At 43.6% G+C, this 576,716-nt stretch overlaps 1 protein-coding gene and 1 pseudogene across 1 annotated transcript; one reads left to right on the top strand and one right to left on the bottom strand.

Annotated features, from left to right (window-relative positions):
- Positions 1-817: 817 nt before the first annotated feature.
- On the bottom strand, positions 818-373,861 carry TAFA4 (TAFA chemokine like family member 4). Its single transcript, XM_073592207.1, has 6 exons — positions 373,350-373,861; positions 229,419-229,555; positions 221,664-221,779; positions 68,277-68,432; positions 14,151-14,275; positions 818-1,817 (listed from the first exon to the last, which is right to left on the bottom strand). The coding sequence occupies exons 2-6, from the start codon at positions 229,496-229,498 to the stop codon at positions 1,806-1,808; spliced, it is 489 nt and encodes a 162-aa protein (XP_073448308.1). The 5' UTR covers positions 229,499-229,555; positions 373,350-373,861; the 3' UTR covers positions 818-1,805.
- Positions 62,327-63,183, top strand: LOC141103048 (small nuclear ribonucleoprotein-associated protein B' pseudogene; annotated as a pseudogene).
- Positions 373,862-576,716: the final 202,855 nt, after the last annotated feature.

Consider the following 576,716-nt stretch of genomic DNA (forward strand, 5'->3'; position numbering starts at 1 on the left):
GGGGGGGGGGGCGCTGGGGAAACTGCACTCAGAAGGTTTTTTCTTTAATGCAGAGAATGCATTAAGGTAAAAACACCTTCAGCTTTAAGAACCACTTTAAAGTGTTGCTAAAAAATAAGATAAAATAAACAAAGAAATAAGCGTAGAACTTAAGAAATCAACTCAGAATATGTCTATTCTGTGCCCTTCTACCACCACCCTCTAAAAACACATGCCAGATATTAGGTGTTTTGGGCTGTATAACCCTTGTCTAACAGCAATTATGAGGAAGTTCTGAACAACTTGCATAAGTAAAGCATAGGTGTTTTAACCAAGGAAGCTTCCCCTCTTTGTGTATTTATTCATGACTGTGGAATGGAGAATGCCGAGTTGTTGTGCACCTTGCTCTATTTAATGATTACATATAAACAGTGCATAAGCTGTCACCTGCTACACAGAAGGAGAACAACAGCCTACTAAAGGTTCATAAGTCTGCTGCTATTATGAAATAGACCTGTAAAACTGGGGAAATCAGATTATACAGACTGCTCAATGACTCAAAGAGAAGGGACATATCCCCTTCCCTCCCCTCAAGTGCAGTTGGGAAAGAGAGACTTGTCTGGCTTAGGTTACACTGGGTGTTTCCATGCATACAGACAATTCTGGGCTTTCTTCTTAGAAAGTCCATCATTCGCAAACTAGTGTCACTGATGTTTGTTTGAAAAACAAAGTTTAACTAGCATAAGTAAAAACACTATGAAATAACAGTTTATAATCTTGTAAGTGAAATAATATAAACCAAAAGCCATAATACATTCACTTTATAAAAAGGTCCCTATAGTATGCAAGTGATTGTATATCTATGGTTGTAATAATAGGCTGTAAACTACTCAAGGGGGGAGACTGATGGTGAATGAATGGCTCCATGTACTCTGTAAAACACTGCAGAAAGTGTCTACTCTATAAAAAGAATTCAACTAATTATAAAGTACAAATTGCTAGATTTTCTACCTAGGTGATACTACAGGCTCCTAGTGAACTGAATGCCAATTTTTTTAAATTTAATTTTAAAACGTATCTACCCCATAGGTTTACAGGTGAGATATTTAATTTAAAATACAAAACTAAATTACCTGTGGACTTCTGTATCTCTCGGGGGCTCAGTGTTGGTTTTTGACATTTGAGTTCCCAGCTCAACCCAACTGCCATAATTATTATAAGAGTCTCTGTTACTCTCATTGTGAATTGTAATATTTTTTTACAATAAATAGAATGCAGTAGGAGTGTGGCATCCCCTTGGCTTGCCAGTGCAGTCCCTGAAGGATATAAGATTTATTGATAGAACCCACCTGCATGTACCCAAAACTAAAATATCAATTTTGGATGCTTTTAGCATTTTAATTATTTTGGTTTAGGAAAATGACCAGTTTCATCTTGAATATATATTATAATCTTTGTTCAGTTCCAAGATATTAAATGAAGTAAAACCCAAAAGCTGTTCCACCAAGTTTGTCTTCAAGATATCGATAATCCAGAATCCAGTTTTCTTTATGGTAGAATTTTTTTATTTTTTTGTAATCCAAAGTTAACTTCCAAGACGATCAAAGGGACTTCAAGTCAGTATGTGCAGAAATTAATTTTATCAATAGTTTATTTAAAGCCTCTACAGAATCCCGGAACAATACAATAAAATAGGTTGAAAATGTTGTTTATCTTCAGCAGGGTTCCTAAAAAGTTAAGTCAGAAGTCTGCGAAGGAAATTGAGTGCACATATTTTCACCGATGTGCTACAATTACTTCTGCTTCATCATCACATTTGATGTTCGCTACCGTGTTACCTGCAATGAGATAAATAGAGTTTATTATAATGCTTAGAACAAAAAGGTAAGAATAAAAGGCCACCTAAATTTAATCAGTATACTGGTGTTACTGTCCAAGAACCAGGGAACACAATTATTTCTACAGTCTAGGATTCAAGGGCATTTATAAAATAAGCAATCTACTTAATGGGGCAACAAGTTGCAGAAAATGAATACCAAAAAATAAAGCCACTCTATACATAGTTTTTTTAGCTTAAGAGAGATTGTCTCATATGTTTTTGATTTTGTTTCAGAAGCTGGAAGGTCTATAATATTTTGTTGGTATTCCACATACAATGCCCCATTTTTATACTTGATGGAAGTCCATCATTCACCAATAATCAGAAAACAAATTGCTGTTCTATGGGATCTATCGCTTATGAAATGGAAATAACTGATGAATTAGACATGTTAAATTTGAACAAGTGAGATGTTTAGGTACGGTGTAATGGAGGATGACAGTGAAGGTTGATAGTTATCTTATAAAGGATACATTTTCCAAGCTAAAATTGATTGATTTCCACCATTTAGTTTATTCATCCATTAAATAAGCCCCATTGACATGCACGATGTTTCTGTAACATATTTTTAGAAGTGTCTGTGAAATGTTCTGGGGAATGAAGATGTTCAGATGTGCCTACAGCTATCAGAAAATGTTCTTCCTATCTAGCTGGTTATGTTCGGATTAAGGAAAGTTTGCATGTCTGTAGACCCTACCCAACAACAAAAGACATCCCCAACGCAAGCTTTTTTGAGAGTAGATATGCCAGGTTGGATTCTTCCACAGATATTTGGTATAGTTTTCCAGCTTCTCCCCCCATTTGATTATTCCCCTCCCTATTTGGAAAACCTCCTGTACCCTTATCTTTTTTTATTTTTTTATTTCTATACATACCTTTTTTCCAGATTGTGTTTGGATTGACATTTTCGTGGATCAGTCATACATGCTCCCCTTTTTTATGATGCACAATTAGAGATGTAATTCTTTACACAATATTATTATTATTATACAGGATTTATATAGCACCAACAGCTTTCACAGTGCTTTACAACATGAGGGCAGACAGTATAGAGTAATCAGAATACAATTCAATACAGGAGGAATCAGAGGGCCCTGCTCATTAGAGTTTACAATCTAAAAGGGATACAAAAGTTAATCCCTGTGGGAGATGCACTGATGGAGAAAACAAAAGTACAGTTGTTAAGTTGAGGCAGGATAGGCTTCTCTAAAGAGAAGGGTTTTCAGGGATTGCGTATAAGTGGACAGAGTTGGAGATAGTCAGACACATTGGGGTAGGGGGTTTCTACAGGGTGAGAGAGACTCAGGAGAAATCCTGGACTGGAGAACTGGAAAAGGTGACAAGGGAGCTAGAGAGCAGGAGGTCTTGGGAAGAAAAAAGAGACTGATTTAGTTGGTATTTTTAGACTGGGTTAGTGATGCAGCTGGAGGAGTTGTGGATGGCTTTGTAAGTTGTTGTTAGTATTTTAAATTGAATTTGTTGGGTGAGTGGAAGCCGGTGGAGGGATGGGCAGAGAGGGGTGGCAGACACTGAGCGGTTGATAAGGTGATTGAGTCTGGCAGCAGCATTCATGCTGGACTAAAGGTGGGATAGCGTATGTAAAAGTAATCCAATGAGAAGGGAGTTGCTGTAATCAAGGTGAGAGATAACCAGGGAGTGGGAAGAGCATATTTTTGAGATGTTGTGGAGGTTGAGGTGGCAACCTTTGAACAGTGATTGGATGTGGGGCCAAAAGGAGAGTTCAGAGTCCAGGATTACACCTAGCTACCTGGCATGTGGAGACGGGTTAATAGTTGTGCCATCAATCTTGACAGAGAAGGCAGGGGAAAGGGTATGCAGGGGAAAAAACATTGTGAGCTTGGTTTTGGATAGATTGAGTTTGAGGTAGTGGTGTGATATCCAGATTGATATGTCTGTTAGTACATTAGTGATGTGTGAGGAGATGTGATGTGTGAGGAGTGTGATAGAGTGATCTGAGGTGTAGAGAAATAAATTTGGGTGTCATCAAAGTAGAAATGGTATTGAAAGCCATTGGAGGTGACAGCTGACCCAGGGAGGAGGTGTAGATCGAGGATAGGAGTGGCGCAAGAACAGTACCCTGGGGGACCCCCGAAAAAAGACAGGAAGAGGAGAGGAGGAGGAGGTAGAACTGACACAGAAGATTCAGTGGGATAGGTAGGATGAGAACCAACAAAGAGTACAATCATGGAGACCAAAGGAGTGGAGTTTTTTTAGGAGAAGGCAGCAAAGGCAGCAGAGAGGTCCAGGAGTAGGAATACAGAATAGTGACCATTGGTTTTAGTCGTTAGTAAATTGTTTGTGAGTTTTAAGAGAGCAGTTTCTGTGGAGTGTTGAGGAGAAGTCCAGACTCAATGTAATAAAGAAGGGTATTTTCAGTGAGGTGGTAGCTGAGTTGGATGTAGACCAGGTGTTCAATAAGTTTGGAGGTAAAGGGGAGAGGGGTTGTAAGTTGTGGGTTGTTAAGATTGGTGGGATCCAACAATGGCTATGAGGGTTACTAGTATTTGTTTTAGAGAGGAGGAGAAGAGAGGGAGGGATTGAAGATGTGAGTTAGAGAGTGTAGGATAGAGCCAGAGGGTGACCGTAGTATTTACATAAGAACAGGGTCCAGGAGGCAGGTAGTTAGGTGGGCATTAGAAAAATGTTTAGCAACCCCATCTATAGTAGCAGGGATAAATGGGGGAAGTATTGAGTGTACCTGTGGACATGAAGTGTTAAGTGGGGGAGATATCTGTACAGTGTAGATCTCATCACAAATTGTATATTATGAATTGATTGGCAATCTCCTGGGCAGTGAGTAAATTAGTGAGTGGAGGAGGTGGAGGACAAAGTAGAGGGTAAATGTGGAGGCAGAATTTATATTGGTTGAAATCTTTTTGAAACCTAGTCTTAAGCCACAGACACTCAAGAGTGCAGCTACGTTTTTTGAGATTTCTAGTGTCATCTGTTTGCCAAAGTTGTAGGGGTCAGGGCCTGATTCAGTGTATAGTGAGGGGGGGTGGAAGTGTGTCCAGGGAAGATGACAGTGAACTGTTGTAGATTAGTTTGGGGCAGGAGAGGTGTGAGATTTTGTCAGAGGTCGTCAGTAGCAGAATAGAGAATAGAAGGGTTAATGCGGCAAAGGTTTCTAGGGTTAAGTGTTGGAGGGAGAGGAGAGTGAAAGTAATAAGGTAGTAATCAGAGAGAGGAAAAGGATTGTTGGAGAGGTTACACGGAGTGCATAGGTAGGAGAATACAAGGTCAAGTGTGTTGCCATCTGAGTGAGTAGAGTCATGTATCCATTGCTTAACCGCTTATCGCTGACGTACGCACATATGCAGCCTCGGCTTTAAGGGGATATACCGGGATGATGACTTTAGGGATATCAACCGATGCGGCTAAAAGCTGCTTGGTTGTTATCCCAAAGGGGCGGGAGGGGACGTCCCCCCCTCCCGCCGCTATTTCCGGGCCTCCCATCCCACCGGGAGACCCAAGCCACGATCCGGCACTTTCCCCAGGAAGAGTAATGCCCCGTACACACGGTCGGACTTTGTTCGGACATTCTGAAAATCCTAGGTTTTTTTCTGACGGATGTTGGCTCAAACTTGTTTTGCGTACACACGGTCGCACAAAGTTGTCGGAATTTCCGATCGCCAAGAACGCGGTGACATCAAGCACGTACGACGAGACTAGAAAAGGCCAGTTCAGAACCAAGCGCCAAACCCTTTGGGCTCCTTTTGCTAATCTCGTGTTAGTAAAAGTTTGGTGAAAGACTCGTGGTTTTCAGATCGTTTTCTGCCTTTCAGTTTGTGCTTGTGGGTTTGTATCTGCTCTTCAGTGCGTGCAAGCAAGTTCCGCGTGACTTAGTCATTGTATTCTTGTTCGTTCGTTACTGGTTTTCAGGTCGCTCTTCACAGGCCTTGCTGTTCTTCAGTGCGTTCTGTTACTTCGTTCTGAGCAGCCGACCGTTTTCTAGCCATGTTGCGTATGCTTACTCCTCGTAGAGTTCATGCTGTGCGGGGGCTTGGTGTTGGGGTCCTGACCTTGACACAAGTCCAGTCCATGAACAGAGTGGGGAGGAGTTCATGGACCAAGAATTGGTTGCTTCAGCGTGACCAGTTCTCTCATATGCCTTTGCTCCGTAAGATCCGTGAGAATAATCCTGATGATTTCAGGAACTTTCTCAGGATGACGGACCCCGTGTTTCACCATCTGTTAGCTTCGCTGACCCCTTATATTAGCAGGCAAGATACCTGCATGAGGCAAGCCATCACTCCGGAGCAGAGGTTGGTCGCTACCCTGCGGTATTTGGCGACAGGGAGAAGTCTGCAGGACTTGAAGTTCTCGATAGGCATCTCCCCCCAGGCTCTGGGGATCATCATCCCAGAGACCTGTTCTGCCATCATACAGGTCCTGCCGAAGGAGTATATGAAGGTAAGATTTTTATCCTTTAATATCACATTTTATTGTATTTAATGTTTGCTAATATATTGTATTTCTTTCCTCGTTCCCTAATTACCATGATTGGAATATGCTGTGAATGTCCCCTTTTGTCCTCATGCATGCTGGATTTTTATGTAATTATTTTTTTAGGTCCTTCATACCTGATTGTCCTTCACTAACCTCCCCAGCATGGTGTCTCCTGGCCCTATATTCACCTCATGTAGTCACTTAACAATGTATTTTATCATCTCCATAGTAGTGCTTTACCCCAAACACCCCCTAAAATGTTTAGAAATGTTATTTTAGCTTTAAATTCTGGCAGAGTGGCAGAGGCTTATTTTTTGTGGTGTCCCCAAATCATTTTTAGTAACCCTCCCTCCCCCAACTGCTAAGTCAGCTGATCCCAATTCTCTATCTATCCTCAATCATCTATCTGCTGACTTTGCCAAACCCATACACACTATACCTATCTCTTTTGTGCTCTGATTTATAGATGAATTCCCCAAAGCATGTAGTACAAGGGTCTGCCTGTATACTTTCCAATGGTACTGTTTGAATTTTTAAGATACTATTATTATCTTGAGTCAGGTAATAGCAGAATGTTCAAATGTGCTCAAATGTGTTCAATGTGTATTTATATCTTTGTATTCGGACACTTCTTACCTGTCCAGTGGGCTGCCAATAGTGTAACTGAGGGGCTGTTCCAAGTAATACCCTGTATTTAGGCATTCATCTCTCAATGAAGTGAAGAGGGTTACTTGTCCAAGATTTCCACACCCCCCGTAATGTTCGAAATGGCCCATGAAATGGGGGGGGAGGGGGAATACGATAGGTGTACCTTATACTTTGGTGTTGTTAAATTCCCCTTAAATACTATCTGGAGGTTGCCCCAGAATGTTTGTGCCTAATCTGCTTGCCATGTTTCTGTGCAAAAATATTAATTTATTTTTGTTTTCCTCAACAGTTTCCTTCCACGCCACAGGAATGGCAGACTGTGGCCTCCCACTTTGCCCAGTGGTGGGACTTTCCTAACTGCGGAGGGGCAATTGATGGAAAACATGTCCACATCATCCCACCACCCAACTCGGGGTCGTACTATTTCAACTATAAGGGGTTCAATAGTATTGTGATGTTGGCGGTGGTGTCGGCTAATTACGACTTCTTGTATGTGGACGTGGGGAAGAATGGCCGGATGTCCGATGGTGGAGTCATTGCCCAGACGGAGTTCTACAGGCATCTCCAGAATGGCAGCTTGGACTTGCCAGCTCCAGAGGACAATGTGGAAGGACTCCCATTCATGTTCGTTGCTGATGAAGCGTTTGCACTGGGGGACCACCTGATGCGGCCATTCCCGATGAGGAGCCTCACCCCGGAACAGAGGGTTTTTAATTACCGGCTGGCCAGAGCCCGAAGAGTGGTGGAGAACACATTTGGAATCCTGGCCAGCCAGTTCCGCCTATTTCTGACACCTATTCATATGGCGGAGTATAAACTGAACCATATTATACTGGCGTGCTGTATTCTCCATAACTTTTTAAGGAAACATTCGGCCAACTATGCTGGCTCAGTTGGGCCTGAGGCCGGAGTGATACCTGAAACACTAACGGCGCTTGAAAGCGGCCGTCCTGGCTTGCCCTCCCTGAGTGCCCATGATGTCCGGTTACGATACCTGGAGTTCTTTGCGGGTAGGGGGGCCATTAATATGCCTTCAAATTTGTGAAGCCTTTTTCCAATAAAAAAAAAAAAAAAAAGAAATTCTTTGTGGACATTTACTGCTTGTGTTTGTTTTAGCTGACCCTGACAGCAATGTGTGGAGTCCTGAAAATGGCGTGATTGTGTAACCTTATACAAAGCACTGTTGGCTGTTATTTACTAAAGGCGTATACACTTTTTATACTACAAGTGCTCTTGAAACTGCAATGAAAATGCTCTTGTAGTGCAAAGAGGATTTGCCCTTAGGAAATAACCACCATTTTTTACGAAAACAGCAATTACATCACCACAAAATGTTGTCGCGTTGAGACAATAATCCACACATTCTTGATTAACAAACTTTTTAATACCTGCACAATCACATGTGCATTTAGAAACGGTTTTTAGAACAAACCAACATGTTTGTTGTATAACAATTTTTGGGGTGGCATTATCAAAAATAGAAATGTCCATTTACGATAAAACAGGCCTGTGTAAAACCAACAAGAAAGACAAAAAACTTGAAGGCAATATCAGACATGAGTATTTAGGAACTGTGTTTGATATTGCGTTCAGATGGGGTCAAATCACCTCTTGAAAAGCCAAATTTGGAAGATGCACACCAATTTCCGAATGTCAACATGTGCTAGCTGCCATCACGGGGGATCAAAGGACGTGTTTTGAGGGAGCAAGCCCTTCCTCACCGCTACTTTATTATTGAGGAAGGGGTTGCACCCCCAAAACGTGTCCATTGATCTCCCGTGATGGCAGATAGCACATGTTGGCACACTGTGTGCATCCTCCAAATTTGGCTGTTCGAAACATTTCAAAAATATTTTAAACATTGTACCAAACCAAAGTGATTTTGTGGGGTATTAAATTCACCCCAAAACATCAATGTTGTTATTATTTTTTTTAATCACATCATTGATTTTTGACTTGAGGTTCTCCAATTCTAAATTACACCCCATGATCTCCCCGATCAGGATCTGGGCACTTTCTGATGTGAACGGATCTCGATCCCTAACAACACGATCACCTAAAAAGAGAGAAAACAAACAAAAACAGGTGTCAAAAATCTGCCAGCATCCATCTCTTACCTGAGTCTGTGGTTGCAGACACTCACCTGTTGTGGTGCCTATTTCAACCACATCTTCTTCCTCCTCCTGCTCCACTTGGGTTGGGGGTATTTCACCTTCTTCCACAGGTGGGGGGTCTGTGGTCTCCTCGGATGAGGGGTGTCCTCTGAGTCTTTTCTCCCCTATGTAAAACAAAAAGGGTATAATTAGCACACAGTGATTTGATGGCAGAACTATAAATAGGAAACATTGCTTGGAAGTGGGGTACAATTGTCAATTTTAGCAGAGTTCAAAGATGTCGCTTTTTTATTGTCCTTTGTCAACCTGCAATACTTTACCTGTTTAGTACAAGCTTCACAGATCGAGACCCCCCTATAGTATACACTGGAGCACCTGTGTGCCCCCCCTAATAAAAATGGTGTTCTTGTGTCCCACACTAGTGCTCCAGTGTCCAGATGTGAAAACAGCTGCTGAGTGTCCTCTGCTTACACAGAATCTAGTTTGCATTTAATTCTAGTAACAAACCCATCTACACAACCAAATATTTTGCATCCAAGTAGGCCCTAAAAAATGTAGGAAAACGCATATGGCCTAAACAATGGTGTTTTAGAGGGCGAAAAAAAAAATGTTTGATACGAACGAATAATGGGCGCATGAACATTAAAATTGACATTTGAAACTGTACAATTTGGAAAAGCATATGGAGCAGAACGAACGTAATAAAGACAAAAAGAATAGGAACACAGCACAACTACTTACTTTTTTGCAGCACTCTCCGGATCTTTCGGTACTGCTGGGGCTCTCTTAATTTTAGGTCCGACCACCGCTTCCTGAGCTGATCTTTCGATCGTCGTACCCCGAAATTCCTGTGCAGACTTTTGATCACTTTCGCCGTGATCTTAGCCTTTCTGATATTGGGGTTGGGGTAAGGCCCATACTTCCCGTCATAGTCGGCCTTCTTCATGATGTCCACCATCTCCCCAAAGGACATATTTGTGGCCTTAAATCATCTCCTTCTGGATGGGGACGTGTCCGGATCCGGGCTTTCCTCCTCCTCCGCCTCCGTGCTATAATTAGCACGCACCTGCTCTGACTCCGCCATGTGCTCTTCACCCACTGCGCCGAACAAAAAGGGGCTGGGAATAGACTAGAAAGAATGTCAGGGGCGGGCGGAGTTACACGCATGCGCAGTGTGTATAAAGCGTAACACGCGTGCGTAGTACATACGATCTGTGAGCGGACGAAGGAGCATTGGACGCGCCGATCGTAAGAACGAAGGTAAGAGACAAACTTGTGCCTATACTGCTTCTAGATTGAGGCCTATATTGTAACAAGATTAGGAGAGTTTTGTCTGACATTAGGCTTTGTCTTGTGTTGTGTCTTGCAGTGAACATGGATATCTTATTAAAAGATAATGACTTCATGTCACTATTCATTGATATGTTAAGGGAGCTGCCATGTCTGTGGGAGATCAACAACCTACATTACAAGAACCAAACAAAGAGGAAGGCAGCACTGAATAAATTGTAGGAAATTGTGAAGCAGGTGATCCCCACGGCAGACATCACATTTTTGAAGATCTTAATTGGTGGCCTGAGGAGTACATATGTAAGGGAGCGCCAGAAAGTCCAGGATTCGCAGAGATCCGGAGCAGCAGATGACATCTAGTCCTCCTCCAGGTCCTACTCCTCCTCCTGCCACATCTCCAACAGCACAGCCACAGCCAGGAATGAAGCGTGGAAGTAAGACCAGAAAGTGAGGACCCTGGATCCAGTCTGGTCGGCCAAAAGATGCAGCCTCTTGTGGTACCACAGCCTGGGGACACAGATGTCATCTGCTGCTTTCCGGATCTCTGCGACTTCTGGACCAGACTGCCCTCCCTTACATATGGACTCCTCAGGCCACCAATTTTGATGTTCAAGAATTGATGTCTGCCCTGGGGGTCCCATGCTTCACTAATTTCTCATGTTTATCCAGTGTTGCCTCCCTCTTTGTTTGGTTCTGAGCCCTTAATAAAGGAATTTTTGTTGGAATTATACTTGCCTATGTGTGTTTTACTTCAAAAAGGACAGTTTGTTGGTGAGGATTCAGGTACATTTCCAAAATACAATGTGAAATTAACAAGGGACACCAACAACAAACAATCTCCTTGAGATTAAATAATAAAAGATATCAATGGTGTTGTGGTAACTTGACACACAAAACACACACAAAAATATTCTGGAGTCAAACTAAAAACAACATTAAACAAAGATCAGCCTTGGAAAAAATACAAACATAAAATCTAAACCAAAAATGGCTTAAAAAAAAAAAAAATAAATAAAAAACATTCTGTCAGATGTGACAAATAACAATATATTCAGGGAATCCCAATAAAAAAAAAAAAAAAAAAAAATGTTTGTGAGAAGTGTGTGTGAATATGAGCAGCAAAACTACTTCATTCTTGTCACATTATAAAGAAGAAGAGAGTGCGCTGTATTAAAACATTTTTAACATTGCAGCGTGATGAAAGTGCTGTATCCATTGCGAACGCTAAGTTTACCAGACCGAGCTGTTCCGTGTCGGAATTTCTTCTGAGCATGCATGGCACTTTGTGCGTCGGAACAGGCCACACACAGTCGGAATTGACGCGTCGGAAAATCCGATGGAAAATGTCCAATGGAGCCCACACACGGTCGGAATTTCCGACAACACGCTCCGATCAGACATTTTCCATCGGAAAATCCGACCGTGTGTACGGGGCATAAGACTGAAACAAAGCCGGAAACAGCTTCGTTACAGTCTTCTGTAAACACACGCAAGAGACGTCACAGCCTCACTTCCGATTTACTCAGCTGCCAATGGTGCAGATTAAAAAAAAAAATTACAGTATTCCGAATCATCATTTTTGGCGATCTGAATACTTTGAAGTGCAAACATGTTTACATGTTTACATTCCTTGTGACAGCAATAAAAGTGATCAGAATTTTTTTTGCGACAAAGTGACAATGTAAAAATAAATAAAAATAAAATAAATAAGGGAAAAAAAATGTTTTCAAGCGTCCCCGCGTGCTCACGCAGCAAAAAAAACGCATATGTAAGTTGCACCCGCATATGTAAACGGTGTTCAAACCACACGTGTGAGGTATCGCCGCGATCATTAGAGTGAGAGCAATAATTCTAGCAAAAGAGCTCCTCTGTAACTATAACCTGTTACCATAGTTTGCCATTCCACGAGCGGGCGCAATTTCAAAGCATGACATGTTAGTTATCTATTTACTCGGCGTAACATCCTCTTTCACAATGTACAAAAGAATTGGGCTAACTTTACTGTTTAGTTTTTTAATTCATTAAAGGGTCCTATTTCCCCAAAAAACAAAAACAATCACCATTTTATTCTCTAGGGTCTCTGCTCAAAAATATATATATATAATGTTTGGGGGTTCTAAGTAATCTTGTAGCAAAAAATACAGATTTTACATTGTAAGCAACGGATTTCAGAAACAGGCTTAGGCATGAAAGGGTTAAGGTCAAAAGAGGAGGTTAGACTCATGTGGGGTTTATACACATTTAAAGGGATGCTTATACAATTCTGTCTAAAGGATTAGGGTAGCACTTGGTATATATATTTGTTGTTGTGGGCTTGTGTAGGTACGAATGATTGCAGCTACTACTAGTCTCGCTCCCCAGAATAGCAGGTAGACAAGTCTAGCTTCAGTGCTGTGCTGTAGCTCAACAGCTGCAACACATACAGAAACATTCTTTTATTAAACAGATGTGCACATCTGAACAGGACCAAGTGCTAGGTGCACTGGGTCCCCTGGGGGGATTCAACAAGGCTTTTCAACTGCTAGTGATAATTCTTCTTCAAGGAAGGAGAAGGGGACCACACTAAATAAATGGACCTTGCACCTTAGGTGTTTTTTTTTTTTTTAGGTAATTATTTAAAAAAAAAAACAAACAATTGATTTCATTGGTGTCTTCATTTATGCTTGATGTTTAGCTTTAAGAAAACTCCTTACTGCCAAAGGAGTTTGCAATAAGGCAAACTTTTGTTCCAAACATTTAAGAGTTGTCATAGACAGAGGAACTTATAAAAAGTTATTTTTCTGCATATATCATTTCTTGCTTATTATGCATTAATCTGGTTTACTGAGCTCATTTAGATTCAGTTGCGTCTATTCACATACATTTGAGAAGTGTGGTCGGATAGTAAGGGAATGACAGCGGAAATTTAGGCATATTTCTTGTCATTTCAAATATTATGCTTTGTCTTCATGCAAGGTGAATGGCGTATTAAAATAATGTGCATCTATAATGAAATGAATAATTTTCTACACAGGGAAAGTTGCATTGGTGCAAGAAAAATGGACAGCCCCTTTACTCCAAGGTGAAATAGGGCCTATTTACCTCCAGTTTCCTTATGAGCGAATTTTAACTATAGTGTAATATTGGAAAAGTGTTGCACATAAGAAATTTAATCTAAAGAACTATTACATGCGTCGTTATCAGCTATGAAACTATGGAATTGTTTATGTATGTAAACAACATACTCAACTAATTATGTCACAAAGCCTATATTGAATCACCCCCAGAGTTCATTGGAAAGGATTACCATGTCAGAAGTATGCACTTTTCTTCTTTTCTTTTCTGTGTGTTTTTTAATACATTTTCTGCATTTGTAAACTCAGAATTCAGTTTTTTTCTGACTTTTATTCTTAGAATTCTAACTTGAAACTCAGAATTCTGAATTTTATTCTTAGAATCCTGACTTGAAACTCAGAATGCTGAAGTTAAAACTCAGAATTTTGCACAACGTTTTAAATGTCAGAATTCTGACTTTGAAACTGAAAATTTTGTTTAATAAATTTCAAGGATGGAAAAAAAAATTAGCAAAAACTCCCCACTTTTTGTCTTTGCCATACTTTTACATGCCGAAGAACACCACTTTCATGTCAATGATCCTCAAGGTAGCGGCAAGTTATGAGGAAGAAGGTGCCTTGCCAACTAACCCATTAGACCAACATACCTGGCAAACGTTGTAATGATGTCATGATAAGAAACATCATACAAACAGGAAGAAGACAGCCATCACTCACCTTTGTAGTTTTGATTTTATTTCCACTGCTACAGGACCAGCCTGTGAGATCTGGCAAAACTTTACACTCTTCCCACTCCATACAGGGCTGCATGTGACACCACCACTTCTGGATAACAATTGATGCTGGAGAATGGAAAGAGAAATGTAGTTTGATGGGTCAGAAAACTTTTTTCTCAGTGTTCAGTGAAGTCATTTAACAAAAGTGCATCAGAAATGTTTGCAGCCATAGGGTTAAGTTAATTCATTTTTGAATGGGTACAAGGATTTAATAGAAGGTTAAAGTGATATTAAAACCAAAAATATAATATATATTGCAGATTACCAATCCTTAGATTGATAAGGATAAAGTTATATCCACAGACATGGCAGTTCGAGTGACGAGACAAACCATTTACCACTGCCAGGGGTATTTTACAATGATCAGCATTTATTTATTTATAAAAAAACCTTTATCCCAAAAGGAAAATAAAAACAAAAAAACTGTTGTTGTAACTGTTGTAACTGCTTATAAAGCGTGAGCTAGAGTATGGTTTAATTTGTTATGTGTCTAAATCTACTAGTCCATACCTCCCAACTTTTTTAAGATGAGAACAAGGGACACCTATTTAGGTATGTAGGGCAAAAGTCTGTAGGCATAGGACACACACCCTGCCACGCCCCCATAAAGAAGAATTATACAAAAAAATTATTAGTTAAACCCACAAATACTTTTTTTTATCATTACTATTCCTTCATACTGGCTTTTGAAATTTCCAAATGCAGCAATTTAGAAATTGGATGAAATGTTTAGTACTGGGAAACACTTTTTGAAGTGCATTTTATATAAAACTATATTTTTCAAAATGAGGAACAAATGAGGAGGAAAGAGGGACAGAGGCACAGTCTCTCGAAATCAGGGACAGTTGGGAGCTATGCTAGTCTAACACTCCCCCCCTCCCAGATTAACAATGCTGCTATCTAAATGTGCCCCCAGGCTCCTTCATCCACAGAGGGGGCATTCCAATACAGGAGGAGTGTTACTGGCCAGATCATCAGGTTAAAACAGTTGGAAAATAAAGCCTGAAAAAATTGAATGATTGTTAAGTTGCTGTCAGGGCTGGGCTTAGCCCTTCCTTCTCTAAGCTGGCCGCTCAGCTGTCGGCTAAGTGCCAGCTCCTATCTCCTATCTGAGTAACTATCCCACAGTTACTCAGCTGTTGATGATATCCTGCTCGTCAGTCCTGCCTACTTGGGCCGTCCAGCCCAGAGGATCTCTGCCGTCACCATAGTCAACATCACACAGACGCTCTCCTGCATTCCTGTTAAAAGACTTGCTTGGCTGACATCCCTACGCTCATCTCCGGCTCCCTGACGTTTGGCTTGTCTGACTATCCATCCGGTTCCTGAACTTTGGCTATGTTTTGACTATGTTTTGTTCTATTTACTTTTATTATTAAACAAGTGTGATTTAACTGTACTTCTGTCTCGGTCTGATTTCATCGTTTCTGACAGTTGCAATATGTGACATTTTTGGTTTGGGGTTTAATACTGCTTTAATTTTTTCATCTAGATGCATATGACTGTGCAAAGCAACCCTATAAACAGTAAAAAAACTTTACTCACTAGACATTCACAACGTTTTAGACAGTCTTAACATATCACTAACACTCTACAATAATGCTGCAAAAACCATTAACAAGGCACACAGCAAGGCTCCACCGCTGCTTGCACCTTCTGCAGTTAGCAGGTCTTGCTTACTGTTCAATCTGCTAGCTGTTAATCACAGTTTAAAAAGCAGAAATTGGATCGTATCAACTGACAAAAATAAACATATGCAGATTTCAGTAAAAATATCGCATAGATCCTGAGATATAGGCAGTACAATGTTAAGAACATGTCTACTTTTCTTTGAGGTTGGCTCCATCCCTTGCCACTTCCCAAGCTTCCTTATTGGTCCTTTCATGTGAATAGCAGACTTTTAGACCAATGGGGTTAGGCTTGGGGGGATAATTGGAAAGCTGTATTTGAGCAGAGAGATAAACCCTTGCTTCCTGTCCTGCTGACAACCTTTTATCAGACTGGGAGTATATGATTAGTTTACAACAGTAACACAAAAATAAAAATGATTTTTCTTATAAGAGTAGGGGAAGGCTAGAACCCTTGTCTAATTTATATTTCACGCACGATTTGCTCTCTCTGCGGAAGCGCTGCACATTTATCCTGATATACTACTCCTGAGAACATTTAACCGGCTCTCACCTAACCATCTGTAGTCTCCATGATTAGCCCTATTGGACAATGTCAGCGATTCCTGGCGGTGACATGTCTAGACGGGGTAAAGATTCCCAGGCAGCGGCGGACCACGCGGGGCAAGATGGCGGCCACCCGCAACGCTCGGGTAGGGAGGCAGCATTGAAGTTTTTCGCTAAGACTTATGTAAAAGACAATCCTACCAAGGCCGTTATTCAATCTGTTGAGCCTGTCTAATTTATATTTTTGTCTTGTCCATGTTGCAGATTTCCCTTGCTTCCTGCCTGGAGAAACAATTGTCACTGGGACAGAAGGTAAGTAAGAATCTCTCTAATGGAGCCACAGCTTGACATACACTTTCAAGTATATTCAAACCAAAAGGCAAAATGTTAATATATTGAAGCTTACAAGATCCTAGGCAGACCATACACGGTGCAAATTTTTTCCCCTGGTTGCATTCCCTCAGCAACACGGGCAGTGCTGACAAGGGAATCAGCAATTGTCTTCTCCAGGTAGAGAGGCAGGGGAGGGTGGGAGAAGACAATGATTATTGCTAACAGCTATAGCAGCCGCTATAGGGAGAATCCGGCAGGCTGGTTGTGCCCAAGTTGAACGTATTCAAAGGGGTGGAGATGCTCATGACATCACTGACCTAATAGGGTCACATGACCCTATTAGGTCAATGACATTGACCTAATAGTGCCACATGCCTATATTAGGTCAATGATGTCACAAGAATCATTGACCTTTTGTATACATCAGCTGTGTGGCAGCTCCCACCCAAGGCAAGGAATCTCCCACCCAGAGCTCCTTGGTCCAGCAATGACAGCTAACTTTGGGGTTTAGACAACCTTGGGTTCGGAACTGAACCCAAGCCTAAACCAAAGGTTATCACTAGTAACAATGTTGCTCCTCCATTAATTCAACACAGTGAGTGAGTGTTTTCACCCTGAAAGTGTATGTAGCCTGGTCTGCAGCGCTGGCAGCAGAGGAGCGGTTGCACAAACTCGGCTGTCAGCCTACACATTTTGTTAGCACTTGGGATGTTTTAATAAAGAATTTTGATCAACTACGGTGTGCAGCCATTTCTTCCATTTCAATTGCATGAGGAGCCGAGCCGGGGCAGGCACCCGTTTGATCATCAGGCTTCCTGTCTCACCAGGAGCACCGAGTTATCTTGTTTGGATAGTCAGCCTACACTGTCACAGCTGCTGTCGCACATTGCCTCTATTTATTCTCTTACCCACTCAAGCTGACATGGGACACCGAGGACTGCCAGGCATGTAGAGGAGTGGCAGTGAAGAGGAGAAAAGGGCCTGCCCACCACATAGGGAACCCAGAGGAGGAGGATGTGGACTGCTGTTAATATTGGGAGGAACTGAGACTTGTGTGGAATATAGTCCCCAGACAGACTGAGCTTATGTTTCAGATTGGGGGAGGACACAGACTGTGCGACAGGCTACTAACAAAACATTTTAACACAGCATCAGGGAAACAGAGATGCAGATCTCGCCTAGTACATGAGAATGCCACTGTCGCTAACTGGTGTCGCCCCTGATCATTTGGGAGAAAGGCACTGTCACTGACTTCTCTGAGCTTCCGATGGAGAATAGAGGGAGACCAGCTGTTATACACAAGTTTGTGAGAGGCCACCAACCAAACTCCACTATACCTTAATAAAGAAGAACAGTATTACCTACTTGGGACAAAGTGCAAGCACCTATAGCCGGGTTCAGACTGAGGAACTATACCTTCAGGGCTCCAACTCTGGATTTGGGCACCAACTTGCTGCCCAGCAGAGAAAGGGTTTAATATAGACTGCTGGACAATTATTGTAACATTACCCTTTAGGCAGGGCTAAAGGGTAATGTTGGAAAGTACAGGATTTAGGTGTCATTCTCTGGTCTTTTTGTTTACTACCAAATGTATGCCACTGTCTTTCACATTTGTACCTATTGCTGTTTTAATTTCTTTGGTTATTGGATTGTTGTATATATTGTTGTAATGAATAGCCACCCTTCCGCCCCAGTGTGACAAAGAATGTGGTGCTGCTTGCAGAGTCGGGGGCACTGGAAACAGGGGACCCAAGAACTAGAGTCTCCTCCAGGGGTAAACACTACATGTCTCATTGGCAGAATCACCAGGTGAATAAAAAACTAATACAGCCACTATTTCCAAGAGCTGGGTAAGCTGCAAAATAAACAATTTTGTGAACTAAGATATAGTTGAATAAATTCTTTCACTTGCACAACCCACCACTCTCAATTTGTGAACAAGAATGTTTTATTTATTTTAGATAAAATTGCAGTTATTGCTTTGCTGAATTCTTCTCTAATTTGGCTACATTATGTGAGGGACATTTTTTTTTTTTTTTTGCTTTAGCAAGAGGAGCCACTTAACCAGCTGTATTGTGTATGAGAATACATTCCCTGCCTATTTCTTCAAATAACTAATTTACTGTGTTCATGTTTTGAAAAAAAAAAATATATTGGGACTAAATTGCCTGCAGAAATAAAGAATGATAAAGGCACCCACTGTCAATGACAAGTTATTTAAATAACAGCAATAGTCCTACCTATGGTGAAAGCACTCAGGCATTGCTGACGCTCAGTGGAAAATTACACCAAACATCATGTTGTTACACAAAATAATTACTACTTTGGCTCTGATGTATGAAATTGATGGTCTTCCATCAACATTGGCCAGCATACTATCATTTTAATAATCTTACAAATAAAAAAAATCCTTTTTTACATAAGCAGAAAATCCCTACAAAGGAGGACTGCACGTGTGCTGTGTAATTTAATGGTAAATTGCATGGTGCTGCCATATGAGGGGGGAAATTATACCCCAAATTTGGGTCTTTGCCAAATCAGAAACTTGTGCGTGGTGGCGGGAGAGAAGTTTTTGTGCTATGCATAAATGTAGGCTATACAGTTAATTGTAATGCGTTGTGAGTGAAATGCAAGTGCTGCATTTTATTTGCATCACAACAGTTTATACAGGCAGAGCTCTCATAGTGATTTAAAAGATAGTATTGGCTCCTTCAGGCAGCTGGGCCACTTAACATACCGTCCATACCCACAAAGATATACAGTATGTGATAGACCATGGTTTCATAACTGGTAGTATCCATACTTCTTGGAGATTTGTGAACCAATTAAAAGGGATATAGGACCCCTCATGTCCTTTGTGTCTGATAAACCCTGGCATCTTTTTCCATCTACTGTGGGCCTGCCCTACCATCCAGGGGTACTGGGTGGTGAGATTTCTCCATGACACCATGGGCGCCCCGCTTACCCTTCATCCCAAACCATGTCTGCTAGGTCCTGTCGTAGATAAGTCTACTAAAATATTCCTACACGAGACACTATTCATAGCAAGAAAATTTAGTTGGATGTAGACCACACCTCCCACATTCATCTCCTGGCTCCGAGAAGTAAATATTACCTTGCCCTACAAAAAAATTCACTTACAGTATCTCACAAAAGTGAGTACACCCCTTACATTTGTAAATATTTTATATCTTTTCACGTGACAACACTGAAGAAATGACACTTTGCTACAATGTAAAGTAGTGAGTGTACATCTTGTATAACAGTGTAAATTTGCTGTCCCCTCAAAATAATTCAACACACAGCCATTAATGTCTAAACTGCTGGCAACAAAAGTGAGTACACCCCTAAGTGAAAATGTCCAAATTGGGCCCAATTAGCCATTTTCCCTCCCCGGTGTCATGTGACTCGTTAGTGTTAGAAGGTCTCAGGTGTGAATGGGGAGCAGGTGTGTTATTTGGTTAGATTTGGTGTTATCACTCTCACTCTCTCATACTGGTCACTGGAAGTTCATCATGGCAAAATAAAAGGGGAGTGGGAATAGGACCCAAGATGTCCTTACCTTCAGTGAAGGAAAAGGAACAAACTGCGGTTTAACCTGATATAACTTTATTAGAACAATTAGTAGAAAAACATTTTAATCATTGAAAGGAAAGCATAAACAATAGGAGATTGCACATGGTAAAAACTGACAACTTTGTCACTTAAAAACTCAGCCATATCCCAGTCATCCACACGTGTCAATCATCTCAAGTCATTAAGTGTGACTTAATATAATGCTTACATGTGTTTAGGCGAGGTGAGTTTCGGGAAACCTTGGTAGCACAAGTTGGTACCCATATTGCGCTTAACCATGGACCTCCAGACTCCCTATATGCCTATAGAGCTGCTGCATTAAGTCTTTACAATGTTGAAGAAAGCATTGGTTATCTCAGACAAATAAATGCAATTCTGGCTAGAAAGTATTCCTGATAGTTAGTGAACAGGACAGGTTTGATTTCTGGGTGTAGCACTGTCAATCACAGAGATAATATATAAAAAAAAAAAAAATGCAGCACGCTGTGATGCAAGCATGCGACTTGAGTCAAGGAGAAACAATAGATCCACAACAAGCCTGTTAGTCATTCAGCACCATGTTTCCATGAAACATTAAAGATATCACCGCATATAGTTTGGATAGGAAAATATAGTCAGCTGAGTCAAAACCCAGAGCCTCCAAAAAAAAAAAAAATAATAACATTCAGGCTGTGATTGCTTGCTGGGTATACCAGTTGAAAAGAGACTCACTGTTTAGATGGTATTAGATTGGTCTTCATGGCAAAGAACTCTCTGAGGATCGGAAAAAATAATTGTTGCTCTACATAAAGATGGCCTAGGCTATAAGAAGATTGCCAAGACCCTGAAACTGAGCTTCAGCATGGTGGCCAAGACCATACAGCAGTTTGACAGGACAGTTTCCACTCAGAACAGGCTTCGCCATGGTCAACCAAAGAAGTTGAGTGCACGTGCTCAGCGTCATATCCAGAGGTTGTCTTTGGGAAATAGATATATGAGTGCTGCCAGCATTGCTGCAGAGGTTGAAGGGGTGGGAGGTCAGCCTGTCAGTGCTCAGGCCATACGCTGCACACTGCATCAAATTGGTCTGCATGGCTGTTGCCCCAGAAGGAAGCTTCTTCTAAAGATGATGCACAAGTAAGCCTGCAAACAGTTTGCTGAAGACAAGCAGACTAAGGACATGGATTACTGGAACCATGTCCTGTGATCTGATGAGACCACGATAAACTTGTTTAGTTCGGATGGTGTCAAGCGTGTGGGGCGGCAACCAGGTCAGGAGTGCAAAGACAAGTGTGTCTTGCCTACAGTCAAGCATGGTGGTGGGAGTGTCATGGTCTGGGGCTGCATGAGTGCTGCCAGCACTGGGGAGCTACAGTTCATCGAGGGGACCATGAATGCCAACATGTACTGTGACTTAATGAAGCAGAGCATGATTCCCTGCCGCAGGGCAGTATCCCAACATGATAATGACCCCAAACACACCTTCAAGATGACCACTGCCTTGCTAAAGAAAGGTAAAGGTGATGATCTGGCCAAGCATGTCTCCAGATCTAAACCCTATTGAACATCTGTGGGGCATCCTCAAACGGAAGGTGGAGGAGCGCAAGGTCTCTAACATCCACCAGCTCCGTGATGTCATCATGGAAGAGTGAAAGAGGACTCCAGTGGCAACCTGCGAAGCTCTGGTGAACTCCATACCCAAGAGAGTTAAGGCAGTACTGAAAAATAATGGTGGCCACACAAACTATTGACACTGGGCCCAGTCTGGAATTTTTCACTTAGGGGTGTACTTACTTTTGTTGCCAGCAGTTTAGACATTAATGGCTGTGTGTTGAGTTATTTTGAGGGGACAACAAATTTACACTGTTATACAAGCTGTACACTCACTACTTTACATTGTAGCAAAGTGTAATTTCTTCAGTGTTGTCACATGAAAAGATATAATAAAATATTTACAAAAATGTGAGATACTGTATAAGGGTTGCCCATCTAAGTAAAACAAAATTTGGGACCACCAGCTGCAAACCCCTGCCACATGTGAGTGACACTAGTAGTCGCCACCTAGTGTCCTTTGGTCCAATGCAGGATGAATAGTATATAATACCCCACATACACCACTTTAGACCATAAAACCCACCTAAGGGTTGTGTTGTCTCTCACAATAACTCAATTACTAATTGTTCAATGCAGTGGTAATCTACTGGGCTTCATCACCCTATCAATATTCCTTTGTTAATTGTCTAAAGTTCTTTTCTGCAACAGTCACTGTAGGATTGAACCTCTGCATAAGTTACAGAATTTTGAGTACCAGATATCTGCTGTATTGTCGCAACTTTTTTCATTTGTGTGGTCCCTATGACCATTATGTAACTCTGCACTACTCTGCACTTATACTTCAAAAAAGTGCACACATTCAAATAAAGAAGGGGGGGTTGGGTATGGGACTTGATCTCTGACTATTTAAAAAAAAATCACTTTTACCAATATGGATTGAGACAGTTATAACACAAATCAGCCAGTGATCAGATCTCTCAACTAAGTTTAGTTGCCCCCTCCGTCAAACACTTTCAAATACCTTTTTGTTGCAAGTGAATAGGGTTAAAGTGAAGAAATCAACTCAGTGGGGTTGATTTACTAAAACTGAAAAATGCAGAATCTGGTGCAGCTCTGCACAGAAACCAATGAGCTTCCATGTTTTTGTGTTAAAGCTTAATTGAACAAGCTGAAGTTAGAAGCTGATTGGTTTCTATGCAGAGCTGCACCAGATTTTGCACTCTTCAGTTTTAGTAAATCAACCCCCCATGTGTCGGATGACATGCAAATAAAATTTTCAGTGACTTTACCTTATTTCCGTGTTTTGACTTTACATAAACAGCAGCAACAATCTCTAGTTGTAGCTAGCTTGTGCATTTCTGATTTGCTGCTTTCATAGAAATAAATATGATAACATTCTTAGGATTTTCTTTCCTAGCTATCCATATGTAAAAAAATAAAACTAAGCTAGTGAAATCTTTTGAAGCATTACTGAAATCTAACTGTTGATGATAAACATTTTGACAGTCTGCTGAGTGGGCGATAGAGACATTTTTGGAAATCCATTGGAGGTCTGTAATCGTAAAAAGGTTCAGAGCCCTTGTAATAGATGGACCTGAAATCACAGGTCCACGGCAAATATGTTGAGCAACAGACAAGGGATTCTTCCCCAGTGTTTAGGTCTCTCCTCATCTTCTAAGGTCTAACATACTGTATGAAAGAGGAATCTTCCAGAACATTATCACACGCTACAGCCCACAGGTTTGAATGTAGCCCATCAAACCCATGCTTGTCATATGCTCTTGAAAACTTTGAACCATACTTTTTTTTTAGTTGCCAAAACTGGCATTGAAAGTTTCCATCAAACATTAACCTTATGCTCCCGCCGGTAGGTGCCCAACTCTGTTTTACTAAACAACCAATAAAGCAGCTTTAGAAAAACCTTAATAAGTTAAAAAGATCATTGTTGTTCCACTTAAAGACAGATCTTTTCATCTACTGAAAAGAAATCCTGGAGCAAGAAAGTCAGGAAAGATCCAGGAGAATTACTAAAGTATGAAAGAAGAGCTAGATGAAAGAGGACAGTAGTGTGAAAGAGCATGTCTGAGTAGATGCTGTGCCAAAGAACAAGAGGATGATAAATTACCTTATCACAACAGAGAACCTTGGCCTAATGTATCCTCCACAGAAAAAAAGAGGAGATATATTTAATATATTTAGGAGAAAGTCTAGTGTTTTCTACAAAGAACATACTGGGCATTCCGTTTTTCAAAAAGATTTGATGACGTGCATTGTTCAAGGAGACCTTTAGAAAGTCCATGATATTCAAAATATCATTTAGTTATAATTAACTCATTCCCCTATAAAATCCCCATACTACTTCATGTATATTACATCTGTGTAAACAGCACATTTAAATGTCAGACCATATTGTTTTTACAAGCTCCTCACTGGCCTATTGACTATTATGATAAATGAGCAAAATTGAGTTTTAATTTCCATGAAATTTTTGGAAAAATTGGGAAACTGTTGACATTCCGTGATTTTGGCAAGACTCCCAAAGATGTAACAGGAAGTAAGAAAAAAAAATGTTCTCTCATTTTTGGTGTCTGATGTTTAGAATAAATAGAATCTCCCTAGTGGGAATATAGACAGCAATAAAAATATAATAGTGAGTTCTAAGGTGGTTGTCAAAGTAGTATTAAACCCCAAAACAAAAATAAAATAAATTGCAGCTTTCTATTTCTTAACTTGGATGTGGTATGGTGGCTGCATTAGTTTTCTTTCTTTTTGTTTTCACTTGGTCATCCAGCCTGTAAGTCTTGTTTTTCAACTACCTTTAACAGACCAAGTAGTCTAGCAAAAGTGGCAATGAGAGAATTAAGAAAAAAACATTAACCACTTTTAGGGGAGTTTACAATGATCAGCTTTTATTCATTTATGTAAACTCTTTATCCCAAAAGAAAAAAAAACTGTTGCTGGTAATGCTTTAAAAGTGTTAGCTGGCGTTCAGCTTCAGTTTTTTAGTCAACCCCATCTAAATCTTCTAGTCTAAAACTCCCCTTCCCATAGGCGTGCGCAGCCTATTGCATTAGGGTGTGCACCTCAAACCAAAGCTCAAACACACGTGCGTCTGTGTGTATGTATATGTATATATATATATATATATATATATATATATATATATATATATATATATATATATATATATATATATATATATATATATATATATAGGAAGGCCAGTATGGTGGCCTGAATTTATGGGAGGAGCCCGGGGGGTATTTAACCAGCCCACTCGCCTGTGGTACTTGTCGGTTTCCTGTGCGCGATATACGTCACTAGGCCGACTATTCGAAAACCAGCGTCCTTGAGTTCTTGTCTCGCAAGTTCCCGCATTCGCAAATTTCCGTGCTCGAGAGTTTCAAGGTCCTCGTTACCGATTCATATTTTTGTACTACGCGTCTGGCTCGGCTGTCGCAGGTAGGGTTCCGACTGACGTTTTGTTTTCACGCATTGTTAGATATCATGTCACTAAACCGTGATATCAAACTTACAAATCACTCGCAATTTCACAACGTAACCGCAACGCATACTACTCGCACTATCGTTATGTTAGCTATTTTCATTATTTGTAAACCACCACGACGTAGACGTCGCTTAATTTAGGCATGTCTAAACAATTGTTACCATGCTTCATTAGACAAACCGTTGTGATTCGCAAATTCGCAATTTTCTATCGACTCGTGTCAGTTCGATACTAAGTCATTTCTCATTTCAGAAACATTTCTAAACATTTCAAACATTTCAAACCATTTCAAATCATTTCGTTCATTTCAGTCACATACCGCGCTCCAATTCGAATCCAGTTGCATCTAAAGATGCGTCGATTCGCTTCGGTGTGCCCCAGTTGCTTACGGCCTCATTTCAGTACATGCTCCAGAGTCAGATTCGTTGTCAGTCGCTCGTCACGACTCACCGAATCGTATCTCTGTCATGGCCAGCATTTCACTGTCACGTATCACGCTCCGATACGAATCCAGTCGCATCAAAAAACGTACCGATTCGTCTCGGCGTGCCCCAGGTATTTGCTACATTTCGGTACATGCTCCAGAGTCCGATTCGTAGTCAGTCACAACAGCGGCATGATCGATTCGTGCCTCTGTCATGGCAAACAAACTACTCCACTCTCACTTACCGCGCTCCGGTTCGAATCCAGGCGCATCTTCGATGCACCGATTCGTTACGGTGTGCCCCAGGGCTCGGCCTCATTTCAGTACATGCTCCAGAGTCCAGATCGTGGTTAGTCGCAGATGTCGGGCGACCGATCCGAATCTCTGTCATGAGAATTAAATACCATTAATTTCACTCCCACATATCACACCACCGTTGCAAATCTAGTCGCATCCGACATGCACCGATTCGTTACGGCGTGCCCATGTTGTTTCGGCTTATCCTTTACCTGTACCAGTGCTCGGTTCACTGTCAGTCGCAGTGGCGCACAATCGATTCATGCCTCGGTCAGAGTAAAACATTTCAGTCATTTCATTGTTACGTACTGCGCTCCGATTCGAATCCAGTCGCATCTAAAGATGCACCGATTTGTTCCGGTGTGCACCAGTGTTTTCTGTTGCCTCATTTCAGTACATGCTCCAGAGTCCAGTTCGTTGTCAGTCGCAGTCACAGCATGACCGAGCCAGACCTCTGTCATGGCAAGATATTTCATTCATTTCATGATCAAGGCAAACATTTCATTCATTTCGTTGTTGCTACACCGCACTTAAGATTTGAATCTTAAGCATTCGTAAGGTATCTATTCAATCTGTTAGGCCACAACAGTCCGGGTCTCATTTCATGCCAGACCCCACAGTTCGACTCATAGCTTGTCGCAGTCACAGCATATCGATTCGTGCCACCATCATGGCATTTACATTTCACTTAGTTGTTTCATTCCATGCACCTGTCGTTTAAATCACCATACAAGTACTACTTTAAGATTAGTTAGCAAACCCTTCACGAGTTGTCACCTTTCATTTTCCTCCAGGTCAGTCAAAGTTCAGTAGGTCCACCCTGCACCAGGTTGGACGATATCCCCCCAGGTAAAAAAAAAAAAAAGGAGCATAAGCTGGGTAAGTATGGCTTTAGGGAAAGGAAGCAAACTTAAAATTTATGTCACCCCCAACAGGTTCCAGTCAACCAAAACACGATCTCAAGGACAGGATATCTTATCTAGATCAGCTATGTCCCAGGCCGACAGCGAAGACCTCACGGCCCCTCTGCAGTCTCAGACAGCGGCAGTGTGCAGTCCCTCAGGGGATGGACTATTCCCAAGCTGACGGCAGAGCTGAGACGCAGAGGCGTGCCCTTCCCCGCTACAGCCAGGAAAGGCGAGCTCTTCAAGCTCCTCTTCCCCCCACCAGCCGCAGCAGGACCCAGCATCCAGCAGGCGTCTCTCCAGTCAATATCCTCTGCCATCTCACAACTCCACACTATGGTAGCGTCCCTGTCTTCCTCGGTCACGGACGTACAAACCAGAGTGGCTCTCCTCGAGGCTCGGCCGGCCACGGCCATTCCTGACCCGACCGCAACCCAAGTTTTGACACCTCTTCCTGCAGGTACCACAGGGTGGAGCCCCATTGTCTACCCCTCCCATTTGGTTCCGGCCACTATCAGGAAGGACATTCTGGATGGCAGGGACGTCAACCTTGCCTCTCTCCTCATTTCTGTCCATGATCTGGCAGAAAATAAGGCCTATACCTGGGGTGACGTGTCGGTGGTCCTTAAGGCCAAAGACCCCAGACTCAATCGGAAATTATCTGTCCCAGAATTCGCATTGGCCTTTGGCATGCTGAGGGATGTCCTATGTTTAGGCGCCCCCAGCAGGAGGGAAGAGCTGGACTTATACCTCCATACCGTAGTAGATCTGGGGTACAAGTATGGAGGATTTTAATTTTATGACTATCATCGTTCTTTTTCCGCAAAGGCAGCAGCCAGACTCACACAGTTTCAAACAACCACAAATTGGAGCCTCATGGACACAGAGCTGTTCTGTCGCCACTTTGCCGGCTTGCGCTTACCACTGTGTGCAATTTGCCAGTCCTCCACTCACACCGCCACCTGGTGCGCCAATGCGACAATCAGACGCCCCTTCAAATTTCCCTCCACCTCCGGTGCACTTCAGGGTCAGTCGGCCCCTGCACAAACGCCTCAGGTGGACAAATTCGGACGCCCAGTCCGAACCGTGGGAGGGGCAGCCATCTGCAACAATTATAACTACGGGTCCTGCAACTTCAGTCAGTGCCGCCTGCTCCACATCTGCACCTTATGCCAAAGAGCGCATCCAAGAAACCTGTGCGAAGTCAAGCAACAGAAGAGGGCATGACTAAGCCGAGTCAACGTCTTGTGGCTAGGGCTCTACCTCACCTCACACCCCACCCCCTCCCTTGCCACCTACCTTATCCAAGGTTTCTCAGAAGGGTTTCACACCGGCCTCATTTCACTGCCCCATACTACCTATGAATGTAGGAATCTCCGCTCAGCGGTCACTGACGAGCAGGCCATAGACCAGCTCTTACAAACAGAAATAGATGGAGAGTTCATTATAGGCCCCTTCAATCAGCCCCCTTTCAGTATTTGGAGAGTCAGCCCTATTGGGCTTGTCAAGGGCAAGTTCTCAAATAAACTACGTTTGGTGTACGACCTGTCTGCGCCTCATTCTTCCCACATCCCCAGTCCAATTCCCTAATCCCCTCTGAAGAGTTCTCCCTAAAATATTCCTCCGTGGATATGGCAATCCAAGCAATCATCAAAGCAGGTACAGGCGCCTGGCTCTCCAAAGCCGACATCTCGGACGCATTCAAGCTCCTGCCTATCCACCCATCCCTTTGGTGCTGGCATGGCATCAAGTGGAAGGAGGCATACTATTTTGCCACGAAATTGACTTTCGGTTCAAAGAGTAGCCCTTGGCTCTTCGACACATTCGCTCAGTCCCTCACCTGGATACTCTTGCACAAAGCTCAGTGTCAAGAGGTCATCCATTACTTGGGGTCAACTTAGATACCGGCACCATGCAGGCTAGTCTCCCCCTCGACAAACTAACCTGCATTAGGGCGGTCCTCCAAGAGTTCACCCACACTAGGGGGTGTACTAAAAAGCAGCTGCAATCTCTCCTGGGAATGCTTAATTTCGCCATGCGAATTATTCCACAAGGTCGCACTTTGTGTCATGTCTGCTGGTATTTCTGTCACAAACTCAAGACCCCGATCAGATCCTAAATCTAGATACCGCAGCAATAGCGGACCTATCTATGTGGGAGGAATTCCTTTCCGCCTGGAATGGTATATCCCTATTTATACCTACGGTTTCAGCCCATTCACCCCAGGTTGTGACAGATGCTGCAGCTTCTACAGGCTTTGCGGCAATTTTTGGCCACCAATGGTTTTCAGGACCCTGGCCTCCGCAGATACCCGGCTTCACCCGAACATCCTCCCTCTTCGAGCTCTATCCCATAGTGGCAGCCGCACAGCTCTGGGGTCATCATTGGACAGGGCAAACTGTGGTCTTCACCACCGACAATCAGGCCACGGCAGACATTATCAACAAAGGCAGGTCCAAGTCCCTAGCAGTCATGTCCTTCCTGCGCAGATTGGTACAACTGTCTTTGCAACATCAATTTAATATCCACTGCTCATTTATTGCAGGCAAATACAACTTAGCTGCAGACGCACTGTCACGTTTTAATTACGCTTCTTTTTTCAAACAGGTTCCTGGAGCCGACCCAGTGTCGGCCCCTATCCCCGTTTGGTCTCAGCTGACCCTGGACTAGTTCAACATTTACAAGGAGCAACACAGCTCATCAATCACTCACTGTCCCATAACACACTCAAAGCCTACCAGACAGCTTGGAGGGCGTTCAATAAATTTCTGGCACCCTGCTTCGAGGGAACAACAGATGTCAAGCAAGTACTGGCCTTCATTTCATATTGCCACACTCAGCTGGCCTTATCCCATAATACTATTCGGCTATACCTAGCCGGCATACAACATTTCTTGACTCTTCAAGACCCTGCAAAGTCTTCACTGTTTTCGTCCCTCGCTATCCGAGCCATCTTACGTGGCACTCAGAAACACCAACCGGTGGTCAGTACCAAACGTTTACCCATTACGGGGCCCATCTTTAGGGAAAAGTCGACCATTCTGAATACTTCTCCATTCGGTCTTCTCTCCAGTACGGTCCTACAAGCAGCCATATACTTGGCCTACTACGGGTTCTTGTGACCTTGCGAGTTTACCTGTAACAACCCCGCAGGCCAAGTACTACGCAGATGGCACTTGGTTCGCTACCAAGACCACTTCGTCCTCCACCTCAAGGTTTCTAAAACTCAGCAGGCAGGCTCTAGAGTGGACATTCACCTTTACAAAACCAATAATGACTGGTGTCCAGTCACCGTACTTAATCATCTTCTGTCACTCCTGCCTGACTCCAGTCCCCTTCTACCGTTTCCAGTCAAACCCTTAAGTGCCTGTCAGTTTGTGAAACACATAAGGATACTTCTCCGCAACCTTCACCTTAACCCTAGTCAGTACTCCGGCCACTCCTTTCTCCTCAGCAGCATCCCGCCACGGGGTCCCAGACCACGTCATTAAAAGACTAGGCAGGTGGAAGTCAGCCTGCTTCGCCCGGTATATCCCTAATCCTCAAGTGGAGATGGCACAGGCATTTTCAAAATTGTATATATATATACACACACACACACACACACACACTTTTTTGCTGACAAGCCAGGGTTCATATAGTTTTAATTGTATATGTAATATATATATATATATTTATTTTTACGCAATATATATATATATATATATATATATATATATATATATATATATATATATTGTAAAAAAAAATAAATAAATATAAATATATATTACATATACAATTAAAATTCTATGAACCCTGGCTTGTCAGCAAAAAAGTATGTAATATATATGTATATATATATATATATATATATATATATATATATATATATATATATATATATATATATATATATATATATATACATATATATATATATATATATATATATATATATATATATATATGTATATATATATAGTGACAAGCCAGGGTAAGGTTCATCAATTGGTTGGCTATTTTTTTTTTTGGTACATCATTTGCCCACCCGCTGCCCTGCTCAGTGCTGTCTCTCTCACTCACTCACCTTGATCTAGCAGGCTGCCTGAAGCCACTTGCCTGCTGCTATCCAGGCTAGTCCGCTGCTTCTAAAGGAGAGAAGGGCCGGAGGTGGGGGGCAGTGCAGATATAGATCACGCGCCTGCGGGACCTGCAGCCGGAACTATAGAAGCTGCATCGGCAAATGCGGCTCCCGGCTGGGTTACTCCGCGGCTGTGGTCCTAGTTCCCTCCCTGCTCAATATTATTATTATTTACTAAAGGCAAATCCACTTTGCACTGCAAGTGCACTTGGAAATGCAGTCGCTGTAGATCCGAGGGGAATATGCAAGGAAAATAAAAGACAGCATTTTTGTTTGCACATGACTGCATGATAAAATCAGCAGAGCTTCCCCTCATTTCAGATCTTCCCCTCAGATTTACAGCGACTGCACTTCCACTTGTAGTGCAAAGTGGATTTGCCTTTAGTAAATCAACCCCATACTGTAGCTGATTTACTGACTTTTAATATTAGGACACTTACCTGTCATGGAATCCAGCGATGTCGGCAGCCCAGCCGATGTTTCTATTGGCACTCGAGTGCTGCGGCCACCATTGCCTGTAAGGGGAGCCGGCAGTGAAGCCTTGCTGCTTCACAGCCGGTTCCCTACTGCGCATGCATGAAGCGCGCTGCACTTTCTGAATAGCCCGGTGGCGGGGGAAGGAGGAGGGGGGCCGAAATTCCAAGTGATCTCACCGAGGCAAGATCTCTCGAAAGTGGAGATGGATACCTGTCAAAAACAGGTACCCACTCCCCCTCCCCCTCGAAAGGTGCCAAATGTGGCACCGGAGGGGGGGGAGGAGGCAGATAAGCGGAGCTTCCACTTTTGGGTGGAACTTCGCTTTAATGTCATAGAAATAAAAAGAAGTGAAATAAAAAGTAAAATGTCAATAATAGTACATAAATAACAAGCACTAAAGTCTAAGAGCCGGTTCACACGGGGGCGACTTGTCAGGCGACCTAGCCGCCTGACAAGTCGCCTCCCGTTCTGTACAATGGAACCATTCTAATCGGAGCGACGCAAGTCGCTCCGACTTAGAAGAAAGGTTCCTGTACTACTTTGGGAGCGACTTGCATAGACTTCTATACAGAAGTCGTCTTGCAAGTCACCGTGGCAGTCGTGTGCAGGTTAATTACAGGCCAAGCTTTTTTCTTTTCTTTCTTTTTTGGACAAAGTGATAAAGTGCTTTTTGCTTTGCACTATGGTCTACTGGGGAAATTCCCAGATATGCAACAGGAAGTAAAAACACATTTCTACAAAGCACCAGTTGTCATCAAAACAAGAGTCTCCATTGACAGATTTCCCCTCTATTTCTGTTCCATTAACAAAGCAAAATTTTGGAATTTCTCTCACTTTCAGTCCATGTGACTATAAAGCCTTCTTCACGGTCGGACTTTTTGACTGGACTAGTCCGACGGACTTTCCGGCGGACTTTCAACGGACTTTTGACGGACTTCCGACTGACTTTTTAACGAATTTACTTGCCTACACACGATCACACCAAAGTCCGACGGATTCGTAGGTGATGACGTACACCGGACTAAAATAAGGAAGTTGATAGCCAGTAGCCAATAGCTACCCTAGCGTCGGTTTTTGTCCGTCGGACTAGCATACAGACGAGCGGATTTCTGGGTCCGGCGGAGTTACAACGTAAAGATTTGAAGCATGTTCCAAATCTAAAGTCCATCAGATTTTAGACTGGAAAAGTCTAATATATGTCAGCCCCCCCAAACCCTTGTATATATGTCAGCCCCCCCACACACACCTGTATATATAAAAGCCCCCCCAACCACACGCCTGTATATATTTCAGCCCCACATATACATAAACCTGTAAACACACAAGGTTCTGGCCCCTCCCTGTACACAAAATGCCCCCCTCCATTTCCTTCACAGACCCTACTTGTAAAGAAGATCTTCCTACCTGGTCCCAGCTCGTTTTACAAAGCTGACATGTTGCTGGCACAGAGAAGCACGGTACACGAGGGGTGCACATGCACATAGTAGCCAGAAGTGGCAGTAAAGAGCTGAATGTCTGATAGGGATGAGCTTTATGTTCGGGTCGAACATGAGTTCGACTCGAACATTGGTTGTTCACCCCTTTGTCGAAAAACCGAGCATTATAGGGCGTTCTTACCAAATTCGAGCGCCGTGTAATGCCCCATAATGCACCGTGGGAGCGCAGTGCATTGCTGTATGATGATTGGCCAAAGCATGCACCATGACCACCAATCCCAGCGCCCTCAGCTAAGAGAGCCATAATTGGGCAGGGTGCCTTTGGCCAATCATGGCTCAGGGGGACTAAGTCCATGCCCCACACTATATAAGGCTGCCTGCACGTCGGCCCCGTGTAGTGTGTTGTTGGTGCGGACAAAGAGAGAGTGTCATTTAGATTGAGCAGGCAGGCAGGTTATTCTATTTAGCTGCAGTGTATTTTATATATATATATATATATATATATATATATATATATATATATATATATATACAAACATTCTGGTATATATATATCCACTGCATCCAGTTTAGCTATAGCTGACTGCAGGCCGTTCCTGGTGTACTTTTTCTAATATACTTCAGGCAGGCAGGTTATTCAGTTAGCTGCAGTGTATTTAATATACATATATATATATATATATATACAGCCAGTCTCGTGTATATATATATATATATATATATATATATATATATATATATACACTGCATCCAGTGTAGCCAAGCCTATATCTGACTGCAGGCCATTCCTGGTGTACTTTTTCTAATATACTTCAGGCGGTGTACACAGTACACTTTACTGTGCACCCATAGAGCAGTTGCTACTACTTTTCTGGTAGTGTACACAGTACACAATACATACAGTACAACCATAGTTACTATTAGACTTCTGGTGATGTACACAATACCGTGCACCCCTAGTGCAGTTGCTACTACTTTTCTGGTGGTGTACACAATACATACAGTGCACCCATAGTTGTTATTACACTTCTGTTGGTGTACACAGTACCGTGCACCCCTAGTGCAGTTGCTACTACTTTTCTGGTGGTGTACACAGTACACAATACATACAATGCACCCATAGTTGCTATTAGACTTCTGGTGGTGTACACAATACCGTTCACCCCTAGTGCAGTTGCTACTACTTTTCTGGTGGTGTACACAATACATACAGTGAAACCATAGTTGTTATTACACTTCTGTTGGTGTACACAGTACCGTGCACCCATAGTGCAGTTGCTACTACTTTTCCGGTGGTGTACACAGTACACAATAAATACAGTGCACCCATAGTTGTTATTACACTTCTGTTGGTGTACACAGTACCGTGCACCCATAGTGCAGTTGCTACTACTTTTCTGGTGGTGTACACAGCACACAATACTGTGTAGTGTGGTTTTGCTAAACAAAATTTACAGCATGTCCGGAAGGCCACCAAGGAGAGGCAGATGCTCACAGGCCACTAGAAGAGGGCAAGCAGGCTCTGTGTCTACAGTCAACAGTGCTGGTCGTGGACACGGTGCATCCTCAGCACGTGGCCGTAAGGCACATTTATCCTTTTTTTCTGCAGCTGGCTGTGTTATTGAGCCACAACATGCAGAAGAGTTGGTGGAATGGATAACAAAGCTGTCCTCATCCCCCTCATCCTATATCACCCAGGCTCACAGTAGTTTGCCTGCCAATGCACCTGCTAAAGCAGCCTGTTCCATGGGCTCTATGTCAACAGTCACTCCTTCCCTAGCCCCACCATCATGCACGGAGGAGTCCCCCAAACTATTCGTCAACAGTGTCGGGTACATGCTGCAGGAGGATGCGCAGCGATTTGAAATCTCCGATGATGGTACCCAGGTAAACTGGCAGTCATGTTCCCCCAGCTGCAGCATACTGCCAAGTTTGCTCCAGTGACGAGGAGGGAGGGGATGATGAGGTCACTGACTCTACTTGGGTGCCTGATAGAAGAGAGGAGGAGGAGGAGGCACATCCCCAACGAGGCAAGATGCCCTCCAGGGGGCAGCTTAAGTGCAGCCACCCTATTGCATCGCACTGCAGAGCTAAGCAGGTGCAGGACTACCCGCATATTTTGAAAAGTTCTTTGGTATGGGCCTTTTTTGACACGTGTGCAGCAGATCGCACCATTGCTGTTTGCAACATATGTCTGAAGCGTATCAAGCGTGGCCAAAACAGCAGCCGCTTGGGCACCACATGCTTGACCAGACATATGACGACCTCCCATGCAGTCCGTTGGCAACAGCACTTAAAAGACCCACATCAAAGAACAAGGCAGACCTCTCCTTGCTCCTCATCAGCTGGGATCTCCAACCCCACTATACCTCCAGTCCTCTCAGAAACCTGCACTGAGAGGAATGAAGGTATAGAAATAGGTGTCCCAAGTACTTGCGGCCAATCTGCTAGCGGTACACCAACATCGGATTTTAGGCAAATTTCCCTACCCCAGTTGCTAAACCGTCAAAAGAAATTCGGTCCCAGCCATCCACATGCTCAGCGTCTGAATGCTAGCTTGGCCAAATTGCTAGCACTGCAACTGCTGCCTTTTCAGCTGGTAGACTTTGCCCCTTTCATGAATTTGTGGAATGTGCCGTAGCTCAGTGGCAGGTTCCCAAACACCATTTCTTTTCACAGAAGGCCATTCCAGCTCTCTACCAGCATGTGGAAGACAATGTCTTTGCTTCGTTGGACAGGGCAGTCAGCAGTAAGGTGCATATTACCGCTGACTCATGGTCCAGCAGGCATGGACAGGGACGTTACCTTTCTTTCATGGTGCACTGGGTAACTCTGCTGGCAGCTGGGAAGGATGCAGGACAGGGTTCAGTATTGTTGGAGCTTGTTCTTCCACCACGCCTCCAAAATGCTAGTAGTGGTGATTCTGCCACAGCTCTCTTCCTCTATGGCCTCTTCCTCTGCAGATTTGTCTTCTGAACCTGCAGTGCTCCGTAGGCGTTCAAGGTGCTACGCAAGCACTCAGACAAAAAGATGCCATGCGGTGCTTGAGTTGGTCTGCTTAGGGGACAGGAGCCACACTGGGGCAGAGATTCTGGCAGCTCTGCAGGGGCAGGCTCAGAGGTGGTTGATGCCACGCCAGCTTAAGCCAGTAATGATTGTATGCGACAATGGCACCAACCTCCTCTCCGCCCTCCGACAGGGACACTTGACCCATGTTCCCTGTTTGGCTCATGTCCTGAATTTGGTGGTGCCGCGGTTCTTGAGCAGGTACTCAGGCTTACAGGATCTCCTGAGGCAGGCCAGGAAAGTCTGTGGTCATTTACACCGGTCATATAATGCCAGTGCTCGGCTGGCTGACATTCAAAGAGAATGTAACCTGCCCAAGAACCACCTCATTTGTGACATGCCCACCAAGTGGAACTCAACGTTGGCAATGCTGCAGCGGCTGCACACGTAGTAGAGGGCCATCAATAAGTACATGTGTGAGTATGGCACCAGGACAGGGTCAGGGGAGCTTGGCTTTTTTTTTGCCACGCCAGTGGCTACTGATCAAGTATGCATGCACTGTCCTGTCACCATTTGAGGAGGCCACGAGGATGGTGAGCAGTGATAGTGCATGCATCAGTAATACCTTGTCTTCCTGTTGGAGCACACGCTTTGTGGAATAATGGACAGGGCACTTGAGGCAGAACAGCGGGAGGAAGAGGAGGACTTCCTTACCTCTCAAGGCCCCCTTTACACAGATAGTATTCCTGCGGGCCCACCAATCACACCAGAAGAAGAAGAGGAGGAGGATTGTGTCAGCATGGAGGTGGAGGATAACACTCAGCATCAGCAGCAGTCTTCAAGGGATTGTTTGCAGTCCCCAGAAACCCATGGCGTTGTACGTGGCTGGGAGGAGGTGGTTGAGGATCATGTGATCCTTAGTGACCCAGAGGACTCAGACTCAGATCGAATGCCTATGAAAACTTACGCTGCATGGCCTCCCTGATCCTGCAAAGCCTGCGAAGGGACCCGAGGATTTGTGGTATCAAAGAGAGGGATCATTACTGGCTGGCAACCCTTCTTGATCCACGTTACAAGGGTAAGGTTGCAGAACTTATCCAGCCTTCGCAGTGGGAGCAGAGGATGAAACATCTTCGGGAGGCCTTGCAGAAAGGTTTGTGCAATGCGTTTCCAGAGCCTGGGAGGTTACAATTTCCTGGTGCTGGACAACATGTTGCTGAGGCTTCGTTTAGTCACAGAAAGAGCGGTGGGGAAGGTGGCCTGCTGACAGGGGCAGATCCAGGGGGGGGGGCAATGTGACAATTGCCCCCTCCAAGAAATTTGTGACAGCTGAGACCAGTCAGCGGATGAGTGAGCGGGCGGGAGGCCAAGTGTGCCGGTTAACGAGCAGGCGGGCCAGGTGAGAGAGAGCCTGAGGCTCTGAGCGGGCAGGTCGGCAGATGAGTGAGGGGGGGTCGCCAGCCGAGTGTGCGTGTTAATGAGCGGGCAGGTTGGCACCGGCGGACGAGTGAGGGGGGGGTCACCAGCTGAGTGTGCGGGCGTGCAGGACAGACAGTGAGTGAGGGGGCGGGCCAGTCCACAGGTGAGCGGAGAGACTGGCCAGTCAGTGAGCCGGCGGGCGGGGAGCAGAGAGATGACATTATCTCTCACCGCCCGCCCTGCATCACTGCAGTTCCGCCCTCACTGTACAGCCGTGGGCAGCAGACAGATTACATCATCTCTCTGCTGCCTGCCTTCACTCTGACAATCTGCACCTTAGAAGGCCAACCACAATGAGCAACATGTGGCAGGTGACGTGGCAAGTGTAATCCGCAATGTGTGGCAGGTGACGTGGCAAGTAACAATCAGCAACATGTGGCAGGTGACGTGGCAAGTAACAATCAGCAACATGTGGCAGGTGACGTGGCAAGTGTAATCCGCAATGTGTGGCAGGTGACGTGGCAAGTGACAATCAGCAGCATGTGGCAGGGGACCTGGCAAGTGACAATCAGCAGCATGTGGCAGGTGACGGGGCAAGTGACAATCAGTATCTGGTGGCAGGCAAGTGACAATCCGCAGCTTGTGGCAGGGACGTGGCAAGTGACAAGCTGCATGTGAAGGCAGGTCGACGTGGAAAGTGACACACTCGGGGCTCCCACAGATTCTGCATTATCGTGAGTTGAACCATTTCATTTTATATTACAATGTAATAATATAAATAATGCTCTTCAATCATCCTGACACCATAACAACCATGGTGCAGTGATGATGAAAGCGCTAACACCAGCCACTGCCTCGATAAATTGCCTGCAAAAAAACATATTTTCTGGCAGTGCCCCTCCCGAGACTAGACTCTGGATCCGCCCCTGCCTGCTGACCGATGCCTTCAGACAATTCTTCAGTCCTCAGCGCCAAGTTCTGTTTGGTTCCAGCAACCATCGCCAGCGTCTGAATTACATGGTGCAGTAATATCTAGGGGCAAGATCAGACTTGGAGACCTTTCCAACAGAACATCAACTGGGTTACTGGGTCTTGAGGGTGGACCACTGGCCAGAGCTTGCTCAATATGCAATTGAGCTACTGGCCTGTCCTGCATCCAGTGTTCTTTCTGAATGCACATTCAGTGCTGCTGGAGGCTTTGTAACTGATCACAGCGTGCGCCTGTCCACAGACTCTGTTGATCGGCTCACATTCATAAAAATGAATCAGTCCTGGATCACCAGCTACCAAGCACCTGATGCTGATGTAACCGATTGATCTTTCTATGCATGTGGGATTCCTTGAAGACTACATATGCTTAGTGACTATCCTATTATGCTGAGTGACTATCCTATTCCTCCTCAATCTTCATGATGATAGCTTCTAAGAATATTTTTGGTTCAGGGCACCACCACCACTGCCTAAGGCCCAATTTTTCTGCTCCTGTTTAACAGGGGCGTGTAATTACAATTTTTGATCAAATATTTAACAGCAGGGCTCGTTCCTGCGCTCAACAAGAGTATCTGTGAGGCTTTACAATGTTGAGCTCAATGCCACAGAGAGCAGAATGAGCCGAGATTGATTCTGTAATGCACAGCACGGCTCCCCTTTACCCGTGCTGCCTTCTTCTGGCCCGGGCAGGCCAATTGGGCTCCGGGGCCCCTTACAGTTGTAACGGCTGTACCCCCCCTGATGGCGGCCCTGATGCCAGGTGGTCCCTTCAGTCCACTCCAGTCCAAACAGCACTGACAGTCCCACTCCCAACTTGCCTTGCTCCCATCCCACAGACCTGCACACAAGGCTGGGCTCCCATGCACCACGACATCACACAGCACGCTCAAGCACCGCCTCCCCCAGACCTGCTGGCACTACCTGAACACACTGTAGCAGGCACTCAGATGGTCTTGGCCAGCCGAGCGCCACAGCCATATTTTTTACTGGAGGCCAGTAAACCTTTTCCTGTCATTGGCATTTACTGGCAGGAGAAAAGTGCCCGTTTTTTACTGGCCTCCAGTAAAAATACTGACGTTGGCAACAATGCAATCCTTTTCTAATGTATTAAAAAAAAGTTTTATATATATACATACACTTTGGGTGAGTTTTAAGGATGTAGTATGTTTTTAATAGTTTCTAACAGTTACATAAGTTCTTTTCATCTATCCTGGACCTGGTTTTGTGTCATAAAACAGACCCTAAATAGCCCCAATATTTAACTTTTTTCAGAAATAAAAATACAGTGAAAAAGTCAGATAAATAAAAAAAAAATAAAGCGACAGTAAAAAAACAAAACAAAAGCAAAACTAAACAAAAAAGTATTAAGTTACATAAACTACTTTGTATGTCTCTTACCGCTGGAGGCACCTTCCTGGAGCACAGAGTCGCGTTATTCTGGCACCCCCTAGACATAATGAGCATTTAGCAGTGTGGGTGTGTGTGTGTGTGTGTGTGTGTGTGTGTGGGGGGGGGGGGGGGTATTTTATTTTTAATTATGTCTGAAGATGGCCTTTAATGATAGCAGAGGATATCATTTTTGGTAATTTAAGCAAAAACGTGTGATTTTAAGTCATCATAGTTATCAAGAGGTTAAACATCCAACGTCGCTTCCCCGCGACAAAGCAACACACCCGCCTAAACTGATAATTCACTCAGAAGGACCAACACCTGTTCCCAGGAATCTTATTGAGATGATTTAACCAGCCGTTAACAAAAAGAACAGTAAAGAAAAAAAAGATAAATTGCCTTGTTTTATAAAGGAACAGATTGAGGAGCAACAGGAAACATCATTAATACAAACATAACATAGAGAGCATTGAAGCACACTCCAAATATCCTATTTACTGGGGCAGACTGTTAGAAACTCATGTCAGGGATAAGGAGTGTTATGTAGGGAATGATGTAAATACACAGATAAATCTGTCATAACCTTACGCAGTGCTGGGGTGGCAGGGCACAGGTTACTGTAACCACGGCTCATCTAGGTTTGGGCCATCAGCTCTTATGCCGCGTACACACGAGCGGACTTTCTATCCTACTTGGTCCGGCACACTTTCCGACGGACTTTGTCCGCCAGGTGCGCCGGACTTTAAAACGGACGGACTTGCCCACACACGCCGGGACTTTCCGGCGGGCTAAGTCCGCCCGTCTTTCCGACGGACTTTCGCCGGAGTTCCGGCGGACTTTCAGAATGAACGGACTTGCCCACACACGGACAAGTCCGTTCATTTTGAACGTGACTCAGGTGCGACGGGACTAGAAAAGGATGTCAATCTCGCCGCTTTTATCGGCGAGATTGACACCTTACTAGCCCCGTCGCGGGGCATACCAGGCCCTTAGGTCTGGTATGGATTATAAAGGGGAACCCCGCTACGCCGAAAAAACGGCGTGGGGTCCCCCTAAAATCCATACCAGACCCCGATCCGAGCACGCAGCCTGGCCGGTCAGGAAAGGGGGTGGGGACGAGCGAGCGCCCCCCCCCCCCTCCTGAACCGTACCAGGCCGCATGCCCTCAACATGGGGGTGGGTGCTTTGGGGGAGGGGGGCGCCCTGCGCCCCCCCCCCAAAGCACCTTGTCCCCATGTTGATGAGGACAAGGGCCTCTTCCCGACAACCCTGGCCGTTGGTTGTCGGGGTCTGCGGGCGGGGGCTTATCGGAATCTGGGAGCCCCCTTTAATAAGGGGGCCCCCAGATCCCGGCCCCCCACCCTATGTAAATGAGTATGGGGTACATGGTACCCCTACCCATTTACCTAGGAAAAAAGTGTAAGTAATAAAACACACTACACAGGTTTTTAAAATATTTTATTAAACAGCTCCGGGGGGGGGGGATCTTCCTCCGGCTTCGGGGGTCTTCTTCCGGCTTCGGGGGTCCCTCCGCTTCATCTTCTCCCGGCGTCCGGTTGGTTCTTCTCCGCTCTCTTCTCCCGGTGTTCCTGTTCTTCGGCCGGCTCCTCTGCTGTCTTCAAGTAGCTCTCTTGCCAGCAGAGGTCCGGACTTCTGGGCTTCTGGGCTTCTTCTCTTCTCTTCTCTTCTCCAGATGTTGACACGACGCTCTCTCCGGCTGGACTGCTCTCCGAGGGCTGCGTTGTGACTTATATAGGCGGAGACCCCGCCCCCTTTTGATGTCACAGTCCCTGGGCATGCTGGGACTGTGACGTTTTAGGGGGCGTGGTCAACATCACCCAGTGACCACGCCCCCTAAAACGTCACAGTCCCAGCATGCCCAGGGACTGTGACATCAAAAGGGGGCGGGGTCTCCACCTATATAAGTCACAACGCAGCCCTCGGAGAGCAGTCCAGCAGGAGAGAGCGTCGTGTCAACATCTGGGGAAGAGAAGCCCAGAAGCCCAGAAGCCCAGAAGCCCAGAAGTCCGGACCTCCGCTGGCAAGAGAGCTACTTGAAGACAGCAGAGGAGCCGGCCGAAGAACAGGAACACCGGGAGAAGAGAGCGGAGAAGAACCAACCGGACGCCGGGAGAAGATGAAGCGGAGGGACCCCCGAAGCCGGAAGAAGACCCCCGAAGCCGGAGGAAGATCCCCCCCCCCGGAGCTGTTTAATAAAATATTTTAAAAACCTGTGTAGTGTGTTTTATTACTTACACTTTTTTCCTAGGTAAATGGGTAGGGGTACCATGTACCCCATACTCATTTACATAGGGTGGGGGGCCGGGATCTGGGGGCCCCCTTATTAAAGGGGGCTCCCAGATTCCGATAAGCCCCCGCCCGCAGACCCCGACAACCAACGGCCAGGGTTGTCGGGAAGAGGCCCTTGTCCTCATCAACATGGGGACAAGGTGCTTTGGGGGGGGCGCAGGGCGCCCCCCTCCCCCAAAGCACCCACCCCCATGTTGAGGGCATGCGGCCTGGTACGGTTCAGGAGGGGGGGGGGGCGCTCGCTCGTCCCCACCCCCTTTCCTGACCGGCCAGGCTGCGTGCTCGGATCGGGGTCTGGTATGGACTTTAGGGGGGACCCCAAGCCGTTTTTTTCGGCGTAGGGGCTTCCCTTTATAATCCATACCAGACCTAAGGGCCTGGTATGCCCCGCGCTCGCCGCAATAGGAAAATGTGTTTTACCTATTGCAGCGAGCGTGAGATGCAATACCCTGCCCTCGTGTTGTATCTGGTCCGTCGGACCAGCCTACACACGAGTGTGCTTTCCGTCGGACCAGCACACACACGAGCGGACTTTCCGCCCGAAACTGAGTCCGGCGGAAAGATTTAGAACTTTCTTCAAATCTAGGTCCGGCGGGCTTTTGGGAAAAAGTCCGCCGGAAAAGTCCGCCGGTGCCTACACACGGGCGGATTGTCCGGCACACTCTGGTCCGCCGGACCAAGTATGCCGGAAAGTCCGACCGTGTGTACGCGGCATTAGACATACAATTAGATAGACTTCGTACTACAACCAGCATTTTCCTAGTCCTACTTGCACTTTCCCATGCAGGAAGTCTAAAACCAACTTTGCAGCCCAGGAGCCCGGGAGCATGTTACACCCTAAATAGGAGTGTAATATGTAACATGTTCCAAAAAACATGAACTTATCTATGCCTATTTTAGCCATTCCTACTACTTTAATGGCTTTGGTGAAAATAATGCTTTTTTTTTTTTTTTTTTACATAGCTCAATACCTAAAGCTGAGATTAGACATACAGCTGAAAGAGTTCAAAGGAGTGACATATCTTCTCTTTATTCCCAAAGTTTTCCTTTAGGTAGAAGGTGTCAAAAAACAGTCCTATCACATCAGTTTTACTAGTTTGGAGGGACATTTCCTTTCTTGGACCTATATTACTCTGTATTTCTTTCCTCCACAGCTGTTCTACTAGTAGTTATCAAGTAGGGATGAGCTTAAAGTATTACTAAACCCAGGACCCTGCATTTACTATATCCGGTCTCCCACAGCACACCAAACATGGACATGCAATAGGTTTAGTAAATATAAACTGTTAAATACTTTTTCTGATCAGCTGTTACAGCAGTCTTGTGACTTCTATCAGTGTCCAGAAGAGCACTGGTCAAAGCTTGTAGGAGGAGTTTTAATTCTCCTCTGATTGTCCTATGAGGCTGCAGGACCCCTGACCCTCTGTCTGGACAGGACTCATTGGCATTGTGCTAATCACATGCACTCTCAAAGGAAAAATAATAATAATAATAATAATAATAATAATAAATAACTCTCTAGCATTACACACCAAACTGAGCATGTGCGGCTTGCCCCCAAGGCTCTTTTCTATCAGGAGATGGGCCGGGGACACTGGAAGAAGGGGAGGATCAGAGAGGACAGGCTCAAATGGCCTTTTTACACAATGAGGAGGATTAACCCCTTAGGTTCCACAGTGAGTATAACAAACATGCTTTACTGCATATACACACTGGTTTTACTGTTCTGGGTTTAGTAACACTTTAAGGATTGGTTAAAACATAAATTCATCAAAGAAATCCTGGACAGCCGCACTCCAAAAATATTTGCCTTTATTCAATGTGACCTGTATTTTGGATGACACTTTATTGAATAAAGGCATATATTTTTGGAGTGCGGATGTCCAGGATTTCTTTGATGTATAACTGCTACAGCATTGCCAGCACCTGGACTTCTAGACTGAAGGAGATACCTTTTACTTTGATCTGACCCACCTGGAGCGGTGATACACTCTCTCTACTTAAAACATAAATTCAGACTGAACCTTGACTGTTTGGGCATTCAGACAAACACTTGAACATTTACCTGTTCGCCAGGAGCCAAATGTCATGTATAATGAGGATATTACTTACATGGCCAGGAATCCCCAGCTATTTAAGTATTTGAGCCAGGAAAGTAAAAAAAAATTAAAAAATAATAACACATAAAGGGTTCCTATATAATTCATATTAGGCCCTTCAGGTATGAAATAAAGTCTACCGGGGAATGCATGACAAAAAGAAAAACTTAACAATGTTATGTTCCTCCTTGGGTCTTCTATGGATTGTAAGAGGGTACCGTATGCAGGCCTGGAAAAGGGGAGGGGGGACAAGCACATGACCCCTCCCCTTTTGAACCATACCAGGCCACATTCTCGGCATTGGCGGGTACCTTAAGGGGGGTCTCCTCAAGTTCTGTACAAGGGCCTCTTCTCCACAATCCTGGCCTGGAGTTGTGGGGATCTGTGGGTGGGGGGGCTTATCGGAATCTGGAAGCCCCCTTAAGTAATGGGACCCCAAGATACCACCCCTCCCCATGTGAATGAGTAAGGGTTCTCTATTTCAATCCTGGTCATGGAGTTTGCATGTCCTCCCTGTACTTATATGGGTCTTCACTATGGTTGCCACCTCATCCCTTTAAACCCGAACACATATTAATTACACAGGTTCTGTGGCTGATTAAGGTGGTAATTAAACTCACTTGGTGCCTTATCTGCATTTAATTAGCCTCAGAACCTGTGTACTGAGTACTCTGGTTTTCTGCCACACCCAAAGACATGCTGGTGAGTTAATTGACTTGTGTCTAAATTGGCCCTAATATGTAAATGTATGCATGTGTGATAGGAATCTTACATTATAAGTTCCTTGGGGCAGGGACGGGTATGAATGTACAGTATGTAAATTGCTGCAAAACTTGTTGGCACTAAATAAATACTTGTAATTAATTAGAAGGCTACTGATTGGTGTTTTTTTGGAACAAGAAAGGGTACAGAATAGAAGACTGGATCTTCCATAACCCTCAGTAGACATGTAAGGGCTACTGCACCCTTAAAGAAAATCTAGATGTCTGGCTGTCATGTGGATGCTTTGGCTAAAGCCAAAGCATCCACGAGGTAACCAAGCAGGAGCCCAGTGCCCAGTGGATGTCCAGGGGGCCCAGTTACAATCCTTATTAGCCCGCAGTGAACTGGAGGGGGGGGGGGGCCACAATTGGCTGTCAAAGCTGTGTACCTGTCACTTCATAAGGGAGGATGTACAGTACTTGTGGGCAGTTGGTGTCCAATGAAAGGGGGGGAGGGATGTGCAGAAAATCCATGTCAATTGTTGGGATGGCAACACTAAACACTATGCAACACTAAACACTGGAACACTAAAGCTGCAACATTGCCTAAAGGGATGCATTCTTCCTCAATCAATCTCTGGATTTGCCTTCCATATATTGAGCTAATGACCACAACATGTATAGTGAATTCTGACTTTTTTTTTCCAGTTTTCACTTGCTGTATTCTTGTTTCAGGTCTGTAATATAACATACTGAAGCTAGACACCTAGACAACTGCCAACTTCAGAACACAACCAGCAATGACAGTTTCCATATTTCTCTTGTGACAGATGTACTTTAAAATGTGTGGCAGTAAGTGTGTCCCTCTCTCTCATTTCTGAAAGTGGGAAGATATGAGTGAATTATTATTCATACAATGCAATGTGTAGTGCACGTCACCACCACCTTTTGATGGCCATCCAGCAATGGCAATTTGCTATACAAGTTCTGTGCTGCGCTGTTTGTTTCAGAATAAGGCCTCATGCACATTGGATGTTTTTTCAGCCGCTCCTAGGGATGCCTGGCAATTTTTTTCCCCTGCCTCTAAACCCCCCTGCTAGTGAGCCTATTGCCTCCTACACACGATCGGACTTTCTGCCAACAAAACCGTGGAATTTAGTTTGAAGGGTGTTGGTTCAAACTTGTCTTGCATACACACGGTCACACAAATGTTGGCCAACAATTATGAACGTAGTGACTTACTAGATGTACTACGTAGATTTTCAGCTCTTTAGCGCCACCCTTTGGGCTCCTTCTGCTAATTTTGTGTTAGTAGAAGTTTGGTGAGCATTGATTCGCACTTTTCATTTCACACTTTTCATTTTGTGCTTTTCAGTTCGTTTCTGAACGGCCGTTCGTCAACCAGCCATGTTGCGGAATCGGAGGAGATAACGTGTTATTTATTATTGGCCTTGGAGTTATTGTTTTGATATTATTTTTTTGGTTGAATAATGATGTGATTTGGTAAATTTTCTATATTTTTGGATGCATAGAATGCACTTTTTGGTTACTTTCTATTGGCAGATAGCATGTCTATTTTTTTTTTTTTTTAATGCACATTAAAAAAAATGTGGAGAATAATACTTGGCTTTGTGTTTTACTTCAAATGACAGTTTGGGAGTAGGCAGTTACATTTTGAAAAATACAATGTAAAATTGACAAGGGACACCAACATAGTTGTATTTTTGTGGGATAATGGTGTTGTGGTAACTTGCACAAATAAAAAACAAAAAACCATAATAATATTATTCTTGATATCACTAGAAAAAAAAGCCTTTGAAAATTAGTTTGCAATAATTCCATCAGTATCACCAGCAAAGCAGCTTCATTATTATCCCATTAAAGAAGAAGAGAATTGTGCGCTGCATTTGCAGATTTCATAATTTGCCACGTCATCAATGTTAATTCTCCATTACGAACGCTAGTTTACAAGACCGACCACTTCTGCTTCCGACCATGTTTGTACTTTGGACTTGTGTACACACGATCGGAAAATCCGACAACAGACATTTGTCCGCGGAAAATTAGAAAACCTGCTAGCCAACATTTGTTGGCGGAAAGTTCGACAACAATTGTCCGATGGAGCATACACACGGTCGGATTGTCCGCCAACAGCCTGACATCCAACATTTCCCGTCGGAAAGTCCGATTGTGTGTACGGGCCTTAAGTGTCCATGCACACATAGGCTTTTAGAGGAATTTACAGGCAGGAGCATTTAGAGGGAAAAAAAAACACTGCCAGTGCATTCACGGGCAGCAGTGTTTTGGCAGAAAAAAACACTTGATGCATGTAAAAGCGTCTAAATGTGCATTAAAGCTAGGCACTTTTAGTGCTAGAGCATTCATTCATTTCAATATCCAGAATGAATTATTTTTCCGGCCAATTAAATGAATTAACGCCCAAACACTGGATATAACTTAATGCGCCTAAATGCGTTTACAAGCATCAAGCATTTCTTTCTGCCAAAATGTCGCTGCCAGTGTTAACGGCGCCTAGGAGAGATAGAGAAACGTCCAGTGTGCACGAGGCCTAAAGTTCCCAGAGGTCGAGAATGATTTCCATGTACTAAGACGCTTTCTTTAGAGCCTATTCAGTTCTTTGAGTTGGATTAACGCGACTTATGTGTGTTGCATTAAGTCAGCTCATTCAAACTGAATGGGCTGCAAATGTACAGTACTGTGCCTAAAACTGTGGTGCAATACAACAGTTGTGTTGCCTTCATGCGCTCAGGTTCCATTCAAAATGAATAATACTGCAACCATGTGTTGCGTTATTATGTGTGGTAAAGGATGGGTTTTCACAATTTAGGGTTGCCACTTTTTCTTCAAGTCAAACCCGAACACTTTAGCGGCGCAAAGCAATTTTTTTTATAGTATCAATCATACATATTTTTTGCAATTAAATAACATTTCTAATCATGAATTCCACAGGGTTCCCCTTTTATTATTATTATTATTATTATTATACAGGATTTATATAGCGCCAACAGTTTACACAGCGCTTTACAATATAAAAGGGCTTCCCTGAAGAGATGAGTTTTCAGGGATCACCTGAAGGTAGCAAGAGTAGGGAATAGCCGGACAGGTTGAGGTAGCAAGTTCCAGAGGATGGGAGAGGCTCTGGAGAAATCCTGAAGACGGGCATGGGAGAAGAAGACGAGGGAGCTTGAGAGTAGGAGGTCTTGAGAAGAGCGGAGGGGACGGTTTGGGTGATATTTGGAGACAAGTTTGGTGATGTAGCTCGGAGCAGACTTGTGAATAGCTTTGTATGTCATGGTTAGTATTTGAATTTAATTTACTGAGCGATTGGGAGCCAGTGTAGGGATTGGAGGAGAGGGTTGGCAGACACTGAGCAGTTGGTAAGGTGGATAAGTCTGACAGCAGCAGTTATGATAGACTGAAGAGGGGATAACCTATGGAGAGGCAGGCTAATGAGAAGGGAGTTGCAATAGTCAAGGCGAGAGATAACAAGGGAGTGAATGAGGAGCTTGGTGGTTTCATTTGTTAAAAAAGGGGCGAATTTTAGAGATGTTACGTAGGTGAATTCTACAAACTTTTGACAACGATTGGATTTGAGGCTGAAAGGACAACTCAGGGTCTAGGATTACACCTAGTACCCTGACGTGATGGTTGCATTGTTGATTTTGATGGAAAAGTCATGGAGGGCACAGGTGTGGGGGGGAAATTAATAGCGTGGTTTTAGAGAGATTTACTAAAGAAAGTGGTGTGATCTCCATGCTGATATTTCAGTTAGTAAGTTAGTAATGCGAGAGGAGACTGAAGGAGTGAGGTGAGCAGTAGACAGATAGATTTGGGTGTCATCGGCGTACAAGTGGGCGGTTTACATTTGACCAAGGGAGGAGGTGTAGATAGAGAAGAGAAGGGGTCCAAAAACAGAGCCTTGGGGGACCCCCACAGAAAGGGGCAATTGAGAGGAGGAGAGAGAGTTCTAGGTAACACTGAAGAAGCACTGTGATAGGTAGCCAGAGAACCAGGATGGAGCAGAATCTTTTAGGCCAAGGGATTGGAGTTTATTGAGAAGGAGCAGGTGGTTAACAGTATCAAAGGCCGCAGAGAGGTCAAGTAGTTGGAGTATAGAGTACTGGCTGTTGGTTTTAGCAGTTAGTAAATCGTTAGTGAGTTTTAGTAAGGCAGTTTCCGTGGAGTGCTGCGAGCGAAAGCCAGACTGTAAGAGGTCAAGAATAGGGATGAGCCGAACACCCCCCGGTTCGGTTCGCACCAGAACCCGCGAACGGACCGAAAGTTCGCACGAACGTTAGAACCCCATTGACGTCTATGGGACTCGAACGTTCGAAATCAAAAGTGCTAATTTTAAAGGCTAATTTGCATGGTATTGTCCTAAAAAGGGTTTGGGGACCCGGGTCCTACCCCAGGGGACATGTATCAATGCAAAAAAAACTTTTAAAAACGGCCGTTTTTTCGGGAGCAGTGATTTTAATGATGCTTAAAGTAAAAAAAAAAAGTGAAATATTCCTTTAAATATCGTACCTGGGGGGTGTCTATAGTATGCCTGTAAAGTGACGCGTGTTTCCCATGTTTAGAACAGTCCCTGCACCAAATGTCATTTTTAAAGGAAAAAATCTCATTTAAAACTGCTTGCGGGTTTAATGTCATGTCGGGTCATGGCAATATGGATGAAAATCAGTGAGACAAACGGCATGGGTACCCCCCAGTCCATTACCAGGCCCTTTGGGTCTTGTATGGATATTAAGGGGAACCCCGCACCCAAATTAAAATAAGGAAAGGTGTGGGGCCACCAGGCCCTATATACTCTGAACAGCAGTATACAGGCGGTGCAAACAAGACAGGGACTGTAGGTTTGTTGTTAAGTAGAATCTGTTTGTAATTTTGAACATTTTTAACGTGTTTAGCTCCAGCCAAAAAATCTTTTCTAAGCTTTTTGGAAAACATAGGGAAGGGTTATCACCCCTGTGACATTTGTTTTGCTGTCTTTCCTCCTCTTCAGAAGATTTCACCTCACTTTTTTGTCCCAATGAAAAATGTTTTTTTGAAAATTTGGGTTTTTTTGTGGAACAAGGATTGGAAAGCATCAGTGGAAAGGAGAAATTGTTTTCCCATATTAACTCTTACAGGAGAGAATTTCCCTTCCTAGGGGTAGATTTCATCTCACTTCCTGTTGTCTCCTTCCGTTTGCAAGTAGGAGTCGTTTGTAAGTTAGATGTTTGAAAGTAGGGTCCTGCCCTATATACTCAGCAGAAATTTGGGCCTTAGGTGTTGCTGTGGCCACAACACTGTAAGCCCTCACAGAGCCCTGCTGTGAAATATTAGATCAAGAATTGTAATTACATGCCCCTGTTGAACAGGAGCTGAAAAATTAGGCCTTAGGCACTGGTGCTGGTGCCACAACACTGCAACCCCTCACAGACACTCTAGTTGGAACGCAGGAACGAGCCCTGCTGCAAAGTATTGCTTCAAAAATTGTAATTACACGCCCCTGTTAGACAGGGGCAGAAAAATTGGGCCTTAGGCACTGGTGCTGGTGCCACAACACTGCAACCCCTCACAGACACTCTAGTTGGAACGCAGGAACGAGCCCTGCTGCAAAGTATTGCATCAAAAATTGTAATTACACGCCCCTGTTAGACAGGGGCAGAAAAATTGGGCCTTAGGCACTGGTGCTGGTGCCACAACACTGCAACCCCTCACAGACACTCTAGTTGGAACGCAGGAACGAGCCCTGCTGCAAAGTATTGCATCAAAAATTGTAATTACACGCCCCTGTTAGACAGGGGCAGAAAAATTGGGCCTTAGGCACTGGTGCTGGTGCCACAACACTGCAACCCCTCACAGACACTCTAGTTGGAATGCAGGAACGAGCCCTGCTGCAAAGTATTACATCAAAAATTGTAATTACACGCCCCTGTTAAACAGGGGCTGAAAAATTGTGCCTTAGGCACTGGTGGTGGCGCCCAGAACCAAAAATGTTCTTACAAGCTATCAGCGTGATGATTGAGGAGGAAGAGGATAATTACTCAGGGATAGTCACTCAGCATCAGCATAGGCAGTCTTTGAAGGGATCTGAGATTTCAAAAAAAATTATTCGGTTACATCAGCATCAGGTGCTTGGTAGCTGGTGGTGATCCAAGACTCATTCATTTTTATGAAGGTCAGCCGATCGACCGAGTCGGTGGACAGACGCACCCTGTGATCGGTTACCACGCCTCCAGCAGCACTGAATGTGCGTTCCGAAAGAACGCTGGATGCAGGACAGGCCAGTAGCTCAATTGCATAATGTGCAAGCTCTGGCCAGTGATCCATCCTCAAGACCCAGTAACCCAGAGGATTTTCGGTGGGAAAGGTGTCCAAGTCTGATCTTGCCCCTAGGTATTCCTGCACCATGTAAAACAGACGCTGGCGATGGTTGCTGGAACCGATCATACCTTGGGGCTGCGGACCAAAAAATTGTCTGAACGCATCGGTCAGACGGCCACCTTCTCCACCGCTCCTTCTTTGACTGACCGAAGCCTCAGCAACACGTTGTCCAGAAACAGGAGTTTGTAACCTCCCAGTCTCTGGGAACGCGTTGCACAGACCTTTCTGCAAGGCCTCCCAAAGATGTTTCATCCTCTGCTCCCTCTGCGATGGCAAGATAAGGTCCGCAACCTTACCCTTGTAACGTGGATCAAGGAGGGTTGCCAGCCAGTATTGGTCCTTCTCCTTGATACCACGAATACGAGGATCCTTACGCAGGCTTTGCAGGATCAGGGAGGCCATGCAGCGTAGGTTTGCTGAGGCATTCGGTCCGGAGTCCTCTGGGTCACTAAGAACGACATGGTCCGCAGCCACCTCCTCCCAGCCACGTACAAGTCCATGTGTTTCTTGGGACTGATCCCTTAAAGACTGCTGCTGATGCTGAGTGCCAGGCTCCACCTCCATACTGACACAATCTTCCTCCTCCTCCTCTTCCTCCTCGTCCTCTTCCTGTGTGATCGGCGGGCACGCAGGAACACTGTCTGGATAAAGGGGGCCTTGAGAGCTAAGGAAGTCCTCCTCTTCCTGCCTCTGTTCTGCCTCAAGTGCCCTGTCCATTATTCCACGCAGCGTGTGCTCCAACAGGTGGACAAGGGGGACAGTGTCACTGATGCATGCACTGTCACTGCTCACCATCCTCGTGGCCTCCTCGAATGGTGACAGGACAGTGCATGCATCCCTGATCATGGCCCACTGGCGTGGGGAAAAAAAACCAAGCTCCCCTGACCCTGTCCTGGTGCCATAGTCGCACAGGTACTCATTGATGGCCCTCTGCTGCGTGTGCAGCCGCTGCAGCATGGCCAACGTTGAGTTCCACCTGGTGGGCATGTCACAGATTAGGCGGTTCTTGGGCAGGTTAAACTCCTTTTGGAGGTCCGTCAGCCGAGCACTGGCATTATATGACCGGCGGAAATGCACACAGACTTTCCTGGCCTGCCTCAGGACATCCTGTAAGCCCGGGTACCTGCCCAAGAACCGCTGCACCACCAAGTTAAGGACGTGAGCCAAACAGGGCACATGGGTCATTTGTCCCTGTCGGAGGGCAGAGAGGAGGTTGGTGCCATTGTCGCAAACCACCATTCCTGCCTTAAGTTGGCGTGGCGTCAACCACCTCTGAACCTGCCCCTGCAGAGCTGACAGAACCTCTGCCCCAGTGTGGCTCCTGTCCCCCAAGCACACCAGCTCAAGCACCGCATGGCATCTTTTGGCCTGCGTACTTGCGTAGCCCCTTGAACGCCTACGGAGCACCGCTGGTTCCGAGGAAGAGGCCATGGAGGAAGAAGAAGAGGAGGGGGTGGAGGAGAGAGGTGTGTCACAATCAGCATTTTGGAGGCGTGGTGGCGGAACAACCTCCAACACTACTGCACCTTGTCCTGCATCCTTCCCAGCTGCCAGCAGAGTCACCCAATGCGCCGTGAAACTTAGGTAACGTCCCTGTCCATGCCTGCTGGACCATGAGTCAGCGGTAATATGCACCTTACCGCTGACCGCCCTGTCCAGCGAGGCATGGACATTGCCTTCCACATGCCGGTAGAGAGCCGGAATCGCCTTCCGTGAGAAAAAGTGGCGTTTGGGTACCTGCCACTGAGGAACCGCACATTCCACAAACACACGGAAGGGGGCAGAGTCTACCAATTGAAAAGGCAGCAGTTGAAGTGCTAGCAATTTTGCCAAGCTAGCATTCAACCGCTGGGCATGTGGATGGCTGGGAGCAAACTTCTTTCGGCGGTGCAGCAGCTGGGGCAGGGAAATTTGCCTGGTACAATCTGACGTCGGTGTACCAAAAGCAGATTGCCCACAAGTACTTGGCTGTGACACACCTAATTCTACACCTTCATTCCTCTCACTGCAGGTCTCAGAGAGGACTGAAGGTCTAGTGGGGTTGGAAATCTCAGCTGATGAGGAGCAAGGAGAGATCCTCTTTGTTCTTTGGTGTGGGTCTTTTAGATACGCTTGCCAACGAACTGCATGGCAGGTCAACATATGTCTGGTCAAGCATGTGGTACCCAAGCGGGAGATGTTTTGGCCACGCGAGATACGCTTGAGACATATGTTGCAAATAGCAGCGGTGCGATCTGATGCACTCGTCTCAAAAAAGGCCCACACCAAAGAACTTTTTGAATAACGCGCAGAGACTGCAGCGCCCTGCACATGTGGAGCTTTGGGGTGTGATGCAGTCAATGTGCTGCCCTTAGGCTGGCCCCTGGAGGGCATCCTGCCTCGTTGGTGATGTGCCGCCGCCTCCTCCTCCTCCTCCTCCTCCTCCTCCTCCTCCTCCTCTCTCCTATCAGGCACCCACGTTGAGTCAGTGACCTCATCATCCCCTCCCTCCTCATCACTGGAGCAAACCTGGCAGTATGCTGCAGCAGGGGGAGCATGACTGCCAGATTGCTGTCCTTCTTGGGCACCCCCTCTGTCCGTGCTCATGTTACTGCCTTCATCGAGCTCAGTATCGTCATCAGAGCCTTCCAAACGCTGGGCATCCTCCTGGAGCATGTACCCAACACTGTGGTCAACACAGTTCGAGGGAATCCTCATGAGGACATGGTGGAGCTAGGGAAGGAGTCACTGATGACATTGAGCTGAGGGAAGAGGCCGCTGCTTTGCCAGACAAAGCACCCTGGGCATGGGTGAGAGAGGATGAGGAGGATGAGGACGGCTTGGTCATCCACTCGACCAAGTCTTCCGCATGTTGCGGCTCAACACGGCCAGCTGCCGAAAAAAAGGCCAAGCGTGTCCCATGGCCATGTGCTGATGAGGATGCACCGTCTCCACGACCAGCACTAGACACAGAGCCTGCTTGCCCTCTCTTATTGGCTTGTGACTGTCTGCCTCTCCTTCTTGGCCTTCCAGACATACTAATGGCCTGTAGCTGCACTAAGCTGGGATAGAACACCTGTAATTTTCTTCAGGTAGCTTTATATACTGTAACCAGACAAGCCTGCCTGTCAGTAGGAAGATAACAGGAACGGATCTAGCTGAACACTGTGAGCAGGACGCACTGTACTAAATGTAAATAGTCTAGCTGCCTGACCGTGGTACTAATAGGATCAAATAGAACACCTGTAATTTTCTTCAGGTAGCTTTATATACTGTAACCAGACAAGCCTGCCTGTCAGTAGGAAGATAACAGGAACGGATCTAGCTGAACACTGTGAGCAGGACGCACTGTACTAAATGTAAATAGTCTAGCTGCCTGACCGTGGTACTAATAGGATCAAATAGAACACCTGTAATTTTCTTCAGGTAGCTTTATATACTGTAACCAGACAAGCCTGCCTGTCAGTAGGAAGATAACAGGAACGGATCTAGCTGAACACTGTGAGCAGGACGCACTGCACTAAATGTAAATAGTCTAGAAGATAACAGGAACGGATCTAGCTGAACACTGTGAGCAGGACGCACTGCACTAAATGTAAATAGCAGGAACGGATCTAGCTGAACACTGTGAGCAGGACGCACTGCACTAAATGTAAATAGTCTAGAAGATAACAGGAACGGCTCTAGCTGAACACTGTGAGCAGGACGCACTGCACTAAATGTAAATAGCAGGAACGGATCTAGCTGAACACTGTGAGCAGGACGCACTGCACTAAATGTAAATAACAGGAACGGATCTAGCTGAACACTGTGAGCAGGACGCACTGCACTAAATGTAAATAGTCTAGAAGATAACAGGAACGGATCTAGCTGAACACTGTGAGCAGGACGCACTGCACTAAATGTAAATAGCAGGAACGGATCTAGCTGAACACTGTGAGCAGGACGCACTGCACTAAATGTAAATAGCAGGAACGGATCTAGCTGAACACTGTGAGCAGGACGCACTGCACTAAATGTAAATAGCAGGAACGGATCTAGCTGAACACTGTGAGCAGGACGCACTGCACTAAATGTAAATAACAGGAACGGATCTAGCTGAACACTGTGAGCAGGACGCACTGCACTAAATGTAAATAGCAGGAACGGATCTAGCTGAACACTGTGAGCAGGACGCACTGCACTAAATGTAAATAGCAGGAACGGATCTAGCTGAACACTGTGAGCAGGACGCACTGCACTAAATGTAAATTGCAGGAACGGATCTAGCTGAACACTGTGAGCAGGACGCACTGCACTAAATGTAAATAGTCTAGAAGATAACAGGAACGGATCTAGCTGAACACTGTGAGCAGGACGCACTGCACTAAATGTAAATAGCAGGAACGGATCTAGCTGAACACTGTGAGCAGGACGCACTGCATTAAATGTAAATAGTCTAGATAGAAGATAACAGGAACGGATCTAGCTAAACTGAATACAGTGTATATATATATATGCAACACCTGGGATGCATATATATACACAATACACTGTAAGTGCAGCTAACTGACTGACTGTTCTGCCTAATCTATCTAACTCAAATCAAATGACACTGTCTCTCTCTCTCTCTCTATCTCTCAGCACACCGGAACACACACTACACAGGGCCGCCGTGCAGGCGGCCTTATATAGTGTGGGGTGTGTACTAAATCCCCTGAGCCATAATTGGCCAAAGCCACCCTGGCTTTGGCCAATTACAGCTCTCTCTACTGACGGCGCTGTGATTGGCCAAGCATGCGGGTCATAGTGCATGCTTGGCCAATCATCAGCCAGCAATGCACTGCGATGCCGCAGTGAATTATGGGCCGTGACGCGCCACACGAATTTAGCGCGAACGGCCCATATCGTTCGCAATTCGGCGAACGGGCGAACAGCCGATGTTCGAGTCGAACATGGGTTCGACTCGAACACGAAGCTCATCCCTAGTCAAGAAGGTTATTTTCACTGAGGTAGGAGCTAAGACTGTTGCAGACGTTCTAGAAGATTAGAGGTGAATGGGAGCAATGAGATGGGTCTTAAGTTGTTCAGGTTGGTAGGGTCCAGTGAGGGCTTTTTAGGTATGGGAGTGATCTGCGCATGTTTTAGAGGGGAGGGGAAGGTGCCACTAGAGAGGGAGAGATTGAAGATGTGAGTGAGGGAGCATAGGATAGAAGAAGAGAGTGACTGTAGTAGCTGTGAGGGAACAGGATCCAAGGGACAATTGGTTAGTTGGGCATCTGAGAAAAGTTTGGTAACCTCTTCAGTAGTAGCCAGTACAAAAGAGAAGAGTGTTGAATGTGCTGTTAGGCAAGGTGTGTTGGGTGGGGAAGATGTACGTACAGTGGAGGTGTCTTCACAAATTGCATCAATCTTGTCTTTGAAGTGATTGGCAATCTCTTGGGCGGTGAGTGAGTTAGTGGTTAGAGGGGGTGGGGGACAAAGCAGAGAGTTAAAGTTTGAGAAGAGCCGACAGGGACTGGATGACAAGGTATTAATAATTTTATATCTGATTCTGCAGAGTTCCCCTTTGACATCTGAATCTGCAGAGTTCCTCTTTCACATCTGAATCCGCTGATTTTCCCTTTTACCTCTGAACTCGCAGAGTTCCCTTACACTGTAAGGGGGGACTCTGCAGTTTCTGATGTAAGGGAGAACTCTGAGGACTCTAACATAAGGAATGCTCTGGGAACCCTGATTTAAGGGGGAACACTGAAAACTCTGATGTACGGAGAGGACTTTGATGTAAGGGGGAACACTGTGGCCTCTGATGTAAAGGGGAACTCTGATGTAAGGTATGCTCTGAGAACTTTGATTTAACTTAGTGTACTCACTCATTCTCAACTGCTAAATCTGCAGAACATCTTGGTCTGTAAAAGGATGCTGAAAACAATACAGATTTACTGGCTGGATTCCAATGTGAAAAAGGAAAAAAAATAAAAAATGAATGCAGTCACCAGATAAAAGAATCGATAAACAGCAAAATAATACATATAGTTACATAGTTACATAGTAGGTGAGGTTGAAAAAAGACACAAGTCCATCAAATCCAACCTATGTGTGTGATTATATGTCAGTATATCCCTGTATATCCCTGTAATACATTTTTGTCTTGTCTTTGGGTTTAATACTGCACCCCAATATTCTGGATATGAGATGCAGCGCAGCATGCAACAAGCATTGCAGTGCACTGTCAGAAATGCTAAATACACATTGTAAACCAATGCTTATTAGCACGTGACAGTGTATGTTAATGCGTGTCCATTCAAATTAATGCAAAGATCTAAGAGGGCCCTTATGCCCGGTACACACGATGAGATTATCGGACGAATGATCATCCGTTTTTTGGTTTTTTTTGCATGCTAATCTCAGATCGAGTTTACTAAAGTCACTACAACTCACGTACGACTGAATACAAATTTGGAAGTGATGTCATGTCTTGTAATGCATTTGTATTGCATTTTCGAACGACAGCTGTACTGATTAAACGAAAATCATACAATCTGGCACTGTACGAAAAAAAACATTTGTGCATGTTCGATCAAATAATATCGGATGAACTGTCCTGATCGGCTCTCGAAAGCTCTGTACTAACCATCAGATTATTGTACAATCGCTCCAAAATCTGTATTTTTCGTATGATTTTCTGATCGTGTGTACCGGACGTTAGTGTAGCAATAATATTCAAAACCTATTCATATTAAAGTGTGGTTTAATTTTTAGAAAGGCGAAGCTCCCTCTACTGGCTAATAATGGAATCACATGATAGAGAAAAAGCATTTTTGTACAGGTGGGCAAAGCGGTACTATACTACAAAAAGACATGAAAAACATTTGTGTTTGGGATGCGCTTGTTTTTCCTCTTGTTCTTTTTTCCAAGACCTCTTCACTCTTCACTGTCGCTGAACTGATTTTTATTATGCATCTTCAAAGACTGGTTCTTGATATATATTCTGGTGGCTTATATGTTGCAACTATGTACCATTTTTTGTGTGTTTTGAATGCATGCCAATCACTTCAATTGCAGGAATTTTTGTATATTACTCAGAGGTGGGAGGGAAGGTGTAGGTCTGCCAACCCAAAATGTATTTATTTTATAGACAATTACCCCAGAGACTCACAGATAGCTTTTTTTTTTTTTTTACAGGTCACACTATCCATATTATATTGGGGTCGAATATGACTCTATTTACACTTCCTGGGGAATAGATGTTTGTAGACATCTGATCATCACATCTACTTGACCAACAGTATGTGGACACCCCAACAAATGACTGAGTTCAGGTGTCTCCTCCTGTGAATAATGCTATAGCATGTAAAGACATTTTACATAATCACAGTTTTGGGAATATCCTTTACTGTACAAAGCCAGCTCGATACAGACATGGTTTGGCGTGGAGGAACTGGCCTGCACAGAGCCCTGACCTTGACCATATTGAATACATCTGGGGTCAATTGAGATATTGATTGCAAACTAGGTCTTCCTGTTCAATATCAGGATCTGACCTTACAAATGCGCTTATGACGCAAATTCCCACAAAAGCCTCTCCAGAAAAGTGCAGTTAAAGCCACAAAGGGAGGTGGTGTGGACAATTCTTTATTAAAGAGGTCTTAAAGCCTAAACATTTTCTACCTTAACCGCTTCAGCCCCGGAAGATTTTACCCCCTTCCTGACCAGAGCACTTTTTGCGATTCGGCACTGAGTCGCTTTAACGGACAATTGCGCGGTCGTGCAACATTGCACCCAAACAAAATTTATGTCCTTTTTTTTCCCACAAATAGAGCTTTCTTTTGGTGGTATTTGATCACCTCTGCGTTTTTTATTTTTTGCGCTATAAACAAAAAAAGAGCGACAATTTAAAAAAAAAGGCAATATTTTTTACTTTTTGCTATAATAAATATCCCCCAAGATATATAAAAAAACTATTTTTTCCCTCAGTTTAGGCCGATATGTATTCTTCTACATATTTTTGGTTAAAAAAAAAAAAAAATCGCAATAAGCGTATATTGATTGGTTTGTGCAAAAGTTATAGCGTCTACAAAATAGGGGATAGTTTTATGGCATTCTTATTTTAATGGTATTGCACAGAGCAGGTAAGTATAACATGCTTGTTATAACAAAAAAAAACAAAAAACTTTACAATAATTTTAATTCCCATGATTGGTTATTAGATTTGGATGTCTAACACGTTCATAGAGGTGTGGTAGCAACTTTTGGCCATTTTTGGTACATCAGTAGCATTTTAAAAACAAGATTTTTTTCAAATTTTATTTAACCACTTGCCAACCACGCTGTAGCCGTCATTTGGATATAGCGCAGTTGGCAAGTGGTTAAATAAGCGGCAGGATAGAGGTGAGTATGTATGTTTATTTTTTCAAAAGCCCATACTACCCCCCTTAACCACTATCCACCTGCCCACCTGCAATGCACTGCGGGAGAGTGGCGGGTGTAGGCAAAGTGACGTACCCGTATGTTGCTGCCTACTTCTGGGTTTAGGACGCACGCATGCACGCTCCCCACCCAGCGCCCACTGTGATTGTGCACAGCGGGAGATTGTCAGCAAGTCCCAGCCACTGATTCATGGCCAAGACCTGCTGATCGGCTGTGTCCAATCACAGCCCGGAGCTCTGTGTTGGTAAACAATACAGAGCTCTGTGTCAAGGGAGCGATTTGTATGTTCTCATCACTGTAAAGCAGGGATAAGAAACTGAGAGATCATCAATGAAAAGCAGCACACTTTACACTCTTTACACATTGTTAGGCACACACACATCCCTTGATCGTCCTAGATGTTAATCCCTTCCTAGCCACTGTCATTAGTACAGTGACAGTGTATAGTATTATCACTGATCACTGTATTAATGTCACTTGTGATGTCAGTGGCAGTTAGTCAGTGCTCCCCCCCAGCAATAGTTAGTGTCAGATTCACCACCGCAGTCACCGAAAGCCAGCATAAGTAGTATAAAAAAATAAAAAAATCAAAAATCCAGTATATACAGTATACACCATAGTTTGGAAGCACTATACCTTTCATGTAAATCAATCAATAGTCACGTTTTGGGATTTTTTTAAATCAAAAACATGTAGCGGATACCATTCTTCCAATATAAGCGTTATTTGACACAGTCTGTATGATAAACTCTTGCTTGTACAAATTATCCAGAAAACAATAAAAATTATGGGAAAAAAAATACGTAGCAGAATACATTTTGGCCAAAATTTATGAAAAAAATTTGATTTTATTTATTTTTTTATTGGATATGTGTTACGGCAGAAAGTAAAATATGATATTTTTTTCAAAATTCTCCACCTATTGTTGTTTATATTGAAAAAAACAAAAAAACCCACTGGTGATCAAATACCACCAAAAGAAAGTTGTATTTGTGTAAAAAAAAAAATTATTTAAAATTTTGTTTGGGTACAGAGTTGCATGACTGTGCAATTACCAGCTAAAGTAGCATAGTGCCAAATAGCACTGGCCTAGTCATGAAGGGGGTAAAATCTTCCAGTGCTCAAGTGGTTAAAGTAAAGGTTACAGGTTTAGTCCTTCCCCCAGTAATTGACTGGTAAATGTAGGTAAAATCTCCAGACTGATGAGTTCATCTCTCTCTGTCTGCTCTCTTCCTATCAGCAATTTCCTTGCTAGCACATAAGCACTGCAAAACACCAGACTGCAACACAACTCCCTGTGCTTGTTTTCCCTCTTCCAGTCTGAGCTCTGAGGTACAAGGACTGTTAAAAGGCCAGTGCTTGCATTAAAAAAATAATTCCATGTAATGACATATTAATGAAAGAAGAGCTACAATAATTTGTGCCTTCTATATTTGCCTGGAGTTCATCTTTAAGAGTTTACCCCCAAATAAACATTAAAATCGGTTTCACATATGAGCACAGATACTGGCAGACGCTCAAATGCAGTTAAAAAAATCACCATACTTTTTAACATATATTTCTTTTTTATAGACTTAAAGGAAATCTTAATTAGCCTCTATTTTTTATGGATAGTGTGAATTTTTGGACAGCTGGCTACTCTGTCTGGCAGCAGGATCTCCTCCCTGGAATTCATGTCTGGCCGGGTGTCAGGGATGTGAACAGGAGTTCCCAGCTGGCAAAGGAGTGAGACTTGTGATCTGGATACCAAGGGCATAATTATAGCCATAACAGGCTATGCAACCGCTTAAGGACCCCAGTGGAACAAAAGCCCAATTATATCTGGCTACCTAATAACTTATCCAGACAGAAAAAGCATTCGGTAAATAACTATTGATGAAACAGTGAAAGTAAGGATAATGCTGCAGTGATAGCTGTTGTTTTTGAATTGCTTTTGTCTTAAGCCTCGTACACGATCGGATTTTCCACAGACTAAACCTCAGACTTTTATCCGAACGTGTGTGCCTTAATTTTGTCTTGCATACAAATGGCAAGGAATTGTCGGCCAACAAACACGAACGTAGTGATGTACTACATGGTTTTTCAGCTCTTTAGCGCCACCCTTTGGGCCCTTTCTGCTAATTTTGTGTTAGTAGAAGTTTGGTGAGTGTTGATTCACGCTTTTCATTTTACGTTTTTTATTTTGCGCATTTCAGTTCATTTCTGAACCACTGTTCGTCAACCAGACATGTTGTGGAATCGGAGGAGATAACGTGTTAACCAAAAATTGGTTGATTTATTAATCGTGACCAATTATGTCATATGCCTTTGCTGCGGGAGCTCCAGGAGAATAATCCAGATGATTTTCGGAATTATCTCCAGATGACGGACCCTGCTTTCACCAACTCTTGGCATTGTTGACCCCCTATATTAAGAAGCAGGACACAGGCATGAGACTTTTATTTTATTTTTTGGTTGAATAATGATTTGATTTGGTATATTTTCTATATTTTTGGATGCATAGAATGCACTTTTTGGTTAAGTTCTATTGGCAGATAGCATGTCTAATTTTATTTGTTTTCTTTTTTTAATGCACAATAAAAAAAATTGTGGAGAATAATACTTGGCTATGTGTTTTACTTCAAATGACAGTTTGGGAGTAGGCAGTTACATTTAAAAAATACAATGTAAGCGCCTAAGGAGAGCGAGGCTCCTGGTGCAATTTTTTTCATTCCCCGAATCGGTCGCCAATCCGCGGCATCCGACCTGCAGCCATGACGGTGGGAAAAAGCAGCAAGATGCTGCAGCACATTGACTTCAGAATGCGTTGCATTCTGCAAGATGGTCGCATCTTCATTGGAACCTTCAAAGCATTTGACAAGCATATGAATCTTATACTTTGTGACTGTGATGAGTTTAGAAAGATCAAGCCCAAGAACTCCAAACAGCCAGAACGGGAAGAGAAAAGGGTACTGGGGTTAGTTTTACTACGTGGGGAGAATTTGGTATCCATGACAGTAGAAGGCCCACCTCCAAAAGATACTGGCATTGCTAGAGTACCATTGGCAGGAGCAGCTGGAGGACCAGGAGTCGGGAGAGCAGCTGGTAGAGGTGTGCCAGCCGGTGCTCCTATGCCACAAGCCCCTGCTGGATTAGCAGGGCCGGTCAGAGGTGTGGGAGGACCATCTCAGCAGGGGATGACACCTCAGAGCCGTGGCAATGTTGCCGCTGCTGCAGCAGCAGCGACAGCTAGTATTGCTGGGGCCCCAACACAATATGCTGCTGGAGGACGTGGAGGTCCACCGCCACCAATGGGTCGTGGAGCAACCCCACCAGGCATGATGGGCCCACCTCCAGGTATGAGGCCACCCATGGGTCCACCAATGGGCATGCCCCCAGGCAGAGGCGGACCAATGGGAATGCCGCCACCTAATATGAGACCGCACCACCTGGAATGAGAGGTCCTCCACCACCAGGCATGAGGCCAACCAGGCCATGATCCAAGCTGCCTGAAGACTTCACTTGTACATCTGGTGTTCCTCATTTGCTCTTGTCATGGGACTGTTGTAGTTAAATGTTTTGTAACCTTTTATTTGTAAATTTTTAATAAAGTAAAAAAACTAAAAAAAAATTAAAAAAAAAAAAAAAAAATACAATGTAAAATTAACAAGGGACACCAACATAGTTGTATCTTTGCTCTTAAAAACTACGAGATAATGGTGTTGTTGTAACATGCCCAAATAAAAATAAAAAAAAGCATAATAATGTTATTCTTGATATCACTAGAAAAAAAATCCTTTGAAAATTTGTTTGCAATAACTCCCTCAGTATCACCAGCAAAGCAGCTTCATTATTATTATTATCATTATTATCCCATTAAAGAAGAAGAGAATTGTGCACTGCATTTCTAGATTTCATAATCTGCCACGTCATGAATGTTAATTCTCCATTACGAACACTAGTTTACAAGACCGACCGCTTCCGGCTCGTCCTTGCTTCCAAGCATGGGTGTTTGCACTTTGGACTTTTGTCCGACGGACTTGTGTACACACGATTGGAAAATCCGACAACAGACATTTGTCTGCAGAAAATTTGAAAACTTGCTATCCAACATTTGTCCGCGGAAAATCCGACAACAATTGTCCGATGGAGCGTACACACGGTCAGATTTACCGACAACAGCCTGTCATCGAACATTTCCCATCGGAAAGTCCGATCGTGTACGAGGCTTTAGTATTGGGATGACTATTAGAAAAAACCATCACTAAGGCCCCTTTCACACGGACACCTCCATGAAGCGGAATCCTCTTGCTCAGTAGGGGAACGTCTGAAAGGTCTCCTCTATGGTGCAATCGGACGGAGACAGACAGCCTATCCATCCAATCCCATCCACCAGACAGATGGGGAATTGGACCACCAGCTGTCTGAGTTTGGCAGACAGGATGGGATCGGGTGGCGGTGGGTGTCAGTGGACATGTGTCCGTTGACATCCATTGCTCCATAGAAAAGACTGGAGGGTCCAATCAGGTCTTCCTGAAAAACTAGCAGGCGGACCTGATCGGACCGCCAATGTGAAAGTGGTCTAAAGGGTCAGTCCACCCGAAATTGACAGATGCCAGAGACTTAAACCAGAGTTTGCTTTTCTAGGTCTGCGCATCTACTATCGGGATTTCCCTTTCCCTGTGAGGTTTTTATTTAATTTACATTTTGGAGTAACAAGAGGAGATGGAACACACAAAGGTGGGCAAGGATACACAAAGCTCCCAGGTGGAAAAACACTTGAAGAGGAACTGCAGTCTGCTCACATAATTTGTAATAAAAACATCTTTATCATTCTGAAGCTTCCCTCCAACCACTTTCCATATTATTCTATATATACTGTGATTCTGTACTGGCCAAATATGCTGCAGAAATCTCCCTCCACTGAGTCTGGCTGCATCCATTTTAACTGTGGGCAGGTGAAGCTGCTGCCTGTTCACTTCCTTACACAGACACACAGAGGTACACCTCCAGCTCTGCAGCCCTGCAGCTCTCATTGGCCCTCCTATGACTCATCCCCCCTCCCTTCCTGGAAAACTCAAGCGTGAGAACAAGCATGATGTCATAATGACCAGACAAGTAAGAGGAAGTGGGCTGTATAAGGTATTTACTGCAAGAAAATAAATATTTTACTATCCAAAGTTAAAACAACAAGGGCAGAAGATTTAATAGATGGAAAGATGAAAAAATGACTGAAGTTCTGCCTTAAGCTGGCCATAAACAAGGAGAATTTTTTTTTGATAAAATTGATAAACATTATTGACCGTAGTGACGAAGAAAATCGATGGAGAGGATGGAAAACTTTTTTTGAATAACCAAAAATTCAAACTATGAATGTGTCATGAAAATTCATACTAATTGTAATGAGCATGTGCGACCCAAAATGGAATGTAGACTTTTAAATATTGGCATGGTAACTGAAAAAAAAAACGTTCAGGGGGTTCATACAAAATTTGTAGAGTCCATAACAAATGGTACTATCAAATTCTCCAACAAATGATTTCTCTGGATTTCTGATCGGACGAAATGGCTCGATTTTCTTTCCTTCCACCACACAGTCAGTATTGGTGGAGGAATGCCTCCCGCAACGCTATTGTGTTGGGAATGGGCGGGGTGTCAGAACACATTAGTTATTGCTTACGGCTATAGCTGCTGGCAGTAATTGCATGTCAAAAGTCCAACAGGCTGGTTGTTGTACCCAAGTGGATCAATTGGATCCACTTGGGTACAACCAGCCTACCCATACATGGATCGAAATTTGGCCGGTCCCTGCTGAACCAGACAAATTTCGATCTATGTATGGGCAGCTTTTGGAATTATGGGGGAGAGATCTCGCTGGTGAAAAATCAATCCAAGTAATATTTGAAGCCAAGAACCAACCAGGTCCAACATCCAAATAAAAGCTGTATTTATTATGGGATGGGGCCTTATAGCAAAATAACTGTCTCATTCTTCTAAAGCTGACCTTTACTTGAATTTTTACTTGAAAAATAAAGCCTATATCTGGCCTCCATCCCTGGAAACCTACACACACCTATTTTTAACAATTCTCTAAAGAGGAACGTTTTTTTAAAAGTTAGCAACTACAAACATTGTAAAAATCAGGTCCTTACTAGCGTCTGGGGTTCAGCACTTCCCACAGCTGGTAGCCGGTTCTTCTTACCGCTGAGAGTCCCCAGTACCACCATCTTGGATACGGGAACCAGCTGTGGCTTCCTGAGGAACCATTGGCCAGCTCCCCACTGTTCACACGTGAGCTTACGCAGCCCTTTGGGAATGATCTTGTAGACTCCTGGGACATGTGATCTGTATCAGGAGGCTGTGGGAGTAGTGCGGCAAGGGACACTATCCTTTCCTAGGCAAAGATTGCGGAAGTGGAAGCAGGTACCAATAAAAATCAATAATTCAGTTACAGTCTGGGAGAAGGGAGCGAGTCAGCGGGATATTTACTTTTTATGTGACATAATAGATCTTTCTCTTTTGATCACCTCCACCCTAGAAGGATGCAGGGCAACATACATATAGATAGATACACATTGGATCTATTGGCAGTGATTAGGTTCTTTATTTTTGGTTCATGTAAATCAGCCATTCTCAACCAGGGTTCCGTGGAACCCTGAGGTTCCTCCAGAAGTTGATAGGGCTTTCTTGAGCTGTGGCTGATGAACCACCTATTTGCTGATGCCTACAGGATTCAAGGTTCAGCACCACTTAGCAATGCCAGCAGCACGACACCAAATATCTTTTTAGCTATCTTTAAGGGTGGCATTCTGAGCACCACTTTATGGGGGGCCTTCTTTATATTAATCACCAATATAATGGGCATTGTCCCTTTGGAGCCCTGATGAATTGGTTTTAGTAAGGGTTCCTTAAGACTTGAAAATAATTTTTGGATAAAAGGTTGAGAAAGCCTGATGTAAATGTATTGCTGAGGTACAGCCATGCTATAAGCATTATGATATTGCCTTCAGCAAAGTTTATTTCCTTGCATTTAATGGCATGCATTTTTTTGGAGGAAACATTTGGACAGCTCCAACTCTGCTGTGTCTTCATACAAACTACACAAAACGAGTACAGCATACATACAAAATGAAATGTTTTTGGATCGTTTCTAATTTGTGACACTTGTCAGTTATGAGTGCTTAAAGTGGTTGTAAACCCTTACATATACCCAGTAAGGTGTCTATTCAGGTGATACACAGAGATGAAACAAATCCTCCTGCAAAAGTTGTACCTGTTAGTTCATTTTCGTTTTCATTTCATTCATTCTTTTGCTTTTTTCGGAAATTCGGATTTTCAAATTTCAGAAATTTTGAATTTCCGAATTTTCGAATTTCGAATTTCCAAATTTCCGAATTTTCGAATTTCCGAATTTTCAAATTTCCATTCAAAATAATATCTAACTAATAATAACTAACTATTAAATTATAGGTATTGGAATTTCCTTTCAAATTTGGTTGTTTGTGAACGTAACGGATACAAATTTATCTGAAGTTACGAATTATCCGAAATAACGAATGCTGCATCTAAACAAATGGAACGGAACAAGTTAATAATAAATAATAATAATAAAAAGGTTTTATTATTACTATTATTGTTATTTATTATTATTAGATTACGTTACGTTCCATTCGTTTAGATACGGCATTCGTTATTTCAGATAATACGTAACTTCGGATAAATTCGTATCTCGTTACGTTCACTAACAGCCAAATTTGAAAGTACATTCCAATACCTATAATTTCATATTTATTATTAGTTAGTTATTATTTCAGTTTTTCGGGTTTTAGAATTTTCATTCTTTTGAATGTTCAGATTTTCAGTCTTATTTTTAGATTTTCAAATTTCCAAATTTTTGAATTTTCAAATTTCCGAATTTTGAATTTTCGAATTTCCGAATTTTCAATTTCCGAACTTTTGAATTCCGAATTCCAAATTTTTCAATTTCCGAATTCCGAATTTTCCAATTTCCGAGTTTCGAATTTCTGAATTTCAAATTCAAAATCGGAAATTCGAAATTCGAAGATTCGGAAGTTTGGAAACTCGGAAATTGAAAAATTCAGAAATTTGGAAATTAACAAATTTGTCAAAATTTGTTAAAAAACGAATTCGGAACTAAACGAATTGCACATGTCTAGTACCTGTCTATCTTTAGCCCTCTCTCCTCTACAGCCTTCTAAAGCACACATTTCTCATCTCCAGCAGGCAGGATGTAAGCATCTGAGGTCACACACTGCACAGCACAGAACGGAGCTGAGTGTAAGCTGAGACCTGAGTGGAGGAAAAAGACACACCCCCCTCTACACAGCCTCATAGAGAAACATGCACAGCTGAGGCTGTCAATCACCTGTTGTGTGCTGGAGGGGGGCAGGGCCATCTCCCTGGATTCCGTGGTGTCACCATAACCTTTCTGACTCATGCAGATAGCAGAGGGAAGAGAGAGAAGACAAAAATCACACTAGGTGCTTTGGTTTGTTCACACTAGTACACACTATAGAAGGATATGCTCTGTTTATTTTTCATTTCGGAGGTTTGTATCCACTTTAACCCACACACTACATGACTTACCTTCTACACAAGATGGCTGCGCCCTGGTAGTGCCCGCTACTTGTCCAGGAAAACATGAACATTTCACAGTTTGCGATCTCTCCTCAATGCGATTTTTATTGCAGCATCGGTGAACTGCGACCACCTCACATGTTCCTTGTTTGACCTGATGATACCCTAAAACAGAAGAAGGCAACAGAAGGGTCTTTAGTGAGTGATAGGCAATGCGGGTTTTCTGTGTTACTTCATAATCAACATCTCTATGGGGGTTATTTACTAAAGGCAAATCCACTTTGCACTACAAGTGCACTTAGAAGTGCAGTTGCTGTAGATCCCAGGGGGATATGCAAGGAAAATAAAAATACAGCATTTTTGCTTGTACATGATTGGATGATAAAATCAGCAGAGCTTCCACTCATTTCAGAGCTTCCCCTCAGATCTACAGCAAGTGCACTTTCAAGTGTACTTGCAGCTCACTTGTAGTGCAAAGTGGATTTGCCTTTAGTAAATAAACCCCCTATGTATGACATATCAAATGCGAACTCAAACAATGTTTTGGCAGCAAAAGGGGGACCTATTCAAAATTGGGTGGGTTAGTCATAAAGTTAAGGCTGATCAGTGTGTGCACATATACAGTATCTCACAAAAGTGAGTACACCCCTCACATTTTTGTAATTCTTTTATTCTATCTTTTCATTTGACAACACTGAAGAAATGACACTTTGCTACAATGTAAAGTAGTGAGTGTACAGCTTGTATAACAGTGTAAATTTCCTGTCGCCTCAAAATAACTCAACACACAGCCATTAATGTCTAAACTGCTGGCAACAAAAGTGAGTACACCCCTAAGTGAAAATGTCCAAATTGGGCCCAAAGTGTCAATATTTTGTGTGGCCACCATTATTTTCCAGCACTGCCTTAAAGGAGTTGTAAACCTTTGTGGTTTTTCACTTCAATGCCTTCTATGCATTGAGGGGAAAAACCTCTTGCAGTGCAGCAGCCCCCCTTGCCCCTGTTTTACTTACCTGAACCCTCTTTTTCTCGTGCCGGGGACGAGCACACCAGCTCTAGCCGGTGTCTCGTGTCCTGATTGGCTAGATTGATAGCAGCGCAGCTATTGGCTCCCGCTGCTGTCAATCAAATCCAATGAAGTGGGCACCAGGGGGGGCGGGGCCGAGTCATAAGTTTGGCGGCTATGGACGCCGAATGCTGGACTCGGGAGCGTGCCTGCAAGGGTTAGCTGATGCGGGGCGGAGCCACGAGAGCCACCGGGGGGACACCAGAAGACCAGGTTCGGGGCCACTCTGTGCAAAATGAGCTGCACAGTGGAGGTAAGTATGATGTGTTTGTTATTTTAACCCTTTCATGACTAAGCCTATTTTTGAAATTTGGTGTTTACAAGTTAAAATCCATATTTTTTGCTAGAAAATTACTTAGAACCCCCAAACGTTATATATATTTTTTTAGCAGAGAATCTAGAGAATAAAATGGAGATTGTTGCAATATTTTATATCATACGGTATTTGTGCAGCGGTGTTTTAAACGCAAATTTTTGGGAAAAGGGACACTTTCATGAATTTAAAAAAATCCAAACAGTAAAGTTAGCCCAATTTTTTTGTATAATATGAAAGATGATGTTACGACAAGTAAATAGATACTAAACATGTCATGCTTTATAATTGCAGGCACTCGTGGAATGGCGACAAACTACGACAAAAATATTTCCATAGGCGACGCTTTCATTTTTTTTTACGTTTACCAGGTTAGAGTTACAGAGGAGGTCTAGTACTAGAATTATTGCTCTCGCTCTGACGATCGCGGCGATACCTCACATGTGTGATTTGAACACCGTTTACATGTGCGAGCGCGACTTTCATATGCATTTTCTTTGCTGCGCGAAAAAAAAAAATGTATTATTTATTTTTATTTTTATAAATTGTGTTTAAAAACATTTTTTGATGACTTTTATTGCTGTCACAAGGAATGTAAACATCCCTTGTGACAGTAATAGGTGGTGACAGGTACTCTTTATGGACCCCCGATCCCTCCTTTGCACTTCACAGTATTCAGATCGTCGAAAATGGTGATTCTGAATACTGTATATTTTTTTTAAACCGGTGCCATTGGCAGCCGAGTAAACAGGAAGTGACGTCATGACGTCGCTTCCGCGTTTAAAATTAGGAGGCTGGAATGAAGCCGCCCACGGCTTCGTTCCAGCCCGCCCCCAGCCGCGGGAGGCAGCCGATTGGTCACCGTGCTCCTGAAGGCCCGGTAAGAGCGGCGGGAGGCGGCAGGAGGGGGGGACGTCCTCCCGCTCATCCGGTATAACAGCTGATCGGCTTTTAGCCGCATCGGTTGTTATACTCGGATAGCCGATCGCCCGCTGTAAACAACAGTACTGGGATGATGCCTGCAGCTACGGGCATCATCCCGGTATAACCCCGGAAAGCCGAGTACGCACATCTGCGTACGCTCGGCGGGAAGGGGTTAAATTAAAAAAAATAAACCCTTAAAATCACTTTAACCCTCTTGGGCATGGAGCTCACCAGAGCTTCACTGGTTGCCACTGGAGTCCTCTTCCACTCCTCCATGACGACATTACGGAGCTGGTGCATGTTAGAGTGAGGACGCCCTACAGATGCTCAATAGTTTTTAGGTCTGGAGACATGCTTGACCAGTCCACCACCTTTAGGCTTCATTCTCAGGAGGCGGATCCGTTGCCACGGCGTCCGCCTCTGTCTGCCAGCTCAGCGGGAGATCATTCCATTGATCTCTGCTGAGCCGGCGGATGACAGGTCACTATTTGCTCACTGAGTGGGGAGGGGCTTGTTGAGCGCCGCTGGTTGCTATAGAGAGATCGGACAAAAATGGACAGCATGTCCGTTTTCATCAGATCTCACCCGATCCACCAGGGAGGGACGCAAACATAGAGCCATCCGTCTGATTTTAGCGGATCGGACCGGGTTGGATGTCAGCGGACATGTCACCGCTGACATCTGTCGCTCCATAGACTAGCATGGAGCGCCCATTCAGATCCGCCTTACTCTCAGCTTCTTTAGCAAGGCAGTGGTTGTCTTGGAGGTGTTATCATGTTGGAAAACTGCCCTGCAGCCCAGTCTTCGAAGGGAGGGGATAATGCTCTGCTTCAGTATGTCACAGTACATGTTGGCATTCATGGTTCCCTCAATGAACTGTAGCTCCCCAGTGACGGCAGCACTCATGCAGCTCCAGACCATGACACTCCCACCACCGTGCTTTACTGTAGGCAAGACACGCTTGTCTTTGTACTCCTGACCTGGTTGCTGCCACACACGCTTGACACCATCTGAATCAAATAAGTTTATCTTGGTCTCATCAGACCACAGGACATGGTTCCAGTAATCCATGTCCTTAGTCTGCTTGTCTTCAGCAAACTGTTTGCAGGCTTTTTTTGCATCATCTTTAGAAGAGGCTTCCTTCTGGGACGACAGCCATGCAGACCAATTTAATGCAGTGTGCGGTGTATGGTCTGAGCACTGATAGGCTGACTCCCCACCCCTTCAACCTCTGCAGCAATGCTGGCAGCACTCATACGTCTTATATAAATAAATGCATTGCGCTAGAAAAAATATGGTATCCAAAGTGAAAATCTGTATGTGTTAAAAATAAATACCAATATTTCTTGAACAATAATTCATAAATAGCAATCTGTGATGAAAAAATTAATTAATAAAGTGCAACGTGCATATATAATGCTGAGATCCATGTGCAAACTCAAGCTGAAAAGTGCACACTATTTCCAAAAAAATACTATATAATATAAAAAAGTTCATAAATGATGAATATAAAGTTTTAAAAGTAACACAGTGTCCATCAATAGTGACATCCAGCATGCTTATCCAGAGAGTGTAATAGAAAAAAACATGCTTCAGTGCTCTCCGGTGACTCCCCAAAAGCTTATGCGCTCACCTCAGAGTGTGTGACACAGTAACCAAACTATGTCAAATCACGCTTTGGAGCCACTCCTGGGCTCTGTAATGCTGTGCAGGGGCCGACCTCCAACTTGCTCAGTCAGTAACGTTCCACATCATAAATAAAAAAAGAAACTCCATCATCCACTAACATCATAAGGATTTATTCTAAAAAAACACACTCCCCGCAATGGGGTACTCACATTGCACAGGTGCGTAAGTGCACCATCCTATAAAGGCTTCCCAATGTAAAACAGACCGCTGGTATGGCGTGTAGTGTGGTATGCTTGTCTCGTCTTTTCCTCCGTGCTGCAAGCTCCGTCCTGGCCCCTCCCCAGCACTCATACGTCTATTTTCCAAACACAACCTCTGGATATGTTGCTGAGCACATGCACTCAACGTCTTTGGTTGACAATGGCGAAGTCTGTTCTGAGTGGAACCTGTCCAGTTAAACCACTGTATGTTCTTGGCCACTGTGCTGCAGCTCAGTTTCAGGGTCTTGGCAATCTTCTTATAGCCTAGGCCATCTTTATGTAGAGCAACAATTCTTCTTTTCAGATCCTGAGAGAGTTCTTTGCCATGAGGTGCCATGCTGAACTTCCAGTGACCAGTATGAGAGAGTGAGAGCGATAACAACTAATTTAACACACCTGCTCCCCATTCACGCCTGACGCCGGGGAGGGAAAATAGATAATTGGGCCCAATTTGGACATTTTTACTTAGGGGTGTACTCATTTTTGTTGCCAGCGATTTAGACATTAATGGCTATGTGTTGAGTTATTTTGAGGGGACAGCAAATTTACACTGTTATACAAGCTGTACACTCACTACTTTACATTGTAGCAAAAGTGTCATTTCTTCAATGTTGTCAGATGAAAAGATAGAATAAAATATTTACAAAAATGTGAGGGGTGTACTCACCTTTGTGAGATAATGTGTGTGTGTATATACATATATATATATATATATATATATATATATATATATATATATATATATATATATATATATATATATATATAGTTAGTTAGTTAGTTAGTTAGTTAGTTAGTTAGTTAGTTAGTTAGTTAGTTAGGTAAAGTGAGAATAGTTAAATTTAGATTTGGCAACCTGCACTGGAGGCAACAATTTTTGTGCAAATTGCAGGAATCTTTACTCTTTAAGAGTCGTTTATTTGCAGCGGCTGAGCAACCATGTATATTCTTCTGCATGTTGCTGGCCAGGCAAAATAATACGGGACAAGAGGACAATGAGAAGTAAAGCGCTGACTTATAAAAAAAAAAATTAAAAAATTGTAACAGGGAAGTGGAGGCAAGAGATACCGTATTTATCGGCGTATAACACGCACAGGCGTATAACACGCACATTCATTTTAAGAGGGAAGTTTCAGGAAAAAAACTTACATTTTAAATAAGGAACTTTGAAGTAAAATAAGGGTCAGTGCCCATCTGCAGCCTCACCATTGCCATCAATGCAGCCTGATCAATGCCCATCTGCAGCCTCACAAGTGCCATCAATGCAGCCTCATCAGTCCACATCAATGCAGGCTCACCATTGCCATCAGTGCAGCCTGATCGATGCCTATCTGCAGCCCAGAGGGGACAGGGAGGAGGGCGGGACGAGCGCCGACAGATTACATACAGTGAGAATCTCCTATGATAGACAGAACAGTGGTCCAGTGGCGGCCCAGGAGACAGGAGTTCCTATTACAGAGGCCGCCAAGTAAACAGGAGATTCTCACTGTATGTAATCTGACGGTGCTCGTCTCGCCCCCCCCTCCCTGTCCCCTCCGAGGCATCTAAAACTGAAGTATTGGCGTATAACACACACGCACTATTTGCACCCAATTTTCATGGTGAAAAAGTGAGTGTTATACGCCAATAAATACAGTATTTATAAAATATCATTGGAGTTGGGCTTTGTTTTGTTTTTTAAAACTTTTTTTTCATACTTTTTATTTATATTATATTTTATTTTTTTATAAACTGATCATGTTTAATTATGGATTATTTTGTATTATTATTATTATTTGTATAAAATTGTTATTTTAGAAACAAATGTTTATTACAGAGTGCCTTTGCCTCGTTCACATGGACTGCTGGATGGGCTTTAAATCCCTGTTTTTACTGCCCTTCAACAGCCCCACTGTGCAATGGCGGCAGGAGCGGCTAGTACATTGAGATGCGACTGCAATGTTTTGTCTAGTGGCATGCCAAAAATGATACAGCATGTCTCACTTGGCAGGCAGTCCAGCACCAAACATGACCCATTGAAATGCTTGTCTCATGGTTGTGCCTCGGTATTTCCCGCGATAAAAAGAAAGGGCATTAGGAGGGGGAATTTAAAAAAGGGCATTAGGAGGGGTATTAAAAAAGGGCATTAGGAGGGGGTAGTAGCGTCTCCTGAATGCGAGGCAGCTGCTTCTCTACCACCCTCTGAAAAGCAATTCACCATGGATCACGTTTCAGAGGGGGGGTAGAGAGTGCCACAGGTGTGAACAATGCCAGTGCTGCCTACATGCTTGTTAAGCACCTCTGCAGACTGAAAATTCGAATGGGTCCGCTTCTCCTAGAAACGGTGGAAGGGGGAAATCCCTTCTCCGATTCATTCAGCTGTATTGATAATTTGACCTCCTGCTAGTCTGTTCACAACATTGCAGTATATCAGCCCACAGAAAAGATGGTGGACAGCATTGAGCTCACCACCTGAAAGTAGTAAATATGAAATATTGATCATATAGATTTTTTTGGCATAATAAGAAAAAACATTCAAAAAAACCCTTTCAATTCCCTTTTGTTAGTGATAAAATACTAATCAAGGTGTTATCTCCAACACACAAATAATACAGCAGCGCAGATGGTCACGTACAACATACATGCACACAGCATGATGGGCAGATTCTATCACTACTTTCTATTTTGTACTTAATACAATTTATAATACAATTGTGGTTTAGGCTTTTTGTATTGTTTAAAGTCAACATGGTATCAACTGAAAGCCCAATTTTAAATGGAAACTCCCTACCATGCAGCTCCCTGTAGTAACAAGTCTAGTAATGTAAGGGTTTTATAAGGACATGCAGTAGCAATTATAGATATAACCTAGCCTACTGGTGAAATCAAGGTTTAAAAAAACAACCACTCAAATACAAATGTATTTTATTTATAACATTATCTGAAAGTTTAGACTTTAGTGGACATAGATTGAACAATTTCTTGCACGCAGTTGGGAGAAGGATAAACTCTCAATCTTCATAAGCGGCTATTCCTTTTATAGAAAGTAAACAAAGTAAATGCGTAAGACATTTCGGAGCTAAATAAAGTGAAGTACGATCGTAGTGCCATGTCACTTGGAATCACCCTGCAATTCTCAGGATTCTCTGTAAAAAACAATAAAATGCTAAAGAATGTCACTTCGTTTTTCTAACAATAATAATCAATTTTGCCTTGCTAAGCCTTATTTGTTGCCCAAATAATCATCTGCCAGTTAAAGACTGCTAGTTTCCCACTGCTTTCAAAGCTTATCAATGACACTTGCAAGGCTCTTGTTTATCCTGTTCCCTCGCCTTTCTTGTAATAGCTCAGTAAGAGAAAAAAGAGTCAACAATCGGAGACGTCTAGAATCACATAGGAAGAAAAAGAAGAAACGAGAATGAACTCCCTTATATCAGGTGCTTGTGTAGCCATGTCCCCGTAGGGGTTACTGAAGTAATGGTTCACCTGTCACCGTGCCCAGCCAGAAATCCATCTCTCAGTCACTCAGAGACATAGAACAGTCCATAAGCTTTGTTTTTGTTTGTTTTTTTATTGAAGGGATTGAACATGGATGGGAAATAGGGAATTATGGAATGCCGAGGAATATTCAGTGCAAACTTGCTTGGGACTTCTATATACACTCCAGTATATACACTCCAATCTTCTCTCCAGCACAAACTCTTGCTTAAGACCTCATATTCTTCGCTCCTCCAGCGCTTCACTTGCTGCAGATTGTTACTCCTCCAGACTAGCTAGCACCACATGGTTAGGCCTGGCACTAACTCAGCCATCTCAAACTGTAATCTTCCAGTTCTCTCAGGCGTGCCTCTCCCCAGTCCTCCCGACTGTGCTGCACTCACAGGCCCTCCTTGCTGTCACCAGTTGTCCTCTCTGGAGACTCTTAGCAGTGTTCTCTCCCGCTGTCCTCTCCTTGCTCTCTTATGTGCCTCTCTTTCCAGGATCTCTTTACTCCTCCTGGATGCACCCGAGCCCAGGGTCAACCCCCCCAGACTGGGGAGCTTACCGTGGGCCCCGACATCCTCCACACTCTCTTACTCCAGCTCTTCCACCAACAACGCCCACTCAGCTGGGCTGACCCCTGAGTATTTAAGGAGGCCTGCCCCCTGCCAATCTAGGTTGGGGATTGTTCAGGGCTCCTTCAAATACCCCGGGCAGCTCCACCTCTCTTCTCCTCCTCTCTTTCCAGGTCTTTCTATCAAGCTCTAGTGAAAGAAGAGGGAGTTCTCAGTGATGCTGCCTGTGAGTCACCAGCTGCTACCCTGAGCCACTCCCAGCACAGAATAAAAACAAACAGGCCTAGCAACCAGCTAGGCCTGCCTAAATTCTTCCAGAAAAATGCTCACTCTTTCACCTACCTAACTAGAGGGTGCTACACTTACTAAGCTGCACATTTTAACCTAGAACTTTGCTTCAAGTACTGAAAAGAGCTATCCCCAGTAGAACCCCCTGTAAAAATTAAGGCTGGTTATTAAAGTAAAGTGATCACATAAGGTAAATTCAGTTATTTACATGATTCTAACAAGTAGTAATTAAGCTGTACAACAAGCCCTCTATGACCTCTGTAGCTACAGGCACTGTGGACTAATTTGTTTCAAACGCTCACAGCTTTAAGTGGAGCTACACCTAAAAGGGAAATTCTGCTTCAAGGCCCCCCCCCCCCTCTTCTTTCGGAATTGGTACTTTTTTTTCCGGGGGGGGGGGTACGTGGTCTTAACAAGTACCCACTTGCACTCGGATTGCCTAGGGAAGACTGCAGGATCGTTCAGAATGTGCATAGCGACTCGTTCATGCACAGTGGGCACCCAGTTGTGAAGCCACAAGCCCATCCAAAAGGGGAAGTTCCGCTTTAGGGCTTTCTCCCCCCTCTTCTTTAGGAAACTGTACTTTTTTTTCAGGGGGGGACCTGGTCTTAACAGGTACTCACTCGCACTTCCACTCGGATCGCCTAGGGAAGACTGCAGGACCATTCAGAATGTGCAGCAGCAGCACCGGACACCCAGCTGTGAAGCCACAAGCTGTCACAGCCAGGTGGCCATAGCTGAGATGGTGGCGCTGGGGACAGAAGACAGATGGAACAAACATCTTGGGTGAGCACATCGCTGGATCCTTGGACAGGTGAATGTCAGTTTTACAGTTTTTGTAGCTGCTGACTTTTAATAAACACAAATATGACTAGAGTTCCTCTTTAAGCCCTTCTATCAGCTAAGCTTACCCTGCTCCCCCACCCCGCCAATAGTGACTCAGCAGCTCACCTTCTTTGGCTCCCTCTTTCTAGCAGTGACTCGGTAACTCAGCTTCCCCGCTTTTCCTTCCCAGTTGTGACACAGTAGCTCTATTTGTTCTCAACTCCCAGCAGTTACTCAGCAGCTCATCTCACCCTACTCCCATCTCCAAGCAATGACCCAGTAGGGCCTCTTTCACATGGGTGGCTGGGATTAGACCACCCACCTAAGACCCCTTTCACACTGAGGCAGTTTTCTGGCATTTAGCGCTAGAAATAGCCTCTGAAAAGTGCCTAAAAACTGCCTCCCATTCATTTGCATGTGCTTTCACACTCAGGCAGTGCGCTTGCAGGACGTTAGAAAAAGTCCTGCAAGCAGCTTCTCTGGGGCAGGTTTGGAGTGCTGTGAAAAGCCCTACAAAAATGCCCCTGCCCATTGAGATGAATGGGCAGCGCTTCCGAATCGCCTTAAAAAGGGCTTTAAAATCGCTGCAAAACGGGTGTTTTTGGGGGAGATTTTTTTTCTTTTCGGGTGTCAATGGGGCATTTTTTAAGGTCACGTGACAACATGGCACCCGCGCTGCTAAAGCACCGCAAAAACGTCAGTCGCTTTAGTGCTGTTTTAGCGGCTCTTCAGTAGATAGTGGGGGTTGTGCACATGTTGCAGCATGTATAGGCAGCACCTCCTGTCAATTTCATCCATGCAAGTCAATGGAACAGCATGGTAATTGCAAGCCAAATTCTTGGCTTGCATTGAGGAGCATTAGCCCCACTGAAAATTGTTGTTCGGTAAAAAAAAAAAAAATAGACAAAAAAACAGGTGTTCAGGAAGCAGCAGGATCACCTTCCAAATGCTTGACTGCGACTGCTTAGCCGCACTTCCAGTAGTCCCTCTCCCAGCAGTGCAGCCAGGGTGTGGAGGAGTATGTGATGGCAAATCACCGAGCACCAGCTGAAAAAAAGCAGCAGGGCAGTGAAGAAAATGTGAGCATATACTGCTCAATTAAAGTGAACCTGTTGTTTTATATGCATCAGCAAAGCACAGGTTCACTCAAAAAAAAAAAAGTAACAATAAAAGTAAAAAAACCTGTGTTTCTATCATGATAGGTTAACAATAAATATAGCAAAACCTTATGTGTAACCTCTTCCATTTTCCTTGTGTCTCATTGTTCCTGAATGACGCATTTCCTTCCACTGAGGTCAAGAAGTTTTTTAGTACAGAATTCATTAGGTTTTAAGGGTAAGAATGAAAATTTCTTAGAACACTCATTCGTTACTCAGAGCTCATCTGTATATTTCTATAGTGAATTCTCTATTACGGTGTGATGTAAACTTGAAAAGCTTGGCCCATTCATTCACACAAAAGGTGACCATGAGAATTCAAACACTCAGCCTCGATGACCTTGTGCACAAAACCATCCTTGGCTTCAGAGCGCAGGATTCCATCACCTACAGCACAAGCACAATCGGCCATCATTGTGTCTTTGTGTGCCTCCCCTGTTGTTGTCACCTGCGGAGTCAATGCAAGAGGGTCTCTTCAATGCATCTTGTAAACCATCTAAGGTGTGATTTATGTGACTTGCACCCCTTCCAGACAATGTGACTTTTGAAATCCGCTGAATGCACAGAGCGTGTATGCCTGCTTTCCTGGTCCATAGGGAGAGAGCTCATTCCATTTACAGAACTGCAATATCTTTTTAGATTGCCACATCACACAATTGCCGCTATTGTCAATTCTGTCTCATTCAAGCACAAGAGGTAAAAAGCTTATTATGGCTGAAGGTAAATTCCTCCTTGTTATCATGCTAGGGTAACAGATGGAATAGTAGAAGTTTTACAGACAAGCAAATTTCCTAAAAGTGACAATTTCACACACAAAACCTGGAAACTCAACTGCTATGTTTAAAGAATAACTGCACCAACTGTTAATCACACCGTAATATGCCCACATAAATTAGAGCCTTAAGAACCCATTCACACTTTAGCGTTGCGTTAACATGCACAATAACCCACTTATTTTTGTGTAATGAGGCATGGGGCCAGGAGTGTGCCTAGGTTAGGAGGCAGACATTTATGTGGCTTCCCCCCAGAAACTGCAGCCAGGAATGTGCCTAGAGTTAAACAGTGGACATTTTTATTACCTCCTCCCAGAAACAGGGACCAGGCTTGTGCTTAGCTTAGGAGGTGGACATTTTTGTGGCCTCTCCCTGAACTTGGGGCAAGGAATGTGCCTAGAGTTAGGTGGTAGACTTTTTTGTGGCATCTTCCCAGAAACTGGGGCCAGGAATGTGCTTAGGTTAGGAGACAAACATCTTTGTGGCCTCCCCTTAGAAACCGGGGAAAGAAGTGTGCCTAGGTTAGGAGATGGACATTTTGGTGGCCTCCCCCTAGACACTGGAGTCAGAAGTGTGCCTAGGTTAGGAGGTGAACATTTTTTTTTGGCATCCTTTCAGAAAAGCCAGTATGATCCCTGATATACTGTGACCCATAGACCCGTGGCCGCTCCATATTTGCAGCTTTCCACCTTTGGTTGCTAGGACGCTGACACAATAACTTTTCAGCTCTCAGAAATTAGGTAGATGGCAATGGAAACCTAGAGCTAGAAAGTCTTGAATTAGAATTGGTGCCACTATTATGTCAATATGATCCCAATGGAGCATCCGGTAGGTAGACCCTTCCACAAACCAAGAGGTCACCACCATAAGTCTGGTTTGTGTAGACAAAACTCTGATCCAGAGACTGAAGTGCCACATAATAAGGTTATATTTAGAAAAGAAGTTTATTGATTGTGAGCAGTATCCAGTGGGGGTTATTTACGAAATGCAAATCCACTTTGCACTACAAGTGTAAATTACAAGTGCAAAGTGCACTTGAAATTGCACTGAAAGTGAACTTGGAAGTGCAGTCGCTGTAGATCCGAGGGGGGCATGCAAGGAAATTAAAAAACAGCAATTTAGCTTGCACATGATTGGATGATAAAATCAGCAGAGCTTCCCCTCATTTCAGATCTACCCCTCAGATTTACAGCGTCTGCACTTCCAAGTGCACTTTCAGTGCAATTTCAAGTGCACTTTGCACTTGTAGTGCAAAGTGGATTTGCCTTTCGTAAATAACCCCCAATGTGTTTTAGGGGCCCAAAATTGCCCCTTCATCAGGACTTAAAAAGTAGGGTTGAAAAACCAGCGGCTGAATGGCACTGTGTTGCAGTGTGCACACACACCAGCTAAATCACCAGATACCCCTAGATTTCCAGGTTGGTAATCCTACAACCCTACCCTAGTGAAGGGCTGATTTCGGGCCTCCAAAACGCATTGGCTGCTACACACAATAAACTTCTTTATGGTGTGGCGCATTGATCTCTGGATATGAGTTTTGCCTATAGCAACAATGAGGCTGCCATCTTCCGAGCAATCAATGACAAACAAGAAATGGGAATAGAACAGGAAACAGAAAATGTTTACACAAGGATAAGGATTTTTATTTTTTAGTCATGTGGGCTCAATTTTCGAATTTCATTGAATTCAGCTGAAAACAACTGTTACTTTTTAAAAAGAAGTCTCATCACCCCCACCCCCCAAAAAAAGAATTTGTGGTTGGAGTTCCATTTTAAACCCTCAATTACAGTACCGATTGCCATTTCGGCTTCTGTCTTCTCATGCGTAAATAAAATATGCCATTTCCATTTTGTTATTTTTATTGTGTCTCTCCCTGTTATAAAAAATGTTTAATGAGAACTAAGATGAGCAGAAAATCACCTTTTACACCATCTCCAAGTCATTTCGCAAAAATGTATCCAATATCCAGCTCAATATACAGACAATCAGCTCTTGTTATGAGAATGCAGAATTATGTTACATTAGGCAGTGCAGCGGAAACTTTATCTACGAGCTCCCCATTGTAATAACAGCAGGAATTATTATCAGTGCAGACCTGGTCTTTGCCGACAGGAGAAAATGAATTATTTTGAGAGAAGAAAAAAAACACACACTATGGAGTTGAATAAAGAAACAAAGTGGGGCTAAGTAGTGAGAACAAAAACAAAACGCAATAATGTCTGAAGGAAAAGGAATGCAGATCTGGTGTTTAAAGGCATACGCCAGTCCAATTGAAATTAAACCTTAAAATACCAACACAGAACAAAGCAGAACTGCTCCGAATTAGTTTTTTTTTTTATACAGGTACTGCTGTAATGTACCAGCACCCTATACCCTTATGTAAGCAACATGGTGACCTGTATATTGGAGGATTTTTGGAAAATTAGAATTCCTGAGATTGGGGGCAGAGTAGGGGATTTTCCAAATTTTGGGTATGGAGGGGCTTAACCGGGACGGGAGAATTGAACCATGTATGGGCAGGCTGATTGTACCCAAGTCGATCCATCAATTGACTTGGGTGCAACCAGCATGTTGGATTTTTAGGGTGCAGTTATTTCCAGTGGCTATAGCCACTAGCAACAATCACCGTGTTTTCCCAGCCGGCATGACTCCCTCGCTGGGAGAACACAATAGCTCCACAGTATGGATTTCCCCATCAACACTGACTGTATTGTTGGGGGGAATCAAGCAAAAAAAGCCTGCCTTAAAGGATAGGTCTACAGTGTCTACACACCATTCCAGAGACACTGACAATGCACCAGCCTCTCGCCTACTACAGTGACTCTAGGGGCTCGTTCACACTAGTGGCAAAGACTACTGCTTCTCTGAAAAGCACACACAAGGTAGTGCCGCTCTAACTGTGAAAACCTCCAAATATCCGCGTTGGTTATCGGTACCTTCTCCCCAGGTGCTCAGGTTCAGATGACCTCCCACTCGTCACAAACTCAGAATATGGATACATTGAAAGAACCCACACTCTGGAATCCATCCAAATTCTTTGCTGTGAACAAGGCTCTTTGCTGAAACATGTTAGCAGTTACTCTGTACTTGGTGATTATCGAATAAAGAATTTGGATGGATTCCAGAGAGCGGGTTCTCTCCATATAGCCATATTCTCTGAAAAGCAGTCCATGCTCAGCTTGCTTTTCACAGGCATTCGAGGCATACATATAGCCTCCTTACTGCCTGTTTTAACCCCCTAAATGCTGCACCACCACACTGCAACCAGGTGCATAGCACGCGGTTGTGAGGTTGTTGCAGCGCAGCCCTATTCACTTGAAGGGGTCACATTTGGCGGGTGATAGCATCTGCTGTATGCGATGTGGGTATAGCTCCTTCCATGGCCACGAAGCAAAGCATCACGGCTGTGGCATGTGTACATTCTTTTCAGGTAAAGGGGTGGTTATAACGTGGCTCAGGTGCATAGTTTTATGCCCCCCCCCCCCCAAAACCCCAAGTGTAAACAAGCCCTAACAGTGTTACTTGTAGATGACAGCCAGGTGCACTGTCAGTGCCATTAGAATGGTGAATAGTTGGGAGCCAAGTGCATTGTGTTTATGCCATTGCAGTGACACTCACAGAACCCCATTTTTGTGGTCTGCCACCAAGTAAGTTACTCACGTCCCTGGGTCCCTTGCTTGCCAACCAAGACCTTCCATTTGCCCATTATTAAAAGTAGACAAAGGTTAGAACCTATCCCAGTTTTATTTCCTATCTATGCTCTGTTGGGGAGATTTTCCTTGACTTCCTGGGGCACAACAGAAAGTTAGAAAAAAATCTCACGAAAGTGATTAGAAATCCCCTCTTAGATATCTGTCTTTGGAACACGCGTTCCCTTTGGAAGTTTCCCCCCTACCCCTTGCTCCAATAACAGCTATAACATTTTGGATTTCCCATCACTTTCTGTCCCAATGACAACGGAGACCAGGAAGTGTATAAAACTCCCCAGCAGGGGCACAGACAGCAGTACAGAGGTTCTATCCACTCTACACGCATTTCAAAGTGAAAAATAAAAAGGTTAGCTAAAAGATGTTATGTAATTTTTTGCTGCAATCAAAGAAACATAGAAGCTGTACAGTAGGTGGCCCTGGAAAGGCAAGAACAGGCACCCCTGTTTCCCACAGTGTAGTGCTCAGTAGGGATGGGCTCCAACACCAGCTGTTCCTTTGTAGACATGTTAACGTCATGTGACGTCAGAGGGTGGTGGGGTCACTCGGTTACGTCAGCGGGTGACCTAAATAAGAGCCGTCAAAGCGAAAAGACAGCAATCTTTTCGCTTTGACAGAGGCTTCTGATGGAGATGGAGTTTTTTCTACTTTTCGAGTCCGTCGGGCAGCGTGATTGACGGTGGTTTTAAATCGTGGGACACTTTTTTTTTCTTTTTTAAAAAAGGAATTGTCAAAAACTGTCTCTTGTGGTTTTTACTTTTTGACACTTTATTTAGTGAATGGGTAGGGGTACAATGTACCCGATACCCATTTACATGGGGGGGTCAGGATCTGGGTGTCCCCTTGTAAAAGGGGGCTTCCAGATCCCGATAAGCCCCCTGCCCGCAGACCCCCTGCCCGCAGGTTGTTGGGAAGAAGCCCTTAACCCCATCAACATGGGGACAAGGTGCTTCGGGGTGTGGGGGGCACAGAGCCCCCTACCCCAAAGCACCCCCCCCCATGTTGAGGGCATGTGGCCTGGTATGGTTCAGGAGAGGGGGGGCGTTCGCTCGTCCTCCCCCCATCCTGACCTCCAAGCTGCATGCTCGGATAAGGGTCTGGTATGGATTTTGGAGGGGGACCCCCGCCAATTTGTTTTTTAATTTTGGTGTGGAGTTCCCCTTAAAATCCATACCAGACCCGAAGGGCCTGGTATGGACTGGAGGAGGGACCCCACACTATTTTTTTCATTGATTCTTCATCTATATTGCAGGGAGCCATCAATACATTACAGCCGCGAGCAAGTTTAAATGCCATTTTATCCTTTAGAAATGTCATTATTGTCGCAACACTGTTCTACACATCGCACAGATGCGCCACTTTACAGGCATTTTATTCTTTAGTCTGCCTGCGCCACTTTACAGGCAGACTAAGGGGACCCCCTAGGCACGATATTTAAAGGAATATTTCATTTTTATTGTTTCACTTTAAGCATTATTAAAATCACGCTCCTGAAAAAAACAATTTAAAAACTTTTTTTTTTGCATTGATACATGTCCCCTAGGGCTGTACCCAGGTCCCCATACACTTTTTATGGCAATAACTTGCATATAAGCCTTTAAAATTAGGACTTTTGATTTTTCATGTTCATGTCCCATAGACTTTAATAGGGTTTGCATGTTCGCTAGAACTTTTTTGCCTGTTCGAGGTGTTCTGGTGTGACCTGAACTGAGGGTTGCCCATCCCTAGTACTCTGTGCCTTGAGGAGTGGCCGACCACCCTGCCACAGTGGGAGGCCAGGAGGAAGACAATATAAAATAGTCTTATGGTAATTCAGGCTTTTAGAATGTAAAGGAATCAGGGTATGTGGCTATTATAGGTACACACAGTACACAGAAGAGTTCTTTCTTATTGCCTTTTTAAACAGACACACACAACAAATCAAATCTTCTGACATATTGCGTGCCTCCTCGTTTCTCTCCTCGCTGCTAGAGACAAAACTGCCTTTATTTGTAGCTGCACAAGAAATTCTGTTGCTGCGGAGATTCATAAGCGTGGCTGGGTATTCTGACATCACGCTTGACAGAACTAAGTAGAAGCCAGCCAAGCATGATGTGGGTGAGTTACAGGCGAGCTTGCTGGAATTATCACTATCTCTGTGCTCTAAACAGAGCAATGCTCCCAACAAAAGGCTAAGGAATCTGACTTAAAGGCAACTATGGAATTTTAAAAATGTTTTTTAGATATACTTGTAAAAGTGATCAGCTTAAACCCCAACACCAGGAAAAAAAAATCTACCCTTGCACTTGCAGTGTGGACGGAGTAGGGGCAATGTTTGTTATGTCTTGGAGGGTTCAGGAACAAGTGTTATTCCTAATCTTACTTCCCTGCTCCGGCCAGCTCAGGTGCCCTCCTTTTCTTCCCAAAGCTCTGGTCTATGGGCAGTATTTGGTGTCATCATGTACAATGCAGGGAAATTAGCCCTGTAGCATATGTTGAGAAGACAGGAGTGCAACCACAGCCATGAGTCACTTATAGAGGAGTCTGTAGGGGACCGGTCGCTAAGGGGACTTTGCTTTGCTGGAGCGTGGAATAAGGTATTTCTCTTTATGCTGAACAAAAGGAGTATTTAAACCTTGCAGTGCAGGAAAAATGGGGGTGGGGGGGGGGGGGCACTGCAAAGGTGTTCATTTTCCAAAAGCCTTGTTTTGATGTATGATTTGTAGTTATAAATATATACAATGCATTGGAGCAGCCATATTGGTGATTTTGCTTTTTTGTTGTGCTTTGCTGATTCTCAGCTCAAGTCAAGTCTACTGAGTGTAGCGCTGGTAGATTTTTTAATTTACTGCTGATAGGTAAATCTAGTGGGTTACTTGTTAGGTGAAGGTAGGTTTGCCTCTGTTCCAGCTTGGCTGAGTTGCGGGTAGTTTCACGCTGTGCCGGTGGGTGTCGTTGTCACCATGGGCCAGTGTTGGAAAGGCAACGTGTCGAAGCGTATGAGTTGCCCTCTGTCCCGGAGACAACTCGGTGGAGGTGGTCCTCTGAGTTGCATTCTGGGAGAGGGTATTTATGGGAAGACGCCATGTTTAGGGGTTCATTTTCATCCACATGCTGGCCCTCCAGGCCGACAGGTATGCATTAGAAATACCACCTCGTGGTCCTCCGCTCCGGAGGCCCACGTCGCTGCAGCGTGTGGGTGGGCCCAGAAGCCTGTCTGGGGCCTACCACAGCGGCAGAGGAATGGTCCTGAGCTGTATATCCTGAGTGAAGAAGCTGGACAACTGAGAAGATCCCAGGGGAGGACCCGTCATGGAAGGATCATGCAGAGTGCTGGTCTGGAGAGGGGCCTGGTGACTCAGTTGGAGGATGTATCCTGAAGTAATCTTACTGCATAGTACTGCCAGGTTGGCTTAAAGGTTCAAGTGCTGTGTCTGATGTTCATCACAAACCATTACATCCTGTGGCAGAGGATCGTACGGGTTTTATTCCAAACAAGTCTGTGGCAGAGACTTTTGTTCGTGCTACGTACTGGCTGCTAGGCAAGTGAGAGAGGCCTATCCAGGCGGGTAAAGATTGAATCCCACAAGGGGAGTACACTTAACTACAAGCGTTTGATTAAGGAATACCAAGAAAAGGTATTTGAGCTTCCCTGCAATTTTCCTTCTGCCTCTTTCCTGCTACTTCCTTTATTCCTTGTTCAATAAAGCATTGGAAAAGATACTCAAGTGTTTGGTGCATACATCGTCCGGAGGTAAACTCAACGGGACCCTAGACCGGGTGCCGGTGAAACAGAGGTGGCGGAGGTGAAGGTAACAGCCCGCTTTAAATCAGCAGCTCCACCGAGAGTAATTGCTACATGTGGGGGCGTCGTCCGGGATTTGTTGGCCATCGACTTCCCGCAACCTAGAGAAGTGTTTCACCGGGAGTTTACGGTGAAAGCTGGACTTTGTCGATTTCTCAGAAGAAGAAGGGGTTAAAGTTGCAGGACTTTATTTCTGACTGCGTAGGAGGCGGGCGCTAGTAAAATCCCAGGAGCTACGTGATCAGAGGAACAAGTGGGTGGAGCCTAGCCTACTTGATACCGCGTGGGACGCGTGCATGTGTGTTGGCGCCGGAGAAGAGGAGAGGCCTCGTGATCGTGCTGAGAGGATCAGAGTGTGGTCATGTCTTTTTCGGTGATGCAACCAACTGTGGGACCTAAGATGTTCCCTACGAGCACCTCTGCGGGTGCTATGCTGACCGGAACCTTGCTTACGGATACCGGCATTCGTCTGAAACCGCAAGGGAGGTTCTTTCTTTATGCAGTCGGAGATATTGAAGGGCTGGGCATGCTTTGCCACAAGTGTGAGGGACTAGCCGTACCTCTCCGCTCATTTGCTCGCTGCCCGCAATGTGGAGAATATTTGTTTGTGGTGGAGCAACCTACCATGTTGCCCCATGCTTATCGTATGGACTGGGCTACAGGTACTGCCACAGTGGAAACTGCTGCTAATGTTGAAAAAGAACGGCAGGCCGTGATTTTGCCTGTTGTCACCGAAAGTGTTCCTGAGAGAGATACTGCGGTAACTAACTCATCAGTGGACATTACTTTGATTTCCGCGTCCATTACGCCTATCCCCGTTATACCTGTCCAGAGGAAGGTGGGATACGTGAAGGCTTCCCGCGGCCGTGGTCGAGGCCTACCCCAGAGACTACCCGAACCGGAGAAGTCCACATCAGGAACGGGTGAGAGACCATAGGGGAGTGTATCTGGGACTTTGTGTAAATTCTTGCCGGCAGAAGAGTTGAGAGATTCGGAGATAGATTCCATGTCGGATCTCTCTGGTGATGATGATTTATTTGAGACTATGTCACAGGAACTGTTATGGGCTCAGGGCAATGCTGTATGCTGGCCTAGGCCAACAAGGCCCAGGCCTAGGGCAGCACTTTGCAGGGGGGCAGCACAGAAAGAGTCCCCGCCGGCTTGCGCTGCACTGTTAGTGTAGCACCAGTCTTATGGGGGGGACTGGGCTGAGAGGCAAATTAGTCTAGCCCCCCATAAAGCGGCCGCACTGCTTGCGGTATGCAGGTGGTTGGCATTCCACAACTGTGGGGGGGGGAGGGGCGCCACTTCTAATTTTGACTGTCCTCTCATCCTGGACCACAAACCTCCCTCACTTGGCTATATGTTTTCTGCTGCACCATTGGCATCTTAGTTCTCTCCATAAAATTATCAGAAATTTGTGCTTAAAGTAGAACTATAGGCAACACTTTTTTTTCCCGTTTTGGATAGAATAAGGGAGGGTTATAACCCCTGTCAGTTTATTTTTTTCCATCCCTGTCCAATTACAAGGATTTCCCTTCAATTCCTGCCCCATAGTCAAACAGGAAGTGAGAGGAAATCTATGCAAATTAAGGGAATCCATTGCCCCCCCCCAGGCCCTGAGAACTAGTATCCCCACTCGAAAATTTCAGGTCGGGTCTTAAACAGCAAGGGGTGTGGCCTTGACAGAAAGGGGTGGGTCATATTTAAATTAGGGGGTGCACGAGTTTCGTCAGGCCTAGGGCAGCACAAAACCTAAATACACTACTGGCTCAGGGTGAAGATGTTGCTTCTGCCTTGACTTTCTCAGAATGGACAGCCCTAGATTCTGGGAGAACATCGCCTTGTATGGAGCCACACAGTACTATCGAGGAGACATTGCCTAAAGTTACTACTTTGTTTCCAACACCCGTCAGGTCTATGGTGAGCAAGTCATTGGACTCTTGTGTGCCTCCTGGTTTGGGGAAAAATAGATTGTTGCCTAAACTTGCACGTTTTCAGAGAATGCTTAACAAGCGTGTGGCCACGGAATATGGTCTGGAGTTCCCTTATGTTACATGGGACATTATGCAAGAGATTGAAGCTAACCGGGAGCTCTGGTACCGTGAAGCTGTTTGGGACTATTTGTCAGTGCCTAAACCTTTCCGGAAAACTGGATATTCTGTCGCTATGGATGAACGCTTCAGTGGATGTTTCCTACACTGGAACTATGGTCGGGACATTCATGCTGACAAGGTGGTCATTTGCAGACCCGGAAAAGATGACGTTGTATATTCTATTACTACAGTGGATAAACTGGGAAAGACACTGACATTGCCAGATCCTCGGTTTTACTGGTGATTATGGATAAAGAACTGTGGGGTATGTAGATAGACAGTGTTATGCCCTGTACACACGGTCGAATTTTCCGACGGAAAATGTGTGCTAGAACCTTGTTGTCAGAAATTCCGACCATGTGTGGGCTCCATCACACATTTTCCATCGGATTTTCCGACACACAAAGTTTGAGAGCAGGTTATAAAATTTTCCGACAACAAAATCCGTTGTTGCAAATTCCGATCGTGTGTACACAAATCCGACGCACAAAGTGCCACGCATGCTCAGAATAAATAAAGAGATGAAAGCTATTGGCTACTGCCCTGTTTATAGTCCCGACGTAAGTGTTTTACATCACCGCGTTCAGAATGATCGGATTTTCCGACAACTTTGTGTGACCGTGTGTATGCAAGACAAGTTTGAGCCAACATCCGTCGGAAAAAATACTAGGATTTTTTTGTCGGAATGTCCGATCAATGTCTGACTGTGTGTAGGGAGCATTAGTGTTAAGAGACCTTCGTGATCAAGATTCAATGTTCATCTCAGAGTTTCTAAATTCAAGGCCCGGTTTTGCTAACTGGACTTCCTTCACTTAAAAGATATGACATACATAAATATATATAGGGATGGACTCCTAAAGTTATTTCAGTTGGTTCCTTAAAAGGAATATAAGAAAGATTATGGGAAGAGAGTTTCATTCCTCTTCTGGAATGAGACTTCGCTCCTAAATTGTACATATCTCGTGTGTGTGTTTAACTTTGTTTTTTTTTTCAGGAGCAAGTGAATCTCATATCAAGCTGTTAGGCTTTTCAGCTAGATAGCTAGTGGGGTTGCAACAGTCATAATGTGGTTTTGTTTACGGATGTGAACATATTGAAAAAGAAAATGTTGAAATTGTAATGTCTTTCTACTATCTTCCTTCCTTCTTTGCTTTAATCCAAGTTTTAAGCTCAAATACCTACTCTCAGGCTTGGGAGTTATTTTTGACAGACGTTGAGGACAACGTCTATTGTAGTGGGGGGAGTATGTAGCGCTGGTAGATTTTTGAATCTACTGCTGATAGGTAAATCTAGTGGGTTACTTGTTAGGTGAAGGTAGGTTTGCCTCTGTTCCAGCTTGGCTGAGTTGCGGGTAGTTTCACAATGTGCTGGTGGGTGTCGTTGTCACCATGGGCCAGTGTTGGAAAGGCAATGTGTCGAAGCGTATGAGTGCTCCTCTGTCCCGGAGACAACTCGGTGGAGGTGGTCCTCCGAGTTGCATTCTGGGAGAGGGTATTTATGGGAAGACGCCATGTTTAGGGGTTCGTTTTCATCCACCTGCTGGCCCTCCTGGCCGACAGGTATGCATTAGGAATACCACCTCATGGTCCTCAGCTCTGGAGGCCCACGTCGCTGCAGCGTGTGGGTGGGCCCCGAAGCCTGTCTGGGGCCTACCACAGCGGCAGAGGAATGGTCCTGAGCTGTCTATCCTGAGTAAAGAAGCTGGACAACTGAGAAGATCCCAGGGGAGGACCCGTCATGGAAGGATCATGCAGAGTGCTGGTCTGGAGAGGGGCCTAGTGACTCAGTTGGAGGACGTATCCTGAAGTAATCTTACTGCATAGTACTGCCGGGTTGGCTTAAAGGTTCAAGTGCTGTGTCTGATGTTCATCACACACCATTACATCCTGTGGCAGAGGATCGCACGGGTTTTATTCCAAACAAGTCTGTGGCAGAGTCTTTTGTTCGTGCTACGTACTGGCTGCTAGGCAAGTGAGAGAGGCCTATCCAGGCGGGCAAAGATTGAATCCCACAAGGGGAGTACACTTAACTACAACCGCTTGATTAAGGAATACCAAGAAAAGGTATTTGAGCTTCCCTGCAACTTTCCTTCTGCCTCTTTCCTGCTACTTCCTTTATTCCTTGTTCAATAAAGCATTGGAAAAGATACTCAAGTGTTTGGTGCATACATGGTCCGGAGGTAAACTCAACGGGACCCTAGACCCGGTGCTAGTGAAACCGGTGAGGTGGCGGAGGTGAAGGTAACAGCCCGCTTTAAATCAGCAGCTCCACCGAGAGTAATTGCTACATGAGTAAAACACCCACAATGCACCCTGTAGGAAAAACCTTGTATAGGTGTAACACACCCCAGCCCAGAATGGCTGTTTGATCCCAGGTTCCATTCCAAGAGAGGTGCATGGCAGCCAGGCACATGGTAGTTCACGGTCACTCAAGATAGAAAACAGGCCGTGCATGTCTTTTTGTAGTTTATTTGCTGGCTTAACTTGGGTGGGGTGTTGCCTTGCTCCAAAATGAGGTCCAAAATGAGCAGAAATGCAACAGAGGCCACTTGTGACTAATCTGCTTCTTCTTCAGAATTTCTTCAGTACCAGCCAGCCTCTGTACTGGATGCCTCCAGCCTAGATGCTCTGTGTGACTTCCTGCACTGCTTCAGGGTGCTCTGGACAAGGGTCTCTGAGCTCTATCTGGAGCTCGGACCCCAGGAGAATTTATTCTGCCCTGTAGCTGACAGCCTACGTGCCTCAGCCCTCAGACTGGGTCTTCTTTCCCCAAGAAAAAGGGACTGCTGTTCTAGGCCCCATACTATTTATACACCTCTCAGCCCACTGCTGGTCACTCTCCTGACCAGAGATTGGCTGAAGCTCTATGAATATTCAGGCCAGGAGCTGCCTCTCCCCCCCACTATATTCAAGAACTCAGTAGAACGCAGGGGGAAGTAGTTGAGCCTGCCCTAGAGTAGGCTGCTGTGTCTGGTGAGGGGAACATGCTGAATTGAAGTTGGTGGGGCATATTTTCAGGAAAAACAAATTCATGGCCTTGCTCAAAGAAATGCGCATGCACGCAGAACAGTCCACAAAACTGTGTAGTCAGTGCCAAGCACGCATCTACATATGCATGTGTGTATGCACATAGATATGAGCATTAGTGTTTTCATGATCATGCAAACTTAAATGCACTTTGGTGCCCAGTGGCCTATTTAAAGTACTGTAAGACTTAGAATCACTGCTTTGTGGTCACCAGCTCCCTCTGCCTGTGATGTTTATTTATGTGTTCTGACCCAGGCTATTTGACTCCGCTTGCTCCTGAAACTATGTTGCTGACTCCGGCTTGTTACCTGACCTTGACTACTGCCTAATGCCCAGGTACCTTCTCTGCTTGCCTGATATTGACCTTGGCTCTGACTCTGCTCCTGGTTCCTGATTCTGTACTTGTCCAACCAGTTGTTGCCTATTTTTTCCTACCTGACCATGCATCCAAGATCCTGCATCCGCCAGCTGCCAGTCTGCCTGTTTCACAGTCTTCATCTCTGAATCTACTACACGATCTCCCAGCCGTATCTCCAACAGGCACCTGTGCCTCTCTGTGCCCTGTTATAACCTGTCATCAACCCCAAGAGGACAAGAGGTGCAAGGGAAACCCTCTCTTCAAATCGCCCTCAACCAGGTATGTGACACATATGTAGCGGATGGCAGAGGTGAGAGGGGACCTTTAACATAAGACAAAGCCTGCCCTTACTCCCAAAATTGGTGGGCAATTATCAGGCCTGAGTATTATCACATGGGAAACAGAGATCTACATGAGCTCTGACCAAAGTGACCTGGAACTACCACATGACTTTTATGATTTGTTACGGCAGATGAACCAGAAGGGGGAGAGCAAACCCCTTGTCCACACACACACACACACACACACCACCCTGTTTTTGTACCTACCTCAAGATTTTCAATCTGGTTACCTGACATAAAAGCTTCTCTTCTTCTGTTTGTGGTCCTAAATGCTGCCTGGAATGGCACTCATGTCAGCATTCTTCTGTGTCATCATTGAGCACCATGAAGTGCCCTTAGGGGATGTCACCCAAACATACAGAGCTCCTTATGGGTCACACATCCCCAAAAGGTGACTAAAGCTGCATGTCTGACATTTCTACCTTTTTCAGGGAAGAGCTCTACCTGATTGGGCGACCGGTATCAATGTAGTCAGAGGTTTAGGAGGCACACCTCATTTAGTTGGCTCTGATGCGTAGGGTTTGCCCCCCCGAAACACATTCATTGATGAGTAACAGTGACACCAGAGTTGTGTTGATACTTCACCTTAGAATGGTTACTCTGCAACTCTGGTCAATAATGCAGTACTTGCCTATGGCTATTGTGAGTGTGCACTCTTTACTGTTCCTTTTCTAATAAAGTTATATCTGGTAGGCAATCTCGGCCTTCCAGCTGCTTTGAAACTACAAGTTCCATGAGACATTGCAAGACCCTGACAATCACAGGCATGACACCGGGAGGCAGAGGCATGATGGGATTTGTAGTTTCACCACAGCTGGAGGCCCAAGGTTGCCTACCCCTGCACTAGGCCTTTGTGCCCTTTTCTATTGTATCTCTGTTTTCAATGCACTCCATTCAAGCACCTGCTTGCCAACACTAAAGCTTGGGCTATGGCCACCTTGAGCATGCAATGAAATCCCATCAGGAAAAAAACTTGACAGCTTCTTGGCTGGCCACGTTGACACATGCTGTTCCCTTTGTTAAGAGACATTTTAATAGGATGCTGCTCTCAAATGTGTTACTGTAGAGACCATTGGGTCTGTTTTATTTAAAGAACTGCATTTCAACTGTACAGACCATGAAGCATGAGGTAGAAGAGATGGTTTCTTGTATCGTAAATGATAAAGAGCCTTCTGAATGTTCTCACCATTCCTGACACCCCTGTCCTGCTACAATTCTAATGCTGATTTTCGCCACAAATGTCCAGAGATGGATAAACGAGGTAAAATCTTACGACAAAGTTACCATAATGTGTACATCATAGGCTTGGTGCCACTACCTTTTTCCCTGATGCCCTAGGCACTGGCCCATGAGTGCCATAATAGTAAATACATCCCTACCTTTGGTTGCTTAGCAGCTAGTTGTGTTTCCATGGTAGTTTTAAAACCTGCAAAGAGATATGAGCCCTCAATCACTTGTCCTGGATTAGCCATACAGTGACTTAAATATATACCAAGGCTGCACTGTGAACCAGTCCTTTCTCATATTTTTATAATCCATTGAAATTGTAATATATAAATGGTTGGATGGAACCTTCTAATTAAAAAGTGAATAATCTACCTTTATTCGGGTTATAAGACTTTTTCCATAGGGGTGACAAAGAAGCCAGAGAACAATCCGCCGCACCTTTTTTAATGAGAATTTCAAAGAGCAAAATAAAACCGATCTGTGACCTTCACTGCTCGTTGGAACAAGAGAGCCAGCTCGGCAGAAGGGATTCATGTAATACACTGTATCCTTTGCTTAGAGTCATAGGTCGCATCCATATGGAAATCAGTCTCTCTTGGAATAAGTACTGGAGGTGACCCGGGATCAGAAGAGAGCGCAGAGACTTCATGGCGGAATAAAGCATTAAACATGAGTGGTCGATAAATCAAAACACAGTGACAGGAATGCGTTGCTGCAAACGAGAAGACGAAGAGAATACACTTAAGATTAAAAGAAGGTGAGGGGTATGGTGTGAACTGAAGCACAGGAGGAATTAGTCAATCAGCCTCAGCATAAAGGGAACAATAGCTTAGTCAGGGGGACCTTTGCTCTCCAGAGCTAAAAATGCCTCTTGAGGCTCTTGGTTGGTGAATAGAAGAAGCGACTGGATGAAAATCAAACTGGATTATGTCTGCATGACAAAAGTTACACCTAGAAGCTTTTCTTGATGTGTATTCATGGACTACATTCAGTGAAGGCAGCCATTTTGAAATCAAAGGAGATTCAGCCTTTGGCCATGCCCACCCTCATACTGTATATGCCCCATGCCTCTGTTTTTTTCATGCTGGTTATCCAACTTTACATTTTGGAACATAGGGCTCATATAAGGTAATAGATAAAACAAGATAGCAAAATAGCACCCTTTATTTTTTGCCTTTTTGGTCTTATTCAAGTCAATTGAATAAGATCCTTTAACAGGGAAGTGCTGTACATTTGAGTGCATACGGCAAAGTATGCAACTAGAGAACCTGCTGCTGTAAGTTTTATTGCCCTGGATCCCAAACTGTGGGCTGGGGGGCAAATGTGGCCCTTTGGTCCTTTTTGTTTAGCCTGTGGGGCTCCTGCAGACACGAATCTGTGTTTCACTATTGCCTTGTTACAGTAGTGATTTCTAGCAGCTTTATGTTATATGTCTCCAGTCTATTACTGTCTCCTAAGGCATATCCCCAGTCTACAACAATACCTATGGTATGTTCATAGTCCCTGACCATCTTGTATAATGTCTGCAATTTCCGATCATCTCTTGTATCATGCTCATAGTCTGACTATACCCTTTTGTGTGTCTGCTGTTTTTCCTATAATGAATATTCACTGAATTTTATGTGTAGCCCCTTGGGGATGTTGGAGACTGTTCTTGAGCACCCCCCCCATATCAAGAAAACTGACCACTACTGCTTTATGGTGTGAGCAAATACAGGGCTTTTTTCCCCAGAGAATAGGTGCAGAAGCTCCCCCTTTCTGAGTCGCCCCCTACTCACCTCTGAGCACTGTCCCCTGGTTCCACCCCTACCCACCTCTGAGCACCGTCCCCTGGTTCCACCCCTACCCACCTCTGAGCACCGTCCCCTGGTTCCACCCCTACCCACCTCTGAGCACCGTCCCTTGGTTCCACCCCTACCCACCTCTGAGCACCGTCCCTTGGTTCCACCCCTACCCACCTCCCAGTACCGCTCCTTTTAGAGACTACAGAACCAAAGTATTATTTTGTTGTGCTAAGTAATCTGTATGGAATTTGTTAATGATAACAAGAAAAGCTGTAAAATAGATCCTCTGCAGGCAGCAGCAATAGATCCCCCTAGCAATTATAGATACCCCCCAGCAACACTAGGCCCACCCCAGCAACAATATACCCACCCCAGCAACAATAGACCCCCCAGCACTAATATACCTCACCCCAGCAAAAATCGATCCCCCCAGCAATAATAGATACTCCCCCCAGCAACACTAGACCCACCGCAGCAATAACAGACTGCCCCCCCCCAGCAACAATGTACATCCCCCAGCAAAAATAGATACCCCCAGCAACAACATACCCCCACAGCAACAATAGATCCCCCTCAGCAACAATATACCCACCCCAGCAACAATAGATTCCCCAGCAACAATAGATCCCCCAGCAACAATAGACCTTACCCCAGCAGAAATAGACTTTACCCATGCAGCATTACATGCCCCCACCCCCCACCCCCTCCAGCAACAATGGACTGACTTTTACAAGATACCGCACCAGGGACAAAAGATCCAGCCCAGCAACAATCGATCCACCCCTGCAATAATAGACCCCCAGCAACATCAACAAATTGCCAGGCAGACAGCATCAATAGACACTCCAGCAGCCAGCAACAATAGACCTCTCCCTCAACATTTAACCCCCCACCCAGCAACAATAGACCTTCCCAGAAACAGTAGACCCCCACACAAAATAGATCCCTGCCAGTATCAATAGACCCTCCAGTATACCCCAGTACCCCATGGCATTAGATGCATTCAGTGCTGGAGGTGCCACAACTGAGTTCTCCACATTCCCCACACACTGAAAAAAAGCCCTGATCAAGCCAATAGTTTACGTGTAGGAATGGATGGAAGCTCCCCCATGATCCTTTTAGGCAGTCTATGATATTATAACCTTATCTTCCATGTCATTGCAGTTATTGAATAGCCAACAGCTTGTTGTCTTAGTGGAGCTAAGAAAACCAGATTCCTCCCTTGAGGGAAAAGAAAAGGCATTCTCAGGCATCCTGCACATTTAACACCTCCCAAGCCACCTTCTGGACGCCTCCTTCCAAAGATTGGCTGGGGTAAGATGAATATTCAACTGATTATTTGTATATCCCAGCCCTGTGCTCTAAAAACTTATTTAAGAAACAGGTGGGAGTAATCAAACTCTTAGCTCAGGAAACCCTAAACAGACCCAATCACCCAAACACAATCAATTACTGTTCCAATTACTACAATGGAACCAAAAATTGTATTTATTTTATTTACCTAGCTGCCTACCTAGAGGAGGGTGCTACAATACTATAACATGAAGTGCCTGAACAAAGGACTTCAATGAAGGATCACCAGGTATTATTTCCAGTGATTGCAAAGGCACAAACAAGTAAGCCGCCTGCTATGGGGGCACTCGTGTGAGCTCACTCCTGAGCCACCTTTGTGTGCCTATAAGACACACAGAGCGTGGCTTGGCACTACCACCCGCTCCCGTCCCACAGTCTGTGATTGACAGCAGCTGGAGCCAATGCCTCTGGCTATGTATCAGCTGATGAGGAGAGAGAGAAAGCTGAGAGATCCTCGTGTACATCGCTGGATTGAGATTGGGCTCAGGTAAGTATTTAGGGGGCTGGGAGCTGCTTACAGAAGGTTTTTTATCTTACTGCATAATGCAGTAAGGTAAAAAAACCTTCTGCCTTTAGAACCATTTTAACCACTTCCCGCCTGCCGGGTGTCAAATGACGGCTGAGCGGCGCGGCTCTCGTTCCGGGTGGACGTCATAAGGCGGCCCTCCAGAACGACCGGTTTTGTGCACCCGTGGGGGCACGCATCACGGCGATTGGTGGTGAGATGTGCCAGTCTGACACACCGCTACATCGATCTCGGTAAGAGCCTCTGACTGAGGCTCTTTACCACATGATCAGCCATGCCCAATCACGGCTGATCATGATGTAAACAGGAAGAGCCGTTGATCTGCTTTTCCTCACTCGCTCTGACAGACACGAGTAGAGGAGAGCCCATCGGCTGCTCTTCTGACGGGGGGTCTGTGCTGATTGTTTATCAGCGCAGCTCCCCCTCGGATGCCCACCCAGGACCACCAGGATGCCGCCAGGACCACCAGGGACTGCCATCACACTGGACCACCAGGTATGCCACCCTAGACCACCAGGGAAATTCCAATCAGTGCCCAGGCAGCTGCCAATCAGTGCCCATCCCTAATGCCTGCCAGTGCCATCAGTGATGCCTATACCATCTATCATCTCCGAATATCAGTGCCCATCAGTACCCAGCAGTACCGCCTATCAGTGCCACCCATAAGTACCCATCAGTTCAGCCTTTCAGTGCCCATCAGCGTCGTCTATCAGTGCCCATCAGTGCCCACCAGTGCCAACCATGAGTGCCCATTGGTGCCCCCTATCAATGCCCATCAGTGCTGCAAATCAGTGCCGCCTACCAGTGCCCATCAGTGCCGCCTATCAGTGCCCATCAGTGCCACCTATCGGTACCCATCGTCAGTGCCCGTCAATGCCCATTGGTGTCACCTCATCTGTGCCGTCTTATTAGTGTCCGCCAGTGCCGCCTTATCAGTGCCCATCAGTGAAGGAGAAAACTTACTTACTTACAAAATTTTATAACAGAAACAAAATAAAACCGTTTTTTTCAAAATTTTAGGTTTTTTTTTATTTGTTTAGCAAAAAAAAAAAACCGCAGAGGTAATCAAATACCACCAAAAGAAATCTCTATTTGTGGGAACAAAATCATATAAATTCTGTTTGAGTACAGTGTAGCATGACCACGCAATTGTCATTTAAGCAGCGACAACGCTGAAAGCTGAAAATTGGCTTGGGCAGGAAGGGGGTGTAAGTGCCTGGTATCGAAGTAGTTAATGAAAGCTACAGATTTTAAAAACTAAAAACGACTTTTGAAATTATTTGAAAGTATTTTCAGTTTGTGGTGTTCAAATACAGTTAAGTTCTGTTTCAATATGTTAAAGCTTATATGGGGGAATTTATATGAGATTTTAGAGATTAGGTTCACGTACATTAAAGTGTATCTAAACTCAAGCAATAACATTAGATGTGTAGGCTGCATTCATTTTCCTTTTTTGTTTTTTTTTTTCTTTTTACCTGGTGATTCTGCCAGTAACGCACTTCCCGTTTTAGCATGCCAATGTTCCATTGTACAGTATCTATAGATGGAGCCATGGTTGTGACCCAGGATGGACTACAAACATGTCCACCTTTGTTCATTTCCATTACATGTAGGATGGGGAGTAGTTTACAGGAGGAAGATAATTGTTTATGCTTCTAGTTTATCTCACAGGAAGTGACAAGGACACTACATTTCTGGCAAGATCAACAGATGTTTTCTATGCTTGCTGAAAATGAATGCAGTCACCACATCTAAGGACTGGTAAGCTGCAAGATTACATCATTTTTATTACTGGGTTTAGTTATCCTTTAATTGTGGGGGGAGAGTGTCTATTGAACTATCATCCTGATTAGGGATGAGCCGAAAAATTTGTTCGAACACGCGAACACTGTTAAAGTCTATGGGACACGAACATGAATAATCAAAAGTGCTAATTTTAAAGGCTTATATGCAAGTTATTGTCATAAAAAGTGTTTGGGGACCTGGGTCCTGCCCCAGGGGACATGGATCAATGCAAAAAAAAAGTTTTAAAAATGTCCGTTTTTTCAGGAGCAGTAATTTTAATAATGCTTAAAGTGAAACAATAAAAGTGTAATATTCCTTTAAATTTCGTACCTGGGGGGTGTCTATAGTATGCCTGTAAAGGGGCGCATGTTTCCTGTGTTTAGAACAGTCTCACAGCAAAATGACATTTCAAAGGGAAAAAAGTCATTTAAAACTACTCGCAGCTATTAATGAATTGCCGGTCCGACAATACACATAAAAGTTCATTGATAAAAACGGCATGGGAATTCCCCACAGGGGAACCCCGAACCAAAAAAAAAAAATGACGTGGGGGGTCCCCCTAAATTCCATACCAGGCCCTTCAGGTCTGGTATGGATATTAAGGGGAACCCCGGCCAAAATTTAAAAAAAAATGGCGTGGGGTCCCCCTCAAAATCTATACCAGACCCCTCAGGTCTGGTATGGATTTTAAGGGGAACCCCGCGCCAAAATTTAAAAAAAAAAATGGCGTGGGGTCCCCCCAAACATCCATACCAGACCCTTATCCGAGCAGATAGAAGAAAGAAGATAGAAGAAAGAAGATAGAAGATAGAAGAAAGAAGAAGCATTTAAATAAAGGAATTTAAAGGAAAACTGTCTCTTGTCATTTTTAAAATTTTTGACACTTTTTTTTGTGAAATGGTAGGGGTACTTTTGTACCCCCTTACCATTTCACACAGGGGGAGGGCCGGGATCTGGGGGTCCCCTTGTTAAAGAGAGCCTCCAGATTCCGATAAGCCCCCCCGCCCGCAGACCCCCACAACCACCGGGCAAGGGTTGTGGGGATGAGGCCCTTGTCCCCATCAACATGGGGACAAGGTGTTTTGGGGGGCTACCCCAAAGCACCCTCCCAATGTTGAGGGAATGTGGCCTGGTACGGTTCAGGAGGGGGGCCTCTCTCACCCCCCCCCCTCTTTTCCTGCGGCCTGCCAGGTTGCGTGCTCGGATAAGGGTCTGGTATGGATTTTTGGGGAGACCCCACGCCATTTTTTTTTTTTAGCGTGGGGATCCCCTTAAAATCCATACCAGACCTGAAAGTTCTGGTATAGATTTTGAGGGGGACCCTACGCCATTTAAAAAAAAAAATTTGTCCGGGGTTCCCCTTAATATCCATACCAGACCTGAAGGGCCTGGTATGGAATTTAGGGGGACGCCCCCACGTCATTTTTTTTTTAAATTTTGGTTTGGGGTTCCCCTGTGGGGAATTCCCATGCCGTTTTTATCAATAAACTTTTATTTGTATTGTCAGACCAGCAATTCATTAGTGAGTTGTTTTGAATGACTTTTTTTTCTTTGAAATGTCATTTTGCTGTCAGACTGTTCTAAACACGGGAAACATGCTCCCCTTTACAGGCATACTATAGACACCACCCAGGTACGAAATTTAAAGGGATATTACACTTTTATTGTTTCACTTTAAGCATTATTAAAATCACTGCTCCTGAAAAAATGGCCGTTTTTAAAACTTTTTTTTGCATTGATACATGTCCCCTGGGGTAGGACCCAGGTCCCCAAACACTTTTTATGACAATAACTTGCATATAAGCCTTTAAAATTAGCACTTTTGATTTCTCCCATAGACTTTTAAAGGGTGTTCCGCGGCTTTCGAATTTGCTGCGAACACCTCAAATTGTTCGCTGTTCAGCGAACTGGCGAACAGCCGATGTTCGAGTTGAACATGAGTTCGACTCGAGTTGAACATGAGTTCGACTTGAACTCGAAGCTCATCCCTAATCCTGATAGTGGGTGACAGTTAGGGTTGCCACCTGTCCAGGATTCACCCGGACAGCCCGGGTTTTGAATCGTGTGTCCGGGGTTTCATTCCACCTGAAACCCGGACACAATATTAAGACAGGAATGAGGCTAGGAATAGGGCCTGACAGGAGAATGAGGGGGCACTATGCACGCGCTTTACTATTCTCTGTGGAGCACTCAAAAGGTGTCCCAGGTCTGTTACAATCCCACAGTGCAGTGGCGGCTGGTGTTTTTTTCTTTTGAGGGAGGGGCAAAACGCCACTTTTTCTTCAAGCCAAAAGTCACTTTAGCGGCACACAACAATTTTTTTTCTTTTTTTTAGCATATGCTGTAGCAGGGGCGGCCCGTCCATTAAGGGCGCACGGGTGGCCGCGGCGGGCGTGGATAGATTAATGGTATTCATGAATCTATCCATCAACCATGTAGGGGGTGGCGTGGATAGAGGGAGCTGTGCCCGTGTGCCCTTCATAGACGGGCCGCCCCTGCTACAGCGTATGATAAAAAAAAAAATTAAAAAATACTGTGTGCCGCTAAAGTGATCGTGTTTGGCTTGAAGAGAAAGTGGCAACCCTAGTGACAGTAGCTCACTCTTGTGCCATTTCAATGAAAAAAGGTTCTGCTGGGTGATCTTTATAATTGCAAAATGTCCAAATGTTGCTATAAAGTCTACAATGAATTCTTAATATCTGTAATGAAGTCTTCCAATGGAAATAGCAGAGTTTGTTCTGTCTGCACTGGGAGGGGGGGGAGTGTAGAGCTGTATTTATTTTCCCCTGCCGTGGTTCAGCGTGGCACTTAGAAGAACCATTATGAGGACGCCATTCATCGCTGAGCACAAACTTGAAACATTGTGGAACATTATTTTATTGGTTTATGACACTCGGTGAACATCAGTTTCGCTCCTGGCGCTGCTCTCCACTGTCTCGTGGAATTACTGCTGTTCAGTCCTGCACACCATTTAAGTACTCATCAGCGTTGTGGCAATCTCATCCTGTTTTGGACAAATCTATTTGCAGGAGGGTTCGGGCTATTACACTGTTAACCCTACTGGTGCCATCCTCTGCAAGCAGGAAAACATGAAATAAAGACAAAGATTCAGGATTTGAATTGTGCAGACTGCAACTTTGGACCTCATAGCAGCCCTGTGGGAGGCCATGGTGGTTTTTATGTCATCCAAGAGGGGTTTTAACTCTTTCAAATTTTATCTAAATTCTAAATGGATAACATTTTTATTTTCACCTTTTTTCTATACTTTTTGCATCTTACTGCTGCTTATCTCCTGCTACCTCTTTTAGTCACTTCCTGTCTGCAGGCAGGCACTCCAGCATTGCCTGCACATCATTATTTTCTAACTGGATTTCTAACTGTGCCAATGGTTTATATATATGACCTTGGTGGTATGGACATGTCATTGCCATCATCCCATACAATTTTGTAGAACATTATATATAACCTCTAAAGGGATTTTTAAGGCAATGAAAATTTGTAAATTTACTTAAAATCAATTTTATTGAGGATCAAGATAAATTATTTATACAAAATCAAGATAAGTAGAAAAAATTAGTGTAGGGATGTCAGGGTGGACTTTTGGCCTAATTTTCTTTATCATCCCTGGAGCTCTTCTCACTGGACATCTGGCAACACTATCACTATTTGATGCTGAATACGCCAAATATTTGGATTTAATGCATATTTCCAGCCGTCTTGTAGGAGCTATAGGATACTTAATCTTTGGAGACTTGGTACTTTCCACCCTTGTTGGGAACCTCTGTTTGTCCACAAGATATCCGGGAAGGATAATGTGATGCATTTCCCTGAAGAAGACTTATCATAAAAACATACAGGTTGAAACGCGTTGGAAAATTCACCACTCAAAGCCACGGTTCTCATCTGTGGTGATTGTATTGAGTGGTGTACTGTATCACCTTTCTTTGATATTGTTTTTATATAGCTATGCACTATTAGCAATGGGAATTTTTTTACACTAAATTTTTTCTACTTATCTTTATTTTGTATAAATAATTTTTCTTGATCCTCAATAAAATTGATTTTAAGTAAATTTACAAACTGTGCCAATGGTAGACCATGCCTGTGCAGTGTGTGTCAATATATCAGCTTGAAGTCTCAATCAGGGTGACAAATGCCATACCTCCCAACATTTTGAGATGGGAATGAGGGACACCTACTAGCAAATGTATGTAGGCATAGGACACGCCCCCCTGACACACCCCCTTAAAGGAGAATTAACCCCTAAAAAAAAAGGTTAATTAAATCCACAAGTGCTTTTTTTTACCACTATTATTCCTTTCTATTGGCTTTTAAAATGTACAAATGCATCAATTTAGAAATTGGATGAAAGGTTTAGCACTTGGAAACACTTTTGAAAGATAAAAAGTGCATTTTATATACATCTATATAGATCAGACCAAAATGAGGGACAAATGAGGAGGAATGAGGGACAGAGGGACATTGCTCCAAATCAGGGACAGTCCCTCGAAATCAGGGACATTTGGGAGCTATGCAAATGCAAAAGCTCAGTAGAGAGACAGTTGTCATTCTATAGCTGGGACCTTCATGTCAGGATCACTAGGTTTTCTTTTAAAGGGTTAGCTCACCTATTCACAAAAAATGAACAGGTAAACTTATGCTGCGTACACACGACCGGTTTTTCCATCGGAATTAACTCTGACGTTTTTTTCGACGGAGTTCCGCTGAAACGGACTTGCCTACACACGATCACACCAAAGTACGATTGTTTAGAACGCGATGACGTACGACGGGACTAGAAAAAGGAAGTTCAATAGCCAGTAGCTGCCCTTGCGTCATTTTTGGTCCATTGGAATAGCATACAGACAAACGGTTTTCCCTTTACATGATCCTCATGATCCTCATCTTTCAATGCCCTCACTTGCCAGTATAATGGTCATGCACTTTACGGCCTGGTTCACACCTATGCATTTTTTAGTGCATTTTCAGTTTTGCAGAAACACACTACAGGCCATTTAACATGGTTTCCTATGAATGTAGTTCACATCTGTGCATTTTATGGAAAGGAAGGGAATAATTATTGCGCTACCCTAAAAAATGAGGATGGACAGTGAGTGAGTAAGCTGCTACAAACCATGTGACAAGAATGAATACCATATATTAAATAAATGTAGCGCTAAATCAACATATATAAGTGATTGATGTGCACGTGCATATAATGTCCCAAATAATGCCGTGTGGCTGTCAACACAAAAGTCCACAATCAGGGTAAATGATCCATGTGGCAATACATGCAACTTCTCAACGATGTATTCAGAAGTCTTCAAGGTAAGTAAAAAGATGGAATACGCTTACCAGCTGAGTTGGATTCTATTGCCATAAGCATAGAATCAGTAAGACTTTGTGCCACCAAGGGCAAAAACATGAGGTGATGGAGGCAAGGGTAGAGCCTCTATGGTGGAGGCAAGGGTAGAGCCTCTCTCGGCTATGGATGTCCCTTCTGGTCCACTAGAACTGGGTCAGAGATGGTGTCCACAGATCAATAGTTCAGTTTTGAAAGCCGGTTTTCCCTTTACATGATCCTCATGATCCTCATCTTTCAATGCCCTCACTTGCCAGTATAATGGTCATGCACTTTACGGCCTGGTTCACACCTATGCATTTTTTAGTGCATTTTCAGTTTTGCAGAAACACACTACAGGCCATTTAACATGGTTTCCTATGAATGTAGTTCACATCTGTGCATTTTATGGAAAGGGCCAGGGACTTTTTTTCTAGTTCTTGGTTCCATAGACTTCAATGGAAGAAAAACGTGTATTGAAAAATGCAATCTGCAACCTGCATAGGTGTGAATCAGGCCTAAGGCTCGATTCACACCTATGCATGTTGCTTTTGAGCGTTTTTGGAGGTTTTTTTTTCATGCTTGCCACGTTTTTGAGCAGCGTTTTTGCGGCGTTTTTGCTGCGTTTTTGCCGCGATTTGCGTTTTGCGTTTTTTTTTTTTTTTTTTTTACAGTTTTTTTTTTACAGTCTAAAAAAAAAATTTAAAAAAAATTAAAAAAAAAAAAAAAAAAAAAAAACGGCAAAAACGCATCAAAAACGCATCAAAAACGCTGCAAAAACGGTGCACTTGCGTTTTTGATGCTTGTCCATTGAAATCCATTACATGCAAAACGCTGCTTTTTGCATGAAAAAAAGTCCCCGACCCTTTCCAAAAATGCAGAGAAACAAAAAGGCATTGATGTGAACATGTTCCATAGGAACCCATGTTAAAAAATTCCCGTGCATTTCTGCAAAATGCAAAATGCATCAAAAAACGCGCTAGTGTGAATGGAGCTTAAAACATCACTATACGTGCATATGTCAAGCAATAGTGAGAGCTCATTGATCAGCAATTGCCAATTGACCACACTGACCAATGAGAATTCTTCTGAGACTCCTTTTTTTCTGGGACTGCATCCAGGAATACAGCACTAATTCTCATTAGTCATCCCATCATTTGGCCAGCACTGACCAAGTGGTGAGTGCTCACCATTGTAAGCAATATGCTGCTGTACAGCCTCCTGCGCTGTATTGTTATGAAACCCTTCAACCAGTTAAGGACCGGGCCTTTTTTTGACATTTGAAGTTTACAAGTTTAAATTAGTATTTTTTGCTAGAAAATTACTTAGAACCCCCAAACATTATACAGTCAGGTCCATAAATATTGGGACATAGACACAATTCTAATCTTTTTGGCTCTATACACCACCACCATGGATTTGAAATTAAACGAACAAGATGTGCTTTAATTGCACAGTTCAGCTTTAATTTGAGGGTATTTACACCCACATCAGGTGAACAGTGTAGAAATTACAAGTTTGTATATGTGCCTCCCACTTTTTAAGGGACCAAAAGTAATGGGACAGATTAACAATCATCCATCAAACTTTCACTGTTTAATACTTGGTTGCAAATCCTTTGCAGTCAATTACAGCCTGAAGTCTGGAACGCATAGACATCACCAGACACTGGGTTTCATTACTGGTGATGCTCTGCCAGGCCTCCAATGCAACTGTCTTCAGTTCCTGCTTGTTCTTGGGGCATTTTCCCTTCAGTTTTGTCTTCAGCGAGTGAAATGCATGCTCAATCGGATTCAGGTCAGGTGATTGACTTGGCCATTGCATAACATTCCACTTCTTTCCCTTAAAAACTCTTTGGTTGCTTTCGCAGTATGCTTCGGGTCATTGTCCACCTGCACTGGGAAGCGCCGTCCAATGAGTTCTGAAGCATTTTGCTGAATATTAACAGATAATATTGCCTGAAACACTTCTGAATTCATTCTGCTGCTTTTGTCAGAAGTCACATCATCAATAAATACAAGAGAACCAGTTCCATTGGCAGCCATACATGCCCACGCCATGATACTACCACCACCATGCTTCACTGATGAGGTGGTATGCTTTGGATCATGAGCAGTTCCTTTCCTTCTCCATACCCTTCTCTTCCCATCACTCTGGTACAAGTTGATCTTGGTCTCATCTGTCCATAGGATGTTGTTCCAGAACTGTGAAGGCCTTTTTAGATGTTGTTTGGCAAACTCTAATCTGGCCTTCCTGTTTTTGAGGCTCACCAATGGTTTACATCTTGTGGTGAACCCTCTGTATTCACTCTGGTGAAGTCTTCTCTTGATTCTTGACTTTGACACACATACACCTACCTCCTGGAGAGTGTTCTTGATCTGACCAACTGTTGTAAAGGGTGTTTTCTTCACCAGGGAAAGAATTCTTCGGTCATCCACCACAGTTGTTTTCCGTGGTCTTCCAGGTCTTTTGGTGTTGCTGAGCTCACCGGTGCGTTCCTTCTTTTTAAGGATGTTCCAAACAGTTGATTTGGCCACACCTAATGTTTTTGCTATCTCTCTGATGGGTTTGTTTTGTTTTTTCACCCTAATGATGGCTTACTTCACTGATAGTGACAGCTCTTTGGATCTCATATTTAGAGTTGACAGCAACAGATTCCAAATGCAAATAGCACACTTGAAATTAACTCTGGACCTTTTATCTGCTCCTTGTAAATAGGACACCTGGCCATGGAAAAGCTGAGCAGCCAATTGTCCCATTACTTTTGGTCCCTTAAAAAGTGGGAGGCACATATACAAACTGTTGTAATTCCTACACCGTTCACCTGATTTGGATGTAAATACCCTCATATTAAAGCTGAAAGTCTGCAGTTAAAGCACATCTTGGTCGTTTCATTTCAAATCCATTGTGGTGGTGTATAGAGCCAAAAAGATTAGAATTGTGTTGATGTCCCAATATTTATGGACCTGACTGTATATATATTTTTTAGCAGAGACCCTAGAGAATAAAATGGCGGTCATTGCAATATTTTATGTCACACTGTATTTGCGCAGTGGTGTTTCAAACGCAATTTTTTTTGGAAAAAATACACTTTCACAAATTAAAAATTAACAAAACAGTAAAGTTAGCCCAATTTTTTGGTATAATTTGAGAAATGATGTTACGCCGAGTAAATAGATACCGAACATGTCATGCTTCAAAATTGCACTCACTCGTGGAATGGCGACAAACTACGGTACTTAAAAATCTCCATAGGTGACGCTTTAAATTTTTTTACAGGTTACCTGTTTAGAGTTACAGAGGAGGTCTAGTGCTAGAATTATTTCTCTCGCTCATATGATTGTGACGATACCTCACACATGTGGTTTGAACACCATTTACATATGTGGGAGCGACTTACGTATGCATTCGTTTCTGCGCGTGAGCTCAGAGGGACAGGGCACTTTAAAAAATGTTTTTCTTTTTTCTTATTTATTTAACTTTTTTTTTTTACACTGTCCCTTTAACCACTTGCTTACTGGGCACTTAAACCCCCTTCCTGCCCAGACCAATATTTATCTTTCAGCGCTGTCACACTTTGAATGACAATTGCGCGGTCATGCTACACTGTACTCAAATGACATTTTTATCATTTTTTTCACACAAATTTTGGTGGTATTTAATCACCATTTGGGTTTTTATTTCTTGTTAAACAAACAAAAAAAGAAAGAAATTTTTGAAAAAAACAAAACATGTTTCATAGTTTGTTATAAAATTTTGCAAACAGGTCATTTTTATCCTTTATTGATATTTGCTGATGAGGCTGCACTGTTGGGCACTGATGGGCTTCATTGATGTTCAATGATGGGCTGCACTGATGGGCACTGATGGGCTGCACTGATAGGCACAGATAAGGCGACACTGATAGGCACTGATAGGACGGCATTGATGGGCACTGATGGGTGGCACTGATAGATGTCACTGATGGGCACTGGTAGGTGGTATTGATAGGCAGCACTGGTGATGAGGCACTGATTGGTGAAATTTATAGGTGGCACTGTGCGCACTGATAGGTGGTACTGTGGGCACTGGTAGGTGGTACTGTGGGCACTGATAGGTGGTACTGTGGGCACTGGTAGGTGGCGCTGGTGGGCACAGAAGCCTCTGCAGAGGTTCTCCACAATCAAGACTGATGTCCCTCTCACAGCCGCCGGTGATCAGCTTTTTTTTCTCCTCACGCTATGATTACCGGTTCTGTTTACATCACATGATCAGCTGTCATTGGCTGTGATCAGGTGAGTCTCATAGACTTGCTTATCACGCTTATCACAGAGCGCACCACGCGTGCCTTGCAGGGGGCACGCAGGCCGCCCAAGCACGGGAGGACGTCTATGGATGCCCTCCCGGTAAAGTGGGTCCGCTCTGTAGCCGTCTTTAGGCTATATCGTGGATGGGAACTGGTTAAAAAAAAAAAATTGAATCACTTTTATTCCTATTACAAGGAATAGAAATAAGCATGACATTTTTACATTTACTTATACAAAAAGATTGTCCCTTTAAGGTCTAATGGTATAGAGTCGAGGAGGGGCCATCTTGCCCTCATTCGACTTCCTGCCCATCGCTCCAGAGGATCAGATCCTTTCCCCCTTTACCGACGGCTCCGGTAAGGGGGGGAAAGGACTGGGAAGTGGCGGGGGGGGGGCACCTCTCCCCCCGCTGCCCATAAAAGTAATCCTGTGGCGAATCCTCCGCCGGGATCACTTTCATGTAAAACTTTTATGCAAATGTAATGTAAAAATTATGTATATACACAGTGTGCGGTCCAGAAGTGGTGCTGCAGATTTAAAAAGATTGAAAACTTTTGAAATGACATTAACATGTAGCTTCCTGCCATATAGTCTGGCTAAATGTAGCTCTTGGCTATGCTGTACTCAGGGGATCAGCAATCTATTTTCTAGGTCTGGCCAGGTTTCTTAATATTCCAAAAAAATTGTAACAAAAAATTACAACTTCAGAAAGCTCACCATGCCTCTTATTAAATACCTCAGACTGTCTACTTTCCAAAAAAAGTGGTCATTTGGGGGTTATTTGCACTGTCCTGGCATTTTAAGGGCCTCAAGAAGTGATATAGGCCGTCAGTACATCAGAATTGATCGATTTCCAATATATATCGTAGTTTGTAGATGCTATAACTTTCACACAAACCAGTTAATATTCACTTATTGGGATTTTATTTTTTACCAAAGACATGTAGCAGAATACATTATGCCCTAAATTTAAATAAAATATAAATAAAAAACCTAGTGGTAATCAAATACCACCAAAAGGAAAGCTCTATTTGTGGGGAAAACGTTATATACATTGCATTTTGTGCTGCTTGACCATGCAATTGCCAGCTAAAGTAGTACAGTGCTGAATAGTAAAAAAATGGCCTGATCATGAAAGGGGTAAAACCTTCAGGAGTTCAAATGGTTAAATTAGCATTTTTTTGTCATTGGGGTTTACACTGTACTGTATGGAACCTCAGATGTGTCCAGACTATGGATAAAAAGGAGGAATTTTGTGGGACTTTAAATGAGATAACGCCGTGTTGAGAGAAAGTGACAACATAAATATGAAAGTACAGTACATGATTTATTTATTACAATTTACAATACATATCACATATTTTGTACCAAATAGATAGGTAGTCACCAGACTTAAACAAAATATCTGTTATGTATTGTAAATTGCAATAAATAAATCATGTACTGTACTTTCATATTTATGTTGTCACTTTCTCTCAACATGGCGTAACCTCATTTAAAGTCCCACAAAATTCCTCCTTTTAATCCACTAAATCAGGGATGGAGGCCGCCATGTTTTTCGTACAGTGTCAGCGGTGTCATTGATGTCGTTTTAACGTCTTTTTTATTCCATCCTTAGCCATCCTTAGCCACGCACGAGAGGGGTGGAGACCCACTGCTGATGGCTTCTCCACATGCAGCTGGGAATTCCCTCCCCACCTCTCTTGGCCGGTCTGGCCAATCAGGCATGACGCTAACGGGGCCCCTCCCTGGAAGTGAGTATATCAGTAGCCTTGGAGCAGCTGGTGGTTCGTTTGCTTGTTTCAATCACAAGGAAGCACATCCTGATCTTAAACACAGGTTATCCTCTTTGCTGGGAGATCAGCCATCCCTTTTGGTATGTTTTTTGATTTTTGTTACGTTTTTCTCCCCTTACTTGGTTTTTTACACAGACACTCCCTCATGTAGTCCCCTCGTAGGAACACATAGACATTTTTTCTCCATTACTTTCACACCTTTACCTATTTAACCAATCCTCTTTTTCTGACACATTTCTCTAGGAACACCATGCACTTTCGGTGTACACCTAGCCCATTGGATCATACTGTGACCACTATGCTGGGCTCCGGGCGCTGTTCTCCTTCCTTGGAGGGTTTCCCCTTTTCAACCACGGGGGAGACATCATGCCTCGTGCCCCCGTCTTCCTTGGCTGATACCGGACTTGGCTTTGAGGTTGTCAGTAAGTACCCCAATCTATCCCCACCTTGTTGGGACTTGATTCCCCTGCCCCCCCTTATTCTAAGGGTACTATCATTAATCCCTGTTTTTTCCTTCCTAGTACAATATCTTATAACACTCCTGATGAATGGCTGTAACGCCAGGAAACGCGTAGAGTGCCACTAGATGCCAACAGCTACTTGTTTTTTTTAAATTTGTCTTTCAATTGATTTATTATACCATGTATAGGTGCCATGTCTACTTTATATTTCTATTGCATGCTATGAGCAGCATATTTAGTGTAAGTCTGGTGACTACCTATCTAATTGATACAAAATATCTGATATGTATTGTAAATTGCAATAAATAAATCATGTACTGTACTTTCATATTTATGTTGTCACTTTCTCTCAACATGGCGTAACCTCATTTATAGTCCCACAAAATTCCTCCTTTTTATCCACTAAATCAGGGATGGAGGCCGCCATGTTTTTCGTACAGTGTCAGGTCACGTCCATTTAATATGTCCAGACTATGTATGCACAAGTATTTTCATATTCTAAACAAGACATGTGCAATTGGTTTCTTTCCAAATGTGGTTTTTAACGAATTTCGACGACTACCCGCTTAACAAATTTTTCTGAATATTCGTAAATGAGAAAATTTGAAAATTCAGAAATTTGAAAATTCAGAAACTTGAAAATTCAGAAATTCAAAAATTCAGAAATTCGAAAATTCAAAAATTCAGAAATTCGAAAATCCGAAGGCTTGAGAATTTTAAAATCTGAAATAACTAACTAATAACAACTTAACTATTACTAACTATTAAATTATAGCTACTGTAATTTCCTTTCAAATTTGGCTGTTAGTGAACGTCACAAATTCGGATGTTTTCAAAGTTACGAATTATCCAAAATAACGAATGCCATATCTAAACGAATGGAACGTAACAAATTAATAATAATAAATAACAATAATAAAAACTTTTTATTTTTATTATTGTGTATAATCAATTTGTTCCGTTCCATTTGTTTAGATGCGGCATTCGTCATTTCGGATAATTTGTAACTTTGGGTAAATCTGATGTAACACAAATATGCGGCCCCACTGAACTGGGCGGGCTTTTTTTTCCATGGGGCTGCTGTATTTGCGTATCTCCCTTTGTACCAGCATAGAGACCCGAGTCTCACTGAGAGCCCCGGGCCCCATTCTAACGATCAGGAACCGGAACGTATGATTCCAGGTCACCTGATCATTGTGATAGCCTCTGATTACTCTGTGAATGGATGAGTGATATGTTGTATCTTTCTCTGTCCTTACAGAGAGAGAAAGAAAAAGTGCGTGTAGAAAAAATAATAATAATAATTACTAAAATAAAATAACAATTAGGAAAAAAATACCTAGATCAAGGTTTGATCTAGGTTAGTGTTGGGTCAGGGTCAGGGTCAAAGGTTGGGGGCCAATGACAGCTGATCACGTGATGTAAACAGAAGCTTGGTAATGTTTTTTTTTTTTTTCCTCACGTTGTCAGTGTGAGGGGGGGAAAAAAAAGCTGATCACCAGCTTCTGTCAGAGGGACAATGGTCCCTCACACAGAAAGCTGCGGCTGCATTTTCTGTGCCCATCAGTGTCAGCTGCCAGTGCCCACTGTGCCACCTATCAGTACCTACCAGTGCCACCCATCAATGCCCAGTGCTGTCAATCAATGCCCATCAGTGTCTCATAATCAGTGCCACCCATCAGTGCCACCCACCAGTGCCGCCTCATCAGTGCTTATCAGTGCCACCTATCAGTTCCGCCTTATCAGTGCCCATCAGCGCAGCCTATCAGTGCCCATCAGTGCAGCCTCATCAACGCACAACTGTGAAGGAGAAAATTTACCTATTTTCAAAATTTTATAACAAACTATGAAACAGTTTTGTTTTTTTTTTTTCAAAAATTTCGGTCCTTTTTTGTTTTGTTTAGTGAAAAATAAAAAACCCAGCAGCAATTAAATACCACCAAAAGAAAGCTCTATCTGTGAGAAAAAAATGATAAAAATTTAATTTGGGTAAACTGTAGCATAACCGCGCAATCGTCATTCAAGAGTGACAGCGCTGAAAGCTGAAAATTTGTCTGGGCAGGAAGGGGGTTTAAGTGCCCAGTAACCAAGTGGTTAATAAACAGTAAATAACATTAAATAAAATTTGAAAAACATTAAATTACAATATGGCTTGTGCAGCAATTGTGAGTTCTATATTATTACGATCATGATTTTTTTTTTTTGTCCCTACAAAACTGGAGTTACCTTTTTATTATGTCAGAGCGTCTGTGACTTCTGGAGCATAGGGGAGAAAAGGCTGCAGGGATCAGTCTTACAGCCTGGAGGGAGCCTGCGGGTGGAGGATCGAATGGATAAAACTTCTTTTTCCTGTACCCTAGACCTAAACGAGCGTTTAACCCTGGCAGTGCTGGGGCAGCCCCACTGCAAGGGACCATTTTTTTCCTTTCTTTGGAGTTCAGCTTTAAGACCTACATGGTTAATTATTCCATAAATACCGATGGTTTAAATAAAAACGCACATGCACATATCAGAAATCAACTATAACACTACAGAATGCATTTTTCTTCTGCTGACAACAGCGTCCCTTTAAATTTTTCATTCTGAAAAAGAAAATGGCAATAAAAAGTCAACATCCATTGTATCGTTGATAAGATGAGCTGCGTTGCTGTGAAACGAATGGCCCTCGACGAATTTTGGCGAGATGACAAGGTCTAAAAATGGGCCGCAATAAACGAGCATCTCTTTAAGATGATTTTTCTCTCCTGCGTTCTCAGATCCGTAAGAGATCAGCAGATGGCCCGAGGCGATCATAAATATGTAACACCTGGAAGTGGCTGTGGTTGAAACATATCCAGGAGATGCCTTCGTTGAACTTGAACTCGACATTGACTCGGTTGTCTGATTATTCTTCATTTTTATAAGCAGGCGGATACACCGCTTCCTCGGGCTCGCTACACTCGCTAAAGCTATTAGGGAGTTAAACACTTCACAAATCAGTGCGTTATGGGGGAGTCACACAGGGAAAGCGGAATTTACCACCGCAACACTCCATGCCGTCCTGCAAATCATTTACATATAAGTAGCTTTGGTGTTTTGATTCTAATTAGGCCAATCAGCATAATTATGTGTTACCCTAGAAACCTGGCATATGTGTGTCCATATAGACTGGATCTGTGGCAATGCTAAAAAAAAACATTTCAAACTAATCGTCTTGCTCAAGTCGATGTATAGACATTTTTTAAGCAGATGTAAAACCAGTGAGTAAAATCCCATGTAAGGTTTAGTATGTTTAAAAGGACCTTTTACCTGGCTATCAAATACTAAAGTGGTATTAAACCCAAGGCAAACCTTAAGGCCCCTTTAACACTGGGGTGGGGGAGGCGTCGGCGGTAAAACGCCGCTATTGTTACCGTCGGTATACGGCCGCTAGCAGGGCGTTTTAGCCCCCACTAGCGGCCGAGAAAGGGTTAAAAACCACCGCAAAGCGCCTCTGCCGTCCCATTGATTTCAATGGGCAGGAGCGGTGGAGGAGCGGTATACACACCGCTCCTTCACCGCTCCAAAGATGCTGCTAGCAGGCATTTTTCCCCTTCCTGCCAGCGCACCGCTCCAGTGTGAAAGCCCTCGGGGCTTTCACATTGGAGACAAAGTAGCGGCACTTTCAGGTCGGTTTGCAGGAGCTATTTTTAGCGCAATAGCGCCTGCAAACCGCCCCAGTGTGAAAGGGGCATTATTATACCGCAGCTTACCAATTCTTATGCCACGTACACACGAGCGGACTTTTCGACCAGACTGGTCCGACAGTCTATCCGACGGACTTTCAGCGGACTTCCGACGGACTTTACGAACAAACGGACTTGCCTACACACGATCACACCAAAGTCCGATGGATTCGTACGTGATGACATACGACCGGACTAAAATAAAGAAGTTGATAGCCAGTATCCAATAGCTGCCCTAGCGTCGGTTTTCATCCGTCGGACTAGCATACAGATGAGCGGACTTTTCGATAGGAACTGGGTCCGGCGGAGTTCCGACGTAAAGATTTGAAACATGTTCCAAATCTAAAGTCCGTCAGATTTTTGACCGAAAAAGTCCGCTGCAGGTCCGATGAAGCCCACACACGGTCGAATTATCCGCTGGACTTGGTCCATCGGACCAGTCCGGTCGGAAAGTCCGCTCTTGTGTACGCGGCATTAGAAGTGATGGCTGCATTAGTTTTCTTTTTTTAGGTTTGCTTTCCTAGATTTTCATCTGGTGATCTAATCAGTAAGTTTGTTGTTTTTTTTTTCAAAAGAACAAGCTCTGCTGCAAAAGTAGCAGTTACATGGATGAGACAAACCTTTTACCACTGACAGGGATGCTTACGATGATCAGCTTTTATTTATGTAAAACCTTTATCCCAAAAGAAAAAAAAAACTGTTTGCTGTTACTGCTTTTAAGGTATTAGCTGGAGTTTGGCTTCAGTGGGGGTCATTTATTATAGCGCTGCAGTGCTAATTAGCGCTAAAATGGTATTCACTATAGCGCTGGTGAGAAAATACTTGCATCGGAATGATTCTGTCGGACCTTTTCTGCCGGAAAGTCGGGTCATGTGTACGCAGCATTACTCTGCTAAAACCTGGAGAATTGCACATGGAAATATAGTTTAGAGCATGATATAATTGCTTAAATAGTACTGAAATATGCAGTATATTATTTAAAGATAATCTGTTTTAAACTGTGTAAAAAGTGATTTCTACACTGGAATATCTTTAAAAGTCTGAGAAGAGATAAATTCACTGTTTTTGTACAACTAGGTGCCAACACAACTGTGCATGCTCAGACCTGCAAATAGCTCTCATTTTAGCTCCAGTGTCTTTTTTACAGGGCGCTATAGTAAATACGTAAATGAGCGCTGAGTTAAAGAGCATTTTTTGGAAGTGAAAATCTGCGCTATTATAGTCCAAAGCAAGTTTTAGCCATTGAGTCTAATGGTACAATTGTATCTTTTACAAATAAATCCTTTTAATGTTGAGATGAAATGTATCTTTCTCTGAAATACATTTTCCTTTGCAACGTTGTTGTTTCTACTTCAAATATTTTGTTTTTAAGAATGCTAGAATGTGGAATTTTTTGATGTTTTGGTAAAATATATTTTTCTCTGTCACTTTCACTTTTTACTCTCCATCTCACAACAATCTTTACCCAAACTGTCACTGGTGTCTTTACAAAGCACAAACCAATACCATTGCTGATGCAAATTTAAAATGAGTCACAATTGTTTGTGCTTTTTATTATTTTCAAATAATCATAATTTGAGCCCAAAAAATGTGATATGTGTACCAACATCAGAAATCAAAATGTAATTCCCAAAAATGTGAGGGTAATATTACTATTCTACACTGACCCACAAAGAAACAACAAATATCACAGAATAAATCAAGAAGAATAACTCTTGAGTAATGTAATTCCATCATCTGTATGTCCAAAGAGATGCAGTATTTATGTGTAGGAGGTTCTCACATGTGGCAGCTATGTGGCTTAGAGGTTAGAACTTCTGCTTGGCAGTGTTAATTTTGGCAGCAAATTTTGATTTAGTTTTAGTCTTAGTCTTAGGATTAAAATGCCATTTTAGTTTTAGTCCCATTTTAGTCATTGTATTTTAGTCGACTAAAATCTCCAGTACATTTTAGTCTAATATAATCATTTTAGTCAACTAAATTGAATGTGCACAGTACACAGCCCCCCACCCTATGCACAATACAAAGCCCCCCACAGTACACAGCAGAGGCCCCACCCTCTGCACAATACAAAGCCCCCCACAGTACACAAAACACAGGCCCCACCTTCTGCACAATACAAAGCCCTCCACAGTACACAGCACAGCCCCCACCCTCTGCAAAATACAAAGCCCCCCACAGTACACAGCACAGCCCCCACCCTCTGCACAATGCACAGCCCCCCACCCTCTGCACAATACAAAGCCCCCCACGATATACAGCCCCCCTGCATTCCCAGGAGACCCCCAGTCTCTTGGGACAGCACTGCCAGCGTACTCTAAAGTTAAGAATAAATCACTGCCAGCCCTTTCTCATACACAGCTACTCCTGTGTCACTCTCATTGTAAATCAAAGTCTCAAAATTTAACTCATAGCTTCGTTCTTGCATGGACCCGGTCACATGGCTGCTCTCCTCTGAAGATTCATGGATGGCCATGTGACCGCTCTCCTCCTCCAATCTAAAGCAACACTCAGAGGAGGAGGAGCAGGAGGAGAGCGAACAACAAGAACGTAGCTATTGAGGTTAGAAGCTTCAGCTTACAATGAGTGACACAGGAGAAGAAGCAGTATAGGAGAAGGGGCTGGCAATGATTTTTTCCTAATGATAGACTTTGCTGGCAGTGCTGTCCAAGGGCCAGGAGAGGCGGGGCAACTGGCTTAACCACCCCCCCAATGTGTGGCACCCAGGGATGGACCGCCCGATTCCCGCCCCCATTGGTAAAAAACAAATACCGGCGTAACACACTGTTATACGCCAATAAATACAGTAAATTCATGAGGGTAAACGTCCCTCCTTGCCATTAATGTCCCTTTCTTTACTTAACCAAAAAGGATTCTATTTTCGTCATAGTTTTTGTCAGTTGACAGAAGTGTGCTGTACTTTTAGTTTCGTTTTCGTCACTGTAAAAAAGCCTCTGACGAAAATTATGACGAAAACGTTTTCGTTGACGAAATTAACACTGCTGCTTAGCATCCCTGAGCATCTGGGTTCGGTTCCCAAACATGCTGCTTCATGTAGAGAAGTTGTCTCATCTCCCAGGTCCTAAAACTATGTCTAAATGTAGTATTTATGTGTAGGAGGGTTCCACCACCATTGTAAATCTTGCCAGATACACAATTTAGTCAAAAATATTGTGACACCTGCCTTTACACACACATGAACTTTAATGGCAGCCCAGTCTTAGTCTGTAGGGTTAAAATTTGATTTGGCCCACCCTTTGCAGCTAGAACAGCTTCTGGGAAGGCTAGGAAGGCTGTCCACAAGGTTTAGTGCATCTATGGGAATGTTTGACCATTGTTTCAGAAGTGCATTTGTGAGGCCAGGCACTGATGTTGGATGAGAAGGCCTGGCTCGCAGTCTGCTCGAATTCAGCCCAAAGGTGTTCTATCGGGTTGAGGTCAGGACTCTGTGCAGCCAGTCAAGTTCCTCCACCCCAAACTCACTCATCCATGTCTTTATAGAACTTGACTGGCCTGGACAGAGTCCTGACCTCAACACAACAGTACACCTTGGGGATGAATTAGAGCGGAGACTGTAAGCCAGGCCTTCTCGTCCAACATCAGTGCCTGACCTCACAAATGCACTTGAAAGCTTGGTCAAACACTCCCATAGACACACTCCTAAACCTTGTGGACAGCCTTCCCAAAAGAGTTGAAGCTGTTATAGATGCAAAGGGTGGGCCAAATGAATTTTGAACCCTACGGTCTAAGACTGGGATGCCATTACAGTTCATGTACGTTTAAAGGCAGGTGTCCCAATACTTAGTCCAATATATTGTATATTGCTTGTGACACTGAGCATGGCTATGGACTTAGGGCTGGTTAACACCACAGAGATGCAGACAACATGTGTGAGGCTGCCTGCTGGCTAAGTGGGTAGCAATTCTGTCCAGCAACACTGGAGTTGCTGGTTCAATTCCCCAACATGCTAATGCTTGTGTCAAAGTTTATATGTTCTCCCTGTGTGGGTTACTCACTACAATCCAAAGGCAGGCAGGGCTGTGTTTTGGCCTAGGCCCATACACTGACATCTCCCTGAGGTAACTCAGGTGTGGGCTGTGTGGGTCATCCCGGACGGTTGGGTGGTTGTTGCATCTGTGCACCCCCCTTTGATGGTGGATGTCTTTTGGACGCCCATGCGTCACCGCCCGTACATGACGCTGGGGGTGTAGCCTTCGGGGTCTTGTGGGTATATCTGGACGTTCAGCACGGTTGGGATTCTGATTCATTACTTGGCGATTGGATAGAGCGGTCACATCTCTAAGAACAAACTGACAACCATTGGATGTTTTTCATTCCTATTGAGGTACAACTTTTTTACTTTCCTGACACCCATTGGGTTTGTTACATTGTTTTTATACACATGTAATACTATATCATTCTACATTGCCCCGTAGTCTCTCTGCCCATACCAGTTTTATAACCATGCATTCATGCATTTACTATATTCCATATCTCAGTTAGCTTGTTCATACCAAGATACTCTTATAACCTTAATTCACTCACTTACATCTTTATGTATATATAAATTAAAGCTTAGAACCCTATACAATAAGTTCATTTTGCAGTTATGATGCCCTCTGATATATATGCATCCTTGCAGACATTTTCCAGACACAATGTTAAGGGGCTAAGTGGAGACCGCAGTGAGAAATACCCCTATCCAGTCCATGCTGATCCTCCGGATGTTCCCCTATTGTGGCCTTGTTTTGTTCCGCCTCCTCAGCTCCCGAGCTGGATGCATTACACTGCTGCCATCTCGATATCCAGCGTTTGGCGATTCATCTCAGACTCCGGTAAGTATGAGGTCTCTGCATCAGGCCTCTCTTGCTAACCATTCCATCTGCCCCCATTTACCAACCACATACATTTATTGATCTTATTACTTACATTGCAGATACAACATTCATGCATCCGCCCCTGAAGAGCGAGCAGGGTCTCGCGAAATGCATAGGGCTTTATTGATGCTTATTTTATGCCGGTACATGCTGTGTATTATTGATGTCTGCATTATGTTTACATACTTCCCTGTCCACATGTATGTACATTTTATCTTATTTTGTATGTGTACTTACTGACCCAGCAATTTTCAAGTTTTATTGTTGCTCATTGATGTATAACATTTGTAATAAATCTTTGTATATTTACGTTCATCTGTGTTGTGTACATTGGCTATTATGCCTGGTAACTCACAATCATTGTTGTTACCGCTCAGTTACATAACATTTTGAAATGAATAAATTGATTTTGTCTCAGTGTTCACTGTGGACATTGGCTAAACCTCTCTCACCTCATCTAAAGTCCCAGGGCTATTTTTCTTGTTTTTTTTGTGTTTTGGCCTAGGCCGACAAGGCCTAGGCCTAGGGCGGCACTTTGCGGGGGGCGGCAAAAAAAGCTGCCCCCCCCGCATGAGAGAAAGTCCCCCCACCCGATTCCCGGCTCCCGTGGCTGCCCCCCGCACACATGCAGCCCACGGCGGCCGCATTGCTGTAGCGGCGCTGTTGTGTATGGGCGTGCTTGGCAGAGGGTGGAGGGGCGTGTGTATGGGCGTGCTTAGCAGAGCTCACGCCCCTCCACCCTCTGACAAGCACGCCCATACACAGCAGCGCCGCCTGCTACAGCAAGGTGGCTGCCGTGGGCTGCATGTGTGCGGGGGCGGGAGCCGGGAATCAGGAAGATGGGGGGGAAATTCTCTCATGCGGTGGGCGGCGTGTGACTCACGCCCCCATAAGTGGCCGATGACTGGCGGAGGTGGAGCCTTATGCTCCGCCTACCCTCCTCCACACTGCTTGACCCTTCTCCTCAGCACTGGGGCAGGGTCTGGCAGTGACGTCAGGAAGAGAGAAACAGAGAGAGAGGCACAAGGGAACCCAGGTAAAGTTATTGAATAAATTAGAGTTTTATGGGAACAGTGTTGGCATTTGATGGCACAGTGGCTACAATTGATGGGGCACAGTGACAGCGTTTGATGGGGCACAATGGCTGCGTTTAAAGGCACAGTGGCTACAATTGATGGGGCACAGTGACAGCGTTTGATGGGGCACAATGGCTGCGTTTAAAGGCACAGTGCCTGCAAATAATGGGGCACAGTGACAGCGTTTGATGGGGCACAATGGCTGCGTTTAAAGGCACAGTGGCTGCAAATAATGGGGCACAGTGACAGCGTTTGATGGGGCACAATGGCTGCATTTGATGGCACAGTGGCTGCGTTTGGTGGGCACAGTGGCTGCGTTTGATAGCACAGTGGCTGCGTTTAGTGGTCACAGTGGCTGCGTTTGATGGCACAGTGGCTGCGTTTGATGGCACAGTGGCTGCAATTGATGGGCACAGTAGCTGCAATTGATGGGCACAGTGTCTGCATTTGGTGGGGCACAGTGTCTGCGTTTGGTGGGCACAGTGGCTGCAATTGATGGGCACAGTGGTTGCGTTTGGTGGGCACAGTGGTTGCGTTTGGTGGGCACAGTGGCTGCGTTTGATGGCACAGTGGCTGCGTTTGATGGGCACAGTGGCTGCAATTGATGGGCACAGTGGCTGCGTTTGGTGGGCACAGTGTCTGCGTTTGGTGGGCACAGTGTCTGCGTTTGGTGGGCACAGTGGCTGCAATTGATGGGCACAGTGGTTGCGTTTGGTGGGCACAGTGGCTGCGTTTGGTGGGAATAGTGGCTGCGTTTGATGGAACAGTGGCTGCATTTGATGGGGCACAGTGAGGCTGCAATTGATGTCTTTTTTTCTGAATTTCTTAGTTTGTTTGCACCCCCCCAAAAATTTTGAGCACCAGCCTCCACTGGCATGTGCAAAGTGCTCCATGCATGCTAAAATCAATGGAAACCCTTTAAACAGTCCACATTTAGTTGCAGTCTCCAGGGAGTGGGGTAGGGTACCTGTCAAAAACAGGTACCTGTTCCCCCCTCCCCCCTGAAAGGTGCCAAATGAGCCTAAAGAGGAAGGGGTGTGGTTTACAGATGATAGGGTGGGTCTTAAACAGGAAGGGGTGTGGCCTTGGCAGCAAGGGGTGGGTCGTATTTAAATTAGGGGGGGTATGAGTTTAGTCAGGCCTAGGGCAGCACAAAACCTAAATACACCACTGCATGCAGGCAATTTATTTGTCTCCTGTCGAAATAGTCTGTAATGTAAGAAAGTTAGTTTTGGACTTTAGATTTGAAGCTCATTGCAGCCAGGGACTGATGTTAATGTTTGTTACCACCAATCATGCCCAGGGACTTGGACATTTAAATTGTAGGTTTTACACTGTACAGGTACATATGCTTAGAAAACTGTTGCTTTGTTTATGTGTATGCGAATGGACTTCAATCTTTGGCCTGTAGTTGGAGATTTGATGCACATAGCCAAGGGCTAACACAATTGCAAATAGTATTATGTGTTCCTGCCCATCAGGTGCAATCACTTTAGACATACATGAACAGGTAGATTGAAAGATACTGGTGGGCGTGTAATTCTATTGGGCGTGTGTCAGTGTGCTAACAATACAACGTATCTTATATAAAGGGCTGCAGTAGGGGGGTTCATTTGGCCTGAGAAGGTCAGTTTTTTGCTGTGATTTGTAGGGGAGAATGGATGATATTGTGCCTATTGACAAATGCCCATCTAGGGCTTTTGCTGAAATTCTTGTGCATTTTTTCAATCAAAAGTGGCCATGCTGTCAATATTGTATGTGTATTGTTCCTGTCTGACCATGCAAACATGGTTTGGGAGCATGTGCTGACCTTCTACTCCTTAATCTCATTGCTTAATCATGTACACACAAATGCAACTTCCAGCAGAACATGGTCACCGATGTATGTATGTGTGGATTGTGGGTTGGTGGTGTGTGTTATATTTTGAACATGTGGCTTTTTTAATAAAATGTTGGAATCTTTGTAAGAATGACTGTTAAGTATGTTTCTATAATCTTGCAGATAAAAATGTGATGTGTTGTCCGTTATACACTGAAAGTAAAGCTGTGTCCACTCTAAGGTTTACACAAATTTTAGATTGTAAGCTCCTATGAGCAGGGCCCTTAAAACCCAACTGCTAACTGGTTTGCTAAATGTAGCACCATATATACTGTAGAAATCGTTTTGAAGCTAGTAAATGAATGTACATAATTTTATTTCTGCTGGAAAAATAAAAGTACATTATTGAGCTTGTTTGTTGTTGTGTTTTTTTTCTCTTTTCTTTCTTCTTATTAATTTGTTTAGGAGAAGTGTAAGATATTTTATATCTTGGGCTACTTTCACTCTGGAGACGCTTTACAGGCGCTATAGTGCTAAAAATAGCGCCTGCTTAGTGCCTGTAAAGAGCCTCTCCCCTCACTCCAGTGTGAACTGGCCCTGACCCCAGGTTCACACCTATGCATTTTTTTAGTGCGTTTTTGCAGTTTTCAGAAACACTCTATAGTCCATTTAACATGGTTATCTATGGCACTAGTTCATATCCATGCGTTTTGCGGCCAGTACGTTTTTGGAAATGGTCGGGGACTTTTTTCACACAATTTGCGGGTAATAGATTTCAATGGCACCAGAAATGCAACTGTTGCATTTGTGATATTTTTTGTGTTTTGCGGTTATTTTTACACTGTATATAGCTGGTTACTAACCGGGGGGGCCGGGAAGCCAGCTGCTGCGTCCTTAACAACCAATGAATCTTCAGCTGTCAGCGGCTTCCCCACTGAAAGTAAAAAAAAAACACCAGAAAAAAAAAGAAAATCGCAAAAAAAACTGCATGGGGTCCCCCCCAGGTCTATACCAGGCCCTTCGGGTCTAGTATGGATTCGGAGGGGACCCCCCCATGCCAAAATTTAACAAAAATGTGTGGGGTCCCTCCAAAATCCATACGAGGCCCTTCAGGTCTTGTATGGATATTAAGGGGAACCCTGCGTCTAAATTTTTTTTTTTAATGGCGTGGGGGGTTATCCGAGCATGCAACCTGGCAGGCCGCAGAAAGAGGGGGACGAGAGAGCGTCCCCCTCCTCCTGAACCATACCAGGCTACATGCCCTCAACATGGGGAGGGTGCTTTGGGGTCCCCCCCAAAAGGACCTCATCCCCACAACCCTTGCCCAGTGGTTGTGGGGGTCTGCGGGTGGGGCTTATCGGAATCTGGAAGCCCCCTTTAATAAGGGGGCCCCCAGATCCGCCCCCCTATGTGAATGGGTAGCTGAATCTGGAAGCCCCCTTTAACAAGGGGACCCCCAGATCCAGGCCCCCCCCCCACCCATTCACCAAAAAAAGTAGTAAAATGTGGCAAAAGACAATAGCCGATTTTTGATAATTCCTTTATTAAAAATGTCTTCTTCTTTCCCCGCTTCTTCTTCCGGTCTTCCTCCAGTTTCTTCTTCTCCCCGCTCTTTCCTCCGGTCTTCCTTCGGTTTTCTCCTTCTTCCCCTGCTTCGTCCTCCATTTTCCTCTGCTTCTTCCGATCTTCTCCATCTTCCTTTGGCTCTGGTCTTTCTCCTCCGCCGCTCCCGCCACGACCTGCTATGAAAACAAACCTCCTCCGACGCTGCGGCCAGCTGATCTGTCCACTTCCATAGCGCACATTTCATATATAACTATGGGGTGTGGCCGCCAGATGACATCATCAGGAGACCCCACCCCCTCGATCACGTCATCCACCCCATTGCAGCATCGGAGGAGCTTCATTTTTTTAATGTTCAGCGGGAGCGGACGGGGGAAGAAGAAGCCAGAGGAAGATGGAGAAGACCAGATGCTGAAGTGGAGAAAGATGGAGGAAGAATCGGGTGGAAGAAGAAGCTGGAGGAACATGGAGAATACCGGAGGAAGAAGCAGGGAAAGAAGAAGCCATTTTTAATAAAGGAATTGTCAAAAAACAGCTATTGTCTTTTGTCACATTTTACTGCTTTTTTTGGTGAATGGGTAGGGGTACAATGTACCCACTACCCATTCACATAGGGGGGGCCGGGATCTGGGGGCCCCCTTATTAACAATTAGCCCCCCGCCCGCAGACCCCCACAACCACCAGGCAAGGGTAGTGGGGATGAGGCCATTGTCCCCATCAACATGGGGACAAAGTGTTTAGGGAGGGACCCCAAAGCACCCTCCCCATGTTGAGGGCATGTGGCCTGGTACGGTTCAGGAGGGGGCCACTCTCTCGCCCCCCCTCTTTTCCTGTGGCCTGCCAGGTTGCGTGCTTGGATAAGGTGTGGATTTTGGGGGGACCCCATGCCATTTTTAAAAAAAAATTTTGGCGCAGGGTTGCCCTTAATATTCATACCAGACCCTTCAGGTCTGGTATGGACCTTGGGGGGGAGCCCTACGCCATTTTTTTTTTTAATTTGGCGTGGAATTCCCCTTAATATCCATACCAGACTCGAAGGGCCTGGTATGGACTGGTGGGGGGAACCTTCGCCGTTTTTTTCTTTGATTTTAATTCTATATTGCCGGGAACTGGCAATTCATTACAGCCGCGAGCAATTTTAAATTTAAAGTTTTCCTTTAGAAATGTCATTTTGCTGCGGTATAGTAATAAATACAGGAAAGGTGCGCTACTTTACAGGCATACTAAGGACACCCCTCAGGCACGATATTTAAGGAATTTCACTTTAAGCATTATTAAAATCACTGCTCCTGAAAAAACGGCCATCTTAAAAACATTTTTTCCAATTGATACATGTCTCCTGGGGCAGGACCCAGGTCCCTATACACTTTTTATGGCAAAGAACTTGCATATAAGGCTTCGATGAGAACTTTGGATTTTGCAGCTTCGAGCCCCATTGACTTCCACTATTTCCGCATATGTGATCTGACAGACAGTTTTGCCCGCAATAGCGCTGCTTTGTATTTGCATTAGTGCTCAGTTTCTGAGAGTTGAAGTCTTATTGGCCTTATTTGGGCGCTATTTTCTGGGACTGCAGGATCATTGTTCAGTGCTATAGTAAATGAACCCCAGTGTGTTAGTGTATTTAACCGCTTCAGCCCCCGGAAGATTTTAGCCCCTTTCTGACCAGAGCACTTTTTGCGATTCGGCACTGCGTTGTTTAACTGACAATTGCGCGGTCATGCTATCTTGTACCCAAACAAAATTGACGTCCTTTTATTCCCACAAATAGAGCTTTCTTTTCCTGGTATTTGATCATCTCTGCGTTTTTTTATTTTTTTGCGCTATAAACAAACAAAGATCTCTGTTTACACACAGAGATGCCGGTTCTCGCCGTGCTACGAGTGATCGCGGGAGCCCGGTGGTCTCACTCGCATCGGCTCCGGGGGCGAGCAGCGGCCGCCTTAGGAACTGACTTAACATAACGCCGATCCGCCTGCCCGTGCCATTCTGCCGCAGTACAACTGTGGCGGCTGGTCGGCAATTGGTTAAATCTGCTAGTACAGAGGTCCCCAAACTTTCTAAGCAAAGGGCTAGTTTACTGTCCTTCAGAATTTAGGAGGGCTGGTGGGATTAGTAAATGTCCTGGTGTCCAGTGGGAGTAAACCATGCCTTATCTTTGGTATCAGTGGGAGGAATAATGCCCCCTTGTGGGTGTCAATGGAAAGAATTCTGCCCCATCGTTGGTGTCAGTGGGAGGAATAGTGGCCCATCGTTGGTGTCAGCGGAAGGAATAGTGGCCCATCGTTGGTGTCAGTGGAGGGATAGTGGCCCATCGTTCGTGTCAGTTCGAGGAATAGTAGCCCATCATTATTGTCAATAGAAGGTATTGTGCCCTTTTGATAGCGCTCCATTGTTGGTGTCAGCGACAGGAATTATGCCCCATTGTTGGTGTCAGTGGATGGAATGGTCCCCCAAGGGCCAGATAAAGGCAAGCAAAGGGCCACATCCTGTAAAAGACTTCTGTGCTAGTACATCTAGCACTTAAAAAAATGTTGTTTATGTTTTTATTTTTACACTTTCCCTTTCATTTTTTATTTTTTGATCACTTTTATTCCTATTACAAGGACTGTAAACAATAATAAGATCCCACATCTCCCCTCTATGCTGGAAAGCCTGAGATGAAAAAAAAAAATCAATCTCAGGCATTCCAGTAAAAAAAGCATCAGTCTTTACATCTGTCGGTGCTAGAAGAGATGCCATGACGTCTCTTCCAGTCTCAGAGGGTCATAGAGCTGGCCAGGAAACATCTGGTCCCCGCCCAGCTCTATGATAAACCATCACTAGCGGATTCATTGACATTCTCCGGCTCCCCGATTGCACAGGCGAGCCCTGAGAACCACTGGAGGGCTTGAAAAAGCAATAAAGCAACTAAACAGCCACTATGATGGCTTCTACATTGCAGAGAATCACCGGTTGAAAAAAGATATCGGAATGGTGCCTGTAGCTACAGGCATCATTCAGATATCTCCACTCAAAGTCCAGGTCACCATATGACGTCCTATGATCAGGAAGTGGTTAAAATGGAAAACACGACATTTGGCCACCGAATGGCGCTAGGTATTATAGGAGTACTCATAGATTTAAAGCAGAAAATACCACATTTGGCCACTAGATGGTGCTAAGTATCATAGGTAGTGATGAACTTGGGGATGTTGAGAATAGGATCAGAACACATGTGTGCGAGCCCGCCTGGAAGCTGTCACTCTACTGGGCCAAAACCCCGACCCGCCGCCATTCATGTGCAAGAGGCATGTATGTGTGCAGCTACTCCAGCCCCCGATGATTGTCCTGTACAGGTGACAGCTTAGCACTGAGGTATACATGGAGTAAAGCTGTCTAGGAGATGCATGAAGTATGCCGGAACTCAGGTACCTGTGTGCTCTTTTTCATTAAAAATATATAACCCCCATTATTTTGTAAATATGAGACCATTTTTATTAAATATGACCCTCTTATTTATAAATAAGATTCTATGACTCTATCCTTCTAAAATAAATGACCCCATTGTTTATAAATAGAGATGTGCACAACGAAAAAATTTGTTTTGCTTTGGATTAATTCGTTAAGGTAATCATTTAATTTTGCCATCCTCATTATGTTAGAATGATTCGTTTTCGGAATTTATTTTGTATATTCAGATTTGTTTCGGGAAGTCATTTTGGAAGATTGGCTATATTAGTTTTAAAGTATTAATTCATTACTTACTTATGCACCCTGTTTTAGTTAGATGGAGGTGAATCCATTTGATACTCCGAATCATAACGAACAAAATTTATTTTGGATTAGTTCTTTATGTTATGATAAAGCGATTCTCATGGATCCAACCCAAACACAATACAGTAAGTAGGAATCAGCTTATTTAACTTTTATACCTTACTGTATTTGTAGCAATATGTTTCCATTTCATATGTAGTGCATTTTTTATAATAATGAAAAATATGAATGCATCAATTCGGATCATTCGTTATGTTGTTACTTCAGGTGCTTCAAACATTAACAAAAGGGTCCAAACTATCGCAACATGTCATCCGAATGAAACCAATAAAGAATTTCTTGTTTCGTTATCATTTATTTTGGATTCAATAAAATTTGTTACTATTGTGATTCGAAGATTCCGATACTGTCAAATCTCAAGATAATGAAAATGCCCGGATTTCAATTCGTAACGAAATGAATTGCACATGTCTATTTATAAATAGAACCCAAATTTTAAAATACGACTCCATTGTTTCTAAACAGGACCCAACCTCATTAACCACTTGCCGACCGCATAACACCATTGTACTCTTCTGTACCGGATAATGTACCTAGTGCGTGATTCAGCACTTCCGGGTAGGGGGCGCGCAGGCTCTGCTGTAATTAGACGCAGCATAATCAGATTAGCAGGTGCCTGCCAATGGATGTCTGTTGGCACCCGCTGATCGGCGAGGAAGAAGACAGGACAGAACTCTGCATATCTAAACAATACAGAGCTCTGTCCTGTTCAGTGGGGATGTGGCGGTTTTTAATTCCCTGCAAAGCAGGGAATAAAGAATGCCACATCCCTCAGTAAAAGCACCTCACAGTAGATAAAATAAATACATAAACACTGCTTAGGCACAAATATAACCCTTTGATCGCCCCTGATGTTAACTCCTTCTCAGCCAGTGTCGTTAGTACAGTGACAGTGCATATTTTTAGCACTGATCGCTGTATTAGTGTCACTGGTTCCCACAAAGTGTCAGTTAGCGTCAGGCTGCCCGCCATACTATCGCAGTCAATAGTGTGGTGCTGATCACCACCATTACTAGTAAAATAAAAATAAATAAATAAAAATTCCAGCATATAGACCAGGGATATGCAATTAGCGGACCTCCAGCTGTTGTAAAACTACAAGTCCCATCATGCCTCTGGGTGTCATGCTTGTGGCTGTCAGAGTCCTGCTATGCCTTATGGGACTTGTAGTTCTGCAACAGCTGGAGGTCCGCTAATTGCATATCCCTGATATAGACCATAGTTTGTAAACCCTACAACCCTCGCGTAAACCAATCAATATATGCTCAATGGGATTTTTACTACTAAAAATACATAGCAGAATACATATTGGTCTAAATTTATGCAGAAATCTGATTTTTTTTTTTATTGGATATGCTTTATAGTAGAAAGTAAAAACTATAGTTTTTTTTTCAAAATTTTCAGTATATTTTCGTTTATAGCTCAAAAAAAAAATGCAGTGGTGATCAAATACCACCAAAAAAAGCTCTTTATTTATGGACAAAAAAAATGATATAAATTTTGTTTGTGTACAGCGTTGCATGATGCGCAATTGTTAGTTAAATTAACGCAGTGCCAGAAAATGTCCTAGCCATAAAGGTGGGGGGGGGGGGTGAATCTTCCCGAGGCCAAGTGGTTAAAATTGACCCCGTTGTTTATAATTAGAACCCTAGGGTCATATTCATGTGCCCAAATTTACAAATGTGGGAGTCATTTTTATAGACAATAGGGTCTTTATTTTTAAATGATGGGGTTGTTTTTAGAAACAAATTTTGAATCTAATTCAAAATGCTGGAAAATTTGCTGCAAACTCAAGTTAAGTTTGAATCTCTTGCCTACCCTAGAGATCTTACATTCCAGTAAACACAACATTTTCCTCCAGTAAAAGCAATTTTCCTAAACTCTCCAGTATGTGCATTTTGTTTGATACTCAGTTATGAGATGGAGCTAAGAAAGAGCAAAGGGAAGATAGCACAGAAATGATAAAATGTCAGATACACTGATCGTCCCTTAACATTTTCTCCGACTCAAGAACATCACATTATTTTTGCACAGTTTGGAACACAAAACGTTATATTTTTCCATTTATAACAAGAAAATGACTTCTCTGGATGAGGTGGTGAAATTAATACCGTTTCAAAGCACTTGTCACCTTTGATTTGATCTGGGGTGAGTTGTGCTGAACATTTGCCTAACGCAGCAATATCGTCAGAGGAAAGAAGGTTGAAGATGCGTGGCAGAGTACAAATAAGTTCTCTTAGAATTATGCTGGAAGGTTAGTGGAGTGGAAAAGATATCTACCATACGCCATATTATAGAGATTTAGAGGAATATTCTATAGTTGAGTAAGTGTTGAGGAGTAGATTCGGCATAATCAAAACATCGTTTTTACCTATATGACGTCCATCTTGTTTTTGTAGTTTTGCGTGTACCTCAGATTTCCACATACTTTTGTTGTTGAAAAAGTTTTAGTGTCAGGACTTTTTGCACATTGAATTAGCTGAAGATGTGCCAATAACAGTTCCTTTCTGTAAGCCAAGTGACCATAGATTTCTTTTCCATCTCTTTCCTCTTTGATTGTCATATTCATAGTGAATACGGATGAGACCAATGTACCTGGGTTAGGTTTGAGGTGGGTTCGCAGAACATGATGAAAGTTTGTGTGCTGAATTCAAAACTCCCCTGAGGTCACTGGGAGCCAAATGTTTAAAACAGCAAGGCCCATTTTATAGGTAATAGGCAAGAGATTGTCAAACGAATGGCAAGTCTGATTCCGTTTGTAGGTGAAGTGCATCGTGGTGTGGCGGCAATAACACACACAGTCCAAGTGCAATAAAACAACATCTACAAACTCTAAAAATACATACCAAATCTGGGAGCCAGGGCCTAAAATAGGCTTTGCCTGACCCAAGATGGCTGCAAGAGTCACATGGGGTGGCAGCATCCAATCAGATAGCTTCCCCTGTGATCCAGTAAATCATTGAGGAACCATGTTCCTCTTGACTTCCTCTCCAGATACAACGCCACTACAGAAGAGCGCCACTTGCACTTACATTAGAGAAAGTAGACTGCACCTGCCTACACATTTCCTATCTCCCAGGGCCCTGCTGTGAAAAGTAAATAATGGGGCAGGGTCTCCTGCATGGCGCCATTGACCAAATACAACCATGGCTATATTTAATCGATGTCATTGCCCAAATTTGACCATGTGGCCATATTTGGTTTGTGATGTCACGCTATCCTTGCCTCTTTGTTTACAACATGTTTGGGGATTGCCAACCAGTAACAGAAAAGTGCCACATGATGCCGTCATTGGTTGCTAAGGACATGTTTTCTTAGCAACCAATGACAGGAACTAATCTGTCATATATAGTAGTGATAGAAATACTGCTACTATGAAGGATATTTGGCTCCTGACGAATAAGCAAAATGTTCAGGGTTCAGATAAACACATGAACAGGCCAAATTCAGTCTGAACCTATCTTTGGCTGGAACATTGAGCCCATCCCTGATCACCACTTAGCTGAACTGAAACATAATCACAGCTGGAGATTTCAGTGTCAAAGCCTAACTCCACCAAATAATGTATGGAGGGAAGAGAAGAGGATATTCCCCTTTCAGGTTGTTATTGTGGATGTGTCCCATTTGGAGATTTCAGCTCATTTCCTGTCAAAAGTGATCAGAAATCTGTTTCAAAATTTACCCATGGGCAGCAAAAAAATTTGATAGACATTTTTAACTCTTCCCAATTTTTTTAATATTATAAAAAGCTTTAAAAAGGATGGACTGTACACCACTGAATGTCGCTGGATTGAGAATATTGTGGTGTGATGACTCCACAGGCAGTTATGCTCAACAAGGCACAGTGTCAAAATCCAATGTAGATGGAGACAGAGGGACAGCCTGATAGCCAGGGATAGTTATATATCTGCTAAAAGTATCATAGGTGTGTGGCACTCACAATTGTCTTGGGGGATGCAGCAGACACTTGCCTTTGTAATGCCGAGGTTGCTGCAGAAGGTCACACTTTCACAGTCCTTACACAGGTTTGGATCTAAGTGTTCTGTTACAGAACTGACATACAGTAGATGTAGTCCAAGAGCCTTCTTGGCATACGTCTCATTATTCCACTTTACAAAAGGTAAAAAAACAATAAAGGATCTTGGACAATAGTTGCTTCCTGTGCACATGACATTTTTTCTCGAGTCATCAGTTTACAGCCATCTGGATGACAACGGCACCTTTCATGTTCTCCTAAGGAGAGGTTTACTGTAAATCACATAAAATACAGGTGCAAGCTAGGTATATGTTTCAAACAGAAAAGTAACCCTTTATGATTCACCTGCAATCTGTATATTAATGTTCAACGATCACACATTGAGAGCAACCAGCTGACAATTTGTCCAGCTGGCATTCTAAATCCCAGCTAGCACTGACATCTCCAGTCCCAAATGATGGCTGTAAACAAATCAGAGTGGTTCTTAACCATTTATTCACCATGTAATCTGTTACAAAATGATCAGATGCAGGCTGGAGCCTTCATCTTTTTAATACTGTAACTGTCAGATACGATTGCAGTGTTTTATTAAAAATTATAGTACCTAAAATAAATAGATTTTTGAATTACTGTATGTATTGACGTATAACACGCACTTTTCTACCCTGAAAATCGGGTGCAAATAGTGTGTGCATGTTATACATCAATACTTCAATTTTAGCTGCCTCGGAGGGGACAGGGAGGGCTGCGGAATGAGCTCCATCAGATTACATACAGTGAGAATCTCCTGTTTACTTGGCGGCCTCTGTAATAGGAAGTCCGGTCTCCTGGGCCGCCATTGGACCACTGTTCTGTCTATCATAGATTCTAACTGTATGTAGTCTGTCGGCGCTCGTCCCGCCCCCTCCATGTCCCCTCTAGGCTGCCGATGGGCATGGATCAGGCTGCACTGATGGTAATGGTGGGGCTACTGCATTGATGGCAATGGTGAGGCTGCTGCATTGATGGCAATGGTGAGGCTGGTGCATTGATGGCACTTGAGAGGCTGCATTGATGTGGACTGATCAGGCTGCATTGATGGCACTTGTGAGGCTGCAGATGGGCATTGACCCTTATTTTGCTTCAAATTTCCTTATTTAAAATTGTATTTTTTTTCCTGAAACCTCCCTCTTAAAATTAACGTGCGTGTTATACGCCTGTGCGTGTTATACGCCGATAAATACGGGTACATTTTTCTGATTGTGCACGCTTATGATAAGAAAAAAAGACCGAACAGGGTTTTTTTATTAACACGGTGTACCAATTAAAAGTTTTATAGGTCCTGGACCTCCCTTTTCCTCTTCATAATTTCCCCCAAGAGCCCCTCAACTTTCTCCCTCCATTAGGGCTCATTTACACTTGTGTTAGCCCTCTGAAGAGTTATTCACAGGTGTTAAACAGGCATTATGTAAGCTGCTCACTGCCTTTTTTAATCCCTAATAACCAATTTCCCTGCATGTGCCACTTTAGGCCCATTCCCTCTTCCACCCGTGAAGGGGGGTACAGTTTGCCATCTTTGCCCTGGGCAGTGGATGACCTTGTCGTGGCACTTCATTGGACTGTACAACCTCATCTGTCCACTTCAGATTTAAACATTTTAGAAAAATCTTAGACGACATAGAACTCTATGTATAGGAAAGTAGAATCAGTTTTACAATTGGCTATAAACTTATACTAATTGATTTTAAAAGGTCATAGAAAAAATTAAAGGTCATTTTGTAAAACTTAGTTAATGTTGGCATTTTCCTTAAAGGAATATGACTCATATAATTGTACATATCTCTTGGTAATAGTAACTTAGACCTGTTGTTTTAAAAATATATTAATGCTTAATAATGCCTCATTGATGTTACAGAAGATAAATCACAGTGCTTTAGGACATGTGTAATTAGGCGCCATGCCTTTCGGCAATTCCAGGAGCATGAATGCTTGGTAGTTACTGTAAGTAAAGGACTTTACGACTTTGTAGTGAGAGGTCTAATTAACATACATATACACTCGAGTCTCTCGCATGACTTATGAACATGGTTGTTGTTTTCTAATACTAGGTATACAAAATACGTAATACAGAATTACAGGCAAATATAAAAGACCCAAACGAATGTAGCTCTCTGGAAGAACTATTAAATATCTGAGTAACTTCCTCTTATTTCTTTTCTCTCTTGCCTTTTGCCCTGTGAGAATGTCAACTTAGGGGTCAGTCTCTTCCATGTCCATGTCAGGGACATGGAAGGACACAGGAATCTCCCCTCCTGGGAGGAACTGCTAAAAATGTTGCATAAGGCCTAGGGAGGCAAGGTGATGCATATGGAGATGAGGAGAGGTATAGTTGAGCGAGGATGTATACACAGGGACTTTTGATGCTCTCCTTCCCTAGCAGTGAAGATTAAGATACCACTAGAACCTTAACTGATAGGGACCCTGAGCTCCACAGGAGTCCAGCCAGCACAGTGATTTTGAAGGTTAATGTCAGAGACTTTGAGAAAGGTCTAATATAGATAATGGCCTAGTCTAGAGTATGAGATTCAATGTATTGGCATATATCCTGATGCGTACCTCCCTCTCCCTCCCATATTGCCACTGCTAAAATGACTGGTGATCATTATTTCTGATTTTCTGGAGAACAGGACCACATCTGGGATGAATGTATATAATGTGGCTATTTGATAGCTGAAGATAAATATTCGTGTGTAAACACTGAAGGCCAGTACAAATAGCACTAAAGCATACTTAAAGTAATATTAAAGGTTAAAATAAAAAAATAAAAAATAGCAAACATCTTATACTTACTAGACAGGTGCACTGCTGAAAAATTAATTTTTTCATTTCATCCGTTTTTCTTTTTTTTCGTTTTTCGGGTCATTCGTTATGATCGAAATTTGTAAATACGAAAATTCGAAAATCCGGAAATTCAAAATTTTGGAAATTCAGAAATTCGTAAATTTCAAATCCGGAAATTCAAAATAACTAACTAATTAGGAAGGGGGTTTGTGGGACTTTAAATGAGGTGATGACTTAGTCATTACCCTCCATCCCTGTAATTATAAAAGAAACAAGGGGCGTAGGTGCGGGACTTTGAATGAAGTACGCGGTGGGTCAAAATGTTATGCAGAAATGTTATTATGTCTGTAATATATACTAGTAGTTTAGAACACAATGAGCCAGTACCAAGTTTACCTGATCCTAGCACCTATCTGGGAGGGTGCTACACAAGGTCTTGTTGCATCAAAGTGGCTCCTAGTATATAGGAGTCATGGAGTGATCTCCAAAGAAACTAAGCATAAGTAGAAACATCTAGGGATGTCTGCTGTATTACCCTTTATCCACAGGCTTCTTTATTTTCCAATTTTGAACATGTAGAATATTCTGCCATGTAAACTGGCTCCCTAAACAAATAAAATAGAACTTATGCCGTGTACACACGACCGGACTTTCCAGCAGAAAAGGTCCGACGGAATCATTCCGTCGGACATTCCGATCGTGTGTGGGCTCCATCAGACTTTTTCTTTCTAAAATTCTGACGGACCTAAAAATAGAACATGTTTCAAATCTTTCCGACAGACTCAATTCCTATCGGGAAAACTGTTTGTCTGTATGCTAGTCCGACGGACCAAAAACGACGCAAGGGCAGCTATTGGCTATTGAACTTCCTTTTTCTAGTCCCATCGTACGTCATCGCGTTCTAAACGAACGGACTTTGGTGTGATCGTGTGTAGGCAAGTCCATTTCAGCGGAACTCCGTCAGAAAGACCTTCGGAGTCTATTCTGATGGAGAGTCCGGTCGTGTGTACGCGGCATAACATTTATAAAGTCAGGATTTTTTTCTCCCATCAGACCAAACTTTAAGAAGTTTTTTTGCTTTTGGTTTCTCAGGGGTTTCCTAGGATGCGTTTAATACTTGATGGACATATGTTTTTTTTTTTTTGTCAGCTAGCTAGGTAGCTAAGTACATAAAGTTTTGCTAACGGTTAGCTTTCACAAATTTGTTTCTTGAAGGAGTCAAGGAAGAGTTGCTAGTGCAGAGCACAAAAATAACTTGACGAATTGCTAGAGCCAACATGGCTATTTTTTTTTTTTCTTTGTTTCAGTTGTTCCTATGTGTGACAGCCACTGGTGCAGTTTCTATGCAGACTGAATGCCAAGATAATGCTGAAATATGCTCATGAGAGATTTTCCAGATTGTGAGACTTTACACATTTCCCAAGTGAGAAACCCCTCGCCTGACAAGGTTATCAATATTTGCAAATGATCATTAGTGGGCAATTTTCAGCCCCATTTAGCAGATGAATACAGCTTAGATCTGTAACTCAGTAGTGATCTGTAAATGACCCGCTAACTGAATAATTTATTAAGGGCTGCCAAGTGGTCATACAGCAACCAAACTGATGCAGCTTCTGTCTGGAAAGTTTTACTTCAATTTGTAAGAAAAAGAAAGATCCCAATGACCTCAGTGACTGTGTGTGTGGGGGTGGGGGAGGGGGGGGGGATGGAGAAGTGCACACTACAAAGTTCCTGAGCACCGATGCTCATCATTTTTGGAATAGCATAAGCTAACAATGAAGTAGGTATAACCACTTCAGATGTGCAGGCATCTTTTGAGTAAGCTATGTTTGTGATCTAGAAAATGTTTGCCCCAGGATTTTGGTACTTTATAGTGTCTAGGTTAGTGTGGCCATTCCCCAGTAGAGAACAGGCTAGGAGTAGTGGGTGACAGGCCTAGATATAATTACACAACACATACAGTAGCAAAGAACTAAAAGCTGAGTGTAGTGGATGTTTATAGCATAGGTCAAGCCAACTGGGCATTAATGCACAAGAAAGCAGTGTTGTCAAGAGGGTTCTTTTTCAACATTTAAGGTCAACTCCAGCCATGATTTTTTTACATTTTGGATAGATTTTTGAAAAGTAAATACTTGTGGGGTGTTTTTTTGCTATCAGGAGATTTTACCTTACTTCCTGTCCTAAGACAGCCTGTGACAGCAAAAAAAAAAAAAAATGATAGGAGAGCTTGTCACCAAGACAAGGCAGTTATTAATGACAAGAGTTCAAACAATTCCTGAATTTACTGAGAAAAAAGTTTTGCTGCAGTCTATGCCCCCACTGCAGATGTTTCCCATCACTTTCTGCCCCAAAAGATGTAAGGGGAAATCTTCTCGTTGCAGCCAGAGGCCACAATATTCACTCCCCACTCTGTCTGAACCATTGCATCCAAAACTCCCATACCCATTTTAACTAGCCAATCCCTAAAGTAATGACAATTAGTAGAAAAACAATATATGCAGGGTTCATAGCCATTCTTGGACCTACAAAGCTGAGTGGTGCTAGGGTTACATCTAAATTAAGTAACCGTGGCTCTTTAGGTGATATTTTTTAGATGGGTACTGACCCCTATCATTCACCCTGCTGACCCCTGTCCTAGGCTCAGCTGACCAGTATCCTCAGCTCTGCTGATCATCTGTCCTTTGCCCTGCTATCCCCTGCACACTGCCCTGCTGACCTCTTTTTCTTCCCTGCTGACCCCGTCCTCTGTACTACTAACCTCTGTACACTGCCCTATCAATTCCTGTGTGCTCCCCTGCTGACCTCCCATCCTTTGTCCTGCTGACCCCCTGTGCACTGTCCTGCTGACCGCCAGTACACCGCCCCACCGATTCCTGTGCGTTCCTCTACTGACCCCCCATCCTTTACCCTGCTGCCCCCTGTATACTGTCCTACTGATCCCCTGTACACTGCCCTGCTGCCCCCAGTTCTCCACCCTGCTGACCCTGTACACTGCCTTGCAAACTAATAGCCTTTGTACACTGCTGTACAAACTGCTAACCTTATCCTCTGCTATCCTGACCCCCTGCACACTGCCACGCTGACCCCTCTCTCCCCCTGACATTTTGTACTGCACCCCCGCATCAGACATGCAAGATCTGGCCCTGGTGGGTAGATGTCAGCTGTCTTTTTCTCCCTAGCTGAAGCTTCTAAGAAGCTTCACCACACACAGTAATACCATATGGAGACTCCAGATAAGACAAAATGATGATCTCATTAAACTGATCCTAAGGTAACTTTACTTATGACCAGGACACTTCTGCTCCCACCTATGGGAAAGTAAAAGTAGCCATACATAAATCTAGCTTGGCATATTAAACAAAGTTAACATATTCAACATTAATATTAGTAACATGTATTTCCCATGCGGTGATCATTTCACAAACAAAGAGGCTGTGCCTGTTTACCAGAAACAGACGTAATATTAATAAAAGCCTCAATTAGTTAGGCTGATTGCTCAGTTTCTTCCAGCAATATTTTCTTCTGAACAGTCTGAAAATATGCCCAGCTTTCTGATCCACACACTAATAGCTGCTTTTCCACAAAACTCTGCAAAACTGGTTAATTAAGGAAGAACTACAGGCAAACATTAAAACACTCATCCTCCCCTTCGCATAGTCAGTAAATGTGTTTTGATCTTCCCAACTGCACAGTCGGCCACTTCTTCTCCCTTCCTGGTTTTTGCTAGCGGCTTGGTAGTGTCCTCGGTTACTGGGTTCAGTGGAGGTCAGTACAGTCTATATCTTTAAAATAGCATACCAAATTCTTTTCTATTGACTTAGAACAGATTTGCTTCTGTTTCAACTGCAACTCACAAGGCAGGGAGTGAACCCATCAACACAGGTAAATACCCAGCAAACTAATATGGATTGAGAGATCAAGTTGGGGGAGGCTTTCTGGAAACCACAATCTGCAGAAATGAAAGTGCCACGGACGGACTGCATTTTCGCTCTTTGTTGCTCTGTGCAATTCTACCCTAAATACTTTTATCAACCTCCATGGTGGCAAATTCTTCCTACATTGCACTTTGCTACACTAAAGTGTCTGTTTATTATTGGTTTCACCCAACATTCACGCTTTCAGCTAAGAATAAATAAGAAAAATATGTGAATCTTGGGTGACCATTGCGTGAATCTTGGATAAAAACTTTGATGAACTACATGGTCAAAAAAGTATGCTATGCTATTATATAGTATGCTATATGATAAGATGTTCTTGTTTTTCAGGATTTGGGTTAGACCCCTTGGTTCCAGTAAAGATTATTGTTAATGTTGCAGTGCACTAAGACATTTTGGATAATTGTGCATTTTCACCTTGTAGTAACAGTTAGTGAAAGGTTCTGTTCTGTTTTTGTATGACTCCTGTGCACAAAGCCAGCTCCATAAAGACATGGTTTGACAAGTTTTGTGTACAGGAGCCCGATTCCCTGCACAGTGCCCTGACCTCAAGCCAACTAAACACCTTTGTAATAAACTAAAATGTGAACTGAGAGCCATGTTTTCTAGTCTTCAAAATAGTGTGACTGCGCTAATCCATATATGTGCATATATGTGCATATTATATATATATATATATATATATATATATATATATATATATATATTTATATTATTACCACTAATGCGGTGTTTCAACTTTTGTATTTATGCATGTCAACCTCATTCTTTGAAAGTGCAACGTGACAAAATATAAAGATATATGTAATAAGAAATAAAAATAAAATTGAAAAAATATACAAAAAATGCCAGAAGAAACAGGAATCACAATTATAAACCATGTACATATATCATACTGTATGTCTCCAATGTTCATGCTGTTTTGACATATATATTCAAAGTGCCATATATATTCTTTATGAAAAAAAAATAAAAATAAAAATGCCCCACGATGTAAATCCATTTCACGCCGCCCGATGGACCGAAATTTAAAAAAAAAAACAGCCCCGCCTCCATGGGAGGTTCCCGCCGAGTGACGCTTCTTCTCGGTGACAGCTGTTATATAGCTAAGGGCGGAGCCACCCCGTGACGTAAACGGGTGACCCCGCCCCCCTCTGATGCCACATGATGTAGATTACAACTATTGTCAGGTTTTAGTGCCACTACAGGCTTCGTTGGAGATTTCTTCATCTCCTGTTAAATTAAAAGGGTGTCCCCAGGACAGGAGGTGAGGGGAAATCTCTCTAACAGTAACACAGATGGAAATAAAAATATATAATTTTTTTTTTTTTTTACTTTGATAGGGGAATGCTAGAACCCCAGCTTTTTATTGTTTTAGCTTTCCCAGTTGCAGATTATCTCTTACTTCCTGCCTGGTAAAGGGTTGTCTCTAGAACAAAAAGTGGGGGGAAATCTCTCTAACGGAGCACAGATTGCAGTAAAACCTGACAGGTATTCTAACCCTTCCCCATTTCCATCCAAAACAAAAAAAAAGTTATGGATATACACTTTGGGTAGGTTCAACAGTTCTGCGTGCTTTGCAAATCATTTCTTACTCTATCAATGACCTAGCACAGGCCCAATCTCTCTGCTGATCTCTTTCTTTCTTTATGCAATCACTTCTCACTTTGGTACTTCCAATCTCTCTCCAAATTACCCAGCATTTTCATGGGTTCTCCAGCTCCTTCCTGAGGCCATAGAAGGCCATCCAGGAGATAGGCATACAGATGCATACAAAAATAGAACCCATAAAAAATTTAAAAAATAGAACCCATTTATCTTCTTTGTCAGCATCTGGATGGCCGGAAGGAGTTAACTGCATCCCACAGACTCCTTCCTAATACATCTACTATCTATTGGCGGGACACAGTACACCTCCATGAACCCCTTTTTTGTTACAGCTGACTAAAGAAGTTAAATTGTATGTAGGTGACGGACAAAACCAAGGACTGGCTACCCAGAAAAAGAGAACATTGTATTGTACAATATACGTCATTATAACAGCTCAATGAAGATTCTTTTCTTTATTTTTTGTCTTGTGTTGCTATTTATGGACACAAATTAAGAAAAAAAAGGGTTCTTTAGAGATTTTTCTATAGCATCTGCTCCCAGTTACCCAATTATGTCACTTGCAAGGCTCGCGACTTTACACTTAATCACAGCAGCCAAAAGGCGTATGTGCTTTGTGTTGAAATTCCACTTAAATTGGATTGTATCCGTCTCTTTAGTACAAGATGCTGACTTGGCCAGTTTATCCAAGGCTTTTCAAAGGGCAAAGACACACAGTGAAAACTCATTTATGGGTTAAGGCTTGACATTGTCCTCTAACTGTTTCCTGCAAATGTGTGCTTATACTTTTTACAATGGCCCCCTGGGATCAAACAGGAGAATATCAGTGGAGCCCATTGTAACCGGTATAATTTCATCTGTCGGCTTTCTTGTATAGGAGAGAAAATGATAGGAAGAATCGGATGGGTTCTGTGGGCAATGCAAGCCCTTTTAAGGTTAGCCATATGGATAAAGATTTCTCTCTAATAGATTCTTTCTTCCACCCTAAACAGCATGAATGAAGGAACCTCCCCTGCTGACTATTGTATTCTGATGGCCCACGCCCAAGGTTTTGCAAATACCTGAACAGTAACTGCATCTGAATGAATGCGTTCACTGTTCCGTCAACAATTTTCCACTCAGCTCCTTCAACGAAAGTCAAATGAAAAATCGACTTTTATCTGTGTGCTGCAGACAGGGCAAACAACACCTTGAAATTCAGCAACAATTGGTCCAAATTCGAGTTGTGTATGACAGGTTTTAAGAACATAGAAATGATGACAGCAGAAAAACACTAAATGACCCATTGAGTCCACCCCTTTTTAGACAGTTGCCGTTGTAACATTTGTTCCCATTAAAGTTTTTTTCCTTGTTTTTATAACAACTCTAAAATTGAGGATTTCCCCTGACTTTCCCCATACACACTATTAGATTTTCTGCAGATTTTTGTCTTCAGATTTACCAAAAACATATAATATGAGGTCAAACCCTTATGCCCCGTACACACAATTGGACTTTCCGACAGGAAATGTTGGATGTGAGCTTGCTGGCTGAAAGTCCGACCATGTGTATGCTTCATTGGACATTTGTTGTCGTACTTTCCGCCAACAAATGTTGGCTAGCAGGTTCTCAAATTTTCTGCCAACAAATGTTTGTTGTCGGACTTTCCGATCGTGTGTACACAAGTGCGTCGGACAAAAGTCCAAAGTACAAACACGCATGCTCGGAAGCAAGGACGAGCCGGAAGCGTTCGGTCTTGTAAAACTAGCGTTCGTAATAGAGCTATCACGTACGTCTTGTACGTCACTACGTTCGTAATTGTTGGCCAACATTTGTGTGACCGTGTGTATGCAAGGCAAGTTGGAGCCAACACCCTTCGAACAAAAGTCCAGGTTTTGTTGTCGGAAAGTCCGATCATGTGTGCAGGGCATAAGAGTTTCAATCTGTATGCAATGAGGCAGGCCCTTGCACTACATGTTTTGGTAAATCTGAAGACAACAATCTGCAGAAAATCTAATAATGTGTATGGGGTCTAAGTGATAATGTTCACCAGGACCAATATAAAGTGAAATCTCTTTGGGGGGGGGGGGGGGGGGGGGGCGCAAAGACTATAACCTAACCTTTCCTCTCTCATTCGAAAACTAAAAAAAAGATTTGCCTTTACATACACTTTAATGTTATTTTATGCTATAAAAGATAAAAAAGATCAAATAAAAACAAATCTATGGAAAATACAAACTGGAAACTGAGCTGTTGAACCTGAAATTTGTATTCTATCTTCAGCCCCCGAGCTTTATCAAAAAATAATAGATCTGTAGGTCTAGATTTTGGAGGACAGGGCCACCATTATTCTGCAGGAATCGGTCCGAATTTGAGCCATGTATGACAGGCTTTAGAAACTTAAAGATTGACAGCAATAAAAGACTAAGTAGCCCATTGAGTCAATCCTTTTTAGACAGTTGTCACTGTAATATTTGTTCCCACTGGAGGATTTTTCCTTGCCTCTTGCTCATAACAGGATTGAGGATTTCCACTTACTTTCTGTCTAAGTAGCAACGGTCACCTGGCTTAATGGAGATTCACCTTAGTGAGGACACAAACTGCAACCTATCTCTTCCCCTCTCTATCCAAGGCAAAGAAAAAAATGCCTTGCAACAAATATTTTATTAGTTATTTTAAGATAAAACAATGATTTAAAAAAAAGTTGAAAATGCAAACTGTAAAATGAGCTGGTGAACCTGAAATTCGGGTTGGAAATTCTTAGACCTTGGGAATTACCTAAAAAAAAAAAAAAAAAAGAGTAAAGCTGACCAGCTAAAGTTCGATCCATATATGGCCATTCTCGCACTTGAGAAGTCGCTCTATCGATTGACTTCTCATGAATGAGACTGCTGGGAAATTTCAGTTCGTTCAACGCTGCAGCTGTGACACCATCAGATCAGAGTATTATATGATTAAGCACATTTTTACTGTGTGAAACACGTCTACCAGGCAATCTTTGTTCTGTGGTGTCATCTTGGTTGTCCAATAAAGGATCTTGGATCAGTTGTGGTGTGCATCCATTTCTTCTGTTTCTACTGTCTGCGGAAGTGAGCCGGGGCAGGCACCCACCAGGTCCATTAGGCTTCCTTGTCTCACCTGGAGCGGCGAGTGTCCTTTGTTCAGCATTCAGACAGAAGGGAGGCGGGGAGTCTCCCCACTGTCAAAATAAATTGTCACCAAATGTGTGGATTGGGTCATCAAGTCAGGTTTTCTTGTTCAGCCAGCTACCTGAATGAAAAAAAAAAAAAAAAAACCGAACCCATTTATGGGCAGCTGAAATCTGTCAGGCATAGATTTTGGTCATCATCTGTAAGCACAGTGACAATGTGCAGCGATCACCCCAACACCTTCACTACCTAGATTTTTTTGGGGGGCTCCTTCAGGGGGAACCAGACAGCTGAGCCACAGTTTTACTACCTCCTAGCTGAATTCCAACATTACACTCTGATGGAGCTGTACACATTTTGTGGCTGCAGCAATTTTAACTCGTCCTGCAGAGTTTGACTGTGGCACCGCCTGTTAAATTCATCCATTGAAATCAATTTTGCTGTACCGCAAGCAAAACACTTGGCTCACAGTTGCGGCATGCTCCCACAATGTAAAATTGTTTGACAAAAAAAACATCAGAAGGCAACCGCTTTGCTTGCAGTTCCAGTGTGGTCCCACAATATAAAATGGACTTTTAGTAAATAAAAGAAAGCTGCCAGGCAGCGACAGTAATGCCTTGTACACACGATCTGACTTTCTGCCAACAAAACCGTGGAGTTTTGTCCAAAGGGTGTTGGCTCAAACTTGTCTTGCATACACACGGTCACACAAATGTTGGCCAACAATTACGATGTACTAGACGTACTATGTGTTTTTTTCAGCTCTTTTGCTCCACCCTTTGGGCTCCTTCTGCTAATTTCATGTTACTAGAAGTTTGGTGAGTGTTGATTAGCGCTTTTCTTTTCGCGTTTTTCATTTATCGCTTTTCATTTCATGCTTTTCAGTTTGTTTCTGAACGGCCGTTCGTCTACCAGCCATGTTGCGGAATCGGAGGAGATAACGTGTTATTTATTATTGGCCTTGAAGTTATTGCTTTGACATTATTTTTTTGGTTGAGTAACGATTTGATTTGGTAAATTTTCTATATTTTTGGATGCATAGAATGCACTTTTTGGTTATTTTTTATTGACAGATAGCATGTCTATTTTTTTTTAACCACTTGACGACCGCCTCACGCCGATTTACGTCGGCAAGGTGGCACGGACAGGCAAAATCACGTACATGTACGTGATTTGCCTTCCGTGGGTGGGGGGTCCGATCGGACCCCCCCCCCGGTGCCCGAGGCGGTCGTCTTTTATCCCACGGCGATCGGAGATGAGGGGGAGGCCATCCGTTCGTGGCCCCCCCCTCGCGATCGCCGCTGGCCAATGAGAACATTCCTTTGCTGCTGTATGCTAAACAGCAGCAAAGGAAATGATGTCATCTCTCCTCGGCTCGGTAATTTCCGTTCCGGCCCGAGGAGAGAAGACAAGTGAGTGAGTGCACAACACACACACACACAGTAGAACATGCCAGGCACACAAAACACCCCGATCCCCCCCCCGATCGCCCCCCCAATCACCCCCCCCCCCTGTCACAAACTGACACCAGGAGTTTTTTTGTTTTTTTTTGTTTTTTTTTCTGATTACTGCATTGGTGTCAGTTTGTGACAGTTACAGTGTTGGGACAGTTACTGTTACCCCCCTTTAGGTCTAGGATACCCCCCTAACCCCCCCTAATAAAGTTTTAACCCCTTGATCACCCCCTGTCACCAGTGTCACTAAGCGATCATTTTTCTGATCGCTGTATTAGTGTCGCTGGTGACGCTAGTTAGTGAGGTAAATATTTAGGTTCGCCGTCAGCGTTTTATAGCGACAGGGACCCCCATATACTACCTAATAAATGTTTTAACCCCTTGATTGCCCCCTAGTTAACCCTTTCACCACTGATCACCGTATAACTGTTACGGGTGACGCTGGTTAGTTTGTTTATTTTTTATAGTGTCAGGGCACCCGCCGTTTATTACCGAATAAAGGTTTAGCCCCCCGGTCGCCCGGCAGTGATATGCGTCGCCCCAGGCAGCATCAGATTAGCACCAGTACCGCTAACACCCACGCACACAGCATACACCTCCCTTAGTGGTATAGTATCTGAACGGATCAATATCTGATCTGATCAGATCTATACTAGCGTCCCCAGCAGTTTAGGGTTCCCAAAAACGCAGTGTTAGTGGGATCAGCCCAGATACCTGCTAGCACCTGCGTTTTGTCCCTCCGCCCGGCCCACCCAAGTGCAGTATCGATCGATCACTGTCACTTACAAAACACTAAACGCATAACTGCAGCGTTCGCAGAGTCAGGCCTGATCCCTGCGATCGCTAACAGTTTTTTTGGTAGCATTTTGGTGAGCTGGCAAGCACCAGCCCCAGGCTGCGCCAGATTAGCGCCAGTACCACTGACACCCACGCACGTACCATACACCTCCCTTAGTGGTATAGTATCTGTACGGATCAATATCTGATCCGATCAGATCTATACTAGCGTCCCCAGCAGTTTAGGGTTCCCAAAAACGCAGTGTTAGCGGGATCAGCCCAGATACCTGCTAGCACCTGCGTTGTGCCCCTCCGCCCGGCCCAGCCCAGCCCAGTCCACCCAAGTGCAGTATCGATCGATCACTGTCACTTACAAGGCACTAAACGCATAACTGCAGCGTTCGCAGAGTCAGGCCTGATCCCTGCGATCGCTAACAGTTTTTTTGGTAGCATTTTGGTGAACTAGCAAGCACTGGCCCCAGGCAGCGTCAGGTTAGCGCCAGTACCACTAACACCCACGCACGCAGCATACGCCTCCTTTAGTGGTATAGTATCTGAACGGATCAATATCTGATCCGATCAGATCTATACTAGCGTCCCCAGCAGTTTAGGGTTCCCAAAAACGCAGTGTTAGCGGGATCAGCCCAGATACCTGCTAGCACCTGCGTTTTGCCCCTCCGCCCGGCCCAGCCCAGCCCACCCAAGTGCAGTATCGATCGATCACTGTCACTTACAAAACACTAAACGCATAACTGCAGCGTTTGCAGAGTCAGGCCTGATCCCTGCGATCGCTAACAGTTTTTTTGGAAGCTTTTTATTGAACTGGCAAGCACCAGCGGCCTAGTACACCCCGGTCGTAGTCAAACCAGCGCTGCAGTAACACTTGGTGACGTGGCGAGTCCCATAAGTGCAGTTCAAGCTGGTGAGGTGGCAAGCACAAGTAGTGTCCCGCTGCCACCAAAAAGACAAACACAGGCCCGTCATGCCCATAGTGCCCTTCCTGCTGCATTCGCCAATCCTAATTGGGAACACACCGCTTCTGCAGCGCCCGTACTTCCCCCATTCACATCCCCAACCAAATGCAGTCGGCTGCATGAGAGGCATTTTTATGTCCTCCCGAGTACCCCTACCCAACGAACCCCCCCAAAAAGATGTCGTGTCTGCAGCAAGCGCGGATATAGGCGTGACACCCCCTATTATTGTCCCTCCTGTCCTGACAATCCTGGTCTTTGCATTGGTGAATGTTTTGAACGCTACCATGCACTAGTTGAGTATTAGCGTAGGGTACAGCATTCCACAGACTAGGCACACTTTCACAGGGTCTCCCAAGATGCCATCGCATTTTGAGAGACCCGAACCTGGAACCGGTTACAGTTATAAAAGTTAGTTACAAAAAAAGTGTAAAAAAAATATATATATATAAAATAAAAAAAAATAGTTGTCGTTTTATTGTTCTCTCTCTCTATTCTCTCTCTCTATTGTTCTGCTCTTTTTTTACTGTATTCTATTCTGCAATGTTTTATTGTTATTGTTATTGTTATTATGTTTTATCATGTTTGTTTTTCAGGTATGTAATTATTTATACTTTACTGTTTACTGTGCTTTATTGTTAACCATTGTTAACCATTTTTTTGTCTTCAGGTACGCCATTCACGACTTTGAATGGTTATACCAGAATGATGCCTGCAGGTTTAGGTATCATCTTGGTATCATTCTTTTCAGCCAGCGGTCGGCTTTCATGTAAAAGCAATCCTAGTGGCTAATTAGCCTCTAGACTGCTTTTACAAGCCGTGGGAGGGAATGCCCCCCCCCCACACCGTCTTCCGTGTTTTTCTCTGGCTCTCCTGTCTCAACAGGGAACCTGAGAATGCAGCCGGTGATTCAGCCAGCTGACCATAGAGCTGATCAGAGACCAGAGTGGCTCCAAACATCTCTATGGCCTAAGAAACCGGAAGCTACGATCATTTTATGACTTAGATTTCGCCGGATGTAAATGGCGCCATTGGGAAATTGGGGAAGCATTTTATCACACCGATCTTGGTGTCATCAGATGCTTTGAGGGCAGAGGAGAGATCTAGGGTCTAATAGACCCCAATTTTTTCAAAAAAGAGTACCTGTCACTACCTATTGCTATCATAGGGGATATTTGCATTCCCCGAGATAACAATAAAAATGATTAAAAAAAAAAAAAAATGAAAGGAACAGTTTAAAAATAAGATAAAAAAGCAAAAAAATAATAAAGAAAAAAAAAAAAAAAAAAGCACCCCTGTCGCCCCCTGCTCTCGCGCTAAGGCGAACGCAAACGGCGGTCTGTCGTCAAACGTAAACAGCAATTGCACCATGCATGTGAGGTATCGCCGCGAAGGTCAGATCGAGGGCAGTAATTTTTGCAGTAGACCTCCTCTGTAAATCTAAAGTGGTAACCTGTAAAGGCTTTTAAAGGCTTTTAAAAATGCATTTATTTTGTTGCCACTGCACGTTTGTGCGCAATTTTAAAGCATGTCATGTTTGGTATCCATGTACTCGGCCTAAGATCATCTTTTTTATTTCATCAAACATTTGGGCAATATAGTGTGTTTTAGTGCATTCAAATTTAAAAAAGTGTGTTTTTTCCCCAAAAAATGCGTTTGAAAAATCGCTGCGCAAATACTGTGTGAAAAAAAAAAATGAAACACCCACCATTTTAATCTGTAGGGCATTTGGGGGTTCAAAGTAATTTTTTTGCAAAAAAAAAATAACTTTTTCATGTAAACAATGAGTGTCAGAAAGGGCTTTGTCTTCAAGTGGTTAGAAGAGTTGGTGATGTGTGACATAAGCTTCTAAATGTTGTGCATAAAATGCCAGGACAGTTCAAAACCCCCCCAAATGACCCCATTTTGGAAAGAAGACACCCCAAGCTATTTGCTGAGAGGCATGTCGAGTCCATGGAATATTTTTTTTGCACAAAGTTGTCACTAAATGATATATTGCTCAAACATGCCATGGGAATATGTGAAATTACACCCCAAAATACATTCTGCTGCTTCTCCTGAGTACGGGGATACCACATGTGTGAGACTTTTTGGGAGCCTAGCCGCATACGGGACCCCGAAAACCAAGCACCGCCTTCAGGCTTTCTAAGGGCGTGAATTTTTGATTTCACTCTTCACTACCTATCACAGTTTCGGAGGCCATGGAAAGCCCAGGTGGCACAAAACCCCCCCAAATGACCCCATTTTGGAAAGTAGACACCTAAAGCTATTTACTGAGAGGTATAGTGAGTATTTTGCAGACCTCACTTTTTGTCACAAAGTTTTGAAAATTGAAAAAAGAAAAAAAAAAAGTTTTTTCTTGTCTTTCTTCATTTTCAAAAACAAATGAGAGCTGCAAAATACTCACCATGCCTCTCAGCAAATAGCTTGGGGTGTCTACTTTCCAAAATGGGGTCATTTGGGGGGGGGGGGTTTGTGCCACCTGGGCATTCCATGGCCTCCGAAACTGTGATAGGCAGTGAAGAGTGAAATCAAAAATGTTCACCCTTGGAAATCCTGAAGGCGGTGCTTGGTTTTCGGGGCCCCGTACGCGGCTAGGCTCCCAAAAAGTCCCACACATGTGGTATCCCCATACTCAGGAGAAGCAGCTAAATGTATTTTGGGGTGCAATTCCACATATGCCCATGCCCTGTGTGAGCAATATATCATTTAGTGACAACTTTGTGCAAAAAAAAAAAAAAAAAGTGTCACTTTCCCGCAACTTGTGTCAAAATATAAAATATTCCATGGACTCAATATGCCTCTCAGCAAATAGCTTGGGGTGTCTACTTTCCAAAATGGGGTCATTTGGGGGGGTTTTGTGCCACCTGGGCATTCCATGGCCTCTGAAACTGTGATAGGCAGTGAAGAGTGAAATCAAAAATTTACACCCTTAGAAATCCTGAAGGCGGTGCTTGGTTTTCGGGGCCCCATACGCGGCTAAACTCCCAAAAAGTCCCACACATGTGGTATCCCCATACTCAGGAGAAGCAGCTGAATGTATTTTGGGGTGCAATTCCACATAGGCCCATGGCCTGTGTGAGCAATATATCATTTAGTGACAACATTTTGTAAATTTTTTTTTTTTTTTTTTTTTTTGTCATTATTCAATCACTTGGGACAAAAAAAATAAATATTCAATGGGTTCAACATGCCTCTCAGCAATTTCCTTGGGGTGTCTACTTTCCAAAATGGGGTCATTTGGGGGGGGTTTGTACTGCCCTGCCATTTTAGCACCTCAAGAAATGACATAGGCAGTCATAAACTAAAAGCTGTGTAAATTACAGAAAATGTACCCTAGTTTGTAGACGCTATAACTTTTGCGCAAACCAATAAATATATGCTTATTGACATTTTTTTTACCAAAGACATGTGGCCGAATACATTTTGGCCTAAATGTATGACTAAAATTTAGTTTATTGGATTTTTTTTATAACAAAAAGTAGAAAATATCATTTTTTTTCAAAATTTTCGGTCTTTTTCCGTTTATAGCGCAAAAAATAAAAACTGCAGAGGTGATCAAATACCATCAAAAGAAATCTCTATTTGTGGGAAGAAAAGGACGCAAATTTCGTTTAGGTACAGCATTGCATGACCGCGCAATTAGCAGTTAAAGCGACGCAGTGCCAAATTGGAAAAAGACCTCTGGTCCTTAGGCAGCATAATGGTCCGGGGCTCAAGTGGTTAATGCACAATAAAAAAATTGTGGAGAATAATACTTGTTTATGTGTTTTACTTCAAATGACAGTTTGGGAGTAGGCAGTTACATTTTAAAAAATACAATGTAAAATTGACAAGGGACACCAACATAGTATCTTTGTTCTTAAAAACTACAGGATAATATTGTGTGGTAACTTGTACAAATTAAAAAAAAAAACATAATAATATTATTCTTGATATCACTAGAAAAAAAAACCTTTGAAAATGTGTTTGCAATAACTCCATCAGTATCACCAGCAAAGCAGCTTCATTATTATCCCATTAAAGAAGAAGAGAATTGTGCACTGCATTTGGAGATTTTATAATTTGCCGCGTCACGAATGTTAATTCTCCATTACGAACGCTAGTTTACAAGACCGACCACATCTGCTTCCGAGCATGTGTGTTTGTTCTTTGGACTTTTGTCTGACAGACTTGTGTACACACGATCGGAAAGTCTGACAACACACATTTGTTGGTGGAAAATTTGAGAACATGCTAGCCAACATTTGTTGGTGGAAAGTCCAACAACAATTGTCCGATGGAGCATACACACAGTCGGATTGTCCGCAACAGCCTGACATCCAACATTTCCTGTCGGAAAGTCTGATCATGTGTACAGGGCTTAACGCTTCCCGAACAGCTATCAGCTGTTGATATACAGCCCTCTGACCTACTCGAACTCAGGGCTCTGAGCACCACTATACTCCATACCACATGATAATTCCAAAAATATTGATTTGTATTTTCCTCTATAAGCTCTATTTTCTTCCTATTTCCCCCTTTTTTTGTGTTCTTTTCCGCCGCCAGCAGTGAAATGTGACTTTTGTTCCTTACAGACAAAGCAAAAAATGAATGTATTGATTCTACTGATGAGATTTCCAATGTTTGAACTGTTATTTCATGTCCCTTCAATGCATGTTCCTGGGTAGAGACTCGCCGTGCCCCGCTCCCTAATTAGGCAAACAGAAAATGACACGGCGTAACACAGAATATCTTTAGTGCCACAGACGGCGTTCAAGAAACCCCCAAAGCAAAAGAAAAAAAAAAGAAACTTTCTCATTTGTAATTTTTTTTTTTAACTTCTTAATAATCTCCAGGCTGCCACACAGGAGATGGAGACAGGATGCCTCAAACAAGCAAATTCTCTTTGAAATTTTCCACTGGATTGCTGAACAGTCTTTTCTGTCAAGGCTGCAGTCCCAGGCGACACTGGGGGTTCACAAAATAAGATGCAAATGCAGATCCACCATACAAGCTGTGATGTCCATTGAAAACGATGACTGCACTTTATTTGCATTGTATGTTCCAAGCACAGTTACATTTTACTATAGTATTCTTGTATGTGGACAGAATGATGCTATTCTAATATTAGACCTAAGAAGAGTTTCTAAGTTTCTACTTTGTCCCTTGAATTACTGGTATACCTGAATTGCATGTAGGTTATGGCTGATTAAAGTGGAGCTGCCAAATCTCAACTTAAACCCAAACTGGGGTAAAAAAAAAATATTTATAAAAGCATATTCCTCAATAGCCACAAAGGATAGAAATCCATTTTATGTGCAACAAATGCCTTACCTTGTGAAAGTAGGAGTAACATTATTATTGTACTACACATAGCCTGTGCAGAGAGCAGTGCTATGGAGGGTGTTGAGGGGGGGCAGTAAGTTGTAACCCTTTTAGGGAGACCCCCACCCCAGGCGGATATTTTGGGTGGGGCTATGTAAGCTTATAGCTTCAGGAAGTTCTAAAGCCTAACTGTTTTTTAACTAAAAGCATTCCTTGCATTAAGCTAGAAAAGGTTTAGGCATCAATTTTGGCGCCTAACCCCCCCCCCCCTTATACTGACCTGAACCCTCATTTGATCCAATGCTGTGCACGTCTGCAGCTCTTCTCTCCTCTCACTTCCGTGTCTCACTGGCTTTCCTGGGGCACCGGGAGCCATTGGCTCCCAATTTTGTCAAACAAAGCCAGTGACAAGGGAGCGGGGGGCAGGGGCATGTCCTGCAGTCTGTGTCAATAGAAGCAGCACGAGTGCCCCTATGGGAAGTGGCTTCCCGTGGAGGCACTGGACAAAGAGGAGGAGCCAGGAGTGCCAGAGGGGGTCCCTTTGTACAATTCCATTGCACAGAGCAGGTGAGTATAAAGATGTTTGTTATTTAAAAAAAAAAAATCCATTACATTTTAACCCTTTGGGGTAGGCCCATTTAAAGCTCCATTGGAGTACCCACCTAAGGGTACCTACAGTGAGGAACTGGAAGTGGTGGTTGGCAAACCTTTGTTGAAGTTAAGCTTGAATTGTACAGTTACTACTGATGTTGGGGTTAAAGAGAAAGAGGCAAAGTTGTGTTCTGGCAAAGAACTGTATGTTTTGTTCCTGCTGCAGTAAAATGCCAAGAAGGCTGAACGTGTAGACATTCATTTATTTCTGGAAGTAGGCCTTAGGCTAGGAGAATGTGAGTAACTAAGATGGCAGAGTTCCCTAACATTGCTGTTCTGTAGTGCCCTAGCTCGATCCTGTTGCAGAAAGATGGTGGGGAGAGCTGTGGGCCAGCAGGACTGTTGCTGGCAGCAAATCAGGGCCCAGCTTACAAGCTCTGCCCACTACAAGCTGTTTGCAGAAAACTACACTGGGGGTGGAGGCAAGACCAGTCACCCTGCACAATGATAGAGAACTTTTAATAATCTCTTGGTCATTGCTCTGGTTGTAATACTCATTTTCAGTTCAGAGTTTTCCCCCACGATATCTCTTCTTTGCCACAAGATGTTCTCAGTCTTCGAGCTGAATAGCACTCAGCATCACTCAATCCAAAAAAAGGAATATATACTGTGAATGCATTGTATCACCCCCCCCCCTTTTTCCAAGGTGCCAGCATGAGGACCTCCATTCACAGTGGAATTATTTACGGAGCAGTGGCACAGCTCTCTGCTTCAGTAAGGAACACCCAGCTTGGAGAAGAGGCAAAGAGCACCCTACGGCATCACATAGCCAGGCTAAAACAATCTGGGAAGGGTAAGTATAATAAAAACAAATAGAAAAAAATTTAGGTGGAAGAATATAAAGGGGAAAGAGGGTTGATTTGGGAAAGGGAGGGTGCCCAAAAATGGGCTTTAAAAAAAATTAAAATCTGCTTTAGGTGCTTTGCTAAAAAAAAGAGAAACATTTTTGTTTACAGAGTTCAGTAGCTCAAGCTCTGATTACACAGAAATTGGAATGAGTCAAATGAATGACACCTCTCTGGGCTGGGACCATGGATGTAAATGAGAACAGCAAAAATGTGCTAGGAAACGTGTTAAAAAAACTGTCAAATCTTCTCATAATTGCAGACTGCACTCGTTTTCTAGCACAATTTTGCTGTTCTCATTTACATCCATGGGCCCAGCCCTGAGGAAGAGAGAAGCATTTCCTATGAAGCACGTTGGCTTTTTGTTTTGTTTTTGATCAAGAAATATATAAATACAATATAAATGTACCCTCAAGTGATATGAACTTTTGTATTGGTTGCTCCTCCATACAGTCTAATAAGAGACAAGGCAATGAGAATTTTTTTTTATAGTGAAGTGTTAAAAGAACTAGCATCTCTGTCATGTTTTAATTGCTGGCTGTGGTCATAAGAAGTGAGGATTCGGAACAGGGATTTGGAAAGCAATACAAGTTGAAAGAGTTTAAAAAGCTTCCTCACTCTATCCAAACTTAAAAAAAAGTTTGAATGGGATTCACCTTCAACCAGAAATGTCAGCCAGAGTTAAGGACTTCTTTTAAGGGTCAAACAGTACACTCCTCATCTGAAACAGATAGAAGAAATGTGCTGGCAATGCAGTTAAAATAGAATATTTTCTCAAAGTATTTTGAACCCTTCTAGTTCTGGTTTTAAAGCATTCGGCCCAGTCTCCTGACACAGGCTCTGCCTTTACAGAGGTGCATGGCTGTTGTAAATTAGCTGGGTTGTTGTAACGGGGACATACCAGTCAAACACAGAGGAAATAAAATATGAAGTTGGCTTCAAGGTTTCCTGGCAGTAATTATTAATAGAGACGGGCGAGAGTCAGAGTATGAGCTGAAAATGCTGAGGTTCTTGTTAGTCCAAAGTTACCTTGAGAAAATGTATCAAGTTAAAAAGTCAGAGGTCAAAGCCTGATAGCGGTCAGTCTTGACCGTACAGAGCAACCTCTGGCCAAATGCAGTACTGCACACCACATTAGCTTGAATTCTGCTCGTTTTGCAAGACAACACTCGCAAACCGAGTCAGGATTTTAAACAAAAAAGTTGCTTGTCTTTCAAACGCTTGTTAACCATGTTAATCGTTAACCAAGGTTCCACTGTACACATATCTTTTGAATTAGCGCACCATTTACACATTTATTACTTTCTGGTTTATAGTGTTTGAGTTCACTATTTAATGGTTGCAGCTGTTCACCTAAAACCATATAGGGACAATCGCAATTAATTTATTTGCACATAGCAGCGCATAAATACTACAACACAGTTCATGTATTATATGTGCTGGTGATTTAAAGCCCAACTCCGACCTCTGCACTTGCACCCCTAGACCACCCTCTCTCCATAAACAGTCCTCTGTATTTAGTGCTATTTTTGTTTTTCTATGCTCACCTTTTTTTGTTGCTGCAGAGTCCCTATCTTGTTTTCCTCTTCTCCAGGTTGGGCAGATGATGCAGAGAGCAGTATTGACATGATGACATCAGTACCATTTTCTGCACCAAGATACTGTGAACAAACAGCGCTTTGGTATTGTTCCTCAGGGGGTGGACCCTTGACACCCTGCCTTCCCAGTTGAGTCTTCAGTCTTCAAGGCTGGGTAAAGCTGGGAGTCGTTCAATCCAGAAGACTGGGGACTTCTTGTGGCAAAGGGTACTACAGGGGCAGCTCTGAATTGCAGCTAGAGCTGCTTAAAAACAACTGTGTGGGTGGGTCGCCAATGGGTTTCTTGACATTCATTCTCTGTTCACCCCCACTAGGATACTAATGTTTGATTCTTCTCACGATATTCCCTTACGAGAATACTAGAGTTACCCTCAAATCAGACATTTTTTCCTGCAGCTGGTAAAATTCTGACCTAACCCGTATACTTTGATCCCCTTTGAGAGCATTTGCAGAACTCATGCACACTTCCGGGACTTATCTCACTAATCTATTCATTATTAATCTCCTCTAAAAAGCCTCCATTGAGACATTATCATATCCAATGGGAAAGGGAGTTGGGGAAGCAGCTGGATTCAGAGGATTAGCAAATCATGACTACTGCACTCTCAAAATGCTCAAAAAACATTATCATATTAGAAAATGCCTATAAAGTTTTATACAGATGATGCTATACACCTGTTAGCATGGCCTGTTTTATCCCAACTTATTCCCGACTTTGCTTCAGAGGATGTTCACAGGAGGGCACACATTTGGTGGTCGTGTCCAAAGGTTTGCAGGTTATGGGTCAGAGTTTACACTCTTTTTCGCAATATATTTCATGTTAATCTCAGGAAGGATCCCTACAAAGCTCTTCTTGGTAAACCAAGAGCCGAATTGCTTCGTCCGGAGCACCAACTGACTCTACATCTTTTTACTGCAACTAAGTTAACCATTGCAAGGGCATGGAAGACACCTGTACGCAGTTTTGAGGTGGTTAAGAATCGCATGAGTGACATCATGGTGAATGAGAAGCTGACAGCTATCCTCTCGGACACCCATTGTAAACTCCTTTGGGTCTGGCAAGCGTGGGTCACATATATCCAACCTTCTAGGTTTGATAATACCCTTCTCTCAATTAAACGCTTTTCTGGACCAGGCCCCGTGGACTCCTACCTTCTCTCCTTTCTTTTCTTTTCTCTATTTCCTCATTCCGGTTTTTCCTTTTTCTTCTCTTCATCCTATTGGACCTGTTCCATGCATCCACTTTATAAGCCTACTAGGCTATCAGGCTTTGCCCTGGTAAATGGTTATGGAGATAATTTTCCTTTTTTTTTCTTGTTGTATTTTGGATCTCCTGGATTCTTTGAACGGTGTCAATTGATCGTTCCCTGTTTAGGGGCACCACGTATGGGACAGGAGCAGTTTTATTTTTCTTTTGTATTTAGTTTCATTCAGCTTATTATGTGCTGTAACCTTCTAGATATTTGTGACGAGAGGGCCCGTAGAACTCAGAATACATCTTATGTCTAAGTCACCCTGTGCCATCCTGGCACAGGGTGAGTGAGAAAATATATCTTGGACTACTTAAAATGGGACAGTAATATTTGTCCACAATATCTCCCAGGATGTATGTAGAGACTATTATTGGTTTGGTTGATTCTGAACTCAACCTGTTAATTGAGTGAGCTGATCACATTAGCCTCCAGGACTGGCTAGGAGACTAACTGTTGATGAATAGGCTGAGGAGGGGGGGGAGATTGTTGTTTGTATTGTTAATTGTAATTAGCTCCAGTTATTGTGTTTATACTACTGTGTGAAGCTCGGTGCCCACAAGTCTGTCATCTGGTCTGGGTAAATTTTTTAGTTAATTAGCTCATGTTAATTATGTTAATTAGGTTACAGTTGTATTGTTAGCGGAGGTTCCAACGGCATATAAAGTCTTGTAATTTTGATTCTAAATAAAACAGTTCATGTTAGCAACAAGCAAGTGTCGCCTTGTTTTGTGCTCAGAGAGGTTGGAATATCTGATATCTGTATACAGACTGGGAAGAAGTGGTATATGACGGAAGCACTCAAGCGAAGTGTGGGACGTTCCGTGACATGCCTTGGTAAATGGTTATGGAGATAATTTTCCTTTTTTTTTTCTTGTATTTTGGATCTCCTGGATTCTTTGAACGGTGTCAATTGATCGTTTCCTGTTTAGGGACACCACGTATGGGACAGGAGCAGTTTTATTTTTCTTTTGTATTTAGTTTAATTTGGCTTATTATGTGCTGTAACCTTCTAGATATTGTTCTTTATCTGTTGGATTGCATATTAATAAAACCTTTTGTAAAAATAAAAAACTGTGTGGGAGATTATATCAGTGAATAAAAAGTAAGGGAGGGTTTTTTTGTTGGTTTTTTGCCATCTGTGTCCCTTTGAGGACATTTGCCTTTAATTCCTGTCTCTTAGCCAAAACAGAAAATGAGAAGAAATCCCTCCAAAGTGAGAGAATCCCTATCATCAGGTTCACCAGAACTAGTGTCCCCTTTGGAAGATTTCCCCTCTGTTCTTTTTCTGGTGACAACCCAAAAGTTGAGATTTTCTTTCATTTTTACTTTCTGTGATGATGGTAAACAGGAGAATTAGAGAGGGAAAATATCCCAAATGGCGGCACAGCAATGGCAACTTGACAAGGGTTCTAACCCCCCTCCACTCTATCTGAAACTAAAAAATAAAAAAGTTTTGCCTTTAGTTATACTTTATTTCAGACAGCACTATATCACATGGTTGGTAGTGATGACAACTAAAGAAGAATCCATTTTAATAAAAAACTCTGTATAGTTTGTAGTGTCAGAGCTGTTCAGTTCACTAAGTTTAACTTAAATCGGATCTCCGTCTATTACTGTCCCAGTGAATTATGACCTTCACTAACAGTTGCAGTGGCTGGGAGCGCTGTATAAAAGATGTAGCCTCAGCTACATACTGTATATGGCGCTGACTTACTGTCCTGCTCCTGGAACAAGATTGAGTCAGGCTGAGCGCTGCTCAGCCAAGCCATTCACAGGGAGCTTTGTATTTTATGAATGAATACAAAGCTTCCTCTGATTGGCTGAGGTGGAAAGGCAGGCGGATGATGCCAGGAAGAGCAAAACTCTTCAAATTGTGGAAAATCCTTTCCTAGACAGTTGTCACCAGAACCAGTGTTCCCATTGGAAGGTTTCCCTTATATTCCTGGTATGATAGAAACTCAAAGTTTAGGATTGACTCTCACTTTTGCTCTTGGGGACATTGATCAACAAGAACAAATATTGAGGGTTCATCTTCTGACAGCTTCTCTAATCCATCACCATGCTATCCAAATTTAAAGACAAATTCCAGGTATGGATATTTTATATTTAATTACATTGGTCCAGCTTGGACCAATGCAACTATGTATACAGTATACCATACCTGGATGATCTCTCTGAAAGCTGGAAATCAATGTAGTAGACACCACTACTCCAGGTGATCTCCAATAAGTTCTGGGACCCATGCTGAGCAGCTTGCCCCGATGCATTCTGAACACAGGAATTTGGCCACTTGGCACAGGCAAATGCAAAGCGTTCTCTGATTGGATAAAGTGGAGAGTGTGCCCTGCCTCTCCACCTCGTCCAATCAGAGAATGCCTTGCATGCATTCAGAAAATATGTTCGGAATATATCAGGCCCGCTGCTCAGCACGAGACCCAGAGCCATGCAGAAATCCAGGGGCGTCGAACAGGAATGGTATATGCCATTTATAAAATATCCATACCTGAAATTCTTCTTTAAATTTGAATAGAACAGTGAAGGATTAGAATACAAAACTGGGATTTAGATATACTTTAACTGACAGTATCCCAGTCTGCAAAAAATTCACTTTCAACATCTTAGTGATTAGACTGTAAGCTTTTTGAGCCAAATAAATAGCACAGAGACAAACCCGCAGGCATGTAATTTTTTTCCTATTTAATTTTATTTGCCTGGAGCAGACGTGTTCACGTTCTTTAATTAAAGAGGCATTTAATATATGCGTCTAGAACACATTTTATACAAAGGTGAACAGATGAAAAACAGTCACAACGTGGGAAGAAATATCACTTTTCATCATTTTATTTGTTTTCCTCGCCATGTACATGCACACGAGCCCAATTAAAATGTTCTCTACCACAGAATGGAGAGAAACTGTGTTGTCGTTAGGCTGATTTATATCCTCAGCTATATAATTCAGAACAATTCATCACATGCAGCTCTTCATGCATAAACATTATCTATACGTACAAAGATGCTAAATCCACTTCTCTCTTTATACTGTATATATATATAAAAATGGTGACATGCAGGCGATCAAAGTCCATCCATCAAGTGTATACAAGGTGTGTTTGGTTTTCTTACTGAATTTATTAATCAGCAATATTAAGGAGGTTCTCCACTTATCAACAGCGGGAAACTGTTTAACGATTCACAGCTTTAAGCTCATTAAAGCAGAACTGTATTCTAAAATCACCATCACATCTCACTGACCTTCACTCCCCACTACGCCAGTAAGCAAACACATTAAAAACATACTTATCAAAGATGTCTGTGAAGGTTCTCATTTATCCAGGTCCTGGTATAGCTCGTAGTAGGAAGTCACATTTAACTGGACTCGTTCCGTAATATTGAAGCCGTTTGGAAGCTTTTCCAAGCCATGGCTTCAGTTTTAATAAACGTCAGTTGTAATTAGTGTCTTCTGCATTACAGAACCAGTCTGGTTAAATGTGACTTCCTACTATTAGCTATTACCTATCTATTACTAGCTATTACCTATTACTAGCCTTACCTATTCAAAGAAACTAGCTGTTCCTTGACCCCTCCATAGCTGGACACCTGGACAAATGCTTAGACTCTGGCGTTCTTTACATCTGTTCACATCTGTTTGCTTGTTTTTTCCATCAACTGATGAAAAATGGACAGATGGAACGCCCATTTGAAAAGGACCCAAAAAAGAAAAATGAAAACTGTTGCTGTAACAGCTTAAAGCGGAGTTCCGCTTAAAAATATATATATATAAAATATAAAAAAAAAATATATATATATATATATATATATATATATATATATATATATATACACATATATATATATATATAACGTATAATATAAATAATATAATAAATATATATAAAAGTCAGCAGCTGCAAATACTGCAGCTGCTGAATTTTAATAATTGGACACTTACCTGTCCCAGGGTCCAGCGGTGTGGGGGATCGAAGCCCTGCTCGTCTCCCTCTCCGCTCGGCACCCAGCTGTGGGCGCCCAGCTGTGGCTTCACAGCCGGGCGCGCACCGCGCATGCGTGAGCCGCGCGCCGTAACTGGCTGCGCAATCATCTGGGACCTGCCACGTGTCCCAGATGATTGCCTAGAGGGAGGGGTGATCTCCCTTCCTGTGCCGAGGGAAGTGACGTCAGGAGCCCAGGCGCTGAAGGAGGCAGATTTCGAGGGACCACATAGCAACAGGCATTATAAGGTAAGTAAAAAAAAAAAATTTTTTTTCCAAATGTTTTTTGTTTTATTTTTTTCAAGCACATTAATGAAATTTTTTTTTTGGATGGAACTCCACTTTAAAGTGGCTGTAAACCTCAGTCATGAAATCTGAAAAAAGCACATACTGTATATCTGTAGTGTTAAAAATATAAGAAGTGCAGCGCAAAAAAGCAATAAAACACAGTCCAAAATGCTGGGGAACAACAAGTCCCAGAAAGATGAAAAGATGACTCCACCAGCAATTTCAATAATGTTGACAGACCCTCCAATTTCGTTATAAGTTTTAAGCTCACCTCAAAGCATGGACTCCTGAGCTAACAGGTAGTCATGCAAGCAGGTCCCACACAAAAGGTAGGTAGCAAAACAGATCAAGTAGAACTTCTCCTCCGGATCGATACTCTCAGTGGGGGCATCAAACCGTATGTATATAAAGAAAAGGGAGATCTAAGTGCTCACTGCTGTGCAAACATTTAAAATGTATTTAAGTCCAAATACGGACTACTCACATGAGTTGAAAACAATCCAGGCATATAGCACAACCATGTGCTGTTTGTTTCAAAGAATGGCAGCAGGTGACGTCATCCGCATACCTCCCAACATTTTGAGATGAGAATGAGGGATGCCTACTAACAAACATACATAGGCATAGGACACGCCCCGCTGCCACACCCCCTTAAAGTAGAATTAACCCCCCAAAAATTAATTAAATCCACAAGGGATTTTTTTTACCACTACTATATATATTTATATTGGCTTTTAAAATGTACAAATGCAGCAATTTAGAAATTGGATGAAAAGTTTAGCACTGGGAAACACTTTTTGAAAGATAAATAGTGCATTTTATATACAACTTTATAGATCAGACCAAAATGAGGGACAAATGAGGAGGAATGAGGGACAGAGGGACATTGCTCCAAATCAGGGACAGTCCCTCCAAATCAGGGGCAGTTGGGAGCTATGCATCCGTGCATGGCTCCTCCCCCGTAGGTGTTACGTTCGTCAGAACTTCCTCAGCCGGGTGGGGCCATGGTGTCACCAAGCAGCTTACTTATAGTGTTCCGTTGTCATACCAACGGAGTACACAAACGAGCGGTGATATGCGAGGCTCGTAATTAGACATAAAATGTAAAATACAGCCGGTCTGTGCTCCGAGCATCAGGACAGATCCAAATACTATCATATATGCAAATATATTACTAAAAATGCAATCAGTTCAAAAATAAACCTATAAAGAAAAAAGTATTTAAAAAAGTGTTCCCAGTCAGTCCACTGCCCCCTAGTGGATGATCAGCATATCTAACCAGAACACATGAATGTATTTTAATATACAAGATCTCACCCGATGCCAACCTCCAAAACATCACAAAAATTCATACACTTTCATTTGAAATTCATAAAGATTAAAATATCTCATTATTTAAAAGAAAAAAAGGAAAATAAATGATTTGTCGGAAATAAAACAGTTTAAATCGAAGTCAACATTTAACCCTTTGGGCATTAAAACTTTAGCCTCCACAATCGAGAATGATTCTCTTTACCCCAAAATTTTAGGCATCTAGGATCTTTATTATGGCATTGTCTAAAATGTTTAGACATGCTATGGGTCCTGAGGACCTTTTTAATATTAATAACGTGCTCCCCGATGCGAACACTCAGGGGTCGGGAAGTTCGGCCTATATTTTGGAGTCCACAACTGCACTCCAACATATAGACCACTCCACAGGTGCCATTGATTTTATAAGACCTATTAGTGGAACAAGAGGTAAACTCCTTTCGTTTTTTTAAGTTGAATCTGCACCGTTTGCATGCTGGATACCGTCCACAAGCATAAAAACCCGAAAGTAAAGAGAAAATTCTATTTTCCTTAAATATGGGTGGGTCAATGACTCCTCAGGCAATGACATCCATAAGGGTGGGGGCTCTTTTGTAAATGAATTGGGAGGAAGGACTGTTCCCAGTATTTTGTCCTTCCTCAGTACCTCCCAATGTTTATTTACTATCCTCTCAAATTGCTTGTATTGAATATTAAAATCCAGAACCATTTTAAATTCATATTTAGCATCCTTTTTATTATTAGAATCCAAGATCAAACTAGTTCTATTCAGGGCACCGGCCCTCTCTATCTAATTCTGAATTTGGTCCTTTTGATAACCCTTTGGTGGAATCAATCTGCCAAGATTTGAGATTGGGCTAAAAAGTCAGTGTTTAGAAGAGCAATTTCGCCTTAGGCGAATAAATTGTCCTCTAGGAATGTTACAAAGCCAACTTTTATGGTGGCAGCTGTCAAGAGGGATATAACCATTGCGGTCGGTAGGCTTAAGGTAATTCTGTGTCTTGAATACAGCTCCCTCCTTGTAAATCTCTAAATCAAGGACCACGATTTTCTGGCTATCTATGTTCCATGAGAGAGATATGTTTTTAGTGTTGGTATTCAACTTCAGCATGAATGCTTCAAGGCTGGTCATGTCACCCTCCCAGATCATGATGAGATCATCAATGTATCGTTTATAGCACTTTAATTGGTTAGGGCATTCTTGGAAAATACTTTCCTCCTCCCACAAGGCCATAAACTAATTTGCCACGCTGGGGGCAAATTTGGCCCCCATGGCAATGCCCATCGCTTGTAGGTAGAAATTTCTGTCATACCAGAAATAATTCTTGGTTAGGCAGAATTCTAAACACTGTAATATGAATTTTCTATGTCTTCTAGACAGATCAGATATTAACAGAGCCCATTTAACAGAGAGGATGGCATCAGAGTGGCAAATGATAGTATATAGAGAACTGACGTCTGCAGTAATCAATATACTATTACTCCTGCAGGGAACCTCCTCCAGGATCGGAATAAACTGTTTGGTGTCTCTAAGGAAAGCCTTGGTCTCTGAGACAATGGGCTTAAGGAAACGATCAATATACTGGCCTAAGCGTGCCAAAACTGATTCCATGTTGTTAACTTTAGGTCTCCCTGGCGGATGTAAAGCATCCTTATGGACCTTCAGAAAAAAATATATAATTGGAGTACTACAGGCACTAGGATCTAAGTAATGGCTTCCTTTTTGGTAAGAACTTTTCGTTTTTAAGCCCTTCTGAACTAAAAGGCCCAAATGTTCTTTGAACTCAAAGATAGGGTCACTTTTCGGCAATCTATATGTATTGGTGTCCCCTAATAAAACCACCCATTTCCCCCTTGTAAAATGCCTTGCTCATCACTACTAGGCCTCCCCCCTTATCGGCTGGGCGAATTACCACCTCTTTTTTGGATTCTAAAGAGGTGATACCTTTTTTTTTATAAAGGTGGGGTCTGGGGTCTCTAATTTTTTTTAATTTCATTGAATCAAGGTCACTTAACACCATATTTTTAAACACTTCAGTATGTTTAGTGTCCACGTTCGGCGGGTTAAACACTGATTTGTTCTTAAGATTCAAATGAATCCTGACTGGAGCTAAAAAAGACCTTTCAGCAGGTTTGGACACAAAGTATTTTTTAATATTAAGTGTCCTAACAAATTTTTGCAAATTAACATAAGTATGGAATTTGTTAAAATTCCAAACTGGAGTGAATTTGAGTCCTTTATCAAGAACTCTTAATTTGTCATCTGATAAATCAGTGCCGCTAATATTGTAAATACCAGTACCTAGTGGGACCTTGTCCTTTTTAATTGTTCTCCCTCCTGCTCTCCTTTCTTGTGTTCTCCTCTTTTTTCCCCCGTCCTGTTTCCAGTAGGTGTTTGTATGGGAGGTCCCCCCCCCCTTGTTCATCTCTATCAGACAAGGGGCAAAGCGATTATTTGTAGGAATGGAATTCTCATAATGATAGTACTCATCCCTCCAACCTTTATATTGAGTGTTATTTTGATGATAACCTCCCCTAGAGCCAGATGGATTATTGGGTTTACCTCTAGATATCTGACTTTGTTGATAATTAGCATTATCATAGAAATGCGTATCCGAAGGAGGTAGAGGGTAGTGAGTACCACCCCTTCCCTACCATTGCTTCCACGTCCCCTTTGTGGATAAAAGGGACGGTTTTGTTGAAAGTTATGGGATGGTGTGCGTGGTTTTGGGGCAAATACAGGAGTACTAGGTTGATTCAGCATCCTCACTGGAGGGAGGGATTTGTGTACCTGGTCAGTACTGGAGACATTAGCCTGCCATTTAAAGACCTCTTTACGTGAAAAATCACTAGAATCTCTGATACATTTTCCTTTCTTTTTTATTTGAGCATCTTTATCCCATTTAGTCAATTTATTTTTAAGTTCTGATAGTTTGGAAAAATCAGAATGATCCTGATGAGACTCCATTTTTACTTTAATATCTGTAATCTGTTTCTCCAGAGTTTTCATTTTCTTTGTTTTCTCTTAAGAGGTCCATAAGTTCTAGACCTTTCTTATTGGAAAAAGTCATACCACTCCTGTAAAGACTCATCGTCTAATAGGCCATCACTTGGTGGGATATCCCATCTCAAGCATTTCGGCACTAATTTACAATGAATATATTGTTCAAATGATGCGATGCCCCACCAAGCTTTAATTTCCTTTTCAAAAACAAAGCCCAATTCCTTAAAAAGAGACGATACATCATCAGAACTGGCAGTTCCAGACAATTTAAAAGTCAGCAGCTACAAAAAATGTAGCTGCTATCTTTTAATAAGCAGACGCTCACCTGTCCCACGGTCCAGCGATGTGGGCACACGAAGCGCCGCTCCTCTCCCCCTCCTCTCCACAGCGCTGGCAATCTAACTGTGTGTGCCCGGCTGTGGCTTCACAGCTGGGTGCGCACTGCGAATGCACGAGCCATGCTGAACGCTGTGAATGGCCTGGCAATCTCCTGGGATCTGTGATGTGTCCCAGAAGATTGCAGAGAGGGAGGGGGGAGAGGTGATCTTCCTTCTGGTGCCGCGGGCCAGGGGAGGAAGTGGGAGCTGGATGCCTCTAAAAACAAGGTACTCGCCCCCCCCCAAAAAATGACATGCCAAATGTGGCATGTCGGGGGGTCACCAAGACCATTTTTTGGTGGAACTCTGCTTTAAAAGTTTAAGGCAGTGGTTCTCAACTCCGGTCCTCAGGACCCACTAACAGGCCAGGTTTGCAAGATAACTGAAATACATCACAGGTGATATCATTTGCTGCTCAGTGATTGCAGTATTCTAGTCTGCATCTCCCCAAGGTAATACTTAAAATCTGGCCTGTTGGTGGGTCCTGAGGACTGGAGTTGAGAACCACTGGTTTAAGGACTCTAGCTGGTGGATTTAAAAGACTGATGTAAAAACGGATGAATAACTGATGACAAACTGATGAAAAACTTTTCTTTAAAAAAACTTGACTGAATTGATGAAAAAAACGGTCCGCATGTGTGAAGGGGGCCTAAGGGGTCGTTACTTCTAGGTTCTGCCGTCACAGGAATTAACAGGTGTTCCTGCATCCAGCAGTCCCATAGATGTCTATTAGGCCAATGCGGCTGCATGGACACAGCCTCTGTGTCCCAAAGTGACATCCATGTGATCATACCTCCCAACATTTTGAGATGGGATTAAGGGACACCTACTTGCAAACGTATGTGGGCATAGGACACACCCCCTGCCACACCCCCTTAAAGTAGAATTAACCAAAAAAAGGTTAATTAAATCCACAAGGACTTTTTTACCACTCCTATTCCTCTATATTGGCTTTTAAATTTACTAATGCAGCAATTTAGAAATTGGATGAAAGGTTTAGCATTGGGAAACAATTTTGAAAGATAAAAAGTGCATTTTAGATGCAACTATATGTTTCAGACCAAAATGAGGGACAAATGAGGGACAAAGAGGGACAGAGGGACATTGCTCCAAATCAGGGACAGTCCCTCCAAATCAGGGACACTTGGGAGCTATGCATGTGGGGGTATGGCCTTGAACAAACCAAGGGTAGAAAAGCTAGGGGTGTGTTAAAATAAAGCATGGAGACATGGGTGGATGGGTGAGTTGGCTTTGAATATTAAAAATGAATTAAATTGAGTTTTCAGTTCGTGGTGCTCAGATACAGTTTAGTTTCACTTTAACCGCTTGTCGACCTTATAACTTACAAATGCGGCGACAAGGTGGCTCTGCTGCTCAGGATCACGTACCTAGTATGTATGATTATTCACAGCGGGAGCTGATCTGCGGGTGGCTTCCAGCTAGGCCTGCCTAAATTTACCTGCACTCACCAAAAATCCTCACCTTTAGCACCTACCTAAGTAGAGGGTGCTACATTTATCTGAAATCACTGGACTCCAGGAGGACTTTTTAATGATACAAGGTAGAACTTTTTGAAAACATTGCAGTTACTGTATATTGTGACACATCAGAAGTTATTTCAGGCAGACTTGTAAAGGAACTAAAAGGTCCCCTTCAATGGAAACTTGTCATAAAAGCAACATTACCTTTGCTGACCTCTACCCCTGAAAATGCTGGATACCTGACTGTCTTGCTGTCACGGGCCTGAACCATGTGTGTAAATAAGAATTTATGACTTTGGCTTACTTTCTTTGGTTTTATGTCAGTAATGAAGTCAGAGGGTCAAACAACAGCCAGGCCCGTTGGTGGTTCTCCCAGCCAAAGTCCAATCCAGCAGTCAACCTGGAGGACGCCATATTGGGATCCTACTCAACATTGAGTAATTTGGCGTTCAAGGGCCCCAGGGCGCATCCAGACATGACAATTCCAATGCGAACATCGGTTAGAGTCTGGGAACAAATTTCGAGGAAACTTACTGGAACCAACACCATCTCCCCGTACACACCATTATGGGGTAATCCCAAACTAAAACATCTACAAACAGTCCCAGACCCGGCCTTGTGGGCAGAATATGAGATTAAGACAATACAACAAATAATGTCAGGGGGTAGAATCCTCGCTTACAATACTTTAAAAAAGAATTTTCAACTGCCCTCATGAATTTTCTTCCGTTACCTGCAACTGCGTCATGCAGTACAGGCCCAGTACCCCGCAGAGGTTACCTTACAGTCACACGGGGTAGAGACCTTCCTGATCTCCAGAAACATAGATCGCATTCTATCCTCCTTATATCTTCGGATATTAAGTGAGGAGCCGACTGGGGGGACCAAGCTCTATGACAAGTGGAAAGAGGATTTGCCTGCCCTTGCAGCTGATGATTGGGAGGAAGGAATACAACAGTACATTCCCCTTATGGTTTCAGCGAGGGATAGATATATCCAGCTCAAATTCCTCCACAGAGCGTACTATACGCCGCAGAGATTATCTAGAATATATCCGACACAAACAGACAGATGCCCGAAGTGCAGTGGGGAGCTGGGTACCTTTATACATGTTGTCTGGTCATGCCCTATTATACAGCAGTTCTGGTCAGAGGTGGTAGACGTTATCAACTCGGTGGGCAACCTGCATATCCAAGTGAACCCGATTATTTTACTTCTGGGAGTATGTGAAAACCTTATATCTAATACACACAAAAGACTGTTTGTATTTTACCCCTCGTTTTATGCTAGGAAAACTATCCTGATTAAATGGAAGCAGCCTGACCCTCCCACGGTCTCCCAATGGAAAGCCTTGGTAAACTCCACACTGCCACTCACCTATATTAACCGCAAATGTCCTAAGAAGTTCACAAAGATCTGGGGAGCATGGTCCAAGCAGTAAGATTAATACGGCCTGACAGGGCGCGGGACGAGCCCCCCTCTGATATGTCCTCTCCCCCTCCTCCCCCTCCTTTCATTCAACCCCCCACCCCCCCAACACCTTGATCCTTCATTATCCTATATTCAGATACCCTGACAAATAAATAACATTATAACCTGACTCACCAGCTGAAGGTAATGTCAGATAGGAGATAGTAGCCGAACTTTGTATAAGTAATTAGGGTTTTTTACTCTCTGATGTAATATTATATATGCACTGCGAATCATACACAACATTGCATTATGATATCTGTAATCTTCTGATTTGAAACTATTCACTATGTCTGTATCTATCCATTATGTAGCCGCACTTTGTCTTATGTCTCTATGTTTGTATGCTTACTGTACATTTTTCTCCTTCTGGAGACAAATAAAAACTTTTCTGTTAAAAAAACAAACAAAAAAAAAAAAAAAACAGCCAGGCAAGAAGCATTTCCTTATATGTCAGATTTATTTAATTAAGTTGGATTATTGTACTGATTGATATCTATCTAGCCCTATTGTTCCTAAATATTTGATTTTAGGATAGAGATAGATAATACTATCACTCATTTACAAAAAAGCAACTTATCTTTCATCCGCAGAGCTGGACAAAAAAGGGCAACTTTGAGAATTTGGAGAACGGTTGAGCCTTGCTAGTTGTGAAATTCATTACTACAAAGTGCAATCCCCCCCCCTCTGGTCATGAAGAAAATGACCTTGCTAAAACTATATATTATTTAACAGAACTTCTATCAAAGAGCTTTTCTGTCACATCGTATAATAAAAAATTGCAAGCGGGGGCCTAATCGTCTGTAAATGCAAAGTACTTAGTATTCGGAAGGAAAAAGGGATAATATTTCAAGGATGCTATTTCTTTACATGCCCTTTTGGCCAAGTGTGCTAATAGACTGGGGATTCAGATATAAGTGGCAATTATTTTGAATGAACCTTCCAAATCATTTGTCAACTGTGATTTTTTTTTTCTTTTTTTTAACTGAGGCGATGAAAGCCAAGGTTATGTATAAAGAGTTTGAAAGTTGTTTGTGTTGCCTTTAACTACCAGATTCCTGGGGATCGTGTTCTGTAGCGAAAGAGAGAAAAGGATACGGGCTGCCATCAAGGTTTATTGAATGATCCGGACTACCTAAAGTACACCTTCTAACACATTTCACTCATTATTCATAGAGCAGGAGTTACAAGGTGGGTGCATTCTCTTATACACTATATTGTCAAAAGTATTGGGATGCCTGCCTTTTCCACTCAAATTCATCCCAAAGGTGTTCTATTGGGTTGACGTCTGGACCCTGTGCAGGCCAGTCAAGTTCCTCCACCCCAAACTCGCTCATCCGTGTTTTTATGGACCTTGCTTCAGTCCATTGACTATATAATGAACATCATTAAAAGTATCCTGATTAGCATACTATCACTTATACAATGTATACAAAATGTATCACATTAGTCTGTCAAGAAATAAATACTAATAAGGGTGTATTCATAAACAATTTGCACAGCATGTGAATGTAAAATATATGGGTAAAACGCTGCATAAATTGATGTCGCTACATAAGTACCTGTAATGAAAAAAAAAAAATTAAGTGGAATATGGCTTTTTTTAAAAAAAAATCATACTTACCTAGGTGGATGTAGCGTCGGTCCAATGCAGCATTTGTCCCTGTCAGCTCCAAGACTGAGAACCAAGAGATCACTCAGTTCTGAAAGCTCCATGAGCAGAGAGCCAGTGACTGATAGTTAGCTCACTGGAGCGCTAGGGTGGGGAGGGGGCCAAAGTTCCTGGCTCGGCCTCTCAGCGTCTCACTGAGAGGCTGAGCCAGGTGCCGTTCCAGTGTTGTGGGCGGATCCCGACCATATGGTCACAATCTTGCTCCAGCTTGGACCAGCTCTGTGACATCAGCCAACAGCGGGCTTCAGCCCGCTGTCTGCTGTAAACTGGTCACAGGAGTGCAGAACAAACTGCACTCCTGTGATCCACAGAAGTACAGCCAAATGAGCTTTGGCTGTACTTCTCCTTTAAATGATTAAATAGCAATACACCCAGTGAAAGTGCATGTACATTTTGTTCTGTGAAAATGAGGCAAAAAAAACAAATGTATTTAATCTATTGCCTGGGTTCAATGAATGCTTTTCATTAATTTAAAATACTGCATTTGACCAGTAGATGGTGTTAAGTGTCATAGAAGTTTATTACGCTATTTGGCGCTATTTGGTGGCCAAATGAGGTATTACAAATTACTATGCAATTTTTTTAAAAATACATCCCTAATTATTTAGTATTTAGTTCTGGGCAGACTGATTTCATACATGTTGTATACATTGTATTTCAAAATGAATGAGGCAGCAGGGCAGGATGCTGTACCTGTACCTCCTAAGTGCACTAAAATGCGCACTGTACGGCTAGACACCTCCACGTGCAAAGCAATGCTCCCATGGATTAGTACATTTTATCCTCTTCATCATCATAGAAATGGGACAATGTAAAAAAATTATTTGAAACTATGTTGGCAATTATGGGAAAATGTGCACAGCGATTGTTCAGTATTCCATTGGAAGATGTCTGCTGCTAATGTTCTTAGCCAAAAAAATCTCTTCTGTGTTCCTACCTGATTTAGTTTCCTTTTGTTGCTAGCAGCAATGGACTTGATTTCCCCATCCTCACACTCGAGGTGGATGGGGGAATACTTCCCTCTGAGCTATTGTACTCTGACAGTGGGGAAACCTCCCTGTTGTAAGAAAACTCTGATCATCACTGCAGGCTATAGCCGGCATTGGTGATTGAGCGGAGAAAATTGCACTGGGTAGTTGTACAGAAGTCGTTCAGCAGATCAACTCGTGTACAACCTCCCTGTCCATACATGGATCAAAATTTGGCTGGTCCCTGCTGAACCGGCTGAGTTTCAATCCATGCATGGCCAACCTACCAGTACTTTTTGTAGTCACATCCTCCGATAATCCTCCCACCCTTGTAAATAGCTCATTGCATCTACCTGAAGCCTTCACAGAGTTTCAAGCGGAGCTCCACCCAAAAGGGGAAGCTCCACTTATTTCCTCCCCCCCTCTCCGCTACATTTGGAACCTTTCGGGGGGGAAGGGGGGAGCAGATACCTGTCAAAACCAGGCACCCGCTTCCACTTCCGGGTTACAAAAGCTACAAAATTTCCGGCCCTTCCCCCCTCCCCTGCTGCTTTCTGGTAGACCCACAAGACCCAGAAGACAGCGGAACCATTCAGGAAGCGCAGTGTGACTCGCACGTGAGCAGTAGGCTGTGAAGCCATAAGGCTTCACTTCCTGTTTCCCTTAGTGAAGATGCCGACGCCTGCACCCACAGCCGATGGACGAATCGGCTAGGGGTGTCGATATCGCAGAATACCTGGGCAGGCAAGTGTCTTTATATTAAAAGTCAGCAGCTACAGTATTTGTAGCTGCTGACCTTTCTTTTTTTTATTATTTTACATTCTGGAACTCCACTTTAAAGTCAAATTACAGGCAGCTTCCCGAAATGACAAATTGAATATCTGACAAACTCTTCACATTTACTGCACTGGAAGATTTGGTTGAAAATTTGGACAGAATGTAATATTTGTTACATCACTGAGACTGATGAACTGATAGTAGTACAGACAGGATGGTCTACTTAGCACTTAGTTTGAATGATTTTGAAGCATAACCTTTGATTACTGGTATAACAATGATATCTACAGACTAGTAAGGATCTGCAATAAAGCTTGTTAAAATCCTTGGAGAGCATTCAAATAAAACAACCAGTTTCAGTCTGTAGGTAGTATCAAACCACCATTTAATAAACTCCCAGAGCACCGCATCCTAAGACATCTTTATTGTTTATTGATTAGCATTGATTGGTGCCCCGGTCTGCCGAGGCAGGAAACCGGTCAAGATAAGCATGCTGCCAGACTTTGTATTGCTAACATCTGTAATCAGTACCAATGAAGATGTTTTTAGGATAGAGTGCCGCCAGAGTGTTTATAACAGTGGTGTCTTGGTTCATAAAGTAGATCAGCCTTTCTCAACCTTTTCAACACAGAGGAACCCTTGAAAAAAACTTTCTGGTCTCAGGGAACCCCTACTAAAAAAATTACAATATCTACAACTCATGATATAATAGTGTGATGGGAAGAATTGTCCCTGACAGTTAAAAATATCAGTGGTGTCAGCAGGAACTTATCTGAGAGGCAGAAATTGCTCAACGAATCCCTAGCAACCTCTGGAGGAACCCTAGGATTTCATGGAATCCTGGTTGAGAAAGCTGAAGTGGATATTACCTGCATATTGAAAAACTGTCATTTTACTGGAATTCTTACCTGTGGATGTGAATGGTGGCAGCCCCACATTATAGCAGGACATGCCTAGGAAGGGGCATCATCAGTAGATACCTGAATTAGATGTAAACCCAATCAGTAAAATCTAATATGAGATTTGGCACAATAGAAGAAAAAAGTCTAAATTAGGAAAATTAGGTAAATCTGCAACTTTCAGAAAAATAGTATTTGTCAATTTTGTATTACAAGTGTATGTGGAGGCACTTCCTGTCACTGTGTTCCTGTCTCCTAATTGTTCTCCTGGGTTGTCACCCTGTCAGACGCTCTCGCAACCGAGGCTACAAGCAGATGTGCCCTTCCACATTGCGAGGGCTTGTTCCGTTGATGTCACCATCAGGAAACTCAACCTGAAAAAATGACGTTCACCGTCACCGAAGTGATTTCAAGTCTAACATCATCAAGCGAGTGCTACTCCAAGACTGCTCGCTGCCAGGAGAAAAAGAGGACCCTGCACATCACATGACCTGCCTGGAGACATGGCTGAAAGATAAGACATGGTCATCTAATTGTCATCTAATTGTCATTGCTTACCACAGAATGCGATCAGTATCTCAACTTAGGGAGTGTGGGAATTTGCTCTTTTCAGTCAAGTCAGACCTTATTCACCGTCCTAACCCATAGGCTTGAATATAACACAGGAGCAGTAAAACATGTTTACTGTCACTGTACAGTAAAACTGTACAGCAGAGTATGCATATACAATAAGCTCATCCCCATGTACAAATACAGGCAGTCCCTGAGTTACAAACATCCAACTTACAAACGACTCATACTTACAAATGGAGGGAGACAACAGGAAATGGGAGAAAATCTACCCCTAGCAAGGAAAATTCACTCCTGTTATGCCCCGTACACACGGTCGCATTTTCCGATGGAAAATGTGTGATAGGACCTTGTTGTCAGAAATTCCAACCGTGTGTAGGCTCCATCACACATTTTCCATCGGATTTTCCAACACACAAAGTTTGAGAGCAGAATATAAAATTTTCCGACAACAAAATCCGTTGTCGGAATTTCCGATGCCCAAATCCGACGCACAAAGTGCCACGCATGCTCAGAATAAATAAAGAGATGAAAGCTATTGGCTACTGCCCCGTTTATAGTCCCGACGTACATGTTTTACGTCACCGCGTTCAGAATGATCGGATTTTCCGACAACTTTGTGTGACCGTGTGTATGCAAGACAAGTTTGAGCCAACATCCGTCGGAAAAAATCCTAGGATTTTGTTGTCGGAATGTCTGATCAATGTCCGACCGTGTGTACGGGGAATTAGAGTTATCATGGGAAAAAGGTGTTTCCACTGAAGCTTTGTCACCAATCCTTGTTTCCACAAGAACCCAAAATTTTCAAAATCCAATTGTCACAGGGACAGAAAGCGAGGTGAAATCTTCTGACCAGGTGCACAGACAGCAAAACAAATATTACAAGGGTGTTAACCCTTCCCTATGCCATTAAAAAAACAGAATTTTTTTTGGGCTGTAGTTACACTTAAAATATGTACCTGTTCCAACTTATATACAAATTCAACTTAAGAACAGACCCAGAACAGAATCTATCCTGTTTGTAACCCAGGGACTACCTGTATACCTGAAAACTATACAGGAAAACATGTTTTTTAAAAGTTTAACAGACGTAAAAGTCTTTAACACCTTAAAGGGATAGTAAACCACATCGCATACTGGCAGAGCCTTTTTCAACCAGGGTGCCTTGAGGTTTCTTCAGGGGTGCCTTGGCCTAAAAATTGCCCAAAAATGTATACAAGCCAGCAGGTGGATCAAGCCTGCTTTTAGTTGCACTAAGCCGCAGGTTTTTATTCTGCACCATTTCAACCTTCCAGTCACTGGCATCCTAACAACCAGTGATGTCATTAGTGTTGATAAGAAGGGTGTTGATCACGTACACAGCATCCTTGTTTGACCCCCCCCTGCCCCTCTCCGTCAACACTGGGGTCACATTGGATGAGTGACGGAGAGAAACTGAGGGAGAGTAGAAACACTGGAATGCTAGTCGGTACCAGTGTGCAAAAGTGTATTTGCTTTGTAAGAATAAATCACCTCTAATGTTGGGTGTCCTACATGTCGATGCTGCTGCATTATGTAAAACTATTACAATAATTTTTTACATTTTAGAATGGGGTGCCTTGAGACTGTCTATAATTTTAAAAGGTGCCTTGAGATTGTCCATGATTTTAAAGGGTGCCGTAACCGAAAAAAGGTTGAGAAACACTGTACTAGCACATTATGAAATACTTTCCTTAGAACAAAGCCCTCCAGCGGCACGCTGTCACCGCTGACAGGGCTTCCATCTTCATCCGGTCTTTCTTCCGGGTTCGCAGGCTCCGGCTGTATGAGTGGCTGGAGCCACGATGATGTCACTCCCGCACACGGGAGTCATCAGCTACGGCACAGAGCTCGAAAGGCTGGGATGCCAGACCTTCAGAGTGCATGTGCCGTCTGCATCCACCCCAAGTTTAGGAGATATTTAATATAGCCCTATTTTAGGCTAACCTGTAGGTATAAGTCCAAAAAAAGACTTTACTACCACTTTAAAGCCTAAAGCTGTCCATAGACGGCTTGAATCTCGGCCAGTTCATCAGGAAACGTCCGAGATTCAAACCATGTATGGGCAGGCTAAAAGTACTCAAGTTGATCGATCGATTAACTTTGGTACAACTAGCCTACTGAAATTTTACATGCGATTATTATGTCAGGTCACCTTGAGGCTAGGTGACAGATGCACACCGTTGGGATCAGGAGTGCACCGCAAGGCAGTGGACCCTACAGCTGACAGCTGCGGATGGGATGCACACCGTTGGGATCAAGAGTGCACCGCAAGGCAGTGGACCCTATGGCTGACTGCTGTGGTCTGGGTGTAAGGAAGGCAGGGGCGCTGGAACACCAACACGGATCCCACCGGGGTTAGAGCATAGGATTCCCTGGGGCGCAGAGTCTAAGAGCCAGCAGGTGTTCACCAGAGCCTCTAGTGGTGAGGATGGACTGGGCTGCAACTGGCTCCAGGTTGCGACCCCCAGGGTCCCCCAGCTCACACCCACAGTAGACAACAGGAGGATAGGGATAGTAAAGAAATAAGTCAAGGTCAGGGCCACAAGCAGACAAGGACAACAGAGTACACGCCAAGGTTCAGGGTCACAGGCAAACAGGGATAGTCGGGGACACGCCAAAGGTCAGGGTCACAAGCAGACAGGAATAGTAGAAAACAGGGCTGGCCTGCAGTGCACAGGTTAATATAGAGTTCTCTGATAGGAGCTGGGGTGGAGCCATGCTAGAGGAGAGTTAATAAAAGCAGTCAGGTGAGAGACAGCTGGTCTTTAGAGATGGACACATGGAGACAGGTAAGCTGAGAAACAAAACTATTGCATAACCATGACATATTGCTAGTGGCTGTTATAGCTGCAGCCACTAGCATTAATCACTGCAACTGGAGGTTGCAGGAAAGAAATATGCTCTGTCTATGGCCGGCCTAAGTTTATTTTTTATATTTTTTAAATCAGCACAAGGGCAGTACTTACATTGAATGAGAAGTGTCCCTCGTGCTGGCGGCTGCTCAATTGAAAATCTTCCTACTTCTAAAGCCTTCCCTCCAATGCCTCCACAGCGGTAATCTTCTGATGCTGTGGGGGTTAATATGAGCTGCTGGACCTGTGGCAGGCACTCATCTCCATGCCATCCATGCCTTCCCCTTCCGACCCCTCCTCTAATCATAGAAGCTGTACTATAGCTTCCAGCAACTAAAATGCTCTATGAATGCAGGACAGGTGGATGAATGAAAGGTCCACCTCCTCTATTCATTCACTGCTGGAAGCTATAGTACAGCTACACAGCTTCTATGAATAGAGAAGGAGTGGTAGAGAGGGCTGGCATAGTCAGTCTTGGCGAGTACCTATGACAGGTTCAGCGGCTCGTATTAACCCTAGCAGCATCAGAAGATTACTGCTGTGGGGGTTTCTTGTGCTCCTGTTTTTTTAATTTAATTAACCTAAAGTTAGGCTTTACATAAAGACCCTCATTTTCCTTTAAATATGCATACTGACCAGAGATCATATCACAGTACAGGCTGAAATGTTATGTCCTTTTCCAAAGCTTCATTGTGCTAAATGTACAGCACAAATGAACAGCACCTGCTCAGCATAATAATTCTGCATTCAAATGTGGCCAGTTATGCTGCGTAATGATTGCCTCAGTAACTAGGATAAAATATTGAGGTGAATTATAGGAAATGGGCTCCCCAGTGGACATTACATGGAGCACGTAGCATGCAGTTTCCATTTTCCCTCTCCGGTTTGGTGGAGAGCCTAGATGGTGCGTGGTACACCAGGGTATAGAATGACAAATCAACAGTGTCACAGCAGCCTTTTCACTGTGTGGCCTTTCCAGCCCATAACAATAATGCTGTGAAATACTTAATAGAACCATAAAGTCAGCGAGTCCCTGTCCAATCTATTCTCCTCGTAACCTGCGGGATATAGTGATAAAGTAACACGTCTAAAGTCAACTGGAGATCCTGAAATGAGATCTGTGAATTCTAAAGCTCATGCTGGAGAAATGGATTGACAGCGACCAATTGTACATTAGTAGAAACTTTTGAAACAGAGGTGCATAGTTAGGTTGAAAAAAGGACAAATGACCATCAAGTTAAACCTACAAAAAAAATATAATATAGACTCAAATTGATCTATAGAATGGGAAAGCCCAATTATGAAGTGGTTTGATTTGCATTAGTAGAGAAAAAATTAATTCTTGACCCTCTATGGTAATTGCTAGGGTTAGATGAAGCAATTTGCGCAAGTCAGAATTTGCAGCATATTCAGATGGCTTGCTTTGGGCTGGGGTACATTTTTAAATGGTGCTTTACTGCGAAACTTAATTCCTTGGAAAAACCACTTACTAGTTTTCTACCAGCTTGCAAAGAATAAGATAAGAGGTTTGAATAACAACTAATAAGCAACTATAATACTTCCTTTTATAATATGTTGATGTCGTAGTGGGAGGATACGCTTACCCTCAAAGCCCCAGGATCTTTAAAAATGGCTTACCCTTTGGTTCCTGTTGGATGACCGGGTGCAGCCTTATCTCTCTTTTTGGCCTAGTTCACACTGGCATTGAAAGCAGACATTTTAGGGGCGTTTTTAATGCTCCTCAAACACCTATGTAGTTGTCAATATGAACAGCTCACAGTGCTGTTCACATTATCAAAATATGAAGTATTAACGTCAGTTTGCTTCAAAACTGACACTTCATGTCGAGTATGAAAGGAGTTGAAGCACTTCAACTCCTTCTATTAAAGTCTATGGTAACGCGCCCCAAATGCATCGGTTTGCGTTTGTGGCACGTTAGTACATTACAGTTAATAGATGTTTGTGGTGCAGTTTTAACGCGCCAAAAACACATGTCCACTGATTTGCAAATGCCCATAGGGCATTTGGAGGAGCATTTTAATGTTCATTAAACGCTTATCAAATGCACCTATTAACGTACATTAATGCTAAAGGTGCGTTTGATAAGCATCAGTATTTTGAGAAAGTGTGGACAAGGCCTTTGAGCACTGCCTTTTTGTTGGGGCATCCAGTGACATACTGCTCTATAGTGAACTGATAAGTGGTCCTTTGGACTTTTTACCAGTTAACTGTTACATTAGGTCAGGGGTGTCCAAACTTTTTTCAAAGAGGGCCAGATTTGATGAAGTGAACATGCGCGAGGGCCGACCATTTTGCCTGACATTCTTTGAACCATTAAAATTCGGTCTAAGTGTGTTCGTTCTAGCATTAATACACCGCCCAACAAGAATTCTCTTGCCTTTGTGGCTGTGTATGAGTAAAGAGATGAGCTCAGGAGTATTATTTGGATATACCGTATTTATTGGCATATAACACGCACCTTCACTTTAAGAGGGAAGTTTCAGGAAAAAACCTTAAAATTTGAAATAAAGAACTGTGAAGAAAAATAAGGGTCAGTGCCCATCTGCAGAACCCCAATTGCCATGAATGCAGCACCCACCATTGCCAGGAAGGCAGCACCCACCATTGCCAGGAAGGCAGCATCCACCATTGCCAGGAATGCACCCACAATTGCCAGGAATGCAGCACCCACCATTACCAGGAAGGCAGCAAGCCACCATTGGCAGGAAGGCAGCATCCACCATTGCCAGGAATGCACCCACCATTGCCAGGAATGCAGCACCCACCATTACCAGGAAGGCACCCACCATTGCCAGGAATGCACGCACCATTACCAGGAATACAGCACCCATCATTGCCAGGAATACAGCACCCACCATTGCCAGGAATGCACCCACCATTGCCAGGAATGCAGTCACCATTACTATCAGTGCAGCCTTGGAGGGCACATGGAGGGGGCAGGATGAGCGCCAAAGATATCCTACAGGAGAATCTCCTGTTTACACAGCGGCCTCTTTAAGAGAAAGTCCCACCTCCTTTGATGGACAGAACAGTCGTCCAATGGCAGCGCCGGAGACGGGACTTCCTATTACAGAGGCTGCCGTGTAAACAGGAAATACTACTCCTGTATGCACGGCACTCATCCCGCCTCCTCCCTCCGAGGCAGCCAGCCTATATATCTTTTGTGGCCCTGGCGCTGGGAGATCGTCGGGGGCCACAAAAGATATACATGTTTAGATAACCAGGCCGGGGGTTCAAAACCGGACCGCGGGCCGCGATTGGCCCATGGGCTGGACTTTGGACATGCCTGCATTAGGTGATGGGAATAATGGCGTGACTTCTGCTAAAGCAATAGCAGGATAGATTTTTCTTTGTTCACGCATCGTTAATAATTTCAAAAGACGTTTCACTCACTTTCCTCCTATGTTTTCCACTAGTTGCTTGAAACACTAAACTTCATGTATGAAAGTGGCATTTTTTGGACTTCAGCGGACAAAGGCATATGAATATTTGACCAGCCCATACATCCAACAGCATTGGGCTGATGCTTTCAAGAAAAAAGGGTCCCGAAAACAGCTGTCCATAAGTTAAAGTAGCCTTATCCTTTTTACCCCAAGGTACCCTTAAAATAATTCTGAGGTCTCAGGGAACCCTTAATCAAAGCAATTCATTATAGGTCAATGACAAAAATGTCCTTTACATTGGTGGCCAATAGAAAGAATACAAGCATTACAATGATGGTCAGAATGTATCCTTACAGACAGTTAAAAAGGTAATTGGTGTCATGCTACGGGCTTTGCCAAGTGACATTGATCCTGGAACTATGTAGTCGCCATCAAATGGGAGGTCAATCACCCGCAGCTCAAGGAAACTCTAGCAACCTCGAGAGCAACCCACAGAACCCTGGTTGAGAATTTTTAAAATCTTTTCCCGTGTTCTTGCTCCGCTAACTGTGCACGGGCTGTGCTAGCCAACTTCAGGTATGTGGGTGTCCCCTATGCCCACTGGGACCTATGAGGCCTCACCAAAGTGTCAGGTTTGTGCACACTCCCTTTTAGAACTACACAGGACACAGAGCCAAAGCTGGACTGACTCAGCAGCTACTGTCAAGAGAATCGACTCTTTGGCTTGGTTTCCTTCTCATTCTGTCTATGTGTGTGGCACTGGGAACAGCTGCACATAAGGTTGTAGTTCTAAATGGGAGCACACACAAACTGGAAACTCTGGGAGACTTCATAGGTCCTTGTGGGCACAGGGGACACCCACATAGCTGAAGTCAGCCAGCATGGCTGGGACACAGTTACATTAGCAGAACTTTTTAAAAAGAATAGCAAGAGCATGTAAGTCCTACTATAAGCATCTCATTTTTAAAAATGGCTTTAATGTCACAGTTGCAACCAGCCATTAAGTACAAAATGTGTAGCGAATGAAAAGGAAAACACAAAGAGCAAAGCTGAGTAATGCCGCGTACACACGAGCGGACTTTACGGCAGACTTTGCCCGGCGGAGTTTTCGATGGACTTTATGACGGACTTTCCGAATGAACGGACTTGCCTACACACAATCCACCAAAGTCCGTCGAATTCGTACGTGATGACGTATGACCGGACTAAAACAAGGAAGTTCATAGCCAGTAGCCAATAGCTGTACTAGCGTGGCTTTTTGTCCATTGAACTAGCATACAGACGAGCTGACTTTTCGACCGGACTCGAGTTTGACGGATAGATTTAAAACATGTTTCAAATCTAAGTCTTTCCAACTTTTGAGAAAACAAAGTCCGCTGGAGCCCACACACGATCGAATTGTCTGACGAAATCCCGTCCGCCGGGCAAAGTCTGCCGTAAAGTCCGCTCGTGTGTATGCGGCATTTTAGGCTCCATGAACACTAGTGTTTTTTTAAGATCCTACAAGCTATTAGCATTTTTTCTTCTGCTCCTAGAAGCGAAATAGTATTATCCTGTGTGTCTATGCACACTACTTTAGGCTAATTTTTTTTTTTTTTTTTTAAGCTTCAGCATCTAAGAACACAAAAAAATAGTTTGTCGAGTTTTTTGGAGTGTTTTTCCAGCAGAACAAAATGCTGAATGCACCTAAATGCTCCTAACAGCTTTTTTTTTGTGCTTTTTTTTTCATGTACTGCAAAAACGCAAATAAAATGCTAATGCTTCTAAAAGCTTCTAAAATGCTACTAGAAGCTGGCACAAAGATGCAATTATCAGCATTTTTCATCCATCATTTTATTTTCTAGCTTTTTTTGAGCTTATGAAAAATGCTAGTGATGGATGTTTGGTGTATTCTCTATCCCCTTTGACACAGTACAATCCCATATGGGGTGTTGGGGTGGGATGGACACTACCATTCTTTGGTGCATTCCTTTTTTTTTATTATTATTATTTCTGGTCTCATCTCGCAGTATTCACTTCATGGTGGATCTGAGCTGTAATCTGTATGTGAATAAGATACTCACCTTACTATGCCATCAATAGGACAGACAATGTTATTATTCTGTGTCGATTTATCAAAAAACTCAATAAAAACTTTGAAACGAAAAACGCTAATGTGCATAAAATGCCTATAACATGCCTAAAACAAGTAAAAAAAAAAAATAAAAGAGAAAATCATAACACTCAACTTGAGTCACATATCCATAAATAATGCTCAGTGATGTCACTTTTTACTTTCCCGCTTCATTGTTTGCTTGTAAAATGGTCCAGAAAAATCAGCTCCATCAGTTTATGAAAAAATGTAGGTAAAATATATACATTTTCATTAATAAAAAAAGAAAATATTGTGTGTATCACTTTTAAATATTGAAAAAAACTTTAAAAATTAGATTACATGTAAAAAATAAATATCGCATTTCAGCAACTGCATTTAGATCAGTTTTAACTGATTTTTTTATAATTAACAAAAAGTAGTAGCAACACTGGAACCCATAGGAGTTGATTTACTAAAACTGGAGAGTGCAAAATCGGGTAGTTCTGTGCATGGTAGCCAATCAGCTTCTATCTTCAGCTTGTTTAATTAAGCTTTGACAAAAAAAAAAAAAAAACTGTAAAAAAGAAAAAGAAAAATGGTGCAAGAACACAATCAGACATATAAATTATACAAGCAAACATAAAAAAAGTCCAAAATATTAAAAGTCCAAATTAAGAGGGGCAGTGTAGCTGATTGATTAAAAATATGCAAACGCATATATGAGTTAAAAGGAATCTGATACTGTGCACCAGCGGCAGCTTACTTGAAAGTGGAAGCAACACCTCTGAAAAACAATGTAGGGAAAAAGGCAAGAAGTGCCAATCTAAGTGCAGTACATAGGCGTGCGCAAGGGGTGTGCCAGGTGTGCCTGGGCACACCCTAATCCTAGGGTTGGCAACCTGTCAATGGTGGGCAGGTGACAGGTAAACCAAAACCCTTCCTTGCCGACCCTCAGAACCAGGAGAGGTGGCGTGGGTGGAATTTAGTGGAACCGATCTGTATTTTCCTCCTGCAGCAGCTGAAAGTAGGCTTCTCCTCTGCATTTTGTCAACATTCAGTTGCCACAGGAGGAAAATATAGGGGATCGGTACTAATATATGCCACCCCCGCCACCACTTATTTCCCTGTTCCTTTTCCTTCTGTTGCCTGGGTCTCACATGTGCTCCCTTGGTCCTCCTTCTTCCCATTGTTTAGGGATGGAGAGCGGGGAAGAGGCTGGTAAATATGTCAAATGCATATGTGTTGGAGCTTTGAGGTGCACACCCTAATGCAATAGGCTGCACACACCTATGGTGCAGTATCATAAACGCTTTATTAGGATATATAAAAACAACAGCCAAATGGCTACTCACAGGAACAAGATGAATACAGGCAAAGGACATATAGCTGGTCCAGAGACGTCTTCTCCGATGTTAGCAGGGGTACATGGTGCCGGCTCCAGTTTACATGATATCAGCACTAAGATGAAAGTGTGCTGGCGGTCAGTGCAGTTTGGGGTCTCTGCTGTGGGTGCTGGGCTGTGCGGAAGATGGAAGGGTCCGAGTGTCCGCAAGGAGAGCCGGCATCTACTGGGACATGGGGAGCCAGGACCGTAGCAGGAAACCGGAACCGGATGGAGACCAGCGTGGAGCGCAAACACTGTGCCAGGAAGCAGAGAACGGAGGTGACGTGTTGACTCTTCCATCTTCCGCACAGCCCAGCACCCACAGCAGAGACCCCAAACTGCACTGACCGCCAGCACACTTTCATCTTAGTGCTGATATCATCCAAAAAAAAAAAACTGGAAGCTGATTGGTTTCTATGCACAGCTGCACCAGATTTTGCACTCTCCAGTTTAAGTAAATCAGCCCCATAGTAATTATATTTTTTATTGTTAGTGACCTTAAATTCACCAGTGGTTTGTACTAATATAATTCCAAAGAGTCCCAGTATCCCTTCACTAAAAAAAATAAATTAATTTGTAACTCTTTGACCAACAGGGAATATTGATAGCTTCCTATCCTTAATAGGAATCACAATAAGTGACTTCATCCCCATGAGCAATATTGATGGATTCCTCTGTTACTAATAAGAATATTGATATGTAAATCTTCTACAAAAGGGGATATTGAAAAGTAATTCTTTCTCCAATAGGAGTATTGATAGGAAACAGTCACTAATAGAAGTATTGACAGGTGACTCCATCACAGTTGGGGATAACGGTGATGGTGTTGAAGGAAATTGTGTCATCTGAACGTGACGTATATATTTCTGTACGTATGAGATTTCTCAGTGCTCTCCTTCAGCTATTATCTGTGAAAACTAGACCAATATAACATGATTCGAATTTTATTTAGCATCTGATATACGGTATATTGGAAATTGTTTTTCTAAAAATCAAAGTAAGGATATAAGAAAAGGCTGATTAGACTGGATTTATACTTCCTATCCCTAGGCCACCTGTCTTAGAGACTGTATCATTTGGCTTGCAATTCTATGATATAGGTTTTGTTTTCCTGTGCAGGTTTTTTGGGAATGTAAAACCTACTTGAAGACGGTCAAATGCAGGTCAGAAGAACATCAACTGCAGATCAAATCCACCTATCTCAGAGACATCTCTAATTGATGTCAAACTGATTAAAAGCCAAAGCCCATTGACACAAGCCCTTTTCTGTTTTTCTCCTAACCCAGTCCTTTGGCTATCTTTAGTGATATTATCAGTAGACTTTTGTTCAGGTCAGAACTTCTTCTCTACCCATACAAGTCAATAAGAATGCAAAATCAGCTAGAAGCAGGTCAAATTCAGGTCAGAAGAAGGTCAACTGTAGGACTAATGTGCCTGCAATAAATTCTGAATCATCTTAATAGCATTTCAAACTAATGTCAAAGGCATGCTGCATTTGGAGTCCAAAGTCCATCACCACTGTCCCTAAGTAACACTGCTGGCCCTATATATCAAACAAGATATGACAGGTTATTCACTCTGCGCCAGTAAACGTAGAGCTTTTATCTAGAATTGGGCAAATTTTTGCTAGTGGCTTGTTTTTAGGCATACTGTATGTATCCAGAATGGATGGACCGATGGTGGACAAAGCCAACAAAGAGCCCCTGTGCAAGAACAATTTTTGGAACTCTTTTTCACAACTGCCTTCTCAACTTCTCCATTGTCTATTAATGCAAATTAAATATAGCCTTTGCGATACCTTGTGACAAACCAGTAGCATGGTAAGACATCACAAATAAAGCCATTTCTCATCTGCCCTACAAGTGAGCAGTTTCCAGGTTTACCTGAAAGTCCGAGGGGTCCCAGCACCAACCTGGCCCACATATAGTACAATTGGACTCCTAAGTCCCAGAATGTCCCGTGCAGCTGAACAGCCTTCACAAATGGTCTGTTTGTCCCTAGTATGAACTTTTGGTATGCAATATACTATTCCACCAACAGAAATACACAAACAGCAAAATTACACTAGTAGGTGCTGTGCCTCTCTGGAACTTTTTGTTACATGTGGGAATTTATTACTGACAGTCAGCAACAAGATACGTGAATGGTTGAGTAATGCCCCTGGCAGACCTGCTTCCCCTTTCCACAGTCTGTTGTCTATGCAGAAATTCAGATAAAAAGAAACCGCTGCCCTTGGATCACTTCCGAAGGTTCTCACAGCTGGCATAGGCTAACAAGGGCTGGATGATTTTCCTGATTCAGGTTCTTGATTCAGGGGCTTTAATTTTCATAGCAGGTGTGAACATGTTGAATTTTGCATACTAACAAGGATTATATTCAAAGGCAGCTATATTTATTTTGTGGCATGTTAACTAGATAATGAAATGCATTCCTATCATGTCATTTTTATTGTGACATGGATGGTGTTCTTAAGATAATCATGGTGGGCCTCCAAACACAAGGGTCCTAGCAAAATAGCTTTGTTCATCTACTGGACACTGTATGTCAAACAAGATCTCTATATATGCCATGCTGCATTATCTTTATTTATTCAGCCGAATTTAAAAAAATGTCATTCTTAAGATACTCATGGTAGGCCTCCAAACACAAAAGAACTAGCATAATAGTTTTGTTTCCCCACTGGACAACACTGCATGCCAAACAAACACTATATGTGCCGCGCTGCATTATCTCCATTTATTCAGCATAAATCAAGAAACTGTTCAATTTTCCAACCTAATGGAATGATGTCAGCTGGCAGTTGGTGAATTGTTTTATTTTCTGCATACATTCTAATTATAACAAACTATGTCATGTGTGTAGGAAAAATGTGCCAGGGAGGTAGTCTTCCATAAAATAGTAACATGAAAGACCCAATGAAACAGAAATTTGCTATCAACTGCACCAACTATATTGGAAGTGTTTTCCATGTGATAGAAAGGAATAATGATAGACCAGGCAACTCTGAAGTCAAGTTGAACTGGTTCAGTGGATATTTGACCGGTTCCCAGTTTACAGCAGTCCTTTCCACCAAAAGAATGCAGGCTTTTTCTCACCCCATTTAACATTGCCAATACATGTACTAGGGCAGCCCTTTAGCAGCTTAATGCCTGAAAACTCCCCCCGGGATGGAAGGTGATAAGTCTCTTTTTCAAAACCCCACACATTTGCCATGCCAACACAATGCATGTTCTGCAACTGCAGCGGAATCTCTATTGCAATGCTCAGGAACTGCTTCAAAAAAATCTGCCCCCTTTAAAAGCCCAAATTCAGATGAAACTTTTTTCATTAGTATTGAATATATGACAGGGAAGGGCTAAAACCTTTGTTATCTGTTTATTTCTATATGTGTCTATGATGAGAATTTTTCCATTTACGCCTTTTTTCTGTGACCACACAGAAAAAGATCCCTCCAACAGGGATGTACACAGTAATAACACACTATCCATAACCAACAAAGATATTTTGGCCAGAGTTTGGCTTCAATGGATAGACATTGTTAGTCCTAGTCTATGGCCCTGCTGTGCTCTAATTTTGTGAATTCACCACAGTTGACCTGTTTACCAAGTAACCAAAGAATTTGTTAGTCAGTGACAGTGAGGAGGTCCATACTTTTGAGAACAGGCAGCGTCCGCAAGAAATTTTCAAACAGATAAGCTTTTGTATCTCTGACATTCTTTTTGAGACCCCAATATTATGATCCCCATAATTGGTCTTCATCTACTTCAAGCTGTACAAAGTCAGTCCTACAGGCTATCTCCCCTCCATTATGATCGACAATCTACAACCAAAGAAGTGCATTTGTCAATACAAGGGTCTTTGATCACAAAAATCTTGTTTCTAAAGAATGGAAAAAGAAATTTATAAAAATGTGACATAAAATTTGTGGCATTAGAGCCCTGGAGAGCAACCCATGGCCCGGGGCCTGCATGTGACCCTCTTGGCACTTTGGCCCTTGGTGCCCCTGTAGACACTACTGTTTTTCCTTATAGTCCTGTTATAGCACTGATTTCTAGCAGTCTAATGTAATGTGTCTCCAGTTTGTTACTGCCCCCGGATGCTTGTCCCGCTCCTATAGCAATCTCTGACCACCTTATGTATCATCTCTACAGTCTCTGACCATCTCTTGTATCATGTCCACAATCTCTGACCAACTTGTGTATCATGTCTGCAGTCTCTGACCATCTCTTGTATCATGTCCACAGGCTCTGACCATCTCCTGTATCATGTCCACCTTCTCTGACCATCTCTTGTATCACGTCCATAGTTTTTTACTATATTCTGTTGTGTGTCTATGGTCTCCAATAGTGAATATTCACTGAGTTTTAAGTGTGGCCCTTTGGTGATGCCAGGGGCCACACTTGAGGCCCTCCACATTAAGAAAGCAGCAGAGCAAAGTGTAAAAAATCATGACAGATGAAGCAAATGCTAAAAAAGGCACACAAATCTGTTAAAATGTGGTAATAAAAGGTTAATATGCCCTTTCCAAAAATTTCTTCCTTGGGCCTCTCTTCACTAGAAGTAAAAAATTATAATTGAATTCCAGGCAGATTCTGTAAAAAAAATGTGGTGAATTTATACAGTCATTATAAAAATGATTAAATATATTTTTAGCCATTAAAGAATAATTAATGACCTAATCACACATGTCTGTTTTGATGCAGTAAAAGTCTTGCATGTGGTTGGTTCACATCTATGCACTGCAGGGAGTGTGAAAGATAAAGGGGAACTCTGGCTCAGTCATACCTAACTGTCTGTGTTAAGCTTCTTTCAGACTTGCAGTACTGCTTACTGCCCTCTGTCATCCGCTTTTCAGAGGGTCGTATAGCAGCAGCTGACAGACATCAAGCAGGCACTACTTCCACCTCCTCAATGGCCTGTTTTTTTTTTTGGGGGGGGGGGGATTTGCGGCTCATGGTTGCAATGGAGCCCCAATTAACTCAATGGGAGTGTTTGACAGGCGATAACTAAAGTTAAAAATGCTGCATCAGCGAAGCAAAGCATCACACTGCTGTGATGCTACAGGCCTATCCAGTGTTATAATTCAGGTGGGCAACCAGGAGGCAGCAAAAAAATGTGGCTCAGTTGCCTGTTTTTACGCCCCCACGGGACCACCTGCCTGAAAGAGCCCTAACATACATGTTACATGCATAGGGAACAGTGTAAATCCAGGCTAGAAATATTTTAAATATAGCTAATATAAGTACCCAAATCAGTCTTAATATAATCAGTTTTACAATAGAGGCCAGTATTATTAGTCCCCTGTACAACAGAACCAAGTGTCCTATTTGTCTATACAGTAGCACCCAGAAAGGAAAATGAGGAGGTAGCTCTAAGCCAATCAGGCTCTTATGCAGGCTCATGTTCTGAAATGAAGCATCCTAACAAGAGATTTACATAGTTACATAGTAGGTGAGGTCGAAAAAAGACACAAGTCCATTAAGTCCAGCCTATGTGTGTGATTATATGCCAGTATTACATTGCATATCCCTGTATGTTGTGGTCGTTCGGGTGCTTATCTAATAGTTTCTTGAAACTATCAATGCCCCCCCCCCGCTGAGACCACCGCCTGTGGAAGGGAATTCCACATCCTTGCCGCTCCTACAGTAAAGAACCCTCTACGTAGTTTAAGGTTAAACCCCTTTTCTTCTAATTTTATTGAGTGGCCATGTGTCTTGTTAAACTCCCTTTTTTTTCCCCTTTTATCCCTATTGTGGGGTCACCAGTACGGAATATGTATGTTGAAATAATATCCCCTCTGAAGCGTCTCTTCTCCAGACAGAATAAGTTCAGTGCTCGCAACCTTTCCTCATAACTAACATCCGCCATTCTTTGTACTCGCTCCATTTCCAGTACATCCTTCCTGAGGACTGGTGCCCAGAACTGGACAGCATACTCTAGGTGCGGTCGGACCAGAGTCTTGTAGAGCGGGAGAATTATCGTTTTATCTCTGGAATTACTCACCTTTTTAATGCATGCCAATATTCTGTTTGCTTTGTTAGCACCAGACCTCATCAGTCTGCTCCTTCATTAACCAATCACAAGAAGGGGCAGGGAGATGACCTGTATTGGATAACTGGTCTAGAGGAAGGTCAGGTCACCAAAGTGGCTGTGCTGTCTGAAAAGACTGTGAAAATCTTAGGACTAGGTGTTCAACAACAAATTCCAAGTAAAATATCACTCATATATGTATGTAAATGGAAATTTTGCTGTTTGCCTGGAATAATGCTTTAAAATAAGGTTAGGATATCCACAGTACTTTGTAAAAAACAGTATAAATACTTTTCAAATGTAGTAAATCCTTAAACAAAATATGTTTGCTTGCCCGCTGAAGTTAAGGGCTCTGCACAACTGGAAGGTGTCAGGTTTGGTTTGTTAATCTGGCATTTTCCAGAAGGGTTGCCTGCGTGATTATATCGCTGGGTGACTGCGAGCTGCAAGAGGCCACTCAACGTGCTCGACATTTTGCTGAATTTGTGAAGTTCCCTGTCGATTTTATCAGGGTCCAGGATCATTTTCACCATTACTGCTGTTTGCTAATTATTTATAAAGCTAGTATCAGTGTTCCTTCTGCAAAACTTCAAGAATATTCAACAGCACGCTGCACACAATGTTGTGTTCTAGTTGCTAAGTCCTGGATTGACCTGTGGTTGGGGAAGTCACAGAGGTATTAGCTGCTTCTTAACTGCAGCCAGATGGAAAAAGAATATTAATCAGGCAAGGCTGATATAAATTAATTTAAAACATTAAGGAATTTGGAAAGCAAGACAGACTGCTTTCCACTTCTTGTTTTAATTGTGATTGTATTAAAACCAGTTCTATAAAAAAAAAATCCAGTGCTATAGCTATGTTTATGTTTGTAGGTACAAAATATATGGCATTTTAACAATCATGTGTCCTGGCCAAAGTATGAGCCAAGGTTTCTGGTTTTAATAAACCCCATGTCCTCTTCCCCATTTCCAACATTCCTAGTCACAATAACATCATATAACATCCTATAATCTTCTGCTGCACCAAAACTTTTTATCACTAGGTTACACCTAACCCCCATTAACTCCTTTAGGTAGCTTGTGAGGCACAGGAATACAGTTCCTCTACTCAGCTTTACCACAGCTCCCACTGATCACTTGGGAAAAATGCCACTGGATTCCCCCACACACTTAAACATATGGCAGTGTTGCCAACCTGGGTAAGTTAAGCAGCTTAACTTACCCCGATTGTTTATAGTGTGTATCTCACTTGAAGTTGCAGCTGATTCACTTCTCATTTATCCATTCAATTGAATGTTGGATGAATGGTTGAGATTGGTCTCAGACAGCGCAGTAATCTACTTTTGAAGTGTTGCCAACCTACCAGATTGAAATTTACTGACACAACACCCAAAATTTACTGGCACAGCCAATTTACTGGCGTTTCCAAAAGTTACAAAATTACAGTTTAAGTGCAAATTAGAGTATTTAGGCTACAAACAAATACAATATGCAATTAGCAATAAGATTTAAGGTAGATATTAGGGCAAAAAGCATATTTCTTATTTTATTTTCGATATAGTAAGTAAGTAGCTCAGGAACAGGAGACAGGAGGGCAAGAAATTAGAATGGGCAGCACACACATAAAACTGACTCTCACTGTGACACTGACAGCAGTGTGCAACAGCACAGATGATGATGACACCTCACTGACATGACACGTCTCCTCCTGAGTCACAGTGACAGTCTCTCTCTAAGACAAGTAGTCCCTCCAGTCCACTCCAGTCCAAACAGCCTTTGATGGTCCTGGTCCCAGCCTGCCTTGCTCCCATACCGCAGACCCACACATGAGGCTCTGGCTGCTCTGCTTGGCTCCATTGCACCATGACATCACACAATATGCTCAGGCACCACCTCCGCCAGAGCCGCTCGATCACACTGTAGCAGGCACTCTGATAGTCTCAGCCGGCTCCGGACCAAGCCGAGCGTCACAGCCATATTTTTTACTGGCAACCTTTTACTTTTACTGGTATTTACTGGCAGGAGAAAGTTGCCTGTTTTTTACTGGCTGCCAGTAAAAATACTGACGGTTGGCAACACTGACATATAGACATGGGATCACACATTACTTGATGCAAAGAAGGCAGTTGGCATTTTTAGAAGAAGCTGGCCAGCTGTGAATGGGGTAGCCTTCTTTGCCTATAAATATGATTAATGAACCGTCAAGCAGGGTTGTGGGTACTGTGACCCAAGGCCTTCAGTGACCATAATTAGCTGTAATCTTCAAAGCACTATGCTATCCATGAGGGTTTGGATATGGTAAATGGCAATTCTTCAAGAACAGGAAACCAGTGGTGACTTTTCACCTCTGGAACCCATGTTCCTAGGTCACTCAATTGACTTATTCCTTAGGTCAAACTTTCTTTCTTTTCTTTTTTGGATGCTTCTACAACAGTATAAAATATACAAGAACAACTGTAAAAGAAAATAAACTTCTATTAGCAGATTTAGTTGCCGGATTAAGACTAGTGTTTGATATGTAAACAGTCAAATTCTGCCTATCAGTAAATCAGGTGTAATTGTCCCAAATGCAAATGAAATGCAAAACCCAGAAATGTTGTAAAATTTAGCATTTCCATATATTATTTTGGTGGTTATGACATAGGTTGCCTTTTCTCAGCACTGTTTTGAATCGGCAAACACATAAGTAAAACAAGATCGCTGAAAATAGCCATATGAAAAGGCCCTTGTGGGTATCTATAAGAGATGGTGTTCAAGGCATGTATAACTGGGATGAAACTCTTATAAAGAACACACGGGAAGAATAATATGTTCTAGATGGCCTTTATACATCTTGGTATTTTCTATGGGGAACAAGAGCCGTGGCCTTAATCCTGTTTCACAGGAAGCTGCAGTTAGTGCCTTCTTTTTGGGTTTCCATGAGCAACGCTTGCAAACAAAATGGAAGTACCATAGATGCTTTACTTTCTTAAACAGAAGAGGTTACAAAGATGTGTAACTCACAGGTGTTACTTCAACATGTGCAGCTTATAGTACACATATGAAAATAACAGACTGCTGCCATAACCTAACCATTATCTAACTGTGGGGCACACAGGAGGATGACAGATGTACTTTGGTCTTACAAAGGGGTGATTGGTCCAAGCTGCTGTATATGTATATATCAATTAATGGCAAATTAGCCATTATTTTTCCTCTGCAGGCCATCACACAGGAGTAGCTAATGCATAGTAGGCAACAGTATTATTAATTATCAAAATAACAGAATTAGCGTAAGCATTTTTTGAGACAGTTTAAACATCTAGGAAGAATATTTATATAATAAGTATTTATAAAAACAGTAAAAAAAATCTAGATAAACTAATATGCCCACATTAAGCCAGGCTTCGGGAGGTACGTAAACTGTCTATACCTATGGCAAGGGTCTTATCCAACTTTAATCAAAGCTGCACAGTTTGTTTTTATACAGGCACTCCTTAGGCTCCATTCACATTTGTCATGTGATTTTGTACACAAAGTTGCATGACAAGTCACAGTCCATTATTTTCAAGGGCACTCATTCAGATCGATGCAACTTAGAGTCACCGTGACTTTGAAAAGGCACCTGAATTACTTTGAGGCGACTTTTGATGCTGTGTAAGAGTGTAAATTTGGATCAAAGTCGCAGTCCAAGTCACACTCCAAAGTTGTCCTGGAAATCATGTGACTTTGGAGTCACACAACTGTGCATGGAGCCTAAATTACCTGCATGTGCAGTTTATTCTATTAAGGTGAACTAACCTTTTAAAACACTGGTCTGGGTTTAAGGGTGGTAGACCTCCATTGGAAAACAATATGTACTGTAGCACTGGCCTCAAAGGATTTGCTGTAATTTAGCCAGTTCTTTTCCAAGATTAGTGAGAAACAGCCATGCAAACAGCAACAGTTCATTCTCTCTTGCTCAATAATCAGTCTAGGGTATATATTTTAGCATTTTTATTGCTGAAGAACTTGGATGGGGTATAGGGCGATATGGGATACTCCAGATTCATTGAATATTTGCAGGATGACACTTCACTTTGGTAAGCCTCCCTGAACAGTGTCTATATAGGAGCAAGTACAGATGGCACAACTGAGTCCATGTTTCAAAAGCTACACCAGTAAGTACTACTCCTGGCTCTTCCACCCAAAGGAAACAGCACACACAGTCACAAGGGCCTTGTCAGTACTCACAAAGTCACAGGATCACGTATCTACTGGACACTCTTCAATGAGGGAGTGATTACTGCTCACAGTGCCACAGGACAGCCAGACCCCTTCTAACTTCCACGTGGCACTCTTTAGTGAGCTCTCCAGACCAGGTCCTTAGGTGAAAGGTTCACTTGATGAATTTCAGAACAGGATTTTTAAAAGTAGCCCCCCCAGCTATGCCCAGTTGGGACCTAGATGAACATTAGCTGGAATCAGGAGAACTGCTGTAGAAAGGGGTAGAATCCCCCACGCAAACAGGTGGATTCCCTCCAACAGTATAGAAGAACCTTGCTGTTCTGAAACTCTGACTATTTATATGCCTCTCCAGCCACCTACTAGGCCCACCTACCCAGGGATTGGCTAAAGTACAATATATATTCAGGTTGCCCATTTGCCTTGCTCAACTCTCTATGCTCCAGAAGCCTCTGGAAAGCAGGGGAAAGCAATCAAATGTGCAGCCTGTGAGATCCAGAATAAAATCCAAAAAGCAATCAACAACTGCTACACTGATTACAGAGGAGCCAAAAAGAATGAAATTTGCCTAACATCCTAGCAAACTAACCAGGAGGGTGCTACAAATTTTAAAAAACAACTATTTACCATTTGGAAAATAGATACAGCTTTAAAGTGATTGGTACTGGGGGAACATCGACCAGTAGCACGGCGTGCATGCACAGATTTTTGTATGCATATGAATTACTTCCCAAATGCAGGTAAATGCAAACACAAAATTGTTTGCATTAAGCTAGTCTTAATCAACACAAAAGTAAGACTAAAGACCCCATACACACTATTAGATTTTCTACAGGTTTTTGTCTTCAGATTTACCAAAACCATATAATATGAGGTCAAACCTTCAGCCCTGTTTCACACTTGTGCGGTGCGAATTGAAGCTCAGGTTTCACTGGTGAGATAAAAATCTCCTGTTCAAAGGATTCATTGCGTTTTTGCTCAGGATTAGAGAGCAGGGAGAGGGGGAGGGAGGGAGGTGTAGTGAGGAGAAGTAGAAATTCCTTGTTCAGAACGCAATGCATCTGCGAATCAGATGCGTTCCCATAGGAGATAATAGGCTTGTAGTTCGCACCGCAATGCCCAAAAAACGCACACGTTTTTTGTGCAATGCGCAGTGCGAATGCAACGCACATATGTGAACCAGATGCATTCATATGAATGTATTTTAAAATGTCCTGCGAATTAGATGCGGTGTAAGCCACATCTAATTCGCATAGGTGTGAACCCGGGCTAAGAGTTTCAATTTGTATGCAATCAGGCAGGCCCTTGCACTACATGGTTTTGATAAATCTGAAGACAAAAATCTGCATAAAATCTAATAGTGTGTATGGGGTCTTAAGCAAATAAGACACACACACAAGCAAAAATCACACAATTGCAAAGACAGACTGAAGGCTTGATCTGGCACAAACAGATACTAAGCAGGTTTCAGGTTCCAGACATGGTAGACAGATTGGTCATTGGCATAAGCAAGGATAACAGACCAATGATGGCATAAGCAAGGATAACAGACCAATGATCAGAGAAAGCACAGACACAAATGCAGACAAAATAGTTCAGAGGAGTAATCCAAGGAATGAACAGACAGATGTCAGACAAACCTGAATCCAGGGCATAGGCAGCACACAGATAGTTTTACAAGTACAGGCTAAATGTCCAGCAGTGTACTTAACTTTTCTTGATAAGAGCAGGTGTGCGCTGCAGTGCTGATTAATGACCAGCAGATGGCAAAGGCCCAAATCTGATCACTGCAATAAGCTCATAACAAAATGTCAAGCAATAGTCAAATCAATCATTTGCTGCTTTTTAACTATGCCCCTTAGTGAAAACATAAGTACAGACCTTGACTTCCTGCTGAAAAACATCAATATTCAGTTTGGTTTTCAGACTATCTATTCCATGTAGCAGTGGAGAGGAGAGGAATTGCTTTTCTTGCTAGCAGATACACATCTTGCACTCTAACTGTATATTAATAAATTGAAACCATCCTGTCTCGGAATAGTCAGCAATCTTTTACACCCCTTCAGACTCTAAGTTATTAAACAATAAAAAAAATTTCACATCCCGAAGTTTCCCGCTAATAACTCTTCCCCAGCTGTCAGTTTTGGGAAAAATTGAGAATTGTTGCTTACATCCCGGCACTGATATATCATCGCTCGGCTGATGAGAAGAGATTGCCTGGCTGAAACTTACAAGACATCTTTAATCTCACCATTTAGAATTCAAAGCTCTGCCACTGTTGTCACTTTCTCTTTCTACAGGCTATTAGACAAGAGTGGTTAACGGTGGCAGGAGCAGTTTTCAGTGTGATCCGTCAATCTAGTTTTAATTGTGCATATCCTATAGATATATATGGAGGCTACAGATTCGTCAGAGGGGGAAAAAATATTTCTGAAGGATAAAGAGGGGGAAAAAATATTTCTGAAGGAGAAAGAGGGGGGAAAAAATATTTCTGAAGGATAAAGAGGGGGGGGAAATATTTCTGAAGGATAAAGAGATGAACACAAATCAGTGAAATTCCAGACACCGTTGTGAGTTAATTGTACAGAGGATTGCACCTAAACAGAGCAGGATCATCCTCAAGACAATGTAGGCAGGAGCCTAGAGACAAACAGATGTTCATGGGGCCCAGCTGCTGCTCCTGCAGTAAACCATGTGGATAGATTGGTCAAAGCTGTGCACTTACCTGTCATTTGACCGGGGAGGATAGACTTCTAGGCTGTTGGTGTCTGACAGGAAGGGGCCAGTACAGTACAGACAATGCACATGGTGAGGCTTGTGTTTATTGTAGTACTTTTCAATGTCAAATACATGAGGGTGCAAAGCTGCCATCTTGCTTAGGACCCATCCTATCTTAAAGTGTATCTAAATCCAAGAACAGAAATGTTCTAAATAAATTAACTGGTTTACTGGAGCTCACTTCATGATACTGGTACATTGATCTCACACAGTTCAGTATTTAACATCTCTAAGTGGAAAGTTACTAGTTACGATACAACTCCATGGAAAACAGGTTATTTATGGTAACATTCTCTTTAAAGTAGCTTTGGGACACCATAATGGCTTACACTGGTGCAATAGGTCACTAGTGCAATGGTTTAAACTGGTGAAATAGTGTGAATACCTTTAGCTTGATCCACCTCCACATAAATGAATTTCAGCCTCTCACTTTTCCCTGATTCCGGGTGCCGTCTTAAGTAAGCTACACCCAATGTTGTGTCTCTACAGAAGTATCTATGGAAGTCCCTTACATCCCATGGCTTCCAACCCACCTGGGCACACTTCCTACGCTTATATACTCCTCCAAGGATGTGACCTAGCCTCTTGCTGATGCACCACTGCACGTAGTTAAAGCCAATGCTCCGGGGTATTAACGCATAAAACAAACTGGATGCAGCTGCCAAGTTGGCTGGTGCCAAGTGGATAACAACAAAATAATCTATGTGTATATGGCCAGCTTAACGTATCTGTTTTTAGACCCAGTGATGCCATCATTGGGTCTTTGTGCTTTTCAATGCAATGTAGGCAAATCATGGCTAATGGGGGGGGAGGGGGAGCTAGATGGTGCTGGACATTTCCTAGCAAGGAAATGAAGCAGGCTCACTCTGACTTTCTGCAGCTGCAGTAAGCAACTTCAACACAGGAGCTTGTACAGCTCTGCAAGACTTAAGGTAAGGTTGGATTTCATCTTTAAAGGATAACTCCAAAAAACTTTCCCCTCTGGGTGATCTATGTATATTGCAAGGATAGGGGTGGGGGAGCTGCACAATGACAGGGGGCACACTGGGGGAATCAGAAGCAGACAGAACAGGGGGAGGGGGATCTGTGCATGGAAAGAAATTACAGGAACGATGACCTGTGTTTGTGTCGCTCCCTGCTGCAGCTCAAAGCTGGCGGAAGGCAGAGAAACTGGCTTTCAGCTGCTGCAGAGATCCGCAAAGGGCATCCTTCTTTAACTGCCCTGCACCACTGATTCCCCCTGCTGTTCAGGCCCCCCTATGTGCCTGGGGCATCCCACAGGAGGACCAGTGGTCCCCCCCTATCGATGTCCCTGGGGGCCCCAACTCCCTATCACTATATCATCTAAAACTAAAAAAAAAGGTTTTGATTTTAGACACTTTAATTGGAGGACACATCTTCCATGTTTTGATGGAGTTGTCCTTAAAACATTACACATTGAACACTACTTCTTTCTCATGCTTTCCTTTTCAAACAACTGATCAAGAGCAAAATGACACGGAAACACAATCCAACTAAATATACAGTATCTCACAAAAGTGAGCACACCCCTCATATTTTTGTAAATATTTTATTATATCTTTTCAGGTGACAACACTGAAGAAATTACACTTTGCTACAATGTAAAGTAGCGAGTGTACAGCTTGTATAACCGTGTAAATTCGCTGTCCCCTCAAAATAACAACACACAGACAACAATGTCTAAACCGCTGGCAACAAAAGTGAGTACACCCCTAAGTGAAAATATTCAAATTTGGCCCAAAGTGTCAATATTTTGTGTGGCCACCATTATTTTCCAGCACTGCCTTAACCCTCTTGGGCATGGAGTTCAGCAGAGCTTCACAGGTTGCCACTGGAGTCCTCTTCCACGACGACATGAAGACATCACGGAACTGGTGGGTGTTAGAGACCTTGCACTCCTCCACCTTCCATTTGAGGATGCCCCACAGATGCTCAATAGAGTTTAGGTCTGGAGATATGCTGTGCTAGTCCATCAACTTTACCCTCAGCTTCTTTAGCAAGGCAGTGGTCATCTTGGAGGTGTGTTTGGGGCCATTATCATGTTGGAATACTGCCCTGCGGCCCAGTCTCCGAAGGGAGCGGATCATGCTCTGCTTTAGTATGTCACAGTACATGTTGGAATTCATGGTTCCCTCAATGAACTGTAGCTCCCCAGTGTCGGCAGCACTCATGCAGCCCCAGACCATGACAGTCCCACCACCATGCTTGACTGTAGGCAAGACACACTTGTCTTTGTACTCCTCACCTGGTTGCCGCCACACATGCTTGACATCATCTGAAACAAATACGTTTATCTTGGTCTCATCAGACCATAGGACATGGTTCCAGTAATCCATGTCATTAGTCTGCTTGTCTTTAGCAAACCGTTTGCGGGCTTTCTTGTGCATCATCTTTAGAAGATGCTTCCTTCTGGGACGACAGCCATGCAGACTATTTGATGCAGTGTGCGGCGTATGGTCTGGGCACTGACAGGCTGAACCCCCACCCCTTCAACCTCTGCAGCAATGCTGGCAACACCTATACGTCTATTTCCCAAAGACAACCTCTGGATATGACGCTGAGCACGTGCACTCAACTTCTTTGATCGACCATGGCGAGGCCTGTTCTGAGTGGAACCTGTCCTGTTAAATCGCTGTATGGTCTTGGCCACCGTGCTGCAGCTCAGTTTCAGGGTCTTGGCAATCTTCTTGTGGCCAAGGCCATCGTTATGTAGAGCAACACATTTTTTTCAGATCAGATGTTTTTATTATTCCTTTTTTATTACAATGTACAAAAGTTTGCAGTGCAAACTATATTACATAGTGCTATAAAGCCAACATCATTGTTGCATTTGGAAGAAAAGAAATTGGTGTTTGACACAAAGGAGAGTCGTTTATCATATTTAGAATTACATACCAAAAGGAATTCAAGTCAACATCTCAAAAGATCTATCATATTTATCCATTGACTGCATTTTACAATTTTACCACAACAAAGCAAATAAATCATTCCCCTATATTGAAATATAAGTAATTTTATAACCAATAGGCACATGCATATGCCAAAATCCATACCAATGAAATTGATCATTTTCTAGTGCAGTTTAGAAAACAAAAGCAAATTTGTTGCTTTGGAATATAGCATGTTTTTTTTGGTTGACTTCCTTGCCTAACTGTTTTTTTCTAAAGAGAACCTGTCACCAACTTAAAAAAAAATGCAGGTAAAAGCACAGAAAAAATACAGTATTTTAAATGCTTGCTTGTAGCATTTTTCTTTTCCATAAATGATTTTTGTTCACTTGCCATGTTCCTTTAAACTTGCTAGACTGGTGATTCTGAACTGCTGGGCCGTGGCCCACTGCCAGGCTGTGGTCAGCTTTCTTCCAGACCTCCAGCCAGCTGCAGATCCTTGAACTTCCTACAGTGCCTCCCAGCTCCAATAGTGTCCCCCAACTTTACATAGTTGCCCACAGTGCCATCAGCCTGCTGCAGAGCCTCTAGCGCTCCCATAGTGCCCCCAACAGTGTCCCACAATGCCCCCCACACCCCTCCAAAAACCTCATCCCCTACAAGGCCACCAAGTCCCGTAACACACTCCAGAACCCCCATTTCCCCCACAGTGACACCCAGACCCATCTAGAGCCTTCAAGTATTTCAATACATGTTTTGAGTTCCCATACTTTTCCACTTTGAAAGAATATACTGGGCACTGGGCTCAGAAAGGTTGCGAACCACTGGCTAGAAAACTTGACTACTCAAAAAATTGTCAATTCCCTGGCACAGCTCCCTCTTTTCCCAGATAGCAAGGATAACCTGCCACAAATTGTGGCAGTGTTGAATTGTAAGTCTTTTTAACTTGCTGTACATTTTCACTGGCAAGTTGTACACTTGCAGAGCACTTGAAGCACAAGTTCTAATTGACACTTTTCCAATTTGTAGCAAATTTATGTGGCAAGTCTCTAGCAAGAGCAAAGTTGCAGTGGTGAGGCTACAGCAAGAGCTTTGCAAGTCACAGTGACCCCTGTGGTGGGATGACTATTGCACAACATAACTGAACCGGAACTTGCAGCAGACTTGCAGAATGTTTGCAAAGAAAGTCGATCTGGAGTCATGCAATGCGGACTTGCTGCAATTGTGCAACAAATTTGTGAAGCCTGGAAAGTCTAGAAATAGCTTAGCAAGTCATTTTCAAATTTGCAGTACAATTGCTTGCTATCTGGTTCCTTGCATGTCATCTGGGTAGTGTCTGATTACTCTCTGTGCTGGCCCAGCTACTCTGCCTCTCCCCACTCCTTATATAACCTTTTATGTAGCTGCCAATGGTGGAGTGATGGGGAATACTATAGACCAGGGGTATTGAATTAAAATTTGTGTGATTTCTCAGATTCTTTCTATCACAGTCCCCTCATTTTATACCCCAATCCCATTCTCACATCAGTGTCCTCAGTCCCCCGCACATCAGTCATCCACTTAAAGGGGTTGTAAAGGTTCCTGTTTTTTCACCTTAATGCATCATATGCATTAAGGTGAAAAAATATCTGACGATTACGCCCCCCCCCTCCAACCCCCCGTTTTACTTACCTGAGCCCTGGAAAGTCCCACGTTGCGAACACCCTGGATCTTTGCCCGGGGTTCTCGGCTCTTCATTGGATAGATTGATAGCAGCGCAGCCATTGATGCGGGGGGCGGGGCCAAGTCGTGCACTTGGCGGCTATGGACGCCGAATGCAGGAATCTGGAGTGCGCCCACAAGGTAACCCCCCCACCGGGAGAGCGCTTCTCCCAGGGGGTTATCTGAGATGGGGAGGAGCTAGGAGAGCTGCCGGGGGACCCCAGAAAATGCCATTCGGGGCCACTCTGTGCAAAACAAGCTGCACAGTGGAGGCAAGTATGACATGTTTGTTATTCTTAAAATAACAATCGAACCTTTATTTTCACTTTAACATCAGTTTCCCCTTTACATTAGTATCCACTGTCCCCTTCACATAAACCCCCCTACACACACACGGGGGGGTAGGGGATTTGAAGCAGGCCAGTGCTGTGGGCAAGGAGATGTGATGTAAAGGGAGACAAGTGTTGTTGGGGGATGAGGGCATCCCCCAACAACACTTGTCTCCCTTTACATCACATCTCCTTGCCTACAGCACTGGCCTGCTTCAAATCCCCTACCCCGGCAGCATTGCCCCCCTTTGCATCACATCTTCCCCCCACAGTACTGCCCTCCCTTCAGATCCCCCTCCACAGCACTGCGCCCTTCACACTCCCCCCACAGATCTGCCCCCCTTTATACCCCCCCACAGCATTACTCCCCTTTACATCTCCCCCCTAGTGCTCTGCCCCCTTTACTTCACCCCCACAACACACAGCACTGCCCCCTTACAAATCTACCTACTTACCAGCACTGCTTCCTGTACGTCCCCCCCACTTAAAATTAAAAAAAATACTCTGTGCTATGGCTAGTATAATGGTAGAAAATGGAGCTAGTAGCACAATACTTAGGTACAAAATATATTAAAACTGCATAATCACTTGCAGCGATCAAAATAAATGCAAAAAATAAAAAAATGCAATGAATTCAGGGAATAATGAAACTGTGTGGTTAGGATGTAAGAGTCCCTAAAACCAATTAATATGGATGTCAGCTCATAGGGGAAAGAGGTCCTCATAGCTATTCAACTCACAAGTGTTTGCAGGAAGGGTTCAAGATCATCCAAAGATCTTAGATAGAAAAAGCACACCACCTTTGTGCAGCAGTTGGAGGCTTACCAGAAATATATGACCACTAAATAGTGGTCAGACCCACATTAGTGTAAGATTCACAAGGTTCTCTGATCACAGAGTCTCAATATGTGTGTCCTGGATCCCTATTTCTCCCTCAGGAACAATGGTTCATGGCCGACCAGATCTCATATAGAAGCCAACATAAAAACAAACAAAGCAGTCTCCATAGTGAAGTTCAGTTTGCACAATATTACATTTATTAAAACAGTACTGCACCCCCCCCCCCCCACAGCACTGTTCCCCTTTCACGTCCCCCTCCTCCTATCACAAAAATGTGTGCTCTGCCCCCACCTTAAAATCCCCCCCCCCCACCACAGCACTGCTGCCTTCATGTCACCCCTGCCTTTCCATCCACAACCATGTCCTTTAGCCTACCTTACACAGAGTGGAGAGTAGGCGGGAGGCACAGCAGTATTGGATGAAGGGCGGGGGCTGCCAAGGTTAACTTTTTCTATTAACAAACTGGTGATTGGTTGCTAGTGTCCTAGCATTCAATCACCTGCTAGTTAATAGAAAAAGTTAACTCATGCAGCTCCCGCCCCGCCCTCCATCCAGTGTGGCTGTGCCAATTATCCGAATACCCGAATTGCAAAATAAACAAATTTTACCGAATGCTCCGAATAACAAAACAAAATTTGTTGAAATTTCTGAAATTCGGGCTGAAATTTGAATCTAATTTTATATCGAACTCCAGATGAATTCCAACTGTACACATATTGCTGAAATCAAAGACTGTGTGTGTTATTAGATTACCATTTCGAAATAATGCTGTTTTAGTTAATCCAATGGTGATTTAAAGAGTCATTGTAATCTTTTGATGAAGAAAGTTTTCGAATCGTACGATTCAAAATTTATCAATTCGAAACGAAACAAAACAAATTTTTTCATCATTCACATGTCTAGACTGTGTCAATACCATTCCCATTATGGACATGAGCTCCCCCATGCTCCTTTATATACACAGAGAAAGTATTTAATACATTTGCATTCTCTTTGTCCCCAGTCACCTTTTTACTATTAATTTATTTTAAGAAGTTTTGGGGGTTTGTCCTACTATCTTTTGCAGTCTCTCGTTCGTTTTGCATTTTTGCAGCCTTGATTTTATTTTTACATATTCTGTTATATTCTTTGTAACACTTAAACCATGATAGTGTTCGTTCATTTTTATATTTTTTAAAAGCTCTTTTCTTATTATTTATAGCTTTTTTACCTTTGGCCACATAGGTTTCGTTTTTAGCCTTTTAAACGTATTGCCCATGAGAATATACTTTGTAGTTAGTTTGCATACAGTCTTTTTGAAGAATTCTCATTTCTGTTCTGTGTTCATCAATGCCAATATTCTCTTCCAGTCTAATGCCCCGTACACTCGGTCGGATTTTCCGATGGAAAATGTCCGATCGGAGCGTGTTGTCGGAAATTCCGACCGTGTGTGGGCTCCATCGGACATTTTCCCTCAGATTTTCCGACACACAAAGTTGGAGAGCAGGAGATAAAATTTTCCGACAACAAAATCCGTTGTCGGAAATTCCGATCATGTGTACACAAATCCGATGGACAAAGTGCCACGCATGCTCAGAATAAATAAAGAGATGAAAGCTATTGGCCACTGCCCCGTTTACAGTCCCAACGTACGTGTTTTACATCACCGCGTTTAGAACAATCGGATTTTCCGACAACTTTGTGTGACCGTGTATATGCAAGACAAGTTTGAGCCAAAATCCGTCGGAAAAAATCCTAGGATTTTGTTGTCGGAATGTCCGAACAAAGTCCGACCGTGTGTACGCCCTATAAGTCTTATACACACGAGCGGACTTTTCAACAGCAAAGGTCCGACGGAACGAATCCGCCGGACAATTCGATTGTGTGTGGGCTTCATCGGACCGTTGCTGTCGAAAAATCATGTTTCAAATCTTTCCAATGGACTTGAGTCCTGTTGAAAAATTTGTTCGTCTGTATGCTAGTCTGACGGACAAAAAACGACGCAAGGGTAGCTATTGGCTACTGGCTATGAACGTCCTTATTCTAGTCCCTTTGTACGTCATTACGTTCATACCAACAGACTTTCGAACGGACTTTAGTCCGTTCATGTGTGGGCAAGTCTGGTCGTTCGAAAGTCCGTAGTAACTCCGTCGAAAGTCCGTCGGGAAGACCGCCGGACCTTTGATGCTGAAAAGTCCGCTCGTGTGTACACGGCATTAGAAAGCAGCGCTCATCCTTGGAAAAATTGCTCTAGGCCCCATGTACACTGCTGCTGGTAAATGGATGTTTAGGAGCAGTTGGGCATTTTTTTCAGCTGCCCCGGAACTCTCCTCTATGTTATTTTATCAGTACATGTACACAGGGTCGTTTACAGTCATTTCTAGGCAGTTGAGTTTAGAAGCATTTTTTGGAACGCAAAAAAATGGGTTCAGACGGATGTTCAGAGGCATTTGAAAAGCCAAATGCCTGTAACAGCTTGTAAACGCTGCTAAACGCGGTAACTCGTGTTTAGCAGTGTTTCGTTTACGGACGTTTTTCATTTTAACAGCTAAACACAAGTAAACGCAGCTAAACGGACGTTTTTAGATACCGGTTTCTAGCTGTCAAGTTAGAACCTCCCGTGTACATGAAGCCTTAGGTGTTTTTAATCTTTCCAGTATGTGTTTGCTGTTTACAGCTAACATTAGGTGCCGGTTCACACAGGGGCAGCTTCAAAGTCGTCCGACTCTGAAGCCTCCCTGTACGTTGCGACTTCAGTGCGGCTTGCAAAATGACTTCTGTATAGAAGTCAATGCAAGCCGCTCCAAAGTCGCCCCAAAGTAGTACAGCAACCTTTTTCTAAGTCGGAGTGACGTGAGTCGCTCCTATTAGAACGGTTCCATTGCAATGCATGGAGCGCGACTTGTCAGGCGGCTAAGTCGCCTGACAGGTCGCCCCCATGTGAACCGGTACTAAATGAAATCATGTTATAGTCACTGCTACCCAAATATGGTAATAAGCTCTGCAGGGTTTGAGATTACCAGATCCATCAGCGCATCATTCCTATTTGGGGCCTCTATGAACTGTACCATAAAATTGTCATGTAATAGGTCATCATCACATCCAAGATGACGGCACCCAGCAGAAGCCTTGGCCCTTTTGGATGTCTACACAAGGAAGGCTTTATCTGTAAATTACATGTATAAAATACATTATATTCATATATAATCTTATAGCAAGATTTTTTTTTTTTTATTGGTATGTGACAGGGTCTCTTTGAAGCCCTTTTGAAGCCTTTTTCAAAATTGCACTTATCATTTCAAGGTGCACCAAAATAACAGCGTTTCAGTGTTTGTATGCACCACTGCCATTAATACAGTCTGGCTCCCTGTCAATACGCTCTCTATGAAAGCAGTGGTCTCTCTGCAGCACTCCAATACACCTTTTTCTAAATCAGACCAATAGCTGTGCAATCAGCAAAGCTCATGCTTATTGCTAATTATAAAGCTATTGGTCCTACTTAGCAGGCGGTGTATTGGACTACTGCAGCAAGATCTTTGCTCTCATAAAGAGTAAGCAGCTCAGAGTATGAAACCTACACTCTTGTATTCTTGCAGGCTTGGGAACACACACACACACACACAATAGGGTCTAGTTATATTAAATTTCCTGTGTGAATGTCTTAGCATTTACTTCCTATGATCACCATCACCATCTAGTGGCCATTATACAGTATTTTTCTTATTGAGGTATTTCATGTTATTAACACTTGACGTGCATGTTAACATACTGCAAGGGATAAGAAAGGTGGGAATGGTACCTAGGTCTTTTTAAACCTACACTAAACACTATGATGCTGGAGCACTAACACTGAGTTTAAAGCCCAACTCCAGGGAATTTTTCTCTCATGCAGTGGGGCTGTGCACCTATACTCACCCGATCATTTGATCATCAGGAAAATGGCGCTCCCCCACATCCAGGGGTGGACTATTCCTGAGGTCTTTACATTCAGAGTCGATTTATAAACGTGATGACATCAGGTACAGTCCACTGCACAAGACCGCTGGGTTGGGGGGGGGGGGGTAGGAGCTGAATTGACCGGTCTTGCACTGGGAGGTTTGGAGGAATGGGTTAGTATATCTTGACTCTCTAGCATTAGTAAATATATAGGAAAGTATATTATGTTTTCATTGAAGAGAGAGGTTTGGGACTTTGTATGAAGCATGCAGCTGGGGGGGGGGGGGGGGTGATCATGATGAAAATTGTGTCTGACCAATTCGTTATATAACTGTAACCACTAAATTTCAATACAATGCACATAAAGAGTATAATAGAATAAAAATTAATTCCATATATGATGTTTACAACCAAAACATCATAATAATATAGCATGATAATCCATAATAATAATAACATCAGACACATAACCCATGTATCACACAATACATATATAAAAGTGCATGATTGTTACAACATATTGCAATAAAACAGAATAAAATTGATGGAACGATCCTGACTGTAAACATGATAGTGGCATCAACATAGCTCGACGCGTTTCGTGGATGACCTCCACTCATCAGGAGCAGATGCTTGATATATATCTATAATTAATAAGTTGTACACATTAATAATCGGTCTCAATGTAAGAGGGCAGGGGAGGGGGAGGAAAAACAAAATTATGGAAAATATCCACCCATACTTACAATATAGCTATGAGTCTGGAATAGAGGAATGAGAACTGCAGGCCAGCCGAACAATTCACTAGCCTTGGGAGCTGAGGTGGAAAACGCAAGATATTTGATGGAAAAAACACTGGGGAGACGGATGTCCCTGGAAGTAAAGTCCACCATGGATGGTCAGGGGTGATGTAAATGGAATATCCATGGAATCTCTGCAAATAAGTGTTGAAATTATGTGTATTATTACATATAATATGAAGTGTACCTATTTAACATGGTAAAGTGTGGGCCAATGCTATCACCAAGAGGTAGCAAGTAAAAATGTGATCCTATGGGAAAATGCCATATCTAAGTGTGGAGTAAGGGTAAATATAAGGATGACTTAATGTACCCCAACCCATGGGGGCTACATGCGAAATAAAAACCACACACCAAAGGAAAGGATGAAAGGGAAAGGAAGAAAATTCTACCATAATACTACCTGGAACTCCTAGGCCAACACACATGGTCCAAATTGGTGCACAATGTCCAAAGAGGCCAGCTACCACAGAGAACATCTGTGACCTTGTGTGTTCAGACCAGTGCCTATTCTTGATGTTCCCTGATGGGAGAGCTCCTCACTGTGTGTTTAACAGCCCACATATATATAGAGGAAGAGGGGCGAGGATAAGCATACCCAGGTGCTGTGTGCACCTGTGCCTAATCTCCTAATCCCATACTTAGATGTGTTTTTCCCCTATGTGTAGAGCTGCACTTTGAACACAAGAGGGAGCAGGCTCCAATGCAAAAAAATAATTAATGCTTAATTTTTTATCAATCAATATGGGTGCATTTAATTTTTTTGCAAAAGCCTTTAAGGGTGGTTCTATATATTAGAGAATAAAATAGTCATGAAACAAGGTTCCCCAAGCCAATGCTGCATGCCATTTCAAAAGACATTAAAGTGAATTTTCAGATAATAATAATGCTTGGTAATTTATTAGGTCATTATATGGGACTTGCTAATGTTCCTCCAGCAGTCACATTTTACTTCCATTTCCTCGGTGACTGATCAATAACGTATTTGCTCTTACTTTAGAGCAATCAATTAGACAGGGGATATTAATTAACACCTATTCCATGGCTAAATAAATCTAACACAGGAGCCTGTTTACTGGAACAACACAGAAAAGTATATGATTGGAGTACAGTGACCTCATTGTCATGTTCAAGAAACCAATTTGAGATGATTTGAGCTTTGTGACATGGTGCATTATCCTGCTGGAAGTAACTATCAGAAGATGGGTACACTTGAAGGGATGGAGATTGTCAGTAACAATACTCAGGTAGGCCGTGGCATTTAAACGATGCTCAATTTGTACTAAGGAGCCAAAACTGTGCCAAGAAAATATCCCCTTCAGTATTACACCACTAGTAGTAGAAGATTGGAAAAACGGTACCTGGTCGGATGAGTCACGATTTCAGCTGTGACATTCAGATGGTAGGGTCAGAATCTAGCGTAAATAACACAAGGCAGGATGCCTTGTATCAACATTTCAGGTTGTTAGTGGTGGTCCACCACTAACGACCTGAAATGTTGATACAAGGCATCCTGCCTTGTGTTATTTACGCCAGATTCTGACCCTACCATCTGAATGTCACAGCTGAAATCGTGACTCATCAGACCAGGTACCGTTTTTCCAATCTTCTATTGTCCAACTTTGGTAAGCCTGTATATATATATATATATATATATACCGATCAGCCATAACATTATGATCATTGACAGATAAAGTGAATAACATTGATTATCTTGTGACAATGGCACGTAAAAGTGGGTGGGATATACAGTATTTGGTAGCAAGTGAACATGTTTTCCTTGAAGATGATGTGTTGAAAGCAAAAATCGACTTTGACAAGGGCCTAATTGTAATTGCTAGACGACTGGGTCAGAGTATCTCCAAAACTCCAGGTCTTGTGGGATGTTTCTGGTCTGCAGTGGTCCAAGAAAGGAAAACCACTGAACTGGCGACAGGGTCATCGACAGCCAAGGCTCATTGATGCATGTGGGGAGTGAAGGCTAGCCCATTAAGTCCAAACCAATAGAAGAGCTACTGTAGCTCAAATTGCTAAAAAAAATATTGTTGGTTCTGACAGAAAAGTGTCAGAACACACAGTGCATCACAATTTGTTGCGTATGAGTCTGCATAGCCATAGAACTGCTGACCCATGTCCACAGCCAAATGTGCCTAAAATGGGCACGTGAGCATGAGAAATGGACCACAAGGCAATGGAAGAAGGTGGCCAGGTGAGTTGAATTCAAGAATGGCTTGAGGAACAGAACAAGGATTTTGTTGACTTGGCCTACAAGTTATCCACATCTCAATCCAATCTAGCATCTGTGGGATGTGCTGGAAAACAAGTTCGATCCATGGGAGCCCTAATTTGCAACTTACAGGACTTAAAGTATCTGCTGCATATATCTTGATGCCAGATACCACACCATACCTTCATGGGTCTAGTGAAGTCCATGTCTCGACAGGTTATGGTGGGTGGCCATAATATAATGGATGATCGGTGTATATACAAAAAAATAACCAAGCAGCATGCATTGTCTTTGATTAAAAATACATGTCACAAGGAACAAAGAATGACTGCTCTGTGGTACAATATATGTGTCACCTAGCTTTCTCACCTACATATGGTGAGGCGCTCCAGAATTTGTTTCTGTTATGGAAAAAACAACTTTTTGTTTTCCCAGATCTTTATAAACTTAATGATAATGTGGTCTGGATCATGAAAGAAGTCTTTATTCCTAGGTTCACATCTCACCTGGTAGCCAGACCTCATTAATTAGTCTTAGCTGTGCAAACGCCTCTACAGATGTAAGCTGGCTGAGGCACAAATTCTTTATCTCCTTCTCTCTGCTGTGAAAGCCTGCTGCCTGTGTAAAAAGGCTGACAGCTGACAGAACACTAAAACGGTACAAGTACCCCATCGTATAAAATTCAAAATACTAACCACAACATACAAGGCCATCCACAACATCGCCCCCAGCTACATCACGAACCTCTTCTGCAGATATCACCCAAATCATCCTCTCCGCTCCTCACAAGACCTCCTGCTCTCTAGCCCCCTTGTTACCTCCTCCCACGCTCGCCTCCAGGACTTCTCCAGAGCCTCTCCCATCCTCTGGTACTCCCTGGCCCAGTATGTCTTGTCAGCTCCTATCCTGTCCGCCTTTAGGCGATCCTTGAAAATGTATTTATTCAGGGAAGCCTACCCCACCTCCACCTACGAACTGCACTTGAGTCACCTCCATCAAATAATATTATTTTTATTACCTTTTGTACCACCTCCCCCTCCCTTTAGAACGGCCCTCCTTTTCCGTCTATATTGAACTGTAGTGTAATTGTACTGTCCTCTTTATAGTGCAAAGTGCTGAGTAAACTGTGGGCTCTATATATATCCTGTATAATAATAATAATACAAGAGCTGCTGTTGTTTGTTTTGGGGAACACATTAGTTGGCACCATGATAGTCAGGAACTGACATACTGTAAGAATACCCAGGAACTTGCTGGAGCTCACCAATGCAGGAATTTTGTTTACATTGCCAGTTCTTTACCAGGATTGTCAAATCTCTGCCTGTCAGGAACACACAGTACTTCCCCTTTGTCCTCACTTCGTGTATGCCAGCAGTACCACATGCCTCCCAACTGTCTCAAAACATGTGGGACCTTCCCAGAGTTTCAACCAAGTCCCGAAGTCCCTGCAGGCCTGGGCCGTATCCTGGAGCCCAATGGAGTGGAAGCAGTGCACAACGCAGGTTGCTGTCTCCTTAATGTGTCCCTTATTCTCAAGTCCAAAAGTTGGGAGGTATGGTACCAGACTTCCTACCCATATCTGTAGTGATCTTGTGGCCTGTGTTTATGGCAGTGTGCTAGCTGTCGGGAGGAGGTCTGAGCATACATCCTGGATGGGCTTGTGTCTCTGGAAAGTGCTGACCACTGATGCCTCTCCAGCACACAATCTCCACAACATTCAACAGCTATATGGGGGAGTTCTATGCCTGTGAGGTTGTGACACTATCCTATTCTCCTACATTGTGCTAGCTGTTTCTGGGAACAGTGCTGATGGTGGGAGTCATGTCCCTTGTCTCCAGGGCCCCCTAACTAACCATAACCTTCTTCTGTTCTGCTTGTATGTCATTCCATTTCACAGCCTATGCGTGGATATTGAATGGCAACATAATGCAACATAATGCAAAGACAGGCTATGTGCTGCCATAATGATGTGTGTGGAGTCTGTGTGGGGAACTCACATGTGTCCCTGGGTTCATTACTATTGTCTGATATCTACTTGTCAGGTCCCCTTCACTGCTGCAATGTATAGTATGTACCATATACACCTTACTCCCATAAACTCCCTTAGCATTACATGCATATAACCACCTGACAAGTCTGTATTAAAGGGGTTGTAAAGGCAGAAGTAATGCATTCTATGCATTAAGATAAAAAGCCTTCTGTGTGCAGCAGCCCCCCCCCCCCCCCCCCAGCCCCCTATCACTTACCCGAGGTCCCTCTCTGTGCATGAGTGTCTCAGCCATCCAAGATTCTGCTTCCTGATTAGCTGAGACACAGCAGCGGTGCCATTAACTCCCGCTGCTGTCAAAGTCAGCTAGCCATTAGGGGAGAGAGGGGCCGGGGCTCCGTATCTGAATGGACACAGGGAGCTGTGACTCAGCTCGGGTGCCCCCATAGCAAGCTGCTTGCTGTGGGGGCACTGAACAGGAGGGAGGCACCAGGATAACAGGAGAGGGACCCGAGAAAAGGAGGAACAGGGCTGCTATGTACAAATCCACTGCACAGAGCAGGTAAGTATAACATGTTTGGTATTTTTGTAGAAAAAAAACGAGGCTTTACAATCACTTGAAGGTTCGTGTCTGTAGGCAGGTGCAGTCTGTTGTCTACAATGCAAGTGTTGCTCATCCTCAGCGGCAGTGTAGAGGGAGAGGAACTCAGGAAGAAAATGGTTCCTTTATGGTTTCCTGACTCACTGGGGCAGAGATCTGGTTGGATACTGGCCACTCATGTGACTCTGGCGGCCAGATTACCCCACACTTCCCACACACATTCAGGTGTGGGTAGTGTAGGGACAGGTTACCCATCTGTCAGGAACAGTACTAACGGTAGGGTATGGTTCCAGATAAGTACGGAAAGCTTAAGGCTCTGTACTCTCCTTGGACATCTTCCCATTTGGTCTTGGACTGGCCAAGCCACATTCTGCCCTTCCAGACAGACGCTTTTGGTTAGAAACCTGCTCCGCTATAGGCTTTACCGAGTGTTCCCGGTTGGGCCTCCTTTCACCGAGTTTGTTGTGAACTGTTCTGCCTTTTTTTTCTCTTCTTTTTCCCTTTCTTTACAATAATTTGTTATTATTTTTTGAACATTTCTTTTACAATACCCACAACCGTGCAATCCAATCTCTTAGTTACAATTAAATGTCAATATAATTATAATACTTCCAGAAATGTAATTATCCAAATAACATCTTATATCATTGTTATACAAGAAAACAAAAATCCAATATAAATGTACCAAACACTAAAACAAGACAAAAAAAAACACATTTAGCGCCTTGCCTTCTAAATCCTACATTTATTTCATACAGCTATGAACAATATAATAACTGACTGATCACCATGAATAACCAGGTACCCTCAAATATAGGACACACTGGCCAGTCTCCCCCTCTTTATGGCAATAGTCTATTCAAAATTAAAGGAGAAGTACAGCCAAAGCTCAATTGGCTGTATTTCTTCTGTGGATCACAGAAGTGCAGTTCGTTCTGCACTCCTGTGATCCGTTTTCGTCAGACAGCGTGCTGAAGTCCGCTGTCTGCTGACATCACAGAGCCGGTCCAGGGTCAGGCAAGATCGAATCAATGGAGTCGGGATCCACCCACATGCCTGGATTGGCACCCAGCTTCGCCTTTCAGCAAGCCACTGAGAAGGTGAGCCTGCCACTCCCGCCCCTCCACAGCCCAGTGCAGGGGGCAGAGTATAGAGCTGGTGACTGACAGTCAGCAACTCTCTGCTTGGGGAGCTGTGAGAACTGAGTGATCTGCGGTGTTTGATCGCTTGGCTCTCGGTGTTAGAGGCGCCGGGGGACAGATGCAGCATCGGACCGATGCTGCATCCAGCTAGGTAAGTATGATTTGGGGAAAAGAACGTAACCCCATACTTCTATTTTAATGAAGTCGGAGCTCTTTTTTGAAGCACCTGATTTGAGCCATAGGCTCTAATAGGCGTCAAAAAAAGGTAAACAGCGAGCGCCATGCTTGGCGCTCACAGTTCACCCAGCTGTGTTAGAAAAGCGAATGAATATTCACTTTCCTAACACTGAACTGCCTCTCTGCCAATCAGGTGCTCAGGTCTGTTACCCGTCACCTGATTGACTGAAACGACAGGCGCTGTGAATGGATGCCAATCAGGTGTCCAATCATAGGAGAGGACAGGAGAAGACATTGAGGACATGGAGGAGCATGGAGGACACTGCCTGCCGCCATCACCCGCTGCCCCACCGAGACAGGGTAAGTGCCAGGCAGACGCCGGGCGGGGGGGCCCAGTGGCAGCATTCGATGGGCACAGTGGGAGCATTTGATGGCACAGTGGGAGCATTTGATGGGCACAGTGGGAGCATTTGATGGGCACAGTGGGAGCATTTGATGGCACAGTGGGAGCATTTGATGGCACAGTGGCAGCATTTGATGGGCACAGTGGCAGCATTTAATGGGCAATGTGGGAGAGTTTGATGGGCACAGTGGCAGCATTTGATGGGCAAAGTGGGAGCATGTGATAGGCACAGTGGCAGCGTTTGATGGGCACAGTGGCAGCATTTGATGGGCAAAGAGGGAGCATGTGATAGGCACAGTGGCAGCGTTTGATGGGCACAGTGGCAGCGTTTGATGGGCATGGTGGCAACATTTGATGGGCACAGTGGCGGTGTTTGATGGGCACAGTGGCTGCGTTTGATGGCATAGTGGCTTCGTTTGATAGGCACAGTGGCTGCATTTGATGGCACGTTGAGGCTGCAATTGATGGGGTTTTTATCAGAATTTTTCAGTTTGTTTGCACCCCCCCAAAAATTTTGAGCACCAGCTGCCACTGGCACAACTGTTTACATGCATTGGACATATGCATGCTTTCAGGGTCAAGTAATCTAAATATGGCAACCTATATGAACATCATTATCATCATTTATTGTAATAAAAAGATAATGCAAAGGGCTCAGTACATAGGCAAACCATCAGTTTATATTTGAAGCATTATAAAAAGTAAACCATAAAGGCATGTGTTATGTATTCAGAACAGTGACCTTAGTTTATTTATAGTAAGGAACTGCACATGCCTCTATGACCAACATCATACCACTATAATAAAAAGTCTATAAAAGCTTGCATTTTTTAAAAATATGAGGATAACAATTGTATCGCTGTGATTGGCCTTGGATAATCACATGGTGCATTATGTTACACTTTTTGAATAGTGCACTGCAATCTTCTCCTTAAAAAAAAATGAGGTTTTATAACAAATAGCTTGCATTGGGTATTTATTAGAAAAAAAGAAGACCTCTCCTGCGCTCAGGTGTCCATGAACTGGATATGTGGTGCAGCCACCTATAGAAGTAATGCCTAGCGTCTTGCAGCCCTCATTTGAACAATTGGTATTCAAGCTAAAAAAACAGAATAGCCATCAGCCATTTGCGCTGGTCTGATCCTCTCGGCAACAGGTCCTGGGGTGTCGATCCACAGAAACAGCGCTTTTGCGCCCTTTTGAAAGCCATCTTTATTAGCTCGTTTGTGAGTGTAATTTTTACTGTTTTTATGCTGCATTAAAGTTTATCAGTGGTAATGCACTAGGTTGGTGCGCCCTCTTTCTTTTCTGTTTTTTTAGATTGGGTATTTATTGCCATTGCTTTTGCATGCTGTAGGATTGACAGTAGATTATTTAGAGTCACATTGGAGGTTTAGTTTGCATCAATGTCAATTTTCTTTTCTTTCAGAAAACCTGTTGCCATATTTAAGTTGGGGCCCCCCTCAGTTAATAACTCCTAGGATTTTCACAATGCAGAGTAATCATATTTTTCCAGTTAAATTTACACAGGTTTAAATAATATATGAAATAAAAAGCCGCACTGTACTTAAAGCACCCGGTGATAAGACATATTGTGCTTCATAAAATTACAAATGACTCATAATTTTCATTAGCAAGAGCAGAATTATGACTTAAATGAAAGAAGCTAGTGGGAGAGATTGCTGGGACCATTTATTGCCTTGCAGAGCCCTCTAGTGGAAAGAAAGAAAATAGAAAGCGTTCAGTAAAAATAAACAAAACTACGTTCACATACCGGGGCATCTCATAAAATTTGAATATCATCAAAAAGTTCATTTATTTCAGTAATTAAATTCAAAAAGTGATTTTCTATAGATGCGTTACAAACAGATATATTTAAAGCATTTTTTTCTTTTAATTTTGATGATTATGACTTACAGATAGTGAAAACCCAAAATTCCGTATGTCAGAAAATGTGAGAATATTACATAAGACCAATAAAAAAAAGGATTTTTAATACAGAAATGTTGGCTTACTGAAAAGTATGTCCATGTACAGTATAGTATGCACTCAATACTTGGTCAGGGCTCCTTTTGCATGAATTACTGCATCAATGCGGCATGGCATGGAGGCGATCAGCCTGTGGCACAGCTGAGGTGTTATGGAAGCCCAGGTTGCTTTGATAGCGGCCTTCAGCTCCTTTGCATTGTTGGGTCTGGCGTCTTTCATCTTCCTCTTGACAACACCCCACAGATTCTCTAGGGGTTTATGTCATGCGAGTTTGCTGGCCAATCAAGCACAGTGATACCATGATCAATAAACCAGGTATTGGTATTTTTGGCAGTGTGGGCAGGTGCCAAGTCCTGCTGGAAAATAAAATCAGTATCTCCATAAAGCTGGTCATCAGAAGGAAGCATGAAGTGCTCAGGAATTTCCTGGTAGAGGACTGTGCTGACTTTGGACTTGATAAAACACAGTGGACCAACACCAGGAGATGACATGGCTCCCCAAATCGTCACAGACTGTGGGAAATGTTTCATTTATTTGGAAATCAAGCTCCTAGAGTCTGGAGGAAGAGTGGAGAGGCACAGAATCCCAGTTGCATGAGGTCCATTGTGAAGTTTCCACAGTCAGTGATGATTTGGGGAGCCACTTTGCTCTGGGCCAAGAGTGCATAACCCACAGAGCGCAGGGGGAAGGAGGAAGCAATTTACAGAGTCCAAAGGTCAGGAGTAAGTAATGTACAGAGTTCAGGGATCAGGAGTAAGCAATACACAGAGTGCAAAGGTCAGAAGTAAGCAATACACAGAGTGCGAGGTCAGGAGTAAGTAATGTACAGAGTTTAGGGGTCAGGAGTAAGCAATACACAGAGTATGAGGTCAGGAGTAAGCAATACACAGAGTGCATAGGTCAGAAGTAGGTAATGTACAGAGTGCAGGTGTTAGAAATAAGTAATGCCCAGAGTGCAGAGGTGAGAATTACTGTAAGTTACGCAAATAGTGCTAAGAACAGGAGTAACGCACAAAGTGCAGTGGTCAGGAGTAAGTAACAAACAAAGTGCACAGCTTAGGAGTAAGTAAAGCATAGAATGCAAAGGTCAGAAGTAAGTAATGCAATACGTGCAGGGGTCAGGAGTAAGTAATGCACATCATGCAGGGGTCAGGAGTAAGTAATGCACATCATGCAGGGGTCAGGAAAAAGTAATGCACAGAGTCTAGAGGCCAGGAGTAAATAACACACTGAGCACAGGGGTCAGGAGTAAGTAATGCACGGAGTGCAGGGGTCAGGAGTAAATAAACCCACTGAGTACAGGGGTCAGGAGTAGGTAACACACTAACACACTGCGTGCAGGGATCAAGAGTAAGAAACACACAGAGCGCAGGGGTCAGGAGAAAGTTATGCACAGAATCTAAAGGTCAGATGTGAGTAACACACAGAGAGCAGAGGTTAGAAGTAAGTACTGCATATAGTACTGAGGATTAACGAGTGCAGGGGTCAGGAGTAAGTTCCACTCAAGTACATTCTGTAGTTAGATCTGAGACCCACTAGGGAAAACAATGCAGCCTAATAAAAAGTAAGTCTTGGTTTCATGATTCACACACAATATTACAGAGATACTGACTGTAACAAGGACTGGCTGTAGAGAACAACTAATATTGTCACAAACAGTCAGTAGCCATTGTAACTTTTTTATCCCTGCAGATAGAGAACACAAATGTCACGCACAAGGTTTTAAAAGCACTTAAGACATGCTAAAATGACCTGCAGTACTACTGCCTGAGTACTCAATATTGCATGTCTTATGTGCACCTTAGGGTACATTAAATACTAATGCTGCTTGACAAATCAGGTCCAATATAACACAGCTGCATGCATGAAAGCCTCTTCTAATAAAAACACCACAGTGATGTTTCCTGTTGGTAAATATTCTCAGTCACTGCACCACCCTGGGGCCTGGCTGTGGCTGTTACTTCTGCTATTCCTAATGCTACGCCACTGCCAATATAGCTAAACGGATGTCAAAGTACAGACAAGTAGAGTTCCAAAATGGGAGCAGCTGCCTAAGGTAACCAATCAGTTTTGTTCTTTAAGCTTCATGTACAGTGGGTGTCTAGCCCTGATGTATGAGACTTTGAAGTTTAGGTGTGGGTGTAAGGCACAGGTGCACCTTCCATGCCAACTGCCAACAGCCTGTAAAACTCTATGAGAGTCAGAAAAATTCTGCGGCAGGACAGTGCAGCTAGCGATATGAATGTCTAGGGAAGTATATGCCCTGATACAAAAGCCCAGAAAACAGAACAAAAGTTGTGTGGCGCAATCACTGTTTGCATTTGTGTGTGTGTGTAGGGGTTGCTTTGAAAAAAAAAAAAAAGTTTTATTTCTTTTATTGTAAATTCAAATTTTTACCTGGGATTCTGACAGCTCTGAACCTGGAAATACTCAGAACTGAGTGCTTCTGTGTTCATTGATCACAGAACAGATCAGGGAATTTCCTATGGTTCTTAGCTCCATCTAGTGGCCAAATGCGATATTTTCCATTTTCAATCATTCAAACAGCACAGGAAAAAGCCTAATAATATATATATATATTTTTGCCCCTTTCACACAGAAAAAAATGTAAATGCACTTTCAGTGGGCAAATTTTCTAAATCCACCCCACACTGTGTGTTGCAGTGTAAGCGTAAATGGCACCAGCAGCCCATTTTGGTTTGTCGTCCTAATGCCCCTTACACACGGTCGGATTTTCCGAAGGAAAATGTGTGATAGGACCTTGTTGTCGGAAATTCCGACCGTGTGTGGGCTCCATCACACATTTTCCATCGGATTTTCCGACACACAAAGTTTGAGAGCTTGCTATAAAATTTTCCGACAACAAAATCCGTTGTCGGAATTTCCGATCGTGTGCACACAAATCCGACGCACAAAGTGCCACGCATGCTCAGAATAAATAAAGAGATGAAAGCTATTGGCTACTGCCCCGTTTATAGTCCCGACGTACGTGTTTTACGTCACTGCGTTCAGAGTGATCGGATTTTCCAACAACTTTGTGCGACCGTGTGTATGCAAGACAAGTTTGAGCCAACATCCGTCTGAAAAAATCCATGGATTTTGTTGTCGGAATGTCCGATCAATGTCCGACCGTGTGTACGGGGCATTACAGTGCAATTTCTGTGTTCTTGCTTGCACAGTACAATGTTTAAACAGCCCTAAAAGAAAGCACAGCCGGGCTGGTGTACTGACTTTTATCTGCTGCCATTGAGCAACAAAGACAAGTCACCTCCCTGCCCCAGCCTGTGATTGGAGAAGGATGGAGCAGCAACAGGCAGATGAAGTTATCTCTCTGCTCTTTCCTCCTGTCAGTATGTTCTTTGCTGGCACATGCAGCATGCAGCGCACTTTACCAGCCCCAGGTGCTGCACCCCACCATCCCAGTCTGAGTGCTACTGAATAAGAGAATACAGGATACTCAAGTCAAATTCAGGTCTTTACGCTTGTTGCAAAAATAAAATGAAATAAAATAAATAAATAAAATAGATGTAATCATTTTTAATAAACATATAACTTTATTCATTCATGTTTTTTACCTTCCTGGAATTTAGCCTTAATATGTAAAGCACACAAATTATTTAGTAATGAAAAGTAAAATGCAAGTTTTTTTTCCAAAATAAATTAAAAAAAAAAAATACTCTGCATCATTCCATTGTGGTTTGGAAAAACTTATGAAGAAAACTGTCTAAATGTAATACGGCCTTCACTTCCCCTACTACGCATGCATTATGCTAAGTCATTCCCCATCTGGGAGCAAAGCCGACTACAGTATGTAGCAGAGATCATTACACTGTAAGAAATTATACTAAATAATTCAGCTCCAGGCTCCATTTTACAGCCATGATAGAGTTCCTGCTTCAAAATAAAACTAAACAAACAGGTAACGGCTGATACAGAAAATGCGCAGAACAACAATGAGCCTTTTTACATCTTTTTGGTTGGATAAAAAAAAAATGATAATATGAAGAATAATAATAGGCTGAAAAGAAAAAAAAAAAAAAAACAATAATAGGAAATAAAAAGAGATTATTACATTCTGAAGAGAATGTATACACCTTTTTACAATTTTCTTCATGTATTAATTAAAAAAAATGAAAATAATTCAAAAGAAAATAAAACAGAATAACAGAAAATAATTAGGATTAAAAACGTTATGACAATTTATGTCTTTTTTTTGTCTAGTACATATTTAGTAGTTTACTCATTTTTTTGTATCTTGTGTATTTTTTGTATTATCCTTTGTGAATGTATTTAGTAACATGCATAATTTTTATTTATTTATTTATTTTTGCAATTTTGTATTTACAGTTGCTGCTGTTTTGGCAATGTTAAGACAGAGGTGTGACACACATCACATCATCTACTGCATGTTGCAGCTATTTAGCCCTTTAACAATGTTGTGATCTATGTATTGTTAATCCTCTGCTGAAATGTATTGACATGAAACTGCTCTGTGGTCGTATTTTGCTCTAGGAAAGACTCTTCCTAGGAACAACAACGCTATAAATCTATGATGGTCCATTTTGCAAGAATGAGTTTTTAGCAGATGTGTATATTGTGAGTTCCTGGTTGAAGTATTAAATACTACCTATAAAAAAAATGATATTTATCCTTTTGCAGTGCACAAGTGATAAGTGTAATGCCCTGTACACACGATAGGATTTTCCGACAACAAATGTTGGGTGTGTGCTTGTTGTCGGAGAGTCCGTCCGTGTGTATGCTCCATAGAACATTTGTTGGCGGAATTTCCGCCAGCAAATGTTTGAGAGCAGGTTCTCAAATTTTCCGACAACAAGACTTGTTGTCAGAAATTCCAAGCGTGTGTACACAATTCCGACGCACTAAAGTCCACGCATGCTCGGAATCAAGCAGAAGAGCACTGTCTATTGAAACATCCATGGTTTTGTTGTCGGAAAATCCTATCGTGTGTACATAGCCTAATGCCCCATACACACAATCGGACATTGATCGGAAATTGCAACAACAAAATCCATGGATTTTTTCCGACGGATTTTGGCTCAAACTTGTCTTGCATACACACGGTCACACAAATCTTGTCAGAAATTCCAAACGTCAAGAACGCGGTGACGTACAACACGTACGACGAGCCCAGAGAAATGAAGTTCAATAGCCAGTGCGGCTCTTCTGCTTGATTCCGAGCATGCGTGGAACTTTGTGCGTTGGAATTGTGTACACACGACCGGAATTTACGACAACGGATATTGTTGTTGGAAAATTTGAGATCCAGAACTGTGTGACGGAAATTCCGATGGAAAATGTCCAATGGAGCCTACACACAGTCGGAATTTCCGACAACAAGCTCCCATCAAACATTTTCTGTCGGAAAATCTGACCGTGTGTACGGGGCATTAGTCTGGTAATCCAGCGATTCAGATACCCGGGTTACTGCTGTGATTAAAATACAAACATAATTATTAGGATCTGATTTAATACTTAACTCAATGGCACAGAAGAGGGGCTCACTCCCCGCAGTCTGAGTTTATATATAGCTCAATGGCTCAGAGGAGGGCACTCTCCCCTCAATCTGAGTTTATATATATATAGCTCAATGGCCCAGAGGAGGGACACTCACCCCTCAATCTGAGTTTATACATAGCTCAGTGGTTTAGAGGAGGGCACTCTCCCCTCAATCTGAGTTTATACATAGCTCAGTGGTTCAGAGGAGGGACACTCTCCCCTCAATCTGAGTTTATACATAGCTCAGTGGTTCAGAGGAGGGACACTCTCCCCTCAATCTGAGTTTATATATATATATAGCTCAATGGTTCAGAGGAGGGCACTCTCCCCTCAATCTGAGTTTATATATATATAGCTCAATGGTTCAGAGGAGGGACACTCTCCCCTCAATCTGAGTTTATACATAGCTCAATGGCCCAGAGGAGGGACACTCACCCCTTAATCTGAGTTTATACATAGCTCAATGGCTCAGAGGAGGGCACTCTCCTCTCAATCTGAGTTTATACATAGCTCAATGGTTCAGAGGAGGGCACTCTCCCCTCAATCTAAGTTTATACATAGCTCAATGGCCCAGAGGAGGGACACTCACCCCTCGATCTGAGTTTATACATAGCTCAATGGCTCAGAGGAGGGACACTCTCCCTTCAATCTGAGTTTATACATAGTTCAATGGCTCAGAGGAGGGACACTCTCCCCTCAATCTGAGTTTATACATAGCTCAATGGTTCAGAGGAAGGACACTCACCCCTCAATCTGAGTTTATATATAGCTCAGTGGCTCAGAGGAGGGCACTCTCCCCTTATATGAATTGAAACCAACAATTAGCTTATAACCTTAGAAATATGACCAAAAACCACTAGCGCTTCCCTTTAAATGTACAGTACGATATCAGGTGATGGTATTCGAAGACACTGCCAGCAAGCTAGTGGCTAAATGTTGGACTGGTTATTAATTGGTGTGAGCGTCAGACAATGAGTTTAACTACCTTACCTGTTTGCCCTCGGGAATGGAGGCTTGAGGCAGATAAGAGCTTACAGCACACCATTAAGACGTAGGCCAAAATGAGCCAGTGAGACAGAAGCATCGAGTTGGCATAGAACCTCATCCTGAAAGGGGGAAATAAAACAATGAATTTACTCTACATCCAATCAATGTAAAAGGCAGTGTTCTATATGGAAGGTAACAAGGCATCTGAAGGAAGAAAAGAGAACTTGGTAAAGCAGGAAACATGGGAAGTTGGAAGCAGAAGGTTGAGGAAAGTTAGTGAAGGGACAACAGCCAGTTTGGCCAACAAAAAAAGTGTGCAACAAAGTACCCTGATTCTCAACATAAGGCTTATTTTTAATAGATGTCGCAAAGTTACTTTGTATATAACAAAAAAGTGCGCAATCTATTTGTCATGGTTATGCAGTAATCATTCTCTGTCAACTTACCTTCTCCTCATGTGTTCAGACTAAGAGGCCAGCCACTCACACCTGGCTGGTTTTATAGCCTCTCCTCTAAGCATGGCCCCATCCCAGACCCTATCAGGGAATTCTATATTAACCTGTGCACTGCAAGCCAGCAGTGCTGATCAACCATTGTGTGTTAGCTTTCGTGTGTACTTGCTGTGTTTCCTACGTCTGATTCCAGTTACCGACTTTGGCCTGTTCTCGACTTTCCCTGTCTGCTTGTGACCCTGACCTTTGGCGTGTTATGTTTATCCTTGTCTGCTAGTCCCCTGACATTTGGCTTATCCCTTACTTTCCTTGTTGTTCCAGCCTGCTGCCTTCTTCCTCTTCTCCTGTAGTCTACCGTGAGCGTGAGCTGTGAGACCCTGGGGGCCGCGACCTGGAGCCAGACTGCAGCTCAGTCCATCCTCACCACTAGAGGCTCTGGTGAACACCTGCTGGCTCTTAGAATCCATGCCCTGGGGAATCTATGCTCTAGCTCCCAGTGGGATCTGTGTTAGTTATCCAGTAGACCTGCTTCCTGAACCTCCCAGGGTTCAATCTGCAGCATTCAGTCCTAGGGTCTACTACCTAGCGGTGCACTTCCAACTCCTACAGAGCGCATCTGTCACCTAGCCTCAAGGTGACCTGACACTATTATAATATGACAGTGCTAAAAAGCTCAGCAAAAAGAAAAGTCCTCACTTGAAGGTGTCATTAAAGTCTTATAATATAAAAATGTGTCTAAAAGGGTGCTCTTTGTGTGAGTTAATACACATCTGTGCTTAAATTGGCACTCTCTCCAACACACAGGGAATTAAGCACCTCTTACCAGAAGTAATGGATCCCAGATGATAGGGATCTCATAGGATATAAATCAGCTGTGATGTTCCACTCCGGAAACTTCGGTAAGAAAGCTCCTTCCTGGTAGGATAATAACTTTGCCTGGATAGGAAAATACCTTATAAACTCCTGGTTCACCGATCATCCTGCTGTTAATGCTCTCCGGCACAAAAGTATCAAGAAGTGAGAAACTTCATAGTGTAGTATGCAAAAATGGACATTTATTGAAAGATAACTGATTGCACTTACAAGAATCCAGTCATAAGAAGGCAAAAAAACAGACACAACTGCGGACCTCGTCCTGCAGGCTGGTGAGTGGTGACGTCACAGAACACAGCTCCACCCAACGCGTTTCCCCTTATGAGGCATTGACTGGGAACTTGATACTTTTGTGCCGGAGAGCACTAACAGCAGGATGATCGGTGGAGCTGGGAGTGTATGAGATATTTTCAAATCCAGGCAAAGTTAATATCCTACCAGGAAGGAGCTTTCTTACCGAAGTTTCAGGAGTGGAACATCGCAGCTGATTTATATCATAACAAGCATGTGAGATCCCTATCATCTGGGATCCATTACTTCTGGTAAGATTCCCTGTGTGTTGGAGAGAGCACCGTTTTAAGCACAGATGTGTATGATCTCACACAAAGAGAACCTTTTTGGACACATATTTTTATTATAAGATTGTAATTACATCTCCAAGTGTGGATTTTTCTTTTTGCCAAGCTTTTTAGCACTGTCATATTTTAATAGGTTGCATACTTATTTATTATATATGTATTAAGGTTGAGTAATTAGACTTTTTTAAGTTGCAGCACCTTTCATATGCACATTTCAAATTGTTTTTGGGTAAGCGTGAGATATCTACTTTAACCACTTGCTGACCAGCCGATGTCATTATACAGTGGCAGGTTGGCTCTATTGCGTGAATCGCCATAGGTGTACGTTGCTTCGTGCAATAGATACAGTTGGCGCGATGTCCACCAGCCACCTGCGATCACTCAACAGAGAGCCAGAACGGGGATCTGTTAATGTGAACAAACAGATCCCCAGTCTTTTAGGGGAATACAGAGTGATTGTCTGTTCCTGAGCTTCTGTCTGTTCCTGAGCTTCAGCCAATTGACTGTGCAAGGTGCACAGTCTATTGGCCTTTAGTAAATCAACCCCAAAGCCTCATACTGCCTCTACCAGATTGCCTTATTCCCATAGTGCATCCTGGTGCCACCTCTTCCATAGGTAAGCAACGTACATGCACCCGGCCATACACATGATGTAAAAAAAAAACATGATTCATCAGGCCAGGCCACCTTCTGTCATTGCTCTGTTGTCCAGTTCTGTTGTTTATGTTCCCATTGTAGTTGCTTTTGGCTGTGGACACAGGTCAGCATGGGCACCCTGACTTGTCTGCGGCTACACAGCCCCATACAAGCTGCCATGCACTGTGTGTTCTGACGCCTTTCTATCATGACCAGCACCTCATGTGCATCAATGACTCAATGAGTATTAGCAACCCACTGATTTTCCATCCTTGGACCACTTTTGGTAGGTCCTGACCACTGCACACTGGAAACATCCCATAAGAGCTACAGTTTTGGAGTTGCTCTTACCCAGTCGTCTAGCTATTACAATGTGGACCTTGTCAAAGTCGTTCAAATCCTTACACTTTCCCATTTTTTCTACTTTCAACACATCAGCTTCAGGGACAACATGTTCACTTGCTGCCCTAATATATCCCACTCACTTTCAGGTGCCATTGTAATGAGATAATCAAAGTTATTCACTTTACCTGTCAGTGGTATGGATGAGCCCGATGTTCGAGTCGAACATCGGGCGTTTGCCTGGTCGCCGAATAGCAAACAATTTGGGGTGCTCGCGGCAAATTCGAAAGCCGCAGAACACCCTTTAAAAGTCTATGGGAGAAATCAAAAGTGCTAATTTTAAAGGCTTATATGCATGGTATTGTCATAAAAAGTGTTTGGGGACCTGGGTCCTGCCCCAGGGGACATGGATCAATGCAAAAAAAGACTTAAAAACTGACATTTTTTCGGGAGCAGTGATTTTCATAATGCTTAAAGTGAAACAATAAAAGTGAAATATTCCGTTAAATTTCGTACCTGGGAGGTGTCTATAGTATGCCTGTAAAGTGGCACGTTTCCCGTGTTTAGAACAGTCCGAGAGCAAAATTACATTTCTAAAGGAAAAAAAGTAATTTAAAAGTACTTGCGGCTATAATGAATTGTTGGTCCTGGCAATACACATAAAAGTCATTAAAAAAAACGGCATGGGATTCCCCCACAGTCAATTACCAGACCCTTCGGGTCTGGTATGAATATTAAGGGGAACCCCGAACCAAAATTTAAAAAAAAAATTGCGTGGGGGTCCCCCCAAATTCCATACCAGGCCCTTCAGGTCTGATATGGATATTAAGGGGAACCCCCGCACCATAATTTAAAAAAAAATGGCATGGGGGTTTTAAGGGGAACCCCCCTCCTCCTGAACCGTACCAGGCCACATGCCCTCAATATGGGGAGGGTGCTTTGGGGTACCCCCCAAAACATCTTGTCCCCATGTTGATGGGGACAAGGGCCTCATCCCCACGACCCTTGCCTGGTGGTTGTGGGGGTGTGCAGGCGGGGGGCTTATCGGAATCTGGAAGCCCCCTTTAACGCTATGGGAAAGCCATAGGGATGTCCCCGTGCGTCAGAGGGGGAGGGGTCACCCGGTGATGACACTGTGTGACCCTGCCCCCCTCTGATACTATGGGAAAGCCATAGGGATGTCCCCCTTACGTCAGAGGGGGGTGGGGTCACCCAGCGATGTCACCATGTGGCCCCGCCTTCAGTTATAAAAGAGCTGTCACCTGAGAGGATGGTCATTACAGCGGGTTCCTCCCATGGAGGCAGGTCGGTCGTGTGTTTTTTATTTTCTTTTTTGGTCCGTCGGCAGAGCAAGAGAAGAAGAAGACTTCGTGGGACAGTTTTATTTTTTTAAATTTTTTAATAAAGGACTTGTCCCCAAGCCGCGTCATGTCATTTTTACCATTTTCACACTTTTTTTGTGAAATGGTAGGGGTACATTTGTACCCTGTTACCTTATCACACAGGGGGAGGCCGGGATCTGGGGGTCCCCTTGTTAAAGAGGTCTTCCAGATTCCGATAAGCCCCCCTCCCGTAGACCCCCATCAACATGGGAACAAGGTGGGTGTTTTGGGGGGTACCCCAAAGCACCTTCCCCATGATGAGGGAATGTGGCCTGGTACAGTTCAGGAGGGGGACCACTCTTTCGCCCCCCCCTCTTATCCTGTGGCCTGCCAGGTTGCATGCTCGAATAAGGGTATGGTATGAATTTTTAGGGGGACCCCCACGCCATTTTTTTTTTAAATTTTGGCGCGGGTTCCCCTTAAAATTCATACCAGACCTGAGGGGGACCCCCATGCCATTTTTTTTTTCATTTTGGCACGGAGTTCCCCTTAATATCCATACCAGACCTAAAGGGCCTGGTATGGAATATGGGGGGACCCCCATGTTATTTTTTTTTTAATTTTGGTTTGGGGTTCCCCTTAATATTCATACCAGACCCTAAGGGTCTGGTAATTGACTGTGGGGGAAACCCATGCCGTTTTTTTCAATGACTTTTATGTGTATTGCCGGGGCCGACAATTCATTATAGCCGCGAGTACATTTAAATGTCTTTTTTTCCTTTAGAAATGTCATGCTCTCGGACTGTTCTAAACACGGGAAACATGCGCCACTTTACAGGCAGACATCCCTCAAGTACGAAATTTAAAGGAGTATTTCACTTTTATTGTTTCACTTCAAGCATTATTAAAATCACTGCTCCCAAAAAAACGGCTGTTTTTAAAACTTTTTTTTGCATTGATCCATGTCCCCTGGGGCAGGAACCAGGTCCCTAAACACTTTTTATGACAATAACTTGCATATAAGCCTTTAAAATTAGTACTTTTGATTTTTCATGTACGTGTACCATAGACTTTAACGGTGTTCGCGTGTTCAAACTAATTTTTTTCCTGTTCGCATGTTCTGCTGCGAACCGAACTGGGGGGGTGTTCGGCTCACCCCTAGTCAGTGGCCATAATGTTATGGGCGATCTGTGTATTTCTGCAGTGCCGTTCATTAACAGCACAGCAGAAATCACCCTCCAGTGGCCAGCCCATTAATGGCCGTGAACTGAGCCATCATCAAAAGGCTTGAGACATAGTGTACAGAGCTGATTTGCACAGCTCTATACCATGTGAATGCTGTGATCAATACCAAATGTAACCAGTATAGTATTTGCATTGCATAATATTTAAATTCACATCCTGTTGCAAGGAAGGAAGGAGGAAAAAAATGAATGAATAAATCAATCATTAGTTTTTGATCAGAGTATCAGTAGATTCAAGGTTGTGGGATAATTTTTAACTCTTTCACAGCCCCCCACCCTCCTCTCTAGTATATCTTAGCCTGTCTCTGCAGCGATCTGTATAATTAGCCTCTCACCTCCGTTATCTTGCACATCTGTACATTAACCTTTTCATCTCCATCCTTGCACTGTATGTGATCTGTATATTAACCCCCTTTACCTCCTTCCTCTGTGTATGACCTACTGTATACATTGAGGATGCACTCTTTCTAGTGCACCATTCCTAAGCTACATATTTTAACCTTCTCGATATCTGCTTAATTTCTAATTTTCAAGATCACTTTGGAGAATCTACTTTCAAGCAAGTGGTTCATTTTGGGGAATTCAGTTGTTTTGTTTATTTTGATATTTTTTTGGATAATTTTTGGTCTTTTTTTCCTTTATGTAGTAAAAATTTAAAAAACCCAGGTATTGATAAATTAGGTTATCAATAAATAGCAAAATAAAGTTCTATCTGTCTCAAAAAAATTATATAAAATTTATTTGGGTCCAGAATTAAATGGTGTAGTAATTGTCAGTGCCACAGCACTGATAAACTGAACAGATAGCCCTAATAATGAAGGGGCATTACAGGCTAATACTGTAAGGAAAAGTGGTCACTTTTCCTTTGGTGGTTCCCAAAGGAAAAGTCACCCTTTCCTTTGCGCAAGCAGACAAAAGTAATGCCCCGTACACACGGTCGGATTTTCTGATGGAAAATGTCCGATCGGAGCGTGTTATCGGAAATTCCGACCGTGTGTGGGCTCCATCGGACATTTTCCATCGGATTTTCCGACACACAAAGTTTGAGAGCAGGATATAAAATTTTCCGACAACAAAATCTGTGTCGGAAATTCCGATCGTGTGTACACAAATCCGACACACAAAGTGACACACAAAGTGCTCAGAATAAATAAAGAGATGAAAGCTATTGGCCACTGCCCTGTTTATAGTCCCGACGTACGTGTTTTACATCACCGTGTTCAGAATGATCGGATTTTCCGACAACTTTGTGTGACCGTGTGTATGCAAGACAAGTTTGAGCCAACACCCGTCGGAAAAAATCCTAGGATTTTGTTGTTGGAATGTCCGAACAAAGTCCGACCGTGTGTACAGGGCATAAGAGTGTCACTTTACTTTACCCTTCCCCATAGCAACATACAGTATACTGACCTTTTTTCACCCTCCCCCTTAAACTCTGTTAAGTTGCCATAAGCTGCATAGGCATGTGACCCACTCCCTTTCTCCCATGTGACAGCACTGGTGCCTTGTGCTTGGCCCAACTCTTTCCGGTGAGTTGAAGAAGGAGCCCTTAGCTCTGTGTAAGCTCTGATAAATTGGTCTGGTGCTTATAAAGGTGGATGGTTCAGCGCAGGAGCAAGAAAATGAGCACACCCTCCTGCCTGCATGCCTTAGCTAAGGGTAGATGGATTCCAGGAAGTAAGTGCTAAATGAATCCTCTTCCCTTACTCAGGATGGCCGCAGCTAGAAATGCTAGGGAGTGCTTTTTCAAAGTGATTTCCCAACAAAATAAAGCATTGAGACATGGATGAATGGGTGAGTTTGCGTTGAATATTAAAAATGAAGTAAATATAATTTTTAATTTGTGATGATCAGATATAGTTAAGTTTCACTTTAAGTGACCCCCTTACATTTCCCTGCAAGGCAAAAGTAAAGGTTTGGCCTCATTGGTCAGTTAGAGGCTAGGCAAGGACCAAACTCAAAATTTGCAAGAAAGGTCAAATTTGCATATTCTTTTAGTTTTCGTTATCTTTGCGTCTTCTGATTATTTTTACTGAAGGTGACCTTTACTTATTCATCATGTACTATTTGAATTGCTTAGGTTTGTGACACATTTTGCTTAGTCTTAAATCTGACCGACAGCAACTGCTTCCAGGAGTTGCTATAACATCTACAGATGTATATTCTTTGGCAATGCATGACGTTATCCTGCAGTGAATAAAATAAAAAACAATCTTCCAGCCACAACAGACACAACCCCTATCCAGTCTGTCACTCCAGAGAATCCATCTCCTTCACCACCTCTGTATCTACAATTTCAGAAACTTCTTACCTTAGGGGCTTTGCAAGAATTTTATTCCAGTCAAACACAATTATTTTTGTATCTGCTTCAAAGTTGCTCCAAATTCCCATTTGCAGTTACAGGTAACAAGCTCTGCATCTCATAAAATATCTTCCCCCCGAAGAGACCTACAAAACAAAATAGAACAGACGGCAATTAGAGATTTAAACTGTAATGTTTGCACAGCTTTCCTTCCCAATATCATTGTTTAGAATCAATATCAAGAGTTTCTGTTTTTAATGAAAGTTATTCATTGTAAATGTTTCTGCCCATTCCGTATTGGTTGTGGCCTAAATGATGAGTGTGCTTTATTTTCTTGAAGTTACTCCCTGTTCCACATAATGCTTCTTCTTTTTGTGGCCATGTTTAGGTTTATGTCTATGAAAAGGAATACTGAACAGCCAGTTGCTCTTCTGTCATCAGTTGGTTGGCCCAAATGAATCTGCAAAGGCTGGAGGTGACTGATAAACATTAATGGCGTCCCGGGGGGGTGGGGGCTCCCCCAATTTAAAAAAAAAAATTTTTTTTTTTTTTACAAAAAGGCAATGTCTTTTTGTTTGCATTCATAGCGGATGCACCACATCTTACTCGGGCCGCCACTGGAGTAACACAGTCTCTATTGAGAATGAGAGCGTCCCCAGTGAGCTCCTGCGGGTGATTCCTCCCCCCTCCCTTTGCTCACTGACACTGCATAATGCGAGCGCTCACACAACCACAGCAGCCTGATCTGCTCCTTCCCCTGCATCCTCATTGGCAGGGAGAAGAGCGAGTTGCAGGAAGGACTCCACCAGGACTCCAGGTACTGAAAAAACAGACTGATTTCTCCCATCCTTAGGACAGGAGAACCAGCCTGTAAATTCCAAGAGATGCCAGACCAGCGCTGTCAATAGCAGGGGCAGGACAGCAAGAGGAGGCTGGGGAACCCCACAGTGGCAGAACACCAGGCAAGACAACCTTTGCAACCCTGATAGTTCTTCCACTGCTTTGGACCCTTATATTTTCTTGGTATGCTGGTGACATATATCCCTTGTTTTGTGCCACCCTGGGGGGCCCCAATACTGTAGGAAGGGAGCTCACTGCAGAATATGTGAAAGGGCCCGTTGTGGAATTGTAGTAAAGGGCCCCAGGATATATATATATAAAAATCATATATATTGCGCCTGTGGCGTAAGACAAAGTTCCAGAAAGATTTTAGTTCCAGAAAGATTTTAGCCAGTATAAATCTACCCTCCAAAAATACAATTCCTGCCTCCTCACTGCCAAGCAGACCTATTTCATCTCTCTCATTAACACCTTATCATCATGTCCCCGTCAACTCTTCTCTACCTTCAACTCTCTACTTCATCCTCCACTGCCTCCACCCACCAACTCAGTCACAGCCCAGGAGATCGCCAATCACTTCAAACAGAAGATTGATACAATTTGTGAGATCTCTACTGTTTAGATACCCTCCACACTTTACACCTCATGCCCACAGGTACAATCATTACTTCCCTCTTTCAACCCCACCACTATAGAAGAGGTTGCTAAATTACTTGCTAACGTCCATCTTACCACCTGCCCTCTGGATCTTGTTCCCTCACAAATGCTACATTCACCCTCTAGCTTTATTCTACACTCTCTAACCCACATCTTCAATCTCTCCCTCTCTTCTGTCATCTTCCCCAACTCTTTTAAAACATGCACTTGTCAGCCCCATACTTTAAAAGCCCTCACTGGACCCATCTAATCTTAACAACCTACTCCCCATCTCCTTGCTCCCCTTTTTATCCAAACTCCTTGAACGTCTAGTCTTCAACCGACTGAGCGTCCACCTTGCTGATAATAGCCTTCTTGATCCCCTTCTGTCTGGATTTCCTCCTCAACACTCCACAGAAACTGCTCTCCTAAAACTAACAATCTACTAATGGCCAAAACTAAGGGACACTATTCTGTACTCCTACTCCTGGACTTGATGCCTTTGATAAGGTTGACCACCCCCTCCACCTCCTCAAAAAACTCAACACCTTTGGTCTCCGTGACTGTCCTCTTCGCTGGTTCTCTACCTACGTATCCAACCACACCTTTAGCATTACTTACAATTCTACTTCCTCCTCTCCTCTTCCTTTCTCTGTTGGAGTCCCCCCCTAGGTTCTGTTCTTAGACCTCTCCTATTTTAAATCTACACCTCCTCCCTGGATTTAGCTGATAGCCTCCCACGGCTTCCAATACCATCTCTACGCTGACAACAGTCAAATCTATTTCTCTACCCCTCAACCCACTCCTTCAGTCTTCTCACGTATCACTAATTTACTATCAGATATATCAGTATGGATGTCGCACTACTTCCTCAAACTTTTTTTAAATGGCGGACTACCAAATCGCAGTAGGAATAAGTGTGTCAATATAGGTCTCAAACCCCTCACCTCATCCCAAAAATCTAATAATAGGAACGAGAAAAGGAAAAGTCCCCGGGATTGTATGGGTGAGGGGGAGGTAAGGTATAAAGGGGGAATAATGGGTGATGTGATTGGTATGACAAGGTACCCAAAAGTAATAAAAATATTCTTTATTTGAGATATACAAAATAAGGTAGTTAAAAAGCAATGAACAATTCATACAAAATTCCTATTTCATGTAAATGGAGGCTCTAGGGTAAAGATGCACGCATGTACATGATATCATAGAAACCCAACATGTTTCGGATTTAAAAGTACAATTCCTTCTTCAGGGGTTTCCTGTGAGGATATATTGTATGATCTAGGAAAGTACATAGATAAAACATACCAATCAATAATACAAAGATACAATAAGTATGTACCATAATCTATGCAAAACCAAATTTATAATTTTTCCCTCCCCACGTGCCTCTTCCCCTGATCTCTCTGTCAAAATCAATAGCACAACTATCAGTCCATCCCCACATGCCAAGGTCCTAGGAGTAGTCCTGAACTCTCCCTTAAGCCCCACGTCCAATCGCTGTCCAAATCTTGCCACCTCAACCTCCGCAACATCTCCAAAATACGCCCCTTTCTAACCAATGACACAACAAAGCTCTTAATTCACTCCCTGGTCATCTCTCGCCTCCATTATTGCAATTCCCTCCTCATTGGCTTACCTCTACATACTCTATCCCCCCTTCAATCCATCATGAATGCTACTGCCAGACTCATCCACCTTACAACTGCTCTATCTCTGCTACTTCTCTCTGTCAATCCCTCCACTGGCTTCTGCTCACCCAACAAATTAAATTCAAAATACTAACAACTACCTACAAAGCCGTCCACAACTCTGCCCCCAGCTACATCACTGACCTAGTCTCAAAATATCAACCTAATCGTTCTCTTCATTCTTCTCAAGACCTCCTGCTTTCTAGCTCTCTCATCACCTCCTCCCATGCTCGTCTCTAGGACTTTTCCAGAGCCTCTCCAAGCCTATGGAACTCCTTACCCCAATCTGTCTGTCTATCTCCTACACTATTAGCTTTTAGACGATCCCTGAAAACCCTCCTCTTCAGAGAAGCCTATCCTACCCACACCTAACAACTGTATTTTTATTTTGTCCGTCTGATCATCCCCCACAGCGACTACCCTATGTTCCACTTGACCCTCCCTTCTAGATTGCAAGCTCTAACGAGCAGGGCCCTCTGATCCCTCCTGTATTGAATTGTATTGTAATTGTACTCTCTTCCCCCATGTTGTAAAGCGTTGAGCAAACTGTTGGCGCTATATAAATCCTGTATAATAATCGTAATAATAATAATTTCAAAATAATTTGTGAATTCCGAAGATATAGGTAGCTAAAATCATAGACAAATCTTGACTTGGTCAAACTAGGTCCTGCCCTTTACCACTTGGCAAACCTACCTGCTGGTCCTCTAATGTAATGACTGGCCTCACTGACTAATAGTCCAAAGAGAGCTGGAGGTGAGGTGCTGGATGCAGATCTTTAACCTGTGGCACTAAAACATTGGTCGGGCCTTGGATTCGGCAGCTCTCCACAAAACTGGGGACCTTCCAAAGAATAAGGGGTCACCCAAATTAAGCTATCCACATATAGATGAGCCAAGAGCACCAAATGATCGTCTCAAAAGTAGAAAGTCCTTTATTACAATCACAGGTAACAACAGGAGGCCAAAAAGTCAGCCAATGGCCAAAAGTCCCCTTTAACAGGGCTTAAAACGATGTAGTAAAAAGTATATATTGCTCTCAAAAAATAGTTCCAGGAAAAGATCTTGAACAGGAAAAATAGTTTACAGATATGCCTGTGTCACTAACCAAGTGATCACTGTTTTTTTTTGTAAATTCTTTATTTAAAAGAAAGGGAAATACAATACAATACATGTCATACATCACCTTAAGAAACGGCTGGCCAGCTGGCATGTATCATGAATATCTTACGGTATACACAGAGATGGTTCTACCAAGTAATCAGTGTTAACTGTGATTGTAATAAAGGACTTTGGGCCATTGAGACGATTGTTTGGCAGTCTTTCTTGACTCTTCTTTTAGTGACCACTGGGGACGCTCAGCAACAATATGCAGGTTTGTAACAAAGCTTGATTTTTTTAAAGGAAGAGTTGAGATGTGCATATGGTTTTCAAAGAAGACTTCTGCTTTTGCATAAATGAATTGTCCGTATAAATTGTCAGTATTTGTGACAGGGTCACTTTACTGTCATCAATGAGTATTGCAGCATTGTGCAACTTCATCGTAGTGCCAAAAAAAAAAACTCAGTAGTAGTAAATGTAGCAGAATCTCTAACCTCTTCCAGTCTAATGAGAACCTTTGAGACCACAGACCGCTGACATCCTTCAATATGTAGTGGGTTGTGTGGCATAGTGGGTGCAAAGGTGGTAAAAGTCATTGGGCGCCAGACACTTCTTGGATGCAAAAGAGGTTTTATTTCTTTTAACAGTCCTTTTATATTTTGCAAAGGAAAGAGGGTTGGGGCCAGGACATCCTTTAGTAGTTGCAATTTCACTAGGCAGACTCCGAGGCTTCAATAGGAAGACAGCTGTACAGGGAAAGGCCCCAGCAAGGTGCCACTTCTGCACGTGCAGGTTTACTGTCCTCTATGGCTACAGTGCTTAACAGTTCCTAATTCAAACGTAACAGTTCTCTCAGCTTTACTACAACTTCTACTTGTAGGTCTTCAGCCCCTTGAGCTCCTGGTCTCTCACTGGACCCTCTGATTCACTAACTCTGACTCCCGTGATCTCCTCAAGGCTTTTGCGGTGGTATCTCAATCAAGCGTCACCCATGCTTCCCTGCTGGGTTCCTATCTTGGCACTTTGGATACCTTCAAGCTTCACCCCTGCTGACTGGCTCGGTCCCTGACTTGACACACAAGGCTGCTCTGCAAGCGTCACCTCCGCTGGCTGGGTCCCTGACTTGATCACCGCCTGAAGTTTCCGATTCTCCACCGTGCCCGTTCGGTGAGAAAACCACTCCGGTACTTGCTTCAGTTACTCACTGTGGTCCCTGGTAAAGGTGGTTGGTCCCTTAGTGGCGACATTGTCCCTTCTATCTCTGACCATGACAGGTTCGTCGGTTGGCAGAACCATCACTTATGGTTGGACTGCAAGCCCCAGACCCAACCCTGTGCTGCCCTCTTACTTCTGGATAGGCCCTCACACAGCTTGGCAGCCAGATGCCCCCATGATAGGCCCAATCTCTGGCATAGCAGCCCGGAGAAGATGACACACGTCCACCCAGGCAGCAGTCCGGGTGGCAAAGAGCACAGATCACCTAACCTCTCCCGAATATATAGGTTCTCCCAGCGGGCCAGGGGATTCAAGAAAATCCCTGCTCATTGGCCCCATATACCCATAACCTGACCTTGGGTTTCCCTCCTCAAATCTAGTACCTCCAAGTTCCCAGCCACCTAGTGGTAGAAGAGAAAAGTGCAACAAGGCCAAACTTAGGAAGAAATAAATAGATCTCTACCAATCGACCAAGATGACTACTCTTGGCAAGTAGATTTGTGAGGAGCTCCCTGACTAAACCCCAGGATGCTACAGTAGGAAGATTTTAAATTGTTAACATTAAGCCAGGCCCACTTGACATCTGAATTCAATGCAGTTAAAATAGGACCTAATACTGTTTATGGAAGTGTAAGATATGCTGAGATTGTAAAGAACATCATGCCTCCTTCTTCATTTTTGGAAGTGCAAATGTAAACTTATAAGAAAACCATTGTTTGTTTTAATATTTAATACATTTAATACACAAATATACAGTGTATAAATAAGTATTCACATAGAAAATTAAGTGCAGAGAAAAACCCCAAACCAGGACACAGACAACAATAAAGAGTTATCTAAACCATCTTCAAGACATCCAAAGATTTAAAAAAAAAGGTTTTGGGTTGGAGCTAAGATTTATGTTTAATCTAAATTTATTAGATTTTCATAAAATAACACAATAACATGGTCAAAGAAGCCAAAAAAGATATGTCGGACTAAGTACATGTCATACATATTCAATAGTACAGGGCAAAAAGGAAAATCGTCAGGTTATATAACCGCCGAACAAAATAGGTAACAACAATTAGGTCAATATACATACACAATCGACAAAAGTAGTTACAAAACAGCTGGCATTATAGCACCAGTAGGAAAACCTTGCTGAGACAAAAAACATTAGAGATGTATCCAAAGTAATCCGTAAAAGCAGAATATGGTAGTGACCCGTGGAGCTGAGATTTAAATGAAGATCTACGCCAGCCTTTTTCAACCAGAGTGCCCAGGCACTCTGGGGTGCCTTCAAGTTTTTTCAGGGATGCCTTGGCAAAATGCCTAAAAATTGCCCAAAAACTGTATACAAGCCAGTGGGTGGATCAAGCCTGCCTTGAGAAGTATGTTTTCATTGTGCACCATTATACAGTGTTCTTGTTTGCTCCTCCTATGCCCCTCTCCATAAGCACCGGAGTCACATTAGCTGGGCAAGGGAGAAAAACTGAGGGAGAAGATAAACATTGGAATACTAATCAGTACCAGTGTCCAAAGGTGTATTTGTTTTGGAAGAATAAATCACCTCTAATGTTGGATGTCCTATGTGTGTGGATGCTGTTGCATTATGTAAAATTATTAGTTTCCTTTTTTGCATTTTAGAATGGGGTGCCCTGAGAGTGTACATTATTTTAAAGGGCACCTTGACTGACAAATGGCTGAGAAACAATGGTCTAAGCAACCCAATCTTTCCTTCATATTGTTCACTCAAAAACATACACTTTATTAAAGTGTATGTGTAGACCACAACTTTTTCAGTTTGGGATGGAATAGGGAATGGATAAATCCCCAGTCATTTTTTTTTTTTTTTGCTGTCTATGCCCATTTGGGAAATTTAAATTTCTGTGCCTGAGATGAATTGGAAGGGTTAAGAAAATGTCTACAAAGTGATTAGTCTGTTGTCACCAGAACAGGTGTCCCTATTAGAGGATTTACCAAAAATTTGGGATTTTTCTGTCTCGATGACTATGTTCACTAGGACAAATAAAGAGATGGCATTTAGAGAGGTGGAAACAGAGAGGAAACAGACACTAGGTTCTTATCTTTCCCTACTCCATCCGAGACCAAAAAAAAATGTTTTGGCTATACATACAATTTTCACTAATTGTGAGGTCAAGCAATGACTTATCCAAGCCCAGGAAACACAGGGATTCTTCTTCTTTCAGAAGATTCCCCGGTCAGATGTGGATATAATAATTCACACTCATTGTGACCTTGTGATCTGAAGGCCCTTCACAATTAGACGGTTGTATAAGGGCTTGTTAAGTGCTTTTAAGGGCTTCGCTGTCATGATGGCTGCTTATGAAAGAGAGAATGTAAATTAACTAGATCATTGATCATACCACGCACTTAATAATCCCTAATTAATATGGAGAGAGCAGAGGTACTTGAATATGATGACACATAAACCATCTGTGTATTTAAATTACCTATTTAATGCTATTGCTCTGAATGGAATTGTATAGACGGAACTCCAATTATAAATACCCACATTAAATTGTATTACATTGTATATTCTGTGTGTGTGTATATATATATATATATATTTATATAAATTTTAACTCCTCTCTGTAGTCCTCTCAGAAGAAGCCCTCTAACTCTGTTTTATTTAATGCAAATTATGATAAGTTGCCGCAAAGGCCAACTTTTGGCTTTGTGCCCCCACCCCCAATCAACCATCCCTCCCTGTGGCCCCCACTAGCTTTATCTTTGTTGAGCTAAACCTATAGCTCTGCAATCAGCAAAGCTTACACTCCCAGCTGATTGTAAATCTCTGATTCAGCAGAGGGTTTGTGGGTTCTATGCAAAGAGACCACTGCTTCCACACAGAGAGCAAAGCCTCTTTTACAAGGGCAGCCAAACAACAGTAAAAACAGGCAGTAGTTGAGCTACAGTTTTAATCATACCCCAACCACCTACCTAGAGTCTACCATACAGCCTGAGAGGTCTGTTCACATGAGGCCATGATGCTTAGCATTGCGTTAAATTTAATGCAGCATGTCGAAATGACAGACAGCACTACCTGTCAAACTTTTCCTTGCACATCAATGGGGCTACATCACAACTGCAAGCCAAACACTTCCAATAGAATTGGTGGTTTCAGGAGGTGTCAGGCTCGTTTCCTGAAGACCTGACAGCAGCTGTTGAACCGCACTCTGAAACAATAGATCGTTTTATTAGAAACTGAATAAGTGTGAAAAGGGTCATTTTATATGACATGCTGGCAGAGGACAAGCTTTCCTACTCAGGCTGTGGCTGCTTTCCAAACAAAATTAACTGTACTCTGCACATCTTTTGTTATGATACACCTAGAATGTATTTGGCTTTTTTTAAATTAAACGTTCAATTGGGCTTTAGCTAGCATTTTCAGAAATAAGGCCAACTATGGCAGCCCCCATATTTCTTTGATAGGCTTGCTTTACTACCCCACCACCTCTAAATAACCACGCCTCGGTAAGCGAACCTTGTGGCTAGTCCCTTCCCACGAAGATTTTTGTAAATTTGAATTATAATGTGTCCATAAATAGCTTTTATTTGCAGACACACACAAGACCTTTGCTGGCTCTACAAAAAAAACAAGTTAATGGCCATTTAGTACCAAATCTCTAAAGGACCAATTACTGTCACTGGAGCCTTTAGAGTTAATTAGGACACATTTTAATTGGCCTTATGCTTTCATATTCTTCTGTAATAGTCAAAACAGTGATAATTAGACTGAGCCTGGCATTATGTGAGGATAATATTTGTTTACTATTGTAAAAAGTGATATAATTGCCATCCATATTTAAGTATAGATAAAACTTTTAAGGTTACTCCATTAGCTGGGCATATGCTAGTTAATATATTCATAGATTCAGGCCGTGTTATAATGAATAGCCTTAAAGGAAAACTCCCAGCAAGATAAAATTACTGGTAAACTTTCATTAAAGGACACCTGTCATTAATTGGTAGTACAATACCATTTCTAGTTCCTTTGTCGTATTAAAGAAAATCTGTCATAAACCTGAGCAATTCAGACTGAGTACATGTTATAAAAGTTGCAAGAGAAAAAAAAAAAGGATTAGCAGACCCAGTAATATAGCTTGCTGAATTTAAATGCAAATCATGACCTTTCCTGTAAAGTCACGCTTGGTCCCACCCTTCTTGCTTACTGAGTAAAGGTGAACAACTCAATTTGGACAATTTAGATGCCCCAGAGAGTACGGCCACCTTTCTCCCCACACTGCGAATCATGAAGACTCTCTTAACTTAAGAACCCAGTGTGCTTACTGAACTGGTAAATGGTCTAATGAGTCTTTTAAAGTGAAACTTTGCTTCACCCATTCAGGGTAGCACAATACCTTGCTTTAACCTACCCCCTGCCCCGCAGCACATACTCATTGCCCCTTCTTTCCCATGTCGACTTGGTCAGGGTTTGAAGAGAAAAACATGGTAAGTACAATTGTGGGGCAACTCACTCCCATTCCACCCACGAGACAGCACCGGTGCTCGATGATTGGCCCAGCATTGTTATGTGGGAGCAGTGAAGGAATCCTACACCCCCTACATGCTTCAAGTTACAACAGGACTTTTATTTTTTACATTTAGCAGCTGTTACTCTATACAGGGTAAGCACAAGTATAGTTTATAGTCCCTTAAACCCTGGGCATTTAACCGCGGTGCGCAAAGCTCTGGCGTTTAGGTGCGAGTGACAGGCACAGGTGCACCATACTGCTGGCAGCCTGTCAAACTCTATGAGATTCTGAAAGCTGCTGTGACTGGAGAGAGCTGGAAGGTGCAGCTAGCAGTGTGATGAACCACCTGCCACCCAGCCTGAGTGCCTCCATCAAGATACAGCTTCTTCAACCAGGAAACAGATATTATAGCTGAATATTGCACCCAAGAACTAGATGACACTAGCTTAGGTGCAAACTGGAACTGACTTTATTGCAAATTCACACAGAATATATACCACACAAAATTAGGTAAGGGCTTTATCACATTACCCTAAACAATGCAAACTGTAAACAGTATATCCAATGAACAGCCAACATAAACATAAACAGTAAACTATTTAATAACCAGTCACCTAGACAAGCCTAGGTGACTTAGTTCACTGCTCACCACCCAGACAATGCTTTGATTAATCAGGGATCCCACCCCATTTCAGACTGTCCGGAAACAGTCTACAACAGTCTATGAGACAAAACTCATACGTAGTTCCAGCAGTCTGAAAAAGTGGAATCAATTTATCTTCATAGATGTCCTGAGGGATTTTGTTGATAAATACCGTATTTATCGGCGTATAACACGCGCCGGCGTATAACATGCACCCCAAGTCTAGGAGGGCATTTTAAGGAAAAAAACTTTTAGGAGGGAAGTTTAAGGAAAAAAAACTTACATTTAAATGCCCATCAATGCAGCCTTATCAGTGTTCATCTGTAGCCTTGTCCATCATTGCAGAATGATCAGTGTGCATTTGCAGCTTGCCCAGTGCCATTTGCAGCCTTGTCCATTGTCATATGCAGCCCTGCCCAGTGCAGCCTTGCCCATTATCATATGCAGCCTTGCCCATTGTCATATGCAGCCTTGCCCAGTGCAGTCTTGCCCAGTGCAGCCCTGCCCAGTGCAGCCTTGCCCATTGTCATATGCAGCCTTGCCCATTGTCATATGCAGCCTTGCCCAGTGCAGCCTTGCCCAGTGCAACCTTGCCCAGTGCAGTCTTGCCCAATGCAGCCTGCCGTTTGCGCCATTTAAATCTGCCGCCGATGTGTACTCGGCTCGTTACGCCGCCCCACCTCCCTGCTGAGGATGAGAAGCGAGCGCTTCTGAAAAAGACCGAGCCGAGTATACTGTGTACTCGGCTTGGCTCGCAGTCCCCCCAGTCCTGCCATTGGACGGAGTGTTATGTCCATCAAAGGAGCTGGGCGGGACTGCGAGCGGAGCCGAGCACTCGGCTCAGTCCTTTTCGGCAGCACTCGCTCCTCATCCTCTCAGAGACAGCAGGGAGGCGGGATGGCGTGACTGCGAGTGGAGCCGAGCACTAGGCTCGGTCTTTTTCGGCGGCGCTCGTTTTTTTCCGGCGGCGCTCATTTTTTTCCGCGGCGCTCGCTCTTTTTCATCGGCGATCACTCTTTTTTGGCACACAGACAGTGGGGATCGCCGTATAACACGCACCCCCGATTATACGCCGATAAATACAGTATGTATGTCCATCAATAGGGAATGATCTCCTCTCTCCATGGAATCAGGGGCTGAACTGAGCTCTTTACCATGCTCCGACTGGAAGAAGCAGATAAAATACCCAGTCTCCTCGATGGGCCATAATCAGTGGGTAGGAGGCTTATTTCTAATACCCCCCAAAAGCCTCTGTCCCCGTTGGGTCTGTCACAAGTGGTATTTACTATTTGCCCAGGGACACATGCGTGAAAGCAGATATAAATTGACTTGGATGTAAGCAGATGTAAACAGATTTACATCTGTTTACATCCACCTGCCCATTGACATACATTGTCCATCTCTCTCACTTCTGAATTACCCCCATCCATGAAGCTATATCCCACCATCCAAACACCACACTATCACTATCCACTGAGCGTGCCAAATTGACCAGTAATGAGATCTTCACTGGAAAGGGAACCCACGAAGATCAGACTTCAAATAAATCAAGATTATAATGAGGGTTTTCAGGTCAATAAAGATGATAACACATCAACTGCTTTGCCTGTCCATAGGTAATACTTTAAGTTTTAAAAATTCTATCACATTCACATACCCTAGGACTGTTATCCTTACCCCCACTCTCTTTACTGACAAAATTAATGTCAGGCAAAATACAGGTCAATCTACACAGGATTAAATAGACGTTCATGCCTACAGTGACAAAGGGAAATTCATGGACCCAATAATGGGTGTTTAATGCTAATTAAGCTGTAATGTCCCATTTCCAAGCTATGTGATCCCTTGTTCATAGGAGATTACTGACCAGCTAGTATCATATACAGTAAATGACAAAGTCACACAGTGCTTTAACCCTAAATGAAAGATCAATACAGTAGCCCTGGTTACCAGAAAGGTTGTACTGATCTATTAATTGAAAAACACATACACTGATGTCAAGAAGCGTTGGTCCTTTTCCCTTTAGCCATGTTTAGTTTTATTGTTGAGAGATCTTTTGACAATGTGTGGAACTTTCTATAACGCTTTTCTTTAAATACAAAATGGCAAAGCAACTACATTAACCACAAGCATGGCTTTAGCATTTAAATTAAATCAAGCAAGTCTGCAAATTTTCTTTTCCTCTGCTATCCTCAGGGAGCTATCTTGGGATCATTCAGACTTTCACAAGTAAAACATTTCCTTTCTTTCCTGATCAAGTCTTCTGTAGGCAATAATGTTTTCTGCATATTCAATCATAACCTAAAGTTCCAATGCCCCGTACACACGGTCAGAATTTCCGACAGAAAAAATCCGATGGGAGCTTTTCATCGTATATTCCGACCATGTGTATGCCCCATCTGACTTTTTACGTCGAAAATTCAGACGGACTTAGATAGAGAACATGTTCTACATTTTTCCGACGGGACAAATTCCTATGGGGAAAACCGCTCGTCTGTATGCTGTTCCGACGTACCAAAAATGACACATGCTCTGAGGCAAGTACGAGACATCGTACTTGTTGTCCTGTCGTACGTGTTGTACGTCACCACGTTCTTCGCGGTCGTAAATTTTGTGTGTACCGTGTGTATGCAAGACAGCTTGAGAGGAATTCCGTCGGAAAAACCTTCACAGTTTATTCTGACGGCAAAACCGGTCGTGTGTACAGGGCATTAGATTTCCCCTTCATGCATTTTCTAGTGGTGCGGTTATTTGCAGCAATCACAATGCTGAAGTGAAATGGGGTTTGCCTAGCAGAAAGAGGTGGGACTTTACTTTGACAAGTCTTGACAGATACCAAGTACAATAAGGAACACATCAGCACTCAAGAAATGCAAGACATAAAAAAAAGAACTTGATGGCCAATTCATCCAAATCAGTCTCCAAATACACTCCCAGCTTTGCAGCCTTCTTCAGATTTGGGTAATCGTTGTTTTTCTAAACAAAAAAACAACAAAAAAGGCGCACCAGCCTTGTGCATTCACTCAATTGATTGATGAAATGTGTATAGAAATACTCACAAAGGTCATTTGACAACAAGTACGTAATGTATTCTAGAACACAGAGTCTCGTCAACTCCAGGACCTGGACGTTGAATGTAGACAACTTTGGCAAGAGCTGCATTTTCATTTGCATATACTGTAAATATTTGCTGCCTAATGCCGCGTACACACGAGCGGACTTTTCGACCGGACTGGTCCGACGGACTTCCAACGGACTTTCCCAATGAACGGACTTGCCTACACACGATCACACCAAAGTCCGACGGATTCATACGTGATGACATACACCAGACTAAAATAAGGAAATTCATAGCCAGTAGCCAATAGCTGCCCTAGCGTTGCTTTTAGTCCGTAGGACTAGCATACAGACGAGCGGATTTTTCAACCGGACTTGAGTCCGTCGGAAAGATTTGAAACATGTTTTATTTCTAGGTCCGTCTGACTTTTGGGGAAAAAAAGTCCGCTGGAGCCCACACACGATCGAATTGTCCGATGGAGTCCGGTCCGCCGGACCAAGTCTGCCGGAAAGTCCGCTCGTGTGTACGCAGCATAAGGATTAGTTACTATTAAGGATTACATAGCTTTGTTTATTAGCAGGGCTTTTTTTCTCAGAGAATAGGTGCAGGTACTCCCCTATTCTAAGTCACCCCTTGTCTCCGCCCCCTACCCACCTCCCAGCATTGTCTCTTGGTTCTACCCCTTACTTACCTCCCTGTACCACCCTTTTTAGAGAATACAGAAGTATAATTGTAATTTGTAGCAATGTGCTAATTATAACAAGAAAAGCTACCACAAGATTCCCCCAGCAACACTAGAGTCTCACCCCCCACAGCAACACTAGATCTCCCAGCAGCCTGCATTAGTAGCCCCCTCCCTCAACAGTATACCCTTCCCAGCAATAATTGACCCCCCAACAGCATAAGACACCCCCTGCAATAATAGATTCTCTGCAGCAACAATAGTCCCCCCACCAACAACAACAGACCCCCCTAATAACAATAGATCTCCCAGCGCCTGCCATCAGTAGACTCCTTCCTCAACATTAGATCCCTCCCAGCAACAACTAACCCTCAACAACATAAGACTCCCCAGCAATAATAGATCTTCCGCCAGAAACAATAGAACCCCCCCAACAATGGAGACCCTTCAGCAACAATAGATCTCCCACCAACCTGAATTCTCCCTCAACAGTAAATCCCTTAGCAACAATTGACCCCACCCCCCAACATCATAAGACATCCCCCCCCAGCAACAATAGATCCCCCACCAACAACAATAGATTCCCCACTAACAATACACCCCCCTAACAACAATAGAGCCTCCCCCTAGCAACAATAGATCACTCAGCAGCCAGCATCAATAGACCCTCCAGCACACCCCAGCACCCATTGCTATTACATACATTTAGTGCTGGAGGTGCAGGAACTGCTTTCCCCCACTCTCCCGCTGAAAAAAGCCCTGTTTTGTAGAAAAGCCATTGATCACCATATTACCAAATAGCAATCACCTTGTTTTGTTTATAAACAAACCATTAGGGCTGTACTTAGTGTTATGGTTAAAGTTAGGGTTAGGGCTAGTGTCGGGGTTATCATTAAGGTTAGCATTCATGCTATCCTTAAGGCTAGGTTTCCACTAGTGCGTCCCCAAAGTCGCGCGATTTTGCCGCGATTTTTTACCGCGATTTTACCGCGACTTTTTACCGCGATTTGAAGCAATGCCTGTATCTATAGACCTCAAGTCGCATCAAAGTGGGACCAAAGTAGTGCAGGGACTACTTTGAAGTCGCTGCGACTTGAAGTCGCACAGATATGAACGGTACTCATTGGAAATCATGGGAAACAATTTGTCATGCGACTTTTCAGTCCCAAGTCGCATGAAAAGTCGCACTAGTGGAAACAGAGCCTTATTGACATAGAAAAAGTTCCATGATAGTTTATTGGAGCCTCAGGGGCCATTGAAAGCCTACTGTACCCGTAAAACCCAAAAATTTTTCCCTTCCACATTGGCCTTGATGTATTTCACCAAAGAAATTTCAATAACATGCCCCATTAATTTCAAGTTCAAGTTTTGTTTCTTCAAGTTCCATTATTATGTTCCTGTCCTAGGCCCACTTTATGCGCCCTGTTACAAAGTATCCAAAGGGTAAAAATATCATCACCTTGAGCTTTAGAACAAAATATTACAGTGCGCACATGTAAAAAAGACATTTACCTCCTGTTGCAAGGCTATTTAAACCACATAGACATTTTCAAAAAACATTATCAAAAAATATAGGGATTTGGTCACAACATATTGCTATATGGTGCTTAAGCCCACTTACTGCGACAAAGTACCCCATGGTTAGTGGGCCCTACGCTATCCATAGAATGGGAGATCCAAAGGATCATGGGGTACTTTGTCGCAGTAAGTGGGCTTAAGCACCATATAGCAATATGTTGTGACCAAATCCCTATATTTTTTGATAATGTTTTTTGAAAATGTCTATGTGTTTTAAATAGCGTTGTAGCAGGAGGTAAATGTCTTTTTTGCATGTGTGCGCTGAAATATTTTGTTCTGTTGTATGGTCTTATGGCTGCACCATCTTTAATGCATCTTTTAGGGTGTGCCCCCCAAATATCTTGTTTGTCTATTGTATGGATTTTGACCAAATCTTTTTGGGCAGGAGCACCCCATTCCCTCATTAGTGCCTCTCATTAGTGTCCACCTGTGTCATAGGTGTAGACCTCTAGTTATCCCATATAGAGGAGTGTATTGCCCCCATGGTTCAGAGAAGCAGGATCTCCCTGTCTATGGATAGTATAGGACCCACAAATCATGGGGTACTTTGTCACAGTAAGTGGGCTTAGTACCATATAGCAATATGTTGTGACCAAATCCCCATATTTTTTGATAATGTTTTTTGAAAATGTCTATGTGTATTAAATAGCCTTGCAGCAGGAGGTACTGTAAATGTCTTTTTTGCATGTGTGCGCTGTAATATTTTGTTCTAAAGCTCAAGGTGATGATATTTTTACCCTGTAATATTTTGTTCTGTTCTATGGTCTTATGGCTGCACCATCTTTAATGCATCTTTTAGGGTGTGCCCCCCAAATATTTTGTTTGTCATCTTGAGCTTTATTCACATGGTCACGTGGTACACATACGACAATGTTTCAGGGCCACGCAGGGCCCCTTCGTCGGGGAAGCCATTTGCCTGACGAAGGGGCCCTGCGTGGCTCCTAAATGTTGCCGCATGTGTACTACATGATCATGTGAATAAAGCTTTGGATCCTTTTGAGGAATCCTTGGTGTGCTGATGACATTTCTACCCTTTGGATTGCCTATGGTTTCTAGCCGATGGTCATTACAGCACCCAGCATTATTACAGCTATTTTCAGGACATGTGCATGGGGAATATTACATTTGGACCTGTTACAAGGTATGACCCCCCTGCATTATAATGAACAGGGGGTGGTGCTCAGTTGGTCTAGAGCAGGGGTCTCAAACTGGCGGCCCTCCAGCTGTTGTAAAACTACAAGTCCCATGAGGCATTGCAAGGCTGATAGTTACAAGCATGATACCCAGAAGCAGAGGCATGATGGGACTTGTAGTTTTGCAACAGCTGGAGGGCCACCAGTTTGAGACCCCTGGTCTAGAGAGTGGTGTGAACCCGCAACCCAAATATAACAAGCTGAATGGAAATTTGATCCTCTTGCAGGACTTTAAATCCCCTTTAAAGTCCCGCAAGAGGATCAAATTTCCATTCAACCCCCTGCGCTATAGAACAGCTTTGACATTTCAAACGGGATGAGGAGAGTTGCTCAATTTCATCAGACATAGGCTAAGTGGTGGTCTTCTTGTCAATAGCTATGATGTCTTTGTATAGAGACTAAGCAATGTGTAAAAGGAAGAGAGCACCAGAGCTTAGTGCAGTTCCAGGAAAAGTTTATTACTCTTGATGGAAGGTCATAAGAAAAAGCCAACGTAAGGCAACACAAGTTATAAGGACTGTGGTTTAATCTCCAGCTGACAGTTGCCTTACAATTGTGTGTCCTGTATAGGCCTCTATTGCAGCCAGCTTCCAAATCCTGATGAAGTGGGAAACTTGAACCTCCGAAATGTGTTGGCTTTGTCTTTTGAGATTACTAAACTGTTACAGGACTTGCACTAACCTGTGGCACCCTCATCCTTATACATGTTGCTTAGATATTCCAAGGGACCGCAGGTATACCCTACATTCATGACGGCTGCCTCTTTGGAGTTGGCAACTAAACATGCTTTTCCCATTTCCATCCAGTGCTCCCAACACTCCTTTTGCACAGTATATAGAGACTAAAACATATAAATGACTGTATGAAATTTCAGTCCTGTTTGTCAGAGGGACTGAGAGGGCCGTATACCCCTGACACTTCCATACCTCTGCCTGTGTGAAATGTGACATTTACTTTGTCTGCAGAAAGGAGAAATAGATTGCATTTTATTTCCCTAGCAGTGCAAACCACAAGGAGTTAATCCTGGCACACACACCAGTGTCCCCAGCCCGGCTCCTGGTGTCACAGCCAGTCACATGTAATTAGTGCCTCAAGTATAGGCAGAGAAAGCATGAAGCTGCTTCGGACATCATTCAGCAGTATTTTTCTCTTCTTTTTGGAACAGCGCATCTAAAAATAGTAATGGGGTTATCAGCAGAACTGAGGAATAAGGTTTCCTTTCTATGAATCTTTATTGGAATTTATGGCCTTTTCTCTGTTTTGTAGACAAATCATAAAGTTAGACTTCAGATGTATGTACTGGAAAAGATTCTCTTTGGTGTGCCAAGTTTGCCACCTTGTGGAAACAATAGATACTGCAGCTTAAGTGAAAAACTATGGGCAAGTAAATGGATGTGGGTTATATATAGGGCCAGATGCATTCAGTTCTATACACATGTGATAAAATGTTACTCTCAAATGTTCTCCCCCTACATGCCAGACTATGAGGCTTCCCTCTTAGACTTGTCATGACAAAGTGGTGTGAAGCACATTACTGTCAGTTTTCATTTTCATTACGCATGAACAATCCATTGTTAGGAAACTGGGTCTGTACTAAGTTGATTGAGCAGCGCGTCTCCCAACAGTGCTCACTACTAACAGCTCAGAGCAGCTTTCTTACCATGATAGTTGTCATAAAAGCTGTCACCTGGAACAGCTAATACTCCTGTCCAGTGCTGGGGGTCGCTGCTGACTGACACCCGAGTGTAGTTCCAGCTCTCTAATGCCTCGTTTCCACCGAGCGGATCGGTTCTGGTCGGTACAGTTTGGAAGGCCTAGAATGGTCCGGCCTATTCAGGTGAGCGTTTCCACTGCAAGTGGGACCGCCAGGGGCCATATGTGGGTTTAGAAAAAATGCCTAGCATGGTGTCACACGTCCGCCAATCAGTGGAATGTATTGTAGCTCCGCCCTAACCGAACCGTACCATTTTCTATGGCCTCACATCTGAAGCAGGACCCAGAATGGTGCGGTTCGGTTCAGTTGTATGGGCCGCTTTCATAATGGAAACACTCAAAATAGTGTACCGTACCGAACCGATCCACTCAGTGGAAACGAGGCATTAGATACCCGACTGTAGGGCTGGTTCTACCTGACACCTGTATGACACCAGTGAGTAGTTCTAGTACTGCCTGACACCTGAGAGCAGTGCTAGTTCTGCCTGACACCCAAGAGTAGTGCTAATCCTTCCTGACACCTGAAACTAGTTTTATTTCTGCCTGATACTTGAGACAGCTGCTAGTTCTGCCGGACACTTGGGAGTAAGGCCAGTTCTTCTTGACACCTGAAAGCAGTGCTAGTTCTGCCTGACACCTAAGAGAATTGCTAGTTAAATATTTCTTTCTGACACCTGACAGTAGAATTAGTTCTGCCTGACACATGGCAGCCGTTCTAGTTCTGCCTAACACCTGAAAGTAATTCTAGTTTTCTCTAATACCTAAGAGTCGTTCTAGTTCTTCTTGACACCCAAAAGTAGTTCTAGTTCCCACTGACACCTGAGAGTAGTTCTAGTTCTCCTTGACACCTAAGAGTAGTGCTAGTTCTCTCTGACACCTAAAACAGTGCTAGTTCTCAATGGCACCTGAGAGTACACACAACCGGACTTTTCGACCGGACTGGTCCGACGGAACAAATCCGTCGGACAATCCGACTGTGTGTGGGCTTCATCGGACCTTCAGTGGACTTTTTCTGTTGAAAATCAGACGGACTTTAGATTTGGAACATGTTTCAAATCTTTTCGATGGACTCGAGTGCAGTCGAAAAATCCGTTCGTCTGTATGCTAGTCCGACAGACAAAAAAGGACGCAAGGGCAGCTATTGGCTACTGGCTATGAACTTCCCTATTCTAGTCCCTTCGTACGTCATCACGTTTAAACAAATGGACTTTCGAACGGACTTTAGTCTGTTCGTGTGCAGGCCCGTCCGGTCGTTCGAAAGTCCGTCGTAACTCCGTTGAAAGTCCGTCGGAAAGACCATCTGACCTTTGATGCCGAAAAGTCCACTCGTGTGTACGCGGCATTAGAGTAGTGCTAGTTCTCTCTGACCCCTTAGAGTAATACTAGTTCTGCATGACACATGAGAATGCCACTAGTTCACACTGTCACCTGAGAGTAGTTCTCCCTGACACGTGATAGTAGTGCTAGCTCTCTCTGACACCTGAGAGTAGTGCTATTTCTTTCTCACACCTGACAGTAGTACTAGTTCTGCCTGACACCTGAAAGTAATTCTAGTTCTCTCTGTTACCTAAGAGTAGTTCTAGTTCTTCTTAAAACCTGAAAGTAGTTCTACTTCCCACTGACACCTGAGAGAAGTTCTAATTTAGTAGTGCTAGCACTCCCTGACACTTGAGAGAAGTTCTAGTTCTCATTGATACCTAAGAGCAGTGCTAGTTCTCCCTGACATCTTAGAGTAGTGCAAGTTCTCCCTGACACTTGAGAATCATGCCAGTTCTGCCTGACACATGAGAGTGGTGCTAGGTCTCTCTGACACATGAGAGTGGTGCTAGGTCTCTCTGACACATGAGAGTGGTGCTAGCTCTCTCTGACACCCAAGAGTAGCACTAGTCCTCCCTGACACTTAAGAGCAGTTCTAGTTCTCCCTGGCACCCAAAAGTAGTTCTAGTTCTCACTGACTGACACTTAAGAGTAGTGCTAGTTCTCTCTGACACCTAAAACAGTGCTAGTTCTCAATGGCACCTGAGAGTAGTTCTAATTCTCCCCAACACCTGTGTCCATGTAGAGTATAGTATGCACTCAATACTTGGTCGGGGTTCCTTTTGCATGAACTACTGCATCAATGCGGCGTGGCATGGAGGCAATCAGCCTGTGGCACTGTTGAGGTGTTATGGAAGCCCAGGTTACTTTGATAGAGGCTTTCAGCGTTCTGCATTGTTGGGGCTGGTGTCTCTCATCTTCTTCTTGATAATACCCTACAGATTCTCTATAGGGTTTAGGTCAGGCAAGTTTGCTGGCCAATCAAGCACAGTGATGCCATGATCAATAAACCAGGTATTGGCACTTTTGGCAGTGTGAGCAGGTGCCAAGTCCTGCTAGAAATCAGCATCTCCATAAAGCTGATCAGCAGAGGAAAGCATGAAATGCTCAGGAATTTCCCCATTGAGGGCTGCGCTGACTTTGGACTTGATAAAACACAGTGGACCAAAACCAGCAGATGACATAGCTCCCCCAATCATCACTGACTGTGGAAACTTCACACTGGACCTCATGCAACTGGGATTCTGTGGCTCTCCACTCTTCCTCCAGACTCTGGGACCTTGATTTACAAATAAAATACTAAATTTTCCACAGTCTGTGATGATTTGGGGAGCCATGTCATCTGCTGGTGTTGGTCCACTGTGTTTTATCAAATCCAAAGTCAGCGCAGCCCTCTACCAGGAAATTCCTGAGCACTTCATGCTTCCCTCTGATGACCAGCTTTATGGAGATGCTGATTTTATTTTCCAGCAGGACTTGGCACCTGCCCACACTGCCAAAAGTGGTATCACTGTTCTTTGTTTGGCCAGCAAACTTGCCTGGCCTAAACCCCATAGAGAATCTGTGGGGTATTGTAAAGAAGAAGATGAGAGACACCAGACCCAACAATGCAGAGGAGCTGAAAGCCACTATCAAAGCAACCTGGGCTTCCATAACACCTCAGTAGTGCTACAGGCTGATCGACTCCATGCCATGCCGCATTGAGGCAGTAATTCGTGCAAAAGGAGCCCCAACCAAGTATTGAGTGCATACTATACTCTACATGGACAAGATTTTCAGGAAACCAACATTTCTGTATTAAAAATCCTTTTTTTCTTGGTCTTATGTAATATTTACATTTTCTGAGATACTGAATTTTGGGTTTTTACTAGCTGTAAGCCATAATCATTTAAATTATAAGAAAGAAATGCTTGAAATATATAATTCTGTGTGTAATGAATCTATATAATATGAGTTTCACTTTTTGAATTGAATAACTGAAATAAATTAACTTATTGATGACATTCAAATTTTATGAGATGCACCTGTATGTTATGGAGCTAAGGAGAGGGGAGGTGTTTTGTAGTCCATCAAGACAGAATCGGACAGAGCTGACAACACTACCTAGGATTTCAGTGCATTAGAGACACTCTGTTGTCAACTCAAACAGGAAGTTAGGAGCTCACTGGATTTCTGGCTGAACAACAAGTCATTCTCTGTATTTGCAGCATATTTGAAGAGACAGAACGTGGGGAAATGTGCATGAAAGGCTGCCAAACCAGCTGCTGACAAGGCCTGTACTAAGAATCAACCTGGAAGAAATAACAATAAAGGCCCAGCTCACTTCCAGTCTATTCACATTGTGTTAAATCAAGCCCTGAAGAAGGGGTTGTTTTTGGACCCCCAAAATAGACTGGCTGCTCTTTGGACTGTCTTCCTGACTTTTAGTGGAATAAAGTTGTATCTGGGCCTCTTAGTGGTATGGTGCTTCAGTTTCTAAGAATGTCTGGACAGTCTCACAGTGTCTTTGTCCCCACAGGGACTGAGATATCCTTCATTAACAATGTAGGGGGACAGTTTATAATGTTTAACCCTTTCTTAGGACAGACAGTGTTCAAATCTAGTTTACAGCTGATAACGAAGAACTGTGAACACAGTACAGACAGGGTTAATTAAATTATATGGTGAGCCACTCACCGTGTCCTTATTTTACCCATTTACTATACAGCTTATTGACAAAGAAATCTATAGCCTAGCAAATTTGCCAATTTGGCTCATGTATAGTAGATGTTCCCCTGATGGCTGGATAAAAAATACTATATAGATATCAATATATAATATATATATATATATATATATATATATATATATATATATATATATATATATATATATATATATATATATATATACACTTTATTGGCAAAAGTATTGGGACGCCTGCCTTTACACTCACATAATCTTTAATGGCATCCCAGTCTTAGTCCGTAGGTTTCAATATTGAGTTGGCCCACCCTTTGTAGCTATAACAGCTTCAACTCTTCTGGGAAGGCTGTCCACAAGGTCTAGGAGTGTGTCTATGGGAATGTTTGACCATTCTTCCAGAAGCGCATTTGTGAGGTCAGGCATTGATGTTGGATGAGAAGACCTGGCTCGCAGTCTCTGCTCTAATTCATCCCAAAGGTGTTCTATCGGTTTAGGTCAGGACTGAGGGCAGGCCAGTCAAGTTCCTCCACCCCAAACTCACTCATCCATGTCTTTATGGACCTTGCTTTGTACACTGGTGCACAGTCATGTTGGAACAGGAAGGGACCATCCCCAAACTGTTCCCACAAAACCTTTTTTTTCAGTTTTGGATAGAGTGGAATGGGAGATGTTTTAATTGCTGTTTGTGTTCCCATTAGGGACATTCACTCTCTCTCTTTGTTCTGGTTACTGTTATCAGTGAGATCACACCTGCTTGATCCATGTCTTTATGGACCTTGGTTTGTGCCTGGTGTGCAGTCATGCTGGAACATGAAGGGGCCACCCACAAACCATTCCCACAAAGTTGAGAGCATGAAATTGTCCAAAATGTCTTGGTATGCTGACACCTTAAGAGTTCCCTTTACTGGAACTGAGGGGAAAAGCCCAACCCCTGAAAAACACTCGCCACCATAATCCCCCCTCCACCAAATGATTTGGACCAGTGCACAAAGTAAGATCAATAAAGACATGGATGAGCGAGTTTGGGGTGGAGGAACTTGACTGGCCTGCACAAAGTCCTGACCTCAACCTAATAGAACACCTTTGAGATGAATTAGGCCCCTTTCACACTGGGGCGGTAGGGGGCGTCGGCGGTAAAACAGCGCTGTCCCATTGATTTCAATGGGCAGGAGCGGTTTAGGAGCGGTGAATACACCGCTCCTTCACCGCTCCAAAGATCCGGCTGACAGGAGATTTTTTTCTTCTCCTGCCAGCGCACCGCTTCAGTGTAAAAGCCCTCGGGCTTTCACACTGAACAAACAGCGGAGGCTGTTTAGGGGCGGTTTGCAGGCGCTATTTTTAGCGCAATAACGCCTGCAAACCGCCCCAGTGTGAAAGGGGCCTTAGAGTGGAGACTGTGAGCCAGGCCTTCCTGTCTAACACTCATAAACCTTGTGGACAGCCTTCCCAGAAGAGTTGAAGCTGTTATAGCTGCAAAGGGTGGGCCAACTCAATATTGAACCCTACAGACTAAGACTGGGATGTCATTAAAGTTCATGTGCGTGTAAAGGCAGGCGAACCAATACTTTTGGCAATATGGTGTATGTTAAACACTAGTCCATAGTACCTTCCTAAATTTCACAAAGAAGGAAGAGCTGAATTTTTTAAAGCAAGTATTATCCCAGTTTGGTTGCAGAAGTGGAAATACACTTTAAGAAAAATTAAGTGTCTTCTAGAAAGCATTAATAATCCACTGCTTGAATGTTATATGGAGTTTCTCGTTAACAAAAGCTTTTACTTAGCATGTAACGAGTTAAAGGACTCACCCGCAAGCCGCTGATCTGCAATGCCACAGCATACTATATTGCTTTGCTGCCTGTCAAATCTTATATAGTTTTAAAATATTTGCACTTCAGAACTGAATTGTAGTTTACACTGGGGAAACAGCGTCTTTGTTCTGCCGATACACTGAACAGAGTAAACTTTGCATTTCCTTCTGCAAACCCAGATTTCCTCGGGATCCTGTTTTATTATTCCTCATCATCTCAGGGTGACCTTAACACTTTGCCATGCAAAAAAAAAAAAAAAAATGTCATCTCTATCACTTCAGTTCAAACGTGTAAAACCACCAGCAGGGAACGCGCTAGCAGCCGCCGGAAAGGGATTTTTTTTTTTTTTTTGAGCTGTTGGAGTCCATAAATTGCTGGGTGTTATTTTCATGGTAAACAGAGCTGCAAGGAGGGCCAGGTCAAGGGTGGTCAGTGGTGCATGTAGGTATGTATACAGAGGGACGTGCTGAGATATAGGAGCCTGCCAAAAGTCATATTGCTTATAAAGAGGAGCTCTAGGCAAATATTTTATTTATATAGCAAAAAATAAATATTTTCTTAGTGCTGCGAAAAAAAATTGTTAACATGTGTACGACAATAAAATAATGTAACAGGAAACCGTAATCAGGGATATATACAAAATCTCTTTATTTTTGCATTTTTTTCGGATTATATATATGATATATATATATATATACACACAGTGGGGACAGAAAATATTCAGACCCCCCTTAAATTTTTCACTCTTTGTTATATTGCAGCCATTTGCTAAAATCATTTAAGTTCATTTTTTTCCTCATTAATGTACACACAGCACCCCGTATTGACAGAAAAACACAGAATTGTTGACATTTTTGCAGATTTATTAAAAAAGAAAAACTGAAATATCACATGGTCCTAAGTATTCAGACCCTTTGCTCAGTATTTAGTAGAAGCACCCTTTTGATCTAATACAGCCATGAGTCTTTTTGGGAAAGATGCAACAAGTTTTTCACACCTGGATTTGGGGATCCTCTGCCATTCCTCCTTGCAGATCCTCTCCAGTTCTGTCAGGTTGGATGGTAAACGTTGGTGGACAGCCATTTTTAGGTCTCTCCAGAGATGCTCAAATGGGTTTAAGTCATTATTTTAGCTGCGTGCTTAGGGTCATTGTCTTGTTGGAAGGTAAACCTTTGGACCAGTATGAGGTCCTGAGCACTCTGGAGAAGGTTTTCATCCATGATATCCCTGTACTTGGCCGCATTCATCTTTCCCTCGATTGCAACCAGTTGTCCTGTCCCTGCAGATGAAAAGCACCCCCACAGCATGATGCTGCCACCACCATGCTTCACTGTTAGGACTGTATTGGACAGGTGATGAGCAGTGCCTGGTTTTCTCCACACATACCGCTTAGAATTAAGGCCAAAAAATTCTATCTTGGTCTCATCAGACCAAAGAATCTTATTTCTCACCATCTTGGAGTCCTTCAGGTGTTTTTTAGCAAACTACATGCAGGCTTTCATGTGTCTTGCACTGAGGAGAGGCTTCCGTTGGGCCACTCTGTCATACAGCCCCGACTGGTGGAGGGTTGCAGTGATGGTTGACTTTCTACAACTTTCTCCCATCTCCTGACTGCATCTCTGTAGCTCACCTACAGTGATCTTTGGGTTCTTTTTTACCTCTCTCACCAAGGCTCTTCTCCCCTGATAGCTCAGTTTGGCCGGACGGCCAGCTCTAGGAAGGGTTCTGGTCATCCCAAACGTCTTCCATTAAAGGATTATGGAGGCCACTGTGCTCTTAGGAACCTTAAGTGCAGCAGAAAATTTTTTGTAACCCTGGCCAGATCTGTGCCTTGTCACAATTCTGTCTCTGAGCTCTTCAGGCAGTTCCTTTGACCTCATGATACTCATTTGCTCTGACATGCACTGTGAGCTGTAAGGTCTTATATAGACAGGTGTGTGGCTTTCCTAATCAAGTTCAATCAGTATAATCAAACACAGCTGGACTCAAATGAAGGTGTAGAACCATCTCAAGGATGATCAGAAGAAATGGACAGCACCTGAGTTAAATATATAAGTGTCACAGCAAAGGGTCTGAATAATTAGAACCATGTGATATTTCAGTTTTTCTTTTTTAATAAATCTGCAAAAATGTCATGCTAAATACCTTCTCTCATCAGTTAGAGTAGTCTTGTGACTTCTATAAGTGTCTAGCCGAGCACTGGTTAAAGCTTGTAGGAGGAGTTTTCATTCTCCTCTGACTGTCCTATGAGTCTACATGAACGCTGACTTTCTGTCTCGATAGTGCTGATTGGCCCTGTGCTGATCACATGCACCCCCCCAAAAAAAAAACTCTTTAGCAATACACACCAAACTGAGCATGTGCAGTGTGCCTCCAAGGCTCTATTCTATCAGCAGATGGATTGGGGACTGTGAAAGAAGGGGAGGATCAGTGAAGACAGAATCAAACAGCCTTTTTACACAATGCAGAGGATTAACCCCTTAGGTTCCACAGTGAGTATAACAAGCATGCTTTACTGCATATACAGGCTGATTTTACTGTCATTGGTTTAGTAACACTTTAAATGTCTCTTCTGCTTTTGATTAAATATTCACAACCAGTCCACAGCATGTCTCGCAGTATTTCTTTTCCACCGCTAGATGTCTTCAATCTGGTAGTCAGCATCATTAGACCCCCTTTCTCTGATCCCAGGTTGTCATGAACTCACCACAGCCTTTAACTGCACAGAGAAAGGAAAAGCGACACAGTGGTAAGCGCATCTCTGTCACTCTGCTCTCTCCTCCTATCAGCATGTTGAGGGACAGAAAGCTGATAATACCAGATCAAATGCAGGCACTTACACTACTTGCATTTAGAAAATTCTTTTTTTTTTTTACATTTATTAAACAATTTTTATTATTTTCGAAGAAAATTACAAAGTAAATACAGAAAAAGTACAAAATACATAATGATGTATTAATGATTACAAAGCTTTGTTATTTGTGTCTTTTATGTCTGCCTAGAGTTCAGCTTTAAATAGAGTTGGCACCTCTGACGGTTTCTTTGTTCACATCAGGAAGATTTCCCATTTATTTCTGCCCCAGTGACACCACAGGAAGTGAGGGGTCATTTATCCCAAAGTCCTAATGGCTCAGAATTAGTGACCAGGAACTCTGGCTTTCCCCATACCTTCTAATTTTAATGTTTGCTGGAAGCGAAGGATAGCCAGACAACTAATAGAAATTAGAAACAATTAAATAAAAAAAACAGTGCTAGGAGAATCAAAAGTGCAGCATGCTGCAGTTTTAAAGAGGATACAGAAGTATAAGTATGAAACAGTAACTGTGGTCACACAGACAGAAGAAATTAGGGAAAATGCCCCAAAGGGGACACTGACAGCTATAAAAATATTACAGAAACTGCAATCTGTTTCCCCTCCACTTACATCTAAAATAAATTAGCTTAGAACTACCACTGTAATGGTGGTTGCATAACTCCCGACTGTCCCTGATTTCGAGGGACTGTCCCTGATTTGGAACAAAGTCCCTCTGTCCCTCTTTCCTCCTCATTTGTCCCTTATTTTGGTCTGATCTATATAGTTGTATATAAAATGGACCATTTATCTATCAAAAAGTGTTTCCCAGTGCTAAGTCTTTCATCCAATTTCTAAATTGATGCATTTGTAAATTCCAAAAGTCAATATAAAGGAATAATAGTGGTAAAAAAGCACTTGTAAGCTTAACCAAACTTGTTTTTGTACAATTCTCCTTTAAGGGGGTGTGGCAGCGGGTGTGTCCTATGCCTACGTACATTTGCTAATAGGTGTCCCTCGTTCCCATCTCAGAAAGTTGGGCGGTATGGTGGTTGGATTATGGCCACCCTAAACTGACAGAATAAGAGAAATACAATATATTTGTATGAAGCAGAACGTGCAAGAATAGTTTATATCTGCAGACTGTCCCTGAGTTACATTTGGCAAGCTTGTCCCTGGCAATGTCTTTGCTGCTTTCTAGTCCCCAATGTTGGCACATTGTATATCCTCTTATATACGGATAATGAAGACAAACTGGTATATTTAGTAAAATCAGCATGCAATGTGCAGTAACCCTTAGCAACCATGGGTTGGATCCGTGGTAATTCTCATTGCTTTGTCAAGTCTACATAGTTCTCCAAAATACATTGATTTTAGTTGGAGCCATTCTGATTAATATTTTGCATTACAAATGTTCACCATGTTACATTTTGGGTGTGTTGAACCATAATTTCCTATCCAAGTCAAAAGAAACCTTCACAGACATTTAGCAAAACCACACAGAAATGCATGTAAATACACCAGAGCACATGCATTGTAATGCTCATTTCTGAGGGCCAACCCTCTCATTACAGTAAGCTGAAATCTGATTGATGAAAATGCCTTATTTAAATTTGGACATCATCTGTCTTCTTCGCAATGTCATATCAACCACCGCAAGACCAGGTCTATTTCTGACACTTGTTGATTACAAGTAAAAAAACAGTATTTTTTTGCTACAAAATTACTTAAAATCCCCAAACGTTATATTTATATACAGTATCTCACAAAAGTGAGTACACCCCTCACATTTTTGTAAATATTTTATTATATCTTTTTATGTGACAACACTGAAGAAATGACACTTTTGCTACAATGTAAAGTAGTGAGTGTACAGCTTGTATAACAGTGTAAATCTGCTGTCCCCTCAAAATAACTCAACACACAGCCATTAATGTCTAAACCACTGGCAACAAAAGTGAGTACACCCCTAAGTGAAAATGTCTAAATTGGGCCAAATTAGCCATTTTCCCTCCCTAGTGTCATGTTAAATTTGGTGTTATCGCTCTCACTCTCTCATACTGGTCACTGGAAGTTCAACATGACACCTCATGGCAAAGAACTCTCTGGGGATTTGAAAAAAAAAAGAATTGTTGCTCTACATAAAGATGGCCTAGGTTATAAGAAGATTGCCAAGACCCTGAAACTGAGCTGCGGCACGGTGGCCAAGACCACACAGTGGTTTAACAGGACATCTAGGTTCCACTCAGAACAGGCCTCGCCATAGTCGACCAAAGAAGTTGAATTCACATGCTCAGCCTCATATCCAGAGGTTGTCTTTAGGAACTAGACATATGAGTGTTGCCAGCATTGCTGCAGAGGTTGAAGGGGTGGGGGGGGTCAGCCTGTCAGTGCTCCGACCATATGCCGCACACTGCATCAAATTGGCCTGCATGGCTGTCATCCTAGAAGGAAACCTTTTCTAAAGATGATGCACAAAAAAGCCTGCAAAAAATTTGCTGAAGACAAGCAGACTAAGGACATGGATTACTGGAACCATGTCCTGTGGTCTGATGAGACCAAGATAAATTATTTGGTTCAGATGGTGTCAAGCGTGTGTGGCGGCAACCAGGTAAGGAGTACAAAGACAAGTGTGTCTTGCCTACAGTCAAGCATGGTGGTGGGAGTGTCATGGTCTGGGGCTGCATGAGTGCTGCCGGACTGGGGAGCTACAGTTCATGAACCATGAATGTCAACATGTACTGTGACATACTGAAGCAGAGCATGATCTCCTCCCTTCAGAGACTGGCCTGCAGGGCAGTATTCCAACATGATAATGACCCCAAACACACCTCCAAGATGACCACTGCCTTGCTAAAGAAGCTGAGGGTAAAGGTGATGGACTGGCCAAGCATGTCTCCAGACCTAAACCCTATTGAGTATCTGTGGGGCATCCTCAAACGGAAGGTGGAGGAGCATAAGGTCTCTAACATCCACCAGCTCTGTGATGTCATTATGAAGGAGTGGAAGAGGACTCCAGTGGCAAATTGTGAAGCTCTGGTGAACTCCATGCCCAAGAGGGTTAAGGCAGTGCTGGAAAATAATGGTGGCCACTCAAAATATTGACACTTTGGGCCCAGTTTGGGCATTTTTAGTTAGAGGTGTACTCACTTTTGTTGCCAGCGGTTTAAACATTAATGGCTGTGTGTTGAGTTATTTTGAGGGGACAGCAAATTTACACTGTTATACAAGCGGTACACTCACTACTTTACATTGTAGCAAAGTGTAATTTCTTCAGTGTTGTCACATGAAAAGATATACTAAAATATTTACAAAAATGTGAGGGTTGTACTCACTTTTGTGAGATAGTATATATATATATATATATATATATATATATATATATATTAGCAGAGACCCTAGAGAATAAAATGGCAGTCATTGCAATATTTTATGTCACACTGTATTTGCACAGTGGTCTTTCAAACTCCAGTGGTCTTTCAAATGCAATTGTTTTGAAAAAAATACACTTCAATTAATTCATTGAAGTTCAGTAAGGGGTGCTCTGAGAGTTGATTGGAGGGAAGGGACACAAACTCCTCCACACAGCACACAGTAACAGAGCTGAGACTGTCAATCACAGGCTGTGTGCTAGAGCTTCCTCCCCTGTCATCTTTTTATCTCTTGGTATCAGGAGAACTTGTCAGAAGTGATTCATGCAGATAGCAAGTCAAATGAAGCAGCAGAGAGAAATCACAGTGTACAGAATTGCAACAAGTACACACTATTTTGTTTGTATTTCATGCCAGGCGTTTTTTCAACCACTTGTTCATTTTATTCATTTTTTTTAAAAGTTACACGTTTATCTACAGATTATTTATATTATTATTTGTATAAAAATATCAATGTAAAAAAATAAACATTTTACAGGGTACATTTATAGCACTTAGTTCTCAGAGGATACTGGGCTTTCTAAAAAAAAAATTCATCAGTATTGCAAGCATGCTTCTCAATATTAACCAATCAAAGTGAACCTTTGCTCACATGTGTTGCTTATACTTGACTTTGCTTCACTTCCTCTTTCCACACATTGGAGTACACAGAAGTAAATCTGTTTGAAGCTTTCACAGGTCTGGTGACTTTTCCCACCCCTATGTGACAGCGCTGGGGCCTGATAATTCCTTGCTTAGGCAGTAAGTGCTGCTTTGCGAAGAGAAGAAGAGAGTTGCATCCTCCCCCATACTGGACATTTCACAATGATCTAGTAGTGCATAGTGACAGAACAGCAACAGGGAATTTCAGAAAAAGCAGCTCACTAAAACCCCTACAGCAGCATTCATTGCAGTATTACACACTGCCAGGCTTTGCATTAAGTTTGATAACTTAATGGAATAATGCAGGGCAATGTACAAAAATAATGCATGTAGCAGTTCTTTCCAGGATATTGCAAAGCAGCCTGGCAGTGGAAGTGGCTCCTATAGAAAACAATTTATTTTAAAGTGACATTAATTCAATTTTTTTAACCATTTCAATACTGGGCACTTTCACCCCTTGATTGCAGCACTGATTGGGTACTGATTGCAATTTTTTATGGGCACTGATTGGCATATGTGATGGGTACTGATTGGCATCTGTGATGGGCACTGATTGGCATCTGTGTGACAGTTACATTCCGGGCACGAGCTGGAATGTAACTGTTTTTATAAACTGTTAAATTTATGGTTTTAGTTCCGCTTTAATATACAGATTGCAGAGAGGAAGTAGTTAAATGCTCATTCACTTTGACAAGTCCCACCATCCTCTACCAGTTGCTGGAAACAAGATACCAACTACCACTTTTCAGTGTAGATAAGACCATGAAGAAAAGGGTTGGGCTTTTATCCTTAAATTCAAAATCAAATTCTGTATTCTATATCTACTCTCTTCCCTGATTCCAGCATGATGAGGGCAGGAAACCATATAAGAAAAGTATACCAATTTATATCATTTTTTGTAGAGAATGCTGTACAGTATCTTGCAGTGCGCTTGGCTGCAGCTGCCCCTTTCACTAACCCTCCTGGCTACTTCTCCATAGTCCTCCCAGACTGACACCACAGTCCTCCCAGACTGACACCACAGTCCTCCCAGACTGACACCACAGTCCTCCCAGGCTGCTCACTCACCAGCCCAGCCGGCTGACTCTCCTGGAGAACTCCTGGGTGTGCACACCTGCTCCTGCTGTCCTCTCCTTGCACCCAGGAAGGATTTCCTCTGTGTGTTGGAGAGTGTCTCTCCAGTACCCGAGCCCCAGGCCCGAGGTCACCCCCCCCCCCCCCCCCACAGACTAGGGGGCACCCTCAAGGGCCACCGACAGCCTCATCAGCACTATTTTTCCATTTTCCACCCGACCGCCCCTGCTGGTATGACCCATAAGTGCCTGTCCCCTGCCAGCCTATTTTGCTGGGGATTGGCTGGGGCCCTCATCAATACTCCAAGCAGCCGCTCTTAGACTTCACCTTCCACTTCTGGAAGCTTCTCCAAAGTTCCAGAGAGCAGGGGGATTTATCAGGGGTGCTGCTTGCTCAATCACCCAGCCTCCCTGAGTCACTCAGCCCTGACTAATTCAATCCAGGCCAGGCCAAAATTTCCTACACTAACAACTATGTACACTAGCACTTATCTAGAGGGTGCTACATTTTTTAATCAGTCAATTTTTTAAAATCTTTTTTAAATCTGCAGCTTTCATCAAAATAGGAGTAAGACCCCTTTCACACTGGGGCGGTTTGCAGGCGTTATTGCGCTAAAAATACCGCCTGCAAACCGACCCAAAACAGCTGCTGCTGTTTGTTCAGTGTGAAAGCCCGAGGGCTTTCACACGGAAGCGGTGCGCTGGCAGGAGAAGAAAAAAACTCCTGCAAGCCGCATCTTTGAAGCGGTGAAGGAGCGGTGTATTCACTGCTCCTAAACCGCTCCTGCCCATTGAAATCAATGGGGCAGCGCGGCAATACCGCGGCTATAGCCGCGCTATGCGAGTGGTTTTAACCCTTTTTCGGCCGCCAGCGGGGGTTAAAACCGCACCGCTAGTGGCCGAATACAGCCGCAAAAACGACGGTAAAACAGCACTAAAAATAGCGCTGTTTTACCGCCGACGCCCCCACCGCCCCAGTGTGAAAGGGGGGTTGGTGATCTGACCATGAAGATCCTTGTTCATGCACTTCCTGTTATAGGGTGAGGACTCTCTCCTCATTAACCAATCATGCTCCTGTGTTGTCACCCTTTCATACGGGGTTCTAATGAAGACGGCAAGTGGTTGTTTCAGTACACATTGGGGTTGATTTACTAAAGGCAAAAAGACTGTGCACTTTGCAAAGTGCAGTTGCACTCTGCAAAAAACAGTTGCTCCAGAGCTAAGTAAATGAGCAGAAGCTCTGCTGACTTCCATCATCCAATTATGTGCAAGCAAAAATGCTGTTTTTTTATTTTCTTTGCACATGATTGGGTACTCTTTGCAAAGTGAAGCCTTACCTCATTTACTAAGCTCCGGAGCAACTGCACTTGCTGAGGGCACTGCAAAGTGCACAGCCTATTTGCCTTTAGTGAATCAACCCCATTGTGCAGACAGGGCCAACTTTTCACCAATAGGAAACCCTCCTTGGGATTTACCATGCAGTCATTGCTGAAGTCTAAGAAGACATAAAGTGGCTTCAAAGAGGATGCAGAGGATCGGCAGTACTGAGATGTAACAAAGATAAAAAAAAGGTGAAGACAATATTTTTTTTCTTTTCTAGTGCTTTGGCAAACTTAATGTAATTCAGTTAAGGTTTATATTTGCCCTAAGAAAAAAATATACCTAGATATGTAAGGACGCCTGTTATAATTCCCTTCAGACATGTCACTCTTAGGTCCTGTAGAGGGCGATATCTGTCACTTTACGCCAGCTTCTGTTGATTCTCTTGACACCATTGTCGTTGTTGCTGCTTATGACTGGAACGTTATTGTTTTTCTGCAATAACGGACAGATGTGACAGCGCAGAGTAATAAGGAGCAACACATCTCCTATAAGCAATGTCAGGAGTAAAGACAGTTTGCATTCCATAAAACCAGCTGCAGGAGACATCTTGGAAACTCAGGGGTACAGGCCAAGGTCAAGATCACTTTTATTATTATTATTTAGCACATCTCTAAGCCAGGAATGCAGACAAGCAAAGTGATTTATCTGCTTTCACAAGTTGCGGGTACTGGGATTTCACTTGCGGTCTCCAGTAAACTTTACGCTGTCATTGCTGCACAACAGCCAGCATTAACCACTTCTATCTTTGTCGCCGGTAGCTGTGTGCCAAATGCCAGACTGTCTATTTAGCTTTGTCAACTTTTAAAGGGCAAGTTCACTAACTGGCATTCAGAGGGTGGAGCTGAGTGTAGTGTGTACACAACAATCACCTTTGAGTCCCCCGGTCTGCCATTTTAAGGTATAATGTCAAGGAGGTCTGGGTCATGTTAGCCTGCAGCTCCCTCCCTAGTTACGATTGCCAAGGATGTTCCTTTTGTTTTTATCGATCCGACTCTTGGGCCCCATTGACACTGAGGTGACAGCAAAAACTCCAACAGGCAGCAGTATTAATGTGATCCTGGCACATCTTCCATATGCTCATGAAGTGTCAGTTGTGACCTTAATTTTCCCAACACACAGAAGAGCTGAAGCTGGAAAATTCCAAGCAATGGAAGTGAATAGAGTACTGAAAGGGTTAGTTCACCTTTACAAGAAAATTTCCCATACATTCCAGTTCCCCCAGAACATTAAAAATCCCTGCTAAGGTTTTGAAAAACTAGCTGCCTTTCAATGCCATACCTACAGACCTCTCTCAAGCCTTTCTGAAAAACTCCTGGGTAGTTGACCTTTCCCCTGTCCTACCTGGATGGCAGGACAGGCTGGACATTGTACGCACATCTCAGGTCTACAGGAACAAACGTGTTTTTTTTTTTTAAGTGAGCGCTCATTCCTGCAAAGCTGAGGGGTGTTGCTCCCAACATCTAGGCAAGACGGGAGTGTCACTTATCTAGGAGTTTTCTCTGAACAGGCAAATAGAGGCCGCTTCGTATTCAAAACCTGAGCAATGTTTTTTTTAATGTTCTGAGGTTTTTGTAAATTGATTATCTATTCAGTGTTACCTTACATTCCTTTTTATGCATCCAATATCAGATTGATAAGCCAATACCCTTATGTTTTTTCTAACAGGTGTTAGGGAGTGTTTTGAACCCCTGAAACATATTGGCTGCCCCCCTTGGCTTTCATTGGAATAAAGTTGTATCTGGACCTCTTAGCAGTGGTGGGGTGTTTCAATTTTCATTTTTTGTTACTTTACACTACAAGCCAAGGAGACCGTAAAGGTCCTCTGGGATGTAGAAGCTGACTGCCTGGGAACCAGATTGTTTACATCAGCATCAACACTTACTGTTAATTTTTATGGAAAGTTTTTTACAAAAAAAATCGGGGGGAGGGGGGTACAAAGCTGAAAGAGGTATATCATCATTTGTCTGAAGAAGAAGCAACTGAGAGTCGGCAACGTGGGCAGAGTATATTGCCAACAAATGAATAGAAGCAGTAATGGTACTACATAATACAACAGAGGAAACACACATGAATTGGAGTCAGCCGCACACCCTAATGAATTGTAGAAAAAAGATTGGAAAGTTCCCCCAGGGTTTTTTTTAGCGGCATAATAATGTATGGATCATATGATGAAAGTATATTAAAATAATTTGCAGATGGCAACATACAGATTGTTCATCAATTATACAAAAGAATATGTACTCTGGTTACAGGCATGTCTCCAAGAGTATTCTATCAATGTATGGAAATACAGTACATTTAAGATGTTAAATATTAAAAATGTATTGATATCCACATGAATACCCCAACGCGTTTCAACCAATGATACGGTCTTCTTCAGGGGATTTTGTATTCTAGTGAAATACATCCAAAAGAAGGTTCTCTCGATATGTGGCAATTTTTTTTTTGGAATCCATTTTTTAAATGGTAATTATACTAATAGAATATTACAGTACGTTACAAAGTGTTAGAATAATGAACCTTCTTTTTTATGTATTTCACTAGAATACAAATCCCCTGAAGAAGACCGCACCATTGGTCGAAACGCTTCGTATTGTTCGTCGCGAGTATTCATGTGGATATCAATACAGTTTTAATATTTAACATCTTAAATGTACTGTATTTCCATACATTGATATAATACTCTTTGAGACATGCCTGTAACCAGAGTACATATTCTTTTGTATAATTGATGAACAATCTGTATGTTGCCGTTTGCATCAATAAATGATTTTAATATACTGTCACCATATGATCCATACATTATTATGCTGCTAAAAACCCCCCTGGGGGAACATTCCAATCTTTTTTCTGGTACTACATAATTGCTAGGTTACATGTGTCAGAACATAGTGAAAGAATAACAACGGCATTGCAAATAAGAGAGGGAACTGTCAAATTAATTGTGGGCTCTCCAGTAAGGGGGGGACATATCTCCTAAGCATAAGGTAACAGTTGCCCTCTAAAGCGCAAAGAGCATAACTAGTCAAAAAGAAAAAAAATCTCCTGTATAGTGAATAGTTAGCATCACATAAAAAGTATGTGGAGACATCATCGGGAAGAAGGAGAAAAGCAGGAGAAGGGGAAAAAGAAGAAAAAATAGGGAGAAAAAAGAGAGGAGAGAAAAAGCCATGACCCGTCCATCAACACTTTAAAGTAAAAGTAAATGCCCCTTTTGAACTTATACCTACAGGTAAGCCTATAATAAAGCTAACCTGTAGGTATAGTGAATAACTTGCACTGTTAAGGAGATATTCACAAGCAATGCAGTCAGTGACGTCTCTGGCGCATGCAGTCTAAAGGGACAGCATACCCGTGCCATACCGTCAGAGTTCTGTGCCCGAGCCGAGGGCTCCTGAACGCATGCACGGTAGTGACGTCACCGCGGCTCCAGCCATTCATACAGCCTGCAAACCCAGTAGGAAGACCGGGTGAAGATGGCAGCACCAGGGATTCATGACAGCACTGTGCAGGAGGGATCCACTTTACAGGTATGTGTCATAATGTACTAGTATGCGGTGCATACTGGTACATTGTGACTTACCCTGCAGGGGGGCCTACTTCATTTTTATTTCAGTGGCAGTTTACTACCACTTTAAGATAGCTCTGGACCCATAAGGTAATCTTATTGGTATTTTTATTTTTCCACTTTACTCAACTTCTAATGTACTGGGGGTTCCTGAATGCATGAACAATTTTGTTGTGAAGGTGAACCAACCCTTTAAACGAGCATAGTGTACAATGAAGTTTAAAGCCCAACTGAACCCTCAGTTTATATTAGCTAAATAGATTTAAAGTAGAACTTTTGGCAAAACGTTTTTTTCTAATTTTGGATAGAGCAAGGGGGTTATAACCCGTGAGATTTGTTTTTTTTTTTTTTTGCCATCTGTGTCTCATTGCAGAGATTTACCTTCACTTCCTGTCCCATAGCCAAACAGGAAGTCAGAGGAAATCCCTGCTAATTAAGGGAATTCCTTGGGGTCACCAGAACTAGTGTCCCCATTGGAATATTTTCCCTCTATTACTTTTCTGGGGACAACCCAAAATTTGGGATTTTCTTTCACTTTTCACTTTTAATGATAATGGCAAACAGGACAAATAGAGAGGGTGAATCTCCTGAATGGGGGCACAGACAGCAATACAAACTGACAGGTGTTCTAATCCCTCTCTACTGGCTCCATCAAACTGCTATAGCCATTACAAAGCCAAAGGATGGCATTAAGCATTCCTGAGGGATTCTTCGTCAAAAAGATGATAAGAGCACTTACCCAATAGGGTCTAGCTAAACTGATATTTCAATTTTTAGCGGGGTTGAAGTTAAAAGCAGCCTTTTCTTTGCAAATGTTTTTCATAAACAATTATGAACTTTTTGGTGCATAATCAGTAAACACAGACTCCCGTCTGTCCTCAGAGACCCAGTTAATCACCCATTGAGTGTGTCATCTTGCCTCTTGCACAGCATGGAGCAGGTGAATGGGGAGTAGTTGCAGCTGAGATGAAGGCTTAGTGCATCACTTAGTTAAGGTTCATTTAGCACATATATTAAAAGGGTACCTGCTATACATTACTTTGGCTTGAAAAAAGCAACTTCACGATTTTCCCTTAATGGGCAAACCACCTTCTTCCTTTATAACATGCAGACACCCTACTAATACTCCCTTTTAGCATGTTCCCCTATCAATCTGTTCATTTGATGGGGCCCAAGGAAATTTTCAGGGTATGGATATGGGGGGAGCATAGAACTTTTTCTCTTTTCTTTAGGATGGTGCATAGACTTAAATGGCCAATTGCTAGCCCTTAACACCATCACCTGTACGAAAAGAGGTCAATAATCCGATGCAGACCAAATGAGTTTACAGAGGCATTAGACTCAGGGCACCTGAATAAAAATAGAGCAGGAGTATGGGGAAGATGAATATCAGTGGGTGGGTTGAAGCCTATCAAGAGAACCTAAATGAAAACTAAAGTGCCACACCCCTGCTAAAAGGTCCAGATATAACGTTATTTCAATAAAAGAGTAGAAGTGAACTGGACCTTTAATGTTATATAGAATAAAGTTGTATCTATTAGCAGTGGTGTGGTGCTTCTATTTCCATTTTTGTTACATTACACTACAAGCCTAGGAAACCATGGGAATCCTCTGTGGTGTAGAATATGCCTGCCAGGGAACCAGATCATCAACATCAATACTTTAGGGATAACAATACCAATGAGATAACCCTTCGGGTCCAGCGCTATTATTCCACTGTGTAGAAATGCTTGCTAGTCACAGTGGACATGCACAATGAAAAAAAATCGCCAAATGCGGTTGCATAGACTACAAAAAGAAAAAATAGATTGCAATGGTATTATGTGTTTAATATTTTGTGAGATTTCTCTAAATTAGTGGGGACATCCTAGTCCAGTCAACAAGGACGTCTGTGACATTATTTTAGACAAGATGTTCATTAGTGCCCCTGATCTGGTGCAGAATAAGCCACATCCTTGCAAGAGATGAGGCAGAAAAAATCATGAAACCCCACAGGGTTCCTTTTGAAGTGTGTAGCCTGAGATGTACATACACAAATAGCCAGCCACATCATAAGCCCGGGACATGTGGCTGGAGACCTTGAGGGATGCGCCATGTCTCTGAGGCCTCATTAAAATAGGAGCTCTCTGGCCAGGCGACAAGTCCGATTACTAAGCCTGTTTACTGGGAAATGTCATGATTTTTCTTTATAGATGTCAAGATGTGCTGAGAAAGGGATTTTTAATTCATTTATTTTCTAGGGCAGCAGACGATGTTGAACGAAAACTTCAATTTTTCTGCTGGTATTTTCTGCTTATGGATTTTTTTTCATGCTCTTTGGCCCTGACTGGAGGGAAAATAAAATAATTTTTGTTTGATAGGCTAAAACTATATATATTCTTTAAACAGCTACTATACCTTGCTTTGTTAACCACTCCTTCTGAATACATGTCAAGTATCCCCTGCATAGTAGCTAAAATTTCAGATCTATGTGACAACCTGAGTGCCAGTACCAAATGCATATATGGGTAAGGAAGACCAATGCAAAGGTGATTGACATAATGTTATATATCTCCTCTAATGGTAGGTAGGTAGCTAGTAGACATGTGCAATTTTTTTTTCGGTCTGAATACAAATTTGGATGAATTTTTGGTTATCTGAATGTAGGCTATTGTGCCTGCAATTCAGGGACAGCGTATAGTGCTATTAATGTGGAGTTGTCTCCCTCTAGTGTTGGCTTGAACTCCATGTGTCATTTCCTAAAAACAGAACTTAGAGCAAAGCAAAGCATCGTGGGATGTGTAGTTCAGAATGCTGGGGTTTCAATTTCAGCAGGACTGCCCTGAACTACTGCTACCAGATTGCTGAGGAGAGGAGAACAGAATGCTGGGAGAGGATATAAAAAGACTGGCTCCAGCCTAGATCGCTCTCTTGGGACATAGGCCTGGATTTGCCAGCAGGAGCTCTGTGCCAGTGTGAGCTGTGGCCGAGTCGCGGCCTGCATAGGGGAGAGCTATCTACAGCTGCATACAGAGGGACATCTGCAGACAGCATCGCTTCTTATCTACCACAATTCGGAGGCTGTTCTTGATCCTTCAGCATTACCTGCACTTCAGATGAGGGTAGGCCGTGGCACCGTGTGATGGAGGTAAGACGCCACCTCCTGAGCCAGGACCCAGAGGGAGTTCCTGAAAGAGTCTTCATCATCATCTACATCGCTACCAGCAAAATCTGTTGTGCTGTGGGTGAGCGGGCACCTGCCTATTAATACCATAGACACTGTATGCAGACACCTGTGCTTTGCTCACATCCCTGTCATCAGTAGTTCTACTGGATACAATACTAGTGCAACAGACTACATGGTGACCACTTGTGTTTAGGTCACACAGGAAAATTCTGCATTCTTAAAGGGGCCAATCACGTACCAGTTAAAGTTGCTTTGCTCTAATATCAAGGATTATTCCCTTCATCGTACTTTAAGTGCTAGCTGAAGATTTGCCGGATTCTGCAGGGTTGCCATTAACCCCTTTTATCCTCTCCTTAGTGTCACAAGTGTTTAAGGGTTGTCTAACACAAGGGAACCTTCTCTCATCCTCTGGAACTCTGTATAAAGGAGCCAGACAATTTAATCACAACAGTTTGCTAATGTTTGTTAATTGTTTGATGTTAGGTGCCTGTGGGCTGAGGAGACAGAGAGGAGTGGCCTGACATAGTTTTATTAAGTGTCAATCACCTACCTCTTTGCTGCCTGTTCACATAGGCTTTTGCAATTGAACTTAGTCACACTGTATCCTTTGCATTTTATCTTGTTAGCATACGTTTCTAAACTGCAAAACAGCATTTCATATTAGTGCTACAGTATATTGTTCAGATAAAATATCTTCAATACCTATAGTGTTATGTTGTGCATTTCTATGTGTCATTCTTATAACAGTAAACAAACCTGAACTGCTTTACTAATACTGTGTAGGTTTCTTGTTATTGGTGTCAACGGTAACTAAAATGACTGAACCCAGAGTGTCAGAGGTGGTGGAGGACTTGCAAAGTTGGGGCAAAAAGTGGGGTACAGACTCTACCAGTGGCCCTCGCGAGGGTAGTGCTACACGAATAAAATAGTAATGAATTTAGTTGAAATTCTTTAAAATTTGTTTAATTTATCACTTATCTAACAAATTCCAAATTTTCAGAATGATTCGAATTTGGATCAGTCGAAAAAAGCAGTGGGCCTGGAAGCCAGCCGCTGCATCCCTAACAACCAATAACTCATCAGCTGTCAGCGGGCTTCCCCAGCTGAAATGTAAACAAAACAATGCCGGCAATAGAAAATTCTGAAAAAGAACAAAACAGCATGGGGTCCACCCAATATCTATACCAGACCAGGAAGGGGGGATGAGCGAGCGGGAACCCCACTTAAAGTGAAACATTAAAAATTCCTTAAAATATTAAAATATAGTGCCTGGGGGTCCTACTAGTCTGCATGTAAAGTGGGGCATCTGTACCATGTTTAGAACCTGTTGCAGCAAAAATTACATTTCTAAAAAAAAAAAAAAAAAAAGTCAAATTACATTTAAATTGACTCACAGTTGCAATTGCCGACCTAGCTATTTAATTAAAAAGAAATAAATAAAACGGTATGGATTCCCTCGCCCAACAGTCCATACCAGGCCCTTTGGGTCTGGTATGGATTTCAAGGGAAACCCCATGCCAAAATGTAAAAAGAAAAAAAACGGCGTGGGGTCCCCCCCAAAATCCATTTGAGACCCTTATCCAAGCACGCAGCCTGGCAGGCCAGGAAAAGGGGGGGGGTGAGCGAGAACCTGAACCACAGCAGGCAACATGCCCTCAACATGGGGAGGGGAGGTGCTTTGGGGCAGGGTGGCTCGCTACTCCCTGGATGTAAAGTCATCAGAACTTGGGATTCGCCTTGAAGATACCAGCTGCTGTAGAATGCCTCTAATGGACTGTGTATTGACATGGACACTACCTTTGCAGGTATGCCGAGGTAGCACATAGCCTGTGTTAGGGTTAGGGATGTAGGAAAGAATTATGTCTCTGAATGTTAAACTTTGTAATGCCTTTTGAACATTTTTAAGTAAAGTTTTGAAACCTTGTTCCCGACTGGTCTGAAGTTATTAAAAGGGGTGTAATGCAAGTAACCGACATCGTCCAATGGTTCAGGTCACCAAGGTATTTGGGGTATGCAGACATCAGTACGAGAGTAATGCGATGTGAAGACATTTAGGTTACCTAGGGTAACGCAAGTGTAACAATCAGCTTGTCGGTAACGTGTACCTGCTGCAGGTGGAATGGCCTGTAGTAGGGAGGGAAATGTTGTCAGCACTCCTTCTGCCTGCGGTCTGTATCCCAGAGCAACGGTCGTGGATTTGCACTGCAGAGGTTTCCATCCTGTACAGAGGTAAGTCAAGGTGCACGGGGGGAGCCCACTCTGCTACTGGGGAATGGTAGTGGAAAACGCTGGATGGGTGGATGTGGACAATGCTCATTGTGTCCCTCCTAAATGCAAGTTACAGAGAAGATGTACATTGTCACGGGGGCGAAGAGTTAACTGGAGAACAGTTATGGTGCAAGTGTACATGGTGTACATTCATCTCTAATGCAGAGACCCGCCTTAGGGTTGACCATTCCCCCACAACAGCCTCAGCCTTGCCCTAGGGCATTGATGAAAACAGCACAAGAGTAAAGTTACCCCATGTCTATAGTAGACTGATCCTGTTAAAGGTGTCTAGTGTAGCCAAGAAGAACCCACTCCGGGGAAAGCCTCTCATGTAACCTTTGCTTGGCACCCAAAGAGGAGGGAAACATAAAGGACATGATGATCATTTTGTCACCCCAACCTGCCCCCACCTTACAGATTGCTAGAATGTTAGGTAAATTTAGTTCATTTTGGCTCCTCTGTGATTATCGGAGCAGTTGTTGATTTCTTTTGGCTATTCTGGATTTCACAGGCTGCAGGTTTGATTGCTTTCCCCTGCCTTCTAGAAAGTTCTGGAACATAGGAGTGGAGCAAAGAAAAAGGGGCAGCATGAATATTTAGTGTGCTGCAGCCAATTCCTGGGAGGTGTGACCAGAGGGTGGTTGAGGAGCACAGAAATACTCTGATCTTTGGAACAGCAAGTGGCTTCCTGTTGAAGGGATTCCACATGGTTGGGGGGGATGGGGGGGTTGCTACACCCTGCCTCCAGCCATTCTGCTGTTTCAAGTTGCTGTTCATTGAGGTCCTGGCTGGGCAGAGCTGGGGAGCCTTCATCTGAACGTATCCCTGACACCCTGAGAGTTCACCTGAGGATCCTATCAGCATAGCCTCACTGGAAGGCACCTGGAGGAAGCTGAATGGGCACAGCTGCTTGCCTAGCATTGTAAGTACTGTTTTACTGCAAGTGACTGTGTACTATTGGGATTGCTGGGCCACGTAATCCCCCACCTGAGAAGCACATACCAACTAGTCCCCTTTAGTTTAGTGTAAAGATATTACACTAAGTTTGGGTTAGGTCGCTCCTCTCCTGAGAGTTTCACACAGTAGTCTCCTCTAGTTTCTCATGGGAAAAACCGTACTCTAAAAAAGGGTCAAGTCGTTTCCCTCCTGAGTACATACCTCTGGCCTCTACTAGTCTCTCATGGGAAGGTTGTACTCTGAGCTAAGCAGAACTGTTCCTGTTTGTGTTAGTGGTTCTGGAGTATCCCATACTACCCTCGACCCCATCCAAGTTACCTAAGATAAACCATAAAAAAAGACATCCCTTCGACTGCTCTTTGTGTCAGTGTGCCTGGACTGTGCTCTGAATGTGCTGGCCGCCTCTGCACTAGTGTGGGAGAACTCTGGTCATCATCATCATCTGTGCTGGAAGCGTACGGTGACCATCATTGGCCAGCAGCCCTTCTGGGGCCGTGCTACACACCTATGCTGTACAGCAAGATGACATATTGCCTTTGCTACAGCCTGCTCTTGTGGACCAGAAATCATTAGGTAAGAACTTCAGTACTGTGATGCCAATCAAGAGATCTTCAGTTACATTGTATTCACCTTGTTACACCCTTTGTATACTATTTAAAACGTTTCTTTTCAGCCAAGTAGAATTCAATGTGAATTTCCCATGTAATGGGCTATACACAGTATGACACGGTTTGGACTGGAGGTGTGTAGTAAAGTAGAACACCAGCCAAGAATAGGAAGATGCCATTAAACAATAAAATAACAAAACCAGTGTTTTCTGCTAAATTTACCTTTAAAGTGGATGTAAACCCAATGTCATCCTTTCTAAACTACTTCCATAGGGGTTATCTATAAGGATATACATGTCTCCTGCATGTATCTTTACCTGTCAAATGTCTCCCCTCTGTCTGTTATGAGACCCGAAAAACTGCATATTCTGTGGGTGGGTCTGTTGTCTGGAGCTCGGTGGGTGGAGTCGTGATGTCAGTAGACTCTCCGCCCACCTCTACACTCCCCTTGTCAATATGCATTTTCTCCTGTGTATTTCTTACACTGAACTTCTGCTATGATCTCTAACATCCAGTGAAAAGACAGGAAAGTAACCACATGACTTCAGCATGCCAAATCATGCTGAGGTGTGGAACAGCCAATCCTTGCAGAGTTGCTTAAGAAAGGAATGGGGGTGGGAATTAAAAAATAATGCATGTCTTAGGCTAGTGCATGTGATAAGTAAATCACCTGTCACTCACAGCAAGGGGGAGGATTTGACAAAGTTTTTCTCTTTTTGTCAAGTTTTATCTCACTGAACAATAAAAGAGGATTGTTCAGAGCTGGATTAACTCTTTGTGGCAAGACTGGGCTCAAATGATAGGAAATCTTATACTCTACATTATGACAAAAAAAAAAAAAAATCGGGTTTACATCCACTTTAGGCCAGAGATTTCCCCTGCAGTACTTTGTTCTGCCACTAGATGTACTCAGTCTTTTTGGACCCACACCAGCCTGGGACTGGACAGTAAGAGGAGAAGAAGCACAGTGATGAGCTCATCTCTTAGAAAAGCAAGAGGCTATTAAAACCGGAAGAAGTTCTGGACAGCAGCACTCCAAAAAAGTTTTTGCCTTTTATTCAAAAAATGTAGTCAAAAATACATGCCACAGCAGAACGGCAAAACTTTCTTGGAGTGTGGCTGTCCAGAACTTCTTCCGGTTTTAATTGGTATATGCATTGCCAGCACCTGGGCTTCTAAACTGGAGGAGAGGTTTTCTACCTTTGTTTGACCTACCTGGAGCAGTGATATCCCCTTCCCTATCTTGATTTCAAGAGCAAGAGGCTGATACCAGTTTAAGTACTAATGCTGGCCATACACTATACGAAAAATCGGCCGAAAAATCGTTCGTATAGACACTTCGTTCGTTTTTCGGCAAGTTAATGGGCACAAATCGATAATCGTTTGTGACGTTTTTGTGTAAAAAAAATGAACGGGAAGTTTGGAAAATTTCTGCCGAACGTACGATAAATTGCAAGGTTAATATGTTTCCCGTCCGAACTGTCTGCACTAGGTATATGTAAAAAAACGAACAAAAAATAATTTATTCATGTCCACTGAACAATTTATCGGTCATTACATGATGGCACGATCGTTTGCGGTCACGGTCGAACGTTTGTTTTTTGAAAATGTGTTAGGCCGATTTTTTGTATAGTGTATGGCCAGCATAAGTCTAAATTAGTCTAAATTTAAATACTTAGGCTAAAGTAAAATACTTACACTATTCACATTTAAAATATATATTTGAGGATCTATTAATGATTACAGAGCTGTATTCATTTGTGTCTTTTATATCGGTTTTAAGCACATCATTTAGTCACTACAGGACACTCTACGTCACCAAAATGACAAAGTAGTGACAAAGGGGGTCGCTGAGAGGAACCAGAGCGCCAAGTGGGAGATGTGCTATGTGACACACCCTTTAAAGTTAAGCTGTCACTAACCTAAGCCATATTTTTTTTTTTTCACGTTGTAACATATAAACCGGCGAACAGTTGTATGTTGTAGGCTGATTTTTCCTTCTTACTATAAAAGTCAAGCCTGACCCTGACTCCATGTGGGCGTCTGTAAAGCCTGATCACTTACATAGCCCACCAAAGATACAAAAAATAAAGTAACATATAAAATGTATAAAAGCAACAAAAAAAAACGTTAAAAGTCCAATTCCTCCATGTACATGCACATAAGACATAAACACATGTAGTGGGTGAGCATACGTATAAAAATTATGATTGTGCTACACGTTACATATCATTGTGAACATCAGAGTGCGAGCATCATTTATGGTTAACTCTAATGCCGCGTACACACAATCCGAAATGCCGCCAGCAAAACTCAGATGAGAGCTTTTTATCAGAAAATGCGGCCGTGTGTATGCTCTATCGGTCTTTTGCTGGCGGAATTCCAGCCAGCAAAAGATTGAGAGCATGTTCTCTATTTTTCGGTAGGGAAAAGTTCCTATCCGAAAATGCGTTAGTCTGTATGCAATTCGGACACGCAAAAAATCACGCATGCTCGGAAACAATTTGACGCATGCTCAGAAGCACTGAACTTAATTTTCTCGGCTCGTCGTAGTGTTGTACGTCACCGCATTCTTGACGGTCGAAAGTTCAGAGAGCTTTTGTGTGACCGTGTGTATGCAAGGCAAGCTTGAGCGTTCCAACCATCCAAGTTTTTTCTGACGGAAATTCCGATCGTGTGTACGCGGCATAAGGCTCAGTTCACACTGGAACCCGCTGCGGATCGCACAGGAGCATTGTGCGTCCCTGTTCCCCGTTTCAGGGACGAATCAGGCCCGAATCTATGCCTGAATTCGGCCCTGAAACGGAGCCAAAGACGCACAGCGTTTCTGTGCAGTGCGCTCCACAGCCGCAACAGAGATATGTGAACCTGCTCCATAGGGAGCCAGTCACATTCTCCTGCTATGCAAATTAGATGCGGGGAAACCCGCATCTAATTCGCATAGGTGTGAACCCGACCTAAACTGATAACCTGTAGACTTTAAAAGCGATGCCTATGGACAATTTTTGGGTCCAAACTTTGTTGCTGTTTCACGTGCCTGCAGAATTTTAAGGCTTGACATGTTGGGCATATGTTTACTCATTGCAGCTCCATTATTTACATCTTGCAAAAGAAAATCCAGTGCACTAAAGTTACATTTAGTGTATTTTTTACTCTTTTGCTTATATCATGGGACATAAAATGTGTACATGTTTAACGTGTGTGCAAAAAAACAGCCCTGGTAGACAAGTGGTTAAAGTGACTTTTTCTAAGCTCAAAGTATAATTCACATAGTTTACTGTAAAAAATAATAGTAGATGTTTACCTTTCCCATTGTCCACTCTACCCTCTAAGAGAAATCATCCCATGAAGTTTCTTCAGAAAATATCACTTCTGGACTTTCAATTTGCTGGTCCCCTGCAGCAAACAGTAGTTCCTCCTGCCAACTCTTGCAATACTAAAGAACACAACAGTTGGAGGGATGAACCACTGAGCATGGGTTGTGGGGAAGTTGGGGGAACAATTAGCACACTTGGAAGAGACTGACTTCAGGAGATGATTTTTTCTCTCCATTAAAACAGCGTGCAGCAAGAGAGGTACTGTAAAAGTATCTATTATCTGTTTTACAACAAACTATTTTATTTACACTTTTAAATTTAGCATTAGTTCCTTTAAAGTGGGACTACAGGGAAATCAAAAGTTAAGGGGGTCCCCCTCCACAGTCCAAGGGTTAATGCTCATTATATCTAGAGGTAGAGGAATAGGCAGAAATACTTTCTATATTTCTCACTTCTGTTAACGTCTCAGGTGCAGCTTGACTGGCTCCTTAAGTCCCTAAAGCTGTTTTTCTTTGCCACTAAACCGGTCCTGGCCTCATTGATGTTATCACTAGGGATGAGCCTGATGTTCGAGTCGACCGTAAGTCGACCAGCGAACAATATGCGGTGTTCGCGGCAAATTCGAAAGCTGCCGGAACACCGTTACAGAATATGGGACACTAACATGAAAAATCAAAAGTGCTAATTTTAAAGGCTTATATGCAAGTTCTTGTCATAAAAAGTGTCTGGGGACCTGGGTCTTGCCCCAGGGGACATGGATCAAAGCAAATGTTCTTTTAAAAACGGCTGGAAAAATTGTCATTTAAAACTGACCGCGGCTGTAATGAATTGTTGGGTCTCTGCAATATTGATAAATCTCATTGAAAAAAAGAGCACGGGATCCCCCCCCCCAAACCCAGTCCATTACCAGGCCCTTTGGGTCTGGTATGAATATTAAGGGAAACCCCGAACCAAACTTAAAAAAAAATTGATTAATTTTGGCGCAGGGTTCCCCTTAAAATTGGTCTGGTATGGATTTTGGGGGGACCCCTACGCCATTTTTTAAAAATTTGGCGCAGGGTTCCCCTTAATTTCCATATCAGACCCGAAGGGCCAGGTATGGATTTTAGGGGGACCCCCACGCAATTTTTTTTTTTAATCTTGGTTCCGGGTTCCCCTTAATATTCATACCAGACCCAAAGGGCCTGGTAATGTACTGGGGGGATCCCTGCCCCCTGTGACGTCACTGACCCTGCATGCATTGGTCTATAATGTCACTGTGGGCGATGCCAGAGTTGTGGGGAAGAGGCCCTTGTCCCCATCAACATGGGGACAAGGTGCTTTGGTGGGGGGGGCAGAGCCCCTCTGCCCCAAAGCACTCCCCATGTTGAGGGCATATGGCCTGGTATGGTTTAGAGGGAGGTCCCCTCCCTTTCCCGACCTGCCGGGCTACATGCTCGGATAAGTGTTTGGTATAGATTTTGGGGGGGACCATGCCATTTTGTAAAGTATTTTGTCATAGCGTTCCCTTTAAAAGCCATACTAGACCCAAAGGGCCTAATATGGATGAGGAGGGGACCCCACGCCGTTTTTTTACCAATATCTTTTTTGCTGGCAACTCTTGCTTTTACATTGAGCTGATGACTCATCAGTTGTTGAGGACGCGGCATCCGGCTTACCGGCCCGCTCCTTAGCAACCAGCTATTCACAGTTTGTTAAAGACAAAAAAAAAACGCATCAAAAATGCAACATTCAATTGAAATCTATTACAAAATGCAAAATGCAACCTGCTGCACTTAAAATAGTCCCTGACCCTTTCCAAAAACGCACCGGCCTAAAAACACATAGACATGAACGTGTACCATAGGAAACCATGTTAAATGCACTGTAGTGCTTTTCTGCAAAATGCCAGAGAAAATTGAGTACTGTCCGTGATACTTTTTTTATTTGCACTAACATACAATTTTTCAGGACAAGCTTTCGGGGTATGTCCCCTTCTTCAAGGTCCAAGCAGTACTCCTGCAAAATGCAAAACACACTAAAAAAACACATAGGTGTGAAGCTAGGGTTAGTGAAAATATACTATTTCCCTTTAAATCCTCAGAAAAGGCTTTTCTTTTTAAACAGACATCCTTCTGCAAGATAACAGCCAACTCATTTCGTTAGCACTGGAACAAACATAATTAGCTAGATTACAACTGAATGTAACCCCTCCTGTTAATCTGCGAAGAATGAAAGATTTTAAGTAAGAGAGGGGGAGCGACTAAATTGGCTGCCCTCCCTCCGAATTGATATTTATTTATGGATAAAGAGATCCCGCGTATTAAACAGAAAGATTATTTTATCCGCGTAACAGACAAATTAAACATTTGAATAACTTAATGTTGTGATTGTCACCAGTGTTTCTGGAGGTATCGGTGATTTGATGTAAGATGTAATCACTGTAATGAATAACCAAAGCACGCTCAGCTCTAACATTGCTGATCAATTGTTAATTCCAGTTTGGAATGAAGACGTGGGTCTACTATCAATCGCAGAATAAGCTTATGAGGTGGTGGGGGATTTTTTTTTTTTCTTTGTGCTTTCTCTAATCACAGTTATATTAAAACTACATTTCAAGCCCAGCTTTATGTCTCAATATGAACGTTTTGCAAAGCAACGCTGGGCCAGGAATTGTTCAAGATGACCTAATCGATTACTGAATTTCATGGCTCTCCATGGACGGTTGAGTTTATGGGAGGCTGCACGTCAGGTTAGCTTTTACAGTAATTTAGTGGGTTATATGCAAAAAAGAAATTTGTTTCTGGTTATGATACTTTCTAGACTTGAATAACGTTTAAAGGGGAATTCCACTTTCATGAAAAAAATTAACTGAAACATATAGAAAAAATATTGCTACATAAGCCATTTTGTAATTTAAAGTGGAACTAAATTGTATCTGATCACCACAAAATGCAAATGTTATTGACGGTAATTTATTTAAAAAATTCACAGCAAACTCACCCATCTAATTATCCATGTCTCCATGCTATTTTTTGTTGAGAAATCATTTAAAAAAAACACCCCCCCTAGCATTTTAGCCCGTGGCCATTTTAATTAAGGACAGATGATTCATGTAGTATTTACTTCCTGGAATCCATCTGCCCTTAGCTCGGGTAGACAGGAGGGTGTTCTTAGCTGAGAAAGCTCCTCCTCCCCTCCTCCAGATGAAAGATAAAAAATGCCCATGAAGACTGCTGGGATGTATGACATCATTTTCATACCTCCCAACATTTTGAGATGGGAATGAGGGACACCTACTAACAAATGTATGTAGGCATAGGACACACCCCCTGCCACACCCCCTTAAGGGAGAATTAACCAGAAAAAAAAAGTTAATTAAATCCACAAGGACTTTTTTTACCACTACTATTCCTTTATATTGGCTTTTAAAATGTACAAATGCAGCAATTTAGAAATTGGGTTTAGCACTGGGGAAACACCTTTTCAAAGATAAAAAGTGCATTTTTTATACAACTATATAGATCAGAGCAAAATGAGGGACAAATGAGGTGGAATGAGGGACAGAGGGACATTACTCCAAATCAGGGACAGTTAGGAGCTATGCATTTTGACCTACACCAGAAATGAGGAAGCAACTGAAGTAATGTAAAAAAAAAGTTTAACACAAAAAAAATATAATATGCCTTCCTATCTATTTACTAAGGCTAGCAGCATAAGAATTAAAAATAGTTGATGTTGATTGAGAACATTTTCAGTGTTATTAAAAATTACCCTTCCATTTTAATCAAAAACCTGTGATTTTCAAAAACTGTCAAAAAACTCAATGCAATTTGGCAACCTGGATGCATTTCATACACAGATGGTATACAGTAGCCCTCCAGAAATGCCATTTCCTGCTTGGGTGATTTATTTTCTGACTTTCCCAGAACTTTGCACTGCGATACAAGTTAAATTTCAGGCATCCTCTGCAGCAGGAATTTAACCTTTGCTGAGATACTCTCTAAGGGTAATTACTTCTAAAGGGATGCAAAAACTTGAACTTTTCTCATTAGAACACTGAAAGTGCACCAGGTGGTTATAATGAGTGCAGGGATCAGTCTGGGAAGGACATAGTGGAACAAACAAAGCTCTTTCTTCAGAGCAGAAAAAGGTAGGAATCTGCTACAAGGATGGTTAAAACTCTAAAAATGTGTGTATATATATATATATATATATATATACTGTATTTATTGGCGTATAACACTCACTTTTTCACCATGAAAATCGGGTGCAAATAGCGTGTGCGTGTTATACGCCAATTCTTCAATTTTAGCTGCCTCGGAGGGGACAGGGAGGGAGGCGGGACGAGCGCCATCAGATTATATACAATGAGAATCTCCTGTTTACTTGGCGGCCTCTGTAATAGGAAGTCCCATCTCCTGGGCCACCATTGGACCACTGTTCTGTCTATCGTAGGAGATTCTCACTGTATGTAATCTGTCGGCGCTCGTCCCGCCCCCTCCCTGTCCCATCTAGGCTGCAGATGAGCATCGATCAGGCTGCACTGATGGCAATGGTGAGGCTGCTGCATTGATTGCAATGGTGAGGGTGCTGCATTGATGGCAATGGTGAGGCTGCAGATGGGCATTGATCAGGCTGCATTGATGGCACTTGTGAGGCTGCAGATGGGCATTGATCAGGCTGCATTGATGGCAATGGTGAGGCTGCAGATGGGCGCTGACCCTTATTTTGCTTCAAAGTTCCTTATTTAAAATGTAAATTTTTTTCCTGAAACATCCCTCTTAAAATGAATGTGCGTGTTATACGCCTGTGTGTGTTATACGCCGATAAATACGGTATATATATATATATATATATATATATATATATATATATATCAGGGGCGGATCCAGGGGGGGGCAACGGGTCAATTGCCCCCTCCGAGAATGCTGGGGAGAGGGCAGGCAGCTGGGTCCACAGGAGAGAGAGAGCGGACGGCCGGGCGGGTGACAGTCTGAGACTGACTGTCAGTCTCAGACTATCACCAGCCCCCCCGGCCGTCCGCTCTCTCACCCGCCCACTGTCAGTCACTGACAGTGGGTGGGTGAGAGAGCGGCCGGCCGGGGGGGCTGGTGACAGTCTAAGCCTGACAGTGGGGTGGGCGGATGAGAGCGGACGGCCGGGCTGGCCGCTGGTGACATTTAGAAAGCGGCCGGGCTGCTGGCCAATCAGGGAGCCGGCGGGCGGGGGAACAGAGAGATGACATCATCTCTCACCGCCCGCCCTGCATCTCTGCAGTTCCGCCCTCACTGTGCAGGTAGCTACGGGCAGCAGAGAGATTACATCATCTCTCTGCTGCCTGACTGGTAATCTGCTGCCTCACCCTCTGGGAAACAGAAAGTGACAATTGTAGCTGTAGCAGGCAAGTGACAATCCGCAACGTGTGGCAGATGATGTGGCAAGTGACAATCTGCAACTGGTGGCAGGCGACATGGCAAGTGACAATCCGCAATGTGTGGCATGTGACGTGACAATCCGCATCTGGTGGCAAGGTGACGTGGCAAGTGACAATCCGCATCTGGTGGCAGGTGACGTGGCAAGTAACAATCCGCATCTGGTGGCAAGTGACGTGGCAAGTGACAATCTTCATCTGGTGGCAGGCGACGTGGCAAGTGACAATCCGCAATGTGTGGCAGGCGACGTGACAATCCGCATCTGGTGGCAAGGTGATATGGCAAGTGACAATCCGCATCTGGTGGCAGGTGACGTGGCAAGTGACAAACTGCATCTGGTGGCAGGTGATGTGGCAAGTGACAATCCGCATCTGGTGGCAGGTGACGTGGCAAGTGACAATTGTAGCAGGCAAGTGACAATCTGCATCTGGGGGCAGGTGACGTGGAAAGTGACAATCCGCAATGTGTGAGAGGGGATGTGGCAAGTGACAATCCGCAATGTGTGGCAGGTGACGTGGCAAGGTGACAATCTGCATCTGGTGGCAGGCGATGTGGCAAGTGACAATTGTAGCAGGAAAGTGACAATCCACATCTGGGGGCAGGTGACATGGCAAGTGACAATCTGCAACGTGTGGCAGGTGAAGTGGCAAGTGACAATCTGCCACTTGCTATGGGGATAGATGTGCGGCTATGTGTGTACATAGCCACACATAGCGTAGCACAGCCCTGCCCCCCTGGGCTCTGCTCACTGGATTTGATTGACAGCAGCAGGAGCCAACCACTCCTGCTGCTATCAGCTAAGCCTATGAGACCAGAAGAGTTGAGCCATTCACAGAGCTGGATCAATACAGGAGTCCGGTAAGTGTTGGGGAGGGGGAGCACAGTGCAGGGTTTTTTACCTTGATGCAGAGAATGCATTTAGGTAAAAATGTTAGTGTTTACAACCACTTTAAATAAATAAAATGAAAAAACAACAAAACATTTATCTGATATAGTTGTGGGGTCTAACCTGGGGCTGACCTGGAAGAAAACTAAATAAGGTTTATTCTTCAAGAATATGTCAACCCAACATTTCATATTCCTGTACTTGTATGAAAAAGCATCCTGTTCTCTTTGTATTGCTTTTTTGTGTGAAGTACCTGGTGTTCCTGCCAGTCCCTTTGCTTTCCTATTAAAAATTGACCACACTAGGCACGAGAGCACAGCGTGGATGGTTTTATAGCTATGCTGGGAACTCAGCCTGCTCTCCTCCAATGATGATTAGACTTGTGCTGACACGCTGAGAACAGAGGGAATGTGATCACTTATAAAAAAAGGGAAAAGAGGTATTGATAAATGTGTTATATACAGTTGGGAAAATAATCCTTTGGTCCCATGCAGATTTTGTAAGTTTGCCACTTACAAAGAAATGAAGGGTCTATATTTTGCATCATAGGTGTATTTTATATGATAGACAGAATATCAACCAAAAATTAAGAAAAAACACATGATACAAATGTTATAAATTGAGTTGCATTTCAGTGAGTAAAATAAGTATTTGATCGCCTACCAACCAACAATAATTCTGGCCCCCACAGATTGGCCCCCTACAGTATGTGCTCATGTCAATTTAAGAAGGTGCTCCTAACGACAACTCATTATGTGTATAAAAGACACCTGTCCACAGAATATCTTTCTTCCATTCAATCCTCATCATCATGGGCAAGACCAAAGAGCTGTCAAAGGACGTCAGGGACAAGATTACCTGCACAAGGCTGGAATGGACTACAAAACCATCAGCAAGAAGCTTGATGAGAAGGAGACAACTGTTGGAGCGATTATTCACAAATGGAAGAAATACAAAATAACCATCAATCGCCCTTGGTCTGGAGCTCCATGCAAGATTTCGCCTCATGGGGTGAGGATGATCATGAGAAAAGTGAGAGATCTGCCCAGAACTTATGAATGATCTCAAGGCAGTTGGGACCACAGTCACCAAACAAACCATTGATAACACAATATGCCGCCATGGATTAAAATCCTGCAAGGCCTACAAGGTCCCCCTCCTCCAGAAGGCACATTAATTGGTTCATCTGAAGTTTGCCAATGAACATCTAAATGATTCAGAGAAGGATTGGGAGAAAGTGCTGTGGTCAGATGAGACCAATATTGAGCTCTTTGGCATTAACTTGACTCAACGTGTTGGGAGGAAGAAAAATGCTGACTATGACCCTAAGAACACCATCCCTACAGTCAAGCACGGAGATGGAAACATTATGCTTTGGGGCTGTTTCTTTGCTAAAGGTACAGGGCGACTTTGCCACAATGATGGGCCAATGGATGGAGCCATGTATTATAAAATCTTGGATGAGAACCTTCTTCCCTCAGCCAGAACACTGAAGATGGGTCATGGAGGTGTCTTTCAGCATGACAATGACCCAAAAAATACCACCAAGGCAACAAAGGAGTGGCTCAAGAAGCATCATATTAAGGTAATGAAGTGACCTAGTCAGTCTCCAGACCTTAATCCTATAGAAAATTTATGGAGGGAGCTGAAACTTTGAGTTGCCAAGAGACAGCCAAGAAACTTTAAGGATTTAGAGAAGATCTGTAAAGAAGAGTGCACCAAAATCCCTCCTGAGATGTGTGCAAACCTGGTAACCAACTACAAGAAATATACTTATCAAATACTTATTTTACTCACTGAACTGCAATACAATTTATATAATTTGTGTGTTTTTCTGGATTTTTGGTTGATATTCTATCTCTGTCATTTAAAATAGACCTATTTTAAAAATTATAGATCCTTAATTTCTTTGTGAGTGGGACAACTTATGAAATCTGCAGGGGATCAAATAATTCTTTTCCCCACTGTATACAGTATATATATATATATATATATATATATATATATATATATATATATATATATATATATATATATATATATATATATATATGTTTTGCCTTTCATTTCTATTCTAAACTGAATGTGTTGTTTTACAAGGTGAGGGTTTACATATAATTTCAGTACTTACTGAGTCTTCAAGAGTATGTAAATCCAACATTTCTTGTTCCTGATATGCACCTGCTGAGACTTGTATGAAAAAGTATCTTGTTCTCTTTGTATTGCTTCATTTTTGTGAAATCCCTGGTGATCCTGCCAATCCCTCTGCTTTCCTATTAAAAACTGATCACGCTAGGCAGGAGAGCACAGCTGTGCTGTGACATCAATGTGGCTCTCCTCCAATAATCAGACTACTGCTCACATGCCCCCATTACACAGACATTCACTGGAAAGTTAAGTGTGCTGCTGTTTCTCCCCCCCCCCCCCCAGCTCTCTGTTTTCAGTTGCATAAGGAGCTTAGAGGGAATGTGATCACTTAAAAAAAACTGGGGAAAAAATGGTATTTATGTTTTTTTTTTTTTAACTATACACCAAAGTTTTGCCTTTCATTTCTATTTCTATTCTAGTTTTAGAAGGTGAGGGTTTACATACAGTGGGGGCGGAAAGTATTCAGACCCCCTTACATTTTTCACTCTTTGTTATATTGCAGCCATTTGCTAAAATCATTTAAGTTCATTTTTTCCTCATTAATGTACACACAGCACCCCATATTGACAGAAAAACACAGAATTGTTGACATTTTTGCAGATTTATTAAAAAAGAAAAACTGAAATATCACATGGTCCTAAGTATTCAGACCCTTTGCTGTGACACTCATATTTAACTCAGGTGCTGTCCATTTCTTCTGATCATCCTTGAGATGGTTCTACACCTTCATTTGAGTCCAGCTGTGTTTGATTATACTGATTGGACTTGATTAGGAAAGCCACACACCTGTCTATATAAGACCTTACAGCTCACAGTGCATGTCAGAGCAAATGAGAATCATGAGGTCAAGGAACTGCCTGAAGAGCTCAGAGACAGAATTGTGGCAAGGCACAGATCTGGCCTAGGTTACAAAAAAATTCTGCTGCACTTAAGGTTCCTAAGAGCACAGTGGCCTCCATAATCCTTAAATGGAAGACGTTTGGGAGGACCAGAGACTTTCCTAGAGCTGGCCGTCCGGCCAAACTGCACGCATCACCCTGGTACAACCCCTTCAAGCCGAAGGCTGTATATTTGCATTACGTCGGTGTGAAGGGGTTAAGCAATGAAGGGGCCAAGGAGAAGACCATTGTTGGGCTGAGCCAGTCCTACTTAGCTATACCATTCCTCTGCAGAGACATACAACCAACCAATAGCATTTGTGAACCAAGGCCCATTTCATTTGTGTACAGAACTTCACAATGTCCCCCTAAAGATCTGGGATCCACAATGCTATAATACAACGTGTACAAAGTATGTGTAAAATAGAAAGAAAACTAAAACTTTGCATGATGAATGTTCACTTTCATCTTTTCGCCCAGCTCCACTCACCGTTCACCATCCTATAAAGCGTTGATTGCCGTACAGACACTGCTCCATTAACCTCCTCTGCCTATAACAGGACTTGTTCTGCAACAGACCAGACAATATTTCCCCCTAGCTTGGGAAGATAATCACTGGATGTGCTCCCTTTGTCATTACGAATATCATTATTTTCTGCATCATTTTACTGAAGGGAGCAATGTCTTGACATTTAAAAAACACACACTCATTAGTAACATAATCCCGGTATGCCTGGAGCACAGCAATTAGATAGCGGGTAAACGCCAATTTTCATACTATTTTCAATTTTCCCGTCTGATATTATTTCACATTTCAGAGTTTGTAGCATCTCACATTAGCGGTGTTAGTCATATTTAGTTCAGCGGCGGTTTGTACATGGCATTATTGACGTGTAGGTGGCGGGCTGGGGGTTGGTATAACAAGACTTTCTAGATATGTACAATGACAGCGAGATCTACGCACTGATCACCATTTCCCTAATGTTGTTTTCTCCAACCCAGTCAATTAAAACTATTGTCTCAAAATATTTGAGTCATTTCTGTGTGTATTTTTTTTTAAATCTCAGTTTTTGGTTCAGTTATTCTACAGGGAATTGTACAAGCAGCAAACAAATTTGCAAACCTGAGACTCCGCGTTAATGCCCAGGGACTGAACTTTTTTTGCGTGGGGGAGAGAGGGTTTCAAAAGCATTCCCAGGATGCCGGGTTGTCTTAAAACCATCCTGGGCACCTGGGCAAAGTAATGCACTGGGGCCCCTACCAGAAAGGGGAACTGAGACTTGCATAGGGTGCCGTGGTAAAAAGTGGGTGTGACTAAATTATGCTAAATATTGGGCAAGGCTTTTTAGTCTTATTAGAAACTACAAATAAACACAACTAGGGAATTATCTCAAATTTAATTTACCCACTGTACACAGTATCCTGCCGTCTCTACACACTGCCCCCTGCATGCACTTGTAAGGGTAGGTGAAAGAAGCACCCGATATCCAATTAGAAGCAAAATGAAGGTAAATATGTAGTCGTTTTATTGAAAGTAGCGAAACGTGATAAAGCCAACACGTTTCGAGGGAACAGAGACCCCCCCCCTTCTTCAGGGCTGCTGCTGTATGCTAATGGTGAGTGGGGATGTATCTCAAACTGGGGTGTCTTGTGACACCGAAAATGGGAAAGTGGCTGTTTGCTCTGGCGGTGGCAGCATAGGAGTTTTGCTATGCTGTCACCACCAGAGCAAACAGCCACTTTCCCATTTTCAGTGTCACAAGACACCCCAGTTTGGAATACATCCCCACTCGCCATTAGCATACAGCAGCAGCCCTGAAGAAGGGGGAGTCTTTGTTCCCCCAAAATGTGTTGGCTTTATCATGTTTTGCTTAGTGGCAGCTGGTGCTCCAAATTTTTGGGGGGGGGGCGGCACAAACTAACACCGATGTGGCGGCAAACATCCCCCCACCCAAACAACCCCCACCCGCGGGACGGATGGAGATCCTTACCTTATTGAGGCAGGGGGAAGGAAGAGCCAGGGCCACTCTGATCGATTCTCTCGGTGAGGAAGACAATTGTGAATATTCATTTGGTATTGTCACACAAGTGGGTTTGCTCGAGGAGCAGAGGACTGTGCCCCGAGCCCACCCTTTTTTGACGCCTATTATGGCCTCTGGCTCTAATCACGTGCCAAAAAAAAAAAATTAAAACCCCATTGGAATCCATGGGTCCGGCGACCTGCATGCAGATTAGGGGCCAGACGCATGGATGGGGGACCGGCGCCCCTGTGCCCCTAATGGACGGGCCACCACTGGTTGTGTTACTTTCACTAAAACTACTACATATTCACCTTCATTTTGCTTATAATTGGATATTGAGCGCTCCTTTCACCTACCCTTACAATTATATGCGGAAACGACCTTGAGGTCATAACCCGAGGTAGCAGCCCAAGCGCCTCAAAAGAGCTCACCACATTTCTGTTAAGTTGGGCCAGATTTATCGCGAGCAAACTCTCCCATCCCGCCCCCACCATCACCCACTTACAGACCCTCAATTGAGTAAGTCAGTCCAGCGTGATCTCCAACCTTTAAGATCCCCCTGTTTACACTGACCTTCTTTTCTCCTGTACACATTATTGCCACACCTTTTTTTACACTATCCCCTTTCCTGTACACACTGCCCCCTATCATAAATGTCTCTCCCAGCCTGTAGAGGACTGTATTTATGTATGTATGTCACTGTTAGGCCTTGTTCACACTGGCATGCTAAAGCATGCCCCTCTGCGAGGGCCATGTTTACCAGGTGTTAAGTGTATCCTCATGCAAGCAGTCCCATTCATGTCAGTTATAATGCAGCGGCTGCATGGATACAGATTGCCAGGGGGAGGAGAAAGAACTGAATTTTCCCATGTTGTACAGGACAGAGCTTCGTCTTGCCATGAGGGAGCCAGAGAGTGCACATCGCTGTCTAGTGTGCACCACCACTGCTGCATATCGGCGGCCTGAGCAGGATCTGGAGTGCTAAGTTTGGGGGTGTTGACAGAAAGATTCACCTGGGTGCAGTGTGTGACTTGATTGGGACTATTCTCATGTGCACCGATGGTACTACTGGGCCCCAACACTAGCTGGCTGAAGAGTTAGGACTAAAGACTGTCCCTTTACAGCTGCTACAACAATAATGCACTTTAACACATCTCAGCACAGATGCCGTAATATTTGTGGTGTGGTCACGATACAATCAGTTTCTTGCTTTGTTTTACCACAGTTGTATTAAAAGTATTGTACTGCGATAACTGTATGTTGTTAGTACCTATAATAATTGTCTAAACTATAACACTGCCAGAGGTGCTTCAGCAATTATAGTAACAGTATTTTTTTAATGTTATCATTAAAACTGTGTCAATTAAATGTGATTGTTGGAAACACTGCCAACAAGTTATAAAACCATCCAATTTGCTGTACAAATCATATTGTAAATATTGAGAAAATATAAATAAAGGCACGTCAAATAAAGAAAGGGATTCATGTACTGTATTAACCACTTGCCACCCAACCACAGTACATTTACTGCTTTGGGGTGACACGGGCAGGCTCAGTCATATATATATATATATATGTGATTGTAACTCTTCCGGATTAGGAGCACACAGAGCACCCAGTTGAGTGCGTATCATGCTCCCCTGGTGGACACAGCGGATTACTGTTACCGGTAGCTGGGTTTAAAGTAATTGCTATGATTGGTCAAAGCGATCACATGATAACAATGTAAACAACCTGTCATGAATGGCTTTCCATACATGAACAGCTTTTCCTTACTGTTGTGATCTATGACTAGCCCAAAGTAATCACATGGTACCTGGCTACCTGTAACAATGTGATTAGCCATAGCCAATAACAGATCACAACCATAAGTAAGCTGTTCCTGAATGGTTAACTCATTCATGACAACTAAAACTATTGCTTATACAGTGTTAATCACCATATAAGCAATAACAGTGTATTCTGATGACAGAATGTAAAAAATAGTAAAGAAAAACAATGTAAAAAAAGAAAAAAAAATGTAAAAAAAGATTTTTATTTAAAAATATAATACATTTTTTTTTAACATACTGTCACCAGTCAGTATTCCTGATCACCGCCACCCCAGTCACATGATAATGCTGTACTGCACTGGTGACAGTATGCAGAAAAAAAAGTGTTTGACAAAAAAATTACAACTTCAAAAAACTCGACTAAATACCTTGGACTGTCTACTTTCCAAAAAGGGGTCCTTTGGGGGATAACTTTACTCTCCTGACATTTTGGGGTGTCAAGAATTGAGATAGGACATCAGTACATCAGGATTGATCAATTTTCTTAATATACAGTCCCTTGTAAAAGTATTCATACCCCTCAAAATTTTCCACTTTTTGTCATGTTACAACCAAAAAATGTGAATGTATTTTATTGGGATTTTATGTGATAGACCACAAGGTTCGCCATCACTGTGGTAGACCAACACAAAGTGGCACATAATTGTGAAGTGGAAGGAAAATGATAAATGGTTTTCAAATTTTTTTACAAATAAATATGTGAGATGTGTGGCATGCATTTGTATTCAGCCCCCCTGAGTCAATACTTTGTAGAACCCCCTTTCGCTGCAATTACAGCTGCAAGTCTTTTTGTGGATGTCTATACCAGCTTTGTACATCTAGAGAGTGAAATGTTTGCCCATTCTTCCTTGGAAAATAGCTAAAGCTCTGTCAGATTGGATGGAGAGCATCTGTGAACAGCATTTTTTAAGTCTTGCCACACATTCTCAATTGGATTTAGGTCTGGACTTTGACTGGGCCATTCTAACACATGAGCATGCTTTGATCTAAACCATTCCATTGTAGTTCTGGCTGTATGTTTAGGGTCGTTGTCCTGCTGGAAGGTGAACCTCCGCCCCGGTCTCAAGTCTTTTGCAGACTCTAACAGGTTTTCTTTTAATATTGCCAGTGGCTGCCCATCCATAGGGGGCCCAGGGGCAATGCCCCCCCAAAGCTAGAAAAAAAAAAGGTCCTTTAAGTGCACCGTGTTCAGGTGCCGGACACAATGCACTATGGGAAGCGTGACGTCAATGCAATCACGTGATTGCAGATGAGACGCTTCATTTGCGGGTTTTTTTGCTGCATTGTGGTGCAATGCAATGCGCCTGAACACTCCTTCATTCTTGTTAATATCTTTTTTTTGATTGGCACCGCCGTATAACATGGGAGGTGCTTTCCCTCGGAGTGGCAGTCGTCACAAAGTAAAGTGAATATTATCTTGGTAATCCCTGTGTGTATTTTAGAAGCCCCGGATATCTTATGTCTCCTCTCTCCCTGCCTGCTAATACTGTGCCATCTTCGTTCAGACCCCCCCCCCCGATCACCAGTGGAATGCTGAAAGGGATAAAAGCAGAGCAGCAGAGCAGGACCACTGCTGAAACTGACATACAGGGAGGGAGGCAGTGTTGCCAACCTCCCGCAGCATTTTTTACTGACAAAACATGGAAAATTTACTGACATTTTTTACTGACAAATTGAATAATGAGAGAACTCCTATTAAAAACAAAGACAATTGATATTTTAACAGTATGCAGACAATATGGAAACACTGACAATACAAATAACAAGTAATTTGCCTGGTTTACACTTAAAAAGTCAACAGAGACAAATTATCAGCCCCTGATATTTACTGACAGTTCCCAAAATCACTGATTATTACAAACTGTCAGTAAATTTACTGACGGTTGGCAACACTGGAGGGTGGTGAGTGGAGCTGATCTTGTAAAACTTTGTGTGGGGAGGGAAGCTGGCAGCCTGTAAGGTGGAGGATTGTGTGCAGGGCATAAGGAAGGTGACAAAAAGGGTCAGAAGAAACAGTGAGTATGGGGGAATCGGCCAAGTCCCCCACAGATTACAGGCATCACATCACACATAGGCATCCCTAAGTCATGCAGTGTATCCAGATAATCTGAAGTTAATTTATGGCTATGCCATTTAACTCTATGTTGTCCAAGCTCTGTACAATGTAAACTGAGCACATAAACTAAACCACTCTGAGCAGTTATAGAATAACAATCCTCAGTTAAACAGAGCAGAGCTATTTGCATGGAAGGACAACTAATGATGGTGAGGCGTAGTGCTTGTGTGCTTGTATTTTATTTATTTCAGTTACTTATATAGCGCCGTCAATTTGCACAGCGCTTTACATATACATTGTACATTCACATCAGTCCAGCGCCCTCAAGGAGCTTAATCTAAGGTCCCTAACTCACATTCATACATACTAGGGACAATTTAGACAAGATCCAATTAACCTACCAGCATGTCTTTGGAGTGTGGGAGGAAACCGGAGTTCCCGGTGGAAACCCACACAGGCACAGGGAGAACATGCAAGCTCCAGGCAGGTAGTGTCATGGTTGGGATTCGAACCAGTGACCCTTTTTACTGCTCGGTGAAAGTGCTATCCACTACACCACTGAAGGGATGGAGGAGGCTGACATGTATGTGTTCCCCACCCCCTATGAGTGCTGGGTGGGTGTGCTCTGGAAGGCAATTTTGCTGTGGTGGTTTCTAGTGGCTGTCAAGTGTATTGATGATGGACTTCTGTAGTTCAGATCCAGGTCCTCAGTTGGAGAATAGTGCAGCCTGAGTTTGACTCTGCCTGAGCATCTGAATGCTCTATGACCAGTCAGCACTGGAAAACACATTGCATCATGGCTTACCACACATGTCATTGCTGAGTGCTGGTGTGAAGGTGTGCCTATATACCCTCCCAGGGGCCCTCCATGGTGGAGAGTGTAAGCTTCTCGGGCAAGGTCACTTTCTCCTGTATATGTGTGGAGGTTTTCATCTCCATCCATCTAATACCTGGCTGCCTAATAGATTGCTACCTTTTAAAAAAAGAGTGATATTCATGTTGGCATTATGATGACCCCCCCCCGATTGTGTGCCATATTGTTGTGTGTGTATATCCCCTTAGGGTGTCTCTCAGTATATTCCATAATAGGGTCCCTAACCCACTATTATGGGATATATATGTATATATATTGAGAGACACCTTAATATGGGAAATACTGAGAGTGAGAGACCTCCTATTACGAAATATATACTGAGACCCCCTATTAAGGATATACTGATAGCCCCCCTAATTTTATTATAGGGGTTCTCTTAGCATTTCCCATAATAGGGGTCTCTCAGTATATATCCCATATAGGGGGGGTCTCTCTCACTCTCAGTCAGTATATCCCATAACAAGAGGTCTCTCAGTATATCCCTTAGGGTGTCTCTCACAGTATATCCCATAATATGCCCCTATCATTGGGATATACTGTGAGAATGTGTTCAAGCAAGTGGAATACAGGAGATGGAGTGGGTGGAGTCTATAAGGGGCAGGGCTTCTGAGAAGTGGAAGTGTTCAATAAGGAAGGGTGGGGCTTGGTGCTCCACCATCTTAAAACTTCACCAGCTCCCACTGAATATTGCCCTGTATTTGGCTCCATCCATCTTCCCATCACCTCTGACCAGCGTCCCTGTTCCTGCTGAAGAAAATAATCCCCATAACATGATGCTGCCACCACCATGTTTCACGGTAGGGATGGTGTGTTCAGGTTGACGTGCAGTGTTAGTTTACCACCACACATATCTTTTAAGCCACAAAGTTCAATTTTGGTTTCACCAGAGCACCTTTTTTTTTTTTTTGCAATAAAGGTTTATTATAAAGATTACAGCATACATTGTGTACAACAATTTCCATCTTGAACATGCTTGTATAGAAATAATAAAGTGAGTAAAGTTTTATACAAAGTAGGTTATGAAAAAGGTACAACATTTTAATCTGCAGTATATCTTAACCAGAAATATTGTAAATCATGTGGTAATAATTCTCTTAATATTTTGAGCTATTCAGTCACATCAGTTCTAGCATATACGATGTATCTTATAAATGGTAGGGGAAAAGGGAAAAAATGCTATGCTAAGGTAAAAGAAAGGAGTAGTAGTAAACTCATTAGTATGAAACAGCTAAAATCAATCATACTTAATCTCAACTGTTTTTTCTTATTACTATAGTATTTATTGTCAAGACTTATTTTTTATAGTCCTCATATAGTTTGAAGAGGTACCAGGATTGCCATATTTGATGAAATTGAGTGGATGTTTCTTTCTTAATGGCAATGGTTTCTTCCATTTCATAAATTGCATTGGTTTTTAGAATCCAATCTTTTATGGATGGTGTCTGGTTTTCCACTTTTCCATTTAGTAAGTGTCTCACCAGAGATTTTTTTATACTCCCTTATTTCCCTATACGAAAGATTGTTTACACGAAGGAGACATCAGGCCGGGTCTAGGTTAATCTTTGGCACCTTCCTCCACATGTTTGCCGTGTCTCCCACCTGGCCTTTCCCAAACTGCAAACAGGACTTCTTATGGCTTTCTTTCAACAATGTCTTTCTTCTTGCCACTTTTCCATAAAGCCCAGATTTGTGGAGAGCACGACTAATAGTTGTCCTGTAGACAGATTCTCCCGAGCTGTGGATCTCTGCAGCTTCTCCAGAGTTACCATGGGCCTCTTGGCTGCTTCTCTGATTAATGTTCCCCTTGCCCAGCCTGCCAATTTAGGTGGACGGCCATGTCTTGGTACGTTTGCAGTTGTGCCATACTCTTTCCATTTTCGGATGATGGATTGAACAGTGCTCTGTCAGATGTTCAAAGCTTGGGATATTTTTTTATAATGTAACCCTGCTTTAAACTTCTCCACAACTTCATCCCTGACTTGTCTGGTGTGTTCCTTGGCCTTCATGATGCTGTTTGTTCACTAAGGTTCTCCAACAAACTTCTGAGGGCTTCACAGAACAGCTGTATATATACTGAGATTAAATTACACACAGGTGGACTCAATTTACTAATTAAGTGACTGCTGAAGCCACACTTTTCGAAAACCATTTATGATTTTCCTTTCACTTCACAATTATGTGCCACTTTCTGTTGGTCTATCACATAAGATCCCAATAAAATACATTTATGTTTTTGGTTGTAACATGACAACATGTGAAAGATTTCAAGGGGTATGAATACTTTTTTAAAGGCACTGTATATATACAATAGTTTGTAGATGCTAACTCTTACACAAACCAATTAATATACACTTATGGGGACTTTTTTTTACCAACGACATGTAGCAGAATACATTTTGGCCTAAGTTTATGAAGAAATTTGATTTTATTGGATATGTAGTATAACAGAAAGTAGAAAATATTGTTTTTATTGTTTATATAATAAACAATAAAAATCCAAGTGGTGATCAAATACCACCAAAACAAAGCTCTATTTGTGTAAAAATAATGATAGATATTAAATTTGCGTACAGTGATGCATGACCATGCAATTGCCAGTTAAAAATAGCACAGTGCAGAATAGAAAAAAAAATGCTCTGTCATAAAGGGGTAAAACCTTCCAGAGCTCAAGTGGTTAAATACAGTCATTATAAGTACCAATAACATACAATTTTCTGAATAGAATATTTTTCGTCATAGTGGTCATTTAGGACAGAACAATAAAGAATTTCCAGAACACTAATGAGTTAAAGAGCACAGCAGAAGGCACTGACATTCTTGTTTTTATGGTCCTATTCAGCGATCCTATGATTCATTCATTCTCATGATTATCAACAAACTCATTCACTGCACTTATTGCCAAACACAACACAGTGAGCCACTCACCAAGTCCTTATTTTACCCATGTACTACTATACAGCTTATTGACAAAGAAACCCATTGCCTAGCAAATTTGCCACACATAACATAACATAAAAAATACTATATGATACATATCAATAAATGTATATATGTATATATATATATATCTATATATATACATATATATAGATATATATCTATATATCTATCTATATATAGATATATAGATATATATATATAGATAGATATAAAATATTTATTTCTTATTATTATTTTAAATATATATATATATATATATATATATATATATATATAAAATAATAATAAATAAATATTATATATAATAACAAACATTACAAGTATACAAAGTTAGTTATTTTACCCAAAATTAAGTCTTTGAAAACGCTTTAGATATACTATTTTTAGATGCAAGCAGTGAAAGTACCTGAATTAGAGCTGGGATAAGCCTCCATCTCTAATTCAGGTACTTCCACTGCTTGCTAAAAATAGTATATTTAAAGCATTTGTAAAGACTTATTTTTTGGGTAAAATAAAAAACATTGTATACTTACCTGCTCTGCTTCTAGGGTCCCCCGCCAAATGCTTCAGGCTCCTCCGATTCTCAGTGCACCACCAATGAAAGCCACTTCCTATGGGAGCGCAGTATGTTCGAATTTTTGTTATTGAAAGTGGTTCTAAAGTCTAAAGGTTTTTTTATCCTAATGCATTCTTTGCATTAAAGCTGTTGCAAATTGCGGCTAATTAAAGAAAAAAAGAATAACCTGTAAGGCAATTGCATAATGTACTAGTATGCGGCACGCTGTCACTGCTAAGAGGGCTGACATCTTCCTCCAGTCTTTCTTCCGGGTTTGCGCGCTCTGGCTGTGTGACTGGCTGATGCTGCGATAACGTTCCGCCCGAGCATGCACGCGGAAGCCCTCAGTTGCGGCACAAATCTCTGAAGGCCTGGCAAGGTATGCCGAACCTTCAGAGGCAATGCGCCAGTGATGCCACAGGCTGCATCCAGGGTGAATATCTCCTAAACAGTGCACGTTTAGGAGATATTTATTTTACCTTATTATAGGCTTACCTGTAGGTAAAAATCACAAAACAGGCTTTAAAGTGGTTATAAACCCTTACAGACCACTTTTTGCTACAGATAAGCCTATAATAAGGCTTACCTGTAGCTACCCAGGATATCTCCTAAACCTGCACGGTTTAGGAGATATCCCCTGTATTTGCATGTGCCGACGTCATCGGCACATGCGCACGGAAGCAATGGCACGTACCTGACGTCATTGCAGCTCCAGCCAATCACAGCAGCGGAGCTGCGATACCTGGAAGTAACCCCCGGGAGCGATGTCGCCGGCGGGTGCGGTGTACGGGCACTGCAGCAAGGGCTTCGATCTCAGGTGAGTATTATATAATGAGCTAGTATGCTATGCATGCTATGCATACTAGCTCATTTTGCCTTTGTCTTGCAGGTGTTAGGTTTTTTTTCTTTTACAACCACTTTAATACTACTTAAAGCCTTGTACACACGATCGGATTTTCAGCTGACAAAATCTCTGACTTTTGTCCGAAGGAGTGTGCCTGGATTTTGTCTTGCATACAAACGGTACACAATTGTCGGCCAACAAACACGAACGTAGTGACGTACTAGACGTACTACGAGCCGAAAAAGAGGAAGTTTAATTTTCAGGCGCCACCCTTTGTGCTCCTTCTGCTAATTCCGTGTTAATAGAAGTTTGGTGAGTGTTGATTCACACTTTTCAATTCGCACTTTTCAGTTTGTTTCTAAACGGCCATTCGTCAACCAGACATTTTGCGGAATCGGAGGAGATAATGAGTTATTTATTATTGGCCTTGGAGTTATTGCTTTGACCCAAGTCCAGTCCAGGAAAAGGAGGAGGAGGAGTTCTTGGACCAAAAATTGGCTGCTTTATTAATTGTGACCAATTATGTCATATGCCTTTGCTGGGGGAGCTCCAGGAGAATAATCCGGATGATTTTCGGAATTATCTCCGGATGGCGGACCCCTGCTTTCACCAACTCTTGGCATTGTTGACCCCCTATATTAAGAAGCAGGACACATGCATGAGGCTTTTATTTTATTTTTTGGTTGAATAATAATGATTTGATTTGTTATATTTTCTATATTTTTGGATGCATAGAATTCACTTTTTGGTTAAGTTCTATTAGCAGATAGCATGTCTAATTTTATTTGTTTTCTTTTTTTAATGCACAATAAAAAAATTGTGTAGAATAATACTTGGCTATGTGTTTTACTTCAAATGACGGTTTGGGAGTAGGCAGTTACATTTTAAAAAATACAATGTAAAATTGACCTTGGACACCAACATAGCTGTATCTTTGATCTTCAAAATTACAGGATAATGGTGTTGTGGTAACTTGCACCAAAAAAAAAAAAAAAAAAAAAAAACAAGCATAAAAATGTTATTCTTGATATCACTATAAAAAAAGCCTTTGAAAATTATTTTGCAATAACTCCATCAGTATCACCAGCAAAGCAGCTTCATTATTATCCCATTAAAGAAGAAGAGAATTGTGCACTGCAATTCGAGATTTCATAATTTGCCGCGTCACGAATGGTAATTCTTCATTATGAACGCTACTTTACGAGACCGACCACTTCTGACTCGTCCTTGCTTCCGAGCATGCGTGTTTGTACTTTGGACTTTTGTCTGACGGACTTGTGTACACACGCTTGGAAAATCCGACAACAGACATTTGTCTGCGGAAAATTTTAAAGCCTGCCATCCAACATTTGTCAGCGGAAAATCCGACAACAATTGTCCGATGGAGCGTTCAAACGGTCGGATTTTCCGCCAACAGCCTGTCATCACACATTTCCCGTCGGAAAATCTGATTAGGCGGTTTAAGGATAAGAATCCTTGCACTGTCTGTTTCCCCCCTTCCCCTCCTTAACACTTACCTGACTCCAGTATCGATCTAGCATCCAGCTGCATATCTTCTCCCCTCTTCCTGGTCTCAAAGGCTTTGCTGAGAACAGCTGTAGGCATTGGTTCCTGCTACTGTCAATCAAATCCAGTGAGGAGGAAGCAGGGGGTGGGGCTGAGCAGGGCTGTGTGTGTCTATGGACACATACAGCCCTGCTCAGTAGCAAGCCTGCAAGCAGCTTGCTATGGGGGCAGACACAAAATAGGAGGAGCCCAGAGCACCCATGGGGAACCCTAGAAGAGGATATTTGGGGGCCACTCTGTGCAATTCCATTTTGATAAAAAATAGACTTTACAATCACTTTAAAGGATCATCTATTTTTTCCCCGGTATGGTATACCTGGAATCTGCCACCAAAACACTTTCATCTTTTTAAAATTTTTGATTCTATCACCGCATACAGCTTTAGAACTCCCCTGACCCTCTTGGGCATGTTAGGTACCCTCAGTGGTAGGGAGGGCTAGCAATTACCCCAGGGATGAGTCCTTGGCTGAAAATGGGGGATTGAGAAACACGGGGCGCCAGTCACTTTATGACTTTATGATTTTTTTTTATTTTTATGATTCTTTATGATTTTTATGATTTTATTCCACTAAGAAACTACTGATGATACCAGATAATGCAGGGAAATACATTTGGCACAGGATGTAGCATTGTTATCAGAAGACCTTGATAAAATAAGGGGTTGGGCAGCTACATGGCATACGAGATTCAGTATTGAGAAATGTAAAGTTTTCCACCTGGGTGGCAACACTACACATGCAAAATTCACATTAGGAGGGGCACCCCTGGGGGAATCAGTGATGGAAAAGGATAAAGGGGTGCTTGTACATCAAAGACTTAGCAATAACATGCAATGCCAAGCTGCAGCTAACAAAGATAGCAAAAAACTGTCATGCATTACAAAGGGCATACATTCCAGAGATAAATCACCATTTTGGTGAGATATTGAAAAAGTAAAATCACCCTTTCACTTTCCACATTAGAACCCTGCAAGTACAGCAGCTGATTGATAATTATAAAGTAACTCCCATACACATGCACTTTGTACATGGACACACAATAACAAACAGCTACAGTATTTCTTCAAAATAACAGAAGGTAAGAATCTACAACAAAGTTTGTTAAAGTCCTTGTAATTTCCATAGATAACATGGAGGGAAATGTGTTTTTCTCAACAAGAGTCGAGTTACACTTTAAGAGAAGATATCATTACATTGTACAAATATATTAAATATGACTTCAGTAACTATAATAAACTGTTTACTCTAAGGTCCCTGAAGAGGAAATGTGGTAACAATTTGAGGTTTGAAGAAAGGAGGTTTAACCTTAGATTGTGGAAGGGGTTCTTTACCATTAAAGCAAGAAAAAGGGGGAACTTCCGCCTCCAGGAAGTGGTACTAGCTGAGAGTGGCAAAAACTTCAAAAAAACATTTAGATGTTTTACTCAGGAAGCAGAATATACAGGTGCATCTCAAAAAGTTAGAATATAATCAAAAAGTTAATTTATTTTAGTAATTCAAGTCAAAAAGTGAAACTCATATATTATATAGATTCATTACACAGAGTGATATATTTCAAGCATTTCTTTATTTTAATTTTGAAGATTATGGCTTACAGCTAGTGAAAACCCAAAATTCAGTATCTCAGAAAATTAGAATATTGTGAAAAAGTTCAATATTGTGGACTAAATGTTCCCTGAGCCTTTAAATGGTCTCTCAGTCTGTTTCAGTGGGTTACACAATCATGGGGAAGACTTCTTCCAGAAGACAGTCATTGACACCCTCCACAAAGAGGGTAAGTCACAAAAGGTCAATGCTAAAGAAGCTGGCTGTTCACAGAGTGCTGCATCCAAGCATATTAATGGGAGGTTGAGTGGAAGGAAAAAGTGTGGTAGAAAAAGGTGCACAATCAACAGGGATAACCGCAGCCTTGAGAGGATTGTGTAGCAAAGGCAATTCAAAAATTGGGGGGAGATTCACAAGGAGTGGACTACGGCTGGTGTCAGTGCTTCAAGAGCCACTACACACAGATGTATCCAGGACATTGGCTACAACTGTTGCATTCCTTGTGTCCAGCCACTCCTGAACCAGAGACAACAAGACAATAAGAATCGTCTTACCTGGGCTAAGGAGAAAAGAGACTGGACTGTTACTGAGTGGTCCAACGCCCTCTGTTCGGATGAAAGTAAATTTTGCATTTTATTTAGAAATCAAGGTCCCAGAGTCTGGTGGAAGAGTGGAGAGGCACAGAATCCAAGTTGCTTGAGGTCCAGTGTGAAGTGGATTGGTGAGGATGTGGGGAGCTATGTCATCAGCTGGTGTTGGTCCATTGTGTTTTATCAAGTCCAAAGTCAGTGCAGGAAATTCTAGAGCACTTCATGCTTCCCTCTGCTGATAAGCTTTATGGAGATGCTGATTTAATTTTCCAGCAGGACTTGGCACCTGCCCACACTGCCAAAAGTACCAATACCTGGTGTAATGATCATGGTATCACTGAGCTTGATTGACCAGCAAACTAGCCTAACCTAAACCCTATAGAGAATCTGTTGGGTATTGTCAAGAGGAAAATGAGAGACACCAGCCCCAACAATGCGGATGAGCTGAAGGCCGCTATCAAAGCAACCTGGGCTTCCATAACACCTCAGCAGTGCCACAGGCTGATCGCCTCCATGCCACACCACATTGATGCAGTCATTTATGCAAAAGGAGCCCCGACCAAGTATTGAGTGCATACTATACTGTACACGGACATACTTTTTAGGAAGCCAACATTTCTGTATTAAAATTCCTTTTTTTTAATTGGTCTTTTGTAATATTCTAATCTGAGATACTGAATTTTGAGTTTTCACTAGATGTAAGCCATAATCATCAAAATTAAAAGAAATAGATACTTGAGATATATCACTCTGTGTGTAATATATGTATAAATTATGAGTTTCACTTTTTGAACTGAATTACAGAAATAAATAAACTTTTTTGTATTCAGATTTTTTGAGATGCACCTGTAAAAGGCCTATTGAATTGTTAGAGAATACAAAACTCATAGGTTGACCTAGATGGACCTGTGTCTTTTTTCAACCTTATCCATAATGAAACCATGTATCTCACTGAGATAGAGGGGTATGGAATTCAGAAACCCCAAACTGTCTGGGGGACTCTATCCTTTAAGTATTACAGTATTAGCAGAGAACCTTAAGCTGGAACTGGCATCCTGTACCTTTTAGCAGCTTCCTCAGTGATAACTGGATGAGTCACCAGCGACCTTTTGAGACCTAGAGGTATCAGTGACACTTAGAGCCCATTCACACCTGAGCGTTTTGTAGCTTAAAGCCTGAAGCTACAAAACGCTTGAGGGGAAAAAATCCATTATTCTCTATGGAGATGGTTCACATCTCCACTCCAAGTCACCTGAAACCCTACGCCTGAAGCTCAAACAAGTTCTGGACCCTTTTTTGTCGCGTGATTCGGGCAGATTTTTGGAGCAGGAAGCAGATGACAAAATCTAACAACATAGCAACAAATGATGAAACAGATGATCATTTTTCCTATTGGCTAATAAAAAAAACGCCAAAGCTCAAAAACGCCGGACAACGCTGCATGGAAACGCGCAAATATGCCCGAAAAAACGCGTGACAAAACGCCGGAAGAAACGCTCAAAAAAGCTACGCTCAGGTGTGAATGCAGTCTTAATGGCAGCAGGCAGCAGCACTGGGCCTAAGTAAAGACCAAATGAGTAAAAACAGACTATCACTCATCTTGGGCTGTTTACCACCCAGCATGGCTAAATTTAGACAAGCATTCCTGCTTAGGGCAGGGTGCCTACAATGCTTTCATTAGCACCTGTGATGTCATGCTTTTTCCCGTGGTCTTTTTGTAAGTACTGTGCTCCTGGAGTAACTGCCAATTTCCTGGCTATTTAATTTCCTGAAACAAAATGTCTTTCAGACTCCTGTAGCTTTTAGGGCCCTTCTGGATAGTGCTGAAGGAAGACTAAATCTGGCCATATACTAGTATAGTTTTTTTCGAAAAATTCTCATTTACAGAACATTAATTCAATTTTATAATCATAAGTGGGGTCAAATTGATGTTCGTTTTTTGACCACATTAATGATAAAATTTGAAGGAGCAGAATGGAACAGTAAACATGGTTTTTGTTTAGGAAAGTCGGTTAATGGAGAATGATTCACTGAAAGTCTAGAAGGAGTTGGCCAGCAACCATTAATAGGTGGGATTCTCTACAAATCGTAAATAACCATTCCAGCCCAGTAGCCGTATAGTGAATGTCATTACGTCACCTTTGTATTTTCTATGACTGTCTAGGACTACAGAGATGAAGATAAATGACATTGACAAGGAAAGGAAAGTGTGAGCTTTCTGTTGGAAAGCTGGTATTAATAAATACCTGGAATTAGGACAGCACTGGTCAATCTCCATACTATTGCAAAGCTTCCAACTGTCCCTGATTTCGAGGGACTGTCCCTCATTTGGAAAAAAGTCCCTCTGTCTATCTTTCCTCCTTATTTGTCCCTAATTTTGGTCTGATCATATAGTTGTATATAAAATGTACTTTTTATCTTTCAGAAAGTGTTTCTCAGTGCTAAACCTTTCATCCAATTTCTAAATTGCTGCATTTGTAAACTTCAAATTCCAGTATAAAATGAATAGTAGTGGTAAAAAAGCACTTGTGGGTTTAACTAATCATCATTTTTTTTTAATAGTTTTCCTTTTCGGGGGAGTGGCAGGGGGTGTTTCCTATGACTACATACTTTTGCTAATAGGTGTCCCTTGTTCCCATCTCAAAAAGTTGGAAGGTATGCTATTGGGTAGAATTAGCTGATAAGAAATAAAAAAACAGTTAAGCAGACCTGCCTTCAGGAACCATCTGCACCACACTGATTTCTTCTTCAAAGTGCCCACTTTGGCATTTGATGTGCTCTGGTGTGCCTCCAGCCTTGTAATCTGCATAGACTGGCCTGGAGAATCCAGCTTGGCTTGGTCGTCACCCCCTGTTAGGGGACTTTGCAGACTCCTGTGAGTATGCCAACAAACATGCTAATTATAATTCATTCCTCATATTCATATTTAAAGATTTGTTTGTGTTTGTGTCCAGCTGGGGATATTGCTCATTATATTTTCATTGCACACGTATCAGGACAAGGTCTGAAGAGGGAGGGGCTGTAGCAACTTCCACCTGGTATCAGCATAGATGAGGACATATGTTGCCCGCACTCCTTGGATCCATAATTAATAGTCTAAATGATTATTTAAAGATATAACATAACAAAAAATGCAGGTGCAACATTTCAAGGCCATGCAAGATCTCTTTATCAGCAGGAGATATTTCCATTTACCTCCAGTCCGGAAGACACAACAGGAAATGAGAAGAAATCTCCCCAAAATGAGGAAACTTTCCATTTTAGTTAGTTGCCAGCTTAACATTTCTCATCATTCGAAAATTTCCCCTCACCTCTTGGTCTGGTCACAACTCTAAAGGCAGCCATGCATGGATCAAAAGTCGGTCAGTTCAGCAAGGACTGGCAGAATATTGATCCATATATGGGCAGTCTGGTTGTACAGAAGTTGTTCTACCGCTCAACTTTTGTACAACGAGCCTGTCTGTTTTTTTCTGAACGATCAGTGCCTTCGCTAAAGCCAACAACACTGATCAGTGTGTTCTGACAGCGGGGAAGACTTCTTGCCCTCAGAACACAATAGCTCAATGGGAGTGATTTCCCCACAATCCACATTGAATGCGAGGATGGGGGATCGGATCATTATTTTTTTCTGTTCAATGGTTGAATGAAAAAAAAAATATATTAATTTATGGACAGCCTAACATTTTGAATTATCCATCACTTTCTTCTCAGTAAAAATGGTTGCAGAACAAAAAGGCTGAATCATCCCAATAGTGACACCAACATCAATAAAAGCATGTAAACCAAGCTAAAGTGCAGCGCTCATAAAACAAAAACAAACCTAATATCAGTCCAGTATGTGTATTTATAATAAAAAGTCCATGCAAACAAAATAACTCCACCATGAAATCTAAATGAAATAGTCTTCATTTAAATATCCACATAAAAATGTGGAAAACTTCTCTAGGTGAAAAAAAACACACTCATTGCTCCCACACCGGTGCCCAAATCAGAGGCTTCCTGGAACAGTATGACCCTCAGAATGAGAAGTCATAGAATGCTTGAAAGTGATTAGCTCAAATTCTGGATATATGGTGTTGCCACCTCACTCTACCAAATACACTAAATTCTCAAACTGGAAAGGCTGTTCACAAGGTTTAGGAATGTGTCTGTGTTAATGTTTGACCATTCTTCCAGAAGCACATTTTGTGAGGTCAGGCACTGATGTTGGACAAGAAGGCCTGGCTCGCAGTCTCTGCTTTAATTCATTCCAAAGGTGTTCTATCGGGTTGAGATCAGGACTCGACTGTGCAGGCCAAATGATTTGGTGGAGGAGGAATTATGGTGTGGGGTTATTTTTTCAGGGGTTGGGCTTGGCCTCTTAGTTCCAGTGAAGGGAACTCTTAAGGCGTCAGCATATCAAGACATTTTGAACAAATTCATGCTCTCAACTTTGTGGGACCAGTTTGTGGGTGGCCACTTCCTGTTCCAACATTACTGTGCACCTGTGCACAAAGCAAGGTCCATAAAGACATGGATGAGTGAGTTTGGGGTGGAGAAACTTGACTGGCCTGTACCTCAACGCGATAGAACATCTATGGGATGAATTAGAGCGGAGTCTGCGAGCCAGGCCTTCTCATCCAACTTCAGTGACTGACCTCACAAATGCACTTCTGGAACAACGGTCAAACATTCCCAAAGACACATTCTTAAACCTTATGGACAGCCTTCCCAGAAGAGTTGAAGCTGTTATAGACTTCAACTAAATATTGAACCCTAAAGACTAATGCCCTGTACACACTTGCATACACATGGTCACACAAATGTTGGCCAACAATTACGAACGTAGTGACGTACAAGACATGCGTGATATCTCCATTACTAACGCTAGTTATATCTCCGGCTCTTACTTGATTCTGAGCATGCGTGGACTTTTGTCTGACGGACTTGTGTACACACAATCAGAAAGTCCGACAACAAACATTTGTTGGCGGAAAGTTTGAGAACCTGCTAGCCACCATTTGTTGGCGGAAAGTCCGACAACAATTGTTCGATGGAGCATACACATGGTTGGACTTTCAGCTGGACTTTCAGCCAACAGCTCACATCCAACATTTGTTGGCGGAAAATCATGTGTACGGGGCATAAGACTGGGATGCCATTAGAGTTCATGTGCGTGTAAAGGCAGGCAGGCAGGCATCCTAAAACTTTTGACAATATTGTGTATATTGGCAGCCACTCAGGGGAATGCGCCTGCAGCAGCAGAGAAGGGGCAGCTCACAGCCTTCCTGCAGATAATCAGTCACTGGCCCACTAGCATTAATTCTAGGAAAATTTCCTCTTAGAGCAGGATTGAATGGCTAACTGCAGGAAGGGTAATGTGCAACCGCTTCTCCTGGGTGTGGCATCTTTTTTTTTTTAGAGCCATTGGTCCACCACTGATGATGTAAACCACTTGCATGTGCAAAATGCCTGGAATGGGCCAAGAGTGTGTACTAAACTGTGCTAAACAAAGACTTCTAAATAAAAGGGGAAGAAGTTTTGGCAAAAGGGACTTACAAAGCTCTGCCATTAGCATTGTTTTAGGGTTTACTTGAACATTGACTGCTGTGTGTTCCTCAGCCACTCATCACCAATACAAGTCCAGCTCCAGAGAGGGCACACCAGGATGTGGCTCCTCTACAACCTTAGATCACCAGGTTATCCAGATTTATACTAAATGTGTGCCAATTCATCACTTTGCCCAGGTGATGAGAACAAATTTAAAAAGGTGGAAAATAGAACATGCTGCATCCTAAAATCTCAAGTACGGTGTTGATGTTTTTAGGTGGCAACCGTGCAAACTTGTAGCAGTTATCTAATCTATTTTTAATGACCTGTTTATTAAAGTGTGAAAAGAGCAATAAAGCTGAACATGAAAAACTTAAATAAAGCACAGTGCAATCACAACCGTACTACAATACCATAAATAAATCAAGCAAAAAGTAATACCGGTAATATTCTTCAAATAAAAAATTTATGTGAAAAATATATGCATATGTACTGATACAGACTGAAAAGGAAATAGTCCATGTAAAATATTTAAATAAACAAAAAGGTAAGTACAATATCACAATAAGTTTGCTTTGTGCATATGTTCTCGAAGTGAAATATACAAAAAATGATTTTGCATGAAAACAGTGCTCCAAAAACTTCAACAAAATCTTGTATAAAGAGAGTGCTCCAAACAATATCTTGCACCACAGTGTACCACCACCTCACACTCTGGCCCCTTACCTCACAATTAGACCTACACACTGGTACGGTCTAATAACGCTTCTCCCAATATTGAGTATAAATCCACAGGTATCTTCAGGCCCACTGGTATGATATATTGTATCAATATAATGGCGAGACTCCCATCACCACAAATGCATAAAAAAAATGGGGAGACCATCATGGTACAGTATCAAAGATGTCATAGTTTATTTAAAAAAAGGGTTGAAATACTCATAAATGTAGTGCACTAGTATCATCCAGTGCACCAGGTCATTCACATACAACGAAAATTATGAAAATGAAGGTCCCCTTAAGGATGAGCGTCCCTGGATGGATGCTGGAGTTGGCTGGAAAACACGAGGCGAGCACAATGACATCACGTGGCCCCGCCCTTCTGATGCGTTTCATCATGTGGCCGAGACTTAATCATAGGATGGCTCCTCTACAACCTTAGATCACCAGGTTATCCAGATTAATACTGAATGAGTGCCAATACATCACTCTGCCCAGGTAACGAGGACAAATTAAAAAAGGTGGAAAATAGAACATGCTGCGTCCTAAAATCTCAAGTACGGTGTTAATGTTTTTAGATGGCAATTGTGTGAAAAATGGCTTCCTCCAAACTTTCAGGTAGCACGATGACGTCACAGCAGGCTCTACCCCCTGCTGAGCAAGCAGATCACAGCAAGAGTCTGCCCTGTGTGAAAATACCCTTACACTGGTCCAGGCTGAACCAATGGAACATCTTGTATTTTTCCTTAATGAATACAAGGCACTTTCTGATTCGATGAGATTGAGATCGTGCTGTCACTGCCCTGCCACTTCACCTTGTCTGGACTTGTATTTATAGAAAAAAAATACAAGGTGTTCTGTGAATGATGACAGTGCCAAGATACGCATACTTACATTGGTCCAAGATAGACTATAGTAACTATGCAATAAAATTTGTACCTAAACTTTTGACGTTGAGTAGAAGCTAGGCTTTAAATCTTATGTAGCGCTACCCCTGAAAAAAGATGGCCAGAAGTCCTTTCCCCAATAGTTGCCCTACAGCCAGGCACACGGTCACAATCACTCTTTGGCTCAACGAACCAAATCAAAGTCCAGGGGTTCTCTTTTTTGTGTTTTTATTTTTGGTTAACTTGAATGGGGTAAGGTAATTGAGTACGATACTCCAAAACGATGTACTTTATCTTGTAAAGAACTATGAGCCTGTAGCAAACTTAAATAAATTAAAGTGGTATTAAAGGCTTGTTTGAAAAAAATAATAATAATAACAAACAGGTATACTTACCTGCTTTGTGCAGTTGGTTTTGTCCAATCACACAAAGAGCCATGGCTTGGCCCTGCCCCCTCTCTCTCGTCATTGGCTCTCTGACTGTGACTGATGATAAGCTGGATTGTGATGGGGCTCAGGTAAGTATTAAGGCCCATACACACGATAGGACTTTGTACAAACTTTCCCGTGGATGTTGCCTTAAAACAGCTAATTTGCATGTTTGTTGTCAAAAAGTCCTATCGTGTGTATGGGCCTTAACGGGCGCTGCTCCACACAGAAGGTTTTTTACCTTCTTGCATAGATTGCATGAAGGCAAAAAACCTTGAACCTTTACAACCACTTTAATCTTTCTCTGGTGGAAAGTCCAAGCAAAGTCATTTTACTAGGAATTAAATAGACTAGATAGTCTCTTCAGGACAATGGGCACTATGTCCCCTTAACATAAACACAACTGACTCTAAAGGCCCATACACACGATAGAACTTTGTACAAACTTTCCCGTGGATTTTTGTGCAAAGGGCATCGGCCGTAAACTAATTAAACATACACACGGCAGGACTTTTTCAGCCAACTTTCACCAAATCACATGGTTTTTCAGCTCTTTACCGCCACCCTTTGGTCAACTTCTGTATTGTTGTCTGATCTTTTGCATTGGTTCTGAGCATGCGTGTTTGTACTTTGGACTAAAGTCCTATGGACTTGTGTACACACGATAGGATTTTGCACCATAGGACTTTTGTTGCCGGAAAGTTTGTCTGTTTGCACAGCCAACATTTGTCCGATGGAAACCGAAAAAGTTTGTCCGATGGAGCTTAATTAGTTTACGGCCAATGCCCTTTGTACAAAAATCCACGGGAAAGTTTGTACAAAGTCCGATCGTGTGTATGAGGCTTTACACACAAGAGATAGCCTCAGCCCAAAGTCTCTAGGACTAGGATCCTGATGCAATTTTCTTTGTTGCATCAGATTTCCATTCAGCTGTGTACAATTTGTACTGGATAAGGGCTGGATAATAAATGGCCTGCTGCTCGGAGTGTCCACACTAATGGGACTCAGTGCTGGAGACTAGGGAATTAAGGTGATATTGCATCATTAGGTTATTTACAAGTGATCAAGTGATCTACAGCTCATGATTTGTATGCCCATTAGTTTATAGAGATTCTCCACATTTTTAAAGACATACAGTATACCTCCTGTTGGCAAAATAATTTAGGAAAAGCTTATTTTGCAGTGTTAATATTATGTAAAAATGTTGAGGTCCTTAGACTGGTCAAAAGTGCACTTTAAAGCAGAACATCACCAAAAAACAGTAAAATATCAATCCAATCAGCTTTGACGGCAACTCATAGCTTTTTTGCAGTACTCCTTTTCTGCCACAAGATGTCCTGTATCTTTTGAGATGAATAACAGCCAACATCATTCAACCCACTTCCTCTGAGCCCAGTCTTGTAACAGCCCCCTCTTTCCCCTAGCCTGTGACTGAACAGTAAAGGAGAAGCTGGTGGTCTGACGAAGGAGCCGCACATGCTCCGAAACGCGTTACCACCCCCTTCTCTACACTGACACCGTCAGCCTTGTGTGTCCCGCAGTGAATACAGGCTTCCCTGCTGCCTCCTCTTTCCAACACGCATGAGAACGCTTTACAGCTGCTGGACGGCTCTACACTGCTCTCTACCACCGTGCTGAGGATGGACACATGCCACAGATGAGAACTCCTGATTTTATCATGTCTTTTAACACTCAACAATCTTGTAAGTGCTTTTAACCCTTTGTGCACTCTATTAAATTTTACATACTGCACTTAGAGGCGCCTTTCTTTTCCTTTTTTAGTAAAGGAGAAGCTGCACACTGATGAGATCATCTCTCTGTCACTTTCCTTTCTCCTCCTTACCGCATGTGCTTTGTCAGAACATGAACATTGTGCTGCTTCTTCTTCTCCCAATCTGAGCTCTGCTGTACAGGGATTACAAGTGGCTGATAAGTAAAGTTCAGTTAATTGTATATGTTATTTTAATTTTATTTTTAAAGTACATTAAGGCTAGATTTAGACGTGAATCTAAACCCAACGCAACTGACAGGCAGTGAGGAGTCTTAATCCTACTTTATATGTATTATATACAGTTGCAGGGCATTTACAATATTTCCCCATTCACTTGAATGGGTCGCGTTTGGTGAACTTGCCGTACGCAACTCATGCAGGGCCGGGACAAGGGGTGGGCCGGAGGGGCGGCTGCCCTGGGCACTGTGTTATCATGTGAGGTGGAGGGGTGCTGTGGGAAGATTGAGGGGGAGGGAATTTGTGTTCGGAAGGGCATTTTGGGGGGGCGTCAGGGGTCAGGAATTGCTAGGAGTGGTGATTTAGGGGGATTGGTGTTTGGGAGGGGGGATGGAGAAGAGGATTTGTGCTAGGAGGGGGGGGGGGTTTGGGGGGTAGGTGCTAGAAGAGGTGATATGGTGAAGGGTGGAGGAGAATGATGCTAGGAGAGGAACTTTTTGTTTGGGGGTGGATTTGTGCTAGGAGGGGGGATGGGGGGGGTTGTTCTAGAAGAGGTGATACGGTGAAGGGTGGAGGAGAATGGTGCTAGGAGAGGAACTTTTTGTTTGGGGGTGGATTTGTGCTAGGAGGGGGGATTGGGGGGGGGGTTGTGCTAGAAGAGGTGATATGGTGAAGGGTGGAGGAGAATGGTGCTAGGAGAGGAACTTTTTGTTTGGGGGTGGATTTGTGCTAGGAGGGGGGATTGGGGGGGGGTTTGTGCTTGAAGAGGTGATATGGTGAAGGGTGGAGGAGAATTATGCTAGGAGAGGAACTTTTTGTTTGGGGGTGGATTTGTGCTAGGAGGGGGGATTTGGATTGGAGGGGAGAGGAGAGGATGAGAACTTAGATGGGAAATTTGTGGGGTAGAAGATTTGTGCTGGGAGGGGTGACTCTTTTTAGGAAGGGGCATTTGTGTTGGGGAGGAATTTATGCTCATACATCTTGAGGAGGGGCACAGCTTGGAATGTTTGCCCTGGGTTCTAGATGACCTTGTCCTGGCACTGCTCTCATGATATGTTGGATCATTTTTGCCTTGGCCGCGAAGCATCGTGACTGCGGTATGTGAACATCTCCATTCACTGCCATTGCAGCTTAAGGGCAGTGCTGGTGGAAGGTAAAAACTGCCTGTTTTTAATGCCCCTGTAACCCAACTGCACCCCTAAACTTAACCTCAGTGGTATATTAATGAATATAGAGCTTCATTAGTTGTAGGTGTATTTTATATCTGCTATAGCCTAGTACACACTATAAACTTTTTTTTTTTTCATTCAGCCTAGTGGGCTGAACAAAAAAAAATTGACAGATCGTCGTATTAACACAAGCGATATTAGTGCGGCAATCTCCCCCGCTGTGCCTTTGTGCTCTGATAGGGGGAAACCCCCCCCCCCCTCCTAGCAGAACACACCTATCAGCACTGGCAGCCATTGACATTTTCCAGCATGCCCGTACGACAGAAGCCGGTCGTGAGACTGGCTTCTATAGAACAGACAGCTGTACACACCGGACGATTTTCAGCCCATGTTCAGCTTTAATTACTGTTAACCACTTGAGCTCTGAATGATTTTACCCCCTTCATGAGCAGGCCATTTTTTGCTTTTTAGCACTGCTCTACTATAATAATAGAGCTTTTGGTGATTTTTAACCTGTTGCCCTCCGGAAGGTATACCCCCCTTCATGACCAGTCCATTTTTTGCGATACGGCACTGCGTTACTTTAACTGACAATTGCATGGTTGTGCGACGCTGTATCCAAATAAGATTGATGTCCTTTTTTTTCCAAAAATAGAGCTTTCTTTTGGTGGTATTTGATCACCTCTGCGGTGTATATTATATAACATATATAACAATATTTTTTACTTTCTGCTATAAAACATATCCAATAAAAAAAAATGCAAAAAAAATACAAACAAATTCCTTCATCAATTTAGGTTAATATGCATTCTGCTGCATGTTTTTGGTAAAAAAAATATCCCAATAAATGTATATTGTTTGGTTTTGCGCAAAAGTTATACAAACTATGGGATATTTTTATGGAATTTTTTACATTTATTTTTTCTTCTAGTAATGGCTGCGATTAGCAACAGGGATTGCGACATTGTGGCGGACAAATCGGACACTTTTGGAAACCAGTGACACATGGGTCAAATTTCGAAATAATTTTTTTTTTTAAATCTTATCTAAGAATTTTCATTCGTATTTCGCACCATTAGTGGGCTGCAGCAACAGTCGATTTTCGTGCGGCCATCAAATTTGAGTAATCGGACATGTTGGAAATATTTTGAAAAATGAACGATTTTCTAATTAATGATGGGAGAATCGTGCGAGAAATGTAATGCGCATGTGCAAAAAAAGAAAATTCCCGGAAAGAAAAGAATATTCCCAGCCACGAAAATTATTTTCTGTAGCAACATGAGGTGAAATTGAAGGCTCGGTTTGCCAAATTTCGAAATCAATGGTGGCACCATTGGATCATACAACGCACAAATTTTCTGATTTTCAAAAGAAAATTCTTTTGAAATTTGACCATGAATGGCCAGCCAAATACAGTGATCAGTGCTAAAAAATATGCACTGTCACTGTACTAATGACACTGGGCAGAAAGGGGTTAGCATTAGGAGCGATCAAAGGGTTAAATGTGTCCCTAGGGAGTGCTTTCTAACTGTGTGGGGGGTGCTTTAATTGTGGGAAGACAGAGATCTGTGTTCCTGCTTAGCAGAAACACAGGTTCTCTGTCTTCCCTACTAACAGATTGCCGATCTGTCTTGTTTACATAGGCAGACCGCCATTCTGCGTCTGGCAGGAATGATTAGCAGGTCCCGGCAGACATTCGGGCTGCCGGACCCGCTGATTGGCTCCCGCTGTGTCCAATCGCCAGCAGACAAGTAAAGGTACGTGGGGCGGTTGGAAAAAAGTTAATAATATTCAATTACAATATGACAATTTTATATGCTATATATTTTTATTGTTTTGTTTCTTTGCTATTTTTTTTCCTACAAAACTGGAGTTACCCTTTAAAATTTGAGATATACTGGTATTTTTGATAAGCATTTTGTTATCACCCACTAGAGGGCGAAAAAAAACGACAAAGCCAATGGGTCCAAGCAAATTACTTTTATTCCAACTAAAATTCATTTGAATTAGTAATGAAGAAAGGAAATGAATGGAATGGAATAGGTGAGGAGTGAATCTGAGAAGAGCAGTTAATCTATAGAGCAGGGAGACCTGAGATCATAGCAGCTGCGGTTTGGGGTGGGATGTAATTAGTGCAGCGTGTCTTGCAGGAGGTAATGAAGGCATGTCAGCCGGTGTTAATTCATGGAGTACTGCATCTATTTCTGCATACTCTACATGACCTTGTGTTCAAGGTTTTCACATCCACCGTCAAGCCCCAATGTGTCAGATGATAAAAAACACATCCAGAGAAAAGCCTACACACACATGATGAAAACCTAATTCTCTGCGTTATTTATCTGTAATGATAAAAATGTCACATCCAAGCTGATGGACCAGGGCAAAACGCTGATAAAATTTTATTAGCATTTCCGCCACAATTACAGCAACAGGAACCGTTTGGAAATATGTATATTTGGAATATCTTTTCTTTTGAAGAGAAGATCACACTGGGAACATTATTTAAAAGGTTAGCGAGTTCAGATAGTAGTTCAGCTTAAATAGAGACTTACAGTATGTGGGTTATACTAATATAACCCCAGAGCAACCCAATACCCAGTATTTGCCCCAAAATTTTAATGCCCATCTAGAAAACATTCAACCTTGTAAAATTAAAAAATAAAGCAAACCTGTCACTGCCTGGAAAACACACTAATATCGGAAGTCAAGGCCAGATTTCCCTATGTAGTGCTTATGCTTCTGCATTGCATTATGGGATGTCATGACGGATTGAGCCAAAAATGTCTGTTTTGATAACACCCAGGTTAAAGCTAAATTACAGGGGAAGTACATAGTTACATAGTTAGTCAGGTCGAAAAAAAGACACAAGTCCATCCAAAAAATACAATCCCATATTCACAATCCTATACCCACAGCCAGGGCCGCCATCAGGGGGGTACACACAGTACTCCTGTAAGGGGCCCCAGCGTCCCAAGGGGCCCGGCCAGCTGGGCCTGCTCCTCCTTTAGCAACACATAAAATGAAACTGTCATGCGCCGGCCAGGCCCGCGCGGCGCCCGCTATAGGGAAGGAGAGAGAAGCCTCGCTATAGGGAAGGAGAAGTAGTAATCGGAGCCACCGCCGCCTTTCACTAGCAGCAACCCCCCTTCCACCAGTAAAGCGAGTTCTTTTCCCCAGCTCAGTCTGCCCAGTGAATACAAGCAGTGCTGTGACAAGGGAGAGAGAGGCGAGCTCCAGGATGTCAGTGCATCTCCCCCGCTCGCCCCTTCCTTTCTCCTGTCAGCAGTGGAGAAGAGAGAGCGACTCTCACCTGGTTCGCCACTTAGCTTGTTGCCCGGTCTGTTTCCCTCCCCATTGGCCACAGCAGAGCCAATCAGAAGAGACTAGGGTCTAGGGGAGCATCATGGGACATGTAGTCCCAGAAGATTGACTGCCCCATTGTTGTGCACAGGCAGCAGACTTCAGCCCCCAGCATGCACTCTGCTGGGGGAGAGAGAGAGTCTGGAACCCAGGAAAAAGCTGAGGGAGTGATTGCTACAGGACACAGGAAAAAGAGAGGACTGTGCTGGGGGAAGCCAGAGAGGGAGCCACGCTATATCATTGCCATCAGAGAGGGAGCCACGCTATATCATTGCCATCAGAGAGGGAGCCACGCTATATCATTGCCATCAGAGAGGGAGCCACACTATATCATTGCCATCAGAGAGGGAGCCACGCTATATCATTGCCATCAGAGAGGGAGCCACACTATATCATTGCCATCAGAGCGGGAGCCACACTATATCATTGCCATCAGAGAGGGAGCCACACTATATCATTGCCATCAGAGAGGGAGCCACGCTGTACCGTGCCATCAGAGAGGGAGCCACTCTGTACCATTGTCATCAGAGAGGGAGCCACGCTGTACCCTTGCCATCAGAGAGGGAGAAAGACTGAGCCACTACCATGGTACAGACATGCAACATTACTGACCAGAGTCGTCCTGGGCAACCCAGAGTGAGCAAACGTCCAGCCAGAGGGATCACTGCTACAGTTTCGCTGGGTCTGGTAAGAGGGCCTGTTGGCCATTATCCTGGGGACTGAGCCATTAGGAATTGCCTAATCTGCTATCCTCTAGGCCTTATTGACCGACGTAATGTGCGTCAACGAGCTCCAATGCAGGACTGTTAGGCCGAAAATATGGGAGGGGGTTTGACACCATGTTTTGCAGCACCAGGTGACATCAACCCTAGTGACGCCACTGCCCCCTGTGCTTTATATTTGGACTTTATTTAATATCCTTCTCCTTGGGATGGGACACCTGAGGCTGCCAAGCTGGCATGATGGAGTTGCATTGTAAAAATGGATGAGGATGACTCTGGGTGGAGATGAGTTTCATTGTGGAGAGCCTCTTCACCATGTAACTCTCATCCCCACCGAGAGTACTCCTCATCCATTTTCACAATGCAACTCCATCATCTCCATCCACGTCCAGCATCACTCATCCCTCTCCAGGATGCTGGCCAAGGAGGGGGAAAAAGGTATTGTGCTTTAGTCAGTCAAGAGTTGTTATATTGATTGATTCATGTATCACACCCCTCGAAGGACTCAGTTGGATGGCCAGTGGGCAGATTTGGTGGGACGGCCAGTGGGCGGGCCCTGGGGAATGTTAGTGGTCAGGCCCCAGGGGGCCCAGGCCTAAAGCTGTGTAAGGGGCCCCAAAATTTCTGATGGCTGCCCTGCCCACAGCTGATCCAGAGGAAGGTGAAAAACCCCAGCAAAGCATGATCCAATTTGCTCCAGCAGGGTAAAAAATTCCTTCCTGATCCCCCCGAGAGGCAATCGGATTTTCCCTGGATCATCTTTACCTATAAATGTCGGTACCCAGTCATATTATGTACATTTATCCAGGCCTTTTTTTAAGCAATCTCCTGAGCTGGCCAGAACCACCCCTGGAGGGAGTCTATTTCACATTTTACTGTGAAGAAACCTTTCCATATTTGGAGATGAAATCTTTTTTCCTCTAGGCGTAAAGCGTGCCCCCTTTGTCCTCTGTGATGACCTCAAAGTGAATAACTCAACACCAAGTTCACTACATGGACCACTTATGTAGTTGTACATGTTGATCATATCCCCCTTAATCTCCTCTTCTCAAGAGGGAATAAATGAAAAGTAAAGTAAAATTGCTCCCTCTGCAATGGAGGTGACCCTGCGCTGCAAGGTTTAGGCTGGGTTCCCCGCATTCCAATTCGCAATATTAGATTGTGACCAGCTCTCTATGGAGCCAGTTCACATATCGCCACAGCGGCTCCGATGCGATTTTCACAGGATCCCTGTATGTCTTTTGGTCCGTTTCAGGTCTGAATTCAGCATGACTGAATTCAGTCAGGTGCACGAGGACGCACCGGACTCCTGCTGTGAGCCGCTGCATGTTCATATGTGAATCCAGCCTTAAAGCTTAGGGAAAGAGGAAAAGCAGTTTTATTTACCCCAATCCTTTGCCACTCCTCCTTAGCCTGCCACCGCACTTTAAGACCGGTCCCTGCAAATCTCTTCGCCCCAAATACTCCAGCAGTTGGTCCAGCAGCAGGTCCCCAGATGTCATCAAGTCCAATGCGGAACCCATAGCCCTGCATTGGATGTGAGGATGCTGAGGAACAGTCCACTGCCAGAGTGTAAGGGAGCACTAGCTGCTGCAGAAGTTGAGGATGGGGCAAGTAAAACTGCCTCTCCCGTTCCTTAGATCTAAAGGAGCATTTAACTCTTGCAGTGACAGAGCAGCCCAGCATTAAGGGAGGATTTTTTACTGTCCCCGGAGTTGGGCGTAAGCAATACAAAGAGAACTACAAAGAGGATACTTTTTCATACAAGTACAGCAGACACATATCAGGAATATGAAATGAGAAACAAACGCTTTAATATGTGTTCAGGTTCAAAGGGATGAGGTGGCAACCCTAGCTTTAAGGGTACACCTACCACAAAATAGCTCACTGAAGAACAACAAGGTAATGGGAACAAAGGGAGGAAGGGTGGGAAGTTTTTCCCAACTCAGTTCCTTTCCAACTGAGGACATCCTGGGGTCCTCTAACTGAACACTCCTCACAGCTCTGTCTGTTCCTATTTGGCCCACCGATCAAGTAAGTCTTTACAATATAATTTATTTTAAACTCAGGAAAAAACCCTACTAGACCCACACCCCTTTAACCCCTGTCATGACTGCCCTCCGTCCACGTGTTTTCTTCTCTTTACTCCAGTCAAAGCATAGGAAAAATAAGATGGACTCTTAAGGTGCCAACTAAACACTCAATATAAAATGGATACGCTTTTATTCTTACAATATGCATAAAATCTAAAAAATCTATAGGTGCATATAAATGAAACCTCCCTTAGTTGCCCCCCCATAGAATAACAGACACCACAACTATACCAGTCACAATAATTTCCGATTCTGATACAAAGATGTGAATAAGGTGTCTTTCATAGGTGAGCGATCTCTTGGTCTCTCAACGCGTTTCATGGGAACACCCCGCTTGCTCAGGAGGTAAGGGGAGCTTGGCAAGCAATTCAAACCAAAAAAAATACAAATCTAATCAATAACAACATAACTAGAAAATATGTTTACCAATCTGGGGTGATCCGGCACGACACCAAACAAGGGGTGGCACAACGATCTGGTCAAGCACATGAATTATCTCTCCCTGGGGGCAGGAGGGAGAGATAATTCACACCCTTGACCACATTGTTGTGCCACCCCTTGTATGCATATTGAAAGAATAAAAGCTTATTGATTTTATATTGAGTGTATTGTTGACACCTTAAAAGTCCATCTTATTTTTCTTACACTTTGACTATATGAACCGGATGTTGGTGCCTTGGGCAATTCATTGGCTTTTTTAACTTTTTCTTTACTCCAGACCTAACATTTATAGTTCTACTTCAACTTCGCAGCACTACTCTACAGTCATGTGAGAAAGTCAGCACACCCCATTAAACTTTTCGACATGGCCCATTTCATATCTTTCCACAGTATTTCATTGGGATTTAAATCAGGGCTTTGACCAGGCCAGTCTGTAACACTCCATTTCTTCTTTTTCAGCCATCCCCTGGTAGATTTTATGGTGTTCTTCAAATCATAATTGCATGTAAAAATCAATTTCCAATTCCACTTCACTTCCAATTTTGGACCGTATATGTGTTACCAGGAGAATCTGGAAAAATTGTGCAGTTGCTCAAATTACTGTCAAGAATATTACTGAAATTATCCAAATTGTATTGCCTGCTGTTAAACCCTAATGACAAACAGGACTGAGAGCTGGAAGGACAGTAACGGCATGTTATAAAGCAGATTTGTCGATGTTGTGAAGAGATGTGGAGTGTTAGACAAGTGACAGAGCCTGTGCCAGTCACAATCACCGCAGCTGTCATATGGAAGGCTGGAGAAGGACAACCATTTCTGGGTAACCTTGTCACTGGCAAGCTGCGCGGTACATTTCTTTTTTTGTGGAGTACATTGCTTTACTGCGTACTTTATAGTAAAATGACTTTAAGTGATTTCGGTTTAAACAGACATTGTATATTAGTGCATTTTTGGTTCATTTAACAGCCCATTCAAGTGGATACACTGCCCTAATACTATGAATGTTAACTTCCAACATAATTTTCATCAACGCATGTGCGATAAACGCCACCCACTTTTCTAAATGTAAATGGACCCGGAGAGGTTTAATTTCTCCCAAAATTGCTGTGAACAGATTTGGGTAAATGCATAGGAGTTAGGGGGAAGGCAGAATGAAGGTGGTATTTAGTCATTTTGAAGAGTACTTTGGGCTTAAAATGGCTTCTGAGGGTAATAAAAGCTCATTTCAACTATCAAGCAACCTTGCACAAATAATCAAATACACTGGAAAAGAAAAAAAAAACACAAATACAAAGAACACTAAATTAAATTAAATAGACCCAAAACATACAATATCTAACTGTGGATTTTTTTTTTTTATTTCAAGAAATCTTTGCAGAATAAAAGTGAAAAACTAAGTTAAAAGTGTTCACTTTGTTGAAATTTGCCAAAGACAAATATGGTCATTTTATGGCGAAACACTTTGCTCATTTCCAATAATCAAATACACATAAAAAATGAAAAAAGACACAAATAGAAAGAACACTAAATTAAATAATTTAAACTAAATACACCAACAACACAAAAAATCTAACTGTGGATTTTTTTTTCTATTTCAAGAAATCTTTGCTGAAGAAAAGTAAAAAAAGAAAAGTGTTCACTTCGTTAAAATTTACCAAAGACAAAATTTGTAATTTTATGGTGAAACATTTTGCTCATTTCCAATCCTAAAATTTAAACATCACAGTTGGCCTGCTGACCAAACTTCTGCTGCAGTTAAAGTGTATCTAAACCGGAGAACAAATATAAAATGTTACATAGCTTTCCAGTACTTAGACGTGGTGGCTGGACTAGTTTCTGAGTATCATAAATAATTTCTATCTTTTGCTATGAAATTAAATGTCATTCAGTCAGGACTTAGATTTACTTTAAATTGCTTTGCTAAAATAGGTCAGCTGTTTACAGAGCTGCATAGCTGAAGCTCAAATTAAACACTGAAGAAGAGAGAATTTACAACCTCATATCACCCTTGTTGCCTTTTCATTCAGATGTTGCCATACGGGATTTTTCTTTAGAAAAATTCCAATGCAGTGCCCTCGGTTCACCCTGTATTAAAAGTTTATTAGCAAAATTATATATATATATATATATATATATATATATATATATATATATATATATATATATATAGTCGTAGCCCTATGTCCTGGAGAGATGTGAACCACATGAACATGTCACAAGACTAACAACATGAAGTAGACCTGAAGTGTGCCCTGGTCTGCTGGACGGTATGCCAAGAGAAGGGGGCATACCCAAGATAAGTGAGTGGATGGTTTTGTAGAAAAAGTGTTTTAAGAGACGTGCCCTAAGAAGGGGAATGGGTGGGTACCGCGCACTGGAACTGACAAAGACCAGTATGGGTGGTCTGCTTAAATAACCCCCCGGGCTCCTCCCATAATTTCAGGCCACCATACTGGCCTTCCTATTTATGATCGGAGCCCTATGTCCGGGAGAGATGTGAACCACATAAACACATAACAAGACTAACAACATAAAGTAGACCCTGGTGTGTGCCCTGGTCTGCTGGACAGTATGCCAAGAGAAGGGGGCAAAACACTTGGTTAGGGAGGTAATTATTTATTTGAGTTGATAACGTACTACTGGGCAAAGCAAGCGGAATTTCCACCTGCTCATTCTCTTGATGACATGGTCCGGTACCCTGTGTTGTGATGCTGCTGACGCTGCCCCAATCCGGAAGGAATATCCAGATTATTGGCTGGGTCAAGGCGGGCAGATGAGATAACGACTGGTCTAGAATGGCCACTGGGCACCAGGTGTTGTGAGTCTGGAATAGCTTGATATCTAGCCCGGGACTGGACTGTTGCATTTTTTGGACAGTACGAAGTGCAGGATGATGTGATTCTGATGGCGTGTCAGATGGCGTCTGCGCAGTACCTGACAGCTGGGGCCGTTGACGGTGAACTCGCTTGGATGTAAGAAGCCATAAAAGGCCAGGTAGATGGCCTGGAGACCAAGCTGGGCAGTAACCCAAAGGGGAACGTAGACATGTCTTTGAAGATGGTGCTAGTGCCGTGTAGCGCTTGCTACTAGTTTTGGGGTTGCTGCCCGTGGATACCACGTAGGATGGTTTGGACTGCATGGGCAGAGAACAAGGATGGCTTGGTAGGGTCCTGTAAGTAGACGAAATGCTGGATACCAGCTAAGTAGAGTCTGATGGTATTATGTGATAGAGCCAGCTGTGTGTAGCAGTACGATATGAAAGCCAGGAGGTGTTTAAGATCTCCCGACACTGCCCTGCTGTTTGGGGCTAGGAACCTGCCGTACAAATTCCAGGCTGTACGATAGGCCTACAGGGTGTTGTGGGATAACGACTGATTTACAAGGCGGGTCGCATCGCGTAGGTGTTGCTTTAATCCAGTGTCAGCTTTGACCAAGGTGGGATAAGAGATGTGGTTGGGTCGGTTCCAGGTTCCTATGAGAAGAATGACCCAGAGTTAAAGTGGGATAGTGCGTCGGCCGAGTCTTTGCACTTGCCCGGGATATAGATGTAGTGCACTTTGAATTGATGCTGCAGGATAGTTGCACCAGCCTGCGCCGGAAGGACGTGATGGCTAGCGATTTGGACCTGCTTATATTTATGATATTAGCTGTGGTCTCACTGTTTGCCCTGCCCAGGTGTTGCCCCAGACTTGAGCTGTAGCGACAACGGGGTAGAGCTCGAATAGTGAGAAGGACTGACTGAACCCAAGGATCAGGAGGATTTCTGGTTGCCATGGCCCTGTAAGCAATGATTGCCAAAAATTGCTGCAAAGCCTGTAGAGGCTGCGGTGTCTGTGGCTACCTGAGGTGACGAAGAGGATGCCAACGGAATGAACATTGATATGCCGTTCCAGTTCATGAGAAATTCGTCCCACATTGACAAATCCGCTATTGCTGCTGTGTCTAGCCTAGGAATTTGGTCAGGATCTTGCGCCTGCAAAAAGGAAACTAAGAGGCGTGAAATGAAGGACCGCTCCTGAGAGATGATCCTTATGGCAAAATCGAGCATGCCCAGCAAGGATTGTAGCTGTCTCTTGGTACACCCTCGAGTAAGGGTAAAGGTGCGAACGATCGACCTGATGCAGGTCAACTTGTCAGAAGGCAGGCTGGCCTACATGGACCGTGCGTCAAGCGTGACACCCAAGAAGGTGATGGCCTGTGCCGGGCATTCCACTTTATTCTCTGCTATGGGCACATTAAATCACCAAATACCCCTCTTATGCTGTCAACGTCTACTGGGGGCTCATCGGGTATTTTGATGCGTAGGAAGTCATCGAGGTAGTGGATGACTTTCTGGCCACGTGCCTGATGCGACGGGGTCCAGGAAAGGGACTGGGCAAAAGTATTGAACAGCCACTGGCTGTGTTTTTTTTTTCTAGTACTAAATGACAATTTGGTGGCAAAATAATATAAGCCTTTCCACTTGATCCCTATGCCATCGCTAGAGGGATGGCTCGATGGGCAGTAATTTGAAAGCGCCTGAGATGTCCGCTTTGGACCGCCAAGCGCCTAATCCTATACTAACGATGACTTAAATGGCTAGGTCGACTGATGAATGCTTAAGGGAAAATTCTTCTGAGGGTATTAGGGAATTCAAACTTGGGATGTGAGAACAATGAAGCATGGACAAATCATATACTAATGAAGTTTATTAGAATACATGCCCTCGACAAGTCCAATAGAGCTGACTCTCCAGATGGTGAATGGTGACTTGGAAAAGGGGCGATCATGTACCCCCAGTCCAGTTTGGTTTGTAACAAGATGCCGATGTCTGACTCGTCGGTGGCAGCTGAGAGTAGATTCTTGTGGGACAGCATGATGAGGCCTTTGTGGAATCCTGAGGTGCATCCCTGCATGAGGAAGGGAGTCGGGTGGGAGGATAGGTAGAACCCGAGCCACCCGACATGCATGTGGCCTAGTCGTGATGTATTTAGCTGCTTAACGCTGCCGTGACTTTGGGATGTGCATTATGGCATGAGAGGCAAACATGAAGGAGCTTACAGTGAGTGTAATTGCAAGTCCCGATCCTTTTTTATTTTTTTAGAGTTAAGTGATAGTCAAGGATTTAGACTGCAGTGATGCCTGGGTGCCTGATAGGGCTGCTGCTGGTAGTGGGAATAACGGCCTAAAAAGCTTGGCTTTCCTAGCTGTGGCAGGGTAGAAAATACCCCTGCGCCGCAGTTCTGCTGTGAGCTTGGGAATGGTCCAAGATCTGGGAGATTGAGTGCTGCCGCTTCCTGAACCCGTAGAGGGTGATGGCGGGCGGAGGGGAAGTCTTCGCTGTTGGCCTGCGACATGGCTTCAGCTAAAAGACAAGGAGGGGAGAATGCATATGTTTAAGATAAGTTGCAAAGGTAGGAGGAGACAGATGCATTGGGTAGGAAAGATAGAAAAGAAGGAGGTAAACGAGATGGACAGGAAAAGCAACGACAGGCGTAGTGAAGAAGCCGGTTTGCGTACGAAACCGGTTGAGTGGAAATTTAGAAAACTCAAAAGAATGCATGGCAACCGAGGTGAGCCAGGAGGTGACTGGCCGGGTCTCCGATAGCCCAGGTGCCCGTCTGTGCTCAGCACAAACTAGTGAACCAGAGTCCCCAGGGTGTACTGGGGCAGGGAGCTACAGTCTGGTATTCTAAGTAGGAATGTTGTGATCTGTAGCTTATTGACGTATGCCTGCTAACTCTTGCACTGCCAGCAAGCTTGACGTTGAGCGATCTTGTCTGCGTGGTGAAGGATCTCACTTCAAAAACAGAGTGAAGTGCACAGAAGTATGTGACAGTTAATAAAACCTCAGGAGCAACTCGAATCATGTATGTGAAGTAAAATATGTTGTGAAAGAGTGCTTAAAGTGGAGTTCCACCCAAAAGTGGAACTTCCACTCATCAGATTCCTCCCCCCCCTCCGGTGACACAGTTGGCACCTTTCAGGGGGGAGGGGGGTACAGATACCTGTATATTACAGGTATCTGTACCCACTTCCGGCATAGATAGCCGCAGAATCTGCGGTTATTTACGCCACTTCCTGCTCCCTCCCCGCTGCCTGCTGGGAAACACACGGGTCCCAGAGGCAGCAGGGACCATCCGTATTGCGCTGCGCGACTCGCGCATGCGCAGTAGGGAACCGGGAAGTGAAGCCGCACGGCTTCACTTCCTGATTCCCTTACCGAAGATGGAGGCGGCAGCACCCGAGGACGGAGAGACGGTTCGGCCTCGGGTGCCGACATCGCGGGCGCCCAGGACAGGTAAGTGTCCATGTTTTAAAAGTCAGCAGCTGCAGTATTTGTAGCTGCTGACTTTTAAAAAAAATTTTTTCGGCGGCGCTCCGCTTTAAGGGAAATGCAAGGGAGGATCCCTTTAACTATGCACCTGACTCGATGCCCTAGCTGTGAAGTCCTGGTTTGGATCGAGAACTGGGTCGACCGGGAACCTGTAGTAAGGTGACATAAGAAATTGTTTAAAATGGGGGGTTGCAAAGAGCTGTTTGGGGCATGACTGGCCCCCTCGTGAAGGTGCGAGCCCTGTCGTCAGTATGTGTTTTTTTTTTTTTGCTACTGACCTAAAGGGAGAAGCAGCAGAGAATAGGTGAGCAGCCGATTTGCCACTGGAGATGGAGAGTGGCCGATTTGAGTCACTTGCAGAGATGCTTGCAACGATTGCAAGTAAGCAGCCTTATCAGGAAGGCGAAAACAAAAGATAGCAGAATTTGAGCATGTAGGAATGACCGAACAACGTACAAATAGATGGAGTGAGATGTGTATGTTTATGCTTGATAAGAGTAATGTAAAGCTGAGGATCCGGATCGCTGTGCCGCCGCGCTGTCACGCCGATGTGACTAGATTCCGATCGGGCTGCAGAGTGAGTAAATGGTGTTGAGTGTAGAGCTGAGGATCCGAATCGTTGTGCCGATGATGCGACTAGACTCGGATCGGGCTGTTGGTGTGAGTAACGGTGGGGTTTGTAGGAGGTGTGGTATGTAGGGCAGAGGATTTGGGACATACGCCACCGATGCGACTTGATTCGGAAGTGGCTGTAGTGTGAGTGAGTTATGTGGATTCCTAACGTTCGTGCCGCCTACTAGATACGAATGGTCCCGAGCAGTGGGCTGCCACGAGTCATTACGTTGCTAATACGACTGGGCTCGAATGAGGTATAAATCTTAACGAATAAGTGCGAATACATACGAATGATGTGGTAAAATTTTTATGAAGCAGTGAGAATGAGGCAAGGGACTTACGACATGAGGTGACGACAGTTTTACGAATGGGGAACATGATAGACAATGGTTCGAACGTATGAAATGATATCTGCTATGAATCAGTTTGTAAAGAGTGATGACTCCGATACAAAAAAATTGGTTATAAATGTATGAAACTAATCCGAAACGAATTGGTAGTAAGTAGTATGAAATGGATCTGATGGGAATTGGTTGTAGAGTGTATTCCACCCCTAGCTCTGAAAGCGAACGCAACCAACCACCCAACCCCCCAGGCTGATCAAGGTGCAGGCAAGGCACCAGGTGGGTCTAATTACCACCTCAATCAGCCACAGAATCCATACAAGCAATACATGCTCATCTCCAAATGGATGAGACGGCAACCCCATGGACAGTGAATCCTATAAGCAGTGAAGCCTATGTCGAGTGATATCGGACAACAACCGACAGTGGCTCGGAGGCTTGGATCTACAAATGAATCGTATGTTTGCAGATGGGATGACAAACAAGGCAGAAGAACCTACGAACGTACTACGCCTGTGCCAAATGATGTCTGGACATGACCGACAACAACTCGGCGGCAGGTTTTTTAACGAAAGGGATGCGGGATAGGAAGCAAAACGAATCGCAAGATTGCACATATGAAAAGGTTTGAATTCTACCTGCAACAGTGAGCGGGAACCGCTGACGAAGAACACGAATGGAGAAACCAAAATGCACTTGCGATTGAATGCACAGACTCACGAACATGAGGTGAGCTGGAAGAGTCAGCCTAGTGACGTGTAGTACCGCGCACTGGAACCGACAAAGACCAGTATGGGTGGTCTGCTCAAATACCCTCTGGGCTCCTCCCATAATTTCAGGCCACCATACTGGCCTTCCTATATATATATAGGTATATATCTATATATAGAGAGATATATATATAGATATATCTATATATCAGGGACATGTAGTCAGGGGAGGCCATAAACATTAAAAAAAAAAAAAAAAAAACAATCGAGGGTCATAGCTCGGCGACCTGGGGTCACAGAGACCCCAAATTTGGGGGGTAGGTAGCCGAAGTTCTCCTATCACCTATTGTTCCTGTGTTTTTCTCACAGTTAAAAGGGAGAATCCGCTGCCTGCTGAAAATGTGCTTTTTTAATCAAGCTAAATAATATATTATTATGCTATATGTTATAACATAATAATTTATTATTTATCTATTTAATGTGAATTTACTGGTTTGAAGTTATAACTTCAAACTGCAGTAATGTGTCCGTTAAGCCACCTGCTTGTGTACAGTTTTTGAAAATATAGTAAATTACCTTAAAAACAATATATAATAATTATTTGTATATTACTTACTTATGGTAATTAAGCACTTGCCACCCAGGCCAATTCTGACGCTTCTCTCCTACATGTAAAAATCATCATTTTTTTTTGCTAGAACTCAGAACCCCCTAAGATTATATATATATTATTTAGCAGACACCCTAGGGAATAAAATGGTGGTCGTATTTGCGCAGCAATTTTTCAAACGCGTTTATTTGGGAAAAAAATTTTTCATTATATATATATATATATATATATATATATATATATATATATATATTAAAAAAAGCACTAAAGTTAGCTTGATTTTTTTGTATAATGTGAAAGGTGATGTTATGCTGAGTAAATAGATACCTAACATGTCGCGGTTTATAATTGCGAACACTTGTGGAATGGCGCCAAACTTCAGTACTTAAAAATCTCCATAGGCGACGCTTTAAAAAATTTCTACAGGTTACATGTTAAGAGTTACAGAGGAGGTCTAGTGCTAGAATTTTTGCACTCACTCTAGCGTTTGCGGCGATATCTCACGTGTGGTTTGAACGCTGTGTACATATGCTAAAACAAATACTTATGCTGGTTAAATTAGTAAACTATGAGAACTAATTAAGGTGCTATATATAGTTAGTAGAACTGCAATCGCCTACATAATGAGAATTGAATACGGAACTTGTGAATATTTAACCTGTGTGTATCTGGCTCTGATACTAGCCAGTGCCTCACCAGCCACCAGAGGCGGTTCTCTAATTAGGCAAATAAGGCGGTCGCCTAAGGCCCCGCGCTCCAAGGGGCCTCGCGGCCGCCTTATTTGCCTTATGTGCGAGTGGAAGAATGGGAGGGAATGTCCCCGGCCAGTGTCCCAAAGCTGGCAGGGTGAGCGGGGCGGGATAGTAAAGCTTTTAGTAAACAGGGCCGCCGCTGCTACCAGACGAATTGTAGAGGAGGCGGAGCTGCCAGCCACTGCTGAACCCGCCAGGAGGTAGGGGCGGACTGGGCAGGGGGGGCCTCGCAAAAATGGCGCTTGCTCTGCACCGCTGCAGACAGCTGTGACACCCGCCGGCCGCTGCTGCACTGTGTTAAATCTGCGAGTGGTGCGAGTATGCTATCCGTCCAACCGACGCATTAACTTCCCTGTCAGGCGGAATGATCTCTGCCCGACAGGAGCTTCCTAGTCCCGCCCGGTGTGATGTCATTCACAGGCCGGGAGGCGGGATGAAAATGCAGAGGAGAGTGCTGCTTCAAAGACCTGCGAGGAGCCAGTGAAGCCCCATGCAAAAGTGCAAGTAAGTTTGAAGATGGTATTTGTAATATGCAGCATGGGGGGATGGGGGGGGGGTTAATGCAGCAATACTATACATTAGTGACCAGTGGAAGTTAATTAACCCCTTTGTGCTGCATTAGTGGCAACAGTATCAGTGTTAATTAACCCCTATATGGTGCAGCATGAAAGGGTTCATAAACAAAACACTGATACTGTTGCCACTAATGCAGCACAAAGGGGTTCAATAACTGCCACTGGTCCCTAATGCATCAATGGTGTATTTGATACTACGCCCCACCATACACTCCGCACCCCTCTCATGTACATACCACCCAGGATACACTCTGCACCCCTCTCATGTACATACCACCCACCATACACTCCGCACCCCTCTCATGTACATACCACCCACCATACACTCCGCACCCCTCTCATGTACATACTACCCACCTCCATACACTCCGCACCCCTCTCATGTACATACTACCCACCTCCATACACTCCGCATCCCTCTCATGTACATACTACCCACCTATATACACTCCGCACCCCTCTCATGTACATACTACCCACCATACACTCCGCACCCCTCTCATGTACATACTACCCCTACCATACACTCCGCACCCCTCTCATGTACATACCACCCACCATACACTCCGCACCCCTCTCATGTACATACCACCCACCATACACTCCGCACCCCTCTCATGTACATACTACCCACCATACACTCCGCACCCCTCTCATGTACATACTACCCCTACCATACACTCCGCACCCCTCTCATGTACATACCACCCACCATACACTCCGCACCCCTCTCATGTACATACTACCCACCTATATACACTCCGCACCCCTCTCATGTACATACTACCCACCATACACTCCGCACCCCTCTCATGTACATACCACCCACCATACACTCCGCACCCCTCTCATGTACATACCACCCACCATACACTCCGCACCCCTCTCATGTACATACCACCCACCATACACTCCGCACCCCTCTCATGTACATACTATCCACCTATATACACTCCACACCCCTCTCATGTACATACCACCCACCATACACTCCGCACCCCTCTCATGTACATACCACCCACCATACACTCCGCACCCCTCTCATGTACATACCACCCACCATACACTCCGCACCCCTCTCATGTACATACCACCCACCATACACTCCGCACCCCTCTCATGTACATACTACCCACCATACACTCTGCACCCCTCTCATGTACATACTACCCCTACCATACACTCCGCACCCCTCTCATGTACATACTACCCACCATACACTCCGCACCCCTCCCATGTACATACCACCCACCATACACTCCGCACCCCTCTCATGTACATACTACCCACCTATACACACTCCGCACCCCTCTCATGTACATACTACCCACCATACACTCCGCACCCCTCTCATTTACATACCACCCACCATACACTCCGCACCCCTCTCATGTACATACCACCCACCATACACTCCGCACCCCTCTCATGTACATACTACCCACCATACACTCCTCACCCCTCTCATGCACATACTACCCCTACCATACACTCCGCACCCCTCTCATGTACATACCACCCACCATACACTCCGCACCCCTCTCATGTACATACTACCCACCATACACTCCACACCCATCTCATGTACATACTACCCACCTATATACACTCCACACCCCTCTCATGTACATACTACCCACCATACACTCCACACCCCTCTCATGTACATAACACCCACTATACACTCCGCACCCCTCTCATGTACATACCACCCACCATACACTCCGCACCCCTCTCATGTACATACTACCCACCATACACTCCGCACCCCTCTCATGTACATACCACCCACCTATATACACTCTGCACCCCTCTCATGTACATACTACCCACCTATATACACTCCGCACCCCTCTCATGTACATACCACCCACCATACACTCCGCACCCCTCTCATGTACATACCACCCACCATACACTCCTCACCCCTCTCATGTACATACCACCCACCATACACTCCGCACCCCTCTCATGTACATACCACCCACCATACACTCCGCACCCCTCTCATGTACATACCACCCACCATACACTCCACACCCCTCTCCTCTACATACTACTTGCCTTCATAGACTTTGCACCCCTCTCATGTACATATTACCGCTGTCATACCTTCCACTTCCCTCTCCTACTCAAATTTACCACCATTGTACAGTAGGGGCCCCTACCAGGGAGAAATTTTAGTCTGTTTTTTTTTTTTATATTCTTTACAGTTTTATTTTTTTTTTTTTTTTACAATCTTTTTATTTATTTTTTTACGTTTTTTTGGTGAGAGTTTTTGGTTTCTTTGGTGGGATATCAGGGGTCTAAACGGACACCTGAAGTCTCACTTTTGAGACAGAAAAAGGAAATGAGGAAACACATTCCCCAGTTCCTTTCTCTATAGCGTCAGCTGCACTGCAGATGAATGAAGAGGAGACAGAGGCTCCTGTTAATTCATAAACGAAAGCATAGTATGCTATGAATGAACACAGTGAGTGTTCACTCAATCACTCACTGTGTTCTTTTGGAAAAGGTAGGGGCTGGTAAAATTTAATTTACCAGCCCCTTTTCCCGGCCTCCATCCTGAAGATCCCCCACAGCAGTCAGCTGGAGAGCAGAGGAGGGAAGTCGGCAGGGCTGTGGGGGGGCACACCGTTATTTTTTATCGCTTGAATTATTTTTCCCATTATGGGCGTGAGTGGGGCCTCATGTCTAAGTTTTGCCTAAGGCCTCACAAAGCCTAGAGCCGCCTCTGCCAGCCACTGTCCTCGCAGCATGTCCCTGATATATATTCAGTATCCCACAAAAGTGAGTACACCCCTCACATTTTTGTAAATATTTTATTATATCTTTTCATGAGACAACACTGAAGAAATTACACTTTGCTACAATGTAAAGTAGTGAGTGTACAGCTTGTATAACAGTGTAAATTTGCTGTCCCCTCAAAATAACTCAACACACAGCCATTAATGTCTAAACCACTGGCAACAAAAGTGAGCACACCCCAAATTGGGCCCAATTAGCCATTTTCCCTCCCTGGTGTGATGTGACTCGTTAGTGTTACAAGGTCTCGGGTGTGAATCGGGAGCAGGTGTGTTAAATTTGGTGTTATTGCTCTCACTCTCTCATACTGGTCACTGGAAGTTCAACATGGTACTTCATGGCAAAGAACTCTCTGAGGATCTGAAAAAAAGAATTGTTGCTCTACATAAAGATGGCCTAGGCCAGTGATGGCGAACCTTGGCTCCCCAGATGTTTTGGAACTACATTTCCCATGATGCCCATGCACTCTGTAATGTAGTGGAGCATCATAGGAAAAGTAGTTCCAAAACATCTGGGGTGCCAAGGTTCGCCATCACTGGCCTAGGCGATAAGAAGATTGCCAAGACCCTGAAACTGAGCTGCAGCATGGTGGCCAAGACCATACAGCGGTTTAACAGGACAGGTTCCACTCAGAACAGGCCTCGCCATGGTCGACCAAAGAAGTTGAGTGCACATGCTCAGCTTCATATCCAGAGGTTGTCTTTGTGAAATGTTTACAAAAATGTGAGAGGTGTACTCACTTTTGTAAGATACTGTATATAGATAGATAGATATAGATATATCTATCTATCTATCTATCTATCTATCTATCTATCTATCTATCTATCTATCTATCTATCTATCTATCTCTATATCTATAGATATAGATATATATCTATAGGTATATATTGATATATATACAGTAAATTTAAAAATATATACTGTAAATTTTTAACAATGATCTATATATATATATATATATATATATATATATATATATATATTATACACACACCATTGTTAAAAATTTACAATAAGAGTTATCTAAAGCCATTATAGGTTTCCTTTAAGATATGTTTGTGAGAGAGACAGGATAATGCCATGCAATTTAACTGTATCAATACCACATTTTCTAGGCCTCCTTCGCACTGCAAATTGATTTTAATGAGGTAATTGTATCAATTTATCTCCTGTCTTCAGCCAGTTAGTAAACTTCTGAATCTCCTTGTTGAAAATGGACCATTAAAACAAATGTATTTATAGAAGAGCACTCTGTGTTGGGATTGTCTTCGATTAGAGCTTTCTCTTTGTGGCCTAGATAGTTTCCTATCCCACACTTAGATAAGAACATGGTCTGCTGTAATGTGCCATGGGGGCCACTCAGAATGCACCGAGGAAGTGAGAGGAGCGCAGGAGAAAGGCTTTCTCTGAGAACAAACATCATTGCATATTCCTCTGCCTTTGAAGAGGACCAATGGCCAATGATGTGCACATAAAATAACACGATTAATTAGAAATACTAATTTTTAAAAAATTTAAGTTTACCCCATACTCTTTTTCTCAAATGTTTTTGGCCCAGACATGAGCTCTCTGTGGCTCCGTCTTGCCTGATTTTGTTTGAGGGTTGTAGGTTTCTTTTTTTATTTTTATTCCAGTATGTATTCTTAACTCAGAAAAAAACCCTTCTATTACTTTCAGCCTCCACCAAATTTTATTTTTTTTTCAAAATTTTTGTTAGAGGGTGGCTGCTAGTTTTCCGTGGTCCCACTGTATGTAGAAACATAGCCACCCTCTCTTGCTCGCTTGCGAGAAGGACTACGGACAATAGGATTTGTAATGTGCATAGAGCTGTGTACATGACTGCAACTAATGTACACTGACATTATTTATCCCTTTCATGACTAAGCCTATTTCTGACTTTTGGTGTTTACAAGTTAAAATCTGTATTTTTTGCTAGAAAATTACTTAGAACCCCCAAACATTATATATATATTTTTAGCAGAGAATCTAGATCAGGGATATGCAATTAGCGGACCTCCAGCTGTTGCAAAACTACAAGTCCCATCATGCCTCTGCCTCTGGGTGTGATGCTTGTGACTGTCAGAGTCTTGCAATGCCTCATGGGACTTGTAGTTCTGCAACAGCTGGAGGTCCGCTAATTGCATATCCCTGATCTAGAGAATAAAGTGGCGATTGTTGCAATATTTTATGTCACATGGTATTTGTGCAGCGGCCTTTTAAACGCAGCTTTTTGGGGACGTGGGTGCTTTAACCACTTCCCGACCGCCGCACGACTATATACGTCCTAAGTTTGAACGGGGATATCGTTGTTATGGCAGCAGCTAGCTGCCATAACCCCGGTATCCCCGTTTTCGTGCGGCGGCCGGCTTTCAGATAAAAGTGGTCCCTGCGGCGGATTCGCCGCGAGATCACTTTTATCGGTGGCGGGAGAGGGGCCCCCCCCTCCCGCCGCGATCCGGTGCCCTCCGCCGCTTACCGGAGCCGTCGGTAGCGGCGGAGGCGATCGCGTCCTTCTGCCTGGTGTGTCTGGAGACAAGTGAGGCCAAGATGGCGCTCACTCGTCTCCATGATACTGCTGGGCGGAAGCGACGTCAAAACGTCACTTCCGTCCACGCCTCTTAAAGGCATATTTTTTCAAATGTCATTTTTCTAAATGACTTTTTTTTTTTTTTTTTATTGCATTTTAGTGTAAATATGAGATCTGAGGTCTTTTTGACCCCAGATCTCATATTTAAGAGGTCCTGCCATGCTTTTTTCTATTACAAGGGATGTTTACATTCCTTGTAATAGGAATAAAAGTGACACAATTTTTTTTTTTTTTTTAAACAGTGTAAAAATAAATAAAATATTTTAAAATAAATAATAAAAATAAAAAAAAATTTTTAAAACCCCCCTGTCCGCGACGAGCTCGCGCGCAGAAGCGAACGCATACGCGAGTAGCGCCCGCATATGAAAACGGTGGTCAAACCACACATGTGAGGTATCACAGCGACCGGTAGAGCGAGAGAAATAATTCTAGCCCTAGACCTCCTCTGTAGCGCAAAATATGCAACCTGTAGAATTTTTTAAACGTCGCCTATGGAGATTTTTGAGAGTAAAAGTTTGACGCCATTCCACGAGCGGGCGCAATTTTCAAGCATGACATGTTGGGTATCAATTTACTTGGCGTAACATTATATTTCACAATATAAAAAAAAATTGGGATAACTTTACTGTTGTTTTATTTTTTTATTCAAAAAAAGTGAATTTTTTCCAAAAAAAGTGCGATTATAAGGCCGCTGCGCAAATACGGTGCAAAAAAAAGTATTGCAATGACCGCCATTGTATTCTCTAGGGTGTTAGAAGAAAAACCATATATAATGTTTGGGGGTTCTAAGTAATTTTCTAGCAGAAAAACCTGTTTTAAACATGTAAACACCTAAAATCCAAAACGAGGCTGGTCCTTAAGTGGTTAAACATTTTTTTTTAATTTTTTTTTATTTCATTTATTTTTAATTTTTTACATTGTGTTTAAAAAAAAAAAATTTGATCACTTTTATTGCTGTCACAAGGAATGTAAACATCCCTTGTGACAGTAATAGGTGGTGACAGGTACTCTGTATGGAGGGATCAGGGGTCTAAAAGACCCCAAATCCCTCCTTTGCACTTGAAAGTATTCAGAGCGCTGAAAACAGCGATTCTGAATACTGTATATTTTTTAAAAACCGGTGCCATTGACAGCCGAGTAAACAGGAAGTGACGTTGTGACGTCACTTCCGTGTTTACAGAGAGAAGACTGGCACGAAGCTGTTTCTGGCTTTATGCCAGTCTGTCTCTAGCCGCTGGAAGAGGCGGATGGAGGATTGGGTCTCCCGGTGGGACGGGAGGCCCGGTAATAGCAGCGGAAGGCGGTGGGAGGGGGGGATGTTCCCTCCTGCTCCTACGGGATAACAACCTTTTAGCTGCATCGGTTGTTATCCCTGGAAAGCCGACCGCCCGCTCTAAAAAACAGTACTGGGATGATGCCTGCAGCTGTGGGCATCATCCCGGTATAACCCCCTAAAGGCGAGGTCGCATATCTGCATATACTCCGCGGGAAGGGGTTATATATTTGTTAGTGGCAGCTTCTTTTTTTTTTCGCTTGTTGACCGCAACCTGTAGATTGACATTCCTCACCTTGATTCTCCATGCTGAGAGGGCTTTTATTTATGGCTCGTTCACACTAGCGGATGGGGGTGGTAGAACCTTGCCTTTGAGGCAGCAGCCAGGTGTGTACACATAATCTAAAAACAGAGTCAGCGCTTAAATGGTCAAAAGGCAGCAGCATGCAATTAGTGTCAATATACAAAACACCAGTAAAACATATAAAAATAAAAAAGCAGAGCTATGTGAAAAAACAATTAAAAAAGTATATATACAATAAACACTCTATAGCAAGTGTAATAAAGGGCATAAATGATAAACACAGTGATAATCAAGTAAATACAATCGCTAAATGAAATAGAATAAAGTCCTTCTGTGTGATAAATTATTTCAAAATGGTTAATCAGCAATTTCAGTATGGCACCCTCTGTGTCTTGCCTCCACCAAATATACGAAATACAAACTCACCAGAACAATTTGCTGTCTAGATTATAGGACAGCAAGAAACACATTCAATGATCAATGATCTTCCTTATGAGGATGCATAAGATGATCTATGGATGTGGACGATGTTACATTTATGTAAGTACTTATATTTTTCTTTTTTATATTTTGTTATATACCCTGCACTGAATGTATGTAATGGCAAAGGATGCAGGGGTGTGCTGGGGGCTGGGAGATCTATTGTTGATGGGAGGAATCCACTGTTGAGGGAAGGGTCTATTGTTGTTGGCTGCTGGGGGATCTATCGTTGCTGGGGGCCAATCGTTGCTGGGAGGGATCTACTGATGAGAGAGGGATTTATTGTTGCTGGCTGCTGGAGGGTCTATTGATGCTGGCTGCTGGGAGATCTCTTGTTGCTGACAGGGGTCTATTGTTGCTGGGGTGGATCTGTTGTTACTAGGTTGTGTTCAGTTTGGCAGCACATTGTGTAAGTTTTTATGTGCCTCATGTTTTTGTATGCATCTTTATATGGACTGCTAGTATCCATTGTTGCACATTGAAAGTCCCATCGCCATTCTATGGGTTGGTAACATTTTTAATTCGTTTTTATACATTTTGAAATAAGTACTACACTATGAGCATTTTTTTCCAGTGTGGGGGATCCTTCTGTCTTTTCTGGCCGGCCGAGAATAAGCAGTTTTTCCCGATGGCTTTACCAGTGTGGTTGGAAGATCGTCCACATCCATAGATCATCTTATGGATCCTCATAATGAAGATCATTGATCATTGAAAGCGTTTCATGCTGTCCTATAATCTAGACAGCAAATTGTTCTGGTGAGTTTGTATTTTGTATATTTGGTGGAGGCAAGACACAAAGGGTGCCATAATGAAATTGCTGATTAACCACATTGGAATCATTTATCACACAGAAGGACTTTATTCTATTTCATTTAGCGATTGTATTCACTTGATTATCACTGTGTTTATCATTTATGCACTTTATCACACTTGCTATAGAGTGTTTATTGTATATATACTTTTTTAGTTGTTTTTTCACATAGTGCTGCTTTTATTCTTTTTATAGGGGTGTACACATGCCATGGCCACAATGCTTTGCTTCGTGGCCATTGCAGGATTTGATGGACGTAGTGCCCAAGTGAATGCGGTCACTCTGCAAACACCTCACAACTCATACCTCCCAACTTTTGAGATTGGAACGACAGACACATATTAGCAAAAGTATGTAGGCATAGAACACACCTCCTGCCACACCCCCTTAAAAGAGAATTTTACAAAAAAAATGATTAGACCCACAAATGTTTGTTTTTTTATTTTTTTTACCACTACTATTCCTTTATATACTATAAAAGCAAAAATTGTGTTGCACTATAATTAGAACATGCATACGATCATTGTAATAATCATACAATCAAGTTAAAAAGAAAAAATATATGATTTAAACCATATGTGCAAGTAAAAAAAATCCATAAACAATCCATAAAGTCCAGGGAAAAAAGTATTTCAGTGCAAAATAAATTCATATACACATTTAAAGTTCACATGGGCCATTCACACAAGCGGGATTCCAGGATGTGTTTTTCATTTCCCTGGGTTCCCCCTGTTGAATTTTGGCCTCTATGACGGAGAGTTCCGGGTGATCCTCCCCCCATGCTGAGACCGATGGTGGTGTCCCCGCAGATTGGATTGTGAATATAAGCTTTGATTAAGCTTACTTCTGGTAAGCGTACATCTTTATAGGTGGTGGATCCTTCTCACGAGATGTTTTTGTCTATTTGATGCTTCAATCACTACTGGTGGAATTATCTACATTAAGGACTGTTTTTATTTGAAGTCACTATCAGTCACGGACTTATTCTTTTTTATCACCTCTTATAATTTATTTGCTTTAAAGTTTTTTTAATACAGTCACAATATTCTGTAACTATCTAATTAATCACAATCATGTTGTGTTGATATTTGGGTTTAGTATATATTATGTTGTTTTGATTTTAACACAATATTTGAGATATTCTGGTTGATGGGAATTTTATTCACTTTAGTTTTCTAGAGCGGTTCTGTTAATTGTTTTATATATCTGATTCTTGTACCTATGAATGAGAACTGCAGCTTGGGGATGTAGGGAAGCGCAGTAATTTTTTATTCTTTTTGGTTTATTTACACATTTAAAGTGGTTGTAAACCCCTTTGTCTTAATTTTATCTATAGGTAAGCCTAGAATAAGGCTTACCTATAGGTAGTGGAAATATCTCCTAAACGTGCGCCGTTTAGGAGACATTTCACTTGTAGTGCGCTGATTTCATCATCGGCGCATGCATTGTGAAGAATCGGACCACCGTGCCGTTTCTTCCCCCAGCGTATGCCGTGACTAACACGGGAGTGACGTCACGTGGCTCCGGCCCCAGAAAGAAGAGGAGCGAAGATGGACGCGGCCTGCACAGGGGACAGTGCAGGCTTCGTTTGCAGGTAAGTGTCATATAATGGGCTAGTATGCATACTAGCCTATTATGCTTTTCATTTGTAGGCCTTGCGGGGAGCAAAAGAGGAAGTAAAACCCATTGGGGTTTACTTCCCCTTTAAGTGTTAACAAAACCCAGTGTTCCAAAAGTGAATGAAGGATTCTTCACACCCAGACAGTGCACACCCCACTCACTAACCGCTTACCAGCTATTAAGACCCCAGCATGGAGGTCAGGCTGTGCCTTATCCCAATTTCCCTATGGGATGGGTGGATGCCAGGATTCCGAAATGGACAAAACCAAGCAAGCAGGATGATCCATAATCAACCGCTGGGACCCAAGGTGGAAGTATAAATAAACCCAATATCTCTATGGGATGGATGGATGCATAGAGCAAGGGTTCCAAGATGGATAAACCATGCAGTCAAATGGTCCAGCAGTGCATTTGATGAGAAGGAGAAACAGAGGAGGAACTCATATGCCCCGTACACACGGTCGGATTTTCCGATGGACAATGTCCGATCGGAGCGTGTTGTCGGAAATTCCGACCGTGTGTGGGCGCCATCGGACATTTTCCATCGGATTTTCCGAAGAAACAAAATTGGACAGCAGGAGATAAAATTTTCCGACAACAAAATCCGTTGTCGGAAATTCCGATCGTGTGTACACAAATCCGACGGACAAAGTGCCAGGCATGCTCAGAATAAATAAAGAGATGAAAGCTATTGGCCACTGCCCCGTTTATAGTCCCGACGTACGTGTTTTACGTCACCGCGTTCAGAACGATCGGATTTTCCGACAACTTTGTGTGACCGTGTGTATGCAAGACAAGTTTGAGCCAACATCCGTCGGAAAAAATCCTAGGATTTTGTTGTCGGAATGTCCGAACAAAGTCCGACCGTGTGTACAGGGCATTAGTGTAGTATTAAAAGTTCAAGTATTTAATAAAGGTTAAAACTATATACAACAAGCAGGAGTAAACTCGCAAAAAAACACAGTCAAACACATGCAGCTCCCTTGTGGGCATGATGGCATCACTGTAGCTACTCCCGACACGTTTTGTTAGAAAGAACGTTATCAAGGGGTAAAGATGTAATTCTTTTATGCTGGCTTTTGAAATTTACAAATGCAGCAGTTTAGAAATTGGATGAAAGGTTTAGCATTTTATATACAACTATATAGATCAGACCAAAATGAGGGGAAAATGGAGACGAAAGAGGGGCAGAGGGACATTGTTCCAAATCAGGGACAGTCCCTTGAAATCAGGGACAATTGGGAGCTATGCACAACCACATGCAATCAAGAGGTTAAAGCAGGCAGTGAGGAGGTAATACAATGCCTGCCCTAAATGCCTTAAAAATGTGGATCGCTCTTCAGAGATCAAAGCTCATGTGAGCAAGTCCTTCGATTCTATTTTGACACCCACGTGGGAGTCTAGCTCCAAGGTCTCCCTCTTAATGCAAAGAAAGCGTGCTGATTGGTTCCCAAACATGTCACTGCTATGACAGTGTGGTATCACCTCCTCACCGCCTGCCTTAACCCCTTGGAGCCTTCCCTAGTGCACTGCAGCCACGTACATTGCATGTGGTTTCGTGGTAGTCGCAGGGTGGCCCCCAATCACTTGAAGGGGTCACATTCGGTGATAACTACATGGGATATAATTCCTGCCACAGCATGTGTCCACCTCCAGCCACTGCTTCTACAGCTAGAGTGGGAGAGATTGGGGGGGGAGGGGGGGGGCGACTGAGGCTCAACTACAGGGTTATACTGCCCCTCAACAGCTAGTGTGAACAAACCCTAGGGGTCACCATACACATTACAATCTGACCATACAATTTTTACACAATCAGCTTTAGATCTACTGAAACTATTTAAAATCATAACCTACCTAAACTATCCAAACAATTTGTATCCATTCAGAAAAGCCCTTGAAGTTCATAATTGTTGGTAGATCTAAAGGAGATTGTACAATCAGTTTATAACGTGTGTGGTGAGCTTTAGACAACAAAGGGGTATTCAGCATTTGGGGTCACCAATGGAATCAATGAGCAACAACTGATAAAAATCACGACTGGTCATCGCATAGCAGCAAATGCAACAAAGCAGTAAGGACCAGCAATCGTAGCACTGTTTGCATTATTAGTTCTACTTTGAAAAAAATGGGAAATCCAGATGTTGGGGCTAATGACGGTGAATGTGGATCAATTGGTTAAACACACGGGTGAACGCAGTGAATTACTTTTGCTAAAGGGGCGAATCGATCTTTCGCTTTTTTAATAATATGCTCCGTAATGTGTTCCTGTATGTGAACGTACTCCATTTTTTTACACCTTAGGTGTACCAGTTAATAATTAATGGGATGTTTTATTGGTTCCAGGATATGGCCACACTACACAGCTTTAATATATATGTATTATATATGTATTCGGAGAAATCGTATTATGAGATTTTCTGAAAGGTCACTTGTCTCCTAATCCGAGGCAGCTCTCCTCTCCTTGCTCCCTCTGGTGGATGAATTGGGAAGAGCAGGGTCTTGCTGGGTTTGCTTTGCCCGCTGTGATAGAGGAGCTGGGATCAATAAAACCACAAGAGGAGGAAATGCCTAAGGTGATTTCAGGGGGTTTTCAGAAATCACAACAGTGACAGTTGTACTAATCTCAGATTCCAAGGCAGCCTCTCCAGAGTCCCGGCAGCCAGGGCTGATTTCATACTTGTCAGTTTCTTCAAGCAAGGGAATATATTTTTTTCCCTCTTTTTAAGGACAAGTTTGCAACTGCCATAATGAGAAGCAGAAAACAATTAACTCTTCTGAACCACCTGAATTTTTTAAAAGTTACCAATTTGGTTTATAAACACTTAAGCTAAATGTATTTTTTTTTTTTTTTAAAGTGGACCTATCATTAAAAACCACACTTCACATAAATCATTAAGGCAGGTGAGCATTACTAAAGCACACTATAGTTCTGAGTATAAAACTACTTCTTTATTGCCTAGAAGGAAATAAAAAACAATCTGAGCTCCATTATGTCACTTACTGACACGGTCTCTAACAGGTGCATTGTGGGTGTTTGACATCATTAGAAACTGCAGAAAGTTGAATGCTTTTCATCAGAAAGTGAAATAAGAGGAACTAAATCAAGTATGACTGGCTCCATGTGCTCTCCCTGATGATGACAGGGTCCATCTAAATTTTACCAATTGACCATCCTACATACCTCCCAACTTTTGAACTTTGGAATGAGGGACACTTGAGAGAGGAAGTAATTGGCAGCAACATGTGGGTGTGGCCAAACTCTTAATAGTGGGAGGGGCTTAAGGAGTGTGGTGGACAGGAATGGCAGAGGAGAAGGGTTTGTAGGGCAGTGTATGGGGGTCAGCGGGGCAGAGAAGAGGCATCACAAGGGCAGAGGACAGAGGATAGGGGGTCAGTAGGGCAGTGTAAAGGAGTCAGAAGGATGGAAGACAGGGGGTCAGTAGGGCAGGGTACAGGGGTCAGCAGGACAAAAGACAGGGGGTCAGTAGGGCAGGGTACAGGGGTCAGGACAGAGAACAGGGGGTCAGTAGAGCGGGGTAAAGGGGTCAGCAGGATGGAAGACAGGAAGTCAGTAGGGCGGAAGACAGGGAGAGTCAGTAGGACAATGTACAAGGATCAGTAGGACAGAAGATGGGGTCAGTAGAGCAGGGTACAGGGGTCAGCAGGATGGAAAACAGGGGGTCAGTAGGGTAGGGAACAGGGGTCAGCAGAACAGAAAAAAGGGGGTCAGTAGGGCAGGGCACAGGGGTCAGCAGGACAGAGGAAAGAGGGGTCAGTAGGGTAGGGTAAAGGGGTCAGCAGGACAGAAGACAGGGAGTCAGTAGGGCGAAAGACAGGAGGTCAGTGGGGTAGCATACAGGGGTCAGCAGGACAGAACACAGGGGGTCAGCAGGACAGGGTACAGGGGTCAGCAGGGCAGAAGACAGGGGGTCAGTAGGGCAGTATACAGGGGTCAGCAGGGCAGAAGACAAGGGGTCTATAGGGCAGGGTACAGGGGTCAGCAGTACGGAGGACCAGGAGTCAGTAGGGCAGGGTATAGGGGTCAGGATGGAGGAACTGGGGTCAATAGGGCAGAGTACAGGGGTCAAATCCCCCATTTCTCTTCTTAACCAAAATCCCCCCACCCCCTCCGAGCTTAAATCCCCCCCCCCCCAGTCTATCCCCCTTTACGCTTACATCCAAAGTGAGGGAATCCCTGGATGTCACCAGAACCAGTGTCCCCATTGAATGATTTTGCCTCTATTCCTGTTCTGGGGACAACCCAAAATTTGGGGTTTTCATTTACTTTCACTGTCGATGATAATGGTAAACAGGACAAACAATGGGGATGAACATTACAGCCAGGGAACGAGCATCTTCATAAAGGGATCAGCAATGGCAGCACAGACACCTCTCTCATAGCCTGAGCCTTTAATAATAGAATACATGCATATGAGACATTAAACTGGAGTTCCCAAATTACCTCCCCCCTGCCCCTGACAGGCGAAACTAACAGAAAAAAAACAGCATGTTTGCAGATGTGCCGCCGGTCTCTTTCAGGCATTAGGGAACTTACAGAAACTGGACACGCTTGCACACAAATGCCCCTAGCTTCTGGTGGATGGGCACTGTAGTGCCCCATGGCATTTGTGCACATGTGCAGACATCCAGCATGCATGTGCACAAATTGTGGCTTACTAACACACTGCCCCCTGGGATAGCTGTGACATAGCAATTCCAGGAGGCAGCAGGGCCCAGCCTATACCAAAAACATGGAAGTGAACCAAACAAAAAAGAAAAATGGTTAATTTTTTTTAGAAATGTAGCATTTATAGAATAGGGAGGGACAAAGGAAGACAATGTTGTTTAGGTGAGTTTAGTCCACTTTAAAGAAAATATTGCAATACCAAAATACCAGACAAGCGGCTGTTCCCAAATTAAGGGCAATCAATCATTTAATTTGTAAATTAAAGAAAGAGAATTATGTTTAGAACTAAAAATCAAGAACCAAAAAAACAAAAATGGTTAAAAAAAATTGAAAAAATGAGCATTTATGAAAGAGGGAGGGAAAAAGGAAGACAATGTTGTTTAGGTGAGTTTAGTCCACAAAAAAAAGTGCAATAACAAAATACCAGACAAGCGGCTCTTCCCAAATCAAAGGCAATCAATAATTTCATTTGTAAATTAAAGAAAGAAAATTATGTTTAGAACTAAAAATCAAAAAGGAAAAAATCAAAAAGGAAAAAATCAAAAAGGAAAAATCTGGTAGGCCACTAACACACTGCACAAAAAGCAGAACGTCTTAACGAGGAGAATACCAGCTTCTGCGTAATCAGCATTATCCCAGCTCTGTAAAAAATTTAAATTAGCCTCACGTTCCACAAATTCACTTCATTAACTCAGTCAATACAACAATAAACTTGTGGTGTAAATATGGATAATTTCTTATTGAATTTGTGTATTTAATTACCAAGCAGGGCTCTTCGAATTTTATCACCCCCAGTGCTAGCGCATAGATCTTCGCTTATCCACTCGGGGTGGTAGAATAGTAATTGGAAAGCACAGGAACAAATTGTGGTCTTATAGTCCAGTGTGTACAAAAGAGAAAAATAACGTCAGCCTGCAACATGTAAAGTACATGCTTAATTGGTTTTAATACTGTTAATGAAAAAAAAAAAATATGTATTTATTTTCAGGAGTAAGGCTACCCAAAAAAAGTTAACCACCTCAATACAGGGCACTTTCACCCCCTTCCTGCCTAAGCCATTTTTCAGTTTTCAGCGCTGTTGCATTTTGAATGACAATTGCGCGGTCATATTACACTGCACCCTAATGAAATTTTTATCATTTTTTCCCCACAAATAGAGCTTTCTTTTGGTGGTATTTGATCGCCTCTGTGTTTTTTATTTATTGCGCTATAAACAAAAGAAAAGGGACAATTTTGAAAAAACACAATATTTTTTACTTTTTGCTATAATAAATATCCAATTTTTTTTTTTTTTAACAAATTTTTTCCTCAGTTTAGGCCGATATGGATTCTTCTACATATTTTTGGTAAAAAAAAATTGCGATAAGCTTATATTGATTGGTTTGCGCAAAAGTTATAGCATCTACAAAATAGGGGATAGATTTATAGCATTTTTATTTATTTATTTATTTTGTACTAGTAATGGCGGCGATCTGCAATTTTTATTGTGACTGTGATATTGCGGCGGACATATCGGACACTTTTGACACATTTTTTGGACCATTCACATTTATACAGCGATCCGTGCTATAAAAATGCATTGATTACTGTGTAAATGTGACTGGCAGGGAAGGGGTTAACACTAGGGGGCGATCGAGGGGTTAATGTATGACCTAGGGAGGTGATTCTAACTGTGGGGGAGGGGGCTCACTAGGGGAGGAGACCGATCGGTGTCCCTATGTACAAGGGACACACCATCGGTCTCCTCTCCTCTGACAGGACGTGGATCTGTGTGTTTACATACACAGATCCACGGTCCTGCTCTGTTACCCGGCAATTGCGGGTGCCCGGCGGACATCGCGGCCGCCGGGCACGCGCACTGGGTCCCGAGCAATGTAGCGGGCACACGCGCGCGCCGACGCGCGCACGCCCCCTAGTGGCTCGGGAGGGCGATCACGTCATATGACGTCCGCCCAGAACAAGAGATGCCTCGTCCCGCCGTCATATGATGGTGGGCGGTGGCTTAGTGGTTAAAAAGAAAAAACAGTGAATGGTTTCTAAAGTCCAACACTGCTTTACCCCCCAAAAAGGATGCAATCGGTGTAGTATACATATTTTGTTGCAAATTTTCCAATTTTACAGCAAAAATACAGAATTTCAAGAACAAGGGAAATCCTCATTTCTTCTCAATGTGTTTTTTTTTCTTCCTTTTGTGTGTATTTGATTCTTCCTTGTGTACTGATGTACTGATATTATAAGTTTTTTTTTATTTTACTTTTTTTACTGTTCATTTTTTTTCTTTTCTGTGAAAAAAAAAACATAAAACCGTGTGGCTAATGAGGGACCATTTTGGTAGGACAGGGAATAACAGGTCCAGAATAATTGTTAGGAGCCTCCGTAATCTCTCTCTTAAAAGAGAAGTAAATTAATCTTTTTTTTTTTTTTAGATTCATACTTACCTAGGTGGATGCAGCATCGGTCCAATGCTGCATCAGTCCCCTGGCGCCTCAACACTAAGAACTGACCGAACCGAACACCGCCAATCGCTTGGTTTTCAGAGCTCCATGAGCAGAGAGCTGTGGACTGTCAATCACAGCTCTTTGCTCTTCTCCCTCCTCGCTCATTGGAGTGCTGGGCTGTGGAGGGGGCAGACCGGCCATCTCAGGCTCTCAGGTGTCCGTCCAGGCACATGGAGAATCCAGACTTCCATTGTCGCGATGACGCAGTGCCTGGACTGACATTGGTGATGTCAGCAGAGAGCGGACTCACGGGTCAAAGGAGTGAAGATCCATATTTTTAATCCTTAGGCATCTAGCGTTAGAAAAATAGATAGGAAAGTATAATATATTCTCTTTTTTTTTTTAAAAAGAATTTACATTTCTTCAGTTGCTTCCTGGTTGCTGGCCTAGGACAAAATGATGTCATACATCTCAGGAGTCTTCATAGGCATTTTTTTTCTTTCTTCTAGAGAAGGGGAAGAGGGAAGGGAGTGGGGTGGTCTTCGGGTTCCACCCAAATTTTGAACATTATCTCTATGCATTCTCTTCCTTGCCTAGATGCTGACATGCTGTGTAAAAAAATTTAAATCGCCGTAATTACCTTTTTTTTCTAATCTTCTTAGCACTTCCTGGTTTTCCTCCCATGGGAGTAGGCGTGTTTCTAGCTTCTCCCAGACCTCCCACAGTCCCCTGGGAGCTAGTCTCAGGCTTCCCAGCATGCATTGTGCAACAGCATCATCACAACATCTCGGTGAATGCTGGGAGCACAGCATCCAGGAAATACATGCTTGTGGGCTTCAAATGCCCACAATGAAGATGGAAACCGCCTTCAGTGAATTTTATAAGTTATTCTTTACAACGAAATCGGACACAGGCGGACTTATTACACAGAACATGTGAGTAGATAATCATGAGAAGAAAAGTTTGTGAATGAACTCCAAAAAAAAAAAAACGATAGATAGGTGGACCCCCGCTTTAAGCTCACCCTCCTGCCTGCATTCCTGAGCTAAGGGCAGAAGGACTCAAGATGGCTGCAGCTCAAAATGTTGAGTGGGGGGGTGGGGGTTCAAAGCGATTTCTCAACAAAATAAAGCAGGCTTTCCCATAACTGCCAATTTCAATTATGCCAAATGGAATACTATATTAAAATAAAAAAAATGCTTAAAGTGTTACTAAAGTCATTTTTTTTTTTATTAAAAGAAACAAACATATTACCATTACACAGAGCAGCCCCAATCCTCCTCTTCTTGTGTCCCCCGGCGGTGATCCTGGCTCCTCAAGTCGCTTGCTATGGAGGCACACAGTATCTGCGCACTCCCAAACTCTGTGTCTATGGAGCCTCGCTCCACACTCTACTTCCTCCTCACTGCATTTGATTGCCATCTCTAATCCATTCACACAGGGAAGGGGTGGGAGGGGGCAGAGAAATAGAAAAAAGTTTTTTAAAAATAAAAAATAAAAGATAGATAGATAGATAGATAGATAGATAGATAGATAGATAGATAGATAGATAGATAGATAGATAGATAGATAGATAGAAATTTCAATGTTATACCTCATATACTGTATGTGCTCTACTTTACTCTTTTATTTGTAATATTCTCCATCTGCAAATTGAACATCATCCTTTCCCGCTTCAACCAGAACCCTGATAATAGTACTTACCTATCTGATATAGGACTGTCAAAACAAAAGTCTGCTGCAACTCTGCTTCCTAAAGGGTCGTACACACAGGCCGAATATCAGGTGGTTCAACAGAAACTGGCTGACATTCAGCCCGTGTGTATTGCAGCCGGTCCGACAGAAGCAGGACGTTTGGCTCGCTTCTGTTGAAGGGGCATGGATGAAAAACCCAGAGAGTTCTGGCGGGGGGGCTGGCCCCCGTCAGAACACAATAGCTCAGCAAGGGAGATCGCTGTACTAACATTGGATAGTTAGTGGCTCCTCCTGAGCTCTTCAGTTTTTTTTTTGCCTTAGTCTTTAGTCACTTGCCCCCCCTCCCCCTCCTTCTCAGTGGGATTGGAGAGTGAAGAAGCAGTAGATTATCAATAGGGTCATCCCTGTGCCCTACCCTCCTGTAACTAATTCCCCTTTTGATTGAAGCACTGTGCAATTAAAGAGAGTCCTGGTGTGCAGATAAATATTGGAAACTCATATAAAAGCTGATTTCAGGTAATTATATTAGCTATGTTTAAAAAAAAGAAAAAAAAATGTATATATATATATATATATATAAAAGGGCCAGTATGGTGGCCTGAATTTATGGGAGGAGTCCAGGGGGGGTATTTAAGCAGCACACTCGCCTGTATCCCTTGTCAGTTCCGATGCATGATACCCTCCCACCCATTCCCCTTTTTCAGGCCACCTCCTTGCGCATTCCTCTTCTACAATTATCCATTACTTATCTTGGGTATGGCCCCTTTCTTGGCATACTGACCAGCCGACCATGGCAGACCTCAGGTCTATGTTGTGTTGTAAGTCTTGTGGCATCTTTATGTGGTTCCATATCTGTCTTGGTTGAAGGACTTTGACTATATATATATATATATATATATATATATATATATATATATATACAAGGGATCTTCAAAACATTTCTGTACTTTTATATTTTTGTTGGAAATGGTGAGAGCGGGAGGCGTAGTAATTGGCCGTGTCTGAGAGTATCATGTGACTAGCTGACCTTGCAGTTTAGTACAAGTGATGTAATTTGTTCTTTTTTTATTAATAAAAAGAGTTTTAAAAAAGTGCAGAAACTTTTTGAAGAACCCTCGTATTTATACATATATAGAGAGATGCTATCCATGTTAAATACCTTTGCAAACTAGAGGGTAATTTGTAATATTTGGCTCATCTGTTATTATGTGTGTTCACCATTATGTGGTAGGTACTCATTACCACACCTAAAATTGCACTTTCACTGCAATTTTGTGCATTCATTTTCAAAGGTATAGTCTTCATAAATATGTTTTTTTTTTTTTTTGTGATTTATTTATTGCTGCAGTTGAGATATGGTTAGAAATGAACAAAATTAAACATTTTTATTTCCTCAAAATTTCAATGAAAATCAGGAGATTTCTGTGAAGTTTTTCCATTTTAGTGAACTCCGTTGTAGTTAAAGTAGACCTTTTTCCCTATGAGTTTTTTTTTTTTTTTTTTGGCTCAGTAAATAGTTATTCTTGATTGGCGAGAGGACCCTGATAAATTAGGCAGATCTTGCACTTTTACTGCAGGGTTCAAATTAATGGGGAAGGTGAAGTTAAGGTTGCTTTTGGTGGTTTGGGTGAAAGGGTGCAAAGGGCTTTAATGGCCCTTAAGGGTTACTGAAGCCTCTCCAACTATCTCAAATATGTAAACTAAAACTATGTAAACTAAAACCCTGTAAGCTAAAAATTTTAAGAGACAATACACAAATAATGATTAAATACACACAATAAAAGGAAAAAACACAATTACTGACAATTTTTTATGTTTTCCCCCAGATGTCTGGAAGGCTATAATGTTATATACCTGTACTAAGTTCTAAGAGGTGTCCGATACCTTTTATGCCATTTATGACACAGGAATTTTTTGCTTTTATTATTTTTAAACATCTATATATAATAAAATGTGGTGATTTTATATTCAGTGTGTTGTCCATTCCTGAAATTAATATTGCACCTAAAAAATCCCATAATCTTGTTGTGATATTTTTATAGGGGGGTTTTGGCAATGTGGTGCATGGTGCAGCCCTTGAGAATGAAGTAAGAAAAGAAGATAATGTATAAATCTTGGGTGAAACTCTAAATTAAATACACCACTCAAAGAAAACATTTCTTAACAAACAAATAGATTTTTTTAAAGCAAATTGTGCCTATGCAGCTCATTTAGCAAAGTTAGGTTTACTACAATCTCATCTCTGATAAAATAGTAACAATAGTTTTTGATCATTGTAATAATTGAATCCATATGCACAATGCAGGAGGGTTTCTTTTCCTCTGGAATATGCCATTCAAAACATGCATGCTAATACGTACCTCAGAATGCCTAAAACACAATGTAATGCAAGGGAAAAGGCACTGAAAAATGTATGCCCTTTTAAGAAGTGTGAAAAGGCGCTTACCGTGCACAAGCAAATGTGTTAATAATCAGTTTCTAATACTAAGGAAACAACATGTACACTGTACAGTAGGTTATTTGTCAAGTCCCTTAAAAAAACCAACCAGCTGTGAACTTGAATAATGATTTTTTTTTTTAAGGGCTTACGTCTGCGCCGTGCAAATTACTGATTGTAATCTTGCTTACAATTTGCATTTAAATATTTTTTTCTGCCCCATCTGAGATTGAATAGACTACATGTGACTAGAACAGAAGAATTTAGAAGTACATAATAGAAAACAGGGATTGGGTTAAACACAAGTCACAAACTACCCCTAACCTATTACTATCACTTATTTTTTAAAGGATGTCTAAGGAAATGTTTGAAAATAAGAAGCTTCTGAATTCAATATTTATTACCATTATATTTAACTACTTTTTTTTGTAAAAGGAAAAATGTTGATCATAAGACCTGCTACCCCAAATACAGTGCCTTGAAAAAGTATTCATACCCCTTGAAATTTTCCACATTTTGTCATGTTACAACCAAAAACTTATATGTTATTGGGATCTTATGTGATAGACCAACACAAAGTGGCACATAATTGTGAAGTGGAAGGAAAATGAAAATATCTGAAAAGTGTGGCGTGTATTTGTATTTAGCCCCCTTTACTCTGATACCCCTAACTAAAATCTAGTGGAACCAATCTGTATAAAGAAGAAAAACAATCAGCGCAGACAAATTTAAATTAAGCACAAGTATATACAAGCTGAACACTATAGGTAATCACAGAGCCTATAATTAATATGCAAAACAAATGGTTAGTGCAGCACAAGAAAATTGGGAAAAAAGTCCATTCAACATTAAAAGGAACTGGAAACGTCCCAAAGGCAAGATCCTTCATGAAATGTAATCCTCTGGTGATGTATAGGTGACAAGATCCTCCACCACAAAGCCAAATGCGCTTACCAGATCAGGTGGACCTCTGTGCTACAGTACAGCAGAGATTTCCGGCAGTAATAGCCTCCAAGGTAGCGGTGGTAAGCAGTGTGGTAATGGGACCAAAAAGCCATCTGAGGTAGATATATAAAAATAGAGGGACACAATCTAAGTGTACTCCGTAGATTTAATAAAATATAAAAGAGGCATAAAATGCTAGCGCAAATAAGCGCAAAATAGTAAAATATGCCAGGTAACAGCTAGATCACAGCAAGATCCGAGGATCGAGCATCGAGAGATGGCAGCGGGTGACATCTACGCAGAAACTCCTCCCCCCGTTACGTCCTAGCAGGACTTCGTCCATGCTGCTTACCGTAGCTACCTTGGAGGCTATTACTGCTGGAAATCTCTGCTGTACTGGAGATCCACTGTGCCGGTTTGGAGGCACTACAGCCGTGCTGGATACCATCATCATCCCTTTTGTAGATAAATGTGCATATGACCTTCTGTAGTACAGAGGTCCACCTGATCTGGTAAGCGCATTTGGCTTTGTGGTGGAGGATCCTGTCACCTATACATCACCAGAGGATTACACCTCACCTTCTTTTACGAGGGATCTTGCCTTTCACCTTTGTGAGGTTTCCAGTTCCTTTTAATGTTGAATGGACCTTTTTTCCCAATTTTCTGGTGTTGCACTAACCATTTGTTTTGCATAGTGGAACCAATTTCCTTCAGAAGTCATCTAATTAGTAAATAGAGTCCACCTGTGTGTAATTTAATCTCAGCTGTTCTGTAAAGCCCCCAGAGATTTGTTAGAGAACCTTAGTGGACAAACAGCATCATGAAGGCGAAGGAACACACCCGACAAGTCAGGGATAAAGTTATGGCGAAGTTTAAAGCAGGGTTAGGTTATAAAAAAAGTATCCCAAGCTTTGAACATCTCACAGAGCACTGTTCAATCCATTATCCGAAAATGAAAAAAGCATGGCACAACTGCAAACCTACCAAGACATGGCCGTCCACCTAAACTGACAGGCTGAGCAAGGAGAGCATTAATTAGAGAAGCAGTCAAGAGGCCCTTGGTAACTATGGAGGAGCTGCAGAGATCCACAGCTCAGATGGGAGAATCTGTCCACAGGACAAGTATTAGTCATGCACTCCACAAATATGACTTTTATGGAAGAGTGGCAAGAAGAAAGCCATTGTTGAAAGAAAGGCATAAGAAGTCCCGTCTGCAGCTTGCGAGAAGCCATGTGGGGGACACAGCAAACATATGAAAGAAGTTGCTCTGGTCAGATGAGACCAAAAGTGAAACACTATGTGTGGCAAAAAACTAACACTGCACATAACCCTGAACACACCATCCCCACCGTGAAACATGGTGGTGGCAGCATCATTTTGTGGAAATTGCTTTTCTTCAGCAGGGACAGGGAAGCTGGTCAGAGTTGATGGAAAGATGGATGGAACCAAATACAGGGCAATCTTAGAAGAAAACCTGTTAGAGTCTGCAAAAGACTTGAGACTGGGGCGGAGGTTCACCTTCCAACAGGACAACAACCCCAAACATACAGCCAGAGTTACAATGGAATGGTTTAAGCATATTCATATGTTAGAATGGCCCAGTCAAAGACCAGACCTAAATCCAAGGAGAATCTGTGGCAAGACTTGAAAATTGCTGTTCACAGATGCTCTCCATCCAATTTGACAGAGCTTGAGCTATTTTGCAAAGAAGAATGGGCAAACATGTCAATTTCTGTGCAAAGCTGGTAGAAACATACCCAAATATTCTTGCAGCTGTAATTGCAGCGAAAGGTGGTTCTACAAAGTATTGACTCAGGGGGCTGAATACAAATGCATGCCACACTTTTAACATATTTATTTGAAAAAAGAAATTGAAAACCATTTATTCTCCTTCCACTTCACAATTATGTGCCACTCTGTGTTGTAACATGACAAAATGTGGAAAATTCCAAGGGGTGTGAATACTTTTTCAAGGCACTGTTTGTTTCTAGATTCTGAGCAGGAATGGCAGCACACAGGTCTTATGTTTTGTAATTCTTCCACATGTGACAGTAATAATGTAACTATAGCTACACCTACTCTTGCCCCCATTCTAAGCTTATTCTATGTAAAGAAAAGATCTGCATGCTTACCCATTTTGAAGCCACTCCGGTCCGGTCACATGATCTCTCCAGCGGTGGCTTCTGTGTAGAGAAGAGTTCGCCAACGACAGCTGCAAATGAGGAAACGCCTGGGAAATGATGTCACCCATAAGCTTACTGCCCTATTACCCTTCTCTACACTGAAGCCACCGCTGACAGTTGATCATGGGACCAGACCAGAGAGGCTTTATACAGGTAAGTATACAAATCTTTTCTTTACAGGGTACAGATAGGGTAGGCTTAGAATGGAGGTGGGAGTAGGTGTTGCCTTAGTTAGATTTTGATTGACCTTCCACTTGTTACTGACCTTTGTTTTGTTGTTCAATATTACTCAAATATGTAGTAAAAACTGTTATTTTGTAAGACAAAGAGAATTAGGCTCAATACTCAAGCAGCAATGAACAATCATGTAAAGAAAACTTTACATATATAATACAAATTTACGAAAAGCATTTTATTGCAGAACAAACATACCATGTCTCTTCTGAAATATAAGATTCCTACTTGCCTGTTCACCACCGTCTTAAAAAACATGTAATAACAATGTGCTGCGCATGCACCAAATTTTTTTTACTTCCTATTGTATTTGCGTGAGGTACACCATCATAGCCCAGCCAATAATGATGGCCAAAGATCACAAACCTGGAAGAAGATGGGGAAAGATGTTGGTGGCAGTGGGGAAGTGAGTTTAACCACTAGCCAACCCGCTCACGCAGATATACTGCGGCAGGTTGGCTCTCCTGCATGAATTGATATACCTGTACCTCGGTCTGTGCAAGGAGGATAGCGGGTGCACGCACATCCCCTGCGTGCCGCAAGAGCATGCCAGTGGGTCCTGCGAAGTCGATGTCCACCGGCGACCCACGATCGTGGTGAGGAGAGGCAGAACAGGGAACTGCCTGTATAAACAAGGCGATTCCCTGTTCTGCCAGATGACATGACAGAGATCTACTGTTCCCATTGATCTCTGTCATGTTCCAGTAAGCCCATCCCCCCTACACGCTGAGGGAACACACTTAACCCCTTGATCGCCCCTTCCCAGTGAAAGGAACAGTTTTTTTTTTTTTTAATTGTTGGTCTAAAAACCGCAGAGGTGATCAAATACCACTAAATGAAAGCTATTTGTGGGTAGAAAGGACATCAATTTTGTTTGGGTACAATGTCGCACGACCGCGCAATTGTTAGTTAAAGCAACGCAGTGACGTATCGCAAAAAATGGCCTGGTCATTAAAGGGGTAAATCCTTCCGGGGCTGACTTCTTCAATAGACCAGAGTAATACACAACAGCAGATCGGAGACTTTCTTGCCTATCTGAGTATGGTAAATCGAAATGTTTGCTGGTGTGAATAAAATTTAGATTTTCATTTCCTGAAAATGTTGGTAAAAATTTAGGAGATTTAATCAAAATTTTGACTAAATGCACTGGGGTCAGTTCAATTGGAAAGGAGACCCCGAGGCTTTGTAGAGCTTTGTATGGGAAAGGCTTACATGTTAAGTGCTAGCAAAAGCTCATTATTGGTCTTAGCTGTCCACGGGTCTTTATGTATGTGAGATAACTGATGCTCAGGACTGTCTTTCTTTGGTGTGGATGCCTGCTGCTGGGTGAAAAAGCTGAGTTCTGACACAACAGTAAAAAGGTAAATGAGTTGCTTCTTTGTTTTGTAGAACTGAAAAGGGGGCATCCTGTTAGTCAGGAACTGCTGACAAACCTACTTAGATTGTTTCTGGGTGTCCCTGTGCATGGTTTACAGTGGCCACTACCAGTTGAGCCTGCCCCCCTTTACAATAAATAATAATCAACAATTCAGCTACAAAAAAAAAACAAATACAAAAACGTTAGGGGTCTTTTCATAAAAGTTTTCACACACCTTTTATACAGGCTGCACACTTTTTTTTACAGTTGAATCCAATTAGAAAAATGTGTAATTCTTGGGTAAAAGTTGTGTGAATCCTATGTGAAAACATTTATAAATAAACTCCTAAGTTAAATTAAATAACATAAAATAAATACATCCCCTTAAAAAAAAAAAAAAAATACACACAAAATTTACACAAAAATGACACACTCTACACACTCTAAATAAAGAAAAACGCGTCCCATCTTTTTACATAAATCCAAAATAAATACATATACCTGTCTCAGAAGCCTCTGAAAGAAGCTGCACAGAGCTTCACAATGTTTCCAGACCAGTGAAGCTGAGCCTATTACTGTAAAAAGAACTGTGAGTCCCCAAAAGGCTAACAAATTGAAACTTACCACAAGTGGTGGACACCTCTAGGTACATGTCTGAATGTCAGAAACCCAGGTTGCTTTGTGATGTAAGCAACAGACAACCTTTGTGGTTGAAGAATGTGGTCATTCCCTCCTTCCTCTTGCATTTGATTATTAGTTAGTAAGGCCACCCAGTGATGGGCTAGCCAAAGTACAGTATATGAGGTGGTAGGGAGTAGGCCAAAGCGGCTGACCAAAGGAAATGGTTGTGGTTTCCATAAAAGAGAGACCTGGGTTTCCAAATGAGATCCAAACAATCATGTGTGCTGTATATGCCTTGCTCTGGGGGTTTGAGGGATTTCTGGTTCTCTTTACAAATTAATTCCACCTTTCAGACATTTTTTCATGTTACATTCATATAAAGGGTGTAATATGAAACTTGGTGCCATCCTTCAGACCTCCACCCTCAAACTGCCCCTTTCCCCTTTATGTAAATTGAGCGGGGTACTTTACTCTGCAGGCTTCTGTTGATTTTAGAATTTGGTTAGCCTTTGCATGGCTAGAGCCACATCATCCAGTCATAGATCTATTTACACGGATCTGTGACTGGTGGCTTACAGGTCTTATCTGCCCCTGTGACTGAGGGTCTCTTAGTTCTCCATGGATCACCAGTGCAGTGACGTTATCACACTTGTAGTCCATTGTTTTTTTCCTCCAACTCTATAACTGAAGGTCCGTATCTCTGCATGCACCTGGGGCTGGAGGAATTGTCTGCAGGAGCCTGGGCAATTTTACTTGCAATCCACTGCTCACAGGTTGAATGCTTTGCAGGCTCCAATGCAAAAAAATAATTAATGCACACTTTTGCAATATTGGCACAGGTGGAATATGCCTTTAAAAGAGAAATGCAGGATTGTAAAAAAATAAACATACATACTCCCCTATGTAGATGAAGCATCAATCCAATGCTGCAGCTGTCCCTTGCTGGCTCTTCACTGAGAACTGAGAGATCAAACAAGGCTGATCTTTCAGCTCTCTGGTCCATTCTGAGCACAGTGCATTGACAGTCTGTCACCGCTCTGTGCTCTGCCCTTGCAGCGCTCACTGGAGCAACATACTGAGGAAGGGGTGGAAATGACTGGCTCTGACTCTCAGAGGTGTGCTGAGAGGCTGAGCCAGCCTCTGGTTAGGAATCTGGACGGATCCCAACAACATGTTATGTGGGCTTTAGCCCGCTGCCGGGTGATTTTGGGTCACAAGAGTGTAGAACTAAAGCAGGCCATACATGGTCGAATTCTGAACAAATTTTCTTTTCAAAATCAGAAATGTTGTGCGTTTTTTCATCCGATGGTGCTACCATTGATTTTTGAAAATCGACCAACCAAGCCTTCAATTTCACCTCATGTTGCTACAGAAAAGAATTTTCGTGGTCGGGAATCTTCTTTTCTTTCCGGGAATTTTCTTTTCTTGCGCTCATGTGCATTCCTTTTTCTATTATATTTCTCGCACGATTCTCCCATCATTGATTAGAAAATCGTTCATTTTTCAAAAAAATTCCAACATGCCCGATTACTCAAATTTGATTGCCGCACGAAAATCTTCTGTTTCTGCAGCCCATTAATAGTGTGAAATTCAAACGAAAATTCTTAGATAAGATGTTCGAAAGAAAATTCTTTCGAAATTCGACCCTTGTATGGCCAGCCTAAGTGCACTCCTGTGACCCATAGGAGAAGTATGGCCAGTAGAGCTTTAGCTATTCTTTTCCTTTGAGCTTTGTTAAAAATAATGTTTCCACCCTTATGCTAGTATGAATCAAAAACTAATGGCTTCCACCTAATGCTAAAAAAGGTATTATAATTTCTGGGTGCAGCACAAAATCACAGCTTTCCAATGCCTTAAGATTAGATTTAGATGTGCATCTAAATCTCCCTTGCCTCTAAAACCCAAACTGCATTTGGGTCGTACTCCAGCTGCTACTCACAGGCAAGGAGTAAGCAATGCAATACAATGCCTCCTCACCGCCTGTTTTAACCCCATTTTTTGCAGACAAGCGCACGCAACCGTGTGCACGGAACATGGTTACGGGGTGTTTGCGGTGCTTCCTCATTGACTTGACACACGAAGTATAGCAGCCATGGCATCTAAACATCCCCGTCCCCTGTCTATAGCAGGGGGGCGGCTCAACTACACATTTTTGCCACCCCCAGCCACAAGTCTAAACAAGGCCTAATTGTTTTACCTGTGTACAGATGCTGCATCACCACTTGCACTACTAGTCTTTTGACGTGAGCTGCTCTGTAAAGAGGCAGCACACTCACTGCAAAGGTCCGACATGCCTCCTGATGAGTCAGGCCCATAACTCTGCAACCAGCAGGTAGCATGAGCTTTGCTAATTGCAGAGCTATAGGTCAGACTCATCAAGGTTCTGACTGCTGCAGATAGACCACTGCTTCTACATACAAAGCAACAGCCCTTAGCTGAAGCACTACTGGTATGGGACTGGCAATAATAGTGGCAATGTGGCATATGCACACAGGTATGACTGCTAAGATATTAAAATGCTGTTATTTTGCTGCAACCTGAAATACTGAATGCATTGTCCATACGACTTCAATTGGACCCTAAATAAATTCAAATAGAGGGTAACAGTGATGCCGTGTACACACGAGCGCAATGTCCAACAGAAAAAGTCAGACGGAAGCTTTTCATCGTATATTCCGATCGTGTATATGCCCCATCGGACTTTTTACGTCAAAAATTCTGACGGACCTAGAAAGAGAACATGTTCTAAATTTTTCCGACGGAACCAATTCCTATCAGGAAAACCACTCATCTGTATGCTGTTCCGACATACCAAAAACGATGCATGCTCTGAAGCAAGTACGAGACGGAAGCCATTGGCTACTGGCTATTGAAGTTCCGTTTTGTAGTCCCGTCATATGTGTTGTACGTCACCGCGTTCTGGACGGTCGGAATTTGGTGTGACCGTGTGTGTGCAAGACAGCTTGAGCGGAATTCCATCTGAACTCCGCCGGAAAAACCTTCAGAGTTTATTCCGACGGGAAAACCGGTCGTGTATACAGGGCATGAGAATTCAACCCTAGGAATAAAGTCTGCACTACCTTATACAGTAATATTTTTAGCAAGGGTGCACAGTTAATTACTCGCTAATATTTTTTATTTTATTTTTTTATTTTATTTTTTTCGTGTTTAGTATATAATTCAATTAAATCCACTCACTCAAGTCATTGAAAAAAAAAAAAGCTAGAACAATACTGATCTCCAGTACCAGATGTTAAGCTTGGCAGATTTTTAAAATAGATCTGTAAGTTTTTTTTAACAATGGCAGCTATAAATAAAATGCACAATGCAAAAATTGAATGCAGAGTGTACTGTACACTGATTGAAGATATCTTTGCGCTTGCATATGCATGAGTTCTGCTTTTAAGCAGGTTTTAATAATTCACTCAATGCGATTCATCTAGATAGTTATTGGATTCTACATGATCATTAGGGTTTTCCCTCTATGGTTTAACATTCATTTGTGAGGCATTTGAATTTCGCACTAGAAAGGTGAACGTGGTGTTTATTGTTGCTTTTGATATGTGTCACATTGCTTTGCTTTTATTTCGCTACGCAAGCTGTTTTGAATGCATCTCAAATTTAGTTACTAACGCCATAATGACACTGAATGGCTAGTGCATAGAACATTAGGAATGAAGGGAGCAGCACAGAGTCCCAAAATTTATAAATTCAAATAATTTTTTCCTTTTTGTTGGCTCCCTCTTCTGGTCACATCCGGACATGCATGACTAAATTCAGCACGTGAACTGTGGGAGAAAGGGGGTTCAAAGAATGCTAATGGGAATCAGGAGACTCTTTATAGTTCAGGAAAAAATAAATCAACTCTCCTTTCTCTTGTTTCGTGGTCTGTACACTTGAAAAGGATAAGGTAGACACAATACTGCATTCAATAACACATTCTATCTTTAGTGTTTTTATTTAAATAATCCCACGATCAAATAGTAGGAGCTTGTGCAAAAACTGCATAAGTAATAAATAGGGATGTTGGTAGCTATGTGACATACAATGTTTTATTGAACACATATAACTTTGCCTGATAAGCTTTTAGAAAAGGACAACCTGAACTGATGATAAAACTGACCTTAAAGCGGAACTTCCCCATAAGTGGAGATGCCTCCTGGGTAGCTCCACCTGCCCTCGGGCACCACCATTATGGCACATGTACAGATGTACCCCAGGCCTTCGGGTACTGGAAGAACCCGTCTGCACATCTGCAGGTTGAGGTGATTTTGTTGCACGCGCAAAGATGGGTAAGGGGGGGTAGGGTTCTGTTCTGTGTCCTTTCCCAGCAGCCCCCTGATAGACCCCGTCACATATCCCAGAGGCTGCGGGAGCCCATTCACAGAAATGGTGAGGGGCTGTGGGGCCTCTGCCCTTATTGGGGTCCGGGCTGCCTGAACCTGAAGAAGGTAGGTGGTTAAAGAGGACCAAGATGGTGGCAACAGTGGTTTGCTACAGGACTATGCTGAACCCACTGGGTAGGGGAGTGTGTTTTTTTTTTTTTTTTTTTTTATTCAACCCAGCATAACACGTAAGGAAAGCTGAACTACAGGCAAAAAGCTAGATACACATTTGCAATACATATGTTTTACCCGCCAAAGTATTTGTATGATTGTCCATATAATTCTTCGATTCATACAGCTCTGCTGCACAGCAATGTCCTGTCTAACAGAGAAGGAGACCTAATTTTTCCTCTGCTGTAGCTCAGTAGTACTTATAGGTCTCCTCCCCACCCCGCAGCCTGTGACTGGACAGTGAAAAAAAAAGTGGTAGACTGATGAGCTCATCTCCCCTTCAGTCTTCTTTCTCCTCTATCAGCATTCTCTTTCCACTGCAGCAGAACTCATTTGCTCCTTGTGCTACTTGGCTCTTTCCCTACTGACCTCTACAGCGCAGGGACTTCAAATTCAGGCATTTATTTGCTTGCATTGAAAAAAAAAATACAATACCTTTAATCATGTATAAATGAATACAGAGCTGCATTTGTGTCTTTAATACCTGCCTGGAGTTCGGCATTAAACTGATCTTAGATTGTTCTCAAATCCAAGCCATTTTTTTTGTTTCTGAGTCTGACGCCTGGGCACACTACCCCCTATGTAAACTGAGTTTCCTATGGTCTCTGTCACCATTCTACTCTTCTACTCTTTGCACTCTGTTGTTAAATGTGTCCTTTCGTGTCAAGAACTGTTACGTGTGGCCAACTTGATATGAATTTTTTTTATTCATACTAGACTTCCCCCTACCAGCTGTTATCTTTTAATATATCATATTTTTGGTATATAACACATACCACAATTTTAGGAGGAAAGTTTAGGGGAAAAAAATTACATTTTAGATAAAGAATTTTGAAGCAAAATTAGGGTCACAGCTCATCAATGCACCCTGCTCAGTGCCCATCTGCAGCCTATAAATTGCCCAACAATGCAGCCTGTTCAGTGCCCATCTGCAGCCATTAAATTACTCAACAATGCAGCCTGTTCAGTGCCCATCTGCAGCCATTAAATTACCCAACAATGCAGCCTGTTCAGTGCCCATCTGCAGCCATTAAATTACCCAACAATGCAGCCTGTTCAGTGCCCATCTGCAGCCTATAAATTGCCCAACAATGCAGCCTGTTCAGTGCCCATCTGCAGCCTCACCTTTTCCATCATTGCAGCCTCGCCAGTGTTGGATTATCCCTGCTGTTTCCAAGGGAAGAGGAGGAGCGAGCGCCGCTGAATTACACAGAGCCACGATCTCCTGTGTACCCGGTGCTCTGTCTCACAGCCACGCCTCCTGGCCCTGCTCATATGATAGACAGAATAGTAGCCCAATGTGGGGCCAGGAGGCGTGGCTGTGAGTGACGGAGCGCCGGGTACACAGGAGATCGCGGCTCTATGTAATTCAGCGGCGCTCGCTCCTCTTCCCTCAGAGACAGCAGGGATCGGTGTATAGCATGCATCCACGATTTTCCCCTGATTTTAAGGGGAAAAAAGTGCGTGTTATATGCCGATAAATGCGGTATATGCTTTCACCATGCAGGTCAACAGTTATTCCCTACTTTATAAATATTTCTTATTTATTTTGTCCAAGTTGGCATGGGTGTACTTGTCATGGCAACATTTTCGGGTTATAAAATGAACTGTCGCTAAATGTATGTTCCTAAAAGGTCTGTACCCATTGCAATCATACTAACACTTCATTGTTCCTTACTTTAAAATGGATTTTTGGGCAATTTAGCTTGAGTTAATGTGCCATAACAGCTCTCCTTATATACTAATTGCACTTCACATGTGTGACATGTATCTGGTCTTATGTACTCTAAAAATAAGCTGTTCAATTAACTCACCATTGTGACAGCATTTAACCCATGGCCAAGCATGGGTAAGTTTGATGTATTGTTCTCCAGTGCTTTAAAGCCTCCTAATTGTATATGTTTGTATGTCCAAAAAGAATGTGCTAGGCTTATAGCATCCAAACTGCCAGCTAAATACAATGAATTTGTACATTTTTTACTAATACATTGGTATTCTGGGCAGATGGTCTTATAATTGGCACACTGCATCGCCTGAAAGATCACTCAGCTACTCCATGGTTCACTTTTATGCTTCCTGGATCTTTTTCTTACTAGCTGAACAGAGGTGATGGCGTTAATTTCATTATTCGGTGAGTAGTATTGCTGCACCACCTGAAGATGTATAACTAAAGGCAAAGCTTTTTTTTTTCCTTTTTGGATACAGTGCAGAGGAATTAGAACACCTGTCCGGTCTTTATTGCTGTCTGTGCCACTCTATTTATTCTGTTTCCCGTTATCACCAATGGTGAAAGAAAATCCAAAATTTTGGGTTGTCACCAGAACAGAAATAGAAGGAAAATCATCCAATGAAGAGACTCAGTTGACCCTGGTGACAACCAGGGATTCCCTTACTTTGGGGGGATTTTATCTTACTTCCTGTTTTGGCTATGGGAAGTGAAGCCATTAGAAATCTTTCCAATGGGATACAGATGGCAAAAAAGAAAAACTGACATTTTATAAACCACCTTAACCTATCCAAAATAAAGAAAAAATCCTTCACTTCTACTTTTTGTATGGCAGTGTCAACTGGAATATACTGTATATAAGGAACTCCAAAAGAGATATCAGGAAAGGGTTCAGATTTTAAAAAGTCAGATTTTATTGATTTAGAATAAGCCAAAAACCAACACTTTTCTGGGTTTAGAAGAAAGCTCACTTCACCAGAGCTGCAAGAACTAGAGAAATAATAAATACATTCTAATTGTTAGTGCTACTAAGATAAAATGTGGCTATAAAGCCAACTTCAATAGCAGCCCAAATGTAGTAAAATGATCCATAATTATTAAAGTGTTGTTTGTTTCTCTGATTCTTGTAGCTCTGGTGAAGGAGGTATTTCCTGACCTCTGAAAAATATTGACTTTTGGTTTATTCTACCACTACCTTTTTTTGCCACTACTTACATACATTCTAACTGGTTCCACTGGAGACTCCACTTCTCTCCCTAGCAACCTTGGCTTATGAGTTACCTAAATTATTCTTACCCAGTATTTGGAACTATATATATTGTATATGTGTGTATATATACATATATATATATATATATATATATATATATATATATATATATATATATATATATATATATATATATATATATATATATATATACACACACTATATTACCAAAAGTATTTGGAAAGCTGCCTTTACACGCACATGAACTTTAATGGGATCCCAGTCTTAGTCTGTAGGATTCAATATTGAGTTGGCCCACTCTTTGCAGCTATAACAGCTTCAACTCTTCTAGAAAGGCTGTCCACAAGATTTAGGAGTGTGTCTATGGGAATATTTGACCTTTCTTCCAGAAGTGCATTTGTGAGGTCAGACACTGAAGTTGGACGAGAAGTCCTGGTTAGCAGTCTCCACTCTAATTCATCCCAAAGGTGTTTCTATCAGGTTGAGGTCAGGGCTCTGTGCAGGGCAGTCAAGTTCCTCCACCCCAAACTCGCTCGTCCATGTCTTTATGGACCTTGATTTGTGCATTGCTGCTCAGTCATGTTGGAACAGGAAGGGGCCATCCCCAAACTGTTCCCACAAAGTCGGGAGCATTAAATTTTCCAAAATGTCTTGGTATGCTGACGCCTTAAGAGCTCAACCCCAGAAAAACAACCCCACACCATAACCCCCCCTCCACCAAATGATTTGGACCAGTGTACAAAGCCTACCAGTCGAGTTCTGTACAACTGCCCTATCGGATTTTCCCTGTTTGATCAGTGCTATAGTCAGCAATGCTGATAAGTGTATTCTGACAGCGGGGAAGTCTCCCTACTGTCGGAATACAATAGCTCAGCGGGGAAGAATCCCCCATTCACATCAAGTGTTGGCCATGGATCCTGCATTAGTCTGGATGACGTCAGGAGGACCATAAACCACTGGAAAAAATACAATAATTATTGGGCTAAGGTGTTTTCTACCATGCAGGGTTATATCATCTGCGAAATAGGGGAAGAGTTAAAATGTCTGAAATTATGAACATATAATCCAAAATACCAGAAAGGGTAAGTAGCAGAAAGTCAGTAATTGAATAAAAATAACGTTTAAAAATAAAAATAAGACTTCTGATGGAGATGTTAAGTTTTTTAGAGGGAGTCCATAGCCTGGGTGGTTTACCACAGGGAGTGTAGCTGGTACTGTGAAAGCAGCATGCTGGAGGGTTGAAGAACCTCTGGGAGAAATATAAAAAGAACAAGCAGCCCCAATTTAAGTGCAGGAGTATTTAGATACGTTAAATCAAATGGTAATGCACTTACTCAAGGTAAGGTGAAAACAGGCACATCTTATATTATCAAATGTATGGCAGGAATCCAAGGAACGAACATCCAGGTAGTGCTACAGGTCTTGCTCGGAGGTGCCATTGGTTTCCGGTGTCCCGGGCTTAGACTGCAGAGCGCAGGAGGAATTCGTCACGCAAGGTCCACTGGACCATGAGGGAGTAGACGCTGCAGGAACTTGTCTAGCAGCGTAGAGGAGTGGAGGATAAGAGTAAGTAAATCTACTTTTCTATGCCCCCTAAACAGGCATGACCCCACTGCAAGGGACAATATTTAGGGTTCCTGGAGTTCAGCTTTAAGAATTACTGTAAAACAATAATACCATTCTTTAGTTTAATAAAAGTTCACCTATTGGCTATCTGTGCTTGAATGTCATTCTCTCAACTCCCTTTCTACAGAGGTCATGTGATCATTGCCTTGGCATATGCTCATGTGACCAACACCACAGAGAGCCCTTAACACCAGATTCTGCAGCAAAGCATTTCAAAACTTCTTTTTGCATGTATGCACTTAGGAAACCTGTGAAAAGAGAAACACAGGTGCTACTATTCTTGAGCTGATTTTAAAAGGTACATGCCCCATGTCTGTCAGTCTAATACAGTCTTTACTGTCTAATAAGCCTTTGACAAGGTGTGAGCATGCAGCCAAGCAGAAAAGTTTTGCTTATTGTAGGTCAATGACTCACTAGGCACTGAAGCCAGGATCAGAATAATGGTCCTGTAGGTTCTCTTTAGGGGGGCACTTTGGTTAAGATAATGTTTTTTTCAGCATAACACAGCACAGATCTATATTAATTGATTTGAGCTGGATCTGGAATTTATGTATAAAAGGAGACAGTTAAATCATGAACAAAGTTAATACTGATAACTTAAAGTGAAACTGACATGGCCTAATCAGGTATTGACTTCTGGTCAAGTCAGCACTAAACAACCCTAAGCCAAAGCCTCTTACTTTCAGCTGTCAAACAGCAGATCATCAATGGCTGGAAGTAGCTCTGCCATTATGGGAGCTCGGCATGGCCTTGGACAAAGGACCCTATGTACAGACTGAGCCCTGGATCTAAGGCGGCTTCACAAGGACACAGATGTTGATTTGTAGATTAAAGGAGGTACTTGCATGTTACTTGCATGCTTGACAGTATTGTTAGCTTGGGTACTTTTAAAGGCATGATCGCTTTAAGCACATTTCCTTTTGTCACCAACACAGTTCAAGGTACCATAGTGGCTATCAGAAAATAGACATTTATATAACAGCTGTTAATTTTATTTTTAAATAGGACTAACATGAAATATACATAAAACATATATAAAAGTAAAAACTGTTCTACAATAATTTTCTTCTTTTCATTAAAAAGAAATCACTACTAACATTGATTTACCAATTAACAGTTTGAAAGATAACAAGTGACTGTGTCCCTCTGAGAATTCTCCAGCAGTGAATACTTCAGTGCCAGTTTAAAATTCTACATTTAGTGATTCCAAACTTTAAATAAATTATAAGCCATGTGTATATTGACCAGAGTTGACAGCTATCCACTTACCAATGTAGGTAGTGGCTCACTCATTTGTGCTGTCAGTAAAGATGACCGAATTAGGTTACAATCTGTATCTTCACTGAACACTGCTGGGAGACAGATATTGGCACTGACTCTGCCTATATGTCTAACAGGATCCAGCGAATCTTCTGTATCTAGCTGATAGACGATGCAAGCACACAGACAGCTGGACTAGAGGCCTCTTTCCTTGAGAATTGCGATTGGGTTATCTGGCTTGCATGAGCACGTCTCCTATCCATACACTGCTGGCCTTATGACCCAGCCTTGCATATATCACAGCAAGGGGCAAAATAAAGCTTTTGTAGAGAGAACTACAAAAAAAAATTCTCAGCGTGAACTTTGCAAATAAACTCATATTGTCGAGTTCTTTGTAGGGTAAGCTAAGTCAAATCAGCGCAGAATGCTGTTGAGGAAACAGAGAAGTAATCCTGATGAACTTGTATGCTGCTATTTCACAGTAATCATAGATTTAGTAGTGTGGTCAAACATGCAGGCATGTTCAGACTACCCTGTAGGACCAGGGGCTGCTGGCACGACTATAAACTTTAATTATTTTTAAAATTGATGCCCATACATGGGGGAGGGGAGGAAAAACCAGATGCTGCAGGTGCTAGAAGGGTGGGGGTTAAAACTAATAATTGGAACTGTTCTAATCTATGCGATCAGTCAGTCCCCCCATGGCCAATGGACATCTACTGGAGCCTATGGCGTGAGGTCATTAACCAATCTGTCCAAAAACATTTGGATCAGGTGACTGCCACCTCAAGTCTATGAAGAGCTTCACAGGGCCATGAAAGATCTATTATTGTTTACTTTTATGACTGTAAAGCAATCCTTTGACTGTATATGTGTGAGAAAAGGTATGAGAATGGAATCATTGGAATCATTGTTAAAAAAGCTAGGTGGAGATTTTAGGGCATTCTTCAACAGACCAGGAAAGTGTAGAGATAAGTCAAGAAATCACACAGAGAGCAGAGAGATGGAGGGAAAGAAATCATAAGCTGTAGTTCTGTAGTATTTTGCTACCTACGTATGCACTTTATGTATTAAAGAAAAGACTATATCCAAAGAGGGCCCCTATGAATGAGTAACCTTTACAATGATATTCTCAGCAGTACGATTGATGCAATCACCACTTGTCTATGATTAAAAACCCTTTCATGACTAAGCCTATTTTTGAAATTTGGTGTTTACAAGTTAAAATCCGTATTTTTTCTAGAAAATGACTTAGAACCCCCAAACATTATATATATTTTTTTAGCAGAGAATCTAGAGAATAAAATGGCGATTGTTGCAATATTTTTTATCACGCGGTATTTGTGCAGCGGTGTTTTAAACGCAAATTTTTGGAAAAGTGACACTTTCATGTATTTTAAAAAATCCAAACAGTAAAGTTACCCCAATTTTTTTGTATAATGTGAAAGATGATGTTACGCCGAGTAAATAGATACCAAACATGTCACCCTTTATAATTGCACGCACTCATGGAATGGCGACGAACTACGGTACCTTTGAATTTCCATAGGCGACGATTTAAAAAAATTTTATGGTTACCAGGTTTGAGCTACAGAGGAGGTCTAGGGCTAGAATTATTGCTCTCGCTCTGACGATCGTGGCGATACCTCACATGTGTGGTTTGAACACCGTTTACATATACGGGCGCGACTTCCGTATGCGTTTTCTTCGCTGCGCGAGCTCGCGGGGACAGGGGCACTTTAAAAATTTTTTTTTTTTTTTTTATTTAATTTATTTATTTTTGTACTTTATAAATTGTGTTTAAAATTTTTTTTTTTTTTTTTTACTTTTATTGCTGTCACAAGCAATGTAAACATCCCTTGTGACAGTAATATGTGGTGACAGGTACTCTTTATGGAGGGATCGGGAGTCTAAAAGACCCCCCATCCCTCCTTTACACTTCAAAGTATTCAGATCGCCGAAAACGGCGATTCTGAATACTGTGTACTTTTTTAAATTCGGCGCCATTGGCAGCCGAGTAAATGGGAAGTGACGTCATGACGTCGCTTCCGCATTTACAAGAAGAAGGCTGGAACGAAGCCACTCGCAGCTTCGTTCCAGTCCGCCCCCAGCCGCCGAAGGCAGCCGAACGGACACCGGGCCTCCCGATCGCACGGGAGGCCCGGTAACAGCGGCGGGAGGCGGCGGGAGGGGGGGATGTCCCCTCCCGCTCCTCCGGTATAACAACCAAGCGGCTTTTAGCCACATCGGTTGTTATACTCGGGTAGCCGATCGCCCGCTGAAAACAACGGTACCGGGATGATGCCTGCAGCTGCGGGCATCATCCCGGTATAACCCCGGAAAGCCAAGTACGCATATATGCGTTCGGTCGGCGGGAAGGGGTTAACCAGTAGGATTTTCTGTATGGTGGTAAAAAGGACCGATTTAAAAAAGTTACCTTTTCTCCTAGGAACATTTCTAGAACCACATATGTACCACCATCAAAAGTTAGAAAAGAAAGCTACAGTAGATCCATTGGTAAACCATTCTCAGCATAGAGAAGCAGATTGCTCATTGCCCTTCATCATAGAGACATCTGTCCAAGGATGGCCATACATGTCAATGAATTGTAGACGATTTAGCAAATTATCTCATTAGAGGATCAACTTTGTCAGCCAATGGAATTTGACAGAACATTTGAACCAGTTGTGTAGCATTTCCCGAAATGCCTTAAATATTGGATGTGAAAGTCTAGTTAGGGATGGATTGATCAGAGGTCTACAAGTTCTTTTAAAATGATCAAATCCCTATATTGACAATATTCGCCTTTACTTAGACAATTATTACATAATTAAATTTCACTATAAAGCTGGACAAACCAATTTATTTACAGACAGCGAACATGACATTGGAAATGTCAATCTATCCACATTTTGGTATTTTCACATGAGGCAACCTTGATGAAAGGCAATAAAAAATATACCTTTTCTTCCCTTTCTGCACACTTTTTTCCCATAAACTACTGGGTCAATGACTGCAAACTCAAGGACAGCAAGTCTATTCTGCGCTGCCTTCACCGCTCATACACTTGAACCACATCAATCAAACAATAACTTCATTTTTTTTTCCCTGCCGCAAAACAAAACACATTCCGAGAGAATAAGAATTCTAAATATAAATTGGCCCACATCTGCAAAATGAATACCTCGCACAAGCAGCCTGTGTCACGCTGGAAAATGAATATGTAGTGACCTTTCCAATGGCATGCTTCCCATTATGCTCAACTATTAGAAAACACGTTTCCTTTTTAATAATGAGGTGTGCTTCTACTTTCAAAATATATATTCAAGGATTCTGTTTGTTTATGCATGGTGCTCATATATATAAGTATAGCCATATAATTATTAGTGTATGAATGGATGGAGGAAGCTAGATAGATGGATCGATAGATAGATAGATAGATAGATAGATAGATAGATAGATAGATAGATAGATAGATAGATAGATAGATAGATAGATAGATAGATAGATAGATACAGTATATAAATGCACCTGCTCATTAATAGTATTACATATATTTTTATATAATATTTAGCCATGCCTATTTACATACATTTGGTGCTTTAGATAATAGCTTAAATGCATAAATATGTTCACTATATAAATATACTTATTATACTTATGTGTGTGTCTGCGTTTTTGTGTATGTATGTATATATAAAATGTTAATGCACAAACTTTCATGTAAGTTTTTTGTAATGCACATATGTAAAAGAGCTAAATATCTTATCATCATTCCTACTGTTAGTATATTTTTGTGTGTATTTTTTTAAAAACACACTCATGCACATTATATACACTACAGTGTACATGCCTGCATAAATGTTAAATATTTGCGATGCAAATAATACTCGAATACAATATATGACTATTAATAGGATGGACACAAATTGCCTGCAACTCTGTTCTACATACAGCCTAAAGAACATATTCAAATATTGACTTACACATTCAGAAACTAGCCTTAAAAATATTAATTATGTTTAATCAGCCTGTTAACTGAAGCCATTAATCTATCACTGCGCCGATCTGATTTAATTATGAAATCTAGCAAGCTAACATGTGTGCTTATGACATAATCTGTCATAATCAGTGTTTGTACCTGAGACAGTCAAAGTGTGCACAGTGTCTACAACTTTGTCTTTATTACATTGCACAAAATATCAAGAAAAGTTGCTAAGATACTGCTTGATTATATATTGGAAAAAAACATACTTAGATTACTTCAGCTGGCACACTGTAACTGAATGTAGACCTCCAGTCTTAAGGATGGGGCATACTTGAAAAAGCTACTTGTTTACTGTAAGGGCTAATGACTTAGGTGGCAATGTGTTTTAATGCTGCTTTTAAAACTGTATTTACATACTGAGACATATATGAAATTTAATATTCTATTAAGAATGTACCTAGTCCATTGTGGGCTTTTGTATGATGGTCCCTTTAAGAGTGGATGACAATGACAGAGAGATGAGTGGAGAGAGCGAGAGAAAGCGAGACAGGATAATGGGGGAGATGGAAAGGAAGATAGGAGAGGAAGAGAGGGATAGAGAATAAGAGACCAATAGAGTGAGAGAAGAAGAGACAAAGGGATACATGGTATATGAAGAGGAACTAAAAGAGGGAGACAATAGAGGGAAAACTAAAGAGCAAGAAGAGGATAACAATAAGGGAATGATAGAAAGGCAAGAAATGTAAAGCGGAAGAAAGATGAAGGGTGAGAGCAAGAAGAGTGAAGTGAAAAATGAAAATAATGATGGAAATAGGACAGAAAACAAGGAAAGAGAGAGGGTAAATTGGAGAGAGGTAAGGAGATAACAAAAGGCAGAGAGAGGGTCAAAACAGAGAAGTTGTAAGACAGAGGTAGAGTGAGAACCAAGAAGAAGAAGGGGTACAGAATAGATTAGAAGGAAAGAGTGTCGGTGTTAGAGGGGACAGAAGGGAGCACTGGAACCTTATGATTATCCTAATACTATGAGGGGGTATAGGTGTATATGAATAGAGTGTCTGAATTCTTAGTGCTGGCAGCTTCTCCATGCCAAAGGACTTCCACTGTCTCCTTGGTTTGTAACTGAGGGAATCTCAGATTGAAGTGCCATGACAAAATTTAGCTTTATTCCAAGGTAAGATAAAAACTTTATCACAGAGCCAACTCATTTCAGGGGTCAGAGAACACCTCCTTCATCAGGGCTGGAAATGAAAGGTAATATATACTGGATTTATACAAAATATTTTTTTTTAACCAAACTGTTAAAAAGCAGAGTCCATGAGCTGAGGGGAGACATGGGGGAGACAGAGGGGAGGGGGCAGAAGGGAGCAGATAGATAAAGTGCCAGTGAGAGAAGGGGACAGATGGGAGCAGAAAAAAAGGGTGCCAGTGTGAAAGAGAGAATAAAAGGAAGGGAGGGCCATAAAAGGGAATAGAGAGAAAGAGCGCCAATATGGGCGGGGGGGGGGGGGGGGTAGAGAGGAAAAGAGGCTAGCAGAGGGGAGCAGAGAAAGTGTCAGTGTGTGAAAGGACAAAGAAGAAAGAAGATAAAAAGAGAGAAAGAGTGCCAATGTGAGAAGGGGGGCAGACTTGAAGATGAGTAAATCTGATACAGTGAGAGAGAGAGGAAGAGAAACAGATCAAACTTTTTTTATTATTATTACAAGCCTATGGGAAATAATTAAGTGTAGAAGCTGGGCAGCAATGGACAACTTTCAGCACTAGCTAGTGGTCAGCGACCAGTCTATCTCAATCTACCACACTGTATGCTCCTATTGCAAACCCCACAGTACTTACTCCATTACAATAGATATCAAAGCCAACAGATATAATCTCCTCATCCAGCAGCTGTTCTGAGCACTTCATCTACCTCTATAGACTAGAGTGCAAATCAGAACACAATGAACAGAGCGCAGCTGACCTGAGAGAGCATGCCTTGCCATCTGATTCCCTTTTATCCTGCTGACTCAATAGCAGAGTAGACCTGTCACCTCGCAAGGCTGCCACAGATACAGTTGATCTATAAAGGGATAATGAAAGCGATCCTAGAGGCACTTTCCTTGTGAGTGCAGAGAATCGGTCAGCTGTCCTGGAAGCAGCTCGTCCATTTCATCAGCCTAGGGACTGTACAGCTGGTTCCAGCACCTGAGGATGCAACCTTCAGCCCAAGTTAAAGGGGCATCACCGTGTATATTGCTAAACTTATACAATGGGTTACATAACTTCTATTCCACTATAAATCCTGATGTAGTTACCACAAGCAGTAGTCCATTAAACTTTAGTGCAAAGCTCCTTAATTGCAAACCACTGCTAGCTATATACACATATAAAAATATAATGTGCAGATAACATGCTAAAATAATATAGCACTGCAGCAGGCAATAATGATGTTGTGTAGTAAAACATAGTAACCAAGCAGATTTTACACTACACAAAAAAAGATGCTTTGTGATGGGTTTGAGTACTTTTCACTTTGCTCTATGAAATAAGTGCACCAGGGCAACACAGATCAAGCAGACTGTGAGCATAAAAAGCTTGACAGTTACTTAGCCTTCTATCTGCTATGGAATATAGATCCTTGTCTATGATTCAAGGGAACCAACCTAAGGGCATGGAAATAAGCTACAAATATAAAGTACCTTTAAAAAGCATGTACCCTGCCTTGTAGCACTAGGGTCTTCGGTTTGAATCCCACCCAGGACACTATATGCATGGAGTTTGCATGTTCTTCCTGTACTTGTGCTTCCTCCCACACTCCAAAGACATGCTGGCTAGTTGGCTCCTGTATAATTTAGCCATAGTATGTGTATGCATGCATGTGAGAAAGGGATCTTAGATTGTGAGCTCCTTTAAGACAGGGACCAATGTAATTGTACAATATATATGTTAAGAGCTGCATAAATTGTCAGCGCGAAATAACTGTAATGAGAAAACAAAAATAAATGTTCCCCAAAAAAAAATCATCTACCTAGGCACACACAAATCTATTTATCTATATATTAACATATTGGTCACACTTCATTGCCATACTGCTTTGGCAGACTGCTACTATATAATGAATTATACCCTTTTGCAATAAACACTATTAATGAGAGACAAAGCCTCCTCCATCTACAGAACAAGTCCAGTTGACTGTGACTAACTACTACACACTGCTTCTATAGAAGTGAAGGAGTTAAGTGCATTTTACAAGCTGTCCTTTATAGACATATAAAACTTATCCTAACTCCCTGCAGACTTTCTAGAGATGGTGTATGGATACCTTAGTATATACAGATCCCCAGAGGCATTTTTAGGGTCCTTGGAAAGCAGGGGCATACAGATTAAAATGTCGAAGGACTAGAATACCACAATGACTACTTTGGATCAGATCTAAAACTAATATAATTTTAACAAAAACATGAATTGATCTAAATATTATATATGATTGCAACATAAATAACAGATGGCTTGAAAAGTAGGTATATTGTTTCAAAATTGTATAATACATAGAATGTATCATGCCCATATCTCAAAGGAGACCCGGAGCACTCAATAGAAGACCTGAACCAAAGAAAGGGAACAGGGGCAAACAGATTAAAATGTTGAGGGACTGCTAGAATACCATGATGACTACTTTGAAATAAATCTAAGATTAATATAATCTTAACAAAAATATAACACTGTACAATATTGCAACATAAATAACAGATGGATTGAAAAGTAGATATTGTATAGAAAATATAATCTCCATATATCAAAGGAGACATGGAGCTCTCAGTAAAAGACCCAAGGCAGGTGCCCTGTTGTCAGGGTCTAGCAACACCCCTGCAGATCCCCAAAACTCACCAATGAAGGGGTTGAGCTTTGCTCCTCATCCCTAACAAAGGCAGCCTTCAGCCTTGCAGCCGTCCAGTTATCAGTCTCGTTCAGCGGAGCTGTCCAGCGTCCAGATGGTGCTGAAATTCATTTGCCGGCTTTAATTCTCCTGGAGCTAACCGGGGTGTTCATGCTGTAGGTGGATCAGAAAGTTGGGCTCATCCAAAGTGGTCCCTCCATTCCCCAAGACTGATGATAATAAAAAAGTAGAAGTGATAAAGGTATATAGCCCAGGTGTAGCATGCACAGGCAGCAGTGCTGGCAAGTTAAATGATGATCACCAAGAACTATAGCAGGCAGGTGTGAACTAGTTTCTGTGCTGTAAGAGAAGGAGCCTTGCAGTGAAGTAGTCACAGTCCTCAGTGTGTGGTGCAGACCAGGCAGCTGCCCCTGTGCTCCTGGAGCAGAGATGTCAGTTACCAGCAGCAGAGAGAGCCACAGACAGATGCTTTGCTTTGAATCCAGAGTGACACTAACAAGGCTGCTGTGCACATAGGAATGATTGGACTAGACAAAGATCAGTCTGCTGTTAGGGCTCCTCCTTGCAGCCTCCTGCCCTCCCTTTCTACACAGTGTCATGTTCCCCCTTTCACTATCTCAGGCTCAGATACAACCTCTTGCCAGTGCTGATGTGCCTCTGAGCTGGTATGCATGCTCCTGGGGATGCAAACCATTTGTACCAAACACTCCATCAAGAGGATTCCACAGACTATTGCTGGAGGTCTACTGTCCCCTGTCTCGTTTATTTTTTTAACAGGCATGGTAATACGATTAAATTAATGATCCAGAAAAAAAAGTGCAGTTTGGAGACACTGGGGCTGATTAATTGTCTACATTTGTGATTTTAGAATGCCCTTGTTGCTGCACTGCATCTGTCAATCTTGGCAAGTGCTGCTACAATAGAGATCGCACCTTCTGTACACATGGGCAGGCTTGAACACAATGGTGAAAGCAGCTTTTGGCATTCTATGTTTATTAAAGGAACCTACATTGACAGTAATGCATAGGCTGCCACTGCTGACCTCCCTCAAGAAATGGTAGTTCTCTGGCTCTGTCTTCAGTACTTTCTCAGGCAGTGATCTGGAAGAAGCATGTGGTATAGCAAGTTATGTTTAACCCTGATTTCTGCATACTTGCTCAAGGTCAGTACCTTAAAGTGGTTGTAAACCACAGCTGTTGTAAAAAACAAAAAACAAACACATGCAAGGCAATGGCATAATGTACTAGTTTGCAACCCATACTAGCACATTATGAAATCCTCACCTTGGAACAAAGCCCTCCAGCGCTATACTGCCAGAAAGGGCTGACATCTTCCCCCAATCTTTCTTCCAGGTTCACGCACTCTGACTGTGTGATTGGCCAGAGCCGCGATGATGTCATCCCAGCGCATGCATGCGGGAACCCTCAGTTTCGGCATGAAGGTCCAGCAAGGTATGCTGGACCTTCAGAGCCCATGCGCTGGTGATGTAACTGGCTGCATGCAGGGTCAATATCTTCTAAACTGTGCACGTTTAGGAGATATTCATTTTATCTACAGGTAAGCCTTATTATAGCAAGGTGACTAGGATTTTCAGGATGAGAAGTTAGCAATGAAAGACTCCTTGTTTTCTCTGTACAGGTCTGCAGATGAACGTTTTCTGGTGCAAAAGTCCCCTAGAGTAAAAACTCTTATGCCCCGTACACACGGACGGATTTTCCGATGGAAAATCTCCGATCGGAGCGTGTTGTCGGAAATTCTGACCGTGTGTGGGCTCCATCAGACATTTTCCATCGGATTTTCCGACACACAAAGTTGGAGAGCAGGAGATAAAATTTTCCGACAACAAAATCCGTTGTCGGAAATTCCGATCGTGTGTACAGAAATCCGACGAACAAAGTGCCACGCATGCTCAGAATAAATAAAGAGATGAAAGCTATTGGCCACTGCCCCGTTTATAGTCCCGACGTACGTGTTTTACGTCACCGTGTTTAAAACAATCGGATTTTCCGACAACTTTGTGTGACCGTGTGTATGCAAGACAAGTTTGAGCCAACATCCGTCTGAAAAAATCCTAGGATTTTGTTGTCGGAATGTCCGAACAAAGTCAGACCGTGTGTACGGGGCATTAGGGGTTAATTTACTAAGACCGGAAAGAGCAAAATCTGTTGCAGCTGTGCATGGTAGTGAATCTGCTTTTAACTTCATTTTTTTCAATTAAGCTTTGACAAAAAGTAAATTAAAAGGTGATTGGTTTCTATGCAGAGCTGCACCAGATTTTGCACTCTCCAGTTTTAGTAAATCAATCCCAGAGTGTTTTACCATGCTCAGAGAACCGCAGGTGACGCATTCAGATGCCCATAGAAGTGCATGTTTATACACGCACATGTGTGAGTAAATGCCAATGTAAAAGAACATCAGCATTTACATGAGTACAAGCGGGTACAGCCATGTACTTCTATTTCTACCTGTATATAGCTCTTTTGTGTCTCTCACTGTCCACATGCATTTACCCAAACAAATCTCCAGCCACCCTGCACCTATTTTTATGTAATTCTATACATGCATAGCTTAATTGTAGCTGTCTTCTAGTCAGTTTGGTGGTATTAGGGGTCCTACCTAATCCCTGCATTGGCAGACAGCAGTCCTTACTGTAGCATTGAGGGGGTGCTCATGTAATGACATATAAGTGCAGTACCATTCATTGCTGCAATACAATGAACCCAGGACAACATGATGAAACACCACCGAATGTGTCTGTGATATCTTAGGTTCATGGAATGGGAAGAAGATGAATGATGATGCCCTAATTATGTGATAAGAAACTATGACTGCCCCAGGGACAGTCAAAGCAGGTTTATCCTGCCGTTTTAAATTCATCAGGCAGCAAACAAACAATGTTTCAATTCAGAAGGGCTTTGCACAGAAAGTTCACAGCATAAAAGAAACAAAACATCTGCTTGTCTAAGCTACAAACTAAACTAAGGTCAGTTCCTAACTAACAGAGTGCCCTCATCAGTTCTCCAAAACAAACGGGCAGCCCTTGCGCCTTTTTAGTGCTCTGACAACATTTTCACACGACAGACAGTAAGAGAGAACTAAGCATCAGTTAGCTCCCACAGGCCTGTACACAGCTGAGGCATATAATGAGGTCTGGCTACCAGTTAAGATGTGGACCTAGAAATGGAGTCTTTATCCCATCCAAAACTCTACAAAGTCTCTGGGCTCAAGAACCCAGTATATAATCTATTACGTTAACCCTCACTAAGTATACTGTAGATGAGAAACCTAGGTGACATATATACACTAACCACAATCTTGCCAGCCAGTGCTCTGTGTATATATACACACACACATACACAATGCTCAGCATAAATGAGTACAGCCCTTTTGAAAAATATAATTTTAATCAATATCTCAATGAACACGAGAAAAATTTCCAAAATTTTGACAAAACTGAGTTTTATAGAACATTTGTTTAGCTTATTACATGAAAGTAAGGTTAAAGGGAGTGTAAAAGTTTGTTTTTTTTGTTGTTGTTTTTTTTAAAATAACAAACATGTCATACTTACCTGCTCTGTTTAAGGGTAAGGACAGCACCAAGTCATGGAATGAACAAATTGTCGACATATTGCAACATCTATCTTGTTCCATTCTTCAAGAACAGCCTCTTTAGGAGCCTGGATGCTGAATGGAAAGTGATACTTTACTCTTCAGAATTCCCCAAAGGTGTTCGATTGGACTCAGATCAGGAGACATACTTGGCCACTGAATCACTTTCACTCGGTTCTTCTTCAGAAATGCAACAGTGGCCTTACATGTGTTTTGGATCATCAATGAATCATCAATGAAATACAGCTCCCCAACACCAGCAACACTGGTGGAGCTCCACAGAAGGACACTGCCACCACCATGTTTCAATGACGGCACCATGTATTTTTCTTTGTACTGCTCACCTTTGTGATGCCATACAGTTTTGAAGCCATCAGTTCCAAAAACATTTTTCTTGGTGTCATCACTCCAGAGTCCCAGTAGTCTTCTTCTTTTTCAGCATTATCCCTGGCAAATTCTAGTCTGGCTTTTTTGTGCATAGGCTTTAGGAGAGGCTTCCTTCGCGGACAACACCCATGCATGCCATTCCTCTGCAGTGAACGCTGTATTGTGTCACAGGAAACAATCACCCAGTTTGGCTTTCTAATTCTTTAGCTAACTGCAGTGAAATCGTATGGCAATTTTGTTCAACCCTTCTCATCAGAAAACTCTCCTGTCGATGTTTTAACCTTAATGGACGGCCTGGACGTCTCTGTGAGATGGCTGCAGTTCCATCTTTGTTAAATGTTTGCATCACTTTTGCTACAGTATTCTGACCGATAAGTAAAGCTTTGCTGATCTTCTTGTAGCCTTCACCTTTCCTGTGTAAAGAAATTATTTTCTTTCTCAGTCCTTGTGACATTTCTCTTCCATGTGGTGCCATTGCTGACAGCATGAAATGGGAAGGGTTTTTCTTTGTTAAGAAACGCTCTTTTATAATCAACTGTCTGCTGGGCACCTGTTTAATGAATAATTAGACTCACCTGTAGTTGAATTCTCGCTAATAGGGATTTTTAATTGGGGTGTATTCATTTTTGCAACATGGTCTTGAATGAATTTGTTAGGAAAAATATTTTTTGTGTGTGCAAATTAACAAATCTTGGTTGCAATCAATGGGCCACATTTGTGGGAGTATTTGTCAGTATAGTGTCCCATAGAAAATGTTGATTCTGAAAGGAAAGTAAAGGTTTTCTGACAAATCTGTTGGGGTATACTCATTTATGCTGAGCACTGTATACATATAACAGCATTGCTGGGCTTGTGTTATGTCCGTGTGTAACAAATGGCACTGAGCAAAAGCATGGTTTGGGATCAGGGCTACTGATTGTCAGCAAGACTGTCCTAAGACTGGAGCCTAAGGTTGAGTTCACACTGGTACGACACGACAGTCATACCACTTTGGATCTGACTTTGCACTACGACCTCTGACTTCAATGAACAGGGATCCCATTTTGATCCCCGACAATACCAGACACTATGTCTGGCATGAATCTTCAGGGGGAATTCCACGCACGATGTAAAAAACATGGCATGGGTTCCCCCTCGGGAAGCATACCAGACCCTGTGGTCTGGTATGGATTTTCAGGGGATCCCCCATGCGAAAAAACGGCGTTGGGGTCCCCCCAAAATCTATACCAGACCCTTATCTGAGCACACAGCCCAGCAGGTCAGGAAAGGGGGTGGGGACGAGCGAACGCCCCCCCTCCTGAACCGTACCAGGCCGCATGCCCTCAATATGAGGGGGTTGGTGCTTTGGGGCATGGGGGGCCCTGCGCTCCCCACCCCAAAACACCTTGTCCCCATGTTGATGAGGACAAGGGCCTCTTTCTGACAACCCTGGCTCTTGGTTGTGGGGGTCTGAGGGCAGGGGGCTTATTGGAATCTGGAAGCTCCCTTTAACAAGGGGGCCCCCAGATTCTGGCTCATCACCCTATGTGAATGAGTATGGGGTACATTGTACCCCTACCCATTCACCTAAAAAAATGTTAAAAATTAAACACATTACACATGTTTTTAAAGTAATTTATTAAGGCAGCTCCGTCATCTCTTCCGATCTCTTCTACTCTCTCAGGCTCTTCTGCCTCCTCCTCTGACGTCTTCTGCCTCTGCCAGTTCTTCTCCCCTCTCCGGGTCTTCTCCGCTCTCCGCTGATGTCTTCTAGCCCTCTCTAGTTCTTCTCCCTCTGTCCGCTCTCTTCTGCCTGTGCTGGGTCTTCTCCGCTGTCTTCTCCCTCTGTTCTTCTTCCGATGTTGACTTGACGCTCTCTCCCACTCTAATGCTGGGTGCGCGGTATGCCACTACTTATATTGGCATGGGGTGGGGTCACCGGGTGATGTCATCTGGAGGCCCCATCCCTTATGACATCACTGCCCAGGACATGATGGGGTGGTGACGTCATTAGGAGCGGGCCTACAGTGACCCCATGTCTTATGATGTCACCGCCCCATCATTTCCATGATTTCCAAGGCATCATTTCCAAGAAGCTCATGGAGAAAAAGAGAGGAAGCCTCCAATAGTGTAGTAATTTTTAAGATCAAATAAGCAAAACCACAATAAAATGCATTCACATATGTATATGAATCACAGAATCATTACCAGCACAATAAAGATAGATTTCTGACAATCGGCTCCGGACTGGAAGTGATGTCACCTGGCACCGCCCTATGCAGTACGCCACTAACCCAAGGGTTTTTTGTTTTTTTGGTAGCGCACAGAGATTTTTTTTTACAAAGATCACTGCAGGCTGCACTCTGAGGAGGTGGGGAGGGTTTAAAAAAAGGACAACTGTACTAATGTTAGCCACAAAATAACTGTATCTCATATTTTTTTATTAACACTGAAGAATAAAATATAATGGAACTAAAGCATTATTTAATGGATCCTGTAGTCTTTTAAGTTAATTACATACATTTGAAAGTGACAGCTTACTGTAAATCAATATGTGGTTATTTTTTAATCCTTATGTCTATATACAGCTTTTAACAATAACTGTACAATAAAAAAAGGCATAATTTCCCTCTAAATTATTTGTATTTGCTCATCTTTACATTTTTTTTTATTTTTTTATGGAGAGTTGAAAAGATGAGCCTAAAAGCATACAAATTACACAATTTGACTCTGATGTAGGTGTAAACTACCTCTGATAATTCAATTACCCATGCAATATTAATAACATACTGCTGTTTTAATTAATTTCATCATTTTAAAATCAATTCACCTTTCTGGGATTCAAACTCATTAGCGTCAGCCAAGGAGATAAGTTGACTCTCAAGATGTAGATCGTTCAGGGTAATGTGTTAAAAATGTGCTTCTTCTTTTGTTGAAAGCAACCTTTCTCATTATTCTACTTAACGTGTCTCTCCCATCTCATAATACTGTTTTCATATTGCATTACATTGAACACTTTGGGCTGGAGAAAGTCGGTTAAAAAGGGGCGGTGTACATTATTGGTATATGTAGTATGTTATAAAAGAGACCATGGGGGTTATTTACGAAAGGCAAATCCACTTTGCACTGCAAGTGCACTTAATAACAACTTCTAGGAGCTTAAAAAAACTCTAGTGTGCATGGAGCCTAAATACAAAATGAAAAAAAAAAAAAAATATATATCTATAGTCCCATTTTATATATATTATATTATTTTGCAAGTAAAGCTTGGCTGAACACATACTTAAAGACATAGGGGGTTATTTACTAAAGGAAAATCCACTTTGCACTGCAAGTGCACTTGGAAGTTAAGTCGCTGTAGATCCGAGGGGGACACGCAAGGAAAATAAAAAAAACAGCATTTTAGCTTGAACATGATTGGATGATAAAATCAGCAGAGCTTCCCCTCATCTCAGATCTACCCCTTAGATTTAGAGCGACTGCACTCCCAAGTGCACTTGCAGTGCAAAGTGGATTTTCCTTTAGTAAATAACCCCCTATGTCTTTAAGTATGTGTTCAGCCAAGCTTTACTTGCAAAATAATATAATATATATAAAATGGGACTATAGATATTTTTTTTTTTTTTTCATTTTGTATTTAGGCTCCATGCACACTAGAGTTTTTTTAAGCTCCTAGAAGTTGTTATTAGCAACGTTTTTCTGCCCCTTAAAGCTAAATAGTGTTATCCTTTGTGTCCATGCACACTACTTTTGGCTATTAGAATTTTTTGAGCTTCAGTGTCTAGGAGCATAAAAAAAAATAACAATATGATACTTACAGTACTTACAGCTTTTTTTTTTTTTTTTTTATTCATGTACTGCAAAAACGCTAATAAAATGCCAAGGCTCCTAAATGCTCCAAAAGCTACTAGAAGCTGGCACAAAAAATCCTATAAGCAGCATTTTTCATCCAGCGATTTTTTTCTAGCTTTTTTGAGCCTATGAAAAATGCCAGTGTGCATGGAGCCTAAAGCCTAAAGTGATGACAGACTGTTGGCCTAAAAGTATGCTCCATCAGACAATTGTTGTCCAACTTTCTGCCAACAAATGTTGGATGGCAGGCTAGTAAATTTTCGGTGGACAACGGTCTGTTGTCAGATTTTCATATCGTGTGTACACAAGTCCGGCAAACAAAAGTACAAACACGCAGGCTCGGAAGCAAGGACGAGCTGGAAGTGGTCGGTCTTGTAAAATAGCGTTCGTAATTGAGATTTAACATTGGTGACGCAGCAAATTATGAATTGTCGAAATGCAGCACACAATTCTCTTCTTCTTTATTGTGATAATAATGAAGTTGCTTTGTTGGTGATACTGATGGAGTTATGGCAAACGTATTTGAAATTTTTTTTTGTTTTCTAGTGATATCAACAGTAATATTATTATGCTTTTTTTTTGGCCAAATTACCACAAATTATAACAAATCAAGTCATTATTCAACCAAAAAATAAAATAATGATTAGTAAGTGGGGAAGAGGTGAAAATCCCCAGACCAGCAGCCTTGTTGGGGGTCTTGGGCGGAGGTTGTTTATGTGGGCCCACAAAATCCCACAGGTGGGTGGTGGCATAGATCTCGCCCGTCGCCCCCCTGTTGAGGAGCTGCAGGATGAGCACTTCGCACCTTCTCCTCTGGTCACTGGCCATCCCCCTTAACTTATTGGTTGTCACCACGCCAAATCCCTCGCACTCATCTGGGTCAGTACGGATGGCAGTAGTGGCCTGGCTAAGGAAGGAAGCTGTGGCCTCATCCAGATTCCTGCTCTTCCTGGCCCTTTTAGCAGGAGAGCGTAGGGGAAGGATCTGGGACTCCGTCTGGCTGCTGACCGCGGGCTCCTCCTTACTGACAGTTTACTGAGTATGAAAATGGGACAAAATTAGATTTTTTTTCAGAATTTTTATCTCCTCACTGTTGCAAATTCAATGTGGACAAATAGCAAAGACTAGCATTCTGACCCCATCATTTTTCATTCGTGTTCAAATCATTTTTGGGCACTACTGTCTATTGATATGGAAACCACTTTGTTAAGGCAGAAATGTTTGAACAATAAAGTCTAGTTATCATCATTGTATTTTTGGATACAAATATGTTCAACAATGCTATACCTGGGTCAAGCTGGGCTCCTCCAGATCATCATCCTGTGCAGCAGGACCTGTGTGGACCTCTGGAACTGTGGCCTCAGCAGATGTCAAAGGGAGCATAGACAGCCATGGCCTAGGTTCTGTCTGGTTGGTCAAGAACTGCAGGCTTTGGTAATACCACAGCCTGGGGACGTATTGGTCATCCTCTGCTGCTCCAGATCTATCGGAGTCCATGACCTTGTTGTGCTCCCTTTTAAAAGTACTCCTCAGGTTGGAAATTTTGTTCTTGACATAGTTGATGTCTGCCCTGGGGTACAAAGGCTTCACCAACTCGAGCAGTTTCTCCAACGCTGCCTTCCTCAAGATTTTATTGGAATAATCTCGACTCTTGACCTTCCAGAGACAGGGCAGCTCCCAGGACAGGTCGATGAATTGTGGTAAAAAAATCAGGCACTGTAATTTTATCCACCATGATAAATGATATGATGCCGGCAAGACAGAACATTAGACAAACCATAATGTCTGCCTTAACTCATAAGCTGGTCCCAATATAGGCCTCAGTCTAACAGTATAGGCCACTAACCACCTATGCCCCAAATTCAAATTGTCCCTTCATTTTATGGCTTCTTTCTTGCGTTTGCGAGCGAACGTCCTTCCCTCCAAGATCGTTCCTATGGCCGTTCCATCGACCGTACATTCTGGCTTTATTTACACTGCACATGCGTCAAACTCCACTCTCAGTGCGTCATGACACTGGGGCGTGACCATCTCTCTTCTGCATGTGACACACACGGCGGAACATTCGGGAGGGACAACATGGTGGAATCGGCGCAATACAGGCATCCCCGCAGTGGTGGAGCTCATAGGAGGCATAAAGCAATCCCCATGAGCAAGGGTGAGATGGTGGAGATGGTGTGCATTCTAGAGAAGCACCACTACGACTGAAAGTTGTGCAATTATGAAAGGCCCAACAGCCAAAAGGACAGCATTTTGGAAAAGGTCATCGCCGTTTTGCAGAGCAAATTTTTGGTGCAACAAACAAAGGACCAAATCAGAAAAAGATGGTCTGATCTCAAACACTGTGTCACGGCTAGTACTTACCGAGGCCAAGATGCCGAGAGCGTCTCGCTCTTACGACCACGCGCACCCTGTCCCCCGGAGATGATACAGGGAGCAGGGGGCACGCAGAGGCACGGGCCACCAGCAGGTGAGTATTCCAGAGGTAGAAGGACTGTATGCAAGGTGGGGATTTCCAGGAGCTGACTGGAGATACCAATAGAGAGTCAGAGGATCAGGTGCGGAATAAACAGGAAGTCCGTAAAACTAGCCATGGGTCAAAACCAGGTAATCAGATCAAGCAGAGTCCGTTTGATTAGCCAGGGGTCAAGGCACAGGTAATCAGATTTAAGCAGAGTCCATTTGGATAGCCAGGGGTCAAGCACAGGTAATCAGTATTTAAGCAGAGTCCGTTTGGATAGCCAGGGGTCAAGCACAGGTAATCTGTATTAAAGCAGAGTCTGTTTGGATAGCTAGGGGTCAAGCACAGGTAATCAGTATTTAAGCAGAGTCCGTTTGGATAGCCAGGGGTCAAGCACAGGTAATCAGTATTAAAGCAGAGTCCGTTTGGATAGCCAGGGGTCAAGCACAGGTAATCAGTATTAAAGCAGAGTACACAGCGAACAGGAACTAGGAACAGCTGACGACAAACCAGCAACGCGACTGGGTGCTGGAGCCGTCCGAAGCAGCCCACACAGTGCGCGCGTCAGCGTGACATGCTACCGTGCAGCCGCACGAGCGACCACGCGCACTCGGGGACCGTTGTGCACGCGCCGCATCATTGGGCCACGCACAGGTGTGCGCCAAAGCGCCAGTCCACCGCGCATGCGCCCCGGAGCCCGGCGAACAGAGGCAGAAGCTGTCCTCTGACAGTGCCCTCCCCTAGGGGCGGACACTAGATGCCCAAGCTGGACATCAACTCTGGGTGCTCTTGATGAAAGGCCTGAATTAAGCGTGGTGCGTGCAGACTCCTAGCGGGCTCCAAAGAATTGTCCTCGGGAGGGTATCCCTTCCAATGGATCAGGTATTGAAGCTGCCTGCCTCTCCTTCTGCAGTTTAAAATGGACTCCACTTCAAACTCATTTTCCCCGTCCACGATAATTGGCGGGGGAGGAAGTTCCCCTCTTCCGGGAAAAGGGCTGGGCACAACAGGTTTCAACAAGAATGCATGAAAAACAGGATGAATTCTGTAGGAGTTCGGTAATGCCAGTTCAAACGCCACGGGGTTAATCATCCTTTTGATCTGAAAAGGCCCGATTAACCTAGGTCCAAGTTTCCCTGATGGCAGAGGTAATTTAAGGTTTGTAGTTAACAACCAGACCTCCTCACCCACATTGAAAATTGGATTCTCCCTCCTCCCTTGATCATACTGCTTTTTATAATCATCTTGAGCTTTTTGTAGCATATCCTGGATCCTTCGGAAGTTAGATTGTAGGGAAGTTATCCGATCTTGAACAGCAGGAACGACCATCTCAGGGATGTTATTAGAGAGAAAAGTAGGGTGAAACCCAAAGTTTACCCAAAAGGGTGTTTGATTAGTAGCCGAATGAATAGAGTTATTATAGGCGAATTCGGCGTATGGGAGGAGACTTGCCCAATCGTCCTGAGAGCCAGAACAGAAACAACGGAGGTATTGCTCCAGGGTTTGATTTGTCCTCTCCGTCTAGCCGTTGCTCTGAGGGTGGTATGCTGAAGAGAGGCAAACTTTGATGTCCAGGGTCTTGCAGAGTTCTCTCCAGAATTTAGAAGTAAATTGCACGCCCCTATCCAACACAATACTTTTAGGCACACCATGGAGTCAAATTATCCCTTTAAAAAAATATTGGCTGTGTCCACAGCGGAAGGGGTGCCCATCATGGGTAAAAAATGAGCCATCTTGGAGAGACGGTCGACAACAACAAAAATGGTAGTAAAGCCTTCTGAGGCAGGTAAGTCCACAATAAAATCCATGGACACGTGCCGCCCATGGTCGTTCTGGGATGGGCAAGGGCTTGAGCAATCCCCAAGACTTGGTCTTTTGCCCCTTGTTACGGTGGCACAGAGGACAGGAGGAAACATATTCCTTACAATCCCGTCTCCACCCAGGCCACCAGAAGGAACGAGAGATCAATTCAGACGTCTTCTTCGTCCCAAAGTGACCTGCCAATTTATGGTCATGACACATTTTGAGGGCCAGGGGCCGTATTTCCCGTGGTACAAAAATTTTGACCCGAACCCAAAATAGATCATCAAATTTCTCCAAAGAATGTACCTCTGATTCGGAACAATGACTGGATGAAGACTTGATGGAAGTTATTAGGTCTGCTTGGGTAAGACCGAGGAAATTTTGTGAAGAGAGGATGGTGCCGGGTTCAGTCGTTTGAGGGTCTGCAGAGAACATCCGGGAAAGTGCATCTGCCTTTCCATTCTTTGAACCGGGTCTATAGGATATGTGGAAGTTGAAACGGGAAAAGAAGAGGGCCCAGTGTGCTTGTCTAGGTTTCAGGCGTTTCGCTGTCCGGAGGTATTCCAAATTTTTGTGATCTGTAAGGATCATAACTGGGTGAAGTGCGCCTTCCAGTAAATACCTCCACTCCTCTAAAGCGAATTTAATGGCCAGCAGCTCCCTGTCATCCACGTTGTAGTTGAGTTCTGGCGGGCTGAGTTTCCGAGATGCGAAGGCTACAGGATGTAAAATGGCTTTAGGCCCATGTCTTTGAGAAAGGATGGCCCCTGTTGCGAATTCTGATGCGTCCACCTCTAGTACAAATGGTCGAGTTGGGTCAGGATGGCGAAGAATCTGTGCAGAGCTGAATAAGGTCTTCAATTTGATAAAGGCTTCTTGTGCCGCTTTAGACCACTGAAAGGAACTGTGCTGATGCGTCAACTGGGTAATAGGTGCCACAATAGAAGAGAATCCAATAATAAATTTCCTGTAGAAGTTGGCGAACCCTATAAAACGTTGCACCCCTTTTTTATCAGATGGAGCCGGCCATTCTTGGATTGCTTGAATCTTTTGTGGGTCCATTGCGACCCCGTTGGTTGAAATGATGAATCCCAAAAATTGTACAACCGACTTCTCGAATTCACATTTTTCGGCTTTCAGGTACAGCTTATGTTGTCTAAGTATGGTAAGGACCTTTTTTACGTGCCCTCGGTGCAGTTCAATAGTGGAGGAAAAGATAAGAATATCGACCAGGTAGACAACGAGGAAGTCGTCCAGGTATTCCCGGAATATGTCATTCACAGGGGTCAAGCACAGATAATCAGTATTTAAGCAGAGTCCGTTTGGATAGCCAGGGGTCAAGCACAGGTAATCAGTATTAAAGCAGAGTCCATTTGGATAGCCAGGGGTCAAGCACAGGTAATCAGTATTAAAGCAGAGTACACAGCGAACAGGAACTAGGCACAGCTGACGACAAACCAGCAACCCGACTGGGTGCTGGAGCCATCTGAAGTAGCCCACACAGTGCGCGTGTCGGCGTGACACGCTACCGTGCACCCGCACGAGCAACCGCGCGCACTCGGGGACTGTTGTGCACCCGCACGCGCCGCACCATTGGGCCGCGCATGGTTGTGCGCCGAAGCGCCAGTCCACCGCGCATGCGCCCCGGAACCCGGCGAACAGAGGCAGAAGCCGTCCTCTGACACACTGTGAGCAAGACCAGATGGCGTCTATACATAGGATCATCAAAAAAAGTAAGCAATATTTGTATCTAACCAATATGTATATGTGTAAATTAGCTGTCTGTATATGTGCTTTCTCCAAGCAGCTTGAGAGAATTATATATAATGTTTTCTATAATCTTTGTCTGAATTGTTATTTTAAAGATGAAGTAAAATAGAAAGCAGATATGAACATTATTTGGTTCTGGGTTTTTTTTTGACATTTCTTTATTTTTGGACCTAATTTTTTTTCTCTTCTTTCAACAGGGAGGCACCAAAAAATGAGGCAACAGCCAAGCCACCAGAAGGGACGAAGGGAGGCTACCCTCATTCAGGGCACAACAGGGGAGGCAACAAGGCCATCTTCCCACCAAAAACGTAAGTGACAACTTCACACTCATTTAGCCACCGACAGGGGTGATTCTATGTGGGCCAAAGGACATGGGCTTAGGGCAGAACTTAAGGGGTAAAGAACACTTTCTGGTTGCTGCCTGGCTCATCAGTGGCCATTAATGCAGCCTTGCCAGTGTAGACATGGGTAGAGGAGAGACCCCGGGGATCACAGTCACACAGAGTCACGCCTGCTAGAATGATCATCATATATCCCCTATCCCATAGGAGACAAGAGGGGTGGGGAGCAACTGCAGGACTTTTTCAGTGTTGGCACTTGTCCAGTGTTTGCCCTCTGTAAAATGACATCAACTTCCCTTTTCTATGCATTTTTCACTGTAACAAACAAAGTGCAGCATGGTGGAGTCCACTAGTCAGGAGCAAACATTGTCATCAGACCAAGTGCAAGGTTGCAAGGTTGGTCAACTAATGTAGCAAAATGGATGCTAGAAACAGATGGGACTAGGGATGGCTTAATGAATGGTGTATTGTTTCTTTTTAGAGGAAAGTGAGTGTGGTCAGCTCACCCAGGATGTTGGTTTGGAGGCATGGGATCTGACTCCTGGACCCAGCACAGACCTGTCCGTTGTGGATGTCAAATCCCCTGACGCAAATCATACTGAGGGCCAAAGCGATCCTGAAAAGGAAGAAAATATTTCCGAGTCTCTTGTTTGCGCAAGTAAGTATTCTTGGAATCTGGCTTCAAATGTGTATACATGTCGAGTGTTTATCTGAACAAACAAAACACCCACTCCACACATTAACAAAGTATATAGTGCCTTTACATAAGCATGGAGAAGGAAGAGGTGGAAGGAGCTGTCAGTTTGGCTAGGTACCCGAGTTTTGGAGACCCAGACACCAGGGCCAAGATTACCAAGATTACTAAGTAGTTGCAGTGTGTACATTCCTAGTAGTGTAGATGTCTGAAGGGCAAGCAGGTTGCAAGCAACAATAGACTGGATAGGTAAGTATTTCCTGAATTTGACTGGTAACTTGACCATAACTCATTATGTAGGGCCTCAGCCACTTGACCATCGTTCCCCTAATACTTTTTTCTCTTCTTACTAGGTCATGATCTTCCAAGATGCACAATTGACCAAATGAGTGCAGATATGTTGCATTGTTTGAAGGATCTGGAGCAAATAAAGGAGGCTGCCACTGCCTCAAGTCTAATTTCCTCTTGCCTGGTCGGAAGTTTCTTGTTCCACTTGTTGGCTCCTGTTTGCACTTTAATTATTTACCATGTTTTTCAGACTTTTAAATGAGAAAGTTTAGTGTCCGAACTCAGTGTTTCTCCACTCCTCTAGGTGCACCCACCACCAGGTCCTGTTTTCTGTATTTTCCTCAAAAACGACTGTGTGAATTACTATCATTGAAAATGACAACTTCACCTGTGCCATATTCAACAAATATAGAAAACCTGACCTGGATTTGCATCTTGAGAAGGAGAGTGGGGAAACACTGACCTAAGTAATGTGAATTGTAGTCTTTCTGTGTTTTTAAAGCGGGGTTCCACCCAAATTTTGAACAATATCTGTATGTATTCTCTTCCTTGCCTAGATGCTGACATGCCGTTTAAAAAAATTTAAATCGCAGTAATTACCTTTTATTCTTCTATTCTTCTTTGCACTTCCTGGTTCTCCTCCCGTGGGAGTAGGCGTGTTTCTAGCCTCTCCCAGACTCCGCACAGTCTCCTGGGAGCTAGCCTCAGGCTTCCCAGGATGCCACTGAGCATGTGCGGGAACAAGTGGTGAATGCTGGGAGCACAGCATTCACTGCATCCAGGAAATAAATGCTTGTGGGCTTCAAATGCCCACAATGAAGATGGAAACCGCCTGCAGTGAATAATATAAGTTATTCTTTCCGACGAAATCTGACACAGGCAGACATATTACACACAATATGTGAGTATGTAATGCTGAGAAGAAAAGTTTGTGAATGAACTAAAAAAAAAAAAAAACGATAGATAGGTGGACCCCCGCTTTAAGAATAGCAAAGCCATATTTTGAAGATGCCCACAAATTGTGCCTTAACATTCTTATTTCCCTCATGTTCCCATGCCTAAAATATGTGTCTTTCCCCACATCTAGTTTGCTAAAGTGTAAGGTACTTGTGATAGGTACTGTCCAAAGTGAAGATTGTGTGCTGAGGATTCAGGCGAAAACTTAGGCAGATCAGGTTGGCAACAGATCAGGCAAAGTGGTACATGATCGAAATCTAGAGAGTGGTCAGGCAGGCAAAAGTCATACACGAGCTGGCGGTGAAGTGTAAAATCAGCAGGTTAGAGTGTAGTCAGGAATTCAGGCAGAAGTTCATATACGGTATTCAGAGTCACAAAGCAGTCACACCCAGGGAGCTTGTCCACACAAACGGGCACTGAGAGATAAGAACTGCTGCTATTTATGGGCTGCTTTGATTGTAGATTGTCCACAGCTGGCAGCAGGTGGGGCTAGTGAGTCCAAGGTAATGCATCAAGCTGAGAGAACATAGCCATAACTCCAGAGCTCTTCTGTGGCCCAACAAGTAAGACTGCAGCTGTGGAACCAGGAACATCCCGGTTCAAATACACCCAATGTGCTAGATCCCATCATAGGGTATCAATGGACATGTTTCAGCAACTGCCCACCATAGAAAGCCACTTTCTATGGGGACACTCATGCAGGTTTGATTTTGAACCCTGCTGCCTGCATCTATAGACACAGACAGTGCAGCTCCGCCTGACTTCCCCGCTCCCTCATCACAGAATTTAATTGACAGCAGCAGGAACCCATGTCTTCCACTGCTATCAATCTGCCCAGTGAAGAGGAAGAGAGTGGAGAAAGCCCCTGCTCTAGTGCAAAATCTGGATTGAGATCGGACTCAGGTAAGTATAAAGGGGGGCTGGAGGGGATCCTGGTGCAGAAGGCTTTTCAGCTGGGGAAAGGGGGCAGGAAGAAGTGGAGGGGGAGGGGGGGGGGTAAATATTGCACAGCAAGTATGTAAGTCAAAGTAATTTTTACAACACTTTTGTACCATAATTCTTCTTTAAGTAGAGATGATCGTTTGATATAACATGACTTCAGTGTCAAATGACAGCAGAGTCTGCAATCTGATTACACTAACATTCCAGTCTAAAAGCGTTTCCCATACCACTTTGTTAGATTTGCACAGCAACATCTAGCTGTACCCTGCACGCAGCTGTTTTCCTGTAGAAACGGTCAGTAAATGCAGGGTGACAGGTGGTGGTGCCCTCTGTAAGGACTTTATAACATCTTCTTCCTAATGTAGCCTGAAGCACAATGCTTGGCTTATGTCATGGTGCGAGAGGATTGATGTTACCTACAAGGATCAGCCTATAAACCTGGGCAATGGTGAATCATCTCATAATTGATATTTTACAATATATCCTTTATTTCTAGTGGTAAAACCTCCATCTAAAGTTTATTATTTCTCAGGAGATTTGCCGAGATTGCTTTGTGTCAGTTACCGCCTTTGAGAGAAAGGGGGGAGAATGACAGAAAAAAAAGAAAAAACAAATGGAGAGGGAAGGTGAAAGAGAGAAAGAAGGATAAGCAGTATGAAGGGGGGAGGAGAAAGAAAGAGAGAAAGAAATAAATAAATCAGTAGTAAGAAAGAAAGAAAGAGAATGACAGAAAAAAAAAGAAAAAACAAATGGAGAGGGAAGGGGAAAGAGAGAAAGAAGGATAAGCAGTATGAAGGGGGGGGAGAAAGAAAGAAAGAAAGAAAGAAAGAAAGAAAGAAAGAAAGAAAGAAAGAAAGAAAGAAAGAAAGAAAGAAAGAAAGAAAGAAAGAAAGAAAGAAAGAAAGAGAGAGAGAGAGAGAGAGAGAGAGAGAGAGAGAGAGAGAGAGAGAGAGAGAGAGAAAGAGAGAAAGAAGAAAGAAAGAAAGAAAGAAAGAAAGAAAGAAAGAAAGAAAGAAAGAAAGAAAGAAAGAAAGAAAGAAAGAAAGGAAGATTAGCAGTATAGAGGGGGGGAGGAAGAAAGAAAAAAAGAAAAAGAAAGTAAGAGATTAGTAGTACAGAGAAGGAGAGAAAGGGGGAAAGAAAGAAAAGAAAAGGAAAGAGAGACTAATGAGGGATAGCGTGGGAGGGCAAAAGAAGAAATATTAGCAGAAAAAAAAAAAAACAAAGAAAAAAAGAAATAAAGAAAGTAGTAGTATAGAGAGGGAGAGAGAAGAAGAGAAGAAGAAAAAGAAAGAAAGAAAGAAAGAAAGATCAGTAGTATAGAGAAGGAGAGAGAAGGGGAAAAAAAGAAAGAAAGAAGGATTAGCAGTATGGGGGGGGGGGGGGGGGGAGAGAAAATATTAGATATTAGTAGTACAGAGAGTCAGAGGGAGGGTGGAAGAAAGACAAGAAAATGAAAGAGATACAGAGAGTAAGGGGGAATAAAGTGTGGGGGGGGGGGGCAAAAGAGGAAAAAGCAAAACAAGGAGAGAGAGCAAGAGTGATAGGAGAGAAAGGAGAAAGTAAGAGTGAGCGATAGTTGAAGGCAAGAGAGACAGAATGACAAAGAGATAGAGAGTAGAATGGAGAGGGAGACAGAAGGATGGAGACACAATAGGGAGACAGGAGAGTTAAAGAAGCAGGAGAGAAGAGGGTGTGAGAGAGGCAGAAAGAGTGATACAGAAAGGCAGAGAAAAAGAAAAAGTTATACAGAGAGAGAATAGTGAGTTCTATGCCGAGTTGTTACCTAAACGTGCCACATTTTCAGCTATGTTAAAGCGGAGGTCCGTTGAAAAAAAAATATTAAAAGCCAGCAGCTACAAATACTGCAGCTACTGACTTTTAATATATGGACACTTACCTGTCCAGGGAGCCCGCGATGTCGGCAGCCGAAGCCGATCCGTCCTTTGGCTCTCGGCTGCTGCCGCCGCCATCCTCGGTAAGGGAATGGCGGCGGCTTCCTGGTTCCCTACTGCGCATGCGCGAGTCACGCTGCGCGTCCTCTCAGGTCCCTGCTGTGTTCTGTGGGGTTGATTTACTAAAGGGAAATAGACTGTGCACTTTGCAAAGTGCAGTTGCCCTCTTCAAGAGCAGTTGCTCCAGAGCTTGGTAAATGAGCAGAAGCTCTGTTGACTTCTATCATCCAATCATGTGCAAGCAAAATGCAGTTTTTTAAATTCTCCTTGCATGGGATTGGGTACTCTTTGCAAAGTGAAGCCTTACCTCATTTACTAAGCTCTGGAGCAATTGCACTTGCAGAGGGCAACTGCACTCTGCAAAGTGCACAGTTTTTTTGCCTTTAGTAAATCAATCCCTGTGTCACACAGAATACAGCGGGGGAGGACGGGGTAGGCGCCGGAAGTGGCATAGGTCACCGCAAGCGTCGCAGTGATCTATGCCAGGAAGTGGGAGCAAATACCTGTATTTGACAGGTATCTGCTCCCTCCTCCCCCCTGAAAGATGCCAAATGTGACATGGGGGGGGGGGGGGATCCAAAAAGTGGAAGTTCCATTTTTGGGTGGAACTCCACTTTAAAATGAGAATCTTATAGATATTTATTTTTCCTTAAATCTATATACAGTTGTAGCAGGATGGATAATAAATTGAATTATAAGACAAAGAGATTGATTTACTAAAACTGGAGAGGGAAAAATCTGGTGCGGCTGTGCATGTTAGCTTCTACTTTATCTTGTTCAATTAAGCTTTGACAAAGATCTGGAAGCTGATTGGTTTCTATGCACAGCTGCACCAGATTTTGCACGCTCTAGTTTTAGTAAATAAACCCCAATGAGTAATTGTAACTTTTAGTTTACTAAACAGGTGTAAAGTTGGGAGCAATAATGCAAAACAAGTCCTGGTTGGCAAAGAGCATGCATACACTGCAGAATAATACAAAACAGATTATGAAAGTTGCACAAACATGGACTCTTCACAGCAATGATTTGTGCCTCAATCAGGGTAACATGCCTGCATAGCATAGTCTCTGGAAGACTCTATAGTTACGGAGCATCTAGCTGAGAATCACTGCTTCAATTAAACAGTTCATTAACCTGTTATGACATCAGCCCTATTCACACAGAGCATGTGCGCGATGACTTGTGCGCAGCCCTGCACTGTCGGTGGCAGCGTGTCCCTGAGACACAGCGCGTCACCGACAGGGGTGAATAGCCATTGGGTATGGCTGTTTACCATGTGATCGGCCGCGATTACGTCACGGCCGGTTACAAATGGATATTCCCCTACTAAGACCACGCATGCGTGCGATCGGAAGCGTGCAGCGCGGTCATGTCGGTGGCGGCGTGTTCCCAGGAATGCTGCTCATTATCGACAAGGGTAAACAACCAATGGCTGGCGGCTGTTTACCACGTGATTGGCTGTAAATGTAAGCATAGACCGGTTGCTAGCTATTACCGGCTCTTCTCTCCTCACACAACGATTCCAGTGTGAGGAGAGAAGAGCCAGGAACAGTGAGTTAACGATCTGTGTAGTGTCAGTGGCTACACCAACACCACACAAAAAAAAATTCCCCTCCCCCCATTACAGCTGTCACCCAACAGTCACCACATAAGTGCCCATCAGTGCTTATAAAAGTGCACCTGTCACCCATCAGTGCCCACAAAGTGCACCTGTCACCCATCAGTGCCCACAAAGTGCACCTGTCACCCATCAGTGCCCACAAAGTGCACCTGTCACCCATCAGTGCCCATAAAGTGCACCTGTCATCGCCAGAGACTGCCATCAGCTGTGCACCTGTCACCCATCAGTGACCATTGCCAGTGACCATCATCAGTGACCCATCCGTGATCCTCATCTGTCACCTATCAGTCCCATAAAGTGCACCAGTCCCCATCAGAGACTGCCATCATGCTATGTGTTGGAAATATCTTAAAAATTGACAACTTTGTGGGAAAAAAATGCGTTTTCATTTTTTTCCACATTTTCCAAAAACTTCTGGAAAAAAATGAACCGTTCAAAAGACTCATTATACCTCATAGATTATAGGTTGGGGTGTCTGTCTTCCAAAATGGGGTCATTTTGTGGGCATTTCTATTGTCCTGGTGCTCCAGGGCCTTCAAAATTGTAATAGGTGGTTGAGAAATGAGATGTGTAATTTATGCTTGTAGAAAGCATGAAGGTGCTACTTCACTGGGGGGCCTCTGTATGTGGCCAGGCTGTGTAAAAGTCTCATACATGTGATATCGCCATACTCAGGAGGACTAGCAGAATGTATTTTGGGGTGTCATTTTTGCTATGTACATGCTATGTGTTGGAAATATCTTAAAAATGGACAACTTTATGGACAAAAAAAAGCGTTTTCATTTTTTTTCCACATTTTCCAAAAAACTTCTGGAACCATTCAAAAGACTCATTATGCCTCATAGCTTATATGTTGGGGTGTCTGCTTTCCAAAATGGGGTCATTTTGTGGGTATTTGTACTTTCATGGCTTGTTAATGTCTCAAAAAATGAGACTTCAGTATATCAGGTGTGATCAATTTTCAATGATTGGCACCATAGCTTGTAGACTCTATAACTTTCACAAAGACCAAATAATATACACTAATTAGGGTTATTTTTACTGAAGATATGTAGCCGCATAAATTTTGGCCAAAATTGATGAAGAAAATTTACTAACTTGCAAAATTTTATGACAGAAACAAAGAAAAATGCATTTTTTTACCAAATTTTCAGTCTTTTTTTATTTATAGCACAAAAAAAAACAAACCCACTAGTGATTAAATACCACTAAAAGAAAGCTCTATTTGTGTGAAAAAAAGGACGCAAATTTCATACAGTACAGTGTTGCATGACTAAGTAATTGTCATGCAAATTGTGAGAGTGCTGAAAGCTGAAAATTGGTCTGGGCAGGAAGGGGGTTAAAGTGCCCTGTAGGCAAGTGGTTAAACAGTTACTTGTGCTCGTCCCAAAAAACAGTGCCACTCTCATCAAATTCCAGGGTAGCTCTGGTAACACAGGTCAAGAACAACTGGAGGGATCCAAGGCCCAATGACACATGGGAGCCACCCCACTGAAACTGAAGTAATCTGGTCCCCACAGTGGCTGGGTCTTATGGAGAAGTTGGGTGCAGTTAAGCTCTGGCCCAGCAGCATGCATGCTAGTTCTGACAGTGGAGGGCCTCTCACCTGGTGCCAAATCACTTGCCCAACTACCTCTATCTCATCAGTTGTGGCAGCTCTGGGCTGCTGAGGGAGGAAAGCAGAGAGACATATCTTCTCTTGGTGTGCCCAGGAAGTTGTGGGAAAAGGGAGTTACAGGGGCCTGCACCTGCGTCTGAGCATGGTGAGTGATCGACCAATTCCCTACACTGTTTACGTTTAACATAAGGGAATTTCTGATCCGCCATTTTGCTTGTAGTTTCTTGAATCTTAAAGGGCTCCACCGAAATTACCTGCTTTGGCAGGGGCGGCTCCAGACATTTTTTTTGGGGGGTGCTGGGTGGGTGCTGAAAGTATAAGTGGTGGTGCTAATGCGGCACGCGTCGCCCTCTTGTGGGTGTGGTCAAAAGTGGGTGTGGCCAAAAAGTGTGTGTTTTTTCATTGTCTCTCCCATTGTAGAGATACAATAGGACCTTCGGGCACACATAATTGATTGTGGGAGTAAAACAAGCCCAAATGGAACCAGAGCTGATAAACCCCAACAATGTATAAGGGCCAGCAATGATAACCCCTATTACATGTTAGGGCCAGCCAGAACATCCAGCACAACAGTGAGCAGCATACAGTGGAGGTCAGTGAGCAGTACACAGCATACAGTGCAGAGCAGGAGTGACCCCTTAGAGCGCAAAGAGAAAGAGAGTGACCCCATAGAGAGAGAGAGAGTGCCCCCTTTTAGAGAGCCCAGAGCAGGAGAGTTCCCCCTTTTAGAGGGCCCAGAGCACAACGATGACCCCATACACAGTGCCCACAGCACAACGGAGACCCCATACACAGTGTTCACAGCATGAGGGTGACCCCATACACAGTGTTCACAGCACAAGGGTGACCCCATACAGTGTCCACAGCATGAGGGTGACCCCATACACAGTGTCCACAGCACGAGGGTGACCCCATACATAGTACCCACAGCAGGAGGGTGACCCCATACACAGTGCCCACAGCAGGAGGGTGACCCCATACACAGTGCCCACAGCAGGAGGGTGACTCCATACACAGTGCCCACAGCAGGAGGGTGACCCCATACACAGTACCCACAGCACAACTGTGACCCCATACACAGTGCCCACAGCACAACGGTGACCCCATACACAGTGCCCACAGCAGGAGGGCAACTCCATACACAGTGCCCACAGAAGGAGGATGACCCCATACACAGTGTCCACAGCACAAAGTTGACCCCATACATAGTGCCCACAGCAGGAGGGTAACCCCATACACAGTGCCCACAGCAGGAGGTTGACCCCATACACAGTGCCCACAGCAGGAGGGTGACCCCATTCACAGTGTCCACAGCACAACAGTGACCCCATTCACAGTGTCCACAGCAAAACAGTGACCCCATACACAGTGCCCACAGCAGGAGGGTGACCCCATACACTGTGCCCACAGCAGGAGGGTGACCCCATACACAGTGCCCACATCAGGAGGGTGACCCCATACACAGTGCCCACAGCAGGGGGGTGACTCCATACACAGTGCTCACAGCAGGAGAGTGACCCCATACACAGTGCCCACAGCAGGAGGGTGACCCCATACACAGTGTCCACAGCAGGAGGGTGACCCCATACACAGTGCCCACAGCACAAATTTGACCCCATACACAGTGCCCACAGCACAACAGTGACCCCATACAAAGTGTCCACAGCACGACAGTGACCCCTTACACAGTGCCCACAGGAGGGTGACCCCATACACAGTGCCCACAGCACAACGGTGACCCCATACACAGTGCCCACAGCAGGAGGGTGACCCCATACACAGTGCCCATAGCAGAAGGGTGACCCCATACACAGTGCCCACAGCACAACGGTGACCCCATACACAGTGTCTACAGCATTCTAATGATTGCAGTACATGTCTCCAAGCCCAATGAGAGGGCTGATATCAGAGGATTTCCCTCAGAGTGTCCACTGCTCAGTCCAGATCAGGCATGCCCCTCAATTAGTGTAATGCAGCATGCTGCTATAGATCAGAGGACTGGAAGGCCCTTCCCCTCCCTTCCAGGCTCAGCAGCTACATTAAAAACAGAATGATGCCTGCAGCAGTGATCAGCCTCGCTCCTCCTAAGCCTTCCTCCTCGGACCACACCATGTGACACACACACCCCTCTTGTCCTCTGACACTGGCAGGCTGAGTAAGCCCTGCAGACTGCAATGCACTGAGTGCAGCAGCTCTGTTCTGCTCCCTCACTCCTCCTCCTCTTCCTCCTCTCTCTCCTTAGAATATCTGCTTCCTCCGGATTCCTGGGGCACTGCACAGGGCTGGGCTCTCTCTGCTGCTTCTATCCAAATTCTTCTTTTCGCAGCAAATGCAGGAGACCAGCACAAGATCAATCTACCACTGATGCAGGCTCCTCACCACCCAGCCCCTGTCGGGTCTAACTGATCATTAGCGGCTTATTCGGCTGTATCCCTCCACTTTACAAAAGAGTCCCTAGCCTCTTGCAGACAGGATTCACAGCAGGTACCAAATAATTTGTTTAAAATCCTGTGACTGTACTGTAATACCTCTGTGGAAATTTTGGGGGTGCTATCAGGGTGCTTGAAGATTTTTTGGGGGAGCTTCAGCACACCCAAGCACCCACCTGGCGCTGCCCCTGTGCTTTGGTATATCCTACACCTAGTGACTGCCATTGGCAATATTATGGCAGTTGAAGTTGGAACCCCATGAGCTGCGCACATCAGACATTTAGCCTGCAAAAAAGGCATAAGTCCATCAAGATCAACCTTCCAAAAAAATCCCAGTTTTCCCAAAGGACAGCAGGCCTGAATGCCAGCCTCACTATAGAGCCTTTCTGATGTTTCTTGATGAGAGTTGCCTTTCAAGAACATAGAAGCCCCATGCTTCCATGCACTACACTGATGATGACCAAAAAGCCTGAAATGGCTATATGCTGTCTGGAATAATGGCTTTATAATATTAGGTTGCATCTATGCTGTAAGCCAGTGATTCTGGATGTTGGTCAAGGCTAAAAAAGGAATCAATTGGATGAATCTGGCCACTATCTTAAATGAGGAAAAAAATATTTTTTTGAGTGTGTATGTGTAGGGGGGGATTTGTGATTGAAGTGAGACACATTGAAGTCTTCTGCTTTAATAAGGCTCTACTGCTTCAGTGGAGGGCTTTTGGATCCTTTCAGCCCACCACACCATAACCCGTCTGGTTAAGACCTTTTGAATGTCTGTGGTCCATCTGGATGCAGTTGCAGTACATGGCCACTGTATGGATACCGTACAAAATAACATTGGGGACTCTTCTAGCAGACTGAGAACCGGGCAATTTCTGTGCTGCTAATAATATTCAGTTTTGCTATTTACCTTGCAAAATAGTAAAACTACATTGTAAATTATATGCACTTCAAAATAAAATATACTTTGGAAAAAAATAAGCAAAGCACAGAAATTGCCTGCTTTTCAGCCTGCGTGAGTTTCATAAATGTCCCTATAGCATTTACATACTCAAACAGCTTTTTTTTTTATCAATGCGCCCGTGCTGCATTGCAGTACAGTGCGCTTAACCCACTGCGAGCACACCTGATCGCGCTTCCTGAACTTAGCCGCAATGAGAAGCTGAACATTGAATCTCCCATATACATGGGGAGGCTTTAAAGGGAAAACTAGATTGAGAGAAAAACTGAGGCTACTAATTTTTACTTCCTTCTGTAAATGCCAACTGCCTTGCTGATCATCCAATGGCTTCAATATGTAATGAGTCACTGAACCATAGCAAGCATAGAGATTAGTAAAGTTGGAGTCAAGTTAGATCTTCTAATTTACATACTTATTCTGGGCAAGTGATTCCTAAAGTACTGACGCTACTGAATAACCATAAGAGCCAGGCATATTTACAAGGAGAGGTCAGCAATGGCGGTCTCTATACTTTCTCGCAACAGGTTTCCAAAACAACTCTTGAGAAGTTTTTTAAGCCAGCCAACACATTGGGGTTGATTTACTAAAATTGGAGAGTGCAGCTCTGTATAGAAATCAGCTTCCAGTTGTTTTTTTTTTTTTGTCAAAGCTTGAAGGGGTTGTAAACCCTCGTTTTTTGTTTTTTTTTTAAATAACAAATATGTCATACTTACCTCCACTGTGCAGTTCTTTTTGCACAGAGTGGCCCTGATCCACCTCTTCTGAGGTCCCCCAGCAGCGCTATCAGCTCCTCCCTGCACTCTCCCATTCGGGCGCGCTCCTGCGTCCATTGACACAGAATGCGGGACTCGGCTTCGCCCCCCCGTCGCCCGCATCATTGGAATTGATTGACAGCAGTGGGAGCCAATGGCTGTGCTGCTATCAATCTATCCAATGAAAAGGCGAGACAACAGGCAGAGAGGTAGAGCATGTCTCCATCGTGGGAACAAACAGGCTCAGGTGAGTAAAGGGGGGGGGGGGGGCTGGGGGGCTGGTCAGTGTCAGAAGTTTTTTCACCTAAATGCATAGGATGCATCAAAGTGAAAAAACACTTGTGTTTACACACTTTGTGTTTACAACCCCTTTCATTACACAAGTTGAAGTTGCAAGCTGGTTGGCTGCCATGTACAGCTGCACCAGATTATAGACTTGCATTGGGAAAGGCACAATGGTGGCCAAGCCACTATAGGAGCACCTGTCATGCATCTTTCAAGACAACCCACCTCCAGAGAAGAGCAGGAGAGAATAGATCTCAAACATCACATGACTAGACCAAAGATAGCTTTGGACCATAGGGAGCCAAAGGACTTGGGGGAGATAAGATACTAGTTTTGGGGTTCAAAGCAGATGTACACATTCACATTTAAATATTTGGGGTAATGCATGGAACAGTATTACATCTGATGCTTTATTAATATTGAAAAATACCTTTTTCCTAGAGTTTGCTTACAGTCATGTGACTGACTTCTAGCTTCCCATAGCTGCACCTGCTGGAATAGGAAGTGGCAAGCCTTCTCATGACTGCATCATTTCTGGTGACATCACTTACCAATCCCTGGGTCCAATGCCTTCTTCCTTCTCTCAACAGGTTTGCAGGCACACCCTGTATCTGGAATCCAATCTGAAGCTTCACTTGGCTGCATTTAAAGATGGTGGCCAAGCATTGTCACCCATAAAAAAGTATGTGCTGGGGATGAAACTTTATTAAGGCTGCTTTTTTTCTTAACAAATCTAAAGAAAAAAATTTAAAATTCTAAAGTTATTAGGCATTGCAGGGTATATGTGCATTGATACGTCCAAGTTTAGTTGTTGGGTTTCCATACACTTTAGGATGATTGAACAATCATATACAATATATATAAACATTTACTGGAAGAATGGCTTCAATATTACCAGACTGTTTCAAGGGCATTTTTTACACCTTTGTTAGATGAGAAATTTGTTAATTTTCATGGAAAGATCTTTGTCTGAGGAATCAGCCACAGCTCTGGTGAACATTGTCTAATTCTGTAGTCAGCCTTGGTCTTTAGAACCAGCTTATGCATTAGATATTCATTGCAGTTGCGTTATCAGTAACAAAAGTAAAAGCAGTATGGATTTCATTGCTTCCACTGATATTAGCAATCAGTTTGAAGCTTTGTGTTGTCGGTGCCGGGGTCTGATCACTGCTCTCATTGTATCACATTCGGTGCATTTCATTCATCTTGTGTTACCAGAGTTACACGCAGCCACAATGTAGCAGGAGTCAGATTTTGCCTCCAAGAGAGCCCTGCATTTATTTTTTATGTTCAATGCTCTGGATCACGTTTCAAAGGGCAAATCGGATATCATCATTTAACAAACACAGACCTCACCTTTGTGCGCCCATGTTTTTTTACCTCTGGGTTCCACTACACGTAGGTTTATTTAACAGCACATTGCAGAGAACAGTTCAGCACAGTAACCCACAGCATCCAATTAGAAATCAGTTTTTAAGTGGATATTAAAGTGGAATTCCAGGTTACACCTAACTCGCTATAAAACTGTCCCCTCCCACCTCATAACATCTATGCTAATTAACATGCATAAGAAAGATGTATATACCTATTTTCAGGCCACTGCGGTCTGGTGTTGTGATCCCCCATGAGTCAGTCACCAGCAGCTGCAGGGGAGAGAGTGCCCTGACAGCAGCTGGTAAAGCCTGGAGTGGTGATATCACCCATAGACTTCAATGACCCATATGTTGTCGGTACTCCCACCTCGCCCCTGCAGCCATATCTGGCCGACAAAGGGGAACCAGATACATGACTGGACTGGAGCAGCCTGAAAATAGGTAAGTATATACAGTACATCTTTCTTACATGGGTTAGTTAGCATAGGCAAGGCTTTTTTTCAGCTGGAACTTGGTGGAAATCAGTTCCACCACCTCTGGCTCAAGCCCTCTGCTCCCTGCCTACCGCTATCACTTGTAAACACAAGTCCGACTCCTGTGTTTACATGTGACAGCTTGTCTCTCACCATCTCCCACAAATCAGATCTCCTGAGTGCCTCCCACTGAGTGCAGGATGTGGACAAGTGAGGTGCAGGTGCCTAGAGTGCAGTGCAGATCCCGACATCCCTACTGGATGATCTCCCTGCAAGTGAGAGAGGCAAAGCCACCTACAGTGTGCGAAAAGTACTAGAGCCAGTTGGATCCCTAAGCTTAACACAGCAACAAAAGTAAGACATGTTCACGATGCTGGAGCTTTAAAGTGGGAGGGAGAAGATGGGGGGATTGTATGGAGAGGTCAGAGCTGAAGAATGGTGAAAGTGAGATGTGGATGGGGGATGCAGAGGTAAGCGGCTGTGGAAGAAGGCTGAACTCTGCACTCTCTATGTAGCTCACCCCCGAACTCTGCACTCTGTGTGTGCCCCCACACCCCAACACTGCAATCTGTATGTAATGCACTACCGGTGTTTAATGCTCCTTAAGATCCTCCCACTGTTACTGAAATTTGACCACACTATTAACCCACTATGTGATGAGGTTTGGAGGGTGTGTGTGTGAGGGGGTTTTTGGGGGGGTCGTGGTTGAGTTCCTGCACCCATTTTCTGAGAAAAAAAGCCCTGGGTATTAGAAAGGGGGATGGGACCGTTTTAAGGCTAGTTAGGTTTAAGTTGGATTTCTGTTTTAAACTTTCCTGGTTTCTAGATGATTTCTAGGACTTCTGCACATTACTGCTTCTTTGCACTGTTATTAAATTGGACCTTTATTATCTTGCACCATTCCAACCTTATATACAGTACTAACAGAAGGTAATAAAGATCCTTTTTTTTATTTAGAATTTATGGCCAAAAGGCTGTGGTCACCTGACCATCTCACCTACAATATGGCTAATCATAAGGAGTGAGTATAGCCTCAATTAAACCAATAATAAAATCCAAATATCGGTGCCATCATCCCAGTTAGACAGTCTTGGAGAGATATAGGGGTGGAAGCGTGGAGGCAGTTGCTGCCACTTGCCTAACCACGCATGCACGCCTACTAGTGGAAATTGGGACTATCTCGGCACTATCTCGGCACTTATCATAAAATAGCTTTGAGAAGAGATATATAAAAAAGTATAAGCTTTAATAATTACAAAACACATTTACAAAATAGTACATATAGAACATACTAAAACAGATTAGATACACCACAATTAACACAAACATAAACGGATAGAACCGTAGAGTTTCTTATGGAGAGGGGTGTCTAAGATTGTTTCCTCAACAGGATATCATATATGGTAATGGTAAGTAGTTGAGAGCGGTCCCAAAGAATGAAAAGTAATAAAACGAATTTCAGGGATGCAATAAAGCAGGACCAGGTACAATAAATGGGACCCTCAGTTGAAAACCAGATATTGGGAGAAAGAATGATAGAGAAGGGCAGCCCAGCCACAACGTCCATTCAGGCTACTGTGGCCGGGCGGCCCTTCTGGATCATTCTTTCTCCCAAGATCTGGCTTTCAACTGAGGGTCCCATTTATTGTACCTGGTCCTGCTTTATTGCATCCCTGAAATTCGTTTTATTACTTTTCATTCTTTGGGACCGCTCTCAACTACTTACCATTACCATATATGATATCCTGATACAGGCAGCCCACGCATCATTTTTGATTAGCCACCCCTGAACCTGTCCACAATCCCCCGTGTCCGCCGGGGGGGTTTGTATAGGGTCCTATTATCCCACTGAATCCGTCTGCGTTGACCTATCCCTCCTGAAGAAGCGGTTTCAACCGTGAAACCGGTTGAGGAAACAATCTTAGACACCCCTCTCCACAAGAAACTCTACGGTTCTATCCGTTTATGTTTGTGTTAAGTGTGGTGTATCTAATCTGTTTTAGTATGTTCTATGTGTACTATTTTGTAAATGTTATGTGTGTGATGGAAAAATCTGGACAGCCGCACTCCGGATTAGAAAAGTGAAAAATAAAATCCTCTTTATTGAAAAAGTAATAACATGATTAAAATCCGTACATGGCTTTGTTGGGATAATGCAGCATAACCGCTAACGCGTTTCACGCTCCCATAGAGCGCTTACTCATAGTAAGCTATGAGTAAGCGCTCTATGGGAGCGTGAAACGCGTTAGCGGTTATGCTGCATTATCCCAACAAAGCCATGTACGGATTTTAATCATGTTATTACTTTTTCAATAAAGAGGATTTTATTTTTCACTTTTCTAATCCGGAGTGCGGCTGTCCAGATTTTTCCATCACACACATACCATTGGAATAGCAATTGCCGGCACCTGGGGCTCTCACAATCATCCACACAGCGGAGGACGGGAAGCTTGAACCCGATCACCTAGAGCGGTGGTAATTATCCTATTTTGTAAATGTGTTTTGTAATTATTAAAGCTTATACTTTTTTATATATCTCTTCTCAACCCTATTTTATGATAAGTGCCGAGATAGTTCCAATTTCCACTAGTAGGCGTGCATGCGTGGTTAGGCAAGTGGCAGCAACTGCCTCCACGCTTCCACCCCTATACAATATGGCTAAGCACTTGTGGCCCACCCTCCAAATCTTTGAGTTAAGATGTTTCCAGTGAAGGGTACTATTTATGGCTACAGCATACAAAGACATTTAGACAATTCTATGTTTCCAACATTGCAGCAACTGTTTGGGGAAGACCGTTTTATGTTCCAACATGACTGTACCCCTGTACACAAAGCCAGTTCCCTAAAGACATGGTTTGACAAGTTTGATGTGAAGGAACTCAAGTGGCCTGCACAGAACTCTGACCTTATCTCTACCGAACACCTTTGAGATTCATTGGAATGCCAGCCAAGTCTTCTTATCCATTATCTGACCTCACAAAGGCTCTTTTGGATGAAAGGGCACAAATTCCCACAGACACACTTCAGAATCTTGTGGACAGCCTTCCCAGAAAAGAGGAGGCTGTTATAGCTTACAAGGAAGGGCAACTCCATATTAAAGCCCAAGAGTTGGGAATGGGATGTCAACAAGTTTATGTAGGTTTAATGGTCAGGTGTCCACAATTCTTTGGATATATAAGGTACGTCATCTGGAGTAACTGTGCTCAAGTCCTTCTGGTTCCAGTCACATAAGTTATTCTTGTTACAAGACTCCATCTTGTTTTTATTAGCATGTTAAGGAGGACATAAATAAGACAAGTTCACTCCCAATCCAATGACACATACAATGCTTGGGTTAGGGTTACCCTAGTTGGAGAAAAAAATAGATTTCATCATTGCTCATAGATTTTCCATTTTGTTGAAATTTTCTGTACAAGATTTCTATTTTTTTTTTTTGTGTCTCCATTGTAGATTTTCCCTCACTTCCTGTCTAGTGAAATGTCATCAGCAGGAAAGGAAGTAAGGGAAAATCTCCCTAAGGGCTCATTCATACAGGTGGCCAGGGGCCAGTAAAAGCTACCGATTGAGTTAAGATTTTGCCGCCCCCAACCACCCACCTAAACACTGAAATACAGCTGCTCAGGGCTTTACACACACCATGGCCACAATGCGCCAAACATCACCCTTTCAAGTGAATGTGATTGTGTTGCTAAGTGCAATGCACATGGTGATGGCACAGTGGGTTGGCATTTTGAGGCTTATAATAGGCAGTGAGGAGGTGAGAAGGCAGTGAGGAGAGGGGCGCAATAATATGGCATGTGTGAACGAGCTCTAACAGAGACCCCCATACGAGTAAAAGCATGACACCATTTCTAGCTCTTCAACATTCTGCCTGATACTAGAAATTTTTTTTTAGGATTTGAGTGGACATACACCTTAATATAATTACACTCACATATACAGTAAATATATATATATATATATATATATATATATATATATATATATATATATATGTAAGTAAACACACACTATATTGTCAAAAGTATTGGGGCACCTCCCTTTACACGCACATTACTTTATTGGCATCTCATTCTTTGTCCGTAGGGTTCAGTATTAAGTTGGCCCACCCTTTGCAGCTATAACAGCTTCAACTCTTCTGGGAAGGTTATCCACAAGGTTTAGAAGTGTGTCTATGGGATTGTTTGACCATTCTTCCAGAAGCACATTTATGAGGTCAGGCACTGGTGTTGGACGAGAAGGCCTGTCTCGCAGTCTCCACTCTAATTCATCCCAAAGGTTGAGGTCAGGACTCTGTGCAGGCCAGTTAAGTTCCTCCACCCCAAACTCACTTATCCATGTCTTTATGGACCATATTGTGTACTGCTGCGCACTCATGTTGGAACTTGAAACTGTTCCCACAAAGTTGGGAGCATGAAATTGTCCAAAATGTCCACCCTAAACTCGCTCATCCATGTCTTTATGGACCTTGATTTGTGCATTGGTGCGCAGTCATGTTAGAACAGGAAGGGGCCATCCCCAAACTATTCCCACAAAGTGTCTTGATATGCTGACGCCTTAAGAGCTCTCTTCACTGGAACTAAGGGGCCAAGCCAAACCCCTGAAAAACAACCCCAGACCATAATCCCCCCTCCACCAAATTATTTGGACCAGTGCACAAATCAAGGTCCACAAAGACATTGATGAGCGAATTTGGGGTGGGTGAATTTGACTGGCCTGCACAGAGTTCTGACCTCAACCCAATAGAACACCTTTGGGATGAATTAGAGTGGAGACTGCGAGCCAGGCCTTCTCATCCACATCAGAGCCTGACCTCACAAATTTGCTTCTGGAAGAATGGTCAAACATTCCCATAGACACACTCCTAAACATTGTGGACAGACTTCCCAGAAGAGTTGAAGCTGTTCTAGCTGCAAAGGGTGGGCCAACTCAATATTGAACCCTACGGACTAAGACTGAGATGCCATTAAAGTTCATGTAATTGGTCGTGGAAAATACAGCTAGATAATAGCACCAATCCCCAAATTAACATGGAAATGATAGGAAGATGGGGTAGGGATTTTTGGAGATGCAAAACTGTTCTCAAATATATTCAATAAAAGGAAATGTATTTTCTTATTTTAAGGAGCAAAACAAAAAATATATTTAAAAACAAAAGACACAGGCATGTACAATACTGGTATTACGATGTTAAACAGGGCAGCATGATAAAAAATCCCGACATGTTTCGCCCATAGATCGGGCTTCTTCAGGGGGGGGGGGCTGTCTTTTGGAAGTACAGGCCTTCTAAAATAGACAATAAATGAACAAACAACATATACAAATAATAGTAAGTGACTGAATACTAGTAGAAGATATGATATACATATTACATATTTTGAAAAGCTGAGGTGAAAGCAAAATATTAAAGAATTAAATATTAAAGTTCATGTGCGTGTAAAGGCAGACATCCCAATACATTTGGTAATATAGTATATATATAGTACCCCATTAATTAACCACTTAGATGCAATGGCCTCATGTGGCCAATTGTGCTCTTTTCATCTACATTTTAAGTATCAGCATCACAGACATATAGAAAACATAAACACAAGGTTGTGTGTATTTTATTCAAACCTTTTTTTTTTTTTTGTTGTTGCAAACATGGCATTCAGACTAGAATTAGATAAAAAATAGCACATGCAGGACAAGCTGTGGAGATATCTGAGTCAGAGAGATTAAACTTGAGCGCGGCCAACGTAAAGAGGGAAGATTAGGTGCCTACATGATTACAATTACCTCAAAGCAGGAAACATATGCTCTGTCACTGCATTGCCCCCAGACACTCAGAGCTCTGCCTCCGGCCCTCGATGAGACGCGAAGACTGCTGAGATGCAATTTACATCCCCAAATAAATACTTTATAATTCATCGGAAGTGACTGAGTAGGTGACATTGGTGTGTTGTAAGCACAGAGGGTGAAGCCTGTAATCCAGGCAGGTGAAATGATCATGGAAATGAGTTTGTGTGTTTGTGCATGCATGTAACATCGCTTTCTCGTCGATGTGTCTGGTGAAGTGGGGAATGTCATGGTCTAGAAATACGACAACCCGCCTTTCCCTAAGACCCCAGTAGCAGCTTCCTCCCCTCTTTGCCGAGTTAAGACTAATCAACTCCCATCTGCTCCCTCTTCATTCCTTGCTGTGTTAACCAAGGATTAGGAGCTTTCTGTCTGCGAGATCACATTGACTAGAGGGACGTCCTAAACAGGGTGATTATGTCTGATTAAAAGGAGTTTCTAATCACTGTAATAAAAATAATCACAGAATCTGTTTTTTTCCCCTATCTTTAATACAGTGATATTAATTTATCATCACGTCATTGTTGGATGTTTGGATTTCCCCACTATGGCTCCCGAACCCCCACGTCCCTGTCCACTGCATCATCAATATGTCTCTAAGGAGCTACAGGGACACACTATTGACAGGGGATGGGTGAAATGCAGAGCATCCAAATAGAAGATATAAATAAATCAATATTTAAAATTTAAAAGTCCGTGTGTGGTAAATCCTTTCCTTAGGTGCTCATAAACTCACATCATCAAAGTGAATGTCCATCATCAATGAATGAAGGATTAGTGCAAGCCACCACCTCAATGATAAAAATGCAAGCTTAGCAGCTGAAAATGACCTTCTTCCTAGAGATAGGTCATAAAGGGCTCATAGATAACAACTGGATTGAAGATCACCACACGGCTATAGGTACTCTTCCAAGGAATCCTTATATTGGTCCTCTGCATGACATCTTCCCACAACCGTTCACATAAAAGTATGGAAACAGACACTCCAATAGTGTAAAACCTTCTTATGACATTTATTAAAGAATAAAATTGCACTTGCATCCAAAACATAAGTATTGTGCAATACACCAACTATTGCCGGCAACAACAGTAGACCACTCGCGCTTCCAGGAAATGCGGGAACACAATGACGTCAGCACAGAGCTCCGCCCTATGTGTTTCATCTCATGTGACGTTGTCCGGGCGTGCACATGATATGAGATTATGAGCACCTAAGAAGCGGATTTACCACACCTGGACTTTTACATTTTAAATGTTGATTCTTCTATTTTCATGTTACATATGTAGGGGTATATTTTGCACATGTGTTTATTATTATAAATATGCACTTGGAGTTGGAGAATGGCTTTTAGCACAGCTTGATATTTTGTAATCTTTGATTTGCTATGACAAATTTCCCCATAGTAGAGCTGCCACTTTTTGTATTTTTCATCACTAATTTATTCAATCGTTATCATTTTGTGGGTATATACACAAGCCCAGTTTTTTTTTTTTTTAATAATTTTTGGGGAAAGAGAAATGCATGCCTAAGTTTATTTAAAAGGAATAAGCACATGGGATGGTACTGACATTGAATGAGAAGTGTCCCCCCAACATCATCTAATGGTAATCTTCCGGTGCTGCGGAGGTTAATCCGAGCTGCTGGACCTGTCTTTGGCAATCATCAAGAGTGCCAACTGTGCCTGCCCTCCCCTCCTTCCTCCATTTATCCACCTATCCTCCATTCATAGATAATGCAATATTTTTGCCAAAACACAACACAACAAAATGGAAGAGTCTTCTAACGTACATCGTTGCAGATACATTGAGGTGGAATAAATGCCACTGCAGGGCATCAATGTGCATACCTTGTGTTGGCATGCATTACTGCAATGTAACTGAGGGCACCCAGACTTAGTGATTTGCTTACATAATGCCTATATAACAGCATTAATTGTTGTTTTTATTTCTGCATGGTGTCAACATTTAAATACAATTGCCTGTGCAAGCCTGTATAGTAGAGAGACTGTTGGGAAGAGGGATTGCTACTAAAAGAGTACATTTTTCATTCAGCCAAATGATCCTATGTTCATTTTGAACATCCAATCACGTGTAGAAACATTAAGGAAATAGGAATTTCCTTTACACATGATTGAATGATTGAAGTGAGTATGGTCTCACGGAGTTAGGTGAAAAATGACTCTGCAAAGTAATTTAGTAAATATGACAAGTATGAGAAAGTGTACAGAGACTGCAAAAGGGATCGCATCAAGTCAAATTTAGGTATATACACTAGCTTTAATAGTACATTTCATTATTTTATTGAAAAATAAATGCAATCATTAGTGTTCTAACATCTGCCGGGAATGTAGGACTGCAAACACACTGTAGCATCCTGGGCCCGTCCAGAGAATGTGGAGTAGCTTTTTCTCTTTGAAAGGGAAGTTATTCCTCGGTGGTCTTTTCCTAGCATAGCTGTTCCAATAATCCACCTTAACAAACTTACTACTGAAGTTGATGGTGTTCTCGCCTTTTGGGATTTCACTGACAGACAGGTGAATTCCCTACTTAGATACCAGTTTTGATTAGCTTCAATAACTCTGTTCCCTGTATTGGCGGTGACTGTGATTTATCACTTTGTCACTTTGGGTTAACATCTTTAAAGAGCACCCTGACATCACCAAGGTAGGCCCTCATTTAATTGAACCTTTGGAGCAAATATCTGGAGCTTTGCGTTGTGACTGTAACAGTCTGTTGCCAGTTTTTATGCTTGTTTCTTGCATGGCACTAATGTTTGTTCACATGATTAGAAAACTCTGGCTTTGTGCCTTGGACACCAATGAAACATCCAAGGAACATCTAACTTTATTGTCCTTTAAGGGAAGTTGCCTCTCTTTAGACATGCTCTTTACACTATCAGCCACTGCTGATCAAAATGTATTCCTGCGTCAGTGCAAGAGGTTATTGGAAGGAATGCAATGAACCCCTTCTTCTTCATCTACTACAGCTATAGTTACACATAAACAGTCCAGGCTTTCTCTCACAAACCAGAGGTGCTCCAACCCCTCTATTCTGCATGAAGGTGCACCCCTACTTTTACAAGTGGGAGCTCTTTGTTCATCCAGCTGTGTTCCTTGGTAGTCTACCTTCCCAGCATTCAGGAGCTTAAGTCATTCCCTGTAGCCTTCAGTCTCCCCCTCACTCTTCTGATATTACTGAAGGTTGTTTGCATCTTCCTATCTTCACACTATGGGACTTCTTATTCCTACTCTGGTAAGAGTTTATTCTTGGAAGTGATATCCCACTCAGACTCAAAGTCCTCCCCACTAAGGAATCCTTGTACTGCTTGATACTGCTCAGCCCTATCCTTCCCCTGAAGGTACCCTTGACATTAAAGGTCAACAGGGATCAGTCCCTACTGCTGCTTTTCCCAGTAAGGATCTGACCCGTTAGAGCCCACTGGCAGCTCTGGGCCTTGCTCCCAGCACTGGCCCTTTTATCCAACCTGCTATTTATTGGTATCCCCATTGTTGAATGCTTAGAAGATCCTCCTTGAAAAGGGTCAGTTTTCTTGATTCTTGCACTTTGAACAATGCTGAGCATCCTTTTGTTTGTAAAGCTGTCTAGAAGCAAATTGCCAGATGTCTAGTGCTGATAGCCTTGGGTCACCTTCAAGTGGAGTTGTTCAGCTCAAACCCTGAGTCAATCCACTCCCAATGCACCTTTGACTATTTACAAAAGCTAGGAAAACTGTGCTCAAGTGTTTGAAAAGGTGAATCCAAATTGAAACAGCCACACCCACTTTTGTCTGAACACACATAATAAAAAGCATATGAAATAAAACTGTTTAGCACCGTCCCTTCAAATCACAATGTGATATACTGTCACAATTAACACTAAGTGCTATTATCAAATTACCACACACTTTTGTTATGGTGAATTGGTGCTTAACAACAGTGATAATAATAAATAAATCCCGTTCAAGTGAAAAAAACAATCATGCATCTGTGAACTTAATGAACGTAACATCCCTGGCAGCATCTTTATGTCAGATTTTTGCGTCTCAAAGCGGTACATTTTGCATAGAAATTTGGCGGTTTATATTGTAGGCCTGTAATTCTTAGCAATAACACACTTAAATCTGTCCACCAAGAGTCTAGTAGATATCCCGGGTATGATGAAGTTTGAAACACAAAATCATAAATTATAATATAGTAAATAAATATAAATAATTATAAAAAATACTAATATAATAATAATAAAATTACTTTCCCCACGATTCACTATCGCTCAATTCTGCAAGTGTTCTAATTTACTATCGCTGTGTTCTAGCTGGTCTAAAACCACTTTTGACGTAAAGGGACACTTTTTGGTTGCTATGGACAATCACAAGTTTCCAGGCAGAAAGAACAGTATATATAATATAAAACTGCATGCAGGGCACTGGACAAACACTGGGGACAAAAGGGATTTTGAATTTGCCGCCAGGCTCCGCCCCAGTGCGTCTCGACGCTCACAGGGAACGGAGCCCAGCACAGAGAGGCTTCGGGCGGAGGACAGAGCCCACGGACACAGCGGGGGGACATCGCAGGATCCTGGGGACAAGGTAAGTATACCGCACCAGGATCCTGCAATGCAATGCAATCCCGAGTGTGGCTCGGGGTTACCGCTAATGGTGCTAAAATTTAATCCCAAGCCACACTCGGGAAAACCACCAGGGAGGTTAAGGAACTGTCCATCCAGTGTTTCCTCCACCTATATATTCAAACCGCAAACCAGATCCAATAGACTCCACAGTTTAAGAGGCATGACAGTGCTTAAAATGGTTCTCCAGGTAGGTTACTGGAACAATACACTCCTCTGTCTCACACTCATCATGATCTTCAAAATCTCCAAAAAATCTTAAAAAAAAAACATGTTCCAAAAGAAAATATAAGAGAACACTCCATAGTGTAATACCACTAACAGTTCTTTAATAAAAGAAAGAAATCGGGTACCCACAATTGTAAACAATATAACAGCCTATTCTTCAGAATGCTCTGCTTACCACAGCAGGCATGATGATGTCACCGCTACACCCTGCCCTCTGCCCGATGTACGTTTCATCTCAGAGGATATTTAATGCTCCTGAAAAATGTCCTTACCTTCTCCTTTAGGAAGCTTCTGGTTTAGTATGTGACTCGTTTGCATTTAAACATTCTAATGTTTCACTATGAACAATTTCACAGCCATGGAACTGTTGTTGCAAAGTTGTTTGCCTGATCGGGTAACCTCTTTCCTTATCATAGTCCTTGCTTTCCCTGAAGTCAAGAGTTAGGAATGCTAGGCTTCAGCCTTCTGAGATGAGCAACAGATTCCCCTTTTTGGATGTAATTGTTTATCCAAATTTCCCATTAAAGATTGTTTATTATCTGGCATTTGGCCCAGTGCAATAATTTTTGTTGACCATGCTTTGTTGTTGGTCCAGTTTCTGCTTCCAGTTTGGTTAGTGCTTTTTTCCCCACCTGTTCTGGAATGGATAGTTGGGTGGTCGTCCATTTTCACTGGCTAGGGCCAATGGTTTCTTCAGGTACTAGTTTCCCTTTAAGAGGGATTGTCTATCCTGATCTTGAACTCCAGGTTGATCTTCATTGCCTCCCCTTGGTTGCAGCATTTTCCCTATTTTGCCTATCCCTTTTCATCTAGCCTTGAAAAGGGTGTTGAATCCTTCACTTACTCATGTTACATGGTCTCTATATCAGTTGGAACTCGTATTGACTCTTTCCCAACCTTCAGTTGAATTGATTTTGGATGTCCTAACTGAAAGAAAATTTCTATGTCCCTCAATGGATGATTAAAAAAAAAAGTAAAATCTATCCATGCTTTTGACCCTCTGTACTGTTTGCTCACAAAACTGACACATGGTGGGTAGAGAAGGGGATATATGGGGGGCCGGCTTTCAATGTTTTTTTTCTGTTTGCCAGTGTCCCAATCACCTGTATGTGGCAGTATAACCCAACTTTAATGGAACTCCTGAATTACTGTGTTCCTCAATGGACATAAAGAAACACATTTCATGGCAAGTACAAAAAGCTGATTTTATTTTAAAGTCCTAAAGCTTCTTTAGGTTCAATAACAAAAAAATAGATACATTGCAGCTTAGCAATCCGTAGGGTTTGTTCACACCATGTCCTTGAAATGCATTTTTCTGCATGCCACCGCACATGTATAGTGTGAAATGGCACATCTGTGTGCAGCTCAATGAACACAGTGAGGTTGATTGCAGTTGCTTAAGAGCTTAGTAAATTAGATGAAGCTTCACTTTGTAAAGAATACCAAATCACATGCAAGGAAAATTTAAAAAACAGCATTTTTGCTTGCACATGATTGGATGATGGAAGTCAGCAGAGCGTCTGCTTATTTACTAAGCTCTGGAGCAACTGCACTTGCAGAGTACAACTGCACTTTGCAAAGTGCACAGTCTTTTTTCCTTTAGTAAATCAACCCAAGTGTGAACAAGCCCTTTGATGCAGTGATTGCATTTATTTTCTTTTTAGCCTTTTTTCTCTTATTTTGTTATTTTATTGGACAGAAGCATTGGAGAGGGTAGTATTACCTGGACTAGGAAACTTAGATGGACTTTACATAAGTGACTAACAAATTAAAACCAAACTCTAGGTAACAATTTTAAAGCAGTTACAGAAACAGTTTTTTTAACTAAATAAATAAAAGCTGACCATTGTCAGCGCCTTTACCATTGTTAAATGTTTTTTCTCAACTTTCTAATTGTCACTTTTGCTGAACAGCTTGTTCTGTTTAAAGAAGTTGAAAAAAACAGACCTAATGGAAGGATCAACAGGCAATAAAATATTACAGGGGAGACAATGCTAGTAATAGACTCCATCGTATACATAATTTTATGCCCCCCCCCCCCCCCCCCCACAAACAAAACACCTATGCTGACTAACCTGACCTATTTTCAGCCTGCTCCAGTCCAGTCACCTGATCCTGCTCTTCTGTGTCAGTCAGAGGTGGCTGCAGGGGAGAGGAGGAAGCACAACAATGAATGGGACATGGGAGTCTATAGAAAACTATAAAGAAAACACACTGGAGGGCTCAAAGATTCATTGTGTTGAAACGTAAATAATGATAACAAAATTGATACTCACAAAAGTAAAAGGTATAAGAGTGTAAAGAACCACGAGCCACAATCCAGTGCATGACGCATTTTAGAGGTATACCCCCTTCCTCAGAGCTAAGTTTATATACCTCTACCTATACCTTCTACTTTTGTGAGTATCAGCGGCAGCCCGTCCATTAGGAGAGCACGGACACAGCCCCCCCTATCCATTGTCTGGCCCCTTGATCTACATACAGGGACGTCGGACCATGGATTCCAATGGGGGGGTTTTGAAGACGTGATTAGAGCCAGAGGCTTTAACAGTCTTCAAAAAAGGGTGGTCTCGGGGCACAGAGCCTTGCACTCCAAGCCCACCCAGTTGTGTGAGAATAGCGAATGAACATTTGCTATTCTCACACTGATCCTCCTCCTGGCCAATCAGGAAACGGGTCTGAGATCCGTCACCCGATTGGCTGAAAGGACAGGCGATCCTTTTGAATGCCTAGGAGGAAGGAGGAGGATCACACTAAGACACGCTGCCACTACCCATAGGACACGCTGCTGCTGCCCCTAGGACATGCTGCCCGCCCGCCCACTACCTAAATGGGGTAAGTGCTGGGCTTACCCCGACCATCTGCCTACGGGGGGGAGTCATGGGTGCCGCCGACCTACTGGGGGGGTGGTTGTTTGCCGCCCCCCCAAAAAAAAACACCAGCCTGGTGAGTATCCATTTTGCCATCATTTACGTTTCAACACAATAAATCTCTGGTAATGCACAAGACATTTATGTCCTCCTATATGTTTTCTTTATAGTTGTCTACTGGATTCCCCGGTCTGAGGAGGGCTTCATCGACTAAGCATTCCTTACAGATGTCCATCTATTGGCATTTATGCTCTGTCGTATATTCAGACTTTGGCGGAACTCTGAGTGCTAGAAGTGATTGTGTGTTTTATGGGAGCCTATAAGTGACATCACTGCTCCTTGTTCCTGTCCGTTGTTGAGCGCTCTCTCCCCGCCACTGGCTGACACAAGGGATCACATGACCAGACCAGAGAGGGCTGAAAAATGGTAAGTATATACATCTTTTAGTTAGCATAATTGTTAGGAGGGGACATTTTTAAGACTAGTTAGACCCCTTTCACCCTGGGGTCACCCGTGCGCTATTGGTAAAGTGGCGCTCGTTTTAGCTGCACTTTACCGCTGTTTAAGCTGCGCTTTTAACACCAAAGAAGGGGTTAAAAACGCCTCTGTTGCGGCACTTCTGAATCGCTTTTCATTGCAATGGGCAGGGTTGTTTTGGGAGCGATCTATACAGCGCTCCCAAACTGCCCAAAAGATGCTGCTTGGCGCCTGGCAGTTTTCAGGCGCTTTACAGGAGCCATTTCTAGTGATAAAACGCCTGAAAACTCAGTGTGAAAGGGGTCTATGGTTTGGGCTGGAATTCTACTGTAAGTCAAATTTTTCCCATACCAAAACTATGTGAACAGCGTGTAAAAACAGGCTTGCACCAAGGAGGCATTTTCTCCAATTAAATCCCCTGGCATTCATTATTGTCAGAGGAAAGTATGATGAAGCATTATAAAACATAAAGGTCATTTGCTGACAGAAACTTTCTTTCTGTGATGAATTAGATGGGGGGAACAGTAGAGATGGAGGGAAGGGAGACTCTGGCTGCTCTGAGGCTCTGAACTAACAGTGGGGGTCCTGGCTGGAAAAACATAGCAAGGTGGAAGTGATAATAGCAGAAGGCTTTCAATGTGACCTTTTGCTGAGTACCGTAATTAACAACTACACTCTACCTGTATGATTTCTTGTTCAGCTCTCCCGTGCTCCTTGTTTCCCTTTCATAATAAATAGGTCTTACAGGCAGTTCTGTGTCCCTGTCACTGAAACAGCAGTGTGTGCCAAATACATTAACCCTCTACTTGCCATCTTTTTTCAAAAACACTCCAAACAGGTCAGTGTTCCCTAAACTGATATTTTAGATATAATGATGTGTTGACTTGGCCCCTGTTTAATTCAAAGTATGATCTTCCACCATAGGGAACGTGGTGCTTTGGGCACCAGCCTGCTACATTTCAGCAAAGAGGACCTTGGTGCAGGATGTGAGCTCACGTGGTCAATATCAGCATTGTCTCAGGATCAGGAATCTGGGGCCTTGTGCCCACAATGACAAGACACTGAAGTCCCAGTCCCACAAAATAATTTATTATGCTATCTATCTATCTATCTATCTATCTATCTATCTATCTATCTATCTATCTATCTATCTATCTATCTATCTAGCTATCTATCTATCTATCTATCTATCTATCTATCTATCTATCTATCTATCTATCTATCTATCTATCTATCTATCTATCTATCTATCTATCTATCTATCTATCTATCTATCTATCTATCTATCTATCTATAAATATATATATTAGATATATCTATAGATATCTATATATATATGTATAGATATCTATATATATCTATATATATATATACTGTAGATAGATATATATAGATATATAGATAGATATATCTATCTATATATCTATATATATCTATATAGATATATAGATATATACAGTATATAGTAGGTTTAGATCCACTGTGGTGCGTTGGCAGTCCATTTTAAATTAATGGGCCATCTTAACATGCATTTCCACTTTTGGAGCCAAACAAGGATAACACCTTCTTTGCTACTTTATATTTGTTACATAGTTACATATCCACATTCACATATAATGACTTAAAAAAATATTTAAACATTGCAACTTACCTTTTTTTAGATGCTGTATTCTGGGTGTCAAAGTGGGGAGGCTGGGCTTTTTTCATTGTATGTTAATGAAGACAGACTTGGGACAGACTCACTCTAATAGTGTTCAAAAAACCTTACAGTCAGTCATGACACCCCCTCCTGAAAAACCTCTAAAGGGTAAAAAAATGTTTTTTAGGCATGCTATGTAGTGGGGTTTTCTTAAATTTGACTGCAAAAGTGGAATTATGCTTTAACAGTGGTGTTGATTTACTAAAACTGGAGAGTGGAAAATTTGGTGCAGCTGTGCATGGTAGCCAACAGCTTCTAATTTCCGCTCGTTCAATTAAGATTCTACAAAAAAAGCATGGAAGCTCATTGGTTTCTATGCAGAGCTGCACCTGATTTTGCACTCTCCAGTTTTATTAAATCAAAACCAGTGTATTAGTGCACCACAGCAGACTGGCCATGTCTGAAGAAGATCTCAAATTAAAGCAGTTTTATTCACAATACTCTGTTAGATGTTTATCCTTGACATCCAATGACAATCACGATCATTGGGAGACAAGAGAAAAGTGCTTGCCTGGCCTCACAAGAGGATCAGAGCTAAGGAAACACATCATAAGTATAATTTTAAAGAAAATAGGGACATTGAGGCCATAAATTGGCCCCAGGGACTTTTAAACGGTGCTAGGATCAATAAGGTAGAAAGTATAGGATAAAACAGATCTTTTATTTAACAATCTTTAAAAACAGACATTGGCCAAAAACAACATTAGAAATAGATTTACAAAGCAAATACAGAAATTCATGGATACAGAGATTAATACCACTCTCTCAACATGTTTCGCTTTCCTAAGCTTCTTCAGGAGATATATTGTTGTATTTTGGTCAACTATAAAGGTAGAAAAGATATATATAGATAAGAATTACATGTCTGCTAATGAATTTCGAATCATAAAGTATATTGGTTTAATCATGGCGGGAAAAAAATTATTGAAAATAAAAAATATATACAAATGAAAACATATCAGAAAAAATGTTAATATATATACAGATATATGACAATTAATATTGTAACAAAAAAAAAAATAATTACAAACACCACGTCACATACCACGTCACAAATTTCTTTTCGATCTTACCCGTAGAAAGAAAAATATATAGTAAAAAATGGATTTGTGCTTGGCTGATGTTTTGCTCTTCAGTCCACACCTCATTGAAAAAGGCATGCAGAGAGGGATAAAAGATTCTAATAGTGGATGAAATTCTCTAAAGGAGAGAAGAGTTAAATACAGGGGTATTAACATAAAATCTGCTTCAAAAATATATATATGGTTTGCTAACAGAAACGCTATGCATGGGGGTGAAAAATCATCCAGGATAGAAATATAGTTGTGTACCTTTAATAGAATCAATTCACAGATAACCCAAAGTCACATCCAAAGGATGGTGAAAAGCCAGATTGCTGTATATGTAAATGAATGGTTCTTGTAATGCAGCAGGATGGCAGTCGAGAATGGGCAGCATACAGGACCAGAACACCCACAGACAGCTGGTGGGTAACTAAACCTGGGGATACGTCTGCAGCCTACCACAAAAGAGCCTAAAAGTATAAGTAAAGAGAGTTGGCTAAGTTTAAATCCCTAAGTTTGAATCACATAAAAGGAATGGTGAGTTTTAACTGAGAAATAGGAGAATAACCAAAAAGACTTACTATTGGTAGTTGGCACCGTTTTTAGCAGCACTCATGTAGGTAACGTCCATCTACCCAGCACATCAACAAGGGGAATGACAGAGACTGGCGGGGAAACCCCGCTTTTAAACCTCTTCAGCGTGACGGCGTCTGACTCGCCGTCACGCTGCGGACCGAAAAAGGCAACTGCGCATGCGCACGCATCCCGGCTTCTATATGGAAAGAGACGTCAGGCGCGTCAGATAAGTATGACTGACCCGCGGCCATTTTGGAAAATCCTGTGCCATGAATAGTGCACTACGGAAGCCCTACGACTCAAAATGGATAATGAGGCTAGGGACGTTAGCGGCGTCAGGCATATATGACTGATCCGTGGCCATCTTTGAAACTCCTATGCCCTAAATGTGACACTATGGGGGCCGTAGGGCTAAAAGCATAAGGAGATAACCGGGAGAGAGGAAAGGCAGCACTAGTTGTCAATTAAAGGGCAACACAGCATTCAAGACATTGATTACGAAATGAAATGCGGGTGTCCGTGCAGGCCAAGAGAATAGAGGAAAACGGACTGGAGAGCAACTGAAAAAGAAAACTCATACCGCACAAAAAATTTTTGGATATGGGGGCGATAGCAATAAAAATCAAGTTTAGAAAAGTAATTGTGTAAATAACATCAAAATACTAACTATGAATTCAAAATTCTTATTAGATGGGTTATATATACCAGATCGAATATATGTGAGGGAAATAAACAGGTGGTGATGTGAAACAAAAAAAAAAAAAACATAATTTAAAGAAAAGGTTTGTAACTCAAAACATCATTCAGGCCCGGATGTTTCAAAGCATTAAGAGTAAAGATCCACTTAGTCTTGCGTTGTAGTAAGGTCTTATCATAATCACCCCCAAGGGGGGTGATTATTCTCCTGGCCTTCACGGACACCCGGGGCACTCAGCATTTCATTTCGTAATCAATGCTTGAATACTGTGTTGCCCTTTAATTGACAACTATCTTTTCTACCTTTATAGTTGACCAAAATACCACAATATATCTCCTGAAGAAGCTTAGGAAAGCGAAACATGTTGAGAGAGTGGTATTAATCTCTGTATCCATGAATTTCTGTATTTGCTTTGTAAATCTATTTCTAATGTTGTTTTTGGCCAATGTCTGTTTTTAAAGATTGTTAAATAAAAGATCTGTTTTATCCTATACTTTCTACCTTATTGATCCTAGCACAGTTTAAAAGTCCCTGGGGCCAATTTATGGCCTCAATGTCCCTATTTTCTTTAAACCTACTTTCTGGGACGTGGTGCTCCTGACCCTTTCCTCCTTTCCAATTTTTTCAGACATCATAAGTATATGTATAAGTGCTATTTACAAACAGTTCAAAGAGAAGACAGGAACCTGGGCAGGGCCACCAAGAATAGGCAACTGTCGGTACCCGCTGACCTATGCTATAAAGCCATGTACCACAATAGGGGTGGCTAGATCTCAATCTTATAGGCATTTTCTTTTAGAAGCCTTTACCAAATATTTCCTATGTATGTGTTTTAGTAGATTTGGCTGGTGTAATGCCCTGTACACACAGTCGGACATTGATCGGACATTCCAACAACAAAATCCATCGGATTTTTTCAGACGGATTTTGGGCCAAACTTGTCTTGCATACACACGAACGCACAAAGTTGTCGGAAAATCCGATCGTTCTAAACGCGGTGACGTAAAACACGTATGTCAGGACTATAAACGGGGCAGTAGCCAATAGCTTTCATCTCTTAATTTATTCTGAGCATGCGTGGCACTTTATGCGTCGGATTTGTGGGAATTTTAACGATTGGATTTTGTTGTTGGAAAATTTTATATCCTGCTCTCAAACTTTGTGTGTCGGAAATTCTGACGGAAAAAGTCCAATGGAGCCCACACATGATCGGAATTTCCGACAACACAATTCGATCGCACTTTTTCCATCGGAAAATCCGACCGTGTGTACAGGGCATTAGTGTGATTTTTTCATAGTTGCCATCCATAACATATTTACTGTAGTTTATTATGATTTTCCCAACCAATAATAAACTACTGGTCCTTTTCCATGTTTAAAACCCTTTATTGGATCCCTTTAGCCCATTTGAAATGTTTGCTTACTTCTGGATCAATCATATGTAACCCAAAAGGAAATAGGAAATAGATTATTTTTACCTCCCAAAACATACATCTTACTAGAAATTATCATTATCTTATTGATTGCCCCAAATCCCTCCTTACCTGCATCTGTATTGATCAATACCACTCAATGTTTTTACAGGTGGTTATAAAAAAAACAAAAACAATTTATTGATAATACCTGGAATTTCTCTGGGTTTTCCACATAATTACATCCAAAATAGGATAAAAAAACTCAAGATATATTTGTATATTGACAATGATTACCCATGCATTGTTTTTTATTGAAATATTATACAATTTCATATGGCACTCTGGCTTGTTATATTTTAGCAATTATAAGTAGTTAGTTAGTTAGTAAGTGCTTATGTATTGTTCATTGTTGTACATACTGAAAAACACATTATATTAAAGCCGATTTTCATCCTCCGGATACACTGATCGTTTTTTTTTTTTTTGTCTACTTTATTTTTCTATATTTTTTTTTTGTCCTGCCGATTGGCCACCATTCCTGGCAACAATGACATATCCAGTGCTCTGAAGACTCATGGAATATGTATGACACATATCCCAGGATGCTTTACACTTTTTTCACAGAAACTAAAGGAGGGCAGGCCTGGTGTGCATCATTGGGGGCTGGGCTGCCTGAACCAGGAAGAGGCCCCTGGCACTCGATGATGCCAGGAACCAAGATGGTGACGTGGGACCAGAGCTCTGCCAGTGATGTAGTGGATCACAAAAGAACAACACTGGATTTGATGGGCAGGTGAGTATCTAAAATGAGGACATTACTACATGACTCACAAGGGATGGGGGAAATGTGAGGGAGGGTAAATCTCTGATACATTTTCCACTGTACTTATTCCTCTGCTATGGATCACATATCTATGTATGGAATGAGCTGGAGCAGGTATTATATCATATACATATCATTGTATGTCAACATATACAAATATTGGCAGTGCTATATATGATATAATGAAATATCAGAAAAAAAAATTAATAATAATATAACGTGATAGAAGTAGTGCAAAAAAAGTCCATATTCTATTGCGGTTAAATATCCATAAAATTGTCCAAGGTAGGTTCAATTCCTGCTTGTGGGATGATAGACTATCACCAACACCACCACACGTAAAGAAGCAGGGGGGTACTCACATCCCCCTTTGAATTAAACTCTTACCAAAACTGATAATAATATAGGCAGAGAAAACACACAGGGGGTTATTTACTAAAGGAAAATCCACTTTGCACTGCAAGTGCACTTGAAAGTAAAGTCGCTGTAGATCCGAGGGGGACATGCAAGGAAAATCAAAAACAGCATTTTAGCTTGCACATGATTGGATGATAAAATCAGCAGAGATTTCACTCATTTCAGATCTACCCCTTAGATTGAGAGCGACTGCACTTCCAAGTGCACTTGCAGTGCAAAGTGGATTTGCCTTTCGTAAATAACCCCCACAGTGTTGATATCCTCATATCCAATCTCCTAAGTTAAATGGCATCAGAGGGTGTAGGTCATGCTATGGCAGGCTCATTTCAAATCATATGGAAAAGAAAAAAACAACCTCCATAGTGTAATCCAGTAAAACAATTTAGTAAAATCCACAATATATCACCCTTTAGGACTTGCACTTACAAAATATCACATAATAAAATGCAGAGCATCAAACAAGATTCTATTGGCAGACCACAGCAAGGATAACGCGGTGTCTTCTACCACAATATGGTGCCTTTCTGGCGGTAGTAGGCTCCATGTCTCCGAGCGGTATGCTGTGGTTGCTCACTGGACATCGTTAAGCCACATCTATTATCTACTGTTGCTCTTATCTTATTTTTATTAGGTTTATGTATATTATGTGTTTTGGGATTAATTTTGTTTGAATAATTTTATCTTATTAATTTTATCTGAATATTTTTAAGGTATATTATTTTATATAGAGATTTTTTATTATCTGTTTCGATCTTTTAGATCTATTTAGTTCATTTGGGATTGCCAGATTAGTATTATTTAGGCTATTTTAATTAGTGTTATTACCACACTTTAAATATTTAAATATAATATTTTTAAATATTTTTTTATATATGTTACACTATCATAGTTATTATGTATCCATTGATTTCAAAAGGATGATGATGTTATCAATAATGTGGCACTAATATAAGAATGGATGTGTTGTCAATGGAGTCTGCATGTAACAATGCTGATTGAACAATAATAAGCTTAGCTTGCCTCCGCGTGCGCACTTGTTTGGTGTGTGTGTGGTAGCGCTGAGTGCCGGATCGCAATCTGTCTGTGTCCAAATCCCTTCTATCTGGAGAGCAACATCCGGATTGAATGTACAACGCCGCATGACACCACGGGTTAAATTACCAGGGTCTGGCAGCGGTATATAAGATGGGCCGTCACGTCGTAAAGCCACGCCCTCAGATGATGTAGTTTGATGACGAAACACATCAGGGTGTGGCTTAACGACATCCAGTGAGCAACCACAGCTCAGAGACACTACCTACTACCGCCGGAAAGGCACCATATTGTGGTAGGAGACACCGCGGTATCCTTCCTGTGGTCTGCCAATAGAATCTTGTTTGATACTCTGCATTTTAATATGTGATATTTTGTAAGTGCAAGTCCTAAAGGGTGATATATTGTGGATTTTAATAAATCGTTTTACTGGATTACACTATGGAGGTTGTTTTTTTCTTTTCCATATGATTTGAAATGAGCCTGCCATAGCGTGACCTACACCCTCTGATGCCATTTAACTTGCGAGATTGTATATGAGGATATCAACACTGTGTGTTTTCTCTGCCTATATCATTATCAGTTTTGGTAAGAGTTTAATTCAAAGGGGATGTGAGTACCCCCCTGCTTCTTTACGTGTGGTGGTGTTGGTGACAGTCTATCATCCCGCAAGCAGGAATTGAACCTACCTTGGAGAATTTTATGGATATTTAACTGCAATAGATTATGGACTTTTTTTGCATTACTATCACGTTATATTATTATTAGGTTTTTTTTCTGATATTTCATTATATCATATATAGCGCTGCTAATATTTGTACATGTTGATTGTTGTTTGAACCGCGCTAGGTTTTTTATGGTAGCAGCTTGAGCCATCACTAGGCTATAGGATACCCTTATTAAGGAATATTTCTTTTTGCTTTTTTGCATAATCCATAAGCACTTGTGAGAGAGGAATTAGGCGTATTTTCCTACTTATTTTTGTAATATCATTGTATATATTGAACGTTGTGTGCTGCGCACAGAAATGGCTGCAACACAGTTTAGCTCACAGCATCCTCAGAAAAGTTGTAGTGGATGCAGGGAAATCAAACACATATGCTAATGTAGCTTTGTCTATTAAAATAATACAATTCTGTGTTTCTTAACAATTACATTTATTTTTTTTGCTTGTTTTGAAAGGCCAATAGAAAAATGTCTAATGTAGTACACATGTCTCCATCAAAAATGAGTGAACCTTTTCCAACCTGTCCAATAGCTTCTCTTTTCCCCCTTATAAAAAGTCCTTGGAAAGTCAACAAAAGACACACATCAAAAGAAAATACTACCCAACATAACTGAAAATTGTAATTAATTAAAAAAACATAAATGTTGTAATTAATGTAAAAAATTGAAAACCTGCACATGTAAACTGTGCATTATAATGTTAATTATTATTGATACTATTATTGGAGGTGTTAAAAAGCACCTTGATTGGTGCAGTTATTGAACCTCTGGGCCTTTTCTGGACGGAACAATAATATTCTGTGCAACAGGAATGTCTATCCAATGTTCTCACACCATTCAGGTAGCAAATAGCTTGGTCATTGCTTCATAATTACTGTTGCCTAGTAGAAGCTAAGGGAACATTTCTTGCATAGCTGGGAACATAAATCACAGAAGTCACCTAAATCAAGAAGAACAAAGGGTGGTTGCTAATGAAGTATAATTGGTTACTTTAGAATTGCAACTTGCATCTTTTCTTGAGGAATGCAGACCCTTGTTTAAAACAAGTCAATTGTAAGAAAAACCAATTTCATCTAGTGAAGACATTTTCTTCTGCTCCAACTGTGTCCATGTGTTTCCCTTCTCTAATTGGTCTGGTACAAGTTGACCCTTCCAGGCAGCGAGTTTTGGGGATCTGTGATTAATCATGAACCTCTTAATTATTTTCAAGAATGATGAAGAGGCTTATATGATGCAATGTATCTATTAAAAAATCTTGTTATATTAACAGCTTATTTTGGGAGTTGGTAAAGTATCCTGGCAATGCAGTGTGGCAAAGATATGTGAGAATTATATCTAAATATCTCAAAAGGGATAAAAAGAGACTGGCCACTTTTTCACATAGTAGCCACCACCACACACAGGGACCAATAGATAACAATGAAGGACCAGCTCTGAACACTGAGAATGCTACTCAAAACAAGTAACCATAGACAAAGAGTCTAAAAATTGACAAATAATTATCTTGGGTGCATGAGCAATGGTTTATTAATATGGTGATGGCCCTAAATATGTATTATGCAAACATTTTGAAAACTTTGTGTCACATCTGTTTGAAAAAAATATGGTGCATAAGCATATACTGTGTACAAATTACTACAAAATAATAATTTACAAATAAAATACCACTGAGAATAGTGCCACTCAACATGTAAACCATCACTGATCACAAGAATGGACCTCAAGTGGACCACCAGTATACACAGAGGCTACCACCATACAAAGAATCCACTACTTGTACAAAGAGACTGACCACCAATGGACACCAAAAATGAGCACTAGAATCTGGGACCATTACTAGTATCGAGCACTAACCATAAGTAAACCAACACTAGGTAAAGAATACCACTTGACAAAGAATCTGCTACTGAGCACAGTGCATAAGCACTAGAAAAAAAATGATCATCACTGGGCACATAGATCACCACTAGGTACGAAGACCTACCACCTGTTAAAAATACTAACCACTAATAAATACATTGATTATCAATGATCACAAGTACTGACCACAAGCTCACACAGCAACAACCACTGGACACAGAAACCACTAGTTGCAGAGACTGCCAATTGAACAAAAAACTCTCACTGAGCACAGATACTTACACTCACTTGACACAAGGACTAGCTCTATACATAGAATCCACCACTAAGTACAGTGGCCGTAGATCTGTATCTATAAATACTGTACCTAGCGGTGAATTCTGTGTACACCAGAGCCCCTACCAGTGGACATAGGAATCACTATAAGACAAGGAACCACAACTAAAGACAGGGATCACTGGACACAGAATCTGGAAACCACTAGACACAGAATAGAGTGTTAAGGCCACCAAAAACAGAGGCTCGCACTAGACACAGGGGCTTACCAGTTCTGAACACAAGGCCTGACCACTAATAAATACATAGACTAACTCTGATCACAGGGACTGACCAAAATCTGACTCCGGAACTGACCACCACTAAACACAGCAAGAATAGGCAAACCACCAGAAGGAACTGACCACTACAGGACTCAGAGATCACTGCTGGAGACATAAATTGATCAGAGGCATAACTTGAACTTTCAGGGCCCCAGTGCAAGAAACCACAAAGGCCCCCCTGACCCCCGGCTGGGGCCTTTCCCACTGATCCCGGGGCCCTTTACTCTAATTGCAGGACCTTTAATAACAGTCTCGCAGCAGGACCTTTTCACATGTTCTGCAGTGGACCTTCCACAGTGGCAGAACGTCAGAGCCTAGAGCGACCTTTGCAACCCTGGTAGTTCCGTCACTGGTGACGGTAGTTTTTTATTTTTTTAATTACTTTTTTGCCATTTTTGTTACAATTTTATCTTTGATTTTTTTATTTTTTTATTTTTTTTAGGATCCCCATTGGGGGGGGTCTAAACAGACCTCTGATGTTCCATCTTTGAGCACACCACCTTCAATCTCTGTCTCTGCAGGCTCAGCAGCACAGAGTGAATGGACAGGAATAGCTCTGTACAGACCTTATCGTTCATTCACAAACTAAAGCACAATAAACAGTTTACTATGTTTCCAGTAATGAATGGACAGGGTCAGTGATCGGTACCTATCACTGTCTCACCTAGAATCTCCCACTGTGGCTGCTCTGGTACAACCTGTGTTGCAGGCCATCCCTGCTGCTGCTCCAGTCTCAGGCACCCGCCTCAAGTATTACCTCTATAAGAGGTATGTCTGATTCCGCTCCGCTTCCCCAGCGATTTGGGGGCAATTCAGTCCAATGCAGAGGGTTTCTCAACCAGGTTGAGATATACTTTGAGATGCTGCCCCAGGCATTTCCCATGGACAGAAGCAAAGTAGGTTTTGTGATATCTTTGCTTTCTGAGAGAGCCTTGGCCTGGGCAAACCCTCTATGGGAGACCCAAAAACCTGTTGTCTTGAGTTACCCTAAGTTTGTGGCTTCTTTTAAAAGGGTATTTCCCGCACGCTCCACTTCTGCTGCCAAGTGCCTCATGTCCATCAAACAGAGTACAAGAACTGTTGCCGATTATGCCACTGAATTCCGTACTCTGGCAGCAGAGGTTGCTTGGAACAATGAGGCCCTCATGGCTGCTTTTTCTCATGGTCTCTCAGATACCATCAAGGATGAGATTGCAGCCCGAGATATACCCACTGAGCTGGAGAAGCTGAGGCTCTTGACGGGAGACCTCTTCAGCCTGCCCATGTGACTCATGACACTGTTCCGTTATCCATGGCTGTAGGGGCTCTTTACCATGAGATAATCCAATTCCAAGTTATTTCCTCACCTACGTTTCTGCTGGTTATGGTTATCCTTGGTTACAGAGGCACAACCCCTCTTTTGATTGGCTCCGTGCTGAGGTTCTCTCCTGGTCGCCACAATGCAGTAAGACATGCTTCCAGAAGGTAGCCAAGGTCCTGTGCACCTCTTTACTCTTCACCCTGCCGGAGGAGTGCTGCAAATTTAGCGATGTCTTTGACAAAGGTCAAGCCGGTAGTTTTCCTCCACACTGGTTGTATGATTGCGCAATTGACCTTCAACCTGGTGCCATACCCCCTCGTGGTTGGGTTTACTCTTTGTCGGTCTTGGAGGATAATGCCATGGAGGAGTATGTTGTAAACGCACTTTCTCGAGGTTTCATCCACAAATCCTCCTCTCCTGCTGGTGCTGGTTTCTCCTTTGTGAAGAAGAAGAGTGGTGAACTGAGACCTTGTATTGATTATAGGGGTCTCAGTCATTTCACAATTAAGAATGCCTATCCGATTCCATTGATTATAGAGTTATTTGACCAGCTCAAGGGAGCAACGGTTTTCACAAAGCTTGATTTGAGAGGGGCATACAATCTCGTGAGGATTATGGAGTGCGACGAGTGGAAAACTGCATTTAATACCAGAACAGGCCATTATGTGTACTTCGTAATGCCTTTTGGCCTTTGTAATGCTCCGGCAGTATTCCAGGAATTTATTAACGATGTCCTCCGAGATTTGTTGCAGTTATGTGAGGTGGTTTATCTTGACGATATCCTCACAATTTCCAAGTCCCTGGAGAGCCACCACACAGATGTCTGTCGTATGCTTCAGAAACTAAGAGAGAACAATCTCTATTGTAAATTGGAGAAGTGTGAATTCCATCATGAACAGGTTAAACTCCTGGCTTATGCAATTTCCACCGTTGGTTTTTTGGTGGACCCAGAGAAACTTTCAGCAGTCCTACAGTGGCCCCGACCCGTGGGTTTATGACCTCTTTCTTGGCTTTGCCAACTATTATCGGAAGTTTATTCGTAACTTCTTGTCTCTGGCCAAGCCACTGACTGATATTACCAGAAAGGACGGTAACCCACAAAGTTGGTCTCCGGAGTCCATTAAGGCCTTTGAGAGTCTCAAGGCTGCCTTTGTTTCTGCTCCTGTGTTGGCACATCCTGATCCTATGTTACCTTTTATCATTGAGATTGATGCTTCTGAGACTGGAGTTGGCACCCTTCTGTCTCAACGTCCTACCTCTGAGAGTGCTATGCATCCTTGTGGCTACTTTTCCAAGAAATTGTCACCTGCGGAGTGCAATTACGAGATTGGTGACAGAGAGCTGTTAACAATCATTTTAGCCCTGAAAGAATGGAGAAGGTACCACTGTGCCGGTTCTCATTCTTACTGACCATAAAAATCTCACATTCTTGTCTGAGGCTAAACGCCTCTCTCTCAGAGGGGCACGATAGGCTCTTTTCTTGTCAAGTTTCAATTACATTGTCTCTTTCTTAACTGGTACTAAGAATGTAAGGGCTGACGCTTTGTCACAACAATTTTCCTCCACTTCAAAGATGGAGTCTGTTCGGGTTCCTGTGATTCCTCCTGATCGTATTCTGGCTACGTTTCGCACCAGTCTCACTTCTCCTTTGGGTGACAAAATTATTGCTGCTCAGGTCCATGCTCCTCCTGAGAAACCTTGTGACCTCTGCTTTGTCCCAGAGAGTCTCTGTACAGCCATGCCTATGACTTACCATTCTCCCAAGGCTGCTGGCCACCCTGGGAAGAATCAACTCTTTTGGGTCATTTCCCAACAATTCTGATGGCCTAGTCTACGTGCTGATGTAACCGCCTTCTTAGCTGCCTGTTCCGTGTGTGCTCAAAGTAAGACTCCATGACACCTTTCAATGGGCCTCCTGCAACCCATACCCAATGGAGAGAGGGCCTGGACCCACCCGTCTATGGATTTCATTGTGGAGTTACCCAACTCCCAGGGCAACACAGTTATCCTTATGGTGGTTGACCGGTTCTCGAAAATGTCTCATTGTATTCCACTTAAGAAGTTGCCCAGTTCTAAGGAACTGGCTTCCATTTTTGCTCTGCAATTCTTTTGCTTACATGGGCTACCCATGGTGATTGTCTCGGACAGGGGTAGTCAGTTTGTGTCCTGGTTCTGGTGAGCCTTTTGTGCACAGTTGGGAATTCAGCTTGCTTTCTCCTCTGCATATCACCCGCAGTCTAATGGGGCCTCAAAACGAACCAATCAGTCCTTGGAGCAATTCCTACGTTGCTATATTTCTGACCATCATAACAACTGGTCAGACCTCTTACCGTGGGTGGAGTTTGCTCATAATAGTGCCTTGAATTCTGCTTCCCGATTGTCTATTGTTTATGGCAAACTATTGTTTTCAACCTTCCATGTTGCCTGACTCATTTGTTCCACAAAATATTTCTGCGTTAGAAGAGCATCTCTGTGGTCTTCGTTCCACTTGGGCACAATTCCAGGAGGCTTTGTGACATGCTAATTATAGGTACAGATTCCATGCTGACTGCAGACACCTGCTTGCGCCTTCCTACCAGGTTGGGCACAGGGTCTAGCTGTTATCTCACAACCTTCGACTTCGTGTTCCCTCTCTGAAGTTCGCACCTCAGTTTATTGGGCCTTTTCGTATTCTTCACAGGATTAACCCAGTGGCTTACGCATTAGACCTTCCTTCTAATATGTGTATCTCAAATGTATTTAATGTCTCCTTATTAAAACCTTTGGTCTGCAACCACTTTACCACGTCCTCACCCTGTACAGGTTGAGAACCATTAGGAGGAGTATGAAGTACAGTCCATTGTTGACTCCCGTAGGTTCCGTGGATGCATACGGTGCCTGGTGCATTGGAAAGGGTATGGTCCGGAAGAACGCTCTTGGGTCTCATCTTCGGACGTATATGCCCCTGTCCTCCTCCGTAATTTCCATAGATGTTGTCCCCTCAAGCCTGGTGGTCCTCTGAGGGGGAGGGGTCATTGAGGAGGGGGTACTGTCAGGGCTGAGCTCAGCCCTTCCTTCTCTGAGCTGGCCGCTCAGCTGTCGGTTAATTGCCAGCTCCTATCTCTCCACAGAGACTCACCTGTTGATGATATCCTGCTCGTCAGTCCTGCCTACCTAAGCCATCCAGCCCAGATGATCTCTGCCTTCACCTTGTTCAACATTACAGAGACTATCTCCTGCGTTCCTGTAAAAGACTTGCTTGACTGACATTCCTTCTGGCTCCAGATCCTGCAGGAGGGGGGGTCGGAGAGAGCCAGGAAAGCAACAGGGGCCTGGGGGCAGCAGGGCCTGGATAGAAGAATCGGTCCCCTCTATTTTCCTTCTGCAGCTGCTGAATGACTGCGGGAGGGAGAGGAGGAGAAGCAGGCTTTAAGCGACTGAAGGCAGAAAATGGAGGGCATCGGTGTACAGGAGAGCCACATGGGCCCCATAGAGCATGGGGCTGGGTAGAAATTGCGACCCCTGTATGAACACCCCTGTCACTGATGGATATAGGGACTGTAATACCTGACTTTATAAAAAAAACTACAGATTGGATAAAACTATGCTGAGAAAAACATAAAAGATGTCAGCACGCTATTTACCTTTCCAAACTTAAATATCGGTTTCTTGAGGAATGGCATCAGAAAATTGTTGTTTTAAGTCAGTTCCAGTGGGTTTTTTAAGCCGTAAAGTGAATTTAAAGGTAAAAAAAATTCTACTGTCAATAGCTGAAATTTAACCTAAACTAATTTAACAGTCTTTGTCAAAATTGCTAGCATGAGACAAAAAATAGATAGATAGATAGATAGATAGATAGATAGATAGATAGATAGATAGATAGATAGATAGATAGATAGATAGATAGATAGATAGATAGATAGATTACACGTTGAGCCCTATATTGTCAGATTTACAGTATTATGGTGGTAATAGCTGTGTTGATTTTATAGCAACTATCATATAGGATACCAAACCTTTTAACAGGCCATTAGTGAATATTACACCACATAAACTTTTAAGAGTATGAAGGTCACAGTGTTCCAAGCACCTGTCTACCTAGTACTGTTGTACCATTAGCTGAAACATATTTCTATTTATAAGGTATATTTATAGGCTCTTAAGGGATAAGTTTCATGAGGAGAAGAACAAGCCTGCACATGATATACATATGATTACTTAGGTTATATGTAGCATAATTTAAAATATTAGAGCTTTAAAGAACACTTGATGTTTACTGGCTGCATTCTCCACAATGAAAAATAATATGAAAGATTCAGCAAGAGAATTAAGCTTCCTTTAAATGGCCACCACTTCTGTAGAGACTGCACCATTTCATACTGGGGTCATGAAGAAAGGCAAGGAATCTCAGCTCTGGTACAGACTACTACAGTATGTCCAAAAATTCAGCCTCCAGAATCCTGACTAAATCTAGTGCAAGTGATCACATTATTCCTATCTCTGTGCCGTTGCTCTGTCTACCTGGCAGGTTTCTCATTGACTTCAAAATCCTCATGCTCACCTAAAAGGCATTGTATGGCTTGGCATCCCATTATCTGTCTGAACATTTATCACCCTACTCCTTCCTTGTAAGACCAATTCTGATCTTCTGTGTGTCCCTCAAGCTCACATACTGTATATTCTATGGGGGCATGGCCTTCTGCTGGCTTCCTCTGAAACTCTGGAATGCTCTTCTCAAGAGTATCTGAGGGTCATCTTCTTTAAACTCCTTCAAATCCTTTTGACAATCCTTCGCCTAACTGTTCATTTTGTGTTCTTTTTCTTGTGTATCATTTGTTTTTGTTTCTTTTGTATTGTGCTTTGAGAAGGTTCAGTACAAAATTGTAAAATTATTATTAGGTGTAGCACTAACCCTCGAATGAGCTGCTGATTTTTATCGGGCTGTTACCGTCATCTCCTTATCCGTTGTTTCACCAATACTAGAACTTAGAGTCCATGCTGAGCTTTGTATCCGACAATGTAGGCACCAGTCACTTAGTACTTTTTCAATGCTTTAATAGGAAGTAACTTGAAGAAGTAGCAGGAAAGAGGTAGAAGAAGAGTTGCAGGGAAGTTCAAATACCTTTTCTTTAGGACACTGAGGAATTTGAAATCTTGGGGATGAATATTCCTTCAGTCCAGGATTAAATCTTTGCCCACCCGGATAGATCTCTCTCACTGACCTAGCAGCTGGAGCGTAGCACGAACAAAAGTCTCAGACACAGCCACAGACTTGAAAAGAACAATTTTACTGTACGATCTTCTGCCACAGGAGTAGTAGTAGTTTTAGATGAACTGCAACACAGTACCAGAACCTTTAGGCCGACCCAGCAGTACTTGTGCGATAGATTAGGCTAAGATGCCTCCTCCAATTGAGTCACCAGGCCCCTCTTGAGACACCAGCATTCCGCACGGTCCTCTCCAAAGATGGGTCCTCCCCTGGATCTTCTCAATTGTCCGGTTTCTTCCCGCAGGACAGACAGCACAGGACCATCTCCGCAGCAGTAGGCCCCAGACAGGCTTCTGGGCCTACTTGCACGGCTGCAGCACCGCAGCCCTCTGGCGTGGAGGGCCACGAAGAAGAACTCCCTATCACATACCTTTAGGCCAGGAGGGCCAGCAGGTGAAAGACAAAGAGAAATGGCATCTGCCCCTTAAGTACTCTCTCCCAGAATGCATAGCAGTGGACCACCCCTGCCGCGTTACCTCTGGGAAAGAAGAGCACTCAATATACTTCAGCTTGTTGCTTTTCAACACCCACCTATGGTGACAACGACACCTACAGGCAACAGTGTGGAACTGCAACACAGCCAATGCTGGAACAGAGGCTACTTTAGCCATAGATTAAATTTGAACTATGTACAGAACAGATGACCCACTAAATTTACATATAAGCGGTAGATTAGAAATCTATCAGCGCTACATAGGTTTTATATTATCATTATTATTAGTATTATTATTACTGTATGGTTTACATTTGTAACTGCACTATAACAGAAATTACAGGGATTTTTACAAATTTCGAAACTGATGTTTTACAAAAAATAATATTCAGTTTGCAAAGCATGCAGGAATTTCAAACCAGAAAGCCTAATATAACTGCCTGCATGTGTTGAGCCTCCCTGGTCAGATGGTTCTGTCTGGCTTAAAGTAGACTATAGTCAAAAAGCTTAAATTGATTGTAAAAGGTATTTTTATTTTTAAAATAACAAACGTGTTATACTTACCTACTCTGTGCAATGGTTTTGAACAAAGCAGCCCTGATTTTCTTCTTCTGGGGTTCCGTGTCAGGGCTCCTGGCTCTTTAAAAGTGTCCCCTTAGAAACCCGCTTGCTGAGGGCCATCCATACACAGCCATCCCATGCATGCCATCCATACTAAGCTATCCCATGCATGCCATCCATACTCAGCCATACCCAGCAATACCCAGCCATACTCATTCATGCTCAGTCATCCCATCCATACTTAGTCATACTCAGCTATACCCAGCCATACCCAGCCATACTCATTCATGCTCAGTCATCCCATCCATACCCAGCCATACTCAGCCACACTCATTCATGCTCAGTCATCCCATCCATACTCAGCCATACCCAGCCATACCCAGCCATACCCAGCCATGCTCAGCCATACTCAGTCATTCCATCCATACTCAGCCATCCACATTCATGGCTCAACCATGCTCAGCCATCCCCATCCACGGCACATCCATCAGCATTCATGCTCATCCATGCCACATCAGTTCTCATCCATGCCACATCCATGCCACTACAGTGTCTCACAAAAGTGTAATAGGTAGTCAAATTAAATTTGAAATTTATGCCCCTAGAACACCTGACGGTGTTCCCTGCATGTTGGGCCTCTGTATGTGGCCAGACTGTAGAAAAGTCTCCCACATGTGGTATCGCTATACTCAGGAAGAGTAGGAGAATCTATTTTGGGGTGTAATTGTTGCTATGTACATGCTGTGTGTTAGAAATATTGTATAAATGGACAACTTTGTGTAAAAAAAAATAAGTTTTAATTTTCTGTCTACATTTTCCAAAAACTTGTAGAAAAAAAATGACATGCTCAAAAGACTCATTATGCCTCATAGATTAAACGTTGGGGTGTTTTCTTTCCAAAATGGGGTCATTTTTTGGGCGTTTCAGCAGAGGCTGAAGTAGTTAAATTATCTCCTATTTTTAGGTTTACCTATGAGACAGCCACATGCCACACTTAAAATCTGTTAGAAATAAGACACTTGCCCTTGTCATTTAAGTTTAAAATTGTGATACAAAGGGTTACATGACAGAAATGCTGAAATCTCTGCCATTGTTATTACAGGCATGGATTCACCCATTGCTCACCGAACATGAGCAGCTCTTCGGCAGCAGCGAGAAAATGCCAGGCCCAATAGAAGTCAATCTTCAAGGGACTGCATCGTTGCTGAGGACCAGCTTGCACCAGCCAGACCACTGGCCAGGGAGTATCAGGAGGTGCCCACCTGTTCCATCTGTTTGAGTGAAATGGACAGAGGACAATACAACTCTACTCTGCTCCCACCTATTTTACTCGATACATGCCCCCTTTGCAGAGCTGTAATTGTTTTTTTTCCTCCACAGGATGGAAACAGAAGAGTGCCCCGGAGGATCGAGTTCTGGGAGATACCCACCCTAACTCTAAAAGACTTCATCAACATCCAGTTTGCATATGAAATTGATGAATTTGGTCATAACCGTTTTGTGTAACACCTTTTTTTGTTTCACGTTTGTTTCACAGCAGGATAGTGAGAAGTAGTGTTGTTAAAAACAAAAACAAAAAAAAATTACCAATACAAAAACTAAAAAAAAAACTAAAAAAAAAAACAAAAAAAATTTAAATGCACAAAAATGTATATTATTGTTATATGTATAAAAAAAATATATTTTATATATGATACAGTACTGTAGATTAGGATAGATTGGAGTGCATTAGGGCAGGGTGGAGTGGATCAGGGCAGAGTGGAGTGGTTAAGGGCCGGGTGGAGCGGTTAAGGGCAGGGTGGAGCGGAATAGGGCAGAGTGGATAGAATTAAGGCAGAGTGGAGCGAATTAGGGTAGGGTGGAGCAGATGGAGCAAGGCCCGGTAGGGTAGAGAGTGGAGTGGATGGAGCCAGGCCCAGTAGGGCAGAGAGTGAAGCGGATGGAGCCAAGCCTGATAGGGCACAGAGTGGATTGAGCCAGGCCAGGTAGGGCACAAATTCTATGGAGTGAGGCCCAGTAGGGCACAGAGTAGATGGAGTCAGGCCCAGTAGGGCACAGAGTGAATGGAGCCAGGCCCAGTAGGGCACAAAGTGGATGGAGTCAGGCCCGGTAGGGCATAAAGTGTATGGAGTGAGGACCGGTAGGGCACAGAGTAGATGGAGCCAGGCCCAGTAGGGCACAGAGTGAATGGAGCCAAGCCCAGTAGGGCACAAAGTGGATGGAGTCAGGCCTGGTAGGGCACAAAGTGGATGGAGGGAGGCGAGGCCCAGTAGGGAAGAGAGTGGATGGAGCCAGGCCCAGTAGGGCACAGAGTGGATGGAGCTAGGCCCGGTAGGGCACAGCATGGATGGAGCTATGCCCAGAAGCGCACAGAGTGGATGGAGTCAGGCCCAGTGGGGCACAGAGTAGATGGAGCCAGGCCTGGTAGGGCACAGCATGGACGAAGCCAAGCACGGTATGGTACAGAGTGGAAGAAGTGAGGCCCGGTAGGGCAGAGAGTGGATGGAGCCAGGCCTGGTAGGGCATTGTGTGGATGGAGGCAGGCCCGGTAGGGCACAAAGTGGAGGGAGCCAGGCCAGTAGGGCAGAGCGTGGAGGGAGCCAAGCCCGGTAGAGCATAGAGTGGATGGAGCCAGGTCCGGTAGGGCACAGAGTGGAGGGGGCCAGGCCTGGTAGGGCACATAGTGGATGGAACCAGGCCCGGTAGGGCACAGAGTGGAGGGGGCCAGAACTGGTAGGGCACATAGTGGATGGAACCAGGCCTGGTAGGGCACAGAGTGGAAGGATCCAGGCCTGGTAGGGCACAGACTGGAGCCAGGCCGGTAGAGCACAAAGTGGACGGAGCCAGGCCCAGTAGGGCACAGAGTGGATGGAGCCAGGCCTGGTAGGGCACAGAGTGTATGGATCCAGGCCTGGTAGGGCACAGAGAGAAGCGAAGCCCGTTAGGCCATAGAGTGGATGGAGTCATGCCCGGTAGGACACAGACTGGAGCCAGGCCCACTAGGGCACAGAGTGGATGGAGCCAGGCCTGGTAGAGCAAAGAGCGGATGGAGCTAGGCCCCATAGGTTACAGAGTGGATTAAACGAGGCACGGTAAGGCACAGAGTGGATGGAGTGAGGCACTGTAGGGCACAGAATGGATGGATCCAGGCCCAGTAGGGCACAGAGTGGAGGGAGACAGGCCATGTAGGAAACAGAGTAGATTGAGCCAGGCGCGGTAAGGCACAGAGTGGATGGAGCGAGGCCCGATCGGGCAGAGAGCGGATGGAGCCAGGCCTGGTAGGGCACAGAGTGGATGGAGCCAGGCCCAGTAGGGCACAGAGTGGATGGAGCCAGGCCAAGTAAGGCACAGAGTGGATGAAGCGAGGCTCGGTAGGGCACAGAGTGGATGGATAGAGGCCTGGTAGGGCACAGAGTGTAGCCTGGTAGGGCACAGAGTGGATGTAGCCAGGCCCAGTAGGGCACAGATTGGATGGAGCCAGACCCGGTGGGGCAAAGTGTTGATGTAGCCAGGCCCAGTAGGGCACAGATTGGATGGAGCCAGACCCGGTGGGGCAAAGTGTTGATGGAGCAAGGCCTGGTAGGGCACCGAGTGGATGGAGTTAGGCCCGGTAGGGCACAGAGTGGATGGAGCCAGGCCCGGAAGTGCACAAAGTTGATGGAGACAAGCCCAGTAGGGCACAGACTGCGGCCAGGCCCGGTAGGGCACAGAGTGGATGGAGCTAGACCCAGTAGGGCACAGAGTGGATTGAGCTGGGCATGGTAGGGCATAAAGTGGATAGAGCCAGGCCTGTTAGAGCACAGAGTGGATGGAGCCAAGCTCGGTAAAGCACAGAGTGGATGGAGCCAGGCTTGGTAGGGCAGAGAGTGAAGCGAGGCCCGGTATGGCACAAGCTGGATGGAACCAGGCACTGTAGGGCACAAAGTGGATGGAGAGAGGCCCGGTAGGGCAGAGTGGATGGAGTCAGGCCCAGTAGGGCAGAGAGTGGATGGAGTGAGGCACGGTATGGCACAGAATGGATGGATCCAGGCCCAGTAGGGAACAGAATGGATGGAGCCAGGCCCTGTAGGGTACAGAGTAGATTGAACCAGGCACAGTAGGGCACAGAGTGATTGGAGCAAGGCCCTCTAGTGCAGAGAGTGGATGGAGCCAGGCCTGTTAGGGCACAGAGTGGATGGAGTGAGGCACTGTAGGGCACAGAATGGATGGATTCAGGCCCGGTAAGGCACAGAGTGGATGAAGACAGGCCCAGTAGGGTACAGAGTGGATTGAGCTAGGCACGGTAAGGCACAGAGTGGATGGAGCGAGGCCCGGTAGGTCAGAGAGTGGATGAAGCCAGGCCCAGTAGGGCCCAGAGTTGATGAGGCAAGGGAACAGAGTGGATCGATCCAGGCCTGGTAGGGCACAGAGTGGATGGAGCCAGGACCCTTAGGGCACAGAGTGGATGGAGTCAGGTCCGGTAGGGCACAGAATGGATGGAGCCAGGCCTGGTAGGGCACAGATTGGATGGAGCCAGGCCCAGTAGGGCTCAAAGTTCATAGAGACAAGCCCGGTAGGGCACAGATTGCAGCCAGACCTGGTAGGGCACAGAGTGGATGGAGCCAGGCCCGGTAGGGCACAGAGTGGATGGAGCCAGGCCTGGTAGGGTACAGAGTGGATTGAGCAAGGCCCGGTAGGGCACAGAGTGAATGGAGCAAGGCACAGAAAGGCAGAGAGTGCACAAAGTTGATGGAGACAAGCCCGGTAGGGCACAGACTGCAGCCAGGCCTGGTAGGTTACAGAGTGGATGGAGTCAGGCCTGGTAGGGCATAGAGTGGATTGAGCCAGGCCTGGTAGGACAGAAAGTGGATGGAGCCAGGCCTGTTAGGGCACAGAGTGGATAGAGCCAGGCCCGGTAGAGCACAGAGTGGATGGAGCCAGGCTCGGTAGGGCACAGACTGGAGCCAGGCCAGGTAGGGCACAGAGTGAAGCAAGGCCTGGTATGGCACAGAGTGGGCAGAGCCAGGCTCGGTAGGGCACAAAGTGGATGGAGAGAGGCCCAGTAGGGCACAGAGTGGATGGAGCCAGGCCCGATGTCAGGGCTGGGCTCAGCCCTTCCTTCTCTGAGCTGGCCGCTCAGCTGTCGGCTAATTGCCAGCTCCTTTCTCTCCACAGTAACTCAGCTGTTGATGATCTGCTCATCATTCCTGCCTACTTAAAGCCGTCCAGCTCACTTTATTTCTGCCTTCGCCTTTGGTCACATCTCTGAGACTTTCTCCTGCGTTCCTGTTAAAGACTTGCTCGGCTGACGTCCCTTCTGGCTCCTGATCCTGCTTGCTGTACTACTACGTTGATCTCTGGCTCTCTGACATTGGCATTGGCTGACTACCCGATCTGGTTACTGAACTATGGCTATGTATTGACTACGCTTACTCTGTTTACCTTTTTATTATTATTAAACAAGTGTGATTAACTGTACTTCTGTATCGGTCTGATTCATGGTTTCTGACAGTAGGCGAAGGCCATGAATTCAGAAGATGCAGTTAGTCCACTTGTTGGTAATATTTTTTCCAGATTGGATGACCAGGATCACTGCATGGATCAGTTTGCCTTGGCGTTACAAACGCTCCTGAGTCACATGGCTAACCTGGAATCTTCCACTATGGCTGCTCTGGTACAACCTGCGTTGCAGGCCATACCTGCTGCTGCTCCAGTCTCTGTGCAGGCACCCGCCTCGAGTATTACCTCTATAAGAGGCATGTCTGTTTCCGCTCCGCTTCCCCAGCAATTTGGGGGCGATCCAGTTCAATGCAGAGGGTTTCTCAACCAGGTTGAGATATACTTTGAGATGCTGCCCCAGGCATTTCCCACAGACAGAAGCAAAGTAGGTTTCATGATATCTTTGCTTACTGAGAGAGCCTCGGCCTGGGCAAACCCTCTATGGGAGACGCAGAAACTGGTGGTCCTGAGTTACCCAGAATTTGTGGCTTCCTTCAAAGGGGTATTTGATTTCCCGCACGCTCTGCTTCTGCTGCCAAGAGCCTCATGTCCATCAAACAGAGTACGAGAACTGTTGCTGATTACGCCATTGAATTCTGTACTCTGGCAGCAGAGGTTGCTTGGAACAATGAGGCACTCGTGTATGCCTTCTCTCACGGTCTCTCAGATAACATCAAGGATGAGATAGCAGCCCGAGATATACCCACTGAGCTAGAGAGGTTGATCACATTTGTCATCCTCATTGACTCCAGACTCACAGAAAGACTCTCTTTTAAGGAGCGCTGGCGCAAGCCTCCTGTACATTTGTCTCCAAGCTTTGCAATCCCACCCTTGCGTCCCTCACCTCCCATGCCACCTGGTACCAAGTTGGTCTGTGAAGATGAACCCATGCACTTAGGCTTCATGCGTCTCTCTGCAGATAAGAGAGCCCTTAGGAGGAGGGAGAGATTGTGCCTTTATTGTGGCCAGGCAGGTCACTTTTTGAAGTCTTGTCCTACCCGTCCAGGGAACGCCCGAACCATGAGGTCCTGTCACGGACAGACCTTAGGTGGCATTGTTTTGTCTCCAGTTTCCCAGAAAGATAAGCCCCTGTTTCGGAGTGGATGGAGTTAGGCCCGGTAGGGCACAGAGTGGATGAGCCAGGCCCGGTAGGGCACAGCATGGAGGGAGCCAAGCCCGGGAGGGCACAGAGTGGATGGAGCGAGGCCCAGTAGGGCACAGACTGGAGCAAGGCCCTGTAGGGTGCAAACTGGAGCGAGGCCTGTTAGGGCATAGAGGACTAGATTAGGCCAGAGTGAATAAAATGAGGGCAGAGTGTAGCAGATTAGTGAGCAACTATCTTGCCCTTACTCCTATGTGGTGTAATGTACTGTATATTATTAAAAAAACAAAAAAACTCCAAAGAAAACCCCCCAAAAAAAAATAAATGTATATTTGTTTATATTTTTAAAAGTGTGTATATGTTACAATAGTGTTTATTAGGGCAGGGTGGACTGGATTGGGGCAGGGTGGAGTGGATTACAGCAGGGTGAAGTGGATTAGAGAAGATTGGAGCGGATTAGGGCAGAGTGGAACGGATTAGGGCAGAGTGGTGCAGATTAGGGCAGGGTGGAGCAGAATAGGGCAGGGTGGTGCAGAGTGGAGCAGAATAGGGCAGAGTGGAGCAGAATAGGGTAGAGTGGAGCAGATTAGGGCAGAGTGGAGTGGATTAGGGCAGGATGGAGCAGATCAGGTCAGAGTTGAGCAGATCAGGGCAGGCTGGAGCAGATTAGGGCAGAGTGGAGAGGATTAGAGCAGGGTGGAGCGAATTAGGGCAGTGTGGAGCGAATTAGAGCAGAGTGTAACGAATTAGGGCAGGTTGAAGCGGATTAGGGCAGGGTGGAGCTGAAAAAAACAATTAAAAATAAAAAAATGTATATTTGTTTATATGTATAAAATGTATTTGTTTTTATATGATACAGTACTGTATATTAGGGCAGATTGGAGTGGATTAGGGCAGGTTGGAGCAGATTAGGGCAGAATGGAGCAGATTAGGGCAGGGTGGAGATGATTAGGGCAGAGTGGAGCAGATTAGGGCAGGGTGGAGGGGATTAGGGCGGGGTGGAATGGATTAGTGCAGGGTGGAGCAGTGTAAATAAAATAATTTCAAAAGTTATTGTTAGGTGCTACTTAATAAATGAAGTGTCCCATAATTAGTCCAAAATCAATTCATAAAAAGCATAAATATATCTCAGTCCAATCAATTCATAAGAATAATATAAATCAAAGTGCACAATAGTGTCCAAACAAATAGCAGGCAATCCTCATGCTCGTTTTTTTAAAAAAGTGCTAAATATTCCTCATGCTCTTTTAAATGCACCAGTGCTCTCCAGTGACCCCCAATGGTTAATGCGCTCACCTTAGAGCGTGTGACACAGTGGCTAAACAGTGTCAAAACACGCATCAGAGCCACTCCAGGGCTCATACAGGGTCTGCTGGTGATGATCTGTACCTCGCTCAAATGGTGACATATATGAAAGAAAGGAGACTCATAGCATAATACCGCCAGGGATTTATTTAAAAAACCATAAAAACAATCCCTCCAGGAGGGTACTCACAATGTTTGGGTGCGTCAGTGCACCATCCTATCCAAAGTATGTAATACAGATGAATCCTAAGGCATGCGGTGTGGTGTACAATCTTCTGCCTGTCTGTGTATGGAAAGCTCCGTCCTGCCCCTCCCCTACGCGTCTTCGGCACAGGGAGAGGCAGGACAGTTTTTTAAATAAATCCCTGGCGGTATTATGCTATGAGTCTCCTTTCTTTCATATATGTCACCATTTGAGCGAGGTACAGATCATCACCAGCAGACCCTGTATGAGCCCTGGAGTGGCTCTGATGCGTGTTTTGACACTGTTTAGCCACTGTGTCACACGCTCTAAGGTGAGCGCATTAACCATTGGGGGTCACTGGAGAGCACTGGTGCATTTAAGAAGAGCATGAGGAATATTTAGCACTTTTTAAAAAAAACGAGCATGAGGATTGCCTGCTATTTGTTTGGACACTATTGTGCACTTTGATTTATATTATTCTTATGAATTGATTGGACTGAGATATATTTATGCTTTTTATTAATTGATTTTGGACTAATTATGGGACACTTCATTTATTAAGTAGCACCTAAGAATAACTTTTGAAAATATTTATAAAAAATTTTTTTCTCACATTTTTTGCATGTTGCATGCTACTATTTATTTACATATTCAGTTGTGGATTTCAGTCACTTTCTTCACAGGTGTTTGACACTGTTTATTATTTATTAATATTGTATAGATTTATTATATTCTTTGATCGCGCATTTACAGCCTTTAGCGCATACACATATATTTATTTTATTTTGGCATATACACGATATGAAACGTGGTTAGTGTGTGCAGCTGAATAAGGTTCATTAATTCACATTTGAGGCATTAATCCATTTGTGGCTCACAAGATCTTCGCACTAATTTAGGGTGGAGCAGTGGATTAGGAGAGGGTGAAGGGGATTGGAGCAGATTAGGGATGCATGGAGTGGATTAAGGCAGGGTGGATTGTATCAGGGCAGAGTTGATCGGATCACGGCAGGGTGGAGCGGATTAGGGCAGGGTGGAGCAAATTAGGGCAGAATGGAGCGGATTAGGGTAGGGTGGAGCGGATTAGGGCAGGGTTGAGCGGATTAGAGCAGGGTTGAGCAGATTAGGGCAGGTTGGAATGGATAAGGGCAGGGCGGAACGGATCAGTGCAGAGTGGAGTGGATCAGGGCAGAGTGGAGTGGCTCAGGGCAGGATGGAGCCGATTAGGGCAGGGTGGAGCGGATTATGGCGGAGTGGAGGGGATTTAGGCAGAGTGGAGAGGATTAGGGCAGAGTGGAGCGGATTAGGCCAGGATGGAGTAGATTAGGGGAGAGTGGAGCGGATTGGAGCAAGGTGAAGCTGTTAAGGGCAGGGTGGAGTGGATTAGGGAAGAGTGAAGCGGATTAGGGCAGGGTGGAGCAGATTAGGTTAGGGTGGAGGGGATTAGTGGAGCAGATTAGGGCAGAGTAGATTAAATTAGATTAGTGTAATGTAGTGTAGTGTAGATTAGTTTAGTGTAGTTAGGGCCTGGCCAGAGAGGGATTACATTGACGCAGTTGACCAGCTTAAAAACACTGATCCAATCCCCCCACCACCATCAGTGGGCTGATCCCACCCCACTCACCACCACCACTGCCACTGATCCATGGGGTGGGGCCTTCATGGTTTCTTGCACTGGGGCCCTGAAGGTTCTAGTTACGCCTCTGTGCAGTGGCATTCATTCTAAATGACACCTGAGTGCACTTTGTCAATGGACATGCATTAAGCTGTGCAACAATGCATATTACTTGTAGAGGTGCAATTCAAAGCCTTTCATTCAGAATGGCACCGAAACACACCATGTCGATGGGCGTGCTTTGCACTGTACTGCACTGGGATTGAATGGCATGGCATTGCACCAAATTGCAGTACACTGCCAAAAAAGTGCATATGGTGCATGTCCAATTTCTGAGATATTGTGGTGCATTCTTAGCCCATTCATTTTGAACTGTCTACCTGACACAATCTTAGCACGCAAAAAAAAGTGTGTTAACACCCATGCAACACACCCTCGCAAAAAAGTGTGAAACTACCTTTAAATACAATTGATCAAAAAACACTAGTTTCTCTTTTAAGGCTTTTGACAGACTGCTAATGGTTTGCAGGTGCCAACATCTTGACAAAGGGCAAATCTTCACGGCTAGCAATGCTTTCATCTGTCAGCTACCACTTTGCACCTACTTGTCATATTCACTAAATTACTTTGTACAACCCCTGGCAAAAATTATGGAATAACCAGTCCCTGAGGATGTTCCTTCAGTTGTTTATTGTTGTAGAAAAAAAGCAGATCACAGACATGGCCAAAAAGGCATTTCAAGTGGAAACTTTCTGGCTTTAAGAAACACTAAAAGAAATCAAGAAAAATAATTGTGGTGGCCAGTAACAGTTATGCCCCTTACACACGGTCGGACTTTGTTCGGACATTCCTACAACAAAATCCTAGGATTTTTTCCGACGGATGTTGGCTCAAACTTGTCTTGCATACACACGGTCACACAAAGTTGACGGAAAATCCGATCGTTCTAAACGCGGTGACGTAAAACACGTACGTCGGGACTATAAACGGGGCAGTGGCCAATAGCTTTCATCTCTTTATTAATTCTGAGCATGCGTGGCACTATGTCCGTCGAATTTGTGTACACACGATCGGAATTTCCGACAACGGATTTTGTAGTCAGAAAATTTTATATCCTGCTCTCAAACTTTGTGTGTCGGAAAATCCGATGGAAAATGTGTGATGGAGCCTACACACGGTTGGAATTTCCGACAACAAGGTCCTATCACACATTTTCCGTCGGAAAATCCGACCGTGTATACGGGGCATTAGATTTACAGAACAAGAGACCAAGGAAGACATCAAAGCATCAAGACAGAAATCCAATCATCCACAGTCCACGATTGCCTTTCCTTAGCCCATTGTAACCTTGTTTTTTTGTGTTTAGGTGTTAGAGATGGCTTTCTTTTAGCTTTCCTTTAGGCGGTTTCTTACAGTTCGGTCACAGATGTTGACTCCAGTTTCCTCCCATTTGTTCCTCATTTGTTTTGTTGTACATTTTCTGTTTTAAGGCATATTGCTTTAAGTTTTCTGGCTTTGATGTCTTCCTTGGTCTACCAGTATGCTTGACTTTAACCACCTTCCCATGTTGTTTGTATTTGGTCCATGTTTTAAACACAGCCGACTGTGAACTACCAACATCTTGTGCAACACTGCGTGATGATTTACCCTCTTTAAGGAGTTTGATAATCCTCTCCTTTTTTTCAATTGACATTTCCGGTGTTGGAGCCATGCTTCATGTCAGTCCACTTGTTGCAACAGCTCTCCAAGGTGTGATCACTCCTTTTTACCTACATACTAACAAGCAGATTTAATCTGATGCAGGTGTTAGTGTTTGTAATGAAAATTTACAGGGTGATTCCATAATTTTTTCCTCAGAATTGAGTGATTCCATAATTTATTGTGCTTGTTCTATAAATCTAACTGTTACTGGCCACCACAATTATTTTTCTTGATTTCTTTTAGTGTTTCTTAAAGCCAGAAAGTTGCCATTTGAAATGCCTTTAGTTTTTGGCCATGTCTGTGATCTGTTTTTTTCTACAACAATAAACAACTGAAGGAACATCCTCAGGGACTGGTGATTCCATAATTTTTGCCAGGGGTTGTAAAGTCATTTTTCACCTTGCTCAGAGTGAGACCATATTCACTTCAATCATGTGCAAAGGAAATTCCTGCACATTGCTTCACTGAGCTAATGGTTGAGTACAATTATAGGGGTCTGATAATGTTGAGCTAGAGAGAGAGAGAGAGAGAGAGACTATCACTAATGCACTTTTTTACTTTCCCCAGGCGTTTTTTTTTTTTAGAGTAATGTTGATGATACACAGTTTGACCCAAATAACTCCTTTACTTTACCTGTTGCAGAAATAATAGAGCCGATAATAATTATCATTGTTGATGTTTTGTTTCTATACTTAGGGTGTCAATAGATTTGTGAGACTTGTGAGAAGGTCTTACCAGAGGACTGTAGTAGTATGTGTGGCAAGTAATGCCTATGGGGCAAGTGTACAGGGCTGTGTGGCCAAGTGTAATAAAGTGCCATTTGATCACTACTGTGTGTGGCCCGTGGGGAAGAAAACATTTTTAGGGTGACGACCCACAAATTGTTAGAGACTCAAAGTGAGGACTCTAGATTGGGAGCACGGCTCTCCCATGGACCTCTCGATGCTGGGAGAGGTAGAAGAAGTGCCACAAGTCCTATGACAGACATAACAGACAGATGTGGACAGTGGTTAAGAAATGACACCAAGACTATTAAAGGCTTGACCAAAACAGAGCTGATCTAATACCAGAAGGTGTTGTGATCAACTTGGATTTCTGTGTATGTTAATTTTTATGGCAGATTGACAGAGTTGGATAAAGGGATTAAATGTGTACAATATTGGATTTTTGAAAGTATGCAACGTGATGGAACTTTAACTAGTTATGAGCCTGTCAAAGTTTTTCTAATGCATATCACTGATGGGTCTAGCAAAAGAGAATTAGACCAGGCAATGCAAGTGCTATCTAAATTGAAATTAAATTTTGAGTTGAAAAATAAGCATGAGAAATCATTTTGGGGATATGAGAAACCTGCTTGTTTTTTTCGCAGCTTCCTCACCTCCCACCTTTTGTATTTCTGCATAAGAAAGGAGTGCGGTGCCCCTCCCTTCAAATTCCTGTGTAAAGCAGGCGGAGAGTTCTGAATTTCTAAGAAATTAGGAATTATGGTGTTGTTGTTGTATGAATATAATCCTAATTGAAATTGTTAGATTTTACTATATAACTCTAGGATTATTTTAAACAAAGAAAGAAAATAGCTGATTATGGCTGACACCCCTAAAAATCCCTAAATAGGTAGCTTTGAGTATTATAATTATTTAAATGTTTAGTTCTCCATTCTAGCCTACGAGCATGAAAAGGTTCCACACACTGATAAGACCTGGTTGATTTAGTATTTTAGCATGCCAGAATATTAACCATGTACGTCGGCAGAATGGCATGGCTGGGCAAATGGGTGTACCTGTAAGTCCCATTTGAATTTCCCACCGTGCCACTGCGTGCACACCAGCCGGGAGCTCCGTGAGATATGTCGCGGGTCCCGCAGACTCGATCGCCACGGAGATACCCGCGATCGCCTCACAGAGAGGAGGAACGGGGAGATGCTGATGTAAACAAGCATCTCCCCGTTCTGCCTAGTGACAGTGTTACTGATCTCTGCTCCCTGTCATCGGGAGCAGAGATCAGTGATGTGTCACAGCTAGCCCATCCCCCCTACAGTTAAAACACATCCCTAATACTGACTTAACCCCTCCCCGCCCCCTAGTGGTTAACCATTTCACTGCCAGTGTCATTTACACAGAAATCAGTGCATTTTTATAGCACTGATTGCTGTATAAATGACAATGGTCCCAAAAATGTGTAAAAAATGTCCAATATATCCGCCATAATGTCGCAGTCACAATAAAAATCACTGATTGCTGCCATTACTAGTAAAAAAAATGATTAATAAAAATGCCATAAAACTATCCCCTATTTTGTAAACGCTATAACTTTTGCGCAAACCAATCAATAATCGCTTATTGCGATTTTTTTTTTACCAAAAATATGTAGAAGAATACGTTTCGGCCTAAACTGAGGAAAAAAATGTTTTTTTAATTATTTTTTGGGGATATTTATTATAGCAAAAAGTAAAAAATAATGCGTTTTTTTCGAAATTATCACTATTTTTTTGTTTATAGCGCAAAAAATAAAAACCGCAGAGGTGATCAAATACTACCAAAAGAAAACGTCGCACGACCATGCAATTGTCAGTTAAAGCAACGCAGTGCCGAATCGCAAAAAGTGCTCTGGTCAGAAAGGGGGTAAATTCTTCCGGGGCTGAAGTGGTTAAAGGAACTATGCAGGTTAAGAAGAAGTAGTTAGACAAGGAAGTACATGCCAGAAGAGAGAAATCAGAAGGTTATTGATGATTTAAAGACTTAGATAGTAAACATGAAAGTGGAGAAAGGCAAGTTTCTTTAGAAGAGGAAATAAGCATGTTATCTTTACAAGTAAGTGATTTACTGGCAAAAAAATTTGAGAGGAACAGAGAACAGACAGAGATTTCAGGATAAACTGTAAGAATGCTGATGTGATGGGACTTAAGGAAATAGTTAATGGCAACAAAACTAAAATAAAAGGGCTTTGAATGGGCTTTGCTGGGAGAAGTGTGCAGTAGCATTGAAGCCCAGAGAAAAGAGAAGACAACAGACTTAATGCTTCTATAGCTCAAGATAATGTGTTTTTCAAAGAAAAACCAGGAAATGTTTAAATTGTGGTAAAACTGGGCCTCTTGCCAAGAGGCACAGATACCAAAGAACATTGTGAACAAGATTATGGAATAACAGAATTGCAGTTGAGGAATCAAAGCTACGATAGCCTTTGTTTGGCTGGTGATTTTATGGTTGCATCCATTTGTGACCCTGCTGAGATAAATCAAATTAATAGTTTTAGTGGGAAAGATGAGGAGCAAACGTTTATGCTCATCTGATGCCAGAGACCAGCAACATGAAGAAAAAGATGGTGACAAAGGCAAAGATGGGACTGGTGCCAGTACTTTAGCATTAAGTTCAACTGAGAGGTGTCCAATTTGTCTGAACAGTCTTTCTTTGGAGGTTGGCTTTCCAGAAGATTGTTGTCACGTTTTCTGTATATCTTGCATTCTTAAATGGTGTGAAACCTCCTCATCCTGCCCTGTTGACTGCAAACCTTTTCAAACCGTGTATAAAATAGATCCGGTTGGTAGATGCACCAAGATCCATGTCGTGGCAAGAACACAAAAAGAAAACTGCAGCTGCAACCTTTGTCAATGGTGCTGTACAAAAGGGAAGATATGCTTTTACAATCCTGCTTGGATTAGGAGAAATAGAAGTGAAACAATGTACTACAATCAATCCTGCCAGCATTTTCCTAAAGAGAGAAGGAAACCTCGAAGAGGAGGGTGACCACATCTGCTTTAAACTCATGGAAGAAGAAATGCAGCAAATCCTCCCAGTAAAAGACACTCCTCTTGAAAATTCTGATTTGATCCTGTGTGCAGAGGGTTCACGCCTGCACAAAGATAGAGTCCCAAGAATGGCATATGCGGTGACAACATTGGAGGAAGTGATTGAGATCCAACTACTCCCCTCGTCACTTTCAGCGCAGGTTGCCAAAGTGGTAGCATTCACCAGAGTCTGTGAGGCCACAAAGAACCAAACAGCCAACATCAAGTATACTCTCAGAGTAGTCCATGATTATGGACCCATAAGGAAGAACAGAAGATTTACAACTGCTGCAGAAGAACCCATTCAAAACTGGAAATATGTGCAAGAACTTTTTGAAGCAGTCACTGCCAAAGAAAGTAGCCATCCTGAAGGTCAAGGCACATACTGGAGGACAACCCATGGAAGAAAAAGGAAACCAGTTGGCTGATCATACTGCCAGGAAGACTGCTGAAACAGCAATGGAAGCAATCATGACCCTAATCACTGATTTTGCAAAGGAATAAGAATCCCATAACAGATTGAAGAAAAAGAAGAGAACAAATACTCAAAGTAAAAGAAGTGATTAAGAAATTGCAAGAATCTGCACCTGATGATTGGAATGAAATCATGGAAAGGGATAGAGCAAAGAAGAACCAAGAAGGACTCTTGTGCAAGGAAAATGGAATATGTGTCCCACCTCAAACAGAGAAGATGATCATGCAACTAGCCCATGGCCCAGGTCATGTAGGCCCTAAGGGAATGGAGAGAAACATAAACAAGGCTGGATGGTTTATTCAATACTCCAGAAACACATGTCAAGACTTTGTTGAGGGATACATAATCTGTGCTAAAAATAACCCAGCAAAACCGACCAGAGTAACACAAAGACATTTGGCCAAGCCACTTTTCCCTTTCCAAATACATCAGATTGATTACATCCAATTGCCCAAATCAGGCCAATATCAATATGTTTTGGTGTACATAGACATGTTTTCAAGCTAAATAGAAGCCTGACCGATGGCTAAAGCAAATGCCAAGACAACAGCAAAGAAGCTCCTTTCTGAAATAATATGCCGCTTTGGAGTCCCTGAAACCATAGAAAGTGACAGAGGAACACATTTCACTGGACAGATCATACAAATTATATGCAAGGACTTGGCAATTGAGCAGGCCTTCCATGCCCCTATCATCCTCAGAGTTCAGGGAAGGTAGAAAATTATAGTGGCTAAAGAAAGGCTAGCTAAATTAATGCAGGAAAAGGGAAGATGGGTCAGTAAAGAAACAATGGCAAGAACGATATAAAAAGAAAAAAGAACAAAGGGCAGGACTTTGAATGAGGCAAACGGAAGCAAGTACAAAAATTGGGCAAAAAACAAATTTAATATATTAAATTTGTTTTTTGCCCAATATTTGTACTTGCTTCCGTGTGCCTCATTCAAAGTCCCGCCCTTTGTTCTTTTTTCCTTTTATATATTAAACCGGGATGGAGGAGGGGATTTGAACGCCCCCATAAAGCCTCATTTAAAGTCCCAAAATATATCTTTCTCTGTATTCAGTGGCAAGAATTGTTGCCTCTGGTTCTTTACAGCATCAGGACTACCCCTACTTATAGGTCAGAGAACTTGAGCCCTTATGAGATTTTGTTTGGGGGCCCACCTAAGACAGGGTTGTATTTTCCACATTAGACTGCTGTAAATGTATAATCATTTTGTTTTTTATGTAATTGTCTAATACAAGCAACTAACTGTGATGCGCAAGCTTGTTTTTGATTCAATTCCAGATCCAGATCAAGTAACTAGAACACATGATTTACAAACCAGGTGACTGGGTCCTAGTAAAAGAACATGTAAAACTTTGGGACCAAAGTTTGAAGGACCCTTCCAAGTGCTCCTGACAACTGTTACAGCTTTAAAGTGATGTGGATTCATACCAGCCATTGCAAGAAAGTACAGCTAATTTCAAAAGATGAGTAAACTACTGTTATGCCTTTGCTTTATCTTGGCAGTCAAGGCTATAGAGGAAAATCACCTGTACAAATTACACATGCTAACAGGCATAAGGAGTAATTTGAGTAATTGTTGGATCTGTTCACATAGGCCAGACAGTTCAAAAAGGCACATATCACCTCATCACCCTTCATTGATGTGCGCTGATGAGGCTGCACTGATGGGCACTGATAGATTGCACTAGTGGGCACTGATAGGCGGCTCTGGTGGGCACTGATGAGGCGGCACTGATGGGCACTGATAGGTGGCACTGATGGGTGGCACTGATGGGCAGCACTGAAGGGCACTGATGGGCACTGATAGGTGGCACTGATGGGTGGCACTGATGGGCATCACAGAAGGGCACAGATGGGAGGCACTGAAGGGCATAGGTGGTACTGATGGGTGGCACTTATGGGCACTGATAGGTGACACTGATAGGCACCACTGATGATGAGGCACTGATTGGCAGCACTGATGGGCATTGATAGGTGGCACTGGTGGGCATTGATAGGTGGCACTGGTGGGCACTGGTAGGCGACACTGATATCCACTGACAGGTGGCACTGGTGGGCACAGATGAGGCGGCAGCAGCTCTCCGTGTTCGGGACCGATGTTGCTTTTTTTCTCCTCACGCTGTTAGCATGAGGGGAAAAAAGTAGGTTACTGATCTTCTGTTTACATCACGCGATCAGCTGTCATTGGCTGACAGCTGATCACGTGGTAAGGGGTTGGGATCAGCCTCACTCCAATCTTTGATGAGCCAAGTCTCCTTGACTTGGTGATCACAGAGCATGCTGTGTGTGCCCCGCAGGGGGCGCCAATACAGTGCATGCTCGAGAGGACGTACATGTACACCCTCCTGGCAAACAAGGCCCATGCTGTATAGCGCAGGCGGGACGGGGTAAATAGTGTTTTTGGTTTGTGATGCTCAGATGCAGTGTAGTTCTGCTTTAATAAACCTAAGCATGTAACTATGAATAACCTGGCCAGTCTGATGATATTTGCTCATAGTTCTTCGGGCAGGCTAGAAGCAGGTTGGGGACACAGAAAGCAGTAGGACTGCCATGATTTTTTGGTTGTCATAAATTGCCATGATTTTTTGGCTGCCGTGATTTTTTGGTTGTCATAAATTGCCATGATTTTTTGGCTGCCATGATTTTTTGGTTGCCCCGTACTATTTGCATACTGTGACATGGATTTGAATAAAATTAGAGGACTAGCTGAACAACATTAGCAAGTGAAAAAAAATCACATATATGTACTTTTAATGGTGAATGCGATTGTTTGACTGGGGCTATGCTTGAAATGTCAAAGATATTGCGAATAGCTCATTAACATTAATTGTTTAAAGTCAGTGATGTGGCTGGCTGAACATGCGGAAAGCGGATGAGAAACACAGCGCTACACTCAGTTCATTGTTGTCAGCAGCTAGAAGGCAAATCGCAGGAGGAATTTGCGGTTATTGAGAAAGTATTTTTATGTAAAAGGCATCAGTGGATGTATCATGCAAAGTATACCTCTCAAGGGCTTCGAAGCCAACACTGTCCATCTTCACACATTAAATCCCACAAAACATTTTGTTTATAACATTAAATCATCCCGAAGCTTTTTCCCTCAGACTTGAAACTATTAAAATATTTATCACATCAGTTTCTGAGATAGTTACGCCAAGTCTTTAAAAGGATCACTCCTTTCAAAGTGGCTTTGGAATGCAAACAACTCTGTATAGAATCCTGAACAGAATGTATTAGACAAATATCAAAGAGATCAAAAAGGGGAATTTATCTACTGAAAGGAATAACTGACAGGGGTCAGCTATCTCTTCTTGTGCATGGCTGTTGCTAAGCCTTAGGTCAAAAACCTCAGCCTTCCTTTATAATAACCCCCACTCACGTTGTCTCTGGGGCAAATGTATTAAAAAAAAAAAAAAAGAATTGCAATTGAAAAATCCTAGTTTCACTGGGGAGGCTACCGGAGTGCTAAGTGCATAGAACAGCCACCATCAGTTGTGGCCAGCTGCTTGCAGCACATGTGAGTCTCAGACTTTCAACTTGTGAAGTATAAAAAGGGATTGTGGCTTTCTCTTTTATTGCTGGAGGATTCAGCTACCAGGATTGGATTTTGGTGGAAAGCACATGCCTTCTCCTAAAGAGTAACTTCACTTTCCCAATCAACATTGACTACTATCGAATGGAAATTTTGATTTTCGTTCGTTAGATCGATGCACCTCCATCTGAAGTTTGGCACCGCAAAAACATTGTTCTCAAACCTGATAAAAGCATTTTTTGTTATCTGTATCCCTGCCCCACTCACATATTGTTCCTCTTGCAGTGTCCACAACACTAAAATCTCTATGTCTATGGAAACACACAGCTTGGGAGTGTGCATGCACAGGTGCCTCCTTAGCACCCATGATTTGATGATGATGCATGATTTGATGATGGATGATTTGACAAAGAGCCACACCCAAAACGCATTATTAGTATTACAGCCTGCTGACAGCTTTCCATCTGTTCTACAACTGCATCTTTGTTCCATCCCAAGCCTTGTCGTGGTTAGTCGGTTCAACATTGTTCTGTGTTGGTGACATCACATCCAGAGCGCCACCCGACTACGCCAGCTGCATCCTCCGGCACTTTGGAGTCCAATATCTGGTCTATTGGGAGGCCTCTCCACATCACTGACCCTTGCGTGTTCCACCAGTGGTCTGTCATCTCTTCCATTGGGTGGATGCCCATGCGACATCTGGCACCTATACACCTTTTGGTTGCCCCCAGGACCGGCCTTGATATGCCCAGGTAAGCCTGCCGAGGTTTGGGTGAGATTGAAGTTCAATATCAAGCATGATGTTTAGCATTGATTGTCTGTCAGCCATGTTTTATCCCTTTCCATTCTTGGAATACTTTGTTTTTACAATAAATCTTTTTACACAAACCGTTGTATAGACATTCCTATGACTTCTCTGAGGTATGCCCCAAGTGGTTTGTAGCCATCGCACCCCCACCCCCCCAGCACTGAATTGACAGAAGGGGAGGAAAGTGACCTCTGTGCAATATTGTTGCACAGAGCAGGAAGTTATTACCTTTTTTTTATAAAAATAAATTAGCCTTCAGCATCACTTTAAAGTCAGCAATCCTGCTTATTTTCAACTGCTGTTTACTTAGCAATGGCAGTATACACTGAGTATATGATCTTGTTACACATGTGTCACATTCTAGGTTATGAGCTCAGTAGTTAGGGAAAATTGTATTGTGCATTAGGATCTTTACAGCCTTATAAGATCAAAGTGTGTCCTATAGAAACATAAACTCCAGATCCAAAATTAGCCTTTTTTTCTGCAACATCATAACATATTGATCTTTTCAAATGACACGGCCTACATTTCTAAGTATTGACTCCCCTGGTTAAGTTAACATTAATCTAAGCACGCCAATATCAGCAGTTATAGCGTTCAGCCCTACATATATGCCATACACTGGCTCTTTGATTTATGACCGTACTTTATAAAATATTGCTCTACTGGTCGGTAGGTACACACGGCTGATCCGAACGGAATCAATATTTTTTTTTTTTTAATAAAAGCTGCTTGTGTTTTTAACACACTCTAATCAAAATGAAAAAAAAACAGTGTCAATAAAGCCGTTTATATAGAGAACTGTTCAGATATTTTATATATATATTAGTATATACAGTATATATATTTAGTGTTGAATCAGTAACCCTGCAAAACATGTTGCGAAGTACTAGATAAATTTGTCATATTAGAGACACAGACAAACCCCTCTTTGGTTTGGAACTATGTAGGCATAGACATAGAAAATTATACCTTATTTCAAAAATTTAATTTTTTATTATACACATAATTTAAAATGCACAAAGTCATGTGGCTGAAATTTTAAGATACCTTTAGGTGTCTTAATCTTCATCATAGTATAGATGATGGATACCGCGCTTAGGTAAGGCTGGGCTGCTGCCTCCCCTAGGAGCTCCACTAGTGGAACACCAAAAAGTATGTGGGTGGGTGGCGCTGCCTATCACCTGAAGATTGACCTCCAGTGATAAATTACAATTAAAAGTGCATGTGCTAATGAAACCACTTGGTGTGTACCAGGATTAATAATGTGATATTATGTGACACTCCCTCATCCCCTTTGTTGATAAAGGGAAGGGAATATGAGGGATTGTGGGTGTGAATCTCAAAGACTCGTATTGGAGTGTTCATATATAAAGTGCCTAAACCTCTCCACTTATATACAATAATACACAATACATTCAGCCATATGTTAAATGAACAAAGAAATAAACTTGAATATCATGTGAGTTCATCAATGGATAATAATAAAGTAAAATCTAATGTGCAAATTGCAAGACAATCATAAATTATATGAATTGATGAGAAAATTAAATAAAGTCGTATGTGCAAATGTGCAAACCAATCATAAGATATATGAGTTCAGTTTGTAGAGCTAATGGCATATGAAACAGTACAAAGTGACTTGTGCAATTTCTTATGAGAACAGCATAAAGTGACGTTCGTGCTCCCCTTCAGTTCCCCACTCACCAGATCCTCATACTCCTGTAGGGGTAAACCGCATAACGTGGGGGTTTTACTGGAGAGGTTTTCCTCCCTGTTTGATCCAACCGAAGGGTGTCCAACGATACTGCTCCTGCTGGGGATGGGCGAAGGTGCGTGTATGCGTGTGGCTGCCGGTTCCTGGGTGGTCGTCTGCTACATCCCACTTCAAGGCCATGGGGTGTCCTCGTATGAATGGAAGAGATGGGCACTCATAGAGAAGTTCCATAAAAGAATCCCAAATTTATTGTATAGAATAAAATAAAATCCAACAAAGCCAGTGGCCAGAAAGAAGTTTCCAAAGATACAGTACAAAGGAGTTCCTGTTCAGCGTGCGTCCCACCGATCCGAACGCTGCAAACCAGAAGTGACGTGGGTGCGTACTAGGCTCCCACTTACGCGTTTCATCGTAGGACGAAAATGTTTGGTTGCACAAGATAACACTCATGTCTTAAAGCCATGTTCTTTGTTGTGTACCTCCTGTGTGGGTGATCAGTTGTCATGTTGTTTTGGCTTATCACAATAAAAATGGTTGTACCAGAAAGTGCAAAGAATTTGCCACTTGCAAACATAATTTGCCACTTGCAAACATAGAAAATAGGGAGTCTCTTTTGATACATACATGAAATGTCATCATCAAAATTTGGAAGAGTGTGCAGGTCAGCATGTGAAAGTCACATCAAAAATTACTTCAAGTGAATGTACCCAGGGATGGGCAAAATTGAAAGTTTTCATTTCTCAAAATGAACATTTTCATTTTTTTAAAAAAGCATTGTAGTAAAATGGAAAAGAGAAATTAAGGTGTTTTTAGTGTTTTTAAGGCTGCAACAAAAAGCCTTTTATTAGCTTCATAGTTTAACTTTTTTTCACAAAAAAATAAAATAAAAATAATAACTGAATAGAGATTGAAAATGAAAAAACACAAATACAAAGAAAACTTTTTAGACTAAACAAACTAAACTATCCTAAAATACCAAATACTTAAAAAAAAAACCCAAAAAATCAGCTTTTAACAAATTAAGCAGCTATGCAATGTAAGCAGCTGCAAAATCTGGCAACTCATCCCTAAATGCATAAAAAAACCCCTCAAAATGTGCCCTTAGCGTAATTACTTTCCAGTTTCCCTTTAAGCAGCTCTTCAGTACTGGGAAAACAAACTGGCTAGTTGCATGAAAAATGAAAATATTTTACAGCTAAGAAGTAACTTTTAAAACTTTTTTGCTCTTTTATTTTGCCTTAAGTACCATTTTTTTTGAGGGGGCTATCGACTTTATGACATGATATTTATCAAATCGGGAGACAGAGTCACCAATCTGATTATGTGTACTTTTCCGGTCTCACATGAGTTCGCTGGTAAGAGACTCAGCACTGTCTGCAACAGATCACATCCACAGACAGCCAGGAAGAGAAAAACATTTTCAGATGAACGCTGTGAAGTCTTCCTCGGGGAAACGTTCTGACTGTGGTTTATGTTGGCTTGCGGCCAGCTATGCCATTACAAGAGGATTGTGGACATCTCCATGATTTCTTAATGATCAGCCGGTTAACTCCTTACATTCATACATTTTGCTGGGATGATTTAAAGGGGACCTTTATCTAAGAGTGTTCATCTTGTACTGAATGGAGAGTGACATAGGCAACCTGTGCACAAGTTTGACCTGTTGGCCTTGATTTGAAGAACAAGCATAGTAAAGGAGGGATGGATCACTTGGTCTCTGCTTATGAGATTTTGGGAAATGATGCTCATGCAAAACTGGTCAGCCTGAAAACCAATTTCTTTTTTGGCAAACACTAGGAGACCCATGTACTGGAACTGATCATCACTGTAACGGAGAGAATGGTGTCAAGAACTACAGAATTATATTAACTAGGATTTCTTGGAGGGGGGGTGTCTAAATTATGGTGATGCTTACCTCTGTTTTAAGATAGTGGAACAAGCTAGCCGCTAGCCTGCCACCGCACTGAACCTTTACCACTCTAGTTATGATTGCTGCTCCTTGAATATGGGCAGGACAATATCAATATCACTATGAGTCAGTGAGAGAGGAATATGATAAGCAGGGGATCATTGGATATCATATTGAACTTAACGTAAAAACCAGCACCATTAAAAAATGCAGATTCTTCATTTAGGAGATATTCCTATTAGAATTCCTACTGTGCTCATTAGAAAGCCAAATGATGGTGTCACGCTCCTCTAATGTGTTTTCTATATTACATAGAAAATAATAGGTGCATCCAATAATACAGAAGTCATACCTTTAGATCCCTTTCACTCTGAGGGTTAAAAGCACCCCGCTTAAACGACGGTTATGCGCCGCTAAAAAGAGCGGCACTTTAGCGCTAATGCACGGGCGGCCCCAGTGTGAAAGGGCTCTTAATCTGGGGAGGTCACAACTACTGTGAAGACTACTTGCCAGTAGAATGTGTAAGAGATATAAGTAGACCATGAATCTTCAACTCGTTGGTTACAGCTAAAAAGGGTTGAGTAACTATGAGTCTTTTAAGGTGACTTCTAGCTAATCTTTTTTGTCCTGGATAACATGGGGAGGGTCTAGCTTATCGGTCAGTTAATTATTGCTGTCAGTCACAGCCAAGAACACCCATTAATATATGGTGTCACCTACACAGGAAGTGGAGGAGATAACCCTAATGGGCATATAAACAGTCATATCTCTCTATTATAATAACAGTAGTTGTTGTGCCTCAGTTAATGCGATTTTCCTCTCACTCCCTCTTTTAGTGACACAATTACAGAAGTGAAGAGAAAATCCCCTTATTGGGACACAGTAATTTTATTTTATTTATTTATTTCAGGAACTTATATAGCGCCGTCAATTTACGCAGCGCTTTACATATACATTATACATTCACATCAGTCCCTACACCCTCAAGGAGCTTACAATCTAAGGTCCCTAACTCACATTCATACATACTAGGGCCAATTTAGACAGGATCCAATTAACCTACCAGCATGTCTTTGGAGTGTGGGAGGAAACCGGAGTACCCGGAGGAAACCCACGCAGACACAGGGAGAACATGCAAACTCCAGGCAGGTAGTGTCGTGGTCAGGATTCGAACCAGCGACCCTTCTTACTGCTAGGTGAGAGTGCTACCCACTACACCACTGTGACGCCCCCAGTAATAAAAACCTTACAAATGTTCAAAGCCTTGGTCCCACTAAACAAAATAAGAAAATAGAAAAAATAAGTGCAATTTTTTTTCATTTGAAGCAAACCTGTGAAGAATAATAAAATAATCATCCTCCATCCTGCACTAGGGACCATACAGTGCCCATGGTGACCTTTACATTACTGAACATTGAGGACCGTGTAACATGTCGCCTGCCTCCCTACAACGATAGGCTTGGGGCCTTAGCAGCAAATCATGAGGTACTAGCCATGTCACATTATGGCATTGGATGCGCCATTAAGGATGCTGTTGTTCACAAGGAATACCTGACCATTCCTGGGTGGCTTTGCTGGGATGGCAGCAGGAATCTGAGTGGTTGTATAGGAAAGGATAGGAACCAGTGGATTAGTGTTTGTTATTCATTTTAGGCAATGATACAATAATCTATTGAGTAATGTTTATATGTTACCTGAATGCATTGTTTAACATACAGTATCTCACAAAAGTGAGTACACCCCTCACATTTTTGTAAATATTTTATTACATCTTTTCATTTGACAACACTGAAGAAATGACACTTTGCTACAATGTAAAGTAGTGAGTGAACAGCTTGTATAACAGTGTAAATTTGCTGTCCCCTCAAAATAACTCAACACACAGCCATTAATGTCTAAACCGCTGGCAACAAAAGTGAGTACACCCCTAAGTGAAAATGTCCAAATTGGGCCCAAAGTGTCAACATTTTGTGTGGCCGCCATTATTGTCCAGCACTGCTTTAACCCTCTTGGGCATGGAGTTCACCAGAGCTTCACGGGTTGCCACTGGAGTCCTCTTCCACTCCTCCATGATGACATCACGGAGCTGGTGGATGTTAGAGACCTTGCGCTCCTCCACCTTCCATTTGAGGATGTCCCAAAGATGCTTAATTGGATTTAGCTCTAGAGACATGCTTGGCCAGTCCATCACCTTTACCCTCAGCTTCTTTAGCAAGGCAGTGGTCTTCTTGGAGGTGTGTTTGGGGTCGTTATGTTATCATAATGCCCTGCGGCCAAGTCTCCGAAGGGAGGGGATCATGCTCTGCTTCGGTATGTCACAGTCAGAGGCGTATCTAGTGAAAATGGCGCCTATGGCAAGCACTGAAACTGCGCCCCTGTCAAAAAAAAAAAAAAAAAAGCTAACAAAACTACAAGTCAAGCTCTTTAATCTTTCTATTAACAAACTATGGATTAGTATTACATAAACTGCCCAATGGATCAGTTCGCCCCTGGTCATTAAACATTCTACATTCAGTGAAAGTTCATGTACTACAAAGTTTGCACTGCATGAACTTACACTGAATGTAGCTTGTTGCACAAATCACTTTATTAAACTTTATGATATCTATTTATTTAATCCATATTGAGCACTATTTGTTTGTGTGTATATGCCAAGCAGAAGCAGCCAATCAAATATGGTGCTCAATATGGATTAAATTAATATGCATAGCCATAAATATCAGAAATAAAAGTGTAATAAAGTAATTTGTGCAACAGCAGGTACTACTTTTAAATAGACTGCGAATGTGACTACAGCAGATGACCAGACTGCGAATGTGACTACAGCTGATGACCAGACTGCGAATACAGGAGATGACCAGACTGCAAATGCGACATACTACAGGATATGACCAGAATGCGAATGCGACATACTACAGGAGATGACCAGAATGCGAATGCGACATACTACAGGAGATGACCAGACTGCGAATGCGACTACAGCAGTTGACCAGACTGCGAATGCGACTACAGCAGATGACCAGAATGCGAATGCGACGACAGCAGATGACGAGAATGCGACTACAGCAGATGACCAGACTGCGAATGCGACTACAGCAGATGACCAGACTGCGAATGCGACTACAGCAGATGACCAGATTGCGAATGTGACATACTACAGCAGATGACCAGACTGCGAATGCGACATACTACAGGAGATGACCAGACTGCGAATGTGACTACAAGAAATGAACAGACTGCGAATGCGACATACTACAGCAGATGACCAGACTGCGAATGTGACTACAGCAGATGAACAGAATGCGAATGCGACTACAAGAGATGACCAGACTGCGAATGCGACTACAAGAGATGACCAGACTGCGAATGCGACATACTACAGCAGATGACCAGACTGCGAATGTGACTACAGCAGATGACCAGACTGCGAATGCGACTACAAGAGATGACCAGACTGCGAATGCGACATACTACAGCAGATGACCAGAATGCGAATGCGACTACAGCAGATGACCAGACTGCGAATGCGACTACAGCTGATGACCCGACTGCGAATGTGACTACAAGAGATGACCAGACTGCGAATGTGACATACTACAGCAGATGACCAAGTAGCCAGTTTTAAAATTTAAGCTTTCAGCAATGCACAGCTATACAGGGGGATAAAGAACATTGTCAGGGAGGGTTTAGTAACACTGAGTCTATAGGTAGAAAGACCTACCTGACCAGCGGGGCTCACCTCTCAGAGGTCCGGAGGCGGAGCCTCATGCGGTAGGGGCGGGGCTTGCGGTGGTAGGGGGTGGGGCTTACGGCGGTAGGGGGCGGGAATATTCGTGGTCCAGGAGAGGCGATGTCAGTTCTCTGAGCACATACAGAGTACATGGGGCGGGGCAGGGCAGGGTCTGTCATTGGAGCTCCCTGCCCTGCCCCTCCCTGCTGACAGAGCCTCCCTCAGCCTAAACCGAGCCCGACAGCCATCTGATAGAACACCAGGGCCGCGCTCCTGCAGGCTGGCCGCGGCGCCGGGGGCTATATTAGTCTGGGAGGACAGGTAGGGGTTTTTTTTTCATGTAGAGGGCGGCTTTTTGCCGCCCCTTCCCCCCATGGCGCCCATGGCACTTGCCATGGCTGCCATACCTTAGATATGCCACTGGTCACAGTACATGATGGCATTCATGGTTCCCTCAATGAACTGTAGCTTTCCAGTGCTGGCAGGACTCATGCAGCCCATGACCATGACACTCCCACCACCATATTTGACTGTAGGCAAGACACACTTGTCTTTGTACTCCTCACCTGGTTGCCGCCACACACGCTTGACACCATCTGAACCAAACAAGTTTATCTTGGTTTCATCAGACCACAGGACACGATTCCAGTAATCCACGTGCTTAGTCTGGTTGTCTTCAGCAAACTGTTTACAGGCTTTCTTGTGCATCATCTTTAGAAGAGGCTTCCTTCTGGGACGACAGCCATACTGACCAATTTGATGCAGTGTGCGGAGTATGGTCTGAGCACTGACAGGCTGACTCCCCTACCCCTTCAATCTCTGCAGCAATGCTAGCAGCACTCATACGTCTATTTCCCAAAGACAACCTCTGGATATGATGCTGAGTACTCAACTTCTTTAGTCAACCATGGCGAGGCCTGTTCTGAGTGGAACCTGTCCTGTTAAACCACTGTATGGTCTTGGCCACCGTGCTGCAGCTCAGTTTCAGGGTCTTGGCAATCTTCTTATAGCTTAGGTCATCTTTATGTAGAGCAACAATTCTTTTTTTCAGATCCTCAGAGAGTTCTTTGACATGAGGTGCCATGTTGAACTTCCAGTGACCAGTATGAGAAAGTGAGAGTGATAACACCAAATTTAACACACCTGCTCCCCATTCATACCTTAGACCTTGTGACACTAACAAGTCACATGACACCGGGGAGGGAAAATGGCTAATTGGGCCCAATTTGGATATTTTCACTTAGGGGTGTACTCACTTTTATTGCCAGCGGTTTAGACATTAATGGCTGTGTGTTGAGCTATTTTGAGGGGACAGCAAATTTACACTGTTATACAAGGTGTACACTCACTACTTTACATTGTAGCAAAGTGTCATTTCTTCAGTGTTGTCACATGAAAAAATATAATAAAATATTTACAAAAATGTGAGGGGTGTACTCACTTTTGTGAGATACTGTATATAGAAGATATTTACAAGTTATCTTGTTTATGTTCTTCAGCATCGATTTTAGCACAGCAAAATGAGGCTATCAAGCAACGTTTAATTTTATTTGTTTGGTAAAAGTCTTATTTCATACTTTCTGTTGGCGTTATGTCCAATTGCCTCATTCCAGCATCTGTTTCGTCATTATTCACCTCCACAGCATTGGTAAATCAGCCCCTTGTGCGCTATAATTCATTCAGTGACAAATCTGTAATGGCACAACTTAATGCCGCATTAAACCTGAGTGTGTATTGTTTACCAAAGTGCCCATCTGTGTGCGCTTGCAAAGAAGGACGCCAAAATCAATCCGATCAAAATTAATTAGTCGTGCACCAGGTCTGGCATTGTAAATTGGGAAATCCATTGGAAGGAAATCAGTGCAGTTGACCACTAAAAGTGTCACATATGGGGAACCTATTCAGACACAATAAATATGATATTTTATAAAATTGAAATATAACTATTAACATATATATATATATATATATATATATATATATATATATATATATATATATATACAAGAACTCATTTAAATATATTCTTTAATAGCCATGAAGTATACAAACCCACTTTGTGTGCACCAAATATCTTTGCAACCACAATTATTACCTTGTGAAAGTAGCTTTCATATTATCAATGTGCTGTAGATTGCCCCCTCTACAGCCCAGCGCTCCAGGAACACTGGAGGGGCAGAACACTGGGCGGTGACTGCCAGTCACTGCTCTGTGTGCAGGGCGAATGATCAATGGTCTTTGATTGCTCAGTTCTCGGTGTGGAGCCAGAATGGGACAGGTATATCATTGAGTCGATGCTGCATCTACATAGCTGAACATGTATGTTTTTTGTATCCCATAATTCTCTTAATAACCAGGTATGGCCAAGCACTATTTCATTCTTAAAGTATGTTTTTTACAAATACATTAATCTGCAAAATTAAAGGCACCTTGGCAAGCCTCTCCCCTAACAGTTATGTAAGAACACATATTATTCTTTCTCACTTCTCTAAGATCTTCACTATGCAGTTTGCCTGGTCCTACACTGCCTCCTCTTCAAACTGCTCCCATTTTGGGCCTGCTTCCCCCTCTGTAGACTCCATTCCGGTTGGTAGATCATACATTGCTCATCTAAGTAGGCACCACAACAAAGATTTTAGATTTTTACACAACTGTAGCCTTTGCAGTTAGCGAGTTTAGCTATGTGATAGCAAAATATTTAGCCCTAACTCCAGGACTTATGCCCCGTACACACGGTTGGATTTTCCGACGGAAAATGTGTGATAGGACCTTGTTGTCGGAAATTCTGACCGTGTGTAGGCTCCATCACACATTTTCCCCCGGGACCAGATTAAGGGCATTGTGGGCCTGGTGCGGCAGTGGAGCAGGGATATGATGCAAGTAATGTCCTATCCCAGCTTTCCTCTTACTGGCCACCCTTCTGCGTTTCCTGTGCTGGCTTGTGCCCAGACTTGGTCGCAGACACACATGTGTAATGCTAGGGAAGCCTGGCATTTGATTTACCAAGCTTCCGTAAGAGCCACGTGTCGGTGTGTGCTCTGAGGTGAACGTTTCCCAGTCATCAGAATACAGCGATCACTGCCGGCAGCTATAGCAGCCAGCAGTGATCGACAAAAAGAAAAAAAAAAAAAGAAACCAGGACACACTGGTTGTACTGAAGTCAATTGATAGCTCAGATTCTGTATAACCAGTCTGCACATTGATAGATTGAAATTCTGCCAGTTCAGCAGAAATTTCAGTCTGTCTATGGAGGCTTATGTCCACCAGTCTCTGAGTTTAATAATATCCTCAAATCTTCTGAAAGGGGGGCTCCACTTAGGTGTAGAAATTCACTTTGAACTCCACCTTATTTCTCATTATGTATTAGACGTGCAAACAATAAGGTGAGAGAACATCTAATACCTAAAGAGAGTAATGGAAATAAGGTGGAGTACAAAGTGAATTACCTGGAGGGACTGGCATTGAGGAGGTTAAAATAGGCAGGGAGGAAATTAGATATCGCCTCCTCACTGCCTGTCAAATGCCTCTGAAAAGCAACCTAAGCAGTGATCACTTCAGTGGAGTGGCAGTGCCTGCTAAGAGTGCAAGCCTTTGGGCTCACACTGGTGCTCAACATTTTTTTTTGGGGGGGGCAAGCAAACTGAAAAAAACAACATCAAATGCAGCCACTGTGCCTCATCAAATGCAGCCACTGTGCCCCATCAAATGCAGCCACTGTGCCCCATCAAATGCAGCCACTGTGACACCCCCTCTGCCCACTTGCTGTCTGACTGACACTTACCCCATCTTGGTGACGGGTCAGGCAGTGGGTGATGGCGGCGAGCTGTGGGACATGCAGTGGGTCAGGTGATAGCTCCTGTCCTGTGTCCTCCATGGTTCCCGTGCGTCTCTTCTTCTGGTCTGCTAGATGTCCAATAGGAATGCCTGTGCCTTCAGCCAATCAGGTGACGGGTATTAGACCCATACTTCCTGATTGGTGGAGAGGTGGTTCAGTGTTAGAAAATAGAATATTAATTTGCTTTTCTAACACACCTGGGTGGGCTCATGGTGCAATACTCTGCGCTCTGAGTCCAACTTTTTTGAAGCCTATGGCACTAATCAGGTGCTTTTAAAAAACAAAAAAAAAAACCACCCCCACCACTGTAATTCAGGCGCCTGGTGTTTGAAAAGGGCCCAGACGCCTGAACAGGGGGTAGCCACGGTGGCCATGGATAGATTCATGCAGTGCATTAATCTATTCATTTTACATATAGGGAGTGGCATAATGTAGGGGGCAGTGCCTGTGCGTCCTTAATGGACAGGCTGCCACTGTGCTGGCGGTTTTCCATAGCCGCAGTCCTTCAGACTTCTAATTAGGTTGTGCATTTTTGCTGCATTTTCTCAAATTGCACCAAAGATGCAGCATGCAGGACATCTTGTGCACTTTCAGAACATGCAGCAAAAATGTACAACCTAATAGAAGTCTATGGGACCGGGGGTAACATGCAGGAAGACTGCCACTACACCAGCACTGCAGCATGCCAGTGTGAACCCACATCATAACATCTAGAAGGGCAAGGAAGGTACTGTCACAGGCTGTAATATAACACTTAAGCTGCAGAGAGGGGAAGAGACAGCAGGAAGGGAGGGAGGAGAAGCTCACTTGTCACTTACTTGGATGCAATAGACACTAGTCCCAGGAGGCTCACTTGTTTTTTTTTTTTAAGACTGTAGTTGCTGAGCTCAGCCGACTGCTCAGTTTTAACTTTTCCTACACATCCTCTTCACAGACAACACATGGGCTGCCTGGAGTGTGGGCGGGGAAAGAGCTTCATGTGGAGGAGGGAGGGGCGGGGAAAGAGCTTCATGTGGAGGAGGGAGGGGCGGGGAAAGAGCTTCGTGTGGAGGAGGGAGGGGCGGGGCTGGGCTGGGCTAACACAGACTGTCAGCCCTGTGACAGAGCTCATCGCTGGCTTGCAGTACTGAATCCGGCCATGCCCTCCACCCGAGCTCACGCACTCGGCCAGCTCAGCGGCCTTTGTGCAGGACATTAGAGCAGCCCAGGGGGCAATTGCATCCCTTCCCCCCAGCCCAGCCCGCCCCTGAGCCTGCTGGACAAGATGGTTGAACTAGAGATACTGTTGTATGAGGAGGATTTGGATTTTGTGGGAATTTCAGAGACCTGGTTCAACAGCTCTCATGATTGGCTGGCATCCATTCAAGGGTATACCCTTTATCGCTGGGATAGAGAGGGTAATAAAGGGGGAGGGGTATGCCTATAAATCAAGAATAATGTACAAGTGAATGTGAGAGATGACACCACTAAAGGGAGCTAGGGAGGAGGTGGAATCCTTATGGATAGAGCTCCAAAGGGATGAAGCTAAGGGGATGATATTACTGGAACTCAGCTATAGGCCCCTAACCTGAGGGAGGAGGGGGAGAAGGATCTCCTATCAAAAGTTGGATTAGCAGCAAGGATGGGAAGTGTTATCATAATGGGGGATTTTAATTATCCAGACATAGACTGGGCAGAGGGAACTACACATTCGTCTAAGGCTCGCCAGTTCCTAAATGTCTTGCAGGACAATTTCACGGTTCAGATGGTAGACGCACCAACTAGAAATAAAGTGTTACTGGATCTACTGATTACAAACAATACAGAACTTGATCACGGATGTGGAAATACGGGGAGATTTAGGAAACCGCGATCACAGGTCGATTGGCTTCAGTATAAATCACACAAATAGGAAACATAAGGGGAATACAAAGATGCTGAATTTCAAAAGAGCCAACTTCCCTAAACTACGAACCTTGTTAGAAGGCATGAATTGGGATAAAATCATAGGAACAAAGAACATGGAGGAGGGATGGGTTTGCTTTAAGAGCATATTAAATAAGGGCATTAGCCAGTGCATCCCATTGGGTAATACATTTAAAAGAGCGAACGAAAGTCATGGATGGCTTAACTCCAATGTAAAAATGCATATAAAAGCAAAGGAGAAGGCCTTCAAAAAATACGAGGTTGAGGGATCATCATCAGCATTCAGACTTTATAAAGAATGCAACAAGAAATGTAAGGGTGCAATTAGGGCGGCTAAGATAGAACATGAAAGAAACATAGGGGAGGAGAGAAAAAAAAATCCCAAGAAATTCTTTAAGTATGTAAACAGTAAAAAAGGGAGGACAGACCATATTGGCCCCATAAAGAATGAGGAAGGACATTTGGTTACAAAGGATGGGGAGATGGCGAAGGTATTGAATTTTTTCTTCTCCTCAGTCTTCACGAGGGAATCAGGGGGCTTCAGTAACCAAAACTGCAGTGTTTATCCTTATGACACATCACAGGAAGCACCTCCATGGTAAACAGAGGACAGAATTAAAATTAGACTTGGGAAACAACATAAATCACCGGCACCAGATAGCTTGCATCCGGGGGGGCTTAGGGAACTCAGTCAAGTAATTTCCAGACCATTGTTTCTAATTTTTACTGACAGTCTACTGACTGGAATGGTACCAGCTAATTGGAAAAAAGTGTCAGAAACCATGAAATCAGACGGAGACAGAAGTACAGTTAAATCACACTTGTTTAATAATAAAAGTAAATAGAACAAACGTAGTCAAAACATAGCCAGAGTTCAGCAACTGGAACGCATAGTCAGACAAGCCAAATGTCAGGGAGCCAGAGATGAGTGTAGTAAAACAGCAAGCAGGATCTGGAGCCAGAAGGGATGTCAGCCAAGCAAGTCTTTTAACAGGAATGCAGGAGAGCGTCTCTGTGATGTTGACTAAGGCGAAGGCAGAGATCCTCTGGATGGCTTAAGTAGGCAGGACTGACGAGTAGGATATCAGCAACAGCTGAGTAACTGTGGAGAGATAGGTGCTGGCAATTCGCCGACAGCTGAGTGGCCAGCTCAGAGAAGGAAGGGCTGCGCCCAGCCCTGACAAAAAGCCAATGTAGCACCAATATTTAAAAAGGGCCCAAAATACATCCCTGGGAATTACAGACCATTTAGCCTAATATATATAGTAGGCAAGCTCTTGGAGAGGATGCTAAGGGACTATATACAAGAACGGTATCATTAGAAGTAATCAGCATGGATTCATGAAGAATCGTTCTTGCCAAACCAATCTATTAACCTTCTATGAGGAGGTGAGTTGCCATCTAGATAAAGGAAGGCCCGAAGACGTGGTGTATCTGGATTTTGCAAAAGCATTTGACACAGTTCCCCGTAAACATTTACTGTACAAAATAAGGTCCGTTGGCATGGACCATAGGGTGAGTACATGGATTGAAAACTGGCTACAAGGGCGAGTTCAGAGGGTGGTGATAAATGGGGAGTACTCGGAATGGTCAGAGGTGTGTAGTGGGGTCCCCCAGGGTTCTGTGCTGGGACCAATCCTATTTATTTTGTTCAAAAAAATCCTGGAGGATGGGGTAAACAGTTCAATCTTTGTATTTGCAGACGATACTAAGCTAAGCAGGGCAATAACGTCTCCGCAGGATGTGGAAACCTTGCAAAAAGATCTGAACAAATTAATGGGGTGGGCAACTACATTGGCAAATGGGGTTTAATGTAGAAAAATGTAAAATAATGCATTTGGGTGGCAAAAATATGAATGCAATCTATACACTGGGGGAGAACCTGTGGGGGAATCTATTATGGAAAACGACCTGGGGGTCCTAGTAGATGATAGGCTCAGCAATGGCATGCGATGCCAAGCTGCCACTAACAAAGCAAACAGAATATTGGCATGCATTAAAAAGGGGATCAACTCCAGAGATAAAGCGATAATTCTTGCGCTCTACAAGACTCTGGTCCGGCCACACCTAGAGTATGCTGTCCAGTTCTGGGCACCAGTCCTCAGGAGCGAGTACAAAGAAGGGCAACTAAGCTAATAAAGGGTCTGGAGGATATTAGTTATGAGGAAAGGTTGCGAGCACTGAACTTATTCTCTCTGGAGAAGAGAAGCTTGAGAGGGGATATGATTTCAATTTATAAATACCGTACTGGTGACCCCACAATAGGGATAAAACTTTTTTGCGGAAGGGAGTTTAACAAGACACATGGCCACTCATTAAAATTAGAAGAAAAGAGGTTTAACAAACTACACAGAGAGTTCTTTACTGTAAGAGCGGTAGGATGTGGAATTCCCTTCTCAGTGGTCTCAGCGGGGAGCATCGATAGTTTCAAAAAACTATTAGATAAGCACATGAAAGACCGCAACATACAGGGATATACAATGTAATACTGACATATAATCACACACATAGGTTGGACTTGATGAACTTGTGTCTTTTTTCAACCTCGCCTACTGTGTAACTATGTAACTGTGGGTGGCTGCTAGAACCTAACCCATAACTGACTGAAACTTGGAAATACTGTAAACTTAAGCAGCTAGGAACAAATGTGTTATAAAAAAAAAGAATAGAGAGCGAAACGGAAAGAGAGAGTGCCTGGGAGCCAAGGTCAGTATCAGGCCCAGGGGGAAGCAAAGTATACCAACACCCAGGGCTGGTGCAAGGATTTTTGACACCCTAGGCGAAACCTAATTTTACCACCTCCCCCCTCTTGGCTCCACCCATGAGTTCACCCCCTTAGCCCTGCACATGCATACCCCACCTTTTTAATGAAGCGCCCATCAATGCAGCCTCTCCAGTGCCCACCAATGCAGCCTCTCCAGCGCCCTTCAATGTAGCCTCTCCAGCACACATCAATGCAGCCTCACCAGCGCCTATCAAATGCAGCCTCTCCAGCGCCCATCAATGCAGCCTCTCCAACGCCCATCAAACAGCCTCTCCAGCGCCTATCAAAAGCAGCCTCTCCAGCGCCTATCAAATGCAGCCTCTCCAGCGCCCATCAATGCAGCCTTCCAGCGTCCATCAATGCAGCCTCTCCAGTGCCCATCAATGAATGTTTGATGGGCGTAGTCAGGACACAGACACAGTCCTCCACCGCCTTTGACACTATGTGTGAGCGGAGCAGTGGCTACCTGCTGATGCTGAGACTTAGTTGCTTTCTGCAGAGAGAAGAGTGTAGGAACACCAGTGGCCAGGCACCCTAGGCAGCAGTGCGCCCTAGGTAGCCCTAGTTAGTTTGCCTAGTGGTAGCACCAGCCCTGCCAACACCACACACCTACAGGCAACAATGAAAATCTACCAGTAAGAAGTGTGAAACCCACTGATCAAAGATCATTTTGTATCTGGACATCGTATCAAAGAGTTGAGTTGAAGTCTAATTTTAACATGTGCGTTTAAATTGATGTTTCAAGAGGTCATCTACCAAAAAAGCTAACACAATAAACTTGCTTCCATAAAGACTGAGCTATCAGGCAAGTCCACCAAATATGTATGCTGATTTCAGAGTCTAAGCAGCCCAGGAAACAGTTCCCTGTGCAACCTGGGGTGAAATTTGCAAGGCAAGTAGGTACTAAATATCATTGGTATAAAGCTTTATAATTAGTTTCCAAGGCTAGAACATTCTGAGAACATGATTTAATTATGTTCCAAATTTGGGCCAATTTTTCCAGTTCTATCGTAATATTAAGACCAGTGGGGAGCGGGTCATGAAAGTAACAATTTCTTTACTTGTAGGTATCAAACTGTTCCATTTGGGGTAGGTTGTAATTGATTTGTAGGACAGATTAGTGCAAATAGAGCTGAACAGTGGCTGAACTATAGGGGTCACTGCAGTCGCACTTGCAACTGGGCCCTGTTGTTCTGCAGCTGTGGGGGGGGGGGGGGAGGCAGGACCCAGCATCTCCCCCTGCACCCCTGGCTGTACATTTAACATGCAGGGGGGAGATGAGAGGCGGTGATCGGCAGCTGTATGGTGCCCGCGAGCCACGAAATCTTCCTGGGGCTAGTAATTCTCTCTCCGAATGTATACAGTGGAGAGGGGAGGGGCCTCTGACACAGGCATGTATCGGCTTCACTCTTCAGTGAGTCAGCTCTGCTTCTACACTCTTTATTATATATGCCCGGGTCAGAGGCCCCTCCCCTCTCCACTGTATACATTCGGAGAGAGAACTACAAGCCCCAGGGAGATCCCGCCACCCGTGGACACCATAGAGCTGCTGATTGCTGCCTCCCACCTCCCCCATGTGGGGGGTACAGAGATGTGCTGGGGGTCCAAGGTGCACAGCGGAGACCAGCCAGGTACAGGGGAACCTCTGGAAGAGGGGAGTGACTGTCTGGGGACCCTGAAGTAAGGGGGCTCTCTGGGGCCCCTAAAGTAAGGGGGCTCTCTGGGGACCCTGAAGGGGGGCCCTCTGGGGACCCTGATGTAAGGGGGACTCTCTGGGGACCCTGATGTAAGGGGGCTCTCTGGGGACCCTGATGTAAGGAGGGGCTCTCTGGGGGCCTTGATGTAAGGAAGGGGCTCTCTGGGGACCCTGATGTAAGGGGGGCTCTCTGGGGACCCTGATGTAAGGAAGGGGCTCTCTGGGGACCCTGATGTAAGCGGGGCTCTCTGGGGGCCCTGATGTAAGGAAGGCTCTCTGGGGACCCTGATGTAAGGGGGGCTTTCTGGGGACCCTGATGTAAGGGGGGCTTTCTGGGCCACTGATGTAAGGAGGGGCTCTTTGAGGGCCCTGATGTAAGGAAGGGGCTCTCTGGGGACCCTGATGTGGGGGGGGCTCTCTGGGAACCCTGATGTATGGGGGGGCTCTCTGGGGACCCCGATGTAAGGGGGGACTCTCTGGGGATCCTAATGTAAGTAGGGAGGCTCTCTGAGGATCTTGATGTTAGAGGGGATCCGCACTCAGATATGTAACAATATATATATACACACACACACAAACACATGTATATTATATACATGTGTATGTCCGTCCAAGCATATGACTTTCTTTACTTCGCTGCTTTGGGCTCTAGCCCAAGATCTTTTGTAGACCTAGCAACGCCCCTGGTGGGGGCCTTCATGGTTTCTTGCACTGGGGCCCTGAAGATTCTAGTTACGCCTCTGGAGCTGAGCCAAAAGCGCAGGCCCCGCGCGCTCCCGGCAGTTACCGCCAGCTAACAAAAAGATCATGTGACTGCCGTGACAGCTAATCACGGCAGTCACATGTCCATAAGCCCTATGTCCCAGCATTGTTAACCCCTTAAAGGCTGACAGTACCGGCGGTCCGGTACTGGATAAAAGTGGTCTCTGCGGCGGATTCGCCGCAAGATCACTTTTATCGTAGGCGAGAGAGGGGCCCCCGCTGCTTACCGGAGCTGTCAGCAGCGGTGGAGGCGAACACGTCTGTCCCCTGCGCTGACATGGAGACGAGTGAGGGGAAGATGGCCCCCAACCGCCTCCATGACACTGCAGGGCGGAAGCGACGTCAAAACGTCACTTCCACCCATAGCTCTTAAAGGGCCAATTTATTTTGTTTATTTTTTTAAATGACAATTTTTTTTTTATTGCATTTTAGTGTAAATATGAGATCTGAGGTCTTTTTGACCCCAGAGCTCATATTAAAGAGGTCCTGTTTACATTCCTTGTAGTAGAAATAAAAGTGACAATTTTTTTTAAACAGTGTAAAAATAAAAAGTAAAAGGTAAAATAAGTAAGAAAAAAAAAATTTAAAATGCGCCCCGTCCCGCCGAGCTCGCGTGCAGAAGCAAACGCATACGTGAGTATCGCCCGCATATGAAAACGGTGTTCAAACCACACATGTGAGGTATCGCCACGATCAGTAGAGCGAGAGCAATAATTCTAGCCCTAGAACTCTTCTGTAACGCAAAACTTGCAACCGGTAGAATTTTTTAAATGTCGCCTATGGAGATTTTTAAGGGTAAAAGTTTGTCGCCATTCCACGAGCGGGCGTAATTCTGAAGCGTGACATTTTGGGTATCAATTTACTCGGCGTAACATTATCTTTCACAATATAAAAAAAATTGGGCTAACTTACTGTTGTCTTATTTTTTAATTCAAAAAAGTGTATTTAAAAAAAAAAAAAGTGCGCTTGTAAGACCGCTGCGCAAATACGGTGTGACAGAAAGTATTGCAACAACCGCCATTTTATTCTCTAGGATGTTAGGAAAAAAAATGTATAATGTTTGGGGGTTCTAAGTAATTTTCTAGCAAAAAAAATGTTTTTAACTTGTAAACACCACATCTAAAAAAGAGGCTCGGTCTTAACCACTTCAGCCCCAGAAGGATTTACCCCCTTCCTGACCAGAGCACTTTTTACAATTTGGCACTGCGTTGCTTTAACTGCTAATTGCGTGGTCATGCAATGCTGTACCCAAACGAAATTTGCGTCCTTTTCTTCCCACAAATAGAGCTTTCTTTTGATGGTATTTGATCACCTCTGCCGTTTTTTTTTTTGTGCTATAAACGGAAAAAGACCAAAAATTTTGAAAAAAAAAATGATATTTTCTACTTTTTGTCATAAAAAAAAATCCAATAAACTCAATTTTAGTCATACATTTAGGCCAAAATGTATTCCGCCACATGAATTTGGTAAAAAAAATGTGAATAAGTGTATATTTATATAGCGCCTACAAACTAGGGTACATTTTCTGGAATTTACACAGCCTTTAATTTATGACTGCCTATGTCATTTCTTGAGGTGCTAAAATGGCAGGGCAGTACAAACCACACACCAAATGACCCCATTTTGGAAAGTAGACACCCCAAGGAAATTGCTGAAAGGCATGTTGAGCCCATTGAATATTAATTTTTTTTGTCCCAAGTGATTGAATAATGACAAAAAAAAAAAATTTACAAAAAGCTGTCACTAAATGATATATTGCTCACACAGGCCACGGGCATATGTGGAATTGCACCCCAAAATACATTCAGCTGCTTCTCCTGAGTACGGGGATACTACATGTGTGGGACTTTTTGGGAGCCTAGCCGCGTACGGGGCCCTGAAAACCAATCACCGCCCTCAGGGTTTCTAAGGGCGTAAATTTTTGATTTCACTCTTCACTACCTATCACAGTTTTGAAGGCCATAAAATGCCCAGGTGGCACAAACCCCCCCCCCCCCCCCAAATGACCCCATTTTGGAAAGTAGATACCCCAAGCTATTTGCTGAGAGGCTTGTTGAGTCCATGGAATATTTTATATTTTGACTCAAGTTGTGGGAAAGTGACAATTTTTTTTTTTTTTTTTTTTGCACAAAGTTGTCACTAAATGATATACTGCTCACACAGGCCATGGGCAAATGTGGAATTGCACCCCAAAATACATTTAGCTGCTTCTCCTGAGTATGGGGATACCACATGTGTGAGACTTTTTGGTAGCCTAGCCGCGTACGGGGCTCCGAAAACCAATCACCGCCTTCAGGATTTCTAAGGGCGTAAATTTTTGATTTCACTCTTCATTGCCTATCACAGTTTCGGAGGCCATAGAATGCCCAGGTGGCACGAAACCCCCCAAATGACCCCATTTTGGAAAGTAGACACCCCAATCTATTTGCTGAGAGGCATGGTGAGTATTTTGCAGCTCTCATTTGTTTTTGAAAATGAAGAAAGACAAGAAAAACATTTTTTTTTTCTTTTTTCAATTTTCAAAACTTTGTGACAAAAAGTGAGGTCTGCAAAATACTCACTATACCTCTCAGCAAATAGCTTGGGGTGTCTACTTTCCAAAATAGGGTCATTTGGGGGGGGTTGTGCCACCTGGGCCTTCCATGGCCTCCGAAACTGTGATAGGCAATGAAGAGTGAAATCAAACATTCACGCCCTTAGAAAGCCTGAAGGCGGTGCTTGGTTTTCGGGGTCCCATATGCGGCTAGGCTCCCAAAAAGTCTCACACATGTGGTATCCCCATACTCAGGAGAAGCAACAGAATGTATTTTGGAGTGTAATTTCACATATTACCATGGCATGTTTGAGCAATATATCATTTAGTGACAACTTTGTGCAAAAAAATAAACAAATAAATAAAATTTGTCTTTGTCCCGCAACTTGTGTCACAATATAAAATATTCCATGGACTCGACATGCCTCTCAGCAAATAGCTTGGGGTGTCTACTTTCCAAAATGGGGTCATTTGGGGGGGGGGGGGTTTGAACTGTCCTGGCATTTTATGCACAACATTTAGAAGCTTATGTCACACATCACCCACTCTTCTAACCACTTGAAGACAAAGCCCTTTCTGACACTTTTTGTTTACATGAAAAAATTGTTTTTTTTTGCAAGAAAATTACTTTGAACCCCCAAACATTATATAATTTTTTTAAAGCAAATGCCCTACAGATTAAAATGGTGGGTGTTTCATTTTTTTTTTTTTCACACAGTATTCGCGCAGCGTTTTTTCAAACGCATTTTTTTGTGAAAAAACACACTTTTTAAAATATTAATGCACTAAAACACACTATATTGCCCAAATGTTTGATGAAATAAAAAAGATGATCTTAGGCCGAGTACATGGATACCAAACATGACATGCTTTAAAATTGCGCACAAACGTGCAGTGGCGACAAACTAAATACATTTTTAAAAGCCTTTAAAAGCCTTACAGGTTACCACTTTAGATTTACCGCCTAAAATTACTGCCCTTGATCTGACCTTCGCGGTGATACCTCGCATGCATAGTGCAATTGCTGTTTACATTTGACGCCAGACCGACGCTTGCGTTCGCCTTTGCGCGAGAGCAGGGGGGGACAGGGGTGCTTTATTTTTTTTTTTCTTTATTATTTTTTTGCTTTTTTATCTTATTTTTAAACTGTTACTTTCATTTTTTATTTTTTTTAATCATTTTTATTGTTATCTCAGGGAATGTAAATATCCCCTATGATAACAATAGGTAGGCGCAGGTACTCTTTTTTGAAAAAATTAGACCCTAGATCTCATGAAATGCTTGTAGCTTCCGGTTTCTTAGGCCATAGAGATGTTTGGAGCCACTCTGGTCTCTGATCAGCTCTATGGTCAGCTGGCTGAATCACCGGCTGCATTCTCAGGTTCCCTGTTGGAAAAGGAGAGCCAGAGAAAAACATGGAAGATGGTGGTGGGGGGGCATACTCTCCCACTGCTTGTAAAAGCAGTCTAGAGGCTAATTAGCCACTAGGATTGCTTTTACGTGAAAGCCGACCGCTGGCTGAAAAGAATGATACCAAGATCATACCTAAACCTGCAGGCATCATTCTGGTATAACCACTCAAAGTCCAGCAACATACCAGTACGTTGCTGGTCCTTGTAGGGCATATATTGTAATCTTTTTTTTTTCATGCAGCCTGTGGGCTGAACGAAAAAAAGAGATTGATCGGTGGGTATGCCCACCATTAGAATACCTCCCTTCATCCACCCACTTCTAATGATGGGCATACATGCACCATTTATATATGCCGAAGCATGGGGGCATCCTCCCGCAAAAGGTAGCAAATCGCTCCTCCGCCCCTGCTGCCCCCATGCTTCGGCATATATCACCTCCGCTGGAGTCACGGCTTTATAGATCGTGGGAGCAAACGCTGTTTCTGTCAAGATAAATAAATCCGTGCTGCAGCTGAATGGCGTACCTGAAGACAAAAAAATGGTTAACAATAAAACACAGTAAACGGTAAAGTATAAAAAATTGCATACCTGAAAAGCAAACATGATAAAACATAATAACAATAAAACATTGCAGAATAAAATACAGTAAAAAAGAGAAGAACAATAGAGAGAGAATAGAGAGAGAGAGAACAATAAAACAACAACTATTTTTGTTTTTATTTTATATATTTTTTTGTGTTTTTTTTTTTTTTTTTACACTTTTTGTTGCAACTGTAACCGGTTCCAGGTTCGGGTCTCTCAAAATGGCATCTTTGGAGTCCCTGTGAAAGTGTGCCTAGTCTGTGCAATGCTGTACGCTAAAACTCAACTAGTGTATGGTAGCGTTCAAAACATTCACCAATGCAGACACGACATCTTTTTTGGGGGGGTTTGTTGGGTAGGGGTACTCGGGACGACATAAAGAAAATGCCTCTCATGCAGCCGACTGCATTTGGTTGGGGATGTGAATGGGGGAAGTACGGGTGCTGCAGAAGTGGTGGGTTCCCAATTAGGATTGGCGAATGCAGCAGGAAGGGCACTATGGGCACGACGAGCCTGTGTTTGTCTTCTTCTTGGTGGCAGCGGGACACTACTTGTGCTTGCCACCTCACCAGGTTTAACTGCACTTATGGGACTCGCCACGTCACCAAGTGTTACTGCAGTGCTGGTTTGACTACGACCGGTGTGTACTAGGCCGCTGGTGCTTGCCAGTTCACCAAAACGCTACCAAAAAAACTGTTAGCGATCGCAGGGATCAGGCCTGACTCTGCGAACGCTGCAGTTATGCGTTTAGTTTTTTGTAAGTGACAGTGATCGATCGATACTGCACTTGGGTGGGCTGGGCTGGGCCGAGCGGAGGGGCAAAACGCAGGTGCTAGCAGGTATCTGGGCTGATCCCGCTAACACTGCGTTTTTGGGAACCCTAAACTCCTGGGGACACTAGTATAGATCTGATCGGATCAGATAATGATCCGTTCAGATACTATACCACTAAGGGAGGTGTATGGTGCGTGCGTGGGTGTTAGCGCTACTGGCACTAACCTGACGCTGCCTGGGGTGACGCAGACCCTATCTGACCCTAAAGCCTAACTTATATCACCGCCGGGCGATCAGGGGGCTAAACCTTTATTAGGTAATAAATGGCGGGTGCCCTGACACTATAAAAAATAAACTAACTAACCAGCGCCACCCGTAACAGTTATATGGTGATCACTGGTGAAAGGGTTAACTAGGGGGCAATCAAGGGGTTAAAACCTTTATTAGGGGGTCCCTGACACTATAAGACGCTGACGGCGAACCTATGTATTCACCTCCCTAACTAGCGTCACCAGTGACACTAATACAGCGATCAGAAAAATGATCGCTTAGTGACACTGGCGACGGGGGGTGATCAAGGGGTTAAAACTTTATTAGGGGGGTTAGGGGGGTATCCTAGACCTAAAGGGTGCTAACACTAACTGCCCTACCACACTAACTGTCACAAACTGACACCAATGCAGTAATCAGAAAAAAAACAAAAAAAAACTGCTTGGTGTCAGTGTGACGGGGGGGTGATTGGGGGGTGATCGGGGGGTAAAGGGGGGTGTAATGTGTGCCTGGCATGTTCTACTGTGTGTGTGTGTGTTTTACACTCACTCGGATGTCTTCTCTCCTCGGCGCCGGAACGGAAAATACCGAGCCGAGGAGAGATGACATTACTTCCTCTGCTGCTGTTTACTATACAGCAGCAGAGGAATGATTTCATTGGCTGGGAGCGATCGCGAGGGGGGGGGGGCACGAATGGATGGCCTCCCCCTCACCTCTCATCACTCCCAGACAGAAACCGACTGCCTTGGGCACCGGGGGGGGTTCGATCCGGCCCGCCGCCCACGGGAGGCAGATGACGTACAGGTACGTGATTCTGCCTGCCCATGCCATTCTGCCGCAGTATATCTGCGTGAGGCGGTCGGCAACTGGTTAAAGTGGTTAAATACCCAGGGTTAGCCCAGCTGGGGAGGAGTTGTAAGGTGGACGAGTTAGAGTGAGAGAGTGTTGAAGCTGTTGGGGCCCACGGGTAGCTCCCTAGTCTGGGGGGAGGGGTGACCCTTGGTCGGGGCTCGGGTGCATCCAGGAACAGTGAAGACATCCTGGAAGGAGTGGCACATGAAAGAGCAAGGAGTGGACAATGGGAGAGAACACTGCTATGAGACTCAAGGGAGGACAACTGACTGCAGTCGGGAGGGCTGGTGAGTGGAGCACAGTCGGGGGGACTGGCGAGGCACGCCTGAGAGAACTGGGAGATTGCAGATTGAGATAGGGTGCAAAACCAGAAGACAGGGCTGTGGGAAGGGCAGTGGAGAGAGGTCATTACAACCAGGCTGGCTGGCAAGGCCTGAAGAGAGCTATCTGGGATTGGTAGCTGCGCAGAGGACAGTTAGCACCTGAACTATTTCTACACCACAGGGGCCCGAGGTCCCTGCCCGCAAAAAGCAGTTCACTGAGGCCTAGCTGAGTTATTGTTAGGCCTAACCATGCAGTGCTAGCTAGTCTGGAGGAGTAACAGTCTGCAGCAAGTAAAGTGCTGGAGGAATGAAGGATAACAGGTCTTAAGCAAGAGTTTGTACTGGAGAGAAGACTGGAGTGTATATACTAGAATGTATATAGACGTGCCGAGCAAGTTGTGCTGAATATTCCTGGGCATCCCATAATTTCCCATTCCCATCCAAGTTTAATCCCCTCCATATTAACCTCCCTTTCTCTTCTTTTCTCTCTCCCTCGTTCTCCCTTTTTCTCTCACCCTCTTTCTCCCTTTCTTTCTTTCTCTCTCCCTCTTCCTTCTCCGTCCATCCCTCTTTCATCTCTTTAAACACACCCCTGTTAAGTCACACCCAATATTTTGTTTAAGCCACGCCCATTTTTCCACCACATTTTCCTCACTACTAAGCCACACCTACAAATGAATGCCCCATCCCTAATTAAAATAAGGCTCAGCCTACATACTAGAAAAGTGTCCCTATAATTTTTTTCAGAATGTTTGCAACTATGTAAGGGGTTACAACAGTGTGCTGAGAGGGAGGGGCCTGCCTATCAGTTCTTCAGACGCCAGCGTGTCTGGAAGTGAGGGGCGGTGCCAGGCCCTACAGGAGACCCAGCCTTTCCTGCTTGCAGCAGACACCACAAGGCAGAGGAGCAAGATGGCGGAGAATGGACGTATGCTACCCGCACTGAACTGGTTGCCCGAACTGCAGAAGCGGACGCTGGTTGACACCGGTGTCCAGTTGGAGTATCGTGGGGGATTCACCCTGGGGTTGATCGAGGGGATGGATCTGCTGTGCCTGCTGTTCCCAGAGTGCCAGGTACCAATCGCAGTGGTCAGTGCCTGGATCCGGTGCGGTCATTGTGATGAACCACTCACCCGGCTTGCATCCAGTCAGCAGGATCCACAATACTACCAAGTGGACCTGCATTTAGGACTTTGCACATTGCAGCCGCGTGCGAGCCTGGAGTCACCCCTGAAAGGTGGGGTAGAGTCCAAACCTGGTGACTCCCCTGCGAAAAAAAGTGACATAGGAGGAGAGGAGTCTGCTATGGCTTGCGGCCTGGTCGGGGACCTGGCAACTGTAAGTACTGTACTGCCGTGCAGGAGTCAGTGTCAGGGCTGGCTCAGCCCTTCCTTCTCTGAGCTGGCCGCTCAGCTATCGGCTAATTGTCAGCTCTCATCTCTCTCCACAGTTAACCAGCTGTTGTGGATCTGCTCATCAGTCCCGCCTACTTAAAGATCTCCAGCTCACTTCATTCCTGCCTTCGCCTTGGTCACATCACAAGAAACCATCTCCTGCGTTCCTGTTTAAAGACTGGCTTTGCTGACATGCCTTCTGGCTCCTTATCCTGCTTGCTGTTCCTCTACTTGGATCCTTGACTTCTGGCCTGGCTGATTACCCGATCTGGTTACTGAACTCTGGCTTGGCTGATTACCCGATCTGGTTACTGGACTCTGGCTTGGCTGGCTACCCGATCCAGTTACTGGACTCTGGCTATGCTTTGACTACGCTTACTCTATTTACCTTTTTATTTTTATTAATAAACAAGTGTGATTTTACTGTACTTCTGTCTCGGTCTGGTTCATGGTTTCTGACAGTCAGATGTCCCTGAAATGCCTGCTGCGTCTATGCCCCTTGCTATACCAGACTGGAAAGAGCCAGTGTTGGAGGGGAGGCTGCCCTCAGGTGAGCAGGAAGGGGAATGCAGGGGCAGAGCCATAGATTGGGGATCTCCCAGACTGTTAGTAGAGTTTGGGTCCCTAGAGAAGCTAGCAGAATGGTCATCTCCTGACAGCTGCTCAGAGGAGGAATGGGAGACAGGAGGTTCCCAGGTCCTAAAAAGTGCCATCTGAGGGAGGAGAGGAGCCAGATTTTGCTGGGGAACCCGGAGGAGCTACAGGAACCCCTAGCTGCAGCAGACAACTATTTGTCCCGAGACCCTCCACCACCCAGACCAGAGCGCCCAATTATAGGCAGTAGGTAAAGAGGTCCCTTGACACCAGTTTCCTACCCAGGAAAGGAAAACCTAGAGAGTTGCCCAGGTTTTCCCAGGTTCCAACGGGAGGTTCAAAGGAGGGTGGCTTTGGAGTTGGGTCTGGACTTCCCCTATGTCCCTCCCAAAATCATGGACATCATTGAAGACTCCCGGTGGAAAGTGGGAGGATGACCTGACCTGGGAGTTCTTACACATCCCTAAGCCACCTCGGGTGCCAGAGTGTGAGGAAACCTGGGCCAGCTTTGTGGACATTCAGAAGGAATGGCGGCTGAGAAGGTCCATTTACAGGGACAGAGTGATGGTTACCAGGATGGGACGGCCTACAAGAAGTCACTCTGTCTCCATCAGGGAGGAAGGGGGTGGGAGGAAGAGATTGCCTGAACCGCACTTTTATTCGTGAGGAGGAGTGTTTGAAGTGCGGTGTTATAAAAGTGCCCACATGGACTGCTGAGGAATTGCAGAGAGCGTGTCCTCCTTTTTCCTCACTTTACAGGAATAGACTGGCCTGCCACCCTGGGTGCCCAATGGATGAGACATTTCCCGTTGCAAGGACACTAAGGGTTAGGTCTGTTATTTGAACTAATTCTTTAAGGTACCTATTTGTCCAGTGAGGGTCCCCTCCCATCAGGAATTCCAAGAAGAACTGGTATCTCTCTCAAAAATACTGTGTTTTCCCTTTAATGTTCTGTCGGCAGGTTATAATCCCTTCCTGACACAGAACTACAGGTGGAAATGTATTGTGAAGTGACCTGTGTGTTTGTTGCTGTTATTGTTTCTGTCAGTAGGATTTATAACCCCCTTCCGACAGAAACCTTGTAACGTGTACAGGTAGTGGTAGGATAGGATGTTTATCTGTTTTACAGGACTCTTCAGGATGGGACGTCTGTCTATCTACTGTATCTCCGGCTGGAGCAACGGATCCTGCAGACAGAGGATTTCTCCTGAGGGGGAGATGCTCTGGTCTTATGTATGTGTGTAATTGTTTGTAGCTATAGGGACTTGTAGTTAGGAATACAATGTGCATAATGTAAATGCCAAAGAGAAGCCTATATATATTTTTGATACATAATTTATTTGTATATATGTCCCTTATCCAAGTTTGTTTGCTTTTTCCCCTTCCAATTTATTTTATGGGATGCCCTTGCTCCTGGACCCAGGAGCTATTTTTCTAAATTCCCCAGCCAAGGGACTGGCTGGATTTTGGTGGAGGTGAGTGTAGAACCCTCTAGTTAGGTGGGTGATAGAGTGAGGATTTTTCTAGCAGAGTAGGAAAATTTAGGCAGGCCTAGCTGTTGGCTAGGCCTGTTTGTTTTCATTCTGGGCTGGGAGTGGCTTAGGGCAGGGCTGGGCGACTCACAGGTAGCATCACTGTCACCTCCCTCTTCTTTCTAGAAGGTGCTAGAAAAAAGGAAGAGAGGAGAGGTGGAGCTGCCTGGGGTATTCTAACGAGCTTTGACCAATCGCCAACTTGGATTGGCAAGGGGCAGGCCTCCTTAAATACCCAGGGTAAGGCCCAGCTGGGGAGGAGTTGTGGGGTGGAAGAGCTGAAGTGAGAGAGTGTTGAGGCTGTCAGGGCCTAAGGGGAACTCCCCTAACTGGGGGGTGACCCTGGGTCGGGGTTTGGGTGCATCCAGGAGGAGTGAAGACATCCTGGAAGGAGAGGCACATGAAAGAACAAGGAGAGAACACTGGGAGAGAACACTGCTAAGAGATTCCAGGAGAAGAAAACTGGTCACAGCCAGGAGGGCTGGTGAGTGGAGCACATTCAAGACAACTGGGGAGGTATGCCTGAGAGAACTGGGAGATTGCAGTTTGAGATGGGTGCAGAACCAAAAGAGAGGACTGTGGGAAGGGCAGTGGAGAGAGGTCATTGCAGCCAGGCTGGCTGGCAAGGCCTGAGGGCTATCTGGGATTGGTAGCTGTGCAGAGGACAGTTAGCACCTGATCTATTTCTATAACACAGGGGCCCGAGGTTCCTGCCCACAAAAGGCAGTTCACTGAGAACTAGCTGAGTTATTGTTAGGCCTAACCATGCAATGCTAGCTAGTCTGGAGTAGTAACAGTCTGCAGCAAGGGAAGTGCTGGAGGAGTAACACATAGTTGCCAACAGTCCTGAATTTCCCAGGACATTCCTGGTATTTAGACCTTTGTCCTGGTCTTACCGTGTTCCGGGAAATTTCATGGGAAATTAGCGTTTTCCCGATTTTTGCCGCCGCTAGAGGTCCACAGCCGACACTGGTGAATTTTCTCCACTGGCCACCATTTTACAGAAGACCAACTGAGCTCTCGTGAGCAAAAAACAAGGGGCGGGGCCCGGGTGGCCATGAAAGTGGCTGCCAATAGAAATGGAGCTGCTCCATTTCTATTGGCAGCTGCTTTCATTACCACCCAGGCTCTGCCTCTAATTTCTTCCCTTCAGCCTCAGGCTCCACGAGAGCTGATCTTCTTGGAGACCAAATCACTAATACAGAGCAACATGAACTAGTTGCATCTGTGGTGACAAGCTGCTGCATCTGTGGTGACAAAGTGTATCTGTGGTGACAAGCTGCTGCATCTGTGGTGACAAAGTGCATCTGTGGTGACAAGTGAGCGCTGCATCTGTGGTGACAAGTGAGCACTGAATCTGCGGTGACAAGTGACACAAACTGCATCTGTGGTGATAAGTGAGCGCTGCATCTGGTGGCAAGTGAGCCAAACTGCATCTGGTGGCTGGCGACAGTGGCAAGTGGCATGCTCAGAGCTCCCACTGATTCTGCCATATGGTGAGTTGAGCTACTTCATTTTATATTAAATTGCAATATAAGAAAAAATTGCGCGTCAATCATCCTGACACCATAACAACCATGGTGCCATGATGATTGAAGCGCTGACACCAGTTGTTTGGAGTATCTTTATCTGCTGATTGTTAAAGGGGTTGTAAAGGCAATTAAAAAAAAAAAAATAACAAAATAACAAACATTTTATACTTACCTCCACTGTGCAGCTTGTTTTGCACACAGTGGCCCCAAACCTGGTCTTCTGGGGTCCCTCGGCGGCTGTCTCAGCTCCTCCCCGCAAGAACTAACCACCTTCATGCAAGCTCTCTCGCATATATAATCAGGTATTTTAGATTGATAAACCGCCCTTCAAACCAAAACACCTCCACCGCGCTCCCTATCCTCCACAGATAAAAGTAAAACTATGTGAGTATAGCAAACCGTGTGGTGAAAAATCTCTCCACAATCAATGTGAAGCGGCCCCTTTTAAATTTATGGTGCAACAACTATCCCATGAGGAAGTCAATTCATGACGAAACATGTAGGGGGCGTGGCTGTGAGACGTGACGCACAGCGCTGTTAACTACACTATAGGAAAGGAGCATTGTTTGCACAGCAGCACGGAGGACCATCAAGGGAGGGGTGAGATTGAGAATCGGCATCAGCACACCTCGGGTCCGCCGTGACCGTTTGTTATGTTTGGTTTCACTGGATTTGGTCTGATGTGATCTGCACTTTACTCTGGCTGAATTTTATTGTTCTAAATGTGAGTGGATTGTTAGAAGATTGCAGTGTTTTAATAAATGTGTGTTGCTGGTTTACACTATTGGAGCATTTATTTTTTTCATGTGGACTTCATGTTATACATTCACTGTGGAACAACGATTGATCCTTTTACCCTGGTGTGTGGTAATTAAGCGATTTTTGCCTTGCATGAAAATGCTGGCAAAACAAGTCGGTGAGTGCAATTCTTGAGGGAGTGGAATCACTGTTCACGAGGGGAAAGGTGGAAGAGACACAGTATCACCTTTACCTAGATCAAGAGTCAATATCACCTGCTTTGGACACATTTTTTTATCACGTGTGATGTCACGTCTATTTTTGGACTGATTATTATCTTTACTAATGTTGGGACTTATTGCACTTTATTATACGGATTGTACATGTGGTGACTCCATTTATGTGACACTGGAGACGTATAGTTAACTGTCTACGCGTGTGAGTGTTGAAACATATATCTAGAGAGTCACACCATCACTGTGTTAAGGACACTTGCACACTTATAGGTTATGATATGTATGCTTATCATTTATAGTTATAGATTTGTTCAGAGTGAGATCAGATAACTCTGGGATAGTGTATAGAACACATATAGAGGGTCACACCATCACTGTGTTAAAGGCACTAGTACACTTTATCAAAGCGCCTGGATGCCTGTGTGTGGAGTGTGTTAGTCACAGGCACCCTTGATCAAATATTTAGTTGAAGCTCTCTCGCATGGTGGTTAGTTCTTGCGGGCGCGCTGCCGTGATACAGCTGGCGGCTATAGCCACTCACTGTATCACTCGGCCCCGCCCCCTGGCACGCCGAATCATTTGATGTGATTGACAGCAGCGCGAGCCAATGGCTGCGCTGCTTTCAATCCATCCACTCTAGCCATTCAACGGCCAGGCTGAACGGCGAAGAGGACATCGGGGGCGAGCGCAGCAGCTCAGGTAAGTAACACGGGGGGGGTTGGGGGGGGCCAATATTGTCAGATGTTTTTTCACCTTAATGCATAGGATGCATTAAGGTGAAAAAACGAGAACCTTTACAACCACTTTAAATTTTCTGGAATACACATATTGCTATTGTGGTATAGGATCTGGGCCTGCTGTCCCTCCATCCCTCTTTCTTTCCTTCCTTCTCTTAACTTCTTCCTTCCCTATCTCTTTCTCTTTCTTTCTTTCTCTCTCCCTTTCTTTCTTCCCCCATCCCTCTCTTCCTTCTCCCACATCCCTCCTTCATCGCAGACTCTAACCACACACCCTTTAAGCCATGCCCAGTATTAAGTTTAGCCCACACCCCTTTTTCACCGCATTCCCCCCGGCTACACCACACCTACAAATTAATGCCCCGCCCCCTAATTATAATAAGACTCCGCCTACAGACAAAAAAGTGTCCGTATAAATGTTTTGAGAATGTTGGCAACTATGGTAACAGTCTGCAGCAAGTGAAGTGCTGGAGGAATGAAGGATAAGAGGTCTTAAGCAAGGGTTTGGAGAGAAGACTGGAGTGTATATATTAGAGTGTACACAGAAGCCTCGAGCAAGTTGTGCTGAATATTCCTGGGTATCCCATAATTTTCCATTCCCATCCAAGTTCAATCCCCTCAATAAAAAATACAAAAAAAAGCTTATGGACTGTTCTATATATCTGAGAGATGGATGTTTGGCTGGGCAGGGTGACAGGTGAACCACAACATTCAGCAACCCCCAAGGGGGCATGGCTACACACACACACACACACACATATATATATATATATATATATATATATATATATATATATATATATATATTGTAAATGCCTTTTTCTCTTTTTTCATAATAGACCAAAAAAAAAGTGCACTGTATCCTGGTTATCTTTGATCTCTTCCATGTTGTTCAGGTAGGTCTCCTGGGTTGTCTGCCCCTGGTCTATCACACTGGTAGCAGCAACCTACAGAAAATGTTTTCAAATTTTACCTACATAATCTCTTGAATAATATTATCATATGTACCTCTAAAAAGTAACCAATACAAACAAAACGTCACAGTGTCTGGATCGGTGCTGACTCAGTGGAATTAGAGCAATACTTCAATATCATTGTAAGTGCCTTGAGTGATGTAACAAGCTTTTTTATACAAGTTTTTGTTTCCCAGAGAGGACTGCTCTATATTATTGGCTGTAGGAAACATGGAATTTGAAAGCATTTCATAATGCAATCAATAGAGGACACAGACAGTATCTATATGTCTCTGCCATCATCCAGCTGTTTGTGACGCTGGATATTCTCTGCTCTATCTGGGTAGTGCAAAGAGCGCCAGTGACATTAATGGCATTACATATATATATATATATATATATATACACACAAATACATATATATTTTTATATATATATATATGTATATATATATATATATATATATATATATATATATATATATATATATATATATATATATATATACACATACACACACACACATATATTTGGAGTTTTCTTATTGTCAGGCGTAAAAAAAAAAAAAACATGAAAAAAAGTTTCATTTTTATATGAGAGAAATATGAAATATTGTACTTTGACATTATGCTGTTTTATATCCAGCTAGCAGGTACAGCTATGGTCTCCTTTTCACATCATTAGCATAATTACTTTTAACCTGCTCTTAAAGAAACTCATTGTTAGCAGAACCAGAATGAGTTCTCATATCAGTGACTTCTCTCTTGCCAGACAGCTAAGTATGAAGTTTCTATTAGACAAAGAGAGCTACAAAGCAAGCTGCTCAGATGTGCTGCCTCTTTAGATAGCCATATCGTAACACTTTGTGATGTATTAACCACTTAAGGACCAGCCTCGTTTTGGATTTTAGGTGTTTACATGTTTAAAACAGGTTTTTTTGCTAGAAAATTACTTAGAACCCCCAAACATTATATATGGTTTTTCTTCTAACACCCTAGAGAATAAAATGGCGGTCTTGCAATACTTTTTTTTGCACTGTATTTGCGCATCGGTCTTAAAAGCGCACTTTTTTGGGAAAAAATTCACTTTTTTTGAATAAAAAAATAAGACAACAGTAAAGTTAGCCCAATTTTTTTATATTGTGAAAAATAATGTTACGCCAAGTAAATTGATACCCAACATGTCAAGCTTGAAAATTGCGCCCGCTCGTGGAATGGCGTCAAACTTTTACCCTCAAAAATCTCCATAGGCGACGGTTAAAAAATTCTACAAGTTGCATATTTTGCGGTACAGAGGAGGTCTAGAATTACTGCTCTTGCTCTACTGGTTGCAGCGATACCTCACCTGTGTGGTTTGACCACCGTTTTCATATGTGGGCACTACTCGCGTATGCGTTCGCTTCTGCGCGCAAGCTCGTCGGCACGGGGGAGGGTTTAAAAATTTTTTTTTTATTTTTACTATTTATTTTACAATATTTTATTTATTTTTACACTGTTTAAAAAAAAAATTGTGTCACTTTTATTCCTATTACAAGGAATGTAAACATCCCTTGTAATAGAAAAAACCATGACAGGACCTCTTAAATATGAGATCTGGGGTCAAAAAGACCTCAGATCTCATATTTACACTAAAACGCAATAATAAAAAAAAAAAAGTCATTTACAAAAATGACATTTGAAAAAATGTTCCTTTAAGAGGCGTGGACGGAAGTGACGTTTTGACGCCGCTTCCGCCCAGCAGTGTCATGGAGACGAGTGGGCGCCATCTTAGCCTCACTCGTCTCCAGACACAGGACGGAGACAGATGCGATCGCCTCCGCCGCTACCGACGGCTCCGGTAAGTGGCGGAGGGCACCGGATCCCGGCGGGAGGGGGGGCCCTCTCCCGCCACCGATAAAAGTGATCTTGCGGCGAATCCACCGCAGGGGCCACTTTTATCTGAAAGTCGGCCGCCGCACGAAAACGGGGATACCGGGGTTATGGCAGCTAGCTGCTGCCATAACAACGATATTACCGTTCAAAGTTTGGACATACATCGTCGTGCGGTGGTCGGTAAGTGGTTAAAGTAGTTCCTAAGGACGAGGGTTTTTTTTACATGAATGCATTCTCTGCTTTAAAGTAAAACACCTTCCAAGTTCTGTGCCTCTCCCCTCCCCTAAATACCACTCTCAATCCAGTTCTGTACCCACCGAGAGTCCCAGCCTACATTCAGGGGCTTTACTGAGAGCAGCGGGAGCCATTGGCTTCCGCTGCTCTCTGTCAAATCCTTTGAGGGGGAAGCAGAGGGGGGGCAGGGCCAAGCGGCGATGTGTGTGTCTGTCTATGGACACACACAGCCCCACTCAGGAGTACACCTGCACGAGTGCCCACATAGAAAGTGGCTTGCTTTGAGGCCACTTGGAGAAGAGGAGGAGCATCAGCGGGGGACCCCAGAAGATGAGGTTCGGGGCCATTCTATGCAATACTATTGCACAGAGCAGGCAAGTATAAAATGTGTGTTTTTTTAATTTAAAAAAATGAGCTTTACAATCATTTTAACTGTATCTATTTGTAACACAAAGACTGTATGTTGAAAAACTGATAGTTTTCTTTAAAAACTTATAAATCATTTATTAGTATTGTACTGATTATTGTGGCCTTTTTCAGCAATAGTCAGGATGGCTCTTTCCCTTCTCCCTATTCACTTACTTGCTGTATTTGTAGGCTTACATCCCAGCTTCAGCTTAACCTTTTCTAATGTTTTGCATAGCTTTGGAAAAGATTTGAACCTGCTGGTTATGTCCGCAAAAAAAGGTGATTTTTTTTTCTCACATCCTGTCCACGGGACAGGTGTCAGATAGAACTAGAAGAGAAGAAGAAGCTATGCTGTCACAAGCATCAACTACATTTTAATAGATGAATCTCATCAAGTAGAGCAGGGGTAGGCAACCTGGGGCCCTCCAGCTGTTACAGAACTACAAGTCCCATCATGCCTCTGGGAGTAATTGTAACTGGCAGCCTTGCAATGCCTCATGGGAAATGTAGTTCCACAATAGCTGGAGGGCCCCAGGTTACCTATCCCTGAAGTAGAGCATTTGAAATCGGACTATTCTTCTTCTAACCAGGTCTGTATAGAGCAAACAAAACGTTTTATCCTTCTTTTACACACATTTATCCTGCTCCAGATCTAGGGCAAGGTGTCACCTGCCATTTTTTATCTTATTTCAAGGTTGTATAAGGACCCTGAGCCTTTTACACAATTACAACCAGCTTTCAATCATAAAGGTTAATAAACAGATCAAGTCAACATATCACCAAGAGAGAGGTGAAGGGTGAGTGTCAGGTGAACCAAAGGGTCAAGATAAGGGCCCTGAATGCCCTGCAAAGTGACTGAGTCTCTTTAAGATTAGGGAATGGGGCAAGGAAGGGGTCTTTTGCTAAATGTGTTGTTGTTAAGACCCCCAAACTGAGAACGAGCTGGCACCAAAAAATCTACAAACTGCATTAGATTCACACATGGGATTGCAGACCCCGTATGGCACCCCAGACAATAACAATAACAAATACAACCAGAAAATAATTGAATGAGATAAACAACAAGACAAGAATTTTGGAAAATGAGACCCATGGCCCTTTATTGGGGTTAAAAATATATCAATGGAACCAATTAAACCAATAAAACTTCATTTAAAATTAATAACCATAAACCAAACCATTTTTAAAAAAATTATATACCAAACACCAGTCACCAAGTTACCAAGACTCAAGCTGAATGTGACCGGCCTGTTACAGTATTTAACCACACTGTCCACCCACAAATGTCAGCAACAATACCCCGAAGAAGGGAGGACAGAACAGCTCAGCTTGATGTAAGATTCATCTTATGACAGAAGCAAAAATATTTAAAGGGGAGTCATATCTACAATTGGTTGCCACCCAGGTTTTACCTCAAAAAGTCCAGGGTCAATCCAAGCTAAAGGGTACAAACAGATCTACCTAGTGACAGCTAATAGAAAAATTCCTGCCTGGAGACAGCTAAGTGGTGACCTGAAACAGAAAAAGGGAGAGCCAGAACCTGCCCAATACAATATCTCTAGCAACTGCCTTAATTTAACTTAAGTTAAACGAAAAGGGGTGCCAGGGGTTCACAATCCCATGGGGCCACTTCATGATTCTTGTGACCTTAAAATTCTTTGGGTAGAGGATAAATTTACCAAGTCCTGGTTGCAGACAATATGAAATCGAACATTTATTAGTGACATGTGGACAGTGAATTTGGAATGTAGACCCAAAGGAAATGCCTAGAAATCTTCTTGCAGTGGAAACAAGAACAGAGTGACAGACAGGTAACGATAAAGCACAAGAGCATCTCTGCAATACTGATAATCAGGTAACGACATAAGCTCATTAGCATGGGACATTATCCCTAGCTGAGACGTGAATGGGCTGACATGTCTGTTCTAGCAGAATGAACCTGAGTGGCGGGCCTTCCAAAGACCCTCTTAAAACCCAGGGTTTTTTAATTAATACAACACACATTTCACATTCACAAACACTTGTACATTTCCAATATCATTATAAGAAACGTTGACAAATAGTTTCTATCTGCAATATATCACTTTAGGGGAACAAATACCTATTTTTAATTTAGTAATATTTTATGTCTATCATGGGGACTGTTAGAAGACAACATGGTTTAATATCATATTTCTGGAATTTTCTTTCTGGTTGATACAACCAGGTGACTTAAGTTGGAAGTTGAAAGCTGACCCAGCAGGGTCTCGATTCATGCCCCTGGCAGGAGGAGTATGGGAACAAAAGTTCTGCTCTAGAGCAACTGGTGTGATAAGATTGAAATCCCTGATTAAAACTCTGGAAGCAAGCTTCAAAGAGAGCCATTGGAGCCAAGATGATTGATGAAGTTGAGCTACAGAAGATCAAAGGGCCAGCTATCATTGAAGATGACCCAGGTCACATAGTGATGATTCATGGATGAATACTGCCCCTAGAGGACAATACAGCAGGATGCCTAGAGGATGGACAGAAAAATAATATTAAAGAAGGACTGCCTCTTAACTATTTTGACTGGTCATAATACTAGATGGGCTGGCAATGGGTTGGGTCTGGACGGTGGATGAATGGAATTTAAAAGTGTTAACCGAGAGGAAAAGCTTTCTCTTTTGCCATTTTGAGCCCAGCTGGTGAGACAATATCTAGAGGATGACCTTATGTATCGTATCTTTGATGTTTTTGTATTTTATATGCTCTGTAATTTTTTCCTTTAGTATTTTTATGTTATTTATTTCCCAAGAAAATAGAAAATGCTAAGACTTTGTTTTACTAAGCAGTGTGTTTGTTTTCATAGCTAACCTTATATCATTGTACTATCAACAGGAACATTATCAGAGTTTTAATAGACTAGCTAACTATAGGAATAGACAAGTTAATACGTATATGGAATAAATAGAAGGAATCCGTAACCACCTAATATTTATTTCAATGACTTATTTCAGGGAATGTATGTTCAGCCCAAATTTAGTATCCTTAAGGAACTCCAGTCCAACCAGAAAAGTATGTTTAAGGGCATTTTGCCCACATTCATTCAAAAGTGAAGTTCTTAAATAGAAGAGTTGCAGGGGTACCAGCACCATAGAGAATACAACATAACAGCTTTAGCCTTCTGACTATTAAGGTCAGCTCCGACCTTCAGTCTAGTTCCATAAAAACTACAACTCTTCTCCTATCTTTCATGCCAGGCAGGCTAGTATTCAGACACACACTCCCAAAGTGTCTGTTAATCTGCTGTTCCCTGCAGCACAACAGTCTCTTTGGAGGGGGGGGGGCAAGCTATAATCAGCACCTATACAAAAAAGGCTGTGCACACTTGTACAATGAGGAGGCTGGTTGCTGGCAAAGTATTGACCCAAGGTTGAAGGCTTCATCCCACCCAAGACTCTACAAAGACTCTGGGCTCCAGGACCAAATTCAGGGTTTGTAAATCCCAATGGAAACTGAAAATCTAGTTTCCTCCTTATGAGACATGCATCCTGAACCCTCTTACCTTCGATGGATGTGAACCTTAGGTGACACTGAATCCTTTTACCACAGAGACATGGCTCTGCACTGTCTTCCGAACAGACACAGGCAACCATCTTTAATTAAATTTGATCCAAACCCTAACTACTGTGGATGACATTGAAAGTTACAATAGATTGCCCTTGGGACTTTTAATGAGACGCAACACACTCATATGATGAAACATAAAATGCTAGATGACATTAGGGTGCACTCACACTGGCAGTTTTAACCTTTCCCAGGCACGGTTCACCCACCTGGTCCAGTTTGTTTGTGTAGTGTGAATGAAAACAGTGGACCATGCCTGTGCAATATCTGTCATTCACACACAAAGCGTGGCTCGTCTCCGCCCCCCACTCTCTCCTCATTGGCTCACTGCCTGTGATTGACAGCAGCAGGAGCCAATGGCTCCCACTGCTTTGTGAGCCAATAAGGAGAGAGACCTGGGAGAGCTGCTGCTCTCATGCACATCGCTGGATTGAGATGGGGCTCAGATAAGTATTGGGGGGCTGGTGGGGGAACTGCACCAAGAAGGTTTTTTTTTATAATGCATAGAATGCATTCCTTTTGATTTTAGAACCACTTTAAGCTCATGAAAAGCTGAGACTCTGCATCAGTTCTTGTAAGCACAATAATTTACTCTCTATTAAACATTTTGCTACTGTCATTAGGTTGTTGTGCCTCCTATGTCTACTTTTGTTGTTAACTGTAGTACCAATGGATTTCTTGCTGAGACCTGACGCAATAACGGTCATGGATGTAAACATAATCAGTTCAGTGTCAAGGTAGAACCTTATCTGTTCTTCATCTGACCTTCTTGCAGTGGGTCCAGACCCTTCTCTTTTGTGTCATCTCGCAGGTAATTCCTGATAAGATGTCCAGCCGCCAATTAATTATTCACTTGATCCACACATTGAAAATCCCCTTTTAAGCTGCCTTGATACATGTGAGAGCAGATACTTCCCTCTATCACTAATCCCTATCAATCTATTTTAAACCGTATACAGTTGTCTATAGAAACTGCTATTACTGTGAGAAAAAAATATAGCTACATCCGTAGAGATTAGATTTAGAACAAGCTATTAACTCTATCATAATGGCTCTGTCACTGCAGTCAACGTCACCATGGATAATGCAGACAGTTCCTGATATAAGGGGTTGATGTTGTTTTACGGACAGGTCGGATGCAGGCTGACTGACAAATTCAACGTCATTTGTCAGCATTTGTCCGGCTGGTCACAGCAGATTTAAAATTTGGCAGCACGGTGTGTAGCTGGCCAATGTTGTGGATCATCATCTCAGTGCCAAAATTCCTGTGCTGTAATGTTTTACCATCTCCCAGTGCCGGAAAATAACTTACTGGGAAAAGTGGTGAATGCAAATGAGGATTTCGGGCTAGATCCCTTATTGGCAGGATGCTGAGGATGTGGTCAAATGTGTGAAGCAATGAACAAGTGTGGTCGAAAGCAACGGATCCTCTGTAGTAATCAGCAGTGAGTCATTAATCAATTCTATGTCTGAAAGCAGCCAACATTTAGAGTCCGTCTTTAGGCAAAAAATAAACCCAATCCCTCACACCCCACCCGCTGCTCCCTATTCACATTTTTTGTTTAAAAAAAGGGAAAAAAAAACTAAGAGTTTGGGTGATCAGAGACTGCATCCAAGCCTGCAGATTTGCATCCAGTCTTGTTGCCCAACTTTCACATCGTAAAATAACATGGCCCTTAAGGACCCCGTGATGGACTCTTCTGCTGTAGCCAGGTTCAAGGCAACAACAGTATAGGGCAGCCTTTTTCAACCAGGTTGCCCAGACACCCTGGGTTGCCTGCAGGTATCTATAAGGTTACCTTTGTAAAATGCCTAAAAATTGCCCAAAAATTGTACAGAAAATTGCCTTTTAGTTATACAAAGCCACATGTTTTCATACCCCGGACTCTTAGCACTGCAGGAGTCCATGTGTACAGACCTGTCTGTGTGAGCAGGAGACAGAGCCAGCCCTAAAGTACCTGAGGTTGACAGTGAGGTCATCAGAGATCCAGCAGCACTGTCCACCTTGTTGACACTCTAGCAATTTGAGTTGCAGCTGCACCAGAACGGGACCAATGGGGCCTCTTTTATCTCAACAGCCTATTGCCACCTCCAGGAGTTGGTTAGAGAGCATCTGACGTGCTCTGTTCTGTTAGAAGTAGTTAAGTCGCTGAGAGCAGGATAATTAGAGTACCCAACCTGCACCCCTTATAGCAATTCAGTATTTCATTACCTTTAATTTCCTACCGCACCATTACCAACTCTGAGCAACAATTGTACCACATGATTACTATCTTTGACCCACTTCTACTTCACCTTTCACTGAACTGTATTGCACCCCTTTGCCATATCACTGTATGCAGGTTTAGCAGACTATCATATGACCCAACTCTTAAGTAAAGTGCCCCAAAGTTAGACGGCAGATGATCAACTTAAAGGACTGCCTCTATCATCCATCTTGCAAGTCTCCCACATTCCTCTTCACTGTTTGTCTCTCAGTTCTGACAGTGCCTACCCAGTTGGCTTAGGTCTAGCACAGTCACCATTAGTGCACACTGGCAGTATATCTCCTGCATTGTTAGATGAAGTCATATTAATTCTCACTGTTGCATTTTAGGTGGCACTACTACTGTTTAAGCTAATCTGGGTGTTGCCATTTATGCTTAGCCCTCACTGTTAGTCATAGTCATTCTGTATGCTGAAGTATGTTACTTTATAATATCTTAAGTTTACCTTTGCTAACTGCTTTAGTGCCTGCTTTCAAAATAGCACTAATATTGAGTGATGGGAATTACTGTATTTCCCATGTTTCACTGTGTTTACCTGCTTTTATACTCAATCTGGTGTGTAAGAGGTTCTGAGGCACTTGAGGAAGTCGAGGCAAAGAACAGAGGACCCATCTTAACCAGGCGGCTCCTTCAGGGGTAGCACTACATGGCCCATGGAAAATATCCACATAATCAGGGCACTGAAAGAAGGACCCTCCCACACAGTAGACCAAAAGAAAGAACAATTGAGGACCAACCTATCATGTGACTGCAATTTAAGTCTTTTGGTTTAGTCTTTTCAAAATCAAATCCATCACTTAGCAAGAAGAGAGTAGGGGAGGTAATTGAGTGGAGTTTGGGGGTTATCTTGGAGATAAGCTTTAAAAGCAATTGGACTCTTCAACTTTTACTTACACCTCGAATTCCCACTGAAGAATGGGGATACCAAATTTTGGATGATTGGTGACAAAAAAGATGTGATGCAAAAAAATGCAAGTGAGGAAACCTGAAAAAACTTTTTATAAATGTAGAAAACCCTTTGTTAGAGAAACAGTGGAAAATGATCCCTATATCAATCATTGAATGCCTTATAAATATATTCTCAGGTTTTTCTGTGCAGTTACTGTGAGTTTAGGCAGACAATGAGCAACAGTGGTTAGTCAGCACTTGCTTTATATTATTTTATGGGAAAATAGACAAAAATTTTAATCAATCATTCACTATGGGTAATATTCTACTTTTTTAACAACCCTTTATATGTGCCCTTAAAGCAACACCTATTCCTAGCACACATGTAATATACCAATCATTACAGATCGGAAATTCTCATGAGCATGGCCCTCCTAATCCTCCTGAATTGATTTGTATTGCAACTGTTGTGTCTCCCTTTATTTTGTAAAGAGCTGTAGAAACTCTTGGCGCTATATGAATTCTATATATGAATCAATATAATATTTAGTAATATAAGGCTTGGTCATACAGCAAACAGCTAAATGATCAGTGGCAATAGATAAATTGTAATACATACAGAGAAAAAAAAACAACATTAGTATTGGAATTATTTACCTATCCTCTATACAATGCAGGATGTAATCATTGTGCTCATGTTGAAGCAAGTAGACAGCTATGAAAGAGACAGAGAGAGATAAGAATGAAGAGAAGCTATAGAAGAGAACAAACAAATTAAGATTAATGTCAAAGGACACTGCACTTATTATACATTTTTTGCTGCCCCTCTATTTCCAGGCCAGCAAAGCTACATGCCTGGATAAGGGTCTGGTATGGACTTTGGAGTTAGACTCCAAGGCATTCTTTTCTGTTTACCTTTTTTTCTACTAAGGGCATGTGGCCTGGTAAAATTCAGAAGGTTGGGGGTGCACGCTCGCTGCCCCCTCCTTTCCTGACCACACAGGCTGCATGTCCGGATAAGGGTCTGGTATGGATATTTAAGGGGGACCTCATGCACAAAAACAAATGACATATCCATACCCTTATCCCAGATAGGGGTCTGGTTTTGATTTTTAAAGGTGACCCCTTACCAAAAACATTGGTGTGGGGTCCCCGCAAAATATATACTAGACCCTTAGCCAGGCATGCAGCCTGGTTGGTCAGGAAAGGAAGGTGCATACTCCCCCCCTAATGATACCATGCCCTCAATATTAGAAGGCCTTACCTCTTATTGATGGGGATAAAAGCTTTGTTGCCATCTTCCTGGCTTGGTGGAAGTGGGGGTCTACAAGGGAGGGGGAAATTTCAGAATCTGGAAGCCATTTTTAAGATAAGTGGGTCCCCCCAGAAATTGCCCTTCCCTTTTCCCTTCCTGTAGCAAATACAGTGTCTTGAAAAAGTATTCATACCCCTTGAAATTTTCCACATTTTGTCATATAATCCTTTCAGTAGTGAATGAACACAAACATTAATCCAATCACAGACACCTATGTGATCAGGTTAACAGAAGGGTAGACAACTGGCACTATATTTTCTGTGTCAAGTTTCTCCCTTGTGCCTCCTCAACCCACAAGCCACAAAATCCTGCACAGTATAAAGAACAATATACAGACTATTGTATTCAAATAGGCTGGCTCCCTCTAGATGGAGTCCAATGTGATTTAGGCAGATGAGGGGAAAAAAAGGTAATAAAAGGGTAAAGGGTATTCCTTGAAATCCAGATATCTTCAGCTAGCCTCTTTGTGTTGCAACTAAGATAATCCTTGATGACAGGGTGTAGCAAATTTGGCTGAACCTTGGGTTATCCTTGTGGTACGGTAATTTCCTTCTTTTATATTACAAGGTTTAGGAGTGTGTGTATGGGAATGTTTGACCATTCTTCCAGAAGCGCATTTCTGAGGTCAGGCATTGATGTGAACGAGAAAAACCTGGCTCTCAGTCTCGGGTCTAATTCACCCCAAAGGTGTTCTTATGGGTTGAGGTCAGGCCAGTCAAGTTCCTTCACCCCAAACTCGCTCATCCATGTCTTGTTTTGTGCACTAGTTATGTTGGAACAGGAAGGGGCCTTTCCCAAACTGTTCCCACAAAGTTAGGAGCATGAAATTGTCCAAAATGTCTTGATATGCTGACACCTTAAGAATTTTCTTTCACTGGAACTAAGGGGCCAAGCCCAACCACTGAAAAATAATAACAACCCCTGAAAAATAATAATCCCTCCTCCACCAAATGATTTGGACCAGTGCATAAAGCAAGGTCCATAAAGACATGGATGAGTGAGTTTGGGATGGAGGAACTTGACTGGCCTCAACCTGATAGAACAACTTTGGGACCAATTAGAGTGGAGACTGCAAGCCAGGCCTTCTAGTGCCTGACCTCACAAATGTGCTTCTGGAAGAATGGTCAAACATTCCCATAGACACACTCCTAAACTCCTAGACAGGACAATCCAGTTTGTTGTAGGATGGCTGGTAAGTTGAGCTGGGAATTTTTCTTTGTTGTTGTTTGACATGTGTCGCCCTTCCATGTGCTCCTTGTTGTTAAGGCCAGTTATAGGTTGGGGTTTGTACTGTTGGTTATCCATACAGTAGGCATCTGGCAGATGAATCCTCAAAGCGCTTTGGCACAGTTAAACAGTCTGCCAGTTCACTATTAAAAAAATCCAAAGCACAGCCCCCTCCTGTGAGGCTTCCCAGCCTTTTCATAACCAGCCAGGTACTTTAGCAGCGGAGCTGAGGGCCCACTCAATTTCTTCTGCAGCTCAAACTCCCGGCAGAACATTTTTCTGATCAGAGAGACTGATCCGTTTTCCTCATCAGGCTGTCCTGGAGGCCACAACAGCCCCAATACGTTTTCTTGGTAATAAAAATCATCTTTCCACCACCTTGCCTGCCATTTTAGCCTAGACTCTGCCCCAGGTGTGAAAACTTTTCTGGTGCTGTTCCAGAACGTACCAAGCCAGTTTTTAGCAGCTGAAATTAAATGTGCCGATTTAAACAGATAAATAGATATGAGACACATATGCAAAAAAAAACTAAACTTCTAAAATAAAAAAGAAGTGAACATCCAGTCCCCTTCGCAATGGGCTGTGAACACAGCAGAAATAAATGAGAGTACGCAGGTGGAAGTCTTGCCGCGTAAGGTCAGGAGTGTGAACATTATAGATTCCTGCTAAAAACCATTTCGCACGTCAAGCAATATCCAACAGAAAGATTAAAAAAATATCAGCAAGGGGAGCCATGCTTTTATTATTGACATCTCTGAGCAGATACAGTGAGAGCTTCATTTTATAATAAAGAAGAACATATCATGCCGAGTCCGAATTCACAAAGTGTACGTGAAATTGTGTGCAAACAATGGCAGGACCTTTACAAATAGAGAGCAATGTGTACATCTGCTTATTGGTAAAAACTGAAGAATAACAATATATTTACATAATTTGCAGCCAAGAACTCCTTCCACACCCTCCTTATCACATGTATACTCCTTGCTACACAACCCACATCAGACCTTCGCCAGCCATGGTGGATGTCAATCGCTCTGCTTTCTTCTTCTTGAGACGGCAGGCTATAGCGCACTACACACGCTCATAGCTCCCAACTGTCCCTGATTTCGAGGGACTGTCCCTGATTTGGAACAAAGTCCCTCTTTCCTCCTCATTTGTCCCTCATTTTGGTCTGATCCATATAGTTGTATATAAAATGCACTTTTTATCTTTCAAAAAGTGTTTCCCAGTGCTAAACCTTTCATCCAAATTCTAAATTGCTGCATTTGTAAATTTTAAAAGCCAATATAAAGGAATAGTAGTGGTAAAAAAAAAGCACTTGTGGATTTAATTTTTTTTTTTGGTTATGTCCCCTTTAAAGGGTGTGGCATGGGGAGGTGTCCTATGCCTACATACATTTGCTAGTAGGTGTCCCTCATTCCCATCTCAAAATGTTGGGAGGTATGCATGCATTGGGGTTTCTTCATAGGCCCTAATAGAACCTTGCAGGGAACTCAGAGTAGGACAGAAAGGGCAATCACTAGGGGCTAATCAGATGCCCCACATGCAAACAAAGAAACTGCTAACAGGAGGAGCGCAGAGAGTGAGTGGAAAGATGAGCTCATCAGTCTTCTACTGTATCTTTACTGCCCATTCACAGGCTGGGGGTGGGGAGGTGACCAAGCTGCATTTCTTAACTGCAGTAGAAAAAAGTCAGGTCACCAACCTGGCTGTACTATCTACTGGACAAAATTAAAAATCAGGTAAAACAGCTCCCATATACATTCACCGGCCACTTTATTAGGTACACCTGTTCAATTGCTTGGCAACACAAATTGCTAATCAGCCAATCACATGGCAGCAACTTAATGTATTTAGGCATCTAGACTAGAGTTGCCACCTCATTCCTTTAAACTTGAACACATATGAATTACAGAGGTTCTGAGGCTAATTAAATGCACACAAGGCACCAAGTGAGTTTAATTATCACCTTAATCAGCCACAGAACCTGCGTAATTAATATGTGTTCGGGTTTAAAGGGATGAGGCGGCAACCATAATCTAGACGTGGTGAGGATGACTTGCTGAAGTTCAACCTGAGCATCAGAATGGGCAAGAAAGGGCATTTAAAGTGACGTGGCATGGTTGTTGGTGCCAGACGGACTGGTCTGAGTATTTCATAAACTGCTGATCTACTGGGATTTTCACAAACAGCCATCTCTAGGGTTTACAGTCCAGTGAGTGGCAGTTGTGTGGACAAAAATGCCTTGTTGATGTCAGAGGTCAGAGGAGAATGGGCAGACGATAGAAAGGCAAGAGGGACTCAAATAACCACTTGTTACAACCAAGGTATGCAAAATACCATGTCTAAATGCACAACACATTGAACCTTGAAGCAGATGGGCTACAGCAGAAGACCACACCGGCTGCCACCCCTGTCAGCTAAGAACAGAAAACTGAGGCTATAATCCTCACAGGATCACCAAAATCGGACAATAGAAGATTGGAAAAACACTGCCTGGTCTGATGAGTCTCAATTTCAGCTGCGACATTCAGATGGTGGGGTCAGAATTTGGCATAAACAACATGAAAGCATGGATCCATCCTGCCTTCCTGTGTAATGGTGTGGGGGATATTTTCTTGGCACACTTTGGGCCCCTTAGTACCAATTGAGCATCGTTTAAAAGCCACGGCCTACCTGAGTATTGTTGCTGACCACGTCCATCCCTTTATGACTACAATGTACCCATCTTCTGATGGCTCCTTCCAGCAGGATAATGCACCATGTCACAAAGCTCAAATCATCTCACCACTGGTTTCTTGAACCTGACAATGAGTTCCCTGTACTTCAATGGCCTCCACAGTCACCAGATCTCAGTCCAATAGAGCACCTTTGGGATGTGGTGGAACGGGAGCTTTGCATCATGGATGTGCAGCCGACAAATCTGCAGCAACTGCGTGATGTTATCATGTCTCTATGGACCAAAATCTCTGAGGAATGTTTCCAACACCTTGTAGAATCTATGCCACGAAGAATAAAGGCAGTTCTTAAGGCAATAGGGGGTCCAACCCGGTACTAGCAAGGTGTACCTAATAAAGTGGACGGTGAGTGCATGTATTTAAAGATTATTTACCTGGAGTTCTTCTTAAAAGCCCAACAGCTTTAACAAAAAATAAGTTAATTAATAAAATCATTTTGTCCAACACCAGCAAACATAAAAATTGAATTATTTTGCTGCAACATTCACCTTCTACATGGGGCTGTCCACTGCAGACACTTCACTCCAATCTTTACATCATCTAACTCACTTCCTGTAAGCCCAGGATTTCATGGATACAGCCCCTGGAGGTGCATCATCATCATGCAGCCTGAGACAATGCTACATAGAACACTGTTTACATGTCACAGTAAAAATAGTGCAGTTTTCTGCAATACTGACCGCCCATTGCTGACAATAGAGAAAGATAGGAAGAACCCTGCGTGTAATGTTACCAGCTTAAGGGCCTTTGCCCACGGCTGCAATGTCAGACATCGCATGTGATTCGCACTGCACTGCTGTGCAAATCACATGCAATGTCTGTGCAATGCAAATTCAGCCATACTTCTTGAATGCCTGAATTTGCATCGCATTCAGACCAAACTCACACAGGACCCTTTTTTTGGTCCGCACCAGAATCAGATCGCATGGGTATTCATGGGTGTGTCCCAGGATCCAGTGATGGGGCCGCCCGAACCTTCGATTCTCTCCCTCTCCTCTCTTCTCCCCGGCATTACAACTGTGGACACCCGGCCGTGACAGCTTGCGGCTTCACAGCCAGGTGCGTACTGCACATGTGCGAGTCAGGCTGCACCTCCTGAATGATCGAGTAATCTTCTGGGACCTGTTACGTGTCCCAGAAGATTGCAGAGAGGGAGGGGGAGAGGAGAACTTCTGCTCAGATTGCCTAGGCCAGGGATATGCAATTAGCGGACCTCCAGCTGTTGCAAAACTACAAGACACATCATGCCTCTGCCTCTGGGTGTTATGCTTGTGGCTGTCAGATTCTTGCTATGCCCAGGGCCATCTTAATATAATCATTGGCCCCTGGCCAAACTCATACTCTGGGGCCCCTACCAGCTTGCCCTAATTTATGCACCTACTCTCAAGAATTAAAGTATAAATAGTTGATAGAAATAAACATATATTTATTAGTAGCTTCAATAAAATTGATTTTAAACAATAAAAAGGGCACAGTACTGGGGGGGATGGGTGGGTGGAAGGGCACAGTACAGAGGGGATCAGGAGGGCTCAGTACAGGTTCCGGGAAATTGCCCTCGACATGGCCGTCCTGGGACAGCTTAGTGAAAAGCGTGACTGTACCTGCAAAGCCGGGACGGTTGGCAAGTATGGTGTTATGCAAGTTTATTATGGGGGCCTTCATGCACCTGGGGCCCCTGGATGGTGACCAGGGGATGGGTGGGTGGAAGGGCACAGTACAGAGGGGATCAGGAGGGCACAGTACAGGTTCCGGGAAGCTGCCCTCGACACGACTGTCCCGGGACAGCTTAGTAAAAAGTGTGACTGTACCGGCAAATCCGGAATGGTTGGTAAGTATGATGTTATGCACGATTATTATGGGGCCTTCATGCACCTGGGGCCCCTGGGCAGTGCCCAGGAGTGCCCATGCATTAAGATGGCCCTGGCTATGCCTCATGGGACTTGTAGTTCTGCAACAGCTGCAGGTCCGCTAATTGCATATTGGCCTAAGTGATCCGAACAGAAGTGGGAGTTTGGTACCTATCAACTATGTACCCGGGCCCCCCCCCCTCAATAAAAAATGACATGCCAAATGGGACATAGGATTGGGGAAGGAATGCTAAGTGGAACTTCCCCTTTTGGGTGGAGCTCCGCTTTAAGTACTTTTAATACCTAGGACTGCCGGAATAATGAGAAATACCTTATTCTTATTCGCTGCTCCAGCAGGGACCCCCTAGCAGTGCCACCAGTCCTCTGCAGCCTCCACTCTAAGCCACTCACAGCTATGCAACCATCCACAGAGCAGAGCTTCAGGGAGAAGCACCAGAGATATCCCTAGCAGCAGATAGGGTAAGTAATCCTACCTATTCCTCCACCCCTAGACATAACAAGCATTTAACCCTTAGGGCTCATTTACACTAGCGGTGCTCTCTAAAGAGCAATTCACGTTTGGATTGCTCGTCAGGTATTGTGGTGTACTTGCAGAGTGCCCCTATTCATTTGACAGGGGGTATCTTAACTGCTGCGGTCCAGAGCATTACGGTTGCAGCATGTAAACACCCTTGGCCACTGCCTCTACAGCTAAAGGGGGTAGCATTTGGGGGCGGTAAAAGTGCAGCTCAACCATGTAGTTTTTACAGTCATAACCCCCCCCCCTCCAATCACTTGTGTGAACGAGCCCTTATATTCATGGAGTTGGCCTTTAACTCTAAGGGGTTGATGTACTAAAGGCAAATAGCCTGTGCATTTTGCAAGTGTAGTTGCTCCAGAACTTAGTAAATGAGGTAAAGTGTCAATTTGCAAAGAGTCCCCGATCACAATCAGAAAATAAAAAAGAACAGCCTTTTTGTTTGTGCATGAAAGGATAATGGAATTCAGCAGAGCTTCCCCTGGTTACTAAGCTCAGGAGCAACTGCACTTGCAGAGTGCAACTGCAATTGTAAAGTGCATAGGGGTTGATTTACTAAAGACAAATAGACTGTGCACTTTGCAAAGTGCAGTTATCCTCTGCAAGTGCAGTTGCTCCGGAGCTTAGTAAATAACGTAAAACTTCATTTTGCAAAGAGTACCCAATCACTTGCAAGGAAAATTTAAAAAAAACAGCATTTTTGATGGCACATGATTGGATGATGGAAGTTAGCAAAGCTTCTGCTCATTTACTAAGCTCTGAAGCAACTGCACTTTGTAAAGAGAAGCCCGTAGCTGAGCAGGAACGTAGTCAGCGGAGGGGGGACATGACAGGGTGTTAAGGCAAGCCAGCAATGTAAGGGTTAAGGGTGTGGCATATAGAATTAATAAGGTGGGCATTATTGGTTAAAATTTGGTGCATGGGGGGAGTAGTTAATAAAAAGTTGACAAGAGGGTGGGGCTGTAACAGTGTTTGGGAGACCTGAGCATTAACATAGAGTAGTGTTCCTGCTGCCAATATGAGTGAATTAGAACAACTGTTAGCTCAGCTTAGGGCTGCTGCAGGTAGTCACAAGTGGATGTGCCACAAGGATCGAGTGGTGAGGCCACGGCGGAGAAGCCGAAGGACAAGAATGAGCAGGAGGTGGACAAGGTGGGATTGGCGGACGCGGCGAAGTGCGAAGTGCGAAGTGTATGTTAGCTTCAAGGGGCCCCTAGATGCGCACCTTCTTTGCTCCCCCTTGAGAAGTTTAATCTAGATCGAGTTAAACCAGATGAGAGCAAGAAGGAGGATGAGGAGAAGCGTAGATATCAACCTTAATTCTGCTGGTGCGTGGAAGGAATGGAATTCGTTGCTGGCAAAGGTAGGGGGGCTCGAGCCCCGGGAGGATGTGTCATCGTTAGTACTTTATTTTATTATGAAAAATTTTCTTCGAGGGATGTCTGTGTCAACGGTGGACCGTAAGTTGGCGGGCTTGGCTTTCTAGTTCAAGCTGCAGGGAGGTAAGGATGTCACAAAATCTTTTGTGGTGCGGCAGGCAATGAAGGGTTATCACAGGGGTCGTAGGTCTAGGGATCTTAGGCACCCAGTTTCATTCGCCACTTTGAGGCTTATTTTGGTAAATCTACCGATGGTGTGTTTGGTGGTATATGAACAAATTTTGTTTCAACGGCTTTCTTGCTAGCCTTCTTTGGGGCCCTGCGCATAGGGGAATTGGTTAGCCCATCCAAACACGTTGCTGGGGGAATTTTGTGAGAGGATGTGGCAGTATCAGGTACCTCGGTGAGTATTGGCATACGTAAGTCAAAAACGGATCAGGCATGTAAAGGGGTAATTTTAGAGCTGTTCCAGGGTAAGTTGGCCGGTGATGGCGGTGTCTCAGCTGACAGCGGTGAGGCCAAATATGGCGGGACCATTCCTGATGCACGAGGACGGCTCGTATTTATCACGTTTTCAGTTCATAGCGGTTTTCCGCAAGTGTCTGAAAGTGGCTGGCTTGGATCCAAGACAGTTCGGCTCGCACTCTTTCCGGATAGGCGCTGCTACTGAGGCATCAAGGTGGGGGCTTGGTGAAGCGGTGGTCAAGCGCATCGGCAGATGGGAGTCCAACAGGTTTAGGCTCTACGTTAGGCCTTATTTACTTTAGGACGGGGGGGGTCGTTTGTCCTTTTTGTTTGTGGATGTGGTAACCTCCTGCTACTTCTCTTCCCTGTTGTCGTTTCTTATGTTGTCATTGCTGTTATGTGTTATGGGTGAAGGTTGATGGGGCAATGTTTTTCCTTGTCTGTTTTCAGGTCGGAGATGCCTGGTGTGGATCCTGGGGCATTCCTTCATTTACTGGGCTGCCAGGCAGTTAGGTTTACCCTGGGAAGTGGGCAGTGTTCGCTGGATTGGGGTGAGGGGTATGCTGTGGAATAGAGTGGTTCCTGAGGTTCATCGGTTTGCACGCTGGGACAGGGCCCCAGATATCATGGTGATCCATGCAGGGGGTAACGATCTGGGTGTCAGACATTCTAGAGAACTGATCAGAGATATCCGGTTCGATTTTCTTAGGCTTCGCTGTGACTTTCCGAGCACTATTTTGGTTTGGTCGGAGATCGTGGCACGTATTGTGTGGAGGGAGGCCAGATCTGTGGACCGAATCAACAAAGCCCGAGTTAAGGTCAACAAGGAGGTTGGGAGGTTTTTTGTTAGGAATGGTGGCTTGGTTATAAGGCACTTGGACTTGGAGTCCAAGTCGTGGCGGTTCCTCAGAGGTGATGGTGTTCACCTCAACGCAGTTGGCACAGACTTATGGTTTCTGGGTTTGGAGGACAGAGTGCAGAGGGCTTTTCGGGTGTGGCAGAGCGCGCAGGTATAAGGAGTTACACCTGCGGCGATGTGGCATTTTGGGATCCTTGGCTGTGGTAGAATTTGGTGCATTTTGGGTAAGCGGTGGGGAACCGTCTCAGGTATGGTATCCTCGAGTGGGAACGGTTCACTGGCTAGTGACCATGTAGCTTAAGGACCCTGGGTGGCTGAGGTCAGCTGGGTTTAGGCCCTGAGTCTATATAAGTAGCGACTGGGGTGGCAACTCAGTTAGATGGTGCCTCTGACACAAATTAAGAGGGTATTGGATAGATTGGTACCACCTAGGATCTTAAAATCTCTACATTTGATTGTGACTAGTGAAGTTTAGGTGGGTTATTATGTTGTGTAATGTGAATAAAAGTTGGTTTATTAATAAAAGGCCATGTTCGGCCATTTAACCCACCTCAGGTGTTGTATGGTTATTTAAGTTATGGTAAAGGTATGGTAAGGTATAAATAGAGGTAAGATGATATTGCAAGATAAGCTCTTAGCTACCCTTGTCATGTGCCTAGTCTATTTGCCTTTAGTAAATAAACCCCATAGTCGATTTGCATTAAGTATGTCAACCCCTCTCGTTCTCTAAGTTCAGTTGAAGTTGGGGAGTCAAAGGTTACTTTGTAACCCATACGTACGGCCCTATGCCACATTTGGGGGGAAAAAAAAATCTACTACCGAAACTTTTTTTTGTAAGGATACGAATGTATTTACTCAAAAAACACACCTTCACTTTTGTCAACACGCATTAATGCAACGCGGTCCCCAGGCGGCTTTCTTTTTCTCTTGGCAAAGATCTTGTTTGTTTTACATTTTATATTACCCAGCTAAAACAGGCAAAAAGACACATCCAGGAAAATTGATGAAGACAGAACGAGTCACGGGCTGCAAAATTCATTATTCTATCAACTTTTGGCACCGCCGAGGCAGCCTGATCAATGCCGAAAGCGTAAAGATCTTAAAATTGACTGATGCCCATGACAATCCTCCAATCAAATATCATATCAGATCATACTGTCGTAGAGAAGCTGCATGGCTAAAGTAACAAACAGCTGTATTAATATCTGCACCATTAGCAAAAGCAGTTTCTCATTGATATAAAGAGGACATACATCACTTTAACAAATAGATACTTAGGTTGTACAGATTTTCCATGAGAGGTAAAGAACACATTCATGATTTTGCTTTTTATGGCCATTTTCCTTGCCATCTGCCCGGTGGCAGGCACACTGGCAGGTTACAATTGCATAGCGCATAGCAAATATGTCGGATTAAGTCAGCAACACTTATTCAGCTGTGCTTCATCCCCAGCGACATCTCAATAAAAGCTTATTTAGAACACAAGAGTAAAGGAGAACTGAACTAGAGTCATTGGCCATAACGACCAATCAAGTCTGATTGTCTATAAGGATTAACACAGAACTCCAGTCGCCCATTAAAGGATAAAATAAAAGAAGCACCCTTTGTTTGCAATACTTCCCTTCAATCTAGAACTGTCCCCTGTAGAACTTATTTACTGCCACTAGATGTCCTCACTCTTTCAGGCTGCATGATGGCTAGCATCCTGCAACCCACTCACTCAAGGACCCGCCCCCATCCAGTGAAGGAGAAGAAGCACAAAATAAACTCATCTCCCCGTCACTCTGCTTCCTCTATCTATCAGCTTGCTTCTTGTCAGAGCAAATGGACTGATTGGCTCCTTGCGCTGTGTCTCTCTTTTGGGATCCTCAACTTTTATTAGCTAAAGAGCCATGGGGTCCTTGCTCTCCTGGATATTCAAGCTTATTATCGGGCCATCCATCTCACTAGGGTAGTCCACTGGCACTGACACGGTGAGGTAAAACTTTGAGTTTCCATGGAATTGGAGGACTGTCAGGGTACAGCCACGAGTTGGCCTTGGATTGCAGTCCCCTTGCCTAGGGAGCTTTGCAAACGCACTACAGATCTCACAGGAAACATTCCGAAGCTTCTCAGTTTCTCCACTTCCCTCGCCTTTGATTCCTAGACTGGGCAACCCTGAATTCACTCCTGGCCTCCAGAGTGGGCAATTCTATCACCTTAAAAATCAGGGCTACACCCACTTTTCACACTTTCTAATGTCAGAGGGGACTTTGATTCCTTCAGATCTCACCCTTCTTGACGACACTACATTGGACTTCTGGGGTGGACTTCAATTACGATATTTTCTTCTTCTGTGCTCTTGCAAAGCAGGCATTGCTCGTCCGCTCAACAGCTTTGAATCATTGTCCCGTACGGGGGAACCAGTACATCATTCTTTCTCCCTGCTTTATGCTTACTTAACTCACCCTGACGAGGATTACAAGCCCTCTTTTCTCACACACTGGGAATCCGATCCCCCAGAGATAAAAAATGTTTCACTTCACCCAAAAGTAGTCTATAACCACCAGAGTTTAGGAGACAAGCTATAAAATCCTCACCAGATGGTACAGGGTGCCTGGCCTGGTTCATTGTATTTTTTTCTCGGATCCCAGACTCCTGCTGGCATTGTGGTGTAGAAGGTGGTGCCACGCTCCACATTTTCTGTCATTCTTCATTTCCAGTTACTGGCAGCATAGTTTCATTTGGCTTTATGCTCTAAATTGAAGATGCATTTATCTGATACTGCAGCATCTGCTACCTCTTATTTAAATGTTAATCGTTGGTTTCATTATCTGCAAGAAAAGTCTACGTGAATGTCCATGGGTATGTTTTAGTATTGGACTGTTTTGTTGGCTTTTTCTCTGATTACTGCTTTGGCAGTTTTTGTCAGTCTTTTATACTCGAGATTGTATTGACGCTATGACTATATGTATGTGGTCAATGTTTGTATTCTACTTCACAATTTTAAAAATAAAGGAATTACGAGCTATAAAACAATCCGGGCCCATGGCTGGTGGTTATGAGGGTCTGCGGGCAGGGGGCTAATCGGAATCTTTGGGAAGGGGGCCCTCAGGTCTCACCCTCATGTGAACGAGCATCAGGTACATCATACCCCTACCCATTCAACAAATAAGTGTCACAAGGTAAGAAAAACGCACACACACAGTTTTTGACAATTTTTTTTAAAAAACTAAAAAAATAGTGTCCCCCCAATGTAAATCCACTGCCAATCTTGGCGCCCGCAAAACCTGAAAAAGAGGCAGTAGGCAGCCAGCATTCACCGACTGCGGGAGCATCTTTTTTTTTCAGGTTCGGCAGGCGGCATGACTGACAGTGGATTTACATTGGGGGATACTATTTATTTTATTTATTTATTTATTTAATAAAATAATTGTTTAAAACTGTGTGTGTGTTTTTATTACCTTGTGACACTTTTTTGGTGAATGGGTAGGGGTACTATGTACCCGATACTCATTCATATGGGGGGGGCTGGGATCTGGGGACCCCCTTCTTAAAGGGGGCTTCCAGATTCCAATTAGCCCCCTGCTGACAGACCCCCACAACCACCGGCCACGATGCTCATCCTCCCCCTTTCCTGACCTGCCGGGCTGCATGCCCAGATAAGAGTCTGGTATGGATTTTGTGATGGTCCCCACGCTGTTTTTTTTCAACATTTTAAATTGTCACCTTTTTATTTTTTTTACATTTAGCTGTCAGCTGATGGGTCATTGGTTGTTAAGGATGCGGCGGCCACTACTTAGCAAGCAGCGCAGTGCAGTAAATGACCATATTAATGCGGTATTACCGCTAAATCGACCAAATACCGCATTTGGTATTTAACAGTAAATTCTTTGTGAACTGAACTTTCACAACTGATTTACCGCTTGCGGTATTTTACATCATTTTATTTGTCGTTATTTAACTCTCAGTGAATTGACCCCATGGTTCTGTATTGAGTTATTGGTTACCAGTGTTTTTGAGTCTGAACCTCTGCATAAGCTACTCTCATGGTCCATTACCCTGACATTGCTGGACTAGGTCCAAGCTGGGGCTTGCTGTGAAGAAGCACATGGCTATCTTACCACAGCCAAAAGATGATTTGGCTGAGATGATGTCATCAGCCTGCTGCAGGCATGAGGAGATCTCCTCTCCTCAGTCTCCTCTTTTGGTGATTATCAAACTTTTACATTCTAACTTTGTCGCAAGTCACATGTAAATTGTGTCACCCTTGAGTTGGCATCTCAGTTCAGGACTCTGACTGATATCTCACTAAAGATGGCTGCATTCTTCTAGGCAGAAAAGAAGATGCATGGTTCAGCTCTGCAGAGAAACCAATCAGCTTTCAGGTTTTATTGTCAAAGCTTAATTGAACAAGCTGAAGTTGGAAGCTGATTGGTTACCATGCACAAATGCACCAGATACTTACTGCACCAGTTTTAGCAAATCTCCCCCCATTGTTAGGGGGAACACCGTGAGCTCTGGAGAGGTAGAAAATACCTGAAAGTGTTACCCCTTTACATTAATTAGGTGTTTGTTTAAAAAAATTACTTATCCATCTGTCCTGCAAAACTGCATGTACATTCGCTCTGTTCGAATGCTTGCAAAATCAAAAATTACTAGGATGTGTTTCTAGGCTATTTTCTCTCCGTTAGATGTTTTTCATCCATGCATTATGACCACTAGATGGAGCTGATGTTCATAGGAATTAAATACTTATTCACTAGGAACACCATCTCCATCTACTGGCCATAATGCAGTATTTTTCTGATTGGCACTATTCTTTTGAATGAAAAACATTTGACCTAGAGGGAAAATAGCCTTGGAACATTTGATTTTGCCAGCATTCTCACGGAACAAATGCACAAGAAGTTTTGCAGGACAATAACTCTGCAAATTTGTTATAAATGCTCTTTTAAATCTGTATGCATTTATCATGGAAAAGAATACAGGTAAATCTGATGATAAGTCCACATTAATATGCACGTTAAGGCAAATGACATTTGAAAAAACAATATTTTTGGTGGTCAGATCCTAACTGCACATCCAATCACAATTTCACATCTTTGGCTAGCTTTAATAAACAAACCCAGGGCCTGCACAATCTAAGCCTAAGCCTTTTTTTTGTCTTCGCTCCATATCAATCAAAGGAGAAAGAAGATTAGCATGGAAATAAAACTCTTTTAAAATACAATTTCCCCAGCTAACGGCATATTTCTTCCCTATGCAAAGAATTTTCTGCAATACGACACAAAAACCTGCAAAATACATCCCAGAAATGAGGCTGACATATAATAGCGTATTGACTTTTATAGATATCTCCCTGGAGAGGTTGTAGATGGCATTTTATATATTGTTTAAATCTGAATGCAGTCCTAATTCTTGAGAACGAATGGTTTTGTGTAACCTCCAAGTGAAGATTTGGTGTTGGAAGGTTTACCGTTGTTTTATTTCCCGCAGGTAATAAGGTACACGACCCTATTTCGCTGTCAACATCAGGAAAAATTTACCGTAAAATTGACTATATAAACGGATGTGGCCTGGTTATTTTTTCATCTTTTTTATGCAGCGGATTTTCTCCCTCTACAGCAAAACAGTCTTATTTTTTTAAGATCTCATTTTTGCTTCATGTTTATTATTGGCATTATTGAGGTGCTATGGTTGTGGTGTTGGTTTTCTTTCTTGATTTTTTTTTTTTGTTTGTTATTGCTGAAGCCCTGCATGGGCAGCAATATGCCTTTTTGGCTGCATTTATTTGGAATTTTGTGACAGCCCGGCAGTGCAGGATCTAAAGCTGGCCATACACTATGCACATTTTGGTTTGTTCCTGATTAAGGATGAGCTCCGGCGTGTTTGCACACTCCATGTGCCGAGCCCACCAGGAAGTCAGCACGGTGCTGCGCTAATCACAGTCAGTGAGACATTTTCCCAATATGCGGCTGCAGAGATCGGGAAATGTCTCACTGCCTGTGATTAGCGCAGCGCCGTGCCAACTTCCTGGCGGGCTCGGCATGTGGAGTGTGCAAACACGCCAGAGCTCATCCTTATTCCTGATGAACCATCCAAAATTTACTCCATGAGTGGAGTGACCCTGTCGCCACCCTCCTGCCTGATATCTTTTGATTGAAGAAATTCGGCCAAACTGTAGCTGCTGTTTGGGCATTCTGACAGCTGCCACTGGTGGCTGTCAGAATACAATAGGACAAGCAGGAGATTCACTCTTCTGATCTGTATAGCATGGATGAAAGGATCTGTGAGATATTTTTTTGTTCAGCCTATAGGCTGATGGAATAAAATCTAAGAGTGTATGGCCAACTTAAAGGAGAATTCCAGGTATGGATATTTTATACATAGTTACATTGATCCAACTTGCAACAATGTAACTACGTCTATACCATACCAGACCAATGCCCCTAGAAGCTGGAAATCACTGATATAGACACCACTATTCTAGTGATCTCCACTTGCTTCCAGGTCCTGTGCCGAGTGGCTGTCCTGCTACATTCTGAACACAGTAGGTCAGCCAGTTGGTACAGGTGCCATTCAGAGAATGCTTTGCATTGATAGGACTAAGTGGAGAGATGGAGCGGGGATGTCAAATATTCAGAAATAATATGAAGTCTTCAGACTCAATAAGACTTAGATTGTACTTAACACAAAGCCCAAGAACAATGGGTGGATGTTGCAGAAGATTTTGCAGGCCAAAGAATTACAATCTTCTGGATAAATATGACCAATGGGACCCTGGCTTACACTATTGCTCACACAACTATCACTACACTTAGAAGTTGGTTTGGAAATTCCATAACTGGCAGCAAAATTCCCACCTCATTCCAATACTCAGTATTTCCCAATTTCTTTTGTGGCTAGATGATAGAGCTTTCCAACACTGGTCAACAGAGGGTCCAATGTGGTCATATCTGGTTAACCAAGACACTTGAACTTTTGGAAAAAGGAAATAGTTGGGGGCATTTGCCCCCTGGTCTTTTGGAGTTAGTTTCAACTTTGCCAATAGCCTTCCAAAGCCACTACAACACTTAGATTTCTTTAATCACCACGTTCCCACGTTCGTAATTGTTGGCCAACATTTGTGTGACCGTGTGTATGCAAGACAAGTTGGAGCCAACATCCTTCGAACAAAAATCCATGGTTTTGTTGTTGGAAAGTCCGATCATGTGTATGAGGCATAAGAAACAGATCATCAACGTCTTAGTGAAAATTGCTACCTTGGCCCTTCCACAGGGACACAACTAAGTCTGTCCCCTACACATAATAAACCACTGATACCACACCTCCTGAGCATAACCAAGAGGTTGATCCCCAAATACTGGAAAACTCTAGCAGGATACAGTTGATGGATTAAACAACTATCCTTTAAAAAAGGCAGAATATGACACATATTACAAAACATAGGTGAGCTGGCAACATTTTAAAAACTCTCATTCCTGCGCATCCTTTCAGGAGACAATCCCAGATCTTATTTTACAGTACATAGTGTATTTTGTATCAGTTGCTGTAGACATGAGAAGGCCTGCTGTGTTCAGGTCATAGCACAACAGGTGACCTCTTTTATTGCACAGAATAAAAAATACGAGGGTACCCAGACATATAAAAGACTTGTAAAGCTATACAACACCATTGAAACAAACCGTAATAGAACATGTAATATTTTTGAAGTTTGCCCTGATTCTCATATGGATAAAAAATGAAGAAAGCATTATTGAGAAAAAAAAAGCAATTACAGTAGCCGCCATTCTGATTTTTTTATATTCTTCAAGAAGAAGAATACAAATTTCTCACAGCTCATGTTTACACCTGGCCATCCTCCGAGTCACAGAAAAACATATAGGCTGCCATTGCTAAATTCTCCTTTTGAAAATGCTAGATACTTGGCTGTCATCCTTTTTTGGTTTTACTACTTTCCGAATCTTTGACCCCAAACAAGTGAACAGGTAGAAAATTATCACTCATACAAACTCCACAGATACTGTATCCCAGGAGGCGCTGCACACAGAACCTCAGTGCTCCAACCACATAGCCACGGTTCCACCTTGATACAGCTCCTTTCTTTTTTAGGTTATTGTTTTATTTATCTGGGTTTTTGTTTTATTCATTTCATTCTTTATTCATTGCCTAATGCAGTTTAGTGTTACCGTATAATTGAATCAAGTGAATACGTTTTCAGTTAGTCCTGTAGAGCTATGTGATCTGTCAACAGCATGGGGTCTATATATATAGGTTGGATAATGATGGTGACTGCATGCTATAGATCAGAAGAATCTGTGAAAATAGAGCAACCTCTTGTTAAAATTGATAGTATATCCTTACATATAAACATATGTAAAGCCCAAACTTTTTTTTTTTTTTTTTTTGGGTGGAGTAGGGAACCCCTGTCACATTTTTTTTTTCCATCTGTGTCAAATTGGTCTAGTAGACACAACAGGAAAGAGAGGCAATCTCTAAAACATGAGAGAAATGCCCTGTTAGACAGTTGTCACCATAACAAGTGTCACCATTGGATGATTCCCCCACTGTTGCTCTTCTGGTGACAGCTCAAAACTTTGGATTTTTCATAACTTGGTACAGGGGTCACCAGGAAATATAGAGAGGGTGAATCTCACCTAGTGGGGGCAAAGACAACAATAAAAACAGAAGTACCAATTTCACACCACTCTATCCAAAATGTTAAAAAAATATATGTTGGGCTTTGGATACACTTTAAGGGGCTTACTTTCATAGGCATCTATAGTGCTAGCTGTCCTAGGGCTAATACACTTCCTGTCCTAGGGTGACAACGCTTTCCTCCATACATTGTCACCCTCAGACCGGAAGTGTGTTATCTGCAGGACACCACCAAGCGAAAATAAAGTTTAAAAAAGCCTAAAGAATTAAAACCAATGCAGCCACCACATCTAGGGACCGATAATCTGCAATATGTTACATTTTTGTCCTTAGGTTTAGATACACGGTAAGTAAAAAATTTGTCTTTCTCTTGCACGTGTTTAAAACGGGATGTAGAATAAGACATGCTGGGTGAATCGCTCCTCATTTCCGACAACCACCCAAAATGTAGAAGAGACAATGTTTGTTCAGACAAGCACGGCTGGCCATTTAACATGCACTTCCTGTAAATATACACTGTCAATTTTTATTCTGCGTGCAGCTGGCGAGGGAAGAGGCCGGCGCATTACAACGAGTTTCCTGCGGCTGGTGAAATCATCTTCTAGTTTTAAAATTCATAGCTTCCTAAATTGTAGCATTAAGGAGAATCAGAGGGAAATAATAGGACGGATAGAGGGTGGGGGGAGAAAAACAATAAATGCATAAATGTTCCCGGCTTACAGAGAGGTACGGTCATTTTCTGCACGTCCTGCTTGAGATTAGTATAAAATGAAAGATCTTTACCATGTATAGACATTTCCAACACATAAAGATGACCAGCTGCCAAGGTTATTACTGCACAGAGATAGAAGGATGGATAGATATACACAGCTATAAAATAGATACAGATAGATAGAAAGATATAGATAGATAGATTGATAGATCGATAGATAGATCGATAGATCGATAGATAGATAGATAGATAGATAGATAGATAGATAGATAGATAGATAGATAGATAGATAGATAGACAGATAGATAGATAGATAGATAGATAGATAGATAGATAGATAGATAGATAGATAGATAGATAGATAGATAGATAGATAGATAGATAGATAGATAGATAGATAGATAGATAGATAGATAGATAGATAGATATTAAAGTGAGAAAAAAATATATGTGTATAAAGTACTGTGAAAAGTTTGTTGTGAAGAAATTCTGTAAAGAAAGAATGCTTTCGAATATGTATTTTTTAAATTTTTTTATTTTTATCAATTTACAAAATGCAAAGTGAGCGAACAGAAGAAAAATCTAAATGTGAAATATTTGGCTGCAGCCAAATACCCTTTGGTTTCAAACCTGCACCAATTCTTACACTTACACATAGTCAGGGATTTTATAGGATTAGAACCAGGTGTATGATTAACCAATTATACCAAGCAAGTGCTTATTATTATCAATTTCATATGTAGGTTGATTCCATTTCATAAGTAGGTTACCTGAAACAGTAACAGCTGTGTAAGAGGCTTAGAACTGGGTGAGGAACAGACAAACTCTGCTACTACTGTGAGGTTGTGGAAGACCTCTTCATTTCACAGGTCGTACACCATGGCAAGCCTGAGCACAGCAACAAGACACAAGGTAGTTATACTGCATCAGCCAGGCCAGGCAAATATTTCAAAGCAGACTGGGGTTTCAAGATGTGCTGTTCAAGCTCTTTTGAAGAAGCACAAAGAAATGGGAGATGTTGGGGACCATAGACGCAGTGGTCAGCCAAAGAAACTTAATGGAGGTGATGAAAGACACATCATGCTTACTTCCCTTCGACATTGGAAGATGTCCAGCATTCCCATTAGCACAGAACTGGTGAAAACCAGTAGGACCCAGGTACATCCTCTACTGTTTGGAAAAGTCTGGCACAAAGTGGTCTTCATGGAAGAATTGTGGCCAAAAATGGCATAAGCGACTCAACTATGTATAAAAACATAGGTACTAGGGGTGCAGAAAAATGGAACCAGGTGCTCTGGTCATATTCAAAATTTGAAATATTTGGCTGTAGCAAGAGCCAGCTTGTTCATGAAGGGTTAGAGAGTGGTACAATAATGAGTGTCTCCAGGCATTAGTGAACCAGAGACCGCAGTACTCCTCCTTACATCATGGTCCACAGTGTTCCCCTTTACATTAGCGTTTCCGTTTACATCAGGGTCTGCAGAGTTTCCCCTTGCACTGTAAGGGGGATCCCGCAGAGTCTGATGTAAGGGGGAATTCTATGGATTCTTGTGTAAGAGGGAGGGGGACTCTGGTTACCTTACATCAGAGTTCCATTTTACATCATGGTCTGCGGTGTTCCCCATTTACATCAGTGTCCACAGTGTTCCCCTTTACATCAGGGTACACTGTAAGGGGGAACCCTGCAGACTCTGATGTATAGGGAAACTCTGTGAACTTTGATGTAAGTGGGAACTCTGTGGACTTTGATATAACTGAGAACTCTGGGGACTCTGATGTTACTGGGAACTCTGGGGACTCTGATGTAACTAGGAACTATGGGGACTCTGATGTAAGGGAGAACTTTGTTGACTGTGAAGTAAAGAAGAACTCTGTGGAATCTGATGTAAGGGGGGACTCTGTGGACTGTGATCTAAAGGGGAACTCTGTAGACTCTGATATAAAGGAGAACTCTGTGGAGATAGATTTAAAGAAGAACTCTGGTGACTCTTATGTAAGGGGGGCTCTGGTGACCAGAGACCCCCTTACATCAGCGTTTCCCTTTACACGAGTCCACAGCCTTCCCCCTCACATCAGAATACTCAGACTCCTCCTTTACATCTGTCTCCACAGAGTTCTCCATTACATCAGAGTCCACAGTGTTCCCTTTTACATCAATATACACAAAGTTACCCCTTGCACTGTAAAGGGGAACCTTGCAAACTCTGATGTAAAGGAGAACCCTGTAAATTCTAATGTAAAGTGGAACTCTGTGGACTCTGATGTAAGGGGGAACTCTGTGGACTCGAATGTAAGGGGTAACTCTGTGGACTCTGATGTAAGGGGGAACTCTGATGTAATGGGGGACTCTGATGTAACAAGGAACTCTTGGAACCCTGATGTATAGGGAAATGCTGATGATTTTGATTTTGACTCTGATGTGAACACAGGGCTCATCCTGACTGCTGCTCTCTATATGTTGTTTTGTATGTTACTTACTCCTGACCCCTGCACTCTATACATTATGTTGTACATTACATAATCCTGACCAAGGTGTTCATTGTCCCAACAGTTGCTGGTTTTAACGAAGATCTTCTTCTAAGGTCGGCTCTGTCAGTCAGTCCTTTTTGTATGCATGAAAGCATGTGCAATGGAAATGTTACATGCAATTAGTGGACCTCCAGCTGTTGCAGAACTACATGAGGCATGAGGCATAGCAAGACTCTGACAGCCACAAGCATGACACCCAGAGGCAGAGGCATGCTGGGACTTGTAGTTTTGCAACAACTGGAAGTCCGCTAATTACATATCCCTGTTTTAAATAATCCTTTGTCCTGAGGTTTATTTGTGTCTGTGAGTCTGTCAGTTGAGGTACAATAATTAAAAATATTTTGTGGGTACAAGGACTGTTATACTGTATGTGTGCAATGTATATAGCAGCTAGGCACAGATTCGGTTTAATTATCCTCCCTTTAAGCCCCTCCCACTGTTAACCAAATTCTGGTCATGGATAATGATCACTGAGCTGTGCGTAGAACTTATTTTTTTGGTTTCATCCCAGGGTGCCCCAAGCCTTTCATCATCGTAGTCATTCTCACATTTTGTCACTCTTTGGAATTTTTCATTGTGAAGCTAGCAGATTACCTGTTCTGAGTATTGTTGATATTTACTTATAATTTCTACTGCTTAGATATTGATTGTCTGAGCTTAAAATAAGAGCTTCCGCCATATTTCAGGATGCCAGTAAAAAATGTGCTCTGTCAGTATTTTTTCCATGTGTTGTCAGTAAAAAAAGTAGTGGGAGGTTAGCAACCTGGCTTTCGGCTCATGTGTACAGCTGTCTGTTCTACAGAAGCTGGTATTACAGCTAGCTTTGTTGAATGGGCATGTTGGAAAAAAAACTTCTTACCCGTATCCGATAAGTGCTGGCAGCCAATTCAACCCAAGGGGTTGAACAAAAAAAAACTTCTAGCATGTACCAGGCTTAACCTGTCAATTTCATCTGGTGATTTTTTTTTTTTTAATGTATAATTTAGTCCATCTAAATAGGACATTTTTTATCTTTACATGGAACATGGATTCTTATATTTCTTGGGTGGTACAACACTATCATAATCTCTGTTTTTACCTGCCAAGCCCCCGACCCTGGTATGTTCCAGCTTGTCCTGTTACATTGGAGAGACTGTCTAAATAATAAAAGCATGTACTTAACACTGCCCCTTCAATGTGAAATATGTATATTATAGTTAGGGTTGCACCGATACCGATACAAGTATCGGTATCAGTGCCGATACCAAACATTTACACAAGTACTAGTACGCATGCCTAATCCGATACCTGGGCAGTCAGGGAATGATCGGTGCGGCGGTGGGGGCTGTTACAAGCACCAATCTCCCTGTATAGATTTCAATAAAGCAGCTGACATCCGCTTCTCCTCCTCTCCCTCCCGCGGCTTTCAGCTGCTTTATTGAAATCTATACAGGGAGATCGGTGCATGTAACACTGCCCCCACCTCCGCACCGATCCTCCCCTGACTGCCTAGGTATCGGATTAGACATCAGAGCATTTGCACGAGTACTAGTACCCGTGCAAATGCTCGTTATCGGCAGCGATATCGATACTAGTATCAGTTTCAATAGATTTCAATAAGGCAGCTGACAGCCGCTTCTCCTCCTCTCCCTCCCGTGGCTTTCAGCTGCTTTATTGAAATCTATACAGGGAGATCAGTGCTTGTAACAGCCCCCACTGCCGCACCGATCATCCCCTGACTGTCCCCTGTGTCCTCCTCTGTGCTCCTAAGGTTCCCCACCATGTCCTCCTTAAGTCCCCCTCTGTCCTCCTCTGTGCCCCATCTGTGTCCTCCTCCGCTCCCCCTCTGTGTCCTCCTCTGCTCCCCCTCCGTGTCCTCCTCCGCTTCTTCTCAGCTCCCCCTCCTTGTTTTCCTCCGCTCCTTCGCCGCTCCCCCTCCACTCCTTCTTTGTGTCCTCTTCTGCTCCTTCTCCACTCCCCCTCCGCTCCCCCTCTGTGTCCTCCTACGCTCCCCCTCTGTGTCCTCCTTCGCTCCTTCTGTGTCCTCTTCTGCTCCTTCTCCACTCCCCCTCCGCTCCTTCTCCGCTCCCCCTCTGCTCCTTCTCCGGGTCCTCCTCTGCTCCTTCTCCGGGTCCTCCTCCGCTCCTTACCTGCTCGCCCTCCGTGTCCCCCTCTGGTCCCCCCTGCCCCAGATCTGTCAGGATGAAGAGCGGAGGAAGGAGCCGGTAAATCTGTCATTTACCGGCTCCTTCCTTTTCACGGACTTTGTCCATTCATAACTGAACTATGTTTACGATGCTTCAGTTTATGAATGAACAGGAGCCACTGTTTCCTGTTTATTCAGCTCAGGCTGCAGAGAAAGGGAATCTGTGTCCTCAGTCCCTTTCCCTGTCTCAAAGGGGAGATGTCAGGGGTCTTATAAAGACCCCTGATATCTCACCAAAGCCATATCTCACCATATCCCCCCCCCCCCCCCAACAAGGTTGATAAAAAAAAATTGTAATAAGTATTTAAAGGAAAAATGTAAAAATAATAAAATAGAAAATAGAAAAAACACTGACACCCCCCTCCCCCCCCAAAAAAAAAAATGTAAAAAAAAACAAAACAAATATAAATTGTAAATAAAATAAAAACATTTGTAAAAAATAAAATTGTAAAAAAGAAATAAAATAAATATACTGACACTGTCCACTCCTCATCAGTGCCACCTATCAGTGCCCATCAGTGCTGTATATTAGTGCTACTGTCACATGACATGAAATTATTGGTAATCGGTATACTATCGGTATACTTATCCCCCATAAGTAGTCATGAAAGTACCTCTGCGGTGCCTATAGCATATGTGACTTTATCAGATGTGACTTTTATTGACCAAACATTGCAGCAGTGTGGTGAAAACTGCCGAGAAAGCAGGAAAAGACGTAGATGGATGCTAGGACATGCTGCAGGTAATGGGAAGAAAAAAATGAGCGTTCCTAAAAGATATTATTAGCGGGAAATCTTCAGTTACCTTGGACCATCAATCATAAAGGGAGCTTATCCTATGTACTGTATGTATGATTTAGGCACATATGCGCACTTAACTTCTTCTGCACTCACTGCCAGCTGATGGTGTTTGGGCTTCAACCATTCTGTGTAGGTCACGAGGAGCAAAGGGATTTTAGTGATGTTGATTTTGCTACAAAATTACAAATTTCCCTGCCAGTAAAATTTTGCTTAATTTGAGACTTTTAGGCCCCATTCACACCTGAGATACTTGGACTCACAAGCAGAATTGCACAATTCTGCCTATGATTTCAAATAATGCTAAAATCGCAACAAAATGCATGACTCTGGTTTGGGTGCCATTCATTCTTAATGAAACCTCAAATGCGGTATGATTTTGCTGCGATTGGCATGCTTGTCATGCCTAGGGCTGCCCATTTAAGTAAATGGGTTGCTCTATGCATGACCCACAGAAAAGCTCCAAAATAAAGAAATACATCAGGAAAGCACCTTCCTGCTATGTGAAGTGTGAATGGGGCCTTAATGACTCTCACTGAGCTGCCACCCTGTCCTGTGAATGCAGGGAGAGAGGAGAGAGACGCTACAGATGGGCACAGCACTAGATCAAATGAGAACTCAGGTATGTATTTGGGAGGTGGGGCTGATACAAATCCTGGCACTTTTTTTACCTTAATGCAGGGAATGCATTTAGGCCCTATTCACATTTGTGCGACTTGTCATGCAACGTTGGACCCCATGTTTCCCAATGAGTACAGTTCATATTCATATCTGTGCGACTTAAAGTTGCAGCGACTTTAAAAAAGTTTCTGCACTAATTTGGTCCGACTTTCATAGACTTCAATATAAACCCTCAAAAGTTGAATTAAAGTCGCACCTGCAGGACACACAAGAAACTTGTGAAAAGAATGCTGGGAATGAAAAATAAATGAAAAAAACAGCATGGGGTCCCCCCCATCCATACCAGACCCAAATCCGAGCATGCAGCCCGGCAGGTCAGGCAAGGGAGGGGACGAGCGAGCGCCCCCCCCCTTCCCTTCCCCTCCCTTAACCATACCAGGCCACATGCCCTCAACGTGGGGACAAGGGCCTGTTTGGCCTGTCTGCGGGTGGGGAGCTTATCTGGGGACCCAGATCGCGTCTCCCCCTACGTGAATAGTACCCTTTCTCAGTCACCAAAAAAAAAAGTGTAATAAATAACAGTAGGCAGTTTTTGACAATTCCTTTATTAAAAAATGTAAAAAAGTCCCCCAGTGTAGATCCATCGTCAATCAAAACGCCCTTGACCTGAAAAGAAATTCTTTAAAAAAAAAACTCTCCAGTCCCAAAGAAGGCTCCCGCCATCTGCCATCTCCAGGTCAAAAACTTGTGTTGTGTTTTTATTTACTTTTTACAATTTTTTGGATAATGAGCAGGGGTTCTACAGCAATAAACCTCAAAAAGACAACCCCTAGACTATTTTCTGAGCTGAAGTGAGTGAACTGTTTGCTGTGTGCCTGGCTGGCTCTGCACGTAATAGGAAAGAACTTGGGCAAATCCAGGGGGTAAGTACTACATGACTATGGAGCGTCTTCATCTTTTAATACTTGCCCATATTCCAGTTTAATCTGGTGCCAAGATCAGTGCCCTGGTTTCCTGTTTCAGGGTGGCTCCTTTCTCTTTAACCACTTCAATACAGGGCACTTCCCCCCCTTCCTGCCCAGACCAATTTTCAGCTTTCAGAGCTGTCGCACTTTGAATAACAATTACGCGGTCATACAACACTGTACCCAAACTAGATTTAAATCATTTTCTTCCCACAAATAGAGCTTTCTTTTGGTGGTATTTGATCACCTCTGGGGTTTTTATTTTTTGCTAAATAAACTAAAAAAGACCGACATTTTTGAAAAAAAAAAGTTTTTCTTAGTTTCTGTTATAAAATGTTGTTTTCTCCTTCACTGACGGGCACTGATGAGGTGGAACTGACGGGCACTGATGAGGAGGCACTAATATGTAGAATTGATGGCCACTGATAGGTGGCACTGATTGACACCGATGGGCGGCACTGATATGCAGCACTGATGGGCACTGATAGGCACTAATGGGCACTAATAGGCAGCACTGATGGGCACTGACAGGTAGCACTGATGGGCACTAATAGATGGCACTGATAGGCAGCACTGATGATGAGGTACTGACAGTCATTACTGATGGGCACTGATTGGCACTTTGGTGGGCTCTGACTGCCATTTTTATGGCCACTGACTGGCATCTGATGGGCACTGATTTGCAGCTGTGGTGGGCATCTCTAATGGGGGGCTACGCTGATACTCAATGCGCTGATTTTCAGCGTAGACCCCCCCTCTGACAGGAGAGCCGCCGATCGGCTCTCCCTGTCAGCGCGAACCTTGGAAAGCTGTTTACCGGCACTTCCTAGTTACATGCTGTGATTAGCTGTGATTGGTCACAGCTGATCATGTGCTAAAGAGCGTGCGTCATAGGCTCTTTACCACGATCGGAGTTGCGGTGTGTCATAGTGAGACACCACACGACCGATCGTCGCACGCCCCTGCACCACGTCATATGCCCATTTTCCATTAACATATTCTTATATTATTATGCACACGTGTGTTTACAGAATAAATTAGATGGGGTTTTTCTGGGCACAGAAAACTTTATATTATATTACTTTTTATTTTTCAATTTTTGTTTTCTTCTTTTTTCTCTTTTTATTTTTTATTTTTATTTTTTTTAATCTCAAAAAAATGATTTATTGATATTTTGTTTTTATTTTTTGTCTATTGGTGATTGTATATATATACATATATATTTTTAATCCATGTAATTTTTTAAAAACATATCAGTTGAAATGTTCCCTTTTTTGCACATGGTGCTGCCTGAAACAGGTGTTCTTTGGGTGTAGCCTAATTTAGGTGATCGCCTTAAATGCCTGTTTTGTGAGCACTATCGATGTTGTGAACAAGCAAGCTACACGCTTGTGAAATGCGTCAACTGCAATCCCTGTATCTGTCTGGCAAACCTTTGACAATAAAGATTACATTCAAGCAAGTTTTTGGATTTCCAGTGTGCGGCCATTTTCATTCCTTATTCATTGTAGATGGTGGTAAACCCAGGTCTGCATCTGGTATCTGTTTTTGCACCCCGAAGCTAGCCTAGAAGCGGTGTGTCTTTCCTTGGATTTCTATAGGATAATGCAACCACTGCCCAGCCGGCATTCTGCTATAGGCCGTGTGGGAAGTAGTTAAGCATCCTATGGAGCCACCCTTGCATGCAGGGACTTGTGTCTCCCTTCACTGTGTGCATCAATAGAAACATACAGCCCCATAGCCTAGCAATGGCAAGGCATCCCCCTTCCTTTCTTATTCCCCACTCCCTTCTTCAAGCTAGCAGACTGACTGGAAACTGCATTGTCCACTGTTAACTCTTTCCTGTGAAGATCAGAGCAAACAGGAGCCAGCAACATTGCAAGTTGTAAACTGTACTGTAAGTGTTGGGGTAAGAACTTTAACAAATAGTTTACTGGTGAAAGTTTATCTTATTGTGCTCAATGTGTTAAACTAAAAAAAACACTGAGGGTTTAATATTACTTTAGCTTCTCATTGACTCCAAGGCAATCACCAAAATGGCAAAATTTGGACAATCTTCGGATTTGTCGGGGACATGAGAACTCTGTTCTTCTCATTCCTTTTAGCCCTACATTTCACTCATTATATAATGAAAACTTTTTCTGTTATCAAATAGCTTGCTGTAATTCTTTGTTTTTATATGTCAGAATAATTAAAAGTGTCCTGCTCAAAGAGTTTGAAGATGTGAGAACGTTTGCGCACAGCCCTTTAAAGCTCCCGGATAATTAGATGAATTAGAGATGCAATGAAATCAGCTTGTTAACCCAGATAACGCCGAGCATACAGTCAGTTTGTCAGCAGAATTTTACTTGAGTTTCGCTTCCAACCAAGTTGAAATTTGGAGCTGGCACTCTTGGATGTGTATGTGTTTAGTTTAAAGTGTAAGATCCCCTTTTCAGAAAAAATGAAAGGATGAACTAACACCCTCTCCACCCCCTGGTTCACACTGTACTTACCTCAGTGGGTGATAAGCTGTCAGTGGGCATGCAGCCAGTGCAGCGGTCCGGGGATCTTAAAGACTTTTTTTTTCTCTACTTTTTGCATGGCTTCCGGAAAAGATCAGAGCAATTGTGATTGGTCAGTGTCGGCACAGAGCATATATATATATATATATACATTTTGAGGTGGGAATGAAGGACACCTACTAGCAAATGTATGTAGGCATAGGACACGACCCCTGCCACGCCCACTTAAAGGAGCGCTAACCAAAAAAAAAAGGTTAATTAAATCCACAGGGGCTTTTTTTACTACTATTCCTTTATATTGGCTTTTAAAATTTACAAATGCAGCAATTTAGAATTTGGATGAAAGGTTTAGCACTGGGGAAACACTTTGAAAGATAAAAATTGCATTTTATATATAACTATATAGATCAGACCAAAATGAGGGACAAATGAGGGACAGAGGGACATTGTTCCAAATCAGGGACAGTCCCTCGAAATCAGGGACAGTTGGGAGCTATGTTTGTGTATGTATATTATATATATATATGTATATATACACAAACACACACACTGCTCAAAAAAATTAAAGGACCATTTTTTAATCAGAGTATAGCAATTAAACTTCGGGGATATTGATCTGGTCAGTAGCAGAGGGGGTTGTTAATCAGTTTCAGCCGCTTTGATGTTAATGAAATTAACAACAGGTGCACTAGATGGGCAACCATGAGAATGAGACAACCTCCAAAACAGGAATGGTTTTACAGGTCAACTGACTTTTTTTTCCCTACCCATGTTTTCTGACTGTTTTTCACTTGTTTTGCATTTGGCTAGGGTCGGTGTCACTACTTGTTGCATGAGGCGATACCTGGACCCCATAGAGGTTGCACAGGCAGTCCAACTCCTCCGGGATGGCACATCAATACGTGCCATTGCCAGAACATTTGCTGTGTCTCCCAGCAGAGTCTCAAGAGCATGGGGGAGATTCCAGAAGACAGACAGTTACTTTAGGAGAGCTGGACATGGCAAGGTCCTTAACCCATCAGCAGGATCAGTATCTGCTCCTTTGTGCAGGAGGAACAGGATGAACCCTGCCAGAGCCCTACAAAATGACCTTCAGCAGGACACTGGTGTGAATGTCTCTGACCAAACAATCAGAAACAGACTTCACGAGGGTGGCCTGAGGGCTTGCTCACTGTCCGGCACCATGGAGCTTGATTGGCATTTGCCATTAAACACTAGAATTGGTAGGTCCACCACTGGCACCCAGTGCTTTTCACAGATGAGAGCAGGTTCACCCTGAGCACATTTGACAGACATGAAAGGGTCTGGTGAAACTGTGAAGAACGTTATGCTGCCTGTAACATCGTTCAGCATGACCGGTTTGGTGGTGGGTCAGTGATGGTCTGGGGAAGCATATCCATGGAGGGACATACAGACCTCTATAGGCTAGACAATGGCACCCTGACTGCCATTCAGTGTGGGGCGTATGGTCTGAGCACTGACAGACTGACCCCCATCCCTTCAACCTCTGCAGCAATGCTGCCAGCACTCATACATCTATTTCCCAAAGACAACCTCTGGATAGGACGCTGAGCACGTGCATTCAACTTCTTTGGTCGACCATAGCAAGGCCTGTTCTGACTGAGTGGAACCTGTCCTGTTAAACTGCTGTATGGTCTTGGCCACCATGCTGCAGCTCAGTTTCAGGTTCTTGGCAATCTTCTTATAGCCTAGGCCATCTTTATGTAGAGCAACAACTTCTTTTTTTCAGATCCTCAGAGAGTTCTTTGCATTAGGTGCCATGTTGAACTTCCAGTGATCAGTATGAGAGAGTGAGAGCGATAACACCAAATTTAACACACCTGCTCCCCATTCACACCTGAGACCTTGTAACACTAACGAGTCACATAACACTGGGGAGGGAAAATGGCTAATTGGGCCCAATTTGGACATTTTCACATGACACTGGGAGGGAAAATGGCTAATTGGGCCCAATTTGGACATTTTCACGTAGGGGTGTACTCACTTTGGTTTCCAGCAGTTTAGACATTAATGGCTGTGTGTTGAGTTATTTTGAGGGGACAGCAAATTTACACTGTTATACAAGCTGTACACTCACTACTTTACATTGTAGCAAACTGTGTTGTCACATGAAAAGATATAATAAAATATTTACAAAAATGTGAGGGGTGTACTTACTTTTGTGAGATACTGTATATACATGATCCTGCACTTCCGCCTTCAGGGGGCATGCCATTTATTATTCACAGCAGAAGCCGATCGTCGAGCAAAGACTCAGAATGGAGCCTATTTAAACAAGGCAGAGTTCTATTCTGACAGGGGGGAAGGGATGGGGTTTGTGTTCCTACAAAGCAGGGACTCAAATCCATCTCTTCCCTTAGTAAAAGCAGCACACATAGTAAACACAAATACTGGCTAGGCACACAGTTAACCCTTTGATCGACCTAGATGTTCAACCCCTTCCCAATCAATGTCATTAGTACAGTGACAGTGCATATTTTTAGCCCTGATCACTGCATTAGTGTCACTGATTCCCGTGTCTGGTGTCAAAATTGTCAGTCAGTGACCGATTGTCCGCCACAACATTGCAGTCCCGCTATAATTCGCTGATCGCCTCTACTACTAGTATAAAAAAAATTAAAAATTTCAGTATATATCCCATAGTTTGTAGACACTATAACGTTTGCATAAACCAGTCAATATACCCTTATTAGGATTTTTTTTCCAAAAGCATGTAGCAGAATAAATATTGGCCTAAATTTATGAAGAAATTTGATTTTTTTTCAATTTTTTTATTGAACATTTTTTATAGCAGAAAGTAAAAAATAATACCACCAAAAGAAAGCTCTATTTGTCAAATAAAAAAGCCATTTTTATTTGGGTACAGCGTTGCATGACCGCGCAATTGTCAGGTAAAGTAACTCAGTGCTGTATCGCAAAAAGTGGGTTGGTCATGAAGAGGGGGAAAAGTGGTTAAATGACTTCAAACCAGGCTTAGAGGAGTTGATGCAGCTTTTACTGAAATGCTTTGGCAATACAGTCAAACATGTACATACACATCAAAGTGTTCTCTATCTGTCTCTCTAGTAGGCTGCCCAGGCATACCTTGAACAGGTAGTAGTCCATTTTTGGTGCTCTCCCAGACTGGATGATCTCCGGACTCCCGGTGCCTCTGACAGACTGCAAGGTGCAGCAGTCCTCCTTCACAGCAATTACGCCATCCCCTTCTTGAGCAGGCCAACAACTCTTGAACCCAACCTTTCCCCTTATTTATATCACGGGTGGGTAATCTGGATCCAAAATGCCCGGGAACACCAGAACACACATTAACTCTTTCCCCCAGCCTGGGCCAGCCGCTACCTAACACACATTTCTGTTGGCAACCTGCCTACATACCTGCAATGCAAAACAAGACGACTTACTATAGAGAAAAAAATTACTCTGCCAGCATGTGAAATCTGAACGACTTATGTAAGTTATTTAAAAAGTTGCGCCCATATATATTATATATTTTTTTTTTTATTTACCATCATCAGTATAAAAAATTATTCTATGATAGGTCACAACCAGTTAAATAAAAAAAATGTGAGTAAAATAGTGGAACTTCAGCTACCAGAGTTGGAACAAGATCCTCACCTTTTCTTCTGGGTTGTCAGAGGGTGATCTATAGGAGCCTAGAGCTGTTACATTGCCCAAGGCTCTGAAGCCCAGCAGTTTGGAGAGAGCTGTTCAGCATTGTGCAGGTCCCATCAAGAATACACTGACCAGCCAAGAATAACATTTTAATTCAGTTCTGAGAGGAAGACAAGTCTGATCTTCTTGATTTGACGCTGTTCCAGAAAGAACATGTAGGCTGGCAGGTAGTTTCCAGTACTGTTTAATGAACTCCTTCCAATACCAGCTGAGATGCATTGACCCTGTGGTGACTGGAGCTCACAACCAGGGTCATTCAGACAACTCATCTATTCTAAACATAACTACGTCCCGGAGTTCTTTCATGAGGACAAACAAGGACATTCATAATACATTCTGTACATCTTAGAACACTCACAAACATCTCTCCTCTATTATGCCGAGCCAGTGCACCAGACAAGGACCCCAAGGCAGCCACAATGCTCCGGTCACCGTGTTGTGTGACATTTGCAGTGTATAATTTTCTGCAGATTAACCAGTAATCAGCTTCACAAATTGTCCAAGCAAGGATTTCCGGAGCTATGTTCTGTACTCTGTACTCTGTAAATGCTTCAGCTTTCATTTAGCAAAAAAAAAGGCAGTGACATTGAGCATGATAGGAATTGGTTCTCCTATCTTTTTATGAAGTTAATCATAACATAAAAAACATAGTAATTAAAAAAAGGGTGTGCAAAGTCTTGCAGTTCATCTTCTAGCTTGAGTAGGAAAGCCTTTTCAGTAACAACATGTTTTAACTATTTCCCGACCCCCCCATAGCAGATTTACTGCTACAGGGTGGCTGCGCTGTGCAGAATTACGTACAGAGTGGAAAGCGGTTTACGACCGTTTCGCAATACAAGCTATTTTTTTTTCTTAATTCTGACTCGATTTGCAGGCATTGACTCGCATGTTGAGCAGGATTCAAGCCTCTGGGGTGTGCAGTAACGCATTTGGGCAGAGGTGCGGGGGCGCCGGTGATGCTCTGAGACACTCTGTTCCCGAGTGTCTCTGGGTGTCTCCGAGTGTCTCCGGCGTCCCCGCACCTCTGGCCACATACAGTACTGCATACACTAGCAGTCACTGTGGAACTAATTATCTGAGTTTCATTTGATTCCTATGGGTGAACTCGCTTTGATATATGAGTGCTTTGGATTTCAAGCATGCTTCTGGAACGGATTAACAGATTATGCTCGTAATCCATACTGTATATATATATATATATATATATATATATATATATATATTGGATATTGGATATATATATATATATATATATATATATATATATATATATATATCCAATATCCATCCAATACTGTATATATAGATATATCTATATAGATATATCTATAGATATAGATAGATATAGATCTATCTATATCTATATCTATAGATATAGATATTTATATATATATGGACGTGAGTGTGTGCTGCCTATATATAGATATAGATATATCTATATCTATATCTATAGATATAGATATAGATATAGATATAGCTATAGATATATCTATATCTATATATAGGCAGCACACACTAACCTGTCTATATATAGATATATCTATAGATATATATCTATATATCTATAGATAGATATATCTATCTATAGATATAGATATATATATATATATAAATGGGCGTGAGTGTGCGCTGCCAGCGGCACGGTCCTGCTGTGATTTTACACAGCAGGAGCTGATCAGCGGATCCTGAGGACCCGATCTCTGCCGGCACCCACTGATCGTTCGTTACACTGACCGAATGCCAGTCTGCCTATGTAAACAAGGCAGACTGTCATTCCGTCAGTACAGAAAACATGGATCCTGTGTTTCTGTAAAGCAAAAACACCAATCCATGTCTTCCACTGGTAAAAGCACTGGTCAGGCACACAGTTAACTCTTTGATCGTCCCTGATGTTAACCCCTTCCCAGCCAGTGTCATTAGTACAGTGAAAGTGCATATTTTTATCACTGATCACTGTAATTATTTCACTGGTCCCCAAAAAAAGTGTCAAAAGTGTCAGTTAGGTGTCGGATTTGTCCACCGCAATGTCACAGTCTCGCTATAAGTCGCTGATCGCTGCCATTACTAGTAAAAATAAATAAATAAAAATATCCCATAGTTTGTAAGACACTATAACTTTTGTGCAAACCAATCAATATACACTTATTGGGATTTAAGAAACAAAAACATGTAGCAGAATACATATTGGCCTAAATTGATGATTTTTTAAATTTTTCTATTGGATATGTTTTAGAGCAGTAAAAAATATTGTTTTTTTTTTTTTGTTTTTTTTATTCAAAATTGTCAGTCGCAAAAAATAAAAACCGCAGAGGTGATCAAATACCACCAAAAGAAATCTCTATTTGTGGGGAAAAAGGGACATACATTTTATTTGGGTACAGCGTCGCACGACCGCGCAATTGTCAGTTAGAGTAACGCAGTGCCGTATCGCAAAAAAAATGGCCTGGTCAGGAAGGGGAGTAAACTTTTCCGGAGGTCAAGTGGTTAAAGAACCTTTGTAGGGAAGCAGTGGTCTCTCAGCAGAGGTTGGCAAGTTCCTTTTTGAGTGAGACCCATAGCTGTGTAATCAGCAAAATGCATCCTCCCTTCTGATTGGAGAGTTCTTGGCCAGTGCACATGATATCATAAATGAAGAAGATGAATATATTACAGAAATCTTCCAACTTTTATTGTAATAATATACTGTAGGGTGTTCATACACTTTAAAACTCCATGTCAGGTAAAAAAAAATGTGCCAACGTCATGCTTATTGTATTCCAGGTTTGTCACCTTTTCCTACTGACTTCCAAAGGGTGACTACCATTATCAGGATAGCAGAAGACTTTTTTGGTTTGTTTGATCTTACCTGAAAATGTGTGAAATTGACTTAAAAGGAAATGTAGGTTTAAAAATACTATTAAAAATAGTATTAAACCCAAAACAGAAAATATAATATTTTGCAGCTTACTAATCATTAGATATGGTGGCTGCATTTGTTTTCTTTTTTTTCTCTCTGTTTTCACCTGGTAATCTGGCCAGTAACACACTTTCTGTATTAAAGTGCCTCTATTCTGGATGAATGAGCACAGGGGGCACAGCAGATAGGAGCATTGGCAGTCTGGGAAAGGGGAGGGGGTGGGTGTTAAATGTATTAGCAGATTTAGATAAACTAAACTCCAGCTCACACTTTATTATCAGTTACAGCAAGTTTTTTCCTTTCAGGATAAAGGTTTTACATGGATACATTGTTATTTTGAAAAACAACGAGCTAACTTGCTGGATCACCAGATGAAAATAAAGAAAAGAAAGTCTAAAAAAGAAAACAAATGCAGATATCACATCTAAAGCCTAGTACACACTACTATTTTTTTTCTCGTTTTTTTCTCCGCTGTACTAACAACCCAATGTTAGTACAGCAATCTCCCCTGCTGTCCTATTGTGTTCTGACAGGGGGGTTAACACCCCCCCCCCTGCACCAGTACACTCTGAGCGCTGACCGGGAGGTGGTTAGCAAACCTTTTTCGGTCATGCACCTTCGACAGAAGCTGGCCAAAATGCCAGCTTCTGTCAAACCGGCTGCAGTACACACAGGCAGAGTGCCGGGTTCTATTGAACCACACAATGCCGCCCGACATTCAGCCCGTGTGTATGGGGCTTAAAGTGTTACTAAACCCAAAACAGTAAAATCTGTCTGTATATGCAGGCTATGCATGCTTGTTATACTTACTGTGGAATTTAAGGGGTTAATTCTCTGTATTGTGTAAAAAGGCTCTTTGATCCTGTATGGACAGATCCTCCGCCTCCTGTGGGGTCTCTCCTGGCAAGGCCAGATAAGACACAGTCAGAGTAGTAAGGCTGCACATGCTCAGTTTGGTCTCTATTGCTGGAGAGAACATTTCCTTGTTGAGCTGAGCTTTTCAGGTCAAATGATATTGACATCACACATGTGGGTGTGTATACAGATCCTAAATGACAGCCCAGTCACTCCCTCCTCCTCCACGCCCAGTAACTCCAAAAGAGCACACAGTGGGTGGGATGTCACATCTTGATTGATTAATGATCCTCCTCCCATAACAGAATGAGGGCACAAGCTATAGTGGAAATCTCCTCCTACCTGAACACTCAGCACTCAAGCAGACCCTGCAGTTTATCACGTGACCATGGTATACAGATCAACCAAAAAGGTATATAGTGGCAGTATTGCTGTGGGCACTGCAGGGGGGGGGGGGCGTATGAACTATTTTCATATTACTGGGTTTAGTAACACTTTAAGAATTGGTAAGCTGCAATATAATTAATGCTTGTTTTTCTGTTTAATATCGCTTTAACCCTTTCACGCCTAAGTATATTTCTGACATTTGTTGCTTACAAGTTAAAATTAGTATTTTTTGCTAGAAAATTACTTAGAACCAAAACATTATATATATATTTTAAGCAGAGACACTAGAGAATAAAATGGTGATCGTTGCAATATTTTATGTCACATTTGCGCAGCGGTCTTTGAAACGCATTTTTTTGGGGGAAAAAAGACACTTTTGTGTACGGTTTTGTGCAAATTTGTGTACAGTCAGCGTGAAGGGGTAACCTAGAGCAGCCATAGATTGGACGATGACTCTACATGAGGTGTAGGTCTTTATAGCAATGTCATGAGCATCAGGACAGGCTGTAATCCAAACCTTTTCAGTATAGTGGCATACAAGCTTATAGTCAGCCCATGTAATATGAGGACCTACCTAATCTATCCAATCAATTTGTATCCAATCAGACAGGCCCCTGCAGTACACATACCTCCCAACATTTTGAGATGGGAATGACGGACACCTACTAGCAAACGTATGTAGGCATAGGACACGCCTCCTGTCACAACCCCTTAAAGGAGAATTTTTTTTACCACTACTATTCCTTTATATTGGCTTTTAAAATTTACAAATGCAGCAATTTAGAAATTGGATGAAATGTTTAGCACTAAGAAACAATTTTTGAAAGATAAAAAGTGCATTTTATATACAACTATATAAATCAGACCAAAATGAGGGACAAATGAGGGGGAAAAAGAGACAGAGGGACATTGCTCCAAATCAGGGACAGTTGGGAGCTATGACTACATAGTTGGTAGATCTAAAGGAGATTGTTAAATCAGATTGTAAAGTGTGTGGTGAGCTCTGTGTGGTCAAATGTTTCTGAACACCTGGCCATCATTACGCTTGTATGAGCTTGTCGGCCTTCTCATTCCAAAACTATGGGCATTAATATGGAGTTTGTCCTCTTTGGCAGCAATGACAGTTTCCACCTCCCCTAAGAAGGTTTTATGCAGGATTTTCGAGTGTGTCATTGAGAATTTCATCTCCTATTCAGCCAAAAAAACATTGGTGAGGTCAGGTAGTGATGTTGGATGGGAAGATCTGGCTCGCAATTAGTGGTTCATGTCATTCCAAGGATGATCAAGTAGGGTTGTGGACAGGGTTTGCTGCAGGTCACTTGAGTTCCTCCATACCTACTCATCAAACCATGTCTTTGTAAAGCTGGCTTTGTGTACAGGGCCACAGCAATACCAGACCAGAAAAGGGCCTTCCTTAAACTATTACCACAAGGTTGGAAACAAAAAAATGTCTAAAATGTCTTTGTATGTTGTAGTATTAACAGTACTGTTCATTTGAACTCAATGATTTTGTGCTGGGGGGGGGGGGCTAGAGCTGCACGATTAATCGTTAAGAATCATTATCGCAATTTTTTCCCCCCTTATGATCCTAACAATGCATTTTCCCGATTCTTTCTATGCAGAGAATTCTCTGCTGAAGCCGACAGCTGTCAAAAAAAAAAAAACAGACAGTCTGCCAGTATTACAACATTCCTCAGCTAACTATAAACATTGTAATGTTTTGTTCTTTAGATCAAAGGAATGAACTTTGTTCTGTAAATGAGGGAAGTTTAATCACTTAAAGAACCTTTTTCTGACACTTGTTAGTTTCAAGTTAAAATATGTATTTTTTGCTAGAAACATACTTAGAACCCCTAAACATTATATATATATATATATATATATATATATATATATATATATATATATATATATATATATATATATATATATATGAGAATAAAATGGTGGTTGTTGCAATAATTTTATGTCACACTGTATTTGTGCAGCGGTCTTTCAAATGTAATTTTTGGGGAAAAAATATACTTTAAAGAATTTTAAAAAACTAAACAGTAAAGTTAGCCCAATTTTTTTGTATAACATGAAAGATGATGTTACGCTGCGAAACTCGTGAGAGAATCGTGATCTTTATTCTAAGCAAAAAAATTGTGATTCTCATTTTGGCCACAATCATGCAGCTCTAGCGGGGTGGGGGGGGACATAGGCAGGTGTGGTGGTCAGATGTCCATAAACATTTGCTAAAAAAGTACCTGACTACAATCTGGTACGGTATAAGCCTCTTGAAATTCCTGTACAACAGAGATCAGAATCAGTGAGAGAAAAGCAGAACAAGGAGCCAATCAGTTGTGCTCTAGTGTTCATGTGCATGCTGATTGGAGGGAGGAGACCTGTAAATTGTGCATAAAGCTGAACACCAGGAATCATCTGTATTGCATACCTATATTGGTCCAGCTTGGCACAATGTATGGATGCATATCTCATAACTGATGGGCCACTGAGGCAACTGAAAAACACTGTGTGCTAGGGATGGGCGAACGGTTCTGCCCGAGCAACTTCGGTTGCTCGGATGTTCTGCAGAACACCGAACAATATGCAGTGTTCGGGGCAAATTCGAAAGCCGCTGGAACACCGTTAAAGTCTATGGGACATTAACATAAAAAATCAAAAGTGTTCATTTTGAAGGCTTATATGCAAGTTATTGTCATAAAAAGTGTTCGGGTCCTGCCCCAGGAGACATGTATCAATGCAAAAAAAAGTTTCAAAAACGGAAGTTTTTTCAGAAGCAGTGATTTTCATAATGCTTAAAGTGAAACAATAAAAGTGAAATATTCCTTTAAATTTCATACCTGGGGGGTGTCTGTAGTATGCCTGTAAAGTGGCGCATTTTTCCTGTGTTTAGAACAGTCCCTGCAAAAAATGACATTTCTAAAGGAAAAAAAGTAATTTAAAAGTACTCGCGGCTATAATGAATTGTCCGTCTCGGCAATACAGATTAAAATCATTGAAAAAAACATCATGGGATTCCCCCCAGTTCATTAGCAGGCCCTTTGGGTCTGGTATGAATATTAAGGGGAACCCTGAACCAAAATTTGAAAAAAAAAAATTGCGTGGGGGTCCCCCCAAATTCCATACCAGGCCCTTCAGGTCTGGTATGGATATTAAGGGGAACCCTGCGCCAATTTTTTTTTAAAAATGGCATAGGGGTCCCCCCCAAAAATCCATACCAGACCCTTATCCGAGCACACAACCTGGCTGGCCGCAGGAGAAGAGGGGGGATGAGAGAGCAGCCCCCGCCTCCTGAACCGTACCAGGCCACATGCCCTCAACATGGGGAGGGTGCTTTGGGGTAGCCCCCAAAGCACCTTGTCTCCATGTTGATGGGGACAAGGACCTCATCCCCACAACCCTTGCCCGGTGGTTGTGGGGGTCTGCGGGCGAGGGGCTTATCGGAATCTGGAAGCCCCCTTTAACAAGGGAACCCCCAGATCCCGGCCCCCCCGTTTGAAATGGTAACGGGTACATTGTACCCGTACCATTTCACAAAAAGTGTAAAAATGTAAAAAAAAACCACAAAGACACACTTTGGGACAAGTCCTTTATTAAAAAATAAAAATGTCCCACGAAGTCCAATCATCTTCTTCTCTCGCTCCGCCAATGGACCGAAAAAAAAAACAAAACACGGAGGCAGGTCGGTCGCGGCTTTGTTTTTGTTTTTTTTTTGTTTTTTCAGTTCGTCGGCGGAGCGAAAGAAGATGAATGGACTTTTGTGGGACATTTTTATTTTTGTATTTTTTAATAAAAAGGTCCCAAAGTGTGCCTTGTGGTTTTTTTTTACATTTTGACACTTTTTTTGTGAAATGGTATGGGTACAATGTACCCGTTACCATTTCAAACAGGGGGGGGCGGGATCTGGGGGCCCCCTTGTTAAAGGGGGCTTCCAGATTCCAATAAGCCCCCCGCCCACAGACCCCCACAACCACCGGGCAAGGGTTGTGGGGATAAGGCCCTACCCAAAAGCACCCTCCCCATGTTGAGGACATGTTGCCTGGTACGGTTCAGGAGGGGGGCGCTCTCTCGTCCCCCCCACTTTTCCTGCGGCCTGCCAGGTTGTGTGCTCAGATAAGGGTCTGGTATGGATTTTTGGGGGGACCCCCACGCCATTTTTTTAAAAATCTTGGCGCCGGGTTCCCCTTAAAATCCATACCAGACCTGAAAGGCCTGGTATGGAATTTGGGGGGACCCCCACACAATTTTTTTTTTTAATTTTGAGACCCAAAGGGCCTGCTAATGGACTGGGGAGGATCCCATGCCATTTTTTTCAATGACTTTTATCTGTATTGCCGGGACCGACAATTCATTATAGCTGCGAGTACTTTTAAATGACTATTTTTCCTTTAGAAATGTCATTTTGTGCAGAGACTGTTCTAAACACGGGAAAAATGCGCCACTTTACAGGCATACTATAGACACCCCCCAGGTACAAAATTTAAAGGATATTTCACTTTTATTGTTTCACATTATTAAAATCACTGCTCTCAAAAAAAATGGCTGTTTTTAAAACTTTTTTTTTGCATTGATACATGTCTCCTGGGGGAGGACCCGGGTCCCCAAACACTTTTTATGACAATAACTTGCATGTAAGCATTTAAAATGAGCACTTTTGATTATTCATGTTCGTGTACCATAGACTTTAACGGTGTTCGTGTGTTCTGTCGAATTTTTTGCCTGTTCGGCATGTTCTGGTGGAAACCGAACCGGGGGGTGTTCGCCCCGTCCCTAGTTGGTGCTTCTACGGTGATTGCTGCAATGCGCCAGGCCCTGCTTGGATTCTGTACAAGCTGCTTCCCCACTGCACACTAACCACAGGGGTCGTTCACTTGGCTGCTCCACCATTCATAAAATGCCTTGCATTTTATAATAAATATGAGGTTTTCTCTGACTGGTGGAAAGGCGGGCCTGTGATGTCACAATCTCTACATCGTCCAATCAAAGAATGCCTTGTAATTCATTGAAAAAACCTATAACAGAAAAAAATCAGGTCTCCTGCCCTGCCAGACAGGGCTGTGTTATGTGGCAGAACTGTGTAAATCTCAGGGCTGCATAGATAAGAATACTATTCCTTTGACAGATAAAACCGCTCCCATGCATGTATTTTATCGGTTTGCCCGGAGTTCAGCTTTAACAGAATTCCAGATTAAGAGACATGTGGGGGCTGCCATTGCTCCCCTTCTTTTGCTGCCTTCTGTCTCTGGCTTTAACAATTTCTGAACCTGGAACAAGGAAAAGAAAATCAAAATGACGTCAAAACTCCAAATCTGCCTACTTCAAGTCGGTGACTCAGGAAACCATTGGATCACCAGGACAGCCAGGCAAGCAGCACTTTCAGGATGGCTCATCAACAGTAGCATCCATGCCTACAAGGGGTTTCTTTTAACCACTACAATCTTCTAATCTGAAAAATCTATAACAAAAGGGAAAAAAAAATCTTTAGATCTCATTTGAAAGCTTTTGGCGCCATCTAGTGTGCTGCTAAAATAATAATAAATAAAAAAAAAAAAAAACTAGATAAAGAGATTAATTAGTCTGTGTTCTGCATTTTAACGCCAGTCCTGATCATTTAGATTTTTCACAACGTCCCTCTGCTGTCACACACTTTCCAGCCGAAGGGGCTGAAACTTTTTTTTTCCTTTATTTTTTTTTCCTGCAAGTTCTGACCTTCAAATGTAATTTGATAGACTAAACACATTTGTCCTACAGGTTTCAAAAAGTCCATACTAAATTTGGAGCCATAATTGGAAGATGCAAAGTGCAGAAAGTAATCAGCCCAGTCCTACAGCGTCAGCATTCTTAACAACGCAAAGGCGTTTTCAGTGTACGCTGGCCAAATCGCTGCCTCCTCGAAAGCCATTAATTGCATTTTGCCTAAAAGTCTTATTAGCTGAACTAGACAGCTGAGACCGTACCAAATAGGAATGCAGTTATCGAGCTTTCTCAGGAGCTGCGCAAACAGTTAGAAGCCCCTCCACTTCCTCGCATTATAATAATTGTTTCTCATCGGTTCATGGCAGAAGCAATTAGAAAACAATTGAAATGACGTTTATCATGCAATCTGAAAGGAGTGCGGACTAATGGAAAAGTGCGATATTGTTTTAAAATGAAGTGCTGTTGAACACCCAAAATATAACTGATTAAAGGGGAACTGCCAAGAGGCTGTTAAATGAGGCTCTTGTGAAGGGTTGGAGAAGACCAAAAATATCTGTGCTAGTTCCAGGGCAGGCAGTGCATGGTGCTGCTGTGGAACTAATACCTGCTGCAGTGCATGATGCTGCTATGCAATTAGTATCTGTTGCATGATGATGCTGTGCAACTAGTACCTATTACAGTGCATGATGCTGCTGTGCAACTAGTACCTGCTGCAGTGCATTATGCTGCTGTGTGACTAGTACCTGCTGCAGTGCATGATGCTGCTGTGCAACTAGTACCTGCTGCAGTGCATGATGCTTCTGTGGAACTAATACCTGCTGCAGTGCATGATGATGCAGTTATTATTTATTTATTTATTTATTACAGGTACTTATAGAGCACCGTCAATTTATGCAGCACTTATACATTGTACATTTACATCAATCCCTGCCCTCAAGGAGCTTACAATCTAAGGTAGTTGAACTAATGCAGTAATGCTGCTGTGGAACTAGTACCTAATACAGTGCATGATGCTGCTTCAGAACTAGTACCTACTGCAGTGCATGATGCTGCTGTGCAACTAGTACCTGCTGCTGTGCAATTAGTATCTGCTGCAGTGCATGATGCTGCTGTGCAACTAGTACCCGCTGTAGTGCATGATGCTGCTGTGCAACTAATACCTACTGCAGTGCATGATGCTGCTGTGCAACTAGTATCTGCTGCAGTGCATGGTACTGTGAAACTAGTACTTGCTGCAGTGCATTACCTAGTACCTGCTGCAGTGTATGATGCTACTGAGCAACTAATACCTGCTGCAGTGCATGGTGTTGCTTCAGAACTAGTACCTACTGCAGTTCGTGATGCTGCTGTGCAACTAGTACCTGTTGTAGTGCATGATGCTGCTGTGCAACTAGTACCTACTCCAGTGCATGATGCTGCTGTGGAGCTAAGACCTGCACGATGCTGCTGTGGAATTAGTATCTCGATGAAACAAAGAAAGCCGCTCCAGGTGAGTGAGTCCTCAGTTAATCCCCACAAGCACTAATCGGGTACTATGTATCATAAAGCAAATTTTTCTGGATGGCTGCACTTCCAATTATACTTTTTATTGAAGCTTCATATAATAAGTGATTAACAGATGGAGCAAGGGACAAAGAGGTAGATGGGTTTTGCGCAAATGTTAGTGCTTAGTCATTACCTAGTACCTGTTGCAGTGTATGATGCTACAGTGCAGCTAATACCTGCTACTGTGCACAATGCCGCTGTTAAACTAGTGCCTGCTGCAGTGTATGATGCTACTGTGCAACTAATACCTGCTACTTTGCACGATGCCGCTGTGCAACTAATATCTGCTGCAGTGCAACTAGTACTCACTGCAGTGCACAATTCTGCTGCAGAACTAGTGACTGCTGCAGTGCATGATGCTACTGTGGAGCTAGGACCTGCTGCAGTGCATAATGCTGCTGCAGAACTAGTGACTGCTGCAGTGCATGATGCTGCTGTGGAGCTAGGAACTACTGCAGTGCATGATGTTGCTGTGGAGCTAGGACGTACTGCAGTGCATGATGCTGCAGTGGAACTAGGACCCGCTGCAGTGTATAATGCTGCTGCAGAAATAGTGTCTGTTGCAGTGCATGTTGCTGCTGTGGAGATAGGACCTACTGCAGTGCATGATGCTGCTGTGGAGCTAATACCTACTGCAGTGCATGATGCTACTGCAGAGCTAGGACCTACTGCAGTGCATTATGCTGCTGTGCAACTAGTACCCACTGCAGTGCACAATTCTGCTGCAGAACTAGTGACTGCTGCAGTGCATGATGCTGTTGTGGAGCTAGGATCTACTGCAGTGGCTGATTCTGCTGTGAAGCTAAGATCTATTGCAGTGCATGATGCTACTGTGGAGCTAGGACCTGCTGCAGTGCATAATGCTGCTGCAGTGTATTATGCTGCTGTGGAGCTAGGACCTACTGCAGTGCATGATGCTGTTGTGGAGCTAATACCTACTGCAGTGCATGATGCTACTGTGGAGATAAAGTAGCAGAATATCGGTAATGACTGCTGGACAATGAACTCTGGTATGCGAGATTTTATTCCATCTTTCTGGCCAGAAAAGAATGGAAGCTCCTGACCCGACTAGCGTCTACATGCCAAGAGTCCCAGATACAGTGAATACAGTGTAGATATAATTTTTAGCATATTACGTTACAAGCGAACGGGCGGTACACTTCTTTATACCAGACATTCTAACCTTTTAAAAATCAACATATGCATCCTAAAATCAGACAAGTTCTGCAAAAAATATATATTTTTAGCTTTTTTTACTAAACTTTCGTTTCTCTGCAGTATGCTCTTGCAGGTTCCTTCATCTGTCTTAAATGATGTCAGCAAGCAAGCTTTTTGCACAGAAAGAGGAATGTAGCAAATTGATGGGGAAGTCACAAATAGCTTCAACATAAAATACAAGAAATATGATTCTTAGCTGAAATTCTAAATCAGTCTTACTACACACATAACTATGGCCATATAAACTGACCCCTGTTCCTACTTCACTAGGACCTACTGCAGTGCATGATGCTGCTCTGGAGACAGGGCCTACTACAGTGCATAGTGCTGCTGTGGAGCTAGGAACTACTGCAGTGCATGATGCTGCTGTGGAGCTAAGATCAATTGCAGTGCATGACATTGCTGTGGAGATAGGAACTACTGCAGTGCATGATGCTGCTGTGGAGCTAATACCTACTGCGGTGCATGATGCTACTGCGGAGCTAGGACCTACTGCAGTGCATGATGCTGCTGTGCAACTAGTACCAACTGCAGTGCACAATTCTGCTGCAGAACTAGTGACTGCTGCAGTGCATGATGCTGTTGTGGAGCTAGGATCTACTGCAGTGCCTGATTCTGCTGTGGAGCTAAGATCTATTGCAGTGCAAGATGCTACTGTGGAGCTATGACCCACTGCAGTGCATAATGCTGTTGCAGAACTAGTGACTGCTGCAGTGCATTATGCTGCTGTGGAGCTAGGAACTACTGCAGTGCATGATGCTGCTGTGGAGCTAAGATCAATTGCAGTGCATGATATTGCTGTGGAGCTATGACCCGCTGCAGTGCATAATGCTGTTGCAGAACTAGTGACTGCTGCAGTGCATTATGCTGCTGTGGAGCTAGGACCTACTACTGTGCATGATGTTGCTGTGGAGCTAGGGCCTACTGCAGTGCATGATGCCGCTGTGGAGACTGGGCCTACTGCAGTGCATGATGCTGCAGTAGAGCTAGGACCCGCTGCAGTGTATAATGCTGCTGCAGAACTAGTGACTGCTGCAGTGCATTATGCTGCTGTGGAGCTACTGCAGTGCATGATGCTGTTGTGGGGCTAGGACCTACTGCAGTGTATGATGCTGCTGTGGAAATAGGACCAGCTGCAGTGTATGATGCTGCTGTGGAGATAAGACTTGGCAACAGTGAATGATGCTGCTGTGAAACTATGACCATTTGTGTCAAGCAATAGCAGAGATTGATGGGAGCCTTAACTGTCACAGTTACTGTAGCTGCAGTCCAGACAGGTCAGGGATAAAGTTGTGGAGATATTTAAAGCAGGGTTAAGTTATAAAAAAAATCCCAAACTTTGAACATCTCACGGAGCACCGTTTAATCCATCATCCGAAAATGGAAAGCGTATGGCACAACTGAAAACCTACCAAGAGATGGCCGTCCACCTAAACTGACAGGCCAGGCAAGATGAGCATTAATCAGAGAAGCAGCCAAGAGGCCCATGGTAACTCTGGAGGAGCTGCAGAGATCTACAGTTCAGGTGGGAGAATCTGTCCACAGGACAACTATTAGTCGTGCACTCCACAAATCTGGCCCTTATGGAAGAGTGGCAAGAGGAAAGCCATTGTTGATAGAAAGCCTTTAGAAGTCCTGTTAGCAGTTTGTGAGAAGCCATGTGGGGGACACAGCAAACATGTGGAAGAAGGTGCTCTGGTCAGATGAGACCAAAATTTAACTTTTTTGCCTAAAAGCAAAACGCTATGTGTGGCCGAAAAGTAGCACTGCACATCACCCTGAACCAGGGGCGGACTGACAACTCATGGGGCCCCTGGGCAATAGGAGATCATGGGGCACCCCCTGTGTCCCTGCCACACTGCCCACATTACATACATTGGACTCTACCCCCCTTTAGCTGCAGATGCAGCAGCTGAGGATGTACACATGCTGCGGCAGGAATTATACCACCTGTTGATTTTGGTGGGTGATCGTATCCCAATCAAGTGAATAGGACCACTCTGCAAACACCCAGCAACCATGTGTAATGCATGCAGTAGCAGCATGCTAGTGTGGGATCCAAGGGGTTAAAGCAGGTTATGTGATGAGGCAATACAACGCCTCCTTATAGCCTGCTTTAGCCACTTGGTCGCTGTACTGCATAAGGTTGCCCAACCTTTGCAGAGCAGCCCCACACCAAGCGTGACAGGGTGTATAATTTCTGCTGAGGCTGCAACATGTGTACACCCCTGGACCCCTAGGATGGGAGCAGAGAGGGATCCCTGGGATGGTAGCAGAGAGGGATCACTGGGATGGGGCATAGCGGGGTCCCTGGGATAGGGGCAGAGAGGGGTCCCTGGGATTGGGGCAGAGAGGGATCCCTGGGATGGGGGAAGAGAGAGATCCCTGTGATGGTGGAAGAGAGGGATCCCTAGGATGGTAGCAGAGAGGGATCCCTAGGATGGTAGCAGAGGGATCCCTGGGATGGTAGCAGAGAGGGATCCCTGGGATGGGGCAGAGCGGGGTCCCTGGGATGGGGGCAGAGAGGGGTCCCTGGGATGGGGGCAGAGAGAGGTCCCTGGGATTGGGGCAGAGAGGGATCCCTGGGATGGGGGAAGAGAGGGATCCCTGTGATGGGTGCAGAGAGGGATCCCTGGGATGGTAGCAGAGAGGGATCCCTGGAATGGGGGCAGAGAGGGGTCCCTGGGATGGAAGCAGAGAGGGATCCCTGGGATGGGAGCAGAGAGGGATCCCTGGAATGGGGGCAGAGAGGGATCCCTAGGATGGGGCAGAGAGGGGTCCCTGGGATGGGGGCAGAGAGGGGTCCCTGGGATTGGGGCAAAGAGGGATCCCTGGGAAGGAGCAGAGAGGGGCCCCTGGAATGGGGGCAGAGAGGGATCCCTGGGATGGGAGCAGAGAGGGATCCATGGATTGGGGGCAGAGAGGGATCCCTGGGACGGGAGCAGAGAGGGATCCCTGGAATGGGGGCAGAGAGGGATCCCTGGGATGGGGCAGAGCGGGGTCCCTGGGATGGGGGCTGAGAGGGGTCCCTGGGATGGGGGAAGACAGGGATCCCTGGGATGGGGGCAGAGAGGGGTCCCTGGGATGGGGGCAGAGGGGGATCCCTGAGATGGGGGCAGAAAGGGATCCCTGGGATGGCAGCAGAAAGGGATCCCTAAGATGGGGCAGAGGGGACCCCTGGAATGGGGGCAAAGAGGGATCCCTGGGATGGGGCAGAGAGGGATCCCTGGGATGGGAGCAGAGAGGGATCCCTGGGATGGTAGCAGAGAGGGATCCCTGGGATGGGGCAGAGCAGGGTCCCTGGGATGGGGGCTGAGAGGGGTCCCTGGGATGGGGGCAGAGAGAGGTCCCTGGGATTGGGGCAGAGAGGGATCCCTGGAATGGGGGCAGAGAGGGGCCCCTGGGATGGGTGCAGAGAGGGATCCCTGGGATGGGAGCAGAGAGGGATCCCTGGAATGGGGGCAGAGAGGGATCTCTAGGATGGGGCAGAGAGGGGTCCCTGGGATGGGGGCAGAGAGGGGTCCCTGGGATTGGGGCAAAGAGGGATCCCTGGTATGGAGCAGAGAGGGGCCCCTGGAATGGGGGCAGAGAGGGATCCCTGGGATGGGAGCAGAGAGGGATCCCTGGATTGGGGGCAGAGAGGGATCCCTGGGACGGGAGCAGAGAGGGATCCCTGGAATGGGGGCAGAGTGGGGTCCCTGGGATGGGGGCTGAGAGGGGTCCCTGGGATGGGGGCTGAGAGGGGTCCCTGGGATGGAGGCAGAGAGGGGTCCCTGGGATGAGGGCAGAGGGGGATGCCTGGGATGGGGGTAGAAAGGGATCCCTGGGATGGCAGCAGAGAGGGATCCCTAGGATGGGGCAGAGGGGACCCCTGAAATGGGGGCAAAGAGGGATCCCTGGGATGGGGCAGAGAGGGATCCCTGGGATGGGACCAGAGAGGGATCCCTGGGATGGAGCAGAGAGGGGCCCCTGGGATGGGGGCAGAGAGGGATCCCTGGGATGGGGCAGAGCGGGATCCCTGGGATGGGAGCAGAGAGGGATCCCTGGGATGGAGCAGAGAGGGGCCCCTGGGATGGGTGCAGAGAGGGATCCCTGGGATGGGAGCAGAGAGGGATCCCTGGAATGGGGGCAGAGAGGGATCCCTAGGATGGGGCAGAGAGGGGTCCCTGGGATGGGGGCAGAGAGGGGTCCCTGGGATTGGGGCAAAGAGGGATCCCTGGTATGGAGCAGAGAGGGGCCCCTGGAATGGGGGCAGAGAGGGATCCCTGGGATGGGAGCAGAGAGGGATCCCTGGATTGGGGGCAGAGAGGGATCCCTGGGACGGGAGCAGAGAGGGATCCCTGGAATGGGGGCAGAGTGGGGTCCCTGGGATGGGGGCTGAGAGGGGTCCCTGGGATGGGGGCTGAGAGGGGTCCCTGGGATGGGGGCAGAGAGGGGTCCCTGGGATGAGGGCAGAGGGGGATCCCTGGGATGGGGGTAGAAAGGGATCCCTGGGATGGCAGCAGAGAGGGATCCCTAGGATGGGGCAGAGGGGACCCCTGAAATGGGGGCAAAGAGGGATCCCTGGGATGGGGCAGAGAGGGATCCCTGGGATGGGACCAGAGAGGGATCCCTGGGATGGAGCAGAGAGGGGCCCCTGGAATGGGGGCAGAGAGGGATCCCTGGGATGGGGCAGAGCGGGATCCCTGGGATGGGAGCAGAGAGGGATCCCTGGGATGGAGCAGAGAGGGGCCCCTGGAATGGGGGCAGAGAGGGATCCCTGGGATGGGGGCAGAGAGGGATCCCTGGGATGGGGCAGAGAGGGGTCCCTGGGATTGGGGCAGAGAGGGATCCCTGGGATGGGGGCAGAGAGGGATCCCTGGGATGGATGCAGAGAGGGGCCCCTGGGATGGAAGCAGAGAGGGGCCCCTGGAATGGGGGCTGTCACGGGCATGGCCAGAGCGGAGGCTGTTGGAGAGGACTGTGTGCAAGCCTGTTGCCCACCGATTATGGGCCCTAGCATTTGAGGTGAATGAGAAATCCAGTCTGAACTGTATTAATCAGACTCAGTCATGTATATATTGTATGGGGACTCCTTACTGTATATTTGTGTCCCTGAAGAGGGAGGGGGGATTCCTCCAGCAGCCCCCTGCTGATAAGACTGATTCATTCTGCTGGGACACATCCTGTGAGGAGATGCTGGTGTTATCAACATGTGTTTATGTTAATTGAGAGAGCTGATCACATTAGCCACCAGCCCTGGCTAATAGACGAATGGTCTAGGCTGAGGAGGGGGGAGATTGTTGTTTGTATTGTTAATTGTATTAATGTGTGAAGCTCGGTGCCCACAAGACTGTCATCTGGTCTGGGTACATTTTGTAGTAAATTAGGTCATGTTAATTAGGTTAGCTTTGAGTCATCCCTGCTGTATAAAGGTCTGTGAGATCTCAAAATAAAGGTAGTTCTGATGTACTCCAAGACTGGTGTTGTCTAGTTCTTGGGGTTCCTATAGCCAGATCCATTGGACTCGTGTTCCAGAACTTAGGAAGCGGTATATGACGGAAGCACTCAAGCGGAGTGTGGGGCGTTCCGTGACATTGGTGGCAAGCAGCGGGAAAGCTTCCTGAAGTCTGGGACATCCAAACTTCCATCTGGATCCAAGGTCCAGATAGCAGAAGAGGAGAGGTACAGATACCAGCCGCCATGGATGAGGAATTCAGAAGGAGGTTGCGAGAGATGCAGATACAGCACAGAGGACCAGTATCGGAGCAGGTCCTGCTGGGATGGTGTGATTCTATTCGCTGCAAACTCTGGAAGGAAGCGCTAGCCCGTGAGCACGACACCAGGGAAAAGTTCTCCCCTCCATCGAGGAAAGGTACTGGTCGCAGTACATACTGCGGGTGCTGTTTTTGGGAGAAAAACCACACAAGAAGCAGACAGCTGAATTAAGCAGGCTGGTCTGGGCAGAGATGAAGCTGGATGAGAGCTACAGAGCCCTCCGGTGGCATGTATCCCAAGCATGTCCCTGGATAGCGGATGACAGCCCAACGGAAGGCTTAAGCTACGGCGGTTTGGGACTGTTGTTTGTGAAGCTGACAGGGGACCCTAACTTTGGGAGTGATTTGGAGCGGCGGGTGGACGAAATCATGGATTTCAGAGAAGGGCTACTGAACATTTCGGAAGTGCACTGGGCACAGGAAGATTTGGAGTTTCTGGCCGTTCAGGAATGGGAGCTAGAGATCGCCTACAGATGGCTGCTAGACATTGCTCAGTGCCAGGGCTGGGCTCCCTTTGCCTGGGACTATCAGGAAATACCAGCTGACAACCCTGAAATCCTGGCTGAAGAGTCGGCAATGTGGCAGAGCGATAGTGTGCTTTGCCAACCTGCCCCCACAGCTATGGAGGCGGAGGTCTTATGGCGGATGCAGCAAGTGCTGACTGACCTTGATGATCCTATTTCTGCATGGGATGATCTTGGATGGAGGAATGTACCTGTCCAGCAGCATGCCAGAGAATCTGCAGTGGAAAATCTGGAGATTGCCATCCCCAAAACTGAAGTGCTGACAACAGGGCAGAGCTCTGCTAACCTCTGCCCAGCACTGATAACATCTTCTGGGTTCCATGGACAGGAGATGGTGAACCTCCATCCCCAGACACCAGTTGCAGAGACAGGGGATTTGATAGACTTTTCTGCTGAGGAAGAACCATCGGGTGAGCCCCCAGCAGAAGAGTTGGGATTAGGGCCAAACTTCATTGCGCTCTGCTCAGCACTGATGGCATCTTCTGAGTTCCACGGACAGGAGATGGTGAACCTCTATCCACAGACACCAGTTATAGAGGTAGAGGATTTAATAGACTTTTCTGCTGAGGAAGAACAACCTGATGAGCCTCCAGCAGAAGAGCTGCTATCAGGGCCAAAGTTCACTGTGTTCTGCCCAGCACCAACAGTGGCTTCAGCCTTCCTGAGAGAAGAGGTAGTCAGCCTTTCTCCCACAACACTGACAGGGACATGTGATTTTCTGCCAGCAGCATCTATGGAGTTAAAACAAACTTCTCCAGCTGAAGATCTGGTAACTGAACAGAGGGTCCAAGACCTCTGTCCCACACTTTTACCAATTCCAGAGACTGGGGATTTAATAGACGTTTCTGTAGAGGAGGAACCACCTGGCAAACCCCCAGCAGAAGTGCTGGCAACCGGACAGAGGGTCCAAGACCTCTGCCCCACACCTGCAGCAATTGTGGAGGCCCAAGGTGAGGAGGTTGCAGTCTATCGCGAGCTGCAGATCAGGATCCAAGGAGAGAATGCAGTCATCACCTCACAACTGCAGCTTGATCTGGTGTCGGTTGATGGGGCTTCAGTCCCCACCTGTATACCCCAGGGATGCTGGGCAGTCGGCCCAGATCCCCAACAGCAGGATGGAGTGAGCCCAGTCCCCCTGTCTTCTCTCCAGCGGCAGAAAGGATTCCAGGGAGAAGGGCCAGTCCGGGCCTCTCCCCAGCGGCAGATATGTTCTCTGAGAGAGGCAGAGGATGGCTGGGTGAGTAATGCACTGTTTGGGATGATTTGTTTGGGGTACTGTGTGGGTACAGGCAGTAGAGGACTGGAGCTGTGGACTAACTTCGGAGTCAACCCGTCTGGGGTCTCCTCCTGTGTTAGTCTCCTGCCGAAAGGGGAGAAATGTCACGGGCATGGCCAGAGCGGAGGCTGTTGGAGAGGACTGTGTGCAAGCCTGTTGCCCACCGATTATGGGCCCTAGCATTTGAGGTGAATGAGAAATCCAGTCTGAACTGTATTAATCGGACTCAGTCATGTATATATTGTATGGGGACTCCTTACTGTATATTTGTGTCCCTGAAGAGGGAGGGGGGATTCCTCCAGCAGCCCCCTGCTGATAAGACTGATTCATTCTGCTGGGACACATCCTGTGAGGAGATGCTGGTGTTATCAACATGTGTTTATGTTAATTGAGAGAGCTGATCACATTAGCCACCAGCCCTGGCTAATAGACGAATGGTCTAGGCTGAGGAGGGGGGAGATTGTTGTTTGTATTGTTAATTGTATTAATGTGTGAAGCTCGGTGCCCACAAGACTGTCATCTGGTCTGGGTACATTTTGTAGTAAATTAGGTCATGTTAATTAGGTTAGCTTTGAGTCATCCCTGCTGTATAAAGGTCTGTGAGATCTCAAAATAAAGGTAGTTCTGATGTACTCCAAGACTGGTGTTGTCTAGTTCTTGGGGTTCCTATAGCCAGATCCATTGGACTCGTGTTCCAGAACTTAGGAAGCGGTATATGACGGAAGCACTCAAGCGGAGTGTGGGGCGTTCCGTGACAGGGGCAAAGAGGGATCCCTGGAATGGGGGCAGAGAGGGATCCCTGGAATGGGGGCAGAGAGGGATCCCTGGGATGGGGGCAGAGAGGGATCCCTGGATTGGGGGAAGAGAGGGATCCCTGGGATGGGGCAGAGAGGGGTCCCTGGGATGGGGGCAGAGAGGGGTCCCTGGGATTGGGGCAGAGAGGGATCCCTGGGATGGGGGCAGAGAGGGATCCCTGGGATGGATGCAGAGAGGGGCCCCTGGGATGGAAGCAGAGAGGGATCCCTGGGATGGGGGCAGACAGGGATCCCTGGGATGGAAGCAGAGAGGGATCACTGGGATGGGGCAGAGAGGGGTCCCTGGGATTGGGGCAGAGAGGGATCCCTGGGATAGGGGCAGAGAGGGATCCCTGGGATGGATGCAGAGAGGGGCCCCTGGGATGGAAGCAGAGAGGGGCCCCTGGAATGGGGGCAAAGAGGGATCCCTGGAATGGGGCCAGAGAGGGATCCCTGTAATGGGGGCAGAGAGGGATCCCTGGGATGGAAGCAGAGAGGGATCCCTGGATTGGGGGAAGAGAGGGATCCCTGGGATGGGGCAGAGAGGGGTCCCTGGGATGGGGGCAGAGAGGGGTCCCTGGGATTGGGGCAGAGAGGGATCCCTGGGATGGGGGCAGAGAGGGATCCCTGGGATGGATGCAGAGAGGGGCCCCTGGAATGGGGGCAGAGAGGGATCCCTGGGATGGAGCAGAGAGGGGCCCCTGGAATGGGGGCAGAGAGGGATCCCTGGGATGGGAGCAGAGAGGGATCCCTGGATTGGGGGCAGAGAGGGATCCCTGGGACGGGAGCAGAGAGGGATCCCTGGAATGGAGGCAGAGAGGGATCCCTGGGATGGGGCAGAGCGGGGTCCCTGGGATGGGGGCTGAGAGGGGTCCCTGGGATGGGGGCAGACAGGGATCCCTGGGATGGGGGCAGAGAGGGGTCCCTGGGATGGGGGCAGAGGGGGATCCCTGGGATGGGGGAAGAGAGGGATCCCTGGGATGGGGGAAGAGAGGGATCCCTGGGATGGGGGCAGAAAGGGATCCCTGGGATGGCAGCAGAAAGGGATCCCTAGATGAGGCAGAGGGGACCCCTGGAATGGGGGCAAAGAGGGATCCCTGGGATGGGGCAGAGAGGGATCCCTGGGATGGGAGCAGAGAGGGATCCCTGGGATGGAGCAGAGAGGGGCCCCTGGGATGGGGGCAGAGAGGGATCCCTGGGATGGGCCAGAGCGGGATCCCTGGGATGGGAGCAGAGAGGGATCCCTGGGATGGAGCAGAGAAGCGCCCCTGGAATGGGGGCAGAGAGGGATCCCTGGGATGGGAGCAGAGAGGGATCCCTGGATTGGGGGCAGAGAGGGATCCCTGGAACGGGAGCAGAGAGGGATCCCTGGAATGGGGGCAGAGAGGGATCCCTGGAATGGGGGCAGAGAGGGATCCCTGGGATGGGGCAGAGTGGGGTCCCTGGGATGGGGGCTGAGAGGGGTCCCTGGGATGGGGGCAGAGAGGGGTTCCTGGGATGGGGGCAGAGAGGGGTTCCTGGGATGGGGGCTGAGGGGGATCCCTGGGATGGGGGCTGAGGGGGATCCCTGGGATGGGGGAAGAGAGGGATCCCTGGGATGGGGGAAGAGAGGGATCCCTGGGATGGGGGCAGAAAGGGATCCCTGGGATGGCAGCAGAGAGGGATCCCTAGGATGGGGCAGAGGGGACCCCTGGAATGGGGGCAAAGAGGGATCCCTGGGATGGGGCAGAGAGGGATCCCTGGGATGGGAGCAGAGAGGGATCCCTGGGATGGAGCAGAGAGGGGCCCCTGGGATGGTGGCAGAGAGGGATCCTTGGGATGGGGCAGAGCAGGATCCCTGGGATGGGAGCAGAGAGGGATCCCTGGGATGGAGCAGAGAGGGGCCCCTGGAATGGGGGCAGAGAGGGATCCCTGGGATGGGGGCAGACAGGGATCCCTGGGATGGGAGCAGAGAGGGATCCCTGGGATGGGGCAGAGAGGGGTCCCTGGGATTGGGGCAGAGAGGGATCCCTGGGATGGGGGCAGAGAGGGATCCCTGGGATGGATGCAGAGAGGGGCCCCTGGGATGGAAGCAGAGCGGGGCCCCTGGAATAGGGGCAAAGAGGGATCCCTGGAATGGGGGCAGAGAGGGATCCCTGGGATGGGGGCAGAAAGGGGTCCCTGGGATGGGGGCAGAGAGGGGTCCTTGGGATGGGGGCAGAGAGGGGCCCCTGGGATGGAAGCAGAGAGGGGCCCCTGGAATGGGGGCAGAGAGGGATCCCTGGGATGGAGCAGAGAGGGGCCCCTGCAATGGGGGCAGAGAGGGATCCCTGGGATGGGGCAGAGGGGGATCCCTGGGATTGGGGCAGAGAGGGATCCCTGGGATGGGTGCAGAGAGGGATCCCTGGGATGGTAGCAGAGAGGGATCCCTGGAATGGGGCACAGCGGGGTCCCTGGGATGGGGGCAGAGAGGGGTCTCTGGGATGGGGGCAGAGAGGGGTCCCTGGGATTGGGGCAGAGAGGGATCCCTGGGATGGGGGAAGAGAGAGATCCCTGTGATGGTGGAAGAGAGGGATCCCTGGGATGGTAGCAGAGAGGGATCACTGGGATGGGGCAGAGCAGGGTCCCTGGGATGGGGGCAGAGAGGGGTCCCTGGGATGGGGGCAGAGAGAGGTCCCTGGGATTGGGGCAGAGAGGGATCCCTGGGATGGGGGAAGAGAGGGATCCCTGTGATGGGTGCAGAGAGGGATCCCTGGGATGGTAGCAGAGAGGGATCCCTGGAATGGGGGCAGAGAGGGGCCCCTGGGATGGAAGCAGAGAGGGATCCCTGGGATGGGAGCAGAGAGGGATCCCTGGAATGGGGACAGAGAGGGATCCCTAGGATGGAGCATAGAGGGGTCCCTGGGATGGGGGCAGAGAGGGGTCCCTGGGATTGGGGCAAAGAGGGATCCCTGGGATGGAGCAGAGAGGGGCCCCTGGAATGGGGGCAGAGAGGGATCCCTGGGATGGGAGCAGAGAGGGATCCCTAGAATAGGGGCAGAGAGGGATCCCTGGGATGGGGCAGAGCGGGGTCCCTGGGATGGGGGCTGAGAGGGGTCCCTGGGATGGGGGCAGAGAGGGGTCCCTGGGATGGGGGCAGAGGGGGATCCCTGGGATGGGGGCAAAAAGGGATCCCTGGGATGGCAGCAGAGAGGGATCCCTAGGATGGGGCAGAGGGGACCCCTGGAATGGGGGCAAAGAGGGATCCCTGGGATGGGGCAGAGAGGGATCCCTGGGATGGGAGCAGAGAGGGATCCCTGGGATGGAGCAGAGAGGGGCCCCTGGGATGGGGGCAGAGAGGGATCCCTGGGATGGGGCAGAGCGGGATCCCTGGGATGGGAGCAGAGAGGGATCCCTGGGATGGAGCAGAGAGGGGCCCCTGGAATGGGGGCAGAGAGGCATCCCTGGGATGGGGGCAGAGAGGGATCCCTGGGATGGGGCAGAGAGGGGTCCCTGGGATTGGGGCAGAGAGGGATCCCTGGGATGGGGGCAGAGAGGGATCCCTGGGATGGATGCAGAGAGGGGCCCCTGGGATGGAAGCAGAGAGGGGCCCCTGGAATGGGGGCAAAGAGGGATCCCTGGAATGGGGGCAGAGAGGGATCCCTGCAATGGGGGCAGAGAGGGATCCCTGGGATGAAAGCAGAGAGGGATCCCTGGATTGGGGGAAGAGAGGGATCCCTGGGATGGGGGCAGAGAGGGGTCCCTGGGATGGGGGCAGAGAGGGGTCCCTGGGATTGGGGCAGAGAGGGATCCCTGGGATGGGGCAAAGAGGGATCCCTGGGATGGATGCAGAGAGGGGCCCCTGGGATGGAAGCAGAGAGGGATCCCTGGGATGGAGCAGAGAGGGGCCCCTGGAATGGGGGCAGAGAGGGATCCCTGGGATGGGAGCAGAGAGGGACCCCTGGGATGGGGCAGAGGGGGCCCCTGGAATGGGGGCAAAGAGGGATCCCTGGGATGGGGGCAGAGAGGGATCACTGAGATGGGGGCAGAGAGGGATCCCTGGGATGGGAGCAGAGAGGGACCCCTGGGATGGGGGCAGAGGGGGCCCCTGGAATGGGGGCAAAGAGGGATCCCTGGGATGGGGGCAGACAGGGATCCCTGGGATGGGAGGAGAGAGGGATCCCTGGAATGGGGGCAGAGAGGGATCCCTGGGATGGGGCAGAGAGGGGTCCCTGGGATTGGGGCAGAGAGGGATCCCTGGGATGGGGGCAGAGAGGGATCCCTGGGATGGATGCAGAGAGGGGCCCCTGGGATGGAAGCAGAGAGGGGCCCCTGGAATGGGGGAAAGAGGGATCCCTGGGATTGGGGCAGAGAGGGATCCCTGGGATGGGGGAAGAGAGGGATCCCTGTGATGGGTGCAGAGAGGGATCCCTGGAATGGGGGCAGAGAGGGATCCCTGGGATGGATGCAGAGAGGGGCCCCTGGGATGGAAGCAGAGAGGGATCCCTGGGATGGGAGCAGAGAGGGATCCCTGGAATGGGGGCAGAGAGGGATCCCTAGGATGGGGCAGAGAGGGGTCCCTGGGATGGGGGCAGAGAGGGGTCCCTGGGATTGGGGCAAAGAGGGATCCCTGGGATGGATGCAGAGAGGGGCCCCTGGGATGGAAGCAGAGAGGGGCACCTGGGATGGAAGCAGAGAGGGATCCCTGGGATGGAGCAGAGAGGGGCCCCTGGAATGGGGGCAGAGAGGGATCCCTGGGATGGGAGCAGAGAGGGATCCCTGGATTGGGGGCAGAGAGGGATCCCTGGGACGGGAGCAGAGAGGGATCCCTGGGATGGGGGCTGAGAGGGGTCCCTGGGATGGGGCAGAGAGGGGTCCCTGGGATGGGGGCAGAGGGGGATCCCTGGGATGGGGGAAGAGAGGGATCCCTGAGATGGGGGAAGAGAGGGATCCCTGGGATGGAGGCAGAAAGGGATCCCTGGGATGGCAGCAAAGAGGGATCCCTAGGATGGGGCAGAGGGGACCCCTGGAATGGGGGCAAAGAGGGATCCCTGGGATGGGGCAGAGAGGGATCCCTGGAATGGGGGCAGAGAGGGATCCCTGGGATGGGGCAAAGAGGGATCCCTGGAATGGGGCAAAGAGGGATCCCTGGGATGGGGGCAGAGAGGGATCCCTGGGATGGATGCAGAGAGGGGCCCCTGGGATGGAAGCAGAGAGGGGCCTCTGGAATGGGGGAAAGAGGGATCCCTGGGATTGGGGCAGAGAGGGATCCCTGGGATGGGGGAAGAGAGGGATCCCTGTGATGGGTGCAGAGAGGGATCCCTGGAATGGGGGCAGAGAGGGATCCCTGGGATGGATGCAGAGAGGGGCCCCTGGGATGGAAGCAGAGAGGGATCCCTGGGATGGGAGCAGAGAGGGATCCCTGGAATGGGGGCAGAGAGGGATCCCTAGGATGGGGCAGAGAGGGGTCCCTGGGATGGGGGCAGAGAGGGGTCCCTGGGATTGGGGCAAAGAGGGATCCCTGGGATGGATGCAGAGAGGGGCCCCTGGGATGGAAGCAGAGAGGGGCACCTGGGATGGGAGCAGAGAGGGACCCTGGGATGGAGCAGAGAGGGGCCCCTGGAATGGGGGCAGAGAGGGATCCCTGGGATGGGAGCAGGGAGGGATCCCTGGATTGGGGGCAGAGAGGGATCCCTGGGACGGGAGCAGAGAGGGATCCCTGGGATGGGGGCTGAGAGGGGTCCCTGGGATGGGGGCAGAGGGGGATCCCTGGGATGGGGGAAGAGAGGGATCCCTGGGATGGGGGAAGAGAGGGATCCCTGGGATGGGGGCAGAAAGGGATCCCTGGGATGGCAGCAGAGAGGGATCCCTAGGATGGGGCAGAGGGGACCCCTGGAATGGGGGCAAAGAGGGATCCCTGGGATGGGGCAGAGAGGGATTCCTGGGATGGGAGCAGAGAGGGATCCCTGGAATGGAGCAGAGAGGGGGCCCCTGGGATGGGGGCAGAGAGGGATCCCTGGGATGGGGCAGAGCGGGATCCCTGGGATGGGAGCAGAGAGGGATCCCTGGGATGGAGCAGAGAGGGGCCCCTGGAATGGGGGCAGAGAGGGATCCCTGGGATGGGGGCAGACAGGGATCCCTGGGATGGGAGCAGAGAGGGATCCCTGGGATGGGGCAGAGAGGGGTCCTTAGGATTGGGGCAGAGAGGGATCCCTGGGATGGGGGCAGAGAGGGATCCCTGGGATGGATGCAGAGAGGGGCCCCTGGGATGGAAGCAGAGAGGGGCCCCTGGAATGGGGGCAAAGAGGGATCCCTGGAATGGGGGCAGAGAGGGATCCCTGGGATGGGGGCAGAGAGGGGTCCCTGGGATGGGGGCAGAGAGGGGTCCCTGGGATGTGGGCAGAGAGGGGCCCCTGGGATGGAAGCAGAGAGGGGCCCCTGGAATGGGGGCAAAGAGGGATCCCTGGGATGGAGCAGAGAGGGGCCCCTGCAATGGGGGCAGAGAGGGATCCCTGGGATGGGGGCAGAGAGGGATCCCTGGATTGGGGGCAGAGAGGGATCCCTGGGATGGGGCAGAGAGGGGTCCCTGGGATGGGGGCAGAGAGGGATCCCTTGGATGGGGGCAGAGAGGGATCCCTGGGATGGATGCAGAAAGGGGCCCCTGGGATGGAAGCAGAGAGGGATCCCTGGGATGGAGTAGAGAGGAGCCCCTGGAATGGGGGAAGAGAGGGATCCCTGGGATGGGGGCAGAGAGGGATCCCTGGGATGGATGCAGAGAGGGGCCCCTGGGATGGAAGCAGAGAGGGATCCCTGGGATGGAGCAGAGAGGGGCCCCTGGGATGGAAGCAGAGAGGGATCCCTGGGATGGGAGCAGAGAGGGATCCCTGGAATGGGGGCAGAGAGGGATCCCTAGGATGGGGCAGAGAGGGGTCCCTGGGATGGGGGCAGAGAGGGGTCCCTGGGATTGGGGCAAAGAGGGATCCCTGGGATGGATGCAGAGAGGGGCCCCTGGGATGGAAGCAGAGAGGGGCACCTGGGATGGGAGCAGAGAGGGACCCTGGGATGGAGCAGAGAGGGGCCCCTGGAATGGGGGCAGAGAGGGATCCCTGGGATGGGAGCAGGGAGGGATCCCTGGATTGGGGGCAGAGAGGGATCCCTGGGACGGGAGCAGAGAGGGATCCCTGGGATGGGGGCTGAGAGGGGTCCCTGGGATGGGGGCAGAGGGGGATCCCTGGGATGGGGGAAGAGAGGGATCCCTGGGATGGGGGAAGAGAGGGATCCCTGGGATGGGGGCAGAAAGGGATCCCTGGGATGGCAGCAGAGAGGGATCCCTAGGATGGGGCAGAGGGGACCCCTGGAATGGGGGCAAAGAGGGATCCCTGGGATGGGGCAGAGAGGGATTCCTGGGATGGGAGCAGAGAGGGATCCCTGGGATGGAGCAGAGAGGGATCCCTGGGATGGAGCAGAGAGGGGCCCCTGGAATGGGGGCAGAGAGGGATCCCTGGGATGGGGGCAGACAGGGATCCCTGGGATGGGAGCAGAGAGGGATCCCTGGGATGGGGCAGAGAGGGGTCCTTAGGATTGGGGCAGAGAGGGATCCCTGGGATGGGGGCAGAGAGGGATCCCTGGGATGGATGCAGAGAGGGGCCCCTGGGATGGAAGCAGAGAGGGGCCCCTGGAATGGGGGCAAAGAGGGATCCCTGGAATGGGGGCAGAGAGGGATCCCTGGGATGGGGGCAGAGAGGGGTCCCTGGGATGGGGGCAGAGAGGGGTCCCTGGGATGTGGGCAGAGAGGGGCCCCTGGGATGGAAGCAGAGAGGGGCCCCTGGAATGGGGGCAAAGAGGGATCCCTGGGATGGAGCAGAGAGGGGCCCCTGCAATGGGGGCAGAGAGGGATCCCTGGGATGGGGGCAGAGAGGGATCCCTGGATTGGGGGCAGAGAGGGATCCCTGGGATGGGGCAGAGAGGGGTCCCTGGGATGGGGGCAGAGAGGGATCCCTGGGATGGGGGCAGAGAGGGATCCCTGGGATGGATGCAGAGAGGGGCCCCTGGGATGGAAGCAGAGAGGGATCCCTGGGATGGAGTAGAGAGGAGCCCCTGGAATGGGGGAAGAGAGGGATCCCTGGGATGGGGGCAGAGAGGGATCCCTGGGATGGATGCAGAGAGGGGCCCCTGGGATGGAAGCAGAGAGGGATCCCTGGGATGGAGCAGAGAGGGGCCCCTGGAATAGGGGCAGAGAGGGATCCCTGGGATGGGAGCAGAGAGGGATCCCTGGAATGGGGGCAGAGAGGGATCACTGAGATGGGGGCAGAGAGGGACCCCTGGGATGGGGCAGAGCGGGGTCCCTGGGATGGTGGCAGAGAGGGATCCCTGGGATGGGGGAAGAGAGGGATCCCTGGGATGGGGGCAGAGAGGGGCCCCTGGGATGGAAGCAGAGAGGGATCCCTGGGATGGAGCAGAGAGGGGCCCCTGGAATAGGGGCAGAGAGGGATCCCTGGGATGGGAGCAGAGGGGGCCCCTGGAATGGGGGCAGAAAAGGATCCCTGGGATGGGGGCAGACAGGGATCCCTGGGATGGGGCAGAGAGGGGCCCCTGGAACGGGGACAGAGAGGGATCCCTGGGATGGGGGCAGACAGGGATCCCTGGGATGGGAGGAGAGAGGGATCCCTGGAATGGGGGCAGAGAGGGGTCCCTGGGATGGGGGCAGAGAGGGGTCCCTGGGATTGGGGCAGAGAGGGATCCCTGGGATGGGGGCAGAGAGGGATCCCTGGGATGGATGCAGAGAGGGGCCCCTGGGATGGAAGCAGAGAGGGGCCCCTGGAATGGGGGCAAAGAGGGATCCCTGGAATGGGGCAAAGAGGGATCCCTGGGATGGGGGCAGAGAGGGATCCCTGGGATGGGGGCAGAGAGGGGTCCCTGGGATGGGGGCAGAGAGGGATCCCTGGGATGGATGCAGAGAGGGGCCCTTGGGGTGGAAGCAGAGAGGGGCCCCTGGAATGGGGGCAAAGAGGGATCCCTGGGATGGGGCAGAGAGGGATCCCTGGGATGGGAGCAGAGAGGGATCCCTGGGATGGGGCAAAGAGGGGCCCCTGGAATGGGGGCAGAGAGGGATCCAGAGGGATCCCTGGGATGGGGGCAGAGAGTGATCCCTGGGATGGGGGCAGAGAGGGGCCCCTGGGATGGGGCAGAGAGGGATCCCTGGGATGGGGCAGAGGGGGCCCCTGGAATGGGGGCAGAGAGGGGCCCCTGGGATGGGGCAGAGAGGGGCCCCCTGGGATGGGGGCAGAGAGGGGCCCCTGGGATGGGGGCAGAGAGGGGACCCTGGGATGGGGCAGAGAAGAATCCCTGGGATGGGGCAGAGAAGGATCCCTGGGATGGGAGCAGAGAGGGATCCCTGGGATGGGGGCATATAGGGATCCCTGGAATGGGGCAGAGAGGGATCCCTTCGATTGGGCAGAGAGGGATCCCTGGGATAGGAGCAGAGAGGTATCGCTGGGATGGGGGCAGAGAGGGATCCCTGGGATGGGGGCAGAGAGGGATCCCTGGGATGGGAGCAGAGAGGGATCCCTGGGAGGGGGGCAGAGAGGGATCCCTGGGATGGGGCAGATAGGGATCCCTGGGATGGGGCAGAGAGGGATCCCTGGGATGGGAGCAGAGAGGGGGCCCTTGGATGGGGGCAGATAGGGATCCCTGGGATGGGAGCAGAGAGGGGCCACTGGGATGTGGGCAGAGAGGGGCCCCTTGGATGGGGGCAGATAGGGATCCCTGGGATGGGGGCAGAGAGGGGCCCCTTGGATGGGGGCAGATAGGGATCCCTGGGATGGGGGCAGAGAGGGGCCGCTGGGATGGGGGCAGAGAGGGAACCCTGGGATGGGGACAGAGAGGAATCCCTGGGATGGGGGCAGAGAGGGGCCGCTGGGATGGGGCAGAGAGGGGCCCCTGGGATGGGGGCAGAGAGGGATCCCTGGAATGGGGGCAGAGAGGGGCCCCTGTGATGGGGCAGAGAGGGGCCCCTGGGATGGGGGCAGAGAGGGGCCCCTGGGATGGGGGCAGATAGGGGAAAGTGGCAACTCTTTGCTTTGGGGAAGGGGGGTCGGTTTAGAAATTCCCCCTACTAGCACATGTCCTCTTCCCTCAAAGACCCCCCCAGCACATTTTTTCTTATACCCCCTTCTCCATGTTATCCACAAACTATACACAGACCTAAGAATCAGCACGGCTCCTGTAGTGTAAGATCTCTTCTCCCCGCCTCCTCCCCCTTCCTGTATGTGTACTGTGGACCCGGGGAGGAGGATGCTCACTCAGTGAGCTGTGTTCAGGCTCAGGAGGGAGAGATGTCGGCTCAGCTGCCACAAAGGGGAATCACTGCAAGAGGGAGCCCAGGCTCTGAAGAGATTCCTGACTCACTGCCCGACACTAGCGAGCCCCTGTCAGCCTAGTTACCGGAGCTCAGGGCTGGGACTTGTTCCGGTGTTCTGCCGAGAAAGTTCCGCTCGGCGGATAAGGACCCCCCTCTACTGGGCAGGCGCTGCGCCTGCGCAGTAGGATCCGGCGGAAATAGCCGAAGGGGAATAGGTCCAAATCAGCTGTACACGGCGCCTGTAAGAGGGCCCCTCGAGGGCTCGCTTCGCTCGCCACGCTTCGGGCATGGCCTCGCTGCGCTCGGGTCTTTTAGATTCCCCCTCTAGGTCCACTTGGATGGTAGGGAAGGAACCTGGACCCAGAGCGCAGGCGCCGTGTACAGCTGATTGTCGATCTTGAGCTTCGGCTATCTCCGGCGGGTGTTAGTAGTTCGTACTGCGCAGGCGCTGCGCCTGCGCAGTACGGGGGGGAACTTATCCGCCGAGGGAACTAAATTCGGCAAGACACCGGCACTAGGCTCTGGGAAAAGCAGAGATTGGGACTGACAGGGGGAGTCTCATGGGGCCCCCTGCTGGCCGACCGGGCCCTCGGACAGCGCCCGAGTGACCTAATGGTCATTTCGCCCCTGCCCTGAACATACCATCCCCACTGTGAAACATGGTGATTGCAGCATCATGTTGTGGGGATGCTTTTCTTCAGCAGGTACAGGAAAGAGTTGATGGGAAGATGGATGGAGCCAAATACAGGGAAATCTTAGAAAAAAACCTGTTAAAGTCTGCAAAAGACTTAAGTCTGGGGTGGAGGTTCACCTTCCAGCAGGACAATGACCCTAAACATTAGGTATGAGCCGAAAACCCCCCTCCAGTACAGTTAGCGCCAGAGCATGCAAACAGACAAAAATTTTGTGCGAACATGCGAACACCGTTAAACTCTATGGGACACGAACGTGAAAAATCAAAAGTGTTAATTTTAAAAGCTTATATGCAAGTTATTGCCATAAAAAAGTGTTTGGGGATCCGGGTACTGCTCCATGTATCAATGCAAAAAAAGTTTTTAAAAGGGCCGTTTTTTCAGGAGCAGTGATTTTAATAATGCTTAAAGTGAAACAATAAAAATTAAATATTCCTTTAAATATCGTGCCTGGGTGTCCCCTTAGTCTGCCTATAAAGTAGCGCATCTTTCCCATGTTTATAACAGTCCGCAGCAAAATGACAATTCTAAAGGAAAAAATGTCATTTAAAATTGCTCGCGGCTGTAATGTATTGCCGGATCCCAGCAATATACATAAAAAATCATTGAAAAAAAAGGCATGGGTTCCCCCCCCCAGTCCATTACCAAGCCATTCAGGTCTGGTATGGATATTAAGGTGAACTCCACACCAAAATAAAAAAAATGGCTTGGGGGTCCCCCCCAAAATCCATACCAGGCCCTTCAGGTCTGGTATGAATTTTTAGGGGAACCCCATGCCAAAATAACAAAAAAGGCACGGGGGTCCCCCCAAAATCCATACCAGACCCTTATCCGAGCATGCAACCTGGCAGGCTGCAGGAAAAGGGGGGGTCAAGAGAGCACCCCCCTGAACTGTACCAGACCACATGTCCTCAACATGGGGAGGGTGCTTTAGGGTCTGTGAGGGTCTGTGGGCGGGGGGCTTATCGGAATCTAGAAGCCCCCTTTAACAAGGGGGCCCCCAGATCCCGGCCATTCACTAAAAAAGTTTTTAAAAGGTGAAAACGACAGGAGACAGTTTTTTGACAATTCCTTTATTAAAAAAAAAAGAAAAAAATTGTCTCACAATGTAAATTCATCCCGGTCCCGATAAAAAAAAACCTACCCTCTTTTCGCTTTGACAGCTGTTATATAGCCAAGGGTGGGGCCACCTGGTGACGGTTACGTCACCGGGTGGCATGCCCTTGGCTTTATAACAGCTGTCACCGTGAAAAGACTGCAATCGGCGGGACACCTCTCATTGAGGCAGAGTTTTTCCGTTTTTTTTTCTCGGGACTGGACGCCATGATGGAAGATGGATGGACATCGCGGGACAGTTTTTTTTTTTTTAATAGGAATTTAGGAATTGTCAAAAACAATCTCCTGTCGTTTTTACTTTTTTTAACACTTTTTTGGTGAATGGGTAGGGGTACAATGTTTCTGATTCTGATAAGCCCCCTGCCCGCAGACCCCCACAACCCTTGCCCGGTGGTTGTGCCCCTACCCATTCACCCATCAATATGGGGACAAGGTGCTCTGGGGGGGACCCCAAAGCACCCTCCCCATGTTGAGGGCATGTGACCCTGCTATGGTTCGGGAGGGCACTCTCTCGCCCCCCCCCCCTTTTCTTGCTTATGAAACTTATGAGCACAAGTATATATATATATATATATATATATATATATATATATATATATATATATACAGTTATGCTCATAAATTTACATGAATTTGTGGCAAAATGTATGATTTCTTGGCTATTTTTCAGAGAATATGAATGATACAAAAACTTTTCTTTCACTCATGGTTAATGTTTGGCTGAAGCCATTTATTATCAATCAACTGTGTTTACTCTTTTTAAGTCATAATCACAACAGAAACTACCCAAATGACCCTGATCAAAAGTTTACATACCCCAGTTCTTAATACCGTGTATTGCCCCCTTTAACATTAATGACAGCTTGAAGTCTTTTGTGGTATTTGTGGATGAGGCTCTTTATCTTCTCAGATGGTAAAGCTGCCCATTCCTCTTGGCAAAAAGCCTCCAGTTCCTGTAAATTCTTGGGCTGTCTTGCATGAGCTGCACGTTTGAGATCTCTTCAGAGTGGCTCAATGATATTGAGGTCAGAAGACTGAGATGGCTACTCCAGAACCTTCACTTTATTCTGCTGTAGCCAATGACAGGTCGACTTGACCTTGTGTTTTGGATCATTGTTATGTTGGAATGTCCAAGTACGTCCCATGTGCAGCTTCCTGGCTGATGAATGCAAATGTTCCTCCAGTATTTTTTGATAACATACTGCATTCATCTTGCCATTAATTTTGACCAGATTTCCTGTGCCTTTGTAGCTCACACATCCCCAAAACATCAGCGATCCACCTCCATGTTTCACAGTAGGAATGGTGTACCTTTCATCATAGGCCTTGTTGACACCTTCCCAAATGTAGTGATTATGGCCAAAAAGCTAAATTTTGGTCTCATCGCTCCAAATGACTTTGTGCCAGAAGGTTTGAGGCTTGTCTCTGTGCTGTATGGCATATTGTAAGCGGGATACTGTGTGGCATTTGCGTAGTAATGGCTTTCTTCTGGCGACTCGACCGTGCAGCCCATTCTTCTTAAGTGCCTTGATATCTTTGTATATCCCTTTCCTGTTTTATACAGTTCGACTACCTTTTCCCCCAGATCCTTTGACAATTCTTTCACTTTCCCCATGACTCAGAATCCAGAAACATCAGTGCAGCACCGGATGAAAGATGCAAGGGTCTGTCAGGAGTCCAGAAACTCATTGACCTTTTATACACACACATTAAAAGCAAACAAATCACAGGCGAGGGTGGATATCTTTAATAGCCATTTAAACCCCTTTGTGTCAACTTGTATGCATGTTATCAGGCCAAAATCACCAAGGTATGTAAACTTTTGATCAGGGTAATTTGGGTAGTTTCTGTTATGATTATGATTTAAAAAGAGTAAACACAGTTGATTGATAATAAATGGCTTCAGACAAACACTAACCATGAGTGAAAAAATGTTTTATCAATCTTATTTTAATTCTACGAAAAATGGCCAAGAAATCATAAATTCTGTCAGGGTATATAAACTTATGAGCACAACTGTTAGTGTGGGGTGTGGACTTAGTTCCCCTGACCCATGATTGGCCAAAGGCACCCTGCCTTTGGCCAATTATGGCTCTCTCAGCAGAGCGCGCTGTGATTGGCCAAAGCATGCAGGTCAGGTGCATGCTTTGGCCAATCATCATACAGCAATGCACTGCGATCTTGCAGTGCATTATGGGGCGTTCCGCGGCGCTCAAATTTCCCGCGAACACTCCATATGTTCATGTTTTAGAACAAACGAACACTCGATGTTCGAGTCGAACGTAAGTAATACTAGTATTAGTACGGGCAAATTTAAGCTATGACTCATAGTTAGTTTGTGAGTCAGAAATTTGGTCAGGGTTACTGCAGGTCAGGTGTAATGGCTCCACAGAGGCAGGTCTCTGGTATCTCCCCCTGGATCTAGAAGTTTTGAAAAAACTTCCAGAAGTTGGTGGGAGGAGGCTAGGAAGGTCTGTTCTGCATATTTGAGGGAACTTGGCCAATCCCCAGGCAGAGGGCCTGGCATATGGTGGAGTCGGTGGAAGATCGAGTTCTGAGGAGGCTGTTGGTGGCCTAGGAGGAGGCCCTGCTTTCTAGGGGGGCTCTGCCTCCAGGCTGGGCTCAGGCTGGCTTGGGAAGATTCTATCAGCATCTCGGCCTGAAGAGGAATCTTGCCTAAGTAACAGCAGGGAGTAAAGGAAAAGAGGAAAGAGTGAGTACATCAGCAAAACCAGGGATTCATAAGGGGAGAGACTTCCACATGTAGAAATCCTTCAGGAGGACAGTGCTGTGCTTAACCCTTCCTATCCCTTGCCCTAGGAGATCTTGGGAGCAGCCAGGTGGGCAGGCGGACAAGCAGCTAGGAGGACTGGTAGTTCCTGCAGGCAGCAGGAGCAGTTCTGCAGGAGAGGAGATACTCCTATATGAAGTTTACAACATACTGTGCTATTTTCTAAAGGGGACTGAGAGCTCCTAGTCCTCAAGGGACTTTTGCTTTTGATCACTAAGGACTGATGGTGCCCAGGAAGGAGGACAGTGCAGGATTTTGTACATTGGAAGAAATTTGTCTCTATTCATTTTTTCCGGTCAAGTTAGGCATTCCTTAACCCCTTTAGCCCATCCAAGTTATTAAGTTATTACCCCTAATAAACCAAAAAAACCAAGCTTAGAGACTAAGTTCTTGTGTCCGGATGTGAGTGGAAAAATTCTTGTTGCCTGACTGTACAGAGATAGGGGAACCAGTCACCAGCAGCCCCTGCTATATACATAAACACCTGTGGGCTCGAGGCCTAAGACTGAAAGCTCCTTGAGGGTAGGGACAGATGAGAATGTACAGAATGTAACGTATTTTACAAATGGATAAGATAATAAATATTTAACTACAATTGCATTGGGATTGACCCAGATGTGCATTGCATTGTAACCAATAACTGTGGGTATTTTTTGTCTGTGCTCTGGTTGCAGATGTTACCGTAGCCAGTGGTGGATTAACTGGACCTTGGGCCCCAGGCTGTTTATCCACTTCCCACCCAAGGTACGTCCAGGGACGTCCTTGACTTTGCGGGGGTATATCTGAGTGATGCCTGCAGCTACAGGCATCATTCAGATATCAGCTTTTTCAGCCGGCGATTCCCTACACAATAAGAACGATCATAACGGCTGTTCTGCCGCTTGATCATTCTTACGGGTGGCATGAAGGGGTGCCCCCTCCTGCCACCCTCCGGTCCTTCTACCGACTCACCGCTTCCATCGGTGAGTCGGAGAACGGATCCTCCGGCCCCAGATGGTGATCATAGAGATTGGTCGCCGGAGTCTCTATGATCGTTCGGAGGCCGGGCGCGATGTTACGACGTCACACCCGGCTTCTGCATTCAAACAAATGGCGCCGCCTCGGCTGGGAAGCCGAGATCGTTTATTTTTTAATTTTATTTCAGGATTCCCAGGCTAGAGGTGTTTGTGAAACATTTCTGCAGGGTTTGGAGTGCAATGATAGTATTTTAAATTTGATCTTAAGCAGCGGTATGTGCTTTTCAAATTACTGATATGAAGGTGGCAGATTATGTGGACACAATGCTCTCAGGTACACGGAGTGTGCATTTGTACTGTGCCTGATCGTTTGATAATCCTAAAGGAAACCACCTTTACAGAAAACAATACAATGGGTGACATTACTGATCATCTTCTGAAAGAAAGTCCAAAGTCTTATTATAAAGAGAGCATTGAAGCACTGATATTCTTAAGCATCCACATTCGTCCCCTGGAGTCTCGTATGCTCACTCTGCTCTTATTATATTCCACCATCACCCCTAGTGGTGCATCGCCATGTGTAAATGTGCCTTATATTTTGTGAAAGCACTGCATCTCATTGAGACCGGGCATTGAACTAAATGAATACCAGGACGCACACTGGCTGCATAAGGGACAGAGGCTAAGCACAGTGGCTAAGTGGTTAGCATTCCTGCCTTGCAGGAACGGGGTACATGGTTTGGACCCCAGTGCTGCATAGAGGTTGCATGTTCTCCCTGTGCTTGTGTGGGTTTTCTCTGGTAGGTTAATTGGCTCCTATCTAAAACTGACCCTAGTATCCTATACTAACTAGATAAGAACTTGATGGTCAAGATGGCTGCCCCCCCAGATAGAAAAGCATTATAGAAACTATTGATCACAATCTACCCATCGACCACAAGCGGGTGACGGGTAGATCGTGTCCCTTCCTTGCCGACCCCCAGAACCAAGAGCATCATTCAGTGAAACAGATCCCTTTTCCTCCTGCCAGCTTCCCCTCCTCTCCTGCCTGCTGCTATGGGGGAACAGTCTGGTAAATATGCAATGTAATGGTCCCTTCGTTTTCTGAATTAACACAGTGAGTGATCAGTACTGATCACTCACTGTGTTCATTCATAACTGAAACATAGTAAACTGTGTCTACTATGCTTCAGTTTGTAAATGAACAGGAAGCTCTGTACAGAGCTATTCCTTTTCATTCATTCTGTGCAGCTGAGGCTGCAGAGATAGAGATTGAGGACTGTGTCCTCAGTCTCTCTTTCTCTGTCCCAAAAGTGAGACATCAGAGCTCTGTTTAGACCCCTGATATTTCACCAAAGCCCCCCAACAGGGCTACTAAAAAAATTTGTAAGAAAAAATAATAGAAAAATGTAATTTCTTCCTGCTAATTAAGGGGAGTGGTTAATTGTTCACAGGTGTATACAAACTCCCCTAGGAGCTTGCTCCCTGCTGATGGTGGCTTGCATGTGGATTTCGTGAACATAAGTGGAATTTTGAACTAAAGTGGAGAGTTAATAATCAGGAGTTGAAAACAGGAGTTAGGACAGGAGCCTTCTAACCTGTAAGTAACATCTTAAACTTCCTTTAAGTAATTGTATTGTAACTGGGAAATGAGTGCTAGCAGGGTTGAAGGCTTTGCTCAGTGCACAGTGTGCCACATGTATGCAAAATTGGTGCAACAGCGCCAGGATGGATACCGCTGTGACAGATGTGAGCAGGTTGCCCTTATAGAAGCTCGCATTAGAGATCTGGAGGAGCAAGTTTCAACACTGAGCAGAAAGGACAACCTTGAAAGGGGTCCTCTGCTCGCTGAGCAGGTGGTCAGTAGGGTTGATGTGGAGGGTGGAGGGGCAAGTCAGGATTATCAGATAGGAAGATGGGTTAATGTAGTTAGAGGGAGTGGAAGGGGCTCGCAGAAAAGGAAGGCCAGTCCTGTATTTGTGCATCAAAACAAATTTGCCAAGTTGGGTGAAGATGTGGAGGTGGCAAACACAGAGGTGGCAGCCCTAGGTGTCACTGCTACCCCTAACAGCCGGGAGAGCAGCCCATCTAGTAGAGGTGGTGAGGGGAGTGCAGGTAGGCCTAGACAGTTGGTGGTAATAGGGGATTCTATAATCAGAAGGACTGATAGAATAATTTGTTGCCAGGATCGCCTCAACCAAATGGTTTGCTATCTGCCTGGTGCTAGGGTTCGGCATGTGGTGGACCGGGTGGATAAATTACTGGGAGGGGCTGGGCATGACCCAGCTGTCTTGGTCCACGTTGGAACCAATGACAGTATACATGGAAGGTGGAGGCTCCTTAAGAATCAATTTAAAGAAAAAGGCTGCAAGTAGAAGGGAAGGACCTTCAAGGTGATATTCTCTGAAATATTGCCCGTGCCATGCGCAACACAGGAAAGGCAGGGGGTGATTAGAGAGCTGAATGCATGGCTAAAGACCTGGTGTAGGGAGGAGGGATTTGGGTTTCTAGAGCACTGAGCTGACTTTTCATTGGGGTGCAACCTATATGCTAAAGAAGGTTTGCACTTGAATGGAAGGGGGTCTGCTGTGCTGGGGAAGAGGTTTATGGGAAGGCTGGAGGAGTATTTAAAGTATTTTAGGGGGGAGGGTGAACTAGAATTACATCGAGCAGACAGGTCATTTAGGGGTCAGACATTAATGGAGGGTGGAATGGGGATAGATGGGGGGAGGGTTATGGCAGGTGACAAGAAAGTTCCCATGTTACAAACAGCCATTGGAAACTATAGTGCCATTTGTACTACTAAAAATTATATGAAAAACACCAGAGCAAAATGTAATAGTGCATTAAAGTGTTTGTTCATCAATGCCAGAGGTCTGCCAAGCAAAATAGGTGAGTTGGAAGCTTTGGTGCGTGAGGAGAGCTATGATGTAATCGGTATTGCTGAAACTTGGCTTCAATCCTCACATGACTGGGCTATTAATATTCCTGGCTATGCACTCTTTCGGAGAGACAGGGTGAAAAGGAAAGGTGGCGGGGTCTGTCTTTATGTGAGAAGTGATCTCAAAGCAAGTGTGAAAGAGGACCTGGTTGATGGAGAGTGTGATGAGTCTGAAGCATTATGGGTGGAACTGCATATAGATGTGTGTAGTTCAAAGTTAATCATTGGAGTTTGTTATAGGCCACCCAATGTTAACGAGGAGGTGGTGACTCAGCTCCTTGCACAGATGGAAAGGACTGCAAGGGCTGGGGCGGTGATAATAATGGGTGATTTTAACTACCCAGAAATTGACTGGAGTAATGGCACTGCTGGGACAGTTAAAGGGCAAAAATTTATAAACCTAGTACAGGACAATTTTATGGTCCAGTTTATTGAGGCCCCAACTAGGAATGAAGCTCTGTTGGACCTGGTAATCGCAAACCATGCAGAGCTTATTACTAATGTTCTGATAAAGGAACACCTGTGTAGCGGTGATCATAACATGATTTCATTTGATGTTAGCTGTAAACAAGAAATACATACGGGAAAGATAAAAACACTTAACTTCAAGACAGCAAATTTTCCAAGGATGAGGGATTTACAGTAGACTGGGAGGGAATATTGGCATTGGTAAACACAGAACAGAAATGGGAATTCTTCAAAAAGACTGTTTGGGACCTCACTGCAAAGTATATTCCCATGGGCAATAAGTTTAAAAGGCTAAAAATAAAACCTATGTGGCTCACAGTAAAAGTTAAAAAAGCTATAAACAATAAGAAAAGAGCTTTTAAAAAATATAAAAATGAAGGAACACTAGTGTCGTTTAAATGTTACAAAGAATTTAACAGAATATGTAAAAAGGAAATCAAGGATGCAAAAATTCAAAACGAACGACAGATTGCAAAAGATAGTAGGACAAAAAATTCTTCAAATATATTAATAGTAAAAAGGTCAGGTCTGAGCATGTAGGCCCTTTACAAAAAAATCTAGAGTGGGTGACTGGGGACAAATAGAAGGCTAATTTAATAAATACTTTCTTCAGCTCTGTGTATACAAAAGAGCATGGGGGAGCTCATGTCCATAATGGGGGTGGTATTGACACAGCCCCGAATGATCCACAATGGCTCAAAAGTGATATGGTCCAGAAATATTTAGACAGAATAAAGGTGGATAAAGCACCTGGAACTGATAGCATCCACCCACGGATCCTAAAAGAATTGAGCTCTGTCATTTCAAAGCCATTGTATCTAATTTTTAGGGACTCATTAATGACGGGAATAGTACCACTGGATTGGCGCAGGGCGAACGTGGTGCCTATATTTAAAAAGGGATCAAAGTCTTTACCAAGTAACTATAGACCTGTTAGTTTAACTTCTATAGTCGGGAAGATACTGGAGCATTTAATAAAAGACCACATAGGCGAGTTCTTGCTGGAAAAAAACATTTTAAGCAACAGACAGCATGGATTCATGAAAGACAGAAGTTGTCAGACAAACCTGATTTCTTTTTATGAAGAGGTAAGTAAAACTTGGACAGAGGGGTGGCTGTGGACGTGGTATACTTGGATTTTGCAAAAGCGTTCGATACAGTTCCGCACACACGGCTCATGTGTAAGGTAAAGTCTACAGGCTTGGAAATATCAGTTTGTAAATGGATAGAAAACTGGCTAAAAGACAGAATTCAGAGAGTAGTGGTTAATGATTCTTACTCTGAATGGTCTAAAGTAATCAGTGGAGTACCCCAAGGTTCAGTGCTGGGACCAGGGGCGTTGCTAGGGGGTGGCTATTGGGGCTATAGCCCCGAATCTGGAGCCCATAGCCCTGAGTCTCATGCTGCAGGCTCCCTGCCTAACCAGCGGGTTGCGGCTGCTGTGGCGGGCAGGCTGGCTGCATGAGAAAGGGAGAGGAGAGGAGAAAAGCGGGCGGACGAGCAGAGATGATATCTCTCTCCGCCCGCTCCACATCAGCGCTCTTCACAGCCTGGCCTCTTCAATCTGAGAGCGCGGTGTGACGAGTAGCAGAGAGATGACATCATCTCTCACTGCCCGCCACACATCAGTGCTCTTCCACCCTCACAGCATGATGGAGTGAAGGTCACGTGCTTCCTGTCATTGTGGAGCTCCACTTTGCAGCCAGACCCCCTTGCTTCAATGTCGGAGGTGCAGCGGGGAGCAGCGAGATTACATAATCTCTCACTGCCCATCCTGCATCACTGCTCTCCTGCTCTCTCTAATGGACCAGTGCTGTCAGCCTGCCACCAATGCCGTCAATGCACATTTGGTGGAATTGGCTGGCATGACATGTGACAATCCACATCAGTTGGCAAATGACAACCCACATCTGGTGGCCGGTGGCGTGGCAAGTGACAATCTGCAAATGGTGCCAGGAGACGTGGCAATTGACAATCTGCAAATGGTGGCAGGTGACGTGGCAATCTGCAAATGGTGGCAGGTAACGTGGCAATCTGCAAATGGTGGCAGGCAACATGGCAAGTGACAATCCACATCTAGTGGCAAGTAACACGCTGCATCTGGTGACAGTGGCAAGTAACACGCTGCATCTGGTGGCAGGAGATGTGGCAAGTGACACGCCCAGGGCTCTAACTGATTCTGCAGTATGGTGAGTTGAACCACTTTATTATATATTAGAATGTAACAATAGAAACAATGCACTTCAATCACTCTGACACCATATCAACCATGGTGCCAGGATGATTAAAGCTCCAACACCAGCCATCGCCCGTGAAAAATTGCTTACCACCTCCCCCCCCGCGGGCATACAAAAAGGTTGGTGACCGCTGCTATGGGCTCTAGCCCCAGATCTTTTGGAGACCTAGCAACGCCCCTGGCTGGGACCGTTACTTTTTAATAACTTTATAAATGATATTGGGTCTGGGATCAAAAGTAACATTTCTGTCTTTGCAGATGACACCAATCTATGCAGATTAACGTCCTTACAGGATGTCTCCAATTTACAAGCCGACCTCAATGCACTGTCTAATTGGGCGACTATATGGCAGATGAGGTTTAATGTTTAGAAATGTAAAGTTATGCACCTGGGGGCTAAGAATATGCATGCATCATACATACAATGGGGAGTACAACTGGGGGAATCTGTAGTGGAGCAGGATCTGGGGGTTTTGGTAGATCATAAGCTCAATAATAGCATGCAATGCCAAGCTGCGGTTTCCAAAGCGAGCAAAGTCCTTTCTTGTATTAAGAGAGGTATGGACTTCAGAGAGAGAGATATCATTTTGCCTCTGTTCAAATCATTAGTAAGACCTCATCTGGAATATGCAGTTCAGTTTTGGGCACCAGTTCTCAAAAAGGATATTGGGGAACTGGAGAAAGTGCAGAGAAGGGCAACCAAACTGATAAGAGGCATGGAGGAGCTCAGCTATGAGGAAAGATTAGAGGAACTGAATTTATTCACTCTTGAGAAGAGGAGAATAAGGGGAGATATGATCAACATGTTCAAATATATAAGGGGTCCATATAGTGAACTTTGTGTTGAGTTATTCTCTTTACGGTTAACACCGAGAACACGGGGGCACTCTTTACATCTAGAGGAAAAGAAATTTCATCTCCAAATATGGAAAGGTTTCTTCACAGTAGGAGCTGTGAAAATGTTGGCTAGACTCCTGCCAGAGGTGGTTCTGGCCAGCTCAGTAGATTGCTTTAAGAAAGGCCTGGACACTTTCCTAAATGTACATAATCTAACTGGGTACTAACATTTATAGGTAAAGTTGATCCAGAGAAAATCCGATTGCCTCTTGGGGGATCAGGAAGGAATTTTTTCCCCTGTTGTAGCAAATTGTAACATGCTCTGCTGGAGTTTTTTGCCTTCCTCTGGATCAACTGTGGGTATAGAATTGGGTATATTGGATTGTACGATATTTTTAATTTTATTTATTTATTTTTTTATGGTTGAACTGGATGGACTTGTGTCTTTTTTCAACCTGATTAACTATGTAACTAACTAACTATGTAATAGTAAAAAATCATTAAAAAATAAAATAATACATATAAAATCTAGTGACACTGTTAACTGCCCTACTGACACCACCCACTGCCCTACTGACAGCCTCCACTGCCACCAACCTCTGCCCTACTAATACCATCCACTGCTCTCCTGACACCATCCACTACTCAGCTGACACCATCCACTGCTCTGCTGACACCATCCACTGCTCTACTGACACTTTCCTCTGCTCTACTGACACCATCCTCTGCCCTACTGATATTGTTCACACCAGGGACGTGCATGCAGGGGAGGCAGGTGAGGCTCTGAACATAAAAAACAAAGATACCAAAAAAAAAAAAAAAACAATCGAGCTTCGAGGGTCGTATCTCAGCAGTGTTAGCTCACCTTTATAAAAAATCATCAACATCAGATGGGAGGTCAATCAGTCACAGATTAAGTAACACCGAGTAACCTCTGGAGGTACCTAACTGTGAAAGGCTGGGATAGAGTGACACTATCGGTATTATTTTGAAGAGAATGAATGAACAGTCACTTTGGGGAGACAGTGGGAAGAATGTTTCTTACTGGTGGCCAGTGGGAAGAATGTCTACATTACAGTGGTGGTCGCATAAGATGCCACCCTTACCAACAGCTAAAAAAGTTAATTGGTGTCATGCTGCTGGCTCCGCCAAGGGGCATTGGACATGGAACTCTCCAGGAGCCATCAGATGGAATGTCAATCAGGAACAGATCATGAAACACCGAGCAACCATTGGAGGAACCCTAGTTGTAAAAGGCTGGGGTAGAGTGACACTATTGGTATTAATTTGAAGAGAATGAATGAACAGTCACTTTGGAGGACAATGGGAAGAATGCTCCTTACTGGTGGCCAGTGAGAAGAATGCCCACCTTACAATGGTGGTCGCATTTACCAACAGCTAAAAAAGTGAATTGGTGTCATGCTGCTGGCTCTGCCAAGGGGCATTTGACATGGAACTATCCAAGAGCCATCAGATGGAAGGTCAATCAGGCACAGATCAAGGAACACCTAGCAACCATTTGAGGAACCCTGGTTGAGAATGGCTGGGGTAGAGTGACACCATCAGTATTAGTTTTTAAGAGAACAAATTTTAGAGCTGATTAGGTGAGCTGAGTTTAATTATGGTAAGAGTTTCTCACCACTAGAGTCTCTAAGAGATATAAGAAGCCATCATGTGTTTCAACATGTAATTCATTTGACCCAAATCTCTAATAAGAGCAATGGCTGTAGTCAGCATTCCGAGTCTAAATTACGATTACATTTTATGGATTTCTGCTTTAATATGAGCCATATAAACAAATAAAAATGAGTCAGTGCTGGTTATAAGCCTACTGAAGGGACATATACTGAATCGCAGCTACAGCGCGTTATTGAAAGCTATTTATTTTTTAAATGTGGCTGCATGAGAGGTGTCGTATCCTTTTATGGGTCTGACATAAAACACCGCGTTTGCTGGCTCCACGTGTGAGACGCTATGCATGTGGTTTAAAGATTAATATCGCTCTCCTTGGCAAGTCCTGCGTCTGACACAGTGCAAGCCTTACAAACGCCTGAGGATTTAGGAAGCCATAGATAAAAAAAACACAGGTGCAAGACATGTTTCAGGCGACCCACTTGTGTGTATTAGCTTCTTATAGACTAAGCTAGCGAAATAAATTATGCAGAATTATGCAGATATTTACAGACCTGGAAAGGTCAGCAACAGTGCTGTCCACAAATATTACATTTCTAGGCTAATATAAAGAACAGTGTTCTGTGTTGCACCAAGCTGAAAATACCTGTTATTCACTCATTTTCAGCAGCCTCTCCTGTAACTTCCTCTTCATATGCCCTTCCTCACAGGCTTCTATAGTGCCCCCTTCTGGTTAGGTTTCAACGTAAATTTCGTTTTTGGCTCTATTGTAATGAGTGGAGCAGTGATTGATTCTGCAGGTCTGCTCAGAGTTTGATTACTTCCCTCTGCCCTTGGAAGATGTTAAAGCAGACCTTCAGTCATTTTTTCATCTTTCCATCTATTAAATCTTCTGCCCTTGTTGTCTTAACTTTGGATAGTAAAACTTTTTTTTTTTTCTGCTAGTAAATACCTTATATAGCCCACTTCCTATTTCTTGTCTAGTAATAAGCCTAGGCTAATGACATCATGCACAGCTCTCTCTCTAACTCTTGTGAGCGTTTGCCAGGAAGGGGGGGGTGAGTTATAAGAGGACCAATGAGAGCTGCAGGGCTGCAGAGCTGGAGGTGTGCCTCCGTGTGTCTGTGTAAATCCAGATCAGATCAGTCTGACACATGCAGCATCTCCGATCATGGTAAGGAGCCTCTGACAGAAGCTTCTTACCACGTGATCAGCTGTGACCAATCACAGCTGATCATCGCGTGAAACAGGAAGTGCCGGTAAACAGGAGAGCTGATCAGCATATTGATTATCAGCACATTCCCCATCAGATGTGCCCATGAGCTGCCAATCAGTGCCCAACAGCTGCCAGTCAGTCCCCCCTCAATAAAAAAAGACTCTCAGTACCCACCACAGTGCCAATCAGTGCCAATCAGAGCCCACCACAGTGCCAATCACAGTGCCAATCAGTGCCCAGCAGTAACCCCTGTCAGTACCTCATCATTAGTGCTGCACATCAGTGCCATCTATTAGTGTCCATCACTGCCATCTGTCAGTGCCAATCAGTGCCAAACAGTGCCACCTATTTTTTCTATAAAAATAACAAACATGTTATATTTACCTGCTCTGTGCAGTGGTTTTGCATAGAGTAGCCCTGATCCTCCTCCTCTTAGGTACACCGCCGGTGTTCTGTCAAAAGAGCCAACTCGTCAAAATCTCCAGATTTCAACAACTTGGCTATTTTCACAGAACACCGGCAGCGAATACACTATTGTACGCGACGAGTTGGCTGTTTTGACAGAACACCGGCTAAGGAGTAAAACATTGAATTCTATGGCCCTTAAGTCAGACCAAAGTAGTGCATGAATGGTTATTATTGGAAAACATTGGGAACGACTTGTCATGCGACTTAGATGTCCATGACAAGTCACACAAGTGTGATTGGAGCCTTACAAAACATAGGGCCTGGGAAATTAAAATAAACTTTTATTCCCAGATGCCCCTACTTATGTACAACATACCATCTGCTGTTCCATGGGGATTTCATACCCGGGTACATCCGTTCTGTATATCTTTGCGGTTTATACCGTCTCAGCTCCCAGGAGAGACGCTGTCCACAGTTTATCTTCGGTGCTTACTATATGTCACATCTATGATCATTGTGTAAGTATGGGGAGAGGTTTCAGCTGTATTATCCTCTCCCTACATAATATATATATAACTTTTTTACCCCTTTATTTTGACATAGTATTCATTTATCTACATTTTTTAGACATTCTCCTTGCATCTGCTCCTGATGAATGGATATAATTCCATGAAACCAGTGGCGGCCCGTCCATAGGGGGCGCCTGGGCGCCGCCC

Source organism: Aquarana catesbeiana, linkage group LG07, assembly GCF_042186555.1.
Source record: "Aquarana catesbeiana isolate 2022-GZ linkage group LG07, ASM4218655v1, whole genome shotgun sequence".
Lineage (NCBI taxonomy): Eukaryota > Metazoa > Chordata > Amphibia > Anura > Ranidae > Aquarana > Aquarana catesbeiana.

Excerpts from the sequence above, each read along its gene's own strand:
- TAFA4 (XM_073592207.1), bottom strand. The coding sequence starts at position 229,498 with ATGGGAATTTGGAGCAACTTTGAAGCAGATACAAAAATAATTGTGTTT. Across the intron at positions 221,780-229,418 it reads ATTCTTGCAAAGCCCCTAAG|GATGAGGTTCTATGCCAACT; the intron begins GTAAGAAGTTTC and ends TCCCCCTTTCAG. Across the intron at positions 68,433-221,663 it reads CCATTCCCGAGGGCAAACAG|GGTATCATCAGGTCAAACAA; the intron begins GTAAGGTAGTTA and ends CTTCTGTTTTAG.